This window comes from Bos mutus, chromosome 13, assembly GCF_027580195.1.
Source record: "Bos mutus isolate GX-2022 chromosome 13, NWIPB_WYAK_1.1, whole genome shotgun sequence".
Taxonomy (NCBI): domain Eukaryota; kingdom Metazoa; phylum Chordata; class Mammalia; order Artiodactyla; family Bovidae; genus Bos; species Bos mutus.
Window position 1 is genome coordinate 3,475,236 of NC_091629.1, and position 576,716 is coordinate 4,051,951.

The 576,716-nt window shown below is 38.8% G+C and overlaps 1 protein-coding gene across 1 annotated transcript; it reads right to left on the reverse strand.

The window, feature by feature from the left end:
- Window positions 1-176,540: 176,540 nt before the first annotated feature.
- Window positions 176,541-176,915, reverse strand: LOC138990494 (histone H2B type 1-N-like). The gene has a single exon (XM_070382048.1). It carries the CDS (start codon window positions 176,913-176,915, stop codon window positions 176,541-176,543), a length of 375 nt encoding a protein of 124 aa, XP_070238149.1.
- Window positions 176,916-576,716: the final 399,801 nt, after the last annotated feature.

Sequence of the window (576,716 nt, forward strand, 5' to 3'; positions counted from 1 at the left end):
TTTGTTCAAAGAACAACTTTTTGAAATATCAAATACCCCTTTCACAGATCAGTCTGATGGTTTGCATAAACAGATTAAAAGCATGTGGAATTAATTTTCATAGAAATGTATTTTGACCCCCAACTTTTTTAAGAACAAAGAGCTTTCAGGAATTTTTTTAGGTTTAATATTATCCCCCAAACAACATTTGGCTACCTAGTCATAATGTGTTCTGAGTACAGTAGGTGATTTGAATGAAGGAATGTGTTTTTTTAAAAATAGGCTTAAAATGTTTTCACATTTTAATGCTCTGAAATCCTTGCATAATCTCCCATAAACATTTGAATATGATCCCTAGTTACATTTAGTTAGCCCACAATATTTAAAAATATGGAATTATGCACCTATTAAAACTGAAAAACACCACTGTTCTTTAATTACTAAGTAATTTTAATTGCTATTAGAATAATTATTTAAGTAATTTATAGTTGTGTCTCTTATGTGTCTGTCATGTGCAACATTTACTGAAAACATATTTTAATTTTGCCCATTTATGAATTAGGATGTTTGAGATACCAAGGCCACGGAAGCATTCAAAGGTGAAGCCACAGGTAAGGAGTCTGTCTTTTTTGTTAGATATTCATGTGTCTGCTGCTCTACTTGATTTCTCTAATTTTAAATGGAATTAAATCTAAAAGATGAGACTTTTACAAAGACAGAAGGACTGTCTTTATGTTTTGAATTTGTTATGACAAAAATGAAAAATAAATGTATATGGTATAACAAATCATTTCTGATAATAAGAATGTTTGGAAATGTTTTCCTTCAAATAAATTTTTAAACATATTCTTCTGATAAAAATAATTTTTAAATAAAATTGAACATTGTTATAGGGTCACTCTAAATGTTTAAATTGGAGATGACGATTTTGAATCTGATCTTCGTGCCAAGTGTTACTGTTTTTAATGTCTCTATTAGCCTCCTTCCCATTTTAGACTTTTACTAATTTAGTTTAAATTCCTCCTATATTGTAATTCTTGCCACCTGTAACTGTCTTTCTAGTAAATGTCAATTCTCTACCTTCTATTTTATTGAAATTATATTTTTCTTTACTCATTATCTCCACAGTTTCAAGGAATTCAATTTTTGTGAAATATGGATGTTAAGAAACAAAGCATGACACATTAGTTTGAAGACATTTTTCTAAAATCACAGTATTGAAATTCATTCATGAAATATATACCTTCTATACCCCACTTGTATTCATTTTTGAGATCATTTGTTATGTTTCTGAGGATACAACTAGTGACTGGCAATTCAAAGACTAAAAACAAGATAGCATTCTTTATGATTGGGATTGGTGCTCTTCTCATGCCTAAATTTATATTTTATCTGTTGAACAACATGATTCGTGCTAGTGATGATACAGCTACCTAGTTAGAGAGAGCGAACTATTCGTATATCTATCTTATCTCTATATCTCTAGAATATCTGTCAGAATATATGAAGTGAAACAAACTCCATCAAATAAAAGAGTCAAAACCCATCAAAACAAAGCAAAACAGAAGAAACATTATAGTCTAATATGTAAACTGCAAAAAAAAAAAGAATTTGAGAAATGTGTTATCTGATATTATTCAACTATCTATAGATTTATAACCTCAGCCTTTATAAAGACCATAAATATAGCCTTTGAGTACTCAGCAATTGTTAGGCCCTGTGTTAAGTATCTTTACACCTCTCGAGCCTTACCCTCTTTACAGTCCAGCTGCCATAAGTTTTAAGAGTGGGATAATTTAGGTTTAAATTTTTAATGCCATTGTTAAACTTGAGCACATTAGTTGCTTTTACCAGTACATGGAGCTGCCTTTTGGAAAATATGAAGTGTTTTAAAAACATAACTTGTTATTAATCCCCACTGAGCATCTGCTAGGTACCAGGTATTTGTCTTCCTTGAATAAATAGTGTTAGTCGCTCAGTTGTGTCGGACTCTTTGTGACCCCATGGAATGTAGCCCACCAGTCTCCTCTGTCCATGGGATTCTCCAGGCAAGAATACTGGAGTGGGCAGACATTCCCTTCTTCAGGGGCTTTTCCTGACCAAGGGATTAAACCTGGCTTTCCTGCACTGCAGGCAGATTCTTTAGCATTTGAGCCACCAGGGAACGCAGATAACCCTTGAGTTAACTCTGCACCTGCCTGTTCATTCATTACAGTATTATTTATATTAGCCAAGACATGAAAGAAACATAAGTATCCATTGATAGATGAATGGATAAAGAACTTGTGATATAGAGATATGGATAAATGGATAGATAGATTGGTAGATGGATATAATAGAAAATTATTCAGCCATTAAAAAAACAAGGAAATCACACCATTCCAAAAAATAAGGATAAACCTTGAAGTTATTATGTTATGTGAAATAAAAAAAAAAAAGGCAAATGCTGTATGAACTCATTTATATGTGGAATCTCAAAACAAAAAATGAAACAAAAATTGATAGAAAAAGAGATCAGACTTGTGGTTACCAGTGATGACAGTAGGGGCAGGGGAATTGGAAGAAGATGGTCCAAAGGTCCACACTTCCAGTTCTAAGATAAATCAGTATGAGGGATGTAATGTACAAATGACACCCATAGCTCACGCTGCTATCTGGCATATAGGAGATTTGTTAAGAGAATCAACCCTAAGTTCACATCATGAAGAAGATTTTTCCCCCTTTTTCTTTCTTTTCCGCTTATTGTGTCTACATGAGATGATGGATATTAGCTGAACCTATGTGGTAATATCTTCATTATATATGTAAGTCAAATCACCATGTTGTATACATAAACTTAAAAAAATAAATGAAGTAGAAAGAATTATTAAATATAACAGTGTACTTTTTTTAATGAGCACTTATTATCCTCCAGTTTTGGGGTTATCTAAAATATGGGGATGACTTAGTTGTGTGATTATGGCTCATGTCTCTTATGGGGTTGTAGCCAAGCTACTGGGGTTTCCTGGGTGGCTCAGTGGTAAAGAATCCTCCTGCCAAGAGGACATGGGTTTAGTCCCTGGGTCAGGAAGATCTCCTGGAGGAGGAAATGGCAACCCACTCCAGTATTCTTGCCTGGAGAATCCCATAGACAGAGGAGACTAACGGTCTATAGTCCATTGGGTTGTAAGGAGTTGGACACTACTGAGCGTACATACACACATGGCTAAGCTATTGGCTGAAGTTTCAGTTTTGTAAGGGTTAACAAGACCTGAGAGCTTTGATTCCAAGTTGGAAGGTCTGAGTTCCTTGTTAAATGGGCTCTACCAGGCTCTTGAAATGGTAGCTGGCTTACCCCAGTGAGAATGGTTTGAGAGAGAAGCCCAGAAAATCTCCAAGATGGAAGCCACAGTGTCTATTATAACCTTACCTCAGAAATGACACGCTATCTCACCTTCCATATACAACTGACCACACAGACCATCTCTGGAAAAATGTGGGAGGTGTCTTCACAGGGGTATGAGTTCCAAGAAGTGGTGTTGGTTGGGAGCCATCTGGGAGGCTGACAACTACGTGTTCTGAGTGTGGAACACCCCTTAGACCAGTGGTCACGTGCTGAGTTCTCAATTTCCAGCAATAGTTCTGAACATAATGAAGGAGTACCTCTTCCTTCCTTCCTTTCCTCCTTTCTTTCTTCCTTCCACATGGTGTGAATATACTTTACTATCCTAGAATCTTAGACCTAACAGGGTCTCAAGAGAAAATCTTAACTAATTTTCTTTTTTTTTGAAGTAACAATTGAAATAGGAAAGACAACATAAGTAGTTCAATGTCCCACAGCCCTTTGGAGGAATAATCAAGGTGTCTTGACTATGATCCCAGTATGTCTTCTACAACAGCATCCTGAAATCTATTGTCTTGTCATTATTTAATTTTAGTTCTAATGATTCATACATTAGTTTGTGTAATATTGAATCAGAAAAATTATCTGGAATAAGAGTTGACTGATTTTCTGAAGAACTCCCATTACAATTCTTGTGTCTGGTCTTCTTTGTTTTAATCTTGGTTTATTTCGATAATCATCTAAATGGACGGGACCTAGCCTCTGATTGTTCCATCTTATTTTCAAGTTGCCACTGAGGTTTGCCCTCTATAAGCTCAAACTTGATCTGGAAAATTACATCTTTGTTTGTTGCCAACAGATTCACCAGATTAGACAGCACTAAATAATGCTATGTGTGTGCTCAGTCACTCAGTCATGTTCACTCTTTTGCGACCTCATGATGGTCTGTAGCCCCCCAGGCTCCTCTGTCCATGGAGTTCTCCAGGCAAGAATACTGGAGTGGGTTGCCATTTCTTCCTCCAGGGGATCTTTCCAACCCAGGGATCAAACTCACTTTTCCTGCACATTGGCAGGAAGATTCTTTACTGCTGAGCCACCTGGGAAGCCCCAAATAATCCTAGTTCAGTTCAGTCGCTCAGTCGTGTCCAACTCTTTGCGACCCCATGAATTGCAGCACACCAGGCCTCCCTGTCCGTCACCAACCCCCAGAGTTCACTCAGACTCACGTCCATCGAGTCAGTGATGCCATCCAGCCATCTCATCCTCTGTCGTCCCCTTCTCCTGCCCCCAATCCCTCCCAGCATCACAGTCTTTTCCAATGAGTCAACTCTACTCATGAGGTGGCCAAAGTACTGGAGTTTCAGCTTTCGCATCATACCTTCCAAAGAAATCCCAGGGCTGATTTCCTTCAGAAAGGACTGGTTGGATCTCCTTGCAGTCCAAGGGACTCTCAAGAGTCTTCTCCAACACCACAGTTCAAAAGCATCAATTCTTCGGTGCTCAGCTTTCTTCACAGTCCAATTAATCCTAAGGTGCATGTAAATAGTTAGATCAAAGTTTTTAATATTTATTTAAGAAAATAAAGACAGGGGAGGCAGGCAGGGGGAGAGAGAGGTGGACTGGTTGGGAAAGAGAAGAGGGTGAGAGTGTTGTTGCTCATTTGCCCAGTCGCATCCAACTCTTTCCAATCCCATGTACTATAGCATGCCAGGCCTCCCTGTTTCTAAAGGGCTCTACATGAAATACTCCTGTGAAGCTGAGAGACAGATTTCAATAGATGGTTCAGAAAGGTCCATTTTTTTGCACAGGAACATTACAGACCAGGATGTATTCTGTTGGAGAAAGTATAAAAGTCACCTGCACTGCAGGCAGATTCTTTACCAACTGAGCTACAAGGGAAGCCCAATGGAGAAATTAATTTTCTGTAAAAACTGATCTTAATAGTTATTTACAGTAAATATTCCAAAGACAAGTGTCTGCTTTTTATAGCAGGTTCAGGAAAGTAACAAGAATGTAAAATACTTCACTGTTTTTTAAGTCATAGTGAAGTTAAATCATTTTATAGTATGAGAATATTTGCATTCTCATATACAGAAGGAAAGTTATGACCAACCTAAATAGCATATTGAAAAGCAGAGACATTACTTTGCCAACAAAGGTCTGTCTAGTCAAGGCTATGGTTTTTCCAGTGGTCATGTATGGATGTGAGAGTTGGACTGTGAAGAAAGCTGAGTGCTGAAGAATTGATGCTTTTGAACTGTGGTGTTGGAGAAGACTCTTGAGAGTCCCTTGGACTGCAAGGAGATCCAATCAGTCCATCCTAAAGGAGATCAGTCCAGGGTGTTCTTTGGAAGGAATGATGCTAATGCTGAAACTCCAGTATTTTGGCCACCTCATGTGAAGAGCTGACTCATTGGAAAAGACTCTGATGCTGGGAGGGATTGGGGGCAGGAGGAGAAGGGGACAACAGAAGATGAGATGGCTGGATGGCATCACTGACTCGATGGATGTGAGTTTGAGTGAACTCTGGGAGTTGGTGATGGACAGGGAGGCCTGGCGTGCTGCAGTTCATGGGGTCCCAAAGAGTCAGACACAAATGAGCAACTGAACTGAACTGAACTGATACCTATATATGCATATGTTGTTCTACATGCACATGTGAGTGGTGTGTGTCTTGTTGTGTGTGTGTGTGTGTGTGTAAATATAAGTTTATTTCCTTGGATGGAGCTTCTGTGAAAAACAACTCATGGAAAAATAAATCTACTAATGTTACATACATGTCTGGAGGTTGTTTTCTACCAGTTTTGAGTGGAGAGGGTTAACAGGTGGCCCACAGTGGAGCCTGTGTATTCAGGATGCCATTACAGTAAATGAGGTAATACCATTTTGCTGAGACTGGGTAAAGGGTGGCTTAGAAAGGATGAACTCAAGCTGGAGCCAAATCTAAATTAATTAACTCCAGCTACTCTGAAATTCTATTGTGAGAAAGCAATGGCTTAAGCCAGGACTCAAACTGTACTGTATCATGTCGGTCAAGCAGCAGTATTAGATAACTCTGGTCAAATATGATTTATAGTTAGTTATAGCTGCTTAAAAGCTTCTCTAATTAGAAAACACAATTCAGAAATAAGTTCATATACATTAAAATGGTTGCGGGATTTGCTTAAAATGAATAAGACATGCTTGAAGTAATCAGGCATTGTGATCATCATTACATACATTTTACAAAGCCTCATATTAGTAATTACATTTTGGCCTTCCTCAAAATTTCTAAAGTATAAGTAAATTGACTAATCTCTTAGATCTGTGATGGAGGAGGAATTAAATTCTTAGATTCCCAGAGTATTAACACATTATATACTTTAGATGCAATTTTAAAAATATGAGATGCAAAATCCATCTGTTGCATCATCAACCATACCTTTCACTTCCATTCTGGGAGGGGCTTTATAGAGCTGTGTGTTATCAGGCACTAAAAGATAGAAATCCTATAGAAGCGAATAACTAAAAATTTTATCCAGGGGAAGAGAATGCACAATGAATCAACAAAATTATGAATTCTTTTTCTGTTGAATCTCTAATGCATGAATTGGTCCTCTAATGCACAATTCCTCATCGCTGGTATAATGTTAAGTAGTTCCCCAATATGATTTAGCTCTCCTTGCTTTGAGTTGTATATAAATAGTTCTAGAAAATACCCCATGAGTATTTTGGATGGAAAGAACTTCAAAAGCATTTATCCAAATGTCTGGCCCCTAGTTGATTCCTAGGAGCCTTTTTATTTCTCCAAACCCCAAATGACCTTCCCCCCGCATCTGTGTTACCACACCAATAGTACTGTGTACTTTTCAAATCCCTGGGTTTACCTAAGCCTTTTCTTAGCCTCTCACAGGTGAGATGCAATCCGTGTCAAGTGAACACTCTCAACTGTTCTCCTTTCAAATTATCCTAAAGAAAATAAGGCATCACACTGACAAGCTTCTCCCTCAAATAAACCCTTAATAAACAGAAGAGATTGATAATCTGATAAATCATGATGCCTGATGGTCACATTTTGTTCAGCCTTTTGTGACCACATCAATGATTGAAAATAGTTGGAGAAAAGTGATGGGAAGAAGTAGTTCCACTAACACTTCTTTAAGTTGGGCTCCATGTTTGGTTATCATGTTACAAAAATATGTTCCTAGTGGAGAACATATAGACTGACTGGAGTGCCCAATTCTAGTGCACAGTGGTGCTGGTATGATCACCAGCCAGAAAACTGAGTGACAGTGTAAGGAGGTGCCCCTGGTAGCTGTGTGGGCATCGGGCATCAGGCTGCAATCTAATTATGGTTGGACACAGCAGCAGTGGAATTCAAGAAGATGCCACCAGCTGTTTCACAAGTAGCTGAGGTCTCAGTATGCAAATTCATTAAAGAAGAGGCTGACCAACATGCACACGCACACACGCATATGTACACGGACCCTGACTGACTCTTAGCTCCTTTCCTTCTAGCAAAATGCCTTGAATAGTTTGCACTCAATAAATACCGGTTGATTTGAAGGTGTATTCAAGACATATTTGTCCAGCCAAAGAATTTCATCCCTTTCCATTTTATAGAGCACTATTTGTATATTCATTCGGATGGAAAAATTCAACATGATTTATTGTAATTTACCCCCAATGTCTAAAAAAAAATAGAATGGTCTGATGTGTTTTGAAAAGTGAGATAACATACAAACAATGTCGATATTTGTGTTACCAAAATGAGAAAGCATCATGTCCTTATCCTGAGACATAACACTTTGTGAAAGGCACTATGGCCACTCAGTCGCAGAGCTTCTTCTTGCTTCTGAAGCTCCGTGAATCAGGCTGCCATTAGACACCCAAGGCTGAATTCAGCTCAACAGAAAAGATGAGGTGGTGACCAAGGTTAGAGTTATCTCCTAAATTAGTGTAACTGAAACGCTCTCGTATTCCCAGAGTGCGCCTGCTGTCTCCCTTAATAGACTAAACATATGTGTCTTTTCAATCACTTAGGAAAAGATCTTATGAAATAACTATAGTCATAAATGACCCATAGACGGTTTTAACATAATATCATAATCCATTCATAATTTCTAATTGACTTTCAAATGCATCACAGTTAGCTATTTATTTTTAGTGATATATTATCTGATAGAGGTCATAAAAGAAATCATGGATTTTTTTGTTCAGTATTGCAGAAATAACATTGGCCATCTATTTGGTTTTCCAAGGAATAATAATGTCTTTATCTCTCTAAAGTTGTTTCTTAGGTTATATTCTTAGAAGCCAAATGAAAGGAGAATGCTATTTATTTTTCACTGGAATTGCATGAAATTTTCACTTGAGTTATATGTATTTTTTCTATACAGTGGTATTATTTGTTCTAGACAGAAAATCATTTCTTGCCATCAGAGTCCCCTTTGATTGTGATGGAGGTCTCATTGTGGATGTCTGCAAAACATCATTACTATCATTAGATTATGTACCTCCAAATGAAACTGATTGATGTAATGACATAATTTTTTTTGAATGAACACATTTGTTCTTTAGCTGATTAGATGAGTTTACCTTAGTGATCTGTTTGGGCTGTGTACTTCATCTCTTAACTTTCTATAGAGAAGTTTTACTTATGATATTAGAGTTAGAATTTTATCTGGTAATGAACTATGTTTTAATAATTGTAAAATGTATTTTTTTAATATTTATTTAATCATATCCTCTGACAGTTGAATGTTCAAACGCATGAACACAAACTAGAGTCTATGAACTTAGGGAGTATTCTTTACTGACTTTGAGTCACATACCTCTTGAGAATCTAATAGAGTTGAATATGCCTTCTAAGAGGTTGCAGGGACACAATCATTAAGTTCCCTTTCAGGGCTGGGAAGAAATTACAGTAGTATTTTAAGAGTTTTTTGCATATATATATATTTTTTTCTGGCTGAAAATATAGAGTTCTCTGCTTCCCTTATGCAGTTGCTTCCTGATGAGGGTTCAAATCACCCCTCAAAACCAGATCTGCAGAACACACTTCAGCACACTTCAGTGAATCCCTGGGTGCAACCTTAGGATTAAGAGAAAAAAGTCACATGTTACAGTGAATCATGAAATATCGCCATGTCTATTTGTGACTTTTATGTGAGTAGACATAAAAAAGTGGAAGGAAAAAAAACAAAGAGGAAGAGTAAGGAGAAAAAAACAAAGCGGAAGAGCATTTCTAGAGTAGAGAAGGGTTTCTAGCTTTACAAAAATTTCTAGAATTTACCTGCCCCTATTGCACATACACAAAAGCCTATCTTACGACTCACAGAAATGTGGAATTAATTTCCTCTGTCTCCATGAGTGTCTATTATTTGAGATAGAAAGTATCGATGCTTCTTTTTCTGGCACTTGGCAAATTCTACTCGGGCTACACAATATGAGTACATTACAGAACCTTGTTTGCCCAAGAAGAATGTTTTGGAAGAAGCTCTTAAGAAAATGTCCTTCTTATCAAAAGAAGGGAGGTACTAATCCACTCTTATCATTAACTACAAATTCCACTTAAATATTATATGTTCAATGTTATAACAATCAAAAGGTCACAATTTCAACACTTGATATCCTCTCCGTATCTTTATTCCCCTTCCCCAGAGTGGTTTTACCAGGACAAAAGTAATACATGCAGTTTCAACATCACCGATCATTTTACCTAGTCTCCACTTTCAAACGTATTAGCTGTGCTTGTTTCAACAAAGACTTAATGAAAGGAGTTCTGTCCAGAAATGATTATATTTCACAGTCATATGCCTCCCTCACTTATCTCTACCTTTTGCATTTAGCCAAAAATGTTTTCAAGATCCACCAGCACATTCCATCTACAGATTCTCTTTCTCCAGACACACTCATCACCATTTTTTCCCTCAAAAATGTTTAATATATCTTTAGCTTCCCCTTTTTTAAACTCCATGTTTTAATGCCATGATTTCTTCAACTGACTTCCAAACCAATCGAAATAGTTATCTAACCCACTCAGATCCTAAATTATATCTTAATGTTCTAGATATTTGCTGTGAGTGTCTATGTATAAACTTCTGCAATAGTTGGTTTTCTTTTTAAATCCAAGGAAACATTCCATTTACTTGAATCCCGCCGGGCTCTCCTTTTCAGGCAGTTGGGTGAAGTTCACCCCAGATCGCAGACCATGGCTTTTACTTCCCCTCAGTGCCACGGTTTGCTTTCTTGAGTTCAGAACTGCATTTTCCCACCAGTTCTGTGAAAAACCCAGAGGCATCATGGAAATTATTACTTTTAAAACCTCACTGATTTGAGGAGGCAGCAAATGACCGTCTGCCATCTTTCTGACTTGCAGCTTTTGCTCTGTCTGACTTTTGATTGTTCTTTCTCTCTTCCTGCGTCCCTCCTTCTCCTCCTTTTTACCCTTTTCCACAAGCCAGGGCCTCTGCAAACCTCCTTCATACCTCTTTCATACACCTCCTTCATACATCTCAGCTCCTTCACAAAGCAAGGGCATCCCACTAGGCTCTCTGTTCCTTCATATGCTTCTTTGGAGATTCAGAATCTTGTACGGTGGTAGTGAAGTTTATAAATTTATGAGCTTTCAGATATGTAAGAATGATTGTAAGTGGCATTTATCAAAGAATATTACTGGGACACATTTTTATTACTTGCAAGGCAACAGGAATACAAGAATATAGTATTATCTATTTTGGCCCTCAAGTGACTTATAAGCCACTTCAGATCCAACCTTTCAAGGGTTAAATCTTGATAATAAATAGATTTTAAGTTCTTCTAAGATATGAAAAGTGAAGAGGAAGTTTTTGATTCAGGGCTTTTTTTAATCAACATTTTGAACGTTAGTTGCTTTCATATAAACTGTACTGAATTTATCCAATTCTACCTAATTATACAATGCATTGATATCTTCAAGTAGAGATCTCTTCAAGAAAATAATTGCCAGTAATAGTAAACACATACACACATATATGTAAATTTAATTAAACAATGTCTTAAAGTTGATTAATTTGTTATCCCACCAAATAGCACATTTAATGGCATTATTTCCAAGAAATAGACCTCCCAAATCTTTTAGAAAAAATTTTTCCATCCAAGGAAAATGATTTATGAAAATCTGGATTCCCCCCATAGATAATCATGATTGGAACACAAATAAACAACTCCTTCACTTAAAAATATTGCCCTATTAGAATATTTCATTTACTTTATTTTTATCTCTGATTTACTACACTAGTATATTTTGAATACAATTATTTTCATCTACTCTATATTAAATATATTTTTCAATGCAGTAAAATATTTTCAAGGAATTTCTGTTAAAGATAAGTAATGACTAGAGAAAAAGATAATATGTAGTTTCATTGAGATGGAAATAAGTTGGGTTTTTTTAGCAAAACTTCATGAAGTAAGTGTTTTATAGTTATTTATATTCTAAATCAGTTATGTGCCAAACAATGGAAACAGAAATATTGCTGAAATGTTTTTAAGATAAGTGAGAATCATATCAAGTAACATAAGCCTGAATACTTTTTAACTTAAAAATTATTTTTTACTCAAGCAAAGATGAAAGAAATAGTACAGAGTGTTCTCTTGTGTGTGACTATCTAGCTTGTCCTGTAATAAGTCACATTAATTCTTTGTGGAAGTAAACTGAAAAGAGGAACCAAAAAAGCTATTTTTGAGAGAAAAATGTGAATGTTATTTCAAGACAAACTGTAGGTAAGATGCTATTGAGAACACCAATAGATGGGATGATAGCAAGTTACATAAATTAGAGATTGTAAAGTCTGTGTGTGTTGACTGTATCTTTGGTTCTATGGTTATTCACAGTTTCACTGGACAGAGTTGTTTCCTATTTACAATTCACTTTTTAAAAATTGGTCAAATAGAGAATCCCCTGGCAGTCCGGTAGTTAGGACTCCTTATTTACACTACCAAGGGCCCAGGTTTGATCCCTGGTCAGGGAACTAAGATCTCACAAGCCACGAGGTATGGCCAAAAAAAAAAAGTCAAATATGTATCTTTATGCAAAGCAAGGTACAGTAAGTATATAGATTTAAGTGCTTTGGGATTCTAATAGACAGACATAATGATTATTTTATAACTTTCAGAGTTTGTTTTCTCTGAACCTTGGAGTTCAACTAAGAACAATGGGCTAATTTTGCAAACAGAATTTCTACACAAAACAGAAATATTTTGCTTTTACAGATCTGTGCTACCTAGGTAGACAGGGCACATATTCAGCAGTAGTTTCATCTGAACTTCCTCTAAAGTTAATTGTACTTTTGTGAGTAAATCATATAAAGTTGTGACTTTCAAAATGCATACATATTAGACATTTAAGATATCAACTAGCCAAGTCTGACTACTTTTTTAGAGGCCTTAAAAATTCCTGGCTGGGATTTACTTACGTGAAAACAATAAATCTTATAATGAAAAGGACAAAACAATTTCAAGTGAAAAATAAATTGGGACATTCTTAGGTTAAATATTTGATTTTTGCTGTGCAAGCATCACTTAATCTCTTGGTTGTTCCTTTAATTGGAAGCCTCATATCTAAAGAAGAGAGGTATTTATGCGATTAATAATGTGACAACTGAAAACTGAGTGCCAGGTTCCAAGTGTAGAAAATCCTCAGACTAAAGTGAAGTACCTTGGAAATTTCATGGATTACAGTGAAATGTTGATTTTTATTTCTTTGTAAATAATATCAGGCAGGGTTACACAGTGTGATTCAAAGGTAAAATCTCTCTTCCTTGGGAGGAATTAACTATGTATTAAAATTTTGATACTCTACAACTATTCAACTATTTTCAGACTTTGTTAATGATTCTGAAATTTTTTGTATTTGAAGCACAATGGAACTCTAAGGAGAATCTTAGTACTCTGATTCTGTCATGAGATGCCCTTAATTGAACTACTTACTAGCAGTGAGTTAGTTGAGCTAAAAAGGTTTTCCCCCCTACTTTGTAATGTAGGCATTCTAAAGATAATTTTCTAAGTAATTATTAAAGTAGACATGTATTACTATTTCTCTCATCGCTCTGTTCTCAAAGCACATAACGTACTATTCTGCAAACTTTTGCTTCTGTGTATTTCCCCAGGTTACAGTAAAAAAAATAATCATTTCTGGCTATTTCTCTGCCATTATTTACTACAATGTATAATCCTTTCACTGAGGAATTAAGTGGGCAAAGCTACTTTACACCATGAGTAGATAAAAGGAGCCATGTAAGAATTGGTATTATTCATTATCAAGTTTTTGTTGTGGTAGTGGTCTGGTCCTTTTCTGAACTTGGCCTTGCTCTTACTTTACTGAAATACTATCCCAACAACAGGGAGATGGCTGATATGGGAGAGGCTAAAAAGTTCAGTCTGTTGGGAGAGAGATTCATTTCAGCCCATCAGTGTTGTTGTTCTGCTAAGTGGTGACATAATCCCAAATTCACATTCCCAAGAGATTGGCTCTTGGGATCTCTCCCATTTGCTGACTTTACTGCAAAAGAATGCCAGCTTCTGTTGTAATTGAGGAAAAAGGTTTTCAGGCCAGATTATCATTTCTGAAATGGATCAGATAACATATCTGAAAGTGTTAGTATAAACCCAACCTTCTGCCCAGAGATTTTCTTCTTTTCAAACAAATAAATAGATTTTTAAAAATCCTGTTTTGAAAGGGCAACATATGATGGGATTATTTGTCTTTTTAATTCCTATAATTCTGAGTTTTCTAAAAGAAACAGCATCCCAGATCAATATTTAGTACATGGAGGGGGGAAGAAAAAAATCAGAAACAATAATATTCACAAACAAGGGTGCTGACTAAGTATTCTGCAGTCACTACAAAAAATAAAGTTCCATATAAACTCCATTATATTAGAAAAAATACATGACATGTTAAGTGAATATATCAAACTGAAGTAGAATATACATAAAGTGTTGACTTGTCTGTGAGACCAATGATATATATGCTTTCATTAGACATACATGCAAATATTCACAGATATGTGAACCCATTTACAGATGCTGTAGATTTGGATACATATATAATTAAATTATTGATGATTACTTCTAAAGAAACCAGAGTGAATTTTAATTTATTTCATAACCTTCTAAAGCATTTAACTCTTCCAGCCTGACACACTTTCATAATTATAAAACGTAATGAAAAATTTTTGTTTCTACTTTGTCTTTTGCACACTAAAGTGTTCTTAATGTGCAAATTAAAGCATATATCTAATGCATTACATATTTTATGTTAACTCTACCCAATTGTGATACGTATTTAATACAACTTGCTAAATGCTGTATTCAGTCAGTGAGTGCCCCAAACCACTAAGGAACGTTAGCAGCAGACAGAAGCTAGGATAGTGAGGACTGAGTAATGATAGGAAATGCCCAGAAAGCACCACACAGAGATTTAAGACCAGCCAGGGTCCAAGAGTATCTTTCAGATATTTGCGGTGGGCGAAAACCCAAAACACATTTGGCCAAGTTCTATATTTCAAGATAAACTTGGCCCATATGTTTTTTATTCATTTACATGTAATTCATTGAGCTGACATTCTGAAAGAGTTATCTGATGCGTAAGGAGATTTTTGTGCCATAATTACATGTGATACATATAATACAATGTATAATAATTTAGAGCAGAACTTGAATTTTGCTGGGTTACAGATTCCAGGCACATGCTCCTTCATGATGAGTCACTGTGCTTGAGCTAAGCTGTTGAGTGACTCACTGAGTCACACTATAGTTGAGATTTACTTTACTGAATTTTGTACATTTTTTTAAAACAGGGGCGTATTTCCCATGCTTCAGTTTCCACAGTTGTAAATTAGAATGATGATCTTTATTAAAATGTACTCTGGTTATTTAACAGAACCTATAAAACTTACTAAGGTCTTCCCAGTGGTAAAGAAACCACCTGCCTGTGCAGGAGATGCAGGTTCGATCCTTGGGTGAAGATCCTCTGGAGGAGGAAATGGCAACCCACTGCAGTATTCTTGCCTGGAGAATCCCATGGACAGAAGAGCCTGGCAGCCCCTAGTCCATGGGATCACAAAGAGTCAGACACAGTGGAGCGACTGAGCACACAATAGTTTATTAACATGCTTGCAAATAGCTAGTCCCCAGAATTTGTGAATTTTTTAAAAACTATGATAGGTAGCACAGTTTAAACATGCAGCTTGGAAATATATTGAAATACCAACTCCCTATACTATCTCTTTCAACCTAGAGGATAGACTTGTTAGAAATCTCAGGATCTATGAGGACAATCTCAAAGATTTACGGATGTTCAGGTGTATTCATAATTATTGTAAAGGCTAGAAAATGAAATGAAATGTCATATTTTTCATATCTCTCACTTGCCCAACAGGGCAGGCTGTTTTAGGTAATAAGATTTGTATTATCTTTCTTGTTATTTAAAAAGCGAGATGCAATTCAGAGGATTCTTACTTTTCTTTGTTATGTATAGTGAAACACATTTTCTCTATTTTTAAATACATATTTGATTTATAATTTTTTCTGTGGTTCCTGTGGTAAAATTTTTGTTTGCAGCTCTCCTAATCCACCTGGAATTTATTTTACTGTGATATAATGTGAAGACACATGTCTGCTTTCAATTTGTAGGGCAAAATACTTTGTTTGCATTTGTAAGATTTTTATAATTGGCATTGTAGTAAAAGTGATATTTATGCTTTCCCTAAGTGCCTGTCCCTCTTTCTGGATTTGGCATATTACTCCTAAATTCCTCACTTTCAGATTTTCAGTTGGCTATTAAGAAGCAAGATCCCTGAGATTTATCCACCAGAAAGTTCCTAAAAATCATTAAATGGAGACAAAACTGAAAAAGATACCTAAAATGCAAAAAACTTCCAACTGAAGTATAATTAAATTATAATATGTCAAATAAACTTGATAAATGTGAGCTATAGGTCAAAATATTATCAAACTGATTGGTTTTCAAAGGACTAATTTCTAGTGGTTAGCAGCAGAAAAAAAATTATATGTATCATACTAAGTGAAGTCAGACAGAGAAAAGCAAATATCATATGATATCACTTATATGCAGAATCTAAAAAAAATACAAATGAACTTATTTAGAAAACAGAAACAGACTCACAGACTTAGAGAATGAACTTATGGTTACCAGGAGGGAATTGCAGGGTTTGGGGGAAGGGATAGGCTGGGAGTTTAGGATTAACACGTACACACTGCTATATTTTAAATAAGATGCCTTTCCATGAAAAAAATTATAAAATTTTAATGTTATTGAAAATGATATAAATATTAAGTTCTAATGGTATCAGTGATAAGAATTAAAAACGAAATCACTGACTTGTGACTATTTCAAGCTTTTTCATATTAATTTGAGGCATCTATTCATCCATTTACCTGAAAAATAGATACATTCAAATACTTGAAGTCATGTGCAGCTAAGTTACCAGTCTGTGTGTGTAATTCCTCAAAATACATGGGTTAGACAGGACGGTGCAGTTTGAGAACAGAAACACAACTCTGGTTTAGGCCAAAAATGTGTTTATTGGAAGGGTACTTGTGTAGATGAGATGGTTGGATTACAACACAGACTCAATGGACGTGAATTTGAGCAAACTCTGGGAAATAATGGAGGAGACCGGTGGGCTTCAGCCCGCGGTGTCGCAAACAGCCAGCATGACTTAGGGATGGAACAACAATAACCAGGAGTGTAGCCCTCTGAATTGAAGGAAGAACTGCTATCACTACTGTTTCTGTCTCTTGTTAACATCTTTCAGGTTCCAGGAACTCTACACTCGTATTTTTACATCCTCGTGACCAAAAGAGAAAAGAGATGTCTGTCTCTCAGCTCTAGTTAGAAATACTTGGGGAGAATCCTAGTAGACCAAGCATGGATCAAGTACGCATGCCCAGTCACGTAAGCAGTGAATTACAGTGAGTTATCAGTGAGTTATTTTCACCCTCCTGGTAATAATTTTTGCCAGTGCTTACTCTGTACCAGGAACTGTGAAAATCACTCTGTGAAAATCATTATGATAGTTCCATGCTATTATAATTCCTAACTTACAAATTAAAAACTGACCCAGAGAAGTTTAAGGAGTTTGCCTAAGGCCAGCTGAGAGGGGAAGGGTAAGCATAATCTGAACCCAGAGCCAAGCTTTAACCCTGACAATGAACTTGATGCCCACAGAGGCCAGGCTTTCCAATAAAGTACCACACTTACAGCAAAAACCAGGTTGGTCACACTGACCTCTGAAAACCCTTCACTGACAGTAGCCATCACATCACCCACAGTCACAGGTCTGCCCTCTGTTCTCCAGTCTCCATCCTTGCCCAGTGGGAATGATGATGGCAAAACTAACACTACCAACCTGATTTTTCTGTCTTCTTTTCCTCTTGCTTATTATTGCACATCCTACTCGTGTAAACTTTCCTAGGTTGGAGACACTGAATGTGATGTGACTATAGCAAGCTGTGCGCCCCTCCATCCTTGAGGAAATGGATGAATAAGATGTTTTAATGAGGATGTAGTGGTTACAAGCACTTGGGAGCTGTGATACTCATTTCAGATGGTATAGAGTTTCTCCTGAGAGAAAAGGATGGTGTACAGAAAGGTAGTAGCCTGGAAAAACACTGTCTCTACTTTTTTCTTGCGTGTTCAGTCACTCAGTTGTGTCTGACTCTTTGCAACCCCGTGGACTGCAGCCGGCCAGGCTTCTCCGTCCATGGGATTTCACAGGCAAGAATACTGGAGAAGGTTGCCATTTCTTTTTCCAGGGATCTTTCCCACCCAGGGATCAAACCCATGTCTCCTGTATTGGCAGGTGGATTCTTTGCCACTGAGCCACCTGGGAAGTCTCTATTTTTGCCATTTTTTGATATAGGCATCTCTAATAAAATGTAGAAATGCTGGGCTGGAGGAAGCACAAGCTGGAATCAAGATTTCCTGGAGAAATATCAATAACCTCAGATATGCAGATGACACCACCCTTATGACATAAACTGAAGAACTAAAGAGTCTCTTGGTGAAAATGAAAGAGGAGAATGAAAAAGTTGGCTTAAAGCTCAACATTCAGAAAACTAAGATCATGGCATCCGGTCCCATCACTTTGTGGCAAATAGATGGGGAAACAGTGGAAACAGTGGCAAACTATTTTTCTGGGCTCCAAAATCACTGCAGATGGTGATGGCAGCCATGAATTAAAAGATGCTTACTCCTTGGAAGGAAAGTTATGACCAACCTAGACAGCATATTCAAAAGCAGAGACATTACTTTGTCAACAAAGGTCCATCTAGTCAAGGCTATGGTTTTTCCAGTGGTCATGTGTGGATGTGAGAGTTGGACTATAAAGAAAGCTGAGCGCTAAAGAATTGATGCTTTTGAACTGTGGTGTTGGAGAAGACTCTTGAGAGTCCCTTGGACTGCAAGGAGATCCAACCAGTCCATCCTAAAGGAGACCAGTCCTGGGTGTTCATCAGAAGGACTGATGTTGAAGCTGAAACTCCAGTACTTTGGCCACCTGATGTGAAGAGCTGACTCATTTGAAAAGACCCTGATGCTGGGAAAGTTTGAGGGCAGGAGAAGGGGATGACAAAGGATGAGATGGTTGGATGGCATCACCGACTCAATGGACATGGGTTTGGGTGGACTCTGGGAGTTGGTGATGGACAGGGAGGCCTGGCGTGCTGCGATTCATGGGCTCGCAAAGAGTCGGACAGGACTTAGCAACTGAACTGAACTGAATAAAATATAGAGGAAAGACCAGCATTTATTTGGTGCTTTCTAGGTACCAGGTGCTCTTAAAATATACATTAACTATTTTCATCTCTATAACCCCCTGTATGAGGGAGGTCTTATCATCTCCATTTTATGGATTAAGTACACTGAAGCTCAGGTGAAAATGCTTGCCCCAGATCACATCACTAGAAAGGGAAAATATGCAGACACTTGACTCCAAAATCCTATTTTCTACTATGAAAAACTGACCTAGAAAACTGACCTTTTACATTCCCAAGAGGCACTAATGGCAAAGAATCCGTCTGCTAATGCAGGAGACCCAAGAGACCTGGGTTTGATCCCTGGATCGGAAAGATCCCCTGGAGGAGGGCATGGCAATCCACTCCAGTAATCTTGCCTGGAGAATCCCATAGACAGAGGAGCCTGGCGGCCATAGGTTTGCACAGAGCTGGAAACGACTGAAGCGACTCTGAGTACATGTGTGCATGCACACACACACACACACACACAAACAAGGAAAACATCTGAAATTCCTGAAAAACCATATTCAATGGAACATGAGAGTAGATTCTATGTTAGTGAACAGTTTGCCCATTTAAATAGTGATAAAATATTTTACTTATAATTTTTAAAAGAAGTACAGAATCTCTGAGAATAAGGGATTGCCAACTAGGGATTATATCTCAATTTACTGTGTGAATAACAAACAAAACAAATTCCTTGTCGAAAGAGGTCTGGAGGCCTACGTTTCCTAGTTGTGTAAAGCAGAAGGGGCCTGCCCAGGCTGTTTCCCTGCCGTACCTTCAGCTCCCTCAAAGGCTAGTTTACCCAGAGAATTTCCAAAGAGAAAGAAGAAAGTGACAGTGCACGCACACAGACGGACACACAGACACACGGACACACACAGAGACAAACAGAGAGAGAGAGAGGGAATGACAGAGATGGAATCCCAGGTAATTTAAGGTTTGCCTAAATCGCCAGATACTTTGCAAGTGAGGAATTTTGCTTTAAATAGGATGGCTTATGGTCTATTTCCTGGTAATTTGGACAGATTTGCAGTGCACTGATAGCCCGTTTTGTGGTAACTGTGTTTTGTTAGATACTCATTTATTTTAATGCACGTTTGCTTTATCCTGCCAGTTTGTTGACTGTTCCTTGCTGAGTAGGTCTGTAATCTAAACTTTAAAGGAGGATTAAGCCTCATGGTATTTACCTAACTAAGCATTGTCATTGTGTTATCCTCTTATATATTTGTTACCTGGGGGAAAAAATTCATTTTAAATGGGCTTTTCTTTTACTTTTGCAGGAAAGCCTTTGTGGCTTTAAAAAAAATTTTCTATTTTATGATCTGCAACTGTCATTTAACTAGAACCAAGAGTTAATTTAGACTGCAATGTTTTTAATAGTACTTTTTTATTTTTTTTTTGGTTTTGGGAGTCACAAAGAGTCAGGCACGACTGAGTGACTGAGCAGGCAGGATATTTATCACTGGATTATTTATATTAATAACAATGAGAAATAACCAAACCAATGAAAGCAGAAAAGTTAACTAAATCATAGAACATCCCTACAATTGAATATAAGGATGCTATTATAATTATTTATTTGCAGAATATTTGTCATGAGAAAATACTCATAATAAAAAGTTTGGGTGCAGAAAACGTGTAAGGCAAAAATAAATACAATGTACAGATCCTTATTTGGGAAAAAAGAAGGCATGAGGAAGACATTTATAAGCATATGTACAATGCTCTTGCTTCTATACACACATATACACAATTATTCAAAACGGCTAGAATTAAATTTAATATATCAATAATATTTATTCCCAGTTAGTTACCTTGTGCATAGGTAAGTAAGCATTTATTTCTTTTACATGATAAAAATAATGATTTATAAATAAAAACATAAAAACTAAGGGTAGCTGAAAATTAAATTTCAAGAAAAAGATTTTATGATTAGCAATATATTATAAATGCAGAGAAAATACTGCATCCACAGGAAATGAGCAATAGCATCATAATAGGGATCACGTATGGAAAATGCCTTCAGAAAAATAGAAAATAATGTGTGTTTTTCCACATAAGGGTCCTCCTAGGAGGTGCAGTGGTAAATAATCTGCCTGCCAATGCAGAAGATGCGAGAGAGGTGGGTTTGAATCCTGGATCAGGAAGATCCCCTAGAGTAGGAAATGGCAGTCTGCTTTAGTACTCTTGCCTGGGAAATCTCATGGAAAGTGGAGCCTGGTGGGCTTCAGTCCATGGGTTGCAAAGAGTCAGACGTGACCGAGCACACAAACGCACACATGTGCACACACACACATTTTCATATAAATATTGAGTTTGCCAAAAAGTTCGTTTGTATTTTTCTTTAATATCTTACAAAAAAACCCAAAAGAGTGTTTTAGCCAATCCAATAACTGAAAGAAAGTGAAAGTGAATTCATTCAGTCCTACCATTTCCTTTTCTAGGATATCTTCCCCATCCAGGGATTGAACCCGGGTCTCCTGCATTGTAGACAGACGCTTTACTGTCTGAGCCACCAGGGAAGTCTCAATCCAATAACTAAGAAACAGTTAAACTAGATAAAGATTTTTACATATCTGCCTGGGGTTCTTTGCCGCTTAGGAGGCCAACACATCACTGGTTTGGGTGGGGAAGGGGAGAGCAGAACTAAAACAAGTTGGGTTATCTTCCAGATTCTCTCTATAGTGTGAGAGCTGTTGATTTCCTGAAAAAGAGTGTGAGAGAGAAATATGTAAAATATATTTTATAGATGTTTTCTAAAATATATAATATGTATTGTATGTAGTAAGTATATATATATATGAAATTTCATTTGTATTTAAGGGAAGTGATAATGTCTCTAGGGGCAGAGGTTAGGTAACTCCAGGTAAAACCTAAGGAACTGATAAGGGAAATGAAACAAATGCACAGCCTAAGGCCACGCTTCCTGCTTCTTTTCTTTTTCAAAAAATCTTATACACATTCTTATTAGCCCCTTACTATCCCCATATCTGTCTCTGAATAATAACAATGAAAGCACTAAATTGACAGAATAACCAGCTCAAAATCCTCTTTTAGATTTAAGATCTGAGAAAACATGGTACATTTTTTTTTCAAGTCACAAAATTACTTAGTGACAAGAGTTTAAATTCCTAGGGGTCTCGATTCCCAGTATAGTCTTCATTCCATAAAACCATCATAATTTGTTCTTTAAGGAAAGCTTCCACCTCATCACATAGAAACTGGCATATAAAGATGCTCAAACTTTTTTTTTTTTTGGTTTGTTTTATGGAAATTAATAGTTAATGGAAAATCCACTGAACTGACTCTAAAAATGTCCTGGCTTTGAGTCCTACTTCTTCCATGGCTATCAGTGTGACCTTGTTTGTCATTTAACATTGCTATATCTCAGTTTCTTGTCTGCAAAATAGAGTACACTCAGTCTTTCCCACTATGTTTGAAGACATCTGACAAGAACCCTGCAGAATTATATAACTGGTGAGAATAACAGAGCTCTGACAAAGATGCGATCTTTATTTATGTCTTGCTTATTCAATTACTCCATCTTCCTTGAAACTCCAAATAAACAACTTGAGATGTGGAAGTCAAACAGTAGCTGAAGAACTGTTACATATCCATGGACATTCACAGGTAATGAAAAAATAATTATAAATGAATGCAGGGAGATCTCAAGAGCTGAAATGTAGAGGACTCTTTGTTTTCACTGGGAAATGTATACAGAGGAAATGGGAGAGTATAACAGTCTGGCCGTGGGAGGAGACCTTGGTGACAAGCAGATAGAAGGAATTCTCCAGACATGACTTGGGGGCTTCCCAGGTGGATAAGTTGGTAAAGAATCTGCCTGTCAATGCAGGAGATGTGGGTTCAATTCCTGGGTCGGGAAGATCCCCTAGAGAAGGAAATGGCAACCCACTCCAGTATTCTTGCCTGGGAAATCCTATGGACAGAGGAGCCTGTCAGGCTACAGTCCATGGGGTCGCAAAAGAGTTTGATATGACTGAGCGACTGAGCACACATACAGACATGACTTGATGCACAGAATCACTCCTGCAAGACTTTTATGAAATGATCTGTTGGATACCGAAGCTGTGAATTTTAAAAGGGAGTGAGAAAAAATACTGGGATACAGATACACTAAAAGGGGGCATCTCTGTTACAGTCTGTAGGGAGACGGTATCCTTTACTGAAGAGAGTTCTTTCTTAAACTCAAGAACTATGAAACTGCTTTGAAGACCACAGCTCCAAAACTGGGGAAATGGTAGAACAAGAGTTTTGTGAAATGACAAATGAAGCTTTGTTTGACTATAGACAGTTGTGGGGGCTTCCCAGGTGGTGCTGGGGTAAAGAACCTGCCTGCCATTGCAGGAAACATAAGAGATATGGGTTTGATTCCTGGGTGGGGAAGATCCCTTGGACAAGGAAATGGCAACCCACTCCAGTATTCTTGCCTGGAAAATCCCATGGACAGAGAAGCCTGGTGGGCTATATATAGTCCGTAGGGTCACAAAGAGTTAGACACGACTGAAGCGACTTAGCATGTGTGCTGAAACAATGTTAAGGATAATAACATAACCTATTTTATAAGGTTATTTTAAGGATTAAGTAAATTAATACAGATAAATACAGATAGAGTGATGTCCAGCATGTTCTCCTAAATAAGTGCAAGCTATCATTGCTGCTGTTTTTATTATTAATTTGATCTGAAATATATTTACCTTAGTCTCAAATGTCCCCTGTAATTTTTCTTTCTTTCTTTTTTTGGCCATGTCCTGGGGCATGTGGGATCTTTAGTTCTCTTACCAGGGATCAAAACCTTGTCCCCTGCATTGGGAGTGCAGAAACTTAACTACTGGACTGCCAGGGAAGTCCCTGTAATTTTTCAGTTATGTGGTTTCCACCTACTTTTGAAAAGAACAATCCTTTCTCTCCACCAGAAAAATCAGTTTATTTAAAGTGAAACATGAAGGAACCCTCTTGTTTGTTATAGCAAAAGCACTATGACTATATTTTCCTGCTGATCAAGATGAAACAAAAGTCAAGGTACTAACTTTTTAGTTCCTGCCATTAATTTCTGACCTTCTTATCTAAGAGATAACCTGCTCTTTGCAGTGTATTTTTTAAGCGGGGAGAGTATTGAAGACATCTCAAATCCACACCTGATACCTAAACATCTTCCCACACAACTAAATTTTAACTTCTAAGAATCAAATTTCTATTTGCAAGTACCTAAGAAATGTGAATCACTTTTCAGTTCACTGAATGACACAGATCCTGAGGTCTCAGAGATACAGCATTCAAGCAACAACAAGTCACTTTCAGGTTTTAGAAAGCAACCACGCAGCTAAACCAAATAGACGGAGTTACGCCATCAGTTCCTTTCTGGTTTCAGTATGAATGAAATCAGTCCCACATAATGTATTCTAGGACCTAAAGAAAATTCTAACTAATTTCCACATGAAATAAAAATTTTAGGAAAGCTCCAGCTGGTAAAACAACATATTTCAAGATTTATAAATTCAGAACCTCTTTGATTTGAAGAGTTTTAAAAACTTTGTTTTGAGTAAACTTTAATAAGAGACATTTCAACACTCAAATATTTATTAGAAGAAAGGAGAAGCAAGCAAACAACTACTGAGTAAATACGTTAGACATAAATGCCCAGTTGTATCATTTGTCTGCTAGGCTTTTTCTGGTTTAAATTTTTACTACGTATTGGCTATAATATATATGTGCTGTGTGCTCAGTCGTCTCCTCTGTCCATGGGATTTCCCAGGCAAAATAGTGGAGCAGATTGCCATTCCTTACTCCAAGGGATCTTTGCCACCCAGGGATTGAACCTGTGTCTCTTGTGTCTCCTGCATTGGCGGGCAGACTCTTAACCACCAACACCACCTGGGAAGTCATATAACATATACGAATTATCATAAAATTATCATAAAAATAAATGATGTTTCAAAATCCCTTTATAAAACACTCGAAAATTGCTAAGTTTTGACCTTTAAAAATATCAAGGAAGAAAGCACATTTTTCCCGATTGCCATTTTTCATTTAGCTTTGTCTTTCAACAACTCTCTACCCTAATCTAGTTAGGATAGAGTACACTGTAGTATTTTTGCACTACAAAGTTTAGATGTGTTCTCTCTCATTTATACAATCAACATGATAGTATTACTGAGAAAGAAAGACTAAATTATTTTCAAACTGCCCCAGAACTATTTGCTGCAAGTTCTTGGTTAGGGAATTCATGAAGACACTATGTCTGTGACTCTATAAAATAAACACTGAAGATACCTTGTCTAGAAGTAGTCAGATTGGTAGGGTTAGAAGGACCCTACAGCATCTTATATCAATGTTTCTCTTTAACAGAGGAGACTGTACACCAGAATAATGAGGTTACTTTTGGTAATGGGAATAGGTGATGAAGTTGGGACTAAATCTCAAGTCTTCTAACTTGTAATTTCTGAGTCTGCATTCACTGTTCTTCCACTTGCCTTAATACATATTGATAGGAGTGTTTCTATGGCCTTCATAATATGTTTCTATACCCTGGTTTTGAAGCTTGTAATTAACAGTGGCCAAAAGCATACACGGTACAGTTAGGATGAGTGATCATATTGTCCAGCTCTATTCTGAAATCAAAGGGCTACTGGATTTTCCTCTGTGGAGTAACCACAGCAAATGTAATTATTCAGTCCTGAAAGCTTTTATTCAAACCAGTCTCATCTTATTTATTTTGAATGGTAGGGGCTGCCATTACTAATAAATTCTAATGCATTCTGAAACCAAAAGGTAGCTATAATCATATCCTTATTCTGTTTGAGTCTTTTAATATTTGTCTTTGGGGAAGATCACTCTGGTGGTGGTAGGAAGAATTGAATGGATGATGGCGGGATGTTTATTAGAAGCAAAGATTTTTTGTGCCAGGCAGTATATCTGTAAATAAAACTTCCAAAGATCTCTGACCTGCTAAACTTGCACTCAAGCAGGAGGAGACACACTATAACAATAAATACAAGAAACAAGTAAAGTGTGTATAATAATCCAGAAGGAAGTAAGTACAATGGACTAAGTATAATGCAGAGTAAAGGGAATTCAAGTTCTGGGAATACAAAGCAAGTATCACATTTAAATAAGATGCTCAAAATTAGTCTCATTGAATATAACACATTTGAACAAACATTTGAACGATATGGAAAAGTTTGAAGCACAGACATCTGGGGGAATGGCTACCACAGTGGTCATACGGTCTTCATATGCTTGCCATGTTTGAGAAGTAGCAAGCAGACTTGCATGGCTGAAGAGGAATGAAAAAAAGGACATGGTGCTTACAAATATGGTCAGGAAGTAAGTGGGCCCCTGATTATGTAAGAGCATCTGGGCCATTGACAAGCCTTTGGTTTTTACTCTGAGTGAAATGGGTAGACCGTGGAGTATTGTGAGCAAAGAAGGGACAAAGATGTCTTTCTTATACTTTAAAAAGGTCATTCTTGGAAATCTGCTGAGTGTAACAAAGGTGGTAAAAAGTGGTTTGATTGTGGACGCATTTTGACTGTAAAGCCCAAGTGATCATCTGACAGATGCATGAGAAGGTGAAAGAGAGGAACTGATGATGTTTCCAAGTCTCTTTCTGCAGACAACAGGAAAGATGGAATCTTCATCAATTCAGACATGGGAGGTTGTAGATAAAGCAGGTTTGGCAGGGTTGGGGAGAAATAATGCAAGTGCTATGCTGTTTTGTACATGCTGAGTCTACTGTGTCTGTTAGACATGCAGTTGGAAATATTGAGTCTTCAGTTTGGAAAAGAGGTCTGGTCTAGAGAGAGAAAAATTTGACAATATAATTGCTATTTAAAGTCATAGTTAGTGAAGAATGAGAAAAGGAAAGAACCAAGGACTGGAGCCTGGAGCACTGGGCCTGAAAGAAAAGAAAGAACCTCCTAGGGGATTTGAAGAGTCATCCATAAGGTCAGGGAAAAACTAGAAGAATGGGTTGTCTTGGAAACCAAGTGGAGAAAACGCAGCAAGGATGCGTGAGTGAGCAGTTATTTTAAATGCTGCTCAGACGCTGAGTGAAATGGAAACTGAGCAGCATTTTTAACAAAGAGTGATATACACACACATCTCAGTTTGTCTAGAATAGTCCCAATGATGCCTGTTGCCATCAAAAGTATACTCACTTGAGTGTACTCATTACAGAGAAGAGAGATTGGAGACATGAAATCAACATGCTTTGACATCGACAGAGCTTTCTTCTGTGACTAAAGATTATCATCATGAGGGAAAGATTAGAAATTTGATTGGTTTGGTGTCAGACTTGAGACAAAGGGATGCGCCCTGGATATGGCCCACATTTTGTACTGGTTCAGCTGGGGGTTGCCACACATTAAGAAGAAAAACACATAAGAAGGGAGAGATAGAAGGATGATGCAGAGATAATGACTTCAGTTTTGAGGAACTGGTAGATATTACCAGGAAACTTACGTAAACTGAGCCTTAATAGGAATGAATGAAAAATAAAAATCGGAAGTCACAACACAGGAATGAAAGTCAAGCAGAGGGACAATGCGCTGAGAACAAAAAGGAAATGGACAAGAGTAGTATATTATGACACAGTATTATATATAGAAAAAGTAAGGAGACTAAGAATGATGAATTGATGGGAAGAAAGGGCAGTAATGCTCCTTAGGATAGAGAAGGAGATTCTCAAGATTATTCCTAAAACCACTCAACTCTTATGAATTCAATTCTCTTTTCATGCTACCAAATTATTATAGTCAGAGTTTAAAATAGTTTATACATTTTCAATTAAAAAAATACTCTCTTGAGCTCTATCTGGTCTTGAGCTACCTTACTATAGCCATGCTTTCTCCATATATTGGAATGTTTTCAGTTGTAATACAGAAATTCAATTTAAAATCTATGTAAACAATGAGGAATATGAATTGTCTCCAAATTATAATCTCCAAAGGAAATACAAGCTTCCCCTCTAGTTTACTGCCTTGGCTCAGCAATATCACCTAGAAATGAATTAATTCTTCTTCCCACTCTGACTTCAATATTCTGACTTCCCACATGTTAGCAAAATGGTATTCCTACAACAGTTCTGGCTACTGGCTTCCTAATTTTGTCTAGCAGCAATAGGAGACAAAGATCTTTTCATTTTTCAACTAGGTACAGCAGAATAGAGTTTCTTTCCCATTAATTTGAATTGTGTCATTTGATTATTCCTGTACCAATTATGATGGCCTGGGAGATGGCACAACATGTTAGGATTAAGCTGTTCAGAAATCTCTTCTGGGATTAGGGTGATATCAAGGCCATTGAAAACACGTAACTAGGAAATTTCTAGTCCAACTTTAAGGGGAAACTGGAAATGGATGGTGGGGGCAACAAAAGCTTGCCTGTTATTTCCTCAGAATCAAGCTATTCAAAGAAGTTATTTATTTATACACTCTTTCTATACTCCATTTTGCTACTAAACATATCTTCATTTTACTGTTCTGTAAATTCCAATGTGAAATCTGCTCCACTACTCTATTGAAAGTATACACACTAAAGTTTCCATGACATTCATATTGCCAAACCCAGTTCTTCTGTCTTCATCTTACTAGGTCTCTAAGTTTCTCTAAATGCTTTCAACGACTCTCTTGTTCAGAGACTTTCATGCGGCACCCAATTTCTAGCCTACTAATGCAACCATTTCTTCTGTCTCCGTCGTATTTTCCTCTCTATTGAAGATCCTATTTCTGCCCAACAAATTATCCCCAAACATAGAGGTTTAAAACATCAAACATTAATTATCTAACAGTTTCTGTGAGTCAGCCAGCCAGGTGCAGATTAGTTGGGAACTTCTGGTCAAGGTCTCTCATGGACTTATAGTTGTTTGGGGCAGGGGTGGGGATGGGGATGATGGTGGGGAGCAGGCTGCAGTCTCATTTGAAGGCTCAACTGGGCAAAAATCTTCTTACAAGTTCAGGTGTGTGGTTGAGGACTTAGTCCCAAACAGGCTGTTGACTGGACAGGCATCTTAGTTGTCTATCATGTGGGCCTCTCCACAGGGCCACTCATAACATGGGAAAGCCAGAAAGCAAGAAGGGGCAAGCAAGACAGAAGCCAGAGTCTTTTTCATCCTAATCCCACCTCAGAAGTGATATTCTGTCCCTCTGGGTTCTGTTTGTTAAAAGTAAATCACCAGGTCCTCTAGGGGAGGAGGACTACATAAGCATTGTTTACAAGAAGCTGCAGGGCTCGCTGAGCACTGTCTTGAAAGAAGCCCTAAGCTTGGGCTTTAGTCATTTTCTAATTCTGTCTTTTTTTATTGATGATGCAGTAAATTCCCCTAGGTATAATATGCAGTGCAGTTCAGTTCAGTCACTCAGTCGTGTCTGACTTTTTGCAACTCCCTGGACTGTAGCATGCCAGGCTTCTCTGTCCATCACCAACTCCCAGAGCTTGCTCAAACTCATGTCCATCGAATCGGTGATGCCATCCAACCGTCTCATCCTCTGTGGTCCTCCTCTCTGCCTGCCTTCAATCTTTCCCAGCATCAGGGTCTTATCTAAGGAGTTAGTTCTTCACATCAGGTGGCCAAAGTATTAGAGTTTCTGCTTCAGCATTAGTCCTTCCAATGAATATTCAGGACTGATTTCCTTTAGGATGGACTGGTTGGATCTCCTTGCAGTCCAAGGGACTCTCAAGAGTCTTCTCCAACACCACAGTTCAAAATATCATTTCTTCAGTACTCAGCTTTCTTTATAGTCCAACTCTCACATCCATACATGACTCCTGGAAAAACCTTAGCTTTGACTAGATGGACCTTTGCTGGCAAAGTAACATCTCTGCTTTTTAATATGCTGTCTAGATTGGTATACCTTTTCTTCCAAGGGGCAAGCGTCTTTTAATTTCACGGCTGCAGTAATCATCTATAGTGATTTTGGAGCCCCCCAAAATAAAGCCTATTACTGTTTCCTTTGTATCCCCATCTATTTGCCATGAAGTGATGGGACTGGATGCCACGATCTTAGTTTTTTGAATGCTGAATTCTAAGCCAGCTTTTTCACTCTCCTCTTTCAATAAATTACTATGCTACTTACATTCAAAAGCTCTCAAATTTATACTGCCAGGTTAGGCCTCTTTTCAGACCCACCTATCTCTTATTTTGGCATCTCCAATTAGCTTTCAAAGGCTCTCAAACTTGACATTTTCCAAACAAAATGTTTTATTCTGCCTTCTTTTACATTCTCAATCTGCTTTTTTTTTTTTTTTTCTGCTAAGCGTTTCTACCTTGGCAAATGGCACCTCCATCCACCCGATTTTTCAGACCAGGCGATAGCAAATTTTCCTTTACGTTTCTTTATCCATCACTAAACTCCATCAACTGTTGCTTTGAAATTATTCTGTGTTTCCTGGATGCCTAAAAGAGCCCCTCAATATGTTTATCTGTACCCATTTTGCTCTGTTTCAATCCATTCTCACCAGCAAGTAGATTAATCATTTAATTAATATAAACAAGAGCTTATGTCCAGTCCAATTCAGGTGCTCTGTTGTGTCTGACTCTTTGCCACCCCTTGAATCACAGCACGCCAGGCCTCCCTGTCCATCACCAACTCCCGGAGTTTACTCAAACTCATGTCCATCAAGTCGGTGATGCCATCCAGCCAACTCATCTTCTGCCGTCCCCTTCTCTTTCTGCCCCCAATCCCTCCCAGTATCAGGGTCTTTTCCAGAGTCAACTCTTCACATGAGGTGGCCAAAGTACTGGAGTTTCAGCTTTAGCATCAGTCCTTCCAATGAACACCCAGGACTGATCTTTAGAATGGACTGGTTGCATCTCTTGCAGTCCAAGGGACTCTCAAGAGTCTTCTCCAACACCACAGTTCAAAAGCATCAATTCTTTGGCGCTCAGCTTTCTTCACAGTCCAACTCTCACATCCATACATGACCACTGGAAAAACCATAGCCTTGACTAGACAAACCTTTGTTGGCAAAGTAATGTCTCTGCTTTTGAATACGCTATCTAGGTTGGTCATGACTTTCCTTCCAAGGAGTAAGCGTCTTTTAATTTTATGGCTGCAATCACCATCTGCAGTGATTTTGGAGCCCAGAAAAATAATCTCTGACACTGTTTCCCCATCTATTTCCCATGAAGTGATGGGACCAGATGCCATGATCTTCGTTTTCTGAATGTTGAGCTTTAAGCCAACTTTTTCACTCTCCTCTTTCACTTTCATCAAGAGGCTCTTTAGTTCCTCTTCACTTTCTGCCATAAGGGTGGTGTCATCTGTATATTTGAAGTTACTGATATTTCTCCCGGCAACCTTGATTCCAATTGTGCTTCTTCCAGCCCAGCGTTTCTCATGACGTACTCTGCGTATAAATAAGTTAAATAAGCAGGGTGACAATATACAGCCTTGACATACTCCTTTTCCTATGTGGAATCAGTCTGTTGTTCCATGTCCAGTTCCAACTGTTGCTTCCTGACCTGCATACAGGTTTCTCAAGAGGCAGGTCAGGTGGTCTGGTATTCCCATCTCTTGAAGAATTATCCACAGTTTATTGTAATCCACAGTCAAAGGTTTTGGCATAGTCAATAAAGCAGAAATAGATGTTTTTCTGGAACTCTCTTGCTTTTCCCATGATCCAGAGGATGTTGGCAATTTGATCTCTGGTTCCTCTGCCTTTTCTAAAACCAGCTTAAACATCTGGAAGTTCACGGTTCATGTGTTGCTGAAGCCTGGCTTGGAGAATTTTGAGCATTACTTTACTAGCGTGTGAGATGAGTGCAATTGTGCGATGGTTTGAGCATTCTTTGGCATTGCCTTTCTTTGGGATTGGAATGAAAACTGATCTTTTCCAGTCCTGTGGCCACTGCTGAGTTTTCCAAATTTGCTGGCATATTGAGTGCAGCACTTTCACAGCATCATCTTTTAGGATTTGAAATAGCTCAACTGGAATTCCATCACCTCCATGAGCTTTGTTCGTAGTGATGCTTTCTGAGGCCCACTTGACTTCACATTGCAGGGTGTCTGGCTCTCGGTGAGTGATCACACCGTCGTGAATATCCGGGTCGTGATAGCCCTTCCTAAATCACTCAAGGGCTTCTCCTTGCTCTGCATTGACCTCACATTATCTAGTGAGCACATTCTCTGCTTCACCAACCTCATTTCATGCAGCTTTTTTTTTCTGACTTTTAACTACACTTGGCTTTCCTTTATTTCCTAGAATTTTCTCTGCTAAGAAGATTTTTTCCAAACAACTCTTTGTCTGACTGGTTTCTGGTCATCCTTCTGAGATAATTGGATAACTCAATCTTACGCATATTCTTAAAGCTCAATCTTTCCCCTTCATAACACTTAAAATTTGTAAACTACAGATGAGAAGAGAAAAAGTCTATTTTGTTCTCCATCTGTCAGTGCCTAGATAGCACCATTTTTAACATATAACAGTCTGTAGATAATGTCCATAATGAGTAGTATAATATCCAAAGGATACATCTAAAAACCTTGGTAACATTTTCTGTTTTGGTTTTTACCATCTTCTGTTATATTGGTATCAATTTAGTCCTTTAATATTGTATTTACTTAAGTATGTTAACCTTTTTTTTTCTTCTAGTTAGACTTTTTTGGAAAGGGTGTTGAGGAAAATTCCTGAAGAAAGATTCTAACTCAATTTTTAGTAAAGTTAGAAGGAAAGTGAAAGTCACTCAGTGGTGTCCAACTCTTTGCGACCCCATGGACTATACAGTCCATGAAATTCTCCAGGCCAGAATACCGGAGTGGGTAGCCTTTCCTTTCTCCAGGGGACCTTCCCAACCCAGGGATCAAATCCAGGTCTCCCACATTGCAGATTCTTTACCAGCTGAGCCACAGGGGTAGTTAGAAGGAGTTACCTTTATAACAATGACACTTAGACTACCTCTGCCTGAGAGATTGATAAGACTCAGTGTTCATTCAGGTGGGATTCTTTTAGAATTTCCTGTGAGTCCTGAAAAAGAGGTCAGGGGACTGGGTGCTGGGGGCTTGTTTTGTCTTAGAGAAAGGGACTGGTTTCAGATGTTCTCACTGGCAATAACTGTGTTTGTGCAAATACCACAAAAGAAAGCTGTGCAAAGACCCATCTCACACCCACATTGAGGGTATAATCTTCCAGCTGATGTTTCTCTTCACAGCTTTTGCAAACTTGAGAAAAGAAGTTAGAATCCTGGAATGAATCACTGTGCCAGAGACATTCTAGTTAATGTTGAACAGTGCTGATGAAATGTGCTACTTTGGTGTGAAGAGCCTGAACTACACTTAATAAATAATAAAACCACAGAACACACAAATAGAAGTCACAAAATTAACCTTTTGCTACCCAGGAAACACTCCGGTAAATGTGAGATAGTGTGTGGGTGGGGAGAAGGATCCTGTAGAATTATGTAAAATGACAGTGTGAAAGCATGTACTTAATCATTTGCAGAGAAAGCTTTTCTCTTAGAGTCTTTAGGAAAAAAACTGCACTGCAGAGGGAGCTAACTAAATTATGCCACCTTATTTTTCTTTTGAATAATTTTGTTCTAGAAGAAATGCACTCTCACCTCCACCCCCTGCCCCACCCCAGGGCTTGAGAGATGTTTATTTCAAGATGTTTATTCAGAGATGTTTATCTCTGCCTTCTCTTAGAGAACAGGAGTCCATAGACTCCACTGCAGTGGGACTTAGAAGGTTAGGTTGTCCATTTAATGTTCATGCTATTAATTAGTCATTCTAAACAGGTATTTCAGGGATTTTGGATTTGGGGAAAAAAGAGAGAAAAGAAGAAAAACATGGGATGAGAAAACTTGGATTAAGCATATGGCAAAGGACAATATCAACATGAGTGTGAAAAGAGGGAAGATAGAGAGAGGAAGCTCAAATAATAAGCTTCCTACTCTTTTTTTGCATTACGGTAAAATACATATAATATATTTTATATTATATTTGTCCACATCCTTGTTTCCCCACACATGCTTTTTTTTAATGTGTGTAAGTATCTGAGTAGGATTGCTGTGAAAAATCAATTGCTCTTGATTTGGAGGAGGGCTTCAGTTTAGTAGGAGAAATAGAAGGGTTTGAAACTGCCAGTAGGATTACCAGAGCTCTTTTGATTTTAGATTTCAATATGATAAATTATTTCTTTTAACTGGATCCTGCTTGATCTGACCTCAGAATGCCTTAGTTTGAAGGAAAGTGACTTGTGCTGATGAAGTTGCCCTATGTCCCACCAGATTTAAATTCTAATTAACTTCACTGATGAATTGATATCATTTGCAAATGACTATCAATAATCTGCATAATATAAATTTAGAAAGACCACTCCTATCACACAGTTGTGATTATCTGGAGTGAGCTGTTGTTTAAATATATAAATTGTATTTATTTTTAACTGTCTGCAGCTCTTTACATACTTTCAAAAAATACTTTCTAGCACCATTTAGGAAGCTAATAAAAACCTCTATTTGATCCAAGTAAACCCAATAGAAAGTTTCTTTTGTACTAACTTTGGAAAAGAGAATCTATTAGCAAGACATTAAAAAAAAAAAAAAAAAACTTTAAGCAATGTCATAGACAGAAAACTAAAACCTTTTAAACTGAAACACACACTTTATTTTATAAATTGAAACTATCAAATTGAAAAACACTTCCATGTGTGGAAGTTTATGTTAGGGAAATTCTCAAAATGTATAAAAAGACATAAACAAATATATCAAATACATAACACTGAGAATATTGGCTGTGTGTGTGTGTGTGTATACTCAGTCGTGTCAGACTCTGTGACCCTATGGACTATAGCCAGCCAGGCTCCTCTGTCCATGGCTTTCCTGGTGTCTTAGTGTAAAGAATCTGCCTATCAATGTAAGAGATGCCAGTTTGATCCCTGGTTTGGGCAGATACCCTGGAGGGAAGTCCCATGGACAGAAAGGAGGCTGGTGTGCTACAGTCCATGGGATCAAAAAAAGTCAGACGTGAATTAGCAACTGAGCATGCACGCATTTTAAGACACACATTTTAAGACTATACAGTGCCCGATCACTGTATAGACCATTACGAGGGCTAAGATTTATGTAATAAAAACACCAGTGCTGTGTCAATGGAGAAATGAAACCAAATAGTCAACTAGTTGAAACCAAACTGTTAAACCAAACTGTCAATGAGTTATTTTCTCTTTTTGGCAAAATTACCTTACCATCAATTAGTTATGCAGCAAAAATGTTTAGGGTAAAATACTTACAGTGAAGATATCTATGGCATACACACTTATTGCCGAAATACCAGACAGGAGCTAGACGTCAACCAAAGACAGTAATTCTAAGCTCAAACTCTTGACTCTACAACAGTGGTTAAATACAAGTGAATAAACTTCTAAGCCTGGACGTTTAAAAACGCTTACTTGGTTAAAAATTGTTAATATTCTTGATGTGAATTAATGTGTTAACTCTTCTTTTTATTTATAATAACCGCATGAACTCATGAAATCATTTGTGAAGCAATTCTCATACCTTCTCTGTGCTTTTTTTTCTAATAGAGCAACCACTCATTATTTTAAAAGCATAGAAAAAACTCAAAGCCACAAATGAGGACATATGATGAAAACTAGCAAGTTATGTAAGTTAAGTTACTAGGAAACTTAATGTAAGCAGTGACAATATGAAGTATCTGATTGAAATTTAGCCAACTCAACTGAGTTTAGGCTAACAGGCAGAAGTACTCCTAAAGTGGTGGTGTGAAAAGAAATACATGATGGCATATGTGCTGTTGTGTCAGTATTTTTTTTGTATATTTGGCTTTAACCCTGACCAGAAATGATAAACTATCACCCAGCCTTATTTGCCATTCCTTTGCAGCTGCTTATGCTACTGACATTACAACTGTGATTTCTGAATTCCTCCTGAAAATACCACCCTTTGTCTTTGGCTTAACTGACATCTATAATACATCTATTTGGATCATGTTTTTTTGATTTGTTTTTAACCTTATACGCCTTTTCTGAAAATAGAAGTCAGATACAATTTGTTGTGATTTTTATTGTAAAATGAAACACAGAGGCAGAAAACCATCCAGAACTATTGTGTAGCTTATTAAATGAATAATAAGTATAAATGAACGCACTTATAACCACAGACCAGATCAGGAAATAGACCTTTGCCAGAAACCCCTTTTATGTTTTATCACTGTCCGTTCTCCTGTTTTTCAACTTTCTTAGTAATCATTTCCTTGCATTATTAGGTTTATCGCGCAAGTGTTTATCCCAGCTTCTATAGTTTTTTGTTTTGTTTTCAAATATATTTTTGTTCTTTTTTAGTGTTCACACTTCTCCTTCATCCCTTTCTTTTTCTTCTAAATTAACTATCTGTAGGACATTTAATCTGCAGAATTTCCCACAGTATGGATTTCAGTGAGACAAATCCATGCTGTGGGACTCACTACTGGTCCTGTTTAATCCATCCCCCATTCTCTGTAATCCCCTCACTTTAGTGCCTGGGTCCAGAGACTTGATTGCACTCAAATTCTCTTTTTATAAAGACAGAAGGTATTGTTTTATTTCACTTGGGGGCACAAAAGATCTGGTTGTCTCCTTTTTGTGATTTTAGCAGTAGTTTGTGCTGAATACATTAGGCTTTCCATCTATATCTCTTCCATCATTTTGATTGTCTGAAATTCATCTTCAATATTACCTTGATGTCTTGAACATCGATAAAATTTTGTTTGTGCTCTCTGTACTGGAAAGTCAGTTTTCGTAAGTAAAATCCCTGTGGTTCGCATTTTCTTTTTCTTTGTACTTAATATATAATTATCTATTTTTTCCTAGTATAAAGCTTTGTTGTCAAAAAATCTGATGGTATACATTTTTTTTTCCTTTTAAGACACTTGCTATTTTTGCCTAGATTCTCAAATGACCTCTTTTTTATGTTAAATAATTTCACTAGAATTTGATTTTCTGTTGGTCATTTTTGTTTGAAATTCTGAGAACTGGGGTATTTTCAAGGGAAGTTTTCAAAGCTTTAGGTATTCATTCTGTTCGCTTTATTTTGGTTAACTTTTTCAGGGCTTTTTATTAACTGTACATTGGGTCTTCTTTTTTCTTTAATCTTTCTTCATTTCACTTTTATTTGTTTGCTTTTTTATCTTTCATTTAAGGTATTAACTGTTGGGTTTATTTGCTTATGTGTTCTTTGTAGTTTAGTCTTTCTGCAATTATTTTTCCTTCTAAGTACTCTCATGTCACTTCTGATATTTACCAGTTCTGGTTTATATTGCCTTTTTGTGTCTTTTATGATTTTGAATATTTTAGCTTATTCTGAAACATAGGCTTTAGTTTTGATCTTTTTGATGGCTATATCTTTCTGAAATGTTTCCACTGTCTTTAAGAATGCCACCTTCTTTAAGAATGCTTTCTTGCTACTCATTCTCTTTAAAGTAACTTTGAGATTTGACCTTAATAATTGTCCCTTTTCATTTCGATGTGCAGTTAGTTTCCCTGCACTTTTACAAAGAGCTGTGGTCTAATGTAAAGCTTCTAATTTCACAGGGCTGCTTTTCTGCTGCTTCTGTGTTGTGTCCCAAAATGTGTCTTGTGTGTCTCCTGTCCCCACTCGATGCTAACCTGAATGCTTGCTTTTCTTTGTCTCCACTGTTTCTGCTCCTCTCCATTTTGATCCCACTTCCAGAAGTCTGTCCTCATTGTGGAGTCAGAATCTGGAAAAGCACCTGGTTGGTTATCTTGGAGAGTTTCCAAGCTAGATTTTTTGGTGCCATTTCAGATCTTGCGACGTACCCATTGTACTCACCTCCATTAGGTCAGGAAAAATCCTCCCATTTCAGCTGCTGATGTCAAGTTGGCCCATCACGCTTTTCATGATATTACTCATGGCTCTTTGGGGGTTCTTGTTCCAGACAGTACCCTGTACTCTCCTCTGTATCCTTCTTCACAGACTCTGAAACCTGAGGTCTGTGGTTATCGGTAGCTTCTCTCATCCCGGTTATATTTTGTGATTCATAGACCTGGCAATTGAATTTTGTTTTAACGTTGCTCATGGGTTTTTGCTTTTGCCCTCTAGTTACTCTGTGGATTACTGTGTAGGGATCCAAGGAGATTTGAATCTATGTAGCCATCAACATCTTTCCAATATATCTTTTTACTTTTGCAGTTCTTGCAACAAGAAAATGGATGGAAATCAATATAAAGCAATGATAATTTAAGAACATTCAAAACTCTTGAAAATCACTTATTTTCCAACTTTCGTTACTTATCTCTTTGCCCCGGAATCCTCAACAGATAATTTGAAAATCAGAATCAATAGGCTTTTTTGCATTGATGATGTTACAGAAAACAGCAGTTACAGTGCTACACATGGATGTTATAACTTTTCTCTGAAGAATTGCCTAATGGCAATAAACGTTTACATGAAGGACCATACAATATCATAGTAAAAATATGATTTGTCATGACCAGGCCTTTGATAAACCTGTTGTTATCGACAGTTATGATCTCTAGTGACCATACCCCATTAATGTACATTCAAGGAAAATATTTCCTAAATAAAATAGGTGCTTACAGACAAACCTCAATAATGAACCTGAATGCAAAGTAGGCATAGATTCTATTCACAAATTCACTAATGGTTAAGGAAGAACTGTGGTTAATAATTAACAGAAAATGCAAATTTCTAAATACTATTACATTAAGAGGCTACATTTCATCTAATGTGATTATCCTCTGAAATTTTGTTTTATCATATATTTTCCTAATATATTACAGAGGGAAAACATCAGTTTTCCACTGGCAAATCTCCATTATTTTCACAGAGAACATTCACTTTTGCCACTTGTGAACGCTTGCTCCACACCAGGCAGTTCTCCTGGTGTGGCCACCCGATGGATGTCCTACAATTTAACTCAATTCTCACACTGTCTACTGTTGCTATTGTTCTGTTTCACTGAATCACAGTGACCAGAATAGTGATTAGAATTATCCCGATAATAGAATTATCACTTAATATGAATGCTTATTGAACAAATGCTTAAATCTGGGTTTGGACTCCAGCTACCAGGCTATCAATTAGGTAATTCTACATCTAGATTAGTTGGCAAGATAATTTGAATTTAAAGTGGAAATCAAGGCCAGCAGTAAAGAGGGGGTATAGTTTGGTTTGGACTGAGAGCCCAATGGGAAAAGTCTGTGTAATTCTATCCTTTTAAATTTATCTGACACCACAGGGACGTGACAACAGACCACCCTGTCAGTGAAACTGCTGCTTCTAACCTTCCTCACTTCCTCAGTTTAATGTTGTTACAAGTAGGAAGAAGGGAAATAAAGGAATAGAGGTCACTGAAAAGATGAGAAAGTGAGCATGGAAAGGCCAGGAACAGAGAAGCGGTGAGAAAGGAAATCAGGCGTACAGGGCGTGCCCACCCGTTTGCAGGGTTAACCATTTGCCTGGAGGTTGGGCTGCTTATCAGATGAAATACAGCTGAAACTGAATTTTCTCTGTGACTAAGCTTCGGGGGAGAGGTCTCTTCATTTAGTTATTATTATCAATCAACTTGATTTTTTTTCAAGGCATTATATTTTCTGACTCAAATTTTTCTCAGGCTTTCAATGCACAAAAGAGTTTCTTAATGAACTACATAGACAAGATGTGTGGGAGTGCTCATGGCTAATTTAAGTGCAGTATATGGTATTTTGTCATTTTTGTTTTTTCTCAAACTAATAATGCCAGGGCATGATGAAGGAAATCTCCTACTCTGACCTCAGAAATATTCACATTTTTTTTAAACCTAGGAGAAAATATCTATATAGGAATTGCTGTCCTAATATAATCAGCAACTTAGCACACGCAACTGGTGAACTTAGCAGCTGTAGCAAATTATATTTTTAAAGCAGTGATTTATTCTGTTTTATGCACAGGGTAAATGTGTAGGTCACATAATGCTCAATGAAAATTCTAATCAATTAAAGTGATGATAAGAAAATAATGATCTATCTGATTTTTGAACCTTAAGAACTATAACATGTAAATAGATTAGTGTTTAACTAAAATTAAATCAACTGTTTAATATTAACTTGAATTAAATGATCTTGGGAAACTGTATGACTACAAATGACTTCTGAAAAGCAAGGCATGTGATGAATTGATAAGATTGCTAGCATGATGGGTTAATGCACTAGATGGCACTAATTGTATGCCTTTCATGTATTATAAAATCTAATTCAGTGTGAAAAAAGAAAGTACCTCACACTTGAAATGTTTTTATCAGGTATACTTTATGAAATGTCTTTGATATGTTATTTGTAATTTCTCATTACAGCTTTTCAGATCATCAGAAAAAAAGAATTAATTATAGGCACTTTGATATTAAGTGAATTTCAAATTGAAAAATATAATTCCAGCATTTTTTTAACCTAAAGAAACTAATTTACTCCAGGCAAGATGCAAAAGTATTCTAGTACAGAAGGATTAAGCAATTTAATTCAAGTGAAAAGTTCTATACCAATTACATGGTTTTCCATGAACTTTACTTATCAAAAAGATTAAAGTCTCAGAAAATAAATAAATTTCTCAGATTTTTCTAAACAAAATCTAAACCTTAATGCATAAAAGAAATTCTGTGCTCTGCAGAATTCTTTCCTTGTGGTTGTTAAGTATACAAATGGGAAAAGAGAAAAGGGGATAAAATCTTGTTTAAGGAACAAAGCAAGACTATAAATAAAGACAGTTTTCAAAATAGAGTAAGCAGCTTCCAATTAAGTTACCTGGCATTGAAAGACTTAACTATTATTATTATTAAAAAGTAAGGAAGGCAAAATCAATTACATAATTAACATATGACTATTTTAAAATACATGAAATATTCATATTAGAGTCACCCTAGTTAATTAGGAATCCATTGAACTTGTTTAAATTTTAGTATAAATAATTTAAACATTTCAGTCAAGCAGAAACAGTATCTGTTAACAGTGAAGTTTTCCTGCCTACTTGGATATTGCCCTGGTGAATCACCAATGGGAGCCAGTGTTTTGGTTACTTCATCTTAGGAGTTTCCTAAATTTCTGGTCATCCAAATGTTCAGAAATTAATTAGTTGAAGAAAAGGAATACACGTGAGCAATGGAATGTAAAAAATTCCAAGCAGTGAATAAAGCACATTCGTAGACACACATATGTACATGATTAAAGCTGAGACAGGTTCTGTCAACATTTTCTTTGTTTCTGGGCATTGATGAAAGCTGTGGATCCATAATGAAGTTATAAAAATACTTGTTATGTACAAAATCCTTCCTTTTTCTTCTTTTTTTTTTTTTTTAATTTTCAGATGGGACAGTGGTGGTGGTGTTAGAAAGGAAGGGACCTTGTGGTGGGAATGATGGCAGAAGGGGAGGGAGAGGGAGACAGTGAACAGGAGTAGAACAGCAGCCATAAATCCCATGACAATTCAACTGTCTTTTCAGATCATGGACCTCCACTGTTACGCCTATGAATCTGATTAATGCTCTCTGTGTGTGTGTGCTCAGTGGCTTCAGTTGTGTTCAGCTCTTTGCAACATGGACTGTAGCCCTCCAGGCTCCTCTGTCTATGGGATTCTCCAGGCAAGGACACTGGAGTGGGTTGCCATTTCTTCTTCCAGAGGACCTTTCTGGAAGGTCCTTCCTCTGGGATCAAACCCATGTCCCTTATGTCTCCTGCATTGATAGGTGGGTTCTTTACTACCAGCAAACTGCCTGGGAAGCCCCTGATTAATGCTGCTGCTGCTGCTAAGTTGCTTCAGTCGTGTCCAACTCTGTGCAACCCCATAGATGGCAGCCCACCAGGCTCCCCCGTCCCTGGGATTCTCCAGGCAAGAACACTGGAGTGGGTTGCCATTTCCTTCTCCAATGCATAAAAGTGAAAAGTCAAAGTGAAGTCGCTCAGTCGTGTCCAACTCTTAGCAACCTCATGGACTGCAACCTGCCAGGCTCCTTTGTCCTTGGGATTTTCCAGGCAAGAGTACTGATGAATGCTACTCCAAACTATTCTGCACCTTTTCATGTTAATCATTTTTTAAAAATTCAAAATAAATAAGTTAATCATCTCTCATTTGATCTTTCTCGCTTCTTCACTTGCTTTCTTATTTTCCTTGTTATTTTCCTTATTTCCTTGTAATTGTCATTGTTTTTCAGTTGTTAAGTCATGTCTGACTCTGTGACCCCATAGACTGCAGCATGCCAGGCTTCCCTGTTCCTCACTATCTCTCGGAGCTTGCTCAAACTCATGCCTACTGAGTCAGTGATGCCATACAACCATCTCATTCCCTGTGCACTCCCTTCTCCTCCCGCCCTCAATCTTTCCCAGCATCAGGGTCTTTTCCAATGCACCAGCTCTTCACATCAGGTGGCCAAAGTATTAGAGTTTCAGTTTCAGCATCAGTCGTTGCAAAGAATACTTAGGGTTGATTTTCTTTAGGATTGACTGTTTTCATTTGTAATTCCTCACTGTTCAACCTTTTTAACAAGTCCCAATTTTTATTTTAATGGTTCTTATTTTGCTAGTGATGGATCTATGCAAACATAGGAATTTCATTCCACTACTGAAAATGCACTCTACAAAATGTATTCTTTTATGAGCTACAAAAATAATGGGAGAAGTCTTAAAATGTACTCTCAGTGTAGAAGAGCCTGGTGGGCTACAGTCCATGGGGTCACAAGAGTCGGACACAACTTAGTGACTAAACTACCACTCAGAAGACATAAGCTTTCGTTATTTCCCTTCTCACACTATCACATATCAAGTTCTCCCTCTTTCTTTCAGAAATAAAAGTTAAATATTTTTAAAGGATATAAACCCATTTGTGGGGGTTTGAAGGCATGTAATGGTAAGGGATAGAATATACTAAAGTGATCATATAGATCAATTACTCAAACTTTTTGAAACACAGTTACATTATTCAAGTAATTCATAAAACTAGAATTTAAAGAGCAAATAAATAGATTGATAATTCATATCACTGAAGGATTCTTTATTATTTAGTAAGGATTTTAATGTTTACTAATTTAGGTATTTATTCATGCTTCACATAATTGGGTACATAGTGGAACACACATAATTTTAGTTTTCAAAAAATGTGTATTTTAAGTTAATGTTTCATTTATCATTAAGAAGACATCAATACACATTAACAAGCGCAGATTGCATGGTTTAGAGAAAAGGTCAAGGACTAAGCACTGGTGTTCTTACATAACAATATTTGTATGGAGGGTTCCTTTTTCTGGATTAAGATGGAACTGATATGTCTCCCTAGACGTCTCCAACTAATGCTGGCAAGGCCTCTGACTTGGCCACTCTATGTGAGCAAGGAACTGGGAAAATGTGATAAAAGATGGGACAAGTCTTCGAGGGTCAAAGAATAAGGAGCAGATGGGATCGTTAGCAAATAACCCATCCTGCGTTCAAGCCAATTCTTTCTCAGGCTGAATTCACTTGTTTACTCTAAGAGTATTGAAGAAATTGACCAAAATACACCATTCTCCTTTTGTTATAAAAATTTACATAGCTCTATAGCATAAGACCAAAAATACTCTTCATTCGCCATCTTGTAGAGGAGGACACTAGCTTTGATCCTTTATACGCTCTGTCCTTTTACAATACCCATGAGATTGTAAAACTGATTCCTAGTTTACAAGCAAGAGATTTAAAGCCTTACCAAAGGAGTTACATGGTAGAAATGAATCTGTACACACCGAAGTGTATAAAGCGAGGTTAATTTCAATTTCAGAAAAATACCCAGAGCCAATATTTATATGTTTATATTTACAAGAGCTATGATAACAGGGGAAGCTTCTTGAGTGGGATGTGGCTACATATTTGGGTTCAGGATGCTGAATGTAAACCTGAATAGTAGCAGTAGAGCCAGGGGTCAATGGAGTGGATCATGGCCAAAGGATTATGTACGATCGTGGACTCTACTTTTCATTTTACAATAGTGACATATACCATGTGCACATACGGCCTTCACAGAAAAAAGAAGATGATAGATGATATGAGAACTGGAATAGAAAGAATACCCCAGGTAGCAACAGAGCGTAACCTGGGTTCATGTTTAAAACCTATGTGATTTACTGTAAATAAGCCCAGGTTCTGAAATGCTGGATTCCTCTCCTCAGTGGACATCTATAGCTCAGCTGGAAGTGACCATGCCTTTTCATTTAGTTGACTGACCTCCCAAGGTTGTAGTGAGGGCAATGTAGTTCAAAGACAAATGTATCTACAAATCTAACAGAGCTATAAGCCAACCTGATGGGTTGCGTTATAGAAAAACTTGACTGTAAAGAGTCAACAATGGGTGAATTTAAAATTTCTTAGCAATTTCTCAAAGCTTATTATTAGAATTGCCTCAAATCCACACAAAGCTATATAGAACAGAGGACAGTTCCTAAGTCACACTGAAACACACACAAAAATATCACATCTGAAAAATTAGTTACTTCGAACTTCTCATGTCAGTAATTAAGTATGTATCATGAATAAATGGGCTTCTTCGGTGACTCAGTGGTAAAGAATTTGCCTGCAAGGCAGGAGACCTGGGTTCGATCCCTGGATTGGGAAGATCCTCTGGAGGATGGTATGGCAACCCACTCTAGTATTCTTGCCTGGAGAATTCCATGGACAGAGGAGCCTGGTGGGCTACAGTCCATAGCATCACAGAGTTGGACAGAGTCAGATTGAGGCAATTCAGCAGCAGCAGCAGCATGAATAAATAAGGCTGAAAAACTCTGAAAAATTCTATAGCTATTTTTATAATCTTTGCTCTCATGCCATTTTGGGATAGTATTTATAAGATTTTTAGAATATTTAATAACAATGCATTTAAAACTGCTGCTGCTGCTAAGTCACTTCAGTCGTGTCCGACTCTGTGCGACCCCATAGACAGCAGCCCAACAGGCTTCTCCGTCCCTGGGATTCTCCAGGCTAGAACACTGGAGGGGGTTGCCATTTCCTTCTAAAATGCATGCAAGTGAAAAGTGAAGTGAAGTTGCTCTATCGTGCCCGACTCTTAGCGACCCCATGGACTGCAGCCTACCAGGCTCCTCCATCCATGGGGTTTTCCAGGCAAGAGTACTGGAGTGGGTTGCCATTGAAAACTAAGTAATCGCCAAAAATGCAGGCACCTTACCTCCAAATACATATGTACTGTGCTTAGTTGCTCAGTCGTGTCCGACTCTTTGGGACCCCATGGACTGTAGCCCACCAGGCTCCTCTGTCCATGGAGATTCTCCGGGCAAGAATACTGGAGTGGGTTGCCATTCTCTTCTCCAAGAGATCTTCCCAAATCAGAGATGGAACCCAAGTCTCCCTCATTGCAGGCGGGTTCTTTACGGTCTGAGCAAATGAATCATTGCTACATAATCAGCTAACCCTGTTACGTGTGTAAATAAGTACAGTTTATAATCAGCAGATTAATCATGTTGAAACTTAAGGCTTAAGTGCTTTTTAATTGTTGAAAGTTTATTTTTTTTCATTTATCTAAATCTTCATCTTCCGGTTTGCATTTTTCCTATTGACATGCTCAACCAGCCTTCTTCATTGATCAATCAAAGATGACTTTTAAACTAGCTCTCACCCAGCATACTACACACTTCAAATTAGTAAGGTCGAATTACTGAGAACTTACTTGTTTGCAGTATGAGTAGAAAGAATGAGTCAGTATTAATGAGAAGCTGACAGGTATGGGGTGGACACTCAGTGGAAGAGAATCAAAAGTTAAGCAAGCTCCTGATCTTTGTTGGATGTATGGACCTGCCCTAAAAAACTTGGGGAATGAATATTTAATCTCTGACAGTAAACTAATTTTTTATATTATTCAGCTCATTAATTGAGATTTCCTTGCCTCAACTTCTTTTTCAACTCATCACTTTCTTAATTCAGTGAGAAAATGTAGTAACATTTTCTGTGCAGTTGTTTTGCATTGTTAAATCTCATCTTCAACTACAATTGCCAATTATGATTCATTGAAATATGATCATTAAAATATAAGAAAAATTATTGCAAAAAGTAATAATGGTAATAACAAGAAAAAGGAGGATGGAGAAGAGAAAACACATCTAAAAATCTGATATATCTTTATATGTGATATATCAACATAAGTAAATACATAGGAATATATAAATATAAGCATTAAATGGCCAATATTAATAATGACTAACATGTGGGATGGAGATTAAGGAGAACGCTTTTTGTTTCATACTTTTTTTACAATAAGCATGCACTTATACAATCAGAAAAAAATCAATGATTATTTTATTGTGAAATAATAAAAATTTATACTTCATGTTTTTTGTATAATTTAATATTTTCGTCATCGTAATTTTAAACTCTTGATACTCTTATAGTTCTGAGAGCTGTAACTATTTTATGATTACAGGTTACATTCCTCAAAATACTGTATATTGGCTGCTGTGCTTTGTATTTTAAAATATCACTTGAAAATCTTTGCTGATTGCTGTAGTGTCAGAAGTATCATGTAAGATTTCACAAGTCGATAGTTGGAGGAAAAGACTTTTGCTCTCTGAAAACTTCCTTTCTTGGAAATAGGAAGGAAGAATGTGACACCCCACAGCCCAACTACCACTTTCCTGACTTCTACAATACGTTAGAATCTAATCCACAGATTTTAGTGTTCAATTGTTTATGGCCTGAAAGGGATCTCTTTTTCATGTGTGTTTTTCTTCCTCATACAAAATGTATTTTTTAAAACAGTTACCATATCCAAGTCACCTACTTTTCATGGTGTAAAGCAACTTGTTAATTTCACTAAATCACTGATATTATGAGGGTGTCCCCAATGTTATATTTTCATTCATTTGCCATCAAAAAGAAATTATGCAAAAGCATGCTTCCCCCTCCTCTCCCCTGCTTCTCTCCTCTCTTTTTCTCTCTTTCACCTCAGCCATTAAAAGCCCCTTTGGAAAAAAAAAAAAACCCCTTTGGAAGTGAGGAGATACATTAGATCCCCTGGTGGCTTAGTCAGTAAAGAATCTGCCTGCAATGCGGGAGACCTGGGTGTGATCCCTGGATTGGGAAGATCCCCTGGAGGAGGGCATGGCAACCCACTCCAGTATTCTTGCCTGGAGAATCCCCATGGACAGAGGAGCCTGGTGAGCCACAGTCCATGGGGTCACAAAGAATCGGACATGACTGAGCGACTTGGCACACAACAGGGGAACATATACACATCAACAGCTCACTCCAGGATTATTTAAGAAGACACAACAGAAATGGCCTCCTTGTTTCTACTGTTGCTTCCCTAGAGTCCAGTCCCAACACCACAGCCAGAGTGATGGGGCAAATCCAGCCTGACCTTTGTTTTTGTAAATAAAGTTTTATTAGAACACAGGTGCTCTCATCTCTTTATGTGTCGTCTATACCTCTTTCCTGGAGAAGGCAATGACACCCCACTCCAGTACTCTTGCCTGGAAAAATCCCATGGACGGAGGAGCCTGGCAGGCTGCAGTCCATGGCGTCGCGAAGAGTCAGACACGACTGAGCGACTTCACTTTTACTTTTCACTTTCATGCATTGGAGAAGGAAATGGCAACCCACTCCAGTGTTCTTGCCTGGAGAATCCCAGGGATGGCAGAGCCTGGTGGGCTGCCATCTACGGGGTCGCACAGAGTCAGACATGACTGAAGTGACTTAGCATACCTCTTTCCATTGACAGTGGCAGAGCCGAGTAGTTCCAGCAGACACCACATGGACCACAAAGCCTAGGTATATACTATCTGGCTCTTTACAGAAAATGTTTTTCCATTCCTGTCTTAAACTGTAAGTCATGATCATGTTCCTCTTGTGCTCAAAGCTTTGCTGTCTCTCCCCCATGCTTCTCAGAGGGAAGGCTGCAGCCTGTGAAATGGCTTCGTAGGTCTCCACGATCTGTCCTGCCTTCAATCTTTCTTCTCCCTGCCTCCCCATCCTTATTCTACTCCAACCACACAGAACTTCTTGATCACATCAGGCAAGCTCTTCCACGGGGATATTTTTCTGAGCTGTTCCCTGCAGTGTTCCCCCACTAGGTCCCCATAGTGAACTTCCCCACCTCTGCCCTGTATTTGCCCCAGTATCATCTCCTAAATGAGAATAATGAGGACGCACAATTTAAAACCTCCCTTCTCCCCTCATATCACATCCCTGTGCCTGACCACATTGTTTTTTTCCTTCATTTTCTAACATACCAAATTCACTTGCTTTTACTTACGAATTTAAATTATTCATTTTTTGTCTTTTTCTGTAAAATATAAGAGAGCAGAAACTTCTGACTTTTTTTGGACATGAGTATATCCCAAGTGGCTAGAATAGTTTTGGTGTATGGTAAGCACCCAGGACAAACATGAGGAATAAATAAGCATCTGCACACATGAGGTCAAAATCAGAATGATTTCTTGATTATAATTCTGCCATCTTGGGAAAACAAATATGCAGGGCAGAGTTTCCTCATCTTAAGTGAAAGAGAAAAAATTAACAAGTTTCTTTCAAGAATGTAAATTTTTTGATCTCCTGATCATCAGTTCAGTTCAGTTCAGCTCAGTTGCTCAGTAGTGTCCGACTCTTTGCGACCCCATGAATCACAGCACGCCAGGCCTTCCTGTCCATCACCAATTCCCGGAGTTCACTCAGACTCACATCCATCAGATGCCATCCAGCCATCTCATCCTCTGTCGTCCCCTTCTCCTCCCGCCCCCAACCCCTCCCAGCATCAGAGTCTTTTCCAATGAGTCAGCTCTTCACATGAGGTGGCCAAAGTACTGGAGTTTCAGCTTTAGCATCATTCCTTCCAAAGAAATCCCAGGGCTGATCTCCTTCAGAATGGACTGGTTGGATCTCCTTGCAGTCCAAGGGACTCTCAAGAGTCTTCTCCAACACCACAGTTCAAAAGCATCAATTCTTCGGCGCTCAGCCTTCTTCACAGTCCAACTCTCACATGCATACATGACCACTGGAAAAACCATAGCCTTGACTAGACAGACCTTTGTTGGCAAAGTAATGTCTCTGCTTTTGAATATGCTATCTAGGTTGGTCATAACTTTCCTTCCAAGGAGTAAGCGTCTTTTAATTTCATGGCTGCAGTCACCATCTGCAGTGATTTTGGAGCCCCCCAAAATAAAGTCTGACACTGTTTCCACATCTATTTCCCATGAAGTGATGGGACTGGATGCCATGATCTTCATTTTCTGAATGCTGAGCTTTAAGCCAACTTTTTCACTCTCCTCTTTCACTTTCATCAAGAGGCTTTTTAGTTCTTCTTCACTTTCTGCCATAAGGGTGGTGTCATCTGCCTATCTGAGGTTACTGATATTTCTCCCGGCAATCTTGATTCCAACTTGTGTTTCTTCCAGCCCAGCGTTTCTCATGATATACTCTGCATATAAGTTAAATAAGTAGGGTGACAATATACAGCCTTGACGTACTCCTTTTCCTATTTGGAACCAGTCTGTTGTTCCATGTCCAGTTCTTTTTTTTTTTTTTTTTATTTTTAAACTTTACATAATTGTATTAGTTCTGCCAAATATCGAAATGAATCCATCACAGGTATACATGTGCTCCCCATCCTGAACCCTCCAGTTCTAACTGTTGCTTCCTGACCTGCATACAGATTTCTCAAGAGGCAGGTCAGATGGTCTGGTATTCCCATCTCTTTCAGAATTTTCTACAGTTTATTGTGATCCACACAGTCAAAGGCTTTGGCATAGTCAATAAAGCAAAAATAGATGTTTTTATGGAACTCTCTTGCTTTTTCCATGATCCAGCGGATGTTGGCCATTTGATCTCTGGTTCCTCTGCCTTTTCTAAAACCAGCTTGAACATCAGAAGTTCACGGTTCACGTATTGCTGAAGCCTGGCTTGGAGAATTTTGAGCATTACTTACTAGCGTGTGAGATGAGTGCAATTGTGCGGTAGTTTAGCATTCTTTGGCATTGCCTTTCTTTGGGGTTGAAATGAAAACTGACATTTTCAGTTGGACACTGGGATGAAAACTGATCATCAGTAAAATGTAAATATATATGCATTTGTAAATAAATAAATGCATTTCTGAACTTCTAGATCTGTTTTATAGCAACTATAACCAACAAAAATTCCAAATAAAACAATCATTTTAATAAGTGGACAATGTGATTTCTGGATGTATAACAACCCACATGTTTGTTTCAGTTGCATATAGTTGTTTAGAAACTGATAATTTCCACTATGAGGAAAAACAAATGTTTATTTGGTGAAAGGAAGGTTCGCCAAGTATTGCTATTGCTAAGACACTTCAGTTGTGTCCAACTCTGTGCGACCCCATAGACGGTAGCCCACCAGGCTCCCCCGTCCCTGGGCTTCTCCAGGCAAGAACACTGGAATGGGTTGCCATTTCCTTCTCCAATGCATGAAAGTGAAAAGTGAAAGTGAAGTCGCTCAGTCGTGTCCGACCCTCAGCGACCCCATGGACTGCAGCCTTCCAGGCTCCTCCGTCCATGGGATTCTCCAGGCAAGAGTACTGGAGTGGGGTGCCACTGCGTTCTCCATCACCAAGTATAAATTTCTTCAAATATTTCTATATGCTACTTGCCACGTACCTTACTTCATTCACTATTCATTTACCTTTGGTAGGGTGATTACACTCTTTTTAAATTAAATTTTAAAATTCTTTGGGAAATTCTTTGTTTTCTGTAGAAAGCCATTAATCAGTAATGACATGGATATTTTATTCACTTAGTAAAGTATGTGATAAGTGCTCATTATGTGCAAAAGCACAGAGTTTTGTTCTGGGAGTAAAAATAGTAAGAATTTCTGTCTTCTAAAATATATAGGAACAACTGTTAGTTTAACAGGGAAGTTCCTCCTTCAATCCATCATGTGCTCAGTTGTGTCTGATGCTTTGCAACTCCATGGACTGCAGCCTGCCAGTCTCCTCTGTCCATGGGATTTCCCGGCAAGAATACTGCAATGGGTTGCCATCTCCTCCTACAGGGGATCTTCCACACCCAGGGACAGAACCCAAAACTCCTGTGTCTCCTGCATTGCAGACAGATTCTTTACTGCTTGAGCTATTGGGGAGGCTCACTTTCCTCCTTAGTTATGGGTAGATTTAATATTCTCATATAATTGATATCCATCATTACCCTAGAAGGGACCCAAAGAATAGCCTCAGTATATTTCTGATTATTACGATCAAGAAATTCTGACCGAGATATTCAGTGTATATTTTCCAAGGTCACATATCTAATCAATGCTGGACTAGGATACAGAACTCCCATAGCAAGTTAGGGAAAACTGTCCCATCTCCTTAAGGGACTGGAAAATGAATATAAAATTATAGGTAAACAAATATATGTGTGCCCTCTCTCAGAGTCCATGTGTGCAAGAGTCATAAATTATACATTCAGTAAGTTTTTTGAAAACCAGTTACATTCTCACAACTTTGTCTTCAGTCTTCCTTACAGATTTGGGAAATGTCTAAGCCATATAATTCTGCTATTCTGATTTAGAATTTGAGTTGACTCATATTCAGAATGTAAATACGGCCTTCAAAAGAACACATTTTCTATGTAGGTCACAGATTGCATTGTGCAAAGACCATTTAAAAAAAAAAAGTGATGCTGCTACAAACATGGCAATGATGATAAACCTCATGGCTTTTGTGATAGAAACCTGGCATTTTTGCTATTAGCAGTACGGACTGACATGCTTAGGAGAGGTCGTGGGTCCTGTACTGGAGATTTGGTGACATCCATGTCATATACCAACCTTTAAAAATTCACGTGCCATTGCTAGAAACTCATTGCAATCAAAGTAATTTCTAACAAACTATTGGAAGCAGTTAATTTCCCAGAGATTTCTGTTAAAAATATCGTTTGAAAATTATGAGTCTTCCAATTCTCCTAGCTGAATCATCCATACCTTAACATCATTTTACCACCTGCCAACAATTTTATAGTTCTCTTAATTCCTATGGCTCCTTTTTCTCCCCATTAAAAAAATATTATACATACTAAAGAATACTGTCAAGAAGCAAAAGTCCTAATACTTAACAATGAATCTCTTTAAAAATCTATAGTTTCTTTCAACTCTATGTGAACTGTTGTAGAGTGTGACTATCTACAATTTGCTGTCATTGGAGCAGAATTCAGAAATACTTAGCTTTGAAAAAAAAAATGCCATTTGGCAAAACCCATTTACTCGTGAAAAGTAACTATGCTCAGACATATTTAGCTTATATTACTGGCATTCATCTCAAAGTTCTGTAAATATTTATAGTGAATTTAAATGCATGTAAATACTGTATACCGTTTCAGCAATTTAATGGGATTCATTTATAGGACATGAACAAAATGGACTTAGCTGCCACAGTTCAAAGAGCTGAAGCTATTTCTCATTTATTTCCAAATGTGTGTGTTTCAGAATAGGATGGTCCACATGGAAAAAGAATGTGTGCATGCTTCTGTGCAGAATGTGCTTCAGGTGCACAGTTTTAGATGAAGGTATGTGAATGGGCTACAAAATTGAGAAGTTGGACTCTGGGTTCAAACAACTTTCCTGACCTTGGCATATTAATGAAAAGAGAAGTACCACTATTGAGGTTTTGACCCTTAATAATTTTGCTATTTTTCACTTGATTTTGCCTGTAGAAAACAGTCCTTAAGACTTTTTTTAATACACATATACACAAAAAACAATATACACCCTTGACATACTCCTTTCCCAATTTTGAACCAGTTCATTGTTCCATGTCCGGTTTTAGCTGTTGCTTCTTGACCTGCATACAGGTTTCTCAGGAGGCAGGTAAGGTGGTCTGGTATTCCCATCTCTTTAAAATTTTTCCACACTTGTGATCCACATAGAAAAGACTTTAGTGTAGTCACTGAAGCAGAAGTAAATGTTTTCCTAGAATTATGTATAAAAATATCCATACTCATTCTTGAACATAATTTGGGAAATATTTTAGCTTGAAAACTAACAATTAAAAAAAACCTTATGTGACTAACATATGAGAACATTTAAATTAAATTTTCCAGTTTTCATGTTCTCAGTGTGTGCTATTTCTCTCCATAGAAACAACAGAAAGTACACATTTTAGAAAAGAAGATATTACTTAAATAGTTTGAAAAATGTATAACAATTCAGTTCAATTCAGTTCAGTCACTCAATTGTGTCCAACTCTTTGTGACCCCATGGACTGCAGCACGCCAGGCTTCCCTGTCCATCACCAACTCCCGGAGCTTGCACAAACTCATATCCATCAAGTCAGTGACACCATCCAACCATCTCATTCTCAGTCGTAACCTCCTCCTGGCATCAATATTTTCCAGCATTAGGGTTTTTCTAGTGAGTCAGCTCTTCACATCAGGTGGCCAAAGTATTGGAGCTTCAGCTTTAGTATCAGTCCTTTCAATGAATATTCAGGACTGATTTCCTTTAGGATGGACTGGTGTGATCTTCTCGCAGTCCAAGGGACTCTGGAGAGTCTTCTCCAACACCACAGTTCAAAACCATCAATTCTTCAGTGCTTAGCTTTCTTTATGGTACAACTTTATGGTACAACTTTCTTTATGGTACAATATCCATACATGACTACTGGAAAAACCATGACTTTGACTAGACAGACCTTTGTCAGCAAATTAATGTCTCTGCTTTTTAATTCGCTGTCTAGGATGGTCACACCTTTTCTTCCAGGGAACAAGCGTCTTCTAATTTCGTGGCTGCAGTCACCATCTGCAGTGATTTTGGAGCCCCCAAAAATAAAGTCTCTCTCTGTTTCCATTGTTTCCCAATGTATTTGCCATGAAGTGATGGAACCAGATGCCATGATCTTGTTTTTTCAATGCTGAGTTTTAAGCCAGCTTTTTCACTCTCCTCTTTCACTTTCATCAAGAGGCTCTTTAGTTCCTCTTTGCTTTCTGCCATAAGGGTGGTGTCATCTGCATATCTGAGGTTATTGATATTTCTCCCAGCAATCTTGATTCCAGCTTGTTCTTCATCCATGATGTACTCTGCATATAAGTTAATAAGCAGGGTGACGGTATACAACCTTGACGTACTCCTTTCCTAGTTTGGAACCAGTCTGTTGTTCCATGTCCAGTTCTAACTGATGCTTCTTGACCTACATGCAGGTTTCTCAGGAGGCAGGTAAAGTGGTCTGGTATTCCCATCTCTTGAAGAATTTTCCACAGTTTGTTGTGATCCACACAGTCAAAGGCTTTGGCGTAGTCAATGAAGCAGATGTTTTTCTGGAACTCTTGCTTTTTCAATGATCCAGCAGATGTTGGCAATTTGATCTCTGGTTCCTCTGCCTTTTCTAAATCCAACTTGAACATCTGAAAGTTCTCGGTTCACATACTGTTGAAGCCTGGCTTGGAGAATTTTGAGCATTACTTTGCTAATGTGAGAGGAGTGCAACTGTGTGGTGGTTAGAACATTCTTTGGCATTGCCTTTCTTTGGGATTGGAATGGAAACTGACTTTTTCCACTCTTGTGTCCACTGCTGAGTTTCCAGATTTGTTGGCAAATTGATTGCAGCACTTTCACAGCATCATCTTTTAGGATTTGAAACAGCTCAACTGGAATTCCATCACCTCTACTAGCTTTGTTTTGGTGATGCTTGCTAAAGCCCAACTGAGTGCACCCCAGAATGTCTGGCTCTAGGTCAGTGACCACACCATCGTGATAATCTGGTTCATTAAAATTTTTTTGTATAGTTCTGTGTATTTTTGCCATCTCTTCTTAATATATTGTGCTTCTCTAGGTCCATACCATTTCTGTCCTTATTGTGCCTGTCTTTGCTTGAAATGTTCCCTTGGCATCTCTAATTTTCTTGTAGAGATCTCTAGTCTTTCCTATTCTACTCTTTTCCTCTATTTCTTTGCATTGATCCCCGAAGAAGGGTTTCTTCTGTCTGTTATTCTTTGGTACTCTGCATTCAAATGGATATATCTTTCCTTTTCTCCTTTGCCTTTCACTTGTCTTCTTTTCTCAGCTATTTGTAAGGCCTCCTCAGACAATCATTTTGCCTTTTTGCATTTCTTTTTCTTGGGGATGGTTTGGATCACCACCTCCTATAGAATGTTACAAACCTCTGTTCATATTTCTTCAGGCACTATCAGATCTAATCCCTTGAATCTATTTGTCACTTCCATTGTATAATCATAAGGGATTTGATTTAGGTCATACTTAAATTGTCTAGTGGTTTTCCCTACTTTCTTCAATTTAAGTCTGAATTTGGCAATAAGGAGTTTATGATCTGAGCCACAGTCAGCTCCCTGTCTTGTTTTTTCTGACCATATAGAGCTTCTCCATCTTTGACTGGAAAGAATACAAGCAATCTGATTTCATACTGACCATCTAGTGATGTCCATGTGTAGAGTCATTGAATATGTTACCTCAGGTGGCAAAAGGTAAGCAAAAATGTTTTATGTAAGGGATTTTAAAAGCCAAAAAAGTCCTTTTAAACACAATATATTACTCATTCTCATAGGAAAATATGCAATTAATATCAGATACCCAGTTCTCAGATGTAAAGAATGGAGATGAATATAAAGATTAAAGATCATACATCTAAAATATAGTTAAATAGCTACCTACTCTAAGTCCTGTGCACAGTACACTTTTGCCCAACTACTTGATAAGAAAACTATCCCAACTACTTCAAGGATAGTATCTGGAGGGTAATGTAAGTATAAATGAACTAGATGGACTTTGACGTGGGACAGAAGTAAAGACTGTGTACATGTGCACTTAGTCACTCAGTCACGCTCAATTCTTTGTGAACCTTTAGACTGTAGCCCTCCAGGCTCTTCAGTCCATGGGATTTTCCAGGCAAGAATACTGAAGTAGGTTGGCATACCCTCTTCCATGGGATCTTGCTGGCCCAGGCATCGAACCTGCATCCCCTGTGTCTCTTGCGTTGCAGGCAGATTTTTTTTACCTGCTGAGCACTGGGGAAGCCCTGAAGTAGAGGATATTCAACAAAAATTTTATTGAGAAAAGTCCTCTAAGCCATGTCTTTGATAATTGTGTCTCTAACTAAGTTACAGAGTTTGATATCAAGTTGTCCCAAGTCCATGGGAAAATTAATACATTTACAATTAATAATGATAATGCCTTGTGACAAGTGCTAAATTAGCATCAAAATTAAAGGACAGAAATACCAAGAAAGTAGAAATTAGGCTGACTGGTGAAAGTTTAGGGAAGATGGGATTTGAAGGTTCTAGAATTTTCTGGACAATGAATAAAATTTAGGATTAAGAAGAAATCTACAGCCATAACATTAATATAGTCATTAAGTCGGTCTATTTAAACAAACATTTAAAAATAAATCAACCAGTTTTTCCATAAGGTATAGAAATTGAATTTAACATCCTGCATCCAGAATTTTCAGCACAATTGTTGTAGAGTCAAAACGTTTAGTTATTGAAATGAATCTAAGTTCCCCTATTAGCCTCTAATATTCCTTTACTCAGTCAAAAGTTCTATTCCTTGCAAGATGTATGTGTGTGTGTGTATAAAAATGCAATGAAAGAACCATAGTTTTTTCTAACCTAATGTAAATTTTGTTCCAATACCTACCATTCTCCATTAGCAAATAAATTACTTTCATTTTTATAGTGAATAGTCAGCATATTTATAGGTTATGACGTGAAACTCAATTGAAAAATCTGTGTATTAAAGTATTTGGATCCATTTCTACAGAAGGAATGCTAAGTTTCAGCGGGTTGCCAGGGTAGGAGGGGGTCCCAGTGGGTACAGTGCGTGGTTGCTAATGCTTTCAAACACGCAGATGATGGGCTCTGTTCTTGTCCATGGCTCCAGACATCCAAAACTCTGTGTTTTCTCTGTCAATCCTCTATGCTAAGTCGGTACGCCAAGCCATTATTTATTTTTAAAAGTTGATAATGACCGGAGTCATGGGGAACGCTTTTCAATGACAAATACTCTTGAAAAATGCCATTTCCCTGGTTGACGTTTTTGTCTTTTCAGTATTACATGATAGTAAGCATATTCTAAGGAAAGAAAATGGCTAGGTGTTTGTAATATGTGTCACTCAATGTTTCCATTCCCATCGTGGTGTGGCATGTTTAATTTCTAAACTCTAAGTGCTCAGTGACTACTGGTTATTTTCTCTTCTCTGCAAACATTACCTGCGCATTTGCAGTTCATGGAATTCTGCCCATATAATCAACAGTAATGTATGAACCTCCTCAGGGGATTCTCCTTTCCTTGGTTGCACAAATAATTTCTAAGTTACTTTTCCACTTAAAGACAACTTTTTTTTTTTGGATGCCAGGACTGCCAAATTGGGGGTTATAAAGCTTTTAAATTGCAGTTAACATTCTATAATAATCTCTTTTAGCAAAGTGTGTCCTTACCCCAATACTCATCCCCACCCCCACCATCAAAATACTCCGAGTAACTAAATGGACTACTATTTGAAAGAATACTACATTAATGGTAAAACAATTATTCTCAGGAAAGAGAACATCTGAATAAGACTGGGAGAAAATAAAAGATAGTGGGGTCAGGGAGGAATTTACATCTAGATTTTAATGCTGTCTTTGAATGTCTTAATCTTTATATCTGGTTTTTAATGCTGTCTTTGAATGCCTTAGTCTCAGTAAGCTATGCACACATATCTCATTTCATAACAACTATGTGCCAAAGTGTTGTAAGTAGCCATTTCAATATCAATAACTTTGAATGGAAAAAAAAATAATAATAACTTTGAGTGGAAAAAAACTCTTGGTTTTAGAAATCCCAAGTTTGCTCCTTGAGGAGAGAATGCTTTGATGTTGATGATTTCTGTCAACATTGTTGTTATTTCAAATGGTATTTTTTTTTTTTTTTACCTGCATGATACTTTCTGTTAATGAAAAATACTGAGTTGGCCAAAAAGTTCATTTGGGTGTTTCCATACCATATCATTTTATGGAAATTCTCTGACAAACTTTCTGGCCAACTCAATATTTGTTCTGTATCAAGTTGTAAATGGATAAGAAAGCTGTGGTACATATACACAATGGAGTATTACTCAGCCATTAAAAAGAATACATTTGAATCAGTTCTAATGAGGTGGGTGAAACTGGAGCCTATTATACAGAGTGAAGTAAGCCAGAAGGAAAAACACCAATACAGTATACTAATGCATATATATGGAATTTAGAAAGATGGTAATCACAACCCTGTATGCGAGATGGCAAAAGAGACATAGATGTATAGAACAGTCTTTTGGACTCTGTGGGGGGGGGGGATGATTTGGGAGAATGGCATTAAAACCAGTATAATATCATATAAGAAATGAATCGCCAGTCGAGATTCGATGCAGGATACAGGAAGCTTAGGGCTGGTGCACCGGGATGACCCAGAGGGATGGTATGAGGAGGGAGGTGGGAGGGGGGTTCAGGATGGGGAACACGTGTACACCCGTGGCAGATGCATGTTGATGTATGGAAAAACCAATACAATATTGTAAAGTAAAAAAAAAAAAAGTATAGATATTTATTTATATTGTTAAGTATAAAATTAAACTGTTAAAAGTGAACTCTTTCTTCTTTCTGGGTGTGATTGGTTTAGAAGATGATATTTAGGTCACATCCTATTTTACTATAGTAAAACAGAAAGATATTTCAAAGTCTAATGTTGAGAAAGCACCATTTCCAGAAAAGCAAACTAATAGCACATAAGTTGAAATGCATTTATTTTTCTAAGGTGGCTCACAAAAGCCCACCCCCACCACCAGACATCTCCCTTATTATAGATGTGACAAATAAAATTGGTAAGCAAATCAGGATATGAAAGTGACTGTATGTGAAATTTGAACTGAGATGCACAGAGAAATACGTGTTATCTAGAACAATTATAATCAGTAGAAGTTTTATCCTAGAACTAGCTGGTGGTTTAATTAAGATGGAGTTTTGTTATAGGAGAGAAAACTCTCCCTTAGTTGAGATAAATACACATCTACTCCCTCAAGGGAAATAACTTTCATAAACGTGGCCCTTCTTTGGTTAGACCAGAGTTTCCGCCCTAAGTCAAAGGTGCATCTTTCTGTACTCTTCACCTAGAGACAGCCACTGACAAAAGCTGAAGTCTAAACAGAGATGATACTTTAAAGTAGATTTAATAAAACCAAGAGTGTACTCTTATAAAGGAGCTATTTAATAAACACAGCACAACAGATGCTCGCCACAGGATGTAGCTGGAAGGGCTTTTTTAGCTCGTTATCTGATATTGAGTCCAGAAGGATTAATGCAGTCCTTTTTGGTATGTCATGTACATTTTTGATTGCAGTGATTAGAACCATGATTAAATGACCCCACACAAAGCAAAAGGCAGAAAAACAGAGCTTGCCCTCTGACTTACATATCATCTGTTGAGATTTCCATGCTTTAAACGTGTCATGGCTATCTTTTAAGTATGTTTCAGTTGTCTGATCCATTTACACCAAAGTTGCATTAATATATTGCTAGTATTTTGATGATTTTACTTTAATATACTCAATGGTATAATTCTCTTGGCATATAAGACTTTTATATGAAAAAAATGTAGTGGCAGAATGCACAGGAGTTGAGATTTTTGCAAAGGAGACAGAGTGTTTGGCATTGTATTCTCTAAGGTTACTCTGAGATAAAATATGGAAAGGATACTTACTGAAATGAAAAAATATTAGATATAATTTTTGCAGAAACGAATTCACTCTAGTATATTACAGTGTATATTATATGAAGCTCTATGACAAATATCAAAAATGTCCAATATTGTTTTTATTATGTAGTTTAATTTCTACCACCTAGATTTCTAAAGACATATGTGTACATGTTAATTAATCTACCTTTTAATATGATGGGCTGCATTTCATGGCACTTTTTCTTTAGGATTTAGGGAAATAAGTGGAAACAGTGTCAGACTTTATTTTGGGGGGCTCCAAAATCGCTGCAGATGGTGACTGCAGCCATGAAATTAAAAGACACTTACTCCTTGGAAGGAAAGTTATGACCAACCTAGATAGCATATTACAAAGCAGAGATATTACTTTGCCAACAAAGGTTCATCTAGTCAAGGCTATGGTTTTTCCAGTGGTCATGTATGGATGTGAGAGTTGGACTGTGAAGAAAGCTGAGCGCCGAAGAATTGATGCTTTTGAACTGTGGTGTTGGAGAAGACTCTTGAGAGTCCCTTGGACTACAAGGAGATCCAACCAGTCCATCCTGAAGGAGACCAGTCCTGGGTGTTCATTGGAAGGACTGATGCTGAGGCTGAAACCCCAATACTTTGGCCACCTCATGTGAAGAGTTGACTCACTGGAAAAGACCCTGATGCTGGGATGGATTGGGGGCAGGAGAAGAAGGGGATGACAGAGGATGAGATGGCTGGATGGCATCACCAACTCGATGCACATGAGTTTGAGTGAACTCCGGGAGTTGGTAATGGACAGTGAGGCGTGGCGTGCTGCAATTCATGGGGTCGCAAAGAGTCAGACACAACTGAGCAACTGAACTGAACTGAACACAGAAATGCTGTTTTAATTAAGTTTTACAATATTTATTGCTATTCAGAGACAAATATTTAAGTTATGCATCAGCAGTATTTGGTGTAATTGGGATTAAGGTAAGAGGAACATAATCAGTTGACAAGTTAGGACACTTCATAATTTTTATAAATTCTAAAATAATTTTATTTATTACTTCAGACTTGTTAGTTTGTGTTAAGTGTTAGTTGCTCAGTCATGTCTGACTCTTTGCAGCCCTGTAGTCTGCCAGGTTCCTCTGTCCATGGAATTCTCCAGGCAAGAATATTGGCATGGGTTGCCATGCCCATCTCCAGGGGATCTTCCCAAACCAGCTATCAGACTGGGGTCTCCTGCATGGACAGGAGAATTCTTTATTATCTGAGCCACCAGGGAAGCCGCCATAAAAAGTACCATGTGTGAATCAGGAAATGATAACGCTGCTCTTTGGACAATGGAGTACAATGAGCAAGCCCTGAAGCGTAAGTGTTAGAAACCCACTCAAACAAGCCCATAACTTCTCAGTGTCTCAGTCTTTGGCTAGGAGAAGGTTTGGACAGACTTTGGTAATATCAATAGAACTTTCTAATGGATTGGAAAGAGAGGAATCAAGGACTTCTATTTACACTTGGATACCCATGTTGATGCCAGTGCCTTTTGTCTTAGAAAGGAAAAATTGTCAAAAGAGAAAGTTTTCAGTCACAGGATGGAGAAAAGCAAGAATTTCATTTTGGAAATGGCAAGTTTGGCTCAGACAGTAAAAGCGTCTGTCTGCAATGCAGGAGACCTGGGTTCAATCCCTGGGTTCGATTCCTGGGTCAGGAAGATCCCCTGGAGAAGGAAATGGCAGCCCACTCCAATATTCTTGCCTGGAAAATCCCATGGATGGAGGAGCCTGGTAGGCTACAGTCCATGGGGTCACAAAGAGTCGGACACGACTGAGCGACTTCACTTTCACTTTCAACTTAGATTTAGTTCTCTGGAGGCAGAGGCTAAGAAGGAGAATCTTTTTTAAATGTCTTATTGCAGACACGACTGAAGCGACTTAGCAGCAGCAGCAGCATTGAGAAAGAGATTTCTGGAGAAATCTCGAAGGAAGTGAGAGAGGAAGGATAGGAAACAGGAAACAGGTGAGTAAGGTTTTGCTGGAGTTGAGTCTCAGCAGGATCCATGAGGAGTTCTGAGACATGGTTTATGCTCAGAGTAGGGCCTGTCTTGAGGACATTGCCTCCTCAGTGGGTCATTGAGGACACTGCCTCCTTAGTGGGTCACTGAGGTGCATTGCCTGTATTAGTGGATCATTGACCTCAAGTATCTTTTGGGAGAGGCTTCTATGGTGGCTCAGGCTAAAGAATCTGTTTAATCTGCAGAACTTGATGGCTCCCAACAGCTGAGGTCACTTCCCTAGAGAAGAATGAACTTTCTCTATCGACAGCCAACACTTACAGCCTCGAAGATACGGATGCCCTGCCTTGGTAAAGGCTTGGTAGAGAATAGGGCATCAACTGTAGCCTACTACAACATCCAAATGGAGTTCAAGAGAGAAATCAAAACTAGAGATAAATGTTTGCTACCTGCATGTTAAAAGAACGGCAAAGTGGCCTCATAATTTCTAGTTTAAACTGACACCTGACTTTTCAAGACTATTAGAAATAATCCTTCCATGATTTTTACAAAAAGCCTATTCAGTCATTCATAGAATCTCCAAAACTTCCAGTTCCCTTGGCTCTTGGACTCTCATTCTTATGCTATCTCATGGGTTGCAAGTGGGGCAAGTGTTCTCCATTAAAATATTATTTTTCAATCTTTCCCCTAAGATGCTCTATCTTATGTCATCTGATTTTGTCTCTCTACCTTCATCATTGCTGCTACTACCAACCATCCAGCCAGTTGTAAGCATTTACTGATATGTTGAATTTTAGAGGTCATGATCTTGTTTTTCATTTCAATCTCCATTACCATTCTGGTTGTTTCAACCTATATGTAGATAACCCATCAAAACATAGGTCCCTCAACGTTGACAGTCATTGTCTATCCAACTCCCATAATTCTGTACTTGGCTTTGTAAGCATGACTTTTAAAATCTTGATTAAAAATGTCCTCAAGTCTAACTGACACCTCCTATTCTTCCATCACTTATTCAATGTACCGTTGGTAGTTTTCCATTACTTTTACTTCACTGAGACTCTAAATTAATGGACCCTGAATCTTTTCGTCTAGACATAATTATCCTCTTCATAGCATATACTTTACTGTCACCTATTCTTAAAAATCCCTTCCTAGCCCAAATTTCTTTCTAGCTAAATTCCCATTTATCTCCTGTATTCACGGTAAAGCTTCTGGAATAAGTTTTCTATAGTAATTGTCCCTATCTATCCTCGCCATTCTCTTTTTAGACATCTACAGACATATCCCCACCAACATGCTAAAATGTTCTATAAAATGTGCACATGTGTAGCATATTTAAAAATTATCACAAAGAGAGGTATTCCTTTACTTCTAGTGTGTTTGATTTCTTGTTTCTAAAATAGACTCAAATTAACTATAGTCATATATCGGCATATGTGTTCACTGTGAAATTGGTGAATTTTTTTTAATCTGTAAAAATATCTTTTCCTCAGTTAGAAAGGGGATAGAGAGCCCAACCAGAATCTTAAACGTGAGAAATTATTGTCTAAAATAAAATTGATGTGTTTTAACAAAATTAAGATGCACTCAAAAGAACAAATAATACATATCAGATTTCTGTTTCCAGCTGAAGTTGAGAAAGAGGGGTTGAATTCTATCTTAATTTAACAAACACACACCAAAAAATGAAACAACTGTGTCAGATAAAAATGAGAACAACCTTTCAAATTAGGAAATCAAATGAGATGAGCCTGTTTCCTATGTTGAGACCATTTCCAGGCAGGAAAATCTAAGGAAAAGAATTCTCCCCTACAGACTCTGCCAAGGGACTCAGCCTAGCTGACACCTTGATTGTGAAACCTGCGTTAGACTTCTGACAGACAGACTGTAAGATAAAAGATTTATATTGTGGGGAGCCACTGAATTTGTGTTCATTTGTTGCAGCAGCAAGAGGGAATGAAAACACTTTTGTTTTATTGGGATTTGAAGAGGAAGCAAACGTAGAGTCACACGTTGAACCTACCATCTTACCTGGAAACACTTCTTTTTTAATTAAAATTTTAATTATTTAGGCACAGGTAATAGATGTACATGATTTAAAATTCAGGATGTTCTAAAGTGTACATGTAAAAAGCTTTTCTTAATGCTCTTATCTCCTCTCCCTGGAGATCACAAATGTTGGAAGTTTCTTGTGATTGTTTCAGAAACAGTCTGCCAACACAAATAAAGATATCCTATCCAATATGTTCATTGTTTCACACATTTATATGTATTCTTTTGTCCTTTGCTATTTTAACTTCTCAGTGTATCTTAGAATATGTTCCATGCCAGAATATAGTTTCCTCATTCTTTTTCCCAGCTTTAGACCTGAGTATAATTTATTCAACCAGTATTCTACTAATGGGCATGAATTCAGTTGCCAATCCCTTATGATCTTAATGATGAAACTAATATCCTTATAATAAATCAAATTATATGTTTCAAAATTCACATTAGTCAAATCCTAAGAAATGATGGCTGGATTAAAAGGTAATTTTGATAGATATAATCTTTAAACAAGTAGATGTCAAACTTTAGATAACATAATAATAATGCAGTATGAAATGATGAAAGCTGAAAGGAAATATACTGAAGTGAAATCTAGAAAGGACAGAGATATCTCCTCCAATTCTGTTACTCTCAGACCAAGATATAATCATTAAGACATTAAAGACAACTATAGATATAGGGCAAATAAGGTACACTGCTTAACTAGTAAATTCATAGAATGTATTGTAGACTGCAAATATAAGCAAAATCAATAGTGACATAGCTGTGGCACACACACAGAGCAAATGCTTATTAAATTCTCCAACAACATACAATAGCAGGGGGAAGGCCTGAGCTTTCTCAGTTGTGCTTCACCGAAGGAAGTGCAGTGTGGCCGGAATAAGGGTAAGGGAAATGGTGATGAGAGTGGAGAGGCCAGGGTAGAAAGATTAACCATTTTAAGGAAGTTGGACTTTGTCTTAATAGTAAAGGGGAAGCCCCAGCAAGTCTTGTTTGCTTTTGTTTCCTTTTTTTTTTTAAATAGTGGAGTGGTTTTTTTCCTTAATAAGAGAAAATGTGGATTTGCACCTATGAGCTAACTTCAAAAATTCAAATGACACTGATTCCTGAAATTAAAGTGAAATAAACTATAGAATCAAAAAAGAACGCTTTTCACTTAAATAAACCAAGATGCATTGATATCTGTAAAAATTACCATGAGGAGAATATAAGAGGTTTGGAAAAAGTTGGATAAAAGAAAGGACTGGGGAAAATACATGGACTGAAGTTAGCAAGCACAATCACCGTCCATATTGAAGGACTGGTATCTTACTGAGAGTGTGACCATCCTGCGGACAAATAAGATGTGGATCTGATCTCAGATTTCAGTGCTTTCTGTAAACGGTAGATATCACTTTGAACCCATATTACCTTTACCTAGTGTGCACTCATATTCATACTCAAAAACAATCCTCAACATTCACTAGATGGTCACAAACTTCTGGAAAAGCAAAGCAGTAGTAATTGTTTATTATCACTCTTACATATATAAATTTATATAAAAATTAAAAAAAATTAGTATACATAAAATTCATTAATTACAGTTTTCCTCTAGAATTTGAACATATCTGTCTAGATGCTTTCCATGGCTCTCTTTAAAATGTGCCCAAAAAATCACATATATTTCCCTTCACTGAAAGCATCAAGCTCCCACACACAGAAACCCATTTCCACAGAACCCAAATAAAAACATAATGATGATGTCGGTAGACTAAATACATTTTAAACCTTCACCAGGCTTCTATTTAAACATACATTCTGATTTTCACTTAGTTGACTCTCCTCTATTAAGCCCTGGTCATGTGGACCAGGATGTACTTTTGTGGCTTTGCAATAGCAACGATGACATTTAAGGCTAAACAGGCTCCCATTAGATCTAGCCGTGCCAGGAAAAGCACATTAGACAGATATTTTATTGGAATACCAACAAATGGATACTAATAGAATCTTGCTCAGTACCAGCCCCTGGATGTAGGGTGCACTTAAAGTTGCTTGGTGCATTATGACCGAGTGATCCCTGAATATTTATATATTCCATTGTTTGAACCTAAGGAGACGCAGGAGACTAGAAAACAAAAGCAAAACTGAATTTTGTTTTAGAGTTTAGTGCATCCTGGTTTTCAAGCCTTTATTTGTCTAGCTTCTGCCTGCTTTTGGTTTTGACTGACAAAAATGAAAATTACTGAGCAAAAACGATGCTGCATTGACTCATGTATCAATTTTTAAATTACATTTTTCATAGGTCATTAAGACATCAAACTTCATTTGCTTTTGTATATTCTTCTCTTGGGGCTTCCCAGGTGACGCTAGTGGTAAATAACCTGTCTGCCAATGCAGGAGAAATTAGAGATGCAGGTTGAATCCCTGAAGAAGGACATGGCAGCCCACTCCAGCATTCTTGCCTGGAGAATCTCATGGACAGAGGAGCTTGGTGGGCTACAGTCCATGGAGTCACAAAAAGTCTGGCACAGCTGAAGATACTTAGCATGTATGCATCTATTCTTCTTTCTTGTCTTTTTTTTTTTTTTGATAATGGACTTTGCCTGTGAGATAATATAAGATCTGAGATGAAATATAACCTTTAAGGTGAAGAAGAATATGTATGAATGTTGAGTGCACATGTGATAATGTCACATCAAAAGAATCCCTGAAGTGAAATGTTTGAGAAAATTTTCATTTTTTCCTCAATTGGAAAAATTGTGGTTTAATTTAGAGGTTGTTAATTGGCTTTTGGAATGAGGGATGATCTAATTATCTTGATGAATAAAAATCACGAGAGTTGCCATCAAATAGTCTACAGTCATATGAGGAACATGGACATTCAAGATGTGATTGGTAATGCTATTTAGGTGGTAAAATAGAGATTAATGAATTCCAGAAGTGGGAGAACTTTCTGAGGTCCTTATATTGTGTGTAGCTCATGGCAAAGTTATGGATGTTGTTGAAGAAGTCTCTAATGTTCAAAGAAGCAAGTGATGCATCAGTTCAGTTCAGTTCAGTCGCTCAGTTGTGTCCGACTCTTTGTGACCCCATGAATTGCAGCACGCCAGGCCTCCCTGTCCATCACCAACTCCCGGAATTCACTCAAACTCACGTCCATTGAGTCAGTGATGCCATCCAGCCATCTCATCCTCTGTCGTCCCCTTCTCCTCTTGCCCCCAATCCCTCCCAGCATCAGAGTCTTTTCCAATGAGTCAACTCTTCACATGAGGTGGCCAAAGTACTGGAGTTTCAGCTTCAGCATCATTCCTTCCAAAGAACACCCAGGACTGATCTCCTTCAGAATGGACTGGTTGGATCTCCTTGCAGTCCAAGGGACTCTCAAGAGTCTTCTCCAACACCACAGTTCAAAAGCATCAATTCTTCGGCACTCAGCTTTCTTCACAGTCCAACTCTCACATCTATACATGACCACTGGAAAAACCATAGCCTGACTAAATGAACCTTTGTTGGCAAAGTAATGTCTCTGCTTTTGAATATGCTATCTAGGTTGGTCATAACTTTCCTTCCAAGGAGTAAGTGTCTTTTAATTTCATGGCTGCAATCACCATCTGCAGTGCTAGCAAAAAAATTAGGAAATCTGCAATTGTGATTACAAAGCCTGGTTCATTGCAAGGCCCAGAATAATACCTACACTTGCAGAAATCTTTGAGATATCTGAATACAGGGCTGTTCCTGGAACTTACCCAAGGAAACCTGACATTCACCATCTTTTGATAACCCCAAAAAACTCCAATTCAGGCAACCCTTCGCATGAGGTGGCCAAAGTACTGGCGTTTCAGCTTCAGCATCATTCCCTCCAAAGAAATCCCAGGGCTGATCTCCTTCTAATTTAGAAATTATTAAATATAATTTAACCTTGATTAATTTAGTGAAAACATATATTTTAAATTTGACTTTCCATCTGAACAACCCCCATTCAAGACTTTTATTCAACCCCAAAGTATAGTTGTAGCTTTAAGAATTTTTGATTTTATGCTAATGTCTCTTTGAACTCCCACCCATTTGTATCAAAATTCTAACAGTCCATTGACAATGGTGTAAGTAGACCTTTGGCTGAGTATTGCTGCAAAATTTAACTGAAAATTCTCCAAATGTTACCCATATACAATCCAGAGCTTTAACCATGATTTTCATTCTCTCTTGAATATAAATTTAATGTTATGACCTTCCTACCAGGTACTGGCCTGGACACTGGGGGTAGAAACTTATGTTCTAGAGGATATAGATAGTGAATACAATACAGAAGTATATTAAGCATTACATAAGGGCATACAAATGTAATGAAACCTGGGGTAGGCAGAAAAAGCAGGGAGAGGATAGGAAGTACAGTAATTTACTCAACATTAAATGGGATAAGTCAGAGATTACTGAAAAGAATATTTGACCAAAGACTTGAAATAGGTGAAAGACAGACATCCAGATACATGGGAGAAAACCACACTATGCTGAGGAATATCTAAAGATAAATGTTCCTTGTGTGTTTGTAGAGAAACGAGGTCCTATTCTATCCACCCCCATTACCTCTTAGACTTCATTTTCTACTAATCTCCTCTGTGATCTTTGCACTTTAGGTAATGGGAATGGATAGAGCAGAGCCTCATTATGCCTGGTCAAGACATCTGCCTTTATTTGCATGAAGTGGGGAGCAGTAGAGAGTTTTGAGTTGACCAGTAATAAGTCTCTAAGTAAACTTTTGTAAAAAGGATCGTTTTTATTTTATTTTTTATTTATTTTTTTAGCAGTACTACTCTGAAGCTTTAATTTTGGTTTAAATCTTCATTTTTAGATACTTTATTAAGATGGGACTTTAAGGGGACAAACGTAGAAGAAGGGAGATGGTTGCTTGGATGGAAAAAACAGCCCTGGAGGTTGTGACAAGAGGGAGGTTGTGTAGCTTTGTATGACAAGTATAATCCAGGGTCTCTGTGTGGACTTCATCTCCCATCACTGCTGATTTCAGAAAGATTACCCTCTGTGTGACCATACAGCTTTTGAGTATCCCATTCCAGAAAATCTACCATGAGAAAAATGGAATTTCTATTTTCATTAAGAATGTCATGAAAGAAAGTAATTGGCAGAGAATGCCTCATATGGTCCTCTTCTAATAGGGCTCCTAAGTATAATAGAATGTAAATCCCTAAATTCCTGAATTCTCACCTGTCAGCAGACTTTATAAAGACATCACTGGTAAAACTCATTTATTTTGGTAGGCACCTTTCAAAAATCACTTGGACCACTTTTCACTCTGTCACCATGTAAGAGCCCATAAATTTTTCAGCTTACAGGCCTTGGAGGGACCAATTAAATAGATATTTCCAAATGTAATTTTATAAAGAAATTGGCCAAGGAGTAGCAGAGCTCTCTATTTCATCCTGTTCCTCTTCTGCTTATGAAAGAAAAGCTATTTCCTATGATAGAGGGAGAATATCAAAGACTAGACCAAAACTGTGGCTGAAAATAAGTTGTATAGTTCATTCATATGCTAATCTGCACTCCAGTGGTTGAGATGTAAAAATCCAAACTCGGTTACTATTCCACAATCTATCTATGTCTTGTTCACTAAGTTATTACCAACACCAAGCCCTGTGCCTGGCACATCAGAGCAAAGCAATAAATCCTTATTGAATGGGTAAGTGAATCTTACCACACTGGAAAATGATGAATTTTCAATTTGCTCCTTTGTAAGCCATTCTCTGGCAAAGGCCATAACTTACAGCATTCCAGGGAATAGAGATGAAGGGGGAAAAAATGTATTGCCTACTTGTTTAAAAGTATGCCTTAGCAGTGAAAAGATGATTTCAAATTACATTTTCTGTTGTTCAGTTGCCCAGTCATGTCTCACTCTGCGACACTATGGCCTGGAGCTTGCCAGGCCTCCCAGTTCCACATCATCTCCCGAAGTGTGCCCAAGATCATGTCCATTGCATTGGTGTTGCTATCTAGCCATCTCATCATCTGCTGACCAATTCTCTTTCTGCCCTCAATCTTTCTCAACATCAAGGGCTGTTCCAATGAGTCAGCTGTTTTTATCAGGTGACCAAAATCCTGGAGCTTCAGCAGTCCTCCCAATGAATATTCAAGTCTGATTTCCTTTAGGATGGACTGGTTGGATCTCCTTGCAGTCCAAGGGACTCTCAAGAGTTTTCTCCAATACCACAGTTCAAAAGCATCAATTCTTCAGCATTCAGCTTTCTTTATAGTCCAACTCTCACATCCATACATGACCTCTGGAAAAACGATAGCCTTGACTAAATGAACCTTTGTTGGCAAAGTAATATCTCTGCTTTTCAATATGCTGTCTAGGTTGGTCATAACTTTTCTTCCAAGGGGCAAGCGTCTTTTAATTTCATGGCTGCAGTCACTATCTGCAGTGATTTTGGAGCCCCAAAAAATAAAGTCTGACACTGTTTCCACTGTTTCCCCATCTATTTCCCATGAAGTGATAGGACCAGATGCCATGATCTTCGTTTTCGAATGTTGAGCTTTAAGGCAACTTTTTCACTCTCCACTTTCACTTTCATCAAGAGGCTTTTTAGTTCTTTGTTTCTGCCATAAGGGTGGTATCATCTGCATATCTGAGGTTATTGATATTTCTCCCGGCAATCTTGATTCCAGCTTGTGCTTCATCCAGTCCAGGATTTCTCATGATGTACTCTACATATAAGTTAAATAAGCAGGATGACAATATACAGGCTTGATGTACTGCTTTTCCTCTTTGGAACCAGTCTGTTCTTCCATGTCCAGTTCTAACTGTTGCTTCCTGACCTGCATATAGGTTTCTCAAGAGGCAGGTCAGGTGGTCTGGTATTCCCATCTCTTTCAGAATTTTCTACAGTTTATTGTGATCCACATAGTCAAAGGCTTTGGCATAGTCAATAAAGCAGAAATACATGCTTTTCTGGAACTCTCTTGCTTTTTCCATGATCCAGAGGATGTTGGCAATTTGATCTCTGGTTCCTCTTCCTTTTCTAAAACCAGCTTGAACATCTGGAAGTTCACAGTTCACTTATTGCTGAAGCCTGCTTGGAGAATTTTGAGCATTACTTTACTAGCATGTGAGATGAGTGCAATTGTGCAGTAGTTTTAGCATTCTTTGGCACTGCCTTTCTTTGGGATTGGAGTGAAAACAGACCTTTTCTGTCCTATGGCCACTGCTGAGTTTTCCAAATTTGCTCGCATATTAAGTGCAACACTTTCACAGCATCATCTTTTAGGATTTGAAATAGCTCCACTGGAATTCCATCACCTCCACTAGCTATGTTCATAGTGATGCTTCCTAAGGCCCACTTGACTTCACATTCCAGGATGTCTGGCTCTAGCTGAGTGATCACACCATCGTGGTTATTTGGGTCATGATGATCTTTTTTGCATAGTTCTTCTGTGTACTCTTGTCACCTCCTCTTAATATCTTCTGCTTCTGTTAGGTCCATACAATTTCTGTCCTTTATTGTGTCCATCGTTGTATGAAATTGTCCCTTGTTATTGTTAATTTTCCTGAAGAGATCTTTAGTCTTTCCCATTCTATTGTTTTCCCTTATTTCTTTGCACTGATCACTGAGGAAGGCTTTCTTATCTCTCCTTGCTATTCTTTGAAACTCTGCATTCAAATGGGTATATGTTTCCTCTTCTTCATTGCCTTTCACTTCTCTTCTTTTCACAGCTTTTTGTAAGGCCTCCTCAGACAACCATTTTGCCTTTTTGCATTTCTTTTTCTTGGGGATGATCTTGATCACTGCCTCCTGTACAATGTCACGAACCTCCATCCATAGTTCTTCAGGTACTCTGTCTATCAGATCTAATTCCTTGAATCTATTTGTCACTTCCACTGTGTAATCGTAAGTGATTTGATTAAAGTCATACCTGAATGGTCTAGTGGTTTTCCCTACTTTCTTTAAGTCTGAATTTGGCAATAAGGAGTTCCATAGCCTTGACTATATGGAACTTTGTCACCAGAGTAATGTCTCTGCTTTTCAACACTCTGTCTAGGTTTGCCAGAGGTTTCCTGCCAAGAAGCAGTCATCTTCTGATTTCACGACTGTGGTTACCATCTGCTGTGATCTTAGAGCCCAAGAAGAGGAAATCTGTCATTACTTCCCCTTCTATATGCCATGAAGTAATGGGGCCAGACGTCATGATCATGTTTTTTTTTTAATATTTAGTTTTAAGCTAGCTCTTTCACTCTCCCCCTTTGCACACTCTTTTCACTGTCATTCATTTTTTAGGCAAAGTAAAATTGTTTGATTAAAAAAAAAACCCAATATGCTTCTTTTAACCCTATAGACAAGAATGGAAAAATAATTTTCTAAGTCTTATTCCTTTTAGATATCATTTTATGTCAATTAATAATTATTGTGCATCCATTAGTTTTCAGCATAGATTCTTCCTTCAAGGAGTCTGCAAGCCAGTTTTGGAGATAAGAAACAAATGTATATAAAGTAAAATTATATATGTGATATAATATTGCCTAACAAGAAAGATTATAGATAGAACATGATATTCTGTGAACACATTTCTACTGTCGGGAAATGGAGCATGGATATTCATACCATTGGGACCATAAAATACATGTTATAAGCTGACTTATGTCTCCTCCAATTCACATATTGAATTCCTAATCCCCAGTACCTTAGAATGTGACTGTATTTGAAGATTAGGTCTTAGGGAAGTAACTATGGTAAAAGGAGGTAATTAAGATGGGTTCTAGTCCGGTACTATCAGTGTCTTTATAAGAAGAGTAAGTTTAGACATAGATACACATTGAGGAAGAATGCCATGTGAACATGAAGACAGCCATCTGCAAGTCAAGGAGAGAGTCTGGGAGAAACCAACTCTGCTGACACTTTGATCTCAGATTTCCAGCCTTCTGATTTGTGAAAAAACTGAATTCCTGTTGTTTAAGCCATCTGGTCTGTGGTACGCCGGTATGGCAGTTCTAACACACCAATACAGAACAAATGCTAAACAGATTTTACTCAGGGGAAAATTTAGCAGCAGGGAAGTAGCAGGACATAAAGCATCTTGTGAACTTTCATTTGCCCACAGAGATATGGTGAATTAAGAAAGCTATAAATGAGTAAATTCACTGTAGAAATATCTTCAACAAAGAAACTCCCACTTTCATAACGCTAAATACAAAAACAGGGAAGGAAGAAAAGGTCACATCCAGGCAACTCTTTAACAATGAAATCTTTTTGGTTCCCACTGTCCAGTGATCAAATTCAAACAGTTGTGTTGAACTTAGTTCTTCTAAACAAGCTCTCTGCTCTTTTTGCTTCTTACCAATGTATGAGACTCACAGCTTGGTCATCTGGCCACTAATAAAACACAGTTTCTTTAGTTACATAAATGTTGCATAATTATCTAGTTTTCACATTACTAAATATAATGCGTATCAACTGCTTAAGTGTACTTGTAAAAGAGTAGCTATTCTATTTTTTAAGATATAGAAAAAGATATGCCCTTGTAAATCATAATTTATAAATTAAAATGTGAATACATTTATAGCTCCATTTATATATATATTTTCCTTTTATATATATATTATATATATGTATGTTTGCCTCATGAGTTACCAATTTAACTGGTTAAACACACCTTGCATTTGTAAGTTATCTGCAAGTTGTGTATATATTGCATAAATAAATACAAAAGAGAAATGTGAATGATACAGTTACTTTATTTCCACCCTATAGACTCCAGTGACTTAGGTCACCCAAGAAATCACCCCAGTGTGGGGGGGATTAGGAGGTGGAGGCCACTTGAGAATTCAGTTCTGCTTGAATTTACTTTAAAGGGAGCTTGGCAGCCATAATTTTGCACTTGTACCTTACTGAATAAGTAGGTCAGCATCTAGCCCTGGCTCAGCATTTGGCAATCCACTGGCCAGATGCTGTCACACAGCTTGGCTTCTTCCTGCCAACAGCTGGGTTAGGTTTCACAATCACCTGCATCAGCCCTGTAGGTTCTGCAGCTCTGGATAGCTGTGACAAAGCTGCTTCAACCTGTGGGGTTTTTCCACTTGAGTCTTCTGAACCTGGCATAGTAAGGGGAATTCACCTTTCTTATGTGGCAATGTGACCTAAAAAGACTCAGTGGCAGATAGTTTAGGTATATTTGCCTAAGGACTTTAGACAAACATATTACATAACATTAAAATAATGTTCATCTGATTTCCAGTTAGTTTTGGGAACAGAGCAAGATGTTTATGTTACATAAGCAGCTGAATACTTAGAGTTAATTTTAAAAGGATCAGTGCTTATTCAGTCAGTTGCTACTCATTTCATGTTTAACTTACCTTGAAAATAGGGCTATACTTAGAGAGCTATATCATTTTGGAAAGAAAATGACCAATACAAAGACTTCTATTAGTACGATAAATTATATTGATGGACATTTAACCTTGTATCATGGTATGTTACCTTCTATATACTTTGCTTATTCAACTTGCTACTATTTTGTTAGCTATCTTTGCAGCTACACTCATGAATGCTATTGATCTGTGTTTATTTTCTGGTAATGACAATGTCAGGTTTGGAATCAAAGTTATTCAGGCTTCACAGAATGAACTGGGAAGTAATCCTCTATTTTCTGAAAGTTTGTACAGAACCAGTAATATTTCTTGGCTCAATAATTGATTGAATTCACCAAGTAATGCATTTGGGCCTATGGATATCATTAAGATAAAAGATTTTTATCTGTGAATTCAATTTATTGGATAAATATAACACTTTTTAGATTTTATAATTCTTGTCTTTGTTTTGGTATGAAGTGCTCATCAGTGAATTTGTTCATTTGTCTGTGTTGCTAAAACTGTTGACATTAATGTCTTCATAATATCTGTATGTTCTGTGATGATGTCCCCACTTGGCATTCCTGATATTGTATCCCCTCTCCCCTTCTTGATTAGTCTAGCTAAGGACTTGGTAATTTTGTTAATCTTTTCAAAAGAACCCATTTTTTATTTACATTTTTTGATTGTCTAGTTTCCATTTCATTTATGGCTTTTAGCGCTACAATTTTCTTCCTTTTATTTACTTCCAGTTTCATTGATTTTTCTTATTTAGTTTCTTTAAGTGAAAGCTTTATCATTGATTTAAACTTTTCTTCTTTTCTAAAGAAGCATTTAAATCTAAAATTTCCCTCTAAAGATCTGCATCCTACCGCTTGGGGGTATATTTTTTGTCATGATAATTCAGTTCAAAATGTTTTCTGACTTACTCTATAATGTTTTGACTGGTAAGTTATTTAGAAGTTATGTTCTTTTCTTACATTCAATTTGTGTTCGGAGAAGGCAATGGCACCCCACTCCAGTATTCCTGCCTGGAGAATCCCAGGGATGGGGGAGCCTGGTGGGCTGCCATCTATGGGGTCACACAGAGTCAGACACGACTGAAGCAACTTAGCAGCAGCAGCAGCATGTTCAATTTGTGTTAATCTACCCAATGAACTTTTAATTATTACATACATTGTCTTTTATAATTCTTGGGTTTCCATTTTACAGTTTTCAAATCTCTTCTGAAATTCTGCATCACATCACTCATTAAAACAATATACCTTACTTTACACTTGTTAACAAATTCATCATAGTTACTTAAAAGTTCTTGTCTACTAACTTCTACATCCAGGCTCTTTGTTAGGGACCCTGTGTCATATTCAGGTTTTTTCCTTATGGCTTGTAGTTTTTGATTGCATACTGGACTTTATGGATGATGTACTGTGAATATCCTGTGTGTTTCTGTTATCTTTCTCTAAAGACTATTGAGTTTCACCCTAGCAAGGTCACGTTGAATTTTGAAATTGCGGTTCTAGATTTTTCTTAGTTTGGATTATAGATTCAGAAAGCTTTTCAGGGGTGTTATGGTCTAAATATTTCCCCTCCCAAGTTCATATGTTGAAATCTTAACTCCCAAGGTGATGGTATTAGGAAGTGAGGCCTTTGGGAGGTCAGAGGTCATAAGAGTTGAACCCTCATGATGAGATTAGTGTCCTTTTAAAAGAAACCCCAGAGAGCTCCCTCCCCTCTTGCACTGTGAGGACACAGCGAGAAACACCGACTGTGAACCAGTGTTCATAACCAGTGGCTATGAACCAGAGAGGGCCCTCACTACAATACAGCCCCACACTGTGCTGGCATCATCGCTGCCATGATGCTGCACCACCAGAAGTGCGAGAAATAAATTTCTGCTTTTTATTAGCTATCCAGTCTATGTTACCCAGTTACAGCATCCCGAAAGGACTAACACAAAAGAACAGAAACACACAGGCTCTATCCATTTTACTTCTCTCTGTAGTATAAGTATATTTAAACAGCAGACTAATGACAATAATTTATTTTCACAGTGGTAACACTTTAAACAAGTACAAGAAAGCATTGCTCAATGGGAAGCAGATGATTTTGAGATTCTTCAAGAATTTCCTAAGCTCTTCTATTGAAACAAAATTCTAACTGTTGTTGTTCTTATAATAGAAACTGACCTAGGAATTATACAGCCTAAACATAAAATAGCTTTCAGTACATTGTATTAAAAATAAAATGGCTTCAGAGTAGCTCAGAATGAATCAGAGGATTCCAAGTTTATCTCCCCATGGACTATCTTACATTCTCAAGGAAACTTTTCAAATAAGTTCTGAAGAACACTATTTTCTTAAAATAACAGAACTGCACATCTATTGAGAATTTATTATGTTCCAGATATTATCCTATTTGTAATATTAACTCACCTCACCTTAAAAACAATCTTATGAAGCATTTAACCTTGCATACATTGTCTGTAACTTTGCATACTTAATAGAACTTTACAAATAAGGAATGTAAGCCACAGAACAGTCAAATAATTATTCCATTAAGGAACTAGCAAATGGCAGAACAAAGCATTGAACCCGTGTCATCTGGCTCCAGAACCTAAGTAATTGAACCACTATAAATACTGCCTTTTTCAGCTCTCCTCTCCGGAAAATCTAGAAAACATTTGGTTTAATAAATGTACTACTTTTTTGTAACTGTACTATTTCTCAGAAAGTTGTTTAATCTTTGCAGACATGTGTTAAAATGTTTATGGGTTCAGCAGGTGCATTGGTTAAAAACAAACAAAAAACATCTCTCACTTGTAGTGCTTGCTGAGTTCAAGCTACTGAAGATTTAATTACTGGCTCACAGGATTTCTGAATATTTATCCTGAAAGACGATGCTGTGAAAGTGCTGCACTAAATATGCCAGCAAATTTGGAAAACTCAGCAGTGGCCACAGGACTGGAAAAGGTCAGTTTTCATTCCAATCCCAAAGAAACGCAATGCCAAAGAATGCTCAAACTGCCGCACAATTGCACTCATCTCACATGCTAGTAAAGTAATGCTCAAAATTCTCCAAGCAGGCTTCAGCAATATGTGAACCGTGAACTTCCTGATGTTCAAGCTGGTTTTAGAAAAGGCAGAGGAACCAGAGATCAAATTGCCAACATCCGCTGGATCATGGAAAAAGCAAGAGAGTTCCAGAAAAGCATGTATTTCTGCTTTATTGACTATGCCAAAGCCTTTGACTGTGTGGATCACAATAAACTGTGGAAAATTCTGAAAGAGATGGGAATACCCCAGACCAGATCTGCCTCTTGAGAAATTTATACACAGGTCAGGAAGCAACAGTTAGAACTGAACATGGAACAACAGACTGGTTCCAAATAGCAAAAGGAGTACATCAAGGCTGTATATTGTCACCCTGCTTATTTAACTTATATGCAGAGAACGTCATGAGAAATGCTGGACTGGAAGAAACACAAGCTGGAATCAAGATTGCCGGGAGAAATATCAATCACCTCAGATATGCAGATGATACCACCGTTATGGCAGAAAGTGAAGAGGAACTAAAAAGCCTCTTGATGAAAGTGAAAGTGGAGAGTGAAAAAGTTGCCTTAAAGCTCAGCATTCAGAAAACGAAGATCATGACATCTGGTCCCATCACTTCATGGGAAATCGATGGGGAAACAGGGGAAACAGTGGAAACAGTGTCAGACTTTATTTTTGGGGGCTCCAAAATCACTGCAGATAGTGACTGCAGCCATGAAATTAAAAGACGCTTACTCCTTGGAAGGAAAGTTATGACCAACCTAGATAGCATATTCAAAAGCAGAGACATTACTTTGCCAACAAAGGTTCGTCTAGTCAAGGCTATGGTTTTTCCTGTGGTCATGTATGGATGTGAGAGTTGGACTGTGAAGAAGGCTGAGTGCCGAAGAATTGATGCTTTTGAACTGTGGTGTTGGAGAAGACTCTTGAGAGTCCCTTGGACTGCAAGGAGATCCAACCTGTCCATTCTGAAGGAGATCAGCCCTGGGATTTCTTTGGAGGGAATGATGCTAAAGCTGAAACTCCAGTACTTTGGCCACCTCATGTGAAGAGTTGACTCATTAGAAAAGACTCTGATGTTGGGAGGGATTGGGGGCAGGAGGAGAAGGGGACGACAGAGGATGAGATGGCTGGATGGCATCACTGACTCGATGGATGTGAGTCTCAGTGAACTCCGAGAGTTGGTAATGGACAGGGAGGCCTTGCGTGCTGTGATTCATGGGGTCACAAAGAGTCGGACACGACTGAGCGACTGAACTAAACTGAACTGAACCATGTGGTTTCCTGGGATGCTGGTGGCTCAGATGGTAAAGCGTCTGCCTGCAATGCGGGAGACCTGGGTTCAATCCCTGGGTTGGGAAGATCCCCTGGAGAAGGAAATGGCAACCCACTCCAGGACTCTCAAGCCTGGTAGGCTGCAGTCCATGGGGTCGCAAAGAGGCGGACACAACTCAGCAATTTCACTTCACATCTTCCTGGGATGAGCCATCACACCACTTATGACTTTTCAAGAAGAAGATATTGATAGGATAAGTATGTTTATGTCTCTCTGTCCCCTCTCCTCCTTCCATCCCTTCTTACCCATCCTCTCTCAAAATCTCTCTTGACCAATTCAGAATACTTTATTTTTCAAGGTCTTTTATTTTGGCCATACCACATTGCATGTGTGATCTTAGATCCCCAACCAGGGATCGAACCCATTGGCCCCTGCATTGAAAACACAGAGTCTTAACCACTGGACCACCAGGGAAATTGCCAGAATACTTTAGAAAAATCTTTTCTGAAGATTCTGGCTTTCTAAATATAACACTAATCAATAATGAAATATTTAGATGTTTAGACCTAAAAATCTACTTTAAGAAACTTATGAAAAGCAACAACAAAAAGTCAGATCTGATGAAACAAGAGTCCATGTAGTTTAATCAGTCGAAGATCAAAAAGCATCATTTTAAAATTAATTATGGCAAAAGGAATTAATGAAAATATTTTACTTAGTAACAAAAAAAGGCTATAATTGCCACAGATATTGAATAGAGATGCAGTGGATGAATTCCTCTGGTTTCCTTGACAGTAATCTCCAGGAGATAATCAGTTACTTCTTGTTTTTGTAAATTATGTGGTAAACCTCCAAGGAGATATTCACTTATTGTTGTTTTACCCAGTGTGACTAATAGAATCGTTCCTCAGCTAGATTCCAGGGACAAAATAAATTGATAAATATTTCTCATTGTTTATTTTATTTAAAGAGATAAATAAGAAAAATCCTATTTCCCACATTAAGGTACTAAGACTCATTTTTATTGTTGTTTAGTGTTATTTTAAAACACAGAATCAAAATCATAACTCAAATTAAACAAGATTGTATGGTATGAGCACTCTCCCCAGAGCCAAGGATCTCCTGTGTCAGCGTGACCAGTTATTTATTCAAATTTTTTTTCAGTATTTCCTTCTTCTTTGGCCCCTATGTTTATTTCAGAGAACATGTGTGTGCATGTGCAGTCACAGTCGTGTCTGACTCTTTGCAACCTGATGGACTGTAGCCTGCCTGTCCATGGAATTCTCCAGGCAAGAATAATGTGTTTTCCAGATGACACAGTGGTAAAGAATCCACTTACCAGTGCAAGAGATGCAGGTTCTATACCTGGATCAGGAAGACAGAAATGGCTATCCACTCCAGTATTCTTGCCTGGGAAGTCCCATGGATGAAGGAGCCTGGCGGACTACAGTCCATAGGGTTGCAGACAGTCAGGCACGACTGAGCATGCACATGCATTCAGAGAACATACACTTTTAAAATTTTTAAGTATTGTAATCTCATTAAATAAACACAGGTGTGGTGTTTAAATGTTACCCAGTTGGAAAGCTATATCTGATTTGGATGAAAGATCCTTTCTGCAAGAGGATTATATTTACTCCGAAAGCAGCCAGACAATGATACAGTGCTTTTTTTAATGAGCATTATCCAATCTGTTCATGTTACATTCTATTAAAACTGGTTGTAGCAATAACAACTCCTCAAATTCTTCTGTATTAAAGTGCATTGTAGAGTGATGAAAAACCATTCCCTTATAATACTATTTCCATAGTGCATTCCTAATGATGAGAAATACTAACAGGTGTTTTAAAGGAAAAGAAAAAAAAAACAAAACTTAAATAACAAATGGTATCATTGTCATTTCCCAAATTGTTTCCACTTTTGGAAGGAAAATTCAGTAACAGCTTGATGAAATCTTTAACAAAACGTAATTTGGAAACTTTAGGGCTTTAATTTCTTTTTAGATTTTCTGTATGAATTAAAGAAAAACATTTATTTAAAAATATATTTTAGAAGTTAAATTTAATAAAAGCTATAAAGCACTGGAATGTGAAGTCAGGTGGGCCTTAGGAAGCATCAGTACAAACAAAGCTAGTGGAGATGATGGAATTCCAGTTGAACTATTTCAAATTCTGAAAGATGATGCTGTGAAAGTGCTGCACTCCATATGTCAGCAAATTTGGAAAAGTCAGCAGTGGCCACAGGACTGGAAAAGGTCAGTTTGCATTCCAGTCCCAAAGAAACGCAATGCCAAAGAATGCTCAAAGTACTGCACAATTGCACTCATCTCACACGCTAGTAAAGTAATGCTCAAAATTCTCCAAGCCAGGCTTCAGCAGTATGTGAACCATGAACTACCAGATGTTCAAGCTGGAAATCCAGAGAAAAGGCAGAGGAGCCAGAGATCAAATTGCCAACATCCGCTGGATCATCGAAATAGCAAGAGAGTTCCAGAAAACATCTATTTCTGCTTTATTGACCATGCCAAAGCCTTTGACTGTGTGGTTCACAATAAACTGTGGAAAATTCTAAAAAAGATGGGAATATCAGACACCTGACCTGCCTCTTGAGAAACCTGTATGCAGGTCAGGAAGAAACAGTTAGAACTGGACATGGAACAACAGACTGTTTCCAAATAGGAAAAGGAGTACGTCAAGGCTGTATATTGTCACCCTGCTTATTTAACTTATATGTGAGTACATCATGAGAAAAGCTGGCTGGAGGAAGCACAAGCTGGAATCAAGATTTCCAGGAGAAATATCAATAACCTCAGATATGCAGATGACACTAACCTTGTGGCAGAAAGTGAAGAGTAACTAGAGTCTCTTGATGAAAGTGAAAGAGGAGAGTGAAAGGTTGGCTTAAAGCTCAATATTCAGAAAACTAAGATCATGGCATCCGGTCCCATCACTTCATGGCAAATAGATGGGGAAACAGTGGCAACAGTGGCTGACTTTATTTTGGGGGGCTCCAAAATCACTGCAGATGGTGACTGCAGCCAGGAAATTAAAAGACACTTACTCCTTGGAAGGAAAGTTATGACTAACCTAGACAGCATATTAAAAAGCAGAGATATTACTTTGTCAACAAAGGTTCATTTAGTCAAGGCTATGGTTTTTCCAGAGGTCATGTATGGATGTGCGAGTTGGACTATAAAGAGAGCTGAGCACAGAAGAATTGATGCTTTTGAACTGTGATGTTTGAGAAGACTCTTGAGAGTCCCTTAGACTGCAAGGAGATCCAACCAGTCGATCCTAAAGGAGATCACTCCTGGGTGTTCACTGGAAGGACTGATGTTGAAGCTAAAATTCAATATTTTGGCCACCTGATGTGAAGAGCTGACTCATTTGAAAAGACCCTGATGCTGGGAAAGAATGAGGGCAGGAGGAGAAGGGGATGACAGAGGATGAGATGGTTGGATGGCATCACCGACTCAATGGAGATGGGTTTGGGTGGACTCCAGGAGTTGGCGATAGACAGGGAAGACTGGCACGCTGCAGTTCATGGGGTCACTAAGAGTCGGACACGACTGCACGACTGAACTGAACTGCTAAAGCACTAACAGTGAATACAAAAGCACATTTGTTTAATAAAGTATAAAATAATTTATACTGTTCCAGTGACTCTAATACTGCCCTCTATTTATTATCTATTGCAATTATTAATGAGATTTTAATAAAAGAGATCAACATTAGTGTTTGGAAAAGTAAATTAAAGCACATATGACATGAGAATTATTCCCCACAATCAATTTAGACACCTCACTGGATTATTTGAGATATACTAGGTGAGAAGAAAGGGACATTTATTGAGTACCTACTATATGCCCAGCATTATTATAGGTACTTAGTGGTGCTTAGACACTGTTGTGTCTAACTCTTTGTGACTCCATGGACTGTATCCCACCAGGCTCCTTTGTCCATGGGACTTCTCAGGCAAGAATGCTGGAGTGGGTTGCCATTTCACACTCCAGGGAACCTTCTAACACAAGTAGCAAACCCACATCTCCTAAGTTTCCTGCATCGGCAGGCAGATTCTTTACCACTGTGCCACCTGGGAAGCCCCACAGGTACTTAACATTATTCTTATTAAGATCAAGAAGCCCAATCACTTGTTGGGTTCAATCATTGTTCAGTTATCGTTCAGACATCCTTTGAACCTCAAAGCAGGTGATGACATGGCCATTATGTGCCCTTCCCCCAAAATGTTTGCCATGTCAGAGAGGACATATTGTAATGCATGCACATCAAAAATAAGAAGTGCCATGAAAAGCTCAAAGTGCTAAGTACACTAAGAGGAGGAATAAATTATTTAAGATCAGCATGTATTATGGGTGATAGATTTAAGATAAAAAAATAAGATTATGGAAAAGGTCAACTTTGAGTGGGACGTTGAAAGACAAATTCAATTTGGACAATAAAATCTGAGAATATAAGTTTCCAGAGCAAGGAAACAATAGTGGCTAATGGGCTTCCCTCGTGACTTAGCTGGTAAAGAATCCACCTGCAATGTGGGAGACGGGAGTTTAATCCCTGGGTTGGGAAGATCCCCTGAAGAAAGAAAAGGCTACCCACTCCAGAATGCTGGCCTGGAGAATTCCATGGACTGTATAGTCCATGGAGCCGCAAAGAGTCGGACATGACTGAGCAACTTTCACTAATAATCACACAAAAAAAGTAAGCACAAAGACAAAATGTGCTTAAGAATTATCATATTGACCAGCTTTAAAACAGCATACAATTAAAAATAGTATTAGCATATGATCCAGCAATTCCACTACTGAGTATATACATAAAATATATGAAAGCAGGATCTCCAAGAGAGATTTGTACATTATGTCCATGGTAACACTATTCATAACAGCTGAAACAATGGATTCAACCCAAGTGTCCAATAACAGAGGAATGGATAAGCTAACTATGGAATATACACACAATGGGGGTATTATTTAGCCTTAAAAAGGAAGGAGATATGCTACAAGATGGATGAAACAAGGACAGAAATACAAAAAATTATGAGAGTATTATGAACAATTATATGCCAACAGATCAGACAACCTAGGAGAAACAGATAAATTCCTAGAAACATACAACCTATCAATACTGAATGATGATGGAATAGAAAATCTGAGCAGACTGATTACTAACAAGGAGACTGAATCACTAATCAAAAGCCTCACAACAAAGTCTAGGACCAGACAGCTTCATTGGTGAATTCTCACAAACATTCAAAGAATTACAACCAATCTGTTTCTAACTTTGGAGAAGGGAAACCTCTTAGAAGAATGAGAACTATTTCAAACACATTTGACAAAACTAGCATTACCCTAATATCAAAAGCAGACAAAAAATCACATACACACATACGTACAAGTCAATATCCTTGAACACAGATGCACACATCATCAACAAGATATTAGCAAGCTGAATTCAACAGTACATTAAAAGGCTCATACACCATGATCAGGGGCTTCCCCCATGGCTCAGCAATAACGAATCTGCCTGCCAGGGCAGGAGATGTGGGTTTGATCCCTGGGTGGGGAAGATCCTCTGGAGATGGGCATAGCAGCCCACTCCAGTATTCCTGCTTGGAGAATCCCATGGACAGAGGAGCCTGGCAGGCTATGGTCCATAGGGTCGCAAAGAGTCAAACATGACTATGAAGTTACCACACATATGAAAAGGTGGTTTAACATCTGCAAATCACTCAGTGAGGTACACCACATTACAACAAAAGGGAAAAAAAAAGTTTTCTGCAATGGGTGATCACAGAAAACTAATTGGTAAATATTTAGAAATTCTGTGATCCAATTGTTAAATCATTAGTAGATTGAAAACAGTCTTATTGTACTACTTGGGGAGTACTTCAGATCAGGGCTTTTTTGCTTGTTTGATGAGTCAGTTTATCAGCACTTTATGTGCTTATCCATCAACAAGAGAATGAATAAATAGATTTTCATGTTTTAATACGAGAAAACAAAACCCATCAGGCTCCTCTGTCCATGGGATTCTCCAGGCAAGCATACTGGAGTGGGTTGCCAGGACCATCTCCAGAGTGTCTTCCTTACCCAGGGATCAAACCCACATGTCTTATATCTCCTGCATTTGACAGTGGGTCCTTTACACTAGCACCACCTGGGAAACCTAAAGAATGTTGATATCAGTTCAGTTCAGTCGTGCAGTCGTGTCCGACTCTTTGCGACCCCATGAACCGCAGCATGCCAGGCCTCCCTGTTCATCACCAACTCCAGGAGTCCACCCAAACCCATGTCCACTGAGTCGGTGATGCCATCCAATCATCTCATCCTTCGTCATCCCCTTCTCCTCCTGCCCTCAATCTTTCCCAGCATCAGGATCTTTTCAAATGAGTCAGCTCTTCGCATCGGGTGGCCAAAGTATTGGAGTTTCAGCTTCAACACCAGTCCTTCCACTGAACACCCAGGACTGATCTCCTTTAGAATGGACTGGTTGGATCTCCTTGCAGTCCAAGGGACTCTCAAGAGTCTTCTCCAACACCACAGTTCAAAAGCATCAATTCTTCGGCACTCAGCTTTCTTTATAGTCCAACTCCCACAACCATACATGACCACAGGAAAAACCATAGCCTTGACTAGATGGACCTTTGTTGGCAAAGTAATGTCTCTGCTTTTTAATATGCTGTCTAGGTTGGTCATAACTTTCCTTCCAAGGAGTAATGTCTTTTAATTTCATGTTCATATATCAACAAAGAATGTTGCTATAATACTATTTATATAAATTACTTTTATCTTATTATTTTATTGAGATATCAGTGATACACCTAAAACTAATAAAGTGTTACATGTAAATTATTAAAAAATTAATATAAAAACTATTATATAATTCTGTGTAACATATGGATTATAGTAATGCAAAAATGTATTGGCAATAGCAATATATATTACCCAAAAACCCCTCTGATTAGACTTCCCTGATGTTAGTTAAGAGTAAAAACTTTTTCTATAATATGTATATATGTATACATTATTCTGAATAAAATGTGACAGTTATTAACCATTTTAAAGATGGATGGTAGAGTCACAGATCTTTTAAAAGATTATTTTCTAATAATGTTTTGTTTGAAACATTGCATAGTAAAAGCATGTGTTATCGCTCAGTCATGTCCAACTCTTTGTGATCCCATGAACTGTAGCCCTCCAGCCTCCTCTCATGGAATTCCCCAGGCAAGAATACCGAACTGGGTAGTCATTCCCGTCTCCAGGCATTCTTCCAGACACAGAGATTGAACCCAGGTCTCCTGTACTGCAGGCAGATTCTTTATCATGTGAGCCTCAAGGGAAGCCCAAGTATAAAAATAGCATAATTTTAAGATAAAGTAACTTCCATTGCTCAAGGAATTAATGATATAATTATATTCATAAATTTTAATTATATTCATAATTATGTTTTCATAATTATAGATTAAATTATAGAATTTTAGAGATAGAAGGAGACTCATAGGTTATTTAGCCTAGTTTGAAATTTTTAGATATGGGAACTAAATCCCAGAAAGTTTCATGAACATACCCAAAGTCCAGTGGTCCACTTAAAAAGGCACATACCTTTTTAATTTGGACATCTGATTGTTTTGAGAAAAGACACGAAATCTTTTGATGATATTTCTGATGGTTTCTCTGCTCAGTGACTTTATCTTGGGAGGTCATAAACAGGTAAGAGAGTTTGGTTTTGATTCTACCCCATCAGTGACTAATATTTAATATAATCATTTCATAACCCATCATCATTTAATTCTGGTTTTTATTTCTTGCTCTTACTCTCCCTCAATCAATAAAAAATGATAATGCATGAAATTAAACTTCACCTTCCACCAATATTGTGAAGGTAAATATAATTAGTCATATGTATGTAGCAATTATTTCAGGAAGGCAAGTTTGATTTTTGTGGAAAGTGAACTAGGAGAAAAGGAGACTTTCTTTTGATTCTTAAAGTTTTCATAAACTGTTTGTGGTATTCAGTCACATCTGTTCTTTCTATAAATTTTCAGTAACGTTTCTTCTTTTGTCATGAAATTTGTCAAAAATATACTTTGAATAGCACATTGGGGGAGCTTTTAAATCTTTTTCCAAAGCAAAAAAATACAAAAATGATTTGTAGCAGGGATAGAATTAGAACTTCCAATTTTTAAGCTTTAGTTCATTTTAATACTGAATGTCACCTTAATGCAGTCATTGATATTATGTTTATTTCTCTCATTTTATAATTATAGTCTTACAGTAATAGAGTAAGCACTGTTGAAATAAGGACATTAAGTGATGAACTGGAAAATAAAAGATTCAGACATTCAATATTACTATGACTTTCAATTATACAGTTCCTTGTAAATGAGTCAGTTATAGTCATTTACTAAGAGGTCTTTATACTTCTGTATCTTTGAAAAACTGAAATAAAAGAAGACGTTGGCACTTATTAAGAAGTTGCCGTTCAACTTTTTCTCAGCCACATTTCATTGAGATTTTCTTGTGTATATCATACAGCACGGAGATAAGCACTTCAAAATGAGGGTGTGAGAATCTGGACCAACATGGCCTGGGGATAGGATTTTGTCTGAGATGTTCACAAACTAAGAGGAAAAAATATATCCATGGATTGTTAGGTAAGTCCTAAACTATAATTATTTCTAAGAATTATAAGAAGCTAATTCTTACCTGAAGAAATGTTGATCAAATCTGCTTCCCATGAACTTAAGCAAAAAAAAAAAAAAAGAAAATCTGTTGGTAAGATAACAAAACAAGCTATATGTGAGGGAAGAAAAGCAATAGGTAAATATATGCAAAGCTTATTCACTGCTAAGCATTTAACGCACTTTGGTTTAATTCTCGGAACAATCTGGTAAGGTTAGAAAATATTATCCCCATTTTACAGATGAAGAACTTCGGCTCAGAGAGTTTCATTATATTTGTAAAGTTCAGTATCTTATCTAAAGGTAAGAGTAAATCAGGGACAGAACCCCAAATTAATACTGAGATATATAACTAAATCTTAAGTACTTCTTTCCTCATGTCACATTTCCTTCTTGCAAAGTAACGTGGCTTTGTTATGTATATCTATAAATGTAGAATCTATAATTGTCAGGTATTTAAAGTGTTAACTCATGTGGAATTAAAATTTTTTTAAGAGATAAAATGTCTTTTTGCGTGTATATCGTTTGCATTTGTGATATTTCTAAAATTTCCCCTAGATTTAGAACGTGCACCTCTCTGATATGGTAAGCCACAATGGAAAATTGGTAAATAAAGTTTTTATTAGGCTTTTGTCAAGTTCCCTGGAGGGAAAAAATATCCTCTGTGATACTACTACTCTACTCCATTGTCAGACAATTCTGTCTTCTCACTGGGCATTTTTTGGACAGATTTTATAGTAGCCATTAGTTCAGCTATCGAGATTCAAAAAACAGGTTTTAATCCAAGTATTTCAGGCAAATGAGTTTCATAATAAATTCTGTAATAAAGAAACTCATTTTTGTAACTATTATGCAATAAATTAGCTATTTCCAGAAATTAAACTCAACTCCAAAACTGAAACATCCATTTACTTAAAAGTTAGTATATTTAAATATGCTACAAAAACAAATTTGATGCAAATAATACATTTTTTAAAATGTTTGAATCCCAGTGAACTTGAAACTCCTAATAGATTTTTTTCTTGACTAAATTTTATTATTTTGACAATTATCTGTATTTCTATTTTATATCTGGTCCTTCCTGCCTTGACTATGGCATAAGGCTCAGTAAATCTTCATGAGTATCTACTTATTTCATTCGTATGCTGGAGAAGCCACGGCTACATTAAAAATACACCAGAACAGGAAAAAGAAGATCTCTTTGCAACTTCACTAAACTAGGGAAATACACTGGAAACTAACTAAACTTTTTTAAAGCAAGGGCTTTGTCTCATCCCATAGCATCTAAAATAGTCCTTGGTACAAAGTAAGGGGTTAGTAGCTGGTTCAGATTATGCAGTTCTGAGAAGTCTATAAATTATACATCGTGGAGATCTATATGCTCCTAGTTTAATAGATTCTACTGTATCTAATCTTGTAGAAGTAATGCTTTTCTTTGGAACATACTCTGGTTTATGGATTTCAACAACTTTCTACCCCAACTCCAATAAAAATAAGTTATCCATGAATAACATTATTAAGCTACTTTTTTAGTTTCCATTACCTGGAAGCATTCAAAGCATTCAAAGCAATGTGTGAAAACATAAAAAGAAAAGACAGTGTCTAAGTTAATGACATTTTAAGCCATGTAGCATTTTTAAGACACAAATTTTTAAAAATCTAGATATATTTATAGACATTCATATGTTATATATGTATTTTTATATATATATATATATATGTGCATGTATTTAATAATGTATCCAGTAAACTTATGATTTTTTTTTGCATTTTTTTTTTTTTAATGCACTATTTTTCAGAGAAAAACCCAAAATTTAATAATGAAAAAAATCTAAGCAAAATTACAAAATATATTAGGTTTCAGGCTGTTTTCTATATCTTAACCATTTGCAGGAGACTGTCAACTGAGTCGTTAATATACAATTAGCAGACTTCCTATAGTATTTGCATTTTTATCTGTTTCCGGCATCTCTGTTTTTCTTAAGTCTCTCTCTCTTTTCACATGTGTAAATAACATAAATAAGAATATAATTATCACATCACCTACAGACATGTTCATTCACTTCTCTGGGTAAATAAGGAAAGCAGTTATATTTGTTGTACATGTATTTAATATATACTTAAACTGCATAAAATTGTACTTTTCCTAAGTTAAAATGGTCAAATATTAACTAGTTCACGGAGCTCAACTAATATAACACAAATTTCTTTCCACTGTATTCTATGATATTAAAATATTTCTCTTTTTATGGTTAATGAAACTATATTCAGTATATGCAGAACTGTTCCGAATTCTAAGCTGATTAGTGTTCTATTTTCTGGCTTGGTTAACTCAGTTAAGACACTATACTACTGAGCCATTTAATTTCTCAAAAATATATCTGCAAAAGTAGGTTATTAATACAAAGACGTGTGAATGAAGAGTTACAGGTTTTTCCTTGTTCATCTAAGGTTTATTTTTCTTATAACAACCTCTTCCTCTATCACTTTCCTTAGTATCCCAAAATGTACACACTCACCTCTCTCTATTTAAAGCAAAATCTCAGTTCTCTACCCATTCTTTTTTTGAAACTAATTTATTTATTGGTTGCTCTCGGCCTTCATCGCTGCACAGGCGTTCTCTAGGTGCAGAAGTCAGGGTCTGTGTTGCGTTGTGCGGGCTTCTCACTGGGGTAGTTCTCTTGTTTCCGAGCACAGGCTCTAGGAGCGCAGGTTTCCGTAGTTGCGCCACACAGGCTCCAGGGCCTGCGGGCTTCGGTAGCTGTGGCTCACTGGCTCTAGGGCGCAGGCTCAGTAGTGCCCTGGGGGCTTAGCTGCTCCTAGGCACGTGGCATCTTTCTGGACGGGAATGGAACCCATGGCGACCGCATTGGCAGGTGGAATTTTATCCACTGTGCCACCAGGGGAGTCCTCCACCTTCTTTTTATTGATTATTGGCTAAGTGATGGTTCAGAAAAAAATTTAATGGTCCGTAAAGTTGCACATCTTTTTTTTAAGAGTTTTTTTTTCAAAATCAATTTTAAAAATTGGAAGAAATGATCTTTATCAGGATAAACGAAATTCTTAAGACATTTTCATTGTAGCCATCTGTCTTTCATCTCTCAAAATATTTTCTACAAATTATATATATGATTATGTTTATGCAAATATCCCTAAATTTGATGCCAGTCAGTCCCTTGTGATTCATATGCCCATAATTCTGTTTAGCTCTAACAGTCACATTTGTAAATACTTAACTTGTAAAATTATTTTGAATTATATACTGAAAGTATTTATTCATTAATGTACTTATTAATTATGCATTACAGTAGATATAGAAACTGTCACAGTGCCAGACACATAATAGATGCTTACACTTTCTGACTAAATGTCTGAATGATTGAAATAGTCCAGTATAAATAAAAATACAAAAGTCACATGATTTTGAAATTAGATCATGAGAATGTCAACTTTCTTGAGCAGGTAAAATTCAGAAAAAAAGATACACAAATGGTTAATAATCCTATGAGAAAAGGTTAAACCTAACTAATGATTAAAGAATTACAAATTAAAGCAACTAAATGCCATTTTTACTTATCAGATTGACAAAGTTTACACTGGTTGATAAGGTTTACTGCTACTAAGGATGTGGTGAAATGTTTATACTTATATACCTTTGTGCAACATAAATGAGTGTAACTTTTAAGAGAAATTTGCCTTTTCTTTAAATATTTAAAGTTTCTGTTCAGTGACTCAGCGATCACATGTCTAGATATTTAACCTATAAACCTATTCATACAAGTGAGAGGTGATGCATGTCACAGTTTATATATTGTAGCATTTCACAAATTCAAGGGAAAAAGCTAGAAACAATAAAAATTTTACCATTTTTCTATTTTTTAAGACAAACTCACAAATATTCATCCTAAATGGAAACTGATTTCTCTTACGCTTATTGAAGTGAGAGGACTTTGGGATGAGAGGGGCATTCTTTCTTAAATATCCTGCCTATTTAACTCTATGTTAAAGGGGCTATAGCTTTTTATTATTGTAGGTAATTTTATTTATTCTTTTTTGGACTTTTTTCAGATCATAAGATTTATTCTTTTTCCAGAAATTATATACAATAGGAAAGCTGTAAGAAGTTTTCCATTCAATTGAAAATATTTTGTGGCAGGTATCAGTCTCTATTTTCAATGTAAACTTCATAGTTATGATTAATAATCCTAGAAGGAGATGTGGAACTCAATACAACCCCCTCTCTCACTCAGGTAAAAGTTTAAGGAAAACACAAATGAATCATACATTTCTGTATAATCTGTGCTTTTGTCAAAAGGTTGCCATGACTCATTTATGACTTTCCATAGTTTTAAAACCAGTGTTTTTAACCATAGAAGATCGACTTCATGGTCCTATTATGACAACAGTTGAGTCAATAATTGACTCTTTAGTTCATGCATGAATGTTTTTGTAGAAATAAACCAAGTACAACTGTCCTTTGCTACAACTCCACAATGCAAAGTCTGAAACGAAGGAAGAGAGCGACTAAAAAGCCGAGTGCTCTTATATGGTACTATGACCAACTCATTTGATTTTTTAAAAACTTTTTATTTTGTATTGGAGTGTAGCCAATTAATAATGTTGTGATAGTTTCAGGTGGACAGCAAAGGGACTTGGCCATAAATATACGTGTATCCATTCTCCCCCAGATTCCCCTCCCATCCAGGCTGCCACATAACATTGAGCAGAATCCCTTGTGCCATACAGTAGGTCCTTGTTGGTTCTCCATTTTAAATACGGCAGTGTGTACTTAACCTCATTCGATTTTCACAGTTCCCTGTGGGATCAACTACAGCTCAAGGGTCAAATAGCTGCCAACAATACAAAGAACTAGAATTTGAACCCAAATCTATATGATTTAAAATATCGCTTACAGGACCAAACTATCATGTAATTCTCACTTAATTCGCTTCAGTATCTATTTGTTTTTTAGCCAGTCCCACAGTTTTCAGAATCAGATCTTTGGGACAGTATTTTGTAAAATAAAAGCTTTGCTACTCAGTTTTAAGCAGTAAGCTCTGGTATTAGAAAAACAGTATCTATGGATGATTCTAAAATACCATTTTAACCAATGGTCTTATCATTGTCCTATTTAAGATAGAAAAAAACAGAGATAAAGTCAGTCCTCTGGATTTTCAGCACCCTTTGGGTATTCTTTTTAAACCATTCTTCTTTAGAAGGACTGCTTTAAATGAATTGACTTTTATTGACCATGAAGAAAGGTAAACTGACTTCAACAGTTCAAAATATATCAGGAGTTTAATTCCCTCAGAAAAAAATTATTTGTCTCATCTTTTCTTTGAGGTCCTTTTTGGGCTAGATACTTTAGCTCCCAAGACTAAACACACACATAGAAAAAAATAATAACATTTAACACAAAGGAACATTATAGAAATTAAGAGATAGTACAACTGTTTCCACTAACGTATGTCTTTATGTCTCTTCAAAAGCAATAATAGGCTCATAAACATGGCTAATAATGAGGATAAAATCCCATCTCTTAACCTGTATCACATTTCTTGTATCAGAGTACTTATTTAAAAATCATATTATTGTTTTCTTAAAATTATTTAACCCAGAAACTCTGACTCAAGAAAAAGATGTCCCTAACATAAATAATGATATATTGTGACTATATAGAGATAAAGCTTAAACTCTTGTGCGTGCCAGGAATTACTGCTCTGTCATCTTAAAGCTTTTTAGGTCCCCTGTTTTGTTGTCTGTATTTCAGACAGACTGTATTTGAGAAAGAGAGGAAGTAGGGTGTGGTTCTGTACACAGTTCCTATGGTTAATAAACTAAAGTAGGTTCCTGATATCTTTGTTACTCCAAACATCTAGATTCTAGAGTTCTTGGTTGGAAAGAAAAAAGTAAATAATTTTAGCATAAAAAATTAAAATTAATTGCAGCTGTATGGTTTGAGCAGCTTGAGTTCTTAAAAGACATGCTCACATTGAAATGCTTAATTAAACCCAACTTTTTGGACCTCAAATACTGACAACTGTAATTTGAAGGCTTTTATTCATTGCTTTTGATGGCACTTGGGTCCAAAATGATCCTACTGAGACTTCTCTCACTGATTCACCTTCAATGATGAGCCAATAAGTAAATTATTATCTAATAAAATATTATTAGATCATCCAGACATTTCTATTTACCAATCACTTCTTGTCACATCTTTACTAACAGTTGTCCACAGATGTAAATTTTCACAAATAAAAAGGCAATGTAGTAAAGGCAGGTGTCACATACTGCAGTCTTAAGCTCTTTCTGAGAGGCATTTTGTTGAATTACTAAATTGGTAAACTTAAAAATTAGGTTCACTCACAAGGCTCCAGGAAGGAGCTAGTAAATCACGTGGAGCCTCCCCTAAAACAGCCATCATTAAGTAGAATTTCCAAAGTTAGGAAAATATAAAGTACTCATATCAAAGATCCTTAAGAAAGCCCATTCAAATTATGATCAATTTAAATCAAATAGGAAGTGCTTGAAATTCAAGTTTGCATTTTTATTTCCTCAAATAGAGCAAATGATTTTAATTAAAGAAGAAAGAGAAAAGGCTATGCTTCTCATACTTACCAGTTCCTTCATTCATTTACAGATGCTTCCTCCTACCTCTTAAATTCAGGTATTTCTCAAGATAGGTCTGTGTATGCACTCCTTTGAAGGCTCCATCTTCTGTGTTCCTACCCAACTAGCATCTCTGAATACAGCCCTCCAGTTCATAATTGTTGCTCTTAGAATCCACATGCTAAATGTTTGCTGGATACGTGCAGGGAGCCAGCGTGAGGAACTCTGCCCGTGGCAAAGGTCATGAGGAAGGAGGCTCGGCATACGCAAAGGTGGGATCGAGCCTCAGGAGTCCCCCTGGAAATTCTCGAGCATCTATCCCCAAAACCAGAGTCTGCCTACTTTACTGCTTTGTGCTCTCACCTACACCTCTAACTTTACGGGGGGCTGTCCCCCACCACCTGTCTCTGAAAAAAAATTAAATTACAGCTGCAGTTAATAAAGTTCCTGGGCGTGACAAGAGTGTTTTAGTTCACAACCGTGAGAGGAATGAGATGTTCTAAACTGTCTGAATACAGATTCCTTTGAGCAGTTAAAAGATTGATTAGAAATTGTATTGGTGAAGGGTTTTTCACTTGTTGGGCCAATGTTTGCTGCTAAGTTTCCATATCCCTTACCTACTGTGTCCCTGGCAGTGTATTGGTTAATATAATTGGTGTAAGTAGTAGCTTTAATGTTTGTAACCTTGGACTCTTGAGTTAATTCTTTTCTTGTTATAGCCCACCACACCTTTGCCGTATAGGAATGCAACTTTATCTAATGCTTTCGGAGGGTGGCGCCTGACTTTAGAATAATCACCTTTAGAGAAAAATAAGTTTTCTGAAGAAAGGGTCTTATGTTAACAGGCCTCCGGGCCAGAAGATGGTGTAAATCACCTAAACTTTTGCATATGATAAGTTTGCAGGAAGAAAGCCTGGCTTACTGCATGACTCTACCCCTCCCCCCATTATCCTCTATGCATAACTTAAGGTATAAAAACTACTTTGGAAAATAAAGTGCGGGCTTTGTTCACCGAAACTCGGTCTCCCCATGTCGCTCTTTCTCTCACCTTCTGGCTGAATTCCCATCTGGGGCGGGGAGGCTCGTCAAGCCTACTAACTATGCCTGGGCTTCTAAGATCTGACCCGGGAGGCCTTAGTGTCTCCTCTCCTTTGGGAGAATGGGAGAACGCCTGCGGCCTGCGTAGGAGACGCAAATTCCTTATTTTGGAATTTTATTTGCTTTCCACGTAAACCAAGTTATTCAGCCTCTTTTCTCCACTGACTTTTCTCACTGAGCTATCCTTATTTAATCACTCTTTATATCCTTAATTAACGTTTAATTAAGCAATTGTTTCCTGATCCTCGCCAACGCCGTCCCCGCTTCGAATTCCCTGGGTCCGCCGGGGCTGGACCCTGGCAGATGTGGATCAATCTAAGCTCATTACCTGCTCTCCAAATTTCTGCCACTAATTTTACTTGTTAAAAATGCTTAACAATAAGTATTACTCGTGAAGCAGCTATGTGGTAAACCCTTGCATTTGCTTATTTGATTCTCACTACAAACAGTACAGGATACATTGTTATGGTTCTTAATATACAGAAATGGAAACGGAAACTTAAGGAAAGGTAAGGTTAAGCTGCTACAAACTGACCCAGCTAATGAGAGGCAGTGCTGGGACTTCAACCCAGGTGGTTCTTCCTCTAAAGCCTGTGGACCTGACCACTGGGCAGCTGGAAATCACCCTTCTCACCCTGATTTGAAACCTCAGGCATATTTTGGTGTCTCCTTTTATCCATCTAATTATCTTGCTAGTCTAGAGGTAAACTAAAGATGCAAATTTTGAGCCCCATAAGAATACTACTATGTACATCATATATGTGATGTCTTTTATATATATATATACACACACACACACATATATATATGTATATAAACATCCATATCAGATTGTATAGTTCTGAGAATTAGGAGAAAATCAAATGTGTGTGTTGAGTAAGGCTCATTTTAATTCTATTTCAAAATTTATTTCCTACATATTCCCTCTTTTGCACATTCTCTGTGTCTTCCATAGTTCAGTCAGAACTTTCAATCCCTTGACCTTGATTTTTCCCAGTCTTCAACATTCTGCTAGTTTCAAACACCCACAACCCCTAGCTCTAGTTGGTCACAATACAGTGTTCCTTGAGCAAACTTTCAAAGTGCAAAGTTCTGAAGTCCTGCCAAAACCCCCCTTCTTGTGGAATAAAAATCTTTAGCTTAGCATTTTGACCTCTAAGAATAACATCATTTCATTTCCTTATGTCCCTGCCAAGTATGTTTTGCTCAGTTGAGTCAGACTCTTTGCGACCCCATGGACCGTAGCCCACCAGTCTCCTCTGTCTGTGGGATTTTCCAGGAAGAATACTGGAGCGGTCACCACTCCAGATTCTTTACCACTGCACCACCCACATGTCTCAGGCAAAATAGGGCATAAGACTGTGGCTTTCACACACAGGATCTATTCCTATGCTTTGCCTCACTCCTGTGAATGAGAACATGCCTTCTCAGAACCATCTGAGCTCAGCTTTTCCAAAAGATAGCTGACTTATCCAATAGGAAGGAATGAGTGTACAGGAGCACCTCTCCCAAATGTTTATCAGGTTACCCTTAGTGATTTTAGTATGCTTTAAATTTTAAATATATATTAAATAATTTATATATATTTCAGTTCAGTCACTCTGTCATGTCCGACTCTTTGCAACCCCATGGACGGCAGCACGCCAAGCCTCCCTGTCCATCACCAACTCCTGGAGTTTATTCAAACTCATGTCCATTGAGTTGGTGATGCCATACAGTTCTTAACAGACGAAGCCCTTTGAAATCTTGATCAGTTTCTGTCTCATCTTCACATGTTGCATGAAGTTTTGATGATATTAGTTACAATAAGCATTGCTTGAATGAATACATGAATGAGTGAATGCATGATTGGAGGGAGGGAGGGATGGAATTGAATGGATGAATTTTCAGCAGAAGAGAGCATGGGGATGGACCTAAATATCTATCACATTCTTGACTCCCAAGAGAAAAAAAGCACTTATAAAACAAAGTGTAGCAGCATTTATTATTCACTCAACAGACAGCTAATGGACCCTACTACATGATGGGAACTATGCCAAGTATTTTGTTATCAAGCCTGTGCTCATTTGTAAATATATCTTACCTAGCAGAACATTCCTGCGTATTTCAGGCACAAAAGAGTAATAAACTGTAGCGTAGGTAAGCTGCCACTTAACGTCTCTATCAAAACCAATATATTTAACTCCCAATGTTAAAAATGCAAGCAAACCTTTAACTTCCAAGATCAATTACACTTGTAGAAAGAGGCTTGCTGGGAACAGCATTCTGTCTTGTCAAGGACTCCTTATCATCAAAGAAGAATAAACACTCTAATTATTTTTTTTTTACTTTTTTTGTTTTCTAATTGGATCATTCATTACTCTCTTGAATTCAAATCAACATCAGATTTATAGTTGGAGGCTACTGAAATATTGATTTGGTTATAGAAATGTCAAGCTTGGCAGGTAAGCCGTCTTTCTGCCAGAGAAAGCTTTTGCTTTAGTAAACTTGTTTTAAAAGGCAGATGGAATGTAATCAGCAAGTAATTTGCATTTGTATCAGGCATGGAGAGAAGTTTTTAAAATTTAAAGAGTCTCCTTAGCATCCCTCTGATGCCAGATTCCTGGAATTAAGGTAACAAACCTGAACCACAGTATACAAATCCTGGTTATTATAAGGTCTGATGTTGATCTTTTTCTGCAGACCCATGCTACACTTAAAATGAGTTATAGGGGCCACTGAACCTTACAGGGTGTCATTATTAGGACAGACAGAGTGTCACTCTGCTGCTGCTGCTGCTGCTAAGACCCCACAGATGGCAGCCCACCAGGTTCCTCTGTCCCTGGGATTCTCCAGGCAAGAACACTGGAGTGGGTTGCCATTTCCTTCTCCAATGAGTGCCACTCTAGTTAGATACAAATTCTACCTGGTTCTGTAATTTCTGGCCCGATAATGGAGAAGGTAATGAGTTCCAAAATGGGATATTGCAAATTTTGTTCAATTTCAGTGGAGAGAGTTATAAACCAATTGCTATTGTAGCTGTTGTTTTCCTCCTCTCCCATAATTAGGGTTTGCAAAGAAATATTTTAAATCGAGGTAGTATGCCAACATTTTTTTTTTTTTAATGCTGGGAGCTGAGCACCTTAGCAAACTCCTCCAAACAAGCCCTACAAACTCTTACCCTTATACAGCTCAATCTGATGATTCAAAAATGAAACCTTTTAATCTCAGCCCACTGATCAGCTAAGATATTTTAATGTTTTAGCTGTGAGTAAAAATAATTGCTTTCTCAAAGAGAATACCTTCAGTCACCTCTAGAATTAGGACTCAAAAAATCAGCCCTGGGCTTCTGTTTCTGCCCATAGTTTTCAAAATAAGAACGATGTCTTCGTACTTAATGAAACAACCCTTCATGGCTGGTCAAGAGGACTCAGGAGGTCGACTCTCCAGGCCCCTGGCAGTGCAGTGTAAGTACCTTGCTCAGTCCTTTTAAATGCTAGCAGATATTTTCTCCATGGATATTAGAGCTTTGGAAATTTTAATTTTTAATTTGTTATCCAATCCAAAATAGTATTTTCACAAAACTAAAATGGTAATTGAGCTGCTTTTTCCCCTTCTTTTGTGGGATTTTTCCAAAAATCTGAAAGATGTTCATTAGGAGAAATTATACATTAGCAAACCACCCAATGTAAGCACACAGTTCATTCTGAGAATATGCGTTCAGCAGTAGGGTCTTGGTACATATATGTGATGTTGCTATTGTAGAAATATTCATATAAGGAAAATGGGTTTGTGGTTTCAAGACCCTAATTGAGTTGTCTGAGAAACCAGGCATACCAATGAGGCATTTCCTGTATCCTACGCATCAAATTTGCAGATTAGATGAGCTGTAATTCTAAACGTACAGTCTTAGCTTGTTTAATTCCTTATTCAAAGAAGAGGTGGAAAAGATGGGTATCATTTGGATCTACTACTGCAGATTGTCAGTGAAGTTGATTTCTTCTTAAATTATTATATTTGGTTTTGTTTAGATTTTCAGAAACAGAAAAAATTGCTGTGAGAATCCTATATACTGTGAGTGTATAGATGAAGCTTTTTGTACTTTATACAATGTGATGAAGGTACAAAAAGCTAACTGATGTCCATAAATGGACCGGGCTGGTTGTCGCTCCAATAGGGTTTTAGATTTGGTGAGCCTGTGCTTTAGGTGGATGGGTGCGCCGCTCTGTCCTCATCTCTGAGTGGCTGACACTGCAGGGCCACCTTCCTCTTGCACGCAGTTTCAGGCTGGCTTCTCTCAGCCCACCACGCGTGCTGCCTCTGTCGCTCTCCTGTTTGCTTGTATCTTTGGCATTCTGGCATTTTCCATCTTAAAATATTCGAATCTTCAGTTTAACAAACTCACATGACCACTCTCTGTGACACCAAACAACGGGTTTCCTAAAATAGACAATAACTGCCATGTTATGATGTCTCATTACTTTCCGTTTTTTTAATCTTTTGAAGTAGAAGTATTTGATGAGACAAACATGCTTTTTAAAGACTGTAAAGGAATGGTGGGTTAGAATCAAACTCTTCAATATGCCCTCACTTCAGAAATACTTGATATAATTTATACATAAAGAGACTAGGTTCTGAGAAACAGCCATCATATTATCTATAAACTATGTAACCTTGGACATCATGACCATTTTCAGCTCCATGTTCCCTGACTATAAAGTGGGAGTTTGGAACAAGTGATTTCCATGAGTCTTCTCAGTTCTGTCATTCTCACCACACTTTACCAAAAATCATAATATTAAGTTCAGTTCAGTTCAGTTCAGTTCAGTCGCTCAGTCATGTCCGACTCTTTGCGACCCCATGAATTGCAGCACACCAGGCCTCCCTGTCCATCACCAACTCCCGGAGTTCACCCAAACTCAGGTGCATCAAGTCAGTGATGCCATCCAGCCATCTCATCCTCTGTCGTCCCCTTCTCCTCCTGCCCCCAATCCCTCCCAGCATCAGAGTCTTTTCCAATGAGTCAACTCTTTGCATTAAAGAGACTTGTCAAATCAGACTCATGAATGTAGAAGTCACAGATATATAGACTCTTTGTACCCACCCACAATGTAACTGTTCTTTCCATTTTGTCCTTAATTCTAACACTGTACTGTAGAAAGTACATGACAGAAGGACAATTTGGATGAATAATTAATTAATGACCCTACAACAAGCATCTCAAATTGATTTGATTCTCACTGTTATATATTCTCATTGATCTCCATAAGTATGGATCTTTTGTACTTATTGGGTTAAAAAAGCCCCCTTTATTATCACATCTTTGCTGTACCTCAGTCTGAATTTGTGCACCAGGGTGAATTTCTGCTGACCTCAGGTAGAAATTTAGAGAAGAAGAAAGTAGATTTATACGTGCAATTTAAAAATGTAGTTGTGATCTATAGTATCTGCAGATGATATCTTAAATTATAAAAACCATTTTTAAAAAGTGAAAGCCATTTTGAGTCTCTTAAAATCACTGGCTTAAATGATGACAAACTTTCTTGAAAACACTAAACCCCCAAAACAGTCTTTACTTTGCTCTGCTAATCAATTACACTGGCATAAGACCATTTAACAATATCTCACTTACTACCAGAATGGTTAAGATGCATCTCAGAGGCTGTCTCCTAGAATCAAGTAAATTCAGTTAAATCAAGCACCATATATTTACATTCCACTATAGTAGAGCATTTTCTATCATACCCCCATTTTCCTCTCTTCTCTGTTCTTGAGCAAAACGGAATATCCTCAGTTCTTATGACTAAACTGTTAAAATGTGTCACATTTACCTAAATTCCTCTATGCCTATTCAGTACTATATTTAACATATTTTTATCAAACAAACCCCCCACAAGTAACCCTGTTGTCCAATATACATTCAAGCCTTTAAAATAGTCTGCACAATTCTAAGAGTAACAAGTTTAGTTTTTAGAAGCATCAGTTTAAACTGTTAGGGTCAGACAAATTGCTATAGTTACAAAATGGCTTAAAGTTTTAAAAACTGCTTGATATTCTAAGAAAATAGCCACTCCATTTTATTTAAACCACAGTACACAGGAAAGGAAGAGCAGAGGCTTCCAAAGGAATTGAAATTATTTTCTGTAAGTGACTAACGGGCTTCACGCAGTGTGATAATTGCATAGAATAAATTGATACTTCTGATAAAATTAATAAATGAACATTTTTTGAATGAATACGTTTCTATGAAAATAACTCTGCTGTCCTAAGGATAATTTTTAAAAATTCAGACCTTGAATTATACAGAAAAATATACTTTGTATCTGTAAGATAGTCAGTTGTGTATAAATTTGGGCTCAATCTTTGCATGCCCCATGATTTTTCTTAATTAAAACCACAGCTGAGTGATTCATTTAGAGAAGTTAAAAGCAGAGCTTGAGGGTCAGCAGGATGACTTAGTGGAAACTGTCAACTGTTGTCCCCTGGTATGTTCAAAGTTTGGAGGAGACCATTTCCTGGTTGAGTTCTGCCCACAGATCTCCCATAGAAATTCAGAAGAACTAATGAACCCTATTAGTGTATCAACAAGAGCCTGTGTCCCCAGAGAGTGATTTAGTTTGGATTTTGACTTCTACATCTTCCTCTTCAAAATACTGACTTCTTGGCCAAACTTACATCACCTCATTTTTGTTCTGGGAACAAATCTCAAAAAACAGATTCATCTTCAGCTGATAGCAGAAAAGAATGGAAAAACTGTTGTGGTAGAGAGGAAGCAGTTCAAATAAGTGCTAAGATAGTCTTTAAGTCTGTGACTAACAATAGTTTCACTTGCATAAAAGAACTAAGCCCAAATCTGTAACCTTAAGTAGGAAGAATAGTCTTCTTTAAGCAATCAGCAATTCAGTTTAAAGATTAATATAAATTGAAGGTGAAGAAAAAAATTAAACTTTTCAAAGGTATTTGCTAAGCTTAAATTGTCTCTTGACAATTTAAAAATTTTAAAAATTTAAAAAATCTTGAATATTTAGTTTAAAAATTCTATATGTAGACTACGCAGACTGAGCTGGGTGTGGGGGCAATATTGTTGATGTCATTGTTGTCACTAGTCATGTTCAACTCTTTCCGACCCCATGGACAGCAGCCTGCCAGGCTCTTCCATCCTTAGGGTTTCCCAGGCAAGAATATTGGAGAGGGTTGTCATTCCCTCCTCCAGGGGATCTTCCCCACCCAGGGACTGAACATGTGTCTCCTATATTGGCAGGTGGATTCTTTACCACTGAGCCACCAGGGAAGCCAGAGGGGTTAATACACGCTTCCCATAATTACCTGGTTCTGAAACGAGGTCATTACATGAGGGAATCTCATTTGATGCCCTGTATGGCACTGTTGCATCTGTTAAATGAGAAGAGCTAAGGATGGCTGGGATGTCTTCAATTTTAAAAGAATATATTTTATCCTTCCAACACAATTAGCTGAACTTGCAATGTGCTACTTTTTTTAAAAAAGGTTACCTAAATACTTTGACGAGTGGTCAAACATATAATGTGAGAAATCTATTTTACAAATGATAGCTCCACTTTTTGTGATTTAAAAAAAAGAAATACACAGAACAGATTCAGATACAGGCAAGGCTGTGTTTTAACTGAGAGGCTAATGACTGTTTTAGAGGTTTGTATCATCAGATAGTAAATTAAAGTGTTTGTGGTTAAAAGACAGTGTGTTTAAGATCTCAAGATGACTTTCATTATCTTTTGTGTTCTTGGTCGCTGACAAGCTTCTGAAATTCTTGTGTGTATTTTGAGTCTACTCAGAGTTAAGCTCTGTGTAGATAATGGGAGGCAAATAAATCCAGCTATCCTGAATTACACAAAAGATGAGGAATAAGTGGTGTTCTTTCCTCACTGGATATTATAAAAATAGCTAAAAATTTTTAAATGAATACTTGTTGACCTAAAGAAAGGAATAAAAAAGTTAAATCTCAGGGGGGAAATGAGTTTAAAATAATAATGTTACAATAGAAAAAATAATAACATGAGTGCAAATATGTAAAAGAAAATGCTTCAAGTGGAATGTTTGATTTTTGTTTGTTTAGTTGCTAAATCGTGTCCAAGTCTTTGCAACCCCATGGACTGGAGCCCACCAGGCTCCTCTGTCTATGGGATTTCCCAGGCAAGAATACTGGAGTGGGTTGCCATTTCCTCCTCCGGGGGATCATCCTGACTCAAGGATTAAACCTGCATCATCTGCACTGGCAGGTAGATTCTGTATCACTGAGTCACCAGACAAGCCCTCAAATGGGATAGGATTTAGTAACTTTGATTGCAATATGACTGGAAAAGATCAGTTTTCATTCCAATCCTAAAGAAAGTTAATGCCAAAGAATGCCCAAACTACAGCACAATTGCACTCATCTCACACGCTGGTAAAGTAACGCTCAAAATTCTCCAAGCCAGGCTTCAGTAACATGTGAACCGTGAACTTCCAGGTGTTCAAGCTGGTTTTAGAAAAGGCAGAGGAACCAGAGATCAAATTGCCAACATCTGCTGGATCACTGAAAAAGCAAGAGAGTTCCAGAAAAACATCTATTTCTGCTTTTTTGGCTATGCCAAAGCCTTTGACTGTGTGGATCACAATAAACTGTGGAAAATTCTTCAACAGATAGGAATACCAGACCACCTGACCTGCCTCTTGAGAAATCTGTATGCAGGTCAGGAAGCAACAGTTAAAACTGGACATGGAACAACAGACTGATTCCAAATAGGAAAATGAGTATGTCAAGGCTGTATATTGTCACCCTGCTTATTTAACTTCTATGCAGAGTACATCATGAGAAACGCTGGGCTGGAAGAAGCACAAGCTGGAATCAAGATTGCCAGGAGAAATATCAGTAACCTCAGATATGCAGATGACACCACCCTTATGGCAGAAAGTGAAGAGGAACTAAAGAGCCTCTTGATGAAAGTGAAAGAGGAGAATGAAAAAGTTGGCTTAAAGCTCAATATTCAGAAAACTAAGATCATGGCGTCCGGTCCCATCACTTCATGGCAGATAGATGGGGAAACAGTGGAAACAGCAGCTAACTTTATTTTTCTGGGCTCCAAAATCACTGCGGATGGTGATTGCAACCATGAAATTAAAAGACATTTGCTCCTTGGAAGGAAAGTTATGACCAACCTAGACAGCATATTCAAAAGCAGAGACATTACTTTGTCAACAAAGGTCTATCTAGTCAAGGCTATGGTTTTTCCAGTAGTCATGTATGGATGTGAGAGTTGAACTATAAAGAAAGCTGAGCTCAGAAGAATTGATGCTTCTGAACTGTGGTGTTGGAGAAGACTCTTGAGAGTCCCCTGGACAGCAAGGAGATCCAACCAGTCCATCCTAAAGTAGATCAGTCCTGGGTGTTCATTGGAAGGACTGATGTTGAAGCTGAAACTCCAATACTTTGGCCACCTGATGCAGAGAGCTGACTCATTTGAAAAGACCCTGATGCTGGGAAAGATTGAGGGCAGGAGGAGAAGGGGACAACAGAGGATGAGATGGTTGGATGGCATCACTGACACAATGGACATGGATTTGGGTGAACTCCGGGAGTTGGTGATGGACAGGGAGGCCTGGCGTGCTGCGGTTCCTGGGGTCACAAAGAGTCGGACACGACTGAGCCACTGAACTGAACTGAACTGAAACTGAACTAAATATGTGTTACAGTGTCTTTTTTCTGATAGAGTGTGTCAAGTTTATAAAGTTTGTTATATCTGTTCTTGGTCATTAACATGTATTTTTAAGTAGAATGAGATAAGATTTATCTACAGCATTTGCTTGACCCTATATAAGTCCCTTAGCCTGACTTGTTTCTGAGGCTAAAGCCATCATTCTAGGGCCAGACCTCAAGAGGTCCTGCTTTAATGTGAAAAGATTAATAGAGAAATACATAACTCAAAAAATCAACCAAGACACATTAGAATATTAACAGTAGAAGTCTGAAGGAAGTGTAAGAACAGTGTAAATTGGGAAAGCAAGTACTGAAAAGATATGGCATTGAAACTCTCGCTTCTCATAAGTTTCGTACAAAGCTCTAGTAAATTCTTAGAGTGTTCATATTTTAGAAAAGCAGTACCTGTTCCCATGTTAGGCACCATTCTAAAGAATTCCAGAAAAGATAATGTTCTACAAATTAAATAATGTATTGAAGCTGATATTCTTACCACAAAGGTTGGAATTATTTCTATATGATTGCTAATTTATTTGATTATAAAAAAAATTCCAATAGGAATAATTATTAAGACCAAGAGTAAAAATGGTAAATCTGACTATAATATTAGTTTATTGGGCCAGCCTAAGTTGTTGACTGGGAGAAATATCAATAACCTCTGATATGGGGATGATACCACACTAATAGCGGAAATTGATGAGGAACTCAAGCACCTTTGATAAAGGTGAAAGAGGAGAGCGAAATAGCTGGCTTAAAACTCAAATTTCAAAAAATAAAGATCATGACATGTGGTCCCATTACTTTATGGCAAATAGATGGGGAAAAAAAATGGAAACAGTGACAGACTTTATTTTCTTGGGCCCCCAAATCACTATGGATGGTGACGGCAGACATGAAATTAAAAGACACTTGTTCCTTGGAAGATAAAGCAATGAAATCCTGGACAGTGTATTAAAAAGCAGAGACATAACTAGGTTGACAAAGGTCTGCATAATCGAAGCTATGTTTTTTTCCAGTAGTCATGTACGGATGTGAGAGTTGGACCATAAAGAAGACTAGATGCCAAAGAATTGATGCTTTCAAACTGTAGTGCTAGAGAAGACTCTTGAGAGTCCCTTGGAGTACAAAGAGATCAAACCAATCAATCCTAAAGGAAATCAACTGTGAATATTCATTGGAAGGACTGATGTTAAAGTTGAAGCTCCAATATTTTGGCCACCTAATACAAAGAACCAATTCACTGGAAAAGATCCCAATTCTGGAAAAGATTGAAAGCAGGAGAAGGGGATGACAGAGGATGAGATGGTTGGATGGCATCACCGACTCAATGGACATCAACTTGAGCAAACTCTGGGAGATAGTGAAGGACAGGGAAGCCTGTGTACAGTTCATGGGCACAAAGAGTCAGACACGACTGAGCTGCTGAACATAAAAACATAAAAGTTGTTGACTGCTAAATCTTTTTAAAATATTGACTGTGAAAAGTTTTAAATTTAGTGCACCTTCTAAATTTCATTTGCAAATTGCCCAATTCCTGCATTTTTGGAAATGTGACATTATCACTGAGATTTTAGGCTACTGTATGTATATGAGCATAAAACAATTTCTAGGTAAGTTAAAATTGGAATTCCTAGTAAGATAATTATGTTTGTTTTCATTTGCAGATTCTGAATTATGTAGGATTTTATACAATATCCTGTTGCCAAGAAAGTAAAATCCTTAATACACATGAGATATATTTCTTTTTATTTTTTTTAAATTGGAGTATAGTTGATTTACAATGTTGTAAGTTTCAGGTGTGCAGCAAAGTGAATCAGTCACATAATATAGTCATTTATATTTATATATATATATATATATATATATCCATTTTTTAGATTCTTTTTCCATATAGGCCATTGCAGAGTATTGATTAAAATCACCTGTCCTATACAGAAGTTTTTATTAGTATCTGTTTTGTATATGCTGCTGCTGCTGCTGCTAAGTCGCTTCAGTCGTGTCCGACTCTGTGGGACCCCATAGACGGCAGCCCACCAGGCTCCGTCGTCCCTGGGATTCTCCAGGCAAGAACACTGGAGTGGGTCACCATTTCCTTCTCCAGTGCATGAAAGTGAAAAGGGAAAGTGAAGTTGCTCAGTCGTGTCCGACTCTTCGCGACCCCACAGACTGCAGCCTACCAGGGTCCTCCGTCGGTGGGATTTTCCAGGCAAACGTACTGGAGTGGGGTGCCATTGCCTTCTCCAGGTTTTATATACAGTAGTGTGCATATGTGGGTCCCACTCTCCCAATTAACCCCTTCCTTAGCCCCTGATAACCATAAGTTTGTTTTCTGCATCTGTAAATCTATTTCTGTTTTGAGGTAAGTTCATTTGTACCCTTTACTTTTTTAGACTCCACGTATAAGTGATAATGTATGATATTTGTCTTTAACCTCTTGGCCCATCCATGCTGGTGCAAATGGCATTACTTCATTCTTTTTTGTTGTAGAGTAATATTCCATTGTATATATGTACCATATCTTCTTTATCCATTCCTCTGCTGACGGACATTTAGTCAGTTCTATGTTCTAGCTAATATAAATAGTGTTGCAGTGAACACTGGAATGCATATATATCTTTGATTTATGGTTTTCTTCAGATATCTGCCCATATATATAGGATTGCTGGACCATACGCTAGCTCTATTTTTGGTTTTTTAGGGAACTCCATACTGTCCTCATAGTAGGTATTAGCAATTTACATTCCCATCAACAGTGTTGGAGAATTCCCTTTTCTTCACACCCTCTCCAACATTTAGATTTTTTGATGATGGCCATTCTGACCAGTGTGCAGTGATACTTCATTGTAGTTTTGATTTGCATTTCTCTGATAATTAGTAATATTGAGCATCTTTTCATGTGCTTTTAAGCTATCTATCTGTATGTCTTCTTTGGAGAAATATTTATTTGGATCTTCTACCCAATTTTTGATGAGATAAATTTCTCTAAGTATTTTGACATGCTCTTTATGAATCACCTAATATATGAATTTCCTGGCATTCTACTGATGATTCATAACTATAGTTTAGACCATGTTGTTTCTTAGGATCTTGTTATAACTCCTCCAGTTCCAAAATCATTGGTTTAGTAATTTGGCATTTACTTAATATAAAGCTATGCAGTATAAGACTTCTATGGTTTGCAGAGATTATAGAGCCCACATGAAATTGCTGTATTTAGAGATGAACAAACCAGCTCCTAAAAATATCTAGTAACTTTTTAAGCTAATATACATGAAGATAACTAAAATATAAAATATGTGATAAATATTTAGAAAAAAACACAGACATACTACTTATTTCCTTTAGTCATACATTTCCTTCCTCCCTTCCTTCCTTGCACTCTATCTTCTTACCTTTCTATCTTCCTTCCTTTTCAAAGGATTATTATAATATTCCTGCATTGCTTCTAAGTCTTTGAAGAATAAAATATAGTTTATGTTTCTTGGAAGCAGTTTAAAAACCTAATAGATGATCATATCAGCCTTGTGGACTGGCTTATACTGTTAAATATAATTTCTACCTTACATTGTTTGATTCTAAAACAGATGTGCTCTCTTAAAATAATTGACTTCTCTTTTAATCAAGGAGGTAGGTTAGAGATGGATTTCAATTGCCAGAATCTATTTATCTCCTAAAAAAATAAGTATATGAAAATGAAATTATAGTTGTTAAAGAAGATTAAGTAATAGAGACTACTATTAACACTTGAAGGTAAATTTCTTCCTAAATACAGATATAGTTATAAAAACCTTGACAAAATTAAATGGCATTTCAAGACACATAATCAAAAACACCATTTAACTAAATAGTTTATGAAAAATAAAGGAGAAGTTTGAATAGATTATGGATAAAAAGTGCAGAATTTTGGCTGAAAGTCTACTATCTGATCTGTCAAATACTGAAAAATATTTTAGAAAAATGCACCTTCAGTATCAGTTTTCACTGTTTTTCTCTTTTTTATACTAAATCATATTCAGGGGAAATATTTATTTGAAATTTTTGGTTACTTACAAAGTAAATGAATAGTAACATAATATATTATTTTATATCCCACAAATATATGTAGATATTTTATAGCCCACAAAATATATATATATATATATAGTGCTCCAGGTACTTATGTGTAATAAATCAGTTATTTGAATTTTATCTTATTTTAATATAGTCAGTTTACCTAAAGATATTTTGAAAGCTATTTTAAAGTTATAGTCTTGTAATTCATAAACATACTATAAACTAATGAGGAAATTTCAATTATGGTCCAAGATTTCTCTCTCATTCAATATTTAGAGCATTTGAGCTCACCTTTCCAGTGGTTATTTAACAATATATTCTGAATTACAGTTATGTGTGGACTTATCACATCCTTCTTCCCACAATATTCCAACAAATGTTTATTTTTGAATACAATATGACTTATTATCTTTCAAGCTTTTAAATGACTTGCATTTTATATGTTCTTCAGAAATAATTTTTGTTTTAACTGAATAAACATACCAATATCTTTTATCTAAATCATATTTAAATTTCACCATAATACAAACAGTTCAAAGATCCATCAACTATCAGAGCTTCAATGAATGGTCTTGTGCTTGATTTTTGCTACAATAACTCAAATAATAGAATGTTAAAGTTTCTTGCAGATTTTATTTCCAGGAAATATAATCATAGAATGTTGCTGTGATTTTTTTTAAGCTATCTGACTAATTTATGGAAGTGTAATGTAACTGTTTAAAGATCTCATGTAAATATAAAGTTTTCCATATGGCATTGGGATTTATATCTAGCCAAGCAGGCTTTCTAAATATCACGATAGTCACCAGGGGTATTCTCATAATTATAATTATCAAGAGTCATTTATGAATTTTTCTACATTCCCTGATATATTCCCTTGTAAAAAAATGTGGACCAAGACAGATTAATTCAAAGTGGTTAAGTAACCCGAGCCAGGAAGAGAGTAGATGTGTTTCAATATCAGGACAACACTGATTTAAAATAGGGAAAAAGAAAGTTATTGAGTAGCCAGCCTCTGGGTATCATTTAAAGCAAAATAAAGCTGAGAGCCAAGGCTGGTGTACTTAATCATACTGCTGCGTGGCAGGAAGTGGAAACATGGTCGAGATTATAAAGCAAAAGTAATGCTATCTGTGCCTTTCACCTCTCACTTTGAGGGCTGCGTGGTGAAATGCCACAGCATTTTTTTTTTTTTTAACTTCCCTTTCAGGGCAATAGACTAAGCTGAGGAAAAAAAGCCTGGCAGATAGGTAAAGGTTCACCTGTATATCATTGCATAAAGTAGGGTTAAACTTAATAAAATTCCTGATCTTGTCAAAACAATACTTTTAAAGCCTTGAACAAAATGAATTACATTAATACTTCCATAAGCAATTCCAATACACACACACACACCCCCTTTCAAAGTGCACCTTTTAAAATTAAGTATATGAGATTTTTTTCAGCTTCTAATTAGTGAAGGTCTATATTCTTAATGTTTCTTTACAAAATTCAGATATAACATCAGAGAATAACAGTTTTTGAAATGAGAGTGCAACAAAGAATTCAGAGGCAAGTTGTTTTTCTGCTTGCTTGAATTAAAAAAAAAAAGAAAAAAGATATGGCTACTACTTTGGGAAGTAGACTCAGAGAAAAGGATTCTCCAAAAAGAAAGATATCCTGGGACTCAATGTTTTTCTTGTTGATTTACTCTTAATTTTATTCCTCTTCCACTCATTCAAGATCACACTCAACATACAGTGAACTGTGTAGAAGAATGCAATCCCCTTTTCTAAGCAGCAGCAAATCTTAGAGCTTGAACGACATTCAAGATAACTACAGATAATCTCATAAAATTGGTTGGTTTCCAAATAGTCCACCTTCAGTCTTCCTGCTATTTATCAAGGTGGAGTTTTCCTAAAATCTAGTTGTTGGGATCACTTTCCTTTCGTTTATGTCCTCATCCTAAGATAAGCTTTTGTGTTAGACTATTGCATAAATTCCTAGAGCTCCGAGATTGCCCCAAGATTGGTTACTCTGATTAGATTTTCTATTCTTGTAGTATGATATCTTGCTCAAAGGTCTTGAGCACACTTTAAAAAATATATAAATACAATGTTTCAGGTATACAGTAAAGTGAGTCATATATTCAGGTCTTTTCCATTATAGGTTATTACATGATACTGAATATCATTCCTTGTCCTACATAGTAGGTCCTTATTGTTAATCTATTTTATATATAATAGTGTGTATCTGTTAAGGCCAGACTCACAATTTATTCCTCCCCCTTCTTTTCACGTTGGTAACCATAAGTTTGTTTTTTGTCCATGAATTTATTTCTGTTTTGTACATAAGTTCATTTGTATCATTTTTTAGATTCTACATGTAAGCAAAATCACATGATATTTGTCATTCTCTGAGTTACTTAGTATCATAATTTCTGAGTCCATCCATGTGGTTGCAAACGGCATTATTCATTCTTTTTTAATGGCTGCATAATATCCCATTGTGTATACATATCACATCTACTTTATCCATTCATCTGTTGATGGGCATTTAGGTTGCTGCCATATCTTGGCTACAGTAGTAGTATTGCTTTGAATATTGGGTGCATGTATCTTTTTGAATTAGAGCTTTCTCTGGATATGCCCAGGAGTGGGATTGCTGGATCATATGGCAACTCTATTTTTGTTTTTTTAAGGAACCTTCACACTGTTCTCCAAAATTTGACCCTACTTTTTAAGCATCTTAATCTTCTTCTCAATCATGAAAATTGGAGAGGAGAGAAAGATCTCCTGGATGGTCTTTCTTGGGCATTGAAAAATCACACATTGAGACACCTAGCCTTTCGTTATCTTTACTACTACTACTATCTGATACTACTGAAACATTAGTGTTAACCATAGACTTATTGACACTAATCACAGATCCCTTTCTCTGCCCTGGGGTTAGAGAAAAATGGTGATGATATCCACCATTTTCACTGATCACTATGCTTGGGTAATTTGATTAGGTTGTACTTGGTATCTCTTTCCTTTAGCACTTCTCTGTATAGGTTCTGTTTAAAGCTAAGAGAAGAATACTTTTCTCTAGAGAAATAGTGTTAGATAAAATGTGCATGGGAATCTGTGTTTCCCTTCTTCTCTGACTTTCCACTGACTAAGAATTTGGAGATATTACTTTAAAGAACAATAGCCTGTTGCTTTTTGCATTAACGTATAAAACATTTAATAAAGACTAAAGAGCTGATATACTAAGTGTGGGAAACCTTACAGGATCTCAGATTTGAATGGGTTTGACACTGGTCTACATTTTGGAAATCTTGTCCAGTGCCTCTCGGTTCTGAGAACTCACTTACCACCCTGAAAAAGGATATAGTTGGTTTTCTAGATATATACCTCTTATTATTTTATGGGGCATGTGCTGAGGCAGTAGCGCATTTTTTCTGTGTCTTTTAACTAGGGTGCCAAAAATACCTGAAATGCTTTTCTGAGTAGTTGTGTGCAGAGCAATGTCATAGCAAAAAATATATACAGCAAGGAGTCTACATGTCTTATCATAACATCTTCATGGTTGATCACATGTGGGAATTGCAGGTGGCTCCAGCTTGTGTGGGGCTTCAGTAATTCACAAATACAGTGCTTGGCTAATACAGACTGAGTAGACACATATACAGAGGAGTATTTGACGTCCCAGACCTGACACAGCACTGAGCAAAACAAGAAGAGGGGAGGGGAAGGGTTGCTCTAGACAGGAAAGGGGTTAGGCAAAGTTAAAAGACAAAGATTCAGACAAACACGTCTATTTGTTTTGTTGTGGTCCCTTGCATAGAGTGCATAATAGTTCATGTAAGAGCTTTCATTTATGTAGCATTTAACATTTGCCAGGCACTGTTGTAAAGGCTTTAACAAATGGTAACTTCAGTAATCCACACAATAGGAAGAAAGTACTAATGTTACCCCCATTTCACAAATAGAGAAATAGAGAGTTTAAGTAAATTCAGTCTAGATTTCTGAAACACAAGCCTGAGTCTCTGGGTTCCTCAGGCTCACAGAGAAAGCCAGAGGCAGGAGCAGAAATCAAATCCAGAAAGTCGTGCTCCCAAATCTGTCCCTTACCACAGGCGACTTACTGCCTTTCACACAGGCACACCCCACAGCCACCTGGGAGTCCAGGAAAGTTCTCTTTTTATTTTAACCATATTCTACTCTCTTTTCAGCGAAACACAAGAAAGGTCCATTTTCCTCTTGATTTCTACCTCTTTGAATTGCCCTTTTTTACCAATCAGTATGCGTAATTGTTCACATTTCTAGTCATTTTGCAAAGTGAAAGGATGTTTTTAAAAACTGTTTTATGATTAAAAACTGTGCTCACTGAGAAAAATTTGGAAAGTGTAAAATTATAATTGAGTGGGAGTGGAAAATATATTTCTTTCCCCTTAAGCAACTGATTGTTAATATTTTGAAATATTCCCCATAAAGCATTTACTATTAATTTATAATCATAGAGACATGACGTTGGGCGAACTCTGGGAGATGGTGAGGGACAGGGAGGCCTGACATGCTGCAGTCCATTGGGACTCTCACAAAGAGTCAGAGATGACTTGGCGACTGAACAACAACATAGTAAATATGTAATATTTAACTGCTTTTTAAAAATTTAATGTTAAATTATTTTCAAAAGTTACCTTGATTTCAAAGCCTCCTCCTTTGTCTGGCCTACGTAATGAATCCATCACATTAATTCATTCAGTAGCAATTTGGTGTTTTGTTAGTCACTTTTCTCTAAAACGGAGATTTTTCAGAGAACAAGACATATTTTCTGTCCTCATGGAGTTGAAATTTCAGTGAGCTTGCTGTTTAGTCGCTCAGTCATGTCTGACTCTTTGTGACTCTGTGGACTATAGCCCGCCAGGCTCTTCTGTCCATGGGATTCTCCAGGTAAGAATACTGGTGTGGGTTGCCATTTCCTCCTCCAACAGTGAGCTTGACTTATTATAAATAATAATAATAATAAATATTAATTATTTAATAGCAGATATCTCAGTTTTGATTAATGATAATAGGGTTTAACTTTTAAGAAATGTATTCTTTCTAAATAAAGGGAGTAGAATACAATTATTCAATTTATGTATTCTAGAGCTGGGTAATAATGTTGAAGAGTAGGCTATTTTTTTTTTCAACTTTTTTCACTGGTAAGCAGTGCTTTCCAGTTTTAAATAAACTGTGGCATTGACAACAAATTTAAAGATTATTCCCAAATTTTTACTGATTGCCTGGGGCTTTTACAGTATAAGTATTTATGTTCAAAACTAGTCAAGATTAAAAGGAAACTCATTTTATATGACATTGATGCATCATTTAATCCAGTCATATTTTTCACTTTTAATGCTCCATGTTGCTAAAATATTTTGGTTCTACAATGTATCCTTTTATGATGGATCACATAAGTACCGCTAAACTCTAAGCACTGTGCCCTAAACATATTAAATGTTTTTTATTGAAATGGATTGGGCTGAATTGCATTGTGGGAATTCATGTTGAACAGAAGCCTATTTCTCTATACACAGCACAAATTATGTTCCATGCTCTCAAAGTCAGAAGTACATTGTAAGCTGATGAAAAGAATTTTTGCAAATAGTATGTGGTTGAGCGTTCATTACTTCTGAATCATTCCATGGAAACTAATGCTCATTGTCATTCAGGCTTGATCAGCTTCTTAGCCTATTAAGGTATAGTTGGATAGCATTGCATTCTGGTGGTGACATTTGATAAATTTTCCATTTGCTAATGGTTTCATGGGATTTCTTGCGGCAGGTGAGCAGTTCGAGTGCTTTAGGAAAATCATGAAAGAGTGAAACCATCTAGACAGATGTGTCTCAGCTTTCCTCTCTTTCCTGCCCACTCTGCCCGCTGATGATTTCTTCTCCCTGTCCACTCTGCCCACTTTTCCAGGACCATCCTGTCCTGAAGAACTCTCTCAAGTTGACATTAGAAGCCAAGGAATTAAATAACATTCAGCCAGCTGTTTAGAGTTCCTAAGAGCTTTCATCTTCTGGAACACTAAAAGTCTCTAGTATTATTACCGCTATTTGACAGACCAGGAAGCTGAAATTTGGACAGAAGAGACTGAACTAAGAGGGAAGAGGGAGAGTTGACCTCATGACTGACTCTAAATGCTTTACTCTTTCTGATTGAACCTGTGGTCTCTCAGGAAAGAGCCTGGCAGGCTACAATCTATAGGGTTGCACAGGTTCGGACACAACTGAAATGACTAGGGGAGCAGAGAGCTCACAAAAAGCTCCCAGCTATCAAGGGCCATTTGCATCTCTATGTGGATTGCAATTACCCCTTGCTTCCTCTTGGATGGCATCACCGACTCAATGAACATGAGTTTGGGTAGGCTCCGGGAATTGGTGATGGACAGGGAGGCCTGGTGTGCTGCAGTCCATGAGGTCGCAAAGAGTCGGACATGACTGAGCACTTGAACTGAACTGAACTTGCTTTCTCTGTGCCATTTTGTATTTTCCACCCTTAATTTTCATTGTAAATGTAAAGGTTTGGGAAGAATATCTCACTTCTACCAAGTAGAAGTTGGAGCTCAGGGCAAGAGGCTTTTCCCCAGGTCTTTGTCATCTCCACCCATTCACTCCCTGACCCCATCCCTGGTGTGTTGGCTGCAGCCAGAGACCAACCTCCATCACTGTGGGCAAGAGAAGGTAGGCACCAAACAGAGAGGGAGGTATAAGGACGTAGTCTCAGGGAATGTGCTTGCGTACACTCCTGTGAGATGGGATTTTTCAAGTGTTACCAGGTTATGATAACTTTCTTGGTCAACTTGACCTTTTAAAACCAAGAAATAGCAAGGACTGGTGTACTTGTCATGTAATAAAACCTGTTTTCTATTTGAAAGCTGAAAGACAGAATACTTGGGTTCTATATAATCTCTGAAAATTCTGATAGACTGAACTAACCAATATAAAGGAAATTTGTAGACGTAGATTTAATTTAATAATAACAGGAGCATAGCACTGTGCTGCAAAAAATTCAACGTTCTCTTTACGTATTATGTCCTTCATGCATTTTCAGTAGATGCATGAGCATCATCAGAAGTTATGAGGATTCTGTTGAAAGTGCACAGGTATCATTAAATCACCAACTGCATGACACAGTTGTGAGAAATCATGAAGGAAATTTCTAATACAGCTCTGTGGGAGTAAAAGCTTTCCGCCTATGGAGCAACTGATACAATATTATCCCGCCAAATGTATGATTTTGGTAAATGACTGTGACCTTCAGCTATAGTATAGCCTTCATGACACACATTTACTTGTAATAACTTCCTTTCTGGAAAAATGTATTTCTACCATCCTGTCTATTTTTCAGCAGTGTTATTGCAGTATCAGTTTAATTCTGTTTTCTCAGTATACATCAAATGAGTTTGAAGAATGAGATAGATAAATGCATATGTAAGTACATACAATATGCTAAGTAGAAGAGCAAAGCACATAGCCATGTATGTAAATGAAAGCTCAAATTAGCTAACAATGTAGCCACCTATAAAGATATTTCTTTGGGAAACAAATTAATGTTTTCATAAACCTACATTAACAAAAGTGTGTTAGTCGCTCAGTCCTGTCTGGTTTTAACAAAATTAGCATAAAACAAAATGTAATATTTTCAGTTAGGTTATTTGATTGCTTGTTCAATGGAAATAAATGGGTCTGTGGGGACCTAGAACATTCCATTTCAACTGGTGGCAACTTTTGTACAGTAGAGCTACAGTATGGCATTGCTAGTAGCTTCTGCATATCTTCATTTCTAAGTAAAAAGAAATGCTGCTGGAATGCACTGATATTCATTAGAATAATGCATTCAATAATTCTAATACTAGAATTATTCATGATATCAAGCAACATATAGCTTCTTATTTTTCACACTAAAGTCTCCTACATATTTTTGTAAATTATTTGGCGACAAAATTACAGATTTTGTTTGAGCACAGTTATGTGCAAAATGAAGAAGATGCAAAATTCAGGACTATATAAATCTTGTATCTGTTATATAAAACCTAGAACTACTTAGGTGTTCCTCTCACACGTTAGATATATTCAGTAACTCAGATATAGACAAATACATGTCAAAGAAACAAGACCCACATGACTGTCTAGTGAGAAAAGACTTCAAATGACAAATACTTTGTCAAGGGAAAGGCGTTGTGGGAACTGAACACGTTGCACTGTAATTTGTGTAGCAGTTGACTTGAGAGTAGTTTCTCACTTTGTGGTTTGCTGCAGGCCTTTCCCCTCCTCACTTTCCACTGGCCAAGGTTTCCCTTTGTGTTGTAGCTATCCTTCCTTTGGGTTCCTTTGAAATGCTTAGGTTGAAAATGACATGCACTGCACTATATTCAGAATATAAAATAAAATCATTGCTTTTTACATCTCTAGAGGAGAAGGCATGTGTATGTACTATAATTGTCTCTCTTCTTTACCCCATTCTTAGATCGTTGTTCCAGTATGAGTAGTGCTTCTTAGACATCTTCTTGAGAGGTCTGTTGTATCCAGTCTTTCCCCAAATACCCATTTGATTACTAATTTGAAATATGAATCAATTGTTCTTTCAAACAAAAAGGTTACAATTGGAATTTAAAGAGATACTTTGAGAGTATATATTTGTGATTGATCAGGTAGGAAACAACTTTCCACGGACATACACACACTTTCTTACATACTCAGACACTTTTTTCAGGTTTTTACAACACAGTCTAATGGGATAACTGACATTAGAGTTATTACATAATTGTCAGGGATCTTACTGTAGAAAATTGCACCTGTAATTTTTTTTTATGCAACTCTAGAATTCAGCTGGAGAAGGAAACAACAACCCACTGACTTAGCATGCATGCGTGCATCGGAGAAGAAAATGGCAACCCACTCCAGTGTTCTTGCCTGGAGAATCCCAGGGACAGAGGAGCCTGGTGGGCTGCCGTCTATGGGGTCGCACAGAGTCAGACACAACTGAAGCGACTTAGAAGCAGCAGCAGCAGAATTCAGTATGTTTCCTAGGGTATTTAAATGCATGTGTGAGGTGCTTATTCAGTCTTTACACTTATTTGCTCACTAATTTCTTAAACAATTTTAGGACCACTAATCTGCACTAAGAATTTCGTAAAGTTTCCTAAGTACAAAATTGAATTTCTCCCTAGCAGTCCAGTGGTTCACTGTCATGGCCCAGGTTCAATCCCTGGTTAGGAAACTAAGGTCCTGCAAACTGTGCAGCCAGTATTCTTATTTCCTTTCTCCTTAGTATGTTTTGAAGCAAATTGTTAGAGATAAAGGAATTAATAAATGAAATATGCATTACGTGTTAAAGGAGCACAGAGTACACTCTCCTTACTACAGTGACAAGCAGAGCATAAGTGCAGTGCCCAGCTGGCACATAGTATAGTCTGCTTGGCTTCTATCTAGATCAACTTCTCTATCTATAAAATGGAGATCACAATTCCTATCCCTCAGTGTTATGATACAGATCAAATAGAAAGTATTTAGTACATAGAGTAGGCACTCAGTACATAAGAGGGCTGAGCACCAAAGAATTATGCTTTCGAACTGTGGTGTTGGAGTAGACTCTTGAGAGTCCCTTGGATTGCAAGGAGAGCCAACCAGTCCATCCTAAAGGAAATCCACCCTGAATATTCATTGGAAGGACTGATGCTGAAGCTGAAGCTCCAATACTTTGGTCACCTGATGTGAAGAGCTGACTCATTTGAAAAGACCCTGATGCTGGGAAAGATTGAGGGCAAGAGGAGAAGGGGACAACAAAGGATGAAATGGTTGGATGGCATCACCAACTCAATGGACATGAATTGAGCAAACTCCTGGAGACAGTGGAGGACAAAGGAACCTGGTGTGCTGCAGTTCATGGGGTAGCAAAAAGTTGAACATGACTTTGCAACTGAACAACAAAGCACTCAGTAAATGTTCATTTTCCACTGTCACTTCCTCACTCTTGCCTTGAAATTTATGATGTATGATCCAACTACTGGTTAATTGACTTGTTTCCAGAACTTGAGCAGGGGATGGAGTTATATCCGGTAAAAAACCCAATGTGATTTGTGCCAAACACACCAGATCCTTTGACACGGCAAAAGATTTCCAACAAAATGACAGATGGTTTCAGGTTTAGCACGGTATACATTGAGATTACTGTTTATATCAAATAATATATTAGCCACTCATTTTTTTCACAAATGCTATAAACTCAAAGTGCCATTGAGAAATTGGGATGCAAACTGTATATAAAATTCTCCAAAGGGATAGAAGGAATTCTTGAATCTAGGAGCCTTGTGGCTCAGATTTGATAAAGAACTCTCCCTGCAATGTAGGAGACCCAGGTTTAATCCCTGAGTTGGGAAAACCCCTGGAGAAGGGGATGACAACCCACTCCAGTATTCTTGCCTAGAAAATGTCTGAACATAGGAACCAAGTGACTGAGAGCCTCTACTGATGTGATCTGGGAGCCACCTGAGCAAAAGTCTATTGGGTGTTCAATGTGTGTCTCACTATTCAAGTCAAACATATGTTGTGACCCAACAGTGGAACTGCAGAAATAAGGGTGAGATTTTTAAAAACAATGAAAGAATGCAAGTCGTCTTTCACATATATTATCCTGAGGTGCATTCAGTCATGTCTTGCCAGTTTTTCAGACAAGAGTCCCAGATCTATTGCAAAATTTGAATAAAATGTAGGTAGTGAGAAAAGGACTTGTTCATTTAAAGCAGCTGAAGCTTTCCTGGGAAGTCACATAGGCAGAACATTCTCTGCTATTGTACAGGTGATAATCAACCAAATTTACAACTCAGATTATTTCCTTGAAGACCTCTGATCAGAGGAAATGACTATTACTAAAATAGTAAGCAATTGTTGTTGTTCAGTCACTCAGTCCTGTCCAACTCTTTGAGACCTCACAGACTGCAGCATGCCAGGCTTCCTTGTCCTTCAGTAATTCCCAGAGTTTGCTCAAACTCATGTCCATTGGGTCGGTGATGCCATCTAGCCATCTCATCCTCTGCTCCCCCTTTCTCCTCCTGCACTCAATGTTTCCCAGTATCAAAGTCTTTTCCAATGAGTGTGCTCTTCACATCAGATGGCCAAGTATTGGAGCTTCAGCTTCAGCATCAATCCTTCCAATGAATATTCAAGGTCGATTTCCTTTAGGATGGACTGGTTTGATCTCCAAGGGACTCTCAAGAGTCTTCTCCAGCACCACAATTCAAATGTACCAATAAGCTACAGTAAGCAATGCTGTTCTTCCAATTTTGATAACTCTAATCAGTGGAAAGCTCTTTGTTATTAATCAAAATCTTGACCCTTCTTGGATTGTTCCCCTTCAGTTATTTTTCAGGTAGTTCTCATGTCTCCCTGAGCTTACTGTTTTCTTGAACTTGCTTGATCTTCCATACATGAGGAATTGCTTGGAGTCTACTCATGATTGACAAAGTCATAAAGTGTGATATGAACATAGTACTAAAGTATGATTTGATGGGCATGCAGTAGAGTCCACCCACTTTAATGCATTATTTAGTCTGAGATAGCTTTTACATGGCAGCCTATTGTAGACTTGTACTGAGCTCATCATCAACACAAATCCTTACATAGTATTTTATTTGCTACATTTGCTGTTAATTTGTCTATCTTTTTAAAATCCTGAGCCTAACATTTATTCAACCAATTAAATGTAGTCCATGTTTGCAACTCTTCTAGCTTGTTTTATACTCATATTCTGTCAAACAAGTCCAATTCTTCCCAAATGTGTGTTTTTATTTTAATACTTAATTTGTAAGCAAACTCACTTTATTTGAATTTTCAAGGAATATGCTGTTTCTTCCCAGCAATTATCGTTAAAGTGAAAGTGTTAGTTGCTCAGTCGTGTCTGGCTCTTGTGACCTCATGGACTATATAGCTTACCAGGCTCCTCTGTCCATGGGATTCTTGAGGCAAGAATACTTGAGTAGACTGTCATTCCCTTCTCCAGGGTATCTTCCCTACCCAAAGATAGAACCTGTGTCTCCTGCATTGCAGGCAGATTCTTCACTGTCTTAGTCCTCAGGGAAGCAATTGTATTTTATACCTCTTAATTAAAGGGTTAATGTTTTTCTGAAGGAAGATGGTCAATGTGATCTATAAAAATTTCAGGCCTTACAGACTTGGAAAAATTTGGCACTATAATGTTTCAATGTTTCTGGGTGTTTGAGGCTCAGTAGAAAGCCTCTGTCATATTTTGCCCAAAGCAAGTCTTAAATTTTTAATTATGTGTAATAAGTCCAAGCATATTTAATCCACATATTTCATGATTCATTTACACTTCAATCACTATGTTGCTGTTTTTGAAGAACGATTTGATGTCTATAAGTCCTTTGAGCCTTTAAAATATCCTTATAAAACCCAATCCTTCCCCACACACATACACATTATTTGAAAATAGATCATTATATTTTGCCCAGGGTTAAAAAAAAAAATCAAATGTCTATACTTGGGTGTGGCTTTAATCTTTATATTATACTTGACCACATATTATACTCAGCTAAAAATAATTCCTATGGGAATTCTTTGCTTAAAAAATATGTTGAAGTTTGAATGCTTTAAGTGACTATTTCAGAGACTCATATGACTAACCAAACAGCTAAAAAAAATGCTAGCTAAAGGTCTAGAAGAGATTTTTATAAGCCCTGCATTTCCTTTCACATATCAACAGAAGCATTTTAGAGACAATCCCCAGTTGTATCTATATATTCCTGATATTTAGAGCAAAATATGAATAATTCCCAATAGACCAAACTGCAACACAGGCTGAGTAGACCTAAGGAACTGTTTGGTGGTCACCTTTCAGGATGTGCTCAAGCGAATTGTCCTTTGGGTAGTTATTGTTGCCATAGCTGCCCTCTTTAAAAGATGTAGAAGCCACCACAAATTTAAGACTGTAAGGCTTTATGTCTCAGCTCCAGTTGGATGCTTAGATTCAGCATGTCCACATTAAGGAATCTTTTACTCCCGTCACCACTGCTACTCACACTCATGCCACCATCATCATCACCCTCCTATAACATCCTTTCCCTTTTCCAGGTTTCTAATACTGTAAAAGCTATTATATTAACCATATACCTGGTTGCTCAGTTGTAAACCTGGCAGAATTATAGGTTGAAGGAGAAGAATTCTTACATCTTATTCTGAACATCACCTCCTTTATGAAATCTTAGCATTTCCATCTTCAAAAGACCTGTAATCCACCCAATTTCCTTCACTCACTGCCATAACTTGAGTTCAGTGGAGACATTCATGCCTAAATTACCTCCATAGAATTCAACACACTCAATCTAATTGAAGCACATCAATAAATTCCCAACCCTTAGAGCATCATCAAATGTACAAACACAAAGTTAGAGAGTGCATTAGATAGCTTCTAGATGGACAACCTTATTTTTAGAACAAAGGTATAAAGAGCTATTATAAATTTCCTCTCCTCTCATCCTCCTCTTTCCTCACATGAGAAAATGCTGTTACTGCATTAACTTTGTCGGAAAGATTGAGGGTTATGAGAATTTTAACCAAATTGTGTTTTAGCACCTTGCTCCAATATGACTTAGACGTTAGAAATATGAATAGTTTCCAACAGATCAAACTACAAGGCTGATCAGGCTTAGCAGGCCAAGCAGACCTAAGGCACTCTTTGGTGCCTTACATCTTTAAAAGTTGTAGAATCCACCCCAAATGATAGTATTTAAGACTGTAAGGCTTTATGATTCAATTCTTTTTCGCTCCCACTTCAAATGAGAAAGATGGGTATCCTAACATTAGTGTGGCACCAAGAAGAGGAGATTTGACAAAGGAGCAAAGAGTAAGTGTTTGGGAAAAAACACTGAGCTATAGAGACAAAAGAGGTACACTTCCTTAAAAAATCCAAATTGAATCCTGTTTAGTACTTCCCTGGTGGCTCAGAGTTTAAAGCGTCTGCCTGCAATGTGGGAGACCTGGGTTTGATCCCTGGGTTGGGAAGATCTCCTGGAGAAGGAAATGCCAACCCACTCCAGTACTCTTGCCTGGAGAATCCCATGGACGGAGGAGCCTGGTGGGCTACAGTCCATGGGATCGCAAAGAGTCGGACACGACTGAGGGACTTTACTTTCACTTTCACTTTCCTTAGTACTTAGTGTGTCTGGTCAAGTGACCTGAAGTCCTTAACTCAGTTGCCTAATGTGCATAAATGGAATTTTAAATTTGCCCTAGTCATTTCACAGGCAATGATTAAACTCATAAGCAATAATAAAATAATTTTTAAAAAGTGTTTGCAAAGTATAGAGTAAATAATGACTCAAAATTCCACCTGAGTCCTCTTCTGGGAACTTGTGCCCTCAATCTTTCCCAGCATCAGAGTCTTTTCCAATGAGCTGACTCTTTGCATCAAGTGGCCAAAGTACTGGAGCTTCAGCTCCAACTCAGCATTAGTCCTTCCAGTGAATATTCAGGGTTGATTTCCTTTAGGATTGAGTGGCTTGATATCCTTGCAGTCCAAGGGACTCTCAAGAGTCTTCTTCAGCTCAAAAGCATAGATCCTTTGGCATGCAGCCTTCTTATGGTTCAACTCTCACATCTGTACATGACTACTGGAAAAACCATAGCTTTGACTATATGGACCTTTGTCCACAAAGTGATGTATCTGATTTTTAATGAGCCATCCAGGTTTGTCATAACTATTCTTCCAAGGAGCAAGCATCTTTTAGTTCCATGGCTTCAGTCACCATCTGCAGTGATTTTGGAGCCCAAGAAAATAGTTTGTCACTGTTTCCAGTGTTTCCCCATCTATTTGCCATATAGTGATGGGACCAGATGCCATTGTCTTCATTTTTGAATACTGAGTTTTAAGCCAGCTTTTTCACTCTCCTCTTTCACTTTCCTCAAAAGGCTGTTTAGTTCCTCTTCATTTTCTGTCATTAGGGTGGTCTCATCTGCATATCTGAGGTTATTGATATCTCTCCTGGCAATCTTGATTCCAGCTTGTGCTTCATCCAGCCCAGCATTTTGCATGTTATACTCTGCATGTAAGTTAAATAAGCAGGTTGACAATATACAGTCTTGACATACTCCTTTCCCAATTTTGAACCAATCTGTTGTTCCATGTCTGGTTCTAATTATTGTTTCTTGATCTGCACACAGGTTTCTCAGAAGGCATGTAAGGTGGTCTTGTCTTCCCATCTCTTGAAGAATTTTCCACAGTTTGTTGTGATCCACACAGTCAATGCTACCTATTTTTATTTTCAGTTTTCTACCCTTAAGCATCATTGAAACAAGGTACCAATTTAGGGATTGGAATTGAGTAAAAAATTAACTCAAATTTTATATTATTATAGGAATTTATTCTCGGAGCATACATAGATGTAATTATGTACTTATCCTTAACATGTAATGACAAGTTGAAATAATTCTCTATGTTATTGACATTTATCAGTCTAAGATCATTTTCTTTTTGCTCCTATTATCAATTCTTGAAAGAGTTTGTATACTACACTTTGCAATGTCACCTGAAACTATATATATATATATATATATATATATATATATATATATATATATTTACCATTTACAACATCACTGGAAGGAAAAGTGTTCTCCCAATTTTGTAGTCTAGTACTGGAATTATGTGGCAAGAAAAAATTTTTTTTTCCAGTAGAAAAATCACTTTAATCACATGATGCTATTTGGAGCAATTGGCTGCAGACATAGGTTTGATGCTGATGGAACCACAGAAAATCTGTCAGAATCTGCCTTCCTATCTCATGGCTACAAACTGGGAATCACAGCTCTGACGTTTAGGAACCATAGCCTCAGAAACCTACTCAGGCCACTGCACTACTTTCCACATTTTACATCCTTCTGCCCTGGAGATCCCCAGGACCAGTCATGGGGAATCTCTGGGGAACCCCTAATGGCATCGTCACCCAAGGGGTTCACGAGTAGCCCCTTGACTCACATGGGAATATCCCCAGGAACTCCCCCACCACTGAGAGGGTTGAAGAAGTTCATTCTCCTCATGTTCAAGCCTAGACTCTTGATTCAGTTAGTAGTGCTTCCCTAAGGCTATGTTCTTGGGACCAAGGTGCCCAAAGTCAAAAGGACTTTGCTTTTAAAGTCACTCGCAGCAGAAACATCAGCATATCTTATAGGTAATGCTGCCTACTCTCCCACACCTAGATTCACCCAATATTTTTTTTGGAAACAACACATGTTGAAGAGAGATTTGTAGCCAATCCCTCCAGGAAACAGAGTCCAGATAACTAAGGGGCCACCTCTCTAAATAATATGTCAATTATTTACTTATGAAGTAAGTAAATTAACCTATATGGTACAAATAAGTCAATGAGCCTATAAGATTAATTGATTTAAGAATACAAAAAGATATATTAATTATAATTCCCCTGGTGTGATTTCTATTTCATCATAAACCTCAAGAAAGTTCAATCTTCCAGGGCCACTCATCTCACTTCTAATTAAAGTGACAATATAATTTATCATTAAAATCATGCTATTTTGAGAATGAAATGAGGGACTAATAATTGCAAAGAAAATGTGTATAAACCAGAACTTTCCCTCCAAACTGGAATGTCTAGTCACTCTAACTGATAGAGAAAAGCTAAGTGACTAGCTTGGGGAATGAGTAATTGGAGGATAATTAAATATTCTGTTTGGTGTTTGGTAGAATCAGTGTTCCTTAAAATTATCTAACAAAATGTGTCATGAGAGATAGCATTTTTGTTATCTTCAGGAAAAAAATAATACATTTTTGACATAGTTGCACTTGTTTCAACCTGCTTTTCTATTTCACTTATTTTCATATCTATATCCTTTACTGTTTCGTGGTAAGTACCTCAAATAGCTTTGCAGATTTTTTTTTTAAATATGATAGAGAACTGTTGGAAAGTAGATTCTTGATTTCCACCTCAAAACTTCTGAATCAGAATCTCTGGAAGTAGGGACCAGGATTTTTATTTTCACACAATCATCTCTACAGAAATTTATGACATAGCTAAAAAATCTAATGGTATGGAAAATAGAGATTATTTTTGAAGAAAGACATGTTTTGGATGGATGAAGGATTTTATTTGTGTTGTTATTTACCTTCACCTCCTTCATACAGTTAAATACAGTTAATTCTTGGCATTTGAATACTGAACCATTGTTCCTAAGGGAAATATAGGATTAGGTTCCTGTGAGCCTGGGTCATATTTTCTATCAAGCAATCAATATATAACCTTGGTTTATGTGGGTTTCTGTTTAAAGACACCTCATTTAATATACGGTTGATTCACTAACACTGAACTCACAGCCAACAACATTACAACTCATGCCTGCATGGAACTGAACTAACACACAAATTTTCTCTGTAAGGCACATCTCCAGCCTCGTCACCTTTAGTAACACTAGACAATATTTCTGCATCACATTTGCAGTCCATTTTGGACAGTGAGAAACCAACAAAGGCATAAAAATGAGAAAAGTGTGGCCCATGTAGAGTCCATGAAAACTGCTGGTTTAGAGGGTGAGAGCTGAGACAAGAAGGCAGGGTGTCCCCTTGCTCCACCTCAGCTGGGACCATGCATAGGGAGTGACTCAAATCACCCGCTGCTCTGCACGTGTCCTTGAGTGAGCATGAGAGCACCATGAGGATTGATCTGGGGTGTTGCAAATGATTCACAGCGAGTAGGCAAACTTACAAATCTGAAAACTGTGAGTAATCAGGATCGACTGTAGGATGTTACCTTAATGCTAATGTGCATCTTCACTTACAGCTGGGTTACCCAAGTAGATTCCGAGTGGCATTCAAGAGGTAAATCTAAAATGGAGAGCAGGCGACCGCAGGAAATATTGATTAAAAAGATAACTTTTCAAACTGTTTTCCCACAAGCAGTGTGAGCCATACGAGTTCTCTAGATCCTCCTCTGCACTGGTGTCATGACTATTTTAGTCATTGTGATAGGTGGGTAATGACACCTCACTGAGATTTTAATTTGAATCTCCCTAATGGCTAATATTTTAGCAATTTTAAAACAGTTAATCATATGACTACCACCACTGAGCATTTATTCCAGGGAAATAAAAACTCTGATCCTCCCTCCCAAAAAGCCGGTATGTGGATGTTAATGGTATCATTATTTGTAATAGCCCCAAACTGGAAATAGTTCGGTATTGTTCAATGACTGAGCAGTTAAAAAACAAACAAACAAAAAACCCTGGTACAACCTACTGTGGATTACGACAGAACATTAAAAAGGAAAACTGTTGGTACACAAGACAACCTGAATGAACCTTGAGAAAGTTAGCCTGAGTGAATAAAGTCAGTTTCAAAAGGTTACATACTATGTGATTATTCCATTTACGTACCATTCTCAAAATGAGAAAATTGTAGGGATGAGAACAGATTTGTGGTTGAAAGGAGGTGGTAGGAACAGAAGAGCAGGTGGGTGTGTCACAAAAGGGCGTTTTGGGGGATGCTTGGGGTGATGGAAACATTCTGTGCCTTGACTGTATCAAAGTCAATGTGCTGGTTGTGATTGTACCATAGTTTTCTGAGATGTTACCTACCACTGGGTGGAAAATGGATAAAGGCACATGGGAGCTCTCTGCTTTATTTCTTTCAGTTACATGAATCTATGGCTACCTCAAAGTAAGAATCTTAGTGAAAAATACTGGGGAAATGCTTTCTCAGACAAATAAAGAGAAAACTTTCCTTTTTTCAAGTGTTAGTTAATTCTTGTTTACCAAGTAATTTAACAGGCTCTTACCTGTTAAAGAGACTAAGGAAAGACTAATTTTACTTCATATGGCATAACATTTTTCAGATGACTTATTAAAAAAATATACACCAAGCTTACAACTTCCTGCAAACAATAAAACTTTGAAAGCGATAAGATTGAGGCTCTAGCTCTGTCATTGTATTAAATCAAATATTTAATCACCTAATTTTCATTTCAAAATCACTTTTACATGAAATAAAATATATACAGTAAAGTGGGCAGTATTAATTTTATTGGCTCTTTTTGAATGAGGAAACAGGCTCAACTCCTATGTGAAAGTTGAGAACATTGTTAATTCTGAAGGTTTGGTTTGCAAAGTATCAATAAATGCACAAAACCAAGATCTATGATCCCGTGCAAGTCAGAATCTCTAGGGCATAAACAAAGTTTTAATATGGTATCCTACTTCATCTTCTATATATATAGATAGATAGATAGATAGATAGATGGATGTATATGTTTGTGTGTGTGTGTGTGTGTGTGCTAGGTCATTTCAGCCGTGTCTGACTCTGCGACCCTATGGACTGCAGCCTGCCAGGCTCCTTTGTCCTGCGATTCCCTCCTCCAGGGGATCTTCCTGACTCAAGGATCGAACCCAAGTCTCTTATGTTTCCTGCATTGGCAGGCAGGTTCTTTACCACTAGAGCCACCTGGGAAACCCATATATGTGTATATGTAGATATATATGTATATATATATGTGCATACATTTGATTTTTTGATATATAAGAAAGGGGCTGAGAATAATTATTAAGGATACATAGAACAAAACTTTCTTTCTGAAAAGGATGAGAATGGGTCTTTTCAAGTTAGGGCTTGCATTAGTTTCCTAAGGCAGCCTTGATAAAGCTCTATGGGCTGGGTGGCTTAAATCCTTAAAAAAAAGGAATATAATCTCCCAGTTTTGGAGACTGGAAATCTGTTCCTTCTATTTTGACTGTATGGATCACAACAAACTGTGGAAAATTCTTCAAGAGATGGGAATACCAGACCACCTTACCTGCCTCCTGAAAAACCTGCAGGTCAAGAAGTAACAGTTAGAACCAGACATGGAGCAACAGATTGGTTCAAAATTGGGAAAGGAGTACATCAAGGCTGTATATTGTCACCTTACTCATTTAACTTATATGCAGAGGACATCATGCGAAATGCCAGGCTGGATGAAACACAAGCTGGAATCGAGATGGCTGGGAGAAATATCAATAACCTCAGAGATGCAGATGACACCACCCTTATGGCAGAAAGTGAAGAAGAAATAAAAAGCCTCTTAATGAAAGTGAAAGAGGAGAGTGAAAGAGCCGGCTTGAAACTCAACATTCAAAAAACTAAGATCATGGCATCCAGTCCCATCACTTCATAGCAAATAGATGGGAAAACAATGAAAACAACATGAAACAGTGACAAACTATTTTATTGGACTCCTAAATCACTGCAATGGTGACTGCAGCCATGAGATTAAAAGATGCTTACTCCTGGGAAGAAAAGCTCTGACCGACCTAGACAGCATATTAAAAAGCAGAGACATTTCTTTGCCAACAAAGGTCCATCTAGCCAAAGCTATGGTTTTTCCAGTAGTCATGTGTGGATGTAAGAGTTGGACTATAAAGAAAGCTGAGCGCTGAAGAGTTGATGTTTTTGAACTGTGATGTTGGATAAGACTCTTGAGAGTCCCTTGGACTGCAAGGAGATCAAACCAGTCAATCTTAAGGGAAATCAGTCCTGAATATTCATTGGAAGGACTGATGCTGAAGCTGAAGCTCCAATATTTTGGGCACCTGATGCGAAGCACTGACTCATTGGAAAAGACCCTGATGCTGGGAAGGATTGAAGGCAGGAGGAAAAGGGGATGGCAGAGGATGAGATGGTTGGATGGCATTACTGACTCAATGTACATGAGTTTGAGCAAGCTCTAGGAGTTGGTGATGGACAGGGAGGCCTGGTGTGCTGCAGTCCATGGGGTCGCAGAGCGTCACACACGACTGAACTGACTGAGGATGAACTCTGCAAGAGAATCTGTTCCATGACTCTCCCATAGTTTCTGTTCATTTGCTGGCAGTGTTTGGCATCCCTTTGCCTGTTTATCTGATCTCTGCCTCCATCTTCATGTGGTGCTTTCCTTATGAGCATGTCTGTGTGTAAGTGTCCCCCTCTTATGAGTACATCAATAATACCGGATTAGGGTCTATCCTGCTCTAAAAAGTATGACCTCATCTTAACTAATCACATCTGCAGCAATCCTGTTTCAAAATAAGGTCACATTCTGAGGCCCTGGAGATTAATGACTTCAACATATGAGATTTTGGCTCAACAACTCAACTCATAATAGATTCCTTCTCCCATTCTTACCCGATACATGTGATAAAGCTGTCAATAGGTTATCAAATTAGCTATGCGTTCAATGTGCAATGGTAGAAAATTATCCCAAACAATAAAAAAGTAAGTAGTCATTTGAATAGATATATTTTGGCCTTATTTTATCTAATTCAAGAGAGTTAAAGTATTCTGTATTTGTAAAATGCTTGTGGTCAACTTTATAACTTACATTGGCCTTGATAACAGAAAATGAAACATTTTCTAAAAGCTGTATTATGGCCTTTCTAAATGTTTTCAAAGTGCCAGTGTAAGTTTTGTGACTCTTTTTAAGTGTAGGTAGAAGTGCCTGACAAAAATTAATACCTTTTTCAATCAGACATGTTTTAAACAAACACTCCAATTCAAACCAGGTTATGGAAATAGGAATATCATGAGAATTACTCCCAAACTATTTATTTTGCTGCTGCTGCTGCTAAGTTGCTTCAGTCGTGTCCAACTCTGTGCAGCCCCATAAGATGGCAGCCCACCAGGCTCCCCCGTCCCTGGGACTCTCCAGGCAAGAACACTGGAGTGGGTTGCCATTTCCTTCTCCAATGCATGAAAGTGAAAAGTGAAAGTGAAGTCTCTCAGTCATGTCTGACTCTTAGCGACCCCATGGACTGTAGCCCACCAGGCTCCTCCATCCATGGGATTTTCCAGGCAAGAGTACTGGAGTGGGGTGCCATTGCCTTCTCTGAAACTATTTATTTTAGGGAAGCCAAATACCCTAAGAAATAAAAACAAACATCAAAATGTTTGCTAATGGTCATTGCTTCTTTATCATGAGCACATTGTTTAAACGTGCACATATTCAGGTTGATGGGAAACTTTTATGCTACACTCAAGCTGAGTTGTCTTTATATTATGTGTGCTTAGTCACTTAGTAGCGTTCGACTCTTGCAACCCCATAGACTGTAACCTTCCAGGCTCCTGTGTCCATGGGATTTTCCAGGCAATAATACTGGAGTGAGTTGCCATTTCCTTCTCCAGGGGATCTTCCCAACCCAGGAATCAAACCCAGGTCTCCTGCATTGCAGGCAGATTCTTTACCCACTGAGCTACAGTGGAAGACAGAACAATAATAAATTGAGGGGAAAGATCCAAATAGGTTGTTTAAAGCCATGTGGACCAATGTGCTGACTGACTGCAGGGTTTTTTCCCCACTTGTGAAGAAGATATGCTGACATCCTGTATACATATCCTGAGATGATTATTCAAACTGCAAATTAATGTTGAACCCACATCTTGAAACCTCCTCTGACTCGGGTTCTTCTGGCCTCTCACTCCTGAACACATCAAAGGTGCTCTGTGACGGGAGTAATGGAACTTTGTGCCTCGAGAAGATGAATGAACACTTCTGCAGAATACTACTCTTGAGCCATGAAGACTAAAACTGGGTGGGTGGCTTCAAATGTAAGTCGGGGGGAAAAACAGATTCTAAGAAGTCACAGGGCTTGGTACCCATTTGGAAAGACAGGAGCTATTTTTAGGTGTAAAGAGGATGTGGTGATTAACATGAAAGGCAAAGCCATGTAAATCCAAATGCAGCTGCTTTCTGTATCAAATGTGCACTGTTAGACTTACCGTTCTATGAAGATATGAGTAGGGAGAAGAAATCAGTTTCCATTTTTAATCCTAAAATGGCTTTCAGATATAATTTGGAGACATTATACATTATTAGGGCTTCCCTTGTGGTAAACAATCCATCTGCAATGTGGGAGACCTGGGTTCAGTCCCTGGGTTGAGAGGATCCCCTGGAGAAGGCTACCCACTCCAGTATTCTGGCCTGGAGAATTCCATGGACTGTATAGTCCATTTGGTCTCAAAGAGCTGGACATGACTGAGTGACTTTCACCTCACTTCACTTCATACATTATTATGTAGATAGAGAAAGTGATCTCAAAACTTTCAATTGGTACAAAATAGTGAATATGTAAAGTATTAAAAGCAACTTTCTAAGAGAATTATGTGTTTTAAATGTTGTGTGTGTATGAGTGATAGTTGCTCTGCTGCTGCTGCTGCTAAGTCACTTCAGTCATGTCCGACTCTGTGCGACCCCAGAGACGGCAGCCCACCAGGCTCCCCCGTCCCTGACATTCTCCAGGCAAGAACACTGGAGTGGGTTGCCATTTCCTTCTCCAATGCATGAAAGTGAAAAGGAAAAGTGAAGCCGCTCAGTCGTGTCCAACTTTTAGCGACCCCATGGACTGCAGCCTACCAGGCTTCTCCGTCCATGGGATTTTCCAGGCAAGAGTACTGGAGTGGGATGCCATTGCCTTCTCCAGATAGTTACTCAGTTGTGTCCAACTCTTTGCAACCCCAAGGACTGTAGTCCACCAGGCTCCTTTGTCAATGGGATTCTCCAGGCAAGAATACTAGAGTGGGTTGCCATGTGTGTGTATGCTCAGTCGCTAAGTCATGTCTGACTCTTAGCAATCTCATAGACTGCAGTCTGCCAGGCTCCTCTGTCCTTGGGATTTCCCAGGCAAGAATACTGGAGTGGGTAGCCATTTCCTTCTCCAGGGGATCTTCCCAACCTAGGGAACAAACCCGTGTCTCCTGCGTCTCCTGAGTTGGCAGAAAGATTCCTTACCACTTGAGACACCTGGGAAGCCCTATTTTAAATGTTGAGAGTAGCTAACTCCTAAATGTTAGTCACACAGGTCTAATGGAGGTACAATTATTTTGAAGCTTAATATTTTCTAGATTCCACCTACTAAGAGCTAACCACTCTTCACAGATGAAATCCTGAAGCTGTTGACTCAAGTTGATTGTTGTCCTGAAAATACCACTGATCAACTCAAGAAATTCTATGCCAGGACAGTGCCCCAAGCCTGGCACTGCCCCAAGCCTGCCCCTGCGTCCTTAAACTGCCTCCGTGTACCTTGTAATCCCTCCTCCTCCTCCTCTCCCATCCACGGATTCAATTTAAGTTCACAGCCCTACACTGCTAGCGTTTAGGTCACTTTAAGAAGGTTTCAATTGAGTCGTCTCAGTGCACCAGCCCCAAGCATCCAGTATCATGCATCGAACCTGGACTGGCAATTCATTTCATATATGATATTATACATGTTTCAATTGAATAATTAAAACTTATAAGATATTCTGTACACATCCAGAAGAAAGGAAAATTAAAAATAAATGAAAATTTAAAAAAAGTGCAAGAAGATAGCCTGACAATGAGACAAACCTAGATTAGAAATTGCAAATATTGCTTTATGTCTCTGAGCCTTTTTACCTACTAAAATCTACAATATATGGATAAAGATTCATACTTCCCAAGTTATCATGGAAATTAAATGACATTGTATGTAAAGATTCTGGTGAATGCTACCAACAGCAGTATTATTGTGATTCTGTAATGCTGTGTTTATTATTGTTGGTAGATGACACCACTCTGGCTGTGATTAAAATTACAGATTAGTTCTTTGCAAATTAGAAGTGAGAAGTAACAAAGAGGCAAAGCAACAGTAACAGTGTGCCCATCTGTCTTCTGGCACAAAATGGTTAAGGAAATAGAACTTCCTTAGTCACAGTTTCCACTGAGGGTAGCCTCTTTTTTTTTTTTTTTAATAATCTCTTCTCTTATTAAGCTAGATGGTAAACACATTTAGTATAATTTATTAAGTGTGCATGCACTTATCATCATTTTGTAAAGCTGTCTAACTTATTTATACCAACAAATTGGAGGTAAAAAATCCTTCATCTTTTATATCCTAACTTTTTTGTTTAAAATTGCATCAAAAAAGATTTCCCAATGAATCTTTCTCTGAGGCATAGGAAAAAATTAATAAGAAAATGCAAAAAAAAATAATGTTTATTTTATAGGGGAGATACAACCCCTCAAGAATTGTGTCTCTTTTAGTAAAAAAAATGACTAACATCTGAGCCTTACCTTATCCATTTGATCTACAGTGTAAAAAAATCACTATCCATTATTGCTTATAGAAGACTTCTTCTATCTTCTCCCTGAAAATTTTGTTAGGACTGAACATAGATAAACCTTCTCTGCTGACCCTAATGTGTGCAGACACTATAGCTAAAATTGTTCAGCTCGGTGGGCAGAACTCTCTCTCTCTCTCATTTTCTCTTCTGTTCTTCACAATAGAGAGGTGTGTAAATCCATAAATCCTAAGGAACAATGCCACAGTCCTAAAGAATCCCTACCACACTCCTCACATTGACCTGGCATCCAGGGTTTTGGGAAACTAAGATTATCATTCACTTTAAGCAAGTTGCTTGTTCACATTCTTTCTGCTGAGACACAGAGAATTACCTGAATCTCTTTTGTATAACAGCACAAGGGGAGTGTGAAAAGACCGCAGTTCACATATATTAAATACATGTCTCTTTGACAAGTGGCACTGAGTGGAGAAGCTCTGGATTCAGTATTCTGATGCCTTAGATTCTAACTTTCTCCTGAAAGTCAATGGACATCTTGTAGTAAAACCATGTAACCTGAAAAGTGGAGGAACTGAAAAAGAAGTAAGGAGAAACTTTTCAGAATTGAAAAAACGGGGGAAAATCCTATAAAAGAGAAACTATATTGTTACTCACTTAACAAAGAAAGGCAAGAACCAAAGCCTGTCATTTTTCAAGAGCAGCAAGTGGTAAGATACAGAAGAGACAGACAGCCTTTGAGAGTAGAATTCCTGATCATTCCATTTTGGGGCCAGCATTTTCTTAACTAATTTTCTGGGCTTAAAAATCTGCATAGGCTTCCTCTTCTAAAATATCCATCAAGCTGAGTGGATATTTTTTAACCTATCAATACACTAATTTAAATAAACAAGTCCACATCTCATAAAACAACAGAGGCATAGGGAAAAGATTCCTAAACAGTTTTCTTGTTCCTGATATGAATCTTCAAATACTGCCATTAGTCTGCTCTGCTCCATCTTGTATCACTTCTGTGATTGCTGAACGAAGAATAATTTCTCAGAAGACCTTTCTACACAGCTGTTGGAGGATGAGAGAGTGTATAAGCTACCATGTCACTGACTGTAAAATCCTGAGCAGGGGTGCTTTGATCTGACACATGGCACCTTGCAGTCCAGGGCACCGTCCCTCAATGCCAGATTGCAGAGTAAATGAGACTCCCAACTTGAACATAAACTGGATAGAAGTTGAAGACTTGACGCCCATGTACCTCTCAAATATTTTGATATTTGGCATTTTTACACTTTTTTTTGGTAAGTGAATTACTATGTCATTTTAGAGAAAAATGACACCATCTCTGCCAAATCAGAAATCAGGTTTTCATCTTTTATTTTTTCTAGAAGAGTTCTATAAGGATAACACCCATTTGACATATGGCAACACCTAGATGCTTTTATTTTTCTTTCTCCCCTCTTCCTATACATTGGTCTGTTGACTAAGAGACACTATCATCTAACTACTCGGTGTCTTTCTTTACCTTCAGAAAAGACAGTCCTGGGTCACAAACTACTTTGACAGTCTTTCCTGGGACATCCTGTATAACGTGCAAAGTGTTGTCATTTGCATTTTCTGCTGTTGGTGTGCGGTGATATGTACAGGTATTGAGTTTACAGTGGTAATATGAATAAGTTCTTTTTCTAAACTCGAGGGAGACACTCAATCATGAAAGTGGCACAGAGTGACTCCGAGGGGATAAAACAGAGTTATCTGGATACTCTGTCTGGTGCATTCTAATGACTCTGTTGGTGACAGCTTGTCTGCTGTCTGGCGGTATTAATAAAGAGCACTTTTTCTGGGGAAATTGTTGTGCTGGCTTGGCTTTCATGTGACCTGCCAAGGCGTATACCCTGTCACATTGAGTCACTTTGCATTACACTATGGACAAAGATCCCTTGGAGAATGGTACCTGGGAGTTTCACTGTCCTGGTACCTTGTTTTTATTCTCAAGAGGAACTTGTAACCATTTAAAATAGGTATTTGCCTCAAGCAACCAAAGAAAAACCAGAACCAGCTCATTTACATATTTTAGCTTAATTATCGCTACTTCACTGAGCATAAAGCATATATTTAATGGGACAGAACTAAAATATATCTTCAGAATATAACTGATAACACTGGTAGTAAGATCACATCCTTCATGTTCAGTAGACAAACCTGAGAAGCGATGGGTGCAGGACTGGGAATTTGAGAGGTATTCTCAGGAACAAGGGACTCAAATGGGCTTCTTTTTAATGGAGCAAAACTGAACTGATTCAGAAGTAGTGACCCAATTTAGTCTTATCTGAAGTTCAAAACAGCTTATTTCATGTGTTTTTGACAATTGTACATTTTGTTATCCTATAAGGTTAATGAGAGGAAGTCAAGGTTATAAGAGAATGACAAAAGGGAAATACCACGCTAAAGTCTGTTTTTTTGTGGTGATCTGACCTAAAGAAAAAGCACTTAGCTTCTGAATTCTCATAAAAGCTCCTTTTTAATAAGACTTGTGATTGTAGTTGTGAGAAAAGCTAATCTTTGAAGACTTAAAGCATAATTTTTTTATATCACTGAGATTGGTTGATGTAGATAATCTATCCTGCAAATATACATTTAAATTCTCACTCAATAACTTAAAAAAAAATCCCAGAGTAATTAAACCCTATTTATTATTGCATGGCACAATCATGCCATTGTTTCAAATAAGAAAAAGGAATGAGAGAAACAGAGGAAGAGACAGAGAGAAGAGAAGATAAAAGACGAGAGATATTCTGGTTGTAGAAGCTCATTAATTTAGCTCATGTAGCTCATTTATTTAGTTAAGTGACCAAAATGCTTACTATGACTCATGGATGCGGTTAATTTGAAAACCAACATATTAGTGAGTAATGTCTGTCCAATTCAACCTAAAAGCCCAGTCTACAAGCAGCTGGGATGTGAAGGGAGCACTACCTGAAACTCAACGGAAGGCAACCTTTTCCCTGTTTCAAGGCAGAAGTGGGAGACACAACACAACATAGTAAAAGTCCTAAAGAATACTCAGCAAAACAGTAGGGCTTCCACCTATGACTAGTTCCGGGTCAAAAGAGTTTTCAGTCTTTTCAAAAAATTATGTAGTAAAAATACTCAAAAAGTAAAAGAGGGGAAAGGAGTATATAAATTTGTCTAGATCTGCTGAAAGAAACATTAGCCTTATTCCTCTTTCCTCATATCTGACTTCTCTCCTACACTGTTTGATTAAAGAAAGTGGTGTATGGGAAATCACACCTGATTGAGAGTACCAGGATGACAGAGCTGTGTAGAGCAGTGGGAGTGGGGGGTCTTATTGAACACACTTCCTTGACATCCCTGAGAGATCCCTTTATCTGAACAAAAGTTAGCTGCAATTTCCTGAAATTGCATATCCAACTCCTTATATTCCTTTTACAGTTTCCTTATATATAAAAGGGAGAATTGTTGCAACATGTGCTTCTGTGTGATGCCAATAAATAGACTAGCCTTTCATCTGCTCAAATGAGAGCAAATAGTGAAGGGACTGATGAAGGCTGATTATCTATTAATAAAATAAATGAAGCTATAAGTGGATGTGTGACATAGTCTGCATTTATGAGCAAGTTCTAATATTAATTGAACAGTGAAAATGGAGAATGAGACCATACAATGAAGAAAGTCACCTTGCACAACACTTTAAAAAAATTAAAAAGTTATAAATCACCAGCCTATTCAGTCTCTTATTAATTTGGAAATAAAAAATCTAATTTTCACTGAATCATCCAGTTCCAAGGATTAACTCAAAAGTAAACCTTTCCTTGGTATCCAGTGTATTCTAGGTGAGCGTATTAGCTTCTTACTTTCAAGAGGGCAAAATGCATTTGAGAACTTATATTCTCACGGACTCCTTCTAGTTTGGTTTATTTTAGTAGAGGGTTGGACTAGAATTTAAAGTTGTTTCAGGGACAAATCAAAGCAAATTTACCAAAAGCTGTTTTGGTTTGGTTTTCTTTAGAGGAGAATAAGTTGGAACAATTCTTCCTTTTATAAATATAACTCTTCTAGTTGATTTTCAGTTTCTTATAGAAACTTTTATTTTTATCCTACCTGTTGTTCTGAGCCAAAAGCTATAATTTTCAACCAATTTGTTTTTATCATTTGGTGTATTTAATTATTATAATTCAGCTCTAAAATATATCTCTGTCTGGGTTACATTTGTATATGTATATGTATGTGTACATATACAGGTATATGTATTTTGAACTATCGTATATACATTTGAACTAAATAATAGTAAATATATATTCATATTCTATACCGTATGTGCATGCATGCATATACTATCTCTTAGTTCAACATAACACAGAATCACATTATTTAGGAGTAAAAGTGTTACAACCTTTTATCCCTGCTTGATAGTTTAATGCAGTACATGTATTTCAAAAGTAAGGTATGAAGAATATGGTCCAATCATTTTCTAGTCTAATTTTCAGTTAGATTCCAACTCCACTAAAATTATAGGCTCTGCCTGAAAGCTCTATGTGCTGAATACTGTAGTATGTGAATAGAAACAAAGTCTGTCACATACAAGTAGAAAACAGACACTAGAGTAAATTCTTGGCAGCAGACATTCAACACGCAGTTCCTTTCCTGCCTCAAGTGAATCAAGCCTGCAAGCACCCTCACATGTGCTCACAAAAAAGACAGTGAGTCAGAAATGCATTCCCTTATTTTTGTGGTATTTGCTAATTAGATTAGTTTTAAAATCTGCTATTCCACAAACATTTTAGGAGGTACCTCCTAGAGAAAATTATTAAAGGATTACTGAGCATTTACTGTGGGCCAAGCCTAATGCAAGGAACTGGAATAAAATCCTACCAATTATTCTAAAAGTTTCCATGCTATGTTATGGAAACATTTGAATAAAGTTTAAGAGTAATAGCAGACCTTCTTCTCTCTATGCTTGCTGCTGCTGCTGCTGCTGCTAAGTCGCTTCAGTCGTGTCTGACTCTGTGTGACCCCATAGACAGAAGCCCACCAGGATCTCCAGTCCCTGGGATTCTCCAGACAAGAACACTGGAGTGGGTTGCCATTTCCTTCTCCAATGCATGAAAATGAAAAGTGAAAGGGAAGTCGCTCAGTCGTGTCTCTCTCTGCTTAGCTCACTGTAAAAAACAAAAAACAAAACACACACCCCACACATGTGAGAATGCAGAAAACACATTTACACCAATGTCTTATGTATAAGATAAGATCAATTGAGAGAGGTGTAAAGATACTGGAGAAACTGAGGACCTGACAAAGTGTGTGAAAGTTTGGACAAAATTTCTGTGTAAATATTGTCATTAATTTCAGGCATCAGATATGTTTTCAGCTTAGAAGATGCTACCAAGGGACTTTCCTGATGGTCCAGTGGTTAAGAGTCGACCTTGCAATGCAGGGGATGAGGATTTGATCCCTGGCCGGGTACCTAAGGCTTTCCATGCTGTTGAGCAACTAAATATTTTAAGTCAGGAAAGTCTGAACTTTAGTTCAGTATGGGCCTATGATATTCATAAGGGGTCAAGATGATCATGGTAAGAATGGACAGAAATAAGGTCAGGCAAGGGATGCATGTAAGTGACCATGTAAAAAGGAACAGGCAGCAAAGGAGATATCCTGAGGAAGAAAAAAAAGTAGAGAACAATTACAATGCCTGCTCCCCAAGTAGCAGCCAAGGAGGGCTCTTGTTGGAGCTTCTTCAGCTATTTTTATTGCCAAACCATGGGGTTGAGAAGAGTCGGACACGACTGAGCAACTTGACTTTCACTTTTCACTTTCATACATTGGAGAAGGAAATGGTGACCCACTCCAGTGTTCTTGCCTGGAGAATCCTAGGGACGGGGGAGCCTGGTGGGCTGCCATCTGTGGGGTCGCACAGAGTCGGACACGACTGAAGTGACTTAGCAGCAGCAGCATCAAAACAGCACCAACCGAGGGGGTGATTTTTAATGGTGCAACTTCTGCTTCCATGGAAATGGCCATTTTTTCAACCTGTCTACTCAAACTATGAGCTGTGGCTATATCCTAATTCAGAAGAGAAAAGAACAGGTCAGATCCACAGGTGTGAATACGCAGGTGATTTTGGCCTGAGACAAGGCTTGGAGTTCCTCTCTAGCTCCCCTATAGGCCAGTGAGAAGGCTCCATTCTGACTTGGAAGACAATCCATTAACTCTTTAGTTGACTCCACTTAAAGGCTCATGTACACAGTTAGGTCTTTCTATGCATCTAGGAGCGTAGGTAGCCTTTACAGGTGTTTCTGAAGTCCCCGAGACAGGTAACACACTTATTTTAGTAATGCTTATCCCAGACACTAAAAAACATTCAGATAGTTGCAAATGGAACCTCAGCCATCCTGTGCGTTCCAGACCATAACACCACATGGAAGTGGACTATGGAATAGTAGCTTTAGTTGAGAGTTTTCTTGTTTGTCAGGTAATTTTTGTCTCTTGATACAGGAATAGGTAAACAAGTTAAATTGAACAAAATTATAGGAAATTAAAAAGAAATGAAACAAGACAGCTCTGCATTAAATAAAGCCTGATCATGATATGCATTGCTGGGCCACAGGTAGGAAGAGCTACAGCTGAATGGAACTTAAGCATTATCATTAATTTTATAGTGAAAAACAACTCTCTTAGGCAAAAAGTGTTTATACTAAAGATCCTCAGGAAAATAAAAGAAAAATAAGCAAAGATTGCAGTGTGAGAGTTGAAAACATCTACTGGAGCCCTTTTTCTTTTTATTTTACTTGGAGATATGTATACACATAAAAAAGTAGAATGGAGATATAGATCTGATCATCTAAGATGTGAGTATATAGTATATACTCTACAACACAATGTTGGAAATACGTGCAGACTTTGAGAGCTGAGAGACAGTCCTTCACTTTCATTTAATACTATTCTCCATATTAGAACAATGTTTCTAATCATGGAGAGGGTTTAGAAGAAAGAAACATGTAACAATAAACTGAAAAGTGAAGCTGATGCTGCTGATCCAATTTCCTCCCTGGACAGTCGCATAAGGTAGTTTATAGGGTGGATATGTCAGATCTTTGAGATGTCTAGTTTATGAGGATTAATAAGTAGAGTAAGAATTATTTTTTATGGCTCAAAATTCTCCAAGCCAGGCTTCAGCAATATGTGAACCGTGAACTTCCAGATGTTCAAGCTGGTTTTAGAAAAGGCAGAGGAACCAGAGATCAAATTGCCAACATCTGCTGGATCACTGAAAGAGCAAGAGAGTTCCAGAAAAACATCGATTTCTGCTTTACTGACTATGCCAAAGCCTTTGACTGTGTGGATCACAATAAATTGTGGAAAATTCTTAAAGAGATGGGAATACCAGACCACCTGACCTGCCTCTTGAGAAACCTGTATGCAGGTCAGGAAGCAACAGTTAGAACTGGACATGAACCAACAGACTGGTTCCAAATAGGACAAGTAGTACGTCAAGGCTGTATATTGTAACCCTGCTTATTTAACTTCTATGCAGAGTACATCATGAGAAATGCTGGGCTGGAAGAAGCACAAGCTGGAATCAAGACTGCCAGGAGAAATATCAATAATCTCAGATAAGCAGATGACACCACCCTTACGGCAGAAAGTGAAGAAGAACTAAAAAGCCTCTTGATGAAAGTGAAAGAGGAGAGTGGAAAAAGTTGGCTTAAAACTCGACATTCAGAAAACTAAGATCATGGATTCTGGTCTCATCATTTCATGGCAAATAGATGGGGAAACAGTGGAAACAGTGTCAGACTTTATTTTGGGGGCTCCAAAATCACTGCAGATGGTGATTACAGCCATGAAATTAAAAGACACTTACTCCTTGGAAGGAAAGTTATGACCAACCTAGATAGCATATTCAAAAGCAGAGATATTACTTTGCCAACAAAGGTCCATCTAGTCAAGGCTATGGTTTTTCCAGTGGTCATGTATGGATGTGAGAGTTGGACTATAAAGAAAGCTGAGTGCCGAAGAATTGATGCTTTTGAACTGTGGTGCTGGAGAAGACTCTTGAGAGTCCCTTGGACTGCAAGGGGATCCAACCAGTCCATCCTAGAGGAGACCAGTCCTGTGTGTTCATTGGAAGGACTGATGCTGAAGCTAAAACTCCAATACTTTGGCCACCTCATGTGAAGAGTTGACTCATTGGAAAAGACCTTGATGTTGGGAGGGATTGGGGCCAGGAGGAGAAGGGGACGACAGAAGATGAGATGGCTGGATGGCATCACTGACTCGATGGACATGAGTTTGGGTGAACTCCGGGAGTTGGTGATGGACGGAGGCCTGGTGTGCTGCGATTCATGGGCTCGCAAAGAGTCGGACACAACTGAGCAACTGAACTGAGCTGATCCTTGGTAGCATGCACATTTTTCCATCTGATTTTGTGAGTTCTCTTATGTGTCTGTTGTTGTTTTTCAGTGGCTAGGTCATGTATGACTTTTTGAGACCCATGGACTGCAACATGCTAGGCTACCTTGTCCTTCACCATCTCCTGGAGTTTGCTCAAATTCATGTCCCTTGAGTCAGTGATGCCATCCAACCATCTCAACCTCTGTCGTCCCCTTCTCCTCCTGCTTTCAATCTTTCCCAACATGTTGGTCTTTTCCAATGAGTCAGCTCTTCACATCTGATGGCCAAAGTATTGGAGCTTCAGCTTCAGCATCAGTCCTTCCAATGAATATTCAAGGTTGATTTTTTGTAGGTTTGACTGGTTTGATCTCCTTGCAGTACAAGGGACTCTCAAGAGTCCTCTCCAGCACCACAGTTCAAAAGCATCAATTCTTGTCTGTCTACTCTGGAGCAATTGTATTTAAGAGTGAAAGTAATATTTCCAATAACTGTGGAATTATTTATATTTCATTTGTTAATGCTGAAATAGCCAAAAAGTCTGAGTAAGTATGAATCCCAGTAGCATTGCTGTTCAGCTATTACATAAAGTATGCTGCATCAAATTAATAAGAAAAGACTCCAATTACTGACACGTTTTCAGATGGTACAGTGTGTTCACAGATCACTATGCCATTTTACCTATGCATGTACAAACTTGCCTTTCTCTATCTTTTGTTCCTTTAGCCCCATTTCTTTTCTTCTTGGAAGTCATTCCCTTCTTAATCAAGCAAAGTGAGAATACTTACCTAAGTAGGACATCGCTCTTTACCATTCCTCTGGTATCCTCTGAATAACAGGAAGTGCTCCCTAATCCAAAGACAGCATCACTCCATCCTGTGTAAATCCTGCTCTTGCTCCCCGTCACCTAAATGGTTGTACTTATTTTGTGTCAGAGACCCTTCCTCCCATAAAGTTTCTGGAACTTGAGCATCATTACCAGAAGTGAAAACCAGGCATTATTTCATGCTTTTCATAGTCCACATTTCTATTGATTCAACTAACTCTTACTGTATACCTAATATGCACTTATCACTGTGCTAAAAGCCATAGAAGATAACACAAAACAAAATCAAATAAGGTGTAGTACTTCTTTTCTAGGAGTTTACAGCCTGGAGTTTACACAGACAAGCTAGTGGCATCAAGTCAAAGAGTTAAAGAAATAGCCCTCCAGTGTCAGAGGATCCTAAGTTTGAACCCTGCTTACCAGCTGTGTTACCACTGGCAAGCTACTTTGACTTTCCGCACATCAGTGTCTTCATTTGTAAAACACAAGTGATGTCAATAAGCTACCTCCTGTGTTTGTTGTGAGAATTTGAGGAGCTTATGTAGTTAGTCCAGTTCATGATGTGTGATTAGCTTTCAAAAGTGATGTCTTGTTGTGATGAGATGGGCTCAGCGTGGGTAAAGCACAGATTAAGGCAAAGGCAAGCGAGGAGTGTCTGCTTAGAGACATTTAGAGATCACCTCTGGTGGTTGCTCAGGAAGGTCTGGTCATACAGTGACACTTAACCTGGGAAGAAGGGTTAGAGACACACTGAAACACTTTCATCCCCTTTTTGTTGAGAAAGAAAACATTGGCCCCTTGAATTAAACTCTCTCTCAGTTGATGAAGTTAAATGACCAGGATGACTCAGTGCGGGATTATTGGTACCCTGTGAAGCATCAGAGAACAGGCTTGATGCTAATATCTTTTATCATTGGCTCCTGCGTGCAGGTGCCTCCGCTACCATTCAGTCATAGACGATAGCTGGAAAGATAAATGAACTCGGGAGAAGCAAAGAACAATACAGCAGTTTTTTAATCTGTCACAGTTCTTCCCCCACTTCAAAGTTGAGTTGACAACTGCATTTATTTCACATCACAATTGCCACAGGTTAATAATATTGTTTTATCAGGAAACATTTATCTTGAGGAAGAAAGTTATCCTAATGCAGCAGATAACTTATCCAAGGACAAAGAGAAACGGGGCTGTGTGTTGAGGGTAATGCTAATGCCTGGCATGCTATAAAAATAAATGAAATCTGATTAACACTATTGGGGAGAAGAATAAGTCATCGCTTCTATGAAATATTATTTTCCTGATTGGAACCGTTTCCATTTTTTGTCAGCTTAAAACATTGTATTAAAGATGAGATGACTTTAGAACGTTGACAGATATCTCAAACCCCTATGATTATAAGTGGTTGTTATAGGCTTGTAATCCTGAGGGCTTAGGCTAAAGTATTTTCCCCATAAATTGAAAGAGAAACACACTAGGAATTCACAAGATTTTAATTAAACTCGTTCAAAAAAATTAAATGGGAATTTTAAAGGCTGGTTCATGAAGCATTTTTAGTAATGAGCTTAATTTATAGATGAAATTTCCTAGCAAATTTGGTGATGCCCAAAACACCTTCAAACACACAATATATATTTTCACAGAAGCATTATTATTAATTACTCTGCTTTTACCAATCCACAAAGTTCAGTTCATTTTCAGCTCCATTCAAACATGTATTCTTAAACCTATTTTCTAAAAAATGATAACAAATGCACTTTTTTTGTAGGAGGAAAATAGACCACAAAGAGTTGGACACTTATCATAAGCATGAAACTAATTTCTTCTCACTAGTGTACATGGTGAAAGCAGTTTGAGCTAGAAGTAAAGATAGAAGGGAAGAGTATAGTTTAGTTTGAACTGGCAGCTGAAATACATCCAGTATAAAATCACTCCTTGTTTTTTTGTAAAATTGCCTGCAGCATCACACCATCCTCAGGACGTGTTACCCAACTGTGAAGCAGTGAAGCTGAGCCAGGCAGAGGCTAATGTTAAAGCTGGGGTGATGCAGAAAAAGTAGGTGGTGGTTTATAGACACGCAGATGCGGTTTTAGTAATAATAATAATAGCTTGCATTTATGCAGAGCCTTTCTTTATGAAGCCCATTGTGTTTTTAAAATATGAGTCTGTTAATTCAGAATGCACCCCTGTGACTAGAAACAGGGTGGTTTAATTAACTCTGTTTTATGGATGAGGAAACTCACAATGTCCTCCGTTGATAGTGTGCTGGATTCAATATCTTTTTCTGTTGCTAGTTAGACCTTCCTAAGGCAACAGTAAAGCGTGTGTCTGCAACGCAGGAGACCCGGGTTTGATCCCTGTGTTGGGAAGATCCCCTGGAGAAGGAAATGGCAGCCCACTCCAGTATTCTTGTCTGGAAAATCCCATGGACGGTGGAGCCTGGTAGGCTACTGTCCATGGGGTCGCAAAGAGTCGGACACACTGAGAGAAGGGAAGAAGAAGACAGAGTAGGCCTCAACTGATCACCAAAGTGATGACTGAAAATGGGGACAATGAAGGGAGAACAAAGTGGGGATGATGAAGGGAGAATAAAGAGGGTTTATATGCATTTTGAAATGGTTGTAGAAATTGTTTCAAACAAACTTATTATAATGAATGAAGGACTTTGACAAGCCCCACCATGTACACCAGTGGGGACCTTGGTGGAAGGGGTCACAATGTGACTTTTTCTTGAAATATCAGTATCTTTTCCCAAAAGTGCCACCATATTTAGACAACAAAGAAGGATATACCCCCGGAGCTCAGAATCTTTTGGAGAACAAAGGAAACCATGCATTTTGGCCTCAGCCTATCCTTTGCTGCATTTCCAGTGCAGTTGTCTAACACAACAGTTGGAACATTTGCATTGGAAAATCCCAAAGACAGTGGTGTTAAAACAAAAGAAGCAAGATATCTATAACTGGATTGTTTTAGATGGACCAAAGCTTTGATGTACATAAATCAAAAAATGGTGGTCCTAATGGATTGTTATAAAACTCTTAATTTTTTTAGTCATCTGAAAGGTGGTACATGCTTATTGAAAATTAGTCATTCATTTTATTATGAATTAATTCTTCAACTGGCTCTTAAGTTTCTTAAGAAAGTGGAAAGGGAATAAGTTAACAAATCAGAAGTAAAAAAAAAAAAAAAGATGGAGTGGGGAAACCTACCAATGTCTGTCTTTCCTCAGTCTTGGGGAACATGTACTTTTTGCTCATCATACAAATAGATGAAGAATCTTTAATATGATTAGTATTATTAAAGACAGGGCAATTTGTTTTATTCTGCTTTTCAAGTTAAGTCTAAGAGCATGTACTATTTTATGATTTCAATAGATTGGGGCAAATCTTTAAAAATAGGGAAAGTATGTTGAATCCTTAATAAGATTTGGCAGTGTTCTAAATCATTTGACATGATTGAACTCATTTAATTATCTTAAAAATTTGCAAGGAATATATTCCCCTCACCCCATTGTACAAATATTGAAACACAAGTTTTGGAAGTGCTTGTAGCACGTAAAACATCCCACAGTTGCAGAGTGGAATATGCAGGATTTGGGCCTGAATTTACTGAATTTGGGCTTCCAGAATTCACTGAACACTACATGGTATCACCTCCATCAAGTGGGTGCATGGACATTCACTGGGGAGCTTCAGCTCTTAAAAATTTCTACAAATTACATGTTGTTATCCTCACCTAGGAAAACCCAACTGACTATGTTACACAGTTTGATAGGTGATCATGTTGTTTCTCTGTTCAAAGTGAGTCTTTCCAAGCACCGTTTACTCAACCTGAGGCTCAGTCCTTTCTCACAGTCTAGGGGTGCATCTACAGCCTCTTCTTGGTCCTTGAGAGCTCTTCTTGGCTCTTGACCCCTCCCTGAGCAGAAGCTATCACTCTTGTTTCCTGAAAGTATGAATTCAGAGACAGTTTCTATGGGAACCAGCTTTATTCAATCCAATAGGGCAGCGAGGGATAAATTGTAAATGTTACAAAGGGAAAGAAACCAGACTGCATATTCTCAGTAGGAAACACCATGTCTTTCACTTCCTTTTTTCCTTTCAGAAAAGTCACCTTTTAATCCTATGGAGCTGAAGGAACTGCAAAGTCTTTACCTGATAAACTTAATAAACTCTCTCCTTTATCCATCTTCACAATATCTAAAACCAAGGAACAGTTTCTCTTCCCAGAATATAGGTTGATGCACTCTCTAGCCTTCCTCATCGCCTGATGTAGACATTACAGTATTGCAATGTATAGAATGAATTTCTTTACTAGGATGGTCTTGAATCTTGGAGGATAAGCAGGAAGAAGGAATGAGAAATGACAATTGGGAAAACCGGTGTTATTATTCTCGTTTTTATTTCTGGATGTTCATGCTTTCTCCATAGCACAGTTCAGATTGTATTCAAAAATTAGGAGAAAAACTAATACATCATATTTTTAAGCCTAGATTTATACATTCACTATTTACTGTTGGTCCTTCAAAATATATTAAGAGAAATAATTTCATTTTAGCCTACATTTTTAAACCTAACAATTGATAAGTATCTTTAAAAATTTTTTTAGAATAAATGATACAATCTCCTGTAGAAACGAATACCTGATAAAATATTTCAGTATATCAAGATATCAAGAAATAATAGTTTCAGTCCATTTTATTTTAAAAATATTTCATATGTTTGAAAAATAATTTTTGTGTCCTTACTATCAACATACAAACCACAAAGGATTTATCATAATCTAGAAACCCCTGAAATTAAGGAGAATATGGATACATGCAAATATTTTCCAAAAGTTTATTTTGGAAGTCAAAATAACTATTAAAAACATGAAAATAATGTTTTTCAAGGAACACTCTTTTCTGACTATCCTTTCTTTAAATTTCTGGAAATTTAGAATAAAGACATTAAGAAAATTAAATTGTTTCATTAATTAAGACATGAAATCAATGTATAGATTGTTATACTTTATTAAAATATTAATAAATTCTTGGTTTATATGAATAGAATAATAAAACAGTAAAATTACAGCAACTGACATAAATGGAATTGGATGTGAAAATCTCAATGTAAAAGTAAGAAAGTTCTGCCAATAAAAGTAATCCCCAAAACAAACATGTTTATTGCTTTAATTGCACCCAGAATTACCTTTTTGACATTTCAAGTAACCATAGAGAATTGATTTCCCCAGTACCTAAAAGCTTCTAAATCAATTTCTTTGTGATACAGTTTACACTTGCTGAAAAGAACTAGTCCATTCCCCCCATCCCTAAACCATCGAATAGTTGTACTTATTTCCTAATACTCCCACCTCTTGCAGAATTAAAAAGTGCTCACAAACATACTTAGATTCACCATGAAGCTGATCGCAGTGTGTGCAGTTCCTTTTGGACCTTTTCCCAAAGGATTTAATTACTAAAGTGCCCCAAGCATGTTTGCCTTACATTATTGGTTTTGCAAATAAAACAGCACAATGGTAAATAAAGAGGATGACAGTGCTTTCGGGTCACCATTTTATAACTTCCAACAGTGAAATCTAGTTTTCTGGTCCAAGTTTATGCTAGTTTTACATATTACAAAAACATTTTCCAATGTTCTGTGTCATAATAGCGATGAAAGCCAACTAATACTAAAAGAATAATCAATGTTAGAAGGATAAAAAAAAATACTGAAAAAAATAAACCTTGCCAATTTAAGAAATCTATCCCCAAAGATGTTAAATTCTCATATTCATAATGACATATACAGGAAACTCAAATTATGTTCATCACGACTAACTTTAGATTTTCTAAACTGTTTGTATTTGTTTGTGTTTTTTGTATTTTGCAGCATTTGTATTCCTAGATTGAATACATTTTTAATTAGCACTGCTATCTAGCTACCTTTATTATGGTCAGCGGCTCTCCTTTAATTATCTTCTTACAACCCCTATCACCCTTTTAAATTTTCTTTGATGTCAGTTTGAAAAAGTGACAGTACATGTAGGGTTAACTATTATTTCAACCATTTTGATTACACACTATGCCTTTTGACCTTCTGGAAATCACCTGACCCTTACTTAAGACCTTTGCATAATTACCTATCCAATTTTCTTATCTTCCCCTTCCTTTATATGTTTTTTCCTTCTCTTAAAGTTCCTGCAATACAGCTGTGGTCATTGCCAAAGTCATGGTAACCTTGTTAGGACTCTCCCCAAAGTCTTCACAAGATAACCAATTAATGACTTATTGCTTTATCTCAGAGTCAAGTCATTCCTAAAACTATTGTCTTTTTTTTCTTTAACAAAGTGTTAATTAGCTTGACCAACTTTTCTTTTTATTCATTGTTTAGAAGAGAGTAAGACCAGCACAGAATATTTAGCTCCTATACTTCATTATGTAGATAGCTTTCTTACATAACTATGATAGTTTTTCTATCCATGAAAATATTTACTACATTCAACATCTCTCCACTTTGTAAAAGGAACACAGTTACATTTACATGAAAAAAAAAAGTTGAATTCCACAGCAATAGGTCTATGATTGTAAGATTTTCAGATATGCCTTTTATACTCATTTTCTTAAACGAATCTCTAAGCCAGTGGTTCTAAAAGTAGGGTTCTCTGATACCTGGGTGTTTCTGAGATACTTTCGAGGGTCTTTAAATTCAAAAGTATATTCATAATAGCAAAATATTCTGCCTTTTCACTTTTTTGATACTTGTACTAATGATGGAAAGCTGTAGTGGGTAACTGCTGGTGCCTTAGCCTGTATTAAACTGGGGTGGTGATGGTTGTTTAGTCACTAAGTCATGTCTGATTCTTGTGGCTCCATGGACTGTAGCCCACCAGGCTCCTCTGTCCATGGGATTTCCCAAGCAAGAAAACTGGAGTGGGTTGCCATTGGCTTCTCCACAGGATCTTCTAAGTCCTTAGATTTAACCTCTGTCTCCTGCATTGCAGGCAGATTCTTTACTGCTTACCCACCAGGGAAGCCCTGTTGCACTCATCTCACACGCTAGTAAAGTAATGCTCAAAACTCTCCAAGCCAGGCTTCAGCAATACATGAACCGTGAACTTCCTGATGTTCAAGCTGGTTTTAGAAAAGGCAGAGGAACCAGAGATCAAGTTGCCAACATCCGCTGGATCATGGAAAAAGCAAGAGAGTTCCAGAAAAACATCTATTTCTGCTTTATTGACTATGCCAAAGCCTTTGACTGTGTGGATCACAGTAAACTGTGGAAAATTCTGAAAGAGATGGGAATACCAGACCACCTGACCTGCCTCTTGAGAAATCTGTATGCAGGTCAGGAAGCAACAGTTAGAACTGGACATGGAACAACAGACTGGTTCCAAATAGGAAAAGGAGTACGTCAAGGCTGTATATTGTCACCCTGCTTATTTAACTTCTATGCAGAGTACATCATAAGAAACGCTGGACTGGAAGAAACACAAGCTGGAATCAAGATTGCCGGGAGAAATATCAATAACCTTAGATGTGCAGATGACACCACCCTTATGGCAGACAGTGAAGAGGAACTAAAAAGCATCTTGATGAAAGTGAAAGTGAAAAAGTTGGCTTAAAGCTCAACATTCAGAAAACAAAGATCATGGCATCCGGTCCCATCACTTCATAGGAAATAGATGGGGAAACAGTGGAAACAGTGGCAGACTTTATTTTTTTGGGCTCCAAAATCACTTCAGATGGTGACTGCAGCCAGGAAATTAAAAGACGCTTACTCCTTGGAAGCAAAGTTATGACCAACCTAGATAGGATATTGAAAAGAGAGACATTACTTTGCCAACAAAAGTCCATCTAGTCAAGGCTATGGTTTTTCCAGTAGTCATGTGAGAGTTGGACTGTGAAGAAAGCTGAGTGCCGAAGAATTGATGCTTTTGAACTGTGGTGTTGGAGAAGACTCTTGAGAGTCCCTTGGACTGCAAGGAGATCCAACCAGTCCATTCTGAAGGAGATCAACCCTGGGATTTCTTTGGAAGGACTGATGCTAAAGCTGAAACTCAATACTTTGGCCATCTCATGCAAAGAGTTGACTCATTGGAAAAGACTCTGATGCTGGGAGGGGTTGGGGGCGGGAGGAGAAGGGGACGACAGAGGATGAGATGGCTGGATGGCATCACTGGCTCGATGGACGTGAGTTTGAGTGAACTCCGGGAGCTGGTGATGGACAGGGAGGCCTGGAGTGCTGCGATTCATGGGGTCGCAAAGAGTCGGACACGACTGAGAGACAGAATTGAAATGAACTGAGGACTCATAAAATTCATTAAAGATTGTCCTAGATAGAGCAGTAAAAATTATTAGTTTTACTAAATATCTACTCTTGATTACATCTTTTTTAATCTTGTGCATAATAAAATGAGAAAAATGTGTAAATCATTACTGCATTTGAAATAAAGTGATAATATTAAGGAAAACATTTTGTGTGATTGTCAGATTAATGAGCTTAACCTAGCTGCATTTTTCATGGAAAACCATTTACCCATGAAAGGATGACTGATAGACAAAAATGTGGTATTAGTAGACATTTTCACAAAAAACCCATAAAGGAACCTGTTACTTCAAGCAAATTCTATTAGTATTTGTTGCCAATTATAAAACTTGAGCTTTCCTGTAAGTTTTGGAGAACTGTATCAGCTACAGTGAGTTTGATAAAACTCCAGTAATTAAATAATTTTCTCATTAAGTTGTTTATAATAATTAATGTGTTTTTTGATGTGTGTAAGCGTTTGGAAAATCTACATAACCCAATGAAACAATATTTTTCAAGTGACCCAAGGTTTGATGTTATAAAATCACACATGAGTAAAAGATTCATTCAAAGTATAAAATTAAAGGGTTTTAGTGCAACAGATACAATTTCATACTCCACATTGTTGCTAATTTTTAAGAAACTACTACTTGTCTAGTTTGAGTATTGATTCAAACATCCGAAAAGTTATCTATTGAAATATTTCTCCCATTTCCAATTACCTATCTTCGTGAGGTTGGATTGTCTTCATATATTTCATCCAAAGCAACATATCCCAACAGATTTAATGTAGAAACAAATATGAGAATTCGGCTATTTTCATTAAGCTGGCAGTAAAGAGCTTTGTAAAATGTAAAGTAATATAATACTTCTCACTGAATTTGTGGGAGGGGAGGGCGTAAGTTAGTTAATTTATATAAAGACTGTTAAGTTAGCATATAAATGAATTCTTATTGTAAATGAGTCAATGAATATATAGTTTGTTTAAATTTTAAATTTGAATGTGGTGAATATCAAGACATATAAACCATATAAGTAAAAGTTTAATAATTTTTCAGGATGCAAGGGGGTCCTGAAATAAATGGTTTGAGAACTGCCACCCAACCTTGCTTTGCCCAAGTCTAGGTTCTCGGATTTCTGTTTCTGAAATATTATCTCATCTGTGCTATGGCTTTAAATGCCTTCTCTAACCCAGTAACTCACAAATTCATACATCCAACCCTGGATTCCCCCTTTAACTCCAAAATTATGTAAATTACTGCCAATGCATATTTCTACTTGGACATCTAATAGGCAACCCCAAATTAATATTGTCTACACTCTAACTCAATATTCCACTCTAAAACTGTTCCTTTTCCAATCTTCCTTGTTCTAGTACCTGGCAAGGTCTTGACTTCAAGTGTTATAAGAAAAGCCTCGTCTTCATCCTCAACTCCTCTCTTCTCTCACACAGCAGAGCCAACTCAGGGTCGTCAATCTTGTCCACTCTACCCACAAATTACATCTCAGATCTGATGGGTTTCACCACCTCTGCTGCTGCTGTCCTGACCTAACACAACATCCTGTCTTACATGGATTATTTCAATTTCTGAACTGGTCTTTCTGTACATGCTTGCTTCCTCAGTCATCCAGGTTAGGCTAGGTTATTCAAGCAACCAACACTTCCAGAAGTCTGATTTGTCTATCTATCTACAGATATGTGTGTGTATAGATGGGTTTCCCAGGTGGAACTAGTGGTGAAGAATCCGCCTGCCAGTCCAGGACACATCAGAGATGTGGGTTCGATCCCTGGGTCAGGAAGATCCCCTGGAGGAGAGCATGGAAACCCACTTCTGTATTCTTGCCTGGAAAATCCCCATGGACAGAGGAACATGGCGGGCTACAGTCTACAGAGTCTCACTGAGTCAGACACAGCTGGAGTAAGTTAGCGTGTATATATATATATACACATATACATGTAATTACACATAATTTGTGGGCCTCATAAATGCAGGAGGGTTTGATCCCTGGGTCGGGAAGATCCCCTGGAGAAGGGAATGGCAAACAACTTCAGTATTCTTGCCTGGAAAATTCCATGGACAGAGGAGCCTGTTGGGCTACAGTCCATGGTGTCACAAACAATCAGACATGACTGAGTGACTTTAACTTTCATAACATATATACATCTCAGAGTGAGAAGATAAATCTAAAATTTGTTGCAATTCAGCTGGGAAATTTCCTCCATATTTCTTCACTCAGATCCAAGCTCTTGGAACAAAGCCTCAGGAGTGACTAGTCTCCATGGGAAAAAGAGGGATCTCTAGTGGATTTCACAACAGTGATTAAATTCTCCAGCAGAAAAGTGACAGGCGTGACTGCTGCTCACAAACCACAGGCTACAACTAGTCATGTGATAGTACCCAAATGCAGTGAGCCAAAACAGCCATCTTTGCGTGAGCCCAGAAGGCAGACAGCCATAAGTATTTGGTGGTGGTGGTGGTGGTGGGTTAGTCACTAAGTCATGTCCAACTCTTGAGACCCTGTAGACTATAGCCTGCCAGGTTCCTCTGTCCATGGGATTCTCCAGGTAAGAATACTGGAGTGGGTTGCCGCTTCCTTCTCCAGAGGAGTATTTGGTGAATAGCATTCAAATAAGAAGTTTCCATATAAATGCAAGAAAGGAAAGATGAATTGTTGTTTGACTGTAAACAAGTAAACTTCAAGTGATTTTGAACTTTTTCCAATAAATCAATCATTGTGAACAGTTTATTTTCTTGTCCCAAGAAATGCTTTATCTTTTGAATGCATAGCTTAACAGCCATAAAAGAGAATGTTCTTAAAAATATATGTAAGGTTACATAAGCACAGCTGAATTCTACTGGGAAAAAAGCTGTATAAATTTTTCAAAATTAAAAGAGTTAATTTAAGATTTTGCAATTATGTGGTAACTACATGATGCCTCAATGTTTCATAGAATTCATGCTTGATATATATATATATGATATATTTTATACTACTATATATATTTTGTATTTATATGCAGATCAATTAAGGAATATGCACCATAAAATTCACCCATTGTAAGTATACAGATGGATGGGTTTTAATAAACTTATGTAGTTGTGCAGCCATCAACACAGTCCAGTATTAGAATACTTCTATAATCTTATAAAGTTTTATATGACCCTTTACAGTCATTTTCTGCTCCTACCCTGAGCCCTAGAGAGTCACTGATCTGTTCTTGGTCTTCACACTATTGCTTTTTCTAGGAAATTAGAATTCTTGGCATTCCCTATGCATATATAAACAAAATAATAAGTCCCTAACATTTATAAATATATATCTCAAAGGAATAGTGCATAGTTGTCCTTGATGTCAACTGAGAGCAAAATAAGGAGTAATAGGTTTGCTAGATGAACTTTTTTTTTCTTATTTGGCAGATTTCTAATTTAATTTCAAATAGATTTAGGTGCATTTAATGATTGGAGCAGGATTACAATAGGATTACAGAAATTTAGAAATCAGAAAATTTTTAGGGAAATATTTTAGAGCATTGTATGAGATAATTAAGAAACTTTCAGGGAAAATAATTATACTTCAAGAAAGGCTGAAAAATAATCATGTCTGAGATCAGAGTTTCCTTCAACCTTTTACATCCACTGTATAATATCCAAGGTCATTTTTTAAACACAGAGTTTATAGCTGGAAAACTTGCCAAGTAAGAGAATAGCAACCATACATCACTGAAGTCATAGGTGCTGTCAGAGAATCTCAGCATGATTCATTCCCAAATAATGAAGCAAATGAGTGTGGTTAAAGAAGTTCACCTTCAATTATCCTAAAATATCTCCCACACTATTCTGACCATAGTGCTTGGGAAGAAAGTACCTTTAGAATAAAAAAAAGAAAATCTTTGTACTTCTGGTAACTCAAAGATAGGTTGTCTATTGCTAGTCTCTTCATTTAAGAAAGTTTTATTGTCTTAGATTATAGATGTAGGGACTTCAATCTATTCTTTCAGGTCTATAGTCACCATCTAAGTACAGTGGCATCACCGACGCTATGACATGAGTTTGAGCAAGCTCCGGGAGTTGGCGATGGACAGGGGAGCCTGACGTGCTGCAGTCCATGGAGTCACAAAGAGTTGGACACAACTGAGCAACTGAACTGAACTGACGTACAAGCAATAGATATCCCCAGGAAAAGAGAACTGTTCTAACCATCTGATAATATGCTTTACAGAACACAGAGTCTGAGAAAGTAGAGAGGGGAAAAGTGCTGAGTTCTTTAAAATAAACTTAATGTAATCTTAAAAATTGTGGCCAATTATTAACATTTATAAAACGAGGACAAGGAGAGGGCTGACTTCTTTGGGGAGAAGTAGTTGATTACTTCCACTATGATAAATTTTGTAGCACCTAGTTTATTTTAGTATTTTTTAAAATTAACCTCTCTCTCTTTAAAATTTTCTTTCTTGAACAAAATGAAACTATATAGATTAAAGATCACAATATCCTCAGGAAACTATAGTCAATGGGATAGTAAGAAAGTGGAGTGAAAATGTTAGTTGCTCAGTCATGTCTGACTCTTGAGACCCAATGGATTATAGCCCACCAGGCTCCTCTGTCCATAGAATTCTCCAGACAAGAAAACTTGAGTGGGTTGCCATTCCCTTCTCCAGAGAATCTTCCTGACCCAGGGATCGAACCCAGTTCTCCTGCATTGCAGGCAGGTTCTTTACTGTCTGAGCCACCAGGGAAGCCCCAATGAGATAGTAAACGTATCATCAAATGACAATAGTCAAAAAAATCCCATGGAAACACATTCAGCACGTGTATGACATTGGATGAAGACATTCAGCTATGACTGAAGAGTCATCTTCCTTAAAGCTGACACATTCATGGTGAGCTAGTGCCAAGACAAAAGCAAGCAGAACTATAGCCTGGAAATACTTAAACATATTATTTGAATTCTCAGAAGTATCATTTTTACTTAAAGTAAACATTGGCATGCAAAGCCAATAGTCTGAGTAATCCGGTCTTGAAGTGTAACTTTATTTGTTATGGGGATTTGCTCAGGGAAGAGAAGGGGAAAAAAATAAACCCAACCTTTCTTCTTCTACTGCAGAGAGAAAATAGTTGTTTCTGCAACACTGGAGACATTCTTTGAGGCCATGTAAGTGACACTGCCTCAAGCTACTTTAACAGTTCACAACTAAGACTCAATTTAATTGTTTTTAGTAAAATGTTTCATTGGCACAGGCGCTGGGGGTTGATTGTTGTCTCTCTATTAGCAGATGAATAATTAGCAGATGAATAATAAGTTCTACAGTGAGAATCACATGCTCTGACCAAGTAGCTGAGTCACAGACACTTTGAACTCAACACAAGTAGCTCTCTTAATTCTCTGATGAATCTCTTCTCTTAAAGAAAGTGGAGCTGACATGAAATTTAAAAGCTAAGGGCCATCAACTTGGGATCCATGGTCACTCTAGACCCCACGGGACCTCTGCAGTTGTAAATGAAATTGTGTGTGAATGTGGGTGTATTTTTTACTGTTCTGGGGTAAAGTGTTCATGACTTTAATAAGCCTCACGGAGAAATCTATGGTCATAAAGTTGTGTATATGGGAAGCATTTGTGTTTTAAGCCTCTACCCTTGTTTTGACTGACTCCTCCCTCATGTCATGGCTCCCTGTTGCTTAGGGAACAAGTCAACATCATTAGTTGCTCCCTTGGCTGCCTTTCAATGCTTGTCTTCCAATCTTTACATTCTCCTTCACTCCTATCACATTCTAAGTGGCCCCACTGTAACGAGAACAGCTTGGATTTCAAGGTTTGTTTTTCCATTATAAGTACGCTATAAAGCATTCCTAAAAATATTCTCATTTCTTACAAACTTTATTCTTTCACCCATTCTTCAAGCTTATTGTGTTTTGAAATTTCCCAATTTGGGACAATTGCTTTTAAATTTGCTACCTGAATCTCTTTCCAACTGTCTAACTACTCCTTGTCTTATTCTTGATGAACTGAAGCTGACTCCTTCATAATGAATACTTAGCTTCAATCCACTTAATAATGTACAATGACTTATTGACTAGATTAAAGTTATCTAGTCAATAAGTCATTGTACATTATTTGCCTAAAATTGATATAAAGCTTACCAATTTGTCTTTTCTTCTTGTAAAGATTCGCATTAGTCAATTTCTACCTTTCTGATGCTTGTACATTGCCCATTATTTCTTAAAGATTATTCTGCAAATTCATCCACAGGTTTTTTAACTGTGTTAAATTTTGCTAAAAGGAAGACATTTGTATTATTTGAGATTTTAATCTAGTTTTAGTGAAGGGTAGGCTAACAGCTATTACAAACAACCCCCAAATCTCTATGGGCTTAGCATAATCAACATTTACTTCTCACTCATGCAAATCCCAGCATGAAAGTTTATACTCATGCAACTCTAGTCTGAAGTCTTTCCTTCTGAAAAGATAACTTGGGACTCAGCTTCTTCCATCCAGTGGTACTTTTGTGTTCTTGAGACCTCAAAGGTTCTGTTGGATTCTCTGCCTCTGACTTGCGGTCAAGAGAACGAGGAGAAGGCAAACTGAGACTCATGCAGAAAATACTGGGAGCCCAAACTCAAAACCCTGGCATGCAGGACTTTCACCACCTTGAATTGCTCAGAACTAAATATGTGGCTGGGAAACATCATCTTTCTCTATGTCAGGAGCAGCAATGAACTGGCCGTGCACGCTTAGCGTTGCCTCAGGTAACAAATGTCTTCCTTGTTAAAGTTTTTTCTACTTCTTCAGATTAAATGCACATCTTCTGATGAAGAAAAAAGTAAAAATGGAAATGAAATGTACTTTTGCAAACCTATCATAGTTCTTCCGTCAGTTAAAATAGTTTTAAATAACTCCTTTGGGTTGACATTTTCACACTTTTGAATTTCATTTTATTCTGGGTATTGACTTTTCTGATGCAGTTCTTATGGGATTTTGCCTTTGTATCAAAGGGCATGTGTCCTTCTTCGGTCTTCTGTATGTGTGTACTCTTGAAAGCTGGGTTCTCTGTGCAGCGAGAGTTCCTGAACATTGTTTTAATCATTGCTTCTTTACCTCTGTCATTAATCCACAGGGATTTCTCAAAATCATGCTCATTTCCACATTTCAGACTATGGTATTCTTGGATTCAGAGTCTAGTCTGCAGTAGTAAGTACTTTGTTTTCCTTTGTCTACTGCAACATGACCTTCATGATCCTGACATTATACTGCTCCTTGGTTGTAAATCACGTGACCATTAGTGGAAAACACACGATGCACACACACCATCTGTGCTGCCATCTACCCACCCAGCAGCTCTCTCCTCACGTACTGTGTAGTCAGGACTTCCCACTCCCATGCAGGTTAGCATTGTCACCTGTGATGCCTCGTTGCTGGGAAGTCCTGCCCAATGTCTTCTCCATCTTCTTTGGAGACAAAAGCAAGTCTCTTGAAAACCCATAGGTTCTTTCATATGTTGGCTTCTGTCTATAACCCCCAGGTTTCCTCACAAGCTTCTGAGACTTCAAAGTTAGAAGCAGCCTTTGGGCAATGTAATTAAATAGAATGCATTTCATTGAGGTTGAAAAGTTGCTCCTAGTAAGCAATAGACCATCACCCTCTGTGTATAGTTGTAAGATACTTTGAGGCCCTTTCCTTGGAGGAAAGTTATAAACAGAACTTTTTTTCCTGTAATCTTTGAAAAGCAAAGCAGCATTGGCTAAAAGTGTTCTCTGCCCTTAAAAATAAAATAAAGTTGAGAGTTTTAGAATTTTAATGACTGATTTTAAATCAAACTATTACCCAGAAGTAGAGCAGCGTACTGAAACTTCTGTGTTCTTTTGTTTTCCCAGGTGTTAGCAATCCCTCCAGGCCGAACTGGCTCTGTGTTTATCCCATCCTTTGGATCATTAATAATGACAGTAAATAAAGCCCAACCTAGGAAGCTAGTTCTTTTAATCTGACAGGTACTCAAGAAGTAGTCACACCTCAAAATGAAGAAATACCCACAGCCAGAACTCCCTAAGTTTCCCATGTAATAACTGAGCTATTCAGCACTAAAATTCACATTTCTTTAGATGTTTGGGAAGAGTCTTGGCAGAGAATCCCACAGTCCCCGATCCCCTGCAGCCCTGAGCACTGCCTGTCAGTGCCACTCACTCCAATCTGCTGCTCTCATACAAGAAGGACTTCCCTGGAAAAGATGGCACAGTTCAGTTCTGTTCAGTCACTCGGTCGTGTCCAGTCTTTGCGACCCCATGAACTGCAGCACACCAGGCCTCCCTGTCCATCACCAACTCCTGGAGTTCACCCAGACTCATGTCCATCGAGTCATGTGCATTGATGCCATCTAATCGTCTCATCCTCTGTCCTCCCCTTCTCCTCCTGCCCTCAATATTAAGTGGCGTTTCTGATTGCTGCTTGGTCTTTAGAAGTGAACTTGTTTTATCTTTATTTAATTTTAACACCTGCTCAACAGAAGACATACATTTCAGAACAATTAGATAATTTTTAAAAATCACTCGTAATTCCACCATCCAGAGAAAACTAAGGTTATGGATTTTAGCATGCATTATGACAAAATTTTTCTGCTCATATTATTTCAAATACATTCTATAAATATATTCATTTAATTATCCAAGTGGTAAACTATAATTAATTTTACATTTTTATTAAGAAATAAAATAATGTAGATTATATTAATAACCAAATAAACAGCAATCACATAGGTAAGAAATAAAACACCATCAACACCATCTAATCAGCATGTGGACCTCTTGCTGGGCCCATCCTCCAAGTAGCCAAAGAATTTGGCTTTTTTTTTTCCTCATTGTATTGTTTTCCTTGTGGTTTTACATGCATATATATAAGTATCTACATATTAGTTCACTGTGTTTATATTTAAGCTTCATAATGGATGTGAGAGTTGGACTGTGAAGAAAGCTGAGCACCGAAGAATTGATGCTTTTGAACTGTGGTGTTGGAGAAGACTCTTCTGAGTCCCTTGGATTGCAAAGAGATCCAACCAGTCCATCCTAAAGGAGACCAGTCCTGGGTGTTCACTGGAAGGACTGATGCTGAGGCTGAAACCCCAATACTTTGGCCACCTCATGTGAAGAGTTGACTCATTGGAAAGGACCCTGATGCTGGGAGGGATTGGGGGCAGGAGGAGAAGAGGACAACAGGGGATGACATGGCTGGATGGCATCACTGACTCGATGCACATGAGTTTGGGTGAACTCCGGGAGTTGGTGATGGACAGGGAGGCCTGGCGTGCTGCAGTCCATGGGGTCACAAAGAGTCAGACACAAATGAGCAACTGAACTGAACTGAACTGAAAGAGGATGCTATAGTCTCAACTGTGTCCCCAGAATTTGTATGTTGAAGCCTTACCACACAGAGTGACTGTGTCTATAGGTAGTCTTTAGTAGGCAGTTGAGATAAAATGAGGTCATAAAATTAGGTCTTTAATCCAATAGGACGGTGGACTTAGAGGAAGAGGAAAATCTCTCTGCCATATGAGGACAGAGCTAGAAGACAGGAGTCAGTGTGTAGTCAGAAAGAGTGCCCTTAGCAACAGCCTATTTAGTTGGCAGCTTGATCTTGGACTTCCCAGCCTCCAGAACCATGAGAAAATAAGTTCTGTTGTGTAAGCTGGTCAATGGTATTTCCTTACAGTAGCCTGAGGTGGCTAAGACAAATGACTTGACTTTTTAGTGTTATTTGTAGGCTTCTTCACTCTGCATGCGTACTCAAGCTCAGTTGTGACTGACTCTTTGTGATCCCATGGGCTGTAGCCCACCAGGCTACAGGACACCAGGCTCCTCTATCCATGGGATTTTCCAGGCAAGAATACTGGCGTGCGTTGCCATTTCCTGTTCTAGGGGATCTTCCCAACACAGGGATTGAACCTCTGTCTCCTGAGTATTCTGCATTGGCAGGTGGGTTCTTTACCACTGTGCTACCTGGGAAGCCCTCGTCACTCAACATCATGGCTCTAATGCCATGCGTGTAGTGTACAGCTGTCACAGAATTCTGTTGCTTGATGACACAACAACTTGTTTTTTCATCCTTATATTGATGCATTTAGGTTGTTTACAGTTTTCTGCTATTATAAACATTTTATAACTTTCTCCATTAAGTCTCATCTTTACCAATACCTTGTACTGTTCAACTTTGGCTTTGGCAATCTAGTTGTAGTGAAATGGTGTCTCACTGTCATCTGTATTTGCATTTTTTTAACAGATTGATTCTTTACCTCATTTTTTTGCCACCTTCATTGCTTTTCAAGAAGCATTTTTTAAAATGTCATTTTTCTACTAGCTTTTTTATTTCCTATTGGTTACTGTGACTTACTACACTTTGTGATTATTTGTGAGTATTATACAATCAAAATATTTTCCTTTAGTTTGTGGCTTCTCTTTTTACTCTCTATGTGATTATCTTTGAACAAGGATTTAAAATTTTATGGAATTGAGGTTGCCAATATATCCTTTGAAGTTTCTGATTTTCTATTCTATTTTAACAATACTCTCTATCTAGAATGTATAAAGGCATTTTATCGTGTCAGGTAGAGAATACATTTTCGCACCAATGGAACTACTTTTTCCTAAAACCGTATAGTGTATAAGTCATATTTTCCCTGCTAATCTGTAATGCCATCTGCCATCTCTGTCATATACCTTTTAACTCTATACCAATCTATATCTATCTCTCTCTCTCATCTTTATGTGTTCTATGTTGTTTCAGTACCTAACTTTCTTCTTCTTGAAAGCTCTGTCTTTAAAGTAATATTCTTGCTATTTTAAGTTATTATAAATAAATAACATGATATTTTAAGTCATGTCTTTGTGACCCCATGGACTGAAACATACCAGGCTTCCCTATCCTTCACCATCTACTGGAATTTGCTCAAACTCAAAATGAGTCCAGTTGCACTCATTTCACACGCTAGCAAAGTAATGCTCACAATTCTCCAAGCCAGGCTTCAACAGTATGTGAACTGTGAACTTCCAGATGTTCAAGTTAGATTTAGAAAAGGCAGAGGAACTGGAGGCTAAATTGCCAACATCCACTGGATCATCCAAAAAAAAAAGCAAGAGAGTTCCAGAAAAACACTTACTTCTGTTCAAGTTAGATTTAGAAAAGGCAGAGGAACCAGAGATTAAATTGCCAACATCCATTGGATCATTAAAAAAAAAAAAAAAAAACCGAGAGAGTTCCAGAAAAACACCTACTCCTGCTTTATTGACTATGCCAAAGCCTTTGACTGTATGGATAACAACAAACTGTTACCTGCCTTCTGAGAAATCTGTATGTAGGCCAAGAAGCAACAGTGAGAGCTGGACATGGAACAACAGATTGTTTCCAAATCGGGAAAGGAGTACGTCAAGGGTGTATACTGTCACCCTGCTTATTTAACTTATATGCAGAGTACATCATGCAAAATGCCGGGCTGGATGAAGCACAGCTGGATCAAGATTTCCTGGAGAAATATCAATAACCACAGATATGCAGATGACACCACCCTTATGGCAGAAAGTGAAGAAGAAACGTAGAACCTCTTGGTGAAAGTGAAAGAGGAGAGTGAAAAAGTTGGCTTAAAACTCCGCATTCAAAAAATTAAGATCATGGCATTGGTCCCATCACTTCATGGCTAATAGATAGGGAAACAATGGAAACAGTAACAGACTATTTTGGGTGGCTCCAAAATCACTGCAGATGGTGATTGCAACCATGAAATTAAAAGATGCTTGCTCCTTGGAAGAAAAGCTATGACCAACCTAGACAGCTTATTAAAAAACAGAGACATTACTTTGCCAACAAAGGTCCACCTAGTCAAAGCTATGGTTTTTCCAGTAGTATGTATGGATGTCAGAGTTGGACTATAAAGAAAGCTTAGCACCAAAGAATTGATGCTTTTGAACTGTGGTGTTGGAGAAGACTCTTAAGAGTCCCTTGTACAGCAAGGAGACCCAACTAGTCCATCCTAAAGGAAATCAGTCCTGAATATGCATTGTAAGGACTGATGTTGAAGCTCAAACTCCAATACTTTGGCCAACTGATGTAAAGAATGGACTCATTGGAAAAACCCTGATTCTGGGAAAGATTGAAGACAGGAGGAGAAGGGGATGACAGAGGATGAGATTGTTGGAAGGCATCACCAACGGGGACATGAGTTTGAGCAAGCTCCAAGAGTTGATGACAGACAGGGAAGCTCGGCATGCTGCAGCCCATGGGGTCGCAAAGAGTTCAACATGACTAAGCAACTGAACTGAACTGATGTCCATTGAGTCAGTGATGCCATCCAACTATTTCATCCTCTGTTACCCCCTTCTCCTCCTGCCTCCAGTCTTTCCCAGCATCAGGGCTTTTTCCAGTGAATTGGCTCTTCACATCAGGAGTCCAAAGCTTTGAAGCTTCAGCTTCAGCAACAGTCCTTTCAATGAATATTCAGGGTTGATTTTCTTTAGAATTGACTGATTTGATATCCTTACTGTCCAAGGGACTATCAACAGTCTTCTCCAGTTCAAAAGCATCGATTCTTCAGCTCTCAGCCTTCTTTATGGTCTAACTCTCACATCTGTACATGAGTACTGGAAAAATCATAGCTTTAACTATATGGACTTTGTCAGCAAACTGATGTCTCTGCTTTTTAATACACTGTCTAGGTTTGTCATAAACCTAGGTATTTAGTAGCATAGTTTTCTCTCCCTCTTTAGATATCTTAGCTACTTTTGGTTCATTGCTCTTCCATCTATATTTTAGAATCAGTTTGTCAAGACCTGGATGAATCTGTTGAAATTTTCACTGGGAGTGCAGTAAAGCTGTAGCTAGATTTGTACAATGTATGTTAGTTAGGGAAGCCAAGATGCAGAAAACTATGAATACTTTGACACCATTTTTATAAAATATAAGAGCCATATGGCTGTACACATATGTGTGTATGTACGGGGAAACTTTCTAGAGCCAGTAGATCCTAAGATTTCCTAGTTCCCCTAAAGGATTTTGAAGTTTCTCCATTTCCCCATCCCAGGAAAGTGCCCCTTGGGTCATTCTCCTGTCAGGCACAGTATAAGACTGTGTCATGGCAGGTTTTTGTTTGGTTGGTCTTTCCTTAAACTTCCAGCCAGAGAAAGCAATCCTGAACAATGCCTTCTATGTCAGGGAACAAGCTTTAAGTAGAAAGATTCTTTTCTTTTCTGGGCTCAGCCCCAAAGACAGCCTTCATTCCTCCATAATAAAGGATATTAACAGGGTCTGCAAAGATATTTCTGTTTATTTTCCTTTAAAATAACCACTTTCTGAGGGTGCTAATTTCTGCTTGCACATAGTAAATGCTCAATAAATATTTACTGAAGTAAGTAATATGACTTAATCTGTACACAGTAGTATAGCAGACATTCCTTAAAAAAATATCTGGCATGTGGATGAATTTATTCTGAATGCACATAATAAATATTCAGTAAATATTTATTGAAATGAATAAAGAAGAAAGTAATCCATTTATACAAACTATAAAGGACACTGCTTATAATATGTGCTATGTGGATGTCTCACATAGTTTCAATGTTAATAATGTTTTTGCCAATTTTTCTTTTTCCTTGTTATTCTTATTTAGTGAGAGAAAAAGCAAATGCTTTCTCACACATTATCACCAAAATCACTCATCTGTACTACACTGAACTCCTTACAAATGATATACACTTAATCTGGAAATGTAACACAAGTCTTACTATTTTTACTTTTTTAAAGCTGCAATATGTTTCCCACATTAATAAGCAGCATTGCTTAACCTCCATACTGAAGTTGTAGAATTACTTTTGAAAGTTTTAAGATTACTAGGTACCAGAGATTATTCTGTAGTGCCTCCAGGATACAACTTCACAAAGGACTACTTTAGGCTTATGGACAGCTACCTTCTCCCAACTCCACCTCCTAAAGCAACATCCAGAAGAACCTCTCTGAATAGCCAGTGTACTCAGCAGATAGAAGAGCTTTGCTGTTGATCTGATTATGTTAGCTAGCAAATAATCTTAACACACGTATTTTGAGAACATTTTAATTATATTCAATTTGGAGATAAATGAAATAATGGAAATTATAATTTTCTGTGACCCTAAATGGCAGTTATTGCCTCTATGTTATAATTCTTATATATTATTATTTTTCAGATTGTTGAGTCTCACTGAAGATTTTCTACGGGTGGGATAAAGAGATACCTGCTTTTAACAATTTTCTTTGGACTCTATGCTTGAAGTGTTTGTGGTTCTATAGTGCCTCGGTGTGTCTGACTCTTTGAGACCCCATGGACTGTAGCACGCCAGTCTTCCCTGTCCTTTGCCATCCCCTGGAGCTTGCTCAAGCTCCTGTCCATGAGTCAGTGATGCCATCCAACCATCTTGTCCTCTGTCACCCTCTTCTCCTCCTGCCTTCAATCTTTCTCAGCATCAGGGTCTTTTCTGATGAGTCAGTTCTTTGCATCAGGTGGCCAAAATATTGGAGCTTCAGCATCAGTCCTTCTCATGAATATTCAGGATTCATTTCCTTTAGGATTGGCTGTTCTGATATCCTTGCTATCCAAGGGACTCTTAGCAGTCTTCTCCAGCACCACAGTTGGAAAGCATCAATTCTTAAGTATTTAGCCTTCTTTATGGTCCAACTCTCACATCCATACATGACTACTGAAAAAACCATAGCTTTGACTATATGGACCTTTGTCGGCAAAGTAATGTCCCTGCTTTTAGTATGTTGTCTAGGTTGGTCATGGTTTTTCTTCCAAGGAGCAAGCATGTTTTAATTTTGTCAGTGCAGTCACCATCTGCAGTGATTTTGGAGCCCAGGAAAATAAAGTATAATTTATATATATATATGTGTGTGTGTGTGTGTGTGTGTGTGTATACATACATACATATATACATACACACACATATATAAATAGATATATGTATGAAGTATAGTTAATATTATGTATATATATATGTTAATGGATATATGTATGAATGTGTATATATATATATACACACACAAATGGAAAAGGAGTTGTAGCATATATATATATAATGAATGGATATATATATGAATATATATATGACACATCTTTTTTATCCATTCATCTTGTCAAGGGATGTTAAGGTTGCTCCCATGTCTCAGCTATTGAAAATACTTCTGCAGTGAACATTGGGGTGCATATATCTTTTCTTTTTGAATTAGTGTTTTATCTGGATATATGCCCAGTAGTGGGATCACTGGATTATATGGTAACTCTATTTTTAATTTTTTAAAGAAACCTTTATACTGTTCTCCATATTATGTATAATTTGGAAATTAATCCCTGGTTGGTAGCATCATTTGAAAATATTTTTTTGCCAGTCTGTAGGTTGTCTTTTCATTTTGTTTATGGTTTCCTTTGCTGTGCAAAAACTTTTATGTTAATCAGGTATCATTTGTTTATTTTTGTTTTTATTTTCATCACTCTAGGAGGTAGGTCAAAAAAGATCTTGCTGAGATTTATGTCAAAGAGTGTTCTGCCTATACTTTCCTCTAAGAGTTTTATAGTGTCAGGCCTTACATTTAGGTCTTAAATCAATTTTTAGTTTATTTTTGTGTATGGTGTTAAGGAGTGTTTTAATTTCATTCTTTTACATGTAGCTGTCCAGTTTTTTCCAGCACAACTTATTGAAGAGACTGTCTTTTCTCGATTGTATATTCTTGTATTTTTTTCATAGATTAATTGACCATAAGTGCTTGGGTTTATTTCTGGGCTTTATCCTGTTTCATTGATCTATATGTCTCTTGTTGTGCCAAAACCACATTGTTTTGATTATTGTAGCTTTGTAATATAGTCTGAAGTGAGAGTGTGTGATTCCACCAGCTCCGGTCGTCATTCTTAAGATTGTTTTAGCCATGTAGGGTCTTCTGTGTCTCCATACATATTTTAATTGTTTTATTTTAGATCTGTGGAAAATATCATTGCTAATTTGATAGGGATTGCATTGAATTTGTAGACTGCCATTGATAGCATGCTTACATAAATAATATTGATTCTTCCAATCCAAGAACACAGTGTATCTTTCCAACTGTGTTGTCTTAAATTTCTTTCATTAGCATCTTCTATTTTTCAGAGTATAAGTTTTTTGCCTCCTTAGATAATTCTGGAGAAATTAAATTATAAATATAAGGGTCTAGAATATGATTAATATACTTGTTTTATATTGATTAGACATAAAACCAGCTTAGTTGGCAGATTTTAGGTGTATTTGTTTAGAATATCTAAAACAAAGACAATATGTGTGTATTGTCTTTAATTAATGTGTGTATGTACTTTTGTGGAAGCATATAGAACTAGTAATCTCCGAACATCAATACATATTACAATATCCAGAATATTAATCAAAATATCAGGAAATTATAATAGTCTATCCAACATTAGAGTATATATTGAACACATACTGTTTCATTGCTAGTGGGAAACACTGAAAATAAAGTTTTGTTTTAAAAATACAGTGTGGTAAGTGTTGCTGTGGAGATTGGCAAACAGAATTCAAAAGGATGGTGGGAACCAATAAAGCCAAATTTCGTATTTCTAAACTCATTTCAAGGCTAACCTTGATCACTGAATTCATGAGGGAAGCAGTAATGAGTAAGATTGTGTAAGTGGAAACATGGTGTTCTGGGCTAAGCAAATCTTTTAAATGCTCAAATTGTATTTTTTCTAATTTTGAACATGTATTTTTTAAAAGCATTCACAGTAATAAGCCAGCTGCTCATTTGTTCAACCATACTAAACGGAATAGAGTGTGAACAGGTCAAAAAGTGTCCAGTTGGAGCTCTTAGTAGGTTAAAGAAAACTGGTAGAAATTATTTTGTCCCCTTAAGGTAGTTTTTTTTCATGATTCCTGGTAATTGAAATTTTCTTTGGTTGTTAAAGAACCATTAAAAAGCTGTTTCTTCATCAATTAGAATCTTGCTGCCAGATTGTATGACATTTCGTGAACCAGCTTTAATTTGTTATACATTGTTCCAGAAGGTGAGATGAGATTAGAGGGACTTGTGTGTTAGTTGAGAGATGGATTTTACACTGACTTCTCATGGTCCCTTTCTAGTAATTCAAATATAGCGGCATGATCTTGATTAGCTAATCTTTCCACATCAGCATTTTCAGATGGTACTTCATGAAATTTTCACTACAATTAAAAATGCAATTAAAATGGATTATCTAAATCAAAGTCAATCTTTAATTACTGCCTACTATCTAGATCCTTATTTCGTGATAGAACAGATTAAATTCTAACAATTGCAGTGCTAATGCCTTCATTATTAAACACATAATAATACCCGTCTTTTGAGGCTCATCTCATTTCCTATCAGTTCTTTTTCACATTGTCATCAAGAAGTTTGCTTCTTTTAACAACCTACTGCTTACTTAGTCCTGAGCTGGTTTTTATATACTTCTCCTAAGAAAAATTAAATTATACAAAGTTCGTCAAATTAATCCAAGTCCTTTCATGTAAAAGGAGCAGGTATCTCACCTGACCTACTTGTCCTAGTTCTTTTTCACTTTTCCATTTTTGGCCTTTGTTAGCTATTATTAAAAAAAAAAAAAAAAAACAAGTAAGAAAATTGTGGGGGAGGGAGGAAATGTTTTTTCCTTTTTAGAAGGTAATTCTATTTACTGTCACATCAGTCTTTAGTTGTTTTCTAAACCTTGTCAATTTGCATGTGATTCACTAACACAGTTTGCCTTCTAAGTGTGTCAGTAGTGTTAATATTGGGTAGTGAGGTGAAAACTGATGGATCTAAAACTCAAAGGGCCCCCTATGTCAATGTTCATGTGCTAGTTATGTAACAGCAGGAAAGTCCCCTAAGCTATGTGAGTCTCTACGTCCTCATCTTTAATATGAGGATGGCAAAAGTGTGGACCTAGAGGCATTATTGTAAAACTCAGAAATGATTTATTAAAGTTCTGAGCATGTACATAGTTGCATTGTTGTTGTTTAGTCACCAAGTTGTGTCTGACTCTTCTGTGACCCCATGGACTGTAGCTCCCCAGGTTCCTCTGTCCATAGCATTTCTCTCCAGACAAGAATACTGGAGTGTGTTGCCATTTCTTTCTCCAGGAGAAAGAAATTCTTGCCAACCCAGGAACTGAATCCACATCTCCTTCACTGCAGGCAGATTCTTTACCATTGAGCCACCTGGGAAGCCCACATAGTTCCATAGTAGGTATTCAATAAGGGTGGCTATTTTATTATATCTTAGTTTCTTCCATGTTGCTGTACAACCTATCTATCTATCGAGATAGCATGCTAACCTAGGAGTCTATAAATATTACATAGTCCAAAACCTTAATTGGTGGACTCTGAGCTTGAATATGCTGGTGTTTTTCCAGTATCTCAATATTTGCATATATAATAGTGTTTACCAACTGGTTGAAAGCATCTAACCAATATCTGATGTTTAGCACATGTCATCCTGAAACATCTTTATGAACAACCTAACCAGATATGGCATGACATCAATCTTATTAAAAGCTATACGGAAATTGCCTTTATCTCTTGGCAACTTCAGTTCAGTTCAATTCAGTCACTCAGTCATGTCTAACTCTTTGCTATCCCATGGACCGCAGCATGCCAGGCCTCCCTGTCTATCACCAGTTCCCAGAGTTTACTCACACTCATGGGCATTGAGTCAGTGATGCCATCCAACCATCTCATCCTCTGTCATCCCCTTCTTCTCCTCTCTTCAATCTTTCCCAGCATTAGGGTCTTTTCAGATAAGTCAGTTCTTCGCATCAGGTGGCCAAAGTATTGGAATTTCAGCTTCAACATCAGTCCCTCCAATGAATATTCAGGACCGATTTCCTTTAGGATGGACTGGTTGGATCTCCTTGCAGTCCAAGGGACTCTCAAGAGTCTTCTCCAACACCACAGTTCAAAAGCATCAATTCTTCAGCACTCAGCTTTCTTTATAGTCCAACTCTCACATCCGTACATAACTACTGGAAAAGCCATAGCCTTGACTAGACAGACCTTTGTTGACAAAGTAATATCTCTGCTTTTCAATATGCTGTCTAGGTTGGTCACAATTTTCCTTTCAAGGAGTAAGCATCTTTTAATTTCATGGCTGCAATCACCATCTGCAGTGGTTTTGGAGCCCAGAAAAATAAAGTCAGCCACTCTTTCCGTTGTTTCCCCATCTATTTGCCATGAAGTGATGGGACCAATGCCATGATCTTAGTTTTCTGAATGTTGAGCTTTAAGCCAACTTTTCACTCTCCTCTATAACTTTCATCAAGAGGCTCTTTAGTTCTTCTTCACTTTCTACCATAAGGGTGGTATCATCTGCATATCTGAGGTTATTGATGTTTCTCCCAGAATCTTGATCCTAGCTTGTGCTTCATCCATCCCAGTGTTTTTCATTATGTACTCTGCTGCTGCTGCTGCTAAGTCGCTTCAGTCATGTCCGACTCTGTGTAAACCCATAGACGGCAGCCCACCAGGTTCCCCTGTCCTTGGGATTCTCCAGGCAAGAACACTGGAGAGGGTTGCCATTTCCTTCTCCAATGCATGAAAGGGAAAAGTGAAAGTGAAGTCATTCAGCCATGTCCGACTCATAGCAACCCCATGGACTGCAGTCTACGAGGCTCCTCCGTCCATGGGATTTTCCAGGCAAGAGTACTGGAGTGGGGTGCCATTGCCTTCTCCTGATGTACTCTACATATAAGTTAAATAAACAAGGTGACAATATACAGCCTTGATGTATTCCTTTTCCTATTTGGAACCAGTCTGTTGTTCCATGTCCAGTTCTAACTGGTGCTTCTTGACCTGCATATAGATTTCTCAAGAGACAGGTCAGGTGGTCTGGTTTTCCCATCTCTTGAAGAATTTCCCAGTTTGTTGTGATCCACACAGTCAAAGGCTTTGGCATAGTCAATAAAGCAGAAATAGATGTTTTTCTGGAACTCTCTTGCTTTTTTGGTGATCCAGCGGATGTTGGCAACTTAAACTCCAGCAAAACATTCATGCACACTGAGTTATTAAGGGTTCAGAATAAATAGCCAACAAATTGGTTAAGTACTATTGCATTTGTTAAAAGACCAAATACTTTTAAAGAGCAGAGAAGTAATTTCTGGACTTGTATATCAGTGAAAACCCCAATTCTTCCACGACACAAAGAAAGCTTACTCAGCAATATGGAAATTCTGAAAGGTATATTGAAGGCAGATAAATGTAGTAATCTGCGGGTGGCATAACTTGAGTGAAAAGCTAGTGAAAAATGTATAAACTATCATAAAGACTACAGACAGAATTGGCCTAGTTCTGTGTGGTAGGGTGAATGACATGGACATCATAAAACAGGATATTGATACAGCAAAGACTGAGCAAGACATGAAGAAGGAAATATTTACAGTGAAGCTGGAAACAATAATTAGGATTTATTATTTAGTCTGCAAATGATAGTCTTGCTTGACCCAAGTTGATGCCAGTACATTTATGGCTAGTTTTCTCTAGATTGATTCTCTAGATTTCTCTAGATTGATTTCTCTATTTCTTCACATGGCAGTTCTCTATAACCAGCTTCAACTTGAGTTAAAAAAATGTTAATCATCATCGTTGCTCCTTTTATCATGGAAGAAAAAAATAGATTCCCTGAGGATTACTGCCTTTGTCTCACGATGAGGCTTAAACAAAAATAAATGACTCTTTCAAAATGTTTTACAGCTTGACATTTTAGTTCTCATGCTTTCCTTGGAGATTAAATATTCTAAGAATCCAATAGCCAGGTATATTTTATAATGTCACTGAATGCTATGTAAATATTGAGTTCAGTGTTGCATCTTTTCAGTTCACGGTAGAAATCCAACAGCAATATTCTTCTGCTAGAAAGAACAGCAAATAATCAATAGAGAACACAAAATTATAGGGCCTCTGGCTGCATGAGTAGTTTGTGGTATCTAAAAACAAAAATACCACTTTTAAGATTATAGGAGCATTCATAAAGAAAAATTTTACAAAAGAATTCCTCTTAGTTTTAATCAATTTGGAAAAAAAAAAAAAGGCATTTCGCAAATGAGAAAAGTATGTGAGTAGTGACTAATTTTTGCATAAATTTTTAATCACTTCAGAGAAGGCAATGGCACCCCACTCCAGTACTCTTGCCTGGAAAATCCCTTGGACAGAGCAGCCTGATAGGCTGCAGTCCATGGGGTCACAAAGAGTCGGACACGACTAAGAGACTTCACTTTCACTCTTCACTTTCCTGCTTTGGAGAAGGAAATGGCAACCCACTCCAGTGTTCTTGCCTGGAGAATCCCAGGGATGGGGGAGCCTGGTGGGCTGCCGTTTATGGGGTCACACAGAGTTGGACACGACTGAAGTCACTTAGCAGTGTAAAATTAATAATGTACTGCTCATGTAATAGGAGACGCACCCTTGGTTTCTAAAATGAAAAGAAAAATATGTACTTTCTGGAATGACCCAAATATTGATTATTTTTCCCCTCTGGTTAGTTTAGTCACTTGATTTGTGTATAATTCTGTACTGTAATATACCTTAGGTTGTGGAAGGCTCTTATTTTATATGATTTTTCTTTGCAGGTAAGAATGTTTTTCTATGAATAGGACTTTACTTGAAAACAATTACATACTTATTAAATATAGTCAAACACTTTTCGTGAATACTAGTTTTGTTATAATTAGCATGCTTTTTAATCAGAATTTCTTGGAAACTTCAATAGGTTAAGGGGAATTGTGAATCCTCCCTAAACCTGTTATTTTATTATATTATACTTCATTAGCACTACATGACATGGAACATAAAAACAAAACAAAAACTGCTGCTTTTATTTAGCACAGACAAAAAATGCCACAAAATGAATTTCTAATTTTTGCCAATTTTTTGTTTGAAATGCTTAACCTATAAGCACGATGATTTATGAATATAAATCAATTTAAGAAAGACCTAAAGATGACCAAGTCTCTCATCACCAGTGCCCTGTATCTGTGTCTGCTCAATGTGTACCTTCTAATTTTCCAAACTGATTTAATTCAGTGATTCTCCTTACCTGTTTTGATGACCGTGTATCGGTCTTTCCATAAAGGAGTCTTTTGTTTACTTGTTTGCTTGCTTGCTTGTTTCAGGGGAGTCAAAAATGTATACAGTAAAATTTAAATATAATTGTCATTACATTTAATGGGTGAGTGTCCTCTGATTTTTAGTGTGCACATTACTGATCACTTACCAGGTTGCCTGTTTGTTCACTCAGGATTAGGGTTAGGGGTTCCCCAGTTCCCCAGTGGGGAACTGACAAACACCACCAAGACTTACCACAAATACAAACAGCTATTTTTGAAGATGTGATCAGTCTTTTCTGCCTAATTAGGCTATGAAAAAAAAATGATCAGAGTTTTTCTAAAGCAACAATTATTAGGGAACTTTATTTTACTTAAAACATTATAGAACCAAATATATTTTAAAAGGAAACTCTATCTCTTAAGCACAGCCTGTCTTGGCCTGGGTAATGCAAACTTAACAAAATACTCTCCACTGTGACCTCCACCATTTTTAAAGGTTCAACGTTGACTGGCACTGGCCACAGATATTATATGTCTAGGCTAATATTTTTAGGTGGTGATGTTCAGCAGGCCATACTCTAGATTTAGGTTATTTCTTAGCATCTACAATTTCTGAAGCCATTTTAAGCCTCATTAAAAAATTTTACTCTCAAGCAAGTGGAAATCATCTGGCCCTTCAAATGCCACCCACCTTATTTCTGAATGTTCTGTGCTAACTTTGCAATCACCCTCGTCATGGTTACTTTAGCACCAGGCTCCAGGAAGATTGAATTTCATTTCTGGTCTCTCCATGACCTGTTTTGTTTACCACAAGCACTGATTTATTGGGGGAAAAAAAATTAAAGCTAAGTCTACTCTTCAGTAAAGTTCAACTCCTCCATGGCCTATGTAAGACAATGGTGGAAACTCGTCTCCACATTTGCCTTGATATTTTATGATTTTGCTCCCTGCAGAATGCCCCTATCATCAACTTCCCCCTAAATAGGGTGACCATAAAATTTATTGTCCAAATGGGAAGACTTTTCAGAATGAAAGTAGGTGCTGGTGATAGTCTAGACAATAGCTTTAAACCCAGGACTATCCCAGGCCCCCTGGGACACAGCATCACCTTGCTTTAAGTGCATGGTTACTGAAACAGCAGAGTCATAGAGAGCCCAAGTCAAGGAATGAAGGGCCGTGAACACTTAGTATAAATGCATCTTTTAAATAATGGTACATGGTGAGCGCAGAGAAAATTTAAGTAGGAATAGGTTGTGTTTACCTTATTCTCTCATTTCTCCCTGACTCAACTTCCTTTTGTACCTCCTCACTCATGCTTCTTTACATCACACCAGCATAGCTGTCCAGTTGAAAAATGTGCCCCTGTGCTCATTTTAGAATATAGGGAATATAATAAAGTGCATGCATGATTTCCAAGATTCTAATATGATCTGTGAAGCAGGTCTCTGGGGAGCCTTTGGAGAGACACGGTAGTCTTATGACAGCTTGCAAATTTACTCTTGACTTTGACAGATGCCAAAGACTGACTTTATCTGAATTACTTGTAGATTGTCTCCTCATAATTTGGGAATATATGTCTTGGAACAAAGCTGACTCTAAGATAAGAGCATTTCCAACCTTTGCAGTTTACTACTGTTTCCACATAGAAGAAATCAGACAATCTGCTCTCATTACTATATTTTACTAGTGAAAATAATGTCTTTCTTTTGCCTCCAAACAATCCTCCATATAGCACAGCTCATCACCTTGTTGGCAGTTCTGTTTTAAATGTGATGCCTGGGGCTACATGATGCAGAGTGCACCTAGATTGAATCTATAAAGAGAAATTTTAATCCTCTTGTTGGTATCTTTCTGATAACAACAACTTTTGTTTCAAATTTTCTGTATCTCCATGAAAGACATTTTTTTTTGCTGCAGTTGAGAGATATGAAATCTGATCATCCCAATCAGATGGATCTTTGGCAGAGATAAAAACCACAAAATTATAGGCCTAAACAAATGAACTTGAGAGAGGGAGAATGTGTGAAAGATCAGATAGTTGAACCAAGCATAAATACACCACCATGAGTGCTGGATGCAAAGAAATTTGAATGGACCATGAGAATGACTAGAACGATCATTAATGTATCGTCCTAGTTAAATATGATATCTGCCTATTATTACTGTTATTTTCTTATGCTCATAGATTAGGAGTAAGTGTGAAGTTGCTTTGACCCAGTTATTATTCTGGATTCAATTTTCAGGCTTACGTTAATGATCGGAAATTTTAGAAAACCACTTGAAGTGCAATAATCACTTAATGTTTCTCTCCATCCCAGTTTTCAGCTGAACTGGCTGCACCATTCAGATCAATATCAGTGTCTGGGATTAGCAGATGACACCCATCAGCCTCATTTCCTTGTTTTACTTTCTGTCTATGTGGGCTTTGGTGTCATTTTTAAAGTCATTCGTTGTTCATATGTCCAGATATAGCCTTTAGTGAAAAAATTTTCTTTTCTCAGCATCATTTTTTTAAAAAGTAACATACAAAATCCCTTGAAACTCATACTCTATGTAATATAATTTACTGGTTTACACATCACCTGAAATCAAGAGCATATCAATTTGTCAATTTCCTGCATATGAAATTCTGAGTGTAAAATCTGTATACGAGATGGAATGGAAAATGCAAAATTATGGTTGAGCATTTAAAAAACAAATAATGAAACAGTAGGATTCTAAAAGAACTCTATTATTCCATATTAAAACTGAAGTAAAAGTGAATCTCTCTTTAATCTAGATATACTCATGAAAAGTGATACCCAAATTGGATTTTTAGAAAAGCAATATTTAATCCTCTAAAATATTCAGTGTTTTAAAGTCACATCAAATGAATGCCTTGTAAAACAAATACTCGTTCCTTTATTGGTTTCATGTAACATTTTACAATTTTAGTTTGCTTATGTGAAATACATCCAGATCCTGGATCCTCTTTTCTTCTTTGACTATATTTCTGACTAGGGAATCTCACCAAAGGCCATGGATTTAAACGGTATCATCCTGTTGTCGGCATCCATAATTGTATCTCCCTGAATTCTGCCCTGATCGACAGAGTTTACCTCTGCCTACATTGAAATGCCCAAAGTGAAAGTGAAGTCGCTCATTCGTGTCCGACTCTTAGCAACCCCATGGACTACAGCCCACCAGGCCCTCCGTCCATGGGATTTTCCAGGCAAGAGTACTGGAGTGGGGTGCCATTGCCTTCTCCGTTAACAGCGGCTAAGCATATTATATTTACCTGGAGCTGGTATACTTGGTGGCAGCCTTAGTGCCCTCGGACACGGCATGCTTGGTCAGCTCCCCAGGTAGCAGCAAGCTCAGGGCGGTCTGAATCTCCCTGGATGTGATAGTTGAGCGCTTGTTGTAATGCTCCAGGCGCGATGCCTCGCCAGCGATGCGCTCGAAAATGTCGTTGACGGAGTTCATGATTCCCATGGCCTTGGACGAGATGCCGGTGTCCGGATGGACTTGCTTCAGCACCTTGTACACGTACACGGAGTAGCTCTCCTTGCGGCTGCGCTTGCGCTTCTTGCCGTCCTTCTGGGCCTTGGTCACAGCTTTTTTAGATCCCTTTTTAGGGGCAGGAGCAGACTTAGATGGTTCAGGCATGTCTATAAGGACAACACCCAAAAACACAGAAAGATCTTGAAATGCCCAACACCCTCCCAAATCTGATACGCTAGGGTGGGGTTTTTCTATACTGTTAACAAGGTAATACCCTCCACCTGGTTGCTCAGGTAAAACCTAGGAGGTAATCTTAATCTCTCCTTTTGTGTCTTATTTACCCTCTCCTCCCAATTATCTTATCCACTTTCAAGTTTACTAGCAAGATGTATTTTGAGACCAAGTTTCCTTGCACTGAGTCTAAATACAGTAAAAAATCAGTATTGTCATCCATCTTAAAGTAGTTTTAAAACTTCCTGGCTCATCCGCTTAGCATTCTTATTAATAGTATTTTACTACTGTATATTTTTCACTTAGCAGCAAAAATATACTTTTTGTAATACAAAAAAAAAAAAATTTGCATTGCTCCCCTGTTAAAATGTGAGGAAACCACCTATAGATTGATAAAATCCTGTCATTAAAGAGGAAAATAGAGATACCATGTTAAAGCTTTAGGGATCACCAAGATTGAAATTTAGAAAGTAAAGTATAAATACTCTCACCATAACAAATCAAGCATATGTGTGATAGATAGATGCAGGCATAGGTAGAGAGTTGAGAGATATCTAAATGATATGATTACAGATGGGAGAAGAAACCAGAGAGAATTAATTTATTCATTTTTTCATAACAAAGTCTCATTTGACACTACTGAATCATCATGCACCATTTTTCACAAAAGAAAATGAAAAAAAATGACAAATTTCAGAGCAGGGAGAAGAAACTTCTAAGATGATTCTAAAGCATTTTGTTATGCCAAAACCTAAAAAACTCCTCAAAGAATGAAAATCCAGCGAAATGACAAGTCAGTCTGTAAGAGCTTCTATTGACCAAACTTAGGAAATTTGAGTACAAACATGGCAGTGAGAAGTTGTAACCTGAGTGAAATAAGAGTGCAAACTCCCAAGCTGCTAACAAGCAAATGAATGCAGGTACACACATAAACACATATACATACGTATATTTTATATATATATATATACACACACACACACATTGAATAAGGGAGAGAAGAAAGTTCTTTTCTATGATAGAATGCCAGCTAACAAATATAGAAGAAATAAAAATTAGAAAATCACCACTTTGAAACATTATAACAATTATGGCCCAGAATTTATGTGTAAATACTGGCCACACATTGGGAAATAAAAGGTCACTTTGAATTCCAAAAAGTAGAAAAATCACATTCAGCAATGTTTGATCTGAGTGCAATAATAAATCTAAAAACCAATGATAACATCAAAAATATAAGAGGAAGAAGAAAAAAAAGGAATAGGGGAGGGAAAGACAATGTATGGATATTGAAAGAAAGGAAAGAAAAAGAGGGAAAGGAAGATGAGAGGAAAAGAAAAAAGTAAAGGAAGAAAGGAAAGAGGAAAGGAAGATGGAATTTACCTGGAAGTCCAGTGGTTAAGACTCTGTGCTTCTACTGCAGGGGTGGGCACAGGGTCAATCTCAGATTTGGCATGCTATGTTAAAAAAAAAAAAAAAAGAGGAAAGAGAGGGAGGATTCCATTTTGATTTATATATAGTGTTTTTATTTATTATGCCATATTTTTACCAATAAAGTATAGTAAAAAATGTACCTTCCTTTGTATCTCCTTACTTTATACTTTTTGATCTAGTTGTCATAGGTATTTTTCCTACATGAATTTCAAACCATGTCAGTGTTACAATTTTTGTTTCAATTGTTAAATATAATTTAGAAAACTCAAGAAGAAAAGTTTATTGTGTTTACCCATATTTTTGTTTACTCTATTCTCTTTCTGGGGTCCCAAGTTTCCATCTTTTATTGTTTTCTTTCTGTCTAGGGAACTTTTCTTTAGCCATTCTAGTATAAGTTTCTGATAGCATAATACCTTATTTTTCTTTCATCTGAGAAAGTGTTGAGTTCTTATTCATTCCTGAAGGATATCTTCGCTGGATATAGGATTCCTAATTGATAGTTCTTTTCTTTCAGTAATTGAAAAATGTCACCTTTTTCTGGCCTGCATGCTTCCCCATGAGAAATTCACTGTTATTTGAATTGTTTTTCCTGTATAGATAAGATGCTATTCCTCTCTTGATGTTTTGAAATTGTTTTTGTTTTGTTTTGTTTTTAGTTTTAAAATTTTTGACTATGATGTTTCTTGTGGTGGATTTCTTTGAGTTTTATCTTGTTTAGAGTTTGGTCAAATTCTTGAATATGTTATCTTGTTGCTCTTACCAAATTCAAGACTTTTTCAACCATTATTTTTCAAATATGCTTTTATCCTTATGCTTTATCATCTCCTTTCAAGAGTTCCATTAATGAGAGGTAGATCTTCTGTTATATGTAATCCAGCAGGTCCCTGAGGCTTTCTCATTTTTTTGTCCAGCCTATTTTCTTTCTGTTGTTTACACTGGATAATTTCTCTTATTCTATCTCTGGTTTACTCACTCTTTCTTCTGCCCCTTCCATCCTACTGACAAACCCTTCTCTTAATTATTATTTTTTTAATTTTGGTATTGAGCTTTACAAAATTTCTTTTTAGTTCTTCTTTATTCTTTCAATTCATTGTTGAGACTTCCTACTTCTTTGCTGAGAAGGTTTCTCTTATTATTTGTTTCAAATGTGTTTGCAGTTCTCTTTAAAGCATTTTTATGACTGTTACTTTAACATCTTTGCAGATAATTCTAACATCTCTATCACTTTGATGTTAACATCTACTGATTGCTTTCTTTAACTCCATTTGAAATCTTCTTGGTTCTTGGTATAATGCATAATTTTTGATTGACGTCTAGGGATTCTGCATGTTGTGTTATGGGAGTCTGGATTTTATTTAAGGCCTTGTACACTAATGAAACAATGATTCTTATACCCAAGAGTTTGCATTCTGTGGGAGATGGGTAACGGGAGAGAGGTAAACAGACAATAAAAAAATAAAACTAACAAGTAGGTATATTTCAGGCCATGTTAGTAGGTAATATGCTGTGACATTATATATATATATATATATATATATATATATATATATATACACACACATACACACACACATATATGGCAACCCACTCCAGTACTCTTGCCTGGAGAATCCCATGGATGCAAGAGCCTGGTGGGCTACAGTCCATGGGGTTGCTAGGAGTTGGACACGACTGAGCGACTTCACTTTCACTTTTCACTTTTACGCATTGGAGAAGGAAATGGCAACCCACTCCAGTGTTCTTGCCTGGAGAATCCCAGGGATGGCAGAGCCTGGTGGGCTGCCGTCTATGGGGTCACACAGAGTTGGACACAACTGAAGCGACTTAGCAGCAGCAGCAGCATATACATACATGCATAGCAAAGGCATAAATTGCAATTTTAAATAATGGCATCACAGTAGGATATGTTGAGAGTGTGAGATTAGACCAAGGACTTGAAGAAGGAAAGAGAGTTAGCCATAGGGAAATTGAGGGGACAACATTTATAACAGAAGAAATAGCCAGTGAAAACATCCTAAGGCAAGAATATACTGAGTACTTTGAACATAGGAGTGACATCAGCTGTTTTTTCTTCTCAGTGCCTCACTTTGGCTATATTGTTGAAAATAGGCTACCCTGGCAAAAGGCCTATTAGGAGGTTATTGCAGAAATCCAAATACAATACTATAGTGAAACCAGAGTAATATCAGTGAAAGTCATGAGAAGTATTGAGGTTTGGGATATATTTTGAAGTTAAAACAAATGGGACTTTTTCGGACTGATAGGATATGCATTGTGAGGGAAAGAGAGAGCTGATAAAGACAATCCCAAGACCTTGCATTTGAACATCAGGAAGAAGAGATTGCCTTCAGTTGACATGAAGGAACCCGAAGGTGAGTGGGTTTAAGTGAAAGTATCAGGAATCTAGTTTTGAACAAGTTAAGTTTCAGATGACTGTGAGACATCCAAGTAAAGATATTGTGTAGACAGTCAGATAAGGGAGATTGGAATCGGGGGTCTAAGGGCTGGACTGGGGGGCATTCCACAATAAAGACAGGAGGAGAAACTGAGAAGATGTGACCAGAGAGGTAGGAGAAAAAGCCAGGTGCGTGTGGCAACCTGGAAGCCACACAAAGAAAGTACATCAGTAAGGAGGAAATGATGTACTGTGATGGTTCCAGAAAGATGAGAACTAAGAATTGGTCATTTAGTTATCGTCATGGAATCACCAGACCTTGAGAGGAGCAGTTTTGTTGCAGTGGTGTTAGGGTAAAATAGTGCCCTGAATAGATTTGTGCAGGAATGAGCAAAGAGGAACTGGAATCAGTAAGAATAGACAAGACTTCATATGTGAGTAAAGAAGAGGAAAAGAAATGAGTGATGAAGAGCTTGTCAAGGGAGAATTTTTTTTTTGGTAAAAGATAAAGCAATACTTTTGTATTATGATGGAAATTATATAGGAAAGCCAAAAATTACATGTAGGAAGGAGAGGTGAAATTGCTGAGTGATGACTTTTTCTAGTAAATGGGAGATGTTTTGTAGTGCCAAAGGAGAGATATTGGCTTTGAGCAGAAGCGTGGACAGCAGTCAATGGTAATAAACAAAAATGCAAAGTATCTGGGTATAGATGGTGGTAGGTCTGTAACTGGGGGTTCTAGAAGTTCTCTTCTAACTGCTATAATTTTCTCAGAAAAGTGAAAAACAAGGACGCTAGAGGAGAGTGAAGATGAGAGGAAGTATTAGGTATTTAGAGAGAAGAAGAATGAAAATGACATTTGGAGAATAGTTTTCCATTCTCCTGGATGATTAACCTAGGGACTTAGAATAAAATTACCAAGACAGCATTAAATGACTCTCTTGGGGCTCAAAGTCATGAATTTAAATGAAACCAGACAGTATGGTTGATTTCATTCCTGAATAGCTGTTAATTGTTGAAAATTTCTTACTGAGTCAAAGTCTGCCTCACCTTTTTCCCTACTTCTGTTCAAATATACAGAAAGCACTTCACTCACTTTTTCCCATTTTAGCCCAGCAACTAGTTGGAAATCCCTATTTCAAGCAACCTCTGCCTATTCTTTCCTAGACTAAGCTTACATGTCTTTCTTTGGCATGTATTCAGACCCTTTACTTCCCTGCAGATGTACTTCTCATTAATAAAGTCTGTCCTAGAATGTAGACCACACTAACCATCCATACCTCCCCATTAATATTAAACTGGCCTCTCCAGACTGAAAATATGGGGACCATTGTTTGGTAACATTGAACACCACAGGGGTGTGTGTGTTATTCACTCAGTCATGTCCGACTTTGCAACCCCATGGACTTTAGCCTGCCAGGCTTCTCTGTCCATGGAATTCTCTAGGCAAGAACACTGGAGTGGGTTGCCATTGCTGTCTCCAGGTGATCTTCCAGACCCAGGGATCTAACTCAGGTCTCCTGCATTACAGGCAGATTCTTTACAGTCTGAGCCCCCAGGGAAATTACTTTGCAGATAATGAAAGTGTTCTGTGCCACCATTTTCTATCCTTTGGCCCTAGGAAATGAACAAGCTAGTCCTACAAATTAAAACCATTTTATTTAAAAAATTATAAATCTAAAAGTTCTAGCAACTTCATCAGAATACAGTAGAAAGTATATTCTCCTGGGTGTTAAGAGGGGTCCTGACCCCAGCTCAGTATAATCTGATTCATATATGGATTTGAGCAAATAACTTTCCAGTCTCCTCATTCACATGACTGCTGAACTGGATATCACCACAATCTTTTCCCACTCTATAACTCCACCATTTCTTCTGTCCTTTCAATGTCCTCTCACATAAATACCACCAGAATGGGAAATCACAAGCTAAACTAGCTTGGAGGTAGAGTTGACTGTTTCTTTTTCTCAGGCAGAAGATATAATAAAACCTCTTTCCCCAGAGCATGACTAATTGAACATGACATAATGAGAAAATAGTTTTAGTTTCCAGCATGCCTAGTTTCATGTTAAGGGTGAATCTGAATCTATCCTCACCTGGGTTACACTAGCTGTTGGAAAATTTCTGTTATAACTTGCCAAAACACATGAGTATATTTCTACAGAAATTATAGTTTCATTCTGTATAATTATTTTTTTAGAAAGTGTAAATATCAAATATAACCCAGGAGTGAATAAGAAATTCATGTGTAAAAATTGATGGAAATTTTCTATAATATTCCAATAATATTTCTAAATTTTTAATTGTTTTTGAACTATGTTTCTAATAATACACCAGGAGGATTTTTCTGGCTATTTTACAAATAGTAGAAGTATTAAGTGCAATTTTATTTTGTTCCAGGCTCATATTTTAAAAGTTCACAATATCTTTGTTCGTAACATATAATTAGATAAAGGAGAAGAGATCAATTGCCTGAGTTCATAAGAGTGAGCTCTATTATTTTTAATAATTCACAGGAATTTTAAAAATAATAATCAGACTTTGAAGTCCAGCCAATGTTGGCATTCATCAAACACTACATTTTCTTAGTAAACAGATTGGAAATCACTCTTAAAATCATCTTGAATTTCGGAATCTATGTGTCTGGAACACTTCTCAACTCATCTTCTGAGAGTATTCCTAAGTAGCATTTAAGTAATGATACCTAAGTTAAACAAAGACATCACAAGGGAAAAAAAAACAAAAACAAAAACAAATATTCTTTCTGGACATAGGTACAAAAATCCCTAACAAAATATCACTAAACCATACCCAACAGTTAGTCTGTATAAGGGATTATACCCTATAACTAAGTGAGATTAATTCTGGAAATGCCAAGTTGGTTTAATCCAAAATCAACTAGGTGATCTTTCCAAAGGGTATAACAATAGTTCAATTAAGGAAATAATAGGTTTTTAATAAGTGGTGTCAGAACAACTGGATGTATTTGTTAAACAGCAACAACAAAAACTTATCCCCTTCCTCATACCACACATAAATGTTGCCTAGAATGTGGATCATAAACCTAAATGTAAGAGCTAAACCTATAAAACTTCTAAAAATATAAAACATGACCTCAAGGACACAATCCACAAAAGAAAAAAAGAAAAGTTGGACTTCAGCACAATACTAAGTGCTTGCAAGGTTGTGGAACAACTTGAATCCTCATACATTTTGAATGGGAATATAAAAATTTGAAAACACTTCAACAATTTCTTAAAATTTAGACATGTATTTAAATCAACCTCAATACTTCACTCCTGGATCTCTACACAAGAGAAATGCAAGCATACACACAGCCTTATTTGTGACTCTTCATGGCAATATTGTTCATCCCAAACTGTAAATAATTCAAATGTCCATTACAGATGAATATAGTACAAAATGTAATGTATCTATACAGTGAAGTATTAATCAATTCAAAGGAAGAAACTAGTGATCCAGTCTACAACCTAAAAGTCAAAACGAATTTAGACACAAAAGACTACGTATTTTATGATTCTACCTATTTGAAATTTCTAAAAGACAAAACAATAGAGAGAGAAAGCAGATCAGTAGTTGCTTAAGCTGAAGGTGAAAAGCAGCATCAGAGAAATTTATGGAGTGATTAAAGTGTTCTAAAACTGGATTGCAGGGTAGGTTGCAAAACTTTATACATTTGCTAAAAATCATCAAATGATGATAAATGGATGAATTTTATAGTATATGACGTTTACAGCAATGAAACTGTAAGAAGAAGTAGACTGCTATAGTAAACCAAAAACATGATTAAACCTTATGCGATATGTGACCAGCAAGGATAGCATGTGAAGTATTATTCAGTGTTATCAGTGTTTAGTTACAATTACTGTGAAGATCCAGTTTTATTTTTACTGCAAGAGTGGAAAATGTGATGATAGATATTTTTTCAAAATTGTCCTTGGTGCTTCCGCCCTGTACTGCTATACTGTGTAGTTTCATCAAATTCTTTAGAAATGACAGGAATGTTTATCACTATGACATCCCCTCACTTTGAACAAACTCTCATGGGGCCTCAACCTTCTCTGGAGATAGGTACCTAATCCATATTATTCCCTATTTGTTGATGCCAGTCCTTTTTGCTCATGGTAATTGATCAGTGGAATACTTTGAAACAGCAGATACTCAAGGTTTTTCTACAGTAGAACGTAAGAAAATCCATATAAAAAATACACACAGGGAGTGCAATAAGGATTCAAAGATAAAATATGACCAAGCCTTTGACTGTGTGGATCACAGCAAACTGTGGAAAATTCTGAAAGAGATGGGAATACCAGACCACCTGACCTGCCTCCTGAGAAACCTATCTGTAGGTCACGAAGCAACAGTTAGAACTGGACATGGAACAATAGACTGGTTCCAAATAGGAAAAGGAGTACGTAGAGGCTGTATATTGTCACCCTGCTTATTTAACTTATATGCAGAGTACATCATGAGAAACGCTGGGCTGGATGAAGCACAAGCTGGAATCAAGGTTGCCAGGAGAAATATCAATAACCTCATATATGCAGATGACACCACCTTTATGGCAGAAAGTGAAGAAGAACTAAAGAGCTTCTTGATGAAAGTGAAAGAGGAGAGTGAAAATTGGCTTAAAACTCAACATTCAGAAAATTAAGATCATGGCATCCAGTCCCATCACTTCATGGCAAATAGATGGGGAAACAGTGGAAACAGTGAGAGACTTTATTTTGGGGGGCTCCAAAATCACTGCAGATGGTGACTGCAGTCATGAAATTAAAGACGCTACTCCTTGGAAGGAAGGTTATGTCCAACCTAGACATCATATTAAAAGCAGAGACATTACTTTGCCAACAAAGGTCTGTCTAGTCAAGGCTATGGTTTTCTCAGCAGTCACGTATGGATGTGAGAGTTGACTATGAAGAAAGCTGAGTGCCCAAGAATTTATGCTTTTGAACTGTAGTGTTGAGATGACTCTTGAGAGTCTCTTGACTGCAAGGACACCCAACTAGTCCATCCTAAAGATAAGTCCTGAGTGTTCACTGAAAGGACAGATGTTGAAGCTGAAACTCCAATACTTTGGCCACCTGATGTGAAGAGCTGACTCATTTGAAAAGACTGTTATGCTGGAAAGTGCTTCCTGGTGGCTCAGGCGGCAAAGCGTCTGCCTACAATGTGGGGAGACCCAGGTTCGATCCCTGGGTCAGGAAGATCCCCTGGAGAAGGTCCAGTACTCTTGCCTGGAAAATCCCACGGACGGAGGAGCCTGGTAGGCTGCAGTCCATGGGGTCGGGAAAGATGCTGGGAAAGATTGAAGGCAGGAGGAGAAGGGGACGACAGAGGATGAGATGGTTGGATGGCATAACTGACTCAATGGACATGAGTTTGGGTAAACTCTGGGAGTTGGTGATGGACAGGGAGGCCTGGTGTGCTGTAGTCCATGGGGTAGCAAAGAGTTGGACACAACTGAGCAACTGAACTTAACTGAACCTTTAAAATTTTAATGCAATATGTATATATAGAATGTTATTAGTCTCAAATTTTCATTTGTTACTGATTTTCCAAGAAAACAAAATGAAAGCTAATCACATATGTTTGTACATACACAACTTATGTGATATACACACGTGTATGTGCCCATACCCAATGCCTATACCTATATCTACATGTGTCCGTGCTGGCACACCCAGTTGTGCCTGACTGTCTGTTGCCCCATGGACTATTGCCTGTCAGGCTCTTCTGTCCATGGGATTCTCCAGGCAAGAGTACTAGAGTGGGTTGCCATTCTCTTCTCCAGGGGATCTTCCTGATCCAGGGATCAAACGTGAGTCTCTTGCATCTCCTGCATTGGCAGGCAAGTTCTTTACCAGCTGAGCCACCAGAGAAGCCCTATGTCTACATCAGATCAGATCAGATCAGATCAGTCACTCAGTCGTGTCTGACTCTTTGCGACCCCATGAATTGCAATAGATTTGTTTTATTTTCAAGTCTCTCTCTGTCACAGGTTGAATCGTGCTCCTAAAAGTAATATGTGGACATCTTAACCCCCAGTACCTTGAAATGTGACCATATTTGGATTCAGGTTCTTATAGGCATAATCAAGTTAAAGTGAAGTCATTAGAGTGGGCTCTAGTCTAAGACTGGTGTTCTTATAAAAAGGGGAAATTTGAATGCACAGAGAAAAGACATTGTGAAGAAACAGGGAGAATGCCTTTTGCAAGTTAGAGACGTGGAACAAATCCCACCCTCACAGCCTTCAAGAGGGACCCAGCTATGCTGCTACCCTGATCTGGGACTTCCAGAACTGGAATTCTGTCTGACAGATCTGGGACTTCCAGAACTATGAGACAGTAAATTCTTGCTGTTTAAACCACTCAGTCTGTGTTATTTTGTTACGGCAGTTTTAGCAAACCTATGCACTGGCTTCGGCAGGGCTCCATAGAATAGAAACTGAAATGGTTTATGTGCAAATAATCTAGAGTTTGCTTTTTAAATTCAAATTGATTTGCTACTGAAATGACAAATAAAGTTGGAGAATATTGCAAGAACTGCAATATATTGTATCTACAAGAGAAGAAGGAAAGATATATTCAATGTGTAATACAAAGTATGACAAACGTTAAGCTTGTTGTCCCATATTAAAATTCTATCTGGCTTCGTGGGTCCTATTGGCAGAGGAAGTGTCTAAGAGGGGATTTAGGTGGAAATAAAAGTCATTCATGTGCATCTACAAAAGCTTGAATTCAGAATAGAAAGGCATTCTCTCTATTTCTGACATTATGGTTTTCCCATGATATATCTCTGCAAATTCCTGTAAACCCCTGTAGTACATAACATTCACCTGGGCAATTGCTTATCCTAAGCAGATATTAAATGTAATGTAGTAACAGAGGTAGAGACATTACTTGGAAACATTTTGATATGTCCCCTTCTTAAAAAGTTTTATGCTGTTTATTAATACTTAGAAGGGAAGCAAAGGATTCCTTCTTGTGTGTGTATATATAAATACACAAATATATGTATGTACATACATACACAGAGACATATTTTTTTGTAAATATTTTATCAACCACTAATATAGAGTAAAAGTACTCAGAAATTTATTTTAGCTGTCTCTTTCCAGATTTTTGTTGTTGTTGTTATTGCAAAGTGATAAAAGAGAAAGTATTCCATTACTGAAATGAAAACTTCCCACTCCAAAATCCATTCACTTTCATCATGTAAAAGAGAAGAAATGAAAAGATAAATTTTAAAGACATTGATCTTAAGCTTCTAGCTAAAAAGTGAGATTTAAATTATCTTGGACACAGACTGTAAATGGAACAGCTATATAGCAGGCCTTCTTATCTGCATGCTCCAAATCCATGAATTCAACCCAAAGCAGATAGAAAGTCTGTTGGTTTAATCCCAGGGTGTGGAATATGAAGATAGGAGGCTGAGTGCACCAGCCATGTTTTGTAATGGACTTAAACATCTTTGGATTTTGGCATCTGCAGGGAGTCCTAGAACTACTCCCCCAAGGACATGAAGGCTCAACTGTACTAGAATGTGTGCATTTCACGCAACTCCAAATCTATAGATTTGTCTGTGCTTCACTCTCTTTATCTATCTATCTATGATCCTATTGTTGATCTTATTCTCTAAATAACCTAAATGAGTGTCATGATATTTGCTTGCTCTATTACTCCATCTCACTCTCTTCCTCTCTGACTTCAGAGAAGGAAAGTTCTATGGACACTATTGAATTATTCTTCCACTTTCACTTTGAGAAAATCTCTTGTTCAATGGCCTCTTATCACAGAGCCTCTCATTATAGCATTGCCTCCTTGATTTCTCTTGGTGCCTATGTCCTAGAGACTTTAAGGAAAGCAAATATAAGAGTGAGCTTTACAGATACTGCCATAGGCCCTAGTCTCTCCCCATCCTTTCAGGTACCTACATACAATAGAATGTTACTCAGCCTTAAAAATAAGGAAACTGCTGTTTGGGACACATGGATGAACATAGAGGACATTATGCTAAGTGAAATAAGCCAGTCACAGTAAGAAAATACTGCATGATTCTGCATATATAAGAAATCTAACGTCATCAGATTCATAGAAACAGAGTAAAACTACATTGCCAGATGCTGGGGAGGGAACATGGGGTGTCCTAACCAAGGGATATAAGGTTTCAGTGATGCAAGATGGATAAGTTCTGGAGATGTGTCTACGACATGTACCTGTAGTTAGTATTGTACTCTAAAAGTCTCATGAGAATAGATACAGTGTTAAAATTTTTATCACAACAACAAATAATAGAAATAAGTCATAACTTGAATCTTCTATTTAAACTACAAAATATTGATTTGACATATTGTATGATGGACTCCATGAAATAGGTTTTGACACAGTAATGACTAATTCGAGTCATTAATTCAACTCTAATTAATTAATTTTGATTTGATCCTTTCTCAACTTGCAACATGCATTTTAGACGTTGCTCACTAATCCAAGTATTGTTGGGTTAAAAGTACCATATTTTAATGGCTCAGATCAAATTTGGTTTGCATCAGGCATAGTGTTTGATAGTTTGCCATCACCAAGTGAAACAAAGAAAGGATTTTAAATATAACTCCACCATTTCTTCTGTCCTTTCAATGTCCTCTCACATAAATACCACCAGAATGGGAAATCACAAGCTAAACTAGCTTGGAGGTAGAGTTGACTGTTTCTTTTTCTCAGGCAGAAGATATAATAAAACCTCTTTTCCCAGAGCATGACTAATTGAACATGACATAATGAGAAAATAGTTTTAGTTTCCAGCATGCCTAGTTTCATGTTAGGGTGAATCTGAATCTATCCTCACCTGGGTTACACTAGCTGTTGGAAAATTTCTGTTATAACTTGCCAAAACACATGAGTATATTTCTACAGAAATTATAGTTTCATTCTGTATAATTATTTTTTTAGAAAGTGTAAATATCAAATATAACCCAGGAGTGAATAAGAAATTCATGTGTAAAAATTGATGGAAATTTTCTATAATATTCCAATAATATTTCTAAATTTTTAATTGTTTTTGAACTATGTTTCTAATAATACACCAGGAGGATTTTTCTGGCTATTTTACAAATAGTAGAAGTATTAAGTGCAATTTTATTTTGTTCCAGGCTCATATTTTAAAGTTCACAATATCTTTGTTCGTAACATATAATTAGATAAAGGAGAAGAGATCAATTGCCTGAGTTCATAAGAGTGAGCTCTATTATTTTTAATAATTCACAGGAATTTTAAAATAATAATCAGACTTTGAAGTCCAGCCAATGTTGGCATTCATCAAACACTACATTTTCTTAGTAAACAGATTGGAAATCACTCTTAAAATCATCTTGAATTTCGGAATCTATGTGTCTGGAACACTTCTCAACTCATCTTCTGAGAGTATTCCTAAGTAGCATTTAAGTAATGATACCTAAGTTAAACAAAAAGACATCACAAGGGAAAAAAACAAAACAAAACAAATATTCTTTCTGGACATAGGTAAAAATCCTAACAAAATATCACTAAACCATACCCAACAGTTAGTCTGTATAAGGGATTATACCCTATAACTAAGTGAGATTAATTCTGGAAATGCCAAGTTGGTTTAATCCAAAATCAACTAGGTGATCTTTCCAAAGGGTATAACAATAGTTCAATTAAGGAAATAATAGGTTTTTAATAAGTGGTGTCAGAACAACTGGATGTATTTGTTAAACAGCAACAACAAAAACTTATCCCCTTCCTCATACCACACATAAATGTTGCCTAGAATGTGGATCATAAACCTAAATGTAAGAGCTAAACCTATAAAACTTCTAAAAAATATAAAACATGACCTCAAGGACACAATCCACAAAAGAAAAAAAGAAAAGTTGGACTTCAGCACAATACTAAGTGCTTGCAAGGTTGTGGAACAACTTGAATCCTCATACATTTTGAATGGGAATATAAAAATTTGAAAACACTTCAACAATTTCTTAAAAATTTAGACATGTATTTAAATCAACCTCAATACTTCACTCCTGGATCTCTACACAAGAGAAATGCAAGCATACACACAGCCTTATTTGTGACTCTTCATGGCAATATTGTTCATCCCAAACTGTAAATAATTCAAATGTCCATTACAGATGAATATAGTACAAAATGTAATGTATCTATACAGTGAAGTATTAATCAATTCAAAGGAAGAAACTAGTGATCCAGTCTACAACCTAAAAGTCAAAACGAATTTAGACACAAAAGACTACGTATTTTATGATTCTACCTATTTGAAATTTCTAAAAGACAAAACAAGAGAGAGAAAGCAGATCAGTAGTTGCTTAAGCTGAAGGTGAAAAGCAGCATCAGAGAAATTTATGGAGTGATTAAAGTGTTCTAAAACTGGATTGCAGGGTAGGTTGCAAAACTTTATACATTTGCTAAAAATCATCAAATGATGATAAATGGATGAATTTTATAGTATATGACGTTTACAGCAATGAAACTGTAAGAAGAAGTAGACTGCTATAGTAAACCAAAAACATGATTAAACCTTATGCGATATGTGACCAGCAAGGATAGCATGTGAAGTATTATTCAGTGTTATCAGTGTTTAGTTACAATTACTGTGAAGATCCAGTTTTATTTTTACTGCAAGAGTGGAAAATGTGATGATAGATATTTTTCAAAATTGTCCTTGGTGCTTCCGCCCTGTACTGCTATACTGTGTAGTTTCATCAAATTCTTTAGAAATGACAGGAATGTTTATCACTATGACATCCCCTCACTTTGAACAAACTCTCATGGGGCCTCAACCTTCTCTGGAGATAGGTACCTAATCCATATTATTCCCTATTTGTTGATGCCAGTCCTTTTTGCTCATGGTAATTGATCAGTGGAATACTTTGAAACAGCAGATACTCAAGGTTTTTCTACAGTAGAACGTAAGAAAATCCATATAAAAAATACACACAGGGAGTGCAATAAGGATTCAAAGATAAAATATGACCAAGCCTTTGACTGTGTGGATCACAGCAAACTGTGGAAAATTCTGAAAGAGATGGGAATACCAGACCACCTGACCTGCCTCCTGAGAAACCTATCTGTAGGTCACGAAGCAACAGTTAGAACTGGACATGGAACAATAGACTGGTTCCAAATAGGAAAAGGAGTACGTAGAGGCTGTATATTGTCACCCTGCTTATTTAACTTATATGCAGAGTACATCATGAGAAACGCTGGGCTGGATGAAGCACAAGCTGGAATCAAGGTTGCCAGGAGAAATATCAATAACCTCATATATGCAGATGACACCACCTTTATGGCAGAAAGTGAAGAAGAACTAAAGAGCTTCTTGATGAAAGTGAAAGAGGAGAGTGAAAATTGGCTTAAAACTCAACATTCAGAAAATTAAGATCATGGCATCCAGTCCCATCACTTCATGGCAAATAGATGGGGAAACAGTGGAAACAGTGAGAGACTTTATTTTGGGGGGCTCCAAAATCACTGCAGATGGTGACTGCAGTCATGAAATTAAAGACGCTTACTCCTTGGAAGGAAGGTTATGTCCAACCTAGACATCATATTAAAAAGCAGAGACATTACTTTGCCAACAAAGGTCTGTCTAGTCAAGGCTATGGTTTTCTCAGCAGTCACGTATGGATGTGAGAGTTGGACTATGAAGAAAGCTGAGTGCCGAAGAATTTATGCTTTTGAACTGTAGTGTTGGAGATGACTCTTGAGAGTCTCTTGGACTGCAAGGACACCCAACTAGTCCATCCTAAAGATAAGTCCTGAGTGTTCACTGAAAGGACAGATGTTGAAGCTGAAACTCCAATACTTTGGCCACCTGATGTGAAGAGCTGACTCATTTGAAAAGACTGTTATGCTGGAAAGTGCTTCCCTGGTGGCTCAGACGGTAAAGCGTCTGCCTACAATGTGGGAGACCCAGGTTCGATCCCTGGGTCAGGAAGATCCCCTGGAGAAGGTCCAGTACTCTTGCCTGGAAAATCCCACGGACGGAGGAGCCTGGTAGGCTGCAGTCCATGGGGTCGGGAAAGATGCTGGGAAAGATTGAAGGCAGGAGGAGAAGGGGACGACAGAGGATGAGATGGTTGGATGGCATAACTGACTCAATGGACATGAGTTTGGGTAAACTCTGGGAGTTGGTGATGGACAGGGAGGCCTGGTGTGCTGTAGTCCATGGGGTAGCAAAGAGTTGGACACAACTGAGCAACTGAACTTAACTGAACCTTTAAAATTTTAATGCAATATGTATATATAGAATGTTATTAGTCTCAAATTTTCATTTGTTACTGATTTTCCAAGAAAACAAAATGAAAGCTAATCACATATGTTTGTACATACACAACTTGCGTATACACACACGTATGTGCCCATACCCAATGCCTATACCTATATCTACATGTGTCCGTGCTGGCACACCCAGTTGTGCCTGACTGTCTGTTGCCCCATGGACTATTGCCTGTCAGGCTCTTCTGTCCATGGGATTCTCCAGGCAAGAGTACTAGAGTGGGTTGCCATTCTCTTCTCCAGGGGATCTTCCTGATCCAGGGATCAAACGTGAGTCTCTTGCATCTCCTGCATTGGCAGGCAAGTTCTTTACCAGCTGAGCCACCAGAGAAGCCCTATGTCTACATCAGATCAGATCAGATCAGATCAGTCACTCAGTCGTGTCTGACTCTTTGCGACCCCATGAATTGCAATAGATTTGTTTTATTTTCAAGTCTCTCTCTGTCACAGGTTGAATCGTGCTCCTAAAAGTAATATGTGGACATCTTAACCCCCAGTACCTTGAAATGTGACCATATTTGGATTCAGGTTCTTATAGGCATAATCAAGTTAAAGTGAAGTCATTAGAGTGGGCTCTAGTCTAAGACTGGTGTTCTTATAAAAAGGGGAAATTTGAATGCACAGAGAAAAGACATTGTGAAGAAACAGGGAGAATGCCTTTTGCAAGTTAGAGACGTGGAACAAATCCCACCCACAGCCTTCAAGAGGACCCAGCTATGCTGCTACCTGATCTGGGACTTCCAGAACTGGAATTCTGTCTGACAGATCTGGGACTTCCAGAACTATGAGACAGTAAATTCTTGCTGTTTAAACCACTCAGTCTGTGTTATTTTGTTACGGCAGTTTTAGCAAACCTATGCACTGGCTTCGGCAGGGCTCCATAGAATAGAAACTGAAATGGTTTATGTGCAAATAATCTAGAGTTTGCTTTTTAAATTCAAATTGATTTGCTACTGAAATGACAAATAAAGTTGGAGAATATTGCAAGAACTGCAATATATTGTATCTACAAGAGAAGAAGGAAAGATATATTCAATGTGTAATACAAAGTATGACAAACGTTAAGCTTGTTGTCCCATATTAAAATTCTATCTGGCTTCGTGGGTCCTATTGGCAGAGGAAGTGTCTAAGAGGGGATTTAGGTGGAAATAAAAGTCATTCATGTGCATCTACAAAGCTTGAATTCAGAATAGAAAGGCATTCTCTCTATTTCTGACATTATGGTTTTCCCATGATATATCTCTGCAAATTCCTGTAAACCCCTGTAGTACATAACATTCACCTGGGCAATTGCTTATCCTAAGCAGATATTAAATGTAATGTAGTAACAGAGGTAGAGACATTACTTGGAAACATTTTGATATGTCCCCTTCTTAAAAAGTTTTATGCTGTTTATTAATACTTAGAAGGGAAGCAAAGGATTCCTTCTTGTGTGTGTATATATAAATACACAAATATATGTATGTACATACATACACAGAGACATATTTTTTGGTAAATATTTTATCAACCACTAATATAGAGTAAAAAGTACTCAGAAATTTATTTTAGCTGTCTCTTTCCAGATTTTTGTTGTTGTTGTTATTGCAAAGTGATAAAAGAGAAAGTATTCCATTACTGAAATGAAAACTTCCCACTCCAAAATCCATTCACTTTCATCATGTAAAAGAGAAGAAATGAAAAGATAAATTTTAAAGACATTGGATCTTAAGCTTCTAGCTAAAAAGTGAGATTTAAATTATCTTGGACACAGACTGTAAATGGAACAGCTATATAGCAGGCCTTCTTATCTGCATGCTCCAAATCCATGAATTCAACCCAAAGCAGATAGAAAGTCTGTTGGTCGAATCCCAGGGTGTGGAATATGAAGATAGGGAGGGCTGAGTGCACTAGCCATGTTTTGTAATGGACTTAAACATCTTTGGATTTTGGCATCTGCAGGGAGTCCTAGAACTACTCCCCCAAGGACATGAAGGCTCAACTGTACTAGAATGTGTGCATTTCACGCAACTCCAAATCTATAGATTTGTCTGTGCTTCACTCTCTTTATCTATCTATCTATGATCCTATTGTTGATCTTATTCTCTAAATAACCTAAATGAGTGTCATGATATTTGCTTGCTCTATTACTCCATCTCACTCTCTTCCTCTCTGACTTCAGAGAAGGAAAGTTCTATGGACACTATTGAATTATTCTTCCACTTTCACTTTGAGAAAATCTCTTGTTCAATGGCCTCTTATCACAGAGCCTCTCATTATAGCATTGCCTCCTTGATTTCTCTTGGTGCCTATGTCCTAGAGACTTTAAGGAAAGCAAATATAAGAGTGAGCTTACAGATACTGCCATAGGCCCCTAGTCTCTCCCCATCCTTTCAGGTACCTACATACAATAGAATGTTACTCAGCCTTAAAAAATAAGGAAACTGCTGTTTGGGACACATGGATGAACATAGAGGACATTATGCTAAGTGAAATAAGCCAGTCACAGTAAGAAAAATACTGCATGATTCTGCATATATAAGAAATCTAACGTCATCAGATTCATAGAAACAGAGTAAAACTACATTGCCAGATGCTGGGGGAGGGAACATGGGGCGGTCCTAACCAAGGGATATAAGGTTTCAGTGATGCAAGATGGATAAGTTCTGGAGATGTGCTCTACGACATGTACCTGTAGTTAGTATTGTACTCCTAAAAAGTCTCATGAGAATAGATACAGTGTTAAAATTTTTATCACAACAACAAATAATAGAAATAAGTCATAACTTGAATCTTCTATTTAAACTACAAAATATTGATTTGACATATTGTATGATGGACTCCATGAAATAGGTTTTGACACAGTAATGACTAATTCGAGTCATTAATTCAACTCTAATTAATTAATTTTGATTTGATCCTTTCTCAACTTGCAACATGCGCATTTTAGACGTTGCTCACTAATCCAAGTATTGTTGGGTTAAAAGTACCATATTTTAATGGCTCAGATCAAATTTGGTTTGCATCAGGCATAGTGTTTGATAGTTTGCCATCACCAAGTGAAACAAAGAAAGGATTTTAAAAGGCTGCATTGTCATAGGAAAAATATGCAGTCCTACCACGAGAGCCCTAAGAAAGGTATCCCAAAGTCCACACTATACATATATATATATATATATATGCTGCTAAGTCGCTTCAGTCGTGTCCGACTCTGTGCGACCCCATAGACACCAGCCCACCAGGCTCCCCCGTCCCTGGGATTCTCCAGGCAAGAACACTGGAGTGGGTTGCCATTTCCTTCTCCAATGCATGAAAGTGAAAAGTGAAAGTGAAGTTTTTCACTTTTGTCCGACTCTTCGTGACCCCATGGACTTTAGCCTACTAGGCTTCTCCGTCCATGGGATTTTCCAGGCAAGAGTACTGGAGTGGGGTGCCATTGCCTCCTCTGATATATATATATATATATATATATATATATATATATATATACACACACACACACACACATATATGTATATGTATATATATGTATATGTATATAAAACATTGGGCTGGAGCTAGGGTATTTTCAACTCAAAGTAAACTGGAATTCTTTATCTCACAAATAAACTGGTAGTCCCAAACACCAAATAATGTTTCAGATGAGAAATAACGGTGAATATTCATTTGAAAATAAAGACAGAATTTAAGCAGGTAGGATTTAATTAGTCAAACTGGAATGTAGCCAGACCTCTTCAGCTAACATCTCTGCTCATTAATAGATAACATTATTCCTGCCCTGCTAAACCCAATGTCAGGAACAGAAAACATCCTCGCTTTACTTCCTCATTGGTAAATATCCAAAATTAAATAGGATATTAAAATGCACACATTTCAAATAAAAACATTTCTCTGTAACATAGGTAAAGCCACTTTTCCACTATTAAACTATTAACATGGGAAAAATTCATGTATCAGCAATAATATCCCCATCCTTTAAAATATGAAGTCGTTTGTTGGGTACTGTATACTATAGCAGACTTGTCATGCCTTCTTTAACTAGTTCCTGTCCTTTGCTCTTCTTCTCCAAGTATCACCCTGTTAAAAAGCAAAAGATCTGTTTTCCCCATAGGTTTTCAAGTGATTTTGTTATAATGGCACTTGCTTCCCTGCCCACAGTGATAATCCAGCAGTGGATGCACCACTCAAGCTAGGTTATTTCCCAGGATGTTTCAAACTGCATGTAGAAGAGTGGCCATTCTCTCTGAAAGGGAATTTGGGAAGCTGTGTTTCCCATGGAGCTGGTGTGTTTTCCAGCCTTATAGGGAGTTGTCCTGAAACGCTGAAGCAGACACAGAAGATCAGCTGAAGAAGACAATCAAGATGGTCTGGGAAGATGAGATTCTTGTTCTTAAATTTTCCAGAGTTGCCTTTATTTCTGTTTTTCCAGATCTTGGTGCTTTAGTTATTCCTAGAATATAATTCTACTAATTGCTTCCAGTAACTACAAAAAAAAAGAAAGAAAGTTGCTGTTTAAACTAATTTGGCTCAACAGTAGGGAATCCACCTTCCATAGAGAAGCTGCAGGAGATGCAGGTTCAATCCCTGATTTGGGAAGGTCCCCTGGAGGAGGGCATGGCAACCCACGCCAGTATTCTTGCCTGGAGAATCCCATGGACAGAGGAGCCTGGCAGGCTACCGTCCATGGGGTCGCAAGGAGTTGGACATGACTGAAGCGACTTAGCACACACGCACGGGCACACTGCTACCACAGTGGGATGACTAGAGCTGCTGGGACCTTGTCGGGTTTATTTCTCTCCCTCTGTGTGGCTTTCCGTTTGGCTGATTGGGATTTCCACATAGCACTGAAGTCTCAGGGTCAATATGAGACTGTGAATGAGTCTCAGAGTGAATTATAGAGTGTCCTCAGAGAAAAAATCCCAAGAATTCCAGGTGAAAGCTGAAATAACTTCTATCGAATTTTGTTGTTTGAAATGTGAGTCACAAGACCAACCCAGACTCAGGGGAGGCGTCTAATAAGGGCATTCACACTGGGAAGTGTGTTTTGTTGAGAACCTGTCTTTGAGATGAGTTTCCACAGTAAGCAGAGGCGTTAAGGACTTAAACAGTTAACCAGGCATCAGAAATCGTATGTTTCATAATAACAGTATATGCCTTTCATTTCAATGCCTTACATGTGTTTTCACTCCTCAGTGCCTAGTGCTGTGTCTGGAATATAACGTGTGCTCAGGGGATACTGCAAATTAGCTAGATGTTAGTTTATACGTTCTGTTTATCTTTGCCTATAGCGTATATGACCTTCATTGTGAGATCAGTGTAACAAGGATTCCTAAGTCATTGAAGCATTCAAATCACCATATTATGTGCTATAGGGAATACGATAAAATGTATACCCCTTGAAATCGGTAGATATGTCTTATTCTTAGATTTCTCAATACTGAATGTGTGTGTGTGTTAGTCGCTCAGTCACGCCCGAGTCTTTGAGACCCCGTGGACTGCAGCCCACCAGGGTCCTCTGTCCATTACTGAATAGTGGTGTAGTACTTATTTAGTATGCACCTGATTGATATACAGGTACAAAGTGAAGTGAAGTCGCTCAGTCGTGTCTGACTCTTTGCGACCTCATGGACTGTAGCCTACCAGGCTCCTCTGTCCATGGGATTTTCCAGGCAATAGTACTGGAGTGGATTGCCACTTCCTTCTCCAGGGGATCTTCCCGACCCAGGGATTGAATCCGAGTCTCCCTCATTGTAGACAGACGCTTTACCATCTGAGCCACCAGGGACAAAAGGAAGTGTAAATGAAAATCCTATAAGTAAGGAATTTGGGGATACAGCCCAGGAAGTATTGATTCAGACTTCCAGGCCATTATACAGGGAGAGCTTAGATTGGTGGGAATGGGTTATAAAGCAGCAAACAGCAGCCTATTATATCACCTTTCACACTATGCATGTGTTTGAAGTATATTCTACCTATCTGGCCAGCAGGTAGCTGGACGGATGCTATGATTCATACAGCATATAAAATATGTCATTTGTGATATGACTCTCAAATTCTAGACACCCATGTGGCTTATGTTGCCAGGCATGCCTTACCTTTCTATTCATCTTACAATAAACTAAAGGGAATTGTGGCTGTTATTTTCTTCCAAAGATTAACTAAAAAGACTACCATTCATCTTAAATAATTATCGCTTCTAAAATACACATAGGCATAAGACACGTAGGTACGCCTTGAGGACTTTATTATATGGAAAACATAATAGCATTTCGTAGAGACAAATGGCAACATTATTTTGACTGCCTATAGCAATCAGAGAAAACTTTACTGAAAAATTCTCATTTCCTAATTATCGCTATGTATAGGCAGGACTGTCTCCTGGAGGGTTTAGACTAATTTTCCCACTGGGGTTTCATGCTAGAGCAATACATGAAATCTTGATTTGTACCTTCCTTCTAATTTTTCCTAATTATTTTCAGAGAAAATTTTAGCTAACAGAAAAATATAAATTTTTATGTGGGACCTGTATAAGCCTAGCATAGCAGAAAATTATCACCCATCTTCTGATTTCACAGACGGCTAATTAGTAGCACATGAAAGTACAGAATCTCTTCACTCAGAAAAAATTCCATAATTTAAGACAATCACTGCATCCATGAATGCTAAGATCTTCCTCATGGTATCACTGAGAAACACTGAGTTTTTACTTTTAAACCTCTAGGAGCAGTGCTTGGCACATAACCGTTATTAAATATTGAAAATTATTACCATCTACATCTTTAAAACTATGTCTTTCACACAGTTTAGATTTTCCAATACAACAATACAATTAATTTGTTTTTAATACACTCATATTAGTATCATTCATTATCATGTCTTCTTAATGCACTGTTTTTTAAGGCAGCACTACTGAATTGTGTTTTAATTAAATACCCAAAGATGATGTCCCATAAGCTTCCATTTTCCAAAAGGTAAAAAGAAATATAGTTTCAATCACAATCATTCTCAGTTTGCACTATTGTCTGGAAATAAGCTTTCTGTCTAAAGCACACTGGCCTGACATATGAAAAAAAAAATCATAAATAGGTTTTCATGGGTTTTCGTAAAATGTAACCAATTATTGATTTGAAATCCTGCTTAGCTACAACAGAATACTCTGTAATCAATTACATTTGGGGGTTTAACCTATAGATAGAACACATGAAAAAGCTGAGTTAATGACTTTTTCAACTGGCCAAATGATATCCTTGGGGGGTGAAATGTAATCCCTAGACTGTCAGTAATTTCCAATTGTCACTGCCACACTTGCCACTGGGGGAACGCATCTTCTTATTACTGAGCCAACAAGCTACTCTAGACCATCACTTATGTTTCCAAAATAAAAGACCAATACAAGCCATTTTTTCCCGTGTCTTCCAAATACTACTGATCTTCCTATTTCCATGGTAACCGACTCCTGCTGGCATGATCAAGAAAAGACTGATTTGGGATTTTAATTAATTGCTTAGAAATGGAAATGTAACAGGGACTGGCAGTTCAACGAAGCACATTTTGCAAAGTGAATAAAAATAGAGTTTCTGAAATACTTGAAATTGTTTCAGTGGCTGTAGCACATCTTTTGCTAGACACCTTAATTTATTCCATTCTCCACATAAATCTGCCAAATGTACTAAGCCATTTTGTCAACACAAATCATTTTGGCAAATACTTTAATCCCTCTTCTAAACAAAATGCATTGTAATTTTAAAAATCTAACCCATCAGTGTGAACCCACTGGGTCCCATCTGAGATATTAGTAGATCATGTTTAAAGGACCTGTCATCTCCTACTTGTAAAGTGCCCCTATTCTTGTTACCTGCTAAGGAGAAAATTCCTTGAACTTCACCCACCATAGCAGTGTTCCATGTTCCTACCATTAAGGATGGCCTTGTGTGTGTGTCTGTTCAGTCGCTCAGTCATGTCCAGCTCACGTGGTCCAAGGACTGTAGCCCACCAGTATCCTCTGTCCATGGGATTATCCAGGCAAGAATACTGGAGTGGGTTGCCATTTCCTTCCCTAGAGAATTTTCCCAGGGATAGAACCCATGTCCCCTGCATTGCAGGCAGATCCTTTACCGCTGAGCCACCAGGGAAGCCCCCAAATTGACAATCAAATAATCAAATGAATTTAACCACAGTGCATTAAGGTAAACTAAGTAAGAGTTTTAAAGAACGAGAGCTATTGGTTTTAGTGAATGCCTTGTAATCTAGATGTTTCACCTCTATGGTCAGGAAGTAGAGAGCATGTCATAGGAAGAATTTCCAAGCAAACCACTAAAGCACCCTGTGATACTGGTTGCAGGTAATGACAGGTCTACTAAAATTCAGGAAGATTCAAATCAGATCCCACCACAGCCCCAACTTCTGGTCAACTGATAGAAAATATAAGATTCAGGAACCCCAAGGTGGGTTGGGATATAAGACCATGCAGTTGAGTCATCTCACTCTCAGAGCAGGCTTGTCGACTTGGCAGGAACCCAGTTCAGGCGGTGGTTCATCTTTTTCTTGTTTTTTTGGAGTCAACCACCAGAAAATGAGTGATAAGAATAACTAACGTCAAAAACTGTCGCTTCTTCAGAGCAAGAAAACTACACTTCAGAAAATGATTCTAAGCAAAGCGAGGAAAAATTCCACCAGTTACACCAAATTTTGGTATGTGTTTCTACTCCCTGCAAAAGACACCTGGGGCAAAGCGAAATGAAATAGAGCTTTAGACTCTTGTCCTGGGAAGACCACGCAAAGTCCCCACGATATCACTGTGTGGACTCCTGTTTAATAAGAAACAACAGGACCCTGCTGACTAGATATAAGAGGTGTAGACTGTGCGTGCGCTCCGCTCTGTTTTATGCCCCTTGGCAAGAACTAACGCACACGACAACACCACTGGGTGATGCAACGGAACGAGAAACTAAAGGGGGAAAACAGATAAGGTGAACGAGACTTTTCCACATTTAAAATACGCTGGAAGATAACGTCAATGGTGTCCATATTCTAATGGAACTCGTTTTTATATTTTCAAAGCCTTATGGTTTTTTTCCAACAAACCTAAACTTTAAAGAGAAAACATCATACATGCTCTTAATTAAAATACTTATAAAATAAAACCCTTGAATAAAAACATCAATATTTGGTCAATGGCAAATATCAAAGATATAGAAATTAAGCAATAAGTAAATGGCTGCAAAACACAAAAGGGATGATTATCCAGAAATGACAATAAAAGTTTTCAGACATGCACTATCTCTTAACATACAGTCTTTGTTAAGAACTATATAGGTAACAGTTCACCTAGGATTAAATACATTTAATTATATATAACAGTATGTTTCTGTGTGTGTGTATATGTATATATTCATCCCTACTACGCATGTGTAATTCCTACCTAGATTTTAACACACTATTTTGTCTAAGATTAGCAGGTAGATAATGTTATAATCATAAGAATTAATGATGTGTTTTTACTCTAAACTCACTTTCTGCTATAGCCTGACATAACTTTTGGTTTCACTCTGATCTTTGACCTGGTAAATCTTTCTGAACTTTATTTTACCTTTTTTGTTTGTTTTCCTAAAGGGGTTTGAACCTCCTTGGGGCCATTGTCTTTCACAGGAAGTACTATGGTGTGCGTGTGTGTGTGTGTGTGTGTGTGTGTGTGGTGGGGGCTGCAGAGTGTGGGTGTCAGAGGAGGAGAGGGGAAAGCATGCATGCTCAGTCATGTCTGACTCTCTGTGGCCCCATGGACTGTAGCCCGCCAAGCCCTTCTGTCCATGGAAATTTTCCAGGGGGAAGAGAACTACTGATTTTTGAATGCTGTTACCATGCCAACCCCTATGACAGGCTGGCTTTTGTTTGTTTAGTCACAAAGTCATATCTGACTCTTTTGCAATTCCATGGACTGTAGCCCACTAGGCTCCTCTGTGCCTGAAACTTCCCAGGCAAGAATACTGTAGTGAGTTGCCATTTCCTTCTCCAGGGGGGATCTTCCAGACCTAGGGATCAAATGTGCATCTTCTGCATTGGCAGTTGGAGTCTTCACCATTGAGCCATCAGGGAAACAAGCTGGATATCTTTACTCAAATATCTGCCAATCAAACTCTACTTAAAAACGCTTAAATGCACAGAAGCTTTCTCTTTCTATTGTCATTCTGTGACCTGAACTCTGTTTCGCCTGATATGATAGAATGAGTTTGCATGTAGCTTCAGAACTCAAGTCTAAATTGAGAGCATTCGTTCATATATTCATCCTAAAAATCACACTTCTTACCAAAAGAGAGCCTGTTGGAATTAAGAAATTTTCTTTGCTGTGATTTTTCTTTTGTGTACTCCATTTTTTCCCCTGAAGTACATTTTGAAAGTCAGAGAGTGTGTTCATTTTGGATAACGATTACTGCAACAAGAGGCTGCCCAGCTCAAAGTTAAGTCAGGGAGCAAGGGTGGTATGTGCTGTGGATTTCTCACGTCTCTGTTTGCATCCTTGTTCTATCTCATCTCTTTCCTCTCTCCCTTGATTCACTGCAAAGCAGGTGTTTGATAAAGGTGAGGCTGATGAAGGTGGCTGCTTTGTGGACTTCTCAGGAGAAATCTCCAATTTCCATTCCAGACCATTCCTAGAGTTCTTGGTATTCTCATGTAGTATTACTTTCCAACTTATGCAAAAGTATCTATTATGTGTGGTGGATTACTGACTCTACAATTTAGTGTGAATTTTAAAATGGAATACCCTGTGACATTGCTTTCAACAGTCTGTATTATCTCACATTATCTTTTAGTCTTCAAGTTTAAGAAGAAATAGTAAGAACTTGGCTCTACCTGAAGTTAATAACTAAAAATTCAATATGCTCCTCCAGGATATAAATGTATGAGCCTCCCCGAGAAAGATGAAACTAATTTAAGAACTCCCCACATATTGAGAACAGTTCACAGAAATTTACCAGCTGCTTCTTCACGTAAGATAGTATCTCTTGGTTCAGTGAATGTGCTGAATGCCAATTAAAACATTATCTACCTTGAGGGCATTAATATGGGGCAAAAGAGAATGACTGATGGGAAGGTCAAAATAAACTTAGCAAAAGAGAAGTGTCTGATAAAGAATAACCTGCATTACAGTCTACAACAACCCACCAACTTCCTGAAAATCATTGTATAAATATGAATGTTTACATTGAGAATATAAAAGAATATTGAGTTCTTTTGTAACTCTCGTGCTTCTGTGGCAGTCAACTCCTGATTATAAGCAAAGCTTCTCTGGAAACAAATTACAATCTCAATTCCTGCTGGGACAATTTTTCCAGGTGTGTCTCAGTTCCAGGAGGAAATGAGACTCAGAGCTTATTGAATTGGCCAGAGTTGAGAGGTAAAGACACATCCACAATTGAGCATCATTTCCACTTTGGCCCAGTTACTTCATTCTTTCTGGAGCTATTAGTAATGGCCCTCCACTATTCCACATTAGCATATTGGACACCTTCTGACCTATGAGGAGGGTGGGTGGGGCTCATCTTCTGGTGTCATATCTTTTTGCCTTTTCATACTGCTGATGGGGTTCTCTAGGCAAGAAGACTGGAGTGGTTTGCCATTCCCTCTTCTAGCGGACCACGTTTGGTCAGAACTCTTCACTATGACCTGTTCAACCTGAGTGGCCCTGTACAAGAAAGCTCGTAGCTTCACTGAGTTACTCAAACCCCTTTGTCATGACAAGGCTGTGATCCATAAAAGGGCATATTCTAGTTCTGAGTTTTCAATAACCACAGAAAACACTGTCATTCTTAAATTAGATGTGTCTGCATTTAGTCTTTCCTGAAATAATTGCAAATGTATATGGTCCATGATACTTATATTTATTTTTATGTGTGTGTGAAGTCCTCCACATCAGCACATGAACTTTGGAAAACAACTTTATACTTAAGCAATCAGTTCTTTGTTACAGTTGAAAACAGTGGGTGGGCCATTTTTTTTTCCCAGGTTAGAAAAAAACAGGCTGAGAAGTGAACACCTCAGATTGCTTCTGTTTGTTTGAGGCTCTTATCCTCAGGGCTGCGTTCTCTTGGCTGGGTGTACCTGTTGATTGCATTGCTTAACTGTAATTATTCCAGACAGCTTTTTGGCTCACAGCACTGTTTCATAGGCTTCATAAATCATACAAATTATTACCCAATAGAAAACTGTAATTACCCACAAACCCTGACATGCCAAAATGTGTATTAATTAGATAAGATAATAAATACTTTACTGCACATAGATATAATTGTTACCTCAAAAGTGACATATATACATACACTATCTTGATATTCTGCAGCAAATGATTCTATATGATGCTCAGTTCATAACAGAATTGTTATCTAACTTGATTAATTGGTTAATGCTTTTGCAAGGTATTTCAAACACAAGAAATGAAGTAGAATTGTTTCATAACTTACTGTTATGATCAAATGAGGTTCAGACTATAATTTGCAGAGGGATTTCCTATGGAGATGATTTATAGAAGTTTTGTTTCTTAGTTCAATATTTGAGTTTGTGTAGGAAAACTTAAGAATAATTACACTTAAAATTTTACTAATTTCATGACTATAATAGTGAAATATGATTTATTCACTATTAAAATGTGGAAAACTTTCTGGAAGAAATAAGCATAATGTCTCAAAATAGATACTTTTTTATGCATGAATTTAGTCCGAAATTTCAATGTAGAAAGAAATTCCAGAGTAGATTTGAAAGAACAGACTTGATTAAGGAGCATTCACATAAATACTCACTTCCTAGCACCTTGTCCTTATGTTGTTAATGATGTGTAAGTTCAGACCTATAGGATATGTGAGATAGAGGAGTGGTATTATGGTCAAGTCTCTACTAATCCTAGTTTATTTGACATAATCTATTGTTTTTCAACTCAGTCTTTTCAATACATGCAGACAAAAATGGATCTTATTCTTAATGTTCTAAAATTATATATAATAATCTCTCTATATCTCAATTGATACACATGGCAACATTACACTGAAATAAAAAATTTCAGGCTGAAGAACAAAGAGGAACAGTAAAGACTATTGACATGGAATATAAGTCAACTCAACTGTTGTGTGATTAAATCTGCCTCTAAAAAGCATGATCACTGGCAGCTTTCATTTAAGTAGAGGCATTCTTAAGAAAAGCTTAATATGAAGAAATGAAATATAATCTATTTTGTATTTTCCTGTTTAGATAACTATCTCCATGAATCATTTAAAAGTTAATTCAAAGACAATTGACTCACCTTCCTTCCTTTTGTTATTATTGGGAAATTATTAGGGGGAGTCATATGAAAGGGAAATCATGTTGAAGGTAACACATTAGTTAGTCCACTATAGAATTTTCTCAGAAATAACAGAAAAGAGACTCTCATGGATACAGTTAAAGTAGTCTAGCTGTGCAAAAAATTCCCTGTATCTAGCCCACTCAACAAACGTCTGTCTTTGCATCTAATGTATATTCAGTTCAGTTCAGTTGCTCAGTCGTGTCCGACTCTTTGCGACCCCATGAATCGCAGCACGCCAGGCCTCCCTGTCCATCACCAACTCCCAGAGTTCACTCAGACTCACGTCCATTGAGTCAGTGACGCCATCCAGCCATCTCACCCTCTGTCGTCCCCTTCTCCTCTTGCCCCCAGTCCCTCCCAGAATCAGAGTCTTTTCCAATGAGTCAACTCTTCGCATGAGGTGGCCAAAGTACTGGAGTTTCAGCTTTAGCATCATTCCTTCCAAAGAAATCCCAGGGCTGATCTCCTTCAGAATGGACTGGTTGGATCTCCTTGCAGTCCAACGGACTCTCAAGAGTCTTCTCCAACACCACAGTTCAAAAGCATCAATTCTTCAGCGCTCAGCCTTCTTCACAGTCCAACTCTCACATCCACACATGAGCACTGGGAAAACCATAGCCTTGACTAGACGGACCTTTGTTGGCAAAGTAATGTCTGCTTTTGAATATGCTATCTAGGTTGGTCATAACTTTCCTTCCAAGGAGTAAGCATCTTTTAATGTTATGGCTGCAGTCACCATCGGCAGTGATTTTGGAGCCCAGAAAAATAAAGTCTGACACTGTTTCCACTGTTTCCCCATCTATTTCCCATGAAGTGATGGGACCGGATGCCATGATCTTAGTTTTCTGAATGTTGAGCTTTAAGCCAACTTTTTCACTCTCCACTTTCACTTTCATCAAGAGGCTTTTTAGTTCCTCTTCACTTTCTGCCATAAAGGTGGTGTCATCTGCATATCTGAGGTTATTGATATTTCTCCCGGCAATCTTGATTCTAGCTGTGCTTCTTCCAGCCCAGCATTTCTCATGATGTACTTTACATAGAAGTTAAATAAGCAGAGTGACAATATACAGCCTTGATGTACTCCTTTTCCTATTTGGAACCAGTCTGTTGTTCCATGTAGTTCTAACTGTTGCTTCCTGACCTGCATACAAATTTCTCAAGAGGCAGATCAGGTGGTCTGGTATTCCCATCTCTTTCAGAATTTCCCACAGTTTATTGTGATCCACACAGTCAAAGGCTTTGGCATAGTCAATAAAGCAGAAATAGATGTTTTTCTGGAACTCTCTTGCTTTTTCCATGATCCAGTGGATGTTGGCAATTTGATCTCTGGTTCCTCTGCCTTTTCTATTAGACATCCAATAAATACAGACTGGATAAATGAATGCAGCTAAAGGACATTTATCTGGGAGAAGAGGGCCTAATTGACACTGTACTTTATTTGGATAATGGTATCATTATAACATGATGACTTTGGAAAAATATAAATAACTCAAAGATGCTGCTAGTTCAGAACAGAAAATGGCACTGTAAAGTGTTACAGAAAGAATGAGGAAGAACCATTTAAAGAATATTTTACTTTATATACTCAAAATTTAGCTTTACAAAAATTCTTTATATATGGCAAAGAAGACATACTATTAACAAAGGAACCAAATTTTGTCAAGGTGATAGCAGATTTTTTAGCAATTTCTACATATGCAAATAACTCTAAACATTAGCCTGTTTGTTATTAATTATGAATAATTCATTATTAATTTCATAACAATTATGAAAATGTAGCCTATATACAAATTTACTTATAGTTTATTATGCATTTTGTAAAAATTGAAGATACAGAAATTTTAAGGCATGAGTAAGTTCCAGGGTAGAATTCTCTTCCTAGAGCACCTGTGGTAATTATGCTGGCTATGGCAGGAAGGGGCAATCCAAAAGAAATCCATTAAGAAAAGCTATGGATGGTTCCAGATTTTGCTTCTGAGATTAGATGAGGTTAGGTTATTCATCCCAATTCTTCTACTGAAAACAGAAAAGATGTTGGATAAAATATATTTTTAAAAATTTTCTTTAGAAGCATTAGAAAGCTATCAGAAGCCACCAACCAGAATCTTAGAACAGTCAGTAACCCAGAGCGGTAAGTGGAGGACTAAGGGCATATGTTAATTCAGGAAAACTTGAATTAGGGCAAGAGAAACAGAAATAAAATCTCTGCAATCACCCAATATTCAGAATCTAATAAAGAAGCATCATCCACCCCTCCAATAAGCTGAGTTCTTGAAAAAGCTGAAACTTCAGAAAAAAATATAAAACAGAAGAAAGTTTCCCTCCTCATACCTGGACAACTGCAAGTTTTCTTGAGCAGAACAAAGCAGGGAAAAAGGGAAGGAGGAGAAGATCCACAGTATATTTATTCTAAATAAAATAGACTCACCTCCTGGCATTACACATACTAAATTTATGGCATTGCAAATCATGTCTGGAAATCTCAAAGTTGGCTTGATGTTCATACTTTTCAATATTCCTATTTACTCTTTTAGGAGGAGTAATTTATTCAATCAGTCAATCAATCAACCAATTGTTACAGAGAAGGCCATAAAATGCTCTCTCTAAACAAAATGCTCTAGCATACAAAACAGGCAGGAATTCCTGCTACTATTCTCAAGATTATTCCTCATATTTTTAAACATTAGAGCCCAAATGCTCAGGATATGGCAAGACTTCAGACGATTTCTAGATCAAGTAAATATAGATGTCCTTCCTGTCACTGAGAGACATTACAATTTTCCTAATTTGTTCAAATTCACCTTGTTTAACATTGGGCATCACCTGATTTCTTTGGTCCCAAGTTCATAACTGTCCTACTTTCTGCACGTTAATTTATATGCTTATAGTGTCTTGTTTAGAATCCAGATCTAGTCATAAAATTCAGCTTGTCACCCAAGAAATGGTGAACCTTGCAAACACATGTATTGTCAGGGAGCAGTCTAGGTGCTGGTGAGAATTTGACTTATAGTTGAATAGGAACTTTGTCATAGCTTAATATAGGACTCAGGAAATTGTAATAGGTGGAATTCAGAAATCTAAAAGGCCAAAGATCTCTTCATATCAATTGAGATTTCACTATTAAATGCATACTAATTGAGCTTTTAATCTGTTTCAGAGACAAAGCTCATAATTATTACAGAAGACAAGAAAGGGCATTTACCCCAATAGAATTCCCTGTTCAAAATAGGCTTATGTAATCAGTGTTTGTGTCACTCTATAGTTAATTAATCATTGAAACAATATTATTATAAATTAAAGAGTTGCTTAGAACACACCTGTTTTTTACTCATTACTATATCCTCCACACCTATTCAGTGCATAGAAGAGACAATAAATATTTGAAAAATGAGTGAATGATTTTAAAAAATGAATGAATAAAACAAAAGTCTTCTTCAGATACTGGTACCTACCCATAAACCTTTAAAACCTATAATATTCTACTGGGGGACATATGAAAAAGAACTTTGTAATTATTTAAATTCCATCTAATGATTGCTCATATGGTGGTAATTTTTAATGATGTAAACCCTGAATGATTATTTTGTAATGTTGTAACTGGCATTTGCTGACATGATTCATGATTTCTGATTAAGTTTACTTAATTTTTGCTTCTTTGGGGATACAAGAAAGGCAGCAAAGGATGAAAATTAGAAGGAGAGACATAGGTTGTCATTCAGTTTTATGTGAACTGAAAGGTTTATAGTGAGGAACTGTTGGATGCAATTTCAGTAAGCAAGGATTTTGTGGAGAGATTAGATCAGTTACAAATTGCTAAATCTGATGGCTTAGATAAAAATTTTACCAGAGGCTTTAAAAGAAGTAGAACATGTTTTGGGGAGAAGCAATTGCCTTCTGGAGAGTGCACAGAGTATATATTTTTCAAAACAAATGAAATGTGGAGAGACTGTGTAATGAGAGCCTCAGTGAGAATGAAATGATTACATTTTCAGCTAGACTGGACAAATTGTCTTTAATCTGTACTTAGGCTTCTTTGTTTATGATTACTTCCCCCTCATAAAGCATTTAGCAAAATACAAAATATGTATTTTAAACATTAACTAGAGAAAAACAAAGCATGTATTATCTTAGAAGAATCTATATAAGGTATTTTATAAATGGAAAAACAATGAACACACATATATATATGTATATGTAATACAATAGATATAGGTACATACCTTACCTTGTCTTCCTTTTTAAGTAACTACATGCCATGATAAGTTGCTGGTGTACAAAAGACCTATTGTTCTTTTTTTTTTTTTTAATTTTCTTTTTCTTTTTTATCTCTTCTGTCCTTCACTTTGAAACAATTTTTTGGTGATCTCTCATCCCCCCTGCTAAACTATGTTGGAACAGGTAGAATATATATTTTTAGATTCCTCTGAACACTTCAAGCATTCAACTGCATTGTATCTGGTTCAGAAAATTTTCAAAATGTCAAAAATGATCAGGGTTTGGGAAGATAATCTCTTCTTAAATTCTTATTGGAGTGTGTGTGTGTGTGTGTGTGTGTGGTGTGTACACGTACAGTCTGAGGAGTGGGAAGCAGGAAGTGGATGGCATGAAAAGTCCAAAATCCATTTCTTCCTGAAAAGTGGCCACTATTATACAACCATTCAGAATAAAATGTCTTTCAAATTGGGCAATCTGTCCTTACTTCATAAGAACATCTTAAATCTTCCTGAAATTCGGCACAACTTTATATCCCACTCTTGGGCTTCAGCTTTGGCAGTTAACATGCATGTATTGACATGAAAAAAGCAATTAACCTTTACTTATAGAAAGCGTTTCTAAAAAAAAAAAAACTACCTTAGTTATGAGGAATACTGTGAAACTTTTCACCTAACAAACTGAAGTATCAAGTGAGTCTTCTTAATACTTAAATACAGCTAGTTGAAACATCAGAGAATTTCAACAGTGACTGTAATTCAAGAAAGTATATTAAGTATATTACATGTACTCAACAGAGACTAAACACTTATTTTGTATTAGTGTCGTGTTATGGCTGAAGCTTTTGGGCCAGTAACTTAGAGCACTGTGTCGCTGTTTCTACTTTTGAGATACAGATGTAACCTAATATGCATCTTACATACATTCAAAACGAGCCAGCTCTACGCATGTGATCTAATTCAAAGACACAACTGAGAAACTGAAATATTCCAAAACAAAAAGAATGTGAATTCATTTCAGAAAAGCACCAAAGGCATTTCACTATGCCCTACAATTCTTTTGAGGTAAGGACAAATGGTGTTAAGTGACACACTCACCCATAACACTCAGCACAGTATCAGGAGTTAATACTTGGAGTGGAAATGCTGATACTAACATTGAAGTTAAGTACATTTTTTCCAAGAACTATTTTCCTCTTCTTCTTCTTTTTTAGTATTTAAAGACATTAAGAGCTAAAACGGGTAGAAAGGGGAATAAATTTTAACTCTGGATGCTCTGATACATTTTTGTTAAAGTTATCCAATTCTCACTGATCATTTTTTTTCTAATGTGAAACATCACTGTTTAGTCTAAGACATGGCATCATCAGCTCAGTTTGGGGTTTCCACAGAATTTAATTAGAAATCGAAGGGCCTTGATCATTTGTGTCATCAAAGTTTTTTTCTGTAGATGGTTAGTAATAGCTGTGCCCAAACAGAAAATACACAGAATTTGTTTATTGTGTATAGATAATACTGGTAAAATAACTGGCAAAAGAGTCATGCTTGTTTTCATAGGAGTGGTTAAATATCTATCCCAGAGATGGCCAAATTACTCTTTAGCAGAAATGGCTGATAGCAATCAGACAAATACAAATGTGAATGTTTTCTGAAGCTCCTATTTCTGGTTTCTTTGGGCATACAAACCCTTTCTAATTCTGATGCCCTGGGATGATGGGCCACAACAAATAGACAGGAGGAACCAAAGCCCAGATTGTCAAGGGAAGGTTAAGACTCGTAATAAAATAATTGAGATCAAGTCTGTCTATACGTTAGGCAGAACAGATTAGTTTGAGAGCCAGGAGGGAGTCAGGGAGCCCAGGCAAATAAGAGCAAATAGGAATTAAAATCAGGCGATTCAGTTTCAGAATGCAAATGGGTTGCTAGAGCATATAAGACAATTTCTGGCTTAGCCATGAAACTTCTTATATGCTTCCTGCTGAGACAAGAACCAATTGCAAGAATTGTCCTGCGACTGAGTACAAGCAATCCCCATTACAGAGGGGTTAAGAAGATTAATGAAGTTTGACTAAAGGATGTGAGTCTATATTTAGGTGTGAAAATGACAATCTTTCACTCCTCTTGCATGTTTTACAAAGGAGGATCAGAAACAAGCTGATTTCACAACTTAAATGTATTGGTCTGATGAACTGTTTTCCCCCAGACTTTGTGACATGGCTACCTGTCCCATTAAATTCAAAGGATACCCCCAAACGTCACTGTGGTATCCTATATGTGTGTTCTGTGTCTTCTTTGCAGAGAACTCAGCGGAGACAATCCCATATATAGACCATGCTCTTGCTGCCTGAGTTCATAGCAAGTTTTTCTTAGATAGTACTTAGAGGCTGAGCTGAGTTAGCCCCAGTGGGAAGTCACCCCGTCAGTTTTGCTGTCCTAGTCTCAATACTTTTTCTAATCTACTTGCAAATAGGAAAAGTTGGACTTCTGCAAAATCAGCAGGAGAGAGTCCCACCTAAGGGTGAGGCAAATTGAAATTAAGATTGTGAAATAGATGCCTTGAGCATCAATCAGAAATGTTTTTAAAGAGAAAGTATGAACAAAGAGGACTGGAGGCTGGAGGATGCTTCATTTGAGTCAAACTCTCTCGGCAAGAGCTGTTACATGGTTACGTGTCCCAAAATCAGGTCATGGGAGTTGGCAGTGTGTCTAGTATAGAATGAGGTTTGGGGATATAGTACCCTCAGAAACAGGAAGAATATTTATAGATCTAATAAGGATAAATAATTTGATCTGGGGCTATATAGATTACTTTTCATCAAAGACTTCAAATAGTCATCATAATAATGGTCTCTTCTTTTTTACATTCAATATCCTTATGAAGTAAAGAAAGACCATTACTATTATACTATTTTAAGTTTTATTGGAGTACAGTTGATTTACAATTTTGGGTTACATTCTGCTGTACAGCAAAGTAAATTTGTTATATATATATACATATTCCACACTTTTTTAGATTCTTCTCCCAAATAGGTCATTATAGGGTATTGGTTTTAAAGAAAGAAAAATCAAGATACAAGTGATATAAAATAATTTATGAACACTTACACAATGAATCAGGGCTAACTGGACCTAGCTGGTTCATAGTTTAGTACTGTAGCTAGAGGAAGTTTCTCAATCCTGAAAAAGAAAGCTGCCCCAGCATTAAAATGAAGTCCTGCTTCCTGAACACTGTGGCTCTCATCTGTGTATCTATTTATCTTTAATGTGATTTTCTTTTCAAAAACTGTGCACAGCTATAGGTCTCCACTTGAAAATGTCTCTTTAGAATTCTACTTTAATCAATAAGTAATTTAGAAAAAATGATGGAATTAAAAAATCATCAATGGATGCCAAAGCCAGTAGGTTAAATTTTGGTAAAAGAAGAGGATATTTACGTAGTGTCAAGGTATTCCTCATAAATTGCTTATTAACTGCAACAGGAAAATAGTAATGATAAAATTGAAGGGTCTGGTGGCTAGTACCTTAATCAAGGAACTAAAATTAAACTCATCAGTATTACAATAAACTGACATCAAGCCCTTGATATGATGCACTGAGGGCATCCTACCATATCTGTAGTGTTCATGCAAAAGAAACCATAAAACATAATTTGAACTTTATCTTAAGGGAACATCAGATAAACCCAAATCAAGGAACATTACACAATATAACTGACCTTTATTTTTCAAAAATGTCAAAGTCAGGGAAGACAGAGAAGGACTGGGAACTTCTCTAGATTAAATGGGACTAAAGTCTCATCAAACTAAATGGAATGTGCCATCCTGGACAGCATCCTGTAAAGAATTTAATTGGGACAGTTGGATTTGAATGTAGACTGTGGACTAGATAAAATATTGTATTAATATTAAAATTTCTGTTTTTGATAATTGTAGCATATATTAGATAGTATTTTTAAGAAGTGCAATAGTAGTACTTAGGGATAAGAGAGTACAATGTCACCTTCATCTTTCTCTTAAATGGTTCATATACACAAGGAAGTGATGGAGAAAGGTTGCTAAAGGCAAACGAGGCAAAGTGTTAACTAACTGGTCAATCTAGGTATTTATTTGTTGAATGTCTCAAGTCTAGGAAATCTTCATTTAAAAATGATCTGAAGCATTCTACCAATAATTATCAACTGCCATCAGAAAGTTCTCTAGACGCAGGGAGTATATCAGTGAGCAGACCTATAGAACAGCTCTTGGGGTTTGAAAATGTTTACATTTCCCAAAGGTAGTCTATTAATATAACATGAAGTCCTCTATGTATCCTAAAATATAGAGTAGGACAGAGACCAGAACTCTTTCCCTTGAAGCCAGTACTCTTGTTTCTCAAACTCCAAATGTGAGCAAGTAGCTGAGTCAATAGAACACACAGATGTCTTTACTTCACAGCCTGTTCATCTCTAAGCTCAGACTCTTTCCACTGAGTAACAGCTGGGGCTTTATACTTTCTTCTCTTGATAAGAAGGATTAGTTTGATTCTTAAAGTTTGTAAGTGCTGTTTGACTGTAATTCCTATAATGTCCTCCGTCTTGCGGATGTATTTTACTCAGGCAGGAAAGGCCCATATAAATTTATATGCCCCTTTCTCCATCTGCTCACTTCTTTGAACATAATCTGAAGTAATTCACAACAGTGGTAATTTATGAATAATTCAAGCAATAATTGAAAAATAAATTTCTTGCCACAAATAACATATTGTAGACAATATTTTCTGTAAAGTTCGCACACTGAATTACTCACACATTGTCTTTATTTAAAGCCCCGATATTGAAACAATCTCTTAAGATCAACGATCATTTGTTTTAAGGTGACAAAACAGAATTTTAATTAATGAGTAAAAAGTAAATACATGAACTTGATATTATCATTGTTTTAAAATGATCTGTTCAGTATTCTGTAACCACTTAAAACTAATTTCTAGACATGTACAGGTGTGTGTGTGTGTGTATGTGCATGATGGTTTACCAAATTCAAAAAAAGTAGCAAGTTGCATATAGTAGATACTCGATAAATAGTTGCTTAATGAATGGATGAAAAGAACATTTCAAAATTCCAGTGTGTTGTCCTTGAAGATGGTGACACTCCTTAACCTCACTCTTCTTGCTTTGACTTTCTAATGCATTTACTACATATGCCATATAATTTAGCATCTTTTGTTATAGAATCTCATTCTTTAATTATTTAGTGGTAATGTCACCTATCTAGCATGCTTTCAGCTTACTTAAGTGCAGCGGCTGTCTAATGCATCTTCTTATAACTTAAATGCCCATCAGGGTACCAGAATTCTCACAGAATTTAATCTGCCTTACACACACACTTGTGGACTGATATAACCCTAGATTCTGAATCATGATAGATTCTTAATTCTTGAATTCTTCCTAGAAAGTGATTAGCATAATCATCATCCTGCTAACCTGAGAGAGTCAGCTGCCCTCTGTGAAAAAAAACACTGAGCTACCAGTAAAATTGGTACTCACCTTGGCTCACCACCAAGTCAATCTATCTTAACGATTCCTGCTTCAGATTCTCATCACAGATATGTTCATTCTATCTCTTTCTCTTTTCTCTCTCTCTCACTGTCTCCTTCCCTTTTTAAGATTTTGCTTTACTTCCTCCCTATTTTTTAACTGGAAAAAACTTCTAGGGGTGATCATCACAGACAGGTTTTATAAACATAAAAGCAACTGTGTTGAATCCTGAATTTCTGAAATGACTTGATCCAGCTGTCAATTCCAAAGGAAGACAATAGTGTTCCAGGGGACAGAAAGAAAGAGTGGAATGAAAGTAAAAGACAGATATACGTCTTTGCAACAACTCAATTATATCAACCAGATAGTGGAGAAAGGGGGAGAAGGAGAAAATTGTCCTACCAAGACACTGTATCAAGGAAGCAAACAGTGCCCTGTGAGAGCGTGTACCTCACCTTCTTGTCTTATCCTCATTGCTCAGGCTCTCATCTAATCTATGGGAGTCATCATTTGGTTTCCTATTTTCAAAATATTGCATAAGCATCAAAACACTTAGAAAAGCCAAAAAGCCCAGGAATAACTCAAGGGAATTAAGTAGAAGATGGAAAACAACTTCCTAATCATCAGACTGTCTATTCTCTAATTCCACTAGTAAGAGAGGCAAGAAGTATGAAGAACTGCATTTTCTCTGAAAATAGATATTATTCAGGAAAAAAGGAGGAACTGTAAACACTCAGCTAAAATTAGATATTCAGCATCTATCAGTATTTAGAAAGTGAATCATTTGACTCTGCAAGGTTGTCGGTATTTATTAATGTTAGCAACAGTGCTCTGTATTTTCTATATTATTTAATATTCACAGTAAAACAGTATGAGGTAGGTACTGTATTACCCTCATTTTATAGATGAGAAATCAAAGGCACAAAGGGGTAAATGGTTTGCCCCGGATACCGAGTAGTGAGAGGCACAGTAAAATTTGAAACCCAGGAGTTTATGCCTCAAATCTGCAAGCTTAATGCATACACCTCCTAAAATACACATATTCCAGCTCCATGTGTCATAATCATATATCAGTTCAGTTCAGTTCAGTCGCTCAGTCGTGTCCAACTCTTTGAGACCCCATGAATCACAGCACACCAGGCCTCCCTGTCCATCACCAACTCCCGGAGTTCACTCAGACTCACGTCCATCGAGTCAATGATGCCATCCAGCCATCTCATCCTCCGTCATCCCCTTCTCCTCCTGCCCCCAATCCCTCCCAGCATCAGAGTCCTTTCCAATGAGTCAACTCTTCACATGAGGTGGCCAAAGTACTGGAGCTTCAGCTTTAGCATCATTCCGTCCAAAGAAATCCCAGGGCTGATCTCCTTCAGAATGGACTGGTTGGATCTCCTTGCAGTCCAAGGGACTCTCAAGAGTCTTCTCCAACACCACAGTTCAAAAGCATCAGTTCTTCGGCACTCACCCTTCTTCACAGTCCAACTCTCACATCCATACATGACCACAGGAAAAACCATAGCCTTGACTAGACGGACCTTTGTTGGCAAAGTAATGTCTCTGCTTTTGAATATGCTATCTAGGTTGGTCATAACTTTCCTTCCAAGGAGTAAGCGTCTTTTAATTTCATGGCTGCAGTCACCATCTGCAGTGATTTTGGAGCCCAGAAAAATAAAGTCTGACACTGTTTCCACTGTTTCCCCATCTATTTCCCATGAAGTGATGGGACCGGATGCCATGATCTTAGTTTTCTGAATGTTGAGCTTTAAGCCAACTTTTTCACTCTCCACTTTCACTTTCATCAAGAGGCTTTTTAGTTCCTCTTCATTTTCTGCTATAAGGGTGGTGTCATCTGCATATCTGAGGTTATTGATATTTCTCCCGGCAATATTGATTCCAGCTTGTGTTTTTTCCAGTCCAGCATTTCTCATGATGTACTCTGCATAGAAGTTAAATAAACAGGGTGACAATATACACCCTTGACGTACTCTTTTTCCTATTTGGAACCAGTCTGTTGTTCCATGTCCATTTCTAACTGTTGCTTCCTGACCTGCATACAAATTTCTCAAGAGGCAGATCAGGTGGTCTGGTATTCCCATCTCTTTCAGAATTTTCCACAATTTATTGTGATCCACACAGTCAAAGGCTTTGGCATAGTCAAAAAAGCAGAAATAGATGTTTTTCTGGAACTCTCTTGCTTTTTCCATGATCCAGCGGATGTTGGCAATTTGATCTCTGGTTCCTCTGCCTTTTCTAAAACCAGCTTGAACATCAGGAAGTTCACGGTTCACATATTGCTGAAGCTTGGCTTGGAGAATTTTGAGCATTACTTTACTAGCGTATACATCAACTGGTATAACCATACATCATGTACCATAATTATTACTGATAAATTCTTTACTGCTTCTTGCCACTTTTATAATCAAGTTATGGCCATTTTATTGTTAGATTTTACGAAGCCTGTTCTCATCTACTCTAATCAAACAGAGATGCTCCCTGAAGTTCTTTTAGCTTAAGCCTTCTCTCTGTGCCTCCAGCCATCCTGCCAGCTTGTCATGCAGGAATTGCTGAGAAATTCTCAACTACCATTCATCCTCCAAGGGTTGACAACGAAGTGGCTGATGAAAGCAACTAGGAAAGTCAGGGCATTTTCAAGGTTTGCCACTGTTTTCAGTGTCTTAGGTAGTAAAGAATTCATTTGCCAATACAGGATACATGGGAGACTCAGTTTCAGTCCCTGGGTTGGGAAGATCCCCTGGAGGAGGGAATGGCAACCCACTCCAGTATTCTTGCTGGGAGAATCTCATGGACAGAGGAGCCTGGCAGGCTTTAGCCCCTGGGGTAGCAAAGAGTCAGACATAACTGAGTAACTGAGCATGCATGCACATTTTACTTTAGAGATGAAATAACAAAGTACTGTTTACATCAGATGAAATAGAGTGATATCAGTACCATGCCCTCACTGAGTTCTTGAAGAATGAGTCTATCTTTTTAACATCTTACAGAAGCTAATATAATGATTTTGAAATTCAGCATTATTTCCTAGAAATAGGAAGTTAATATACCATATATTTTTATTCAGCTGTAAGATAAATATTGCACCTACTTTTTGCAAGATGCTAAAACTACAGTTATAAATAAGTCTGAGACCCTGCTAGGGGAGCCCATGGTCATGTCTGGGGAGAGGCTGAGAAGTTGGAGTGCAGGGAGAAAGACAAAGGAGAGTATATACTAACAAGTACAATTAAATTATAGTTGTATATGCAATATAACTAAGAATTAAAAGAGAAATTCCAGCAGGCTATGGAAGTAGAAGAGGAATTTTTAATTATACTAAGAGCCAATAATGACAGAGAGATATCTGGGGACACTTTTAGGGAGGTAAATCCTGGGTAAGACTTGAAAAATGAGTAGGGGTTCACCTTGTAAATAAGAACAGGATAGTCCAAGCTATGGTGCTTCCAGTGGTCATGTACAAATGTGAGCTGGACCATAAAGAAGCCTGAGGCTGAGCGCCGAAGAATCGATGCTTTTGAACTGTGGTGTTGGAGAAGACTCTTGAGAGTCCCTTGGACTGCAAGGAGATCCAACCAGTCCATTCTGAAGGAGATCAGCCCTGAATACTCACTAGAAAGACTGATGCTGAAGCTGAAGCTCCAATACTTGGTTACCTGACATGAAGAGCTGAATCATTTTAAAAGACCCTGATGCTGGGAAAGATTGAGAGCAGGAGAAGAAGGGGGTGATGGAGAATGAGATGACTGGATGGCATCACTGACTTGATGGACATGAATTTGAGCAAGTTCCCGGAGCTGGTGATGGACAGGGAAGCCTGGCCTGCTGCAGTCCATGGGGTCGCAAAGAGTCGGACATGACTGAGTGACAGAATAGCAACAGCAACATATATTGATGAATAGCTCCTGGTGTTAAAACCCCTACCCTGGTTAAGAGCAATTATAAAATTGTTAAATCCTGTAAATCTTTAAGGAAGATAGTCTAATTATCTCATACTTTACAGACTAAAAAGAAAAACCTAGAGAATTCAACTTACAAACACAGGTACACACTTATTTCCATAATCTCAATTAAATGTCTACCCTAATTGGACTAAGAAAAAGTTCAAGTCATATGCAAGTTCAAAGTTGCCTACAGATTTTTCTCTATAACAAAAGATGTTTGAGGACACAGTTCTACAGACAGTAGAGGTCCCTTGTATTAAATCGTAAAGAACAAACTTACAGATCTGTGAAAGTAGTAGCACTGAAAAATCAGCACATTTTAATAATTAAAGTATTTTGTACTTTTCCCCATATAAGTGGCTTTAATCTGGCCATATTTATGAGTTATCTCTTCATCAAAAAATATTTCTTTAACATGTCTTTTTGTGAATCCCTGTTCTATGACTTATGTGGACAAGTTGCCTAAATTATAAGACATAATTATAAGGAAAAGCCAAGAGTTTTAGACAAAATGAAGGTGCTATCACAAGACAACACTTGACTAGATACTGTTTGAATAGAGAAAACTATAGTTATGAGTTCCAAGGAAGAGGAAATGTTTGAGAGTTTGATCATCTGAGAAGGCTTTCTAGAAGAGGTTTGACTTGAGTTACCTATTGAAAAATGAAAAGATATGGATAAGAAGAAATCTTAGTGGTTGAGTGAGTAAAGCAACAGTGAAATGAGAGAATTAGGGAATTTGGAGAAGAATGGGTAAAAATCTTGGGTAGAATTAAAGATTAATACAAGAGATTCATAAGATAAGAGATTGAAAGAGCAGGTGGACATATTCTGCAGAGTTCTAAGTAATAAAAGATTTTGCCTTTATCTTTTTAGGAATCAGTTCCTATAAAAGATTTTCTAGGAACAATATAATACAATGAACACAGCTTTTCAGAAGATTAAACTGGTAACTGTGTGTAGAACCTATTATAGCAGAGGACTCAGAAGCTGTAAAGGCCAGAGTAACCTGGAATATAGGCTCAAAATTAGAATTTTTTTAACTCAAAGGTGGTAATAATAACAACTAAACTATGGCCATTCAAGAACTATCTGTATGATCAAGTGGATTAAAGCATCGTTAATTCATTTCAGTAATTACAATTACATTGATTCCAATCCATGCACTGTATAACTGATTCAGTTCAGTTGCTCAGTTGTGCCTGACTCTTTGCGACCCCATGGACTGCAGCATGCCAGGCTTCCCTGTCCATCACCAACTCCCGGAGCTTGCTCAAACATATCTATCAGTCGGTGATGCCATCCAACCACCTCATCCCCTGCCATCCCCTCTCCTCCTGCCTTCAAACTTTCCCAGCATCAAGGTCTTTTCCAATGAGTCAGTTCTTCGCATCAAAGTGGCCAAAGTACATGCGTTTCAGCCTCAGCATCAGTCCTTCCAATATCCATCTGATATTCCAATGAGTATTCCAATGAATAGAAATTATTATGGTCACATAATCATAAAGATGTTCCCAGTGGTCAAATTAGCAGTGACAGTCAAACCAGTTAAGCTTGTCCTTTTGCGGTAACTCCCTTGAAGTTGCTTTGCTTTTTGTTTATTTGGGTACTTCACTGGTGTGTCCTGAGGTGCCCTGTATTTTGGCATGCAGTCAAAGTTCTCATCATGTACCATAATTATTACCGATAAATTCTTTACTGCTTCTTGCCACTTTTATAATCAAGTTATGGCCATTTATTGTTAGATTTTACGAAGCCTGTTCTCATCTACTCTAATCAAACAGAGATGCTCCCTGAAGTTCTTTTAGCTTAAGCCTTCTCTCTGTGCCTCCAGCCATCCTGCCAGCTTGTCATGCAGGAATTGCTGAGAAATTCTCAACTACCATTCATCCTCCAAGGGTTGACAACGAAGTGGCTGATGAAAGCAACTAGGAAAGTCAGGGCATTTTCAAGGTTTGCCACTGTTTTCAGTGTCTTAGGTAGTAAAGAATTCATTTGCCAATACAGGATACATGGGAGACTCAGTTTCAGTCCCTGGGTTGGGAAGATCCCCCTGGAGGAGGGAATGGCAACCCACTCCAGTATTCTTGCTGGGAGAATCTCATGGACAGAGGAGCCTGGCAGGCTTTAGCCCCTGGGGTAGCAAAGAGTCAGACATAACTGAGTAACTGAGCATGCATGCACATTTTACTTTAGAGATGAAATAACAAAGTACTGTTTACATCAGATGAAATAGAGTGATATCAGTACCATGCCCTCACTGAGTTCTTGAAGAATGAGTCTATCTTTTTAACATCTTACAGAAGCTAATATAATGATTTTGAAATTCAGCATTATTTCCTAGAAATAGGAAGTTAATATACCATATATTTTTATTCAGCTGTAAGATAAATATTGCACCTACTTTTTGCAAGATGCTAAAACTACAGTTATAAATAAGTCTGAGACCCTGCTAGGGGGAGCCCATGGTCATGTCTGGGGAGAGGCTGAGAAGTTGGAGTGCAGGGAGAAAGACAAAGGAGAGTATATACTAACAAGTACAATTAAATTATAGTTGTATATGCAATATAACTAAGAATTAAAAGAGAAATTCCAGCAGGCTATGGAAGTAGAAGAGGAATTTTTAATTATACTAAGAGCCAATAATGACAGAGAGATATCTGGGGACACTTTTAGGGAGGTAAATCCTGGGTAAGACTTGAAAAATGAGTAGGGGTTCACCTTGTAAATAAGAACAGGATAGTCCAAGCTATGGTGCTTCCAGTGGTCATGTACAAATGTGAGCTGGACCATAAAGAAGCCTGAGGCTGAGCGCCGAAGAATCGATGCTTTTGAACTGTGGTGTTGGAGAAGACTCTTGAGAGTCCCTTGGACTGCAAGGAGATCCAACCAGTCCATTCTGAAGGAGATCAGCCCTGAATACTCACTAGAAAGACTGATGCTGAAGCTGAAGCTCCAATACTTGGTTACCTGACATGAAGAGCTGAATCATTTTAAAAGACCCTGATGCTGGGAAAGATTGAGAGCAGGAGAAGAAGGGGGTGATGGAGAATGAGATGACTGGATGGCATCACTGACTTGATGGACATGAATTTGAGCAAGTTCCCGGAGCTGGTGATGGACAGGGAAGCCTGGCCTGCTGCAGTCCATGGGGTCGCAAAGAGTCGGACATGACTGAGTGACAGAATAGCAACAGCAACATATATTGATGAATAGCTCCTGGTGTTAAAACCCTACCCTGGTTAAGAGCAATTATAAAATTGTTAAATCCTGTAAATCTTTAAGGAAGATAGTCTAATTATCTCATACTTTACAGACTAAAAAGAAAAACCTAGAGAATTCAACTTACAAACACAGGTACACACTTATTTCCATAATCTCAATTAAATGTCTACCCTAATTGGACTAAGAAAAAGTTCAAGTCATATGCAAGTTCAAAGTTGCCTACAGATTTTTCTCTATAACAAAAGATGTTTGAGGACACAGTTCTACAGACAGTAGAGGTCCCTTGTATTAAATCGTAAAGAACAAACTTACAGATCTGTGAAAGTAGTAGCACTGAAAAATCAGCACATTTTAATAATTAAAGTGTTTTGTACTTTTCCCATATAAGTGGCTTTAATCTGGCCATATTTATGAGTTATCTCTTCATCAAAAATATTTCTTTAACATGCCTTTTTGTGAATCCCTGTTCTATGACTTATGTGGACAAGTTGCCTAAATTATAAGACATAATTATAAGGAAAAGCCAAGAGTTTTAGACAAAATGAAGGTGCTATCACAAGACAACACTTGACTAGATACTGTTTGAATAGAGAAAACTATAGTTATGAGTTCCAAGGAAGAGGAAATGTTTGAGAGTTTGATCATCTGAGAAGGCTTTCTAGAAGAGGTTTGACTTGAGTTACCTATTGAAAAATGAAAAGATATGGATAAGAAGAAATCTTAGTGGTTGAGTGAGTAAAGCAACAGTGAAATGAGAGAATTCTAGGGGAATTTGGAGAAGAATGGGTAAAAATCTTGGGTAGAATTAAAGATTAATACAAGAGATTCATAAGATAAGAGATTGAAAGAGCAGGTGGACATATTCTGCAGAGTTCTAAGTAATAAAAGATTTTGCCTTTATCTTTTAGGAATCAGTTCCTATAAAAGATTTTCTAGGAACAATATAATACAATGAACACAGCTTTTCAGAAGATTAAACTGGTAACTGTGTGTAGAACCTATTATAGCAGAGGACTCAGAAGCTGTAAAGGCCAGAGTAACCTGGAATATAGGCTCAAAATTAGAATTTTTTTTAACTTCAAAGGTGGTAATAATAACAACTAAACTATGGCCATTCAAGAACTATCTGTATGATCAAGTGGATTAAAGCATCGTTAATTCATTTCAGTAATTACAATTACATTGATTCCAATCCATGCACTGTATAACTGATTCAGTTCAGTTGCTCAGTTGTGCCTGACTCTTTGCGACCCCATGGACTGCAGCATGCCAGGCTTCCCTGTCCATCACCAACTCCCGGAGCTTGCTCAAACATATCTATCGAGTCGGTGATGCCATCCAACCACCTCATCCCCTGCCATCCCCCTCTCCTCCTGCCTTCAAACTTTCCCAGCATCAAGGTCTTTTCCAATGAGTCAGTTCTTCGCATCAAAGTGGCCAAAGTATTGGCGTTTCAGCCTCAGCATCAGTCCTTCCAATATCCATCTGATATTCCAATGAGTATTCCAATGAATAGAAATTATTATGGTCACATAATCATAAAGATGTTCCCAGTGGTCAAATTAGCAGTGACAGTCAAACCAGTTAAGCTTGTCCTTTTGCGGTAACTCCCTTGAAGTTGCTTTGCTTTTTGTTTATTTGGGTACTTCACTGGTGTGTCCTGAGGTGCCCTGTATTTTGGCATGCAGTCAAAGTTCTCCTAAAAGCAACTTCAGTGTTATCAATTAAACTAGAAGGCAATGGCACCCCACTCCAGTACACTTGCCTGGAAAATCCCATGGATGGAGGAGACTGGTGGGCTGCAGTCCATGGGGTCATGAAGAGTTGGACACGACTGAGCGACGTCACTTTCACTTTTCACTTTCATGCATTGGAGAAGGAAATGGCAACCCACTCCAGTGTTCTTGCCTGGAGAATCCCAGGGACAGGGGAGCCTGGTGGACTGCCGTCTATGGGGTTGCACAGAGTCGGACACGACTGAAGCAACTTAGCAGCAGCAGCAGCTAGATAGTATGAGATTTAAAGTGATCATCTGTCCAAGGAACAGGGAAATGGCAGATTGAGATTATTATCTGAATTAAAGACTCTGCTACTGTCAGTGACATGCCCTAACATAATGAACGGCATCTGTAAATTAGCCTGAAGGATCAAGATCATGTTCTCCATACCATACATTGCTTGGTCATATATTTTATTGATTATTCCTGTTCTTCTTGCTTTCCCTCTATGCCCAATCTTGATTTTGCCACATAAGGGGAGGTGGAGGAACTGGGTGAAAATCAGGCAGCAGACACTGAACCATCTAAATAACTCTGGTGAGGAGATGTGTAGAATAGGTGGTATGGGAACCTGACTTATATTGTCCAGGACATGGTGACAATATGGATTTTCATAGGTGATACTGGAGAATGAGTTTCTGAACTTGGTGACTTATTACAATTAAAAACATGATTAAAAAAATGATGATAATATTAGCAACGTCTTGAATAATTTTCTACCTAGACTGAACTGGGGAAGACCCATAAAGCTCCAGAAGCTCAAAAAAATCCCTCAGGCCACCCCAATAAATGTTCCATCTGCTTACTGATGCCTGAAATTACACAGGGAGAGTTTCATTTCTTAGCCCCAAGCATTTGATGCCTGTTAAAATGCAAATCTCTTGGGCATGGCAATACCCTAAGTTGCTGTTATATCCCAGAAAAAAAATTCTTTTTTTCAGAGACTTTCTTTAAAATAGATTTTGACAAGGGGAGGGTATGAGACCACTGGAACCTGGAAAGGGGTTCAGCCATACAACATTAATAGACGGGGACCAGGGACAGGTGAGAAAAGACAGGAAAAAGGGAAGAATGCAAAATGAAGACGGACCACGTAAAAGAACTTTACTATCATTTCTGTATCTGAGAGTGATCCTGCCACTTGCGAGTGTTCTTTCCTTAGTAATTTGTACCTGTTTAAGGTGTTGGAGAACTCAGGAGCATATGTCTCTGCAAATGTGCTGCTAGGGTGTGATTAGACATTCTTCCCATCTCATAGGGATGATTAATTGTGATAGAGCTTTACCAGTTTGGTGCATGGAATTTACCGTAATCCACCCTACCCTGCCCCTTTATTTGTAGACTTACAGTATTTTTCTTAAACATAGCTATGCAATCTAGTAATCTGCTTGATTATAAATTTCTCCTTGGGCACATCATATACAGAAGCATCCCATTTTTATCTTAACTATCCTCTGAAAGAGCATAACTAGTTTAGTCCATCATATTTACTGGATTATTGAAGAATGCTATTATTTAATCTATACAGGCTGTTAATGCAAAAAAGAAGAAAATCGTGAGCAAATTTCTCAACCCCCATTGAGTGTGTGAAAAAGGCTGTTCTTCAGAAGAAAATTACTCTTGTTTAGGTTGAAGTCAATAATAAAATATATATAAGATACTGAATAGTTTTTACTAGTTTTTAAAGAAAATTATGGGAATTTTTCAGCGGTAATTTTATATTTTGCTGCTTCCCAAACTCTCTGATTAAACATGAAAATCCTTATATGTATAACAAATGAAATAAAGGAAATGTTTTTGAAGTGAGAAAAAGATAATTCCTTGATCATCTATCTTTTCAGTTTAGACTTGCATAGTTTATATTTGTTTAAATATACTAATAGCAATATGATTTATCTACATTCATTTAGATATAGTTTGGAAAAATCATGAGAATTAATTGAGAAAATAACATAAAAATTTACTTCTCATTCCATATTCCAGCTAAATTCTCACCTAATTGTCTTGAAATTTTAAAAAATATATGTATATATGAAAGTTTACATTTTCCTCTTTTACACAGAATGAAGTGAATAATTTAAGCAGGAGATGGCATCCTGTCATGTTAATTTCACCAACTTAAGTTGATATCGCATCTCAAAGCATCTGAATTCTGAAGATTTGGAGAACTTCCGTTTTATTCTCTTTATTTAAAAGGGATGAAAAGTGATGCACTCAGAGAATTTCCACAAAAAGCAAGCCCTTGATGTGATTTCCTAATTCCTGACACAGTGAAGATTTACCACAGCATCCTGCCCCATTGAAAACAGTCAATATGTTTAAGATCTTAGGTTTTGATGAGCTGCAAAGCATTCATATATTTAAACTTTCATGGAGCTCAGGGAGAAGCTAGTGAAAATTCCTGGGTGGAACAATCCAGAACGAAGAATGGAATTTCCAATTTGTAGTAATTGCTCAGGAAATTGAGGTCCAAAGAGGTCAAGTGGCCAGATTTCATACAACTAGTCAATAGTAAAGTTGAAACTAGCACCATAAACCTCTGTTTAATCACCTCTGTAGAGTGGCCTCGCTAGATGCACAGCAAGCAGTGAACAAGGTCTTGATGTAGAGATGGAGGACCAGGGAAAGACTCGATGACAGGATACCTTGGCTGGGGTTCAAAAGTAAAGAGCTCTTGTGAGAAAGTGGGTGGCCATGACCAAAAATGTTCTCTAAGTTAGTGAAAGTGTGTTCGCTGGATTTCAGATGCCACAGATGTGAGTATAGCTGTTGAATGTGAACAAATTGTAAATCACTTTTTCAAACACCTCCCTATTTCCCTCACCCCCAGCTCCTGACAACCATAATTCTCACCCTATAGACTTTTAGCCTCCCATGTTGAGAATGCAAGAGAAGAAGATAGTATCACAAAGAAAATGCTGTTGCATTTTCATTCCCTGCACTTGGTAGGCACCCAGTAACATTCTGAGTAAACAAATGAATGAGGATGACTCTTCCCAAATCTGTCTCAAAGTCCATCACGTGAAATTAAGAGCTAAACTATTTTTATTCACAGATGAATACAGAGTTGCTGGTATTTGTGATAGTGAGGGGATAATAAAACTCAGGTGGCGGGAGATGAATATTACCAGCCATTCCTGGTGGCAGAGGGCTCAGTGGGAAGCTCTATGCTGACTTTCTCTGTTTAGGAAGCAGCAGGTACAAAGAGTGTCCTTCAGAAGGAAGGACACTCAAGGAATACTCCGCCAGTGGAGAGAGTTTCTAAGAGTAGGGTGAATTCCTCTTGTAAAATGTAGCTTCCAAATTCCCTGCCAGCAGAGTGCTGAGAGTGGTGAACAGATAGAAATAAACCCAGTTAAACAAGCCCTGAATTTGGATAGGAGGGCTTCCTAGATGCCAATAGTGGTAAAGAATCCACCTGCCAATGCACGAGATGTAAGAAACGTGGGTTCCATCCCTGGGTCGGGAAGATCCCCTGGAGGAGGGCATGGCAACTCACTCCAGTATTCTTGCCTGGAGAATCCCACGGACAGAGGAGCCTGGTGGGCTACAGTCCACAGATTCACAAAGAGTCGGACACAACTGGAGTACTGAGCACAGCATGCAGGAGTTTGGATAGCACAACACTGATTTCAGGCCCTAATCTGTCGATCATTCCCACTCATAATATTGCACATAACTTGTACCAAAAAATGAAAAAAGTATTAAATTTCCTTAGGAATGTGTATTTAACAAAATTATTTGATCTTACTTTCTAATTTCAGTACTTTAGAATTTGAATGCATTTACTTCCCCATCCTATAAAATGATACTCAGTATCATGTTAAACAGCATTTAACATTCTGTTAAATAATAATGTGGGATTGATGAAATACTAAATATCAGGTTTTCAGTCTATTTGGAAGAAAGAGGAAAGAGAGCGCAAATAAAAAACTATTGGTATTCAAAGGAAATGATAAATGCTTTACTTCCAGATACTTATTTGTGGATAGGAAACACAGAGTTGCTTTTTTTTTTCTCTCTCTCTCTCTCTCATTTATCATTAGAGGAAGTTATCAACACACCAAATGCAATGGTCACTCTTTAAAATTGACTCGTTTCCACTTTAGCAACAAGTCCTTGAACTACGGAAATTCCATAATTTGTTCTCAGAAGCAATTCTAAAATGAATCGGTTGGAAGCACAGATGTAAAAGATTCAAAGGCTGAACTGAATCCAAAAATAGTACAACAATCATTTTCATTTTGCCAGATCCACCTGACCGCTTTTGATGACTTTATGTTTCTCCCTGAGCTTGTGATCGGCTATGACTCTAATACATAACAATGAGAGTCAATAATTAGCTCTCTGATACCAAATTACACCAACCATCCTGAATTTTTATTATTAAAACTGTGGACAAGGACTATTAACTACCGTGGCATTCAGGAATCAGCTGGATCTGATCCTGACCTACATTTCTAACTGCATCTTCTTTTCCCCTCTCATTCCTCCTCTGAGCATCATATTGTGGGCCCCAGACATGCCCTGATTTCTCATCTATTCTTTTTGTACCTGCCATTGTCTCTGCTTGAGTAGACTTTCTTTTCCTCCAGTTGATTAATTCCTATTACTCCTTAAAAATGTCTCCAAAACGTCTTCTCAGGGAAACCTTCTTGGGCAGCCAGTATAGTTTATCTCCTGTCATAACTCTGTCCTAGCACTGACCACACTGAGTAGTAATTAATACCGAGCAGTTTGCCCTTTGCTGTCCACCTGAAACTGCCCAACATTGCTAATCAGCTAGACTCCAAAAGGAAATAAAACGTTAAAAAAAATACTTAGTAGTTTGATGGCAAACTCCCAAGGTGTCAGTGAGGCTCACTGAAATATTTTTAATTGAATTAATGAGTGATGACAGAAATCTAAATTTAAACTAGTCTGTAGTATCACAGTGAACTCAATAGTAAGCCAAAATGAAATTCTTGGATTAGAATACACCTCTTGCACAGAACTGAACCCTTGGAGGACACACTATCAAGCCTAATACCCAGAATAGAAAGCATTCAGTGAATGTCCAGTGAATGACTGTGATCACATGTCTTATTAGCTGTAGCATTGTTAGTACTACCAAAAATGGTTCAGAAAATGAGTACAGTCTTTCCCCTCATGTCTATGCATTATATATGCATCAATTCTTGCGGTTGTTGTTCAGTCATTAAGTCATATCCTACTCTTTGTGACCCCATGGCCTGCAGCACACCAGGCTCCTCTGTTCTCCACTCTCTCCTGGAGTTTGCTCAAACTCATGTCCATTGAGTCAGTGTGCCATCCAACTATCTCATCCTCTGCTGCCCCCTTCTCCTCCTGCCCTGAGTCTTTCCCAGGACCAGGGTTTCTTCCAGACTCTTTGCATCAAGTGGCCAAAGTATTGATGCTTCAGCTTCAGCATCCTTCCAATGAATATTCAAGGTTGATATCCTTTAGGGTTGACTGGTTTAATCTTATTAATTCTTACCAAACTTTTATTCCATTTGTCCTTTGGTAAGTATACATCTGCAAATCTTATACCTGGAAGCAGTTTTATTTTTCACACTCTACTTTTATTAAAAACTTCTCAAACAAAAAAATTTTCAAGTATCCTTAAAAAGTAGAATAAAGAAACTTTGCATCATGGTAAGTTCTATGTAGTCATCAAGTACATTCATTTATTTATCTAAGGAATTTTTTTTTTTTTATTGAGAGTCTTCCACATGCTAGAGCTTCCCAGGTGGCGCCAGTGGTAAAGAATCCACCTGCCAGTGCAGGAGACATAAGAGATATGGTTGGGCTCAATCCCTGGGTCAGGAAGATCCCCTGGAGAAGAGAATGGCAACACATGCCACTATAGTAAGCCATGAGAAATAAAATTGGGAATTATACACAGTCTTCTTATTACAGGGTTTATTCATCAAGAGGAGACAAGGAAAAGTGAACACATTTTCAGGATGTGGTTGAAAGCTATAAAAAGTAGTAAAAATATATAACCAAACTAAGGGACACTTCCATTCCTAATGTCTGGTGAATGGTCTATCACTGAGAAGTCACACAAACATAGAGGCAAGAAAAACTGGTTAGAGAGCTGTTTTAGTCGTTTGGGTGGGATAGGAGTTATTAGACTCTCCATGCATTTTGCAGGTTTAGATAGGGGTGTAAGAGGGAAATGAGAGTACAAGGATGACATCGAGATTTCCAATTGAGTAAGTAACAGGGTCATTCACTGAAATAGGGGAAAAAGAAAGAAAGGCGTGTCTGGTTGTTGGCAGGGAGGAAAGTTGAAGGATTCAGCTGAATGTCTGTGGAACATCCAAGCAGAGGCAGTCAATGTATGGCTGTGCATATTGATCTAAAAAGTTTATAATTAGCAGTCACCAGCTTATGAAAATGAACTGAAGCCATGAACGTGAAGGTGATCTCCTAGGCAAAGTGTCTAATGCAAGGGGAAAATGGCCTCAGATAGAATATTTACATGTGAAATGTGAACAGAGAAATAGGGACCCTAAAAGAAGCCAGACAGGTAACAGTGAAATTAGGAGATTATGATGTGATGCAAAAAAAGAAAAAATGTATTTCAAGAAGAAATGCCACTTGAGAGGGAAAGTTTGACAAATGCTGAAAACAATTCATTGGTTCTAGCAAGACTATGCGTGTTGATGCCATTGGCAAAGCTTAATGGAATAGTAGAGTCACTGGAGGAAAATAAATCTTACCAGGAAGAGATTAAAATCTATGGGGGAGGAAGACTTAATATAAAGCTATTTAAATACTTTTAAAATAGAGAGACAATAATGTAATTAGCGGGCTTCCCCAGTGGCTCAGCAGTAAAGAAATTGCTTGCAATTCAGGAGACATGGGAAATGCAGGTTTGATCCCTGGGTCAGGAAGATCCCCTGGAGAAAAGAATGACAACCCACTCCAGTAGTCTTGCCTGGAGAATCCCATGGACAGAAGACTCTGCTGGGCTACAGTCCATAAGGTTGCACAGAGTCAGACATGACTGAAGCGACTTAGCACATACGCAATGTAATTAGCATTACCCTTTCTATTCATAAACGTGGATAACAACATAACCTTGTAGAAAAAGCATTCAGTTTGATTTCACACTCAGCTCTTCACATAGCACCCAGCAGTGTTACTTTGGCACATTGTTGTTTGAGAGCTTCAACTTTCACACGTACACAAAAGTCATACCAAGCATGCGTAGGTACTGGAAAATTTAAAGTATATGAAAGCACCCAACACGGTGTCTATTAGAGACTGAGTCCTGAAGGATGTGTATAAATTATTAAAGAAAACAGGTCTCATACAGCAGGCTGAATTGAGAAAAGCAGACGGGAATTAGGAAGCTGTTTGGGACAAGGGGAGCACCCTGGGAAGCAGATTAGAGAGTCAGACAGTAAGACAAATGGGAGTGGGAAGAAGGCTGGGTGACCCTTGACTACTAGGATGATGATTTTACATTTTATGTAGAAAGGAAGTGAATGCCTAAGAGAATGTTAAAGAAGCACTCTCAAGGCTGAAAGGTCCTTCCCACTGGTTGTAAATCTCTTTGAAGCCAGAAAACTCGAAGGGTTTAACAACAAACCATCATCTTGATCATCATCACTTTTGTAAACATCACAAGTAATATTTCTTGAATGCTTCCCATGTGCCAGAAAAAAAAAAAAAGCAAAGCCTTTCCATGCATTGTCTCATGCAACCCTCCACGCAGTCTGATGAAGCATGTATCACTGGTATGTTCATTTTAAAGATAAGAAAACTGAGGCTTGGAAAACTTATTTCACTCAAAGCATGCATAATCAGTAACAAAGAAACCCAGAATGATGAAAGGCAATTACAGTGCTGCTTCAAGTAAGGGGAGTCAAAAACAAATATTAAGTTAAAAAACGATTGCACAAATCATACACTAATTTGCCCAATAACCCTAAAATCAAAGTTTTCATATCTATGAGTAACCTGAAACAAACCAACAAAAATCATCCAAGCAAGAAATTTGAAAAGAATTAGTAGAAGAGCCAGGAAATGGCTGCTGACTCTTTTCTCTGGATGTGTTTCTTAAAACACAGATCTTTTTATTGCTCAGTAAATGGAGAGTGAAGATACATATTTTACTTTAAAGACTTCAAGGAGCTGTAATAAGACTTGGCATGTATAATGTGGAAAATATTGTAGTTTGATCTTTATAAGCACAGAGGGAATTCTGGTTCTCTTTTTTAAACCAAGCATAGAACAATTCTATTATTTTTAATAGAAATACAGTTCTTCCTAATACTCCCTTTTATGTTATCCTATGGCTTTTGCCATTGAGTGAAAAATTATTTCTCCCATCCTTACGTGCAATGCATCTGAATTTTAGCCACATAGCTCCACTGCCTTTCCCTATTTCTGGACTCTCTCACTCCCTAATCCTATACTTTTCTCATTTGCCGAACCCGGACCCTAAGGTTGATTCCCTCAGCACATTTCACCATCCTCTGTAGCTAACTCGTCCATGTGTTTGGTCAACTAACTGCATGGGACATTTTCCTTCTGGATCAGTCAAACAATTTGCCTTTGCACTCTTAGAGTGAAGCAGTTCAATTTCCCTAGGTTAAAGCACAAAACTCAATGGATGGAGCCATAAATTAACGATATCTAACTCTAGCTCACCACACAAGGCAAAATAACATGTTTTTATTTTTTCCTTAATAGTACTGTCTTTCCATTCACTGCTACAATTCTAAAATGACAACACTCACATCAAATCCTCAGCATGGTCTTCAGTTCAGTTCAGTTCAGTCACTCAGTCATGTCCGACTCTTTGCGACCCCATGGATTGCAGCACACCAGGCTTCCATGTCCATCACCAATTCCTGGAGCTTGCTCAAACTCAAGTCCATCAAGTCAGTGATGCCATCTAACCATCTCATCCTCTGTCGTCCCCTTCTCCTCCTGCCTTCAATCTTTCCCAGCATCAGGTCTTCATCAGTGCAGTCTTCAGCTTCTTTCATCTTGGATATTTATTTGCATGAGAGTTCATTGAGAAGACTGAAGCCACACGTATACATGTAGGTAGTACAGTGGTAAAGAATCTGCCTGCCAATGCAGAAGACGCAGGAGACATGGGTTCAAAGCCCAGGTTGGGAAGATCCCCTGAAGGAGGAAATTGCAACCCACTCCAGTATTCTTGCCTGGGAAATCCCATGGACAGAGGAGCCTTGGCAGGCTGCAATCTATGGGGTTGCAAAGAATTGGACACAACTTAGTGACTAAGCACACTGCATATACACACACAAAGATATTATATTTATATATACATACATATATATATATGCATACACACATAGATAGGTAGATATTACATATATACACACATGGGTTTCCCTGGTGGCTCAGATAGTAAAGAATTTGCTGCCAATTCAGGAGATGCAAGAGATAAGGGTTCGATCCCTGGGTCAGGAAGATCTCCTGGAGAAGGAAATGGAAACCCACTCCAGTATTCTTGCCTGAAGAATCCCATGGCCAGAGGAGCCTGGTGGGCTACTGTCCATGGAGTTGCAAAGAGTCAGACAGGATTGAGAGACACTAACACTTTCACTATTCATATACACAAACTCCATTAATCAGCCATCATCATTTTACCGTTTTCCCCTTTACCTCCTTATTTGTCTGAGATGTTTTCCTTTCAGCACAAGATGAGAGTTTTCATCTGTACTGTTTATTCTATCTCATTCTGATTACTTTGGACTCTTGTTTCATTAGATATGCCTTTATATGCCTGCTCAGTCGCTTCAGTTGTGTCCGATGGACTTTGCAGTTCCATGAACTGTAGACTGTAGCCCACCGGGCTCCTCTGTCTGGAGAATTATCCAGGCCAGAATACTAGAGTGGGTAGCCTTTCCCTTCTCAAGGGAATCTTCCCAACCCCAGGATCAAACCTGGGTCTCCTGAATTGCAGGCAGATTCTTTACCATCTGAGCCACCAGGGAAGCCCAGATATGCCTTATCATGCCATGATTTTTATAATTATTATCATTTTTAAAATTTTAATAAACTTTTATTCTAGAGTAGTTTTAGATTTTTAGGAAAATTCTGAAGATGGTTCAGAATCCCCATATGCTGCACACCAAGTTTCCTTTCTTATCATCATCTTACATTCAGTTCAGTTCAGTTCAGTCGCTCAGTCGTGTCTGACTCTTTGCGACCCCATGAACTGCAGCCCGCCAGGCCCCCCTGTCCATCACCAACATCAGTGTGGTACATTTGTCACATTTAATGAGATGATATTGATACACTGACATCAATTAAAACCCAAAGCTTATTCAGATTTCCTTAGTTTTCATCTAATGGTCTTTTTCTATTCCACAGCTACATGCAAGAAACTACATAATATTTGATCATTATTTCTCCATAACCTCCTCTTGTTGTGACAGTTTCTCAAAACTTCTCATCACTGTGCGTTTTTTATTTTTTAACTTTTAACTTCCTGGCACTGTAAGATGTTCTAGGTTCAAATGTGTATTTCATGCCCTAGTCCTGAAATCAGCCATTTTTCCAACAAGACTTGGTTCTTCACAGTGAAAAACAGAATTAGATGCCAAGATCTAGGCATTAGGTATGCTTGCTGCTGCTGAAATGTCATTGCTTATAGGATCTCTAAACTGTCAAAACCAGGAAATATATGTGCATGTGCTATCCTATGTATATATACATATCTCACATATACAGATACATTTTCCTTTATTGAATTATCTGTATCTACTTTAGGCTAAATATATATTCATACTGATGTCCTCAATTCTAATTCATGGATTATTCCATCACATGGATTATTCTAGACTTCTTCCCTTGCTAATTTGTAATCTCCCACTCCAAGAACAAGACACTTGGCTTAACACACTAACCTGTTACTTAATTTGTTCATTTACAGAATGTATATATGGTTGTTTCAGAATTATTCATCCATACCCCAGTGGGAAAGAACATTACTGCTGAAGTACAGTGCTTATGTGCAGTTCCTTTTGCCTTTGATTTTACAGATTCTACTTACTCCCAAAGTTACTTAGGTCAGCACCTTCCCCTCTTCCCTTCAATGAGGCTTTTTCTAACACTTCTAAGAAAGTAAGAGGGTTTTGTGAATTTTATCCTGGTGTTGCAGGAAGGGGGACCCCTTCCAGGGCCCAAAACTGGGCTTTTGTCTAACACTTGGAAATGAATTGTCCGAGGAGACACATGTGCTGACAAAGCAAGAGATTTTATTGGGAAAGGGCACCCGGGTGGAGAGCAGTAGGGTAAGGGAACCCAGGAGAACAGCTCTGCCACATGACTCGCAGTCTCGGGTTTTATGGTGATGGGATTAGTTTCCAGGTGGTCTTCGGCCAATCATTCTAATTCAGGGTCTTTCCTGGTGGTGCACGCATGGCTCAGCCAAGATGGATGCTAGCGAGAGGGATTCTGGGAGGTGGACGGACATGCGGTGTCTCCTTTCAACCTTTCCCAAACTCTTTCGGTTGGTGGTGGCTTATTCGTTCCATATTCCTTACCAGGATCTCCTGTCATAAAATGACTCAGGCAAATGGTTACTATGGTGCCTGGCCAGGGTGGGCGGTTTCAATCAGTCTGCTTCCCCTAACAACTCCCCGCTGAGAGACTTCATACTCAAGATACTTCTTGGGGATTGGGGTGGAGGTCTCTTTCTTCTGTAACTTCTTCCTATCAGTGTGCTTCCCCTAACAACGGGATCGCCTGACCACCTCAGTGATTTCTTGAATTGGCATACATTAATGTTCTCTCTTTTTGTTGTAAAGTTTTATAATTTTTGACAAATATATATTGCTATGTATTAGCCATTATGAGCATGCTAACTCACTTCAGTCGTGTCTGACTCTTTGCAGCCTGGTGGACTGCAGCGTGTCAGGCTCCTCAGTCTGTGGGATTCTCCAGGCAAGAATACTGGAGTTATGGAGGGTTGCCATGCCCTCCTCCAGGGACTCTTCCCAACCCAGGAATCAAATCTGTGTCTCCCATGGTTCCTGCATTGCAGGCAGATTCTTTACTGCTGAGCCACCAGCAAAGCCCATTAGCCATTAGAGTATCACACAAAAATAACTTCATCATTCTTCAGATACCCCCAGTATATCACTTATTTAACCTAACTACCCTAGAGCCCCTCAAAATCATTGAACTGTACCATCTCTGTAGTTCTGTCTTTTCCAGAATATCATGTAAATAGAATTATACAGCCTTTCAGACTTCTCTCATTCCGCAGTATGCATTTAGATTCATCTGATGTAGAACAGTTTGTTTTTCTCACTGTATATGAAAGGGTATTTTTGATTGTCTTCAGTTTTTGGCATTTATCAAAGAAGCTGTTATAAATAGTCACAGGCATGTTTTGGTGTGTACATAAGTTTTCTAATCAGTTGAGTAAATACCCAGGAACAGAATTGCTAGATAATATGATAAGACTATGTTTATTTGTTAAAAACTGTCAGATTGTTCTAACGTGGTTTTACCCCATTGCATTCCCACAAGCAATAAATGAGCCTTTTCGTTCCTCTGCATTGTTGCCAGCATTTGGTGTTGACACTTGAGGTGGGGAGGTGAATAAGGCAAGCCATTCTACTAGTTGCATAGTGGCATCTCATTATTGTTATACTATGCATTTCTCTAAGGGCAAATGTTGAGTACTGTTTCTTATGCTTACTTACCTTCTGTATATCCTTTATGGTAAGGTATCTATCTGTTCAGATCTTGTGCTCATTTTAATTAGGTGTTTGTTTTCTAATTGTTGAGTTTTAAGAGCTCTTTGTTTATACTGGATACAAGTTTAACATAGGTCTTTTTTACCTAAAGTCAGTGGGTTTTTTGTCATTATATCTGTATATATAACAAGCTTCTCAATAGCATATGTACTTTTTATTATCACTTAGTGTATTATTACATCATTACAATAACAGATCGTGGATATCATTTAAGTTTCTCAATGGACCTCAAGGAAAAGAAAATATTGGGGTACTTTTCCCATCAGAGATTTGGATTGGAAGCTGAGAGTGAGCATGGCTAATAATAATTCTTTGCATTTGCCTATTGTTTGTAATTTTGTGAATAGTTTCACACATTATCTCATTAAGGTCCCATTTGCTTTCTCTCTTCCATAGCCTTATTAGTGAATATACTTTTTTCCTCTGTGTTTCAGCCTCTGTGGTCACATGGGAAAAATATTGATAAACAAATCGAACCTTCACAGGAGTCTCATGGTTTCATAGCAACTAGGAAATTCTTGTTACAACAGAAGAACATGAAAAGCCCTTCATAAAGTATCACTCCAAACACTAGAATTGACTTGCATAATTACTGCTATAACTTAAAAATATTCAGATTTAAATTTAAAATTGAATTATAGAATTTCGATAAAAAGTTGTTATCTGTTTGATGAGAGGATATTGCTTGGAATTTGATATTCCCTGTGGGCATGTTGATCTCTTGGTTCTCTAGGAAATAAAATATCCCATGAGCAAATTTAATAATCCCTGATATTGATAAGTGCTTACTAAGAAAGTATTAAAATTTGTACTAATTTCTAAATAATTACCTAGAAATAATAATTGCTCTTTGAGTTTCTCAAGAAAATTACATCCTCCTCAAAATAAGCAATTGGTATTGAAGAATCCACTTTTTTTTTTTTTAAATTCAGTTCAGTTCAGTATAGTTGCTCAGTCGTGTCCAACTCTTTGTGACTGCCATGGACTGCAGCACGCCAGGCTTCCCTGTCCATCACCAACTCCAGAAGCCTCCTCAAACTCATGTCCATTGAGTCGGTGATGCCATCCAACCATCTCATCCTCTGTCATCCCCTTCTCCTCTGCCTTCAATCTTTCCCAGCATCAGGGTTTATTCAAATGAATCAGTTCTTCACATCAGGTGGCCAAAGTATTGGAGTTCCAGCTTCAGCATCAGTCCTTCCAATGAATATTCAGGATTGATTTCCTTTAGGATGGACTGGTTGGATCTCCTGGCTGTCCAAGGGACTCTCAAGAGTGTTCTCCAACACCACAGTTCAAAAGCATCAATTCTCCAGTGCTAGCTTTCTTTATAGTCCAACTGTCACATCCATACATGACTACTGGAAAAACCAAAGCTTTGACTAGGCGGACCTTTGTTGGCAAAGTAATGTCTCTGCTTTTGAATATGCTATCTAGGTTGGTCATAACTTTTCTTCCAAGGAGCAAGCGTCTTTTAATTTCATGGCTGCCATCACCATCTGCAGTGATTTTGGAGCCCAAAAATATAAAGTCTCTCACTGTTTCCATTGTTTCCCCATCTATTTGCCATGAAGTGATGGGAGCAGATGCCATGATCTTAGTTTTCTGAATGTTGTTTTAAGCCAACTTTTTCATTTCCTCTTTCATCAAGAGGTTCTTCATTTTCTGCCTTACATGTCATCTGCATATCTAAAGTTGTTGATATTTCTGGTAATCTTGATTCCAGCTTGTGTTTCATCCAGCCTGGCATTTCACATGATGTACTCTGCATATAAGTTAAATAAGCCGAGTGACAAAATACAGTCTTGACATACTCCTTTCCCGATTTGGAACCTGTCATTGTTCCACGTCCAGTTCTAACTGTTGCTTCCTGATCTGCATACAGATTTCTCAGGAGGCAGGTAAGGTGGTCTGGTAGTCCCATCTTTTGAAGAATTTTCCACAGTTTGTTGTGATCCACACAGACAAAGGCTTTGTCATAGTCAATAAAGCAGAAGTAAATGTTTTTTTCTGGAATTCTCTTGCTTTTTTGATGAGTCAGCGGATGTTGGCAATTTAATCTTTGGTTCCTCTGCCTTTTCTAAATCCAGCTTGAACATCTGGAAGTTCATGGTTCATGTACTATTGAAGCCTGGCTTACTGCATGGCAAATAGAAGGGGAAGAGGTAGAGGTAGTGACAGATTTCCTCTTCTTGGGCTCCAAAATCACTGCCGATGGTGACCACAACCATGAAATCAGAAAACGATTTATTCTTCTGATTGCTTCATAAAAGCTATGACAAATCTAGACAGTGTGTTGAAAAGCAGAGACATTACTCTGCCGACAAAGGTCTGTATGGTCGAGGGTATGGTCTTCCCAGTGGTCACATACAGTTGTGAGAGCTGGACCATAAAAAAGGCAGAATGCCAAAGAATTGATGCCTTTGAACTGTGGTCCTGGAGAAGACTCCTGAAAGTCCCTTGAACTTCAAGGAAATCAAACCAGTCAATCTCAATGGAGATCAACCCTGAATATTCACCAGAAGGACTGATGCTGAAGCTGAAGCTCCAGTATTTTGGTCATCTGATGTGAACAGATGATTTATTGGAAAAGTCCCTGATGTTGGGAAAGATTGAAGGCAAAAGGAGAATTGGGCAGTAGAAGATGAGATGGCTAGACAGCAATGAACATGAACTTGGGCAAACTCTAGGAGATGGTGAGGGACAGGGAAGCCTGGCATGCTGCTGACCATGGGGTCACAAAGAGGCTGACACGACTAGGTGACTAACCAACAACAACAACTGAAGTATACTGTGATTAAAAAAAAAATCTAGTAACTCTGTGGTTGTTATAAGTCCACAACTTCTTAACACTTGAAGACTATGCTTTCTGGATGGCAAGGTCATCTCTGGTGGTGATCCAGTCAAACTTAGGCTGAATTAATCATCTTTCTGAAATACAAATAAGCAAGGAGTATCTTATTTTCTTATAGCCATGAAGCACATCAATGATGCTTCAGTATTGAAAATAGTGAATGCCAATGATAATAATCAAGAATTACCCCAAAATTAAAGAGAGATTTCAAAAGCTAACTAATCCTATGGTCAACATCCCTCTAATAAGTTAACTTGAAGAAAAGGAAAAAAATAATTTGAGTAAACCCTAGAGATGATTGCAAGTGAGGAGATTACATACTCAAGACTAGAACTTTAAAAGCAGAAAAATTGCAGATGGATCTTGAGTGTTTAAGATGTAAAAGAAAATCAAGTGAATAAGATTTAATTTAGATAGACAAAATGCCTTTATAAGAAGAATAATGCCAAAGGGATTTATAAATCATGTGAATACCAATTAGAAACCAAAATAAAAGAGAAGAACCACAGAAAAGTGGTTTTAATGTCAAAGGGTATAACTAAAGATTTATATTTTGGAAAAATTCCACTCTTCATAAGAGAGTAGACAATTTGAAACAGGTTTTTATTTTTGATATAAAAGGTGAAACTTTTACATTTGAAAGGGAGAGTACACTAACCTAATATACTTACTCAGGACCTAGAATAATTCAGTTTTAGTTCAAAAAATTCATTAAGATTTTACTGACTGTCAGGCATGGGGCCAGACACCAGGGGTTAAAATATTAGTGAAATATAATCACTACTGACAGGCAATTAGACAGTCTCAATATATTGCCATAAACATTAAGCAAATTATATACGCTAAGTGACATTAGAGTTTAAATAGGGTTTCAGAGATGAAGCAATAGTAGTTACAAATGTTAGATTGTTTCACCTGAATCAAATATGCCTCTTGTAGCATTTTCAGTCAGTTCAGTTGCTCCGTCATGCCCAACTCTTTATGACCCCATGAATCGCAGCATGCCAGGCCTCCCTGTCCATCACCAACTCCCGGAGTTCACCCAAACTCATGTGCATCGAGTCAGTGATGCCATCCAGCCATCTCGTCCTCTGTTGTCCCCTTCTCCTCCTGCCCCCAATCCCTCTCAGGGTCTTTTCCAATGAGTCAAGTCTTCGCATGAGGTGGCCAAAGTATTGGAGTTTCAGCCTCAGCATCAGTCCTTCCAATGAACACCCAGGACTGGTCTCCTTTAGGATGGACTGGTTGGATCTCCTTGCAGTCCAAGGGACTCACAAGAGTCTTCTCCAGCACCACAGTTCAAAAGCATTTTCAAGTGTTCCCTTAATCTCAGGCTTTATGGAACAAGGTTTGGCTGACGAGAGCTATAAACAAATAATAAACAAAAAACTATAAGCAAAATGTAACCAATGGCTAATCATTGACATAAGTGTAACTAGAAACAAATAACACATTTAAGGCTTCTATAAATTGCTAAGCACATACAGTTATAAAGTAGCAACTTAAAAGAATTTGTAAATTGCTCTCATTAAATGAAAATTTATGACTTCTTCATGACAAAAAATGGAATACCTAAGATCAGATTTACCCTCAAATGAAAACAAGTTATGTAAAGTTTAAAAATAAAATAAAATTTAAAAAAAAAAAAAAAGAAAACAAGTTAAAAATTGGACAAATATATGAAATGATAGCTTTTAAGGCACTAGACCTCAGGCAGTGAAGGATTGTGATCAAAGAGACTGGAAACAAACAAAATTGGCATATGGCTGTTCCAGCTTTCCACCTTGATATATGGAGAACCAAAAACAAAGTGAAAATGTGCTCAAAAGTATTAGCCACTAGAATAATGAAAATACAAAATGCAGTGATGTATTTCTACAGACTTTTATAAATGTTAGAAATGAAAAGCTGTCTGGCGTGGCAGGGTTTGATGATCTTACGGAGGACGAGCGCTCTCTTACACTGTGGTAGGAAAATAAAAATGGTTTAGCACTATGTAAAGCAGTTTGACAGTTTCTAAAAAAGATAAACATATACCTGTCATATGATCCAGCCATTCCACTTCTAGGTATTTATCCTAGGAAATCAAAACATATGCCCACACAAAGACTAGTACACAAATGTTCATAACAGTTTTATTTGTAATAACCCCAAACCGGAAACCACTCACAAGTTCATCAAATAGTAAATGGATAAATAAACCATGGTTCTTCCATATAATGGAATACTGCCAAGCAATAAAAAGGATAGACTACTGATACACACAACAAATAATATGGGTGAATTTCAGATTAATTATACTGAGCCAAAGAAGCCAGATTAAAGATCCTAAAAACTGCATTACTCCATTTAAGTAAACATTTCAGAAAATGCTACTAATCCATAGGGACAGAAATTATATCATCAGCTGTCAGGAGACAGGGAGAAAGTGGTGAGGCGGGATTATGAAAGGGCATGATAAATCTTTTGAGGGGTTATGGGACTATTTACTCTCAACTACTGTGATGGTTTCATGAAAAAAATCTTACTGAATTGAAAATTTTAAATGCATAGCTTATTATTGCCAAATATCTTTAAGTCAAGCTACTAATTTTTAAAATATATTTGAAGTTAACAAATTATAAGAGTTTAAAAAATAATTTATATAAGCTTAACTTTGCATTGAAAATTGTTTGAGGCTGTTATAGATTTATTGGAAAAATTAGCCCCTGAGCCTAGTAGCATCTGGAAACTTTTTTTTTTTTTAATACTCTGTGAAGAGCTTGTTAATACCTGTGTGTGGTTCCAAAGGAGAAGGAAATGGCAACTCACTCCGGTATTCCTACCTGGAGAATCCCATGGACAGAGAAGCCTGGCAGGCTACAGTCTATGTGGTTCCAAAAGAAAAGAAGCAATCACTGGTTTCAAATTTCTCATAATTTGGAGAAAGGCTGTACGTGTATGTCAACACAAACTCTAATGCTAACAAGAACAGCTTAGAAAAAGATACTATCCATTAATCTAATCACCATTTGAAAACATTGTGTAAGGTTATTTTGTTAAACATATTATAGTTGAGTTTTTAAATTTGAATGTTCTGCTTCTTTGACTGAACCTGAATGGACAGATATAGATGTAGATACAGAATAGATGTAGAATATATATCTAGAGCTTCTCTGGTGGCTCAGAAAATAAAGAATCCAACTGCCAGTGCCGGAGACACAGTTTCCATCCCTGGGTCAGGAAGATCCCCCAGAGGAGGGAATGGTAACCCACTCCACTACTTTTTCCTGGAGAATACCATGGACAGAGGAGCCTGGCGGGCTACCATCCATAGGGTCACAGAGGCAGCCATGACTGAGCAACTAACACTTCCATAGCTACATATCGGCTGTGCTTAGTTGCTCAGTCATGTCTGACTCTTTTGTGACTCATGGGCTGGAGCCCACCAGGCTCTTTTGTCTGTGGGATTCTTCAGGCAAGACTCAGTACTGGAGTTAGTAGCCATTCCCTTCTCCAGGGGTTCTTCCCAACCAAGGGATTAAACCCATGTCTCCTGCATTGCAGGCAGATGCATTACTGTCTGAGGCACTAGAGAAGCCCGTAGCTCTATATAGAATACCGCAAAAGAAACTAATTCATCCTTGAGCAGCCCACCTGGCGACACTCTTTCTAGGCAGAATCAATGGTTCCCTTTGCCTCTCCAAGGTCCTTAGACATATTCTGTTACAGGAGTTATTGGCTAGCAAATCCCTCTTCCCCACTTGATTATGAGCCTTTCAAATTCATCCTTACTCCAAGATGGGCATAATAAAGGACAGAAATGGTATGGACCTAACAGAAACAGAAGATATTAAGAAGAGGTAGCAAAAATAGACAGAAGAACTATACAAAAAAGATCTTCATGACCCAGATAATCAAGATAGTGTGATCACTCAACTAGAGCCAAACATCCTGGAATACAAGTCAAGTGGACCTTAGGAAGCATCACTACGAACAAAGCTAATGGAGATGATGAAATCCCAGTTGAGTTATTTCAAATCCTAAAAGATGATGTTGTGAAAGTGCTTCAATCAATATGCCAGCAAATTTGGAAAACTCAGCAGCGGCCACAGGATAGGAAAAGGTCAGTTTTCATTCTAATCACAAGAAAGGCAATGCCAAAGCATGCTCAAACTACCACACAATTGCACTCATCTCACACACTAGCAAAATAATGCTCAAAATTCTCCAAGCCAAGCTTCAACAGTATATGAACCATGAACTTCCATGTGTTCAAGCTGGTTTTAGAAAAGGCAGAGGAACCAGAGATCAAATTGCCAACATCCACTGGATCATGGAAAAAGCAAGAGAGTTCCAGAAAAACATCTATTTCTGCTTTATTGACTATGCAAAGCCTTTGACTGCGTGGATCACAACAAACTGTGGAAAATTATTCAAGAGATGGGAATACCGGACCACCTTACCTGCCTCCTGAGAAACCTGCATGTAAGTCAAGAAGCAACAGTTAGAACTGAACATGGAATGACAAACTGGTTCCAAATCAGAAAAGGAGTACGTCAAGGCTGTATACTGTCACCCTGCTTATTTAACTTATATGCAGAGTACATCATGTGAAATGCCAGGCTGGATGAACCACAAACTGGAATCAAGATTGCTGGGAGAAATATCAGTAACCTCAGATGTCACCACACTTATGGCAGAAAGTGAAGAAAAACTAAAGAGCCTCTTGATGAAAGTGAAAGAGGAGAGCGAAAAGTTGGTTTGAAACCCAACATTCATAAAATTAAGATAATGGCAGCTGGTCCCATCATTTCATGGCAAATAGATGGGGAAACAATGGAAACAGTGAGAGACTTTACTTTTGGGGGCTCCAAAATCACTGCAATTGGTGACTGCAGCCATGAAATTAAAAGATGCTTGCTCCTTGGAGGAAAAGTTATGACCAACCTAGACAGCTTATTAAAAAGCAGAGACTTTACTTTGCCAACAAAGGCCCGTCTAGTCAAAACTTTGGTTTTTCCCAGTAGTCATGTTTGAATGTGAGAGTTGGACTATAAAGAAAGCTGAGCACTGAAGAATCGATGCTTTTGAACTATGATGTTGGAGAAGATTCTTAAGAGTCCCTTGGACAGCCAGGAGATCCAACCAGTCCATCCTAAAGGAAATCAATCCTGAATATTGACTGGGGGTACTGATGCTGAAGCTGAAACTCCAATACTTTGGCCACCTGATGCAAAGAACTGACTCATTTGCAAAGACCTCGATGCTGGAAAAGATTGAAGGTGGGAGGAGAACGGGACGACAGAGGATGAGACGGTTGGAGGGCATCAACAACTCAATGGACATGAGTTTGAGTAAACTCCGGGAGTTGGTGATGGACAGGGAGGCCTGGCGTGCTGCCGTCCACGGGGTCACAAAGATTCGGACATGACTGGGTGACTGAACTGAACTTACTCTCCCAGAAACTAAGAAATTCGTATTGAGAATTAATTAATTAATGCAAATCTATGTATAAAAATAAGTGACTCAGCACATCACTATTATCTTTCTCACAGGGTATTTGACTTTCATTTTTTGCAAAAACAACTATGTTTGAATACAAGCTCCAAGATACTCCTTTGTTCCTGTGTGACAATCAAAATCTACATTTTAAAAGATCACTCAAAATTCAAATTAGCTCTGCTACTTGGTTAAGTTACTTAACAATTCTGAGCTGAAGTACACAGTGTACTCAAAACACCTGCGCTAGCATTCACTCCAAAAATACATACAGCACCACACATTGCCAAGGACTTGCTACAACATAAATTTTAGAACATTCCTGTACTGATTCCAGGTCACTATGTAATTCTTACTTTGCTAATGGTAAACTCTGCCTTTGAACTTTGCCACAACAGCACAACCCGAAGTCTTCAAAAACATTTAGACAGTAGTTGTGAAAACTGGGAATGGCCCAGAGGCATTTTGTATCACCAAATAAACATGCTTCTTATTGGCCTCTGTATTTATCCTTTGGGGGATGGTAAGTAAGACACGCAAGAGAGACACAGTGTTTGAGCCTGACGGCATCTTCAGCGGCAGGAGCTGTGACTGCCTGTAGGCAAATGCTTGTGCGCTTAAGTCTCAACCAGAGTTGAGATATTCCAGCATGTTTATTGATTTAAACTAGAAAACCTTTGACTCGGGGCAGAGGTGATCTTACTAGTCAAGTTAATGTCTAGAGAATACTAGGAGGAAAATTTTATTTGTAATGAACTTGCTTCTGTATGCCTCTTTTTAAGAACTATTGTAATAATGAGGAAAATTTTAGTCTTTATTACATGACATTGGAAAACAAAACAGTGCCAATGTGAACCTTTTATACTTTATTTCTATCACTCTTTCACTCAATCCCAGTTCTTCCTGTGTGTGTGTGTGTGTGTGTGTGTTACTGTTGTGCTTGTTTGCGGAACTGAGACACTTTTTACAAATTTTCTAAGCAGATAGCCACATGGAAATCAATAGGCATTTTCTGTATTATATTTCAAAAAGTAAAAAGTCCAACAGAGTATATTTCTTACAGAGCTTATCTACGAAAAGTTGGCCAGATCTCTTTTGTCATCAATGTCACATCTGAAAATCTTTACATTATTGTAATTGCCCTACCAGGTCTTAACATATATATATTTGTTAACAAATATATATATATCCGAAGGGTAGTGAGTATTGAGTGTCACAAAAGGACATCCACATAGATTGCTACATCTTATAATTACCTTTTGTCTTTCAAACAATTTACAAGTTTATTTATTTAAACTTGTTCTAACACATTATTTAAAAATGCTGTCATTTTCACTTAATTTTTCCTGTCAGGGCAAAGACAATTGTCCCACTGAGACCCACCTGGTTTCTATGCTTTATTTCTCATCTAAGAAAATCTGCAAATAACTCAGGTTAATGGACTCTGTGTGTGTGTGTGTGTGTGTGTGTGTGTGTGTGTAAAACAATGACGGTTTATTTTTGTGAACCTCAGGAAGTGACTCGTTAATATCTACAGTTGAAAGTCGATGATGTTATAAATGACTAAGTCCCTATTTTCCCAAGTGATATGTAATTCTTATAATTTCCAGGAAGGATAATTGTGTATCATGTATTTGTCCTGATTTATGAGGCAGAAATGTAAACTCATTGCTTTTACTTGAAAGGGTGTGCATTGACAGCTTGACAGTGTTTGAACTGAGAAAACTTAAAACTGTCCAGGGGCAACAGCAGCTAACCCACCAAGAATTCAGGATAAATGGGCATCATCATAACGAGTACTAATGGCGGACAGGATCATTACATTCATTAGTGAATTAAAGAAAGACAATGGTAAGATCTCTGGCCTCTGGCTTTATCAGTTTGAGTCAGAAAGCAATACATCAAAAGTCGAGGGTGCTTTCAAATACTTCACTATCAAAGAGCGACTTTGGAGCACAGAGTAAATTGACTTGATACCAAATTCCTATCTGTACCCTTCTATTTAAATAGGTCTCACTGCGATAGCAATGACAACAAATATCAACAATTTGCTCTTTCCGATATCATTTCTTTTTTTCTTTTATATTTCTCTTCTTTGGTCTTTCTCCCCTTTGCCCAAGCAATTCTGCAGTGCACAGGCACTTTTTCTTAGCTCTTTATCACACAGTCATTGTGATAAACACGCAGCAAATATCTCCTGTGGACATAACACTTTACAGAACACTACAGACACATAACTCAAAATAGAGAGGATTTCACCCTTGACTCCTAGGAACTCAGCTTATAACTAAAGATTCCAGATAAAAATCATTAATAAGAGCTGAAGCAACAGGATATATTCCAAACACAGATCGGTTCCTCCCATGCCAAGAGGAGCCTGGTGGTCAAATGACGGGCGAGTAACTGTAAGAACTCTAAGTGGGGAGGGAAAATGCCCTATGATTTGATAAGTTGTTATCCTTCTGCGCTCATTTTAAGAGGCATTGAGCTTTGTTCTAGAAAATATACATCAAGAAAAGCCCTCCGCAAGCTTACCAACCAATTGTTTCACCTCTGTTAGTCCTAAATTTCTAACTGCTTGTTAAATCCTTGGTCACTAGGTATCACAAGTATTTCTATGGATCAGTGACTAAGTGTCCTGAACACATAGAAGATATACAATAAGGTATACTGAATGAAAACTGAATAACCTTGTTCTGCTCCAGTCATTTCCCTTGCCTTAGTCATCTTGATGGGAAAATGTGCACACACATATGTGCACACATATGCACACTCACATACAAACATACATATCCAATGTCCACAGCTGTATTTAAAACAAATCACGTACATTTAAAGAAGGTAAAGGAATTGGGTGTTTATAATGTGGATCATATATAATTCAGTTGGAGAAGATCCTATTGAAAATGTGAGTTGTGAGCAACAGTTTAAAATGATGGATTGACCACAGTCTTCCAGAGAGGATGAGGGAAACGGTTCCAGGTACTACTTCTTCATTTCCTTCTTTATCAGTGGAGTTTTTCAATCAACCTAATCTAGCAGAACATTTCTCTGAGGCTACTGAGATATATTTGCAGGAAACAACTTTCCCCTCACTTAAAGAAATAGGTTTAACTCCTTCACTCCCGGAACTCTATAATTCAGGGAAAAAGTGAGTTTTCCATAGAGCATGTGAGGAGCAAAGAGAGATGAAACTGTGTGGAAAATTAGATGAAGGAGTGGAAAATTGCACCTGCCGTATAAGTCCAACTACATATAGACATATTCCTCCATGAAAAACTGGAAATTTCATATAAAAATGGTACTTGCAAAGTCAGCAACAATTCTTAACAATGTCTTTCCTGCTGCTGACATCATTTTTTTTTTTACCCCATAATAAGGGATGATTTGGAGCCATTCTCCTTTTCATTACAAGCTGTCCCTTTCCTTATTGCATTTCTTCCACTACTGCTCCCATGTGAGAGGCGACTGTGTTACTTGCGGAATATGATGAATCACTTCAGCAAGAAATATGTGGCATATGTGTGAAGGCTCTTTCTAGCATATAAATTAAGCTTGAATGGCAACTTGGTCAAAAATTTCCTTTGAATCTGTTCCCTGTGTGGCAGATAGAGTCAAGCATTATCATTTCGTTGGCAGGAGCTTTTTCCCAGCTAACTGACACCTCTAACCTTTATTAGAGAGAAGTGGGTCACCCCCATCGCTGCAAAGAATCAATGAGATGAAAAGAGAGATCCGGGTGAGGAAACTGGAGAGATGTATTTAATAACTAGGCTGAGATGAGAATTCCTAAAAGAAAAAGAAGCACTGGTAACACTAAATGATTTTGCATAAAGGATAACTCTGGCTACAAAATAATATCCCAAGAAAGCAGTAAAATAAAGTGTAACCATTCGATCAGTTGAGACAGACTTGTAAATATTTTCCCAATTAAAAAAAAAGTCCCCAGGGGAATAAAGAGGGCCTATACAAAAGATATTATGCATCTCTAGTTTGTGGTTTTTCCCTTAGTTGGAAGATTTCTTTTCCACTTAAATCTGTCTATTAAATCTGGGAAAGGTAGAACCAAAATTATCAATTTTAATCTTTTTGAAATCCCTTCACTTTGTTTTCCTCAAGATTTTTAAGCATTTTATTTGTAGTAATACTAACAAAAATCACTCTTCTGTCAGGAAATTCAATGTATTTCATGGAAAAGCCAGTAAAGGAACAAAACATCAAACAAGGGAAGATTCTCCGACATTCCACATGATGGCAGAAGATCTTTTCCTTATTAAGTAGTCAAAGCTTGCAGCTTTGTATTATTCTATTAAATATAGCAAGATAAACAATCTCCCTTATTCTCTAAGCCGTTTTAGAGTAATTTGTTCTCAGGACAAACCAGAAGGGAGGATGTGTTTTCTCATGTGAAAAACAAACAGCCTCGGGAAAAAAGAATTTCCAAAGCCATCTTCCTCAAGTTTTCCTAAATAACGTTGATATTACAAAAAGTGCCTTCAAAAGCACGCTTCAACTGGATCTTTTAGACTACATTCCCCCAGTGTCAATGATCATTTTTATATTGTTTATACTGTTAATCACAGAAGACAAATCCTGTAAATGCACTTACGGAACATGCTGCTTTGCACAATCCTCTTTGCCGGTGGAGAGCTTCTTAGAGGCTGAACCTCTTTTTGTAGAAAATCTTTCTCTGATTTGCAGCATGGCTCTTGTCCACTCAGAACCTCAGAAAAGCAGTGGGTATCTTGCCCCACAACTCGATTTCTAGGCTGAACTAATGCAACAATTTGGTCAGCCCTAGAAAGATGGTGATATTTCCTGTCTCATGGTGAGCATTTAGAAAACATAGGCTGTAAAGCTAAATTTCTCTACAGTTTATAAATAGAGTGCCTCCTCTGTTTTTAGATGTCTTTTGGCTATCTAGTTTATTGTCTCCTCACTTTGTTTTTTGTTTGTTTTTCTTAACAGTGATGGTAAGATAAGGAATTCTCAGCTTCCTAAGTTCAAGTTATGGTCTGTTCCCATAGTTTGTGCTTATGGAGGCAAGTGATGTCTCCTGTACAGAGAAGATTATTATGAACGTAATGTGTGCAATGTAACTTATCTACCTAAGTATGACATTCACAAAGTAGTAAATGAGCAACGCTTAGCAGGGCAATAGTTTACACTGATGCCTTTATTTAAATATGAGAAGAAACCAGCCAGGGAAAATAATAATACCTTTCATTTTTTAAAATTGCCCTTAGAGCGCTTACAATAGATTCATACATCAATTACAGCATCTTATTTTCAAATACACCTTATGCTATAGCATTAATTGTCAATTTATACATTTTGTAACTTAGAAGCTAACTTCTTCCTAAGATCATGGAGCTAGTATTTGAAAAGACAGGAACTGAAATCAGAAATTCTAGCTACTATTTCTACTATGGCAACTGAAGAGAATAAAAAATCACATTATAGACAGTGGTATATTAAGTGATGATTTCAGTTTTGTGTTAATAATAATATTTGGTCAAATTTATTGTCAGGGGACCTTATGGTGGAAATCAAGTATCCTGCAGTCAACTTGCTCCCTTGTGGCAATGTTACTTTCGGGACATGTTTATACCTGGATTGTGGAGATGGTGACATAAATACACATCCAAACATTAATTAGGGGCAGATTTTGGTGCTAATAGTAAAGAACCAATAGTAATAAAGAACTGGGTTCTTTTGGTAAAGAACCCTCCTGCCAACACAGGAGACATAAGAGACACGGGTTTGATCCCTGGGTCAGGAAGACCCCCTGGAGGAGGGCATGGCAACCCACTCCAGGATTCTTGCCTGGAGAATCCCCTAGACAGAGGAGCCTGGCAGGCTACAGTCCATGGAGTCGCAAAGAGTTGGACACAATTGAACTTAAGAGTTGTGTGGCTTAAGAGGTACACAATTCCTCAATATAAGGTGAAAGAAAAAGTCTTTGAAATTTTTAACTATTTTCAAATAATTTTATTGAAATGATAAATAGAAAATTTTGAAAATAGAGATGAATTAAGACATCAAAATTAAAAAGATCACACTGTTCGTGATGTGAGCACAGTCGAGATGCATAACTATTCACAGTTGCTCTCTGCTGGAATGTTGGATACGACAGATGTGTCAGTCTCACAAAATATCAGTCTTAGGCTGATCTTAGTATCAATCTTATTGAAACAACAGGAAGCCAATCTTAGTGGGCCCACCAGTAACTGCTCAGGGGCCACTTGCAACAGTTCACTATGAAAAGAATTTATGGCATGATCTTACCTTCAATGCATGTGACAGATAAAAAGCTCTGGGGGAAGAAAAAACTCACTACTCAGTGATGATATGAGACCAAATCTATGAATACTTATTGAGTGGTTCTTTCTTAGTAGGCAGCATCAAGTTATTTGGCTAAGCTACTATGAGCTATCAGATACTATGCTGATCTACTTTAACATTGTCTTCATAAAGTGCTAATATAACAAATCCAGAGAAGGCAATGGCACCCCACTCCAGTACTCTTGCCTGGAAAATCCCATAAGCAGAGGAGCCTGGTGGGCTGCAGTCCATGGGGTTGCGAAGAGTCGGACAAGGCTGAGCGACTTCCCTTTCACTTTTCACTTTCATGCCTTGGAGAAGGAAATGGCAACCCACTCCAGTGTTCTTGCCTGGAGAATCCCAGGGACTGGGGAGCCTGGTGGGCTGCCGTCTATGGGGCCGCACAGAGTCAGACACGACTGAAGTGATGCTGCAGCAGCAACATAACAAATTACACAAGGCAGCACAATTAACATTAATATTAATGTCAACAGAGCTGAGTGATATTGAAATTTTGAAAAGTATACCTTCCCCATGTGTTCCTAAAAGCAGTATAAATGCCAGAGGAGGATAACCCACTTACTATTTATGTTTGTGTTAGTCACTCAGTCATGTCAGACTCTTTGCAACCCCATGCTGGGTAGCTTGCTAGGATCATCTGTCTGTGGAATTCTCCAGGCAAGAATACTGGAGTAGGTTTTCATTCCATTCTCCGGGAGATCTTCCCAATCCAGAGATCAAACCCAGGTCTCCTGCATTGCAGGCAGATTCATCTGAGCCACCTGGGAAGCTCACTATTTATGTATTTACACATTACAAAAGAAAATTCAGGGTTCATACAGGTAGATTGAGCAAACCATACCTGCCCAAATAGTATGGTGTTTCTTATTTACTCCTAGACTTTTAAAGCTAGAGATCCTTCAAGACCAGTCCAATTATCAGTCCAACTAAGATTTTCTATTGAGAAGAATATAACCAGAATCACAGACTTGCTCAGGCGAAACTGAGGCTAGAACCCCACTCTTCTGACAACTAGCAAATTGTTTTATCACTAGGTTATTTCACACACATTTTCAAGTTTATAGCCTAGGAATAACCCAAGTATCATAGTGACATATTAGAATAAAACTCAGAAAATTTTATGGTCAGTAATGAAATTGTTGCCCAAACCAAGCCAAATTAATCAAAACACAATGATAACACTGGTTTCTGTCTGCAGTTGTAATACTTGAATAAATCCTTCCAGACTTGGGGGTGGGGAGTGAAGTAGGAGGGCTTCCCTGGTAGTTCAGCTGATAAAGAATATGCCTGCAATGCAGGAGACATGGGTTTGATTCCTGAATCAGGAAGATCCCCTGGAGAAAGGGTAGGCTACCCACTCCAGTATTCGTGAGCTTCCCTGGTGGTTCAGATGGTAAAGAATCCACCTGCAATGCAGGAGACCTGGGTTCTATCCCTGGGTTGGGAAGATCCCCTGGAGGAGGGCATGGGAACCCACTCCAGTATTCTTGCCCAGAAAATCCCTGTGGACATAGGATCCTGGCGGGCTACAGTTCATGGGGTCCCAAAGAGTTGGACATGACTGAATGACTAAGGACAGTACAGCACAGCGGAGTAAGAAAATAGAAAGCAAGTAAGAAGATGGGAAACAGAGCATATTGAAGGTTTTCTTCAGTCAGCTGGTTGATGAGAAAAAGTATTTGCATGGAAATATGGGAGATGGTTTCCCAGTCACTGTCTCTGAGATTATAGAATTTAGTGTAAGACTGGATGACTTTGCACTGAGTTTTTTAGTTGGCTGGTAAAGAGATCTCAAGGAAGTCTTTAAGGGTCATGTCTCAGAGCCGTGAATCCTTCCAACAATCGTGTATAGATGTCCCATTTTACAGATGAAGAAAATGAGTCAGAAAGTATCATGGTCACTTAGTTAAGATGCAGTGATTAACTCCATGACATTTCATGTTCTGTTTGCCAAACCAGCATCAAAATAAGATTGTACCTTTGATGGTATCCTTTGGGTTTTAAGTATAATGTCATAAATATTTTAAATAATTTTGAATTAATTATTATTTCCTTAATTAAAATCAGAGAGCTATACTAATACCTTGTACTTGTCTTTCTCATTTTCTTCCACATGTATTAGATGTTGAATTTATCATTAGCATACAGAGTGGAGATGGGGATGGCTACAGTCCTGTGATAATTTAAATTGTGCAGTTTGTGATTTTTTTTTCCAGCTCTGCTAATTGTCTTGAAGTCTGTTGACTAAAACTACATGTTCCAGACATTTTGTGGCTTGATGTATGGTGGTTAATAACCAGTTTTAATTTTTATTTTTTTTTTTAATTTTTAATTTTAAAATTTTAATTTAATTTTTAATTCTCTAAATAAATTTGATAGTTTGAAATCCAAATTTTCCTTAAAAATAAAGAAGGCAATCGGTACTTCATTTTAAGCAACTTTAAACAGTGTTTAAAACAGGACTTATTTATTTTTCCAGACACTAATAAATTTTAAACAACCTTTGATTCACTAAACTTCCATGCTTCATTTTGGGTGTCTGCAGAAATCAATGTGCAACTGTATCTTTCTTGATAATTGTCACTTAATTTTTTTCATCTTAGACTATGTTTCCAAATTTGCATTGATGTTCCATTGCACTCTCTGTTGGCATGTAGATCCTTTTAAGGGCTTCTCTGGTGGCGCAGTCCGTAAAGAATCCACCCGAAATGTAGGAAACTGCTGCAGTGCAGGAGATGCTGTTTGACCCCTGGGTCTAGAAGATCCCCTGGAGAAGGAAATGGCAACCCGTTCCAGGATTCTTGCCTGGGAAATCTCATGGACAGCGGAGCCTGGCGGGCTACAGTCCATAGGGTCACAAAGAGTCAGACATGACTTACTGACTAAACCACAGATCACACCAATGTAATTTAAGATATATTGATTGATAGAGTTCTACCTCAATGGGAGATGAGAGGAGGGCACAGGAATGAAAGGGGAAAGAGAAAATTTTTATGACCTGGGATTTTTGTAACTACTTGATATGTTGCCCCTAAATGTATTACATCCCAAATTTCTTTCAAAAAATTTGCCAATATTTTGGGGTTTATTTCAAACTACTAGAAGCAGAGGCTATCATCAGCCTGGAGTAGTATTGGAGTAGCACCCTTTTTAAACACCATTTTGGAATATATTTTTTCCATGCCATACATCTAAACTCAACTGTTGTGTGTAATTATAAACTTAATAATTCTCATGGATCAACAGGTTCTTGACCTGAAAAGGACCTTAAAAGCATGCAGAGCTTCTGTCTTTAGGCAAAGAAGATGATAATTATATCCATATTAAAGATGACGCACTAAGGAATCATATATGTAAGTGGGTCCCAGAATAACTCTACCACCATCTGTGACATGGTTTATATGAACATATAGATGTTCATGTCAACAAACTATACTTTCAGTAGAAGTCTATAGAAGTGTGTATCTTCAGCATGAAGCGGGTATCTGATTTAACTCTCTCAATTTGTGGGATTGACTTTTTATGTTAAATATGGCCAAAATTACTCGGAAAAAGAAGTAAAGTCAAAGTCTCCTGATTTCCACCGGGTGCTTTTTCCCTTACTTCACATATGAATTTGAAATGAGATTTATACACAAGAGAAAACAATGGTGTGGTTAGGGGAGGATGGGTTTGATGTTTTTTGAGTTCTGTCTCTGAATATTTGTTTCTGATCTCTTCAGCATATATTGTCTATTCCATCCCTGAACTACCTATTTTTTTTCTTAGTTATCTTTTTATGGATTTTATGACATTGTCTTGTCTTTCAATGTGAGTTTTTTGGTCTAAGCACAAGGTATTAAATCGATTTGAATTACACCCAATAATTGATGCAATGCTTTGTGCATAAAAATATTTAAAATGGATTTTATTGATTAGGAATTTGATAAAATGTCATTATATACAATACTGAACTTAGAATAAAATATTCAGTTCTCAAAATATTTAGATTAAGTACCCTTTTAAAATGCTATTGTGACAATAAGGAATTAAACAAAAATCAAAAGTGATTTTGACTAACAAAGTCATTTGTAAAAAAAATTTCTCCTGTGTCTGAAACTATTTCCCATATAATTGTAATAATTTTGATTAAGATTTATATTAAATCGTAATTAAAAGGAAACAATGGATTACATGGGAAAATAAATGGAATAAAGTAAAATGGGCTTCCTCAATGGTTCAGCAGGTAAAGAATTTACATGCAACACAGGAGATGCAGGAGATGCAGGTTCAATCCCTGGTCTAGGAAGATCCCCTTCAGAAGGAAATGGCAAGCCACCCCAGCATCGACAGAGGAGCCTGGTGGGCTACAGTCCATGGGGTCACAAAGAGTTGACATGACTGAAGTGACTGAGCACAGTACACAGCACATAAAGTAAAATACTGGCTAGCTAAAACTCTCAGAGAATAATCTTTCGGCATAACAGCTTTCCCAAATAATAGTTTGCCCCTTATAAGCAACATTTAAGACAATAGTTTTGATTAAAATATTTTAAAATACATCAAGCATTTCTTAACATTCTAAAAGGGAAGACTTCTAAATGGAATTTAACTTTCTCACTAAAAGGCCCAGAAGACTTCATTCTTAGTGCCTACTTCTGATTTTTATGACTATTTCCCTTCCCTTGAACTAAGATAAGCACTGATGGCTCAGTTTAGTAAAGATGACCGGTACCTGGGCTGCTGAGTTGTTGACATTATTGCAAACAACCGAGACCTGTGAGAATACGCACCTACACTTGAGAAGGAGTCAGTTCAGTTCAGTCGCTCAGTCATGTCCGACTCTTTGCGACCCCATGGGCTGCAGCACACCAGGCCTCCCTGTCCATCACCAACTCCCGGAGCTTGCTCAAACTCACGTCCATCAAGTCGGTAATGCCATCCAACCATCTTATCCTCTGTCACCCCCTTCTCCTCCTGCCCTCAATCTTTTCCAGCATCAGGGTCTTTTCCAATGAGTCAGCTCTTTGCATCAGGTGGCCAAAGTATTGGAGTTACAGCCTCAATCCTTCCAATGAATATTCAAGGTTGATTTTAAGACTGACTGGTTTGATCTCCTTAATAGAGACTTCTAATATTGATCCCTACTCCTTTTAAACCTAGACAGCATATTAAAAAGCAGAGACATGACTTTGCTGATGAAAGTCCATAGAGTCAAAATATGGTTTTTCCTATAGTCATGTATGGATGTGAGAGTTGGACCATAAAGCAAGCTAAGCACCAAAGAATTGATGCTTTTGAACTGTGGTGTTGGAGAAGACTCTTGAGAGTCCCTTGGACTGCAAAGAGATCCAACCAGTCAATCCTAAAGGAAATCAGTCCTGAATATTCATTGGAAGAACTGACGCTGAAGCTGAAGCTCCAATGCTTTGGTCACCTGAGCGAACAACTGACTCATTGGAAAAGACCCTGATGCTGAGAAAGATTGAAGGCAGGAGGAGAAGGGGACAACAAAAGATGAAATGGTTGGATGGCATCACTGACTTAATAAACATGAGTTTGAACAAGCTCCAGGAGTTGGTGATGGACAGGGAGGCCTGGTGTGCTGCAGCCCATGGGGTTGCAAAGAGTCAGAAACAACTGAGAGACTGACTGAACTGACTCCTTCTCAAGTGTAGGTGCGTATTCTCATTGTTCTTGGCTGATTGCAAGTAATGCCAACAACTCAGCAGCCCAGGTACATATCACATTTACTAAACTGCCCCACTAGTGCCGATCAATTTCTAACCATATGCTTTTCCTCACCTCTCCCAAACTCTCCCACTTCTCAATTTTCATCATCCAATAAGCCCTCCCTTCTTATTTTGCTACAAGGTGGTAGGATTGCTACTGTCAGTTTAAACATTTCCTCTACTCTGCTCTTATAGGGTGGGTCAGGGAGGGCTGATAGAATGGGTTGTTTGTTTGTTTGGAGGAATTATAGATTCATAATCACGTTAGATATGATGTAAGGGTGAAAGGTATGGATCAAAGTTTACTATTTATTTGCACATGAATATCCAAGCTAAAGCAAAGGAGAAAAGGAAAGATATACCCATTTGAATGTAGGGTTCCAAAGAATAGCAAGGAGCGATAAGAAAGCCTTCCTCAGTTATCAGTGCAAAGAAATAGAGGAAAACAACAGAATGGGAAAGACTAGAGATCTCTTCAAAAAAATTAGAGATACCAAGGGACCATTTCATGCAAAGATGGGCACAATAAAGGACAGAAATGGTATGGACCTAACAGAAGCAGAAGATGTTAAGAAGAGGTGGCAAGAATGCACAGAAGAACTATATGAAAAAGACCTTCATGACCCAGATAACTGTGATGGTGTGATCACTAACCTAGAGCCAGACATCCTGGAATGTGAAGTCAAGTGGACCTTAGAAGTATCACTATGAACAAAGCTAGTGGAAGTGGTGAAATTCCAGTTGAGCTATTTCAAATCCTAAAAGATGATGCTGTGAAAATGCTGCACTCAATATGCCAGCAAATTTGGAGAACTCAGTAGTGACCACAAGACTGGAAAAGGTCCGTTTTCATTCCAATCCCAAAGAAAGGTGATGCCAAAGAATGCTCAAACTACCGCACTATTGCACTCATCACACATGCTAGCAAAGTAATGCTTAAAATTCTCCAAACCAGGCTTCAATAGTATGTGAACTTTCAGATGTTCAAGCTAGATTTAGAAAAGATAGAGGAACCAGAGATCAAATTGCCAACATCCACTGGATCATAGTAAAAGCAAGAGAATTCCTGAAAAACATCTACTTCTGCTTCATTGACTCCACTAAAGCCTTTGACTGTGTGGATCACAACAAACTGTGGGAAATTCTTCAAGAGATGGGAATACTAGACCACACAACCTACCTCCTGAGAAATCTGTATGCAGGTCAAGAAGCAGCAGTAAGAACAAGACATGGGACAACAGACTGGTTCCAGATAGGAAAAGGAGTACATCAAGGCTGTATATTGTCACCCTGCTTATTTAACTTATATGCAGAATACATCATGAGAAACACTGGACTGGAAGAAGCACAAGCTGGAATCAAGATTACCAGGAGAAATATCAATAACTTCAGATATGCAGATGATACCACCCTTATGGCAGAAAGTGAAGAAGAACTAAAGAGCCTCTTGGTGAAAGTGAAAGAGGAGAGTGAAAAAGTTGGCTTAAAACTCAACATTCAGAAAAGTGAAATCATGGCATCTGGTCCCATCACTCATGGAAAATAGATGGGGAAACAATGGAAACAGTGAAAGACTTTATTTTGGAGGGCTCCAAAATCACTGCAGATGGTGACTGCAGCCATGAAATTAAAAGACATTTGCTCCCTGGAAGAAAAGTTTTGACCAACCTAGACAGCATATTAAAAAGCAGAGACATTACTTTGTCAACAAAGGTCCATCTAATCAAGGCTATGGTTTTTTCAGTGGTTATGTATGGATGTGAGAATTGGGCTATAAAGAGAGCTGAGCACCAAAGAATTGATTATTTTGAATTGTGGTGTTGGAAAAGACTCTTAAGAGTCCCTTGGGCTGCAAAGAAAATCCAACCAGTGCATGCTAAAGGAGATCAGTCCTGGGTGTTCATTAGAAGGACTGATGCTGAAGCTGAAACTCCAATACTTTGGCCATCTGATGTAAAAAAAAAAAAAAAAATGACTCATTTGAAAAGACCCTGATGCTGGGATAGATTTAAGATGGGAGGAGAAGGGGACAACAGAGGATGAGATGATTGGATGGCATCACCAACTGAATGGCCATGAGTTTGAGTAGGCTCCAGGAATTGGTAATGTACAGGGAAGCCTGGCATGCTGCAGTCCATGGGGTCGCAAAGAGTCAGACATGACTGAGAGACAGAACTAAACTGAACTGATCCAATATTCCAGTACCTTTTGTTGGAAGATGATTCTTTCTTCACTGAACTGACCTTACATTGTTGTCAAAAATCCCTATATGGAGGAATGTATTTCCTGGCTATCTACTCTGTTCCATGATCTAGTAGTCTGTCAAAATATGAGAATGATGGTTTCCAGTTTTTAATGAATATGACAAAGTCCCTCAAGCTCAAAGCTGTGATTCTCTTCCCACACAGGTAATATCAACAAACCTGTTTTGAAGTTCTGCCTTTAATTATTTGCCCCGGGTCTGGATTTTCTTAAAGTTGTTTATATGTTAAGTGTTTCATACTGTTGACACTCAGGGCTCCCCTCAGAAAGCATCATAAACCTCTTTTCAATTCTTTAGAAGCAAGTATGGAAATATATGTTGAGAGAAGGAAATGTGGAAATTCTAGCTTCAGGTAAATGCTTTTGAGTTTCTTTAAAATTCCCTCAAAGTTCAACAGGAGATAGAGATGGATATTCAAATGAAATTAAGGAGCTGGACAGAAATGTGAGATAACATCTTTTAACTTGTAATAGACCATAGCTAAATGTTAGGATCCCAAATGTTTAAAGATGTGTTGAATTTGGAATATCATTTGCAATGAAACTCTGAACACCATATTTTCTAAAGAAAAGCCAATTCGAATCCATACATAATATTTTGTGAATATTATTATGTGCATATATTAAAATTTATTGCATATATGTTAATTCAGCATGTATTAGCATATATACTTAATTAGTTACTCTCAAATTTGGTTAATTCAGGAATTATTAAATACAAAGAAAAATAGAAAAATTACAATGTTTAATATAAATTCAAAATTTATGTAATAAATAATAAGCCAAAAATATATAGTTCTCTTCTACCCAAATTACAGTTCTTGTCTTCTAGTTCTAGTAAACTATTTTCCATTAAACTCTTCTATTTCATTTCTATTAAACAATTTCTATGAAAACTTTTAGGTGTCTTGGGGAAAGCACTATACTTTGAAAAGACCAAATAAAATAAGCATACAGTATCAGATCATACAATATTAGTTACATAAAAGTATGGGATAATTGGAGAAGGAAATGGCAACCCACTCCAGTATTCTTGCCTGGAGAATCCCGTGGACAGAGGAGCCTGGTGGGCTGCCATCCGGGGGGTCGCACAGAGTCGGACACGACTGAAGCGACTTAGTAGCAGCAGCAGCATGGGATAATACTTTTTACAATGAAGGCACTAGGGACCAGGATCATCAATGACTTGCTGAAGGATATATTTTTCTAATAAATTGCTGGGATGAGTAATTACACTTCCACCTCACTTTCCCTGTTCTTCCGAACGAAGACAATGAGTAATGGTTGAAAACCAAGGTGTAAAAAGACCTCTGCGTACCACTTAGAACTGCAAAGATTGGAAGAATCTATCTCCACCTGCAAGAAGTTTAGCAGGAGCTAAAAAGTGATATATACATAAACTAGAGCATTCATGCTTGCTCACTCAGTCATGTTTGACTCTTTGAAACCCCATGGACTGCAGCCCACCAGGCTCCTCTGTCCATGGGGATTCTCCAGGCCAGAATATTGGTGCGGATAGCCCTTTCCTTCTCCAGGGGATCTTCCCAACCCAGGGTTTGAACCCAGGTCTCCCAAATTGCAGAAGGATTCTTTACCATCTGAGCCACCAGGGAAGCCCAAGAACACTGGAGTGGGTAGCCAATCCCTTCTCCAGGGTATCTTCCTGACCCAGAAATCAAACTGGGGGTCTCCTGCAGTGCAAGCGGATTCTTTAGCAGCTGAGCTACTAGGGAAGCCCAAATATAGAGCATATATGTTTGCTATTTAGGGTCTGGGAAAGTGAAAGTGAAGTCTCTCAGTCGTGTCCGACTCTTTGCAACCCCATGGACTGTAGCTCGCCAGGCTCCTCTGTCCATGGGATTCTCCAGGCAAGAATACTGGAGTGGGTTGCCATTTCCTTCTCCAGGGGATCTTCCCAACCAAGGGATCGAACTCAGGTCTCCTGCATTGCAGGCAGACACTTTATCCTCTGAGCCACCAGGGAAAGGGTCCAAATTGAACTGAGTTCAAGTCCTGATAGAAGAAGGAAAAGAAGAAGGACAGGAGAGGATGGGGAAGTAACAGAAGCAAATTCTCCTCAGGTTGAGCTAATCAGTAGAGGCCCTCGAGGTGGTTCTTGCAAGAGGGAATTTAAAAACTGAAGGTAGAGAAGGAAAAGGAACAGGAAAAGCCTGTAAAGATGAGGATGCAAGAAAGTCAGATGGGAAGACATCACATTCCTCTTTGCCACAGCCCTCCATACATGGACCTGCACTTCCCTGAAATGCTCTGCCTTTGTGAAGACTATCTCTGCTCCCATCGCGTGACTGCAGCTGGTACATGGCAGCAAGCACTTCCTCAAGCTGGTGTGTACCTTAAGAGGGGGGCATCCTTATGTGCACTGTTCCACTGCAAACCACATGGGACAAGATGGAAAAAAACCTGATTGCTATGTGATCAGCATGCATGAGAAACAAGCTTTGTGTCCCATTCCAACACTTTTATACTTTTCTTTAAAGGTGGAGAAGGCTTTCAATAAAAGTAATCCACACCCCAAGCCTCATAACTTTCACGTTATGGCCTGGCTACTTTCCAACTCCTCCATGACAGGAAAAAAGCACCCTCCAATTTAATAACTAAATTAATTTTTTCCTCCCACAACAGCATGTGCAATTATTAAAGTCAGAAAGATCTTGGCAGCCTCTTGCACTGGTAAATAGAATGTTGCATTCTCATCATATGATTAATTAATATTCCTGATTCAAGGAGATATGGAATCGCTTTACGTTCCTTGTGTTATTGAATAACCCCACGTGCATTATTACCCAGGCACTATTTTACATCCATGTAATTAAATCCTGAGTAATCGGCCACAAAAGCTTAAGTTTCTTTGGAAGCCCTGTGTGAGTGACGAAAAACAGAAGCTGAGGGTATGCCTGAATGTGAGAGAAAAGAAAGGAAAAGAAGAAGGAAAGTCTGTATTAGCCAGTCTATCATGTCAGAGAATCCGTTTTATTCCTTGCTTGTCCATGGTTTGCAGTCTTATTTAGTGTTTTCTTACTAATGATATTTCCTTATTCACACATCAGAAATGCTTACAAGAAAAAAAAAAATATATATATATATATATACACCAGCAGACAGTCAAGAAACCTGCCTCTGTGATCCTTGAAAGTTATAACTGATTGGCCACTTTATCAATGGTTTCAAACCATAAAAGCTATTCTCCAGGGTCAAGGAAGTATGAACAGAATGTTTTGGGGAATCCAACGAGGAGATGTTATGGAACCAACTGTATTCATCTCTCATTCCTTCATATTCGGGAATCAATTAGAAAGAGACACATTGCATCTTCTAACAAGCTATCTCAAATACTGCAAAACACAAACCCAAAGGACAAACTTATGCTTTACCTGCTACTTGGCTTTTCTTCTTAAAGGAGCCAATGTCTTTCTCACAGTTAATTGATGTAATGAGCTATTCAGATGGAAATGATCGCATCTTTTGAGAAATGTCTGCATCATTAACAAGTTGGGATTTTATCCCTTCAAACTACCTTTGGGATTTCTAGGGCATCAGAACTCTCCAGAGAGGGCTGGGTCCCCAGTGAATAGCTCATAAAATGTATATCATGTTGAACATTGTCATGTTGAACGATTTCCCCCAGTGAAAAGGTTAGTGGAGAAAGTAAAGGAGAAAAAAAAATTGTGCCACAAACATAAACTGGAAAAAAAAAAAAAAGGCCAGAAAATTGTTAAGAAGTAGTAACCAACATATTTAATGTTAGAGAAAGAAAATACATTTATCTATTTAAAAAATATTTTCCCAGTCTGCCTTCAAGAAAATAGGCATCATAGAATCACTGTTTGCTTTTCTACCGAACTGAGATGCTTTCAAAAGGAAGAAAATACCCATATATAGGTGACAGGAAAGAAATATATACTGACACTCTTGAATAATTCAGGAATATGCTGAAAAGATTTTGAGAATTCTACTTTCACAAAACCCCAACATTTAGAGCCTTAATATTGCTTTCCAGTTAAACTCCTGGAGTACTGATGAGGATTATTGAATTGAGCTAAGGTAATTGGTAACAGTCATGGAAGGAAAAATGATTCTGGGTAAAAGAAAATGACAGTCTCAGTGTTTCTCCTTCATTTCTTAGTTAAGTTATGCCTAGCAAAAGCACAGACTCTTATAACCACATGGGCTTTACTGAAATATTATGTTTCTCAAACCTCAAATATACTTTGCTTTTTATTTCTATTTTCTTCTAATCCCTACATATTTTGTTTGCCTTTCTCTCTAGAGCTTATTATATTTCTGAACCTTCTGAAATCACTAATGCATTTATCACTCAGTAAATTTTAATTAAATATGGAAGTAAAAATGAAATCCACAAATTAGTATTTATTTTCTACTATTTTTTAAAATTTACGTGTCTTTTCAAGTGTCAGTCAAAACCAAAAATTCTGACAACACTGCTAATGCTGGCTGGCTCAGGGAATACAGGTTCTTTAGATTTGAATCCAGAATCGCTGTGTGGTTGGACAGGACTTAAATTGTTCTGGACTCACATTCCCCCTATTAAAAAAAGTCATTCTTCACAGGAAAGTCAGAAAAGTAACATTATACTAGAAAACATTTGTTTTTTTTTTTTTCCTGGAATAAATAAATTGTTCTCAGAATTCAAAGTATTGTGCTCCTGAAAGCCATTATGAGAATAGAAGATACTATGTTTAAATTTCCCTTAGATTTCCCCCCGAAAGACATTTAAACTATGCTTGCTGCTGCTGCTGCTGCTAAGTCGCTTCAGTCGTGTCCAACTCTGTGCGACCCCATGACGGCAGCCCATTAGGCTCCTCCGTTTGTCAAATAATTATTATTAAAAAAAAAAAAGACAAAAACAAGAAAATAAAAGAATTAAGACCGAAAAAGCAGGACATAAATAGTAAGTTAAATACACATTTGTAATACCACTCCTTATTTTTATTCTCTAGAAAATGCCTTCAATTTTAAATATACAGTGTCAGTATCAGCAAAGTACTTTAGATTATTGTGTAGCTTATTATGGATCCAAAGTGGTTCTGAAAACAAAGTTTCATCAAATAGAATCGATCATACCCATAGTATGAAAATTTGGGTTTGGATATAGTTCCCAGTTTGCCAAAAAGTTCGGTGTTCACTGAGAAAATAATAAAAAATAAAACCACAGAGGGGAAACTTCTGCTCCCTTTAGTATGCAGAGAGCACACAGGCTGGAAGTAGCTTCAGCTGCCAGTTGTGATTAATTTGCTATTTCTCACAACGTCTCACTTTGATTATTAATGATAATGATTTGATTTATGAGTTCTGTTCACTGAATATTCTCAATTTCCAAAGATGTTCTCTTTTGGGGAAAAAAAAAAGGAGGGGGAGAAAAAGCTATTGGGGAGATAGCAACTCAGGTAATGCAATGTGCATCATTTACCTCTAGACGCTGGTTCAATCCATCTCCCCACATTTTCCTGAGGTGTACAGGGAAATCTAAAGGCCAGGGCAGAGATACTGTATATAATGAATGAGCGAGGAATATCGTGATCCACCTCTGTTCTGAGGTTTTGTCTCCTCGTGTGTTATGAGAATAGAGAACATTTGGGACCAGGGCTTCTGAATTTTAAGGCTTTTTTATGTGCAGAATTATCACATGTAAACCCTGCGACATGAATTGCGTATTAACATTTTGTCATTCATGCATATATTAAGAAGCTGAGATGTGTAAGGCTGTATAAAAAGATGCCAGTTCTCAGAAAAGAATTATAGAGAATTAAGGCAATTAGAAGTCTGAGGGGCTGTACACAGCACTAGTTTAGAATATCATAGCTTCTACCGGCTGACCTCTTCGTTGATCACAGAAAAGAAAATTCAGTAGAAATTAATTTGGAGCTTTTCATATATGCAGAATAACTCAGAAATAATTGATTTTTAAAGGTTGAAAATACAAAGGCTCTCATCTGCCTTGAGAAATATCTTCTAGGAAAATAAGTGTAAGACAGAAAAATAATGTAATCATCTTTGCCCAGATCACACCCTCCGCTGGGGATCTGAGGACCTGAAAAGATTTCAGAGTCCTCAGCACTGCCTCAGTGAAATACTCACTGAAAGTTGATGAGCCTCTGGCCTCACTAAGTTTCCACAGAAAAAAAAGCATCGATAATAGCTTATCTTATTAGTAGTAGAGCTTTCCAGAGGCTAGAGCCTTAGATACATAATCTCATTTAGTCCTCACAAGAAGACAATGAAACAATTATGGTTACCCCTTTTACAGATGAGGAAAGTAACGCTCAGAGAGACTGACTGTCCCAGGTCATACAGCCAGGACCTGGTGCTGACTGAGGCAATGTGATCCCATAGCACCATTATGGCACCCTCCCTCTTCTTTATCCTTCCCTTTGTTGTTGTTCAGTCATGTCTGAAACTTTGTAACCCCATGGACTGCAGCCTGCCAAGCTTCCCTGCCCTTCACTAATCTCCCAGAGCTTGCTCAAACTCATGTCCATTGAGTCAATGATGCCATCCAGCAATCTCATCCTCTGTTGCCCTCTTCTCCTCCTGCCTTCAATCAAGGTATTGGAGCTTCGGCTTTAGCATCAATCCTCCCAATGTATGTTCAAGGTTCATTTCCTTTAGTATTGACTGGTTTGATCTCCCCTGAGTTGGGCTGAAATGAAGCAGAGACCCTAGAAGATTATGTGGGACATCCCCTAAACCTCTCCTGCCAGTTGTCTTTTACTTCTGTGAGTCTAACTGGTAATGGTTCCAAAGCTCTATTATTCTGTACTCTCAAAAAACAATCTCTTCACCCTCTTAGTCTCAACTGCCCATGGATACACTGGTGATTTCCAAGTTTATCTTTCCATTCTAAACCCCTGGCTCAGTTTCAGACTCATAGAAAGTGAAAGTGAAGTCGCTCAGTCGTGCCAGATTCTTTGCAACACCATGGATAGTAGCCTGCACCAAGCTCCTCCATCCATGGGATTTTCAAGGCAAGAAGTACTGGAGTGGGTTGCTATTTCCTTCTCCAGGAAATCTTCCCAGCCCAGAGATCGAACCCAGATCTCTCACATTGTAGATAGACGCTTTACCGTCTGAGCCACCAGGGAAGTCCTTCAGACTCATATGCAATTGCTAAATGGCCAACTTCTCTTGGGAAACCAAGTGAATACCCAACTTCACTTGGATATCACTGGAATCTCATGACCATGTTTTCAAAATCCACATTGTTCTCCTAAAATTCTTCCTACTCCTATACTGTGCTTTATTGCACCTTGATAAACCCTTCCCATCTAGATATCTGAATATCTTAGTATCTTTTCCCTTGCAACCTACAGCAAATTAGTCACATTTATGCTAGTATGAGAGAGATACCCCACATCCAAGGTGAGAGAAAACCAAGTAAGACGGTAGGCACTGAGAGAGGGGATCAGAAGGCAGACAGACTGAAACTATAATCACAGACAACTAACCAGTCTAATCACATGGACCACAGCCTTGTCTAACTCAATGAAACTAAGCCATGCTGTGGGGGGCCACCCAAGATGGACAGGTCATGGTGGAGAGGTCTGATAAAATGTGGTCCGCTGGAGAAGGGAATGGCAAACCACTTCAGTATTCTTGCCTTGAGAACCCCATGAACAGTATGAAAAAGCAAAAAGATAGAACACTGAAAGATGAACTCCCCAGATTGGTAGGTGCCCAATATGCTACTGGAGATCAGTGGAGAAATAACTCCAGAAAGAATGAAGGGATGGAGCCAAAGCAAAAACAACATCCAGTTGTGAATGGGACTGGTGATAGAAGCGAAGTTCGATGCTGTAAAGAGCAGTATTGCATAGGAACCTGGAATGTCAGGTCTATGAATCAAGGCAAATTGGAAGTGGTCAAACAGGAGATGACAAGAGTGAACATTGACATCTAGGAATCAGCAAACTAAGATGGACTGGAATGGGTGAATTTAACTCAGATGACCATTATATCTACTACTATGGGCAGGAATCCCTTAGAAGAAATGGAATAGCCATCATAGTCAACAAAAGAGTCCAAAATGTAGTACTTGGATGCAATCTCAAAAATGACAGAATGATCTCTGTTAGTTTCCAAGGCAAACCACTCAATATCACAGTAATCCAAGTCTATGCCCTGAACAGTAATGCTGAAGAAGCTGAAGTTGAACAGTTCTATGAAGACCTTCAAGGCCTTCTAGAATTAACACCCAAAAAAGACGTCTTTTTCATTATAGGGGACTGGAATGCAAAAGTAGGAAGTCAAGAAACTCCTGGAGTAACAAGCAAATTTAGCCTTAGAGTACAGAATGAAGCAGGGCAAAGGCTAATAGAGTTCTGCCAAGAGAATGCACTAGTCATAGCAAACACCCTCTTCCAACAACACAAGAGAAGACTCACACATGGACATCACCAGATGGTCAACACCGAAATCAGATTGATTATATTCTTTGCAGCCAAAGATGGAGAAGCTCTATACAGTCAGCAAAAACAAGATGGGGAGCTGACTGTGGCTCAGATCATGAACTCCTTCTAACCAATTTCAGACTGAAATCAAAGACAGTGGAGACAACCACTAGACCATTCAGGTGTGACCTAAATCAAATCCCTATGACTATACAGTGGAAGTGAGAAATAGATTTAAGGGACTAGATCTGATAGACAGAGTGCCTGATGAACTATGTACAGAGGTTCATGACATTGTATAGGAGACAGGAATCTAGACAATCCCCAAGAAAAAGAAACGCAAAAAAGCAAAATGGCTGTCTGAAGAGGCCTTACAAATAGCTGTGAAAAGAAGGGAAGCAAAAGGCAAAGGTGAAAAGGAAAGATATACCCGTTTGAATGCAGAGTTCCAAAGAATAGCAAGGAGAGATAAGAAAACCTTCCTCAGTGATCAGTGCAAAGAAATAGAGGAAAACAATAGAATGGCAAAGACTAGAGATCTCTTTAAGAAAGTTGGAGATACCAAGGGAATATTTTAAGCAAAGATGGGCTCAATAAAGGACAGAAATGGTAGGGACCTAACAGAAGCAGAAGATATTAAGAAGAGGTGGCAAGAATACACAGAAGAACTGTAGAAAAAAGATCTTCACGACCCAGATAATCATGATGGTGTGATCACTCATCTAGAGCCAGACATCCTGGAATGTGAAGTCAAGTGGGCCTTAGGAAGCATCACTACGAACAAAGCTGGTGGAGGTGATGGAATTCCAGAGGAGCTATTTCAAATCCTGAAAGATGATGCTGTGAAAGTGCTGCACTCAATATGCCAGCAAATTTGGAAAACTCAGCAGTGACCACAGGAATGGAAAAGGTCAGATTTCATTCCAATCCCAAAGAAAGACAATGCCAAAAAATACTCAAACTACCACACAATTGCACTCATCTCACACACTAGTAAAGTAATGCTTAAAATTCTCCAAGCCAGGCTTCAGCAATACATGAACCGTGAACTTCCAGATGTTCAAGCTGGATTTAGAAAAGACAGAGGAACCAGAGATCAAATTGCCAATATCCATTGGATCATTGAAAAAGCAAGAGAGTTCCAGAAAAACATCTATTTCTGCTTTATTGACTATTCCAAAGCCTTTGACTGTGTGGATCACAATAAACTGTGGAAAATTCTTAGAGAGATGGGAATACCAGACCACCTGACCTGCCTCCTGAGAAATCTATATGCAGGTCAGGAAACAACAGTTAGAACTAGAAATGGAACAGCAGACTGGTTCCAAATAGGAAAAGGAGTACATCAAAGCTGTATATTGTCACCCTGCTTATTTAACTTATATTCAGAGTACATCATGAGAATTGCTGGGCTGGAGGAAGCACAAGCTGGAATCAAGATTGCCAGGAGAAATATCAATAACCTCAGATATGCAAATGATACCACCCTATGGCAGAAAGTGAAAAAGAACTAAAGAGCCTCTTGATGAAAGTGAAAGAGGAGAGTGAAAAAGTTGGCTTAAAACTCAACATTCAGAAACTAAGATCATGGCATCTGGCCCCATCACTTCATGGCAAATAGATGGGGAAACACTGGAAACAGTGTCAGACTTTATTTTGGGGGGATCCAAAATCCCTGCAGATGGTGACTGCAGCCATGAAATTAAAAGACGCTTACTCCTTGGAAGGAAAGTTATGACCAACCTAGATAGCATATTCAAAAGCAGAGACATTACTTTGCCAACAAAGGTCCGTCTAGTCAAGGCTATGGTTTTTCCTGTGGTCATGTATGGATGTGAGAGTTGGACTGTGAAGAAAGCTGAGCACTGAAGAATTGATGCTTTTGAACTGTGGTGTTGGAGAAGACTCTTGAGAGTCCCTTGGACTGCAAGGAGATCCAACCAGTCCATTCTAAAGGAGATCAGCCCTGGATGTTCATTGGAAGGACTGATGTTGAAGATGAAGCTCCAATACTCTGGCCACCTGAGGTGAAGGGCTGATTTATTGGAAAAGACCCTGATGCTGGGAAAGATTGAGGGCAGGAGGAGAAGGGGAAGACAGAGGATGAGCGATTGGATGGCATCACCAACTCGATGGGCATGGGTTTGGGTGGACTCTGGGAGTTGTTAATTGACAGGGAGCCTGGTGTGCTGCAGTTCACGGGATTGCAAAGAGTCAGACACGACTGAGCGACTGAACTGAACTGAACTGATGCCAATGTTTGGGCTTCCCAGGTGGCTCAGTGGTAAAGAATCCACCTGCTAAGACAGGAGACACGTGTTCAAACCCTGGTTTAGTACGATCCCCTGGAGGAAGATGTGGAAACCCACTCCAGTATTCTTGCCAGAATAATCCCATGGACAGAGGAGCCTGGAGGGCTGCAGGAGAGTCATGAGTCAGTGTGGAGAGGTCACATGTTCAAATAAACAAATAAAATAATCTCTAATATATTCATATACTATTCATAAAAATATACATTTATTTATTTAAAGTACCTTAAAACCAAAAATAGACTTACTCTGTTCTTAACATCAAAGGCAAGAGTAAATAGTCAAGCGCTGGTGTTTCTTCTGCAATCTCTGGTGCATGAGAGTTCCTGTCGGGTTGTTCTTTTTACTCCTGGCAGCATTGTGAATGGTTAGAACAGAGACCTCCAGAGAGTCCTGTGAAGGACTCCAGGGACACTCGTGATTTAGGTGCTCTCTGAATCTACAGCAGAGACACGCTTAGGCAGATTACCCTGGGTTGTCCAAGGTCCTTCAGACCCTGCAGTCCTGATGGCCTCAGGAGAGTCAGGAGGCCAGGAAGTGCAGGCAGCCTGCAGGAAAATTTCCCCATCCAGGCTCCCTGGAGATCTGGAATACAATCAGGACACAGCCATGGTTTCAGCCATCTGACTTCACGGCTCCATCCTTCATTACACCTTCTCTCTACCTGCTTCAGAACCCAACTACCCCCTGTCATATATGGGAGAACATGATTTAATCAGAGTCCTCATGCCAGGCACCTCAGGGCTGATGGCCAGATTGAGGAAGATAATTTTGGGGGCCAGAGGCCAATCCCTGGATGGATGGGGCTCCACGTCACCTGATCACTTCCAGTCATTCCAGTCACTTCGTTCTATTCTTAAGAGGGCCATGTGGGTGATAAGTGCTGGGAGCTTCCAATGCTGTTCTCCAGTTGGAATTAGTTTTGGTTACATAGCACAGAAAACCCAGGAAAAAATGGCTTAAAGCCTGAATTTCCCACTTTAGACTCCTTTGGTTCCTGACAGTACGATCGAGGAAAGAGTGTTCTTCAAACACATAATCTTAGGGAGACTGTTCTTAGTGTTCTTCAAACACACACTACCTATCCCTCTTTTAGGGAGACATTTCTGGGTGCCCTGCATGCTTCTGCTCATGTCTTATTAGTGGCATGTAGTCCTCATGTTGCAAGGCAGCTGAGAAACAGGCTTTTACCAGGACAGACTCAGGATCAGCTGACAAAGAATCACAGATACTTCTGCAGAGAACTAGCCAACTCTCATAGGCCAATATAGCCCCTACAGCCCTGTCCCTCCAATTCATTTCCAGCCAGCTATTCAATACTCATATCATTCAGAGTAGAATATGGAAGAAAACAACTTTAAAAACTCAAAACATTGCCTTTCAGAGGTAATGAGCTAAGTGAAATTCAAGCCCAAGAACCTTAACTAAATTTATTATATCTGATTAACTGGTTATTCCATTCACTATCTTCTGAAAAAATCAGCCACAAAATAGATTAAAAAGTAAATGGCCTCCAACTGTTGACTTTCAAGTAGAGACTCAGACAAGCAGGTTGACAACATCAGGGTGTCCAATGCAAGCAGCCCACAGTTGGTCCCTGAACCCTAAAATGAGGGTCATCATGTCAGTATCATTGTTTCTTTGTGTGTGTGAAGATCAAAGTTGACAATACCCAGCATAATGGTGAGCACAAAACACATTCCTATATCTGAAACAATTCCTAGGACCGACTCTAGACAAAAGTGTGGATGAAGCCAATTTCATCACCAGGATCCTAATCTCTCACACAGCAGCCTCTAGATAGTTCTCTTCCTTTATCTCTTTCTCAGGTGACAAATTACAATGCCTCTGGCCAACCAGAAGTCCCTCCTAGACCTGCTCTGCCAAGGCAGCCCCATAACTCTGGGCTCCAAAGCTGCCATTTCCTCTTTTAGTACTATCAGCTTTTGATCTCGTGGCTTTAGGACACTGTCAAAATACAGAAGAAGGGGTGGATAAATTCCCTTATGGCAAAATTGTTATTGCATATAAAAATTTTTTTCCTATAGCATTTATATTTATATTTTAACTTAAAACAAGTCCTTTGAGCCAAAAGAGGTATATTGAAAGGTATATTTTAAACATCAATATAGATGAGGAATATTTTCAATCAGGAGCCTTTCTAGCATGCTTTAAGTTTTCCCATACAGGTATAAATTCTTTTTTCAATTTTACTAAAGTATAGTTAATATACAAAGTTGCTTCATGAGTTTGGACATTTACATGCACACATGATACCAACACCACAGACAAGATAATTAACATATTCATCACCTGCAAAAGATCTCTTGTGTCCCCTTGCTTTTAAAAAACATTTAAATATTACTATTGGATGTCATTTTCTTGAGCTTTCAACTGGCCAGTTATTCTTTCCTCAAGAGAAACATTAGCTTTCAAATAAAAAGAAAAACATAAATTTGATGAGCAAGGATATCAAGGGAAGGAAAAGATAAAGACTCTGGCTCCTTTTCCTTGTTAAGGATATACCTAATAGTTTTTACATTTCCAGATACATGTAGCAATTTTGGCAAATTCCCAAACCACGCCAGTCAAAGAAGACTATCATGCTTTGCAATTAAAATATTGCCTATATTCAAAGTTCCAGGATACTTCAGTTATACTATACCCCTAATTCTGAGATCACTTAGTTTTATTTAAGAACTCAAGCAGGTAAAATTAAAACCCTTAAATTCTCAGAGAGGTAGTATGTTGTGGGGGTAGGGCTCAACATAAGAGAACAGAGGAAGGGCACTCCCCTACTTTCTCCTTTGGATAAAATCTATCCTAGATTTCATTGCTATCAGTGATGTTTCCCACAGCCATTTTAAGACGATGGCTCAGCTGGTAGAGAATCTGCCTGCAACTCGGGACACCTGGGTTTAATCCCTGGGTTGGGAAGATCCCCTGGAGAAGGGAAAGGCTACCCAGTCCAGCATTCTGGCCTGGAGAATTCCATGGACTATGTAGTCTATGGGGCTGCAAAGAGTTGGACAGGACTGAGCGACTTTCACTTTCACTTTACAAAAATAGATGAAAATATGCATACTAGAAGAATAAACTTCATAGGCATTTAGGTTTGTTGCAAAACTGCAAAGAATGAGGCTGACAGAAGAGTGTTCCAGTCTAAATGAACATAGTACTTTGGTAGAAAACCAGCAATTCCCTTGATGTTCTCTTCCCCGTTCCATCACTGCATGCTGCTAACTCCATAAAGGGGAATTAACACAACCTAGTCATGTGGCAGGACGCCCTGAGAACCCAAGAGCCTCCTTCATAAGTTGCCAAAAAGAAGCATTTGTTACTTTTTTGTTTAATTCATGGAATATCTATGTACATTAATGGGCTTTACTATATTGGAATACAAATTTGGGAGAAAACATTATGGTATAAGGACAAAATCATTCACTAATACTAGCTACCTTATGGGACATGGACTTTATTCCTTGTCCAATCATAAACTGAAGACTAAAACACAAAACAGAGATGTTTTTCCATCTGTTGAAGTGAAATCAAAGGGAATTTTTGAAAGGCAAGCTCTCATTGCTGTGTACTGGGAATCAAGCCCTCGTTACACTTAATGGATGTTCCATGCCAAGTTCCCCAGCCCCTGGGGGTGAAAATTTCCCCTAAAAAGACCTGGAAGGAATTCAAGGCTGCTAAAGGCTTGAATAAAACTTTACTTAATGTGTATTGTACATTTTTATTACCCTGAGATGCTATGTTATAATTACATTCTTAAATCATGTGAGAAAAACTTAAAACTCGTTATTAACAAATGATAATATTCCCAAACCAAACCAGTTTGGTGCCAATGTCTCTACGGAAAAGGACAGTAGATAGCAAGCAGGCGAACAAAGTGGTCAACATGTCAGGAGCAGGAACAAATACGAGGCAACCTAGTTCTATCAAAGGCACAAGACTTAAGAGGAACCGATGGGCCTCTGCTGGAACTGGATGGTAAAAAGATGGAAATCCTTTTGAACCATGCTATAAATTGTAACATGTGCTTTTTGGTGTTCCCTAAGTAATTAGCCAAAACAGAAGTATATGTTTCCCAGAATAAAGTGAAATAGAGAAAAATCTCTTGGGAAACGTACTTATTTTAGCTTCTTAGAAAATAAATTGGACGTTTTACATAGTTGAAATGGGTAGAATCAATTTCTGATGGTGACTGGAAATAAAAGAAACGAAAGTTCATTTGAATCTTTTTCTTCGCCCTGCCTGAGTTCATCCAAACTTAAATATTGGAAGTCACGCCAAGAAGGAACTGCCTTAAGAATTCTTACATTCAAATACATATTATGAATCTTTTAAGTGAAGCTACGTTTAAAAATCGTAGAGCAGGTAATAAAGTTAGTAGCCAAATTATGCTGCTGCTGCTGTCTGGATAGTTCTGAACTTCTTCTGGAAGGGAGGTCCCCTGCCGCCTTTCCTGGCATTCTCCGGGCTGGAGGGACCAGGGTGCACGAGCAGGCTGAGGCAAGTTCTCCCCAGAAGCCTCCACGGGGAGTCTGGAAAGGGTTGGCGTCCACCTGGAGTGAGGAACCGTAGGTGGAGGCTGGCTCCCCGCATTGCTTGGTTGAAGATCAAAACAGATTTCGTTCTGGCAAATGTCTTTTAAAAATCAAAACCTCAGAGCATTTAAAAATTATCCTTTAGCAATGTATTAAGGGAGGTGGACTGAAAGTCATTTTGCAAGAATTTGCAACCTTAAATGTTGGTGGAAAGAAACTGACAAGATTGATAAAGCTAATTGGTTACCAAGCAACCTCAAGTGTAAGGGGATATGCAAAAAGGGGCAGGAGAGGAAATACTTTTGCATTTCTGCCCTGCTGAACGCTACATTGGCTCTGTATCTGTGTATGTGGACTCAGTCATGTCCTACTCTGTGACCCCATGGACTGTAGCCCGCAAGGCTATCCTGTTGATGGAATTTTCCAGGCGAGAATACTGGAGTGGGTTGCCATTTCCTCCTCCAGGCAGTCTTCCTGACCCAGGGATCAAACCTGCCTCTCTTGAGCCTCCTGCATTGGCAGGCGGATTCTTTACCACTAAGCTCCCTGGGAAGCCCTTGACTCTGTATACACAAATCTAATGTTATGCAAATATTAGAAATATGAACCAAATACACCAGCTATTTCCACTTGCTTTGAGTACCCTGTTTCTCCCAGACTTCTAAAATCCTGTATACTGAAAGGGACACTGGACCCATGAACAATGACTATTGACTGATGATACCATAGCCCACAGTAGTAAGCATACTTTTTACTGGGAGTATAATGTAAATATTGCAAGTTTCACAGTAGTTCACACTATAAAGAGAGGTTGATATTCAATTTATGAATCCCTTGAAAAACATGTACATGCAAAAATTCTCTTCATAAATATTCCTGCACTATTTTAGGAGGTAATAGTAAATATTCCCTTTTTCTAATCTTTTCTTTATTCCTTGAAACTTGTGATCAATTCAGGTTGGTCAGAACTGGCCCCTAAGGTCATCAAAAGAGATAGTATCTGATGTATATCTATGCAGTAAAAGTCAGTACTTTAATCTCTCAGAAATAGGCAATAAAATATGGTACTATCATAAACTCACATCTAAACTGTCAATAATTCAAAGGCTTGAGCAATCATCTGGACAGCCCAGAAAGTCAATTTAGACAATTCTACAACCACATTTTGTACTGAATTTATTAGATAACTCTGCTTTGCCAATGTAGACATGATCTAAGTTTATCTGAAAACTCTTGAGGAAGAATTAAAATACCTAAAAACAGCCTCAAACTGTGACCATTAGGAACTTGCATAAATTCACTGAAAACAAATTTTACCAATCTCATTTTTAGATGACATTACTAGAACAGTTTATCAGGGGAATTCCCTGACCTTCTCAAACTTCAGTTTAGCAAAATTTTGGTCAGTGTGTTTCAAAGTCATGAGGCAACAGGATAGAGTAGAAGTAGAGATAAATGAACAGAGTTCTAGTTTGAGTTCTTTATCAGATGAGCATGTAACTTGAAAAGTTATGTCAGTAGTTCTTGGGCTTGCCTGGTGGCTCAGTTGTTAAAGAATCCACCTGCCAAGCAGGAGACTGCTTGCAGTGCAGACCTGGGTTCAATCCCTGGATCAATAAGATCCCCTGAGGAGGAAATGGCAACGCACTCCTGTGTTCTTGTCCGGGAAATCCCAAAGACAGAGGAGCCAAGCAAGCCCCGAGTGCATGGGGTTGCAAAGAGTCAGACACGACTGAGCATGCACACACACACACAGACACACACACACACACCAGTTCTTAAACAAAGTGATAAATCAAGCACATGTATAATGCTTCCCTCTGTTCCAAACACATGCACAAGACAATTTTAGGAAAATGTGTTAATCAAAACAAATATGAATATATACATACATATTTAAAAACTAATTTGGTTTGAGAGCAAGAAAGGAAATTTCCAGTAGTCAGAACCGAAAAGGAAATATCTCAGTAAACAGGAGCTCAAGGTTTGTGTCCTATAGTGTTGCTGAGATAACGGGGCAGGCTTTGCAAATGTAGCCGTCAGTTCTAAGTGAGATAGGATATGGAACTCCACTCAGAAGTCTGGGGCCCAAGAGCTCACTGTTGTTTGCTGTTGTGTTGTTCAGTTGCTAAGTCATGTCCAACTCTTTGCAATCCCATAGACTTCAGCACACCAGGCTCCTCTGTCCTTCACTATCTCCTGGAGTTTGCTCAGATACATGCCCATTGAGTCAGTGATGCTAACTATTTCATCCTCTGCAGCTCCCTTCTCCTTTTGCCTTCACTCTTTCCCAGCATCAGGGTCTTTTACGATGAGTGGGCTCTTTGCATCAAGGTGCCAAAGTATTAGAGCTTCAGCTTCAGTATCAGTCCTTCCAATGAATAGTCAGAGTTGATTTCCTTTAGGATTGACTGGTTTAATCTCTTCACAGTCCAACAGTCTCTCAAGAGTCTCCTCACCACAGTTCGAAAGCATCAAATCTTTGGTGCTCAGCCTTCTTTATGGTCCAATTCTCACATTCATACATGACCACTGGCAAAACCATAGCTTTGATCATATGGATCTTTGTCAGCAAAGTGATGGCTCTGCTTTTTAATATACTGTCTAGGCTTGTCATAACTTTCCTTTCAAGGAGAAAGTGTCTTTTAATTTCATGGCTCAGTCTGTATGTTTTGTTTTTCACAGGTGGGAATTCAGAATATCCCAAGCAAGTTACCTAGATCTCAGCCAAAGCAAAAGACCTGCTGCAGACCACAAGGGGAAACTAGTGCCTCAGACCACAACACAGCTGAGAATATGTGCCCTTACACGGTGAGAGACTGGGGAAACATCCATTCCAGTCAGTCTATCACATTCTACTGGTTATAGTATAATAACTGTTGAAATATGACATTAAAACCTAGTTCGAAGCCTGTGAATTTTGCTTATCATTAACAGAGATAACACGCCTCCTATAAACTCTATGCATAAATGTGATATGCTTTTCTGTATTATGCTACATTTCTTGTTTAAAAATATTTAAAAATATGTTATTCAAGTAAGATGGTCAAAACACCAAACTACTTAAACAAAGCAAGCTGGGGATATTTCCACAATCCCAAATGATTGGACAGCTTCAGAGGATGACAAGTCACACAAAATCAGGTTACTCCACATACTTCAACTTCATTCTTACATCTTGAGTTATGCCACCTTAGTTTTGTTTAAATATCATCCAGCTTCTTTTGTAGTGACCAGAAGTATTGATAATGCACTCATACGAAATATGGAAAGTTTCAGTTTGGTGACTAAAATCAAGAACATGAGTACGTGTTCTTCCTTTTGATTTAATGGCATGGAATACAAAGAAAAATTCAATTTGGGAAAATAAAGCAATTAATATTTATAGCTTATATGTTGAAATCAGCCTATAGTTATAGATGGAATTAAGTAATTACAGGTTAGAAAGACAGGTGCAAAGATGTTTTAAATCTGTCATAATTCATGAATACTTATATTGTAATTGACTGCTTGGTATAATAATTATGTTTATGTCTAGGTAATGAAAATGCCATAAAAACTTTAATTAGCAAAAATGCAATGGATAAGGAGATAATTGAAACAAACTTTGGGAGAATATAATCAGGTCTTCTGAATGTATACTTAAGACACCATCAAGAGTAGTAATTAAGCTAAGCAAAATCAGAGAACATTGTTATAGGAATATATTCATATAATAATTTCTTTTAAATTATTTTTAAACATTTTATCTAAGGATCTTAATGCATTTTCTATTGCCAATTAGCTCTGTAATAGAGAGACTATTTCCTTTTGTTTCTATTATGATCTTACGTAACTGAGTCAAAGAGGAGAAAATTGTCCACCTATCACAGAATACAGTAGTGGTTAAACCAGGACAACTTCTGTGACCATACTAGACCAGTGGCGTGAAGTACACACCCAGAGAGCTTCAGTGAGTCCCTGAAGTACCAAAAGTGGTAAAGCATCAGAAACAGAAGGCTGTATTCAGGTGCTGATGTCGAACATCTCTCACTGCAAATTTAATTAAGTATCTGAGTGACTCGCTCTTGCATTATCACAGAACTAGCTCTTTCCACTTCAGAGCTGTGCCAAATTATAAATCACAACAAGCCACACTCACTCATCAAAAATGAAAAATTTATAATTTCAGATACCAAGAGGTTACTGCATTTTTCTCAGTTACAAATTTTGAGTTTGAAACTGTTTCCAAGCTAGTTCAGCTGGGCTGCTGCTTCCGAATACCCCTCAGGAGTACATGTTGTTTCAAAGTCAAGAATGAATCCTTACTGAGTGTTGACTATAGTCAGGAACTCTACTTAGGGCCTCGTGTGTGTTACCTCTGTTTAACCCGCAACATAAATCAGTAGGAGAAGTATCCTCCCTGTTATCAGAAGGTTACAGTTCTTAGTAGCTATCCAAGTTTGTATGGTGGTAAATGATAGATCAGGAAGCCAGTGGCTCAAGATTTATTTTTTTTTAAAAAGACATTTTTGTCGGTGCTCCTTTCTCCATTTGTTCCACTCTCTCCCTCCCCACATTGTGTCCAGAAGTCTATTCTCCATATCCTCATCCATTCCTTTCCTACAAATAGATTCTTCAATACCACTTGTCTAGATTCCATATATATGCTTTAATTTACTATATTTGTTTTTCTCTTTCTGACTTACTTCCACTCTGTATAACAGGCTCTAGGTTCATCCACCCCACCAGAACTGACTCGAACTCATTCCTTTTCATGGCTAACATTCTATTGTATATGCGCACCACATCTTTATCCATTCATCTGTCAATGGGTATCTAGCTTGCTTCCATGTCCTGGGTATTTAAAATATTGCTGCTGTGAACACTGGGGTACATATATACACTATCAGGTGTAAGACAGGTACCTGGTGACATGGAGCCCAGTCTGACACTCTGTGATGAGCTGGAGGGGTGGGATGGGGGAAGAGTGGGAGGCTCAGGCGCCAGTGGAAGTATGTGTAATTATGGCTGATTGGCACTGTTGTGTAGCAGAAACCAACACAACGTTGAAAAAATTTTAAAGCAAAAATGTTTTTTTTTTAATTAAAAAAAAGATATTTTTGAATTCCAAAAGCTTACTTTATCATTTGAAATGTGAAATTCTGGCAGACTCTGTTTATAATAAACCAAAATGTAAAGGAAATACATGATGAAGTCATGTATTTCTTCTCCTACACAGAGAGGACGTAAGACTGTCTGGATTGTGGGAAGGAGACAAGAGAAATCTCCAGCTGGAGAAGAGAGAGTTAAAGGCTACAATAGGAAAACTTTCTCTTCTGTTTCAAGGAGACATGTGAAACTTCCTGTGCATGTCCAAGCAGAGACCAAGAGCATCATCCAATAGAAAGAGGCCTCAAGATTACAACAGAGGATTCAAAATAGCCTCCGCAGCACAATTCACACAGCATGGAGAACTTATTGCAACTGGAGCCATCCAGAGGCAGGTGTGCCATGAATTTGTGAGACCAGATGTATCCAATCCCTGTTTAATTCAGACATCAGACCGAGCCATCACCCAAACCCTCATGCCAGGAAAATACCTTCCTCTCTTCCCTTCCAAAAATAACAAAGAAGAGCCAGAAATTAGGAGAGATGGGAGGGGAAGAATTCTCATTTGACTCACTACTCCGGGGATAAATGTATAAAGAAGAGGTGACTGGATTACTACAATGGAGATTGTATTTTTCTTAATAGAAATAAAGTTCTACAATAGCATCTGTGGGCTGAAACCATGTTACTGACATAAAAAAAAACCCTCTAAATTTTTCTCTTTCTTATCAAAATGCTTACTGTTTTTCTCTCATGTTTTCCTTTGCATAACTGTATTTGCAACAACAGATCTCCTGACTAATTAATATTTAATAACTTAATTTTAAATTAATTTTTAAAGTCTCCTGTTTAAAAAAAGAAAGTCAGAAAATGCCAGACACTATTTATGGAACAGATATGCTATCTATAAAAGCAGTGATCTCTAAAACCGTAGACAGTGATCACTATAAACAGTAGTTTCTGTCTCTTCATGTTGAGAATAGGGTCTGGTATCAAACCAAGCTTAATAAAAGAGTCTAATGCTTAGGACTCACATAGATACTGCAACTGATCATCTCTAGGTGGGCACAGGATTGAGTGGTATTAAATCACACAGACTCTGCTTTATTTGATTAGGATGATTTAAACCAAAAACACTAAAAAAACAAACAAAGAAAAGATGAAACCTAGACACTATCAAGGTTATCAGGTGTGTTGTAGAAAAGATGAGCCATGTGAGAGAAATAAACTAGTAATCCAAAGGAGAAATGCCCGGGAGGGAAAAGAGAAATAATGCCTGGGCCAATGCCTCAGAACTCTGGATACTGATACAAAGACAATGGATATAAAAGTAGATGTGACTTTTTCCAGTGGTCATGTACGGATGTGAGAGTTGGACTGTGAAGAAAGCTGAGCGCCAAAGAATTGATGCTTTTGAACTGTGGTGTTGGAGAAGACTCTTGAGAGTCCCTTGGACTGCAAGGAGATCCAACCAGTCCATTCTGAAGGAGATCAGCCCTGGGATTTCTTTGGAAGGAATGATGCTAAAGCTGAAACTCCAGTACTTTGGCCACTTCATGGGAAGAGTTGACTCATTGGAAAAGACTCTGATGCTGGGAGTGATTGGGGGCAGGAGGAGAAGGGGACGACAGAGGATGAGATGGCTGGATGGCATCACTGACTCAATGGATGTGAGCCTGAGTGAACGCCAGGAGTTGGTGATGGACAGGGAGGCCTGGCGTGCTGCGATTCATAGGGTCGCAAAGAGTCGGACACGACTGAGCGACTGAACTGAACTGAATTTACCCCATGAGCCACATAGAACAGAAGTCAAGGCGTTACACAGTAGCACTGTTAGAAGGAGGTCAATGGGGAGGAAGATGGTAGAAAGGCAGCAAAAATGAAGGAAAGGTCATAAAAAGAACCAGACCCGGATCCCAGGCTGAACACACTTTGGGAAGAGAGAGGGGAATTCAGGAAGATCACCGGTGAGCTTCGAAAGAGAAGAAGAATAAAAATACCAAGTGAACAGTCTAAAGAATGAAGCTGAAAGCAGGTAGGACAGGATCCCACACCAGACATACAGCAAGAAGAAGCCAACAATACCTAACGCCAGTCTCCATTTACTATTTATCCCCAAAACTTATAGACATCATTTTCCAAATGTAAAAATGAGATCACCAACACTTGGAAATATAATGAAGTTTTTAGGAAGGAGATGCCATGAAAAATAAAAAAGGATAACAAGAAATCACAAGTTGCAAAGTATTACCTGATAATTTCACCTAATAATCCTAAATCTAACTTTTACAAAATACCTTAATTCCATAATGAGATATAAAAAATGCAAATTTAAATCTATATGGATGAGATGATATTACTTTATGCATATCTTTAGCTTTTACTAACTGACTTTATAAATATCGTCTCATTTTTACTGAAGCTCTATAAATTAAATGCTGTGCTGTGCCGTGTGTGCTCAGCTGTGTCTGACTCCTTGCGATCCCATGAACCGTAGCCCACCAGCCTCTGCTGTTCATGGAATTTTCCAGGCAAGGATACTGCAGCAGGTTGCCATTTCCCACTCCTGGGGATCTACCCTACCCAAGGATGGAACCCATGTCTTTTGTGTCTCCTGCATTGGCAGGAGTATTCTTTACCACTCTGCCATTAAGATGATATTAATCACTATTTCAGAATGTTTAGATTTCAAGTTATTTAAATAATTATCCCAAGACGACACAGCTAGTAGTTGACAGAGCTGAGACCAAACACCTGTGCCACGTACTGTAAATCCAGCACTTTTGTACCACATCTCACTGACTTCCTGGAAGGAGATACATCCTTTAAGGTAGAGAGGTATCTAGGCAGACTTTGTACTTCAGAAGAGAGAAACCTTTGGAAGGCAAACTCAAGGAACTCAATGGATGACACCAATATCCGTGTTGATCCAACTGTTGATCTAAAGATCTCCTTGGACTTTGGGATTACTACTTAGGGAAAATACAGATTAACATCTGCAGAAAATAAGTCTAAGGAGACTTCCAGGGATGGAGACAAAGCTCTAACATACGTGCATTTATCACTTTAAAATTAAAGGGCTACTTCGAGAGGGTCGGGCTTCCCAGGTGGTGTTAGTGGTAAAGAACCCACCTGCCAGTGTCAGAGGCATAAAAGATGTGGGTTCAATCCCTGGGTCGGGAAGATCCCCTGGAGAAGGAAATGGCAACCCACTCCAATATTCTTGCCTGGAGAATCCCGTGGACAGAGGGGCCTGGTGGGCTACAGTCCATAGTGTTGCAAAGAGTTGGACATGACTGAAGGGACTTAACACGCTGACAGGTACTAGATCTTGTAGATTAAGACTGACTTCAGAAAAAAGAAATAAATAAATAGTGTTACTTTCTTTTGGACAAAGCCACTGGCTTGTTTTGGAGCTATCCAAGGTGCTCATCCCAGGCCATAGCTGTCAGTTACTGCGACTATGTAGCAAATTTCCTGGTCCTACCTGTTATATTGAAGCAAATGGCTTTTGATTTGTGAGGGGTGGGGAGAGAATAACAACATTTTATTTCACACTTCACAGAATTATTAAAGGTCCAACTTTCATAATGAATATGGTATCACTGATTTCAGAATCAGTCAGTGGAAGCATTAATAGAATCACTTAGAGACACTTAAACGAATACTAGTTAGTGATTGTGGTTTATACAAACTGAATATTTAGAAGCTTCAAGAGTCATATTTCAACCAAAATGTTTTGTATTTCTGTATTTTTAAGACCTGGTATTGCCAAGAGTAGTGAACCTGTGAATGTTCTCTGTAGTTTTCTTTTCTTTTTTTTTTAACAACCACTTATAGTAAATGAAACACACGCATAACTAGAGCAAAAAATTAATCCTATAATATTTTCTATTCTGCTTAACTTTGTTGGAAAGAACAACTTCTGATAATGACCCACTAAATTGCTTTCATGTCAATTCAGGACCCACTAACGGATCCTGATCCACAGTATGGAAAAGAGGAAACAATGGACTGTTGATGACCAAGCTCATAGGATAATCTCCATCACAGGTCTCATTCACCATACTTGCCTCCCTCATCCTACCCTGGACATGTGTTCCGTTCTGCCTCTCTTACCACATCTTTTAAAAATTATGTCACTGCCAAGTCCCCTTTTGAAACCACACTTGATTTGATTTGACCTCTAATAAACATCCTCCACTAACCCCAGACACCTTCCACTTATCCAAAGACAGACACTGATATTACAGACAGCAGGGGCTGGGGAGCTGAATGAGGGGTGCCTCTCTAAAGAGAAAACCTGGTAAGGACCAAGGTCACCAAACACAACTAACCACTTGCATCATTTTTCTCTCTTTCCCCTCCATGTTTGCCTCTTTAATCTCCTTTAGCAACATAACAGCTAACTTTTATTGTTGTCTGTATCTACCTTCTGTCGAGTGAGAATTTTATAAATGCCCTCTACTGAAATTAAGCTTCACAGTAACTTTCAGGTCTGTATTATTAACTTCATTTTTATAGATGTGGAAATTTGGATTCCAGGAGAATGAGTAACTCTCTGGTGATGAAATAGACAGGATGTCATGGAGGCTGTTAATGTAGGATTTTAATGGACATATAGAAATTATTTAGAAGTCCGTTAAATAATGCACTGCTCAAGAACAAGAACAGTTTAGATAGAACATTATGAACTAGCATGTATTTGGCAAGTAAACCATAATGATGCATCCATTATTACCTAGAAAAGCTATTAGATACTTAATCCTTGTGCTATTGCACAATTTAATCACTGAGTGACATTATTTTAACAACTCTGCATACAAGATAAACAATCTTAAATAATCTCCTAATGAGAAACTACGCGTGTCTACTTTAACTATAGTACAACCATCGTTTATTCTGAGCATAGCAGGGATCAACTTAAACTTAACTTTAGCCATTTTTAATAAGAGGAACTGAAGAGGGGAAAATTGCCCAGCTTTATTCCTCCCTTTTGTTCTTCCTATGAACTTTTAGAAGTACTGATGGATAGTTAAGTCATTGAAAACACAGGCAACAAAAACATTAAGAACTAGAAACGACTCCTCTGAGGTGAGTTAAGAACTATTCAGGAATTTAAGGAATATTAAAGCAAGAGCAGAGGGATCTAAATGTTTCTGACTCTGTAAATGAGATAATTGTTTTTTAAATAGTCAAGTCATGAAATATAAAAGTAAACAATAATTATGAGAGTTGCTGTGCCGAGATAATGCATTCAGCCCTTTTTCATGGGGAAGCAGTTTCTTGATGTAGTGAAATTTGAGATCTAAAGGGTCACTGAAGTGAAAAATGAAGGGTTAGAAATAGGGATGATGAGGAGAGGGTAACAGAGCTATTCTGGCAAATGAAAAGAAGGCAAGTGACTGAGAAAATCTTCAAATCAATTCCTGTGCATTGTAAGGAGGAGCAGGCAGCTTTTGATCCCTGCTTTTAGAAATGCCCTTAATTGCCTTAAAATCGTCTACCCTGGATATACGTAAAGAGCACTGTGTGTTAGCACGGACAACAGACACGAGAAGGTTCTTCACCCCCCAACTTCTCAATTAGGGTACAGACGTAAGTTGAACAGAAGGAAAATAGGTGATTCGACCTATCCACGGTGAAGATTTATTCTGCTGACAAGGGCAAAAACGGTGAAAATTCCTTTACTTTCTAGCACTTAAGTTTTCTAGAATTCTTTTTCTACCTAATTGAAATTTCCCTTGTCAAACAGATTGTATTTTTAGCAACAATATATTTCATACCTGATAGTGATATAAGATGAATAAAAATATCCTCAAGAAAACAAAAGTTCATCTGCATTTCAGAAGCATATTGTTTTAAGGGCCCCAAACTACTGAAGGCTGTGCCTTGATGCTTTTCCCATAGCAAAACTCTATTACCCATTTTGGTATATATGTTTTACTAAAAACTACTCCGAAATCAATCCAAAGCAGTATATGGGGCAGAAGAAAGAAAATATGTTGAGACTATAAATAAACCTACCAACTGAAGTAAAGATAAAAAAATTATATAAATGATTCATTTTTCAAGCTGTCTAATGTTATTTCCCCCCAAAAATGAAGATGATACCAAATTACTTGTATGATTCATGTCATCTAATAAGCTTGCTAGCTCAGGTATTGTCTAACTCTGCTTTAAAGGAATATGTGGAAAAAAAAAAAAAAAGGAATATGTGTGTTTTACCCATTGAACTGAGACAATCTGCCTAAAGTGAAAGCACCTCCCAATTATTTTTTAAAAAATAGTCTGTACAATTTTCAAACTTTCAGATGTTTTTTCTCAAAAGTTTCAGGCTTTGGGAATGCACATACACTAGACACTTAACACAAGCTATGCATTTAGTTATTTTAAATTCATTGTGCCACTATTTCATTCTTCTCTCTGAAAAGCACCAGGTCTAGGTGAGAAGGATCTACGTGAAACGCAGAGCAGGCATTGGAACCCAGGCACTCACTCCTTTCCTAGCATTTTGTCTTTTGAGTCTACATGGCTTAGTAAAAGCTTTAAGATACTAAAAGGAAAATATATCATACCATTTCTGAAATTCTTGATGAAAAAATCACGTGGATCAAAGCAAAAGTTAGGTTAAAACAAAACTTCCATTTTACCATCCTAAATATTGAAAATCTCAGGTTGCAGTTCCTTTTTAAGATTTTGAAGTCATCTCACACAATGAATATGAAAAGAAATGAGTGCAGCAATGAACAGAGATTTACCCAAATAAAGGTATTCATTTCAGTCCTTATTTCTACTATGTTTACTAAGAGGTGAATATTAAGACAGGAAACTGGAGGCTCATGCAGTAAGGGAAATCAGGACACCCAGGCGTTCATAATAAACTCATCTCTACAGATGAATAATTCTCGAGCATGATTATTTATCTATCTATTTTTTACCTCATCTTTTAATGTACAATTTTATCTTCTGGAGTTCCTTAGCCAATCATTTCCAGTCACTCTCATACAAAAACAAAAATTTACAAATCACTCTATTTAGGGTACATTATAAGACAGTTTGTAGGAAACCTGTGGTCATCCAGGCTCCAGATGCCCTAATCTAAGTGCAGAAGAAGCTGAGCAGATCAATGTCATGGCACACCTGCAGGTTAATCCTGACACATTTTTGGAAAGCCCACCTCAACTCCCTTACTCTATGCCAAAGAATAAAGTTATTCTTTTATTGACACTCTTAATTGCTGCCAATAATTGTGTTTATTACCTGTCAGGTACCGTACATGTATGATCTCAATTCATCCGTACACCAAATTTATGAGATTAGTGGTGTTAAACCAATTGTTTAGCTAGTAAAATTATAGTAGTACAATTCAACCACAGATCTCTTAACTATGTAGCTTCTAAAACACTATTCTCTACTACATCTTTTTTTAACAGACATCTAAATGAATATTTTAAAATAACATAAACCATGCAATAAGCAATCTGATAAACCAATATTTAAATCTTGGGAAATAGATTAATTAAATCCACGGGTTAAAAGTTTTTTTAAGTCCAGGGGGAATCTGATTACTTTTTCAGGGGAGTAAAGCATTTCTCATCTCAAATTCTCTGATATTAGAATCTTTATTTAAATATCTTTCTGGAAAAAATCTTTTACGCGGCAGACATTTTTTATCAGTACAGTTATCTGATTAGTTTTCTAAGAACGTCAATCTAAATAGAAGGGAATATGTGCACCTTAGCCCTCAACAAAACCAAAAAAAATTAAATTAAACTAAATGCATATAAATATGCATACATATATTTTTAAAGCCTGGCTTACATATGATTTTAATAAGAAACTCTATGTCATCAGCATTTCTAAATGTATTACCAAATAAGTAAGAGATTTTAGATAATTTTCAGTTCACAGTACAATTCTTTGAAATTAACCCACAAATTGGTTTTGCCTCATATTTATATTTTATCAAACCCATCTTTCTGACGTAGGCATTTCTTTTCTTGGGATTCTAACAAAGATAGTTATCGTGCACAGAGTACACTCTAGGCTTTGGTGGTTTTAATCTCATTTTAACATCTTTGTGTTTGTAAGTACATTTCTTTTCTTTCATCTGATCATGTACATGTTAAGATGTCAAAGCTGAAGTCTTCTGACATATCCATCATATGTTCTAGCAATGTTTCTAATCTTTCAAAGTTTAAAATTCAGTTTAAACAAGAAAAAATTTTAATTTATCATAATACAATAAAGTTTTGAATCTAAATGTATGAAACTTGTAGTTGGATCTACAATAAAATGTATATTTAAAAAATTATAGTTGGAATTGAATGTATCATCTACCCAGGGGCAGGAAATAAACAGTCTTTTTATCACAGATTGTCTTGTCAATTCACAGTGCAATTCCTACCTCGACTTTCCTGAAATTCAAGTACAGTATTTCTTGATCACTGAGCTTTCTAAAGAAGGATTTTGGACTGATAGATCTATCAGCAATAAAATTTACTTAGAAGAGCTTTCTGGAAAACAGTCTGGTTCATGCATTTGTGAATGAAGCTAATTTTTGTATTATATTTGTTCTCTGCACAATGCCTTTGCCCTAAGGAACTAGCAAAGTTTTTCCATATTCATGTGAGGTTGAAATTCCACTTATCTCAACAATAAGTAAGGCAGCAACTGCATTTACAGTCAGTTAAACTTCAGAAGAGTTTAAAAGACAGAAACTAGGAAATTCACCTCTTTGAAGAGACTCATAACAAATCTCCAGACCTTCTTAACAGAGAGCTCATTACTACAGACAGTCTATGCAAATGGGGCACTGACTATGGGCCCTCAGGGGAGGGTTTTTTGTTTTGTTTTCTGTCTCTGGTACTAACCTAGTATAATTTGCCATATAACTGCCCTCTTGCCAGTAATGTTAATGATGGTGATTATTAGTAATAACTCTGAGTAATGAGATTTTCTTCCTTGTACTCAAAATAATTGCTCCACGTAAATCCACAGCGATTTTTATGGTACACTAAAGATTGGTAACATTAGAAACTTGGCAAATCTTACTTCTAGAGGCATTTTACCTAATGATCTAATCCATCAGCTCCCAGGCTCAACAGTCTTGAGGCTCACTTAGTTCTTGAAAGATCTCCCCTCTTCATAGCAGCAAGAAACAACTTGGTCCGTAAACTATAGATTTAAGAGCTTTATTAAAAGGGCCCTGAAAGTATAATCTCTACTTTAAGCCAGGAAGCCTCTGAGTGCAGAAATATATAAAATTTACTGGATGGACATTAGTCCCATGGACTGAGCAAGACCTTAATTAATCACTAATTAAATATTATTTACTTTCAGAAAGAAGTTTAATATTTTGAATTCTAAAGCAATTCAAGATTAATTTCCAATCATGTGACACTTCTAATTTATTATGTGGGCTAAAGTATGAGAGCATCAACAAGGAATTAAGAGATATTAGCTACACCTTTGGTTTTCTCCATCTTATTACTGCTTAATGCCCCAGAATCCCCCATGGATAGAGAAAGAACAGACCAGGAACCCACTGCTGTTGGTCTTTCTACTAGTTTTTCTCACTTGACAGTCAGTGCATTCTTAGAAATATGCAGGACCACTGATTTCAGTAAAGAGGAAAAAGAAGACTAAGGTTATGTGTTTTGACTCATTTGCCTTACCTTGATATTGTCCTGCTTACAAATAGAACTAGAAGAAATTCTGCATCTGTTGAATATGGATTTTTCCACATATACTTAGATTTATTTCTGTTCCTGTTCCAACATTATCTCATTTTATTCATTACAGTGTTAGAACAAATCTTGATATTCAGAAGGATAATTATAATTTTTTTTTTCTTTTCCTTTCAGGATGTCTTAACCATTCACTATTTGAATATTAGACACCTTATTAAATGTCATGAAATCTACTGCTAGTATTTCTATTAGAATTGCAGCATTTTTGTTTTCTCATTGTGAACATAGTATATGCTCATTTCCTCCCAATATATATTTAATTCAAAAAAACAATTTGATTTGCTTGATGTACTCTAATATTACTTTGTTTTCTACTTCCTTCATTTCTACTCTTATTTTTTATTCCTTATAGTCTATGTATTTTATATTCAATTTGGTGAATTTTTCTAGTTGGACAAATTTACTTTCAGTTTTTAAAATCAGTTAAAGTTGTATATTTATCTCTAAGGATAACTTCAACTACATCTAAGAAGTTTTCTTAGTCATTTAGTAACATCATTTTTATAAACCCCACTGAGATATCCTTTAAACACATAAGTGGCATAGTTGTGTATTGTTTAGCTCCCTAATATATAGGAATTTTTTCTCTTTTCGTTGTTATTTTCAAATTTATTTTCATTATAATCAAATAATTAGATTTGGTTTCTTGTTAGAGAAATATATTTGTGCTAGTCTACCTTCCTTGACCTATAACCCATGTTATCTACATATGCCACCAGCAACAATATTTTTCAGCTTCCTTTAAGTAAGTAATAGCCTTCAACATCAAACTTTAAACCCAGAAGCTAGTTCCTGCCCTCTTTCTCTAACTGAGTTCTCTTAATCTTCACCATCCTATGAGAGTGCTACCTGAAAGGAGTACAGTACACCAGCACAGTGAAAACCAGTTTGGTAAGCCTTGACTTCAGCCCCACTCTTTACTTTGTATTTCAGTTCCACTCCTAGTCCAGGGAAATACTTAACATTTCAATCACCTCATTGTGACATTTATTAATTCTTTTAAAAAATGTTTTACATCTGCTTCTCCATTCCTTCCCTGCAAATAGGTTCATCAATATCATTTTTCTAGAGTCCAGATATGTGCCTTAATATACATTTGGTTTTCTCTTTCTCGCTTTCTTCACTTCTGTATGACAGACTCCAGGCTCATCCACTTCAGTAGAATTGACTCAAATTTGTTGTTTTTTAGGACTGAGTAATACTCCATTGTGCATATATATCTCAACTTCTTCATCCATTCATCAGTCGATGGGCTGATTTTCACTGTTGTATGGCAGAAGCCAACACATTGCAAAAAAGTTTTTAATTTAAATAAGAGAAAAAATATTTTAACTACAATCACTAGGTATTTAGAGTATAAACAGGCATGTCAACTTATGAATTTCCTGTCACTTGGTGACTAGAAATCCTAGATAATATTACTAATTTCTACATCAAGCATCTGAGTTCAACGTTATTCCATTTAACAGATGGAGAAACAGTTCTACGAAAGTTAGGAAACTTTCAGGTCAGACTCAATTAAGCCCTTAAAAATAAGATACAGTCTCTCAAAAAAAAAAAAAATTTCACACCAATATTTCAAAGAAAACTTAAAATTTTGACAATTTTAAAAAATTCTCCTTTAAAAAAATTACTTCTCAAAAAGCTGAAACTCTAATTTGGCACAGCCAGGAAAATACCAAGATTAAAAGTCTGTTTCTATCCTCCCAAACCTGTTCCTTGGCTTGATTAAACATATACTGTTGTTTAGTCGCTAAAGCATGTCTAGTTATTTTATGACTCCATAGACTATAGCCCACCAGCCTCCTCTGTCCATGGGATTTTTTTAGGCAAGAATACTGGAGTGGGTTGCCATTTCCTCCTCCAGGATCTTCCCAATGCAGGGATCCAACCCTTCTCTCCCGCATCTTCTGCACTGGCAGACGGATTCCTTACCACTGTGCCACCTGGGAAGCTAAGTAAATATATTCACACATACATATCTAGAGTTTATTTTTAATGAGTCATGATTCATGTAGTGTATCACAACTCTTTTTTCTTAATTCATTATGAATATCATTTAATGCACAATGATCTAACACTTCTTTTTCATAGCTTCAATGGGAGTCCATAGAATGAATGAATAGAATTTTGTTATCTATTTTATTCATGGATATGTAGGATTTTAGAAGGTTTGCAAAAATTATATTTAGTATCATGAAATTCTTCCAGTAAAATCTAAATAGCCAACTCATTACCTATAACTTGACTCTCAATTGCTTCCTCTTTAGATTTCATGCCGTTTCTACTCTTTCTGAGAGCATGTATCTCACTTCATATATCTGCACTTGAGTTACCTGCATTCCTACATGAAAATGTAGGAATGAAAGTTGCTTGTGGGGACTTACGTTACATGAAAGTCCCCACAAGTGACTCGGGAAAGAGAATAAAACAGCACACCTGAAAACAAATTAGAAATTTGCCTCAAAATATTTCTACTATAACTGAAGAAGTTCTCTGTGAACTCTAGTTTCTGAAAGAATCATTTCTCAGTTGTATTATGAATTATGGTTTAAGACAGGGGAGTTCTAGGAATGACTGTTTTTCATGGCTTGTCACATTTGACTGTCCTAAATTTATAGGAAAATGCTGTGGGAGCTCTCTGGATCATCATGCAGTTCAACTTTCCCAATTCATTTCACAAAGTCTAGCAATATACACGCTAGAGGCAGGGTCAGGAGAAGATTTCAACTACTGATCTAAAGAAAGGGGACATGCTCTTAATTGAGCAGACAATAAAGACATCCTTCAGAAGGCTAAATGTTATTACACACTGATTTAGGGGAAAAAACAGTGCTTTAAATATGAATTCCTTGAGCCCTTGACCTTCATGATTTTGCATTACTATTTTCTTGAATCCCTTTGGAGGATTCCCCTAAAATATACTTTCCAGAAGCATCCTCAAAGAACGATCTCAAATTTTTAAATAATCTTTATTCAACAATATTTCATAAATGGTTGCCTAGGTTTTATATTAGTCAACAAACACAGTGTGAGCCAGGAGACAGGAGAGTGTCAGAATGAGACAATGAACGCTGAGTACCTAATTTCACCTATGCAAGCAGTAAGACACATCCTTAATACTGAAGTGAAAAAGCAGTGGTGTAAAATCAGAGAGGGTATCAATATTCCTTAATTTCATTGAGCTATAATTATGTAATGAGAGCATTGGCTCTTTTGAAACAATTTGAAAACTGTGCTGGGCTCTCTGTCACTTGGACCAATGGATCTATTCATCCCAAGACTTGATTTCCTGTTCAGGTTAGCATACCATTAGCTGAAGGTAATTGTTGAGAGAAGACTGTTACAAAAGGTACAGAACTCTCAATCATTTCAGGGAAGGGTAAGTGCCCTGGACGAAGGATCCTATTTCCAGGGTGTCCTTCATTACGTTTGTCCCTTCACACAATTGTGTGATTGTATACTGCTAAATAGTTATTTGGTGGTAATGGTGCATTTCAAATTGGTGACTCAAATAACAAGAATGGAGGGAAAAGGGGAACCAGTATGAGTTCTGCCCAGCTATACACCTGTATGTTTCAACTGACTCAACCTGGGAACAGAATCCCCTGGTAATTAACTTCAAGACCTTTTGCAATGACTGAGAGAAACCATGCTGTGAAGAAAATATTTGAAAAATATTTAGATATTACAAGACATAAACTCCATTTACCTAGACTTCACAGGTGCTGTCTTTCTAGACGTGCAACTTTCTTCTCACTCCTTCTCTACACATTCAGGTCTTTGAATTGTGGAAACAAGCAAGGGCCTCATCAAGCTTTTTTCTTTTTAATCAATATGAGAATGTGGTATTCTGGATTGGCATCTCTTTAAATTGTGTCTTCCAGTTTAAAGAAAAAGGAAGGGACATTTTCCCACAATCGTGTTCAATAAATGCAGAAATATGGCCCCATCAGGGCATTAGCTTCAATACATGATAGAGATACCACGGTAGGAAGTGTGTGTGTCTCATGATTGCCCGTCTTTTTAAATGACCTTGCACTTCATTATGTAGAGTGATTGATAATTAGCGGACATCATGCAATTTTGGTAAACTGCATGAATTAAATATTACCTCAAACAGGTGAGCCTTGAGTATTGAAATAATTTTCATACTCTTTGGTGAAATTTTATCTGAACTACATATGAATTAATAGCTATGATGGAAGCAACTAAAGTTAAAAGTACTAAGCACATGTACTGTACATTCCACAGATTTGTCTAGCAAACTAAATGGAGGATAGAGCATGTTTCGTTTAGCCCCCCAGTGTTTTAAAAATACTAATAAATGAGCCTTCCTGGTGGTCCAGTGGTTGGGACTTTGCCTTTCAATGCAGGGGATGTGGGTTTGATCCCTGATTGGGGAGCTAGGATCCCACATGCCTCTCAGCTAAAAAAACAAACCAGAAACAGAAACAATATTGTAACAAATAAAATAAAGACCTGAAAAAAATAAAATATTGATAGGACTATGCAGCCCCTCCCCCCTAAAACTTCAAAAGTTTCAGACTAAGTCTACAAATGACATGAATAAACATCCCTGTGTAAGAATCAAAGGATAACCACAAAGAAATCACTCCTTCATTTGCCCAAGAAGCAAAATGTGGTTGTGATTCCATCACACAGAGCGGATCAGATCGATTCATTATCTTTAATCACATCATGATAAATGTGTCTGTCAGTCAAATCTTAAGCCTTCTAAGCCTCAGTTTATGCTCTAGTCACTTCAACTTAACAGCACTCACCTGTCTGACAGGCCAGTAGCTTTGGCTTCACCAGCTTGAAATGTTAGGAACTATTTTGTAAAGTATCAAAGAGTCTATACCCACTAATATGTGAACATGGCACTCCAATTATTCATTTGATTTCACCTATTCCCATTTAAATCGAAATTTGAAATGCCTTTCTATGTATTAACAAGTTGTTCTGCAAGAAAAGAATTACCAAAATGCAGAGTTTTTATTTCCTCTGCTCGGTCTGTCTGCAAAGATATGGCAGTGAGTCATGCATGGGAAGCTTATTTACACTCATGTTATACAGAGTTTCCCAAAATGTACTCATCTGCAAATGTTTTCCCCAGCTTTTCAAACAATTCCTTGGCCAGAACAATGGTGCATCTGTGTTCTAAAGTTTAGTCACCTGAAGAAGCAATAATGTTATAAATTGCCCCATGATGAATTTATTGACTGAAAATTAAGAAACTTAATCAAAAATATCATTGTGCTTCAAGAGCAGCTGGAAAAGAGAAAATTTATATAAAATCCAGACAGAAGTCAGATTTTTCTACTCGAATGTACTTTTCCCCCAACAAACTCAATAATGCTAATAGTAAAGGGCTAGAGAAGATTATCCAAAATAAGGCAGAGCATTGGCCTGCCATTCCTAAAGTCAGCTGTTTTACATCCTAATTTTTCAGTGCTGGGCAATTGTGAATGAGTTGCATTCAACTAACTAAATGGTGAGCCTCTGTTTAATTAAAGTAATTGAAGAATAAAGGGCAAAGGATCTACTTTCTTATGACATACTCTGTGTTGTTTTTTAATACAACAAAGCCATAGAATTCTTTACATAGAAGAATCAGCAGACCAATAGCACACCCAGAAACTGGAAATTGGTTGCCAGGAGTAATGGGCCTCTGCATCGGCTCTATTTTTAAGTTCTCAGGTCATGCTGGGGAAACTCTGGGGTCTTTCTCCTCAATAAAATTAAGGCACTAGGACATGGATGGACCTAGAGAGGGAACTTCCTTGGTGGCAAGGGCATGGCAACCCTCTTCTTGTCTGGAAAATCCCATGGACAAAGGAGCCTGGCAGACTATAGTCCACGGGGTCACAAAAAGTCGGAAATGCCTGAAGCAACTGAGCACTCACACCTTCACAAGACTTAGAGAAGGGCGTACTGAGTGAGGTAAGTCAGACAGAGAAGGAGAAATATTGCATGACATTGCTTGTATGTGGAATCTAAAAAGAAGCAATGCAAATGAACTTACTTACAAAACAGAAAAAGACACAGACTTCGAGAATGAGCTTATGGTTGCTGAAAGGAAGGGTGGGAAGGGCTAGTTAGAGAGTTTGGGATAAATATGTACACAGTGCTATATTAAAATGGATAACCAACAAGGGCCTACTGTATAGCACATGGAACTCTGCTCACTGTTATGTAGCAGCCTGGATGGGAGGGATGTTTGGGGGAGAAGGGATACATATATGGGGCTTCCAAGGTAGCACAGTGGGTAAAGAATCTGCCTGCAATGCAGGAGATGCAGGCAGATGCAAGTTCAATCCCCAGGTTGAGAAGATCCCCTGGAGGAGGGCATGGTAACCCACTCCAGTATTCTTGCCTGCAGAATTCCATGGATAGAGGAGCCTGGCTGGCTATAGTCCGCAGAGTCACAAAGAAGCAGACAAGACTGAAGCAACTGAGCACAGCACAGAACATGCATGTATATGTGCGTCTGAATCTCTTTGCTGTTCACCTCGAGCTTTCACAACATTGTTTGTTAATCAGCTATACCCCAGGACAAAATTAAAAGTTTTTTTTTTTTTTAAATTAAGGCATTGGGCTAAATGTTCTCTAATTCCATTAAATCATTAAGATGCTTACTTTATATATTACTGGAGCAGGATAATAAATAATACTAAATTCTATGAAGACTAAACTTACCTTTTAAATATTGCAGAATAAAATAAATTATTATTATTTATTAAATATGTTTGTTCATCTTTTACAAAGAATGCAGTTAATATTCTCTCCTTTAAAAAAAACTGCTAATAATCTGATCTATTTTAAACTTGGTCTTAATTTTATTTATAACTTTTAGTCTTTAAAATGAGAAAGAAAGAGAGAGAGAGAGGGACAGAGACAAGGATAAAGAAACAGAGACAAACACAAAGAGCTTTAGGGGAGAGAAATCCAGAGCATTGACCCTCCTTAAGTATTACTATTTTATATAAATTCTGGATGAATTTATGACATAGACTATGAGAAACACATACAAATACTTAACTCTTTAGAAAAGTCAATTTTTATGACCCATCTTCCTTAAAACATTTTTTTTTTAACTTCAAGTACTAGCTAAGACCATAGGGTTAAAGAGAAAAAATGACTTCAATGCAATTTTTCAGATTGCTTAAAGGAGATAGCAGTATTTCTTCATTTGAAAGCAATTTTTTTTTTTTTTTTGCTGAATTAGGTGATGACAGAAATATATTTTTGCTGTAAAAATGCTACATGCTATTTATATTCTTGGAAAATGTACAGGGTCTCCATTAATCAGCATTATGAGTCAGGTCCTAGTGAAAGAGCTTCTTAGGTGGTCTATGTGCTTCTACCAACAGGTAAACTAACCCAGGAGCCCATTTTAAAGGGAATGTTTAGACAAAAGGGTCTTAAGGTAATTGTTTTTAAATAGGAGTCAAATTCATTCCTGAGAACATGGTATATCTTTGTCATAATTCAAGGGAAAGCCAACTGTGGGCCAGGTATGAAATGCAGGATTAGAGAACCTGTCATTTAATTCTCTGATTTGATAGTTCCTAGGTCTGTCTTTTTCACTCCTATTTCTACAATTGTTCAAGGAGAGCTGAACTTGCACATAAACATCATCCCTGCCTTCACCCAACCTGCCATGACTAGATCATTAATGGCATTCACTTAAAGTGACAGAAGGCCTTTTCCACCCTAAGCAGCCATCACTAAATGAGATCCAGCCCCCAACCAGCAATGCAACCTACACGTACAAAAGAACATGATATATTTGGTCACTAACCAAAGCAATCATTTCCCCCATTTTTAATGGACCATTTAGAATTAATCCAAACAAACCCTGGAAAAGTTATGGAAAAATAAAAATTGCATGTCTGATATTTCTGAAATCTTAAAGTTCATCTTAAATATGAAGACCTTCATATTTAAGAATATGATGCACATACCCCAGAATAACAAATCGACATGTTTTTCTCCCAAACTCTAGGCAGAAACTAAATTGCAATTTTGAATACCTTTATTGAAAACAAATGCAAGCAACCAGTACCTTTCAGAAATGTTTACAATTGGCTTTCCTTGTGGACTCTTCAGTGATGGATTTGAGATTCAGCCATACGTAAACACTGTGCTATTAGCTGCCTGGTCAGCGTTCAGACATACACCAGCCTCTGCACGGCTCAGGGGGTATAGCATCTTTAAAAGTTAACTGGGCACTTCATAAGCTGAAGAAATAGCTAACTCAAAAGCATTTGGTGTTAAGAGCCAGGGTCCACAAATTAGGGTCTTCCAAAGAGACGCATGAACAGGGTTGATAAACAAGAGGAAGATTTGCAGTTCCTTGAGATACCCACACACTTGTAATAAGTTGGAAGTCAACAAGTTGCAAAATACTAAAGTCCATACCAAAAAAAAAAATACATGCAGAAATTGTTTTCCAGTAGAACACTATGATCATAAAGAACATAGGATGAATTAACTCTCTGCAATTTGACTTACACTAATTGGAATGCACACTCCCTCCTCCCCTACCCCAATCCTGCTGCAAAATAGCATCATCATAGTCATCTTCTGGAGAAGGGCATGGCAACCCACTCCAGTATTCATGCCTGGGAACTCCCATGGACAGAGGAGCCTTGCAGGCTACAGTCTGCTGCTGCTGCTGCTAAGTCACTTCAGTCGTGTCCGACTCTGTGTGACCCCATAGACGGCAGCCCACCAGGCTCCCCCATCCCTGGGATTCTCCAGGCAAGAACACCGGAGTAGGTTGCCACTTCCTTCTCCAATGCATGAAAGTGAAAAGTGAAAGTGAGGTCACTCAGTCGTGTCCAACTCTTAGCGACCCCATGGACTGCAGCCCACCAGGCTCCTCTGTCCATGGGACTCTCCAGGCAAGAGTACTGGAGTGGGGTGCCATTGCCTTCTCCAGCAGGCTACAGTCTACGGGGTCACAAATAGTCGGAAACGACTGAGCACACACAGATACACACACACAGTCATTTTCATAGTAATACATACGCATACCATATTCCTGTAGCATTTTGGAGTTTTCTTTAATCCTCATGATGCTGCTGGGAGAACAAGCAAGGTATAGTGGAAAAAGAAACAAGGTGTATGCCTGTGGCGGATTCATTTCGATATATGGCAGAACCAATACAACATTGTAAAGTTTAAAAATAAAATAAAATTTAAAAAAAAAGAAACAAGGTCATGTTAAAATCCCTAAGAACTAGGTTTGAAGCCATGTATCACCTTTGTAAATTTGTAGAAACTAACCTCTGTAAATGGCCATATCTTAATATTTAAACTGTAAATAATAGTCATCTTGTAGAGTTGCTGTGGACATTGGTACCAGGAAATAAAAATGTAACTGTTCACATTTAATGGACAAAGAAGTTTAAATATGGAAAGTTGTGATTTGTATAACATCACACAAGCGAACGCAAGACAAAGACAAGCAGGCAGGAATTCAGGAATCCGAGAACTCCATACTTTATGTTGACTTCAGTTCTCATGATAGCTCTCAGATACAAGCTCAAAGAACACCTCTGCTCTGAAAATTATGAGAGTAACTGTTATTCTTCCAGCCCATGATGCTCATTTTTTCTTATTCTTGTAAACTATTTATGTACATTTTAAGGGACCTATTATCACATATATTAGAAGTGATAGCAGAATTGATATGTAGGCAGATAGGTAGATGAATGAATAAACAAATAGACAGACAACAGCAAAGAGATTTTCTCTACTTAAATGCCCCAATACCATAGGTCAAAGAATCATATTTGTGTTCATCATGCATATGCTTGATATGTGTTTGATGCTTTGCCAAAGTTTTTATACCAAATTAATTTAAAATTGGATTTTGACATACCTTTTTAAAAAATTTTAAGATGAGAATGATATAGTCAACAAATGGTATAAAATGCCTGTTAAATATTGTCAAAGAAATAACAATTATAGTGAATTTCACCATAAATTGTAGTGACTCAGACTCTCCAATATTCAGAGTTTTCCCCTCAATGGCTGATGAGTCTTTCCATAATAATCCATACCACACAGGATGAATAATTGCCTCTGTAAAGAAAAACACTCACACTCATGAGGAACCTTTTACTGTCATGTCCTTGGAAGAATGATTTAAGTTCTTGAAGGCCAGAAACTGTTCTTAACCTAAAGCATGATGTTCAGGCTGAATAGCCTATTAAGTTCTTCTTAGCATTTTGGGTTGGATTACATCAATGGCAGTAACTCCTGGTTCCCATGCAGTTCAATACCCGGCCTCAACCTAAGTCTTTTTTTTTACATTAATGGATATTGAAAAGAGATGACTCGGCAGTTGGTCCATATGTAAATCATTCCATGGCAACTTTTGAGATGATTTCTGTGATGTCTTCTCATGGTTGTTCTTAAATCCTTGCGCTACTTTATCACGGAAGCCAAGTAGTTGTTGTACCTTGGGCCTCACCAAGACTAGGTTTTATTTTGTATTCACCCCATTCTAAGTTCTGCATGAATATCCAAAACAACTAATTAACTTTCCCCCATAGTAATTACTTAAAAAAAATGTAAAGATAATTATTAAAATAACCTTAAGGGAGTGTGTTTTTGACAAGTCAAATGCCGTTTTGCATCTAATATACATAATTTTTGCCAATTTTTTATTGAGTTGCAGCAAATCTGCTACAACATGTTCATATACCTTGTAATCATTTCTGAGCCAAAAAGAACTTTCTTAAAGCTAAACTGTGCCAGATTCAATATATGGACCCAGGTTAGATCAGAAGGAACAGAATTCTTCCTGTTTACCAGTTTTTTCTTCTTATGTTTGTCTTGCTATAAATTCTACCTTCCTAGTATACTAATTAAATTTCCATTCTGGGGAAAAAAAAAATCCCTCCATTTCTAATGACTCTCTCTTCCAGAGATAAATGGAATATATGTTATCACATTAACACAAATGTTTTTAGTTTATTTCTCCAAATCTAATAGAATGGAAAATTCCTAATACTTACATCAAAGTGCACTTACTATGTGATGTGTGTAGGAGAGATTCTTCTGCAATTAGAATCCCGTTTACTTCACAGGGAACTTTTCAAACGACAGAAAAAGAGCAGCCAACCTCAACTGTGCTTCGCTGTTTTAATTCCAAGCCAAACCAAATCATTTAACTAGTTTATCAGAATTCAGCTAATCTATGTGTATCCTCAGTGTCCAGCACAATGATTACAAGCGAATAGATCGTTGGCAAAAGAGTGAGTGGATGGATAGATGAATTGGGGATCGATAGGCAAAATATACATGAAGTTGTGTGATTATTCTTTTACACTGTTAAGGCCCTTAACATTGACAGAGACTAGCCATAAGTGTGAAACACAAATCCAGATCTCACTCTTATTCAGGCAAAGCAAAAGGTGTTACAAGTTGTGGTGATATTAAAGTCTGGAGTTTAATGCTATTTTTCAGTCTCTTATTTCTTTAATAAAATTTCAAAACCAATTTACAAAATTCACACCCTTTAGATAAAACTGAACATTTCTTCAAGTACCCAGTTTTTAACTTATGATTAGTAATGCCAGGATAAATCTACCCTGATATGTGAAAGGATCTTAGTTTCAAAAAAAAAAAAAGATGTTTATTTACTCCATTTTCTTCTCTTTTGTTCTGTCACTTGCAAAGTAAGTGAATTTGTAAGTGTCACTTGCTAACTAAATCTCTTTTTCACCAAGTATGGGGTTTTTTGCCTTGTACTTAATTCATAGCTCATTTATGCTAGTATTTAGGTCAGATTCAGGGGTCTCGTTATTATTCCCACAATATGACCGCCTGACGCTCATTTCTGTGTCTTTGCTCCTGTTGAGTTTCTTAATACAGAGTACATTCTCCTGTTCACAAGGCTCCACCGTAATTGCCCTCCATCATCCCTCACCACACCGTATGATTTATCATTCTATTCCTTCACTGGCTTTGTGATGGTTTCCTGTGTTTTCCTATCTGTCCAACTATATCATGTGAATTTGAAAATAAGCACCCTGCATTTTGCTTCCTCTGTGTCACTCAGATGGTCTACCACAAGCTAAATATATAATATATGCCAAATAAACAGAGCATGTATTGCCTTAGGAGGGAATTCCACAAGAACAATAGCATGTTTATTACTTAATTTTAAGGGTATCAAGCACAACATCCTGTTTTACTTAGAACCAATGCTAAAGAAAACCACGTAAATCCAGAATATGCCTGATTTTGTATCTTGTGTTTTAAATTACATTTGGAAAAATAGGGAAGACATACCGGAGCTTACTTATTAGAAAAATTAAAAAGCAGCAACAGCATTTGCTTAAAATTTTCCAGACTACTTGCTTGTGCTTAAGGCCATTTCTACCTAGCCTTTTAAAACAAGGCAGTTTATTTCTGTTAGTGACAAGTCTAAACACAACAAGTAGGAGAAAAAAAACTGTGTAATTCATATTAATGAATCAATTAATATGTGTATGATGGATGCAGGCTCCACTTAACAAGCAGCTGCTTGTCCCCTTCAGAACCCTCTCAGTCTGTAACCATCCATCATAAGTCAACAGGAAAAACAGCCGAAGGGATGTTCCAGACTGTAAGTCAATTCTGACTGCAGTGACTACATGTGGGTTACCTATTTTGTATTAGTTGATGCCCCTGTACTTTTTATGACTGTGTTATATTAGAGATGGTCTTGCTGAAAGAGAAGCACACCAACATCCCAGCAAAGCTCAGCCGCCCTGTGGCTTGGTCTGATCCAAAGCCAAGGCTGATGATGGTGCCTAACCTCAGTAAACAATTAGTAGGTGAACTGATTTACTCACCATCCTTTGTATTTGTTGAACGTTTATTCTGTTTTTCAGTGAACATGCGTGGATATATGAGGCATAATTTCCCAGTGGCAGTGATAGTGATCTATGATGTAGCAAAGAATATCAAGAGCCTCCTTCATTTTTTAAAAGACTTTAAAGATTTGTTTTTAATGTGGACCATTTTTCTTAAGTCTTTATTGAATTTGTTACAATATTGCTTCTGTTTTATGTCTTGGTTTTTCATCCACAAAGCTCTTTGGATGTTAGCTCCTTGACCAGGGGTCAAACCCACACCCCTTTGCACTGGGAGGTGAAGTCCTAACCATTGGACCACCAGGGAAGCGCCCTTCCTTCATTTTCGACAGACTTTCTAACCACAAGGAGAAGGCTTACATGGAAAGGAGGACTACATTTTGAAGGATCTTTCAAAGCTCTTGTGAAGTCCTGCAACAAATATCCTTTATGTCACAGCTGAATTATCCTCTTCTCACACTCTTCCTTCAAATGACCTCCCACCTCACCCCAACACAATCACCTTTCAGGTCTCCCAAATACAATGACCTTTCTCTTTGTGAAACATTTCCTCCTACAAGTGCCAAAATCTGGACATGTTTATAAAAATTCCAAAAGCTCAATAGCTGTGACCTTTCCTCTGAATCCTGCAAATCCTCTGGAATAATTAAAAGTCTGAGTTTCACCCTCCCTTCCCCATGTCATAATTGCTCCAGCCAATGCGTACACAGTGCAAATTTCTTGATGTGGTAAAGCTGAGTCTCCTGCCCAGCCTCACTCAACTCAGAAGGCAGTGTGAGTGTCTCTGTGTGACCCAGGCACTCTCATCCCCCCTATCCTGACAGCATTCTCTCTCCTCCAGCTCATCCTACCTTGGGTACTTTTGGAGAGCAACATGTCTGCAGAACGCACTAGTATATCTACTATAATGAGAAAGAATGCTTCAGACTATAAAACACAATGTTGCCAGCACACATTATCCAGAAGAAAGCAGGATGAAATGAATATGAAAGGAAAAGAAGTCTCTCAACAACAGTATGCAGCCTGAACGCAGGAAAGAGGGTGTTCTTTTACCACTATTTAATTCATTTGATTTGCACATGATGGAAAAAAAAAATGTTAATAGCACCCAGAATAGTGCCTGCCACAAGTGTTCAGTAGGTACTTTTGGACCAAAGGAACAGTCTGGCATCATGTATATAGTGAGCCATTCACCTGCTGATGGTTGCCTGGGACTGGCATGTGCTTTGCTGGGAGCCAGCATATGGTAATGGGGGTAAATGCAGTTTAGAGTTTAGACCACGTGAGTCTGAGCTCTTTTGATGGATAAATATGAGTTCTTGGAAAATTTACTTATTGATACTGTTCAAATTTAGTTTCCTCAACTACAAAATGGGAATAAAAGAATGTTTCTATCACACAGTTGATGTGAGGATCAGATGAGTTGACAAATATAAAAATTACCTTGCACGATCCCCAATTAGATATTGCTTTGGTTCCTTCTCTACTTTCTCTTCTTATGATTGCCCTCCAAAGAAGTGGTCCTGTCCTGGATAGTGGACTTTCAGATGAGTCTAACCTGCCTGCCTTCCTGGATAGATCAGTAATCTCTTACCATGAAAGCTTATTTTTGTTTGTACCATCTTTCAGTCAATCCAAGTCTGTTGTTGCTAGTTTAGTCGCTAAATCATGTCTGATTCTTGTGATCCCATGGACTGTAGGCTGCCAGGCTCCTCTGCCCAGGTGATTCTCCAGGCAACAATACTGGAGTGGGTTGCTATTTCCTTCTCCAGGGATCTTCCCAACCCAGAAATCGAACACAGGTCTTCTGCATTGCAGACAGATTCTTTACTAACTGAGTTATGAGGGAAGAATAAAACTGGATGTGATTACTAGCAAGTTAGACACTATTGAAAGAATTAGTGAGCTTGTAGACATAGCAAAATGCATTACACAAAATGTACCATAGGAACAAATGACTGAAAAATAAAGTCTGAAAAAGAACTCACCTGTGAGTGTAAATTACAACCATTAGAAACTCCTCTCTTGCAAACCTCTGATAGGATGTGTATCTTCAGTGGGCATTTAATTCAATGCATTCACTTTGAAGAATGTATTTTCCATCTCCACTGTAACTATGCAGTACTTTTCAGAAAAACCAAGAATTTCAGCCAAAATTTGAGGGAGCTAGTATTGAGAGCTGGCATACAAGAGTGGAATAGACAAAGGGAAAGAGTTGAAAAACAGAAAAACTCCACTAAAACCTCTGAAAATCCCACCTATTTTATCCTGAGCAATCAAACCAAAAGAACAATGAGTCAGTGCTCAACACGGTAACATGAGTACCGCTATAACTCATTTTTTTTTTTCAGAAGATCACCACAGTTCCCCAGTTAACTGGAGGATCTGATCAACTCTGAAGGACAAAAATATACATGTGTGTTTACTCATTTTACACATTTTACTTGTGCTTTTACTCATTTACACATTTGCAGTTATTCATAATTCACCTCAGACAAGGTACTTTCAAGAATATGTCAAAAAGATGGTGTGAAAACTCTGTATCTTGAAAAACCTGTCATTAAAAAAAAAATCACCAGGAAAAGGGTAATTATTGTTCATAAGTCTCCTTAAAATTTGATCTAATATTTTTATCCCTATCTCACTTACATGAAGTAACTAAACCACAAGTGAAAATACAGGGGGATGTTATCTAGATGACTGTGTCCCTCTGTGAATTACAGCAGCAGCAACAAAGTCAGGTGCAAAGGCACCTTACGCCTTTGAGGAGTCAAGTCCCTCCGGAGGACTGAAAAGACACCCAGCGAAATCATCTGACAAACATACCTAGAACAGTAGATTTCATCAGTCAAATTCTGTGAACTGGAAAGGTATTTTACCCCTCAGAAATTTTGAGGGGGGGATTTGGAGGGAACGATAATAACTGTCCAGTTTCCCTACCACCCCACCCCGGAAAACGAAAACCTGATGCTTTGCATACTTCAGCCTGAAATGGCAAATTCAATAGAGAAACACAGCCCTCAAGTAAGAATACCTGAAGGAACTCATCATCCGACAGACGAGTGAGCCGTAACCACGGATCTCTCACTATGAGAACCTATTTGTCCAATGCGTGCTCTACATCCCATTGCTTCCACATGAAGGTTGTGGGGTGCAGACAGCAGAATCATTCATTTCAATAGCTCAGTGCAAATTACTTTTTACAACCACCCCATGAGAATGAAAGCCTGAGACTTCTCAGACATGAAGCAAATGTAATTGTATACCAACTGCCATTACTTTAATCTAGCCAAGCCTTCCCCAGTGCTCATCTTGGGAAAAGTTAAGAGTACTTGGTGTGATTTAAGAGCGATCAAATAACACCAACCACTCTCAACAAATTCTTAACAAGCTATTGATATCATTTCCTACAATGTACCTATAGCAAAACCATGTTCATTACCTAGTAATATGATGTGTATTTTAAGAGTGAAGTATTTACTGAAAGCACTAAGGCCTGGAGAATGATTCAGGGCTCAGCACAAATTATGTTAATTAATTCAGAGATATATCCATTTCCCTCGATTATTCAACACCGAAGCCCTGTTGATCCCCTTCTTGAAATTTTTTTTTTTTTTGGCTCCATTCCCATTGCAAATGCTCTAGCGTAAGGCTTCGTCATTTTTCATCTGAATTACTACAACAATTTCTTAAGTTCTTTGCCCCCAGTCTTGTTTAGTCCTGGTAAAGTATTTTCACATGATGTTTCTCTGCTTAAAATCTTTTAACAACTGTTTAATAGAAAAAGTTTGCTTAAAACTCAACATTCAGAAAACTAAGATCATGGCATCCGGTCCCAACACTTCATGGCAAATAGATGGAGAAACAGTGGAAACAGTGACAGACTTTTTTCTTGGTGGGGGGGCCTCCAAAATCACTACAGATGGTGACTGAAAAAAATGCCATGAAAAAAAAAAAAAAAAGACGCTTACTCCTTGGAAGAAAAGTTATGACCAACCTAGATAGCATATTCAAAAGCAGAGACATTACTTTGCCAACAAAGGCCCATCTAGTCAAGGCTATGGTTTTTCCAATAGTCATGTATGGATGTGAGAGTTGGACTATGAAGAAAGCTGAGCGCCAAAGAATTGATGCTTTTGAACTTGTGTTGAAGAAGACTATTGAGAGTCCCTTGGACTGCAAGGAGATCCAACCAGTCCATCCTAAAGGAAATCAGTCCTGAGTGTTCATTGGAAGGACTGATGCTGAAGCTGAAACTCCAATACTTTGGCCAGCTGATGCAAAGAGCTGACTCATTTGAAAAGACCCTGATGCTGGGAAAGATTGAAGGCGAGAGAAGAAGGGGACAACAGAGGATGAGACGGTTGGATGGCATCACCAACTCAATGGACATGAGTTTGAGTGAACTCCGGGAGTTGGTGATGGACAGGGAGGCCTGGCGTGCTGCAGTCCATGGGGTCACAAAGAGTTGGACACAACTGAGCTACTGAACTGAACTGAATAGAAACAGATAAAGTCCAGATATTTAATCAAGACTATAAGGTCCTTAATAATCAGGCAACTAGCTTTCCTTTTAAAAAAATATGTTTATTTTATTTTGGCTGCATCGGGTCTTAGTTGTGGCATGCAGGATCTTCATTGCATTGTATGGGATACTTTGTCACAGGGCATGGACTCTCCAGTTGTGGCACATGGGCTCAGTAGGGTGATTACTTCTCTTAATCCACGCCCCACAACTCTGGCCAAATACTCTAGCCAAAACCCAACTGACCAGAATCTACAGAACAGCTTGTCATTTCCCCTCTTCTCTTCTGCACATGCTGTTTTCTCAGCAAAGATTTCTCTGTCTGGCTCCCCTCCCATCTCCTGTCACTCTCGCCATGTATTCCTTTAACAAAGTGGTTAACTCTTACTTATCATTCAGGACTTTACCATTGATCTCACCTCTTTGCACCCTTCCTGATAATGCCCACAGCACCCTTGAGGCTCTGGGAATTTTCTTCCTCTGTACCCGAAGCCTTGGCACATCATGTCTCACAAGAGCCTTGAGTAGTGGAAGCCACTTGAGGGTAGGATTTTACATTTATCTTTAACTTTCCCAGTGATTTACATTGTGCTTGGTTAATTTTTGGAGTGGATGAATGACACCATTGGGAGAAGTTATTTTGACAATAACAAAATCAAACCCTTTGAGAGGCTACAAGTAATCTGGCAGATGATATTTGTTTTATCCTTACCACAAACTTTTCTACAGATTCAGTCATTAATTTCTTTACTCATTCACTCATTCATGCAATAGTTAGTGAGAATCTTTAATGTACCAGGGTTTTGCTGCACGTTCATCAAAGCCTGGCAGGAAGCAGGAGGAAAACTTAAATTGTGTAATTTGGGGAGAACTTAATATACATAACCAAGATGTGAGGGCAGTGAAGGCACATCGAAGATGCAATGCTCATAAGCTGTAAATAATCTCCTTATTAACAGATCCTCCTTGAATTACCCAGCTTTGGGAGCACCATCTCTTGGTCACTTAGACTCTGATTGGTGCAAACTTACATCCCGCATTCAGTCATTTCACCTTCTTCAAGACTGACATTCCTCGTCCAAAACACTATCATCCCTCACCCACCTGTGGATGCTCTCTGATCTTCCTGCTTTCTGACAACCACAATCAGTTTTCCACAGAGCCACAGAGAGGGTTTTTTATATGCTGATTAGATCAGTCACTTTTTCAGGTTAAAGCTGTCTGATGGACGACCATCACATTCAGAATAAATATCAAATGCCTCTCCTCACTCCATCCTATCCTCGCCTTCTTGATATTGATTTAAAAGTGCCCAGCTCCTTGCCACTCCCAGGCTTTTCATGGAATTATGTCCCCAGATCGTGACATAGCTTATCACCTCTATGCTTTTGGGTCTCCACTCTGGCGTCACCTCCTCTGAGAAGCTTTCTCCCAAATACTCCCTCAAGATTAGCTGCTCTGACCATCATTCACTTTTTTCTTTTCCTGTTCTGTTACTTATTTTATTAGTTATTATCATTTGTGATACTTAAAAGTACTTTTATTATGCATTACTTATCTGGTTTGTATTGCTTATTTTAATCTGTCTGGTCAGAATTCAACCTGTATATGTATGGCTTAGTCTCTTTGCTGCTCACCTGAAACTACTACAGCATTGTTAATTGGCTATACCCCATCACAAAATAAAAGTTGGAAGTTTGAAAAAAAAAACTTCAAAAAAGGAATACAATCTGTAACTAAATTAACACTGTTGTGATCAAAATAGAACAGATCTTGACACAGAATAGGCACCCTGTTTGAAATACTCTTAGAGATGAACATAATGTGAGCATCATTAATAAAGAATATAGAATACCAAGTATAGTGCATGGCATACAGACGCTTTACCATCTGAGCCACCAGGGAAGTCCTTCTATAAATAATAACTGTTATTATTGTATATAAACTATAAAACTATAAAAGCAAAATAACATCTTAGAACAGCCTTGTAGTTTTGTTCTCACTATTTTATGAGTAGAAGTTAATGTTACTCTCAAATTCTTATTTTTTAATTCATGCCTAAGATTGCAAATAAATGTGACTAAGTATAAATAAAAATCAACAGCATTTTCATTGATATGTGTGTATGAATATGTACACACACAGATACTCACACACATGCATATGCATGTATATGTATTCTTGATGCATTTGCAATTTAATAGGTGCTCAATAAATGATTCTAATTACTATAATTTCTTTAAATGAACTTAGGGAATATTAGCAGTAAATATAAATATTACCACTGCAAATTTTATAGGTTAATGAGTAAGTGCTACCATTAGCTGAATATTTACCACTTTTTTATTCCCAGGGACAATGAGATTTTAATCATTTTAATCTGCTGATGATAGTAGACTTACTTGTTTGTCATTTTTTAGGACAAAGAATAATGGTGTGTCATTTCTATCTAATTCTTAGGGATTCAATAAGAGTTTTAAGTTTTAAGCCACATATTTGAATTTTTTAACAGGTCCCATTTGCTAAATTTTGAGTACTTTAACCTGTTTGTGATAAACACAGTATTTTATTTATAGAAACAAAATACATAGGTTGTGCTTAAAAATTGTAGTTGTCTTTAAATACTATTAAATTTTAAAAAATATCTAATCATAAATTTAAATAAGTCCACATTTTAAAATCTCTGTACGGCAATACCCATGACTTTCTTGTTTTACCATTCTGTGTGTGCAATCTTTCCTGAGTTTGATTTTTTTTTAATTTAATTTTATCTTATAAGAAATGTTTTCTCTCAAGTGGTCAAATTAAATACAACCATTCATTCATTCATTTATAACCACAAAGACATCCAGTGATAAATTTATCCCCCTTCCTTTTTTTATTTTTACCATTTTCTTGCCTACAGTTTTGAAATATAAAACATCAACTTTTTCTTTGTTTCCAGGCAATTTAAGCAAGGCAATAAATTAAGAATTCAATATAAGTCAAGTTGTAGCATATGCCCTTAGAAGACTTAGGTAGGAATATAAATCAAGTAAATTTAAGTCAGTTAAATTCAATATTATTAAAAGGGTAATACAAATATAGCCGCTATACCCCTCTGCTAAAGAAATCTCTCTAAGTACAGTGGATACTTTTATAGCCAATAAAAATCCATTTTACCAAATAGAGAAGGGGGTCCTTCCATCACAGTGTAAACTCTTAAAATCTCATGTCTGTATTTTCCTCAATTATCATTTTTTTTAATGTTTTGAGTAATTATTTTATTTTATTTTATATATTTTTTTAGTTTAATTTTATTTTATTTTTAAACTTTACAATATTGTATTAGTTTTGCCAAACATCGAAATGAATCCGCCACAGGTATACATATGCTCCCCATCCTGAACCCTCGTCCCTCCTCCCTCCCCATACCCTCCCTCTGGCCCGTCCCAGTGCACCAGCCCCAAGCATCCAGTATCGTGCATCGAACCTGGACTGGTGACTCATTTCATACATGGTATTTTACATGTTTCCATGCCATTCTCCCGAATCTTCCCACCCTCTCCCTCTCCCACAGAGTCCATAAGACTGTTCTATACATCAGTGTCTCTTTTGCTGTCTCGTACACAGGGTTATTGTTACCATCTTTTTTTTTTTTTTTATTGTTACCATCTTTCTGAATTCCATATATATGCGTTAGTATACTGTATTGGTATTTTTCTTTCTGGCTTACTTCACTCTGTATAATAGGCTATTGTTATTGAGAAATCACGTAAGGTACACTGAAAATTCTACCATCTGCTTTTAGAAATTCACTAGAATATCTTTCAAAGATTTATAAATTATTCATTTCCTGAGGTTGTGTATCAGAACTTTGCAGTTCATAAATAGTATATAATAAATTATGCAGGGTATGCCTTACAAACATGGGTTCATAAGGAGACCCTGCATGTGCTATATTCCTCATACAGGAAAAGTGGTTTCATTTATGGGTATGTTTTGACATCCTTCCAGGTGGTAATAAAACTACATAATCTAACAATTTAATTTGCATCCAAATAGATAGGCTTTCGATTGGACCAAATTTAGTTATATCAGAAAACTGTGTTCCAGCAGCATCTCATCTTCATTTTGGAAAAGACCCACAATAGAAACCCTGTCACTTTGTATTCTTTCCTGATCAGGCCCTAGACTTCATCACATATTTATATATTGAATGGCAGGAATTTACCCTTAGCATTTCATTTTTCTCATGTACATTGAAATTCTTTTTTCTGATATGAGATAAAGAGTTGTAGTTTAGATTTTTTACTAAATCAATATTATGATTCTTTTGGAACATTTAGACAAAACTGAGCTATTTGAGATCCAAAAGCTAGAAAGGCTTTTCCAGTTAGAGACTCCTTGATGTTTGGTGGAGCTTAACTTTCAACAGTGGAAGTATATTAATAATAGCAATGGAGATTTCAACTCCCAGATATAAAATTTAGGCACATGAAAAAGCTATCTTCCAGCAGCATTTAATTTTGCTTTATGGCAGAGTACTCGATAACTTCAGAAAAGCAACCAGTCTTTAGAACTGTATGAGAAACACTGGGATATGATGGTGAGCACAACACCATACTCCTCAGCTTGGCACAAGCAGAAAGTATAAACTCACAAATCAGCCATAAAGCAAAACCTGATCTTTGCTTTATAGCCTGTGTTTGAGTCTATGCAAGGTGTATCTTTTATCGTTTGGGCACATTATAGGAATATATTCACCAAAAGACAGGTACAAGAATGTTTGGTGCTCAGATGGTAAAGAAGCCACCTGCAATGCAAGAGACCCAGGTTCAATCCCTGGATCAGGAAGATCCCAGGGAAAAGGGAATGGCTACCTACTCCAGTATTTTTGCCTGGAGAATTCCATGGACAGAGTAGCCTGGCAGACTACATACAGTCCGGATCACAAAGAGTAGGACACAACTGCATGACTAACACTATTAGCAATAACCAATAATTAGAAACAAACCATGGATGCTCAAGTCTCTTATATAAAATGGCACAGTATTTGAATTTATTCTCTGCACATCCTCCCATATACTTCAAGTCATGTCTAATCATTAACTGATAATTAATCATTAACTGATTAATCATGTCAATGATTAATTGACATGATACAATGTTTATTAATTAATTAACTGATACAATGTTAATGCTATGTACACAGTAGTGAATACAATATAAATGTTATGTAATTAGTTGCTGGTTTGTAGTGAATTCAAGTTTAACTTTTAGAACTTTCTGGAATTTTTGCTTTCAAATATTTTTTTGATCCATGCTTGGTTGAAACTACACACATGAAGGTTACAGGTACTAGGGGCTGACTGTAAGGCCATGTGATGGAATACTACATGGCAGTGAGGATGAACACAATAGGGATTAATCACACCAAAAATACATACTACATAGCTCATTTAAATCAAGTTCAAACACTAATATACAGTATCAAAAATTACATAATGATTATTTCCATTGATGGGAATAGTTACTCAGAAGGAACAGGAGGAGCATTGGTGCCTTCCTTCCAGAATTCTTATAATGTTCTATTTCTCCATCTCGGTAGAGTCACAGAGGCACTTTCACTCTCTGAAAATTAATTGAGCTGTACCTTTATAATTTGCTCACTTTTCTGTGTGCCTGTCACATTCCAATAACAAGTTCTAGAAACAAACCTTTTTTTAAAAAGTTCCAAGAGTAAGCAAATTATATCAGCTAGAAGAATGAATGTTACCCCATATTACCAGCTCACTTTCAATTCAGGAACTAAAACTCAATGAATTACCAGGAAAAAAAAAAAAAAAGCATGCCTGCTTTTTATGTCATCAGTTTGAAATTGCCCTAAAAGATTGATTTTATCAGAGGTTTCAGAATTCTGATTGCGCTCTATCGTTTCCTACACTGCTTTGAAAATAGGCTTCAGACTCTGACTAAGTGTACAGATCATCACTTAGAGATGGACCAAGATCAGGTGGGGGAAAACTTTACTTTTATGTGCTGTGGCTGTTGTGACTGTCATGCGAGGCAAACGAAATGTAGACTCATCATCATCTCATAAGTTTTGTTGCATGAGTTTTGGATCCCCTAGAATGGTTTTTGAAGCAACAGATTCAGTGATGTCTCCTTCTGATTAAATTGGCACCCCAATAGAAGTCTGATTCTTTAATCTTCCTTCCACTGTCTACTATCCAGACATGCACATGAGGATTTCAATTTAGAGGTGATCAGGAAAGCAACATCTATTTTAAAGGAATAATAGTCTCTTTTGATGTGATCTGTTTTACATAAAAATGAATGAAGATGCACGTTTAAGGAGAAGTTCTTGCCATTTGAAAGCATTTTTACAGTAAGCTAGCAATTTGCCTCCTGAATTTCTATGTAAGGAAAATTAGTCTTCCTCTACCAATACCTCTTTTTCTTTTGGTATAAAAGACCCTAAATCCAAATAATGTAGACAAAACTTGAGCAGCAAGTGACTGGCAGAGTTAAGTCTAGGACCAGGGGCTATTTTTCCTGAGTTCTTCGAACTGAAGACATTTTTGTCTTTTGATCTTACTTAAAAAGACAACAGAAACAATACAGTTTGATAATATATGAAACTGCATTTTTTACACCCCTCTCTCTGTTTCCTTCAACATATTGTCTATTTGTATAAATCTGTAACATTCTCATTGCAATCATTGTGGTACAAATAGAAGATTTTATATAAAATTCAGTACATCTTGGTGCATCAGGCTGTATATGCTGAAAAATCTTACCAGCAGAAACATGTTTATCATCTTTTCAACTCTCATGCCACTCTCCAATACCAAGGAAATTAGGGACAGGAAAAAGCGTAGTGTATCAAACAGAAAAATGTATTAATATTTAAAGTGTTCAGCTTTAAATGCTATACTTTACAAAATGCAAAATCTACACATTGCAAAAAGAGTAAGATCTATTTTGAAAGTTTGTTGCATTTAATAAGCAACCTTGATCTTATGTTGATATTTCTGCTCATTTCATTCATATCCTTGGACTATTTTTTACAAGATATTAAAGTTGAGTTCATCAACAGTGAATTTTTATTAATCAAGGCAAGAAATGTAGTAATAAACATGGTAGACACCCCCAGTTAACTCAAAACTTGAAAATATATGGATAGCAATTGGAGAAAAAAGGACCGCTTACAATTTTTTAGCACTTGCTATTAGAGTCATAATTGGTGTTTAGAATGATATACAAGGAGAAAATCTCCATGTCATGTCTCCTATTTCTACAACTAGGTTATACCTTTTATTTCAGATCTATCTTCCAATCCTTGAAGGTTAGAACTTAAAAACTTTAAAAATAAAATTGAAAATGGCAAGATGCACAGAAGTAAAAATGTCACACAAGCAGAAAACATGAATTGAGAGAGTAGACCTTTGTATTTACATCCCTTAAATATTGGAGATTTTGCTACTAATTTAAATCATATTATAATCAGATAACTAATTCATCCACTTGGGAAGATATCTGCTGTGTCTTGGTAAGCATGCTCCTCAGAATGCTCAACTCAAAAGACACTTCTTAATAAATAATTTCTGTGTTCAAGTAAAAAGTAGTAGAAGTGCTTAAGGTTAGTCTTAAGACCACTCCCCTCCTCTCTGTCAGTTCAGTCAACACAATAGTTCTGTCCCATGAGGCAAGCTTGAATACAGCAGCTTTGCAGCTGGATAGGGGCTGACTTGATTGGGAGCAGAATGTGGAAAAATCCAATGCCTTAGTTATTGATGGGCACAGTAACAATCTTGGTGGCAAATGAATGAGGAGGGTTGATGTCTCAGCAATGCCAAGACTGAGATCTCGTTGGGGGAAAAATCAGATTGACAAGAGATCCAGGAAGTTAACAGTAAAACCTAAATAATCAAACAACTATAAAGGGCCTTGGTTAGTTCCTGAATCTTCCTGGTGATCTGGAGCCTGTACACACGCATAAAGATACACACCCACTCAGGAGGGACTGGAGAGGAACCCAGAGAACCACACAAAGTAGAGAGAAGGAAACATTGAAGATTAAAGTGAAAATGGGTGAAAAAGGAGAAAAACAATCGAGAAAAATCAATGAAACCAAAGTTGATTTTATTTGACAAAATTGATAAAGTTTCAGCCAGGTTGAACAGAAACAAAAGGGAGAAGACTCAAATGACCAAAATCAGGCATGAAAGAAAAGGCATCATGAGGTCATTATAGAAATTAAAATGTCTATAATATAATGCTATGAAAAACTGTTTTCCAACAAAGATATTAATTTAAGTGAGATGAGTGAATCCTCAAAAGACAAAAATGAATAAAACTGACTCAAGAAGAAATAGATAACCTGAGTAGACCTGTAAGAAGTAAAAGAATTAAATTAGCAGTTAAAAACCTATCCACAGGGCTTCCCTGGTGGCTCAGCGGTAAGGAAGCTGCCTGCCAATGCAGGAGATACGAGTTTGATCCCTGATCCGGGAAGATCCCGCATGCCACAGAGCAGCTAAGTCCATGTGCTGCAACTACCGAGCCTGTGCTCTAGAGCTGGGAGCTGCAACTATGGAACCCACAGGCCACAGCTACTGAAGGCTGATTGCCCCAGAGCCATGCTCTGCAACAAGAGAAGCTACCACAATGAGAAGCCCCCACACTGCATCTAGAGAAAAACCCACTCAGCAATGAAGAAAGACCAAGCACAGTCAAAAATAAAAAAAATAAAATAAACCTACCCACAAAGAAAACTCCAGATGTAGATGACTTTGTCAGTGAATTCTACCAATTTAAAGAATGCCAAAACTTGAGACGCTCAGACAAATAGAATTTGATGGAACACTTCCCAACTCATTTTATATGGCAAAGTCCTACGCTGATAACCAAAGACAAAGTCAATATCCAAAAAAAGAAAACTACAGAACAATAATCCTTCATAATTATAGATAAAATGTTACTGTTCAGTCACCTAGTTGTGTCCAACTTTGCAACTCCATGGACTGCAGCATGCCAGACCTCCCTGTCGCTCACTATTTCCTGAAGTTTGCCTGAGTTCATGTCCACTGTATCAGTGAGGCCATCCAAGCATCTCATCCTCTGATGCCCTCTTCTCCTTCTGCCCTCAATCTTTCCCAGCATCAGAGACTTTTCCAACTAGTTGGTTTTTCCCATCAGGTGGTCAAAGTTTTGGAGCTTCAGCTTCAGCATCAGTCCTTCCAATGAGCATTCAGGGTTGATTTCCTTTAATATTGACTGGTTTGATCTCATTGCTGTCCATGGGACTCAGGAGTTTTCTCCAGCACCACAGTTTAAAGGCATCAATATCAAAAAACCGATGGCCATCTCTAACTTGCCCCTCAGGCAGTCACTCTTGAATGAAGAAGTAGCCTTTACTGAAAGAATAATTAAACCTAATTTTACAATAGCATATCTAGAGCACAGGCTGTTCAGACTTTCAGATAATAATCTGATCCATGGCCAGAGTGGTCAACCATGGTTAATATCCATTCATATATATATTCATCCCTTCTTTTCTTCAAACAGCGACCCTCTTGAATCTTTAAATACTCTTATCAAGCTTTCTTAACCATGATGAACTGTTTGGAGATGTACTAGGATGAATAGATGATCAGGAGAAACCAAAGTAAAAGGGAAAAGCATCTAAATTATCTTCTCAAAATTGGTGGTGCACAAGATTCAGTTAAATATGTGAGTTTCTCAAGAGGAAAGCCCTTCAGTTTGAGCAATGAGGATATTTCATAATGGAAATTTTCCATGTGGGAAAGAAAGGTGTGGTATTGCAAGGGTGTAAGGGTGTGGGCAGGCCTTGTGGGAGTGAGACTGGGCCTCAAAAGTGTTGAGCTTCAAAGCTATACGGCTGCTGCTGATTCACACCCTTCTCTTCACCAGATCATAAAACATTCCTTTAGATGCTGGGAGGAACTAAAGCAATCATTAAGGGTTTCCTAAATACTGTTTTCAACATTAACTGATGTTTCACAGTCTTGGTTTAGATGGAAATTATTCTTGTGCTCAGTGGAGCTCATCACATGACCAGATAGTGTTTCTCTATGGCTTACTGTTGAATATCTTATGAATGAGAAAGGACAGAGAAAAAGAAGTCATTTTGTAATGGAGCGGGTACCTCCATTAAAATGGGCTCATAATGACACATTTGCGTGAAAAGATGAATGAAAAGCTAATGATTATCAGATGCTTTATATGTACCAGGTATCTTGCTATTTGCTCCCTACATTAAGTTCTTGAATGTTTGCAGAAGGTCTAGTAGGTAAATATTTTACTATTTCCAATTTACAGATGGATTAGTAGAGACCCAAGAAAATCAAATTGTGAAGCCCGATAACAAGTATATAGGAAAACTGAGATCTGAATACAGTATGTTGCATTTTAGAATATAACTCTTCACGGGAAAGTTATACTGTTACTCCATCACCAGTTGAGAATCCTCAAAAGTCCCTACATTATTTTCTCACCCTACCCATCTGTTTCCTCATTCCTTTCCCTAGTCCCTGAAAGACTTGATAAAAATGAGACCTAGACTCCAAAAGTGAGTAGAAAGGAATCACTGATGTGTAAGGGTAGCTTCCTGGAGTCACATTGGCTGTCTTCAAGCTCTATGTATGTTTAATGACAAAGACCGTCTGCAGTGGAATTTTTTAAGGTACTGAGGTTACAGTGATCATCTTCTTCTTCTCTGATTACTTTTATACTAGATTCCATTTTATTAAGCCTCCTGTAACAACAGTCCCTTTGGCATCTTCAACTGTATAAACTGAATAAGGAACATACATCTCACAAAGTCAGAAATCCATCTAACCTGTGTACCTCCCCAGACTAGCCTTAAACTCAATGTGGTTTTTCAAAGAACTTGTCTCCTTATCCCCTTGTGTACCAGTGTTTGTCACTGTTTAGTTGCTAAGTCATGTCCTACCCTTTTGTGACCCCACAGACTGTAGCCTACAAGGTTCCTCTGTCCACGGGATTTCCCAGGCAAGAACACTGGAGTGGGTTGCATTTTCTTCTCCAGGAGATTGCCCCAACCCAGGGATGGAACCAATGCCTCCTGCTTTATAGGCAGATTCTTTACCCGCTGAGCCACCAGGGAGGCCCATGAACCAATACAGTATTGATTAAATCAAAATGAATCTAATTACAATACAAAACTTCAACCACATGAGGCCAAGGACCTCTTCTCTGGAAGAGAGATTGACAAGGGTTGCGTTTTAAGACAGGTTTATCTTCTCAGGACACCTAAGTTTCAAGCAATGGTGTGTAAAGTGGGCTTTTCCCTGGAATAATGAAGGTCAAACAGCTCCTGCTTTTTCATCTGGCTTATCACACTTTCATCACACTTATAGGTGTGACATAATGTTGTCCACACCACTCTGCAACACTTTGTGGGTGTCATCATTCCAGCAAAGGAACTGTGTTTAACTCACTCCCAAGCTCATATACTGCTGAAGATTTACTGTCAACTTGATTTATGAACTGCCTTCTCTACACTCTGATATCACCGGAATGCATGACCCTATTTTCTCTCTATTCAGAGTTTTCCTGAACATAAAAATAAGCTGTGTTAGATAAAAATGGATGTGATATTCTCTTTGAGTTGGAAGATGGGTCAACAGTGTAGTGAAGAGAAGGTCATCCAACGAAAAACACTGCAGGGCTGACAGCGAAAGGATTCCTATTCTGAACTGCATCCGTAGCTAGTTGTGCTAACCTTGGATAAGTCATCTAACTTTGGGGTCCTCAGATTCCTCAGATGCCTGACTATCTGTAAACACAGTTAAAGTGTAAATAAAAAAATTATACAAAAACAAGCAGCTCATACAGCTCAATGCCAGAGAAACAAACAACCCAATCAAAAAATGGGGAAAAAAACAGACATTTCTCCCAAGAAGACTTACAGATGCCTAACAAATGCATGAAAAGATACTCAACATTGCTCATTATTAGAGAAAGGCAAATCAAAACTACAAGGAGATATCTCCTCACACCAGTCAGAATGGCCATCATCAAAAAGTCTACAAACAATAAATGCTGGAGAGGGTGTGGAGAAAAAGGAATGTTCTTGCACTGTTGGTGGGATTGTAAATTGATACAGTCACTATGGAAGATGGTATGGAGATTTCTTAAAAAACTAGGAATAAAACCACCGTATAACCCAGCAATCCCACTCCTAGGCATATACCCTGAGGAAACCAAAATTGAAAAAGAGACATGTATCCTATTGTTCATTGCAGCACTATTTATAATAGCTAGAACATGGAAGCAGCCTAGATGTCCATTGAGAGATGAATGGATAAAGAAGTTGTGGTACATATACACAATGGAATATTCAGTTCAGTTCAGTCACTCAGTCGTGTCCAACTCTTTGCGACCCCATGAATCGCAGCACACCAGGCCTCCCTGTCCATCACCAACTCCCAGAGTTCACCCAAACTCATGTGCATCGAGTCAGTGATGCCATCCAGACATCTCATCCTCTGTCGTCCCCGTCTCCTCCTGCCCCCAATCCCTTCCAGCATCAGAGTCTTTTCCAATGAGTCAACTTTTCTCATGAGGTGGCCAAAGTACTGGAGTTTCACCTTCAGCATCAGTCCTTCCAATGAACACCCAGGACTGATCTCCTTTAGGATGGACTGGTTGGATGTCCTTGCAGGTCAAGGGACTCTCAAGAGTCTTCTCCAACACCACAGTTCAAAAGCATCAGTTCTTTGGTGTTCAGCTTTCTTCACAGTCCAACTCTCACATCCATACATGAGCACTGGGAAAACCATAGCCTTGACTAGACGGACCTTTGTTGGCAAAGTAATGTCTCTGCTTTTGAATATGCTATCTAGGTTGGTCATAACTTTCCTTCCAAGGAGTAAGCGTCTTTTAATTTCATGGCTGCAATCACCATATTCAGTGATTTTGGAGCCCCCAAAATAAAGTCTGACACTGTTTCCAGTGTTTCCCATCTATTTGCCATGAAGTGATGGGACCAGATGCCATGATCTTCGTTTTCTGAATGTTGAGCTTTAAGCCAACTTTTTCACTCTCCTCTTTCACTTTCATCAAGAGGCTTTTTAATTCCTCTTCACTTTCTGCCATAAGGGTGGTGTCATCTGCATATCTGAGGTTATTGATATTTCTCCTGGCAATCTTGATTCCAGCTTGTGTTTCTTCCAGTCCAGCGTTTCTCATGATGTACTCTGCATAGAACTTAAATAAGCAGGGTGACAATATACAGCCTTGATGTACTCCTTTTCCTATTTGGAACCAGTCTGTTGTTCCATGTCCAGTTCTAACTGTTGCTTCCTGACCTGCATATAGATTTCTCAAGAGGCAGGCCAGGTGGTCTGGTATTCCCATCTCTTTCAGAATTTTCCACAGTTTATTGTGATACACACAGTCAAAGGCTTATATTACTCAGCCATGAAAAGGAACACCTTTGAGTCAGTTCTGATGAGGTGGATGAAACTAGAACTATTATACAGAGTGAAGTGACTCAGAAAGAGAAAGATAAATATCATATTCTAACACATATATACGGAATCTGGAAAAATGGTACTGAAGAATTTAGGGTAGCATGGAGAAACACATAGAGAATAGACTTATGGACATGGGGAGAGGGGAGGAGAGGGTAAGATGTATGGAAAGAGCAACATGGAAACTTACATTACCATGTGTAAAATAGATGTGTGTGTGTGTTAGCTGCTTAGTTGTGTCCAACTCTTTGCAACCCCATAGACTGTAGCCCACCAGGCCCCTCTGTCCATGAGATTCTCCAAGCAAGAACATTGGAGTGGGCTGCCAGTTCCTTCTCCAAAAGAAACTATAGAAAGAAAGAAAGTGAAGTCGCTCAGTCATGTCCAGATCTTTGCGACCCCATGGACTGTAGCCTACTAGGCTCCTCCATCCATGGAATTTTCCAGGCAGGAGTACTGGAGTGGGTTGCCATTGCCTTCTCCAAAATAGATAGCCAATAGGAATTTGCTCTATGGCTCAGGAAACTCAAACAGGACTCTGTATCAATCTATAAGGGTGGGATGCAGAGGGAAACGGGAGGGAGGTTCCAAAGGGAGGGGATATATGTATACCTATGGCTGAGTCATGTCAAGGTTTAACAGAAAACAACAAAATTCTGTAAAGCAATTATCCTCAAATAAAAAATAAATTAAAAAAAGAAAAAGAAAAAAATTATACAAAAATATAGTGAGATGTGGAGTGTGTATTTTTGTTTCCTTTTCTGGAATATCTCCCACATCCTATAAACACTACTTCCCATCTCTTATTTATCTATTTCCTCTAAATACTTCTGCCTCTGAGCTTATAGCCACTCCAGTTTAAAGATCACTGACATCAAAACAAAAATTCCTTGTAACCTGGAGAGTGTAATTTGAGGTCTCTGAGATGGGTTTTCAAAGAACGACCCATTATTATAAAGTTGGTGTGTATTCTTTAATACATTTAATTCATACCTTTCTATAACCATTATGTAGAACTGTTTATATATTTTAAAAATTGCTTAATTGATATCACATTCTCCATATTATGAAATGTTTGACTACTTAAATTTTATGTTCCCAGGTTTATCTATATTAAGGTATTACCTCAGCTTAATAAATTTAACTATGAAACACAGTTGTATAGCTGTCAATTTTAAAAATAATTTCCTGTCTAATTGGCATGTTAGTTTTATAAACCAGGCTGAAATAAACACCATTACACATGTTTTCTTTTGCACTAGAGTGATTTTCTGCTGAATTTTAGAATCAATGTCAATTTGCAGGGTCAACTGTACTAAATATTGGCAGATTGCTCTGAAATGTGATTATCCTTACTCCCACTCTGACCAGAACTTCCCATGTCCACCCAAAATGTGGTAGTTTCATACTTACTTTTATTGTTTTCCTTTATGATATATACAATCAGATATGTAAAACATATATATTTTAAAATAACTTTTAATTTGTGGATAAGTGACATGCAACTGGAAAGAATAATATAGTGATTCCAATACCCTTTACCCAGTCCCCCCCCATGATAACATCTTGCAAAATTGTAATACAATATTACAACCAAAATATTGACATGGACATGATAAAGATGCAACACATTTCTATCACCACACAAATATCCCATGTTGTGATTTTATAGATACCCTATGGCTCTCCTGTCCTCCTTCTCCTCCTACCCATGGTTATCCTCTGACAACTACTAATCTGTTTTCCATTTCTAGCTTTATCATTTCAATAATGTTATATAAATGAAACCACATACTATGTAACCTTTGCTGCTGCTGCTGCTGCTAAGTTGCTTCAGTCGTGTCCAACTCTGTGTGACCCCAGAGACGGCAGCCCACCAGGCTCCCCCGTCCCTGGGATTGCCATTTCCTTCTCCAATGCATGAAAGTGAAAAGTGAAAGTGAAGTCACTCAGTCGTGTCCGACTCCTTGCGAACCCATGGACTGCAGCCTACCAGGCTCCTCCGTCCATGGGATTTTCCAGGCAAGAGTACTGGAGTGGGTTGCCATTGCCTTCTCCATGTAACCTTTGGGGACTGGCATTTTTTAGTGTAACATAATTCTTTGGAAATCCATCCAAATAGTTGTGTATGTCAATAGATTGTTCCTTGGTGTTGTGGATTTGTATTCCATAATATGAATATACCACCCTGTGTTTAACCATTCAACCGTTTAAGAACATCTGGGTTCCCTCCTCCTAGTTTATATTACATAAAAGCTACTATGAACATTTGTGACTAAAATAAAACACTAGTGAAAACCAAATGCAGCAAAGAATATGGAGAAGCTGGATTGCTCATACATTGCTGGTGGAATTTTAAAACAATATAGCTATCCTGGAAAACTGTTTATTAGTTTCTTAAAAACCAAGCATTCAACTACCATACAGCACAGCAATTATACTCCTGGGCATTTACCCTAAAGAACTCTTGAGTTCACACAAAAACCCCAAAGAAATGAACTCTTGATTTCTATATGCAATTTAGAGTAATAATGATATGAGATTAATATTAACATGCTTACAGCACAAAGTAAGAAATACAAATTTACCTCTCTCTGTCTCTTTCTCAATCTCTCTCTCTCTCCTGCACCTCTTGCACTATCCTAAATTTGATTTAGTCATTTCTCTTGCATTCTTTATAGTTTTAGCATTTTTATAAACAAACAATATATTGTTTAATTAGGTTGTTTTTGAACTGTGTGTAAATGACAGATAACAGTATGAATCCTTTAATATCTGTCTTCTTCTGCTCAACACTGTATTTTAAATGTATTCATGTTGTCAAGTATAGCTTTAGTATATTTATTTTTACTACTCTATGGTATTTCACTTCTAGAATATAAACAATACTTAGCCACTCTACTGTTCACTGGTGTTTGATTCAGGTCTAGTTTATAAAATATATTTTTGGGCTCATCTTTTTCTTGTGTTATTTATCAATGTCATAATGATCCTGAAGAGTTCTTTGTATTGTGGATGATAGTCTCTGAAGATGGCCACAACCAGTGCATCCTTATCTGGTTTCAAATACTGCTGAAGTCATCAAGAGATGGCTATTTTCCCTTTGTTAGTATCTGGACTGGCCTTGTGATGACCTTTGGTCAGCAGCATCCAGTGGAAACAAGATTGTACCTGTCCCAGGTCTAGGTTTCAAGGTGTCTGGCTGCGTCTATGTCCCCGCTTACCCTTATTTTGCTATTATTTTTTGAAAGATAGTTTAGCTGGGTATAGAAATCTGAGCTAAATTTTTATTTCAGGACTTTGAGGATACAATTCCACTATCTTCTGGCTTTACCATTGCTTCAAGAAGTAAGCTACCCTTCGACTGGCATTCTTTGAAGATATTCCCTTTCCTACCCCAACTCCTGGACACAGTTTCACGATGCTGTGACCTGGTGAGAATTTCTTTTATTTACTTAATGTAATGTTTTTAACATGTGTGTATTTTTATTTATGTAATTATTTATGCATGTATGCATATAGGTATGCATGTGTGTACTGGGATTTGTTTGAGTTCTTTAAACTGTGACTTGTTCCTTTCATTTTTTGTAGAAAATTATTAGCTATCATCTAAGAAAACAAATCTTCCTTGATCTCTTAGATATTCCAGCTTAATATGTCAAGAACCTCTTACTTGTTCTCAGTTTTAACTTATTCATTCATCATCTATAAGTTTTATATGAAATGAAGTTCATCTTCTCCAAGATGATCAAATAATTTGAGAAGTGAGGTTTCTTGAGTGCTCTGTTTATCTCCCTAGATTACTCTAATATTTTCACCTGATAATTTACTACTACATGGATTTTAATATTTTAAGAATATTTTTATCTGACATTTGAAATTATTTTCAGTAACACCATTTGTCCAAACAACCTAGTCTGCTGTGTTGTAGAAAACAGAAGGGCACTCATCCATTTTAAAACTTTTATTTACTATATTTTGCATGTCCATATGTTCAATTTCACACTTTTCAAATGTGTTTGGAAAAAATATTTAGGTCTCATTTATGATGTTTTCTTTTCAAATCATTCTTCTTTAATAAATGTTTCTTTAATAAACTAAACAAAATATTTTCATGCATGTTATCATATCAGTATATGACATACTTACAGATCTGATAGCTAGGATTGTTCCTATGGGCACTCATAAATCTTATTCTCATAATTTTTCAGTGGAGCTAATTTCCTAGGAACTTTATCAGTAGAAGTAATTGGAAGCCTAGTTTAAGATAGATTTCAATGGAAAGCCTTCGTGTTTACTTCTCCAAGGTCTTTTGGGATGTTTTCAACCCAGCATGACTAAATTAAATTTTCCCCTTGCTATTTTGTGAGTCATGCAAATACTATGAATTTCATCCACAGCTATAAGTAAAAGCTTATACTTAGCACATTTTAAGGAGGATTTTTTTTTCTTCTCATGTTAGGACAGTAATTGACACATGTAGCTCTTCTCTAATAGGTACATTTTCTCCAGAAAAATGAGTTTCTCTTCCTAAGAGCTAATCACATGTTGCAGCTTCTTTCTTAATAAAGGGGCCTCTGATTTGAACTCTCATGTTGCTCTCAAGCTTTCTCTCCTTTCTCTACATACATGACCCATCAAAACTCAGCCTCAAACCCACCAGAAATGGGCACATCTTTGAAAGCCAAACCCAACCTCCATACTCCCTTACCTCTACAGAATTTCTTTCTCTTCTTATCTCTTATCATTCCTCTTACTTGCTCTTTCTTCAGCATGCTATGAGAAGAGACATTTAATGTATTTTATCTTCACTTTTACATCTGCTATGCTGGAAGGTATTTCTCTACACATCAGTGAGATATATTTTGGAAAATGAAACTCCTCCTTAAAAAATCCCCCTCCTTACTTACCTTCCTTTACACCGCCTGACCTTTCTCAATACTTGTTTTTATATTACATTCATCATACTTACATAGACTCTAATCTCAGTGAATGTTTGGTGAAGTAAATTACTGCTGAACGGTAAAAGTGTCAATTCTTTTTCCAAATGGATAATGTTTTATCAGCAAAAGATTATTACAAAAAATTCTTCTTTGACCAGTTTTTAAGTTTTAACTTTATATCTATATAAAGGTATATTACTCATTTGCAAAACTAACAAGTAAATCATTTTATGAGTTGTACATCTTCTATTATTTTGTGTGTGTTAACATGAAGTCACATATACCTTTAATTTACAAAAATATAAATATACATCTAGCTTCCTTCACTGATTATAATCTTAGTACTCTTCTCCTTATTGGCATAGTTATTAGATTGCATTATGGATTTAAGCAAGAGCTGCTTCCAAAATCTAAATGGGTTTTGGGAAGAATAAACAGTTGAAAACTCAGTGTGATCCATTGAGTTCACATTATTAATCTCAGGTCAAAACCAACATTTGCTAACTGAAGAAGCTTCAGATATAAATAAATATGTGATTTATGCTCAGTCAAGTCCATACGTGGCCAGTTTTATTCTGCTAAGACCTAAATGAGTGTGGAGAGTTCCCAATAAGGTGTCTTCCCAACTACATCAGATAAAATTCTGAGTGGGCGGTGGGTTACTGAAATGTAAGAGCAGATGTATAATGACATACCCTTTTCACTCAGACACATAAAGAACCTGAGCCTGCCTCTACTCCCAGGAGTCAGTGAGGAGCAAGAGAATGTTCTGAAAGTTGTATAAGCTGTGTAACACAGAAAGCATTATTGAGTCTTCACAGAGGTTATTGAGGGCATTAGTCCCAGAAAATGATGAGGATCTTAAGAAGAGACTTGGGGATTACTGCCATATACGCACTTTCCATGGTTATCAAACTGCCCAGTCTCAGCATATTTTAATTCAATATTTACAATCCATAATTTAACTCAAACTAGAGAACATTTTTTGGAGTAATTAGAATTTAAGAATCAAATGTCTCAATATATTCATCTGAAAAGGAAGACTTAGGTGGAATTATCCTATAATAGAAGTTTTCAAATGAGAGTTCGATGAGCCAGGGTGACTTCAGCTGATTATTACATTTTCCCACTCATAGCTGGGATGTAGGTGCTTGGCTAGCCATTTTCTAAAATAAGAAACACATGACTCTTCTCAGATCCACGCAATCATAAGAGTATGAATTCAGTGCTGAACAGAATATTTCAAATTCTTACAATTTGCATTAGCAGGGACACTTTTTGATGACAATCTAATGGGAATTAGTTCAAAATCTGGTTTCTTGTTTTACTAAATCTAATTCTTTCAGACAGATGTGTTTGCCTCTCTTAAATACAAAAAAAAAAGCTTCTCTACGTCAACATCTCTCCTTCAGAAGCAAAAAAAAAAAAAAAAAGCAGGCTTATAAAAACAAGGGTATTTTAAGACAGCCGTACTTGACTTTTCCTGCCTAAGTGAGAATTTCCTGTCGAGAGAGTTGACAAAGTGGGTTGGAGACAGCTTTCCTGTAATTAATTTTCTTTGTGTGTGAATTTAATACTGATGCAAAGGTGTTACTTATTTGACAACCCCAAGGTTTAATGTCTAACCATCCAACAGGAAAGGAAGAACATGACTTCCCAGAATTCCTCATTAATTAGCTTCCGTCCCCACTCCATGGTACTCATCCACTCATTGAAAACTGCTAATTGTTATCAATTGAATGATTTTCAGAATGCAACCAATACCTAGGAATAATATAACTCATTTGACATTGCTTGTTGAACATCTAGGTGACAAGAAATGTTCATATTTATGACTCCAGGCCAGATCTGAACTTCTTATTAAACAGGAAGGTAGTATTAGGTGGTGCAAAGAGCATTGAACTTGAAACAACAATGACTGGATTCTTAGTGTACCTGATTGTGGATAAATTAAATTACCCGAGGGCTGTAAGTCAGAATTTCTTCAATGGCAAAATGCAGATGAAGTCAAAGTCTTTTCTAATGCTAAAGAAAAAAAAAAAAGGAAAAGAAATTATGGATTCCAAGGCACTAGTCAAATGGTATGGTTTTGTGTGATAGAATGAAATTGAAAGCTATGTATTTTGGAGGATCAAGACTATTGTGTTAAATATTTCTCCATGTTCATCTTTAAGAATTGAGGGGGGAAATATAAGCATTAAACTATCAACATCTATTTTTTTTTTTATTTTCTCCTTCTACTCAGTGCTTGGCTTTTATGGTAAAACTGAGATAATTGATAATATGAGGGGTTTTGAATGAATGAATATTAAGTGACTGAAACTCTCAGAAAAGAATTTAAAAGCATTCAAAGGTGTACCACCATGTTATATAAATATATGTTGAATTATACCACCCTATTCACAGTACTGGTGCCACAATATTATTAAGTGAAATTCTGTCTAAAAATTAGGAAAGCATCCTAAGTTTCTTTGTCCACTCCTCTGTTCTTCCTCAAAGACCTTCATTGAAAATCCAGGTACTGTAGACAATGTGTCTAGCGTTGAGGGCCCTCACCAGACCAAGAACCTTGTCATTTCAGCCAACTTCATCCAAACAGCCACTCTAGCTTCAAAATGATTCCAGGAAAATATCAGAATTACATTAATTTTTCTAGATGCTTATCCCTTTGAACCATGGAAATTTATTCTTCCTTCATTTTCCACCTTCCTTTTTAAAGAAGGAAGACAGTAGGTAAAAGGACAGGGGCATAGTTACATCTCTTTCTAACTTCTGAAATCCACAGGACTGTTTCTATGCTAGCTTATTATAGTTGTCATGAAAATGCATTTACTTATCTTTTATGCATGCCTTCCCTGCCCCACCAACTAAAATAAAGTTTGTATTTATTTTACTGGAAATATCCAAAGTGGCCCTGGCTAAGCTTCAAATCTATTTTTCTATATGCTGTGGCTTTAAATTTTGCCGTCTGTACTTAGCGAAAGGAGATAACTGGAGTGAGCTCAACAATAACTGAACTTGGAAAAATGCAAGGGCAACTGACTTCCTAAAAGTCAAATTATGATTTTCATTCAATGAATTGTAAAACCCTTTGATGATGCTAGTAAGGCTTCTTGGACTTATACTGCTTGTATTTTGAAATAATTGCTATGAATTATTTGTTTTACTCAGCGTTTAAACAAACAAAAAAAGTGTATCACTTCTGTTTGCATGCTGTATATGGCACAGAATTTAAGAATTCACCTTTTCATTATAAATATTTCTGAAAAATTATTGTTTCACATTTATGTCAATGACAATACAGTCCTTGGGTGAAGAAGTAGACAAGGAGGCTGTCACCTATGTTTCAGTGAAATGATTTGATATAAATATTCACGATTAAGTTTATCTGCCCAGAAAAGGCCTTGAAAAGTCATCTTCTCCATTTGTCACCTTTACCATGCTTAACATCTTTAATCATTTAAAGTAACTCAGGAAGACATTTTAAAACCATCTTTTCTTTAAAGAATTCAACCAATTCTCTAAGCATTTGTCCAGTTTCTCCTCAAATAATCTTCTTATGTCTAACTTGAACTCTTCCTGGCATTTTTGGACTCATTTCTTGTTATGTAAAAGAGAGTAATCCAAGTTTTAAACCTATTCTTATGCTTTTGAAAATATACACACATATATCTGTCTCCACTCTTTTTAAGAGTTCCAATTATTTAAAAAAGCATGTCTACGTATCTCAAAAAGAATTGCTTAGAAATAACAAACGGTGATGTGTAATCAAAATTTGACCTTTTTTTCAACCTTACATCAGGAGTGTTACTTAGGCAAGTTGCCCCATCCCTCTGGTCCTCAATTCATTTCTCTGCAGAATAAAGAGCTTGTTTCTCTGCGTGCTTGCCTACTGTCACAAGAGAACACACCTTGCTGGGCTCGCTCACTGCTACAGCCACCTTGTCTAGAAGAGAACCAGGCAGTAAGTACTGCTGTGGGAGTTATCTAACAAGAACCACACGTTTTATTTTGAGATCTGATAGTTTTGTTACATTATTTTTCTTCAGGATCCAGCAAATATATACCATGAGTTTGCAGTTGATCACATTTTGCAGCTGAATTTTTGTGAGGAAGTTAATATAATTTGTCTTTAGGCAATAATGATTAGACTCTCAAAAGGAAATAAACATTCTTCAGGAAATTTAGCAATATCCCCTACAGTGGAAATTTGTTGTATATTCCATTCTGTAACTTTAAAAACACAGTCACCTGCCACCCCCCCACCCCGAGTATTTGTGGGGAATTGGTTCCTGGAACCCCCAAGGTGAGAGTGAAAGTGTTAGTCACTCAGTCGTGTCCAACTCTTTACGACCCCATGGACTGTAGCCCACCAAGCTCCTTTGTCCATGGGATTTTCCAGGCAAGAATACTGGAGTAGGTTGCTACTCCCTTCTCCAGAGGATCTTCCTGACCCAGGGACCAAACCCAGGTCTCCTGCATTGCAGGCAGATTCCGTACCTTCTGAGCTACCAGGGAAGCCCCTGGTGCCCCCAAGTGTACCAAAATCCATGGGTCTTTAAGTCCCATAGTCAGCCCACTGCATCTGTATTTCCATATCTGAGAATTCAACCACATGTGGAAGGAAATTCCCACAGTTGACTGAATCCTCAGATCCCTAATATGTGAATATGGAAGACCAACTGTATAGTTATTGAAAAAAATCCATGTATAAGTGGACCCTCTCAGTTCCAACTTGTGTTGTTCAAGGGTCAACTGTGTAGCTTTATACTTTGGGTTTTTTTATATGTAAAATTAAATAAAATAAAATTGTGTCTTACTTTCCTGGAAAGGACTACACATTTCTAAACTGCCCAGGCTTCTGATCTTTATTTGTTTATTATCTAATAGTAGTGGAAGATGGACAAACGAATAAAGACAAATCCAGGGATTATGTGGTAAATTGTAGAAGGAGTCATCAAGTTAATGCACTGGAGGTTATAAGAGTTGAGACTGGACATTCAGCTGACTGCCAAATCACGTCTCAGGAGAGATGATGGAAAAGTAGCCATGGGAATGGCAGGAGGTTACTCAGAAAGTCATTGTGGTGAAGCTTATATCTGGGCAAAGAACAAGAAGGGACTACGAAAACAAGAAAATTGTTTGGGGTGAGGGGGAGAAAATAATTTGTGTATTGGAGTAGTGCAAGAGTAATAATTTATATTTCTTCTGTGTGTGTGTGTGTGTGTGTGTGTGTGTGTGTTCAGTCATTTGGTCCTGTCCAACTCTTTGCAACCCCATGGACTGGAGCCACCAGGCTCCTCCATCCATGGAATTCTTCAGGCAAGAATACTGGAGTGGGTTGCCATTTCCTTCTCCAGGGGATCTTCCCAACCCAGGGATCAAACCTCCAACTCCTGCATTGGCAGGCAGATTCTTTGCCACTAGCATCACTTTGGAAGCCCCATGTTTCTTCTGTACTTTTCCTTTATTGCTAAATGTGTACAATAAATCAACAGAAAGAGAATATCTTTTTAATTTACTTAAAGATTTTCTTCTGATGACACAAAAGTTTGCTTATTATTTCCTCTTTTTACTCTTAAAACTTTGGGCTATTATTAGCCCTATTTAATAAATACAGAAGTTAAATCTAAAGGAAATTTTCAGAAGCACATAGGAGTGAATATATAAAAGGTTGCCCCACACTATAGGGCAGCTGGTTGCTTTTTTCTCTCAGGCTTCACAGGTATAAAACACTGTTTGAGAAATAAACTTTCTAAAATTAAAACATTCATTTTTTTTTAACCAACTGTACTATAATACTGTTTCAATTCTTCAACACTGGTCCTGTAACATTGTTTTATACTATTTAGTTTATTAAGATGCTGTTTCCAGCCTTGAAGTTCCCTTCTTCTTGCCACTGTGACAAGTTTTTGAGACTTTAGAGAAATTGTTAAATAGATTTAAAAAAAATAGAAATTAATGGTCTGCAGCAATGAGAAAGCACTAGCAAATTGCTTCAGCTCTAGCAGAAGTGATCAGTGTGTGTGAAAAGCCCTGTAGAGGTCTGAGTTAGTCACCAGGCTGATAAAGACAAGGCCACCGATCAGTGACAGCATCACTCAGCTAAGGTGCTGACTTCAGTGTAGCCACCTCAGTCTTCCCTGGAAGAACCAAACTTTAACGCTGACAGGGAATCTGGCTTGAACACTGTCAGAAAGTCTCCTTACATATGCCTCTGTGACAGGCATCTGAGCAAACTGACTAAGCTGATCAGCCTTCCTCAGTCTGAAGGAAGGGGGACCTGAAAATCTGTGGTATTTGAAGCACATGTCTTAAAACGCAAAAAAGCAGAGTTAGCATGCCACTCCAAATGTACTCTGTCACATCCTCCGCTCCAAAATGAACCTTTGATTTGAGAAGAGAGCCAAACAGCTGCGTTGTCATGTAAGGACAGGGACCCACCCCAGACTCGTGTTATAGTGTCGGTCAGGGTTCCCTGTGTATAATGCAGGGTGTCCATGACCTTTATGACAAGGAGACTCAGAGACAAAAGTCCTGGACAGTCTCACCAGCATCACTACCCTCAAAATGTCATCCTTGTCAATATTTTCATTCAAGGTGTATGCCAACCCAAATAAGCTGAAAAAGTTGCTTGTTGTCCTAATCTGTACTGCCTTACTCTGCAGACAGGTCTATTAGTAAATAGGAGTAGATACACACTGACCTCTTCCCCATCCCCACTTAAAATTGGACTGGATTTCTGATATCTCTGCAATGTGTGCCCTGCCTCAGTTTATCATTGCATTTGACCTATGCTTACTATGGAGGTGGTCTGCTGACAGCTGAACCTGATTTCAGAAGTCAAACTCAACATTTTCTACTGTATCCCAGTTCCAATTTCACTTGATGCCTGGATCCACCTTCCCACAACTCTCCTGATGATTGATTGCTTCGCTATTAACAAGCCTCTTTGGAATGCCTGTGGACTGACCATGGTTTCCAGTGTAGCCTGTTCGCGCCTTTGCACTGGAAACCGTTGGCTGACTGATACTTTCCTTTCCAAAACAGTCTGGCCAAAATTCTACCCTGGAAAAAAAAAAAAAAGAACTAACACAAAAATCACTAATGACTTTTAACCAAATCCTGAATCTATCTTCTCAACTTCCTGCTACCAAAAACACTGCATAGTAAAAATTTAGGGTGCTTCTCTCTGCCATTTTCAGTCTTTGGTTCTCAAAGTCTAAGGAGAGTTTCATAGACGAGGGTTTTTTGGAAAACCCACAGACTAGAGACAAAGTTCAACTGTAAGTTTGACTTCAGTCTGAGGATGAAAATGTAAAGGCGCCTTCATTATTTGTTTGCAGGAAGAAGAGTTTTAATCCAGCCAGTGTGAAGCAGCTAGTGTTCTGGAAAATGAAGCTGGGGAACTTTTCTTGGCATCGCGAGCTGAGCTAACCTGATACGCTGTGGGAAAGGATAGCATATTACTCTGGGTAAATGAGAACCACACAGAAAATAAAATTTTTAGGTTTTGCTTGGAATTGAAAATTGTTGAAGGTTGAAGACTTTAATGTAGGGAGTTTATCAACAGCAGCAGAATCAGTGGTTTTATCAGACTAGCAGTAAGGTCTGCAAAAAGGCACTTCCTGCTGATGAAATTATATAGCGAGAGATTTGGGTCCAGATTTCGTACTCAGGAAGCCCTTGAAAACTTGTTTGCTGCTGTCATGCTGGGGGGAATTAATAGATTACAAATTAGCCACTAAAAATTTTTGAGGTATCCCCCCCAAAATACAGCATTTACCAACAGAGCAGAGCGTCCCTCCATTTCCTAATAAAATATGAAACACTTCATTTCAGAGGAAGGTCATTTGCAGCAGCTTCTGAAGCAATGTTTTATGTGGAGGAGCTACCTCATAAATGAGTTGACTCTGCCTTTAAATTAAACCTGAATTATTACCAGTAAAAGAGAAAGAGAATGAGCGGCAATAGGTAAAACATATTGCATGCAATTACTTCTGTTACATATTTTAGGGTTTTGTTAATGTAATATAAAATCATGTAGACTTCCATACTGATACACTGTTCAAATTATTTTGCTCATGTTAAAAATGTTTTAAAAGGAACAAACAAACAATTTAGAGATTTAAATTATATACCTTTCGGGGGTTAATTTGATTTCTATATTCTTGTCTATTCCTACAAAAAACCTTTATTACCCAGTCATCAGATATTATTGAGCAAATGCTACATATTTAAGTTGAGGGAAAATGGGAAGAGATTGGTAAAAGGGTACAAACTTTTGATCATAAGATCAATAAGGTCTGAAGACTTAAAATATGACATGGTGACTGTAGTTAATAATGCAGAAAAAAGAGAAATAAAATTTTATAAGGCAAGCAAAAAGTAAAATGATCAGAATTGCTTTAAAAGATGCATTAAATTCAGCAAAATCCATTTTAAAGCTACTGAATATACATATATGTATGTATGTATATAAAACAAAACTATGGAGTCAGACATGTTTTTCAAAAGTCAATTAATATGACAACAGAGCCCCAGCCCTCAAAAGTATCAGAATATTCTAGAGGAGACACAGAAGCTAACTAACAATCTTAATATTGTATAATATATTTCTATTACAAATAAGTTCCAAATAGTAAGGGAGTTCAGAGGAAGTATTCAGAAAAAAGCACTTAACTCAGATGAAGAACTTCCAAAAGGAGATGACTTCTGAAATAGTGAACACAGCAAATGTGGCATTCGAAACTATAAATAGGATTGGACTAGATCATCTGTAATAATATCATGAGATATCTGATTAGAAAAGTGTGCTGACACCAGAATATTAAGGACTCTTCGTAAGTTAAAACTTTTTGCAAGATTCAATTAGGAACAAATAAATAATTGAAAGTAAAGGTGTAAAAAAGAAAGTTTGGCTGAAAAACAGTGTGGAGAATTAATTGAAGGGAAGCTACATTGGGGCAAGGAGACCAAATATTGATAGAATGAGAAGAATTTTACAACTTGTAGCCATTTATTTTTAATGGTGTGTAGTATTGAAGTAGAGTTTCCCTTGGGACTGATAGAGGGCTTCTCAGGTGGCTCAGTGGTGAAGAACCTGCCTGCCATTGCAGGAGACACAAGAGACATGGGATCCATCCCTGGGTCAGGAAGATCCCCTGGAGGAAGCAATGGCAACCACTCCAGTATTCTTGCCTCGAGAATCTCATGGACAGAGGAGCCTGGCAGGCTACATGGTACATGGGGTCACAAAGAGTCGAACACAAATGAGCTCGCACACAGTTCCCCAACCAGTTCCAGAGTTTACTTAAGCTGTTTAGTAGCTTAAGTCATGTGCTGGCTTGAGTAAATTGATATGAATTGACTATGTCTTCAATGATCCCAGAGACTTGACTATCCTCAAGTCTCTACTATGAACTGCAAATTATACAGCTGATCTTGAACAATGCAAGGGTTGGGGCATCAAGCCCCCCCCACACCCCCACACCCCCATAGTTGAAAATCCACATATAACTTTATAGTTATCCCTCTGTATACCCACTTCCTCTGTATCCGCAGTTCTGTATCAGCAGATTCTGCAGACACTGTAGTACAGCTGACCCTTGAACACAATGGGTTTAAATTGCACAGGTCCACTTCTACAAGAATTTCTTCAGCAGTAAATACTACAGTTCTATGTGGATATGGAGGAACTGCATACACAGAGGGCCAACTATAAGTTATATGCGGATTCCAGTCTGTGCAGAGGGCTGAGGCTAATGATACTGTTCAATTTACAGTTGAAAGAACAACATATATTTATAAATGAACAGTTCAAACCCATGTTGCTCAAAGGCCAACCATATTCATTTCAAATACATCTTGGGAAATTTCAATAATCGAGCTTATTTCTAAGAACTAATAACTGGAAGAGAAATACTTTATGTTCAATAAAATATTCATTTTGTCCAGATTAGTTTGCAATTTTTTCTTCCTTTCAAAGGGATATCCATTGTATTACTTTCAGAGGTTCTACAAACATCAAATTTTTTATTTCAAAAGTATTTCTATGATTACTTAAGGTAGAGTAATCCTTTGTAGAACTGTCAGGGACATCTCCAATGTCTCTACCCTGAACTGTTCATTTAACTTCTTACTGGAGAGTCAGACAAACAGGTTAACATCTTTTTCTATCTGTGCAATTTTAGGCAAATGGGCATACCAGGTGATTCAATGGTAAACAATCTGCCTGCCAATGCAGGAGTCGTAGGAGACACAGGTTCGATCCCTGGGTTGGGACGAATCCTTGGAGGAGGAAATGCCAACCCACTCCAGTATTCTTGCCTGAGAAATCCCATGAGCAGAGGAGCCTGGCAGGCTACAGTCCATGGGGTAGCAAAGAGTCAGACACAATTGAGCGAACAACTTTGGGCAAATGATTTAAACTTTTAATACCTTAGTTTTCTCATCACTAAAATAAATATAACAAATGCCTGGTTGAGTTTTTGTAAGAAATCAATGAGATGGCTTATGTAAGTTTGCTTAGAATAGTAGCTGTTACTCAGTAAGGACCCCATAAGTAAATCTGAGGTTTTCTTGGCTTTAGAGGATAAAACTTTGCTTGGTAAAAAGATTTTTAAAAGTTGGGGTGGGGGAGCTGTATTCCCACAGCAAGGAAAGAAACAAGCATCAGTACCCATTGAAAAATATTGGCTTAGAGAAAAATTAAAAATCTTACTTGAGACTAGCTTCACATGTTTTACGAGAAGAAATTATATCATTGTAGAAAGAAAAAAACAAACTAGAAAGATATAGTTATTGGGTTCATGCTATTCATGAAATATAAGATCAGAACTTTTAATCAAGAAACACAAATATCTTCAAAATATATAATAAGTACTAAGAATAATGCAATTCAATCTAAGAAAGACAAAAACAAAAAGAAATAATTCTCCAGTTTTAAGGTCATCAACCATTTAAAAAATTTAAATCTGTTCTCAGTTATTTTCCTAAATGTTAGTACATATTAAATCTACATCTTGATTGCTTACTTAATATTTAATGAAAAAAATATATAAACCTTGAATTCATAACACAGTTAATACAAAATAGCTTTCCTTTATATTTGCACCATTTAAATATGAGGAATTTCTTTAAACATTTGCAACTCATACAGAAATAGATTTACTTTCTTTTTTTTTTAATTGGAGAACAATTGCTGTACAATATTGTGTTGGCTTCTTCCATGCTTTTATTTACTTTCTGTTCAATTATAAAATTTCTTAGACAAAGACTGTAGAACAAATCTAATAAGCATAACTTCTTTACAGGAAAAAAAGATTAACAGCTTTTTAGTTTTCTTGTTTTTGACTTCTAAATTATAATTATCACATCACATATAGTAGGTAGAATTGATTTTCACATCTGTGATGTTTTTCACAAGCAAGATATGCAAATATATGAGTTGCCATCTCAGAAGCAGAGGGCAGCAGGTATTACAAAGTTGCAGAGTTAAAAGAAAACTTCCCAACATGAAATTTAATATATATGAGTTTTACATTAATAAACATGTAGAGAAGTTGTCTGTGTACCTATGTGGGATTGCTTATTTATAATCGTTTTCAGCATGTTTGCCAAAAACTACATCATAGTAATGCAATTCTACTTCATACTTACATACTAGTTTTCAAAGATATTCAAACAGGGTTATTATCCATAGTCCACATACACACTAAATGATGCCTACACACAAACATGAACAAAACTTACTTTCCCTGGGTTGCTTACTTCACCAGGCGACCCAGAGAACACAGGAATGCTAGCTGCTCTTTTGCCCAATAGCGAGAACACAGAGGAAAACCTAGGTCTAAAACCATCTTGAATCAAACTAATATGATTTTTTTATAAGCAGAGATTCAAAATAATTCAAAAGTTGCCATTCTCCACTTTTTCACCCTCAACTTCAATTTCAGGGGCTGTCATATGGCTTCTCTGAGTGTTCATTAAATATTGAGGATGGCTTTTGTCACCTCTAAGCTGTTTGCTTGTTGCAGAAAGCACATCATCTCAGAAATAAAAATTCACTTGAGCAAAGAAGTTCTCCACAATCTCTTCTGACAGGAGTGAGATGGAGGGCAGGAACCTGCTACTCAGTGACTGCAGAGGCATAAATGGGCCTGGAATAGTTTTCAAGCCTTAATACCTGGGAAATTAGCCTGCTCCCATTGCTCAGAACGACTGACATTTTGAGGCTAGCTGAAGGGTTAGGAACATTATTTCCACTTCAAGAGGTAACAATCAACTCCTCGTTTACTGATTGCTAGTAAAGAAGTAGACTTTCATATTAGTGCTTTGTTTAGTCTTCACTATATGTTGGTGAAGATAAGTTACTCAGAAATTTGTAACAGCTTCAACAGTGCAGCCCAGACTGATCAGTTTGCGAAAGTATTAAAAATCCTTCTCTGGTTTCATTAGCTAAAAATTTAGCAAGACAGAATTTAATTTTATTTTACCTTAAAATTTAAAGGAAAGCAACTTCCATAAGCAAGCAAGTAATGCTACATTTCTGACATCAGATATTCAATTAACATTTTGAAGAGAATTTCTGCTTAGCAATTATTTTAGAAGGCGAGCGACTGGGGAACATTTCTAGTTACGGAAAAATCCGTGGTGCTTTTTGCTCCTGTTGCCACTCCTTCTATCTTGTCTGTTTGTACATCATAGGTTTCTGTTCCCTCTTATTCATTCACTGTAATGTGACCAACTAGCAGATAATGCATATATGCAAAAATCACAAATTCTCTTTCTTTGAACAGATAGAGTCTATTTTTACTCAGATTATGAGAAGTTCTGAATATGTTAAGACTGACACAAAGAATTTCATAGATAGAAGATGACCTACTTTCCGTGGTGTGTACCTTTTGGTTGCAACATAAAAACTGGGAAAGGTGAAGACAATTCTTACTCATAATATTAATCATTATGTTTTCCTGTGACTTATAATTTCTTGTGAAATAGACATGGTACTAACTACAGAAATCTCATAGCCCTTTTCAGGCTTCTGATTTTCAAAAAGTACAAACAAGATATACAAGAAAAGAAATTACTATGCAAACTGAAAAGTATTTTTTTTTTCTCCTGGAAACTGTCCAGTGTCCCCTGCTGGAGCTGATGAGGGCACCATCACCTCCACCGTAAAGGAAACTAAATTCCTTCAATGGGTTTGTTGCTCTGGGTGTTATTTAACAGAGCCAGAAGAACATTAAATTTGATTCCTTACAGATAAGCAAAAGAGAGGCAACTTTGTAAATACTCTGACTTTGAAGCACATTTATTTACAGATACTTACTGTCAGTTATTTAGGGTCAAAATATATGCTTATTTATTTAGCATATTTGGCATAAGAAGGATAATTACTGTGTACACCTTGCAGTTTCTACGGTTAAACCAAATTGTATCCCTTTTGTGTGATACATTTGTAATTTTACAACATCTGATTTCTTGTTTCTAATAAATAAGAGATTTATTTTACCACTCTTGGATTAAGCTCTGAACACAGAGTTGAGACTCTCTAATAAAATAAAGACAACATTTTTTTCTAAAAATACATGTTTTTCTTTCAACTAAAAAAAATACCACGTCTAATGAATTTGTGGCCACTGGAAACAACAGCATTGAAAATGTGGCTCAATTTAGAAATGTGGCAGGATACAAAATATACAGATGTGAAGCAGAAAATTCTAACAACCTGAATTATTTTGCTGATGTTCATCAACATCTATGTTTGAAATAACTGAATTACATGTTTTATGTGTAACAATTTTGCAGCAAAGTACACCGAGGTTAGAAGAGAATACCATTTGGTACTTGTCTGCAACATAATTTCATTGTGATTTATGAGAAATTATTTCAATTCTCAAACTGTGAGACTGTACTCATTTGCAAAGTTAAAGAAGTTTTAAGAATATGAACGTCAGCTATTGCATTATATGTACAAGATATTGAGGAAATCAGGTCAAAATACTCTTTAATAAAAATGCTATGAAAATAGACCTATATAAGGAAAAAAGCATTTCCCCTCCCTGTGCCTCTCTTTTGTATCATCCACAATCATCAGAAATTAGACAACATGGTTAGATGCTAGGCACCATGCTAACGGCTTTAAAATTTAAAGTTTAAGTTATCTTCTGGTTCAAAGTTAAAGCCACTGCCTCACACACACATAATGTGGTCTAAAAGTTTTAGGAGTTAACGAGAAACAGCCACAGGTTATCCAAGCTTATTCACATCACTGAGAAAAATCTACCTTGGAATGTGTAGAAAAGTAAAACCTGGTTGATAGTAGCATTTGGCTGGTAATATTTTTACTATAATAGCTCTGTGGATGTGCTGATGTCCAATTTCTTAGAGATTTGTCTTCAATTCAAGGCCCTCCCATGTACATGTTGATATATGGGCTCCTATAAATCAACTTTTATGCTGACATGCTTCCTTTATTGAAATGGGTTGACTTTCTGTTTGTCTGTTTTTGAGTCAATCTATGTGACAACATAAAAGATAGGTACACCCAGAACAAGTTCCATTTGACTTTTGCATACTGAATTCTCTACCTGAGTTTTGCAATATGCGTTCAGGAAACCATGAATGTGTAATTTAATTTAATTATGGAATTGTGAATAATTCACACTGTGACCTGTGCAAGTATGTGAATGACAGAGTCAGTCTACAATATGGTCTTCTTTCTCTTATGCTAGGCATGCACATTTGAATGTATAGATTATAGATTGTTTCATGACTTATCAGAGCTTTGGATCAATTACAGCAAAATCTCACCTGTGGTTTTAATCCTGGAGATTTGCTTACAGGCAAACTGAGGTAAGGAAGCCAATCTTTCAGGTTCATAAAGTTTCATCAAAGTGAGTGTTCTAAGTCATTTCTTGCCAGGTGATCACAGCTTTGTATTTTAACCTCTGTAGAAAGTTAACAATTGTGACATTCCTTTTAGATATTTTATTTTCCTAAATTAAGAATTTGGTTGATTTTTTAAAAAGCAAAACAGTGATCCCAGTTAAATGATTTATGTGAATGTGTATATAGAGAGTACATTTCATAACATAAAATTATATATAAGCACTATTTCGTTAAGACTTCAGATTTTAGCTCAATCCTTGAGGCATGGCCTGTGTAAGATCTAATAATTCCAGTAACATAAGGTGTGACTTTCAGTGAAATAACTTAAAATCAATAGATGTTTTAATACATACTTTACATTTGTTTCTGAGCTTCTAAAAGTACACGCAATTTTTGTGCTGGAAGTAGTATATTAATTCAGAGTTCCTAAATGTTACCTATACAACATATCACATCTGATTTATATGAGAAAAGAGCCTCATTCTCTTGGAAACATTTTGCATTTTAGTAATTGATTATCACTTTTATTTAAATGGGTAACAGGCTTATATTTATGACTATATTTGAAAATGAGGAAACCAAGAATACATCTCTATCCTTCACACCCAATCCCACTAGACCTTCAAGACTACTTCACCCATTGACTCAATGCATTCTACCTAATTCCTTTTAAATTTTAGCTAATTAGCGGGTCCATCTCCTCCAGCACCCATAGGGCATTACAAGAATTAATGAACATACAGTGAATGCATGTGAAAAGCGACCTCAGGACCTTACCCTGCCTTACAAGGGTCAATTATGAGCAGGAAGACACGTCTGAGGTTAGCACTCAGGAACAGCATGACTTGTCGATTTTCTCCTCTGGCCCAAATTTCCCCACATTATGAATGATCGGGTTGGTGGGACTCCCAAGTGTCAGCTTGGTGGCTGGTGGGCTGAACTAGCCAACAAAGATGCTCTGTTTGGTTGAATTGGAAGAGTCCGCACTGCATCTGAATTCCCAGAGAACTTCCTGAGGCCTTATCTCCAGTCACCCCACACACATACAGATGCCTAACCCAGCACTGGGGTTTACCACCTCTGTACCAGATGATGTTTAAAGAGCTGACCAATCTTAATACTCACCATGCTAATTTCCAAGATAGAATCTTATCCTAAGTAATTATGTCAGAAAAAGTTTCCATATAGACAGAGATTGTGTACTCAGGAGACTTTAAAACTTCATTCCCAATATTAGGAAAGCAAAGAACTCTATACCCAATTTGAATTAAAGAAACTACATAAATGAGGAAATTGTTGCTAACATATCATTGCTGAAAAGTTAGACTGTCTGTGGGTGGTGAATCTGTTCATTAATCTGAGAAATAGAAAGCATTCACAAAGTTCTACAATTACATCTGATTTTAAAGGAAAACCAACTTGCACAGTAGGCTTAGTCCAAAACAGAATGCTGCCAATGACAGGAAAAATCATACTGGTGATTGATTTCAACCTCTAAAGGGGAGATAAACAAGTTATTCTATCGTAATTTACAATACATTGAACCTCATTTCAGAATAACTGCCTTTCAATGAGTAATATTATGAAGAGAAATTTGAATGAGACAGTTATATAATGGAAAAAAGCAAAATAAAGTTATTCATATTAATTTTATAACAAATGAGGAAGGTGAGTAGTAGGATGTCCTCGTTTTAAAAGCAATATAATTCATCTTCAATGAATGTTGACAAAATAGCTTCAAAACTGCATCAAACAAAGGCATGTTGTGCAGGCATTTAGTTAGGAATTTCCTGACTTTGGCCCCTACATGACCTCACAGTTAAATGGTTAAAACAAACTAAAAGGAACTTAAATCTTGCATGTTTATGGTGCCATTCCCCTTTATTTATTTATTTTTTTAGCTTGGATTAATAAAAACCAGCTATTTTATTCAGGGGCAGTTGCAATACTTTGAAATATTACACTGGAAAAAAATCAGATACTCTTTTCAGTTTTCAACTTTTTTTATGCTATTTTTGTCAATTTAAACTATAACAGCATTAACTTATGAAGATAGAGCCACAGTTTAAAAGAATGTCATAAATTGACTTATTTCCTGAATTCAAATGAAAGTTGACAGTTTAACCTCATACCATAAGAGAATTCTTCTTATGGTTAAAGAATTATTTAAAATAGATTAAAAATTAATAAAAATAGAAAATAGATATGTTATTCATTTGCTTTTTAATAATGATCATGTAATTCTTAACCATCTACACTTTGTCAGAGTATGGATAACACAAAAGTGAGCGCTATTTGATGTATTTGATATATAGAGAAGAAAAAAATGCCTGCTGTATAATAATATCTATTGCATCTGGAGGTTCATAAATTTCTTAGCAACATGCTCACACATTTAGACTGACAGTACAAACAATATTAGAATTCAACAGAAAAAAATTCAACATTCTATTTACTAATCTTCAATGAAATATTCATTGAATCTCACATTAAAAAAAAATAATAATATGATTTTTCAACAACTTCATCTGAAACCATTTGAAAATCAAAGTTCCCATCTGAGAGGCAATTTTCTTTAAGGAATATTTATATAGTTCTAAATTCCCTTGGGCCTTATTTTAAGAAAAGATCAGATTCATCTTACCTAAAGAAGAGCTATTCCAAGACTTAGGAAAGTAAGTTTCTTACCATTTCAACCAGTAACATTGCCTTAATCTTTTTTATTTGCATTTCAAAACTTAGTCTCAAACGGGAAAAAAAGGCAAATGTATCTTGTTTATACCTTCCTGCTGTTTTCAATTTCAGTGTATCTAGTTGCCAAAAAAAGTCATCATTTTTAGCATTAACATGTATAGTTAAGGACCCAAGGCCATCTGTGCTCATTCGTTGACATTCCGAAAGCCCAGAGTCAGTGTTTAATACCTGAACGGTCACATCGGGACCAGGCCTAAAGTACTAAACAGATGAAGCCCAAGATACCAGTTGCCCTAGTTTCAGAGCAGCCACATTTAGTGTATAAATCATTTTCAGAAAAGCCTGCTAGTTTCCACCAGCTAAAGAGAGACCCCGGGCATGTCACGATACTGCAGATAGTGCCACAGCTAAAACAAAAAAGAGCTCAACTCAAACCTGGGCTCCTGTCACCGCAAAATACACTTAGCTCTCTGCTTTCCCCTTCGGTTGGTGCTCTGTATTGAAAAGAGGAGTTCATAAGTGTTAAAGACTTTACAACTCTAACCTTTCATTTTTAATATATAGTTAAGAAGAAGAGACTCAGCACTGACTTCCTTAAGAGTTTCTAGAGGGGATAAAACGAGGTTTGCACAAAATCTATCCTACTGCGTACTTTCTGGCACAGTAACTTACAAATGGCTTTCAGATGTGTGTATATATATATATATATATATATATATCACCTCATGTAATTTTCTAGATCTTCCCTGCTGGCTCAGATGGTAAAGAATCTGTCTGCAATGCAGGAGACTCAGATTCCATCCCTGGGTTGGGAAGATCCCCTGGAGAAGGGAATGGCTATCCACACCATTGCCTGGAGAATTCCATGGACAGAGGACCCTGACAGGCTAAACTGTTCTCAAACCTTATGCAAATATTCAGTTCTCCCGAGGTTTCACTTCGCCTCTGTCCGTGTTTTAAGAGTGGGTACCAAAGGACTCTACGTGTTTTTCAAAGGTACTTGAGGAAACCACAGCTGTGTAAGATCAGGTGTGGGGAACTGACCAGGAGAGATTTTGGATACTTCAAGTTTCATATATTGAGGTTTATATAATCTATATCATTTTATAAGAGGATTTCATGAGAAGGAAGGGAGGGAGGGAGGAAGGAAGGAAAGAAATCTAATAGACACTCTTTTAGACAATGAGGGTGTGAATGTTAACAAGAAATTTGAATTTGGAATCGAGAAGCACCAGTACTGAGGTCTTCATGATAGGAAGTATAAAAAATAAGGTAGAACTTATTTCCAAAAAGAGGGATGGGGGGAAGGGATAGTTAGGGAGTTTGGGATAGACATGTGCACGTTGCTATATTTATAATGAATAACCAACAAGGACCTACTGTGTAGTATATGAAACTCTCCTCAATATTATGTGGCAACCTGGATGAGAGGAGAATTTGGGGGAGAATGGATACAAATATATGTATGGCTGAGTCCCTTTGCCTGAAACTGTCATAACGTTGTTAATCGGCTATACCCCGATACAAAATAACTTTTAAAAAAAACATAGGATAAAGTTCATAATACTAAATCTTTTTCCATTCAGTTTTTGTGACCTGTCTTACATCTTAGGAATACAGATACAGAGCTCAAAATGTCTTGGGCTTCCCTGGTGGCTCAGATGGTAAACAATCTGCCTGTAATCCTGGAGACCCAGGTTTGATCCCTGGGTCAGGAAGATCCCCTGGAGAAGGGAATGGCAACCCACCCCAGTATTCCTGCCTGGAAAATTCCATGAATAGAGGAACCTGCTGGGCTACAGTCCATGGGGTCTCAAAGAGTTGGACATGACTGAGCAACTAACACTTTCGTTTTTCCTTTTTTCTGAATGTCTCAAAGGAAAGACACCAAAGAAGCTTTTCCTCTCGGATAATGGGCTTTCCTTTACCAAAGGAGAAGTCTATGCGGTACTTCAAAGACTGTCCAGTTGTTTAGACGCCTCCAGGGCCTGGGAACCTGCAAAAGTTACATCTTTGCTCACACAGGTATCTCTCATACCTTTGTTTCTGGCTCCAAATGTGCTTATAGAAGCTCTAAAAAATGTTCTTTTTTTCCTATAATATTCCACCAGGAGTTAGTAGAGAGAGGTGTCACCCAGAACAGTGGTTCTCAGTCGTGGGCAATTCTGCTTCTCTCACCTGCCAGGGGACATTTAACAATGTCTGGAAACTAATATTTTGGGAAGAGATTAATATCTAAAGTATTTAGAAAAACTGTCAAATATAGTTTCTGCTTATTTTTGGTGCACAGAAATGCAATTGACTTTTGTGTATTAATTTTGTATCTATGTCACCATGAAGGCTTTTATAAATTGCAATGATCTATCCACTAATTTTTTTACAGTTTGAAAACAATGCAATTTCTATTTCATCCTTTTTAGACTTTATGTCAATTAATTCCTTTTCTTTTGTTACTGTGCTCTCTAGGTTAATGTTATCATGAAGTATGATGATTTTTTTTTTTACCGGTTTTAGGTGGTACTAAGGGAGAGGATATATATACCATTTATAAAAGTAAGAGAATGACTCACTTTTTTTGTTTCATTTTATCATATTGTATGTTGAACTTTGTGAAATTTTGTCTATGCATTTGATTTTTTTCCCTTTAATCTGCAAATGTGATAAATTGTACTCTTATTGTTGCTGTTTAGTGGCTAAGTCCTGTCCTACTTTTTGGGACCCCATGGACTATAGCCCTGCCAGGCTCCCCTGTCCATGGGACTTCCTAGGCAAGAATATTAGAGTGCATTTCCATTGCCTTCTCTAGGGGATCTTCCCAATCCAGAGATCAAACCTGTGTCTCCTGAATTGGCAGGCAGATTCTTTACCTCTGAGCCACCAAGGCAGCCCAAATTGTACAATATTCATTTCTAATTAGCCAAACATAGAATAGTTTGAACAAAATAGAAGTTCCAGTCAGTGCTGGTAATTAGGTTATAAGACCCTCTTCTCTCCTCTGCAAAACCATTTAGGGACAATCATATAGTGACCCTTTAATCTTCAGTATATGGCTTCTGAGGTCATTCTGGTGCCAGGAATCATGACTGCAAACCACAGGAAGATAGAAGGAACTTGGAGATATGTGGGGCTGGACAGGAGGGTATAGGCCAGACTTGGAATTTGCACTTAGAAGCTCCTCTCACATTCTCTCAGATAAAACTCAGCCATGTAGGATATAATCTTTAGTTTAGTATTCAAAGATATAAGCCTAAGTTCAGTGAGAACCCACCCAGCTATATGAACTTATCATTGATTTTCTAATATTCAACCAATCTTTTATTGATAAATGGACCCAACTAGATGTATTATGGGAGAAGGCAATGGCAACCCACTCCAGTACTCTTGCCTAAAAAATCCCAGGGATGGAGGAGCCTGGTAGGCTGCAGTCTATGGGGTCACTAGGAGTCGGACACGACTGAGCGACTTCACTTTCACTTTCATGCACTGGAGAAGGCAATGTCAACCCACTCCAGTGTTCTTGCCTGGAGAATCCCAGGGATGGGGGAGCCTGGTGGGCTGCTGTCTATGGGGTCACACAGAGTCAGACACGACTGAAGCGACTTAGCAGCAGCAGCAGATGTATTATGTTTTAAATTCTAAACTTGATCCAATTAGCTAATAATTTTATAGAATTTTTGCACCTTTTTACAAGACAGAGATTCATCAAAAATTTCCTGAACTCAAGACTTTATAATCATTGTCTTGTACAGTCAATATTCAATTCTCTTTCTTCATATATTCGCTCTGATTCTCCTCAGTTTTCATGTTTCAGTTTGGAATCTTTCTTTTCTGAAGAAATTGAGTTAGAAATATAATGCAGGCTTACTGGAAATGATGTTTTTGATTATCTTTCTTAGTTTTTGCAAAAATATTTACACTGGTGTAGAACCCTAGGCTAGTGTTAAGTATTCATTCCATTTTCTTTTGCCTTCAGTCACTTAAGTTGAAATGTCAGCTATCAGTATTAATATCCTCCCCTCTGAAGGTAATGTTTTTTTTCCTTTTTACGCTTTTAAGATGTTTCCCTTTGTGTTTGGTTTTCAGCATGCATTTTGAAACTCAGTTATCAAAAATATACATACTTAGGATTATTATGTCTTCTTGACTCATGAAAAGGTATATTACTGAGCATAAAGATGAGTATCTCATAGTAAATACTACATTGTCTTCTATTAACATAGTGATTTCAGATTTTCTTTGATTTCTTTTTGAGTAGTATATCTTTCTTCCATCCTTTTAGTCTTTTTTTTAGTAGCTTTATTGAGATGTAATTGACACAAAATAAAAAGTCTTATTGTATTATTGCCTTTTATTTAAAGTTTGTTTCCTACAACCATTACACAATTAATTCTTGCTTTTAAAAAAAATCCAATCTAATGCTCTCTGTTCTTTATTTCACTCTGATAGAGTAAATCCCAGTGACACAAACATAGGAGGCCCACATGGTTTTTGAGGCTGTATATCAGTAGACACACTGTCAGTATGCACTGAAAGGGAGCGAAGACAAAATTTTAAAAAGACCATCAGATTCCTAAAGTTCTACATGCAGGAAACAGGCTTATGAAATGACTCAGCTTAAAGCATGTCCTACCTTTCTTGAGAATGGAAGGATGACTCCAAGCGAGAGGCTGGGGGCCCAGAAAACAGAACCTCAGACCTCAGAATATTATTCCCAAGCCTTGAAATCTAATGTGATTTGGATCTAATCCAAGGCTTTCCCCCCTTGGATTTCAAAATTGCTTTGGACTAGTAACTTCTTTTTTCCTTTAATTTTCTCCCTTTTTGAATGGGGATAGCTATAAAAAGATTGAAGAAAGAAACTAGAATTTGATAATTATTTGCCATGCTGTGTATGTCTTTGTATATCTGTATGTTTAGTTTTTCTGTTGTGTACAACTTTTTTGCGACCCCATGGGCCGTAGCCCACCAGGCTCCCCAACTATGAGAAACTCCAGCAAGCACACTGGACTGGGTTGCCATTTTCTTCTCCAGGAGGTCTTCCCAACCCAGGAATTGAACCCACGTCTCCTGCATTTCAGGTAGATTCTTTACCACTGTGCCACCAGAGAAGCCCCATTTCTTTGTTTACCTCCATGTTATTACCTATTTTTCTTCTGCCTGAAGAACTTACTTAATATTTCTTTAAGTTATTTAGCATCTATTAAAGTTAAAGCTGCTAGGGTCAAAGCCTCTCAACCGAATTTTTCTGATATGTTTTCATTGCATCTATAAATACTATTAATTAAATATGAATTCATTATAATTATTTTAAAATGATTTTATAAATAATTCTTGGCTGACTGTTTCTTCCATGTCAGCATTTCAGGAGTTATTCTACTGCTTTCTTGCTAACGGATTTCAGACAAGAAAGCTGTAGTCATTTACAGCTGTATCCCTCTGTTCATAATGTGTCCAAGTAGAAAGTTAAACTACACCTTCTTTCCAAGATATTGAATGCCCACACTCTTTCCAATTTCCCATGTTCGTTGTGCATACGGTAGAGCCGCTGTATATGTCAGTGCTGTGTTATGCCTGATTTTTATTCCTTATGTCATTAGTATTGTTTTACGAAGTCAATATTATTTTCTAGATTTACTTGTATGTTTCTCAATTTATTTGCTACTGGCTGTCGTGCCTTGCAACATCCTGTGAATCGCGGGAACACGGGAAAGAATGCAGGCGATGCATCACCATTCCGGCCTCCATTCACACGATGTTGCAAGGCAAGATAGCAAGGAGCTCAGCAAGTGTGTCTGCTCAACTACTCAGGACACCTCAGACTGGATAGAGGGGGAAATTGCCTCAGAGCAGTACCTTGGAGGGGAAGAAGCATAACTGTACACATGGCTCCTGTTTCTGGTATCCAGTTGGTAAAGTTTGCCCTACTTAGAATATAAATCACTCAGCCCCTTTGACAAGAAGCTGAAAAAGCCAGATTACCAATCCTGCTATAGTGTAGCAGTTCATACAGGTCAAAAGCTGCAGTTCACTTCAGTCGCTCAGTGGTGTCCAATTCTTTGCGACCTCATGGACTGCAGCAGCCAGGCTTCCCTGTCCATCACCAATCCTGGAGTCTAGTCAAACTCATGTTGATGATGCCATCCAACCATCTCATCCTCTATCGTCCCCTTCTCCTCCCACCTTCAGTCTTTTCCAGCATCAGGGTCTTTTCCAATGAGTCAGTTCTTCACAGCAGATGGAAGAATTGGAGTTTCAGAATCAGTCCTTCCAATGAATATTCAGGACTGTTTGCCTTCAGAATGGACTGATCAGATCTCCTTGCTGTCCAAAGGACTCTCAAGAGTCTTCTCCAACACCACAGTTCAAAAGCATCAATTCTTCTGTGCTCAGCTTTCTTTATAGTCCAACTCTCACATCCATACCTGACTACTGGAAAAACCAAAGCTTTGCCTGGACAGACCTTTGTTGGTAAAGTATTGTCTCTGCTTTTTAATATGCTATCTAGGTTGGTCATAACTTTTCTTCTAAGGAGCAAGCATCTTTTAATTTCATGGCTGTAGTCACCATCTGCAGTGACTTTGGAGCCCCAAAAACAAAGTCTGTCACTGTTTCCACTGTTTCCCCATATATTTGCCATGAAATGATTGGACCAGATGCCATGATCTTAGTTTTCTGAATGTTGACTTTTAAGCCAACTTTTTCACTCCCCTCTTTCACTTTCATCAAGAGACTCTTCAGTTCTTCTTCGCTTTCTGCCATAAGGGTGGTGTCATCTGCATATCTGAGGTTATTGATATTTCTCCTGGCAATCTTGATTCCAGCTTGTGCTTCATCCAGTCCAGCATTTCTCATGATGTACTCTGCATATAAGTTAAATAAGCAGGATGACAATATACAGCCTTGACATACTCTTTTCCTAATTCGGAACCAGTCTGTTTTTCCATGTCCAGTTCTAACTGTTGTTTCTAAGAGGCAGGTCAGGTGGTCTGGTACTCCCATCCCTTGAATTTTCCACAATTTGTTGTGATCTACACAGACAAAGGCTTTGGCATAGTCAACAAAGCAAAATTAGATGTTTTTCTGGAACTCTCTTGCTTTTTCGATGATCCAACAGATGTTGGCAATTTGATCTCCGGTTCCTCTGCCATTTCTAAATCCAAATTGAACATCTGGAAGTTCGAAGTTCTTTGGGATAGGAATGGAAACTGACGTTTTCCAGTCCGTGGCCACTGCTGAGTTTTCCAGAGTTTCTGGCATATTGAGTGCAGCACTTTCACAGCATCATTTTTTAGGATTTGAAATAGCTCAACTGGAATTCCATCACCTCCATTAGCTTTGTTCATAGTGATGCTTCCTAAGGCCCACTTGACTTCTCATTTCAGGATGTCTGGCTCTAGGTGAGTGATCACACCATCATGGTTATCTGAGTCATGAAGATCTTTTTTGTATAGCTCTTTTGTGTATTCTTGCCACTTCTTCTTAAAATCTTCTGCTTCTGTTAGGTCCATACCATTTCTGTCCTTTACTGTGCTCATCTTTGCATGAAATGATCCCTTGGTATCTCCAATTTTCTTGAAGAGATCTCTGGTCTTTCCCATTTTATTATTTTCCACTATTCTTTGCATTGATCTCTGAGGAAGGCTTTTTTTATCTCTCCTTGCTATTCTTTGGAACTCTGCATTCAAATGGGTATATCTTTCCTTTTCTCCTTTGCCTTTAGCTTCTCTTCTTTTCTCAGCTATTTGTAAGGCCTCCTCTGACAACCATTTGCCTTTTTGCATTTCTTTTTCTTGGGGATGGTCTTGATCACCACCTGCTGTACAATGTCATGAACCTTCACCCATAGTTCTTCAGGCACTCTGTCTATCAGATCTAACCCCTTGAATCTATTTCTCACTTCCACTGTATAATCGTAAGGGATTTGATTTAGGTCATATATGAATGGTCTAGTGGTTTTACCACTTTCTTCAATTTAAGTCTGAATTTGGCAATAAGGAGTTCATGGTCTGAGCCACAGTCAGCTCCTGGTCTTGTTTTTGCTGACTGTATAGAGCTTCTCCATCTTTGGCTGCAAAGAATATAATCAATCTGATTTTGGTGTTGACCATCTGGTGATGTCCATGTGTAGAGTCGTCTCTTGTGTTGTTGGAAGAGGGCGTTTGCCAGTGCGTTCTCTTGGCAAAACTCTGTTAGCCTTTGACCTGCTTTGTTTTATACTCCAAGGCCAAATTTTCCTGTTACTCCAGGTAGCTCTTGACTTCCTGTTTTGCATTCCAGTCCCCTATAATGAAGAGGACATCTTTTTTGGGTGTTAGTTCTAGAAGGTCCTGTAGGTCTTCATGGAACTGTTCAACTTCAGCTTGTTCAGCATTACTGGTCGGGGCATAGACTTGGATTATCATGATGTTGAATGATTTGCCTTGGAAACGAACAGAGATCATTCTGTCGTTTTTGAGACTGCATCCAAGTACTGCATTTTGGACTCTTTTGTTGACTATGATGGCTATTCCATTTCTTCTAAGGGATTCTTGCCCACAGTGTAGTAGTTCATACACGTCAAAAGCTGCAGAGACAGCCAGAAGTTTCAAGATTGCTCTGGCTGTGCAGTATCAGCCAAAAGAGAGCAGCTAGTATTTCCAAGGAGTAACTGTCTGTCCAGGCAACAGACCTACTTCAGTCCACCCAGTGTCTGTTAGCTGTGCCAGTGGTTGAAGTAGAGCCAAGGGCTAGGCATCAAGGAGACAGACCAGGCTGAGAGGGTCCAGGGAAATACCTTAAGATGTTCCTAACACACTGGGGTTCTTTGATACGTGGTACAATTCTGGAAAATTCTCAACCATTACTACTTCAAATGTTCCATCTGCCAAGTTTTCTTGTTCTCTCGCTCTCTTTCTCTCTCGTCCTCTTCTAGGATGCCAACTGAATTTGTGTCAGCATATCTGTCTCAGATTTTCCACCTTTTCTCAGTGTTGCCTTCTACATAATTTCCTCAACTCTAACTCCCTTTCTTTGGTAAAATCATTTTCTGTCAAATATTTTTATTCAGTTTTTTATATCAAGAATTGATTTTAGTCCTTGAAGTTCTATTTAGATCTCCACAAAATCTGCTTCATCATTTTTCATATACCCAAATCTTTACTATTGCTAATTGGCACCAGGACTATGGATCCTTTTTGAATTCTTGAATTATATTATATATGTTTAGTATATAAGACCACAATGCTGGGAAAGATTGAAAGTGAAAGGGGAAGGGGGCAGCAGAGGATAAGATGTTTAGATAGCATCACCAACTCAATGGACATAAATCTGAGCAAACTCCAGGAGATAGGGAAGGACAGGGAAACATGACGTGCTGCAGTCCATGGGGTCGCAAAGAGCTGGACAGGACTTAGCCACTGAACAACAGCAAGAACAAAATATTTAGTTTATATTATGGAAGTATGAACTTCTCATTAGTACAATTTCTGGCATATTTATTTATTTAATTTATTTTTTAATATAAATTTATTTATTTTAATTGGAGGCTAATTACTTTACAATTTTGTATTGGTTTTGCCATACATCAACATGAATCCACCACAGGTGTACATGTGTTCTCCTTCCTGAACCCCCCTCCGCCGTCCCTCCCCATACCATCCCTCTGGGTCATCCTAGTGCACCAGCCCCGAGCATCCTGTATCATGCATCGAGCCTGGTCTGGTGATTCATTTCACATATGATATTATACATGTTTTAATGCCATTCTCCCAAATCATCCCACCCTCGCCCTCTCCCACATGGCATATTTATGTATGTAATTTTTCTCATTGTTTTGCTGTTGTTTCTCATGGTTCCTTGTTTTTGGGGTTTTTAACATTTTTAAATAATTTTTATAAATACAGTTCATGCTTCTTGGAAAGCATGTGAAATTTCATCTGTGAAATGCTTTGAGGACTGACATGAAGTTGTGTTCTTCTGAAAAGATTTGTACTTATTTCTTCAAGGAACCTGGGACCGTGTAAGCCCAGGACCATTTAAGATATGTTTTGTTTTGTTGTGGAGAAGGCGATGGCACCCCACTCCAGTACTCTTGCCTGGAAAATCCCATGGATGGAGGGGCCTGGTGGGCTGCAGTCCATGGGGTCGCTAGGAGTCAGACACGACTGAGCGACTTCACAAACCAACTGGCTAGTTTGAGTTTCTGTTGCACGCTGTGGTATGAGTGATGGCTGTAGCAATGATTTCTGAAGCAAGTTTTTTGTGTTGTTCCTAGTCCAAGGTGGGATACATCACTTTTCATTTCAGACCCATGGTGGGAGGAGTGTTAAATTTAGGTATAATTCATTAAATTGAGAGTATGCTTTGAGTGCCAATTTTAGGAGCGCTCATTTTAAGTTTTCTCCGTTGAAAGGGACCTGGGTTTTGTCTGATGTCCCTCAAACCCATAAACAACTGTGAAAACTGAAGTTTAAGTTCACTTATGCCCTCAAAGCATGTGCCATCTTCCATATTCGTCTTTGCATGCAGCATCCTACACTTCCTTGACAAATTATTGAGACACATAAGAACCTTCTTTTAATATTTCTTCAGCATGTTTAGTTGTTTTCAGTCAGAAAGCAAGCAAGTCAGGGCTCCTAAGATGCTTCGTCCCAGAAGTTGGAAATTGACATAACTTTTACAGTATATTCATTGTCATAGATGCAACAAACTAATCAATAAATACTATGCTACCATCTATGTTTTGGTGAGTTTATTGCATTTTAAGTGTTGGAATAAGGATATCTTTCACATTTTACAAGAAACATTTCTAGTCCAATGTTTCTACCACTTAGGTCATTCTGATACTTAAAATTTTCTTTTTTCTTAACTCAAGATATAACAATGGAGTTTGAAAAGGGCAAGTTATGTTTTAAAGGTGAATAAAAAGAGCATATCGGAAAAAGCCAAAGTAGTAAAATGGAAAAGTCCAGTCAACCTGCAGACACTCATATCCACCCAATGAGAAACAATTGTTCACTTGCAAATAACATCATCTCAACTTGCATAATGAGTTCTCATGAATGAACTGCTGCTGCTGCTGCTGCTAAGTCGCTTCAGTCGTGTCCAACTCTGTGTGACCCTGCCGGGGACCAGCCCCGGAAAGCCTGGCTTGCTGCCTGACTGACTCCATAGACGGCAGCCCACCAGGCTCCCCCGTCCCTGGGATTCTCCAGGCAAGAACACTGGAGTGGGTTGCCATTTCCTTCTCCAATGCATGAAAGTGAAAAGTGAAAGTGAAGTTGCTCAGTCATGACCCCATGGACTGCAGCCCACCAGGCTCCTCCATCCATGGGATTTTCCAGGCAAGAGTACTGGCTGCTGCTGCTGCTAAGTCGCCTCAGTCGTGTCCGACTCTGTGCGACCCCACAGATGGCAGCCCACCAGGCTCCCCCGTCCCTGGGGTGGGGTGCCATTGCCTTCTCCGCATGAATGAACTACCACAACCTAATTTTGCAATGGCACAATTGATTCCTGCATTGCATCCAGGTGAGTCATCTCTCATAAGGCAGGAAAAAGGTTTGAAGTTAAAGCACCATGGCCAACAACAGCTCAAAAGGGATTTAACGGCATGAATCTATTTATCCTAGAGATCCTGTCTCAATGTCTTTAAAGGAAATGAAGGTTTGCTTTCTGTCACTGTTTCCATACCTCTGAAAGTTAACAACTTATGTGAGCTGGCACTCCATAACCAATGTTTCACAAGAAGATATTGCTATATTACCCAAATATAACCTATGAAGTCCTAATGAGCTCTCCTTTTCGTGTGTAACACCTTTATGAAAATGTGAATCCTCTAAAAGATAATATGTAAAACATCATTTTGCTGATTTTACTGTCATGTCTTCATGTAACAAGTATAAAATCTACTGTACCTCACTGAGTATTCTAGTTTCCCAGATTCATCAGGTTGTTTGTTATAATGTATACACCTTTAGAAAGAAATTTCATGGACACAATAAAAAATCATCTCACCAACACAAGAATCAAATACTTCCCATGAAACATTAATGCTAGTATCTTGGCTGTTGCTGACTAGAATGTAAATTCGACATCAAGCTTATTTTGCCTGCTAAATTTGTACCTCGGGGAAAACAATCACAAACCCTTCAGAATATTGCCTCACTTTTGTCACGTTTATGACTGAATGCTTTTATTGCATGCTCACAGAATACTAGATATTTGGATCTGATTTTTAAATTTCAGATGGCAACACAGAAACACTGCCAAGCTGACAGCCTGAATTAAAACGGAGCACAGCTCTTATAACATTTAAGAGACTTACAGGTCAGTTAATTCCTGTCCCTCATTTTACAGCTAAATAAATAAAAGTCCAAGTTTGCAATGTTAGTAATGGCTCAGTTAGAACCTAAGATGTGTACCTGTCACTATTGAAGGTAAAAGGAGAAGAGGGCTTCAGACGATCAGATGGTTGGATGGCATCACCGGCTCAATGGGCGTGAGTTTGAATAAGCTCCAGGAGACAGCGGAGGACAGGGAAGCCTGGCATGCTGTAGTCCATGGGGTTGCAGAGAGTCAGACATGACTTATGGACTGAACAACAGCAACAACATTATGTCATAACCTATTCAAAATTACATCATTTAAAATCTACTAAGTGTCAGTCTCACCTGTGCTTCTGATTGAAGACTTTCCCACAGAGACACCAAGGAAATAGAAGCCTAAAAGTGAGGCATGAAAATCAGAGCTTTTTTTACATTAAACTTACCAAGAATTCTGTATCACCTGAGGAACTTCAGCATTCACTTTAATATCTACTCTATATTTGTGCTGAAAACAAAGCACTTCAGGCTTTGTGACTTTACAGGTAGCAAGTGGCATGAAGGGAAATTGAACTCAATCTGCCTTCATTGATTTGAATGGGCCTAGAAACCTCCTTGGCTGCCTTTTTACATAAATTAAATAGAAAGAGTGCACTAACCCCTATCCAGAAAACATCCTTGTAAAATTACTTACTTTTGTGAAAATGTATAGAAATGTTCCTAAATTTCCACATAGAAAGAACCATGAAATAATCTTATGAATCTACTCGATTCATTTTATAAGTGAGAAGACAAAAGAGCAGAGTGGGTTGCCTGGGAAGACAAGTGCTTCAGATGCTAGTTGCTAGATTGCAAAAAGCAGCAGAGAAAAAAAGGCAGTGTTGCCAGCGCTGGCAGTAAAACGTTCTCATAAAATGATCCCATAAGTTTGAAATAGGAAAAACCTAAATGGGACACTAAAACATGCTCCACTTTTTTACGCATGCAGTGTTCCAAGATCCCAAATTTGAAAGATTTTCAAAATATAAAATATGCTGTCCCTAAGTCACATGATATATATTCTGACTATCCATGCCACTTAATTTTTGGTTAAGACAAGCTCACTATTCCTACCTACTATTCAGAACGCAAGACAACTTTTTGGTTGTTAAATCTCTATGCCGTACCTGACTCTGAAATCCCAGGGACGATAGCCCACCAGGCTCCTCTGTCCGTGGGATTTCCCAGGCAAGAATATTGGAGTGGGTTGCCATTTCCTTCCCCAGACTTTCTGGTTACGCTTTCATTTTTTTCTTTCAGAACTTTTAGATTGGATTTATTTTTGTTCTTGCTTTCCTAAATATGTTAGCAGAATGATTAAACAAAGTGATTTGCTTTCAACCACATGTGCAGATCCACGGATTTATTTATTTATTTATTTTATTTTTTTAATTAATTTTATTTTATTTTTAAACTTTACATAATTGTATTAGTTTTGCCAAATATCAAAATGAATCCACCACAGGTATACATGTGTTCCCCATCCTGAACCCTCCTCCCTCCTCCCTCCCCATACCATCCCTCTGGGTCGTCCCAGTGCACCAGCCCCAAGCATCCAGTATCGTGCATTGAACCTGGACTGGCATCTCGTTTCATACATGATATTTTACATGTTTCAATGCCATTCTCCCAAATCTTCCCACCCTCTCCCTCTCCCATACACACTGAGGAAACCAGAAGGGAAAGAGACACGTGTACCCCAATGTTCATCGCAGCACTGTTTATAATAGCCAGGACATGGAAGCAACATAGATGTCCATCAGCAGATGAATGGATAAGAAAGCTATGGTACATATACACAATGGAGTATTACTCAGCCATTAAAAAGAATACATTTGAATCAGTTCTAATGAGGTGGATGAAACTGGAGCCTATTATACAGAGTGAAGTAAGCCAGAAGGAAAAACACCAATACAGATCCACGGATTTATATTCACACAGAGAATATCCTTCTCTGGGATTCCCAACTAAGACCAGAAACAGAAGCTTGGACCCAGAAAATGATCAGAAACCATTGGCCAGTGCTATAGTCCGGGCACTGGTTTGGGATACCCTCTAAGCCTGTATTCACCTTTCATTCCTGACCAGGCATTAGAAGACAAGGGAACGTGAGACAAAGGCAGTGAGCTGGATGATGCTTTCCTGGTTGAAAACTGTAAGTTAAAAGAGAGAAAAGTGACATTACAGAGTTATTTATCTCTACTGAATTTCTTTCTAATTTATTACTAAGTAAGAAAGTAATTTGCATTGATCGTACACAAACAAATTTGTCTTCTGAATAGGTTCAGTCTCTGCCATAGTGTGGGAAATCTCTGTTTATCAAATTGCAATCTCTTCATGGAAGAATAGCGCTATTTTTTGGTTATTGTTATTATCCCCCGTCTTCAAGAAGCTGAGAGTTGTGGACATGTGTTTCCTATTAGACAATATTATACTTTATAACTTAATTTTTCACGTATCTTGATGCTCTGTGTTCCCACCTCCTGCCACTGTTCTCACTTTGTTCTTAGAGACTAAGGAAAGTCTCTAAGAGAGGCCTAGACAGGGTGATATTTATCAACATCTTCCTACCCACCCCTAATAGAGTCACTCTGAAGCCAGAACATTCTCTAGCTCTCTCTTCTCACACATACACATCACACACACACACACACACACACACACACACACACACAACACCACCAGAGGTTTCGTTAACCACTTTTATTTCTGTCAAGTAGACTTGGAAAGCCCTTTTTGTATAAAATATTTCAAAAACATTGTGATACATACTCATCATCTTCAGCTGTGTCATTCTTCTCTCTGCCCGCGCTCTCTGCACCCTGGCCGATTATGGTCTGTGCATGCTCTCTGCTTTAGACACAGTCACCTCTGAAGCACAGGCAGAGCCTGCAGCAACTGAGCAGGGCGCTCCTGCAGTCTGTAGAGGAGAGCTCATTGCAGTCCCACGCATTCCCTGATTCACTGAAGAGTCACTGGTATCAACCTACTGCTCTTGGAAAGATTACAATCTGTACACTTTGGGTTCTTCTAGACAAAGTGCACAAGAACACCAGGTCTGGAAGCAAACTTGCTTTCTGCGCAGCTTGTAAACTCCCTCTCAGTTCCCACATTAGGTACCCTGTAAACGGAGAAGTGGGCCGGTCTCCAAAATGTGGCTCATCACTTGCAGTTTCAAGGCAAGTTTTCAGTCCTAGAGGATAAATGTCTAGCCTATCTGTTGCAACTTGCTTAGGAGTTATGATCATTATTGTTGTTTTAGTAACTAAGTTGCGTCTGACTCTTTGCCACCCCATGGACTGTAGCCCACCAGGCTCCTCTGGGATTTCCCAGGCAAGGATACTGGAGCAAGTTGCCATTTCCTTCTCCAGAGGATCTTTTCGACCCAGGGATCAAACTCACGTCTCCTGCATTGGCAGGCAGCTTCTTTACCACTGAGCCAGCAGGGAAGCCCTATGATTATTATACACTATGCTACTGACCCATCTTTGAGATATGTATTTGAGATATGTATTTTTGAGATATGTATTTTTTGAGATATGATCTTTGAGATATGTATTTCCAAAAGAAAGCATTTACATCAATTGTTTCTTCCATTTCCATTTCTGGATTGTCTCTTTGAAAACAACGGAAGTCATCTGCCAAAGAGTTCAAGGAAGATTTTTTTTGTTGTTGTATAAGGATATTGGGCCTGCTAACTTAGGCCCAATTTGAAAGAGTAACATGAGAAAATACCAAAATGCCTATACATGTTTGAGATGTCTATATAGTTGAAAGGAATTTGAATTATTTTTAATCTCTTGGAAATTTCAAGGGGGGAAAATGGCCTTTTTCTGGAACAATTCTCATTTTAAAAAATTTTTATTTCACCTTTTGACTAAAACCAGTAGTAATCATCACAGTTGTTAAAACCTGAAGTGTCCTCAATCAGGGCCTTTCCCCATGGCTCAGTGATAAAGAATTGGCCTGCAATGCAGGAGATGTGGGAGATGTGGGTTCTATCCCTGCCTTGGGAAGATCCCCTGGAGAAGGAAATGGCAACCTGCTCCAGTATTCTTGCCTGGGAAGTCCCATGGACAGAGGAGCCTGGCAGGCTATAGTTCACACGGTTGCAAAGAGTTGGACTCAGATGAAGCGACCGAGCACACACACAGGCCCTCAATCAGATGCCAGCAAGCACACATGAATAACAGCAGAGGCCACAAGATTGGGTTTTGGAAAATGACTTTCAGATGTGTCTTTAGCACATTATTTCTCAAATTGGGGTGAAATTTAACTGGAATTTTCCAGAAAAGTGAATATGTCATAAAAACCCATACAATACATTTTTTTAAGGTACCAGAATCATTCTACCTCTATTTGGTATTCTTGTTAAATTCACCTTGAAAATAAAAAATAAAAAACAAACTCACTGAGACAAAATATATTCTTGCAGCTTTATGTTCAAAGTTAGTGATCAGCAATTGCTTTTGTTTTTACTTAAGACCAAACAGCCCATTGATGACAGAACTAGGAATGAGCTTAGAAATATCAATATTCTTTGGGATTTTACAGCTCTTTTCATCTTCAAAGTGCTTTACAAAATTTTTTAATTAAGCTCACATGTCCCAACTCCTAGTTGTACTTGGTAATCTTAAGACAGCATACCTGTTCTTCCTTCCTTGGCTCTAAGCAACATGCCACTCGTAATCATTCCTAAATTAAAGAAAAAAGTGTTTGTAATAATGTAAACTTAATTAATGACAAATCTGGACATTACTTTAAATACAGGTCCAATTGCCTGGGCCCTAATCTATATTAGAAAGTTTGGTCATTATTTATTCAGAGCAGAGATAATTTTTAATTGTAAAATTATCTGTAATTAAATGCAGTGTTTAGAGCAGTTCTACTTCTGACCAGCCTAAAATATTATTTGAAAGGTTTTCATCTTATTTCCTGGAAAAATATTTTAGCTTTGTAGATCCTTACTATTTGAAAAATCATTTTTTAGTGAGCTGTGCTTTTTTATAGTAAATTTACATGTGAGGTTGATTAGTCTTTAAAATGAGAACGAAACATGAAGTTAAAGGAAATCTGAATTTTATTTGTATTTCTGTCACTCACTAGCTTAATGACTTCAGACAGGTCACTTATCATTTCTGGATCTCAATTTCCTCCTCGTGAATCAAAAGGGTTATTGTTTTTCCAGCTCTGTTACCTTAAGAGTAGTGTGCATCTCAGCACATCCTGCACACATGGGCAGTTGACTGTCTGAAGCTTCTCTAGTACCTTCTATCACCATCAGGTGTTGAAGAGGTTGAGTATCAGAAGTACCTACCTGGTCACCAGGCACTTCATCCCTCGGGCATGATATAGCTCATTAAATAGCAATAGATCAGGTCAAAAATAGGAGCATTTAGATGTCGGTCTCCATTCAGGCATCTTTCTCGTTTAACCTAGTGCTGTATAGACGGTGATTACAGACTCTCCTACCATTTTTCCTGACCCTGAACCTCTAACAGACCTTCTCCTGAATTAGTTTATTTCCCTTGTTAGACCTGTTAGGGAAACGTGAACACAAACTGCCACGTTAAGCTTTATCAAGTCACACCACTGAGTGAAAGGGCTGTCATCTTTTTCTGAAGCATGTTTTGAGTTGGTGGGAAGGTGAAGCTTCAGTTTAGGTGAGGGTGGGTGTCAAGGGAAGGAATATGATCTTTATCAAACCAAAGAAAGAAGGAGAATGTGGACAGAAGAGTGAAGTTTGCAGAAAAACAAATTTCAACTGTCATTATCTAGGAAGGGGGAATCCATTTCTGCTCACATGATACCAACAGAGAAAATGGATTATAAGGCCTTGTGCATGAAATAAAATTCCCTCCATCTGCAACCTCTTTGTAAAAAAAAAAATTTTTTTTATTAATTTATTTTATTTTTGACCATGCTGAGTTTTATTTTTAACTGAGCTGGGTTATCATCGCCAGGCGGGCCTTTCTCTAACTGCAGAGACTGGGGTCTGCTCTCCAATTGAGGTACATGGGCTTCTCATTGCAGTGACTTCTCTTACTGCAAAGCCTGGACTCTAAGGCACAGCTTCAGTAGCTATGGCATGTGGGTTTAGTTGCTCTGAGGCATGTGGGATCTTCCTGGATCAGGATTGCACCTGTCTCCTGCATAGGCAGGTGGATTCTTATCCACTGTACCACACGGGAAGTCCAATTGCAACCTCTTGGAGGCATATTCCTTTTAGGTGTAGTGTATATCAAAATAAATAAATAACTGTGTACCCGCAAGTCAAATTTCCCAGCCCTAAGTGTATGTGTGTGGGTGTGGATGTGGGGGTGTGTGTGTTGGTGAGGAGAGTCAAGGAAGAGAAAGCAGAACACAAACTCCTAGAACAATCTTACTTTAAAACAACATGCTACTGAGTGGAAAGGCAGGTGAACAGAAGGAATGAACCCTCCTCTTAATAAGTGACAGTGGCTTGAGTTGTGGCACAACGTAGTACCTGCATATGTCGCCGTGTTTGCTGTTAACGTAGTATCTGCATATGTCGCCGTGTTTGCTGTTACCATGCTGTGAATCCCCCTTTGACAGAATTCTGTTTCCTTGGTGTCTCATGCTGGCCATGGTCTAAACAAATCCTGGTAATAATTTCAGAAACAAACTAGCAAGTATTTCGATTCAATGTTTCTTTTGAAAAGGAAAATCACCAGGAGGGTCCCTCTAACTAGTGAGATGATTAAAGCATTGCACTTTTCTTTCAGGAAAGTATTCAGTTAGATATCAGTACTGGTGCTTTGGCCAAACGCTTCACAACAGATCTGTATTCATGAAACCCTGTATTGTTAAAATATTAACAATCTGTGAGCAATGACAACTTTAAAATAACCATATTTAGCAAATATATATATAAAGATGCCTATTTGAATTTAAAATAAAGAATAAATATATATTTTATTATAAGTGTGTCCCACAAAATATATGGGGCATACTTACCCAAAGTAATTGTTTTATTTATCTGAAATTCAAATTTAATTTAATTTAATCTGACAACCATCAGTGGTTTTCAGTAGAAACCATTCTGCTGAAATCATGAACCATTTTGTCTTCTTCTCAGTGACGACTTGGATTGCAATGCAGAGAGAAACTCTGCTGCTAGGATACCTTTTCACGTCGTCTTGTTTCCCAAAAGAGCAGGTGGCTGACACATCCCCATAGATTTCCAGTGTAAGTACTGAGAATGTGACCATGTTTGGACATGACCTCTGTCCAAATTCATCCTTTTAAATAATTATTTCCAAATTAGGGGATGGTGTTGGAAAATTATAGAAAATCTGCACAGTTCCTATAATACAATGTTTAAATTTAAGTTTAAATGAGTGGTATTGAATGATCTAATGATGCTTTGTTAATCACTGGAATTGTAGAATTGTAGAATTCTTTCCATCGCTGTTTTTTCCACTCTGCCCATCTCTAGGAGACACTGTGCATTGTGTATTCTGTGTGACGTGATCCCTGTTGCAAGGGATCACAGTCCAGAAAGAGCTGCTCCCAGAGGCCCCAGGAGCCAACACCGAATCCTGAAAGTGGCCAGGGCTCTTGACCTGAACAACTTCATTCTGGGTTACACCATCGGGAGAGCCTTTGAAAATATTAAATTGATTCATTAAATCTCATTTCAGCATCTTCAAACTTCTACCTCCTAAGCAAAATCTATCAATAAGGAAAAAAAAACTCAATTAGGAAATTTAAAATGCATGAATCTTCCCTAACGTGTCCTTCCCAGTCTCCCAAGGCCCCTAACTCCCCTCCCGGCCTTAGACTCAGCAGATTACTTGCCTTTCAGCAACGAAGATTCTTTACGTGGGAATCACCCTCCACCTCACTCTCCACCCATCTTCTATGGCGCTTGGACAGATGATAGAGTGTTTGTATACAAAGACTTACTTTCATTATAACCTTTCACATTTTGTCTTTTTTCTTGGGGGGGGGGCGGTTTAAATTCGTAAGTGGACAGTCCAGTGTAGTAAAGACATGGTGACAGACCCAATCATTTACTTTATCAAACAACCAACTAGCCTTCATAGAAACAGGATTTATTGACTGTTTACTAGGTGCGAAGTTCTCGGTTTGACAGTTTTCACAAATTATCACACTGAATCCCAATAGTAACTCTCTGAGGTAGGTGATATTATTTTTCAGGCTTTTATAGATGAGGAAATGGGATTTAGCAAGTTTAAGGAACTTTCCTGAGGTCACACAGCTTGTAAGTAAAATGCAAACTTGCTTCAGTTATACCAGGGTCTGAGCGATCAGAGGAACAATTGTGTTATCACTAAGGAACCTGCGATTCCTGAGGCCATATCAGCATGTGTTGTTAAACAATGTTGGATTATCTCAATCTTTCTCTCACATTTTCAATTCAAGCTTTTTCTCACATTTTCAATTCTGTTTAACACCTGTTTTGGCCATCTGCTCTCCCAGGGCCTGGTACCAGAGCAACTGTGAGCAGGAGTTACTCAGAGAAGTGAACCGGGTGGCCATTCCCAAGGCCCTTCTTAGCTCATGACTAAAAGCTAGAGAAGGAAGACAGTTATGGTGGGTTCTCCATCACAGAGCTGGTTACCTTTATGACAGGAGAGATCATCTAAAGCGGCATTGATCTTTAGACTCCATGTGCATGTAACCCATAGATATCTTTGCTGAATGCTGTTTGATGTTACAGAAGGAAGAGCCGAATGAAGTTTGTGGCCAGATCCAAATGCAATAGTAATGCATTTAAAAAGGAAATTCTCCAACTGATTCACAAATCAACCAAAAGTGTTGTTTTTTTTTTTTTTTTTTTAATAAGGCTTTGTCCATATATATATATTGCCCTTTGGGCACTAGGAAAATTTCAACTAAATTTGGCTTTCAATTGTAATAATAATTTCAACCTTACATTCCTGAACAGTTTTTTCCCCCTTTTTTTAGATGGTGGCCAAACTCCATTTTTAACTTATTAAAATCTGCCTTTTTTCCCATATCCTTTCATATTGAACAGCCCCACCAACTCATTTTTCAGTTCAGTTCAGTTGCTCAGTCATATCCGACTCTTTTTGCAACCCCATGAACTGCAGCATGCCAGGCCTCCCTGTCCATCACCAACTCCCAGAGACCACCCAAACCCATGTTCATCAAGTCGATGATGCCATCCAGCCATCTCATCCTTTGTCGTCCCCTTCTCCTCCTGCCCTCGATCTTTCCCAACATCAGGGTCTTTTCCAATGAGTCAACTCTTCGCAGGAGGTGGCCAAAGTACTGGAGTTTCAGCTTCAACATCAGTCCTTCCAATGAACATCCAGGACTGGTCTCCTTTAGGATGGACTGGTTTGATCTCCTTGCAGTTCAAGGGACTCTGAAGAGTCTTCTCCAACACCACAGTTCAAAAGCATCAATTCTTCTGCACTCAGCTTTCTTTGTAGTCAAACTCTCACATCCATACATGACTACAGGAAAAACCATAGCCTTGACTAGACAGACCTTTGTTGGCAAAGTAATGTCTCTGCTTTTTAATATGCCATCTAGATTGGTCATAACTTTCCTTCCAAGGAGTAAGCGTCTTTTAATTTCATGGCTGCAGTCACCATCTGCAGTGATTTTGGAGCCCAGAAAAAGAAAGTCTGACACTGTTTCCACTGTTTCCCCATCTATTTGCCATGAAGTGATGGGACTGGATGCCATGATCTTAGTTTTCTGAACGTTGAGCTTTAAGCCAACTTTTTCACTCTCCTCTTTCACTTTCATCAAGAGGCTCTTTAGTTCTTCACTTTCTGCCATAAGGGTGGTGTCATCTGCATATCTGAGGTTATTGATATTTCTCCCGGCTATCTTGATTCCAGCTTGGGCTTCTTCCAGCCCAGCGTTTCTCATGATGTACTCTGCATAGAAGTTAAATAAGCAGGGTGACAATATACAGCCTTGATGTACTTCTCTTCCTATTTGGAACCAGTCTGTTGTTCCATGTCCAGTTCTAACTGTTGCTTCCTGACCTGCACAGATTTCTCAAGAGGCAGGTCAGGTGGTCTGATATTCCCATCTCTCTAAGAATTTTCCACAGTTTATTGTGATCCACACAGTCAAAGGCTTTGGCATAGTCAATAAAGCAGAAATAGATGTTTTTCTGGAACTCTCTTGCTTTTTCAATGATCCAGCAGATGTTGGCAATTTGATCTCTGGTTCCTCTGCCTTTTCTAAAACCAGCTTGAACATCTGGAAGTTCACGGTTCACGTACTGCTGAAGCCTGGCTTGGAGAATTTTAACCATCACTTTACTAGCGTGTGCTGCTACTGCTGCTACTGCTAAGTCACTTCAGCAGTGTCCACCTCTGTGCAACCCCATAGACAGCAGCCCACTAGGCTCCCCCATCCCTGGAGTTCTCCAGGCAAGAACACTGGAGGGGGTTGCCATGTCCTTCTCCAGGTGAGATGAGTTAGTCACGCACAAATTGTAGATGAACAAGCATGGAACACCATCAGTAGACAGGATTTACTTCTCTATAAAGTGTTTCTTTTTCGTCATTTAAAAATTATACTTTTCTTAAAAAAAAAAAGAAAAAAACACCACATGTGCACACACCTAATCAACAATCACACAGTGTCTCTCCTTATCATCTCTTTTCCAGTCTTAGTTCAAACCATGGCTCCCACACTGAACCACCTCAATCTCATCCCACATGGCCCTCTCCCTCTCCCAGTCCTATATTGTCAAGTCACTTCCCTACTAAAAGTACTTCCGGAATTTTCCAAATAAAATTCTGAGTCTTTGACTTAATACACAAAGCCCTGCCAGATGCAGTCTCTTGCCCCAAAATCTCTCTTTCTATCCTCATGGTCAATACTTCGGCTATGTAACAATGTTTCATTTGTTATACTATTTTCACAAAGTATTTCAAAGAGTGTGCAGGTCTTAGTAAGAGTTTTCTAAAGGTTCTTCTTGTTGTTGTTATATATATAGAAATGGTTTTTCAATTATTATCTCATATGTATCCATTATCATTCTTCTCTTCAGTTAAAAATTATGGTTACTTTCTTTTATAAACAGACACCAGAAATTCTTTCTGGATCAAAGTAAAAAGAGTCATTCATTTATACAAATGTTTAAATGTATATAACACTGTTAGAAGAGATGGGTAGAATACTGGAGTGGGTAGCCATTCCCTTCTCCAGGGAATCTTCCTGACCCAGGGATCGAACCCAGGTCTTCTATACTACAGGCAGAAGTTTTACCGTCTGAGCTGCCAGGGAAGCCCATATAATAACATTCTTAAAAGAGATGGGTAAAATACTTGATAAAGACGAAAGATAAAATCATTTTGGTTTGTGTGTGTGTGTGTGTGTTTCCTTCAAATTTGAGATTGGGAAAGAATCATGGAGAAAGCTGAAAGTGAGACAGGAAAAGAGACTCCAACAAGGTTAGTTTGATTGATCTTTCATTTTGAAGCAATTGTACATATTATATTTTATATATATGCTTACTGCCTATATACTCCAGTCAATATATTCTTTAGAAAGTTCCTTACTTTCTACAGAGTCTCACATGATAGAAATGCAAGCTTATTTCAATTAGAATTAATCTTTCGGGACATCCACCAATGTTTTGCTATTGAAGTTCTTATAGCTAACAAAAAATGCATAAAGGTATTAAGAAGTGCTTTCAGTTATACAATACAAATTGTGTATGCCCTTGTGTCAAATTGTTTTTACTACTGACTAATACTTTAACTTTTAAGGCATGGATGTCACTGGTTAAACGTCTTATAATAAAATATCTCTGTGAAATCAAAGTAGGTTTGCAATTAAAGCAAAATTTTCAAGTTTGTTAGATGCTGGTGATTTTATCTGTGTCAAAGACTTGTGTTGCTGCGGTGAAAGGACTCAGTGTTAAACTAGATTTAAAAAATCAGTGTAAATGAGTTACTTATTTTTAAGTGATAATAACCTAAAAACTAACAGGAAAATATGTCTGCAGGTACTTATCTCAGGATCCCAGGTCCTGGTTCTCCTTTCTTTTAGTTGAGAGGTTATTACCCTGTGGCTCATGGACCTCTCAAGGTTCATAGAAGAGGCTTTGGAGAAGGAAATGGCAACCAACTCCAGTATTCTTGCCTCAAAAATCCCATAGACAGATGAGTCTTGTGAGCTATGATCCATGGGGTCCAAAAGGTTTGGACATGACTCAGTGACTAAACAATACCACGGACTTGTCAAAGTTGATATAAGAGCCTTTGGAGGTCAGACCAGGAAGCTCTAAAATAAAATAATACTTGGTATGCATTTGTTTTGATTTTCTTTCTCTTTTAGGAGGAGGACCTATCATTTTCACTATATTGTGACACAGGTGTACCTCAGCTAAGAAGTCGCAATACTTAAAACAACAACAACAAAAAGAAAAGAAATAAAGGTCTGATTTCACTGATCCTTGGAATTATCCAGAGTTGTCCATCTGGCCCCCAAGCTTAAGTCAGCAATATCCAAAATGTATAAAAACAAAATGACTTTTCTAGAGACATGTGAAGTCACAGCCCTGGGAAGCAGAGAGAAGGGAGGGAAATGAGCAAGTGTGTTCATGTGTGCAAAGTGTGGCTTGCTTATTTGTGATGTTTATATGTGGGGTGTGTTGTGCTGGGTGTGTGTGTATGTGAGGTTTGCAGGTATGGTGTGTGACACGTGTCCCTTGGTGAGATGCACATGTATGGCGCATGCAGCATGCCCGAGTGTGAAGTGCGTGCTTCACACTCTGATGGGCTCTAGTTTGTCTCAACATTCACCCTAGCAGTGAACGTGGACTTGAACTTGACGACTGTGGACAGCCCCACCTAAGACAGTGGGCATTTAGGGGCTGCATCTAAGTCCCACGAGAGAAACTAAGAAGAGCCAGGGTTGGCGCAACCTTTATCCTGGGCCACGAGTGGTGCTTTCTGCAGGGCCAGCAGGACGGTGGGATTCTTCCATTGTCATAACCACCTTGTCAAGATTCCACATAAAGTACTTTTTTTTTTTAACTTTTTACTTGATTTTAGAGAATAGTCGATAAAAAATGTGATAGTTTCGGGTGCACAGCAGAGGGACTCAGCCACACATATACATGTATCCATTCTCCCCCAAACTCCCCTCCCATCTAGGCTGCCATGTAACACTGAGCTCAGTTCCCTGTGCTATACACTAGGTCCTTGTTGGTTATCCACTTTAAATATCAGTTCAGTTCAGTCACTCAGTTGTGTCTGACTCTTTGCAACCCCATGAACCGCAGCTTGCCAGGCCTCCCTGTCCATCACCAACTCCCAGAGTTCACTCAGACTCACGTCCATCGAGTCAGTGATGCCATCCAGCCATCTCATCCTCTGGCGTCCCCTTCTCCTCTTGCCCCCAATACCTCCCAGCAGCAGAGTCTTTTCCAATGCGTCAACTCTTCGCATGAGGTGGCCAAAGTACTGGAGTTTCAGCTTCAACATCATTCCTTCCAAAGAAATCCCAGGGCTGATCTCCTTCAGAATGGACTGGTTGGATCTCCTTGCAGTCCAAGGGACTCTCAAGAGTCTTCTCCAACACCACAGTTCAAAAGCATCAACTCTTCGGCACTCAGCTTTCTTCACAGTCCAACTCTCACATCCATACATGACCACTGGAAAAACCATAGCTTTGACTAGACAGACCTTCAGTGGCAAAGCAATGTTTCTGCTTTTCAATATGCTATCTAGATAGGTCATAACTTTTCTTAAATATAACAGTGTGTATATGTCAATCCCAAATTCCCTAACTATCCCTTCCCTGCATCCTTCCCTTGCTGTTACTCATAAGTTCCTGCTCTAAGTCTATGAATCTGTTCCTCATTCATACAAATGAATAAGTTCATTTCTTTTAAGATTACCCATATAAGGAGTGTCATAATCTATTTCCCCTCTGTCTGATTTAGTTCACTCAGTATGACACTCTAGGTCCATCTGTGTCACTGCAAATGCCATTATTTCATCCTTTTTTAATGCCTGAGTAGTATTCCATTGTATATATGTACCACATCTTCTTTATCCATTCTTCGGTCAATGGACATTTAGTTTGCCTCCATGTCTTGGCTGGGCTTTCCTGGTAGATCAGCTGGTAAAGAATCCACCTTCAATGTAGGAGACCTTGATCTGATTTCTGGGCTGGGATGATCCCCTGGTGAAGGGATAGACTGCCCACTCCAGTATTCTTGGGCTTCCCTGGTGGCTCAGTTAGTAAAGAATCTGCCTACAGTGCAGGAGACCTGGATTCGATCTCTGGGTTGGGAAGATCTCCTGGAGGAGGGCATGGCAACCCACTCCAGTATTCTTGCCTGGAGAATCCCCATGGACAGATGGGCTACAGTCCATTGGGTCGCAAAGAGTCGGACATTACTGAGCGACTAAGCAGAGCACAGCACCTATCATTTTAATCCATTGCACAAACCATGTTATAATTCATATAATTCACTCATAAACTTTGAGAGGAAAATAACAACTATAATTTGGGCAATTTATTTAATAAGGTTAGCCTATGAGTCAGTTATAAATTGGACCATTATTCGAATACTTATGTCAAAGGGCACAATGGCAGCCAGAGTTTAATCAAGCTGCTGCATGAGCTTGGCTTTGCTCCATCCACAGCATCTGCAGCTCAACTGCGTGTGTATGGAGCCCAGCTCATAGCTGAAGACACAAGAGGCCTCACACTTAATACCAGTGACAACAGATAGTGACAACAGATACAAGACTGTCTAAAACTAAGATTCTATCTACTTTCTTCCAATAGTTTGGGAGTGGAGCAGGTGTCAGAATAAAAAGGGTGTCAGTACAGGGAAAATGTTGCTGAGAAAGAGCAGGAACAAGCTGTTTTGGAAATATTTCACACATTACAAGTGGTTTGTGGGAATTGATTTGTAGAATTAATTTCTTCTAAAATAAATCCATTTTGTACTTAGTTACTCAGTCATGTCTGACTCTTTGTGATCTACCAACTGTAGCCTGACAGAGTCCTTTGTCCATGGAATTTTCCAGGCAAGAATACTGGTTGCCATGCCCTCCTGCAGGAGCTCTTCCAGGCCCAGGAATCGAACCTGCATGGGCAGGCACATTCTTTGTCACTGCCCACAACAACAATTTTTCCTTCACAGATTCATTTATAAATTAGATGAGTCTTATAAGATCCTTTAGGGAAGAAAATATTAATGATTCAGAGAAAACAATACCCTTTTCTTTATCCTCTAAAAAGTAAATTTTGTGAATTCTAACTTAAACTGATTGCATGTCCTGTGGTTTTTCTTTTTGAGGTGAGGAGTGGCAAGAGAGGGCAAAAACACTTATACAGGGGCTTTTCCTTTGTATTGTCGGTTGAGAAACATGATTTCTCTGTATTTTTGCTTCACTGATCGGAAAGGCTAGTAGTTAATGGCCTCTTATTACAAACTTCCTTTTGTACGTACCCCAGCAATTAGGCTTGAGCGTGCTCCGTGACCCCTCGCTGCCTCGCCACCCGCTTTGATCAGAATTTTGCTCAGTGACACACATCTAATGACCAGGAGTGGCACAAACTAAATCATCATGACCCTGACTTATTCCTCAACCCACATCCTCAGCCAAATAGGGGTGTAATTAGCTATTATGCCAACTGCCAATATAATCTGGCCGTGTTCAGGTTGGAGCAAAAATGAAACAAAACAAAAAACAAGAAAGGCATGCCTCTGTCCAAACAAAAGCATGAAGGTAGCGTACCAGGAATTCGGCCTCTGGCACTAGCCAGCTCAGTAGCCTGGAAGCAAACACATTCTGCAGTCAGTTACGTTGCTTTGTTTCACTTAACTTTTTTACTTAGTACAATAGCACTAAGAAGAGAACAGAAGTATAGCAAAGAAGACTTTAGATGACAAGCAAGATTCTCTAACATTCCCAGCTGTAGAATCCAGTATTACGAACATGTGATTGGGAAGAGCTCTTAACGTAGAGTTGAGAAATGATCACCCACACTTTAAAAAAAAAAACTTCCCTAATGGATAGTAAAAAACGAAATGGCCCTGACTCACAGCGCCTGCTCCAAGTATGCAACCCCAAGGGCAACATAAATAAAGCAGGCCAACTAAAAGTCCTATAACCCAAAGTTCTACATCAGGGGCCTCAGACTCACGAATTACCTAGGGATCTTGTGGAAATGCAGATTCTAATAGAAGTTTAAGGTGGGACCAGAGTTCCAGCATTTCTAACGGGGTCCCAGGTGAAGTCAATGATGCTGGTCCCCGAACCACACTTTGACTAGATGCTCAGAGAGTAACCATTTTGGGCCTGGTTAATCTTCAGCATGGTCTCAATTTGTCACTTCATTTTGCATTTAAAGATACTCTGGAATTTCCAGATTAGAAGTATCATGAATCATTCGGTATGAGTTCTGAAGAAAATAAGTACTCTTCCACAGAGAATTTAAGAATAAGACTTTGTAAGATAATTTGTAAAGAATTGTTTTTCTTATTATCATGGAGAACTTGGAATATATTAAAATGGTAATTACGGAAACAAAACCTCCCATAATACCATCTTTCGGAAATGGACTTTTAACACGTTGGTGTATATTTCTCATTAGAATCCCAAGATACTTACACATTTAGGACCTAATTCTTTTTACTTAATGTCTTATTAGTTTTATTATATACACAATTTAAGGTGGCTATAAATGCCATCATCAAATGATTCTCAAAATGTTTGTGTGCTCAAAAAAATCTCCTTTATAAATCAGCATAGGTATTGAACTTTTTGTAGATAAGTCATCTAGATTTTAGTTGCATTTTTTTTCAAAATCAGTTGGAAATCTAAACAGTGGAGTAATAATATACCTCCTGAATATTTTAGCACACTACAATCATCCATAACAGTACTGGTCAACAGGAGGGGACACTGAGTATTGAGAACTGAACTGAGTGCACGACTTGCCCTTGACGTTTACAGGTGCGCTGTGTGATGCCTCTCACACAAACAGCTTAAAGGATGAGTCCACAGGCCTTCCCTGGCAGTCCAGTGGTTAAGACTCTGTGCTTCCAAAGCAGGGGACCTGAGTTTAATCCCTGGCTGGGAAACTAAGATCCCACATGCCACGGAGTTTGGTCAAAAAAAGTTAAAAAAGGATAGGTCTTCAGATGATCTCCCTTTTTGTAGTGAGTAAAGAACAGAGCAGAATGAAACTGAGAAGGGACAGAATCTGCAGCATCTAGTTTATGCGAGTTGTCCGAAAGAATCATAAGCAGGGACAACTTGCATGATGAGTTTTGACTGATAGAAATATGATTCTCTTTTATGTGTGTGGTGTTCGTGTGTGTTAGAGAGATGAAGAGAGAAAGAGAAGGAAACCTTTATTTCTCCAAAGAAACACAAACTGTATTAACCGTGGCTGCTTCTAGGTAATGGGACAGAAGAGTCTGAAAGGTAGGGAATGTAATTTTTATTTCCCATTTTACTATTTTTAATAGTTATCTTTAATATACACTGATTTTATAAGAGTAACATTATTTGTGACTCTAAAGACATAGATAAATAAAATATTTTGAAAATACTTTTCTACCACCCTTCATGGGTATTAGAGAGAAGTTTAGAAGTCTTTAAAAATCCAGGTTAATCATTTTAATGGTGAGAACTTTTCAAACTGTGTGCCTAGACAGAGAAAGAGATGTTTAGACATCAGTCCAGGTTTCAGGTATCGTCAAGGTGACCATTCAAGTTAAAAAAGACAAACCCATCTTGTCCACAGGGCTGGGATTCTTGTTGATAATTTGTTTCCACGTCAGACACAGTAGGCCTTCCTGGGGGGCACAGTGGTAAAGAATCCATCCGCCTGCCAATGCAGGAGACTCAAGAGATGCGGGTTTGATCCCTGGGCAGGGAAGATCCCCTGGAGCAGGAAATGGCAATCCTTGCCAATTCTTGCCTGGAGAACCCCATAGACAGAGGAGCCTAGTGGGCTACAGTGCATGGGGTCTCAAAGAGTCAGACACAACTGAGCACCTGTGCACACAGCCACACACAACCACAAAATCCAAGTTGTTTTCCATAGAAAAGGAAAAAAGCATGTTCATCTTGGAAGAAGGTAACTGAGTATTTTAAGGCTGGAGAATTAATATATATTACCTTCATATATTTCACTGCCCGTGTAATCTCAAGGAAGGAATGAGCAGGGTAGCTCCATTTGTTGAACTTACCTTGGCAGCAAAGAGCATTTTTTCTGTCAGTGATCATGGACTTAACTGATAAAGGAAAAAATATGTTTGGGATACCAAATGTGAGCATTAGAAACCATTATTTTCCTCTAAATCCTCTTGGTCCCAAAGAAACTGCTAGTTGCCATCCAAACTGCAACCCAAACGATGCTTTGTCTATAACATCTTTCACATCTATAGAGAGATGCAGACAGAGATGTGGATGTAGATAAAGGTATCTTGCAATTATTTAGGCATTTGATGCTAGGTAAACTAAATATTCAACAAACAATTGATTTTTTCCCCCCACACCATATGGTTTTGCATTGTGACACAACCATCACGTTTTTCAGGATACAAACAGCTTTGTAGCCACAGAGACATAACTCTAGATAGTGTTAGGTCTCAGAAGAAATTTAAAGTTAATCTCGTCTATCCATACACTCAATTCTAAGAGAATGTATTGTTTTCTCAGCTTTAAGAGGTATCAGGTCTCTTCGTGACACCGTCCCAAACCATTTTAGTCAGAAACAGGTGGAATGGAGAATGTTACATACTGGATGAATTTCACGAGCCATCGACAACCATGACACAATCCAAAACTATCTTACAAAATATTTACATTTCTCAAGAATTGGTTTTGTGAGTTCAGAGGGTTTCTACGGGGAAACTTGCTGAGATTCGGTCATGAACTTTGAATAATGTCAGGAGCTTGACCTCTGAATGTGGTGACCAAGTTGACCTTCTGCCAGCGATCTCATTTACCTAGTCACTGTGCAACTGAAAATGAGCAAATACAGGTAAAATGTCACGACAGTGTAGCTCAAGGCAGTCATCCATGTGAAGAAAAACAAGATCATAAGCAAAATTCTTTCATCCTGCCCTGCACCTGGACTTCAGCAAGCTACAGTCTCTTCTTTCCTTTTAAAGACTTGGTCAGGCAGTTAGCTTAACATGGCTTCTCTTTTCTCAGGACAGCTGTCCCCAGCTGCAGTGACACACTTCCTCTGTTCTTCTCCCAAGTGCCCTCTAGAATAGAGGATGTCCATGACCAAGAAAAGAATCAGCTTACAACTGCAGTGTCCTTCAAGGAGGAGTGTTCTCATACAGCTGCTTCTGAGGAGCCACGGACGGGGTAGGATGTTGAGGACAGGGAGGTAAAGGACTGAATTAAAATGTTCCCGAAAGCATGGGACTTGGGGGTGGGGAGGTGGGGTGAGCAGAATTCTGAAAGAATCATCAAGAATTCTACTGCTGGTAATCAAGCCCTGTAAAATCTCCTCCCCTGAAGTATGGGCAAAAGTGATGGCATGAACAATAATTTGGGAATATTTTATATTTTAAAAAATCCTGAATTTTCTTTTAGGATGAAAGCTAAAGTTTATGCCATGAATAACAGATATGGGAAATGTATTTGATGATAGAAGAATCCACTTTTCTGCCCCAGCCCCATCATCATTATCCCATGATCTGATACAATCAGCAAGCAGCATGCTGGTGAAGTCCTCAAGAAAGTTCCTTGATCTCCTCCCCCTCCTCCAACAAAGTCTCGAGGCCAGAGAAGCAGACAAGGAGCTTCCTCATGGGGTTGAGAACAAGCTGAAATACAGCTGCGGCTTCAGTTCCCACGTGGATCTTTGGGAGGAAGAGGAAATGTCTCAGAGAGACCCTCCCCATTGATGTAGCGTGGCAGCATCGAACAGAAGCAAGTAGAGAGTCTGAGAAGCTACAGAAGACCTGAGAAGGCCTAGCTATCTCCTGGAGCTCCAAGAGGGTGGTGGAGAACTTCTAGAATTCCTCATGCACAGAGAAAGACAGGGAATGATTGCATTAAGAAGACTTAGAGATCCTTTGTCACTGGGCAATCCCCCAGACTTCTTCCAAGTCTGACGGTCCAGGTCTCTGTAACAGGCACCCTCAGCCAGGCTGAGGAGGGAACCTGAAGTCAAAGTCAAGTGACAGAGCGAAGATGAGCTCATCCTCCTCGTTCTACCATATACGTAATCTGCTATTGCCCTTAGCTGTTCTTTCCCTGTCTTAAACACACGGTGGAAATTTGAGGCAGTATAGATTTCTTTCTCCGAAATGTCTTGTGTTCTATTTTCCTTTGCCTTGTCATCCAATATATAACTACACTCCTCAGTTGGCAGTTTGGGGCCTTAGCTACTTTCTTTCCACACCCAGATTCTTCTAGGAAATCCACCAGTTCATCACCCCTTTGGCAATGCAGTGAGCTACAGAAAGATGACTTAGTGCCTGCCCATTTTGATATAAATGACTAGAGCGCATATTTTTTCAGTGGTGGGGTGGAATTAGCACTCTATGGCAGGGCTCTAGGAATGCAGATCAACTCAAACTTGTTAAAACAGTGGCCCAAGTCCCAAAGAAGACAATTGGCCTTTTGTGAAGCAATTTGCAAGTATTGAGTTCCACCCTTACAACTGACTTTGCCCTGTTATTATGTGATTAGTAGAGTCAACAGCAGCCATATTTTCACCTAGTTCACATTCTTTTATAACGTCACAAATCAGGCTTTGCATGTGGTTCTGAAATACAACAGTTCCTCAAGGACTATCAGTTATTAACCCTCCCAGAGGGGGCAGTGCCAGGGTGCCTTGACACAGAGTGTCACTGTGGGTGGTACAGCACCTGAGGTATGGTGTATACAATGTAAGTTGATATTATAAGTAACGAATGTGACCTATATCTTACAATAAAGGCGTATGATAAAAGTGTGCAAAGTTAGGTATCTCCCTGGCTCTTATTTTCAAATGCAGCACAGAATACTCTGCAGTTTTGGACTACACTCAGGCAGTGAGTGTTCAAAAACTTGAACAAAGCCTTAGAGAGATGCTTTGCCAAATTTGCACAATGCAGTGAGGACGTAGGAAAGAGGGTATGTATATTCATAATACCCTTTGTGCCTTCTGTTAAGAATATCTTCAAAGTGTACATTATCAAACATTTATTTCCATGTATACCAATCACCACCCTCAACAGGATGGTACCTGTTTTTCTTAAACCTCTTTAACTCCTTTGTATTGAATATATACAGATTTTATGGCCCTTAGAAATTCTATTTAATGGTAGAGATGTTTCCTCTAAGTGATTTGAAGCAACTTGAGGGCAATGACGTTGAACTGAGCATAATCTATTGAAAGTACTGCTATGTGGTATCCAGCAAAATTCAGTGCACGTATTTCTTGCTTAGTAAATATTTTTGAACGAATGAGTGAGTCAGTGAGTGAATGAATGAATGAATAAACTTAAATGTAAGGCAAAATGATCCAATGAGCTCTACTCTGGCTGTAACCAGTCTTCACTCAGTGTGGCTTTGATCAGCTCCTGTACACTGAGGGCAAATGCACCAAGGAAGCTGAAGATGGAATTTCCCAGATGACTATCCAGTAGGTTGGAAACAGACTAGATCCACCTCTGCCTTGTTCTCCATTTTCTACCCTTGTCACCTTTCAGTGTGGAAGAATTACTACAGTGCAAGGTAAAGAAGAATCAAAGCCTTTGAACTGTTGTGCTAGAGAAGACTCTTTAGAGTCCCTTGGATATTGAGGAGATCAAACCAGTTAATCCTAAGGAAATCAATCCTGAATACTCATTAGAAGGATTGATCCTGAAGCTGAAGCTCCAATACTTTGGCCACCTGATGGGAAGAGCCAACTCATTGGAAAAAGACCCTGATACTGGGAAAAACTCAAGGCGGGAGTAGAGGGTGTCAGAAGATGAGATGGCTAGATGGCATCACCAACTCAATGGACATGAACTTGGACAAACTGCGGGAGATGGTGAGGGACAGGGAGGCCTGGCGTGCTGCAGTCTGTGGGGTCCCAAAGAGTCAGACATGACTTAGCGACTGAGCAACAACAACAAGAAACATCAATGGGCCTCATAAAACAAACTCGGTGTGTGGTTAAGTCTTAGCAGAAGCAAGCGGCTATGAATAAATTTAATTCAAAAGCAGAAGCTGAGTGGCAATTCCTGGCAGGAAGCAGCAGCCTTCCACCTGCTACCGATGCCCTCACCCAGGGAACTCTTGCAACTCTGCTCATTTCCCACAGGACACTGTGAATTTGAGGCCAAGTCCCATTCACTCTGTTTCAACTCAAGGTTGCTTCTTCCTAATTTTCCTCTTTAATATTTGGTTTAAACTCCATGTCTACAGAAAGAGTCAAGATCACACACGATGCCTTTTGTTTCTTGTTTTATGTGTGTATTAATGCCCTTGGTCAAGAAACACCTTCTGAGTGCTTTTCTATGTGACACACATGTATTGGATGCTGAGAAACAGTAAACAGAGACAGAGAGTCCTCTCATTGTTTCACTGTAGAGGCACACAGGGTCAGATACCCTGAAAATCTCCAAGGTTCATAAAGAAACCGAGCATGCAAAGCTTTTCTTTCAAAACGGAAATTCCTATTTCAGACCCAAGAGATGAATGACAACATCTTCATTCCAACAGAGGATCTAAAGCATTTCAGTAGAATCTGGACATAAGGAAGACTCCATTCTTCAGTGCCACTGTTTGATGCTGATAGTGGAAATACTGCTTGCAAATTTGGTTTTACTTCTCAAAATTAATTAAGTATACACATGGCAAAAAAAAAAAAATCAAGAGATGTGAGATCCTAAGATAAGTAAAAGAACTGAATATGAATATGTTCTATTTTTTTCTTCTGAATGTACTGTATCACATTAGGACATAAAATGAGTACTATCTTTAAACGTGGCAATTGAAAAACCCTTTTATCTATCTTTTCATCTATCAATTAACAGGAAGCATTTCTCAAGCTGTGACTCAGAAGCAAATTTCACAAGAACTTTTGGTACAGAATATTTTTGAATGAGTTATGTGTATCTTGATGGACCTTTTAGGAACTTGTCATTGTGTTTCTTTCCCTTGTTGTTATTCTATTTTTTTTCCCTTTGTCTCCAATCTGAAATCATTAACAATCCTTTCCACAGCTCAGCAACAGAACCTCCAGATCTTATCAAGAAGGAAGACTCATGGAAAGTGTACGGGTCTCACCCAGAAGAAGCACAGACCATTCCTCTAACATCTGACTGTCTAGAACTTAATCACATGACCTCACCTGAAGCAAAGGAGTCTGGGAAGCATATTCTAGCCTGCAGGACACTTGTATTTTCCATGGAAGAAGGTAAGATGGATTTTAGTAGATAATCGTCCTGGTGTTAGTCCCCACCACAGCCACGTACTTACAGTATCTTATGATACTTATGGTATCTCCCTCTGAGGGGCAGATAGCATGATGAAAACAGACAGAAAATATTTTTTCAAATGATACCTAATAAGATAGATTTCACATGACAAATCTATTTCATTAACCTGCTGGAAATTACAATCTTGTGTGGAATTAGGATGACACACAGCCTCTAAAACAAATATGTAAGAATTAACACCATCCATTTTCATTTATTCCCTTAGACCTGAGTTACAAAAAACCCTGAATGTTTCTTCCAAACCAATCGCTATGTGATTTAAAAGGTAAAAGAAAAAAAAATATAAACTCCTAAAGTCCATGTTGTCTATTCTTCAACCCAGATTTTTACTCTTCACAATAATACCATTAATACATCACTGAATTCTATAATCTTGAAAAAGAAACCAACTTCCCTTAATTGCTACAGCTTCCTCCTCTAGGCCACCTCCATCAAATAAACAAAGTGTTACTTGCCCAGAGAAAGAATGCTGCCATTTTCCTGGCACTCTACATAAGTTTTGTTTTCCAGAGAGGCGCTATATGAACTTAACGGAAAAGAGCAGTTTTTTTCAATGACAATGCATGACAGATGCCGAAAGGTTTTAAAGCAAACACACAAATGTGTCATCTAATAGTCCATCAACCAGCCCTTGTCACACTGATAAACCTTTTATCTCGCTTTCCCAGATTTTAATCAGTAGCTTGGTTCGCATGTTTCTTGTGTCACTGCAGCAACCGACCTATTGGGGATTCTTTATGCCCTGAGAAATCAACTCATTTGGGCCTAAATGAAACATTTCACTGTCTTGTTTTATCTCCCTCTCTATTCACATTAACATAATAGCTTTTAATTGGATTGTATTTGTGATTAGAGTCAGCAAAGGTGGCAATCTCTCAAAGGAAATTGACTGCAAGGCAAACTGCTGAGACTCCACCTGGGGAACATCTTTTCAGCTCTTGGCACAGGGAATGATGGCCTCAGAAATTCAGCCTCAGGGTTCCCCTGATAACTCATTTCTCCTAACAGTAGAGTCCACGATATTTATGATCAAGGCTCACACACCCACATACCTGAAACATTTTGTTAGCATTCAAATGCATGTTCTCAAAAGGAGAGTTTTTACAAAAGATGTGAAAAAAAATGAGTGAATTCTTACACAATTTTAGAGGTGGAGGAGGCCTTCCTAGGTCTGATGCCCAAAGCAGAATCTAGAGATCAAGTGACTGCTATATATAATTACAAGGACATGTGATACATTTACATTCGAAAGAGTGTAAATGGAATTACAGCAAACTAGAAAACATATGCAATTTATATTACCACCAAAGAGTTATTATTCTTAATCTATATCTTCTTACAAATTAATACAATAAGTACATATGTGAATAAATGGTACAAAAAACTTTCTAAGGAAGTACAAGCATCCAATAAATGCATAACAAAAAAATACTATTCTTTAGGACTGGAAGATGTTTAAATTAAGATGCTATTTCCTACCTTTCAAATATATAAGTAAATAACAATGAGCTGAAGTTTTGTAGCAATTAGATAAGAAAATAAAATTAAGGGATGCAGATTGGTAAGGAAGAAGCAAAACTGTCTATTCACAAACCTATGTACTTATTTATATACATTTGTTGTTGTTCAGTCATGTCCAACTCTTTGCAACCCCATGGACTGTGACACACCAGGCTTCCGTGTCCATCATCATCTCCCAGAGCTTGCTCAAACTCATGTCCATTGAGTCGGTGATGCCATCCAACCATCTCATCCTCTGTTGTCCCCTTCTTGTCTTGCCTTTAATCTTTACCAGCATCAGGGTTTTTTTCTAATGAGTCTTCACATCAAGTGGCCAAAGTGTTGGAGCTACAGCTTCATCATCAGTCATTCCAATGGATATTCAGGACTGATTTCCTTTAGGATTGACTGCTTTGATATCTTTGCAATACAAGGGATTCTCAAGAGTCTTCTCCAACACCAAAGTTCAAACACCATATTTATATACACAGAAAATTCTAAGGAATCTACCAACAACTATTAAAACTAATAAAGGAAATGAGCAAGATTGCAGAATGCCAGGTCAATATATAAAACTCTACACTCTGGCCAAAAGCAATCTGAAAAGTGAAACGAAGAAAACAACTCAATTTATAATAGTGTCACAAAGAATGAAATACTTAGAATAAATTTAGCAAAAGAAGTGCAAGATTTGCATAATGAAGACTAAAAAATAGTGATGAGAGAAATTAAAGGAGACCCAAAGAAGTAGGGTAGGACTTCTCTGATGGCTCAGCAGGTAAAGAATCCACCTGAAATGCAGGAGACGTGAGACATGTGTTTGATTCCTGGATCAAAAAGATCCCCTGGAGGAGGAAATGGCAACCCACTCCAGTATTCTTACCTGAAAAACCCCAAGGACAGAAAACCCTGGTGGGCTACAGTCCATGGGATCACAAAGAGTTGGACAGGATTAAGCACATAAGGCATAAAGAAGTCAAAAGACATCCCGTGTTCATGGATTTGAAGACATAATATGGTTGACAAGGCAGTACTGCCCCAATCTGATCAATCGGTTCAATGGAATCCACGTCAAAATTCTAGCTGCCTCTTCTATACCAATTGATGAGTTGATTCTAAAATTCATATGGAAATTCAAAGAACCAGAGCCAAAGAGCCCAAAACAATAACAGTAATAATATTTTTAAATTTAAATTTATTTATTTTAATTAGAGGCTAATTACTTTACAATATTGTATTGGTTTTGCCATACATCAACATGAATCTGCCATGGGTGTACACATGTTCCCAATCCTGAACCCCCCTCCCACCTCCCTCCCCATACCATCCCTCTGGGTCATCCCAGTGCAGCAGCCCCAAGCATCCTGTATCCTGCATCGAACCTGGACTGGCAACTCGTTTCTTATATGATATTATACATGTTTCAATGCCATTCTCCCAAATCATTCCCCCCCCTCCACAGAGTCCAAAAGACTGTTCTATACATCTGTGTCTCTTTTGCTGTCTCGCATACAGGGTTATCGTTACCATCTTTCTAAATTCCATATATATGCATTAGTATACTGTATTGGTGTTTTTCTTTCTGGCTTACTTCACTCTGTGTAATAGGCTCCAGTTTCATCCACCTCATTAGAACTGATTCAAATGTATTCTTTTTAATGGCTGAGTAATACTCCATTGTGTATATGTACCACAGCTTTCTTATCCATTCATCTGCTGATGGACATCTAGGTTGCTTCCATGTCCTGGCTATTATAAACAGTGCTGCAATGAACATTGGGGTACACGTGTCTCTTTCAATTCTGGTTCCCTTGGTGTGTATGCTCAGCAGTAGGATTTCTGGGTCATAAGGCAGTTCTATTTCCAGTTTTTTAAGGAATCTCCACACTGTTCTCCATAGTGGCTGTACTAGTTTGCATTCCCACCAACAGTGTAAGAAGGTTCCCTTTTCTCCACATCCTCTCCAGCATTTATTGCTTGTAGACTTTTGGATCGCAGCCATTCTGACTGGCGTGAAATGGTACCTCATTGTGGTTTTGATTTGCATTTCTCTGATAATGAGTGATGTTGAGCATCTTTTCATGTGTTTGTTAGCCATCTGTACGTCTTCTTTGGAGAAATGTCTATTTAGTTCTTTGGCCCATTTTTTTGATTGGATCATTTATTTTTCTGGAATTGAGCTGCAGGAGTTGCTTGTATATTTTTGAGGTTAGTTGTTTGTCAGTTGCTTCATTTGCTAATAATTTTTAAAGAACATACTGAAAAACTCACACTTCCTTATTTCAAATTTATAACAAAGTTAAAAGTATCAAGATGGCATGGTCCTAACATAAAGATAGGTCTATAGATGAATGGAGTAGGTAGCAAAGGGACTCAGCTATACATGTTCTCATTCTCTTTCAAATCCATTTCCCATCCAGGCAGCCAAATAACATTGGATGCTCCATTAATCTTTGATCAGCGAATGCACAAGGGACCAGGTAGTATCATATCCCATTTAAAAAGCATTGTTTCTATGTTCTGATCAAATGCCAGTGCAAAAAATTCTCCTCCCTTTTATCCAAATAACAACAGAAGTCTATCACAGAAATCAGACCAAGTGTATAGATAAATATCGACCCACCTCCTCCAACATTGCTTCAGATGCACAGAGTAACCCATATAGAGAACTGTCAGAAAAGGAACACTGAAGAATATCTTATTCACTTTGCTATTGAAAGATGAAAAGCCAAAATGCAACGAAATTTAGAAGTCAAATAGTTTCCAACAGTGTTGAATGTATTCACTTATTTATTTCAGCTAAATGCATTTTCTGGACCTACTACATATCATATGCTAAGCTAAACACTAGAACTAGAAGGAGGATCACTATTCAAGTTCCGTCTCCAAAAGGCTCCCAACTTAGCTACAACCAGATAATTCATTCACTGCTGCTGCTGCTGCTAAGTCGCTTCAGTCGTGTCCGACTCTGTGCGACCCCATAGACGGCAGCCCACCAGGCTCCCCTGTCCCTGGGATTCTCCAGGCAAGAACACTGGAGTGGGTTGCCATTTTCTTCTCCAATGCATGAAAGTGAAAAGTGAAAGTGAAGTCACTCAGTTGTGTCTGACTCTTAGCGACCCCATGGACTGCAGCCTACCAGGCTCATTCACTAAGCATCTGCTAATTTCAACCTAGATCAACAACCAAATGTTGTGCTTGTTTCTAAGGGTGTGAAAACATTTAGGACACAGACATTCCTTTAAAAAACAGTTGGTCCTCTGTAAACTGAAAGTATGGATAGTAAGTATATAGAAACAGATATGTTCTAATAAGTATAATAAAAGTTTATAGATGTCGTATAAGCATCATTGCAGGGTTTGGTATTGTTACAAAGGAAATATTGTCAATTCTATGAAACAGAGAGAAGGTTCAAGGAAGTTGAACCTAATCCCATAGTCAGTGGTGAGTTTCTGATCCAGAAAGAACAAATTCTTGCTGCTCTGGCCTATGGTCCAGAGAAATTAAACACCATTGACTTGATGTCAGTTACAAGTGCAAGTGACATTATTTCTACCCTGTAAAAAATAATAGCAGCCATTAGAAAGATTTTCCCCAAGCTTTACTAGCAGTTGTAAACGAAACAGATACTTACAAAAAAAGGCCACTTAAAATGTTAATTTTATGAATGTGAAAAAGGATTAACAAGCCTAAAAGGGCGGTGATAGAGAAATAATGGTAAAATAATTCAGTGTCCTACGAAGTATGAACAAGTCCTAAGTATTTACAAAATAATAATATTTTGTGCTTTTTACATTTTATAAAAGAAATTTAAAAGTTAGGAATTTTATTACCAAAAAAGTGAGAGCCAGACTGTTAGTCAATATCTCTAACTGAGCCAAAGCCAAACGGAAATTATCTTGTGTCTCTTGGACTGAAGGTCCACTCTGTTTCTCACCAAAGGCTGGGCAGGTTTCCCTTTAGACAACTGCATGAGAAAATATCACTGATATTTCAAAAGAACACCATTTTGAGTTTACTTCTAGCAGAGTCTAGCCTCTCTATGCATTAGTAGCAAATTGACATACTCATCAATCAGTAATAATTTGTGATTTCCAATCAGGCATGTTTAACTTACAGGCATTCTTTGGATAAACATTGTGCAGGCAGGTTCAATAGGCATAGAAGTAACTTCAGTATTATCATACATGAGCCATCCATTCTGTGAGGATGTCATGACAAGCTAATGACAACACAGTTTCACCTCCTGTGTGAGCAAATTCTTCATGTTCAAACTGTAGAAAAATGGTGGCAGATTCTGTCATGATAGCATTTTCTTAATATTCTAAAAATGAAATCTCATTTTCTTAAAACTTAATGATATGATTAAGGGAATAAGATTATGTTTTCTGAGACCCATGACCCCAAAATCCATTCATATTAAAGAAAGGCTATTGTCAGGGAGATCGTAATAATTGCCAGCATCTTTTTTTCTTTCTCTTTTACTTTTTAAATTATGAAAGTATGATAACACATTTACAGGAGACTTAGAAAATGCAGAACAAAGTTATATATAGTTCCACTATATATTACAATTTTTTTAATAGTTAAATAAAGATGTTAGTTGGAGTTTCAATATCAAACTCTCAAAAGTTAATACAGTGAATAGACAGAAAAGTAGAATACAGTAAACCTGACAAGCACTATGAACCAATTCAACATAATTAAGATTTATATAATTTTCACACAACAGCAGGAAACAAATTCTATTCAAGTTACCATAGGCTATAAACCTGGAGACACTGAAACATGTCCAGGGACATAAAAGAAGGCGCAAAAATTTCATGGCCTAAAGATATTGAAATCATACAGAGTCTGTTCTCTTATTACTGTAAAATTATGTTAGAAATCAATATCAAAAGATATTTGAAAATAACCCACATATTTTCAAGTGCAGTGTGACAACTCCCAAGAGAGATCTTTGACTTAGCCATTGAAAGCCTCAATTAAGTTAAAAGACTGAAAAAACACAGAGGGCGATTGCAGAGAAGAAAACATTTAACTGAGAAATTAATACCAAAATGAGAAATTAATATCAAAGATACTTTTAAAATCTCATGTATTCAGAAATTGAATGCCCACTTTTAAATGAGGGTTATAGCCAAGAGGCTATAACTAGGAAAATAAGAAACTATTTGTGACAGAATGAAAATGAAAAGAGAATTTACCAGAATTTGTTTTGTGCAGCTGAAGCTGCTCAATGCAACTAAATACGATGTGTAATCTTGAATAAGGTAGGGGGACAAATAATGGACATGAGCATAAAATTTCGTGTGTCATCTTTTTGATCGTCCATTGTATGCTTGGCACAAAGTTAAGTGCTTTCCGTGATTTCAAGTATATTTCATATGACACTTAAAATAACTCTGTAAGGGAAATATTACTGTCTTCATTTAACAGAAAAGAGAGCAGGCATGGAGCCTGTAGGCATTTGCGCTTGTAGCGCAAAGAGTCAGACATGACTGAAGAGACTTAGCATGCACAGCACTGCTGCTGCTGCTGCTAAGTCGCTTCAGTCGTGTCCGACTCTGTGTGACCCCAAAGACGGCAGCCCACCAGGCTCCCCCGACCCTGGGATTCTCCAGGCAAGAACACTGGAGTGGGTTGCCATTTCCTTCTGCAATGCATGAAAGTAAAAAGTGAAAGGGAAGTCGCTCAGTCATGTCCGACTCTTAGCGACCCCATGCACTGCAGCCCACCAGGCTCCTCCATCCATGGGGTTTTCCAGGCAAGAGTACTGGAGTGGGGTGCCATTCAGCACAGTCACGTATAGTTGCTAAGTGGTGATAACACAGTAATTGTCACTGCTTCTTTTAGCATTCAGATAGCAAGAAGGTTAAACTCAGTCATAAACTGCAAGACAGAAGCTGTGTCTATGCATGCAAGGTTTAATAAGACCTTATAATACACTCTATCCAATTTTATCTGCTTGTTTATGAGATGACATAAGTACAGAGTGAGGGACAGTGACACGATGCCTAGTTCCATTGCTGTTTTAGGCTCTTGATAGCCAAGCCCATAAATATAAAAAGGTCTCTGGTCAATTGAGAATATGTCTTTCCAAGTTTTTCTCCCCAGTGGTCATTTCTTTTTTAATTTATTGTTAATTGGAGGATAATTGCTTTACAATGTAGTGTTGGTTTCTGCTGGTCTTAGTTCTACTTCCTAACAGAATTCCATCTGTAGCAAAACTTTCAAGACTGATTTAACTGTCAAATCTGTTTGACATTTTCTATGCTGAAAAGATTTCTCCTTCAGGAAAATAGCCTTTTGTCAACAATAATCAGTATCCATTTTTTAAAGAAATAACAAGCTTAAAGTGTCCTTGCCATTCTGTATTCCTTTCTCTTAGATGAAAATCAGCCCCAACATAGACTGTTCTATTTCTAACAAACTTGTGCTTGCGTTTTCAATCCTACTTTTTACAGACAGATGAAGAAAGAGTAGAATGAGAAATGTAGGGACATTGCTAGAAGGAAGAAGTCACTTCTGATGCTGCATCTCAAAGACCCATTTGTGTTTTCCCAGGAGATACTCTGCAGCCCTGTAACCTCTCAGCCTCTATGTCTTAGATGTTTGAGCCATTGTTCCATCAGATGGAAATTGGGTACATACATACTTCTGTCCATTCACAAATTATCCACTGGAGAATACCTACTTGAAATAAATGGGAAAATGGCCAGTTGGAAACTTTTTCTAGTGCATGCTTTTTGCTCTTGCTGTAAGTTCAGTTCAGTTCAGTCACTCAGTCATGTCCAACTCTTTGTGACCCAATAAACTACAGCATGCCAGGCCTCCCTGTCCATCGCCAACTCCCAGAGCTTACTCAAACTCATATCCATTGAGTCGGTGATGCCATCCAGCCATCTCATTGTCTGTCATCCCCTTCTCCTCCCGCCCTCAGTCTTTCCCAGCATCGGGGTCTTTTCCAATGAGTCAGTTCTTTGCATCAGGTGGCCAAAATACTGGAGTTTCAGTTTCAACATCAGTCCTTCCAATGAATATTCAGGACTGATCTCCTTTAGAATGGACTGGTGGGATCTCCTTGCAGTCCAAGGGACTCTCAAGAGTCTTCTCCAACACCATAGTTCAAAAGCATCAATTCTTTGGCACTCAGCTTTCTTAATAGTCCAACTCTCACATCCATACATGACCACTGGAAAAACTATAGCCTTGACTAGACAGACCTTTGTTGGCAAGGTAATGTCTCTGCTTTTTAATATGCCATCTAGATTGGTCATAATTTTTCTTCTAAGGAGCAAGCATCTTTTAATTTCCTGGCTGCAATCACCATCTGCAGTGACTTTGGAACCCAGAAAAATAAAGTCTCTCACTATTTCCACTGTTTCCCCATTTATTTTCCATGAAGTGATGGGACCGGATGCCATGTTCTTAGCTTTCTGAATGTTGAGCTTTAAGCCAACTTTTTCCCTCTCCTCTTTCACTTTCATCAAGAGGCTCTTTAGTTCCTCTTCACTTTCTGCCATAATGGTGGTGTCATCTGCATATCTGAGGTTATTGATATTTCTCCCGGCAATCTTGATTCCAGTTTGTGCTTCCTCCAGCCAGCGTTTCTCATGATGTACACTGCATATAAGTTAAATAAGCAGGGTGACAATATACAGCCTTGACGTACTCCTTTTCCTATTTGGAACCAGTCTGTTGTTCCATGTCCAGTTCTAACTGTTGGTTCCTGACCTGCATACAGATTTCTCAAGAAGCAAGCCAGGTGGTCTGGTATTCCCATCTCTTTCAGAATTTTCCACAGTTTGTGGTGACCCCCACAGTCAAAGGCTCTGGCATAGTCAATAAAGCAGAAATAGATGTTTCTAGAAAAACATCTATTTCTGCTTGCTGTAAAGCAAGATATACAAATGGAAAACCCAAGGTTTGAGCTGTAAATCTTGATTATCATATGGATCCTAATTTTCAAATCTTAGCTTTAGATAGTCTTCTCATTTTTCTACCTCTGTTCTACCTCTACTTCTATCATTTTTGTTGCCAAAGCTTTTATTAATCCTTTCTGGAAATTATTTTTTGTGTTTAAAATACAGTGTAGGGTTTCCCTGGTGGCTCAGTAGTCAAAAATCTGCCTGCCAATGCAGGAGACACAAATTTGATCCCTGATCTGGGAAGATCCCACGTGCCTTGGAGCAACTAAGCCCACATGCCACGTCTACTGAGCATGGGCTTAGTTGCTCAGCAGTCGCAAGCCACAACCTGTGCCCTAGAGCCTGGGAGCTGCAGCTGCTGAAGCCCACATGCTCTAGAGACTGAGCTCCTCAACAGGAGGAGCCACCGCAATAAGAAGCCCTCACACTCCAATGAAGAGTATCCCCCACTTGCTGCAACTAGAGAAAAGCCCACGCAGCAACCAAGACCCAGCGCAGCCAAAAATAAGTAAACGTAACATACAGTGTTGAGTTGTCAAGTTACCACATGTTCTGTTTTGTCAAAAAATCTCTTCCACCTTGCTCAATCACTGTTAAGTCTCTGCAACCAGCAGCTGTAGCTCTTTCCCTGTAAGACTAGGTGACCTTCCAGATTACACTCTGGGCCTCTGTCATCAGGGTGGGAATACCAGACTGAGAGGCAACCACACTAAGTGAGCTCTTAAAGTGGACCTGGTTCTTGAATGGTACTTTGATAGCAGGTGCAAAGAGTGGAAAACAGGATTTTCATGCCTAATGAATCTTTCCCAAATATTTCATCAAAAGAGATCTCGGTAAACAGGTTTAAACCATAAATATCACCAGATTATAAAGTGAGTAAACGCAGTATTACCAATGGTAAAAAAAAAACAAACAAACAGGTGCCAGAAGAAATGCCAACAAGATGTTTTCCTCAGTGAAAGACTGATCTCAAGCCTGCATCCAGCTTTGTTCCTATAGGTGCTCTGGTTGGAAGTGTGCCTTCAGAGACGCTTTGAGAACTTGATTGAAAGTATATCCTATGTCCCCATTTTTCTGATTACAGATGACTGCAGAGGCCCTTAAAGGAATCATAGTTTAGTGGGTCCATGGTAGTAGAGCCCATTGTAGGGTAGGAATGTAAATCCCAGGAAACTCTACCTCATCCTATCCCCTTCATTTGTTCCTGACAGGACAGTGGATACTGATCCCATGGATAATATTTCCAGCTCACTGTGTAGACTATCTCCAAAGTGATGTCTATGTAATTCCAGACAAGCACAAGATTAAAACAGAACCAAAATTTATTGAGCAACTGGGCTTCCCTTGTAGCTCAGTCAGTAAAGAGTCTGACCGCAATGTAGGAGACCTGGGTTCAATCCTTGGGTTGGGAAGATCTCCTGGAAAAGGAAATGGTAACCCACTCCAGTATTCTTGTCTGGGGAATCCCAAGGACAGAAGAGCCTGGCAGGCTACACTCTATGGGGTTGCAAGAGGCATGACTGAGCGACTAAGCACACACTTGATTGGACTTCCCAAATCGCACTAGTGGGAAAGTACCTGCCTGCCAATGCAGGAGACATAAGAGACGTGGGTTCTATAGCTAGGTTGAGAAAATCCCCTGGAGAAGGAAATGGCAACCCACTCCAGTATTCTTGCCTGGGAAATCCCATGGACAGAGAAGCCTAGTGGGCTACAGTCCACAGGGTTGCAAAGAGTTGCACACAGCTGAAGTGACTTAGCATAGCATAGCATAGCATAAGTGTGGGGCTCTGTGATAAATACTTTACCTACATTTTCTCATTTAATCCTTAGAATATTCAAGAGCAGGGGTAGTTATTAATCCCAGTGACAGATGAAAAGACTGAGAGTTAAGTCACTTGTACAGGTCATGGAGCCATTAAGAACTAAAGCCATATCCCAGGTGGCACAATGGGAAAGAATCGGCCTGCAATACAGAGGCACAGGTTGCACTGTACCTGTACCTGGTATAGGCTGCATCCCTGGGTCGGGAAGATCCCCTGGAAAAGGAAATGGCACCCCACTCCAACATGCTTTACCTGGAGAACCCCATGGACAGAGGAGTCTGGCGGGCTACAGTCCATAAGGTATGAGAGAGTCAGACGTGACTGAGCACACTCGCACTCACACACTTGCGCTCTGTCACCACAGAGTTCTGTCTTCTGTGAGTCTACAGTCCAGTTAAAGAAATAAGACATTGCCATAGGAAATGCTGGCCACATACACACACACAACACACACAGGAACACAGTATAACTAACTAATTTACTGGGAGGAAAGTATAGAGTTACCATTAAGAATTTTGAGGTACAAGCAGAAACTAACACAACATTGCGAGTAAACCTCCAATAAGAATTAAGTATTAAAAAATTAAATTAAAAATTCATCTTTTCCCTGCACCCCCCGAAAAAAAATGTTGAAGAATTCAAGACAAGAAAATTTTTAAAAGTGACTGAAGTACATCTTAAAAAGAGAGACGAGATCGAGTCTGTGTTCGTTTGGTAGGTAGAATTAGGTGAGCAGGGCTGTCTTTGTTGCACTGAGGATTTGTAGGCTGTGTTTATATTATAAACTGTCAATCCTATTATTTAATCGGCAGCTTCAGTAAGAATAAATCACACTTTCCAGGGTGCTATTACAAGTGGGAAAAGCAGTTCCCTGTACAGAGACTTATTAAAGTTTGTTGACTTCTATTCCATTTCTAGGAAACTTTCCCAAGGAGATAAGAAGAGATTCAGGAAAAGATATTAATTAATGCAAAACATTTTTATTGAACACCTGTCTTTTGCTGGTCAGCGTGTGCAACCCGTACCCCGGATGTAACCTTGAACCATATCAGGAAGTTCCTCTCAGAGTTTCCAAGGGTGTTCAACGAAAAAACTGTTTTCAAATTAAATGTACAACAATCAGAGGATGTTTGAATAAACTGTATTATGTCCATAGGACTAAACACTGAGAAGCTATGAAAAATCATGTTTTTAAGTATATATAAGAGCACTGGGAGATGTTCAGAGTAATATATAGCAAAAAAAAAAAAAAAATTCCCCCTGTGACTATGTGGCTTTCCAGGTCAAAATTCAAGCTTCTCTAATTTCAGTGGGAATAAAAATCTGAGAAAGAATCAAAGAAAGTAAGTTTTTAAGTGTTCCTGCTTACATTATGACCCCAATTTTCAAAATACATATGATAGTATTTCAAACATGTATTTATATATACACCCAAACAAAATGAGTGTGGTTATTTCCTGGTGGCAGCATTATACTTAATTTTTATTTTCTTATTTATATGTCTTTATGTGTTTTAAAATGTGCATGCTTTACTTTTAACACCTGAAAAAAAAATCATTTTGAAATAAGAACAAAATAATTGGCTGCCCTTCTTTTAAGTGTTATGAGGATAAATAATCTTGATCAAACCAGTCAATCCTAAGGGAAATCAACCCGGATACTCACTGGAAGGACTAATGCTGGGAAACTTTGTAGGCAAAAGGAGAAGAGGGCGGCAGAAGATGAGATGGTTGGATGGCATCACCGATTCAATGGACATGAACTTGGGCAAACTCCAGGAGATGGTGAGGGACAAGGAAGCCTGGCATGCTCCAGTCTGTGGGGTTGCAAAGAGTGGGACATAACTTAGCGACTGAACAACAACAAGTCCTTAACACTGAAGATCTCTCCCAAGCACCTTCAGATTTTCAGTTCCTGTTTGTGGAAATAAAGCCCATACTAATGAAATACAGCAGAGTGATTTTGGATGATGTGGTGGTGGTTCAGTCGCTCAGTCGTGTCTGACTCTCTGTGACCCTGTGGACTGTGGCCCGCGACGCTCCTCTGTCCAGGCAAGAATACTGGAGTGAGCTGCCATTTCCTTCTTGAGATGCAATTAATTCCACTTCTCATTCAGTTGGTCCCACATCCAGAACTGAAAGCATTTGTTCTGCCTCCTGAATCACCTGCCATCCAGGCTTTATGATTTCCTGTCCATCATGTCGGGGCAGCTCCAGCTCAGAGACGAACAACTCTTCAGCAAATTTACAAGGTGGATTGTTAGAACCTCGCAAAGTTCAGGAAATCACAAGTCACATAAGACACAGGACTGGGAAAATAGTGCAGGATTTCTAAACCCTCTTCTTCAAGACAAAGCGACTAAATAGGTAAAAATATCTATAAGCACACATGTTATAGTAGGCATTTAATAAACACTGCTTTCTATTTTCCTTATTTATTTTAACCAGACCTTAAAACAACATGTCTTCATATACTTTTACAACCGAGCCAAATTGTCAGAAAACTGGAAGGAATGCTTGCATCACAGATATGATAATATTGTTGGGGAAAGTCTAGGCTACAAAAGATTGTAATTATTTCATTTTTAATAACCTAATAGTCAACACAGTAGAAATACATTAAATGGGACTATATGGAAAAGATTATCACTGGCAAGACTTAGTATTTACAGTTGACAAGTAATTTTTTTTTCAATAAAAAAAAATGAAAATCTAAGCTGAAAGTGCATTTAGGGGGAGAAAGGGGGAATATATGATTAAATTAAGCTACTTCTTTAAAACCAAGTCTTGCTTCAAAAGGAATTGCGTTATGCCTTGCTCTCCTTCTCATATTCAAACATTGGAGCCAGGACTGAAATCCTGGATTTTTCGGGCGCCTGCATTTTAAAAGATTTTGTTTATTTTAAGGATTAGGTCACTTTAATAGGTATGTTTTAAGGAAAACATTACCTTTAGGTGACCTCTGGGATTTGAAGGTGAAAATTCAGTCACTGGAAAGAAAAAAAAAGAGTTGTCTTAGTTGTCATGGATGAAATCTCTAACCTTAAAGACAATTGTGTGTCATCCTGTGTATTCCTCCAGCAATAAAAAACAGTTGAAGCCCAGCTGGCACAAAGTAGGTCCTGATGGATCATGATTCTTCACTAGAAAAACACAGGCCAGTTAAAAATAAACAGGTTAATGGAAAATAAATAAACTAGTGGAATTTTATAGAAGCAGCATAACATTTTCAGTGATCTTTCAGGAAGCATGTTCCAAACCTTTCCCTCCAATTTTTAAATTGCTATTATAAGCTAAGCATTTTACCTCTAGAGAGAAGGATAAAATTGTGCTGGTTATCATATATCAGAATTACACAGGACATCATCTGTTAATGATCATTTATTCCTAGTTACTTGAAGAATAATACTCAGTAATTATAGCAAATGTAAGTCAAATAGTAATAGCATCCTCTACATAGTATAGTAATTATAAGTTATGTCCGTGTACCTGGGACAATGGTCTTTTATGCTTGGTATTAAATCTGTGCTACAATTTATTCATAATACCATCACTGGGACTGAAGAAAGGATGCTTGGGTGTAGAAAGGAAACTTGTCCTCCTTTCACATTTCCAATAAGTCATTTGAAGAAAACTGCTCTTTGCATGCCTTGCTAAACCCAATTACCACCAAGACATCATAAACAAATATTCATTGCATTTACAGTTGGTTCTTTATTGCACAATGCAAAATGTATTGTTAAAATTTAAACCATTTAAACTGTCCAGATTTCTGCATCCATTTAAAATTTAATTGAAAGAAACCTCAAGCATGTGTTGCAATATTTTCTTATCTTGCAACTGCTCCTAAATGAACAATCATATAACACTCTCAAGTCTAGCAAAAGCCAAAGATGTAGACCGGTATCTCTGGCTTTGATATTTGTTAACACTGGAATCTACCAGTTTGCTTAAGTGGAAAGACACTAAATAAAAGTTCTGTAAAATTTTAAGATGAAATGGAACCATTAAAAAGAACTTGATGGACCCCACAGTTAGTAGAATTGGCCACCGTCAATCTTCTGGAGGCTCAACGTAGGCTTGGATGGAAGTACTGAATGCCACTGATGCTGTCCTTACTGAGTTAATAGGCCCGTTAATTATGCATGTGCATCATTCTAGTATATAGGAGAAAAAACTAAGTAATACCTCAAGGGAAAATAACTCTTACTGAAAGGGAAAATAAGATTCTTCAAGGATCCTCTGGGTCTGGTCCTACTCTCAGGCCTGTCCAAGAACACTCACAGGTAGCTCCAGCCTGACTGAAAGAGTTTCCTTCCAGGCTTTCTGTCCTGCAAGGAGGTAACTCCTCTGAAACAGACACCTGTCCTCTGGTTCTTCACCTGGTACGCAGGAACCCACTGGCCAGGTTTTATCTTAACCTTCCGTGCTCCCTCCCCAACTGTGGAAAGTTAGTCGCCATCAATATACTCCACCAATAGCCTTTGCTTTTCCCTGATTTCCATCTGCTTGTTTATTTCCCTAGTGCTCTCTTCTCATTTGGGGTATGCAGGGGACTGTACCAGCTCAGCATCAGATGTCTAGTACCTACCGTCATGGCTTGCACAGAGCATGAGCCCAGTCTATGTGTGTGTGTTAGTTGATGACCCTAGGCCTCGCTCGTCACCTTGGTGTCCAGGGATAGCTTCGGGCACAGGGTGAGAGGGCAACTCTGCAGGAAGGAGCTGAAGAATACCAGGAGGTGTGCTGGGAAAAGTTCACCTTGGTGCAATGAAGTCTGATCATTTAATCCTTCAGCAGGTTTCTCTCTTTTATCCTGTTTCATTTCTCTATCCTTCCTTCATTTAATTATATGTATTGGACCTTCTTCGGAGAAGGCAATGGCACCCCACTCCAGTACTCTTGACTGGAAAATCCCATGGATGGAGGAGCCTGGAAGGCTGCAGTCCATGGGGTCGCTGAGGGTCGGACACAACTGAGCGACTTCCCTTTCACTTTTCACTTTCATGCATTGGAGAAGGAAATGGCAACCCACTCCAGTGTTCTTGCCTGGAGAATCCCAGGAACAGGGAAGCCTGGTGGGCTGCCATCTATGCGGTCACACAGAGTTGGACACGACTGAAGCAATAGCAATAGCAATTGAACCTTCTCAGAGTCTTTTAATGTATGCCAGTCTTTACTATTAAATTCCATGACGGGCATTTTCCAATTTTATTTGCTTGTGGGAATTTTTGTTTGAAAGCAGTCACCAAGATATGAGGTATATTGTTCTCAGGGAACAAAACTTGGAGAAGGTCCGCCCTGGATAAACCTTTCTGTAATGCTATATAATTTTTTATCAATGCATCTATAAAACAGGAATAAAAATTATCTGCAATAATCTGATATGAATATACAAGGTTGATTTCCTTTGGCATTGACTGATTTATCTCCTTGCTGTCCAAAGGACTCTCAGGAGTCTTCTCCAGCACCACAGTTTGAAAGCACCTATTCTTTGGCGCTCAAGCTTCTTTGTGATCCAACTCTCACATCCATACATGACTACTGGAAAAACCATAACATTGACTATAATAATATATGTCTTCCACAGCAAAATAAAATAAATGACCTTAAAGATAAATTCTCAAGGTGCATATCTGTTCTGTTTTCAATAGCTTAACAATATCTATTTACTCTCTTCTCAACAACCTGCTAAAGTGTATCCACACTGCAATAACTCATGCTGCAAAGGTGCAAACTAGAGTTATAAAACACTGCTTCATTTTCTCACATTTCCAACTGTGTCATATACAAATTGTAAGATTAAAACAAAATTCAGAAACTTTTTACCATCCTTTTACCTCCCTGGCATAATTAGACATGTTATACTGTGAAATGAAATGGAAGTGTTCGTCTCTCAGTTGTGTCTGACTCTTTGCGACCCTATGGACTACAGCCCGCCAGGCTCCTCTGCCCATGGGATTCTCCAAGCAAGAATACTGGACTGGGTAGCTATTCCCTTCTCCAGGGGATCTTCCTGACCCAGGGATCAAACTCAGGTCTCCTGCACTGCAGGCAGATTCTTTACCATCTGAGCCAGGGAAAGTCAGTAAATAGGAGTAGGGGAACATTAATCATATATAGGATGAAAACAGGATCCCACCACTTAGAAATCAGTCAAAACATCTTCTTATATTTGAAAATAGTCCCATTATCTTGACCTTTTAATGATTGTTAGTTAATAATATTTATTTTTAGAAATATAAAGCAATTGCAGTCTTTATCCCTAAACTTAATATTTTCAGTATCCATATTGAACACTTGAAAACCACTGAACCGAATTTCACTGAGCTTCTCATGATAACAGGAAATCCTGCCACCACAGCATGTTCAAAATTAGGAAAGCATCTGATCATCTGATAAAGGAGTACAAGCTATTTAGACCTGTGACTCAAACTTTAAGAAACGACATAAAACAAGGATAATGAAGAATTTCCAGAAGAGCTGCTTTTGTTTGTTTGGGATGTTCAAGCAGGAAAGTAAATTGCCAAATAAGACCAAAAGCATAAATTAGCTCAAGAGACAGCTCAGACATCTTTATGGAAGGAGAAAATTGATGGGCCCAGCCTTGGAGCACAGAGGTGGAGTTAAAGGGCATGAGCTTGTCTTCTATCAAGCAATCCTTGAAGGCAATGCGCAGTAATGTCTCTAAAAAATGTCACTTTTCAGGATAGCCCTCTTTATATGGATTGGCCAAGCAAGGGTGAGGTGGGAAGACAACGCTTTATTGGAGCAACCAGTCTGTCAGCTAACACTAGACTTCCTGGAACCAGAATCTCAAATATTAGTAAGATTGTCCCGACTCCAAAGCTTTCCAAGTTGACATTGTCCTGTAGTTAACACTAGAAGGTTTTTTTAATGAGTTCTTAATAAACAAACCATGTCCTGAATATGGTTGAATCCTTATTCATTAAGCATATTCTAAACATCTTTATGACACACAGAAACATAAATCCTTAGATTATAGGCTTAACAGGCAGTTTAAAAAAATAGTACTCTAGGGAAAAAGAAAACAATCCCCTGATTTGTGTCTTGTGAAAAACATGGTCTTTGTGACTGCACAGAGGAGATAGAGTCACACAGAGATCTTTATGAACTTTTGGTTAATAACAGCTTTAATCTCTCAAACGCCAGTCTTCCAAATTGCATGAACTTGATTATAGTCACCTTTTAAAATAAGAATAAACAGTGCTCAGCTGTGTCCTGAGTAAGATATTTAATATAGTGATGATGCTTCCAGCATCTAACCACCATCTAAGGAGACAACAAAAAATAGTAGTGAAACTTTGCAATACAATTACAGAAGCCTGGGTGGGGATCTGAATTATTTAGGGTTGGCAAATAAACCCTTAAAAAAAAAAGCAAACCTGAAACAAACCTGTAAAGTGAACCTAAATATAGTACCTACCTGCTGTAGGCATGATCTGAAGTAATGTGCATAAAGTGCCTACCACATCAGAAAACTCAGTAAGACTAAGTTGTAATTACTGCTCTGCACCAGATATTCAGTTCAGTTTAGTCGCTCAGTTGTGTCCAACTCTTTGCAACACCCTGGACTGCAGCACGCCAGGCTTCCCTGTCCATCACCGACTCCCGGAGTTTACTCAAACTCATGTCCATAGAGTCGGTGATGCCATCCAACCATCTTATCCTCTGTCATTCCCTTCTCCTTCTGCCTTCAATCTTTCCCAGCATTAGGGTCTTTTCAGATGAGTCTGTTCTTCACATCAGGTGGCCAAAGTATTGGAGTTTCAGCTGCAGCATCAGCCCTTCCAATGAATATTCAGGACTGATCTCCTTTAGGATGGACTGGTTGGATCTCCTTGCAGTCCAAGGGACTCTCAAGAGTCTTCTCCAACACTGCAATTCAAAAGCATCCGTTCTTCGGTGCTCAGCTTTCTTAATAGTCCAACTCTCACATCCATACATGACTACTGAAAAAACCATAGCTTCGACCAGATGAACCTTTGTTGACAAAGTAATGTCTCCGAACCAGGTATTATTTTACTATAAAGTGTTTCTGTCTCATTTAGTCCCGAGAAGAGCCCATTCGCTTCACAGATGAAGAAGGCAGACCCAGCAAGGATCAGTAACTTGCATGAGGCTTGGGGCTGGCAAGTGACAGAAGCAAAATTTAAATGCCATCTGTCTGCCTGCAGAGCCTGTTTGCCACTCAGTGAGGTGGGAGAAGGGCTGGAGTTTTCTCGTTGTTTCCCTGAACGCCAAAGAGCATGGTACTGCAAAGAAAAGGAGGAAAGGAATCCTACACTCTGTAATTCTTCCCAAAGACCTGTTAAAGTAAGTCTGACATCTGGATCTACCAAAAAAATTCTGACCAGTGAAATCACCGCCTTTCTAGTCTTTTATTTATTTAGTTTAGTTTAGTTTTGGCTCTGCTGCGTCTTTGTTGCTGCAAGTGGGCTTTCTCTAGCTGTGGTAGGCGGGGGCTACTCTCTGGTTGCAATGCACGGGCTTCGCATTGCAATGGCTTCTCTTGTTGTGGAGCAACAGGCTCTAAGCACATGGGCTTCAGTAGTTGCAACACATGGGCTCAGTAGTTATGGCACACAGGATTAGTTGTTCTGCGGCACGTGGGATCTTCCTGGCTCAGGGTTGGAACCCCCATCTCCTGCACTGGCAGGCAGATTTTTTACCACTGAGCAAACAGGGAATCCCCTTTCTAGTCTTTTAAAGACTATTTTTCTTTTTCTAGGAAGTTTTATTATGCATTTTTTCATTCATTTGTTCAACAATTCTAAACTATCTCTTATGCACTCATCATTGGGTTGGGCTCCACGTAAATGCAATGAAATGGACAATGCTGACCTGCATATAAGGGCATAAATTCCATTTGGTGTGAAAAGCAGAGAAGCTTCAAAAGAAATGCAATTAAATCAAGTTAGGAAGCAGAGTAGCAGTTCAATTTAGAGATGGGTGCCATCTGACACATTTTTTGGACATGTTATATAGTGCATGAAAAAATCAAGACCCATGAGGGAAATCATGTTAGAAATCCAAATAAGGTTTCTCAACACCCAGGATGTGTTTGGACATTAGAAATGTGAAAGAAAAAAAAAAGTGATGGGTTATTTGAAGAAACATCTCCTTGAAGTCACATGCAACATTTTCTTTTAATTTGGGAAGGTATAGTTGATTTACACTGTTGTGTTAGTTTCTTCCGGTCAACGAAGTGGATCGGCTGTACCCCATCCTTCTTGGACCTTCCTCCCACCCTCACCCCCACATCCCAGTCCTCTAGGTCATCACAGAGGACCAAGCCGAGCTCCCTGTGCTCTACAGCAGGTTCCCACTAGCTATTTATTTTACACATGATAGTGTATAGATGTCAATCCCAGTCTCCCAGTTTGTTCCACCTTCCTTCACCTTTCCCTGTGTCTATACATCTATTCTCTGTGTTTGCATATCTATTCCTGCCCTGCAAATACAGGTTCACCTACCATTTTCCTAGATTCCACATATCCATTAATACACAGTACTTGTTTTTCTCTTTCTGATTTATTTCACTCTGTATGACAGTCTCTGGGTCCATCCACATCTCTACAAATGACCCAACTTTGTTCCTTTTTATGGCAGAGTAATATTCCATTTTTTATATATATACACCACATCTTTTTTATCCATTAATATGTTGATAGACATTAAGTTTCCTTCCACATCCTGGCTATTGTAAATAGTGCTTCAGTGAACATTGGGGTGCATATGTCTTTTTGATATATGTTTCTCTCAGGGTTTGTGCCCACTACGTTGGTTTTTTAGTTGATGAATTGGCAAGACTATACTCTAAAAATCTGTACATCAAAAGGGATGTTTCCAGGTTGCTCTACCAGGAGTCCAAGGATTACTTATATTTACAGAATCAGAAACCTATGCCTAAAATCTTAAATGTGTATTCATACATCCTTCGTATTTGAGAAGAGGGGATTGCATTGCTCTCAGCACATGAAGAACTAGGTATGCTAGCTATTGGACAGTCATCAATACGGCAAGTGTATTGAATGATTCTGATTTATCATCGTTAGCTCTATTTTGGTGTAGCACCTTTCCCCAAAATACGTTGCATTGTGACTATTTGTAAAAGTCGTCTACTAGTTGCAATAACAAACTGTAAGCTTGTGCATAAAACTCTGGCCTCTCCTCTACCTTCTCAGTTCCCAGGGTCTGTTGCTGGGTTGCTCCAAGCTCTGAACTCTGGCTGTTCAAACCAGAACATCTCTGCAGGTTTCCCACTGAGTTTTAACAGCTAAGCATGATGTAGACCCAGACTGCAAACAGTCTCACGGCTGTTTTTTGTTGTTGTTGTTGTTTTAAAGGCAACTATACGAGGCAGTTTCCTTCTCCTGGTGTCAACTTGCCTCTGCCTTGGACTTTCTCCCAGTGCCCTCACACAGTTATTTTTCATGCTTTATCCAGGGTACACAGTTATCTTCAACAGACAATCCAGGTAGAACCTACTCAACTGTAAACAAGAGCAGAGCTCTAGACTTGACGGTAGTGTGTGCCTCTTTACTTGCTCAGTCGTATCTGACTCTTCTGTGACTCGTGGACTGTAGCCTACCAGGCTTCTCTGCCCATGGGATTTTTCAGGCAAGAATACTGGAGTCAGTTGCCATTTCCTCCTCCAGAGAAATATCACTATTTAAAAAGTGCTTTAACATCACTTTTTAAAATGTGCTTCAAGAGTATCAAAATGAAGACCTTTTTGATATCTTTTCTCTCTTTTTTTATACCAAAAATGAAAAATATTTGTCTCTCACAGACAATTCCCATACAGCACTCATAGGTCTTCAAAAACTAGAGAATCATTATGTAATTCCAGATGGATTTGTTTCAACCACCCAATCACTGCTAACTTTGGGTGGAAATCAAGATAGCTAATTTAGGCAATTGTTAAGGAGTCTTAGGCCACTTCCTTACAAATAACTTGTGAAGTTAAGCCAGATTTCCAACTGTCTCGTTTGCCTAATAATCTTACCAATAAAGGTTAAGAAGTTGGCCATACAGAAATAATGATCAATAAAAGGAGGTCTTAAAATAATGAAACATGCTGATACTCATGTACAACCTAGAATTTGTAATCTAAGAGTGACGTATTTGAGCTTGAGATTCAGAATTGAAAAACATATACTGAGAAGTAGATGAAAGAAGAAGAACCAATTAAAAATATTTGCCAGGCTATTTATTTTGTTGCTAGTTTAAGAGACTTCAACTAGTCTCAACTTAGTACAGGATTACATAGCATCTAGAAATTTGCCACTTACTTTGTTAGGAATATAACCTAGTATATAAAATTGTATTTCTTTTTGTGACACAAACCTACCTTTAAACTCCTCTTCATCATTCTTTACCATCCATAAAGCCCTAGTATCACAGTGTACCTTATTTATGCAATTCTACTCAATTATTTTTTATCACTACATCTAGATCTTTGGCCAAAACAAAGACAGTGCAAAGATGCACTAGTATGGCTTGCTTGTAGGAGAAACATTGAAACTTATTTCTACTGCTTAATTAATTGGAAATGGCATTTGAGAAACAAAGTTTAAAATTTAACGAATCCAACCAAAAATATGCAGAGTCAGCTTAAAAAGGTAAAATGAATTCCAGGCAAGATTAGATAGCAAATGGATTATACATATTCATATGTCCATAGAGAGAAGGTGTAGACAGAAAGGGGCTTCTCATCTCTTAAATAAAGGACATAGAATCATGAAAGCAAACCTTAGCAATGTCCATTCAAACAGGGCAAGATTTTAAGCAAAGGAAAAAATAGAATTTAATTTCAATGAAAGTTACATTAAAAAAAAAATGCCATGGGCAGCCCAAAGCCGTAACAAGTAAGACCATCCTGGTGTCAGATTTAACCGTACTATAAAGATAGATATATCAGAAAATATTGTTCATTCATCCATCCATTCATTTACTTAACAATATTCTACTGATGCCAACAAAATGTTGATATGAAGGGCAAGAGTTTGATCATATTGTAAGGAACAAACAGAACCCACATTTGCTAAGCTTTCACTCTAGTAGGAGTGATAAGCAATAATTGAGCTTTCATAGCTAGAATATAATTATAGATGGTGATAAGCTCTACATAGGAAATATTTAGGAGGTGGCAAAAATGTTAAGAAATCAGCATAAGGAAGCTTGGTAATATACCCCCAAAACACAGTATTCTAAAGCAAGAATGGGATATGTGAGCACTGGCATTCTGTCTCCAGAACCCACCTTCTAGATATATATATAAATTGCATATGTGTCAGCAAGGCACACATACAGAGAATGGAATTTTAATATGTTTTTATTAATAGATGCATCTTTTATTTTCAAATTAATTCTTACTATCAGGCAGCTCTTACAGAGTTGCCTCATCTCTGGTCCTTTACCTGCACCATGCATTTAAATTTCCTTTATCACAAACAGATCTTGAAAGCCAGGGTCAGATTCTCCTGTGACAATCATGCCGTTTCAAGCCCTAGCCTTGACACTATGATACAGAAAATCCATATTGAAGGGATCAGATTCATGGTGATTTTAGCACCCCGTACTGATATCAACATTATAAAGGGAGGGGTGTTCGGGGTGGGGCATAGTGTATGGAAAATGAGTAGAACTGTATATTCCAAAAACTGCACCAAAAAAAACCATTGGTTTTCATTCCACATGTGGAATTTTGATACTAAAATAATTCTTTGAAAAATTCAAAAAGAATGCAGCCCATAAGTTTCTAAAACAGGGACACCCTTGCTAGATTCACTAGAGTCTGATGTATGACAAGCTTCACTTCAAATACGCTTTAAAAACATGATGTAACTCTGACAAGTCGGACTTTGTAACTTGGCAGAGGCAAAGTTTTTGCAATGTATTTCTGTGTGTATTGGGTGTAAACTGTTATTGTACTGGAAAACTTCTTGAAAGGGATTTTTATAAGTCTCATCTTGTCTTTCTCAAGTGGCTGTTAAAAATAGAGTTTATTAGCAACTATTTTTCCTTGTGTTAGAGAAGGATTAGCTTAATCCTGGTGAAATATCTTAACACTTCACTGTATTCAACTTCATACAACTAAATTTTTATTAAACACAATACTAAAATAACTACAGATATCCTAAATGATCTGAAAGTTACACATTTGTCAGGCTTGTTTTTACAGACTTAAGAAATTTAAACACTGTTCTCCAAATGAGGTATTTTTTGCTTTCCTGCCTATATTTAAATTATCTAAATTCTGGGTTACTGTTTATATCTTTTTTTTTCCCTGTAAAATGTTAAAAGATTCCTCTAGGTATTTGCACAGCATGGTAGAATTAGTAAAGGAGACATTCCAGTTTTCATTATGGTATGCAATTTATAGAATGTTTGAGATTCTTTTTTAAAATAACCTTATTCAGATTTGGAACATTATGTGTACGATGGCTGTTCTCCTCTCCAATGGTAAAAACTCCAGTTATGACTTCTGGTCCATCACCCCATATCCTGAGCCAATCTAAAGGCAAGTGAAACGGGCAAATGTGTTCTAATACACCCCAACCCTGTAGGCTTCTTCTTTTCTCTTCTGTGTGGTTTCATTTGCCTTCTCATTTCAAAATATCCACTGCCCTTCCAGGAACAAAACCTGATATCCAGAAACCATCTGCCTTTCTTGCTAATAGAACAATGTAAATTTATTGTTGTTCAGTCACTCAGTCATGTCTGACCCTCTCTCACCCCATGGATGGCAGCACACCAGGCTTCCTTGTCCTTCACTATCTCCCAGAGTTTACTCAAACTCATGTCCTTTGAGTCTGTGATGCCATCCAATCATCTCATCCTCTGTCGTCCCCTTCTCCTCCTGCCTTAAGTCTTGCCCAGCATCAGGGTCTTTTCAAACGAGTCCGTTCTTTGCATCAGGTGGCCAAAGTATTGGAGTTCCAGCTTCAGCATCAGTCCTTCCAATGAAGAGGCTGGATACCACTTATTGGTACAATACTTAAAGAAAACTTCACTTTGCACTTTACTGCTGCTACTGCTGCTAAGTCGCTTCAGTCGTGTCCAACTCTGTGCGACCCCATAGACGGCAGCCCATCAGAAAGCTTGACAAATACCTTTTACTGATTATGAGAAACACAGCATTAAAAATAAAAACCTTCTTTCTTGTTTGTCCCTACGGCTTCGTCTGCACAGGCACGACTGAAGAGGGCAAACGCTTGCTTATTCTGATTTCTCTTCTGGAGTTTTAAACGGCTCCCACAGTGGGGACTGACATTTCCAGGTCACAGTCTAAAGGCACGGCCAGGGCTTTTGGTTGTGGCTAATTCTACACTGCACGTGTGCTACCTTTTCTCAGAGCTTAATTTTGTTTTAGAAATGAACTGCAATCAAGCCACCTCACAAGCAGGGACTTAAATCCTTCCCCGCCAGCCCTCCTCGGGGGATGTGGTTACCTCTCTGAATTCTCTAAATGAAACCTCGACTTGATGCCAGTGAGTTTTAAAGGAATACAAGCCCTTAAAAAGTTTGTCCTCCCCCTCTTCAATCTCTTAAAAACGTGATTGACAGCAAAGGTCTCAGAACATTTCCAAATCAGCCTGTATCTGACTTGGGGCCCCACCCCTGCATAAATTCTGGCAGGGCCACGACCAGGCCAAGTGTCAGGGAAATTCCATGGGGGCACATAATTTAAGAGGTGCCCAAAATAGTGAGTATCAAGATTAGAAGTATTTTAATGCATGTATTTAAAAATTAACACAAAAAAATCCATGAGGAACAAATAATCAAATTTTGGGATAAAGACACATAGTTTGGAAAGCAAATATTATGGGAAGAGAACAGTCATCTATCATCAGCTCTGGGCTCAAGGTCAAAGAGGTCACGGCATTCCTAGTGGTGGGATTATAGAAGGTGACAAACCACTAGTAGAGAGACAAGGCAGCACAGAACTTTCTAGTCTTTTTATTTTTATTTTTTGGTAGATCTTGTATTACTGTTTGTTTCTACTTGGTTCAGAATGTGAGAGGATATTTTGATGAATGTAAGGGCTGCTCCTTTTTCCTTTCTCCCCGTTCCGGTAATGCCCGGCCATCTCTGAATCCTTTGCTCTTGGCCTCCTTGGTCGGGAGGTACTGGTGTGTACACAGCCCACTCCCACCTTCAGCTTCTCAAGGTTCCGGACTGCCTAGACCCTCCTTCCCATCTAATCTCCAGTTCCTTGCAATCAAGGTGCAGAGGATTCTAGGCTTGGATGCAAAAACCCTTGGCAAGGGGACTCAAAAGAACCTAAAAATTGGGATCAGAGATATTCACAGCTGAAGCCATGTCAGAATTGGTAATTTTAGAGAAACTCAGGGTTCCTGAATTTCCATTTCTATTTCAGCACCTCACATGCTACTCTGCCTAAGCCACACAAAAGAGCTGCCTTCCCTTTATCACCCTGCTTCTCTGGGAGACTGCATTCTTAGTCCTACACCCACTGACTTACACATGAACTTGAAGGGCACAACTCTGTCCCTTGAAATGTTCATAGTAAACGGAGCCCTTGTTTCACACTTTCAGTTGGGTTTCGATGGATAAAAGTGAACTGTTTTGTCTTAATGCATGTCACCAGAAGTTGGTTCAATAGTTGCTTAACCAGAACAACTCCCTACTAAGAAAAACTATTTGATGCCAGCACAATCTAGAAAAATGCAGATAAACATCTGGTTGACTAAATACAAAATTTTTAAAAATACTTTGATTCTTGTATGTGGATCAACTGTTTGGATATTTCCATAAGCCACAGTTTCTTTTAACAGAATGTGTAAGTGTATGCTGTTTAAGATTGCTGTGGAGTGGTTGTATCTGAATGTTTTTCCCAGCATGTTTGTATTTTCAACTCATAAAATTCTCCCAGTTCATTCTCTTTTGTAATGTTCTGTTGTCAGTTCTCATAAGTAAACTTTAAAAAAAAAAATTTCTGAAAGAAAGGGGTCTTTCTTGCTCACCCAGGGTTCTCAAGAATACTTCCCACTTCACATAGTGCCTATTGATCAAAATAAAGGAGGATATTTCTCCTTTCTACTACTCTGCGAAGCCCCTGATAAGTTCATAGTAAGTGGAGCCCCTGTTTCACACTTCCAGTTGGATAAAAGTGAACTATTTTGTCTTTATGCACGTCACCAGAGATTGGTTCAATAGTTGCTTAAACAGGACAACTCCCTTTCCCTGAGCATAGCCTTTCGTCCACCAGGAGGCTTTAAACTACTGGAGATTCAGAGTAATTGACCTGAGTCTATACATCACGTCTAAATAGACACGGGATAAATTGCATAGCATTTGGTAAAACAAGTTCCTCGCTGTTCCTCTTTCAACCCATAATGACTGTAATTCAATTAGGCTTATTGCCTGTGATTTAATATGATCCTACTGTAAAACTGTTCCTTTTGCAAAACCAAGTTTAGAGTTAAAGAGCCTGCTTTTCTTCAATACAAGAGAACATGCATTCTCTTGTATTGAAACGGGATTTCATTATATTTAAAAAAAGAAAAACTTTTTCCATTGTTTACTGTATCACTGAGGTCAGATAAAGGAGCCAGAGTCAAAATTAGTCTTTGCTGTGGGATGCGAGAAGTGAGGAGAGAGAAACCCCAACGGAAATCAGTGGTGGATTGATTTGTATTTTCATAGCGCAGAAATCACAAGGACATTAGCAATGTTGGAAGAAAAAGCATGAGGAAGGGGAGTGTCCATATCTTCATTATTATTATTATTATTCTTAAAATACACTACATATAATCTTCAGATATTTTGGTACCAAGCATTGAAATAGCTTATGAATCATAAATATTTTCAATCAATCTCAAAAATTTTCACTGTTTAAACAAACAAACAAACTTCCCAGGCTAAGTATCCCAGAGAAAATTATGAATAATTTCCCTTATCTAGCCATGAAAAATGCCTAGATATAGAGATGAGTTTTAGATTTAAAGTATTTTTTACAGGTTCAAGGGATTTTTAGGCAGCTTTAAAAATACCAAATCTGAGTAGACATGATTCAGAGGATGGGCTTAAGTTGCTAATATCATCTCTGGGACGAGTTGCTGCTATTCTCTGTCTTTTGTATCGAAGAAGATTTTTGTGAGGCGTAAACGAGTTTGCAAATATAAAGTAGTCAGAAGGGTCCCTGGTACATTGCAAGTACCAAACACAAAATAGCTACTTCAATCTCATCATGACTATTATTATTGTATGGAATAACACTGAACATTTGTTCATCCTACAAACTGCATTTCAATTCATACCTCCATAGAACTCGTGAAGATGTTGGATACTTTTCAATGAATTTAGTAACCACCTTACACAATTTAACACATGACTCGACAGCAAAACTCTGATTATGAATATGCTGTACGTATAAATAGACTGCTGCTTCTTCCACCAGCCAAATGTCCAGATGTCGAAGCTCTTAGGAGGCTTCTTGCACTTACCTAAAAATGTGTGTGTTTGGTCGTTCAATTGTGTTTGATTCTTTGTGATCCCATGAACCGTAGCCTGCCAGGCTCCTCTGTTCATGGGATTCTCCAGGTATAAATATACAGGAGTGGGTTGCCATGCCCTCCTCTAGGGGATCTTTCCAACCCAGGGATTGAACTCAGGTCTCCTGCATTGCAGGCAGATTCTTAACTATCTGAGCCACCAGGGAAGCCCTCCCTAAATTAAATGTACACTCTTTTGGACACACATACACACAAAGGCACACACATATGTGTGGCCCTGGCTAATTTACATAATCAAGACAAATAAGGATGATGATTTGTCCAGTGCCTGACCTCCACTAGAAGCTTCAGTTTAATTCAGTCACTCAGTTGTGTCTGACTCTGTGCAACCCCATGGACTCCCTGTCCATCACCAACTCCCGGAGTTCACTCAAACTATGTCCATCGAATTGGTGATGCCATCCAATCATCTCATCCTCTGTTGTCCCCTTTTCCTCCAGCCTTCAACCTTTCCCAGCATCAGGGTCTTTTCCAGTGAGTCCGCTCTTCGCATCAGGTGGCCAGAGTATTGGAGTTTCAGCTTCAGCACCAGTCCTTCCAGTGAACATTCAGGACTCTTCCCTTCATCTCACTGAGGAATCTAGACATTCAGACAGAAGACACAAATTTACACAAAATATTTAGACTATTAAAGGATATATGTTCTAAGCAATTGTTTTTCTTCCTAAATTGCTTGGAAAATGTCCAGATGTCACCCACATCATTGTTATTCCTGAGTGATGGAAGTTGAAACTTGTCGTTTTGTTCAGATATCCTAATATGCATATTATTTGGATTTCTCAAAGTTGACTTGGCTCAAGGTCACTTATTCTGAAATCACCATGAAGTCACAGGGAATGGAATATTGCAGTAAATCAGAGAGTCTAGTTTTAACTTTCCCTTGACATTTGCACTTTGTATATGAGCATCTTTTAATTTTATCATCATGGCCCAAATCAGTCAACTTCACATTGTCAAGTTTCTTAGCTGTCAGACATCTTATTAAGGTGATAAATTCAATTAGTTTGTTGAATTTATATACTGTCAATCAATTTGACGTGTTTCTTTTTCTTTCACCACAGTAAATAAACCAACCAATTTTCTTTTCTACCCCCACCCCTCTGCTCCCCACCAATCAATAGAGCCAGGCACAGGTGTCAGCTTTGGAAAGACTTGGGTTTAGCTTATTTATTTACCACACAGTAATTCTGTTCCTTGAACATATCTCCCAGGACCTACAGATTGGTTACTGAATATTAAGTGAGACCCAGAACGTAGAGCCCAGAGCAATGACCAGCACACTGTAGGACCAAGAGACCAAAAAAAAAAAGATGCTTTCATGCTTCAAGGTCACAAGCGTGAAAAAGAAACTAAGTAAGTTATAGGATGGTGTGGGGGGAGGGGATAGTCATTGTGAAGTTCAGGGGCAGAGATCAATGTGGTGATGGGTGTAGGGAGGAAGGTAGGTGCAGAAAATAATGTACAGAAATCCAGAAAATATTTTATGAAAAGATGGTAGAGCACAAATTAAAGAGTTAAGAAAATGTGAAAATCAAGAAGTTTAATATGGGCAAGAAACTGTAAGTGTAAGTGAGTCCTGGATACATCACCGCTTCATAGGGATTACCTGGCCAGGCCCACTTGTGACTCTGCTTAGCTAATGGAATACAATTCTCCCAAGCAGTGTTTTTGATGTTTCCTGCTCCTAATCGCAGAAAAAACAAACAAACATACAAAAAGTATGAGCCTCTATTCACAGATATAAAAGTCTTTCAGCCACCTGAAGCCAAGCTATATCTTGGAAGTATCATATTTTATTCCAAAAATTCACATATAATTTACATTGGCACTCTATAAAATATTTCTGTTCATCTTAAAGATGTTTTAGCCAAAACTTGGAGGAAATTGAAAGTTCTGGGATCGCCTGTACATTTGTCCCTAAATTCCTACACACCCCTTGGCATGCTGCCCTTTACTTCCCAGGGTGTAGGATCCCTATCTTGGAGCCCAAGGTAGAAGAGATACTTTCAATATTGCTGCAAAGTAGATGAGGAAAATACTCAGGGGAGAAGAAGCCTTTATCTCAGGTCATCTGCAAGTTCCTTCAAGGCATGTGATTTTTAAAGGGTAGGCTTCTGTGGTAGCTCAGCTGGTAAAGAATTAGCCTACAAAGCAGGTGACCCCAGTTTGATTCCTGGGTCAGGAAGATCCCATAGAGAAGGGATAGATTACCATTCCAGTATTCTTGGGCTTTCCTGGTGGCTCAGACAGTAAAGAATCTGCCTATAATGCAGGAGACCTAGGTCCGATCCCTGGGTTGGGAAGTTCCCCTGGAGACGGGTATGGCAATCACGCCAGTATTCTTGCCTGGAGAATTCCCATGGACAGAGGAGCCTTTTGGGTTATAGTCCATGGGGTCACAAACAGTCCAAGATGACTGAGCAACTAGCATAGCATAGAGTTCTCAGGCTTCAGGTGGCTCAGTGGTAAAAATCCACCTGCAATACAGGACATGTAGGAGACTCAGGTTTGATCCCTGATTCAGGAAGATCCCCTGGAGAAGGAAATGGCAACCCACTGCAGTATTCTTGCCTGGAGAATCCCATGGATGGAGGAGCCTGGAGGGCTTCAGTTCATGGGGTCGCAAAAAATCAGACAGGACTGAAGTGACTTAGCACACACCCACGTGGAGTTTTCAATCTGTCCTGGACAATTTGGATGTATTCTCAAGTGTCCAAGGATTTTATATACAGTAGTGTGGATAAAATAGGTAACTAATAGGGACCTACCATGTAGTATAGGGAACTCCACCCAGTGCTCTGTCATGACCTATATGCATGTATAGGATATATGTATACATATAGCTGACTCGTTTTGCTGCACAGCAGAAACTATCAGAACATGGTAAATCAACTCTACTCCATTTTTTTTTTGAGTGTCCAAAGATTGGGCAGAAGTTAAGGAAGGGGTTTATCTACTCACACAAAAGCGCTCCAGTGTGTTAACTATTGACAATTATGCACTATAAGCAGCTGCAGTTCAATGCTTTTCTCTTGGCAGAAGGTCTTTATTTGGATCAGTGGCAATGAGGAACTAGCCCTGCCCAACACCCAGAGTGGGTTACGTTGGCACACCTCCTGGCTGTGCTTAGGCTCGCACACTTCCAAGAGAATTATGTTGTTCTTTAGTTAACCAATGAAAAAATGTTCTTTTTATGACAGTTGACAGAATTCCATACCCCCAAATACCAGTCAGAACGTACGCCTAATTATTTTATAAGTTATGCTGTGCTGTCATTGACACCTCCTGGGAGTCAAACTTCTGCATGTCTTCACACCTCCCCTGCCTGGGGCCGAGGGAAACTCACCAGCTGCCACCAGCCTCGTCTTGCTCACCCCTCTTTGCTCCTGTGGGGGGTCCTGTTTATCTTCCCATCACTGGGTGGTCCTGCTCAGTGTGCCGCAGATCAGTAAAATGGGACACCCTGCTTACCTCCCACGGTACTGAGAGTAGTTCTTGAAATGCCCTCTTCCTGGAAAGGTGTTCATCTTCCGTGGGCTTTTTCTTCTGCGATCCATCTGCCTAAATAACAGTGAATGTTATTTTTCTAACAACTGCAATTATTTTCTTATTTTCAATATGAAACATGACAAGTACTTTTGTGCACCAGGAATATGAGCTTCTGCTCAAGCCCCTGGATATAGAGATCATCTCTGAAAATTCTTAGAGCAGAGTATCACCTCCAGGACTGTCTGATGAGCCCACGACAAGCCCCACTCCCTGCATCCCCACTCACACAGACACATACAGTCATGACACTGTCATCTTCCCTATTCTGTTCTGATGCTTCAGATTCCCACCTCAGGGCACATGTATATTATTCACAAATAGAGGATGTAAAATACAGATGCTCTTCGAAGAGGCAGCAATGGCCCTAAAACCAGACTAGAGACTAAACGACCTAACAGATCCTTCCTCTGACCACACGCACTACAGCACTCTAGGCTCTCCTGTCCTTCACTATCTCACAGTTTGCTCAGATTCATGTCCATTGAGTCAGTAATGCTATCAAACCATCTCATCCTCTGTCGCCCCCTTCTCTTTTTGCCTTCAATCTTTCCCAGCATGAAGGTCTTTTCCAATGAGTCAGCTCTTCACATCAGGTGCCAAAGTATCACAGTTTCAGCTTCATCATCAGTCCTTCCAATGAATATTCAGGGTTGATTTCCTCTAGAATTGACAGGTTTGATTTCCTTGCAGTCCAAGGGACTCTCAAGAGTCTTTTCCAGCATCGCAGTTCAAAAGCATCAATTCTTTGGTGCTCAGCCTTCTTTCTAGTCCAATTTGGGTACAATCTCAAAAAGGACAAAATGATCTCAGTTCCTTTCCTAGGCAAACACTGAATACTTAAACTATTAGCAACATTCTAACCAATAAAATCTGTTACTATTTCTCTGATTAAGATCAAGAATTAGGGTATTTTTGGCAACCCACTCCAGTACTCTTGCCTGGAAAATCCCATGGACAGAGGAGCCTGGTAGGCTGCAGTCCATGGGGTCGTGAGCAGCAGCAGCAGTTCAAACAAAATTCAGATTAGTACCATTACCTCAAACTCTATTCTTGGTTACCATTGTTTAAATAATTAATGTACTATGAAATATACAACTTTAAAACTATTTTACATGTCTACTGTAAAGATATTTTCTGCATACTATTTCTTAAAGCAGATCACTTCATAAGATATGCATATTCATGGAACGCTGGGTAATACTTCATTTCACATTGACATTGAATTTTACTTTCAGACATATTCTTTTAATTGCTATGGATAAGTATTCCTTTTTATGTATAAATGCTGCTGATGCTTCAGAACCAAGTGAAAATAAGCAAACTATATAGGTTATTTTATAAAGTTACATAAACTTGAACCTTAATAACTATTATACTGCAAAATTCTTCAAAAGAATTTTTTTTTTTAATCTCAGATCCTTTTAAGAACTGTTTTATAAGATGGGCAGATCCAGACTTGAGCAGAGCATGACAGTACAAAGGTTTGTGCTTCTCTTTAAATGTTGACACTTCATCAGAAGCTCTCTACTTTCAGCAGCTGGAGGTATAGGAAAGTGAAGGGGAAACAGGAGGCAATTCATGAAACAATTCGAAATTCCACACAAATCATTTTCCGTTGAATCTTTCTTTTAAAAGCCAAAAAATAATATCCCTGACTAAACTATATGGACAATGCTGATAATTATTTTTTTTCTTTTCTCTTTTAAAATTTTTTAAATAGAAGAATAACTGCTTTACAGTGTTGTGTTAGTTTCTGCTGTATGATGTGAATCAGCTACGTGTATATACATATTCCCTCCTTCTTGAGCGTCCCTCCAGCTCCCTGCATCCCACCCCTCTAGGTCATTGCAGAGTGCCTGGCTGAGCTCCCTCTGTTACACAGCAGTCTCCCACTAGCTATCTACTCTACACATGGTAATGGATACATGTCAATGCTACTCTCTCAGTTCGTCCCATCCTCTCATCCCTGCATTGTGTCAACAAAGCCATTCTCTGGGACAATTCTTCATTCTCTTGCGACAATTCTTAATCCTATTTTTAACATAAACAGACACAAGTTATTGCATGACAAGAGTCTTCCAGCCAGAAGACTTCCAACCAATTGCTTCCTTTTAACGTTTTATTTTAAGGATAAACTTTGGAGTTTTTGAGACACTTAAATATTGGAAAATCCTATCAACATACTCAAGCAACTGCCCTTGCATTCATATAAAATAACTAACTGAAGAAGTGTCTTCTAAGTGGATATATTTCCTGTAACAGCTAGTAAAACAGGCAAGAAAGAAATATAAAAATTTGATTCTCAAATGCAAGTTTTTTTCCTGTGGCTTTCAAGACACTCTGCTATACCAGATTAGTTTAGAAACTACACTGCTGCTGCTGCTAAGTCACTTCAGTGGTGTCCGACTCTGTGCGACCCAGAGACGGCAGCCCACCAGGCTCCCCTGTCCCTGGGATTCTCCAGGCAAGAACACTGGAGTGGGTTGCCATACACTAGTAGTTTCTAAAACAAGTTTTATCTCCTACAAATACAATATCTTTAACATTTATAATAAATTATCCTTCTTAAACAACCATTCCCTATTCAAACTGCACAGTCACCACTGAATTTAGACATCATATCACTTTCCTCCATAAATGCTTGCCTTTGACCACCTAAAAAATAGAAATACAGTGCAGGCCATTTAGGTAAGTTTAAATTTCTAGTAGCCACATTTTTCTAAAGTTAAAAAAACAAAACATTAAATTTCTATAAAAGCTTTATTGAGATACAATTTGCAAATCATATTACTAAAACTCCCCCTTGTATAGTGCACAATTCAATCACTTTTAGCACATATACAAAGGTTCACAGCCATCACTGGTATCTTTTTTTTTTACTTATTTACTTTTGACTCTGCTGAGTCTCCGTTGCTCCACGTGGCCTTCCTCTAGTCGCAGTGAGTGGGGCCGTTCTTCGTTGTGGTGCATGGTCTTCTCGTTCCAGTGGCTTCTCGTTGCCGGGCATGGGCTTTAGAGTGTGCAGGCTCAGTGGTTGTAGCTCATGGGCTTGGTTGCCCCGTGGCACGTGGAATCTTTCTGGACCAGGGATCAAACCCATGTGCCCTGTGTTGTCAGGTGGACTCTTAACCACTGGATCTCCAGGGAAGTCCCTAACCACCACTATCAAATTATAAAACCACTATTGAATTATAAAACATTTTCATCACCCAAAAGAAACCTTATATTCATTACTAGTCACTGTCCAGTTCCTCCTCCTTCCAAACTCTGGAAACAACTAAAATCTACTTTCTATCTCGATGGATTTGTCTATTCCAGGATATTTCATATAACTAGAATCCAGTTCATTTATTTATTTATTGCTTGTGTTTTGGGTGTCACACCTAAGAAACCACTGGGTAAAATTAATTTTAATAACTATTTTGTTTAGTTCAGTTTAATCAAAACATTATCATTCAGTATAAAATAAACAAATGCAAAATAAATAAATTTTAACTTAATATAAAATTGATACATTATATAAATATTAATAGGATACTTTTCTTTCTTTCTTTTTGGTTCAAAGCCTTTAAAATCTGCTGTGTGTTTTATACACACTTACAGCACAACTCTATTTGAAAATAATAGAAGCCAGTGTTATGTGGAGGCAGAAAAATTAATGAAAATGCCATCAACAGTTACTCAGAGAAAAATTAATGAAAACGCCATCAACAGTTAATTCAGAAGATAACTCAAAACTTGCATATTTGGCTAAGGAGATTTCAGAAAAGAATGTCAACAGTGCCAATTATCTTCTTCCAGCTCTGTATAAGGTACTTCTTATATACTTCTTTTAACCATATGTCAGAGAGAAATAGAAACTGTTTGGTTCTTAAGCAAAATTTAATGAAATATAGAGGGCCCAGGGGAGTGTCTCCAGTCAGCAAAAGATCCTCATAGTGGAAAATATTTTTAAGGAAAAAAGCAATGACAAGACTGCCAATAGAACTTGGCCTCAGAGTCAAGTTAATTCAAGAATTCCTTCAGGGTCAAGGAAGTTTTTTGGGAAAGACCTCAGAATGACAGAAGTCAGTGACTCACACTTTTTGCTGTCTGAACAAAAGGGCTTCTAAGAATTTTGAAGGGCATTTCTTCACTCCACCCTACTCACAGTCCAAAGTAGAGAAAGACTTGTCTGGAAGAGGTCTATGAGAATGACTTTTCTTTAATGTATTTGACTATTATCTGCCACATAGGAAATCCACAGTAATTTAAAGGAGATTTTAGCTGATGAATTACATAATTCTAAGGTTCAATTAGAAAAAGAATATAAGAGAATTAAAATTTTCATGTGAACATTTTAACTTACCGCACTATCATAAAAGATAAAATCACATAGCCAAATGTGGAAGCATATTACAAATATATTTTTCTTATGCTTAATTTAGTAAAGTGTCTTCTGGCTCCTTTAAGAAATTAAATTTACTGTGAGCAGTCTATGCATTTTTAACAACTCTATACGCATATCTATATGTATGTATATGTATGTGTGTGTGTACATGTATGTATGTGATAGCCAAACTGGCCTGACTTTTGTCATCATGAAGCTGCCCGTGCTTTGCATGATGGCAAGGAAAGTACTGACCTAGTATTTTAACTTACTTAATTTATCCAAAGATTTAATTATCCAAAGATTTAATTTATCCAAAACAGCTGCTTTAGTGATCCCATACTAACAAGTTAACTTCATTGTCCTTTTTTTCTCTCTGACTGCCATAACTTGCTCCATGAGAGACAAAGTATCATTTAGAAGAGTACATATTTATACCAAGTAAACAGAAAGTAAGAAGTTGATATAAAGGTCAGTCATTATGAACATTATCTGTTGAGCCATTTGAGGTTTATACTTGACATTGTCAAAACATATCTGGAATGTTATGCCAGAACATGATCCTTTATCTGTCATCTATTTCACATAGGCCCACTGATTTAAAATAATATTTTCAGCTTTACTAAAGCATAAATAAACCAAAAATTTCAATGACTGTGTCTAATTTTTTTAATGACATTTTTGTTTTATTTGACAGTTCTCTTAATCTCAGCACTGCAGCTACAGGAAGTGTTCAAAATTTCCAAGATACAGATATACTCTTTCCCTTTGCTTGCTTACATGCTCACACCCACATAAAATGACATTATAAAGTTATTTCCTTTCAATTATCATTATCCGTAAATACACATATTACATGGATGTGTTAGATTTTCTATTGGATTCAGTAACTGGAGTTTCATTTTTAGTGACATCTTTAGGCATCCTTCCAAAAATATCAGCAGTGTTCGACCTCTACAGATGTACGGCTGTGCATTGTGATTGGGGACAATGCATGTATAAGTGTCAAGTGCACACAATTGTTTAAAGAGAAAAGTGTTCAAGGGAATGAGGAAGAGATATTTTCTACTGAATGGTCATTACCCTTCATTGATTTTTTTAAGCTATGCCACACCACATTGGAACTAAATCAGCCCCAACTTTGGAAGTTCATCTTCAACCCTCATCTCCGTAGGGCACATTAAACTGCCCAAATTTATTAAATTCCTTTCTATACAAGGCCACTGCTGTTCCCTTATTAGAATCTCTTTCTTGTCAGAAACATTCAGTCATCTGATTGGAACACCCTCTTCTTCTAAATCAACTAAAACTTCTCAGCTTAGGTTTCAATCTCACTCCTGGACAAGCCTCCACTAGCCCCTGGTTTCCTCCTCTTCTAGGAACACATGATTTTTTTCTTTCCGAAGCATGTGGCTGCCATTACCGCTTGCCCTGCAGGGGAGGATAATTTGCTTATTGTGGATTAGTTGCCTACAGCAGGTAAGTGTCAGCTGGGTCACATCCTTTCGGAGTGCATCCGTGGACAGGACCGTCTGAAAACTCGCTGGAATGTGCAAACTTCTGCCCTGTCTTGTCTTGCTCTCTGTTGCACTTCGCAGGGCTAATTTTCTCTCAAAAGCTAACACCATGATATTTGAATTAGCTTTTTCTCTGCATTTTATTCCATCCTTTTTTGGTTTTCCATGCTGCACATCAGACAAGGAGTACCTGATGGCATGCCAGCTGGCATTTCTGACTCAGCTATTACACGAAACCTCTGAAGAAGTTTGTCTTCATCTGTTCAGCCTAATTTCTACACGAGTTGAATGAGCTAGATAATTAGTAAATATATATGTATGATGGGATAGGAGGCGTACTCTTAATGTCACATACAGTGTATACACCTAAAATAAGAAATTTGGGCTGTCTGGCCAACAAAATTTGGTATCCTATAGTCTACTTAATTTACTATCATATATTTCATGTAGCGGAGAAGGCAATGGCACCCCACTCCAGTACTGTTGCCTGGAAAATCCCATGGATGGAGGAGCCTGGTGGGAGAGGCTAAGTTTTGAAAAGAATCTTGTATTCTTACACATTTTGGCATTGAAAAAACCTCTTTCAACCAATTGTAGCATAAAGAAATAGGTGTTACCATAAATGACTCTCCTCACACGCAGTAATTTTATACCTTTAGTAAGTAGTATGAAGTTTACTCTACTTATGGCTTCAAGTGATCCACAAATTGCATGAATTCCACATATGTGCATTTGGGGAGAAGAGTGCTCATATGGTATGTGCTCATGAGTGCTCATATGTGCTTTATGGTATTCTCAAAAGAGACTTACTCCTCCAAAAATTATAGTAATTGACGTTCTAGGTTAACTAATATTGGAAGATATTAAAAATACAGATGTGACATGGTAGTTTAAATGATTAAAGGTCATACTGTTTTTTTAAATTATGTCTACATGATTGTCAATGGCTTTTCCTCCATATTAAATTCCCATACTCATTCATCATTCTATTATTCATCATTGCATATAATCCATATTCAATTGCATCTTATATGCTGTGCTTTTCAAAGCATACTAAAAATTATGGCTGTTATCTGCTGGATGGAATCATTTGAAAGGGAGTACGGAAGTGAATATATTAGGCTTAGCTAGTGGCTCAGTTGATAAAGAATTTGCCTGCAATGCAGGAGATGTGGGTTTGATCCCCAGGTCAGGAAGACCCCTGGAGAAGGAAATGGCAACCCACTCCAGTACTCTTGCCTGGAGAATTCCATGGACAGAGGAACCAGGCAGGCTACAGTCCATGGGATGGCAAAGAGTAGGTCACAACTGTGCAACTGTTTTTCACTTTTTCATGGAAGTGAAAATGTGCAACTACAGACTTCTTGCTGCTTGAATTGGGATTAATTTGTAAATGATGGGAGAATACAAAGTAGTTCCTGTTTTCTGAGGAAAGTGTTTTCCAATAAATTAAAACTAAGGAGGATATGAAAGAAGCAAACTTTTAAAACTCACAGAGCAATAATTAGAAGTAACCAATATGTGTGTGTAAATGAGCCAGATTAACTAAACTAATTTCTAGAACTCATTAATACTTTTCTTGAAAGTTTTATTTCATAATATGCTTATAACTCCTAACATCACACATGTCTTTCTTGTGCCAAGTGTATCATTATGTTTCTTGGATAATTATGAAAATCCCATTATAAATCATGGAAAAAATACTGCACATACACTTACAAAGCTTTTTTTTTTTTCCAAAACAGAAGACAAATCCATTTCAACTGTAATCTTGGGATTGTTGTTTCCTGGGAAAAGAAAGTTCACAATTTCTTTTAAAATGATCAAGAAGAAAATATTTTTTTCCAAGACTTGGTATGATAGCCATATTCTAAGGTGTCTTCCAATGGTCTCCTGGGATGCAAACACTTGCAGAAGGGATTCAGGGTGTGAGAAGAATGTCCCTTCCGCTAACTATCCCACAAGTCCTTTCTCTGTCTGTGTCTACAATCCTTCCCAATAAAATAGGCTCATCAGCAGCATTTTTCTGGATTCCACATATATGCATTGGTGTATAATATTTTTTTTCATTTTCTGATTTACTTTATTCTGTATGACAGGCTCTAGGTCCATTCACGTCTCTACAAATGACCTAATTTCATTTGCTTTTATGGTTAAATGATATTCCTTTACATATATCTACCACATCTTCTTTATCCATTCATCTGTTGATGGACATTTAGGTTGATTTCATGCCCTGACTACTGTAAACAGTGCTGCAATGTACATTGATGTGCATGTGTGTTTTTGAATTATATTTCTCTCAGGGTATCTTCCCAGGAGTGGGGTTGTCGATTTATAGGGTAGTTCTATTTATAGTTTTTTAAGGAACCTACATACTACTTTCCACAATGGCTGTATCAATTTACATACACACCCACAGTGCAAGAGGGTTCCCTTTTATCTACACCCTCTCCAGTGGTCATTGTTTGTAGATTTTTTGATGACTGCCATTCTAATCTGTGTGAGGTGATACCTCATTGTAGTTTTGATCGGCATATCTCTAATAATCAATGATATTGAGCATCTTTTCATGTGCCTGTAGGCCAGCTGTATGCCTTCTTTAGAGAAATGTTTATTTGGCTCTTCAATCCATTTTTTGATTGGATTGTTTGGTTTTTTGATATCAAGCTGGATGAGCTGTTTGTATATTTTGGAGATTTATCTCTTGTCAGTTGCTTCATTTGCAAGTATTTTCTCCCAATCTGAGGGCTGTCTTTTCAACTCATTTATGGTTTCTTTTGCTGTGCTGGTTAATGATTTTTTTATATGAAACTTTCCCTCTTCAAGTTGCCTAGTAGTTCTCTCCTGACTGGACTCAGACGCAGTGACTTCCGGATTTGTTTATAAAAGCCACAGCAGATGCTGTCTCATCACACATTTCTCTGCCAATGTGCTCTGGGGAAGCTAGCTGCCATGACCTGGTCCGCAATGGGCAAGGTCAACGCAGTGCGGTGCTAAGGCTGCTGGCCAGAAGCCACGTGAGGGAGCTTGGTCGTGGCTCCTCCCAGGCCCGTCAGGCCTTCAGACAAGGCTGTAGCCCTGGCTGATGTCATGACTGCAACCATTTGAGAAACCCAGACCCAGAGCCCCCTGGCTAAACTGCTCATAGAATGCTGGCCTCAGAAACTAACTGAGATAAAAAATGTTTGTGGGTTCAGGCCACTAAGTTTTGAGATAAAATGTTATGTAGCAATCAACAATGAATGCATTTGGCTTAAAGATTACTTTAAATTTTTGAATTATTTTTATACAAAATCTTTACAAGGAAGCCGCTTTGTAATCAATAATTTTGATCAGTCAATAGAGAATTCTTATTCCACAGGATGCTAACACCAATGCAGGAATCTAACGTAACAGAGCGTGAAGGTCACAGGTTCTGTCGGGTGCTGCCAAAGTGTGACCAGAGGGAACTATTTTACCTGTTGAGCATCAGTCTCAGAATATTACTAATTCCACCTGCTTCAGCTATTGATGTGAACTAAATGGGTAAGTGAATGCAAAGTCTTAATAAGGCGCTTGGCAAAAAGAAGACTCTATTATAATTAATACAATAAAAAAATCCACATAGAGAATTAGGACAAGTCATAGCAGTTTGCTTAAAAATAATTTATCTGGAAGCATGTATCTTTACGAATTCACCTTCTAAGCATAACCAGAACCTCATAACCATATTGTACTAACTGCTAGTTTATTTCACTACAATTTCCACTAGACTATACACTTCAGGAAGACAGATCCTATTATGCTCCTCTTTTTCATGATTATAGCCTCAACACCTAGCATAATATCTAACATTATAGTCAAATAATATTATATCAATAGTATATGTGAAATAAAGAAGGGTTCTATGTCATACAATAAGATTTCTAAAGAAATTTAGTCACAACTATCTTTGGTAGTATTGAACTGAATTTAAATTATCATAGCTTTTTAAGTATTTGTAATAACATCAGAATATTTTATTAAAAGCAAATGCCACTACAAGCATGCTTTATAATCTTCATGAAAATAAAATTCAAAAATATGACATCTTTTAACAATATTTCAGACTTCTTCCTGCAATAATCAATAATTTATGAAACCTCCTGCAGTATAATACTTATGTTTTATAATTCTTTAGCCCTTAATAACAAGATCGATATTTTTTACTAATAATTTTCATTGTAATAATTACCAATATTCTAGAACAACATTCTTTTTTTTTTTTTTTTTCTGGTTGACAGTTTCTCTCCTCATTACGCACCAATGAGGTCACCTCTTTTATGACATAGAATTCAGTGTTTTCCAAGTCAAGGACAGCATGTTTCACATTTAAATGAAATTATGGTTTCCTAATCAAAAAGCAAATCCTTCATTTGAAAATTTTGAATGATTCTTAAAATAAAATGCCAGATGCCTAAATTTAGGTGCTGAAGAAAGTCTAATTCAGGAACACTTTCTGGCACCAGTCCCAAACATTTTCAGTTGATTATGGATTGAATATGTTTTCATTCATTTTAAACTCTTGCGTCTCTGTATGTTGTTCTGAGATAGGAGAATGCACGTTGGTAGACAAAACGGCCTCAAAAAAAACATGCCACTTTGCTTTAAGGACCTATTTCTGTTGACATGTTGGAAAGATGGTCTTATGCTTGGGGACAGGTTTTCAGGTATCCAGGTCACACAGGTCCATAGTCAAATGTGCATTCTGCCTCATAATGAATAGAGATCATTGAATTATAGCAGCTAAACTACAATACAGAGACTGCAAAGGCTGGCAAATACAGATTGCATAGAATTTTCCACTATTCCCTGATGTGTCCCACTGTTCTTATCTTTATCTTTTGTTTCATTTGTTTTGCCATGTGTGTCTTACTTTTGTCCATCTTTCTTGTGCAGATTCATCCCAGCTTTAAGTTGAAAAGAGTTGTTGAAATTATATATTTTTACTGTGCTGTGCTTAGTCGTTCAGTCCTGTCTAACTCTTTGCGACCCCAGGGACTGTAACCTACCAGGCACCTCTGTCCATGGGGATTCTCGAAGCAAGAATACTGGAGTCAGCTGTCAAGCCCTCCTCCAGGGATCTTCCCAACCCAGGGTCGAACCCAGGTCTCCCCACATCGCAGGCAGATTCTTTACCATCTGGGCCAACAGGGAAGTCTTTTAACTAGTCATTATCGTAAGTTCATGAATTATTTCAGGTTATAGACAGACTTTTTAAAAAAGTGTATTTCTTCCCATTTCCGTATGAATTTGAGTGCCTTAAGTCATTCTGCTGGCAACGCTCTTCCTATTGAGGCCAAAGCACTGTGATATTCCCCTTGCTATAACTTAGCTATTGTAGCAAACTAGAGAAAGTCAAGTACATCTGTGTGAGACTCAACAGCAGCTCTTTTGTGATAGCTTTTCTGAGCCACACTTCGCACATCTGTAAAATTGTATAGTAACAATCACCCTAGCTGTATCGTCGTGTCATGGTGAGAACTGTCTGAGATAAGCTTGTGAAAATGTTTCGTAAGCTACAGGGTCTTTTAAAGCAATGAAGTGTAATCTACCTACATTTGTCCTCTTTCCTAGAATTGCGTCTTTGGGCATAAGGGTCCTGTCCCCAACTTGTTGCAAGTGATTCACCTTTAAAAATCAACTCAGATTCAACTTTCTCCCGATGACCTTCTATCACCCTTCAATTCAGTCTCCCAACTCTGAGCTTCTGTAACCTATTCATTATATTCATCAATTTCAAATTTGTCATTAGGTTCTACATTGTAGGATGTTTTTACTCACTGAGATTCCATGTCGTGAACCCCCTGCCCTCTTGATGATTGCCCGCTCTGGTTCATCTCTCACAGGTCTCCTGCACACACCTGAATGAGGTCCATTACCTGTTGTTTTTCATGTCACATGGCCTCTTCCTTTACATGGCCACTCATGGCTCATAATCCTTTCTTCTCTCCCCCTCTCCAAGCCTCTTGGCCAGAGATGCTTCCACAAAAATATTGCAAAATGACTTCAGTAATTAAAAATTTTTAAGTTTATATTAAAATATTTACATGAAATTTTTCACTTTTGATTTTTAAGTTATAATTTTAATTTTTATTTCTCTTCACCCATAGCTTTGCAAAATTAATACCTCCCTTTGGCAGGCTACAGTCCATGGGGCCGCAAGAGTTGGATAGGACTTGGTGACCAAACCACCACCAACCACCACCACCAGTGAGATTTGCTCCCTTCCTCATCAGTTTGTTCTAGCCAAAGAACAGAAAAGAATAAAATTTACCATACAACTGATTAACTGAATTATGTCTTGAAAAAATGCCATTCAAAATGAACAGCAAACCCGAACCCAAATTTGGATGTAGATTCTGCTTAAAACAGTTTTTTGTTGTTCATTTGCTAAGTCATGTCTGACTCTACAAAACAATGCTTGTCAACAAAGGCTGTTAATTTCCCCCAGGTACTTGGAAATATTTTTCAGGCCAAATATTCTGATTGAGAAAGAAAGGATGTCTGGCTTACTCTGTCCTGTCTTTAGCATCATCTAGAGCTCCATTGTGGAGAAGGCAATGGCACCCCACTCCAGTACTCTTGCCTGGAAAATCCCATGGATGGAGAAGCCTGGTGGCCTGCCATCTATGGGGTCGCACAGAGTCAGACACAACTGAAGCGACTTAGCAGCAGCAGCAGCAGCAGCAGAGCTCCCTTGAGGGAGCTTCCCTGGCTGTTCAGCAGTCAAGAATCCACCTGCCATGCAAAAGGTGTGGGTTTGATCCCTGAGTCGGGAAGATCCCCTGGAGGAGGGTGTGGCAACCCACTCCAGTATTCTTGCCTGGAGAATCCCATGGATAGAGGAACCTGGTGGGCTACAGTGCCTAAGGTTGCAAAGAGTCGGACATGACTGAAGCAACTGAACACACACACAGAGCTCCACTGAGATGAGAAGTGGAGACTGAGAAATTTGACAATGTTTTCCTAGGACTCGTATTCATTTACAGTATTAGCTTTTTAAAAATTGACTGAGAATGAGTCTAGGCACATAATATCATGAAAATTCAAGAACCTATTAACTATTCATTATCTTCCAAGAAACTATTTTGTAACCAAATTAAAAAATGTTACAGTATTTTCTATTTTCTTTGTAAACAAATTATGAACAAATATGTTGATTTTGACATTAAAGAATTTAATAGGCATCCTTGTACCTCACATTCCCATAATAAGACTTTGCTAAGCAAAATACAATGCTAGGGGTTCTCTCATGGTAATTTATCCATTTGCTGTTCAAGTTACATGTTCTCAAAATATTCCATTAAATGCAATTTTTTTTAAAGTGCCTTGTCTAAGTTTGTACAATCCCAGCAAAGTTCACAAAACACTTGGCAAACTTTGTTTAATTAAACACAATACCACACCTTTGCTTTAAATGTAATGATCATAATTTCTTACAATTTTTAATGAGTTTGCACTTTGCTATGCCCCCTCATATATTTTCTTCTCCTTCTAGGCACAGGTGATGAAATTGTGATCAACGTTATGAAATTGGATCACAATTATTTCTTTAATCAAAACAAACCAAGCCTTATGCCATAGGTGTGGAAATCCATATTGCTAGGCTGTCCAATTGCAGTCATATTTTGTAATCAGCACTTTTGGCCAAACACATGGTGTAAATTATATGGAAAACGAGAAGGCATGTTCTGTCTCATTCCGTTGCCAGGTATGTTTCATATTTAGATATAAACAATGAAAGAAATTCAAATTTCACAACAGTTGAGTCATTTCTGCCGCTGTGAATGCTTGCAGTTTATTAATAGCAAAGCTGTTTTCTTGTTTGAAAATTTTGTTTTTGCTCTTAAATAATTATATTCCCACCATGCTGCCTATACTTATTTCATTCATTGCTAAGCAATAATTCAATAAAAGCTTCTCTCAGAGAGAAACTGAAACCTCAAATACTTATCAAATGCCCTTTATGCCCAAAGCAAGGCTGAGGGGGAAAAAAAAAAAAACATTCTATAAGACACGATTATGGGGTTGCTAATAGCTCATGCACTTCACCTCAAAAATCTAGGATTGCTGCTGCTGCTGCTAAGTCGCTTCAGTCATGTCCGACTCCGTGCGACCCCATAGACGGCAGCCCACCAGGCTCCTTTGACCTAATATCCATAAAGTATACTCTGAAAAGGGAAATGTTAGTTGCTCAGTCTGTCCAACTATTTGGGACCCCATGGTCCCAGACACCTCTGTCCATGGGATTCTTCAGGCAATAATATATAGTCAGTCCCTTCTCCAGGAGAAGGCAATGGCATCCCACTCCAGTACTCTTGCCTGGAAAATCCCATGGACGGAAGAGCCTGGTAGGCTGCAGTCCATGGGGTCAGGAAGAGTCGGACGTGACTGAGCAACTTTCACTTTTCACTTTCATGCATTGGAAAAAGAAATGGCAACCCACTCCAGTGTTCTTGCCTGGAGAATCCCAGGGACAGGGGAGCCTGGTGGGCTGCCGTCTATGGGGTCACACAGAGTCGGATATGACTGAAGCAACTTAGCAGCAGCAGCAGCAGTCCCTTCTCCAGGAGATCCTCCTGACTCAGGGATTGAACCCAGGTCTCCTGCATTGCAGGTGGATTCTTTGGCATCTGAGCTACCAGGGAAGCCCCCAAAAGAAACATAGTTTACAGCTTTTTGGCAGAGGTGTCTACAAAAAATAAGAAGGAAGCCAAATTGTTGCTCTTTCCCTTACAATTACATCAAGGGGTTGAGATCTTTAAGATAACCTCAGAATGACATCTGGCTAAGTGGAGGAATTAACTTACAGTCCAATAGAATTTTCTGATCCCCAAACTAAAGTACTAAAATATGGTGGAGAAAAGTCTCCTCTTGTATATAATGAGAACAACACAGAGAAAACATTTTCAGAATATATTCAGCTTGGCCATTCTCATTTTTCTAGCCTTTGTTTCAAACACTAATTTATTGCTCTCCAAATTTTTGAGAAAGACGAGTTCTACTAGATTAGAAGAATGAATGCCCATAAAATAATGATCAACAGTTTTATTCAGCATTTGCAATGGAAATTTCAGTATGAATAAACACATATTCTGGACACTCTTATACCATCAATCAATCAGGAGTGCTCATATAAAAGATGGAAATTTTTATGACTACCTCTCCTGCTTTTTTATTTAGCTCTTTTCTAGTCTAGAAAATATATCTATTACTATACAATCTTTCAAATTATATTCTGATTTTAATAATAATCACCAATTAATGGTGTGTAGTCACGTGTCCATTTTCTTGGGGGAAAATAGCCATATGCTTCAATAGCTAAAACTTCCATTTCCACAAACTAATTAAAAGGCCTTGTGGTACAGTAATCAGAAAAACAGGTGTTTCATTTAGTTTCTCTCCTTTCAAGGTTGAATAGTTGCAATTCAAACTTCCCTGTGATGCCTTCAAAGTCACGGGGAATCACACAGATCCACATCGCCTGTCACACAACAATATCCTTCTGTCCCACCCCTGGATTTTGACAGAATACAAATCAGAGAAAGAAAACTGTTTTTATTGTATAGTACAGTATGTTAAATTATGAGTGGGATTTTCACAATAGATTTTGGAGATTTTAACTCAGCAAAGGGGAAAAAGGCTCAAATCCTGTTTACTTTTCCCTTTGATAGATTGAGTACATACACACATTTTTTTCATCTTTGAAGAGATGAGACCCTGCTATAGGAGAGATGGTCCATTCTTCTTTCCCTAAATGTAATCATCTTATCAAAACCACATCTCTAGGACATGTTCCTGTGAGTACAGAGTGCATTACATACGATTTTATAATACACACGGTAACTTTGGAAAGCTTCGGCCTTACTCCTGCTGTTAATTATTTAGACTCTGACATATTGCAATAAAACATTTCATCAAGCACTCCAGTCCAGAGAACGATAGGCATCAACATTGTATTGGTAATGCAAAATAAATGGATCGGGGTTGAAAATAATGAGTTTGGTGGATTACATCTGTCACTGTGAATTATTATTGTCGAATGTAATAGGGCAAAGCAGTACAAAAATAAAGCTTGTCTTCTCTAGTTAAAGGTGAGACAACTACCTCTAATGAGATACAGAAATTCAAGCGCGAGTTATTAATTATATACACAGAAGGTGTATCTGCTCGCCCAATCTTACATTTCTGTATGTATATAGCTATAGAACAGAAAGTCTCCATTGCTAGAGCTGGTGACAGCTCACAGTGGCTCTTGCCAGAAAGTGGAGAAGACTTTCCATTCAGCCACATTTGACCATGCAAGAGAAGAAAACAAAACAAAACTGGACACCTGACCGGGTCATAGCCGATCCAGACCCTGGCACTCATTCTTCTGATTTGCTCTGTGAAACACGGTGACTTACCTCTGCGACTGAGATCCGTCATCTGTAAAAGTAGAGCCTTGAATGAAACTGTCTTTAAGTTCAGTTCTAGTTTCAAAACATTACTTGATTCTTTATGCATAAAATGGAATTTTTTAAAGTTAAGTGAACCAGGTAGCTTTTTCCTTTCAGAGCCATACAGCCTGGCAGAGAATTTACTGGAAGAATAATCCAGGTTGCCTCTCTTGGAAGGCAAACATGAGAGAAGTAGATGTCCATTATTCAGGAGAAAGAGTGTAATAGAATATTTTATTTCACTAAGCGTTGTTGCCCAGCCTGAGCAGGAGGAGAGAGAAGTTGGGATAGGATCAATTTGCGCTGAGGTTTCATTGGGCTTCCCTGGTGGCTAAGACGGTAAAGAATCTGCCCGCAATGCAGGAGACCCAGATTCAATCCCTGGATCGGGAAGATCCCTCAGAAAAGGAAATGGCTACCTACTCCAATATCCTTGCCTAGAGAATCCCATGGACCGAGGAGCCTGATGGGCTACAGTTTATGGGGTCACAAAGAGTCAGACACGACTGAACGACTGCTGCTGCTGCTGCTGCTAAGTCGCTTCAGTCGTGTCCGACTCTGTGCAACCACATAGATGGTAGCCCACCAGGCTCCTCCGTCCCCAGGATTCTCCAGGCAAGAACACAGGAGTGGGTTGCCATTGCCTTCTCCAATGTGTGAAAGTGAAAAGTGAAAGTGAAGCCGCTCAGTCCTGTCCGACTCTGAGCAACCCTGTGGACTGTAGCCCACCAGGCTCCTCCGTCCATGGGATTTTCCAGGCAGAAGTACTGGAGTGGGGTGCCTTTGCCTTCTTCAGATTGAACGACTAACACTTTCATTTTCAATGATGCAGATTTTGAAATTAGTTCATGCTGGTTGAGTAGCCCCTGAGGATACCCTCTCCTTAGTCCCCCTGGCAGAAATGGATACCACGGTCCCTGGAGGGTGCTAGGGGAAGCCTGGATTGCTGATCAGGGCTCAACATGCATAGGTCTGGCACTGTCCAAGTGTCTTGACGGGTGGTGGAGACGATGCCTCTGTGACCTCTCCATCGGAACTGCCTCTGTGCACCCCTGAACAGTAACCACCAGGAAGGTGTGAACCCCAAGGGCGTTTTCTGTCCTACTGGGAGAAGCAGAGCCTGGCAGACCACATCTGGGTGGTTGTACAGCATCTCCCTGAAGGTGCTGGGCAAGTCTCACAGCTGGGTTCAAAACTGGCCCCAGTGGACCAGCCAGAACTTTCAGTTCTGTCCTCTGCCAGACACTTGAAAGAGGGCCAGGCTCTTTGAACCCAGCTGGGGTTTTAGAAGAGGTTGAGATAATGAACTTCCTATTAGTAAGGTCAAGCGGCATTTCAAAAGATCAACTGAAAAAAAAAAATTAATGTGAAAAATTTGTAACCAAAGTTAGTGAACCAAGTCAATCAGTTTAATTTTTTATTAATTGTTTAAGAAACACAAAGTAATATATTTTTAGTGCACAAAACTTCAAGACCCTAGGTAAATTAAAAAAAAAAAACTCAACAGTAATAACTCCATTCAGAAATAATGACTACTAGTTATAGAAAACAAACCTGGGATTTCTAAAGGGGAGAAGAAAGAGAAGAAGGACAAATTAGGGGTATGGGCTTAACAGATATGAATTACTCTATATAAAATAGATAAGCAACAAGGATTTACTATACACAATATCTTATAATAACCTAAAATGGAATTTAATCTGAAGATACTGAAACACTTTTGCTGTATACCTGAAGCTAGCACATTTTAAAGCATCTACACTCATTTTTTAAAAAAGTCAGAGCTTGTATCTCTCATGATGACTAAAATTCTGAGTCATCCATGCTAGATACAGCTATATCTTTATAAAAAGGAAATCAAATGACTTTGTTTCCTTAGCACAATATTGTAAACATTATGCAACACATTTAATGATTCTGAAATATGACTTTAATAAATATATTCTATTCCATAACACAAGTCTCCATCATTTGTGAGCTCTTTTTATTGGTGGAAATTCAAATGAGGTCCAGTTTTTAAACTAATTCTAAAATGAATATCCTTGAACAGACCTCTTTTTCCATTTATCTGATTATCTCATTAATATAAAACCGTTGAATTAAAACATAATATCTTATCCTTTTTGACACAAATAGTTTCAATAGTTTCTCGCTAACAAACCGAGGCCCTGTGGCATAATGAATTTGCATTTTGAAACTTCTTAAAGGGACACTAAAGAAGTATAACAGCACTTGAAAAAGGAATATGTCCTATTTGAAAAAAACCAGGTTGAGAAGCTAAGGAAAGCAGAGAATTGTTCAAGAGTTTATACATGAACCCTAAATAATATCAAGGAACCATCAGCATGGTAGAAGAAAATTTTTATAAGAAATAAGCATGGAAGAAAATGCAGTGATAGGTAGAAAAATAGAAATAACCATAACTTATGGAGATTTTCATTGCTTGCATATAATCTAAGGATGTAATATTTCTCTTTCTTCTTATTCTCACAGAAGTAAAATCATAAAAAAGAGTGAAGGTCAGTGTAATCATTGAAAAAATAAAAAACCTCACAAATCAAGTCTGGTAAGAGATTTCTGGTAACTGATATGAAGGGAAATTATTGATATGTGACAAAAGCTCTGGGGGAGAGTTTTCAAGGCTGAGGCTTTCTGAAGCAGTGAGGTCTTGTATGGCCTTATCCACCTCCCAATATGGGCTTCCTAGGTGGCTCAGTGGTAAAGAATCTGCCTGCCAATGCAGAAGAAGCAGGTTCAGACCCTGGGTTGGAAAGAGCCCCTGGAGAAGGAAATGGCACCCCGCTCCAATATTCTTGCCTGGGATATCCCACGGACGGAGGAGTCAGGTAGGCCACAGTCGATGGGGTCGCAAAGAGTGAGACGTGACTGAACACACACACATGCATATATACTTCCCAATATGGTGTGATGATCAGGTAACCTGTGGGATAATTTTTCTCAAATCAAGAAAAAAGCTGAACTCTTAAGAATTAGTGGGCAGATATAAAGTAGCATAGGAGATAAAAAGCAGTCAATCTTGGAAATCAAACTTGAATATTCTTTGGAAGGTCTGATGCTGAAGCTGAAGCACCAGTAATTTGGTTACCTGATGTGGACCACTGACTCACTGGAAAAGTCCCTGATGCTGGTAAAGATTGAGGGCAGGAGTAGAGGGTATCAGAAGATGAGATGGCTGGATGGCATCACCGATGCAATGGACATGAATTTGGGCAAACTCTGGGAGACGGCGAGGGACAAGGTGGCCTGGCATGCTGCAGTCAAGGGTGTGGCAAAGAGTCAGACATGACCAGGGAACTGAACAATGAGAACAACAACATTAAGTAGAAAGTAAACATTGTCTTTTATAAATGGAAAATTAGGCTATAATAAGTCTCACAAATAGATGTAACTAACTGAAGACTTGCTCCTGGGCCCATGATACCATACCTCATGGTTGCACCATGGAGATGCATGTAGAATAAACAGCAGCAATAGCAATGCACTGTCAAAATTAAAGTAAAAAACTGTATTTATAGTTATAGCTTAACCTTTTTTAGCAAGAGAAGATTTCTTATTGTAACAGAGGAAATAGGAAAATATGAGGTAGAAATATTATTCTGGGGCTGAAATGTGATAGATTCCCCAGAAAAAATAAGCCCCTCCATGCTGCTCAATATCATGACTAAAAATCCTCATTTAGAACTAATTTCAATATGCATTCTTGTTTTCATTTCCATAGATCACAGAAGAATTAATAACCTTGAATTCATTTAAGAAAAACTGAACACCCTTCCCTGCCACCTCTCTCCCCCAAATAAAAGAAATTTCCAGAACTCTGCCATTGCTCTGAATTCATAGATAACCATTAAAGCCAGAATAATATTCCTCATCTATGTAGCTCACCTGGTAAAGAATCCACCTGCAATGCAGGAGTCCCCAGTTCAATTCCTCAGTCGGGAAGATCCCCTAGAGAAGGGATAGGTTACCCACTTCGTATTCTTGGGCTTCGCTGGTGGCCCAGACTGTAAAGAATTCACCTGCAATGCGGGAGACCTGGGTTTGATCCCTCGGTCGGGCAGATCTCCTGGAGGAGAGCATGGCAACCCACTCTAATATTCTTGCCTGGAGAATCCCCACGGACAGAGGAGCCTGGCAGGCTACGGTTCATGGGGTCACAAAGAGTAGCATAGCACAATAAATCTATAAAAGCTTTTTTTTTCCCAATATACACATCTCCCCTAACTCTTGCCACACCTAAACACACAATCTCAACCATTGCTTATCATCATCTCATGTATCCTGCAAAAAATGTGAGAAAAAAAGCAAATCACTGCAAGAGGGATATGTTCGAAGGAACAGGTAAGTGGGGAAAATATCCCATTCCTTTCCTGCAACTGTTAGCACATAACAATGTTTCAGCACTTAGGTGCCCTGGGGGAAGTGTGAGGGCAAGACAGGTTATGGAGCCAAATTATCTTTAAAATGTAACGATAGGGATTCCCCTGGTGGTCCAGTGGCTAATACTCTGTATTCCAAGTGCAGGGGGCTCTGGTTGAATCCTTGGTCGGGGATCTAAGATCCCATATACAGAGTGACGTGGCCAAAAAAATAATTAATTAAAAAATAAAACAAATTGGCTTTTTTGAATATCTTTATCCAATTCTATTAAAGCAAAATTTAAAACAGTATTTTTTAAAAAGTATGTATATAATGATCCCATTGGCATAACTATTACTAGCTATCTGTTGATATTCTTATCCTTTGCAAATCTTATGATATGTATATTCTGTTCTGCAACCCTCATTCCCCCTGGTTGCAGAGAGGTGTCTGAAATAATACTCATTAAAAGTCAATGCTGCTTAATTAAGAAGGCAAGATTTGTAGTCTTTTTTTTTTTCCATTGCTTAACTAAAAACAACAAATATATATTTTATTTATAAAAGGAGAAAAATAATAACCCATTTTAAGAGAAATGCTAGATTAACATCTCAGTAAGAAGTTCTAAAAACTGCATTAGATGAGCTCTTCTTATTCTGCATTATAATCCACTTCCATATGCATTGTAATATAGGTGAGCAGAGATAAACATAAGGAGGTATTCTGAAACCCAGAGAACAGCCAATCCAACCTTGAGATGCAGCAGATATTGAAGGTGGGTTCTAAAGACTGAATAGGAGTTTTCTGATTGGAGCCTGATGGTGGGGGAGATGTGTAAGGATGGTCTGACTGGTCCACTGAACTGTTTGTGCAAAGAGAAAGAAGTAAGATGGCATGGACTCTTCACGGAACTGCACATAGCTCAGTATCAGTGAAGTGAAGAAGGCAGCTATGACTCAGATGGGTAAGAAATGGGGGGAAAGCTGTGTCCCTTGAAGTCACCAGGTTTCTGGCCTAGCACGCGATACAAGTCAACAGACAAGTACATGTACTGTGATAAGCGCTCTGGTAGGGAAAGGGCAGGGTGATTGTGGGGTTCCCCACAAAGGTCCACTAATCAAAGTTGGAGTTGAGAGAGTCTTCCTTAAGCTAACCTTGAGAGGCAGTAATTAGTAAGAGGAGAAAGCCAGAAACAGATTCTGAATGAGAAGAACAGGACACGAAAAAACACAAGAGACCACGCTACAGTCGAGATAAGCACGATGTGACTGAGGCATCAAAGGCAGGGGGCAGGGGAGAAAGCACGCATTTAATGAGGTGTGCTAGAGATAAACCGGGCTTCTCTCGTGACTCAGCGGTGAAAAGCCCGCCTGCAAGGCAGGAGACACAGGAGACATGGGTTTGTTCCCTGGGTCAGGAAGATCCCCTGGAGGGAGAAATGGCAACCTACTCCAGTATTCTTACCTGGAAAATCCCATGGACAGAAGAGGCTGGCGGGCTAGAGTCCATGGGGTTGCAAAGAATCAGACATGACTAGGCACCTATGCACACTAACACTGGAGGTAAATACAAGCTAATTAGCTGAATTCAGATCCTGAGGGTCTATCAGCCATGGAAAAGAATTTAGGCTATTTTCTGGGAGCAGTGGGGACCACTGAGGATTGTAAGATTCATTCTCAATCGTAGAAATGTCACTTTCTACATTTGCTTTTTGATTGTAGACTGCCCCTCATGTGATCGTCGTGGGCAGGGGAGAAGTCAACTAAAAGAAGTGGTCAACTTTCTTCCACCTGCTCACCTCTAAGACCCATGCTTCTCTTCTCTGTCCTTGAGGATGTTCTAGTCCACTGCTCTTTAAGAGCTCTGGCTTAAGAAAATAAAAGTTGGGATGGAGTCTAGTAACTCTTACCTTTGGAACCTACAAACAATCCCAGAGACTCAAGATGACACATAGTCTTCAAATGAGGAAGAAGGGAGGGCGGATCAAAAAACACAAATCATGTCATAAGATAATCTGCACAACCATACAGTTGCAGAATGGCAGAAGAATAACTTATAATACATCTTTTTTATGGACTGAATGTGTCCTTTCAAGGATCATATATGGAAATTTACTCTCAGTGTGATAGTCTCTGGAGGTGGGATAGGTAACTAGGTCCACCCTCATGAATAGGATTAGTGTCCTTATTTAAAAGTCTAGGGCTTTCCTGGTGGCTCACCTGCCAATGCAGGAGACATGAGTTCTATCCCTGGGTCAGGAATATCCCCTGGAGAAGGAAATGGCAACTCACTCCAGGATTCTTGCCTGGGAAATCCTATGGACAAAGGCGCCTGGCCAGCACAGTCTATGGGCTCGCAAATGAGTCAGACATGACTTAGCGACTAAATAACAAACAACAAAACTAATTATACTCTTACCATATTTTGTTTTATCTTATTTCTCCCTCTCTCCAAACAAATTTATAAGTTACTTGAGGAAAAAGCTGTTTTCTTCTTCATAGAATCTATGCCTCTATGGGTTTTAAGCAAATGTTTGTTACTTGGCATTCAAGACTGAGGCCAAAAAAGATCCAATATGTCTGCTTTTTGCTATAAGGAGTTAATGTAAATTTAGATGTTAATACTTACAGGGACTAACCTTATTTATTTCAACTATTTCAAAACATAAATAATGTTAAGAAATAAATAACATATTTCTTTGTGGTAAATATCCTTAAATGTTAATGAAATCAGGAGATAGTCAAGGCTTTTTATCAGATCCATTTTTCTCTTGAATAATATACATTTTGCTGAAGCTATTTAAACAGAGCTCTATGGATTCCTATGAGGCCAGGCTGAGCTTTTTTGTTTTACCCAGTGATAGCAGGCAGTGTCATCTATGCCCTGATAGATCATACACAGTATCATTCCACTTTGTATCTAGAGTAAGTATTATTTATTGCCAGGAATAGGTGCAATGTAAGGTATTTCTCATTCATAAGGGAAAGGCTAGAGAATTCTCTAGAACTCTACCATCTAAAGTGGCATGTCTTATTTCAATACTAACTTAATACTTAGCTCTCCCAACTAATTACCTCTTTAGTTCTTGTAAAGTCCCTTTCTTTTTTTAGATTTAGGCCAATAATTAAGTTTGTTTCAAAGACAGTCAACTTCAGTTCAGTTCAGTCCAGTCACTCAGTCGTGTCCGACTCTGTGACCCCATGAACCCCAGCATGCCAGGCCTCCCTGTCCATCACCAAGTCCAGGAGCCTACTCAAACTCATGTCCATTGAGTCAGTGATGCCACCCAACCATCTCATCCTCTGTCATCCCCTTCTCCTCCTGCCTTCAATCATGCCCGGCATCAGGGTCTTTTCAAATGAGTCAGCTCTTCCCATCAGGTGGCCAAAGTACTGGAGTTTCAACTTCAACATCAGTCCTTTCAATGAACACTCAGGACTGATCTCCTTTAGGATGGACTGGTTGGATCTCCTTACAGTCCAAGGGACTCTCAAGAGTCTTCTCCAACACCACAGTTCAAAAGCATCAATTCTTCGGCGCTCAGCATTCTTTATAGTCCAACTCTCACATCCATACATGACCACTGGAAAAACCATAGCCTTGACTAGATGGACTTTTGTTGGCAAAGTATTGTCTCTGCTTTTTAATATGCTGTCTAGGTTGGTCATAACTTTCCTTCTAAGGAGTAAGCGTCTTTTAATTTCATGGTTGCAATCACCATCTGCAGGGATTTTGGAGCCCCAAAAAACAAGTCTGACACTGTTTCCACTGTTTCCCCATCTATTTGCCATGAAGTGATGGGGCCAGATGCCATGATCTCAGTTTTCTGAATGTTGAGCTTTAAGCCAACTTTTTCACTCTCCTCTTCCACTTTCATCAAGAGGCTCTTTAGTTCTTCCCTTTCTGCCATGAAGGTGGTATCATCTGCATATCTGAGGTTATTGATATTTCTCCCAGAAATATCAATTCCAGTTTGTGCTTCATCCAGCCCAGTGTTTCTCATGATGTACTCTGCATATAAGATAAATAAGTAGGGTGAAAATATACAGCCTTGACGTACTCTTTTTCCTATTTGGAACCAGTCTGTGGTCAACTTAGTGTACAACTAAAGAAGAGAGAAAGAAAGAAGCCAACACTTGTCTAGATAGATTTAGCACAAGAAAAAAGTCAACTTGGGAGTTTGACATTAGGAACACTCTGTATTTTCTAATGGGAAGGTTACAGTCATTGGTAAGGTCATGCATTTATTTAGAACTGCATACTTACTGAAGGGTTTTCCATTAATTCGTGGAAAGACCAAATGGAATCCTAATCCTTGGGCTACGTGCATCTCAGGTCCTTTATGTTTTGCACACTCACAAAATAGCTTTCATGAACCTGAAAAGGGAAGTGAACTGGCAGGTGAAAAACACAAAATTAACCTATTGCCACTTTCTCCCTAAAGACGTCATTTTCCTCAGTCATCCCGAAAGATACCACAAATAGAACATGAGCCCCAGTGATTCCCTTCAAATAAACAGATAGAGTATTGGTTAATAACTGTACTTTTTCTCTTAACTACAAGGTGTTTGAAATAGAGAATCTGTGAAGCAATTCCACTTGGACTTCCAACTCCACCAAAGAGCTCAACATTTAGATTTTAAAAAACAGAATTTCATTAGGTTGTTTTTCTGTAGTAGACATGCATGCATGCATGCTAAGTCAGACTTCAGTCGTGTCTGACTCTCTGCGACCCTATGGACTATAGCCTGCCAGGCTCTTCTGTCCATGGGATAAGAATACTGGAATGGGTTGCCATGCCCTTTTCCAGAGGATCTTCCCAACCAAGGAATCGAATCACATCTCTTAAATTTTCCTCCATAGATAGGCAGATTCTTTACTCACTAGCGCCTCCTGGGAAGCCCCATAGTAGACATAGTACTTTAAGTACTTCACAAAGACTATTCCAATATTCAAGGAGCTCAGCTGCCATGCTCTCATAATAAACTTCTTTGTTTCCTACATGTCTAATCATCTGTTTTTAAAAGCTATGGAACCACTTTTGTGTGTTTTACCTGCTAAATTTTAGGACTTTGGGAGGAGAAGTTTCTGGATGACAAGATCTTTTTCAGAAAGTGCTTACTTAATTGCACTCCATCTTGAATGGAAAGTACCATCGAGAGAAATGCCACAAAGAATGTTCAGGCCAATTATTTATGCTATGAAGGAAAACTGTTTGGTGTACTGCGTATTGACAGAGAGTTCTTCACTGGTGATGTAAAGGCAGGATTGCAAAATCGGCCCCCAGATGTTGGGCTCAGGTCTGATGGAGGGAGAACATGATAAGTCAAATCCTTGTCCTGAGCACCATCGTGAAGCCACAGACGTGGGGTACCACTAAGTATTCTTTAAAAACAAAACAAAAAGCTCTGAACACCGAGCCCCATGGCACCTGGACAGTCTTCAGATGCTCCACGCCCCTCCCCTGGGCGTGCACCTCTGGCTTCGTGCCTCTTCCGGAGCTATCTCTTCATCTCCACCTCAGCTTTCATCAGCCCCTGTCAGTAGAATATCACAATTCCAGGTTGGGAAAACAATTCTGACGGGGTTAGGGAAATGAAAAAAGTTTCTGGCAATGGAAATCCCCTCCACTTTAAAGCAATATTTTATTCATGTTTGGGAAATACCACTGTGTTACCGTCTCTGTTTGAATCCTCTTTAGCATTTCCTGTTTGAGTTCAGAAACCAAATGTGTGACGCACCGGGAGGGCCTTGGGCCAATTCCAGATCAATAAAACCAGAGAGGAGCAGCCAACTCCCCAGAGTTGCTGTCCTTGCCATTTTCTATGCAAAATTTTTAAAAGTGGATATGTTGAACTCAAATATGACTGGTAGAAATGTCAACCAAAGACAGTCAAGTCCTTTCTGGAATGGTCAGCCACATTTAAATGCAATCTCAGGGAGATACACGAGTGAAGCATAGAAAAATATCTCAATTGTGTCACTGAAAAAAATGAATGGCCTTTTTGACTTACACATCTGATTTTTCTTTTCTTGTTTCTTTCCCTTGTCTTGATTGTCAGCATTTAATTAGGATGCCCACAGATTCATCCTATCCTCCAGATTCAGCATCTCAGAGGATTTAAGAGAGAGAAGGAAACGGAATCCAGAATTCATTTATTTGCACTTATTCTGCATGAGACACTAGGACAACCCCATCTTACATATTAGGCTTCCCTGGTGGCTCAGTGGTAAAGAATCCACCTGCTGGAGATGCAAGAGATGTGGGTTTGATCCCTGTGCTGGGAAGATCCCCTGGAGTAGGAAATGGCAACCCACTCTAGCTTCCCTGGTGGCTCAGAGAGTAAAGCATCTGCCTGCAGTGCAGGAGACCTGGGTTTGATCCCTGGGTTGGGAAGATCCCCTGGAGAAAGAAATGGCAACCCACTCCAGTGTTCTTGCCTGGAGAACCCCACGGACAGAGGAGCCTGGTGGGCTACAGTCCACGGGGTCGCAAAGAGTCGGACATGACTGAGCGACTTCACTTTTCTTTCTAGTATTTATGCCTGGAAAATTCCATGGACAGAGGAGCCTGGCAGATTATAGACCATGGGGTAACAAAGAATTGGATATGACTAAGCACACACACACACACACACACATGCATCTTACATACACCTGACCTCATCATGTAGATTTAATGACTGTCTGAACAAAGGTCTCTCAGTCAGTTAGTATCATAATCCAGCTTCCAGGCATATAGGACTCTTGAAATCTTTCCCCCAGACCCATGCTGATCATCCCCACACTTCCCGAGCCATACTGCAACCCACAGATGATGTGCCAACAAGACCACATATGGTCTCCACTCAATATGCCACCTGATAGTCATTTCGGGAAAGTTTGTAAAAAAATGAACAAATAGCGTAATTGCTAACCCAGGCTAGAGACTGAATAAAATCTTAGAAAGTTATGAACCACCAGTAATAAAAATGTTTTTTTAAATGAAAAGGAAGCATGACCTCTTGCACTGTTAATAAAAAGAAATCATCAAATCAAGTGACAAGATCTTTGTCTGCAAGCCACAATGGGGAAAAGGCTGGAAGAGAAACTGATAAGTTTGCGGTCTTAAGGCAATAGATAAGTAGGCCCTCAAGTGATGAGAATTTTCAAAAGTTCTTTAAAGGAAGTAAAATGCCCTTTCATAGCCTTCTTTAACCCTCACCCTGAATTTTGCTATTAAACATCTTAAGCATTTCTTATATTTCTATTTGTAAATCACTTGCCCAAGTAACATATCATGTTTCCCTTACTATTTCTTCAAAATTCAGCATTACCATCCAATTTTTTTCTCATTTTCATCAGCTAAAATTAAGAAAAGTTCATCAGTGGCAGAAATTTTGCAATTTATAGCAACCCACAGAGCAGTCTGCTGAAACAAACTGCCTCTCTTTAATATCCTGGTGTGCACAGCAAGAAAAATAGAGTCAACATCCATTTCTCTCAATGGCTTAAATAATTTATCAATTACCTGAAAGCTATTTTTTAACCCTAACCATATCTTCTAACATGCCTATTTTCCTTCTATCAGTTATATCTGTTCAGAAATGCAAGATCAACATGGAACTCTGCTCAATGTTACGTGCCAGCCTTGGGGGAGAATGGATACATGTATATATATGGCTGAGTCCCTTCACCGTTCACCTGAAACTGTCACAACATTATGGATCGGCTACACCCCAATACAAAATAAAAAGTTTAAAGTTCAGGAAAAAAACAACTAGAAATGCAAGCTCATGTTGATATGTGTCCAATTAGGAAAGGCGAACAAGATACTAAAATTATCATAATACATTTAAAATCTAAGCAGAATGTTTTTCTTCTTAGTTATCCACAAAGATATTCCATCAATAGCATGGTTACTGAAGCATTTACTGAAGCATCAGAGTACTCAGAACAAACTCATGGAATGTATCACAAATAACAGCAGTTTGCCAAAACATGGACTGTGGCAGCCAGATTTTGCCAGTTTTCTTCATCTAGAACCCCACAGTAATGCAGGAGACCTGGGTTCAATCCCTGGGTTGGGAAGATTCCCTGGAGAAGGGAATGGCTACCCACTCCAGTATTCTGGCCTGGAGAATTCCATGAACTGTATAGTCCATGGGGTCGCAAAGAGCTGGACATGACTGAGCAACTTTCACTTTTTCCTCTAGATCTCAAGACATGGCAAATTTCTAACAGTAGTTTGAGATATAGAAATAGGCGAAGAGAAAATAATGGTAATTAAATTATTCATAGAACTGCTTTCTGTATGTCTTTGTCTTCAAACCACTGAACTTATGACTAGACCATCCATTCTGGACACCAAGAACACTGCTGTTTTTGATCCATACAACTGCATCTTGAATTATGCCAACTAGCCGACCAGTGGCATAGCATAACCCGTTAGGCATAATAAAAATGCTATTCTACCTTTAAGTCAATTTAATTAACTTGTTTTAATAATAATGCCTTGGCAAACCCAGATGAAAACTCTTATATTGATGTAATCAACCACTTTAATCCAGATAATTGCCACTTGGGCTGAGAAATTGAGAGCCCGCCAACCTAAAATGCTTTTAAAGACTTCAATCAACATTCTCTCCAAAACTGAAGAAATAAAAAGCCAGAGGGCAGAACCATGGATCTCACTCGCCATTCTTAACATTGCCCAGCAACACATATTTATATTACCGGGACTTGTCCTCCAAAGTTGACCTGGGGTTGGCCTCTGAATTTGTACAGCAAAAGGAAAAGACAGGGGTTGCATAGTCCAGGAAACTAGAAACAAACTGTCTTATTAAATTACCCATATTTGCAACCAAGCTTAAAATAACACAAATCTGCCCGCCTTCAGACCTAAGTTCTGCTATCGTTTTTGCCCCATTCGTTTTATTTATTTGACTCTTTATGAACTGCTAGACAAATGTATAAAAGGTTTTAGTTCATCTCTTAATTTTTTATAAAATCTTGTTTTTAAAGCAAATGGAGACTACCCAGATAACAAAGGGTAGAGATTGTTATTTTTTGAAGTGGTATTTAAATAGGTTCTATTAACTCACAGAAAAAAAATTTTTTTTAGTTATTAAAAAAAAAAAACCACTAAGCATGGGTTTATTTTCAAGAATGAACTTTGAGGAAATTTTGAGTCATTTGGGTTGTAAAAGCTACTTGATATGAGAGGTAAAGTTTCTCCATTTTCACCATAAGTAGCTTTAGTCTGTTGTATTACTACATCTCTCAAGACCTGGGAATATAAGTGGTCTCACTGAATTGGATCATTCAGTAAAACAACATATCAAGATGTGGCTTCAATCCCTGGGTGGAGAAGATCCCTTGAAGGAGGAAATGGCAACCCACTCCAGTATTTCTTGCCTGGAGAATCCCCTGGAGAGAGGAGCCTGGAAGGCTACAGTCCATGGGGTCGCAAAGTGTTAACGTGACTGAGCAACTGAGCACAGAAAATATACAGAGCTTGACAGGTTTGGTCATCCCATATAAATATATTTTTAATCTAATTATTTCTTTGAACCCATTGCATTGATCTAGTTAATGTCTCTTATTACAAGGAACATGAGATAAAAGCTATATAATACTGGAGCCTTTGCATTACATGGTCCAGGATGCTTGTGAGGGACACCTTAGGTAGTAAAGAGTACATTTAATGACATCATTTTTTTTTCACTCGAGAACCAAATCCTGTTGGATGAAGTTCAAGGGAGATGAACCTCAAGATAATTTCCATTATTAAAATATAATGACAAGTATATTAGAAAAAAAATCAGGGTTAAAAATGTTATGAGTAGATACTATATAATAACTTTTTAAACTGAATCACTTTATAATCACACATTATCATAATTACCTTGTAATAATTGAATATACTTCATAGAACTAAATGTGATTATGCTATTTGGCTCATAGATAGTAAATTAGCCTTGAGTTAAAAAAATATCATCCCCAAACAATGTTATAGTAAAATTTATGAAGAATTGTTTGGGTTGTAAAACCTGTGCTTTCCTCATAAGAAGCCTGTGAGGGGAGGATCTTTTTTTTTTTTTTTTAACAAACCCTGGTTTTAAGTAAACTTCTCTAGCAAATAGATGGGGAAAAAGTGGAAACAGTGGCTGACTTTATTTTTCTGGGCTCCAAAAATCACTGCAGATGGTGATTGCAGCCATGAAGTTAAAAGACGCTTACTCCTTGGAAGGAAAGTTATGACCAACCTAAACAGCATATTTAAAAGCAGAGACATTACTTTGCCAACAAAGGTCCGTCTAGTCAAGGCTATGGTTTTTCCAGTGGTCATGTATGGATGTGAGAGTTGGACTATAAAGAAAGCTGAGCACCGAAGAATTGATGCTTTTGAACTGTGGTGTTGGAGAAGACTCTTGAGAGACCCTTGGACTGCAAGGAGATCCAACCAGTCCATCCTAAAGGAGATCAGTCCTGGGTGTTCATTGGAAGGACTAATGTTGAAGCTGAAACTCCGTTACTTTGGCCACCTGATGCGAACAGCATCAGGTGGAAAGACCCTGATGCTGGGAACGATTGAGGGCAGAAGGAGAAGGGGAAGACAGAGGATGAGATGGTTGGACTGCATCACTGACTCAATGGACATGGGTTTGGGTGGACTCCTTGAGTTGGTGATGGACAGGGAGGCCTGGCGTGCTGTGGTTCATGGGGTCACAAAGAGTCGGACACGACTGAGCAACTGAACTGAACTGAACTGAACTCTAGCTCACACAGCTAAGAAACTCTTTCCCAAGTTGTAGCTATATCTCTTTACTTTTGAGGTCTGCTCCCACAATTATTTTTAAGCTTGGGGGTAAATTTAGATAAATAGATACATAGGTAGATAGATGCTAGATAGATGAAAGTGAAAGTTAATCACACAGTCGTGTCTGACTCTTTGCAGTCCCATGGACTGTACTCTGCCCAGCTCCTCTGTCCATGGAATTCTCCAGACAAGAGTACTGGAGTGGGTTGCCTTTTTCTTCTCTAAGGGATCTTCCTGACCCAGGGATGGAACCCGGGTCTCCTGAATTGCAGGCAGATTCTTTACCAACTGAGCCACGGATAGGTAGATACCTAGATAGGTATTCATCCTGTCAGTTTTTTAATTTTATTTTATTTTTTATTTTTGGTTGCCCAGGGTCTTCATTGTCACGTGTGGGCTCTATCTAGTTGCAACAAGCAGAGGCCCCTCTCTAGTTATGGTACAATGGCTTCTCCCTGTGGTGGCTTCTCTTGCCGTGGAGCACAGGCTCCAGAGCATGGGCTCAGGAGTTGTGCCACACGGGCTTAGATGCCTCTCTGTAGGTGGAATCTTCGTACACCAGAGATTGAACCCATGTCCCCGCATGGTCAGGTGCATGCTTAACCACTGGACCATCAGGGAAGTCCAGGGACAACTTTTTATGATTCTAAATTATTTTCATTTCCATCTTTACACATGCAAACACTTTGGTGATAGACACTCATCAAAGGTATCCACTCCCACCCCCCAGCCACTGACAGCTCCCCAGCTTCTTTACTTATGGGAATTACCTACATTGTCTGTGTTTCCAGATTCCTCCTCTATAAACTGAGGATAATAATAAATCCTACTTTCTGGGGTGGATGTGAAAATTAAGTGGGATAACATACGTCAAGAACGTATGAAGTTAATTAACGTAGGAAGTTAATAAAGATGTTCTCCATTAGCAAGGGAGTAAATAGTCACCTTTAAATTCTTCCAAGCTCATTGGAAAAGACCCATATGCTGGAAAAGATTGAGGGCAAGAGGAGAAGAGGGCAACAGAGGATGGCATCACTGACTCAGTGGACATGAGTTTGAGCAAATTCCAGGAAATAGTGAAGGACAGAGAAGCCTGGTGTGCTGAAAGTAGTGGGATTGCAAAGAGTAATACATGACTTAGAGACTGAACAACAAGTTCCTCCAATTTGTTCCTGAGCTAAGAAAGCCCTTTACAAATTCTGCTTTACTCTCCACACCTGCTAAGAAGAGTTACAAAATGTTGACCCTGAGCCAGGGAAGGCCATCAGTTGAGTTCTGTCCAACTGGGATGTTTGCGGAAATTGCTTAATTCAGCCGAGACTCTGTCTCCGCTTCCATTCTTGCATCCCTTGCCCTCGTTCAGGCCATTCATTGCCCACCCAACTGATTTCCATGCCTCCTGCCTAACTCCCCCAAATCCACCATGCACATGGTCTCCAGGCTGGGATTGTCAGCTAAAACAGAAAAAGAAAAACAGTTAAATTTGAATATCAGATAAATAACAATTCATGTTTTAGTATAGTTATATTCCATGCCAAAACATTATTCTATATTACCTGAAATTCAGGATTAACTGGGCTTCCTGTTCTTATTCTTTTTGTTCGTTTCTTTGTCTTAAAGTCTGGCAACTGTAAACCAGAGTTACCAACCAAAACCATAAATCCCACCATGGAAACCCCATCTTTAAGAGGTCAAGTGGTATCCTAAAGGGAAGTAGCCTTTGGTTACAACGTTAGTCCATTTTTAAATGTTTTCACAAATCTTTTCATGATTTAACTCCTTTCGATCGCTCACACATGAGCCACCCCTTCTTACTGGGTATCCACTTCTTCTGTTTTGCTTTTCCCTAAATCTGGCAATCACCTACCAAAGTTACTTGCCACAAAATACAATCACATACACATACATGTATCTAATGATGATAGAAATTTTCCAGAAAATATTTTAGCAACATTTAGCAAATGGTTGCCCTATGCTCACGTAAAAAAAGTCCTTCTGCATTTAGAAATCTCTTTGTGCTATTCATTCATTCAAGAATCAGTTAGTCAATGGCTAGTAAAGTAAAGCATTATAAAATGTGTGGGAGACAAAATATGAATGAGTAGCAGAGATGAAGTCATTATCATGTTCCTCTGGGCAACAGTCAAGAGTACCCAGAACTTCCATCCTTCTCTATGCAATTCTTTTTTTATTCCCCCCAACACATGAGGTACTTTGAAGGAACTGCCTCTTAAAATGCCACAGCAGCACACTGGTGGGCACTGAATTAAATTGCATGATACTGACTGCTATTCATTATTTGAGAGTTATCAAAAAGGAGCATCAGGAAGAAAATACTTGTTGACGCGGGACTCATATACTCAGCGGGAAGAGCTGGTGGAGAAGTACCAGTAAAGGGTTCCTCAAGCTCTAAAACACACAAGGAACTGAGCCCAAGATAACAGATGTATAGGAACCCACACCAAAAAGAGCAGGGACAGCAACAGTTAATAGAGAACTCAAGGTTCAGACTTTAGGAAGATTCCTGCAGATCCAAAGCTGATAGGATCAGAGCTAAGGTCACATGATTCCCCATCCTTTGGTAGAAGATCTGCTCCAGGAGCATCCGCCTCCCAGACCCCAGTGTCACCAGCACTGGTTTTCAGAAAAGAAAAGGAATATGTGCTTACAAAGCAGCCCCCTTGTGAGCCCCATTCTAACGTACTCTTCCGTAGAGTGGCGTATTATGCAATGTCCTTACTCCTAGACACTGGTAGTAAAGTTTCCTCATCCACGGAGATTTGCACAATGACCAGGACACTTTGGACAAGTCAAGAGAGCTTGTGTTACAATACAAACATGTCTCCGTGTGTCTATTTCTCAATGACTGTGCAGTCCCTACCCAATACGCTTCCGGTAGTCAGCCGCCCTCCCACGCCCTGGGATTTATTTAGGACGCGCCTGTAAGTTCACTGAAGTCCTTCATCCCCTGTGACTTCATTTTTGCCGTCCTGTCTTTCACTGCTGCTGCCCATTTCTGTTGTCATCTGCAGACACTCCTGTCACTAGGCCAATTACCAGCATCTCTAGACCTCTTCCTCCTGGCCCAATGGACTCCTTGTTCTCCGCCGGTGATAGTCTTAGAAGGCGACAGCCAGAGTGGCTGTTAGCTTCTGACCTCTCTGTAGTCCATCTTATTATGGTAATTGCCAGGCGGGAAGGAGCAGACACCAGCCCAATTACACCTGTCCCTGTCCCAGTTCAGCCTGGGTTTAAATTACTCCATGGAGTAGAGAGCACGATTTGGCTCTGCTGAACAACAACTTTTTCTCTATTCTTATGAAATCTGGAGACAGACATTCCTAATTATGCTTGTCAGTAGGACATAATGACCTAGTATTTCTTTAAATGGCATCATTCTTTATCAGGGAAGCCGATGCACTCCATTAATAGATAACTTTACTGAGGTATTTTCAAGCAAACAAATCTTTAAAATGTGACTCTTTGATATACTACCAAGCATAAACTGAAAACCACACAGCCAGCCCTTAGATGTTGTTTTAATATTAATGCTATACATAGATATAGTGTGTGTTTAATATTAATTAGTCTTTGTAAATATTATATTTGTATAGACTTAAATCTGTAAAACTATACCTAGTTAATTCTATAAATGGATAGCTGTGTGGCATGTATACATAATTATGTTGGAATATATATGTAGGCATTATGGCTGCATGAATTAGTTTTTTAACTGCATTATATAAAACATTAAGAGGAGGAAGCTTTTACATTCATTTGAAAATTAAATGTTGTTCTTGTTGAGCATTCTAGAACACCAGTGTATAATAATATGCCCCTATTAATCTAAATTGAAATTAACTACACAGATTCTTTTTTATTTTAGTTAAGTCTTAATAGAATGCCCTATTTACTTCCAAGTCTTTTATTTCCAGAAGTGTTTACCCACTCATAAGAAGTTATTTGTGAAAAATAATTTGAGAAGCAAAAATACCAGAGCTCTCAATTGGTTTGGTAATTTGTGAGTCCTTATAGAGGCCTTTGAGGATCCACCTTCTCTGAAGCAAGTTCCTCCAAGTCCAGGAATCCTTGAGACTCTGAACTGAAAGTTTCTCCATCTTCCATCTCAGTGTCCTTGTAGGCTCTTATTTTTTTTTTTTTGAATTGGAAGTAGCCACTTAGGAGAGAGTAGGGCTGAGCTCTATAAACCACCTGCTGCCTGGAATGGAAGATTTTATTCTGCATTTATGAGACATTAAAGACAGGGACTCCAGAAACTTAACCAGGAGAATTGAAGGTCTCCCTGGCTTATACCATACATTGTCTTCACTCAGCTTGTCATTTCCCCTCCACTGAATCCAGCGCTGATTTATGTCTTCTGGGGGTCTGCTCTCCCCAACAAGCCATCATTAACATTGTAAGCTGCAGGGTTCTGCTCCAATAACCCTGCTACTGCTAATGAAATTGCTTCCTCTCTCCCTCTGCCTGTTTCCTTCACTGGGGTGATAATCACCACCCAAAGGGGGCTACTGTGAGGTTTACAGTTCTCAGCTCGAGGCTTCACGGGTACTGGGGACTTTAGCCTTGTTAGTCTTCTACAGGGTGTGTGGTCAGCTACCGTGCTTACAAGCTGCAGAAACCTTGAGCCAGTCACTGACGTTCTCCAGGTGTGAGGTTCTGTGAGACAGTGCACACTGAGGTGTCAGCACTCTCTTGACTTGCCCCCCAAGATCCCACAGGTCCTTGAACTTTTCCATCTTCCCTGCTCCCTTTCACTCTTTTCTGGGATAACCAAGTCATAAATCTTTACATTGAATAAGAACCACACATGAATAAGAATTGCACTTCCATTTTCCTGAAGGAGTTTTGTGTTCTTCCTAATCTCCTGATAGGACTTCCCTCTTTGCTCAGGAGTAAAGAATCTGCCCACAATGCAGGAGACATAGGTTCGATCTCTGGGTTGGGAAGATTCCCTGGAGGAGAGCCTGGCAACATCCTCCAGTATTCTGGCCTGGAGAATCCCCTGGACAGAGGAGCCTGGTGGGCCACAGTCCATGAGATCACAGAGTCAGACACGACTTGGAGACTAAACAACAAACAGCTATTCTCCTGATTAGTCTTACGCGTGTGCTGCCTTGGTCATCTCCTCTTTTTCCGAGGCTGAGACCTCCAGTTTTACAATTCCTGGCAACAGGGACTGGCAGGCAATCCTCTCCTCCCTCTGAGATTATTTTCACTCGCAATGTCATCATTGATGGATCAGATCGTCAGTCACTGGGGCTAATGCACTTGCCAAGGTTACTGAATGAGGTCCCTGTGGGAACCCACTGACACTGCAGAAAATAGCTGAGGTCCTTCCCTTGAGCTTTCCTTCAGATTCCTCAGCAGTAAACTGGGACCCACCCATGGAACCAGTCCTTCCAGAAAGCCCCTTTGTCTCTCTTTCTCCAACAAAAAATTTCCATTTTTTTAAAAGACCTAAGTCCTCTTATCTTGAAATTACAGAGACATCTTTCCAACCTCAATCACACAAGAGTCAGAAGAGTCTCTGCTTTGAGGTTTTTACACCAGTTGGCCCCATTCTGATGGCTGAGCATAGAAAGCAAAGGCTCTCCAGGGCATGTGTGACCGTTACCAGTGTGACTTGTTGAAAGTCCAGGCTGCCAGGTCCGCTTGGAAGTGCTGATTCTGTAGGTCTGGGATGGGGCTGGAGGATTTGCATCGTTAACAAGTTCCCCGGCAATGCTGGTCCAGGAAACCCTCTTTGAGGATGACTGATATAAAACATGGGTTTCCCAGGTGGCACTAGTGGTAAAGAACCCACCTGCCAATGCAGGAGACACAAGAGACACAGGTTCGATCCCTGGGTCGGGAAGATCCCCTGGAGCAGGGCATGGCAACCCACTCCAGTATTCTTGCCTGGAGAATCCCATGGACAGAGGAGCCTGGTGGGCTACAGTTCATGGGCTCACAGAGTCAGACACCCTGAAAGCGACTAGGGTGTTTGTTAACCCCTCTTCCTCACGACATTTCTCAGCTGACTTCCCCACCACCTTGGTGACTCAGAACCCAAGAAAGGGCTTGAAGCTCGTTGCTTCTAAAAAGGCTACACTTTGAAGACAATTGATCTTGACTTAAATGGCATTGGGTGATGCCTGCGCCCTGGGGATGGGTAAGGCAAGGAGGGAGAGGACAAGAAAAATGATAAAGTATGTCTCTAATCTCATCTCTGAGACCTTGTTGATAGCAATATTTACCCAAACCAAAGCCATTTTCCTAAACCCAGACTGAAATAAACACAAAGAATATACAGAGAGGGGAAAAGTCTTTTTTTTTTTTTTAACCTAATAAAGCACACTATCTTTTCCTCTCTCTGTTAGATGAACAATATGGGGTTGCCTGGCCTGAGCACATCATCTCTGTTTATCTCATCTGGTGTCTCTAATTAGATTGCAGGCCCCTTTGGGCAGTGGCTGTGCAGTTGTAATCCGATTTCGTACAGTGCCTGGCACAGTCTCTTAACCATAAAGAGGGTGCTCAATAAATATTTATTGACGATGGTTATCTCTAACTCCTCAGAGAAGCCTAGGCAATTCTAGGTTACTCCACTTAGTCGAATGATAATGGAATTGATAAACTATTGTGAGGAGAAACACACATGTGGTGGGTTTTTCAAAATCAACCCACCATCAAATATTTAAAACAACGATGTAGCCTTTTGCACCCTGTAGGCGTTGAAGGTCACTTTGTGCCGGACTCATAAGCAGGATCTGAGCACCAGAAGAGACAGCATTATAAAACCAGGAAGCTTCTGGAACTTTCCTTAGGTGGTGCCAAAGTCTGTAATATTAGGTCTTTTCTTCCACCCACCACATTTTCTAATAGGTTACATAAACTGGTCTATAAGTCAGTATTATTTTAATTATTGGCAAGTGTATTCATCAACCCCTAGATGGCTTTTCTTTGCTGAAAACCATGCAACTGACATCATGAGAAACATGATACATGTTTGGCTGATATTATTCTCTTCCATCTACAAAATGTTTCTAACCTTGATGGATAAAGCCTGACATGAGAAGTGAAGTAATTGGGGGTTTTTCTTTCCCAGATTTGAAAAAATGATGCTTAACTACTTCTGAAATGTGTCCAACACAATGTCTAATGAAAAGCATACTTACAATCAGCAATAGAACAGGTGCTGTGTCATTTCTAGGGAAGGAGACAAGAAATTCTGGACACAGGAAAAGCTGTGTGTGCTTAGTTACTTCAGTCATGTCTGACTCTTTGCAACCCCATGGACTATAGCCCTCCAGGCTCCTCTGTCCATGGGATTCTCTGGACTGGGTTGCATACCCATCTCCAGGGTATCTTCCAGACCCAGAGATTGAACCCACATCTCCTGTGTCTCCTGCACTGCAGGTAGATTCTTTAATGCTGAGCCGTGGAGGAAGCCCCATTTCTAGATGTGCGTGCCTGTGTGCGTGCTAATTCACTTCAGTTGTGTCTGACTCTATGCAACCTGATGGACAGTAGCCCACCAGGCTCCTCTGTCCATGGGGATTCTCCAGGCAAGAATATTGGAGCAGGTTGCCATTTGCTCCTCCAGGGGATCTTCCCAACCCAAAGATTGAACCCATGTCTCTATTGTCTCTTGCATAGGAAGGCAGATTCTTTACCACTAGTGATTTCTAGGTATAGTTAGGTACAAAAAGAAGGCTATGCCCTTGAGGGGGCACCTGGGAGTCTAATACTGCATTGGGTGAACACCCTCAATGGGCTGCCTGTTTCTAACTATTAGCAAGAATTTGGGGAGCCATAGAGGTTTGGGGCCTTTCCCCTACACTTTCATACAAGTATGAAATTAAAGACATGTATTGTGTAAGAGCTAAAAGGGTGAGTAGCAGAGATAGGAAACAGAGTTCAAGGAGATTGCCTGACGGGAGTTTTTCCATTGGGAACATTGTTTGCAGAAGACGTAATCCATTGTTTCTTTCAGATGACTGCTTTGGAATTCTTTTCTTGGCTTTGAGACTTGTTCACCTTGTGACCTTAAATATTTCCATGACTGCCTGGTTGCTTTGCCTTTGTGTCTCACTTCTGTCTTCTGTTGGGGGAGCTTCTGTTGATTGAAAAATGGATAGAAAATAGATGTACCCTGCAGCCATGCAGAGAAGGAAGACACTTCACCCAAATCTCTCACCAGAGCTAAGGTTAAAGTGTCTGTCACCTTTCAGCTGACGCTGATGCTAAGATTGAGGGCAAGAGAAGGGGGCAAAAGAGGATGAGATGGTTAGATGGCATCATTGACTCAATGGACATGAGTTTGAGCAAACTCTAGGAGATGTAAAGGACAGGGAAGCCTGGCGTGCTACAGTCCATGGGGTCACGAACAGTCGACTGAGTGACTGAACAACACCACCACCTATCATCTATTCAGTGCTAAGAAAAGTAGCTCCCCAGAGTTAGGGACACGATTTCCAGGCTGTTCTCTCTTGTTTTAGGTCTACCCCTGTACATAAGCCACACAGTAATATTTGGAACTGGAGAGTCCAAAGTCCGTTTCATGACTTACGTGGGGTTGGAATTTTGGTTTGCAGACGCTGCCTTCAGTTTTTTAGAACTGGAGTGTCACTCCCTAGAGGCAGAACTACATTTTTCCTGGTATTTCCTACCATATGAAAAAAAAAGTGAATGAATCTGAGAATTTGTGTGTGCGTGTGACTAAATAGACCAGAGAAAATGAGGTAGGAAAAGGGGGGTTTAAGGACTAGTAGGAAATAACATCCCTTCAAAGAAACTGCCCAGCTCAATGGTATGAATTCCTTCAGTGCTGCTAAAGAGAATATCAGCGTGATGCTCATGGTCATTAACCTATTCTGTTCCTGTCTACTCTTCGCTGATTCTCAGTTGTCCATTCTATAAAATAAGCAATTAGGGGGAAGATGGCCGCTAAGATCCCTTTTAGGCCTGCTAGTTCAGAAAAGCAGTCCATATTCATCACGGTGCCCAAGAGGAAAGATTCTGGTCAAAAGTTGTGTTTTAACCCTAGCACTCCTGCTCACTAGCTGTGTAAGCTTGGTCTTGAGCAAGCATGTCACCTCTCTAAGCCTGTTTCCTCATCTTACAAATCGGGATAAGGACCCTGTGGGCACCTCTGTCAGTTTATGATTAACCTCCTTGTCTGAACCTTTCTTCCTTTTCTTCTTTAACCTTTATTCTCCTCAAGATTGAGGAGTATCAAAGAAAAGGGGGGAATTGTAACCAACCGAGCAGGAAAAACATGCCTGCCAGTTCAGGAGATGAAGAGATGCTGGTTTGATCCCTGAATCGGGAAAGATCCCCTGGAGGAGGGCATGGCAACCCACCAGTATTCTAGCCTGGAGAATCCCATCGACAGAGGACCCTAGCGGGCCACAGCCCATAGGGTCACAAAGATTTGGACACAGCCTTCCCAGAGAGAGACCATCCCCCATGTCCTCTGCTTTAGCTCCTCTGTGAAGTACCTATTGAATAAATAACAGTATTTGTGCATGTTTTCTGAATTTTACAGATGTGAACCCCACCACCACCACCAAATGGAAGATGTTAACTGCTTCATGACCGTGAGCACATAACCCCAGGCCTCCTGAGTCTAAAGGACTAGATAAAGTTAACCTTTGTGACACCACCTTGTTCCTTCACCATCAGCCAATCAGAGAACTGTGCACGAGCTGATCACTCACCCTGCAACCCTTCTCTCTCACCTGGCTTTTTTTTTTTCTTGGAATGTAGTTGTTTTACAATAATGTTAGTTTCTACTGTACAGCAAAGTGAATCGGCTATACGTATACATACGTCCCTTCTTTTTTTTTGGATTTCCTTTCCATTTAGGTCACCAGGGAGCATTGAGTAGAGTTCCCTGTGCTATACAGTAGGTTCTCATTAGTTGTCTATTTTATACATATTATCAGCAGTGTATATGTGCCAATCCCAATCTCCCAATTTATCTCACCCAACCCCTTTACCCCTTAGTATCCATATGTTTGTTCTCTATGTCCGCGTCTCTACTTCCTCTTTAGAAATAAGATCATTATTACCAGTTCTTCACCCGGCTTTTAAAAATGCTTTGTGGAAACCCTTCAGGGAGCTCAGGACTTTTTAGGGTATGAGCCACCCATCTCCTTGCACGGCCCAGCAACAAAACTTTCTCTGCTCCAGACTGCTGTTCCTCTTTGTTTGACCTCACTGTACATCAAGTTCAGGAACAAACACGCACTAACAGTATGAATGGGCTACTGAGGGATATGGAGATGCTGCTCGTAATACTCAGGCGTACTCCTACGGTCATCCCCACCAAGTTTGCTCTAGGATCCCAGAAGCACGTCATCAGAAAGCATTGTTAGCAACAGGGGATTAAGAGCACAGGTTATGGCCAGACTGCCCCAGTTGGGTCTTGACTTGGTCACTGTAATTAGCACACAATTCCTGGCATTTAGTTCAAATTCCCGTTATCTGGTCTCTTATCTTGGTGAAGGTTCTGTTGCCCTTGGGAGTGCAGTTGAAGGCTTGAATTTTTTTTTTTCATCTTCTTACTTTTCTGTGTGTTCCAATTTTTCTACAATGAGGAGTAATTACTTTTAAAACAAAGAAACAAACAGAAAGGCCCTTTTCTTGTGTGTTTTAAATATATTAATATTGGCATAGAGAATTAAGAGATACAAACTACCATGAATAAAATATAGTCATTACTTTGAAATAACTTTAAATGGAGTAAAATCTATACAAATATTGAATCATGAATATGTACACCTGAAACTATGTAATGTTGTAAATCAACTATGCTTTCATTTAAAAACAAAGAGAGAGATAATATATTTAAAGTATTTAGCACAGTTTCTGGCATCTGCTGCCGCTGCTGCTAAGTCACTTCAGTCGTGTCCAACACTGTGCGACCCCATTAACAGCAGCCCACCAGGCTCCTCCGTCCCTGGGATTCTCCAGGCAAGAACACTGGAGTGGGTTGCCATTTCCTTCTCCATCCTGGCATCTAATAAGCAATAAATGTTGGCTATTACTATTCTTATATATATATATATATATGTGTGTGTGTGTGTGTGTATGATATCAACCAGATCATAGACTAACCATTCACGAATGCGTCAACTGCTGTCTTATGGGTGTGAATCATGTCTTTGTTCAGAGTAAAAGTTTTCCTCGTCTTTATTCAAACCTTTGTAATGTGGAGTGAGTTTGCCTTTATGAATCAGCCTGGCAGGCATCGTGGAAATATTCTGAGCACTTCAGATTTCAGACTATGCTTTCTTCCAGCAACCTAAAATTTCTCCCCAGAGTTTGAGTGCTATAGGGTAAGACCTTGTGACCCAAACAAAGACAAACAATTTTCTGGTTGAGTCCGTGGGGTAGGGGTTGGGGGGTTGAGTTGGGGGACAGAAAGCTAAAATTGTGAGTTCAGCTGAGGACACAGACAGGAAAGGAGTAGGCTGCAGAGACTGCCTTCAGCCTTCTGCCTAGGGTGACCACTGATCCTACGTGTTGCAAGGAGCAAGCTCCTCTTCCTGTTAAAACAGGAAAAAAGTCCTCAAATAATGCTTTTCACCACTCCATATTATTAACTACAATGAAGGTGCCTTAGACAAGAAGAAAAAAAATAAATAAAAAAGGAAGAAAATCAGAAAGAAAGCAATTTTCAAAGGGGAATAGTGTGTCAGAAATATATAGCAAAGAAAAAAAGAAGAAAAAGCTATTTCCTATGATACCAATAAAGAAGACAGTCATATGAATTTGTATATGTATGACATGGCAGTTTATTAAAAATGTTATGTGTGTCAGTGCTTATCAAATTTTCCCACTAACGTGTGACTAAGGACAAAGACAAGTGACCACGTGTGACTCTGTGTATGTCTGGGAGCGCACAGGAAGAGGAGGAACGCACATAGCCTGTACTAGACTCCAGAAGGCTGGAGATTTTTTTCAAGACCTGGGATTTTGTCTTAAAATGATATTGATTTCTCATTGCTCTGGAATAAAAATACAGGACCAAATGCTAGTTGTCTGATTCTTGGTCCCATGATCTTAGTAATGTAGAGCACTGCCTCTTCCGTATTGCTAGCTGTGACACTCTGAAGAGTTTTCATTCTGTGTCCCACTGAACACTTGATTCCGGAGGTGTCAGCAATTATGAAAAAGGATGCCAGCGTCCCAAGGGGAAAAAGTGAAACTGTAGGTGGTAAGACCCTCCTGAGTGAAGAGAGAGAAAACTATGGATAGTTCTGATGAAGGAGAATGGGAGTTCTGCCATTTTCCTGTTGCGCGCATGCAAGCTGGGACGTCAGGCCTGCCAGGAATAACCAGACGGTGATCACTCCCCACTTCTGCTGACTCACAAGGAGCAAATGATACAGTCATTACAGATCCACACTGAACCTCATGGGACTTTGAAGTTCAGGTCAGGAAACAGAGACCTGAGGGCAGAGGTAGGACCTTTATTTGTTTTTCATCACAGAGCCTGACTTCAGAAGAGAAGCTAGTTTTTAACAATGACTGAAATCGATGGTACAACAATAATCAATGTTTTGTTTTCTAATTTTAGCCCTTCTAACTCACCATGCTAAAATAAATATCCCAATATACAGAATCAGAGGGTCCTTTCCCATGTTAAAGTTATGGTTTGATGATAGCATTCTGACTGGCAGGGGGGAGTTTATTTTACAAAGAACAGGTAGGAAACACCTTGCTAGTGAATCAGGGATGCCATCCCCAAACACACATAAATTGAATTTGAGTAGATAGTAAGAAATCTGGAGGAAAAAAAAGTGTTTTATGGATAATATGACTGATTTGGATTAAAAAAAAATAGTAGGGGAGATACTTCTAAAGAGATAATTTTATCATAGAAAACTTGTCAGGAACAACAAATACATATTATATATAGAATATTTTCTGAAAACAAAGTAAATATGGTGGGGTTTTTTTAATGGAAACTGAATATCATTATTTATTTCAAAAAAAGTACGCTACAAGAAAGGAAAGTGTGGTAAGTTTATACATGATGTGGGTGTATACTTGTGTGGGAACTTACCTTCTAGGACATGAGAGCATCATGAAGGCCATTGAGATTAGGATTAAAAATTCTAGAAATACTACCATTGTGGGAGAATAATAGAGGCGACTCAGGTCGATCAGTGCTGTGCATCATGTTTTCTTTATTTTTAATTATTAGATCCTTGAAACATAGGTAAATATACAAAAGAAAGAAATCCTTTTAAACTATCACCCAAATGAAAAAGATACTAACACTTCATCATGTCTACCTTAACTTCCATTCATTCATTTTTGCTTTTCTTTTTTTTATTAAAAATGTACTAATAATAGCAAAAGCCCCAAATACTATATACGATTCTCTCTAAGTAGAAATAGCCACAATAGAGTGCTCTCTGCTCCATTCTTTTGACTTTTCAGTTCAGTTCAATCGCTCAGTCATGTCCGACTCTGCAACCCCATGGACTGCAGCACGCCAGGCCTCCCTGTCCATCACCAACTCCCGGAGCTTGCTCAGATTCGTGTCCATCAAGTCAGTGATGCCATCCAACCATCTTATCCTCTGTCGGCCCCTTCGCCTCCTGCCTTCAATCTTTCCCAGCATCAGGGTCTTTTCAAATGAGTCAGTTCTTCTCATCAGGTGGTCAACCCAGGGGTCAATTCACAAACAGCACACTACATGGTTTACTAGTTTAAAAACTTCTCTGAAAGCATGCTATCGTATATATTCATTTACAAAACTGGCTGTATTTCACTTGATGTCATGTATTTGACAGCTATCCCTATTAATTCACTACATCTAGTATCTTTATTTTAACCCTGTGTAGTAGCGAGAAACAAAACTTCCACCACTGATGGACAACGGGTGATTCCACATTGATTTTTTTTTCTATTGCTTATAATTCTGTAACTTACAATGCAAGATTTTACATATCTCTTCTGCACATTTCTAGAATTTTTCTTTGGGAGAAAACTAGAAGTAGAATTTGAGATAAAAAATATGCAAATCTTCCGTTTAACTAGGTAACACAGAATTGTTACCCAAAGTGGTTTTGCTGCTGCTGCTGCTAAGTCACTTCAGTCGTGTCCAACTCTGTGGGACCCCATGGACTGCAGCCCACCAGGATCCCCTGTCCCTGGGATAAGTACATTAAGCAAACATGCAAATCTTTTCACCACATACTCAGTAACACTTAGGGTCCCCAGATGTCTACAGTGTTGCCAGTCTGTTGTGCCTGTGTTTGTGTGTGAGAGAGCATATTGTCACTTTAGTTTCATATAGTCTTGCTTGAGAAATTGTTCCCTCACAAACTATCATACACATTTCCTAAGTTTTAAGAAAGCTTTGTTTTTCATGTTTAAGCCTTTATGTGCGAAGTGGATATTTTTCATCAATTTAAAGAGTTGATTATCCTAAAACCACTTATTAAATAATCTGTTGGTCAATAATTTTAATGGCTTTTGGGTTTGTATATATGTATATATATGGACCTCCCTGGTGGCTCAGCAGTAAAGAATCTGCCTACAATGCAAGAAACCCAAGTTCAATCCCTGGGTCATGAAGATCCCTTGGAGAAGGGATAGGCTACCCACTCCAGTATTCTTGGGCTTTCCTATCTGCAATGCTGGAGACACCAGTTTGATTCCTGGGTCGGGAACATCCCACAGAGAAGGGATAGGCTACCCACTTGAGTATTCTTGGACTTCCCTGGTGGCTCAGATGGTAAAGAATCTGCCTACAATGCAGGAGCCCCAGGTTCAATCCCTGGGTCAGGAAGATCCCTTGGAGGAGCGCATGGCAACCCTCTCTAGTATTCTTGCCTGGAGAATCCCCATGGACAGAGGAGCCTGGCAGGCGATAGTTCATAGTGTCACATGGAGTCAGACATGACTGAAGCAACTGAGCAGCAGCAGCAGCAGCAGCATAGGTTGGTTATAGGTTACATATAACTTTTATATGTATGCTTTATACAGATACATATTTGTATATACGTGTGTGTGTGTGTGTGTGTGTATATACACACACTGATCCTAGCTTCTCTTCTTTTTTACATTGGTTATTAGTCATTCTCTTATTTTTAAACTTTCAGCATCTGAAATCAGTCATTATTCTTGTTATTGTTGCTGCTGTGCTGTTATTATCTTATGGCTATTGTTAATATCATTATTGGCTCTAGAGTCAATGCTTATTTATTTTTTTTAATTTAATTTTATTTTTAAACTTTACAATATTGTATTAGTTTTGTCAAATATCAAAATGAATCTGCCACAGGTATACATGTGTTCCCCATTCTGAACCCTCCTCCCTTCTCCCTCCCCAAACCATCCCTCTGGGTCGTCCCAGTGCACAAGCCCCAAGCATCCAGTATCGTGCATCGAACCTGGACTGGCAACTCGTTTCATACATGATATTATACATGTTTCAATGCCATTAGCTTATTTAAATTTACGCATCTGAGCACCAATTTTTTTGACCAAGATCACTTACTGCACGCCTGCCCACAATTATTTTCTCAGTGAAATTTCCTCCTGAAATCATTCTTCATAGGCTTTCCAGGTGGGCTGCACACAGTCCCTCATCCTGAGAAACTCATTTTTCCCCTTACTCTTGAACAACAGCTGAATATAGACTTTTCAACTGACAGTAATGTTTCCTCAACCTAATAAAGAGTTCATTCTTGTTGTTTCTGGACTGGTGGGCTAAAAGAGTTATGCCAAGAGAACGCACTGGTCATAGCAAATACCCTCTTCCAACAACACAAGAGAAGACTCTACACATGGACATCACCAGATGGTCAATACTGAAATTAGAATAATTATATTCTTTGCAGCCAAAGATGGAGACGCTCTATACAGTCAGCAAAAACAAGACAGGGAGTTGACTGTGGCTCAGATCATGAACTCCTTATTGCCAAATTCAGACTTAAATTGAAGAAAGTAGGCAAAACTACTAGACCATTTGATTTAGGTCTGACCTAAATCAAATCCCTTATGATTATACACTGAAAGTGACAAATAGATTCAAGGGATTAGATCTGATAGACAGAGTGCCTGAAGATCTATGGACAGAGAGAGGTTCCTGACATTGTATAGGAGGCAGGAATCAAGACCATCCCCAATAAAAAGAAATGCAAAAAGGCAAGATGGTTGTCTGAGGAGGCCTTACAAATGGCTGAGAAAGAAGAGAAGCTAAAGGCAAAGGAGAAAAGGAAAGATATACCCATTTGAATGCAGAGTTCCAAAGAATAGCAAGGAGAGATAAGAAAGCCTTCCTCAGTGATCAGTGCAAAGAAATAGAGAAAAACAACAGAATGGGAAAGACTAGAGATCTCTTCAAGAAAATTAGAGATACCAAGGGATCATTTCATGCATAGATGGGCACAATAAAGGACAGAAATGGTAAGGACCTAACAGAAGCAGAAGATATTAAGAAGAGGTGGCAAGAATGCACAGAAGAACTATACGAAAAAGATCTTCATGACCCAGGAACCACGATGGAGTGATTGCTCATCTAGAGCCAGACATCCTGGAATGTGAGGTCAAGTGGGCCTTAGGAAGCAACACTACAAACAAAACTAGAGGAGGTTATAGAATTCCAGTTGAGCTATTTCAAATCCTAAAAGATGATGCTGTGAAAGTGCTGTACTCAATATGCCAGAAAATCTGGAAAACTCAGCAGTGGCCACAGGACTGGAAAAGGTCAGTTTTCATTCCAATCCCAAAGAAAGGCAATGCCAAAGAATGTTCAGACTACCACACAATTGTACTCATCTCACACCCTAGCAAAGTAATGCTCAAAATTCTCCAAGCCAGGCTTCCACAGTACGTGAACCATGAAATTCCAGATGTTCGAGCTGGTTTTAGAAAAGGCAGAGGAACCAGAGATCAAATTGCCAACATCCATTGGATCATCGGAAAAGTGAGAGAGTCCCAGAAAAGCATTTACTTCTGCTTTATTGACTATTCCAAAGCCTTTGACTATGTGGATCACAACAAACTGTGAAAAATACCAGACCACCTGACCTGCTTCCTGAAAAACCTGCATGCAGGTCAAGAAGCAACAGTTAAAACTGGACATGGAAAAACAGACTGATTCCAAATTGGGAAAGGAGTATGTCAAGGCTGTATTTTGTCACCTTACTTATTTGACTTATATGCAGAGTACATCATTCGAGATGCCATGCTGGATGAAGCACAAGCTGGAATCAAGATTGCTGGTAGAAGTATCAGTAACCTCAGATACGCAGATGACACCATCCTTATGGCAAAAAGTGAAGAACTAAAGAGCCTCATGATGAAAGTGAAAAAGGAGAGTGAAAAATCTGGCTTAAAACTCAACATTCAAACAGTTAAGGTCATGGCACCTGGTCCCATCACTTCATGGCCAAAAGATGGGGTAACAGTGGAAAAAGTGAGAGACTTTATTTTGGGGGCTCTAAAATCACTGCAGATGGTGACTGCAGCCATGAAATTAAAAGGCACTTGCTCCTTGGAAGAAAAGCTATGACCACCCTAGACAACATATTAAAAAACAGAGACATTACTTTGCCAACAAAGGTCCATCTAGTCAAGGCTATGGTTTTTCCAGTAGTCATGTATGGATGTGAGAGTTGGACTATAAAGAATGCTGAGCACCGAAGAATTGATGCTTTTGAACTGTGGTGTTGGAGAAGACTCTTGAGAGTCCCTTGGACTGCAAGGAGATCCAACCAATCCATCCTAAAGGAAATCAGTCCTGAGTATTCATTGGAAGGCCTGATGCTGAAGCTGAAACTTCAATACTTTGGCCACCTGATGAGAATAACTGATTCATTTGAAAAAACCCTGATGCTGGGAAGGACTTAAGGCAGGAGGAAAAGGGGACAACAGAAGATGAGATGGTTGGATGGCATCACCGACTCACTGGACATGAGTTTGAGTAAGCTCCGGGAGTTGGTGATGGACATGGAAGGCTGGCATGCTGTAGTCAATGGGTGGGACACAAAGAGTCAGACACGACTGAGCAACTGAATCAATTTTGAGATGTCTGCAGTCACTACAGTTGTCCCTTTTTTAGAAAAGTCTTTTCCCTCAAATTGTTTTTAAAACCCATTTTTGGAGAGTAAGGGAAGTGTTCTACAGCCTAAGCTGTAGATGGCTATAGGGACGTTTTACACGTCCTCCTGGGACTTGATGTGTTTCCTTATTCTGACAATTTGTACCACTCATCACTTTTGAAAAATCACTGGCCAATGCCTGCTTTAATGTTCCTCTTCTCCATCCTTCTATTCTTTCCTTTTGGATTCTTTTCCTGTAGACATACATCCAATTTTTTTCTATTCTTATGTCTCAACTTATTAAGATTTTCTCTCTCTTTATGCTACTTTCTGGGTAATTTATTTATAATTTGTTTTCTTCCTGTTAATTTCTTTCTTCACTGCATCTAACTTACTGGTTATTGTGCTATTGAGCATTCATTTCCATGATGGTATATATTTTTCATTGCAACATTTCTTTTGGTTTTGCTTCAAATCTGCTTTTCTTAAGTGACTTGCCTTTCCTTGTGCTTTCTTGTCTTTTTTCATCTCCCCACCTTCTCACTTTATGTATTTCTGTTTTTTTTTTTTTTTTTCTAATTTGGACTCTTGGGTTCAGAGAATCAAATTAACCATATGTCTTGGATAATGCTAATAGCAGCTGCTGTGTGCTGGGCTCCAGGAAGCAGACCTCAGGCAGAGATTAGATGGTATGGGTTGATCTTGGGCTCTGCGGGTGTGGGAGGGAAGAGGAAGAAGCAGGATGGGGCGGGGAGAGGCGGTGAGGCGGGCCACCTCCCTGGGGGAAGGCAGGGTGAAGCAGTTCCTTCACAGGCGTCTTCACAGCAGAGACAGAAGTCAGGCCTTTGCCATCGGGATTCTGGGTACCGGCCATCCCTGGAATGGACTGTGCCCTTGGATGAAGGGGAGCTGTCTTCAGACAAGGCATTTCCCCAAAGGCACTGACCTCAGAGGGCTTCCTGTCTGCGGGACGCCCAGCAGCTGGACAGTGAGTCCTTCAACTTGTTAACAGAAGGACGGTGTGGTTGGCCCAGCACAGCAGCCAGTGAGACAGTGACAGTCACAAGGCGAGCACCGTGGGATTTCCCTGTGGGGATATGGTGAACGGCCACTGAGAAACGACAAGACTGAGACACAGAGTGATGAAGGAACCTGCCCGACCAAAGTGACCTGGTCAGTTAGGACGCAAATGAGGCCACTGGGCTCCAGAGCCCCAGAACTTCCTACTAGGCTTCGGTGCCTGTGGTCAGGGCCGGTTGCCTTCTTCCCTCCACAAACCAACCTGCTCCTATTTGTCATTGGTGTTATTTTGGCCATACTGCACCGCATGTGGGATCTTAGTTCCCCAATCAAGGACTGAACCCATGCCCCTGGCATTAGAAACTTGAGTCTTAACCACTGAACCACCAGGGAAGCCCCTACTTTATTAATTTTTTTCTATCTTAAGTCTCATTCTATTCTCTCTATACATAAGTGGTATTGTGCTAGCAAGGTCACATTCACCTTATACTTTTTCTAAAATTCAACACTCTTTCAGGACCTATCAAGGTTAGTAAAAATGCACCTACTTGATGTCTTCAACCTGCCTAATGACTCATTTCTTTAAAAATGTGTAAAATGTTAGAATCTCTTTCAGATTTCACTTTACTATGCAGAATTCTGGGGGTAAATGGGTAAGAGTCTTGGTTGTTGAATGTGTAGACACCTGACTTGTGATGGATTTTGTTCTGCACTAAGTCCCAAGGGCCTTGTAGGGATGGTCCTTCTGGCTTGATTCTTTCAGATGTCCCAGGAATTGTTCCACCGACTTTGGACCAATTTTATTTTATTCTGTTGGAATAAATTTATTTTATTCTGTTGGAAATGCAAACTCCAACCCTACTTCAGGGAAAAACAAAACTGGCATTCTGATTTCTGATAAGAGAACTTGACTCTGCTTAGGAACCAATAAGAAATAAGATTTTTTTGTCTCCTATGTTGATGAGCAGATTTTTTTCCAGTCCCCTTTTGCTCTGGGTAACCCTTCATAAATCTGGCTTTAAAACTCGAGTTTTGTTACACTTCCCTCTTCACGAGGTCTTATCTGCTACTTCGGCATGGGTAGTAAAACCCAGCCCTGGGCTGTTTCTGGAACCAACCTCCCGCCATTCAAGTTGCTCAAAGAGCTCTTACAGTGCCAGCATCTGGCCCCCAGGGAAGCCCTACCTTTCCTATAAGCTCAGTTGACATCTTTAAAATAATCTGTTACATTTCATTTAGCATTTCTAGTTATTGTAACTGGAATGTTGGTCTATTAACTTAGATTGTCTCAGTGCCAAAAGCAGAAACTCTGCCCAAGTCACATGTCCTTTCTGCTGGGGCTTCAGACTGGCTCCCCCTGTTAAGCATCATTTTCAGAGTATGATTTCTTATCACCGAATTCAATCGCAACATTTGAAGTGAGCAGGGACAGTGACAGTCACAACATTTGAAGCGAGCAGGGCAGACTTCTACGATTCTGATTTTACCAACGATGCAACTTAGTCTAATAATGATTTCTTGGTGAAGAGGTCTGCTCAAGTTGTTATTACCAGTGCACAGGGGAGCAGCCTGAGCTCGCATCCAGGTATCTTGATTCTAGGACACTTAATGCTCCCCAAGCCTCTTTCCTGGGTACTAAGTGTCTCAGTAACTGAGCTGTTTCAACCCCGGAATCTCATTATAGCCCTTTTTACTTCATGCATGCATGCTTAGTCATGTCCGACTCTTTGCCACCCCACGGACTGTGTCCACCAGGCTCCCTCGTCCATGGGATTTTCCAGGCAAGAATATTGGAGCGGGTCGCCATTTTCTTCTCAAGGGAATCTTCCTGACCCAGGAGTCCAACATGCCTCTCTTACATCTCCTGCATTGCCAGGGAGGTTCTTTACCAGCTGAGCCACCAGAGAAACCCCTTATTTCAGGTCCTAGGTCCTTCCAATGCTATTCCCACTCCCTCTGCTTGTAACACTCTCTCCATTTCCTTGATTATTACATTAGTTGACTTTCCACCCAGGTTTTTAATTATATTCAGCCTTGTGCTTTTTAACAGTCTTCTGCCAGGACTCTTCATCTAGATGAGGACTTCCCACAACTTTTGCACAGTGCCAAGGAGGAATTTAATTATTACTGCTTGGTTGATTGAGAGATTCTTCTCCTTTTAGCCTTTATCTATATGAGTTCCCTATAAATTGTCTTATGTCAGGATAATTTTTACAATTTCTATTCTTGCCATATTACAATATACTAGTGTCTTATATCTGAGAAGGCGATGGCATCCCACTCCAGTACTCTTGCCTGGCAAATCCCATGGGCGATGGAGCCTGGTAGGCTGCAGTCCATGGGGTTGCAAAGAGTTGGGCACGACTGAGTGACTTCACTTTCACTTTTCCCTTTCATACATTGGAGAAGGAAATGGCACCCCACTCCAGTGTTCTTGCCTGGAGAATCCCAGGGACGGTGGAGCCTGGTGGGCTGCCATCTGTGGGGTCGCACAGAGTCGGACACGACTAAAGAGACTTAGCAGCAGCAGCAGAAGCAGTGCCTTATATTTTTGGATATGTTAGGAGCTGGGGCCTTGAAACTTATGATTTATAATTATGATGTATATATTTATATCTGGAAGTAAAGAACTATATATTGGTCCTCAATCCTTGTAACTTAGAGGCAAGAATGCTTTTCTGTCAACTGATCATAGTTCCGATTAAGGTAGATTTATCTACTCTGAGTTCATTCATAGTTTTTGCGACTTCTAGAACAGACAGTTCTTGACTTTCTTTAATAAACTTCTCTGCCGGATGTCCTCTGACAGTATCTTCCATCTCCCTGGAGCATACATAGGTGAAAATGTTTCATTTCATCAGTCACTGCTTTGCTATTATTGATTTATATAAGGCTTTTAATGGGCTTCCCTGGTAGCTCAGATGGTAAAGCATCTGCCTGCAATGTGGGAGACCTGGGTTTGATTCCTGGGTCAGGAAGATCCCCTGGAGAAGGAAATGGCAACCCACTCCAGTACTCTTGCCTGGAAAATTCCATGGATGGAGGAGCCTGGTAGGCTACAGTCCATGGAATCACAAAGAAGGCTTTTATTTGTACCAAATGCTTGAATCCTTTGGGGGTTTATTAGCTCTCTTACACAAAAGGTCCATGAACTACATAACAAAGTTTATCAACATTTTAAAATAAGACAAAAAGTAAAATATTCATCTACCAGCAAACTGCAATTAGAACTCACAGCTCCCAAAGCCTGTCCATGCTCAGTTATACTTTTATGCTGTATGTGCTTTCTCCTTTTTGATTATCTTTTTGTTATCAGTGCGTTATTTAAGGTTTTAATCTCCTCCCAAGCAGTAATTAAAATGTATATTCAAGAAATGTGGCAATTTACTTTAAAAAATCACTATTAAATCTCTAAAACAGGTACAATTTAAAAGTAATATTGGAATGTTGATTATTTCAGGAAGCTGATGTCCTGAAATTCTATGGAATGTAATTGAACTGCATCAGAATTTACTCACAGGCATGTCAAATGATGCAGAACAGAAAGTCTAAACTAGTTTATTCTCTGCTTTGGAATATGCATAAAATCTTGAACAGTGATGTCTGTAATCACCTGAAATTGCCATTAGCCCTGATACATTCTTGTTCATGGTATGAGTCAAATACCATCTGATGTATTGACATACCAAATATAGGGACTACGTCATAATTGCATGAATATTAAATGGACGTTTCTAGTTAGCTGAATAGTGATGATCACGTTAATTTAAAAATTATTTTAAGGTAATGCAAACTTTGTAGGTAGCTATCTAATTTAAGTTACCCAATCATTGATTCTTAACTTTCGGATGAGTCCTTAGTTATCCCATTTTGTATCACTTTTAAAAATTTCTTTCACCGCCAAGACTTAATGGAAAAATCTCATGATGTTTTGATCCATGGAAGATTTACAAGAAATGCTCAGAAACACCTGTGTTCCCACACACACACAGACGCGCGAGCACACACATACACACACCCTCCATTCATCATTGTCTAATGATTGCCTCCAAGCAATTCTCTTACCCACGAACTAATAGCGTTGTGTGTCAGGAGAAACTCATATCTTCACAAACCAGCTATGTTGCCTCCAGAATTTTAATTTAAAAAAGTATTCTTTGTGATTATGTGCATATTCAACAGGTGACACTGGAAAATGTGAAGCGCTTTCACCAAGGAAGTCCTTTGCAGTAAGTCACTTTGGATTTTTCCAGCTGCAAAAATACAAGTATTGTTCTGACTTGTCCCCATGTTGAGAAGTGTCTTTGGGTACTTGGCTTCAGCATGGATTTTAACTTGCACTGAGCTGCAAAATCAAACAACTTGGTCTAGAACAGCGCAGCTCCATAGAAGTGGAACACAAGGTTAAATGTGAGGAGTTAAAAACTAAAACCTTTTAGTGGTGGTGGTTTAGTCGCTAAGCCATGTCCGACTCTTGCAACCCCATGGACTGTAGTCCACCAGGCTTCTCTGATCATGGGATTTCCTGGGTAAGAATACTGGAGTGGATTGCCAGTCCCTTCTCCAGGGGATCTTCCTGACCCAGGGATTGAATCTAAGTCTTCCACATTGCAGTCTGATTCCTGCATTGCAGGTATATTCTTTATCAACTGAGCCACCAGGGAAGCCACATTTAAAAAGAAATATGACATTTAGTTTCAATAATGAAAAAGTGTAGTCACTCAGTTATGTCTGACTCTTTGCGACCCCATGGACTGCAGCCCTTCAGGATCCTCTGTCCATGGAATTCTCCAGGCAAGAATACTGGAGTGGGTAGCCATTCCCTTCTCCAAGGGTTCTTCCTGACCCAGGGATCAAACCCCAGTCTCTCGCATTGCAGACAGATTCTTTACTGCCTGAACCATCAGGGATGCCCATCCATTTTATTTAATACAATAGAGTCAAAATATTAACATTTCAACAGGCAATAAATATAAAAATGATTGAAATATCTTCCATACTCAGCCTATAAAAATCGTGTGTGCAACAGAAACTTAAAACACAGGTCAGTTCAGACCAGCCACATTTCATTCCAATGCCACCTTACAGTATTGGATATCTCAGATCTAGAGCTTCTCTTAGTGTCCTATAAATCACTTCAGTTCAGTTGTGTCTGACTCTTTGCAACCCCATGCACTACAGCATGCCAGGCCTCCCTGTCCATCACCAACTCCCAGAGTTTACCCAAACTTAGGTCCATTGAGTAGGTGATGCCATCTAACCATCTCATCTTCTGTCGTCCCCTTCTCCTCCTGCCTTCAATCTTTCCCAGCATCAGGGTCTTTTCCAATGACTCAGTTCTTTGCATCAGGTGGCCAAAGTATTGGAGTTTCAGTTTCAACATCAGTCCTTCCACTGAACACCCAGGACTGATTTCCTTTAGAATGGACTGGTTGGATCTCCTTGCAGTCCAAGGGACTCTCAAGAGTCTTCTCCAACACCAAAGTGTCAATTCTTCAGCACTCAGCTTTCTTTATAGTCCAACTCTCACATCCATACATGACTACTGGAAAAACCATAGCCTTGACTAGATGGACCTTTGTTGGCAAAGTAATGTCTCTGCTTTTTACTATGCTGTTTAGGTTGGACATAACTTTCCTTCCAAGGAGCAAGTACCTTTTAATTTAATGGCTGCAGTCACCATCTGCAGTGATTTTGGAGCCCCCAAAAATAAAGTCTCTCACTGTTCCCACTGTTTTCCCATCTATTTGTCATGAAGTGATGGGACCGGATGCCATGATCTTAGTTTTCTGAATGTTGAGCTTTAAGCCAACTTTTTCACTCTCCTCTTTCACTTTCATCATGAGGCTCTTTAGTTCTTCTTCACTTTCTGTAAATAGCAGCCACCAAAAAACACTCTTGTACTAAGATTGGCTTTGTATTCAATTTACCAACAGTTCTCATTACAAAAAAAAAGATGCCCAGCTGTGAATCAACCTCAATAGCAATCCAGAAGGTAAAAAAAAGTAAAAATAAAAATCAGAAAAAAATTTTTAAAAAGTTTAGAATCTCAGTTTGATTTCCATAGTAAGGCTTATTCTTCTAAGCTAGCAAAAATACTTGGCTAAAAGGATAGTCATCAAATCGGTAATTCCATCCTTTCCTTCCCTCTCAAGTAAGCAAACAACAACAACAAAACCTAAGTTGTCTCATAACCATGGCCTGGGTAATTTCCATGTTGTCATAGAGACATGTGTCAACATCTTAAATGATAGCCACATCGGAGAAATGGTAAAGAGTTGGGTGTGACTTATCTGTCTCAGTGCCCCAAGGACAGAGATTGGGAATCCACGCTATGAGTTGAGGCAGAAATCATAACTGGAAGGTGGATGGAATTTACCGCAGTCTGTGCATTCCACTTGCCATCTTCTCCTCCTGCGTGGAAACCCCAAATACACGTCCCAGTCTCCCAGTGCAACACAATATTCTGTGCAGGGAAAAATACTTCCTGATTTCATGCTCCACAGCATTAAGATTGATAGGTCTGTAATTTTACCCAAAGTGCAGCAACCACAAATGTTCTTTTTCACACATAAATATTTAATCCCTGTTAGAAACATGCTATGCTACGTGCCAGTGTAATACCTTAGCATCGTGGGTTTCACAGATTAATTGCAAATCGGCAGCACCGTGAGACAGCCCAGCTCACTAGGTCATGGCTATAAGATGTTACCAAGAAAACCTGTTTTCTATACTCCTGAAAAAGGAGAAAATTAAAAACTGGGGAATAGCAGCATTTGGAAGTTGGTGACTAGACACAAATTTGGAATGTGGTCCAGTTTTCACATAAGCAGATAGCTTTATCTGATTTGACTTAAAGTCTTAGACAAGTAATTTATCTTCACTCATCTCATCTGTCTAACCATATAGGAAAGACAAGAGAAAGAGGCATCAGGGAAATGAATTGGAAGAGAAATTTTTGAGTTAAAGAAATCGGTCGTACCCAATTTGAGATCTAATAAAATGACACGGTGGAATTTGGTTTGTTCCTATTGCTTTTTTTTTTTTTTTTAATAGGCTTCCCTGGTGGCTCAGAGGTTAAAGCATCTGCCTGCAATGCAGGAGAGCTGGGTTCAGTCGCTGGGTTCCATCCCTGGGTTGGGAAGATCCCCTGGAGAAGGAAATGGCAACCCACTCCAGTATTCTTGCCTGGAGAATCCCATGGACGGAGGAGCCTGGTGGGCTACAGTCCACGGGGTTGCAAAGAGTCGGACGCGACTGAACGACTTAACTTTTCATATTGCTTTTTGCACTTGAATTGCTTTAGAAAAAAAAAAAAAGCTCATTAAATTCCCTACTGATGTCAGCTTCTTTGAGTGGCAACATATCTGTTTGTTGCCCATTCTGTTGAAAAGGAGTATGTGTTAGTTGCTCAGTCATGTCTGACTCTTTGAGATCCCCTGGACTGTTCTGTCCATGGAATTCTCTAGGCAAGAATACTAGAGTGGGTTGCCATTTCCTTCCCCAGGGGATCTTCCCAACCCAGGGATCGAACTCAGCTCTCTCACATTGCAGGCAGATTCTTTACCATCTGTGCCACCAGGGAAAAGGAGTCTCAGATATTTTTGTAATATTTTTAAATGACCATAAAGGCTCATACTTACTTGAATAATTCAATAGTGCAATGCATAATGTATAGGTGAAACTTTAGGTGATTTTAATTATATCTAAACCTTTGATCCTTTTCATCTTAGTACAAAAGATGAAGAGAAAACAAAATCAATTTTCATAGAGAAAGATGTCTTGATAAGTCTGAACTCAGAGTTGAGATACTTGGTTTGACAAAGGATTAGTCTCTGATTAGAAATGTATTTTGTGAAAACAGGCCGGAAATTAGGATTGTTCTAGAAATAAGAGCAAACATTTATATAAGCACACACATCAGGTACTGATTATTCTAAGTGCTTTGCATTATATTGGCTTTGATTTTTACAACAACCATCTGATCTAGGTACTCTTTCTTTCTTCCTATAGCAATGAGAAAATACAGGCACAGGGAGGTTAAGTAACTTGTTCAAGATCACTCAGCTTGTAAGTTGGAGCTGGGATATAAAACTCAGGCAGACTTGAACCAGAGGCTGACCCCAACTGTCTCTGTGATGTGTGGTCTGCCCACAAGTGGACACAATCATGTTTTCACAAAGTCCTTGGGCTTAACATCCTATTGGTCTTTAAATAACTTCCCTAATGCACCCCAGATTTCTACCAATAGAATCCCCCATCCCAATAAACATAATTTTCAAGAGGCCCTAATTAAGTGCAGATATTATCAGAAAGACATAAAACCTATCATAGCTTACAAAGTAGCAAAAAATGTTTAGCAGTTTTGATGACAAACAACTTTTTAAAAATCCCTCAGCTATAAGGAATAGAATGGTGAAGAAATTGAATGCAGAACAAATAAAGATTCTAGAAAAATATGAAGTTAACATGAGGATATCAGGGAAGAAAAGAATAAAGAAGAAATATAGCAAGATAGGATCTGTCATCTATATATTTAGCCAAACCCAGCAAGACATTAAAAACTCAAACCCAATGAACATTAAACAAAAAAATGAAAAATACCTGCTAATCTAAGTATCTCATTTTTGTATTTCTCAATTTTTTATTCAGCAGATACTGTCATATAAATATAGCAAACATGCTTTGAACATACTTAAAGTTCTATTCTAAACATCATGCTTGGATTATTTTATTGAATCCTCACATAAATCCTGTGCAAAAAAGAGTAGCATTATTCTCGTTTTAGGGATGAGGAAACTGATTGATTGATTTTATCACACTCCGGATTCTCTAGGGCATGCAAAATAACTTTCTTACAGTAAAACTTAGCAGATTCATCTAGTAAATGATAACGAAAAAAGTTGCCATAATTCAGATCGCCCACTTGTCTTCAATTCATCTGAAATTTGTCACCTTTACCCAAGAACCATTATTCTGCCTTTGGAGCATAGCATGATTTTTAAAATATGGAATTTTTGTATCAGAAAATTTTATACGATTGGAGCAGGGAGAAATTTTTGTGTTTTGTCTTATTCTCTTTCCCCACCCTTAAAAATTGACCAGAAGTCAGAAAGCACTTAAAAAGTTATACTTTAAAATGGAGCACAAGAGTTAATTACCATTAAACACCCTGCCATTGGTTCGTGTGGGTGATCACAGACCACTTCACAGAATCTAATTCAGAGCTAGAGGCCCCCTTAGGCTTAGTGGCAGGGATCACCTTGCAGTTCCTGCTCAAATAAGAGTTCTGAGGAGGAAGAACATTCCCTTTTAAGTTTAACTTCCTATGGAAATTAACTCCAAGTCTCTTTGAAAATATTGCAACTCAGGATTACTATCTTATAGACCAACGTGTTGGGACATATCATCAAGGACTCTTAATCTTTTTGGAGGCATACACTCCACAGAAGAAGCTTATGGAATTTAAGCAAAATCATTTCCCCCAAAAGGCACATATACACATATACAAATTTTAGAAGTTTTGTAAATGAAGGCTATCTGTGCAATGTCCTCTGTAAAACATCTGTACACAGATCAAGACCAATTGAGTTAAAGCAAAGGCTATGCCAGGAGGTATTCAGTGTAAGGGGATGAGGTAGTATCTTTGAAACATCTAAATTCATGAAACAAAAGTGTTTCTTGCTCCTAGCTGGATGTGGGATCCTATCATGAGAAACATTGATTTTTAAAAACCTCCCAGAACAATGGAGAAGAATTCTCTTTCAAGTACCTCACAACTGGCCAACTCTTCATTTTGCAATGAAGTATCCTTTTTCAATGTGTCTCTCTCTTAGGAATAGAGACAAGAAAATGAATCATGTTCACCTGTAATAGAAGGGGAAAGGGATGTTCCTAATTAAGAGCAGGGTGATTCAAACTTCTTAGCCCTGGGGAGGAATACCCAGGTGTGCTGAGACAGATATGCTCAGAAAAAGAAAAAAAGATGCTCTATAGGAAACGCACAGCGCTGGCCTTCTTTCGTCAATTGGTTTTCCCACTGGTGACATCTTGGCAATTTCTGTTTCCCAACCAACGATAGAACTAAGTAGATGAAGCTGAAAGCTGGGTCAGATAAAAAAAGAATGTTTCATGTAACAAAAGCACCTCAGTCTTTGCCATGAAGGGAGGCTGATTTAACAGGCAGTAGCAGATTAAATAGGAAGCTGAAACAGGGGAGAAAAATCATATTAAACCATTAAAAACTGAAGATAGTAGAATGTCACACTGCCAATTATTTGGAGTAAAAGCACAACACTACTATAAAACTTTCAACAATAAGATCAATTATATCTGCTTTAGATGTACAAAAATAGGTCTTTTGTTCTCTATATATATTTTAAATTAAATGCCATTGTTTAATTAATAGACTACAACTTCCTGCATTAAAGAAAATCATGTAAGGTCATATGAGTATTTAAGACCTCTGAATCTGAAAAACCAGGACAGCCAGTGTGTTTCCAAGTTTGAAACATAAACCCATACTTGAATACCTGGGGTATTCTATTTTTATAGGAGTATAGTTGCTTTACAATCCTGCGTTAGTTTCTGCTGTACAGCAAAGTGAGTTTGTCATAAGTATAAACATATATGCATATTCCCTCCTTTTTGGATTGCCTTCTCATTTAGGTCACCGCAGAGAATTGAGTAGAGGTCCCTGTGCTATACAGTAAGTTCTAGTTAGTTACCTGTTTTATACGTAGCATCAATAGTGTATATATATGTCAATCCCAATCTCCCAATGCCTCCCACTCCAACTTCTTTTGCCCTTGGTGACCATACATTCGTTCTCTAGCCTGCGCCATTTCTGCTTTGCAAATAAAATTATCTGTACCATTTGTGGGTATTTTTTTTTTAATTCAGATACTTAGATCCCACTGAACCTGTTGAATCAGAAACATAAGGATAAGCCTTGGGAATCTGCATTTGAACAACCTCCTAGTGATAAACCTACCAAAATATGAGAGCTATTCACTCATATTCTTCCTTGAACACTCTAGAAAATGTCATCCTAAGAACATGGCTCGCTGCAGAGAGCCCCCTTTCTCCCCATGGTTATGGAATGGGACTTTTCCCCTTCGTTCACTCTCCCGCCTCCTCACGACTAACTCCACTGCTGGGAGCCCTCGCCCCGCCCCCCCCCACCCTACTCTTCACCCTACTGAGAGACCAGGATGGCCTCTGTAGCTGAGAGCACGGGTGAGGGTGCAGGGGCTGGGGAGGCTGGGGAGAGCGCTTCACCATGAGTCTCCCTACAGCTACGTCTGCATAGCAAGATGCCCGCTGGGAACACTCGGTTAAAGACACGGAAGCAAACGGGATGCTTTATATTCAAGGCCCACCCATCTCCCCTCCACAAAGGAAGGCAAATGCCCACCACACGGATGCGGAAGAAAGAAAAGGTAAGGGGCAGCCTTGTAGAAATAGTAATAAATCTTTTAAAATCCCTTTCTGTTTCACCATTACTGAGGCTTCCCCATGGCTCAGCGGTAAAGAGTCTGCCTGCCAATGCAGGGGACCTGGTTTTGATCCCTGGGTCGAGAAAGAGGTTCTTTAGGAGAAAATGGCAACCTGCTCCAGTATTCTTGCCGGGAGAATCCCCATGGACAGAGGCACCTGGAGGCTACAGTCCATGGGGTGGCAAAGAGTCAGACATGACTTAGCGACGGACTTTCGCCATTATTAAGGTTATAGTCAAATGCCCAAGGGAAGGGAAATGACCAACTGGAGGCAACAGGACTTAAAGAAAAAAGAGAAAGCTGTCTCTGTCCACTCAGAATAAAGAGGTGGCGGGACAAGGCAAGTCTGACTGGGGAAAGCCGTCAGGGCTCCCACTGGGAAGAGGTTCCCACCCTACCACACCCCCGACTCCTTGCTCCACAGCCCCGTCCCTCAGTTCCTGCTAATCACATTGCACCATCACCCCACTCCACGCTTCAGCTGCCAAGGTGACTTGGAAGAATTTGGAGGCTGTCCAGCTCATTGCTCAGCAGGGAGTGGCACTTAAGAGTGGGCAGAAGCCTTGGAGCAGGGCGGAAAAGTTCTGCTGTCACAAGAAGAACTCTGTGCCTTTTCCTGTAGAACCTCCCTCCACCCCAATCAAGATTCTAGATTTCCATTAGCAAAGTCACAGATCAGACGCAATCCGAGGGTTCAGGTCTTTGGTTAGCCTAAAACAGAGCCATCGTGGACTCATTCGCCCATTTAAGTTATTTTTATGAAATAAGTTATCAGTTTTCTGAAGAATCACGCTGCTTCATCCATACCAGTTTGTATGTGTCCAGCTGCCTCTAAACTCAGAGGTTGGTAGGGGTGTTGGGCAAACCAATGGGGCTTGGGATGTGGAGAAATCTGAGTTTCAATCAAAGTTATTACCAAGTACTAACTGCATGATTTAGAACAAGTTATTTAACCTCACCACACTTAAGTTTTTCACATCCATAAAAGGAAGATGATAAAATCTATTAATATCTGGCCTGGGTTCTTGTGAGCATTCAATTAACAAATATTTATTGAACTCTTCTGCTTAGACTGTGCCATGAGGGTGGAGGCGGGGAAGACCCACAGGCAAACAAGTAATTATATTACCATGTGCCCAGTGCCCTGACAGAGGCTGTGGGTAAATGCAGAGTTACAGGAGATGGTGAGGGAAGTGGGGAAGGGAATGGGTGAAGGTGGTCAAAAGTTAACAAACTTCCCGTTATAAGATAAATAAGTCCTGGGGATGTATGTACAGCATGGTGACTCTAGTTAACAATACCGTATTGTATATTTGACAGCTGCTAAGAGTCAGACACGACTGAGCAACTTCACTTTCACTTTTCACTTTCATGCATTGGAGAAGGAAATGGCAACCCACTCCAGTGTTCTTGCCTGGAGAATCCCAGGGACGGGGGAGCCTGGTGGGCTGCCATCTATGGGGTCGCACAGAGTCGGACACGACTGAAGCGACTTAGCAGCAGCAGCAGCAGCAAGAGAGGAGAGCTTAAAGTTCTCATCCCAATAAAAAAATTGAACTGATGTGTGGTGATGGATGTTCACTAAACTCACTCCAGGAATTATTTTACAATATATATAAATATCCAACCATTACACTGTACACCGGAAACTGGTACAATGGTACATATCAATGTTAGTAGCTCAGTGATGTCTGACTCTTTGAGACCCCATGGACAGTAGTGTGCCAAGCTCCTTTGACCATGGAATTCTCCAGCCAAGAACACTGGAGTGGAGCCATGCCCTTCTCCAGGGGGTCTTCCCAATGCAGAGATGGAACTCACATCTCCTGCATTGCAGGCAGATTCTTTACCATCTGAGCCACCAGGGAAGTCCTACATATCAACTGTATCTCAACGGAAAAGAATTACGGAAATGTCTGGAAGGAAAACTTCAATTGTTCTTGGAGAGAAGGAATGCTCAGAGAAGACTTTGCAGAGGTGAGAGGGTATATAAGAGAAGAACGAGTCAGAGAAGAGGGAGGGTTCCAGAGAAGAGCTTGTGGACACAGAGAGGAAACTGGAGAAAGGCGGGGAGGCGAGTCTGAACAGGACACAGGGATGGCAGCAAGGGGTCAGCAAACAGAAGGAGAAAGGTGAGGGGTAAGTGAGGAGTGGGTGAACGGAGGAGACAGAGCTCCAGATGCTGGAGAAGCAGTCAGGTCCAGGGGGTGTTTCCTAGTGGGCTGAGTTAGGTTCACGTCCTGAAGAAAACTAGAAGCCATGGGATGGGGCCACCACCAGACTCTCCATTTAGGAAGGTCCCTTCAAAGTGACCATTAGCTGCTTGTAAAGTATCTGACAATTAGCAGCTTCTCATAAATGATGGTTGGTATTATTTATGAAAGCGATTGGCCTCATACCGATTAGAATAGCCCATGTGTTATGTTTAGGGGGCATTTGTCATGTGAGTTCTTTCTCACTGAGGTGTCCCGTGTGTCGTGTGTGTTGTTTAACTTGTCATGAGTTATGTTACTGACATCCTACTCATTGAGGGTAACAGTGGAAGCAATTCTGCATCAAACAATAATTTAATGTGGGAAAGACAGCTCTCTGGCTATTGATGCTGTTCAAACATACCCAGGAGTGAATGCACAGAGGTTTCTGGTTCTTCTAAGGCTACCATTGTGAGAACCCCCTACAATTCAGACTGGTATTTTAAATACTGGACTGTTTTCAGGAACAGCCAGGAGAGGTGATTGATCACCCTCATTACTCATTATTGTAACCTACACTCGTCCCTCCCTTCTGCCATCTACAGATGGAGTAAAACCTCAGGCATAAGCCTGAAGCAGAAGGAGCCCACAGGCACCCAACACTAGGTGGAAACCGAAGGTTGAGAAATTCCAAAGCTATTTTCTTGTCTTCTTGCGGTGCTGAGCAGTTTTGCTTTTGAGTCAATAAAAGAGAATCACTTGGGGCTCTAACCTTTTTTCAAATGTTGAAGCTGAAATTGAATTCTGTCCACAGGGTACCACTCATACTGTCCATGGGGGAGGAAGTATGCTGATATCATTTATGCTCTCCAGTGAAGTTCTTAAGAGCTGAGTTTGCATCATTGAGCATCTTGATTCTTAGGAAAACGTTTGAGAATCGCCTATTAGCTTGGAAATATTAGTCACAAACAAGAATCACCCCGAGAGAGATATCTGTGAGTCACTGACCATCACCAACAGATAAGACAGAAAAACTACTGTTTCCTGGTGAATCACTCCCAGCAAAGTCATGCTAGTTTAAAAAGACCAAAACGTTCGAGAACCACCCCTGCCCCCTTGCAGAACCTATTGTTTTTCAGTGAATTTGGACAGGTCTGATTCAATTTTTCAATCCATCCCAGTGTGCCAATACCAACCACAATGTTATATTGAAAGTCCCCCTTTTCAGCTTTCTTTTATCTGTGTTTTTATTTTGCCTCTTAGTTTGGCTTATCTTTGAGAGTGGCCACGTTATTCGTATGCATTTTGCAAGTACATCACAAATGCTTTTTAAACATTTATCAATCCGTTAAGTAACATAGATATAAATAAATCATTGTAAATATTTTTTAATAAAATGAGGAGACCTATGCACACTGAAAGGATCTAAAGAGACATGAAAAGATTTGTAGGTTGTTTCGTTTGCTCTCTTATTACATAGCTTTCTATACTCTTTTTTTTTGCTAATTAGAGTACCACTAATGATGATGCTGCTGCTGCTATTTATGAGGTGTTTCCGATGTCTCGTGAATGCCTCACATTTACTATGATGTGTCATCTTCTCAATAAACCTGTGAAGTGATCAGAATTGCTAGCTACAGTTCACAGACAAGGAAACTACGATGTTGAAAAACAAAATCACTTGTTCGCACAGTTCATGTAGTCAAAAAGTGTTCAAGCCACTGACTTCCTGACTCCAGGTTTTGTTCTCTTAGCCTCCACGCTATGCCACAGAAAGTGCAAAATTGAATAACATACGTAAGCCTGACACAAGAAGAGAAAATTATAGCTGCAGAGAAAACCAATTATACATAAAATATTGGATAATGATACAAAAAAATATGAGAGCCACCAGAAAGCAGATGCCCACTGAACAGTAGAGTCAACAAAAATTCAAAGGGAGACAGGATTTCAGCAAACTGGAGAGGCCCAGGATTGTTTGTGACTTTGGAGATCTTGAGTCGGCTGGACAAGGATGAAAAGTGTCTTCAAGGAAGAGGGCTAAGTGGGGAAATGAATGTGAGGAGAGAAGGAAGAATAAGACGAGAAAGAGATTAGCTGGGGTCGGGTTATAACAGGCATCCAACGTCAGGTCATCTGCCTCATCCAATGGGGAGTCTGAGGGGACGCCGGAAGAGGAATTCTGGTGTCACCAAAAGACCACAGGCTTCAGAGTCCAAAGGTCATCAATCTGAAAGCCACCCTGTGACTTTGGGCAAGTCACTTCATCTTCCTACCCTTCAGTTTCTGTACAAATGGAAATCAAAATTAAAATATTCACCTTGTGCAGCATTTTCTGGATTAGAGATCGTTGGCATGCGGCATAGAACAATGTGCTAGGCTCACAGTAGCTCTTCGATAAGCAGCAGCTATCTTTATCCTGGTTTTAAGAAATTTACTGCAATGACAGTTCCATGGCCTAAAATAGTTTTGGTCCTCTTGCTTATAATTTCTCTCAGGCAGAGATTTGTATTAATTGCCAAAGAAAATGCTTCATTATTTTTTTCTAAATGTGAATTGATTTTTTTTCCTAATAAAATGTATAAAAACCTTTTCATAATCTGATGGCTCTAATAATAACATTTTGGTGGGTTTCCTTGGATTAATTTTCCTAGGTGTGATATTCTTTTATTTACCACTATGATGTGTATGTATATATATATAATATATATATATGTGTGTATATATATATATATATATCTCCATAGGATTTCCCAGGTAGGAATACTGAAATGCATGCCATTTCTTTCTCCAGGGGATCTACCCAATCCAGGGATTGAATCCACATCTCCCGCACTGGTAGATGGGGTTTTTTACTGCTGAGCCATCAAGGAAGCCCCATATAAATACATAAGTGTGTGTGTGTGTGTGTGTGTGTGTGTGTGTGTGTGTGTGTATGGCAATTATTTTTAAATGTATGTGTTACTTTTGCTAAATAGTATTACAGATCGATAATTTATTTTACCAGACTTGATTCCAATAGTTTTTAGCTGTTTTCTGAAAGTCGTTTCACTCACAAATTAAATACTTTTCCATATTAATGTGAAAAGCACATTAAAAAATATTCTATCCAAGTCCAAGTCATTGTTCTATTCCTGAAAGGAAGTTTCTAGACTAACAAGGTACAAATTCCTGCCTTCACCATCTCAGAGTTTCCTAGGGCAGAAGATATAAGATTACAAATGGTATAAAATGATGCAACGTAGCATCTGAATGCAATTTCAGTGGGCTTTCAAAGCTATTTTTGCCCCCACGTTGCTCATTTTTTTATATCTTGCAGGCAGCATCCCCTGGGTTTTCTTAACTGAAGGCACCTACTCAATTGGATGAATAAATCTAAGTGAATATGTTACTGCTGTTGCCTTACTTTAGAGTCTCCCTTCGCCTGGGAGAAAATGTGAGCATTTCCCACTCATCCACTTTGCCTGTCACTTGTGGCCATTCAGTGAACATCCTGTAACCTGTGAAAGAAAGCAAGGCTTTGAAAAAAGAACAGAGTTCTTTTTTGGGTGATATACAACATTGACAGAAATATACTCCAGAGGAATCGAATGCAGCTTTTTTTGGTTCCTGGCACAGCTTCTTTAGTGCATCAGTAAGTGAAAAATGAGCAGGGAAACTCCTGACAGTACAACAGGGGCAAGAAGAGCCTCCGCCTCCAAGCCCGTGATTAGATTCTACTGTACAAACAGGGAACCGTCTGTGAACTCCTCACCTTTGAAAGGTAAACACTGAGAAGGAAATACTCCTCCCACGTGCTTTGAAGCATTCACCTTGTAAAAGGAAAAAGGACCTCTTTAAAGAGTTCTTCATGCAGAGAGAAGAGGAAGTCCTTTGAAGTCCAGGATAATTTTGGGTCACCACGAAACCAACCATGCTTCTATCTACAAGCCATCCTGACCTTTGGGACCCACGGCAACAGAACCACAGCCGGGTTATTTCTTTGTCAGTGTGAGCGAAACCAGAAAATTAACATCTCCAGGAAAGATACAAAATCTATAACCACCCAAGAGGCAGCGCTCTATCCCTTCTCCCAGCTCTCTCTCATTCCTTACCTAAAAAATAAACCATCCTCCGTGGAGAGAGTAATCAATACATCAAGATTTTTTCTCATATCAAAAATATCATTATGTGATAGAAAAGATATCCCTTTGTGGGTTTAAGGGATGAAGACAATGTAACGTGTCTTTGCTCTTGATTAATTTAGTCCACAAGGCCAGGACCCAAGAGTTAAATACCCCTCTGATTTAAATTTAAATAGTAAATTAAATAACCAATTGAAAGATCTCTAGAAAGAACTTCAGAAAGACAGCTGGAAAATTCCCAAGAGGATGGACCACTTGGGCAATCTCCTATTGATTCTTGTATTTGTCCAAATGGTTCTCAGGACTAGAGCACAAAAACCTATGCAGCTAATTCAATCCTTGATATTATCTCTCCTTCAGATATGCTAAGCTAAAGTGTATGTTCACCTTTCCTTTGCCCACTCATAGCAAGGAGAAGAGCGTGTTCAAGCAGTTAAAGATCAATGTACGGGTTTAGAGATGCTGTGCACCAGAAATTGTGAGACGGAAATTTCAGAGAAATGGAAAAGCTAAATATTTGTATTTTATTTCATGCATTTATGCAGCTATCGCTCTTGTGAAAGGGTAACTTTCATTTTGACAGACAAAATATACACGTGGGGCCCCAGGTCCTCTGCTGTTTCTGAGTATCTGTGGCACTGCCCGTGACTTGGGGGGCACCGCAATAAGGAGGACCAGGACATGGAATTATTCAACCCATGAATCAGGTAGCCATGACTCATGCAAGCTGACTCTCAACACAGTGTACCTCCTCATCCTGACCAGGAGGCCCCCAGTGTCCCTGAGATGGTAATCAAAATGGGCAAGTCAAATCAAACTTGACATGATTTTTTTTTTTATCATTCCATAGGGACTTATTGTTGTTGTTTTTCAGTTGCCAAGTCGTGTCTGACTTTTTTGTGGACTGCAGCATACCAGGCTTCCCTGTCCTTTATTATCTCCCAGAGTTTGCTCAAATCCATGTCTATTAAGTCAATGATGCTGTCTAACCATCTTATTCGCCACTGCCTCCTTTCCCCTTTTGCCTTCAATCTTTTCCAGCATCAGGGTCTTTTCCAGTGAGTCAGCTCTTCACATCAGATGGCCAAAGTATTGGAGCTTCAGCCGAAACATCAGTCCTTCCAATGAACGTTCAGAGTTGATTTCCTTTAGGATTGACTGGTTGGATCTCCCTGAAGTCCAAGGGACTCTCAAGAGCCTTTTCCAGCATCACAGTTCGAAAGCATCGATTCTCCAGTGCTCAGCATTCTTAATAGTCCAACTCTCACATCCATACATGACTACTGGAAAACCATAACTTTGACTATATGAACCTTTGTTGGCAAAGTGATGACTCTGCTTTTTAATATGCTGGCTAGGTTTTTCATAGCTTTCCTTTCAAGGAGCAAGCATCTTTTAATTTCATGGCTTCAGTCACCATCCACAATGATTTTGGAGCCCAAGGGCTTTATAAAGTCTGTGATCATTAAATAGTATCATCTTTATTTTTAAAAATATCAAATAATTTATGTAAATAAATCGATAGATACGTGTAACCCCATGCTTGAGGACTCCAAAGAAAAATTCTCAAAACCTTCCTTAATGTCCAGTGTGGCTTCAAATGATGTGGGTCACTTTTCCTATATCCTAATTCTAGGAAAAATATCCTAAATCCATATAAGGTGGTCATAGGACAAATAGAAGTACACACTTAGAGGTTAGCAGCTAGGGCTTAGACAGATCATTCCATTCCAAGAAGCAGTTCAGGAGGCAAATACAAAGAGACTCGAGAAGAGTTTTTAACAAATTCAACAAATATTTTGGATATATTACATGCCAGGCAGGCACTATCTTTTCCCTCATGGAAATTACATATTAGGAATTTAGTTTAAAATATGGAGGATCAATTCACAAAGGTTTACACAGGTTAAGTGAGAAATGCTCCATGGATATGTTCTGAGCCTTTGAGAATGATACAAGGATTTAATTAAGAGGCTATTGCTCAAAATACTGCCAGTGTGAGAGATGGAATACCAGATAAATGAAATGATGGTTTAGTCCTACCTGATGGTGGCTCAGGTGTAAAAGAATCTGCCTGCAATGCAAGAGATGCAGGTTCGATCCCTGAGTTAGGACGGCCACCTGGATGAGGGCATGGCAACCCACTCCAGTATTCTTGCCTGGAAAATTCCTTGAACAGAGGAGCCTGGCTGACTACAGTTCATGGGGCTGCAAAGAGTTGTGCGACTGAGCATGCATGCATGACACCCATTACTCAGTTTTGTCTCTTAAATCCAATTTTATTCCTACTGTAGTAAATTTAAAGCTTTTTTTTCACCTTTATACAATGCTTTATCTCATTTGAGCCCCGTGACATTTGGGGGAATAGCTATTTCCATCCACATTTTACAAATGAGAGAAATGAGTCTCATAAATGGGTACTGAGAAATACTTTTTCTCACAGTAAAAAGTAGCTAGTAATGAATAGAAATAAAATTTTAGTCCAGTTCATTCAAATTCAAATCCTATCAATTCTCCCTTATATGCATTTCCCCAAATGACAACTAGATCACATTCCAATACTTTTTTTTGGAATTTAAAATCTGAATTTAATCTCTACAGAAACAATATTACAAATGACAACTAAGTTCCTGTCTGGTTCAGGAAAGACAATTTATCCCATAAAATGAAAATGAATCATTGTAGATTTGTTAGACAGAATTCTGGAATCGGAAAATAAGAGACTTGTGACAACAGTCCTTCAAAGTACCAGAGGTATTTATATTTTCACAGAAAATATTTAGTATGCTAGAATACAGCTGTAATTGGTGAAATTACAGTTAATAGTGCTGAAGGAAGAGGAGAGAAAACAGGTGGTTTAGGGAGAAGACAACTGAGGGCTTAGAAATCTAGCCCCAAGGTCATTTCCACCTAAGATACTCCTGATTTCTGTAGCTTTTCTTCCACCCCGTAAAAAAAAAGTTAATTGCAAAGCATAACATATATATAGAAAAACACACAAAATATAAATATTGAACTCAATGAATTGCTATAAATTGATAAATCATAAACTCTTTTCTAACTTGTTGCTAAATTCTGTAAGTTTTCATCTAAATTCCACTTTGGCTATATCCCACAAAGTTTTGTATCTTGTGTTTTCATTTTAATTCAATTCAAAACATCTATTTTCTTTTTGATTATTCTATCGAATTGGAGAACATCCTGCTGTTTTACTGAAGATGTATCATCTCCACTTCTGTCTGAAAATATACTTTACTCCTAAAAGATATTTTCAGAGGGTATAGATGTTTGGGTTATGAATTATCTATTTTTTAAGCACTTCAAGTATATCATTCTATTGTCTTCTAATTTTTTTTTTTTTTTACTGAGAATTCAGTTGTCAATCTAATCGTTATTCTTTTAAAGGCAACCTGTCTCATTTTTGCTCCCTCTGGTTGTGGCTGGCTGTAAGATTCTTCTGATATAACTAGATGTGGTTTTCTTTTTAATTATCCTGCTTGGAGTTCTTGAACCTGCATCAAGATTCTTTTTGTCTTTTTTTCAGTGGTATCTTGACACCATGTGTGTATGTTAAGCCACTTCAATCATGTCCGACTCTTTGCAACCCCATGGACTGCAGCCTACGAGGCTCCTCTGTCCATGGGATCCTCCAGGCAAGAATACTGGAGTGTATTGCCATGCCCTCTTCCAGGGGATCCTCCCTGGACACAATTTAACCTAAATATAATTTATTATTAAAACCATATAAGATTATTTTCAGATTCTTTAGTTCAATTCTAGAATTTTTATTTGAATTCTTGCTACATTTTTCAAGTTTTCTATCAAGTTTCCCAATTCTCTTTTATCTCTTTGAGCAAAGAAGGTAGGGCTCTGCTAGGGTCTATGTTTGAACACTTCAATATCTGGAGCACCCAAGGTTCTATTTCTGTTATCTGATATATCTATCAGTTTTCCTTCTTGTTGTCTTACGTCTTCCTGTTCAAATTGTTCTAGAAAAAGTTTAAGACCAAGATTGACGTCGTCTTCTTCTAAAAGGGATCTTTTTGTCTGAGTCTCAAATGTGCCTGAAAATACTAATACTCTTAATCTGATATTGTGTATTGTACATGCTAACTCATGTCGACTCTTTGTGACTCCATGAACTGTAGCCCACAAGACTCCTCTGTCCATGGAATTTTCCAGGCAAGAATACTATAGTGGGTCACCATTTTCTACTTCAAGGGATCGTCCCGATCCAGGGATTGATCAGGCCTCTCTTGCATCTCCTGCATTGGCAGGCGGATGCTTTACCACTAGTGCCACCTGGGAAGCACATTGTGGACTGAGCTGGTACAAAGCTGAGCTCATCTGGTTGTCAAAGCTACTTTGGATTCATCCATATTCCCAGGATGCAGCCCTCAGGGTCTTCACTAGAGTAAGAGTTGTTCACAAGTGTATGTAGCTTGAGTAAGTCCTGCTCATCAATACATGTTTCTTAGCCTCACAACACTGTCAAAAGTGCTACTTGCTCTCTTGATACCTGGGAGAGAAAGAAGGAAAAACAGTAGGGTTAAAAAAAAAACCCTGATATTGAGATTCTTACCCTAAGTTTTCATCTTTTCTCAAATCGTAGATCAGTCATTCATCTCTTATTCCTCTCTCCACTGCATCAGGCAGACTTTTAAAACTTTCCCAGCTAGCACAGGGGTTGGTTTGAACTATTTTTCATTATCAAAAGAAAAAGTAACCCTTTTTGCATTTTCCTTTGTCTTTTTTTTTATTTTTCAGTTGTTACTATGGCAGTGGGGACAAAGAATACTGGGAAACCAAGGCTGCAGCTGGGAATGAGCAATCTAGGAACACAGGGATCATTTATACTTTGAACGTCAGCTGTTTGGAAACTTTACAAATAATTGAAGTCAGAGACACTCCTTACTTTATCTTAATTTAAATAAAATAGGTCAATCCTAACTCAAGACTACTTATTCAGAAGTCCCTATGACTCCTCTCTGAAAGACCCATTGAGCCCTTCCCTAAATGACTTATATTGTATTTTAATTGTTTTGTGTCTAAAAGTCCTCACTCTGTGAGTAGTTTGCCAGGTGAGATTATCCCTAACATTTTTTTCTGTCTCCTTCTGGTACTTAAGACCATCATATTATTAAAATAACAGGCACTCATTTAAAAATTAGCTGAATGAGGCTTGAATACCCTCCACTTGCTCAGGAAGACTCCCATGCTGACTTTGTTGGCGTTCAAGGTCTTTAGGTCAGCCAGCACCACACTCTTCAGCTCCATCACCAACCTGCCTCCCCTGCCTCCCTTCTCCTCGAAGCAGAGGGTCTATGTTCCCATCCCTCTGAACTGTCAACCATGACTCCCCAAACTCACAACATCCTCACAGCCTTATCTGTTTGTTTTTTTTTAATTGATTTTGTCTTTTTTTTTTTAAGATATTTTGATGTGGACAATTTTTAAAGTCTTTACTGAATTTGTTACAATACTGCTTCTGTTTTATCTTTTTGTTTTTTGACCTTGAGACATATTGGATATTAGCTCCCCAACCAAGGATTGAACCTGTGCCTCCTGCACTGGAAGGTGCAGTCTTAACACTGAACCACCAGGGAAGTCCTTCATAGCTTTATCTTTGTCAATTGGATGCCCTCTGCCTCAAATCTCTTTCTCCCTGTCCTACACTTTCTCTTCCCATCACTTGCCCTAACACCTATGAATTCCTGCTCAGCCATGAGAACTCAGTTTAGATATCACCTCCTCTGGGAAGACTCCCTGATTTATTGTAGGTGTTCTGTCTTACTCACCCTTATTACAATGCTTCCAGCACTGTATTATAATCATCTCTTTATCCATATGTCTCCTGCCCTTGACTGTAAATTTCTCACGAAGGCTTATGAATTCATTGTCGACATATTTATTGCTTTCTCAGGTCCTAAATTCTCAACAGACATTGAGTAAGTGACTCAGTAGAGTGATAGATGGAATGGATTAATATGGACTGAATTAATAGTCAATTGGTAAAAATAACACAAATGACAGATAGTAACGATGTACAAACCCATTATTTAGAATATGTAGTCAGACCTCAACCAGACGTGATTTGTTTTTTAATGTATACGTGTCAAGGGAAAGACTTAAAGAAGAGAAAAAGGCAAATGCAATGTCCATCTTTAAAAGAAGGAAAAAGAAATATCAGTCAGCCTAAAACACAGTGCCAAAGAAGTTACTAAGATAAATCATCAAAATGATCAATTTGCAATCACCTAGGAGAACGTAACGGACTGGGTAGCAACCACCATGGCTTTTAGAGGAACAAATCATGCCAAACCAATTTAATTTCCTTCTATGATAGAGTGACAGGCCTTGTAGATAAAAAGGATGCAATAGATGTAATCTCTCTAGACTTCTGTAAGCCTTTGATTCTGTCCTACCTGACATTCTCATCAACAGACTGGGGAGATCTAATCTCAGCCACACAGCTATTCAGTGGGCGCACAGCTGACTGGACAGAGGCATCTAGAAAGCATTCGCCAGTGGCTTAACATTAACCCAGGACAACAAACAGTATTGGCAACCAGCCTTGTCATGGGCTTGGGATCATTTGAAATTCTTATAGTAAAATGAAAGGTAAAATTATAAATTTAGGTGTATATGTAATAAAGAATATGTTTACACAGGAACTGCTGCAAATATATTTGGAGGGAAAAGAATGTTTCTGCGTAGAATTACTTGGCATTAAACACACGGATCAGCAAACAAATACTTTGTGAGTGACCCATCTCAAACTAAACTGAATTCTTTGCATGTGAGTTATAGTTCCAAATGTAGCATAGTAACCACAGGGGTTATAACCTGACCACCATCACCACTTCTGCCTAAATTGCTTCCCAGATGAAATCTCTGCTGATTGGTACCCTGACGTCTGCTTCTATTATCTGTTTGTTCTGTGTCTCCATGGACTGCTGGTTCCATCTTCTATTCATTTTCTCAGATTCCTCAGCTGTTGAAATGATCATTTCATCCCAACCATCCGTCTCCTTGTTCTGTCTCGTGATATCTGACCACCTGTTCTCAGCCATGTTTTCATCCCTTACTTGATATCTGGAAGGTACAGGTAAATGAGATACAGGGAATGGAAACTCATGGTAATGAATAAGTTTGGGAACAGCATTTAGAGATAAGGTTATTTTTTTTTTTAAAGAGCAGTTTCAAATAGGTTTGGGAGTGGGTCCTGTAAAGTGATGGGTGAGAGAACAGGCTTGATAGAGTAGGAAAATTGAAAAGGATGAACAGAAAATAGAATAGTTAGGAATGGAATGTGTGGATTCAGATAAGAATTAGCCAGCCACCATCGTCATGGGCTCCAAAGTCACTGCAGATGGTGACTGTAGCCATGAAATTCAAAGACGCTTGCTCCTTGGAAGAAAAGCTATGATCAACCTGCTGCTGCTGCTGCTAAGTCACTTCAGTCGTGTCCGACTCTGTGTGACCCCATAGACGGCAGCCCACCAGGCTCCCCCGTCCCTGGGATTCTCCAGGCAAGAACATTGGAGTGGGTTGCCATTTCCTTCTCCAATGCATGAAAGTGAAAAGTGAAAGTGAAGTTGCTCCAGTCCTGTCCAACTCTTCTCGACCCCATGGATGGCAGCCTATCAGGCTCCTCCGCCCTTGGGATTTTCCAGGCAAAAGTACTGGAGTGGGGTGCAATGATCAACCTAGATAGCATATTAAAAAGCAGAGATACAACTTTGCCAACAAAGGTCTTCCAGTGGTCATGTATAGATGTGAGAGTTGGACTATAAAGAAAGTTGAGCACTGAAGAATTGATGCTTTTGAACTGTGGTGTTGGAGAAGACTCTTGAGAGTCCCTTGAACAGCAAGGAGATCCAACCAGTCAATCCTAAGGGAAATCAGTCTTAAATATTCATTGGAAGGACGGATGCTGAAGCTAAAGCTCCAGTACTTTGGCCACCTGATGTGAAGAACTGACTCATTGGAAAAGACCCTGATGTTGGAAAAATTGAAGGCAGGAAAAGGGGACTACAGAGAATGAGATGGTTGGATGGCATCACCGACTCAATGGACATGAGTTTGAGCAAGCTCTGGGAGTTGGTGATGGACAGGGAAGCCTGGCATGCTGTAGTCCATGGGATCGCAAAGAGCCAGACATGACTGAGTAACTGAACTGAACATCAAAAAAACAAGCCAAAACAAATATTGGTGTGGAAACGGAGAAAGGGGAACCCTCGTACGTTGTTGGTGGAGATGTAAATTAATGCAGTCACTATGAGAAACAGTATAGCGGTTCCTCAAAAAAATTAAAAATAGAACTACCCTATGATCCAGCGATTCCACTTCTGGTAATATATCCAAAGTATACAGAAATGCTAACTTGGAAAGATATCGACACTTTTGTGTTCACAGCAGCACTATTTACAATAGCCAAGATAAGGAAACAGTCTAAGTGTCCATCTATAGTTGACAGGATAAAGAAACTGTGATTATATATATATATTATATATATACACACACACACACACACGCTGGAATGTTATTCAGCCATAAGTTTAGAGAACAGATGACCTTCACACCTTGTCCCCAAATTCCTGTTCAGTGCATATAAATTGAAATTATCTTCTTTTTCTTGAGTATTGTTCCCTGTTCTATTTATTGAATTTGGTGAGTCTTGCTCTTTATTCTTCCCTATCAGCCCCTCTTTTAAAGATTACTTTGCTTAAAAAAATAAAATTAAAAGGATTTGACACATTCTCAGAGTTGACGTAAGTATCCACTTGCTTCCAATATCCCTCACAAGAACAGGCTTTTATTTTATTTTATTTTTAAACTTTACAATATTGTATTAGTTTTGCCCAACATCGAAATGAATCCGCCACAGGTATACCCGTGCGCCCCATCCTGAACCCTCCTCCCTCCTCCCTCCCCATACCCTCCCTCTGGGCTGTAAGGCTTTTAAAAACCTTTAAAAACCTAAGAAGGAAGACAGTTAAGATCTTCCTTGCCTTGGTACAAGTTTCTCTGAGACTGAAGTTTCCAAAATCTTGAACATGAGCTGATTTCCTGAGTAGTCCCACTTCCTGTCTTCTGGTGGTCTTTCTGTCTGAATGAGATGCTATGGGAGCTCAAAAGTCCTCCCAACAGCTGCACCACTATTTTTATGCAAACTCATGGCCTAGAGATAAGGAGAGGTCTGCTCTCCTCTCTGGGTAAAAAAAATCTGAACTCTAAAATGGCCAATTAGATTAAACGTCCCTTCTGGAACGAACTAACAACTAAATGGAATTTGTATTATGTAAAGAAGAACAAGTTAGATTTTGTTTAAGATAACTTCGGAATCCATTTCTTCCTTGAAACAATTGAGCAAGACTCCAGAAGTAAATATTTCAGGTACTGACAGAACATATAAGACACGAAAGAGAGAATTGAGATTTTATTGAGAAAGTACACGCTGGACATATTTTTAAAGCTAGATATCTGATCAATATCTCTGAGAGTAGAATGGCAGGGAAAAAAAGGGGGTTGGTGGGTGTAAATTCAACCAGATCTTCAACATGCTTTGTTTACAGAGATTGCAGGCTTCCCTTGTGGCTGAGCTGTAAAGACACCGCCTGCCAATGCAGGAGACATGGGTTTGATTCCTGGGTTAGGAAGATCCCTTGGAGTAGGAAATGTTAACCCGCTCCAGTATTCTTGTTTGGGAAATCCCGTGGACAGAGGAGCCTGGGGGGGCTACAATCCTTAGGGTCACAAGAGTCAGACACGACTAAACAACAACTCCATTAACAATATAGAGGTTACAGTAGTTGATCATAATAGTACTCTGATAGGCTTACTCGTTGGTCAGTTGCAACATTTCCTCCACATATAATACTTAACATTAATGAGCTGTCACACTATCTTTATAAAGACACTAGAAGTAATATTATTCTTCCCATTTCACTGGTGAGGAGACTAGGATCCATCACCAACACAAAGGCCACCTAACTGAATATTGGTTAGTTTAGTTCAGTTCAGTTCAGTCATTCAGTCGTGTCTGACTCTTTGCGACCCCGTGAATCACAGCATGCCAGGCCTCCCTGTCCATCACCAGCTCCCAGAGTTCACTCAGACTCACGTCCATCGAGTCGGTGATGCCATCCAGCCATCTCATCCTTTGTCGTCCCCTTCTCCTCCTGCCCCCAGTCCCTCCCAGCATCAGAGTCTTTCCCAGTGAGTCAACTCTTCACATGAGGTGGCCAAAGTATTGGAGTTTCAGCTTTAGCATCATTCCTTCCAAAGAACACCCAGGACTGATCTCCTTTAGAATGAACTGGTTGGATCTCCTTGCAGTCCAAGGGACTCTCAAGAGTCTTCTCCAACACCACAGCTCAAAAGCATCAATTCTTCATCACTCAGCTTTCTTCACAGTCCAACTCTCACATCCATATATGACCACAGGAAAAACCATAGCCTTGATTAGATGGACCTTTGTTGGCAAAGTAATGTCTCTGCTTTTGAATATGCTATCTAGGTTGGTTAAACTATATGCAAACCCAGACCTTTGCTTCCTAAGAGAGAACTCTACTACAACATAACATTTTTCATAACTATTGATATATATTGAATATAAAGGTTGTAACTATCACTCTCATGAGGCTCCTTGTAAATTTCAAATATGCATTTGTAATGAATTTGATCTTCACATACTCTTAATATAAATCTGAAGGTGTGGACAAAGAGTGTCTCCCTGTTACTCAATTCGATGACTCAACAATAACCCATGGCTGTAAAGTCTGAGCAAGCAAGTCTTTGAGATGGTGGAGAGGTCAGACAGGGCCTGAGAAGTTATGTAAATCAAGCTAGTGATCTGGAATTATTGGCTAAACTCTAATTCATTAGAGGAGAATAAGCAATATCTATAAACATGTGAGGTTTCCAAGGATAATTCAATTGAGATTTGAGCACCAGAGAGTTTGAATGTTCAGGAAAATATATACAGTATACTGGAGAATTAAATTAAAAAGAATGATTGACCTGAAGGAAACTGAACCAAAAGTTGCCTGGGACAGTACCTGTGTTTGGAAATCTGGCCCAGGAAGATCAGTTTATGCAAGCATGTTGATTTTGAGAAAAGGAAAGCAGTGGAGCATATTCCTAGATGCTCCCTCTCCACCATTCCCCAGAGTCCTCATCTTGTTCTCTAAGTTCTCAGAAAAGAAAGACAGGAGACTCTCATTCTCACCCTGGTGTTATCAGTGAGGAAATACAAGCCATCAGTGCAGAAAACCAAGAGGATGAACAGGAAGATCAAACCTCTGAGTGCACACCCAGCTGGTCTCCTGTCCAAGTCCATCTTAATAAATGTGGGGCAATGATTATCCTTCTTTTTGAATTGTCAGCTTGTATTGCTGGTTTAGATGTTTGCAAGATAAAGGGTGGTTGATCTCTCAGCCTAAAGAGTCAAAGAGCAGAGAATTCCTATCTGATCTTTTGACCTTGCTTTGTTGTCCAAGATGGAATTGTATGATAGCAAGGCTAGGATTGTGGGCTTGCAAACCTGTACCAGACCTCATGCTCAGAAGGACCCTCTGCTTGATTACAGGCTCTGCTGTCACCATCTCAAAAATTTTATATTAATAATTGTTTCTTGGAAAGGGTGTTTTGTAAGTGGTATCCAGTGAGATAATGCAGAATATGTGTGAACAGAGGAGACACACACAGTGAGTATCCTCTAACATTTGTTACCTCATCCATGTATCAATTTTGTGACCCATGATGTATGGAATTCAGAGATACTCAAAGAGAGTACAAGGTAAGCAAGTGGCTTGAATGTGCATGAATCAAGAAGTAAAATAGAAACAGTTGAGCTAGTTTTGTGCAGCACATCTACTGTTCTGGTAGGAATAAACTGTATATGCATATATGAGCAATGAAATACTCGTTATATGATTTTGTGCATACTAGTCAAATTCATTCTTATTTGTTGTTGTTCAGTCACTAAGTCATATCTGACTCTTAGCAACCCCGTGGACTGCAGCACACCAGATTCCCCTGTCCCTCACTATCTCCCCGATTTTGCTCAGACTCATGTCCACTGAGTTGGTGATGCTATCTAACCATCTCATCCTCTGCCACCCCCTTCTCCTTTTGCCTTCAACCTTCCCCAGTATCAAGGTCTTTTCTAGTGAGTCAGTTCTTTGCATCAGGTGGCCAAAATATTGGAGCTTCAGCTTTAGCATCAGTCCTTACAATGAATTCAAGGATTGATTTCCTTGAGGATTTATTGGTTTGATCTCCTTGATGTTCAAGAGACTCTCAAGAGTCTTCTCCAGCACCAATTTAAAAGCATCAATTCCTCGGCGCTCAGCCTTCTTTATGGTCCAACTCTCAATGCCATACATGACTACTGGAAAAACCATAGGTTTGACTATATGGACCTTTGTTAGCAAAATAAAAAAATTATAAAATTCTCATATTTGCATTGAAAACTGGCATCACACAGTATAAAGATGAATGGTAAAATCCATGCTAATTGTTTATGTTTTTACATATTCTTTACCTGGAGTGACATTAAATCACAAACAACAAAGTAATCGATTGAGACAGTGAGTCTGTAAAAGAAAGAAAATGGCTTTATATCTTGGGGTGTCATTCATGACACTTTTCTCCTGCTTTTTGAACAAGAGGCCCTTCATTTTTATTTTGCACTGGGTCTGCTCAGTAGCTGGCCCTAGTTAACAGTGTCCACGTGCCTGAAAGCAAGAGGGTTTCTGAGGCAACCCTTCCTTATTGGGGCTCATCCCCATGTGTCTTGAGTCACACTGAGATCTGGGAACTTTTGGGGTGTTTGGGAAAATGAGACTGATGATCCTCCTCCTGCTTTGAAGCAACTGGACCCATCACACCTGTTCCTTCATTCCCAAGCCTCCCTCCCTTTGGCTGGGTCAGATTACTTTCCTTGTGTTCTCGGAGTCCTCAGCGGGCTTCACTACATCATTTCTTACTCCATGCTGACTGTTCCTGCATTTTCCCTTCCTCACTGGACCATTGAGTAGCTCTTGGATGATGAACCTGTGTCATTCATCCTGGCCCATCCAGACCCTGAACATGGTGTCTTGTGGATGGCAGCCGATCACCAACATCGTTAATTGCATCTTGTTCTCCCAATACCCACCTCCTCACCCACCTGCATGCATCTCCTGCACATATATAGTAAAATCCATCCTCCCCTCATCCCTGATTGCAGAGGAGAGTACTGTCTTTTCCTTATCCTGTTGCACTAAATGCAGGGCAAATAATCTGATCCTACATAAGAAACAGGTAGCCGATTCATAATGTTGTAATAGTCTTAGGTGGATGGCATAGGGACTTGGCCATACATATACATGTATCCATTCTCCCCCAAACTCTCCTCCCATTCAGGCTGCCACATAACATTGAGCAGAATTCCCTACGTTATCTAGTAAGTCCTTGTTGGTTATCCATTTTAAATACACCTGTGCATACATGTCCATCCCAAACTCCCTAATTATCCCTTCCCCAGTCCTTCCCTGATTCTTTTATTTATTTATTGTATTTTTTATTCTGTCTTCTCTCAGGTGAAGAGCTGCTTGCTTAATTACACTAAGGAGCCGTAAGCATCACTGTCCAGGAACACACCTGAGCCACTGATGGCCAGATGTTCCTGGTCTCTTGAAATTCTACTTCTCAGAGGAAAGCATTTTGGGGAGAGATTCTTTATCCCTCAATATTTATCCAGCACCTGCTCTGAGGATAGAAGGATGAGTCCATGTCTTGCCCTTAAGAAAACTCAACCTTTCATAGAATATCAGCCCAAGGTACCAACTTATTTCAGCAAGGGGAGGACGGGCTTCTTATATGCAACATTTGGATTCATGTTGCAAACTGTGTGAAATTAATATTTCAAGCTCAGTGTGTGTGTGCGTGTGTGCACGCACACACGTTCCTGAGAGCTGACAAACAGAGATTGGAAAAAGATAAGGCGACAGTGACCATTAATGAGTCAGTAACTGGTGGTGGCAGTAACTTCCAGAACTGGACACAGAAGCAGATGCTAATTTTAGGTTCCACCTTGTTTTATTGCAGCCTCTTTGCAGAAGAGCATCGACTTGAATCATGGGCCTTCTTTTTTGGCTTTTGTTTTCCTTATCTGTAAGTCATCTCTGGAACAAAAAATATTTAAGACCCATCTCAAAAATGTTTTCCAGGATGCCACTTCTCCATGACTGGTCTGCTCCTGACAAACACAAAGAAGCTCCTTATTTTATTAGTCACTTATTCGGTTGCTTAGTCCTCTCCAGGGAAGTTCTGAGAAGGACAGGTACTCCTGAGGGCCCTTTTTGGCTGTATGAAGAGAAACTTCTCGGCAGAGTCTGTTCTGTGTACACTCACCATTCCTATAATGGAATGCCAGCTATGTTGCCTGAAGCAACCTGACACTTGCAACAATATGTGTATTCATTGGTGTATGAAACAGGGAAACAGCCCAGGCTTTGTGATCTCTTGATCCCAAGCACTTCATCCCTCTCCACACATCACCCTCTGCCCCCAGAAAATGCGTTTTATGGCACATTTTGTGGCAAGATTTATGGCAATTATCACCCAAATCCGTAATTAGCAAGTGGTAACAGATAGGCAGATACATCCACTTACAGTGACATCTCTGACAGATTGACAACCCCCACCACCACCCCTTGCAAAATGCCTGCGAGGCTTCTCCTTTCCAACGTGACCACGCTCAAACACAGGGCTGGCAAGCCTAGTCTCGTGCTCAGAGAGGGGGAGGGGGCTATAAAAGTGACATGTTCCCACAAGCATGGCAGAGCCCGCGCATAAGCCATTTGGCTTTGCAATTAAAAACAGGTTTGGCTTCCCTCTGCATCAGTAAGACGACGTGAAAGCAACATTCATCCTGAAAATGTTCGCTTGTGAATTCAAATGAACTGTGAGTCTTGGGTTTCTCTTTGTTTGCATGTGCATGCCTTGAGAGTGAATTTTCGGAAGGGTTCAGTGTGTTTCTGTCCAGGGCGATGCGTGGATGCCTATGCCTTGAATCACTGCTACCAGATTGGTCTCGGGGACACTTTCCACTCTTGTGTCCCTGACTGTGACGTGCTTCACGTTTCAGATTCATTCCATCAGGCTTTTGACTACAGGTTAATTTCCTCTTCAAGCCTGACCCTTTTGCCTTAGGAAATGATCATTCACTCGAAAGACCTGCCTGAAAAATGGACTCTCACAGATTGGACCTGAGTTTCCAAGATACTGAAAAACATAAATAGGGTTACTGTGGGCAAGTGTAGTAAACTTGACTACAACGATCCTTAATTGTATCTTTATCATTGTCTTTCTCATAGGACACATTAAACTATCAGATCCCATGATAACTGGGAGAAATCTCTGCTTTACAGCTGAAATCCTTCACCTCACTATGCAATGACGAGCTTAGACATATCCTATGAAAGCCAAGCCCAGTTGCAGTTGAAATCACCCATTTCCTACAAGGCAGTTTCCTGCAGCATTCCTTTCTCTTACTCAGCTGGACAGAAAGAAACACTGTCCTTATTTGAATATTTACTGTTGAAAGTTCCAGAGTTATGCCAGAGATGAAATTGAAAAATAGTCAGACCTAAACCAAGAGTCATGTGTCGAAAACCTGTCAGAACCCAGGCCACTCTGACATGAAGTGGTCTTAGCACTAGACCCTGAGGGTCACTGGCCCTCAGGCACATCCCCTGAAGTACACGGAAAGTTCTGTAAGAAGACGTGTGCTAAGAGTCTCTCTTTTGCAGTAATGATGGTGATGATCAGAATTAATTTAAAGAGAGGTGGACATCAAAGACCAATTCATTTCAGTGCATCATCCTGGATCTAAAACTCATCATAGAAGGACTCCATCCCTATTTAATTTTGGAAAGCCTCACCAAACTCCACTTAAGAAATTTTAGTTTATTCATGCTTCTTTGGACATAATGATCTTATCTCATGCTCTTACCCTCAAAAGTGTTCGAAAGTGAATAATTATTAAAATGTAGACTTTTTATTGCATCATTTGAAATCCATAATTTTGAGACAAATATAAAAGATTTTTATAATGTGTAAAGTAAAAATGTTATCATTGTAGAGTAAATAGCATATACTAATATGCCTGACATTTTGTGTGGTTGCATTGAAAAATTCAAAAACTTGTTAACTGATTTTGTCATATAGTTTACCTTTATATAAAAATACAGATGCCTGCACACAATTTTATATTTCTCAAAAAATAGATGTTTTCTTGCTTTTGATCCATGCACTCAGGAAAAGTACATTTTTCTAAATATGAATTTTCATTGTTGCTTTGATAAAGAAAATGAGTTCCCCCAATTCACAAGTTATTAAGCATAAATAAATGTTTTCCATTTTTATTCATTCCATATATTAGAGATTTTTCACTGACTTGGGCTCCCATTGGTGCACTCTGTATTTTATAACTTTATACGTAAAAGATGAAGTAGAAGGAAAGACTTTAAATTCAGTCCAACTAAGACAGGAATAAAATCAACACTAAATGTCACAAAATAACACTACAATTTTATTTTTAAAAATCATACACATAAAAATAAAGAAAATATACATATGCATGATAATAAAAATAATTTAGCAAATCTTTATGAAACTTGAGTCTTCCCCTCTCCTTGTCAAAATATGGCTTCTTCTTGAAAACATTGTTTAATGAGCAAAGAACTGGTATCAATTAATTTAATATTGATTGGAGCAGGAAGAAAGTCTATGATTTTTATAAGCTTATAAATTTTAGTAGAGAAGCTACTTCATATGAGTCTATTCTTTATTAATTTGGTGTTAATAGCTCCATTTCCTCATGGTTATGTATCTGAAGTGCTGTAAAAATGAGTAAGGAATAAAGGGAGTTATTAGGGCTTTAAACTCAAGTTTTCAAATGCCCAATAAATGATGTGATTAAGTCATTAGAGGACATTATTGAGTTAGAGAAGGGTTAAATAATGACGTATTCGAAACTCATTTGGAATTGCAATAATTAATTTTTGTCAGTGTTTTGGCAGGCCAAAGGTAAGGAACTGCTTCTAGAAGTGGGTTGAAGAATCAGAAAATTACTAATGAAAAGTCTCAGATCGTAATCACGAGCTTACAGTATTTCAGTAAATGAAATACCCTCCACGTAAAGGAAAGATGTACACAAATCATTATATTGTTATTGTCATTTGGCATGTGCCTGCATAGAAAAATCCCAGTGCTGAATTTATACTCAGCAACTATCACTCCATAGTCATTTCTAAAAGTTTTCTAAAGTTTGTTCTTGTTTCATTTTGTTTTTTGAAGCCACACAATCATTCTTATAACTTGGAGAATTTATTTTCCCAGACCGACCGCACACCACACTTCTGAGGAGGCTTTCTTTATGGAAACGAAAGGAAAGCACCTGCATATTGGAACCACAACTCTTCAACAGCTTATGTAACCCCAAACATGAAGAAACAGGCAAGGCCTCCCATTTTCTCCCTGTGGTTTAAAGCCAGGAGGAGAGTGAAACCATGTCTCTCCGCTTTGTGCGCTTGCTTATATACATCCTGCAAAAACATGGCTAAGAGCACAGACTTCCCACATGGGTGTGTTTTGGAAGTCGCTAGTAAAAATGATTTTAAAACATGTAGAAACTGCCAAGCTCTGAGAATATGCTTATTAAAGACTCATAAAACTGTGACAATTGAGAAGAAAACAGCCAGTCAACTTTTTCTGTGTGCTTTAAAGAAGTCGGTTTAGTCTTCTCTCCACCTGGGCTTGGCTGTGGTGAACTCAGGCAAGAAAAACAAGCTTGGCCATGATTTCACAATAGAGCGCTAAGGAGGGAGAAACAGCAGTTCAATATTCATGAAGTCACCCAACAAGGCAGAGACATGTCTATCTTGCACTGTAGTAATTCTAGATTTTCATGAGGGGTTAAAAATTCTGTAAACACACTTTCCAGACAGCATCCATGGTCTCACTGATAAGCTAAGCATCAGCACTACCAAATGAAATTTAAAACGGCCATCGAGTCTGTTTCTGCCCATATGTCTGGTGAAATGAAAGTCACTCAGTTGTGTCCCACTCTTTGCTACCCCATGGACTAAACAGTCCATGGAATTCTCCAGGCCAGAATACTGGAGTGGGCAGCCTTTCCCTTCTCCAGGGGATCTTCCCAACCCAGGGATTGAACCCAGGTCTCCCACACTGCAGGAGGATTCTTTACCAGCTGAGCCACAAAGTAAGCCCAAGAATACTGGAGTGGGTAGCCTATCCCTTCTCCAGCGGATCTTCCTGACCCAGAAGTCAAACCAGGGTCTCCTGCATTGCAGGCAGATTCTTTACCAACTGAGCTATCATCTGGACCAGGAGGCAAAAGACTGAGTGAAATTGGTCATTTTAGCATCCAATCTGGGACTATTTCATCTATAGTAACAGCACTGAGTGTGTGATCAGTTGCTCAGTCATATCTGACTCTTTGTGACTGCATGGACTATATAGTCTGCCAGGCTCCTCTCTCCATGGGATTCTCCAGGTAAGAATACTGGAGTGAGTTGCCATTCCCTACCCTTTTCTCCTCCAGGAGATCTTCCCGACCTAGGGATCAAACCCGTATCTCTTGAATGTCCCATATCGGCAGGCAGAATCTTTATCACTGCTACCAAGCTGTAGGGAGAATCAAATTTGCATGGTTGTAGAGTTCCTGATGCTGTCAACTGATATCCTTCTAAGAAGTGGGTGTCCCTGATAGCTCAGTTGGTAGAGAATCCACCTGCAATGCAGGAGACAGCGATTTAATTCCTGGGTCGGGAAGATCCCCTGGAGAAGGGATAGGCTCCAGGATTCTCAGGCTTCCTTTTTGGCTCAGCTGGTAAAGAATCCTCCTGCAATGAGGGAGACCTGAGTTCAATCCCTGGGTTAGGAAGATCCCCTAGAGAGGAGAAAGGTTACCCACACCAATATTCTGGCCTAGAAATTTCCATGTAGTCCATGGAGTCTCAAAGAGTCAGACATGACTGACTTTCACTTTAAGAATTTATGGTTTTGCAATGACCATGAGGAAATAATTTTTTTCCAGTTTTAAAATGCATGTGTAGAACATTTAACTTTTTATTTAAAATTATTTTAAGTTGACTCAATTAATCACCTAAATTCTGCATGACTCTCTTTTCTGAGAATGTAGGAACCCTGGTCTATGCTCAGTAGCACTGTTTTCAAACCTGCTTAAGCCTAAGAATCTCCTGCTGCTGCTGCTGCTGCTAAGTCACTTCAGTCATGTCCGACTCTGTGCAACCCCATAGATGGCAGCCCACCAGGCTCCTCTGTCCCTGGGATTCTCCAGGCAAGAACACTGGAGTGGGTTGCCATTTCCTTCTCCAATGCATGAAAGTGAAAAGTGAAAGTGAAGTTGCTCAGTCGTGTCCAACTCCTAGTGACCCCATAGACTGCAGCCTACCAGGCTTCTCTGTCCATGGGATTTGCCAGGCAAGAGTACTGGAGTGGGGTGCCATTGCCTTCTCCGAAGAACCTCCTAGTACACTCATTAAAAATACATGTCCCTGAGCACAACCCTGGACCAATGAAATCAAACTCTCTAAAGAAAACTCCTAAATATGGGCATTTTTAAGTTTCCCAAGTGATGCTAATGTCAGGAAAGTTTGGGAAGCCCAGCTTAACCTGCCTAGATTACATATTGACAAACTAAATGCCCAAGAAGAATAGAGAGAGCAATCTGTACCATAAAGCCCCCAAAACATGGTGATGTCTTTCCTCAGAAACTTTCTGAGGTCTGGTATATAAGTTTAGATAACCAGTAGCTGGTGTCCAATTTGAACAGGAACAAACACACATACCTTAACATTTTTTTATTAACAGTCTCCAAAGCATTAGGGAAGTAGATAAGGTCAAAACTGTGAAATATAGCCATAAAAAATTGTTCAATAATGCGAAATGAAAGAGAAAAGTCATTCAATCATCCAAAGATAGCTGATTATCCAGGAGCTCCTCAGCATTTTACCAGATTCTACCCCACTGCAGTGAATTTAACAAGTCATAAAGATGTGAACCAAAGTAAAGAGTGTCTTCATGCAGACATTCAGGTAGGCATCTGTGTAGACATTCAAGAACACAACTTCTAAAGATAAAAGCTCGTAACTCATTTTGAATCAAGACAGATTCATGCAGTCACAAAATCACAGTGCTTTCTCTTTTTACTTCTGTATTGAAAATAATATTCATTTTGAAGTCAAGAAATGTCAGTAAGTAGAGCAACATGAAAATTATTTTTGTTTCACCTTTTGATTAAGAAAACTGCTCCCGACTTCCCCACACACCCCAATGATTAATAGCTGATCTTTTATTGAGAATATGAAGTCATCCAGGCTGCCTGGGTTTAAAAAACAAGCAAGTGAGGGGGGTGGGGAAAGCATTAGTTCAGTTGGGCCAGTTTGTTCAAACTCTGCGTGATATAAGCTCCTCTAATGTAATGTTTCTTATAGGTCAAATGTCCTTTCCCATCCCCTGTCTCCACCAAGCATGTCTACAGTTGAAGCAGTGGAGTGAAGATGAGCAAGCTTTTATTGCATCATGCAATTACTATTTTAGATATTTTTTCCAGAATAGTCTTAATAAGTTGCTACTACCTCTAATCATGGTAAAACTCTGTACCAAGAAGATAATAATATTTAATAAATCCGTGGCTTCATATCACCTTATTATGAAGAAATTGAGGCACAGTTGCCTGACTTGCACATGCCCACAAGTGCTGGACAAGGTTTTAGGATCAGTGAGGCTGGTGAATAATCCAGAAAGACCCAGTAGCCATCAGAGAGAGAAGAGTAATGACTGTAATTGTTAGTTTTATCTGTATATCCAATTAAATAATTGTCATTTTTGTAAAACTGCACAAGGGAAAAACCATGATGAATAATTGAACATGAAAGTAACAAAATGTAATTTCCACCTCCAGAAATTTCAGTGACTTTGACTTCAGTGGCAATCATACCGCAGATCTTTGCTTGCCCTTTCACTCAGCTTAAATGCCTCTAGAGGATCCTAATAGCTAGATGATATGTTTGCTTTGGAATCAGATACCTGGAATGTTTAGCAGATGACCTGAATGCTCAGTGATAAATTCAACCCTGTCTGTTTGCGTATTTGTTACCTCTGTGTTTGATTTCGTATTCCCACTCAAAGACTGGCTTTAAAATGAAAAGCTAGAGTCTAGAAATTTGTCTGGATGATGTTTATAGGTTGAAGTCAATGGCAGCGTCTTAATTCTGTTTCCAAAGGGAGATAAAAAGGAGATGTAGCTGCCTCTCCACTTATTTTCTTTCCCTCTAAACAGAAAGAACACTTGGAGACCTCCAGAGGGCCTCGTTGTGAAAATAAGATTTAACCCTCCAGCTGTGTCTGCCTCTGCCTCATTTACCCCGGATTTGGCTGCAGGAGAGTGGGAAGAGACAGAGGCCAAGCAGCTTCGTCTTCATCAGCTCACACCTCCCTATCCCCACCCTAACCAGGCTACCAGTGTGAGCCAGGCGGTGTCGTAAAACCCAGTGAGAATTTACAGGCAAGAGCGTAATTTCTCCTGGACTCCCAAGTAAAACAAACTAGGAATGGCTCCAACTGTGAACAGTGCTGTGTATGGAGACATCACATCACTAGGACAAGAGAAGGCTGAGTCAGACCCCGTGTCTCACACCACCAGGGCAGGGGAATTTTGAATCAAACCCCAGCCTCTCGACCTCTTTCTGTGGAGAGCAAGAAAGTCCAGAAAGTGGCAACCAGCAGCCCCTGGAAAAGAGAAATCCATCCAGAGTATAAGCCCACATGAAAAAGCTGGTCTAAGTGTTTCATCACTCAAGCATCAGACATCCACTGAGGACTGATCAATGTGAGCAGAGGACTGCTGGGAGGATAAAAATCAGTGTAAGTTACCAGCTTCAAGGAGCTTATAATCTCCATGAGTAGATGAGATTTAAACAAGAGAAAGTCTTCACCAAAACAAAAGTGACACACTTTTTTTGTACAACTTAAGTTGCATACTCAAAGTACAACTTAAAGGTGTACAACTTAAGTATAACTAATAGCAGTAAATACCTCCTGCAGGATTCTGAGAAAAGTGAGATCACAGTTTCCTGAGATGGCTGCGAAAAACAAACCATAGCTCGTCAGCACTTGAAGAACTGAGGAATTTTAGAGGTGGGACAGTATTTCTGAATAAGTTAAGAATTTGCCCAACATCTCGTTGTTCCTAACTCTCTTTAATTCACTTAAAATACTCTCTAACCAATGAAAAGCTTGGCAGATGGGGTCATCATCGTAGAGGAAGTGGCAACAGAAACAAATATTAAAAGGTGTGGTTTCTTTCTTTTGTTGAGGTTTTAGTTTGTTTAGTTCGATCTATGCCTTCCCTGTGGAAATGTTTGGAGCTGGATTTGCTGACTTCTATCTGAAGAATGAAGCGTGGGGTATTTAAGAAATCTCTGAGCACACTGAATAATTATGCTCTGTTTTTCTTTGTGTACCCTTCCCTTATTACAGTACTGGTAGTTCTAACAAGTCAGCACGGATTTGCAAAAACAAAGTTAATGAAGAAGTGAAGGCTACGTTTGACCTGTCATTTAAAAAAAAAAAAAAAAACTTCCTTTGTTATGTCTAGCCATTTTAGCCCAAACTCTCTGCACAATTTGACCCCTGTTACTAACACTGATTTAATGTGTTCCGACAATTTATCCACCATACGTTTTTCACATTCAGCGCCGACAGGAATGTCTCTTTCATGCTTTGGCAGATAGAAACCTACAGTTTGGGAGCTGCCTACAATACATGGGTCGCCAAGGTCATTTCAGTGGCCATCACCACTCCATTACACAGGAGAGCTGACTTCCCATGATAAAGAAAAATACCAAGAGAAAGGAGGAACAAAGCAGTGAAGGATGGGGAAAGAAAGAGAGAAGGGAGAGAGGGAAGGAAGGAGGAAAGAAAAAGAAAGTAAGAGAGAGAAAAGAACGGTAAGTATGTATTGTTCCAGAATTCTGTCTTGGCTTGTCACAGTGCTCTTCCCTTGACTGAAATAATAGTGCAATAAAGTTAGAACATCAGTGACCTCAACAAGCCTCCCACCCACACAACCTTGCCACTCAAATGTCTTGCTCGTTTTTCTTGTTGCTTGATGATGATCAGTCTGTTAGTCAAGTCTCAGTTTGACTAACATTTTGCCATCAGCTACTAGTTGGTCAACCTCTATCCCACTAAACGGGAGCAATGAAATCGCCCTGAACACTTCGGTGACTTTTGCTGCTCTCTCAGGTTCAACCAGACAAGCCAGTTGATCAGTTGTCTGAGATCGAGGGTCCTTCTAGGACCATAGACTCTTTTTCTTTGTCCTTCCTTTTATAATGAAAGTGCTGCTTGGAATATGTTCTCTATTTAGCATTCCATCCGTTAAGACATGCATTAAAATATATGTTTGTGTTTTTTTTTCCTTCTTTACATGCAAAGGAGGACATTTCAGTAACTTATAAAGAAATGAGAAACCAAAACTGTGACTTAAAATAGAAATGCTGCAATTCATGGGGTCGCAAAGAGTCGGACACGACTGAGCAACTGAACTGAACTGAACTGAATACTAATTGACACTAGCATTTTGCTTACTTTATGCCAAGCACAGTTCTGAGAATCTCGCCCAGATGGACTTGTCATAAATCTGTAAGCTGGGTGCTATAATCACTCCCATTTTATAAACCAGTCCATTAAGACACAGAAGAGTTTATTGTTTTGCCCAAGGTCACGTAGCAGGTTAAGTGGCAAAGTCAGAACTGAGATCCAGGCAGCTGTATTCCAGATCTATATTCTTAATTCTATTGTTCCCCTGAAAACAAAACAGGAGCATTGCTTAATAAAGTCCTGTTCAGTCAGCATACTTTCACAGTCTGATCCAAGTAAAAAGTGTAAATACAAGGAGTCATGGAAAAAGTGACAGCTGGAGTTGAGAAGTGATTTTCCAAAATCTGTCATTAAATGCTGTGAATCTAAATTCATGGATCAAACTTTCTACATCTGAAGCCACGTGAGAATAAATATGCTAAATATCCAAGAAAGACAGAGCCCAGTTTCCTCATCCACGTCAGGGAAATAGCTGCCTGCCCTGTAGGGCTGCTGTGAGGATTAAGATAATGTGCGCAAAGCTCCCATCACAGAGGCCAATCCAGGATAGATGATTGAGAAGGCAAAGGTGCTGTTTACATCTGTTATCAAGTATTTTCCCTGCCTTCCTCCCTCTCAGATCCATCTTGCACCTCGGTGTCTACTCTCGCTTCAGAAAGCAAATCCAAGTTCCCACTCATCCATCAAGACAAACCACGATGCTGGGAAGTGACACCTTGAGCAGAACTCCAGTTGGGAAATAGCAAGTGCATAAACAGTACTCCCGGGACGTAATCATCAGCTTTCAAAGGAAGCATTTACAGCTGATGGTGAAAGTTGTTTTAGAAAGATCTGTTAGAGCAGATACAAAGATGGAAACTCGGATAGGCACGCTCATTGAAAGAAGAAAGTTACAGTCATGTAACTATAATTAGATAAGATCCATCCAAATACATTTATGATTCAGTAACATAACTCCATGTGTTTTGAGAACCAGGAGAGCACATTTCACTGCATATTCTTCTCCGCAGCATCCCGCCTCCCATCAGAGAAGGAGAGTAGGAGCTCAAAGCCTGTGAAGGAGTGTGGTTCCCAGACTTAACGTAGAAAGAAGCTGGGTTGAGGGCAACCGCTCACAACTCCAGGTGTTTGTCCTGCGGGCTCTGGTCCTGGTTTCTCTCTTCTACTTTTGAAATGAAGTTGGAGTCCTGCCGTCCATTGTCACTAGGTTCCAGGAGCAATCCAAAAGGCTGTTTTCTCAAATCATGTATGGAAGATGCAAATGGTAAAGGGTTATCACGCCTGATCTAATTCTTACATCCTGATTTCTGGCCACTGTGACCGTTTCCGACACTGAGAGAGGAGTTTCACTGACTAGTGGAGACCAGCATAGAAATGGTTGGCAGGGCACATGAGTGTATGTCTTTGTCTTTATTAGTGTATTTGTGAGTCTGAATCTGTACGTGTCTGTATATTGCATGCGTGCCCGGTCGTGTCTGACTCTTTGTGACCCCATGGACTGTAACCTGCCAGGCTCCTCTGTCCATGGAATTTTTCAGGCAAGAATGCTGGAGTGGGTTGCCATTTTCTCCTCCAGGGGATCTTCCTGACCCAGAGATCAAACCTGAGTCTCTTGTGTCTCTTGCACTGGCAGATGGGTTCTTTAGCACGAGTGCCACCCGGGAAGCCCATGTAGCTGCATCTGCTTGTGTCCAAATACATGTGTGTCCATCTGTATGTACGTCTGTGTCTGTCTGAGGATGTGTCCGTCTATACCTACACCCATGGGTCTGTGTATCTCTTCGTAAGTTGTGTGTATGTGTTCATGTATATCATACAGTGTGATTCTGCACATGTCTATATGTTTGTGTGCTTGCATGCTTGTACATATCTGTGTATGTGTCTGTATGAGCATGCATGTCTATGGGGGCATGCCTAGATTTTATAAAGAAATGAACACAAATGTGTGCTAGGAGGCAATGTTTCATTTTAAGGGACCTGCCCCCAGTGCACATTTGAACTGTGTTTTGGGTGCAAATGTTACCTGAGCAAGGTAGACAATAAGGGAAGAAGACGTGTGCCATAAATGAAACAGCCAAGGGCCCACTGTCTGATGCTTTCATGACTCTGCCTGACCCACGCTACTACTTGCCACACTGAACTGAGCACTTTCTTGCACTTTTTATTTATCTTATTTTTGGCTGCACTGGGTCTTCATAGCTATGAGCAGACTTCTCATAGTGGTGGCTTCTCTAGTTACAGAGCATGGCTCTAGGGCTCGAGAGCTCGAGGGCTCAGTAGTTGTGATACACGGGCTTAGTTGCCTTGTGACATGTAGTATCTTCCTGGATCAGGGATCGAACTTGTGTCCCTTGCATGGGTAGGCCGATTCTTAACCACTGGACCACCAGGGAAGCCTGTACTTGCACAGTTTTAAAGTGACCTGCCAAAGAGCACTTATCACTTGGGCCACAGGAGTTCTCACTTAAGAAAGGCAATACTCCAGGAGGATGGAAGAAAATCTTTCCATCTCCCTCTCATAGCATATAATATATGACAGGCCCTGAGCCCAAGAATTTTTTTGGGCTCCAAAATCATTGCAGATGGTGATTGCAGCCATGAAATTAAAAGACGCTTACTCCTTGGAAGGAAAGTTATGACCAACCTACATAGCATATTCAAAAGCAGAGATATTACTTTGTCAACAAAGGTCCATCTAGTCAAGGCTATGGTTTTTCCAGTGGTCATGTGTGGATGTGAGAGTTGGACTGTGAAGAAAGCCGAGTGCCAAAGAACTGATGCTTTTGAACTGTGGTGTTGGAGAAGACTCTTGTGAGTCCCTTGGACTGCAAGGAGGTCCAACCAGTCCATTCTGAAGGAGACCAGTCTTGGGTGTTCATTGGAAGGACTGATGCTAAAGCTGAAACTCCAATATTTTGGCCACCTCATGCGAAAAGTTGAGTCATTGGAAAAGACTCTGATGCTGGGAGGGATTTCGGCAGGAGGAGAAGGGGATGACAGAAAATGGCTGGATGGCATCACTGACTCAATGGACATGAGTTTGAGTGAATGCCGGGAGTTGGTGATGGACAGGGAGGCCTGGTGTGCTGTGATTCATGGGGTCACAAAGAGTTGGACACGACTGAGCGACTGAACTGAACTGAACTGAAGCCCAAGAAAATAACTATATTCATTAACTCACAAGGTGACTTCAGTTGAGGTTTCACTGACCTTTTTAATCCCCAAAACTGGCATTATTTCCTTAGTCAAGCAAACATTTTCTAGTATAATCAATATTTGAGATCTGAAATACCAAACATGTGAGTCCAGCATACATCCTAAAGCTGATCAGAGAAATATTCTACCGGAAACACTGGCAAAATTTTAACACTGCTAAATGAAGAGTCAATGAATATACATGACACAGATGCAAAGCCAGCATGACCGTGTGTGTGTGTGTGTGTGTGTGCATGTAGTTACACTGGACTTAGATATCAGGGCACCGTTTACATGCGCTGCCCTGATATAGGGAGACCTTAATTCTAACCTCTTCCCCTTTGTTGGTTTCCTGACTGAGCTCAGACAAGTCACTTCAAATGGCCCCGTCCCCTCCAGGGCTCTTCTTGGCCAAGTTGTGTTGGTTTGAATCCTTTCTCAACCACTTAATAGCTGTGAAACTTTGGTCAAGTTACTTATCATTCATACCTTTGTATTCTTGTCTATAAAAGGAAGATAATCATAGTATCTGGTTCATAGGACTGTGATAAAAGATGAGAATGTAAAATACTGTTTGGAATATTGTAGTGAAGTGAACAGAGAAGGCAATGGCACCCCACTCCAGTACTCTTGCCTGGAAAATCCCATGGATGGAGGAGCCTGGTAGGCTACAGTCCATGGGGTCGCTAAGAGTCGGACACGACTGAGCTACTTCCCTTTCACTTTTCACTTTCATGCATTGGAGAAGGAAATGGCAACCCACTCCACTGTTCTTGCCTGGAGAATCCCAGGGACAGAGAAGCCTGGTGGGCTGCCATCTATGGGGTCACACAGAGTCGAACACGACTGAAGTGACTTAGCTGCAGCAGCAGCAGCAGCAGCAGTGAAGTGAAGTTGCTCAGTCATGTCCAACTCTTTGCGACCCCATGAACTGTAGCTTACCAGGCTCCTCCATCCATGGGATTTTCCAGGCAAGAGTACTGGAGTGGGCTGCCATTGCCTTCTCCAGGGTTGGGATATTGTAAGTCCTCAATATTAGCCATTATTATTAGCACTGATTCACAGTTTCCTCATGTAGAACAGGAGAGGGTCAGAGGAGGTGTCCGAATTATTTTTTTTAATTTTTATTTATGTGTTTATTTATTTTTGGCTGTACTGGGTCTTCGTTGCTGTGAATGGGCTTTGTCCAGTTGCAGCGAGTGGGGGCTACTCTCTGTCTGCAGTGTGTTTGACTTCTCATTGCAGTGGCCTGTCTTGCTGTGGAGCACTGGCTCTAGGGTGCTTGGGCTCAGTAGTTGTGGCTCAAGAACTTAGTTGACCCATGGCATGTAGAATCCTCCCAGACTAGGGATCGAACCCACATCCCCTGCATTGGCAGGCAGTTTCTTAACCTCTGGACAATAGGAAAGTCCTGATCGAATGATCTCTTTCAGTCCATCTTTAGGAGAACCGTCATTTGGGATACAGTTAGTAACCCAACCTCCCCAAGCCTCTGTAGCCACAGGGAGCTCCTATCAGATCTTATTTTCATTGGCCATGCTGCCAGTCGATCACTCAGGCCTTACTGATTCCTGTTTTACATGCAATTCTAACAGCCATGTTTATCTGATTTCTCAGAGTACAGCAAGTTGGAAGCCCAAATTAGGAAGGAGAAAGAATATTGGCAGAAAAAAAGCACCTTGTAGGCAAGGATGATTGCCCACAGTCTGACATCAAGAGTAAACCACAATGACCACAGAATGAAGCAGGTGAACACTACGATTACAAGTCATGTAAAATGGTTGAATTCCATTTAATAAACTGGTCATGACAGCTCCCAATTTTAGAAATATTTCTATGCAAAGGATTAACATTTTCTCGGCTTAGGGATGATCAGTTTTCTGATCACTGTCTGCGTGGGCAGAATGTCACTGGCTATTGCTGAGGCCTTGCCCCAGAGTTGCTGGCCCTGTGGCGTCCCTCCTGGTTCGGCAGGTCCAGAACCAGGGTGGATGTAGGGCTATCCAGAACTGCTTTCATCTCTCAAGGGGGAGCTGGTCAGAGGGTGAGAACATTCAGGTCAGGTGTCAGCACTCTCCTATGTAATCCTGACTTCAAACTTCTGCCACACACACTTTCACACATTTTCATCTAGTGATTTGATTGAGTAGCAATTTCTTCCCTAGGCTGTCATATCCTCAGGTTCTTTTTCTGACCTTGGAAGTAATGGGTTCAGAATTAGGACCCAAGGAGATCTCAGTGAGTTTTCAATCCTGCTTCTGACACCTGCCAGCTCTGCAACTTTGGACAAAACACTTTCCCTTCTCTGCATGTCGTCCTTGAAGCTCTAAAATGTGAAGAATAATGCATTCCTCCCTGGGGCTATTAAAGAAAGTGAGTGAGTCAGAGCCCAGGACCTGGAATAGCTTGAGATGTATCAGCTACTCTCGATGCCCATTTCAGTTGCATCTAGGACTTTAATGGCTCTTTCTCAATCATAATTTATTGCATCCTATCAAAGCATAATGGGTGAAATATAGGTTTGGAGCCAGAGAGGCCTGGACTGGAACCGCCTTCTATCCTCCCCCATCTGTGTGACCATGGGCACAATAGGAAGGTTTTCCTAGGTCAGCTCCCCATGTTGGAAATACCACCACTTAACCCACAAGAGTTTTTAATGAGGTTTAGCCAACGTATTTAGTTATCTTATTTTCATAGTGGCTCCAAGGCACAAGAGTAGAGATGCTGGCAATTTGGATGTGCCAAAGAGAAGCTGTGAAGTGCTTCCTTCAAGTGAAAAGGTGAAAGTTCTCAACTTAATAAGGAAGAAAAAAATATCATCTTCCATCCTTGAAACTGAAGAAGGAAAGAGAAATATGTGTTAGTTTTGCAGTCCAAACCCCAAACCTCCAAAGTTATGACCACTGAACGTGATAAGCATTTATTTAGTAAATAGGAAAACAGCATTGAATTTGTACAAAAGGTATTTTGAGAGAGACAGACCACATTCAAATAATTTTATTACAGTGTATTTTTATAATTGCTCTATTTTATTATGTTGTTGTTCATCTCTTAATATGCCTCATTTATATATTTAACTTTATCATAGGTATATAGGTGGGAAAAAAACAGAGTTTGTGTGAGATTTGGGACTACCCTCAGTCTCAGGCACCCTCTGGGTCTTGGAACTTAAGCTTCATTCCATGAAGAAGTGGGGGGCACTGTACATGAAAATATGCTTAGAACTTATCTCCATAGCCAATAAAGATCCATCATACCAAGAAATAAATATCTTTCTTCAGAATTACCACTTGCCAGCTACAGTCATAAGATTGTTTATATAACTCAAGTCAAAAATCTTTTTTTATCCTGTATTATATGGCCCAGATTTGTTTTTAAAAAAATGTATAGTTTTAAAAGAACTATTTCTCAAACTGGCTATTCTCAGATTTTAATTCCATTTCATGTAGGAGTTGAAAGAAGTCCTTTCTTCTTACGAGTCCACAAGTGTTCCAGGAGTGGAAATTACATCTACTGTGGAATCCGAGGATGGGACATTTACACATGTGGATGCCTCTTTGACTTTATTTGCTTGAAAAAGAGCACCTAACTCAGTTTCATCAGGTGATAAGGAACCCTTTGTCTATCTGGGAAGTGTTCTCCTTCAAAAAAGTGCTGCCAGCCTCAAGAGGGCCTGTGGACCCACGAACTGTGTTTCCCGGAGCACGACTCAGGACCCAGCACAGATAATGTGTTTTCCTTTTCACTGCTCAGAATATTCATCAGGATAAGGAGGTTTTGGCACATCGTGAACATTATATAATCATGTGTCAGTACAGAAGCTTTTAGCTTCTTGTCACCATTCATGCTAAGCCATCCTTAATGTTGTAATATCATTGATATCACCAGGAGATAACACAGAGTTGTCTACTGGCTATATAATTTGTCAGACATTAATAGAGACTGGAGTGATCGGTAAACACACAGCACTTTTGTGTCATCTTTTCCTGATAGTGGTTTTGATAAGATTTTAAAGTAACTGTAGGTTTAGATTCCTTAAATACTGGCATTTGTTTATTGGTTTGTTTGTTAGTTTGTTTTTTAAAAAAAAGTGACTTAAGCTGTCAGACGTGCTGTGTATGTATGTGTATACATAGTCATGTCCAACTCTGCAACCCCATGGACTGTAGCCTGCCAGGCTCCTCTGTCCATGGAATTTTCCAGGCAAGAATACTGGAGTAGTTTGCCATATCCTCCTCCAGGGGATCTTCCTGACCCAGGGATTGAACCCAGGTGTCCTGAGTCTCAGTCGGCATTGGCAGACAGATTCTTTACCACTGTGCCTCCTGGTAAGTCATATGTGTTACCTGTCTGTGTGTGCTCAGTCACTTCAGTCGTGTACAACTCTTCGAGACTCCATGGAGTGTAGCCCGCCAGGATCCTCTGTCCATGAGATTCTCCAGGCAAAAATACTGGAGAGGGTTGCTGTACCCTTCTCCAGGGGATCTTCCCACTAGCTGCCAAAGACTCATGCTTTGTGACTTTATGATCCAGTGTTTGACATTAGCTTTCTCTTGTTGGAAAAGTTGCTGATTTCAATGCACTGCTCCTTGATCCCAGAGATTGTAATGAGAGCTAGCCCCATGGAAATTCTCAGGAAAGACTCAAGAAACGTCTGAAAGCTGTGTCTCCATTAGCAGACAAAATACTTTTCAAACATCCTCAGTAAACTTCTTCTCAAACACCTTAGTGAGGATAGAAAAATAGCACAACTATTTGATATTAAGCTTTTATTGGTACTTAACAGCAGTTGATCTCATGCAGAGCTTAAAGCTTTTCCTGAACTATGATGAGGAAAGTGAATCCAAGTGACCAGTTTGACCAAATTAATCAATTAGTGCAGTGACATTTCAGATATCTTTCACTGAATTAAACAGCAATTTTTTAAACTAGGCTGATAAAATAATTCATGGAAAAAAAAAAAAAACTATACAGACTCTCTTAGGTTGACATTTCAAAAGCTTCTGCCGTCTGGTCCACTTAAATTCTACAAGATTTTCAACATAGCATCATTGCATAAACCATCTATTGCCACCAACCTGGTCACCCGACTGCCAAGAATATCTTCCCCTCCTCACCTCTTTGTGAGGTGTGTCCTTTTGTGTCCTTTTGCCTACACTGTGTCCTGGCACCACATGCTTTCTCTTTTGTCTCTGCCCACCTCCTAAGCTAGCTTTCAGTCATGCTTCCTCCATGGCATTTTTTTTTTTTTGCAAGTGGCTTCCTCTCCGAATCCCACTAGAGTCCTGATCATTCACTGCATGTGTTGTAAATTCTCTTGGATTATAGCAATTATTTTGTATCTCTATTACTACTAAATTAAGCAGGCACTTCCATTTTATATGCCTCAAGTAGATTTCCTGTTCCCAGAGATGTCAGCTGTGTCTTTAAGTCTATTCAATGGTTTACGCGATGTCTTGCATGTGGTTGATGTTGATTATACTAGATAATCTGAATAGTTTCACTGATCTACTGAAATCATTTAATCCAGATATAAAGATATAGCCGAGGACTGTTAACGAGTAGTTGTGAAGATTATAATCATATTTGTGGCCCAGACACCTGCAATTGATCTGTGAATCTGCCATGTACTAGATGGTGGATATCTTGGACTAGATATCTTGGACAAGTCACTTCACCTACCTTAGCTTCTTTTCTCTTGTGTAAAACTGAAAGAATAATAAAGACTTTATTACCTACTTCACTAGATTGACTGTAAGAGTCAAATGATGTAATGTCTTTCAAAGTGTTTTACAAAGGTAACTACCTTACGGATATGACGTCCATTGTTAAGCAAATGAAACAGGACTTTTGAAGATCCCGTATCAAATCTAGACAAGCCCTAAAATGATCAAGACTGCTGTGGTTTTAAGGTAGATACGATCCATGTATGTTGAACAATGCTGCAGATCAGATGGTTATTTTCACTTTATAGATGAAAGTTTGAAGTTAGCTAGAAGCAAATGATTGAAAAATTAATGAAGCATCAAAATGAAACACCTTTACTGTTCTAGTTATTAACAGTAGCTTTGAGCCTGATATTTGAGTCTCCTATTTATTTCTTAATTTTTTATTAAGCACCATTAATCTTCTGATTCTTATGGATTCATATAAAACAACACACTGAAAATATCCATCTCTCTTCTCTGTAGTTCCTTCGTAAGTATAAATAACATCTTGAATCTATAATTTAGCTCCATATTTCTTCCAGGCCTTCCCATATTCCTTCTTATAGTCCCCAAAGTCATGCCCTTGTTTCTTAAGTCCAGATCTTTACCACGTCTCCATTGCTAACTTTTATTTTGAGACAGTTCCCTTCGTATGCCCCCCAAGAATCTTGAATTTCAGAAAACCAAACTAAACTTGTCATCTCTTCCTCTCTCACACCTCCCATCCTGAAACCTACAGCTCTCCCCTTGTCGTCTGTCTCAGGACTTCCAGAACCACCCACCGGGTGGCCAAAACCCAAAACCTGAACATCATCCTTGACCCCTCTCTCTACCTCAAGATGAACTAATTCCTGCTAATTCTGTCTCGTTTCCATCTCATTGAATCTCCATACCCAAGATCTCAAGGTCACCCACCGGTGGCTCAGATGACGGCCACCATCTTTTAACCATGCTGCCGACATTCAGTTGGGTGTCACCCAGTTCACGATCTATTCTATAACCAGAGTGATTTCTTTAAGATGCACACTGAATCTTATCCATCCCTGGTTTACAATCTTTCATCGACTGCCCATTTCCATCTGCAAGGAAGATGTACATCCTTCCCGTGTCAGCCAGGACCTCCCTCAACCACATCATCCCCTTCACTGCCTTCAAACCTCAACTTGGATGTCAGTGTTTCCTGGGAGAATTCCCTATTTACCTTCTTCTGAAAAGTGGCTTCTGCCTTATGCTTAACCTGATTGTACATTCTCCAACTCCCTTGTATTTACATTCTGCTTGCCTATACACTCCTGAGCTTGAAATTGCCTTCAGGAAAGGGCCAATGTTTCATCATTGTGTCTCAGTTACTTCTGCTGCCAAGTACCATCTGTGATATCTGGCATATAAATTTTATATGCTCTCCATATATTTTAAAACAATGACAACAACTAACTCTCCCCTCATCTGTGCATACTTTGCTTCATCCTGAATTATCCTGCCTCTTCTGCTGTGTTGGATATTATGAATCATGTTTATTTCAGGAAATCTTCCCTCAGTGAATCTGTTCTGGGCAATCGTTACTCTGCATCCCTTCTCAATGTAATTATTAAATGAATTTGCAATGTTTTCACTTTTTGGAATGTTGTAGATAAATATTGTGATACTGTGAGGTTAAAGCATGAGTATATACTGTCTCCCAGCTTCAACTTTGAACTCCTTGGGTAGGCACTGCTCTTCTTAAATCTTCAATTATCCCTGACTTTGTACATTATCTCACAGTCAGATGATGCTCAAAAAGGCTAGATAGGATGTACCACCATTCCTCCAGTGTTCACATCCCAATCTCCTGTGAATTATGGTTCATTGTACATCTTTCTCCCTTCACTCTCACATAACAGGTACAGACTGTCATTGCATTTGCCTCTAGCAAGAAGCTCGAGTGTTTATTGACAGGAGACAGAGTGGAATATGCCCTACCAAGAACCAATCAGGATTTTAAGATCAAAGGATATTCTGGTTCCTTCATCTGGGGTTCCTTCTTTTAAACTGGACAAGTCATTTTCAACACTTTAGTCTTTTCATCTCTTAAGAAAAGGACTTGAAAGATTCCTATAGCTCTGTACAATGGTATACTACAAAAGTAATAATCACCAAACCAAATGACTGATCTGACAGTCAAAACTGAGAGTCAAAATTGACTGTACCAGAATAGACAAAAATCTCTTTAATAAATTTGAAACATATTTTGAAAGAAAAGGGATGAAAGGAGAGAGCTATAGTGTTACATATTTCAGTTTTTACTTTCATACAGTGTGTGGCCCTTAGCATGAATTTTCTTAGGTAATGTTATTCCAATGCTTGCTATGTAGAAGGAATTTGAATGGCATTCACCAAATTAGCACAGTTTTCCACAAAGGAGGAAGGACCTAGAATCAAATGGAAAACAAATATTCAAGCAAGCATGGAAAACTTCAAAGAAAATATATGACACTGTCCTATTTGTTTATTTCTTGATTAAAATCCATATTCAGTTAGTCTGCTTAAACTGCTCCACACAAAATCTCTGGTCATGGAGGTAAACATATGCGTGAGAAAGAGGTAGTATGCAGATGAGAATGCTGACCTGAAAAATCTAAAGCGTTAATGCTATTTTTATTTGATTTTATACAGATAGTCACTTCCTTTATTTACCACAGCATCAGATGATGCGGCGTGTGTTCCAAGTGTTCTTTTGTTCCAACAGTTATCTCCATGAACATCAGAATTATCACTGCCATAGAGAGATCATTTATCTTACTTTCATAATAATATTTCAGTAATAATGTAGCTGGTAAAAAAAAGTGTGTGTGTATCTATGAAGATAAATATAATTGGGGAAAATAGCTTTTCAAGGCATATTTCTTTAATTACAAGCTGAAGTATTTACTAATTTTAAAAGTTACTAGAACCTTACCAATCCTAAATCACTTGGACTTCCCTTATTTTCACATATTTGCAAGTAACAATGGTTCTGTTATCTTCATTTTTTTTTTTTATTCTTCCAATTTTATTTTATTTTTAAACTTTACATAATTGTATTAGTTTTGCCAAATATCAAAATGAATCCGCCACAGGTATACATGTGTTCCCCATCCCGAACCCTCCTCCCTCCTCCCTCCCCATACCATCCCTCTGGGCCGTCCCAGTGCACCAGCCCCAAGCATCCAGCATCATGCATCGAACCTGGACTGGCAACTCGTTTCCTACATGATATTTTACATGTTTCATTGCCATTCTCCCAAATCTTCCCACCCTCTCCCTCTCCCACAGAGTCCATAAGACTGTTCTATACATCAGTGTCTCTTTTGCTGTCTCATACACCGGGTTATTGTTACCATCTTTCTAAATTCCATATATGTGCGTTAGTATACTGTATTTATGTTTTTCCTTCTGGCTTACTTCACTCTGTATAATAGGCTCCAGTTTCATCCACCTCATTAGAACTGATTCAAATGTATTCTTTTTAATGGCTGAGTAATACTCCACTTCATTTTTAACCTACATAGTACTCACTTATTCTATAATACTGTAGTTAATTTACAAGTTTCCTAATTTGAAGGTGTTTGGATAGCCTGAAATATGAGGGTCTTATATGTAGTGTTGTTAGGAATACCTTTACTTAAATTTCTCTTTTGTGTTCATGGCTAACACTTGAATGACTGGCTCTAGGTCTAGAAAAATGCACATGTCATATAACATCTTTTCAGTTTGTGGCCAGCAAGATTAAAGCGATTTATAAATGCTACCAATGGCTGTCATATAATCATGTACATTTCCCTATATCCCAGCCTTTACTGATTTTTAAAAAATATGTTCCTTTGACTGGATTAACTGGAATATGAAGATTTCTCAAATTTAGATAATATTTATGTATTTTTCTATTGATGAGGCTGCATATTGTTCACCATGATCCTTTGCTGCATCATCCGTTCCATAGCAGTCGTAGACCACAGTGGTGTGCCAAGCGCTGTGTCAAGACTGAAGACCAGGGACTTCCCTGGTGGTCCAGTGGTTAAGACTTAGCCTTCCAATGCAGGGGAGATGGGCTCGATTCCTGGTTGGTAAGCTAAGATCCCGCATGCCTCGTGGCCAAAAAATCAAAACCTGAAACAGAGCAGTGCTATAAAAATTCAGTAAAGACTTTAAAAAAAATAGAAAAAGAATTTTATTAAAATTAGCCTAAAAATTAATAGTAGGGTGTGTCTCCCAAGTTCAGGGTGCTAAACAGGTGATACTGGGTACAACAAGAACAGTGGTTCAAAACCTCCCACTGTGGACTCCCAGATGCCTGCGGAATCCACTATTTTCACAGGAAGACAAGCTCATCACTGCCGTCACTTGTTTTTCATTGTTTGGGTTGGACAATTTTCTAACAAAGGATTGTTTCCTCTAGTTGGGTCCATTTTTGTACCTTCGGATCTGTTTCACCCCATGGAACGCAGTTTAGCTCCTGGGTATTTTTATATCGTTGTTTTTTTTTTTTTTTAAACTCTTAATGGGGTAATCAGCTAATACTTGTGCCTTTTGGGATCCTAAATCAGCAATCCAGTTGTGATGAGCCATTCCCCTTGGCTTTGCAATCTTTGAATCATCATTTTGCAAGATGGCAGTCGCTGCTTCTAAACAGTAATCAAGGCTTGGAGTGGTTACACCCTGAACAAAATATCCCGTCTCCTTGGCCAAATTTTTATCAGGAGGTGTTGCAGAAACTCATTAAGTCACTTGAGTCAAAGATCCAGGTGAATCATTCTGCACCTCCACCCAGTTCAACTTTTTCCTGTGGTAGCGATTAAGTATATTTTTCTTTTCTCACTCCCACCTCTACCAACATCCAATCACATGTTCCACTCGGCCACACACACTCACTCAGACTTTACAAGCTCTTTGAAGGTTCACTTTATTGGCACTCGGAGGACGCAGATAAGAAGTAAAATGTCTATAGCTTTTCTACTGAGTGCCTGGAAGTAGGAAAAAATAAAATAAAGCTAAAAATATCATCGTTAATGTCATGGAGTTTAATCCCAAACAGCATTTGGTCTTTGACTTTACATTTTACTTTTTTTTTTTTAATTTTTCTTTTCAGGTCATGCCCTGAAGCATGCAGGATCTTAGTTCACCAACCAGGGAATTGAACCTGTGTCCCCTGAATTGAGAGCACAGTCTCAACCACAGGACCACCAGGGAAACCCTGCACCATTTTCTTCTTTAATAAAAAGGATATAAAGCAAGCACTTTACATGACAATATTCAAGAGACAGTGTGTGATCTTATTAATTATTCAGGTAATTAATATAACTTGCATTACGAGACCCAGTTTGAGTATAGAGTCAATGAATCTTAGGATGGCAAGCGTATGGACAGAAAGTGCCTGGACTCTACAGATCACCAGACTGGGTTTGAAAGCCAACTCTCTCACCAGCTCTTTGGCTTTAAACAAGTTTACTCAACCTCACAGAACAGTGATTTCCCCTATTGGGCTAAGACCTATCTCAGAGGGCTGCTGTCTGGATTCACTGGGATAATATATTCAATGCTAAGTGGAATGACTATTCACAAGAGGTAATAATGCAATAATAACAGCCTGGTAACACTCACCATGCTAGGCATTCCACCTAAATCAGTTCACTTAATCCTCTCAACAACTTCAAAGTGAGATGCTACTATTATGCCTATTTTACAAACAGGGAAACTAAGGCACAGAAAGGTGAATTTGTTTATTCAAGATCATGATGATAAGAACTGGTTATAAATTGAATTTGAGCCCAGAATCCATGTGTTGATGCAATTCTTTTATCTACTTAGAGATTAAGGAGAAAGTTAACTGATAATCTCAAAAATTCAGAGCCATCTTGGAGCTTAGGACAAGCTAAGGACCTGTAAATCTGTCTCCCAATTACATTCTAGTGTAATTTCCCTAAGAAATGAAACACAGAATAAGCCACTGGGCAAATATAGATGGTGGGTTTTGAGAAAGAAACTAGAATGATTCCCTACTGCTTTGTGATAATGTGGAATCCAGTAACAGTGACTAATTACTCGGTAATGACCTGTTTTGAAATCATCATGTCAGGTACTCACCTGCCTAAGAGTTAGATCCATAAATGCTCTAGAAAGATCCTCTCCTGGGAGCTCTAAGGAGAGAATCAGCTGGGTTGCTAACACTCGGGTCCACACTCTCTTCACATTCCACTGCACTCTTTCTTCCTGGTAGCCCCTCCTGCTTCACCCCCACCCCCTTATACACACCCTCTGTTGCTGATGTAATGAATCCCTGAAAGGAGAGTGATGCTCCATAAAGTTGATATGGCCTAGCTGGTGATGGAACCCTAAAAGCCACCTCCTGGAAACACCAGCCCACTCCCCTCACCCGTAAGCCAGCCCACTGACTTCAGTATAATTTGCAGACCCGGGCAAAGCCTTCTAAACCTTCCAGCCTCCTGGGGTCACGAACAGACTTACCAAGTCACGCTTCAGTCTCCAAATCCACAGAGCATTTCCCACACCCACTGGAACAGCTACCCTGGTCATGGAGCCCAAAGCCAAGGGCGGTGGGGCTGAAGCCAGCAGTAATTGAAGTGATGGGAGGTGTAGATTTGTTATCTGTGTCTCACCAGTTCCTGACCTGAGGCAGGAGGAGCCCAGCAACCCACTCCAGCTCTGCTAAGGGAAGCAGCAATGCAGGCCAAGGAGATGTGGTGAAAAGACTCCTTAGTTGAACTTATCAGTGATGGGTCTACCAGGTGTCAGAAGACCTATTAATATCTATCATTGGGAGCATGTATTAGTGTGATAAGGATAATAATAAGCATTTCTTTGAGCACTTATTATGTGCCAGACATTCTTCTAAACTCCTTCATGGAGTATCTCCTTTAAGAGCTCAGTCAGAGGCTTCCCTTGTGGCTCAGCTGGTAAAGAATCCACCTGCAATGCGAGAGACCTGGGTTCGATAACCTGGGTTGGGAAGATCCCCTGGAGAAGGGAAAGGCTACCCATTCCAGTATTCTGGCCTGGAGAATTCCATGACTATACAGTGCATGGGGTCTCAAAGAGTTGGACACGACTGAGTGACTTTCACTTTCCTTTGGGGTTGTTACTATCATACCCATTTTACACATGTGGAAACTGAGGAGACATATCAAACCATCTTTCCTCCACTTGCACAGCAAGTAAGGGAGACAAACCCCGCAGCCTGAAGTCAAAGCCCTTGCTGTAAACTGCTTTGTCGCAAATAATCAAAAAGCAGGCTTGGCAATCTTTATCTGTGAAGAGTTAGATAGTAACTGTTTTAGGCTTTGTAGGCCATATAGTTTCTGTCACAACTCAGCTCTGCTCTTCTAACCCCAAAGTACCAATAACCAATACCTAAACTAAGGGGTTTTGCTGTGTTCCAGCCAAACTGTATTTATGGACACTGAAATTTGCATTTCATACTATTTTCATGTGTCATGAAACATTCTTTAGATTTTTTTCTCCCCGACTTAAAAATGTACAAACCATTCTTATCTCTCAGGCCATGTGAAGACAGGCAGCAGATTTGGCCCATCAGTGCTCTGCTAACCCTTAATCAAAAAGGTAGGAAAAAATGAAAATAAAATCATTTGGAAAGAAATGTGAATCGTGGTGTTTTTCCAACCATTTTCACATTGTGTTTATTTCAACCTGAGAAGAAGTGTCCGCTGTTTGTCTTTGAATCGGTTGAACGAGATGCAGTTCATCAGATCTCCATACTGAGCAAGCTGTGTGGCCCTGGGCCATTCACTCAACCCTAAGCCACAGCTTCCTCATCGTCATAACAGTAGTTATCTCATGGGGTTGGTGCTGTAGGCATTCCATCACATAATGCTCGCTAGGCAATTACCCCAGCTGCCAGCATGTTGTAAACTTTCAGTAAACGTTTGCTCTTATGACTACTGGCATTATTGTTATTATTAACACTGCTATTATCAACATCATCGGCACCCCGGGTAAAGACATTAAAATAGCACATCTAAAGTTCACCTCTGGCACTTTCTATCAACTGAGTCTAGCTTAGAGGTGAATTAAAAGTCCTTTAAAGGCCCTACCCACCCTCCTCTCTATACTGTGATGCGATGGATCCCAAGCACAGGCCCCAGGAAAGAAAAATTCCACCTTACTCCATATTCTTACCATTCCAGAAAACACAATCTCATATGCACAGCACCTATCAGAATTCTTCCTGCCTGTCTCCAGAACACTCTATTACTGTACCCAGCTACATGCTAATCTGCAGTCGGTACCAACATCTCCCTTGCCATCTTTAGCTTTCTGGGTGCTTGCTTGCAATGCTCATGGGTCACAAGAGGAACAGGAAAATAGAAAAATCTTCGTAATAAATTTCTGTGAATTAGAACAACCATATTTTCATCTTATTTAAACAGGCCATATGTGTGTGGAGTGCCACTTTGGTTTCCTGCTTTATTTATTTATTTTTAATATATTGTATTAAAATATAGTTGACTTGCAGTGTTGGGTTAGCTTCTGATGTACAGCAAAGTGATTCAACAAATGTATGTTCATATACATTCCATTGTGGTTTATTACAAGATAGTGAATATAGTTCCCTGTGCTGTACAGGAGGACCTCGTTGCCTATCCATCCTGTATATAGTTTGCATCTGCTAATCCCAAACTTTCAAAGATCCCCTGCCTCCCCCTCCTCCCCCTTGGCAACCATAAGTCTATGATCTCTTTGACTGTGGGTCTGTTTTGTAGATATGTTCATTTGCGTCATCTTTTAGTGGAAAGACTCTTTGGGGTGGCAGGTAAGGCAACAGATCTACTGAAGCATGTTACTTAAACTGCTGAGAAGAATCCTCATCACCATGGTGAGCCAAGCACAATCACCATTGTCACTGGGATTTTTAAAGTGAGCTGATAGGAAATCAGGTAATCATAGCCCAGGTCATTTTAACACTAAAGTGTCTCCGTGGGAAAAGTTTGCAGCCAGCGTTGGGTCCACTACGAGCAGACAAACGCCCAGTGTCATTGGTAGGACCTGGCATTTCAAATGTCTTCTTACACTTTGTCTCGAGGTTGGTTGGGGTGCATAAGGGCAGCAAGTAAGAATCTTTGTTCAGAAACACCCTTCTCTCTTACATCATTAACAAGAACAGTACCTGAAGAACGGCCGACACACAGTAGGCACTCAAAATATTGCCCCGAATTTCTTACATACCCCAACATGTTGCCTTATATTTATGCTCTTTCTTCCAAAGAACAGCTCTTTCTTTATTTCACTCTATGTCACTCAGTCTTGTCTGACTCTTTGTGACCCCATGGACTATAGCCCACCAGGCTCCTCTTTCCATGAATTTCTCCAGGCAAGAAATACTGCAGTGGGTAGCTATTTTATTTTCCAGGGGATCTTCCGGATCCAGGGATCAAACCCAGATCTCCTGCATTGCAGGCAGATTCTTTACCTGGCTCTGAGTCAACATCAGAGCCAGAGTTTAAAGGCTGTAGGTTATAAGATTCTATTTATTTGATACTCGTGCCAAGACAAAACTCTAGGCACAGCATTGCCTTTAGCTGAGGGCAGGGGGCCGGGGGTGGCATGGAATTGGGGTTGTGATGGCCTTTTATGTCTTGATGGTGGTGGCAGTTATTCAGTTGTCTACATTTGTGAAAACGCACCTGAAAATGTGCACTAAAAAGGATGAATCATACTGTATGTAATGTACACCTTAATTTTTTTTTAATTGAAGGAAAACTATACCACTGCTTGCAGTTCAGTGAAGTAGATAGGTGTTTTACTGGTTTTCAGTATTTGGTCCTGCCAAAATGCACTTTTTTTTTTCTTTTTTGAGGTTTAAATTTGGACCCAGTCAAGGCAGCATCTGCTTTGGGAGAGGAGTGCGTTGGAGGTCACTGTTGAAGGGGATCCTGTTTGGGCGCATTCTCTTTTTTTTTAATTTTATTGACCTGACTTTATTTTATTGAGCTTTGTATTTTATATTGGAGCATAGCCAATTAACAATGTTGTGGCAGTTTCAGGTGGATAGCAAAGGGACTCAGCCATACATATACATGTTTCCATTCTCTTGGAGGCATTATTGAGGGGCTTAAGGGTCTCGTTTGCAAGGACTTTGAGATTCTCTAATCTTCTACCACCATGATTGTACCATTTACCTGGCAAGAGTGTCACAGGATAAATGAGTCAATGCAAGCAAAGAACTTTGAAGATGCAAAGCACCAGGTGAGGTCTAGAGTGCCACGGTCAGTGCTTAAACTGGACTGAATGTAAAAGCGTTTTCAAAGTCAGTACCTGGGCAGGTTTTTCTATCACTGTGTCAGTTTTTCAACTGGCTCCTACCCAGCGACCACTTGAAAGAAGAGAGGCTCTGAGCAGATGTTATAAAAACAATGGTGAAGTGGCAGCTTGGCTCACTGGATGTTTCAAAGCCAAGAATTTCAAATCCAAGAACAAAGGTGTGAAAGTAAATATCTTAGAAGTAGACAGAGCAAAACACATTGCTGATGACAGACCCTCTCACACTGTGGAACAAACGTGTGTTCCAAAGCACATTTCATTCAGAGAATGATTCTAACAAGAATTTGTTTTGGAGAAATAAAGAATCTCTATTCTTTGGAAGGAATGATGCTAAAGCTGAAACTCCAGTACTTTGGCCACCTCATGCAAAGAGTTGACTCATTGGAAAAGACTCTGATGCTGGGAGGGATTGGGGGCAGGAGGAGAAGGAGACGACAGAGGATGAGATGGCTAGATGGCATCACTGACTCTATGGACGTGAGTCTGAGTGAACTCCGGGAGTTGGTGATGGACAGGGAGGCCTGGCGTGCTGTGATTCATGGGATCACAAAGAGTTGGACACGACTGAGCGACTGAACTGAACTGAACTGATACATTAAGGAATCACATCTAAAAGAATATAACAGTTAAGTTATGCATGGATTAAGTCCAGACTAAGTGATGGTTAAGAATTGTATAGATTAAATTTTCCTACAGAAGGTCAAGGTCTTCACCAATGAGGTCTGTAGATAAAGACTGACTCAGTCAGACTTTGAAATTAAAAAACAAAAAACTATATGTCTGCATAAAGATCCAATATATGTATATACATATGTGTACATATATACATCACACACAAACACACACACACACAATGGAATACTACTCAGCCACAATAAAGAATAAGATTTTGGCACTTGCGACAATGTGGATGGATTTGGAGGGCATTGTGCTACGTGAAAGAAGTCAAACAGAGAAAGACAAATACTGTATGAAATCACACGTGGAATCTAAAAAATGCAACAAACTAATGAATAAAACAAAAAGGAAGGAGACTTATAGATATGGAGAAAAAGCTAGTGGTTACCAACGGACAAAGGAAAGTGGGGAGGGGGAAGATGGTGGGGGTGGGGAGGGTTATTGTGGGATGCTATGAAATCAAATGTATGAAACCTTTGGAAACTGTAAAGCACTATAGCATTTAATCTTTCAGTCAATACAAAAAAGAAAAAAGGGAAAGAAATAACAAGTAAATAAAAATAAATAAAAACTATATATATCAATATTTTCTGTCTCCTCCTTCTCTCTTAACTCAAAACTCGCATGCATGTTTATGTCCTTGGGTGTTTTGCCCTATTTCAGACATGACTTAATTCTTAAGAACTGTGGAAATAACCTTGGTTCTTTCAACCGCTCAATTCAGCCTGAAAGGATGAATCAATTCACACTGTCTTCTCTGTTCCTATTTCTACTTCTGTTCACCTCCTGATTCTCTGAGTTATAGTTCCTACGCTCACCTTCTGAGGCTTTTCAGTTCAAAGGACTATTCTAAGGGATGAGAGCGGTTCCCACCAGTCCTGACACAAATAACTCCCGCTGCAGTGCCCTTTACAAGCACGAAATGCAAAGTACAGGGTCTCCTTCTCCACATGGAGGGTGGTGTGTTCATGTCACGGGCACCATTGGCCACGCTCCGGTGATCCTCTATTTAAATGCATTAACTATGGCCATATGTTAGCAACATACATAAAAGTCGCATCCCCAAAAAGCTCTTTCAGTGAAATCCCTCGGAAGCATCTTCCTGTAGAAAAGCATCCAGGACTGCTTCTTTAAGGAAACACAGGTATTGTGCACTCTGCTTTTTCGATATTCAGAATGAAGCCCCTCCAAAGGACTTCCCCCACTGAAGTTTATAACCTCAGCCTCCGCAAGTCCAGTGCAGAGAGATCTACAGCCCGCAGGCAGAGCAAGGAACCTTTTTAAAGATGAATCATTTTCATAAATGAGTGCAGAGGGAGGTCAGGCCAGGGGACAGAGAAGGTTACATGTGTGCCTGAGATAAGGCCCCATCCATCCTCCTCTTCCTGTCGGGTCTTGATGGGTGAACGTTGCCTTGAGCTTCCATAAAACATGTTGTTTGCAGGAAACTTGCAGGTGGTTCATAAAAAAGTCCAAACTGTTACCATGAAATTTATCTCCCGCTGCGGGATCTGTTTATAATAGAAACGAAGGATCTCAAATAGAAATTAAGTATCTCAGACTGACTTATATTGGCTGGGAGGATTGAAAAATTCAACCTGCTTCCCCATCGTGGCACTAAAAATGTCCAAGTATTTGTATTGATGGCATCTTGACAAGATACAAGTATGTTCAAAAGAAAAATAATGTCCATAGCGCGCACAGCCCTTTCTCCCTGGGGGAAGAATAGGCTAGGTGAGATTTTATGGGGGGAATTTAATCAGACGACTGAACTCTTCATCACATTTTATTTCTGAAGAGTGTCAAGCATCCATTATTTACGACTTTCCCATCTGTATGGTCAAAGTGAAAAGGGCATCTCAATTTTTAAAATTGTTAGGAAGTGTTTATTATCTTGAAGCTTAAAAGAGATTGGGGGCAAGAGTGATGCTGGCCATAATCGGAGTTACCCCCACATAGAAATGGAAGGGAAATGCTGAGACAATTCACATAGATGATTCAGACCCTAAAACACTTGAAATAAAGAGGCAAGTGAGGAAGACATGCTGAATTCTCTTTGGGTTTGTTTTTCCAGTGTGGTGCTGGTAATTGGCTGCTTCTCACATCACATGCACATGTACCTAGATGGTGTTTTTTGCTGTTGATGTTCAGTTGTTCAGCCGTGTCTGACTCTGCGACCCCATGGGCGGCAACATGCCAGGCTTCCCTGTCCTTCACCATCTCCTGGAGCTTGCTCAAGTTCATGTCCATTGAGTTGATGATACCATCCAACCATCTCATCCTCTGTCACCCCCTTCTCCTCTTTCCCTCAATCTTTCCCAGCATCTAAGTCTTTCACATGAGTCAGCGCTTCGCATCAGGTGGCCAAAGTATTGGAGTTTCAGCTTTAGCAACAGTCCTTCCAATGAATGTTCAGGGTTGATCTCCTTTAGGATGGACTGGTTTGATCTCCTTGCAGTCCAGGGACCCTCAAGAGTCTTCTCCAGCATCACAGTTTGAAAACATCAATTCTTCAGCACTCTGCCTTCTTTATGGTCCAACTCTCACATCCACACATGACTACTAGAGAAACCATAGCTTTGATCATATGGATCTTTTTCAGCAAAGAGATGTCTCTGCTTTTTAATGTACTATCTAGGTTTTAAGTTGCTGCAAGTACTCATGGTCATACATTTCAAACAGATGAACTTAGCACACCTAGGGTGAAGAATATTGTGCCGAGTTTACAGAATCCAAGCATGTTATAGCTGGAGGGGATCTTGGGTCATATGGAGACCAGGGTTCCTTCCCTGAGCACAGACATAGAAGGAAAAGCCTCTATGGAAATTGACGCAGCAGTAAAGAACCTGCCTGCCAATGCAGGAGTGTGCGAGATGCATGTTTAATCCCTGAGTCAGGAAGATCCCCTGGAGTAGTAAATGGCAACCTACTCCAGTTTTCTTGCCTGGCGAATTCCCAGGATAGAGGAGCCTGGACAGCTATAGTCCACGGGATCACAAAGAGTCACAGCTGGATGATTGAGCATGCGTGAATGCACGCATGTTCTTTCCACCTTGACAGTAGCAATGGTCCCGGTCTTCACCCCACCCATATGTACATCGAAACCTCTTCTCCATCCCTTCATGATGAATGGAGGTGTAGGGTCAGAGCATAAAGTGGGCTGAGAAGCACAGTACCTAATCCAACATCTTTCCCGAATTATAAGAGTCCTAAGACTTGGCTTTCAGCTACAGTGAGAAACCAGAGATGTTTTACTTCAATATCTTCTCAGTCCTCTTGTGTTTACGTTCATCTGCTTTTAACCTCTACATTCTGGCCACCCAAGCCACACTGAATCACTGTGCCTTCCCCTCCTAACAGGTCCTGTGTCCTCCACCCAAACGGTCTCCTACTCCTCCCAATTTCATGGAAAAGTAACATCTCCTCTCTCCCTGCTAGGAAAATGCAGCTAAGATCCTAACAGTTCTAGGAATTAAGTTTCCTTCTCTGCAATAACAGCAAGTTGAAAGGGGAGTGATAATTCTGATCAAATATGTTGCCCCAAAAGAATGGATGTGTAACTGGGAAGTTTAAGACTTGTAGCAAACCAGAAGAGGAGTGTATGTGAAATGAAACTCATAGAGAAAAGAAACTCAAAAAAAAAAAAAAAAGTGCATCCCTGAGCTGTGAGAACATTTCAGACAGCCAAATACATGTGTAATTGGTGTCTCCAAAGGAGAGGAGGAAGGGAGAAAATTGTGTGAAAATATAAAAGCATTGAAAACTTGATGAAAACTGTAAAGCCATAGATCCAGGAAGTTCTACAAATCCCATCACTAGAAATATGAAGAAAATAACCCTGGGGCACATGCTGGCCACATTCTTCAAAACTAGTGATAGAAAGAAAATCTTAAAAACAGAGGGGGGAAAAAATAAGCTGCATATCTTAAAATATTAAAAAGGATCAAAGATGAAGAAACAAAGATAAAAATGGCAACAGATTTCTACTCGGAAACAACTCAATGAGGAGACAGAAGAGGACATTTCGAAAGAAAAACAGACAAATCTCTATAAACACAATCATGGATTTTAACATTTATTTCAAAATAAAACACTAAACTATTTAAATACAGCAAATTGTGTTGGATGCTAAGGAGACCAAAAAAACCTTAGACCCTCTCAATTGCATTGTAAAAGGTTTATATAGTCACTACTTATTCTTCCAACTCCAGCTTTTATGTTTCTTTTCAAACTGGTCCATAAATCCACATTAAAATAATAATAATAGCTTCTATAATTTGGCATGAACTAGGTGCCCAGAATATAAAATTAAAGTACCAGATTTCTGGGCTTCGGAATAACCTTAAATCTTTTTGTGGGGATGGGGGGAATCTGGGTGTCTGTAAGTAAATAACAATGAACAGCACAAGGCCATGTGGTGAGTGCTGAAACAGAGGCACATTTTGCCTGGGGAGATAAACTACACTGAGGAGGTGATTCTTGACCACTGAGGACTAGGAGATTCCTCCAGACTGACAAGGATACAGGCAAGGATGAAGCATGGTCTGTGCCAGGGTTCAGGCACCAACATTCGAACCATTATGGAGAATGCAAGCAGCTACCCTCAAGGCTTCCCTTATGGCCCAGTGGTTGGGACTCCACACTCCCACTGCCGGGGGCACGGTTCAGACCCTGGTTGGGGAGCTGAGGTCCCATGTATGTGCCCTGTGGTATGGCCAAAATAATAATAACAAAGAAAAACACTTTAAAAAAAAGGGCATCTTAGAAATTGGTATCCAAGGAAATTTGACTTTCAACCATGTCACGGGTTCAGTTACAAAGGAATTTCCATGTCATGATAAAGAGATTGATTTCCAATCTGTAGAAAGCAAGGAACAAAGAAAGGATTTGCTTTTAGTATCAAAAGAATTTGCATTTTTATTTAAAAATATTGAGGCTAATACAAGAGCTTCCCCTCACTCATCTACTCAAATTTTTTCCTCTTATGACCTGATTATAAGTAAAGGAGTAATAATGATCATATTAGTGTTTTGAACATCTCACTAAGGTCACAATGTATGCAGATGGTTGGAAGATGGAAGACAAGGAATATCATTTGCCATACTGCAGAAAAGAGAGCATCCCCTAGAGGGATGGACAAAGAAGACGTGGTCCATATATACAATGGAATATTACTCAGTCATGAAGAAGAATGAGATAATGCCATTTGCAGCAACATGGATCGACCTTGAGATTGTCATGCTGCGTCAAGTCAGTGAGACAGAGAAGGGGAAATATCTAGGACCCCCTTTATATGCAGAATCTAAAAAGAAATGATACAAATGAACTTATTTAAAAACAGAAACAGATTCATAGAACTAAACAATGAACTTATGGCTGCTGGGGGGAAGAATGTGGTAAGGGATAGTTGGGGAGTTGGGGATGGAAAATGGATAATAAAGAGGACAGTTTGGGGGAGAATGGATATATGCATATGTATGGCTGAGTCCCTTTGCTGTCCACTTGCAACTGTCACAACATTGTTAATTGGCTATACTCCAATACAAAATAAAAAGTTTTCTAAAAAAGGGTGATCATCCTCTAAACTAAAGCAATGACAATGGGGATCAGCAGGGGGACCCAAACCAGAGGCGTTTCGAATCGTTAGGTTAGGAGAGGAATTCCCTGGCGGTCCAGTGCTTAGGACTCTGTGCTTCCACTGCAGCAGGGCGCAGGTTCAATACCTAGTTGGGAACCTAAGATCCCACATTCTGTGTGGTGCAGCCATAAATAAGTAAGTAAAACAGAAAGAAACCCTGAATTCAACAGAATTACAATCAATTAGAGGAGATACGGCCTAAATGAGGTAACTTCTTTTGGAGGAAATCAAAGATTTTTTTTTTTTTTTAATGTCTGAATGTCATTCAAATGAGCTCAAATGCTGAAATGGGGGAAAAGAGTATTTTAGTTGGAAGGACTCCCATAAGAAATGGTACAGATCCAGGGAGGGGCTGGCTAACATCTCACAAATAGCAAGCACCCTAGTGGGACTTAAATAAAGGGTCCTCACCAGGGAGGAAAAAGAAGGAGAAAGATGCTGGAAAGGTAAACAGAAGGATGTGCACGAAGGGCTTAGAACTACCAGCCAAGTTTTGGGAAAGCATCGGCCGTGTCTGAACAGGAGATAGGGTGTGTGGTTTAGGATGGATGAGAAGAAGGTGCAGGGAGCTTGGTTATTAAACTGTTATAATGGTCCACTTGATGGTTAATGAAGAATGGAGCTGGCATGGTAGTAGCTGGAGCAGACAGATGTGAGAGACATCACAGGAGCAACATGTTACAGGGGGGAAAAAAAAGCTGTATGATTTCTGGAAAGCCAGAAAGCCTAAGGCTCTAAACTATTAGGTCCTCTTTGAGTTTCCTCTTGTTATCCGTAAACTCCAGACTGGAGTTAGTAATCTGAGCCTATTCATGCCAGCATGTCCCATAAAGATATAAAAGGAGATACACAAGCTCACAAGTAGACACATACACAGATATAAAGATACACAGATAGACTGATACCAAGCTCCATCGACGGATCCAGGTACAAGGTATAATTGGAAAGATAGCTGTTTGTTATTTCAGGACTCAAACGTGCCTTACAAGGAGGGAGAAAGTGTTCCGAACTTTGGCTACAGATACGTCCAAAAAAAACTGGGTGATAGAGTGTGAGTGGGATAAATATGGGCTCTGACTTTCCCAAACCAGTTCTTCTCTCTCTCCACAGCACAGCGTTACCAGCATAATAGGCTCACCTGTTGATGGAACAGAGACACACCTACTCCTTCCCAAATGCCCTGAGTCCATTTATGTGCACACAGAAATCCAGTCTTAAGCTCTCTTGCTAAACATGCACAAACAGTACTGTGATCAACTTCGCATCGTGTAGTTAACCATGCTAGGGTTTCAGTCCCCTGGAGATTATGGGTGTTTCCAAGCGTTGGACTTAGGACACAGCACTACCTGCTAAGACTTCCCTGACAGCTGCTGTTTGTTGTTGTTTAGTCGCTAGGTCACGGCAAACTCTTTTGTGACCCCATGGATCCCATGGATCCTCCAGGTTCCTCTGTCCATGCTATCTCCCAGGCTGGGGTGAGTTGCCATTTCCTTCTCCAGGGGATCTTCCCGACCCAGGGATCAAACCCTGGTCTCTGCATTGGCAGGCAGATTCTTGACCGCTGAGCCACGAGGGAAGCCCTGTGAGAGCTATAATCCCCTGCTAGAGGCAAGCAGAATGTGGTCCACTGGAGAAGGGAATGGCAAACCACTTCAGTATTCTTGCCTTGAGAACCCCATGAACAGTACAAAAAGGCAAAATGATAGGTCACTGAAAGAGGAACTCCCCAGGTCGGTAGGTGCCCAATATGCTACTGGAGATCAGTGGAGAAATAACTCCAGAAAGAATGAAGGGATGGAGCCAAAGCAAAAACAATACCCAGTTGTGGATGTGACTGGTGATAGAAGCAAGGTCCAATGCTGTAAAAAGCAATATTGCATAGGAACCTGGAATGTTAGGTCTATGAATCAAGGCAAATTGAAAGTGGTCAAACAAGAGATGGCAAGAGTGAACGTCGACATTCTAGGAATCAGCAAACTAAAGTGGACTGGAATGGGTGAATTTAACTCAGATAACCATTGTATCTACTGCTGTGGGCAGAAATCCCTTAAAAGAAATGGAGTAGCCATCATGGTCAACAAAAGAGTCCAAAATGCAGTACTTGGATGCAATCTCAAAAACGACAGAATGATCTGTGTTCGTTTCCAAGGCAAATCATTCAATATCACGGTGATCCAAGCCTATGCTCCAACCAGTAACGCTGAAGAATCTGAAGTTGAACGGTTCTACGAAGACCTACAAGACCTTTTAGAACTAACACCCAAAAAAGATGTCCTTTTCATTATAGGGGACTGGAATGCAAAAGTAGGACGTCAAGAAACACCTGGAGTAACAGGCAAATTTGGCCTTGGAATACGGAATGAAGCAGGGCAATGGCTAATAGAGTTTTGCCAAGAGAATGCACTGGTCATAGCAAACACCCTCTTCCAACAACACAAGAGAAGACTCTACACATGGACATCACCAGATGGTCAACACTGAAATCAGATTGATTATATTCTTTGCAGCCAAAGATGAAGAAGCTCTATACAGTCAGCAAAAACAAGACTGGGAGCTGACTGTGGCTCAGATCATGAGCTCCTTATTGCCAAATTCAGACTGAAATTGAAGAAAGTAGGGAAAACCACTAGACCATTCAGGTATGACCTAAATCAAATGCCTTATGATTATACAGTGGAAGTGAGAAATACATTTAAGGGACTAGATCTAATAGACAGAATGCCTGATGATCTATGGACGGAGGTTCGTGACATTGTATGGGAGAAAGGGATCAATACCATCCCCATGGAAAAGAAATGCAAAAAAGCAAAATGGCTGTCTGGGGAGGCCTTAAAATAGCTGTGAAAAGAAGAGAAGCAAAAAGCAAAGGAGAAAAGGAATGATATAAGCATGTGAATGCAGTTTCAAAGAATAGCAAGGAGAGATAAGAAAGCCTTTCTCAGCAATCAATGCAAAGAAATAGGAGAAAACAACAGAATGGGAAAGACTAGAGATCTCTTCAAGAATATTAGAGATACCAAGGGAACATTTCATGCAAAGATGGGCTCGATAAAGGACAGAAATGGTATGGACCTAAAAGAAGCAGAAGATATTAAGAAGAGGTGGCAAGACCACACAGAAGAACTGTACAAAAGAGATCTTCACGACCCAGATAACCACAATGGTGTGATCACTCACCTAGAGCCAGACATCATGGAATGTGAAGTCAAGTGGGCCTTAGAAAGCATCACTATGAACAAAGCTAGTGGAGGTGATGGAATTCCAGGGGAGCTATTTCAAATCCCGAAAGATGATGCTGTGAAAGTGCTGCACTCAATATGCCAGCAAATTTGGAAAACTCAGCAGTAGCCACAGGACTGGAAAAGGTCAGTTTTCATTCCAATCCCAAAGAAAGACAATGCCAAAGAATGCTCAAACTACCACACAATTGCACTCATCTCACACGCTAGTAAAGTAATGCTCAAAATTCTCTAAGCCAGGCTTCAGCAATACATGAACCATGAACTTCCAGATGTTCAAGCTGGTTTTAGAAAAGGCAGAGGAACAAGAGATCAAATTGCCAACATCCACTGGATCATGGAAAAAGCAAGAGAGTTCCAGAAAAACATCTATTTCTGCTTTATTGACTATGCCAAAGCCTTTGACTGTGTGGATCATAATAAACTATGGAAAATTCTGAAAGAGATGTGAATACCAGACCACCTGACTTCCCTCTTGAGAAACCCATATGCAGATCAGGAAGCAACAGTTAGAATTGGACATGGAACAGAATGGTTCCAAATAGGAAAAGGAGTATGTCAAGGCTGTATATTGTCACCCTATTTATTTAACTTATATGCAGAGTACATCATGAGAAACGCTGGGCTGGAAGAAGCACAAGCTGGAATCAAGATTGCCAGGAGAAATATCAATAACCTCAGATATGCAGATGATACCACCCTTATGGCAGAAAGTGAAGAGGAACTAAAGAGCCTCTTGATGAAAGTGAAAGAGGAGAGTGAAAAAGTTGGCTTAAAGCTCAACATTCAGAAAACTAAGATTATGGCATCTGGTCCCATTACTTCATGGGAAATAGATGGGGAAACAGTGGAAACAGTGTCAGACTTTATTTTGGGGGGCTCCAAAATCAGTGCAGATGGTGATTGCAGCCATGAACTCCTTGGAAGGAAAGTTATGACCAGCCTAGACAGCATATTAAAAAGCAGAGATATTACTTTGCCAACAAAGGTCCATCTAGTCAAGGCTATGGTTTTTCCAGTGGTCATGTATGGATGTGAGAGTTGGACTATGAAGAAAGCTGAGCACTGAAGAATTGATGCTTTTGAACTGTGGTATTGGAGAAGACTCTTGAGAGTCCCTTGGACTGCAAGGAGATCCAACCAGTCCATCTTAAAGGAGATCAGCTCTGGGTGTTCATTGGAAGGACTGATGCTGAAGCTGAAACTCCAATACTTTGGCCACCTCATGCAAAGAGTTGACTCACTGGGAAAAACCATGATGCTGGGAGGGATTGGGGGCAGGAGGAGAAGGGGACGACAGAGGATGAGATGGCTGGATGGCATCACCAACTCAATGGACATGAGTTTGAGTAAACTCCTGGAATTGGTGATGGACAGGGAGGCCTGGCGTGCTGCAGTCCATGGGATTGCAAAGATCAGACACAACTGACTGACTGAACTGAACTGAACTGAGAGGCAAGCAATAGGAATCTGATGGTGAAGGCACTTTGTATATTTCATCAATGCTGATCACACACCCAGGTACCTGGTTCTTTGTTATGCAAGGACTCTCATGTTACTAGGAAGCTAAATTGGGTTTACCAGGTAATGCTGTACAATAACTCAGTAACAGTGATTAATTCTATCACATTCAAAAGGACGTAGTTCAAGGATCCTATGCTGTGGTTTAGAAGACAGAGGTAATTATAGCTCTTCCCAATAATTGTATGGTGTGTCCACCTCTGTAAGCATACCACTGGGTAATGCTACACAGCTTCACTGGGTAAACTGGGAGTCATGGGAAACTTTGAGGGGATTTACCCATAAAAACCTGAACCTTTTGCTGGAAACACAAAGTGAAGATCTCATCTATGGCGATTTTAACTAGAAGGACAAAAAGGACTTTAAAGGAAGATGATTATCATGAGAGGTAATGGTAACTCATCTAGGAAGAAAATTTTTTGTTCTTCTGAATTGATTTTGAGTTGAGTGAGCAGCATCTTGTTTACTCTGTGGGGAGATGGTCACTGGCCCACTGGATCTGGCTATCTGCCAAAATCACCCCGCTTTCTCGTTCTGCTGTCTTCACCCAATAAGGAAACAGCTTGACTAATATTAGAGTCACAATCTGAGTTTGAATTTTGCCTACTTGCTGGCTAATGATTTTAGTTAAACTACTTGCCCCATCAATTTCAGTTTGCTCATCTCTAAATTTGGAACAAATAAGTAACTTTGAACATTACTGAGATAGCATGTAAAAATGCTATGCAAATTCTAAATACTGAAAGAAAAATCATTCCACCATATACTTCTTACTTAATGCACTATGATCATAGAAATGCAACATATTTTATCAGAAACACTAAAATGCTTTTAATAAAAATCAGCATGTATTGCTTTCTTATCATTTTTGTTCAGTTGCTAAGTTGGGTCTGATTCTTTGCAACCCAATGGACTTCAGCATGCCAGGCTCCTCTGTCCTTCATTATCTGTCTGAGTTTGCTCAAATTCATGTCCATTAAGTCAATGATGCTATCTAACCATCTCATCCTCTGCTGCCACCTTCTTCTTTTGCCTCAATCTTTCCTAGCATTAGGGTCTTTTCCAATGAGTCAGTGCTTTGTATCAAGCAGCCAAAGTACTGGAGCTTCAGCTTCAGCATCAGTCCTTCCAATGAATATTCAGGGTTGATTTCCTTTAGCATTGATTGGTTTGATCATCTTGTACTCCAAGGTACTCTCAAGAATCTTCTCCAATGCCACAATTAGTTTCTAAACCATCATATTTATAAATTTTGCTCTCCCCCCTTTCCTAGGAACTCCATTTCAGCTGGATATTAATGCAGATGCTATGCAGGAAGGCCATATGAAAAAAATAGTTGCATAGCTAAGTCCAATAATATTATGTTGTCAACCATGGTTACTGCCTGGATGATGAAACAAAATACGCCTGAACTGAAATATAAACATCTCTAGCATTGTGATCTACAATAACCTTTCATGTCTCAGGAGAGGAGGTTAAATGGGATTCTCTCACTAGTCTTAAAATATTTGTCTATCAGATTGGCATATTTGTAATAACGTGTGGAACACTAATGTCATTTCCTGTTATAAAGAAACAAAACTAGCTGGGTCTTGATGTCCATTTCCCCCAAGTATCTGACTGCCCCCAAAAGATGTTTTAAGTTTATGAAAGGGGACATGAAATGAGAATGGGCCAGAAAGAAAATAACAAGTGATGTCTGGGTTTAAGACTCTTTAGAAATTGTCTTGGGGCTTTGGAATCAGACCAGTCCTCAAACCTGACACCAAACTTAACCTCCCCCACTCCCCAGCCAGTGTGGCTGAAAACCCCCTTCACTTTAGGCTTAGCTACATAAGAACCTGTATTGTCATTCCCAGACCTTTTAATAGATCAAGTCAGGATGGCACCCTCATAATTTAGTTTTGTGAATACTACAAATAAAGCCTTCAGTCGCATCTAATCAGAACATTTTCTTTTCTCTTCCCCAAAACCATTATTCCAGAGAGGTGCAGAGTTCCCTGGCCTGTCAGTCATTACAACTACAAGCTGCCCAAAAGCATCTGAAAGCCTTCAAGTAGCTAATTTGCCAAGATGGATTCAAAAGACACTAGACGGCTTACCCTTGTGGTCTCTCTGACCCCTCCCACACAAAGCAGCCTTCTGAAGCCCACAGGGGATTTCTTTTGCTGAAGGTGAGCTGTTGTTTAAACATCGATTGACTCTTTTTTCTGTCATTCACTTTTTTCTCTTCCCCGAACTCCGCCTCTACTAGTCACAGACTTCATTCATAGCCCACAGGTTGAAAGTTCCATGCTCAACAGGTGGACAAATTTTATAGGTCAGAGCTGCTACTGCTGCTGCTAAGTCGCTTCAGTCATGTCCGACTCTGTGCGACCCCATAGATGGCAGCCCACCAGGCTCCCCTGTCCCTGGGATTCTCCAGGCAAGAATACTGGAGTGGGTTGCCATTTCCTTCTCCACAGGTCAGAGCTAGGGGAGAAAAAAAAGTCACACCCATAGATATTAACAAAGCCTAGAGTGAGTTTTTTTATGGACTCAAAAGACTTACATGCTTCGTATACCAATGAACTTTGGCATATACACCTGAAAATGAGGCAATACATTTCAAAGTAATTTCATAATGCAAAAGAAAAGACTTACAAACGTAAGGTGTTTAAGAAGTATATGGTATATTTCGTTAGGGTATTATAAAGAAATGAAATATACTGGACCATTTGCCCCAACCTACTTGGCAGAGAGCAAGTATATGATGATTGAGGGTCCAGGCAAGGAACACAGATTCTAGAAATGTGTGTGAAACTTGAGTTGGTCCCTTACTGATAATTGTGGACAACTTACTTAATTTACTTGGGCCTCAATTTCCTATCCAAAAAAAGGAGGGTAACATTACCTACCTCTTGGGATAGTTGGGAGTGATATGAACTAATTTACATAAAATATTGTACAAACTCTGACATATCATGAAATATCAAGAAATAGTAACTATTATTGCTATTTTTTATTGTTACTGTAGGAGAAGGAAATGGTAACCCACTCCAGTACTCTTGCCTGGAGAATCCTATGGACAGAGGAGCCTGGTGGGCTGCTGTCCATAGGGTCACACAGAGTTGGGCACGACTGAAGCATGCAAACATGCATTGGAGAAGGAAATGGCAACCCACTCCAGTGTTCTTGCCTGGAGAATCCCAGGGATGGAGGAGCCTGGTGGGCTGCCATCTATGGGGTCGCACAGAGTCGTACGCGACTGAAGTGACTTAGCGGCAGCAGCAGCATTGTTAATGTTTCTTTCTATTCTATGCAGTAGAAGCTGTTTTTCTCCTAGAAGGTAATACAGAAGAGTAATAATAATAATAAATCCATAACTGTGATATTAACTATGCGCCATGGCTTGCCACATGACTCAGAGGCAAAGAATTCACCTGCAATGCAGGAGACACAGGTTTGACCCCTGAGTCAGGAAGATCCCCCAGTGAAGGAAATGGCAACCACTCCAGGATTCTTGCCTGGGAAATCCTATGGACAGAGGAGTCTGGTGGGCTACAAAAAAGCCTGATGGGCATCACAAAACAGTCAGACATGACTTAGTGACATAACAACAAGCATAGTTAATGCATCATTCTATAACGAAACTGAGGCGTAGAGAGGCATAGTCCTCTGGGGCTGCCATAACAAAGTGCCCCAGACCGAGGGGCTTACATACAGAAATTTATTTTCTCCCTGTTTTGGAAGCTGGGTGTCCCAGATCAAGGTGTGGGTGGAGCTGTTTCTCCTGAGGCCTCTCTCCTTGTCTTGTAGATGCCATCTCCTCCCTCTCTCCTCACAAAGTTGCCCCTAGGTCTGAGTCCTAGCCCCCTCTTCTTATAAGGACAGGAGACTTATTGGATAAGGGTCCACCTTAATGACCTCATTAATTGTCTCTTTGAAGACCCTGTCTCCAAACGCAGCCACATTCTGAAGGACTAGGATATAAGACATCAGTATATGAATTTGGGGGAAGACACAATTCAGCCCCAAATCACAGCGCTAGCTGCTTCCTACACTTCCCATCAATGTGAACCTTCGGTTGTCTTTTTTTTTTTTCTTTTCAGTTTTCTAATACTTGGTTAAGACTCTTTTATACTAATGCTCTCTTTTCATTCAATTATGTGGTTTCTATCTCTTGAAGGGATCGTGGTAGACACAGAATGTCAGATGGTGGGCGGGCGGGGGGCAGAGAGGACAGGAAGTGCTGAGGCGAGGATGAGTTTCACCTCAGAGGAGGGTTAGGAAAGACTCCTGTGGAAGGTAACCTTTGGACAAAAACCTGAAGGAGGTGAAAGAACAAGCCGTGAGGCTTTCTTGGGAGGGAAGCATCTTCTGGCGGAAGAGGTACATGGTAATGAGAGGCACTGAAGTTCTTACTGAACATTGTGCAATGCTCGCCGAGATAAGTCGCGGCAGAGCAAAGAGCTCTTCATAATCCTTGCTCTGGTGAGTCGCGTCTGTTGCCGCCATGCTAGTAATTACCAGTGGAGAGCTGGGGAGTACAAACAAATTCTCATGTTAATATTATAGCAATCTAGAATTTTCGGGCAGGGGACTTCCTTGGTGTTCCCGTGGTTAAGACTCTGTGCCTCCCCTGCAGGGGGCACGGGTTCGATCCTTGGTCAGGGAACTAAGGTCTGCAAAGCCTTGCAGTGTAGCCAATAAGTACATACTTTTAAAAAGATTTTACGGTATGATCAATAAGTAAATAATATTTTTAATTATTATTTAAAACATTTAAAAAAGAATTTTAGGGTCAGCAAGATCTTGTTCATCTAATCCACCTTTCATATTTTGTAGACCTAAACCCAGAGAGTTGAATTCACTTGACTCAGGGCCATACAGATGACAGATTGTGGAATCTGAACTCTATCTCCTGATTCTTACAATTCAGGAGTTTCTCCATGACACCATGGTGTGCTTTCCATACTAATAATAGCAACAAGTAGTTATTAAGTTGACCAAGGCAGATAACCAGGGTAGTTAACTATCTCCACCAAGAATCCCCAGTTCTCAGGTGAGAATATAAAACTATACTGCTCAACCATATCTTTAGAGGAGGGGCACAATCTATCAAATCTTTGCTACATACAGCTAAGGCCATGGGCAGTAATCTGTAGCCTTAAGAAAGAAGCAACAGTAATACCAGTAAATACTCTTTATTATGGTTTTTGGACTTTCCAGGTGGCTCAGTGGTAAAGAATCCACCTTCCAATGCAGGAGTCGAAGGAGACATGGATTCGATCCATGGGTCAGGAAGATCCACTGGAGGAGGAAATGGCAACCCACTCCAGTATTCTTGCTTGAAAAATCCCATGGATAGAGGAGCCTGGCGGGCTGTAGTCCGTGAGGTCACAAAGAGTTGGACATGGCTGAGTGAGCCCACAGGCATGGTTTTTAGGTTTCCTTGGCCCCTATTGCAGGCTTGTGCCTTTGGATTCTTCCTGGTGGGGACCCAACCTCAGCTGCTTCTCTGTCCTCACCAAACTTGCCTAAGAATGGTCCTGCGGAGGTGGCATCCCACCCCACCTTCCATGTTGCTTCATCCTCATTAGGACAGGAGAAGGCTCGAGGCAGTGTTACCAGCTTGTAGAAATCAAAATCCTGGCAACTGATAGAGCTCAGATGACAGAGATAATGGCGTGAAGGAAAGTCACAGCATAAGTACCTTGTTAGAGTACTCAGACCCTCATCCTGCAAGGCTTTAGGTAGGATCAGTATGTTTACATGCCATGAAGACAAAGGTTGTTTTCACCTTAGAGAAAAACTGAATATCATTGCCATGCTCCTTGGATCTGCTTTGGGTCCTGGAGCCCCATGTACCTAACTGTGACCTGAGAATTAAGACAACTGCCTTGAGGAACACGAGCAGCGCATCCAAAGATTTGCTACAAGCTGTTTGCTCTCCTCAGCAGTGAGTTTCCACCGTGTGTTTGACTTAAGTGTTCTTTTTGTTCAGTTTTTCGCTTGATTTGGACAATATCCTCATCATCAAGTGGATGCTTTGGAAGATAATACAGGAAAGACAAGCTGTGGTGAGCTGGGGCGACTGGGAATTCCTCAGGAAGGATAAAGAAGGCTGAGCACCAAAGAATTGTTGCTTTTGAGCTGCGGTGTTGGAGAAGACTCTTGAGAGTCCCTTTGACTGCAAGGAGATCAAAGCAGTCAATTCTAAAGGAAATCAGTCCTGAATATTCATTGGAAGGACTGATGATGCAGCTGAAGCTTCAATACTTTGGCCACCTGATGCGAAGAGCTGACTCATTGGAAAAGACCCTGATGCTGGGAAAGATTGAGGGCAGGAAGAGAAGGGGATGACAGAGGATGAGATGGTTGGATGGCATCACTGACTCAATGGACATGAGTTTAAGCAAACTCCAGGAAATGGTGAAGGACAGGGGGTCCATGCTGTAGTCCATGGGGCCACAAAGAGTTGGACATGACTGAGTGACTGAATGACAAAAATGTGGCTTAAGCCAAGATACAGTTTTTGAATACACCTTTCTTTCATCGCCCATGAAAAGTAGAGTTAGTGAAAATTTAGCATCCTACTCCCTTCCCTCCCCACCAAAAATGTCTTCTTCCTTTGACTCAACTGCCACAGTAGCTTCAGTCAATCAGTCCTGTCCAAATCTTTGCAGCCCCATGGACTGTAGCCCACCAGGCTTCTCTGTCCATGGGATTCTCCAGGCAAGACTACTGGAGTGGGTCACCTTTTCCTCCTCCAGGGAATCTTCCCCATCCAGGGATCAAACCCGTGTCTCCTTTGTCTTTTGCATTGGCAGGCAGAATATTACCACTGAGCTACCTGGGAAGCCTTGTAGCCAAATAGCTACATTATTAAGCATATACTATTCCTCATATTATTGCCTTATTATCTTAGTTCCCTAAATATTAAATGTTGCACAGTAAATGTAGTTACATACACTGGACTTTATAAACACAGAAAATTCACACCTTTTGCATAAGTACGGTGTTGCGCAGCAATGGGAACACGTCCAGAACAAGCTGTCAGCGCCGCACTCAGTTCAATCCATCTTGGTAACTTTCTCTCTGATCTGATGCCCCTCTGGAACCACAGATGTGTCTCCAATGCACGAAAAGAGTCAACTTAGCAATCATTCATGCTTTACATCTCAAGAAGCCAAAATTATCACAGTGGGTAAAGTGAAAAAGTAAAGTGTTAGTCATTCAGTCATGTCTGACTCCAGGCTCCTCGGTCCATGGGATTCTCCAGGCTAGAATACTGGAGTGGGTTGCCATTCCCTTCTCCAGGGGATCTTCTTGACCCAGGGATCGAACCTGGGTCTCTCCCACACTGCAGGCAGATTCTTTACCGTCTGCGCCACCAGGAGAGTGCATCACAACTGGTGGCAGAAATACAAATTAAATAGATGGAGCAGAGGTTTGCTCTCCGCAGCTTATAAAATCCCAGTATTGTTGCTTCTCCTTCTGTTCATTCCCTGGCTCTCCTCCATGTGGTCCCTCCCCACCATCCAGGAAACCTCTCAGGTGGGAAAATTTCTCCCTACTTTCCCAGTTTCCATCTGGGGGAGCTCAGAGCTCATCTGAGGCTTTATCTGCCCGCTGTTTCATTTGGGATCTTGCCTCACCAGGTCCCCTGTGCTCATCACTTACCATTACCACAATTCTTCTCGCCTCTTTCTGGAAGCACAATACCAAGTCCTGATTTCTTATTTGCACCTGCAAAGCTGAAGCTGCAGGTGTTTATCTGTTCAGAAGTCACCAGAAGTCAGTGCAAATCAGGACGGTTCCCCCAAGCAACAAAAATTAATATGTAGGAGAGTTCCAGGCTCAAGCAGTGTTTCTTTGCAATTATATTTACTCATTTTCATGAGGTGTTGCTTAATTCCCAAGCTTTCCTGATAAACGGTACCAATGCCATTGCTTTTTCCAATGCAATTTGTGATTTCGTTATGTGAAAAGACACTATATTAAATAAAAATTAGTCTTAATATTAGGTCCCTCTGTTCTCGAGGCAGGAAGCTCATTGCAAGGCAATTCTCATTTAGAGCCATACGTCTTAGCTTTGAAAACTGTGATAGCAGAAAAGTGCACAGAGAAGAAGGAAACTGCTTCAAAATGTCAAACAACATCTGTTTCCCATTTCTGAGAATTACCGAGCTTTCTCCAGCCCTTTAACCCTTTAGCCCACGTTGTATCTGTCCCTTCATAGTTTATGAGCTTTATCTTCAGAAGCCTTTCAGTAAATGAAACCTGATACAGAAAGTGAATCTCTGCTCAAGGTTCTCTCCAAGGATTAGGGACGAGATTTATTAGAACAACAGCACTCGTGCTGTGACACTTTGAGGCTGTGTCAACATTTCAATTATAAACCCGTGCTTCCAAGGGGCGGACACAGGCCATTTAAAAAGTAATAATAATCCTTCAGCTTGCAATTGGGAAAGTGGGGTAATCATTGAAGGATCCGCGTTCGGTTGATTCGAATTTTGAAAAGATGCCAGGGACTGACCTTTTCAAAGGGTAAAGAATTATATCCCGAGACTCTGCAACTTCAGACTTCAAGACTGTAGTAGTCCACCATCAAAGCAAAAGTGGGATGCTGAGATGATAAGTTAAATAATTAGACAGGAGAATCTAAATATGACATTCTGGAAAGCTGCAAGTGAAGCTGTATTGTAACATTTATTTTGAGGGCGAGGCAGAGGTATTTTGTCACTGCAGTCTGTCACACTGTTCTAACCATAACTTTAGGTCAGACAGGCGGTGTGGTTTCTTCTCGGTGATCTGCAGCAAGCCTGTGTGTCACCTACATGCACAAAGGCTGAGAGGTCTGACAGAAAGGCCCAAGGAAATCAAGGTCAACCCAAAACAGAGCAGTGATCGTATGCATTTATCTCTAGTGCTCCCTCCCTGGTGCCCCACAGCCTCTGTCTTCCCCTCCTTGCATCTGTCATCCTGAAGCATGGATGGCAAGGCTTCCTCTTTGCACCTTTCTTGCCATCTGCCACCATCCTTCGGTAGAAATTCACTTGCTATGCAGCTGATCAGTTGAGAGCCACCTATACGGTTAGAAAGAATCTACACAGTTTCTACTGATTTACTGGCAGCCACTAAGTCTTAAATGGTTGTCTGCCTCAAAGATGTCTGCGTCTTATAAGGAGCAAAGTTGGAGGAATTTGGGGCATCTCTACAGGGGCAGTGGAGAGGGATTTTTTTAATTGGGGGTATAGTTGCTTTACAGAGTTGTATTGGTTTTCTCTGCACAGTGAACTGAATCAGGGTATGTATATATATATCCCCTCCCTCTTGGACCTCCTTCCCGCCTCACCCCCCATCCCACATCCCATGCCTCTAGGTCATTACAGAGTGCCAGGCTGAGCTCTGTGCCATACAGCACTTTCCCACTAGCTAGCTATTTTACACATGGCAGTGTATATAAGTCAATGCTGGTCTCTCAGTTCGACTCCCTCTCTCCTTCCCCATCCTGGGCCCACAAGTCCGTTCTCTTTATGTCTGCGTCTCCATTCCTGCCCTGCAAATAGGTTCATCTACACCATTTGTCTGTGTTAATATGCGTTATACGTATTTTTCTCTAACTTCACTCTGTATAACAAACTCTAGGTCCATCCATGTCTCTGCAAATGATCCAATATTATTCCTTTTAGTTTAAAAGCACTCTTCAACTAACGTGCATAGGCAATAGTATGCTTCTCCTATAATTAAAAGATTTAATTTATATTTTCATTGTCCTATACCATAGAGAACTGATCACAAAATGTAAGTTCTGTGAGAGCAGAGCTTACTGTTTTGTTCCCTACAAAACACCTATGACCTAAAACATTGTAGAGAGTCAGTAACTATCTGATGAATGAAGGAATAAAAAAGTTATTGAACATATCAATACCTTTTTACTAGTTCTGAAAGTCTTATTAATAAGGCTTATTAATTAAACCTTATTCATTGCAAACACACTCCCTCAATGCAGGAAAAAATCTATTACCTTAAAGAAATGATTATCGTATGTTGGTGTCTAGGGTGGAGTTATGAGGAAAAGAATCACATACAGAATAAGTAAGTAGCTAAGAGAAGTATCTAAGATCAATTCTTGCCCTTTTTTCTTTTCCCCTAAACTTTTAAATACCACCCAAACCTTTACAATGGAGAATTTGAAACTGAAAGACAGATGAACTTTTCTGCCCCACCTCCATATCTCCTGTGTCTCAAACATGAAAAAATACCTCCAAAGACGTTGGTATTTTAAAAATACACACTGCTCTAACAATGGAGTCAACCAGATTATAACTGCCTTGAAGGTAGGCAGATACAATGCTTTATTATTTTTTTTTTAATGCCCAAAACCATTCTGAATGATAGGCTGCACACAGTGTGTGTTTCATAGAATTGTGCTACATTGGGTTGCTTCTATTGAGACTCTCTCAACTTCACCTTTGCAGCAGACACTTTAAACTGCTCAGGAGCATCAGTGTCTGCTTTCAATTTCATCTGCTGTCTTCCTCTGCAAGCCTCTGATGGGGTGACAAGGAGAGATGAAAGTAGATGAGACAAAAAGAGAAAGAGTCTAACAGTAAGATCTTCTAGGGATTTCGATGCTATGAGTGTTTAAGGAATCTTCATGTGTTGCTTGTCTATATTCAGTCACTTTTCCACAACAGAAATATTCCCTTTTTTAAAAGACAATGATGTTTTCCTTTGTGAATAAAGTCTCATGCCATTATTAGCCAAGAAACTCCACGAGGCCACTTAGCCACTCTTGGTTGGTTCCTTCCCTGTTACCTTTTGAAAATCATGCCAGATGGTCTCACAGTTATTTCCAGAACTGATATTTTGTGCTACCACAAACGTCTTCTGTTATTTCTACATGACCTTTCTGGAGAACTAAAAACACACTTGTGTTCTCCAGAAAGCCTTTCATTCTATCTCAGTCATCCTAAAGAGTTCTGGTCCTTTCCATCTAGCAGGGTGCCGATCCCTTGGAAGCTACAATCTTCTGGTCTATTGGAAACAGGGACACCCTCCATAAAATCCACAATAAATAAATAAACAAATGTATTGTGACCTTAAGTGTTTATGTCCTTAGTCTTAAGAGCAATTTCTTCAGTAGGTTAAGAAAAAAACCTCCACGCACTGGCACAACCACAGTCTGACTTCATTCCAGCAAATCACAACAACAACAAAAGCAGGGCTTTTTTGTTTGTTTGCTTAATTAAATTCTTTCAAGCCATGTGGAGCAATACTGCTGGGTAGATCTTGTTAGAAGAGATAATTAAAACACAAACAAACTAGTTCTTTCATTTGGAATAGCAACCACAGCACGCACTCAGGACAGCGCCCTCACCAAATCCCTAAGCATCCTTAGTATGTAAACTGAGTTGCCTTTAGAAAGAGATTCAGGGCTTTGTTACAGAGCTGGGAACCCCTTCACATGGGGAATCAGGCAGGAGATCTCTGGAAAGTCAGACTTCACACGAGACATTGCAAGTGGAGCCAGGATGATGAAATGATGCCTTCTCAATGGGCTCTCAACAAGACTTAGGGGTCTCAGGAAAAAGGGCTTTCTCAAGTCTTCGCTTGAGGTGAGGCCATCAGGAGCTTCTAGACCTTTCGAAAGAGGATAAAAGTGGAAAAAAGAAGAGCGGTAAAGAATCCACCTGCCAATACAGGAGACTCAGATTCGATCCCTGGGTCGGGAAGATCCCTGGAGAAAGAAATGGCAACCCATCCAGTATTCTTGCCTGGAAAATCCCATGGACATAGACATCTGGCAGTCTCAGTCAGTTCAGTTCAGCCGCTCAGTCGTGTCCGACTCTTCGAGAACCCATGAATCGCAGCATGCCAGGCCTCCCTGTCCATCACTGACTCCCGGAATTCACTCAAACTTACATCCATCGAGTCGGTGATGCCATCCAGCCATCTCATCCTCTGTTGTCCCCTTCTCCTCCTGCCCCCAATCCCTCCTAGCATCAGAGTCTTTTCCAATGAGTCAACTCTTCACATGAGGTGGCCAAAGTACTGGAGTTTCAGCTTTAGCATCATTCCTTCCAAAGAAATTCCGGGGCTGATCGCCTTCAGAATGGACTGGCTGGATCTCCTTGCAGTCTAAGGGACTTGCAAGAGTCTTCTCCAACACCACAGTTCAAAAGCATCAATTCTTCAGCACTCAGCTTTCTTCACAGTCCAACTCTCACATCCATACATGACCACAGGAAAAACCATAGCCTTGACTGCTGCTGCTGCTAAGTCATTTCAGTTGTGTCCGACTCTGTGTGATCCCATAGATGGCAGCCCACTAGGCTCCCTTGTCCCTGGGATTCTCCAGGCAAGAACACTGGAGTGGGTTGCCATTTCCTTCTCCAATGCATGAAAGTGAAAAGTGAAAGTGAAGTCGCTCAGTCGTGTCCGACTCTTAGCGACCCCAGGACTCTTAGGAGCCTACCAGGCTCCTCAGTCCATGAGATTTTCCAGACAAGAGTACTGGAGTAGAGTGCCATTTGCCTTCTCCAGATGGACCTTTGTTGGGGAAGTAATGTCTCTGCTTTTGAATATGCTATCTAGGTTGGTCATAACTTTCCTTCCAAGGAGTAAGCGTCTTTTAATTTCATGGCTGCTGTCACCATCCGCAGTGATTTTGGAGCCCCCAAAAATAAAGTCTGACACTGTTTCCACTGTTTCCCCATCTATTTCCCATGAAGTGATGGGACCGGATGCCATGATCTTCGTTTTCTGAATGTTGAGCTTTAAGCCAACTTTTTCACTCTCCTCTTTCACTTTCATCAAGAGGCTTTTTAGTTCCTCTTCACTTTCTGCCATAAGGGTGGTGTCATCTGCATATCTGAGGTTATTGATATTTCACCTGGCAATCTTGATTCCAGCTTCTGCTTCTTCCAGCCCAGCACAGTCTATGAGGTCCCAAAAGAGTTAGACAGGAGTTAACCACTAAAACAGCAACAACGTTTCCTAAAATGCCAATACATTCTGTCTCCGGATACATTCTATCATATGAGCTTTTCTGCAGGGAAACACCAGTCCTGACATACTGTTTATGCTGTTTCTAGGGGACGATCAGTATACTTGGCAACCTTATTAAACACAGTAAGGTATAGTGACCTGTGTAGATTCTCCGTGAGGGCTCTGAGACATCATGAGTGAAATAAACCTATATTGGAATCCCTTTTGCCTATGTGATATGAGGTATTTTTCTCTTGCTGACATAGTTCACTCTGTATGCAGACTCTAGGTCCATCCACATCTCTGCAGGCCCCCAGCAGAGCCGTTCTTCTCCCCCCCTACTCCATTTCTACAGTACAAATGGTAGAGTGTTCATTTTCTTACCTCTCTCCTCCACTGTCTTGGAGAGCAGAGTCATTTTAAAGTTTGTATCTTTATCTCTAAATTTTGTCTTGAATGCTAGATATATAGTAGGTAGTCAGTCAATGATATTTGCATAAAATCCAAAGTTACACTTATGTCACACAGGGCTCTCTGATCAAATGCTGAATTTAAGAACAAGATAAGTCTTGCCATCTTATTATTATTATTATTATTATTGGTGTTTTTTTTTTTTTCACATTTCCACCACAAACAGTGTGAGTGAGGAGAAGGAAAAAGTACTCTTAAGTAAACATGATACTAACACTCATAAAAGGCTTCCAGAAGTCTCTCTTTCCATGGGCAAATGCATCCTGACAAACCCTGAAAAATCTGAGCTGGGACACATCTAACTTCCACTAGAAAGAATGTTTCCTTTTTAAAAACAATTGATTCTCACTGAAGTATAGTTGCTTCACAACCTTGTGCTGTAAAGTAAATCATCCGTATGTACAAATATATCCCTCTTTTTTTGGATTTCCTTCACACCTAGCCCACATGAGAGCACTGAAGAGAGTTCCCTGAGCTCTTTTATACACAGTGTCAACGTCTCCTTTTAACAGGTACATGGGTCTCAAACTAATATTTGTGGACTGCTTCAAAAAATTGTCACTGGGCTTTAAAGATACAACCTGTTAGTAGCTTCAATTCACCGGAAAGATAAATTTGCAAATCTTTAGAAAAAGTTAATCGTGATGTCTGTATTTTCTGAATGCCTAGTTGCAAAACAATCTGACAGTGGCCTTCTGTTTATTGGGCATAGTTTTATTTTAAGGCTTGGCTATCTCATTAACTTGATTACGAATTTTTTAATTAGAATTTTTTTGAACTTTGAGACTTTAGGAAGAAAAATGAGAATGAGCATTGAAAGTAAAATCTGACCTGGAAGAGAATGGCTAGTCACTACAAGTGTGAACCACTAGATGTAAACTATAAACCACTATAATGCTTTGAGCCATCATAAGTTTTGTAAATACTTTATTTTCACTGAAGTTTGGCTTTAGCAAATAAGTCTGGCATGGTTTTCGGGACAGCCAGCTGCTCCAACTGCCAAAACCTACCTCTCAGTTCATTTGTTAATGGCTGAAATTATACCATTAAAATACCATTGCTTTGGCTTAAAGCTTGGTTCTCTGTGAAAATGTAAATATCTCCAGGTTGGACCGCACTTAAAATAGTGACAATCATTTACCCCAAACTTATGTCCCAGTGTTTAACTATGGACAGAAAGAGAGAAAGCAGAGAGTATAGTGTTAGGCCCATGTGGAGGAAAAGGGTATAGAAAATAAAATCTGGGGATTTCCCTGGCAGTCCAGTGGTTAAGATTTTGCCTTTCAGTGCAGGAGGCGCAGGTTCAGTCTCTGGTTCAATCCCTGGTCGAGGAGCTGAGATCCCACTTGCCTCGCAGCCCAAAAACCAAAGCATAAAACAGTACAATAGCAATATTGTAACAAATGCAATAAAGACTTGAAAAGAAAATCTGGAGGTTCTAAGTCAACAGAAGGACACCCTTGCCCAAAATTCTGTCCTGGAAAAAAGTATTTTTGGATATTTTGGAACCTTGGGAATTGAGCTGTGCAAAGCAGTCTTACTAGATCTGCATGTAGAGAAGAAAAAGAAAATCCACAAGAAAATCTTCCTGGAGACATTTCTTGAAGTTTCTCTCACTGCTTTCCCGACTATAATAAACAGCTGATAATCTCAAAGTAAACTGCCTCTGATGTCTTGTCACTTAATACTGAGCCGCTATATTTAGCATTCCTAGATAAATACATTCATTCCTGGCCAACCCGGGAATTAAAGAACCCAAAAGAGCTTTAGGAAAATTCCCCTAGGTAATTGATACTTTTAACTGAGTCAGTCTTGGTTTAAATACCTGAAATGAAATGTGATGATGAGAGGTAACACCTAGGAGACAACCAGCCATGGCCAAAAAAGAATCATCCGTATGGCTTATTGCCTCAGAAAACCAATGTATCAAATATCCTATTCAAATTGCATCTTGAGGCATGAGGAAGAAAGCTGAGTATAAACTCACTAAGATGATTTGGAAAGGAGTTACCTCGAAGTCTTTAGAGAACTTGACTTTGATTCCATTTCCTCCTCTGCCTGTCAAGTGGGAACATAGTTTTCCTATTCTTTCCATGAATATGTTTTCTTCCTTGCTTATAGAACAGAGACAGTCAGGATGAGCACCAAGTGCTGGGCTGGGCAGGTTTCTTTAGTATCGTTTCTTCTCCAGCTAGGGCCACACTTCTGAGTCCTGAGCTTCCTTGCAGGTGGTGTTGTCTGACATTGTTGAACATTGACAGTTACATGGAAAGTAGACATTCCACACGTATCAGAAATGTGCAGCACAGTCACTTCCTAGTCACTTCTACACTGTCAGCCTCTGTCGATTATTAAATGCTTATGTGATGATACCCCACAAAAAGCAATAAAGTCTAAGTGTTCTGGTCTCAAGATAACTGGATGATCTGTGCAAAAGATCCAGGCTTTGATAAAGCTATGTTCATGAAAATCTATTCTGTTCAAATTTAAGGAATCAGGCTCAAAAATCTTATTTCTGTATCCTAAAAACCTTGACCAGGGGTTACTTCTTTTGTTACTTAAAAAAATAGCATGGTTGAGAAGAGAAAAGCTAACATATATATGAATATTATTGACCACAGAGATTTGAGACTAAGCTTTCACAACTGTAAATGAATTTGGTATGATCAAGATGATTCAATCTGCCCTATTGCACTGAATGTTTGTATTGCCCCAAACTTTATATGTTGAGATCCTAAACCCCTGTGTAATGGCTGGTAGGTGTGATGATTAAGAGGTAATGAGGTCATAAGGCTGGAGACTCCGTGAATGAGATTAGTGTCCTTATAAAAGAGACCCCAGGGAGCCCCCATCCAACCTTGTACCACGTGAGGACACAGTGAGAACACAGCATCTATGAACCAGGAAGAGGTCCTAACCAGACACAGAAACTGCCAGTGTCTTGACCCTGGACTTCTCAGCCTCCAAAACTGTGAGAAATAACTGCTTGTGGTTTAAGCCACTCAGCCTAAGGTATTTTTGTTATAAAAACCCAAACAGACTAAGACACAGCCTTGATGCAGGTCTTAAGCTTCTACTAGACACTTTGAACACTGATTTAAGCTAGTCTCAAATTAGATCATTTAGTTTTTCAGACAAGGTTGATTTGCTGTTGTCTTGGCAACCCATTCCTGTACTCTTGGCCTGGAGAATCCCATGGAGGGAGGAGCCTGGTGGGCTACAGTCCATGGGGTCGCAAAGAGTTGGACACAACTAAGAGACTTCGCTTTCACTTTGTTTAGAGCCTAAGTCGTGTCTGACTCTTTTGTGACCCTGTGGACTGTAGCCCACCAGGCTCCTCTGCCCAGGGAATTTCTCAGGCAGGAATAATGGAGTGGAGTGGGTTGCCATTTTCTACCTCAGGGATCTTCCTGACCCAGGGATCGAACCCATGTCTCCTGCATTGACAGGTGGATTCTTTATTACTGAGCTACCTGGGAAGTCCAAAGTTTGATTTGACAACAGTTGAATGGAAATGATTCCTTATTTACCAAAGTCACCCTTTCTAATAAAATCCACAATTTCATTTTTCCTCTATACTTCATTAAGCAAACTGAGGCAACAACCCACTTAGAAATGACATCATAAAGCTCCTTTACATGATAAGACTACTTTATCTTAAAAGAACAATATAAAACTAGTTCTTCTCCAGGTCTCAAGATGAGGTCCTTTCCTTACACCTTTTAACCCAAACATGTCCTGCTTTCCAACATGCAAGCCATCCGCTTCCCATTGTCCCACACTTGCCCCTAATTCGTCTTCTGATGTCTTCATATTCCTTGAATCCTTTCCATTCAGAAGGAAAGGAAGCATTTTAACAATCCAAGGATATTTGAGACCAAGATGAAGGTATCTGTGCCTTTATATATTATTTCCTCTAGAATGTCTGGAGTTTAAAGCATCCTGGAACCTGCTGACCACCTCTTGGTAGAGAGTGGAGAAGATATACAGACACATAAACACTGCACTGTGTGACAGACATTCAAAGCGCTGTTTTCACAGGGATTGTTTTATCTAATCCTCATGCTAACATTTTTCTGTAAGTCTAAATGTCCCTTTTTAGAGGTTAAATAAATCCCCTAAGATCGCAAAGCTAGTAAATGCTTTTCAGGGTTCCAACGCAAGTCTGCCTGACTTAACTCTACAGCTTACGGGCCTTTCATTTTGCCAAACCCAACCCAAATGACTCTGACTCTCTCTCGTGGGGCATCTTAGCTCTGGGAGGGGCTTTAACACTGGTCCATGAAGGTGAGTGATATTGTAGATCCACAAATCTCCTCCAGGCTCAGGAAGTAGCCACATACTCTCTCTGCATGAGATTTTCTTTCCCTACCTGTGTTTTTTCTTTACCACATTCTAACCTCAATGCCTTTCCATTCCAAGCTAGCCTTGCATTAAAAAAATAAAAAATCAATCATTATTCATTCAACCTTTAGACCGGAAATCCTCTGAGGACTTCTAGGTACTGTATAGAAAAATACTGCATAATGAATGATAAACATTTTGGTTACCAGGAGGATACAGCTGAGAACTCTGTGCCTTCCTTTCTTCTAGTTCTGGGGAAAGTGGAAAGTTTGTATCAAATTGAAAAGGGTTCTTTACCCCATCCCTCCCACTGGTCTCACTCTTGCTGAGAATAAAGACTTGATTAGACAGGTTTTCTCATTTGATCCTCAAAGCGGTACTCCCAAAATGTGGATACATTTACCAACATCCAGCAAATACTCCACTCCCCACCAGGGATAAAGCTGGTGAGAAGATGGTGGGGGTGGGGTGCCCCACATTATTCTTGTTCAGTCACTAAGTTGTGTCAAACTCTGCAACCCAATGGACTGCAGCACACCAGGCGCCTCTGTCCTCCATTATCTCTTGAAGTTTGCTCAAGTTTATGTCCACTGAATCAGTGAGCTATCTAACCATCTCATCCTCTGTTCTCCTTCTGTCCTCAATCTTTCCCAGCATCAGGGTATTTTTCAATGGATCGACTCTTCACATGAAGTACCCAAAGTATTGGAGCTCCAGCTTCAGCATCAGTCCTTCCAATGAGTATATTCAAGGTTGATTTCCTTTAGGATTGACTGGTTTGATCTCCTCGCATGGATCACAGCCTTGTTGTGGTGAAGCGGCTTACATAACTCAATGAAGGGCCATGCTGTGCAGGGTCACCCAAGTTGGATGGGTTATAGTGAAGAGTTCTGGCAAAATGTGGTCCACTGGAGAAGGGAATGGTAAACCACCCTAGTATTCTTGCCTTGAGAATCCCATGAACAGTATGAAAAGGCAAAAAGAGAGGACACCAGAAGATTAGTCCTTCCCCCCTCCTCCCAGGTCAGAAAGTGTCTGATATGCTACTGGGAACAAGTGGAGGGCAATTATTAATAGCTTCAGAAAGACTTCCCTGCTGGCTCAGTGGTAAAGAATCTGCCTGCCAATGAAGGAGCTGCAAGTTCAGTCCCTGGATTGGGAAGATCCCCTGGAGAAGGAAATGGCAACCCATTCCAGTATTCTTGCCTGGAAAATCCTGTAGACATTGGGCTGGCAAGCTATAGTCCATGGGGTAACAAAAGAGTCAGACGTGACTTAGCAAAGAATGAAGCGGATGGGCCAAAATGGAAAAGGTGCTCAGCTATGGATGTGTCTGTTGGTGAAAGTAAAATTCAAAGCTGTAAAGAACAATATTGCATTGGTGCCCCATGAAAATGTAATAAATCCTACTTGAATCATTTATCACCCAGCTCTGTGTAAATCAGGGAGCTGGCTTCAGGAAAATGTATCTGTAAAACTTCTGAGTGAAAGTTTAAAGTTTGGGGGAAGCCAGGCAGAAGAACAAACTCTGAAATCCCACAACAGGACAGTTAAGAAAATCCCATGGAAATAAAAGCAAGAGACTGCCCACAGATAGTAGTTTCACCAAGTTCACCAACTTTGTGTAAAATTCTATTGTCCATTGGCTCCATTCTTGCAAGAGCCGGTGAGTTGAAATTTCCAATTACAACAAATTTCCTGCCAACGTTTTCTATGTATTTAGAACATCCTGCCAATAAAAGAAAAGAAACTAACACTTACTCTAAGCTATTTAATGCAATCTGTTAGGTGATGTTTTTGCCTCAGATGTAACAAATCACTTGGATATTACTTGATTAATATCAAAATAAACTGACAACTCCAGTGTCTCTTTCTTTTCCCAGGTGTCTCCCCTTGGCCTGTGATTCTCACAATTCTTATCCCAGGTTTTGATGTGCTAATTGGCTCATCGGCCCACACCAGCCTTGCTCAGTTTAATTAATAAATATTTAGTTTTGACAAAGGCAGGGTAAACAGAAGTCTGATTCATGAATTTGATCATTGTTTATCCCCCCACGGTGACCCTCACTTGAAATTGGTCTTGAGTCTTATCAGCCTGCTCCTTTGTATGCCTTTTCATGTCATTTGCATATCAAATATATCATTTTAAACAGGCTCCTCACAGCCATCGCTTGCAGGCAGTTATAGAACCAGTTGCCCACTGGAGCTGCAGAGAAACATCTGTAAACCCACTGTGATTATGGTGGAAGAATGGGGGACAGGGGATTATCCTCGTCTCCTATTCAGATTCGCTCCTCCAGAAATCAAGATCTTTCATGTGTCCTGCTTTCATGGGTTTAATTGATTGATTGGTTCAGTTTTTAACGTAAGTGTTTTCTCTCCTAAAATTAGAACGACAGCACAGGATCCTCCAACACTGAATCTTTGAGTTTCCTGTATCACCAAAACTTCATTTGACCATGCAGGGTGCCTCAACAGACTCTAAAGTGACTCCACGGAAATGCTTTGTCATCATGGAGAATTAGGGCCTCCAGAAAACTGGCTTCAATGTACCTTCTCTCCCTTGAAACAATTTCTCCCCAAATTAAGGGCAGGCAGATGGTAGCTGGGTGGTAGGTGGCTAGTGGTTCTTAGATGCCTCCGTGGTAGAGAATCTGCCTGCCAATTCAGGAGACGTGGGTTCAATCCTTGGATCAGGAAGATCCCCTTGGAAAAGAAAATGGAAACCCACTCCAATATTCTGGCCTGGGAAATCCCATGGACAGAAGCGCCTGGCAGGCTACAGTCCAACTTAGCAACTGAACAACAGATAGTGGCTACTGCTTCAAATCAAGTTCCACTGTTCTTTAGCATTCAGAAATTTGGTTTTACAGTATGATAAGAACTACCGACATTCTATCACACCATTGTATATCTGATGCCACATTTATCAATCCACTCCTACTCAGAATTCCCCTTTTCTCATTAAAAAGACAACAGCACCCTGTGTTTGTTAGATTAGCCCAGTGTCATATTCAAATCTCTAGTCAGGTTAAAGTTATCTCGGAGATGTTAGAGTCTTGTTTCAAAGCTGTTTCATTCATATGACCCACTTCTCTGAAGAGTGCTTTAGAGATGTGATCTCCAGGCACTTGAGAGCAGGGTAACCAACCAAGTTCCAGCCCTCAGGCTGATGTGGGGTTTTTCTGAACTCCACACAGAGCTTCAGAAGCAGGAATGGGAAGACAGACATACCATCATAGACTTCAGTGCTTGGGCACATGTAAGCAACACTGCCTGCTTTGAAAGAAAAACCAAAATAATATGATATAAAGCTACGTGTCAGTTCAAGTCCATATACCAAATAAATGGGGCAGGAATGTTGGAAAATATTATGAATACTGTAGTCCTTATTCTAGGGCACTATTTCATGATGTATTATGGCCAGAGTGCTGGATTTGAATGCAAAGTCCTGAGTCATATTACAACTCTGTTTGTAATATGAACAACTTTCATCCTATCTGTGAATATTCATGTACCCATCCAGAAAAGGAGACAAGTTGGATTATATTCACATGGATTAAACTGTACCTCAGAAGTGTTACTCAGTGTTTCTTGAAAAGATTCGTGTGGTAAAATAATTTGAATATATCACTGAATTTCACCCACACACACAGAGTACATTTTTGGAGATTTGCAATATGCATTCATATATCAAATTGATAGTTTATGGTGAATGATGCTGGATACGTGATCTCTGAAGAAGATTTAGCTTCGGGACCCGGACCAGGCTTGATCACTCAAGAGTTTTGTGTAGCAGAGTTTTATTAAAGTGAAAAAGAGACAGAGAAAGCTTCTGACACAGACATCAGAAGGGGGATGGAGAGTGCCCCCACCCCCTACTCTTAGCAATGGAGCAATATACTTTTTCAATTGCTTATTACAGTAAATCAAAAGAAAGTCTCAAGGTTGTAAAGGTCTTACCAGACCCACTCCCACAATATACATTTTAAAATAACAAGATTAGTCAGAAGCTTCTCAAGAAGGAGAAACATGTCCTCAAGCAGGATACATTGTTGTTATATAATGTTATATAATGTTTAGTACAGAGTTTAAGCTGAGTTGTTTTGTTGTGTAATCATCAGCTCTGGGTTTAAAGGGGAAAAAAGTTTGTCCTTTTCTCCTCCCTAACAACTCCGGACCCCTATCTCCTCCTCAAGAGCCCCAGATCCCTTGCTCCTCCTCAGGGACCCTGGACTTCTTATCAACCTGCCTAGGAATTAACTCTCTCAAAATGACTCTGAGACATTCTTAAAAAGCTTTGCAAGAAATAAATGGATCTAATAGTGTTTCCCAAACATATTTCCCCAAGAATCCTGTATGTGTTTGAAATAATTTGGGTAGCACTGGAACAGAATTTTCAAAGGCCTTCCATCTCTCATTAGGCCCACCCAGATCAGGCAAGCCAAGCTCGTTACTAGGGTCCTATTCAAAGGCCTTCCTTCTCTATGACTGCCCATGTCAGGTAAGCAAGCTTGTAACTGGTATCCTACAGGAAAGTGGCTGAACTCAGGGCCTCAGAAGCGGGTGACCTGGGCTCCTGTTTCTCGGGGTCATTATGAGGGTTGAATGAGTTAACAAAATATATCAAATGCTTAGCCAATTACCTGGTAGCTCAGAGGTTAAAGCATCTGCCTGCAATGTGTGAGACCTGGGTTTGATCCCTGGATTGGGAAGATCCCCTGGAGAAGGAAATGGCAACCCACTCCAGTATTCTTGCCTGGAGAATCCCATGGAAGGAGGAGCCTGGTGGGCTACAGTCCACGGGGTCACAAAGAGTCGGACATGACTGAGTGACTTCACTTTCACTTTCTTTTCACTTTAGCCAATTACCTAAACCCTAATAAGTGCCCAAGACATGTTAGCTGTGTTGCTCAGTATCATAAACCTTTGTCAGATGTGACAATCTTTTTTTTAATAAAGTTTTTTTTAATTTAAATATTTGGCTGTGCTTGATCTTAGTTGCAACATGCAGGATCTTTAGTTGCTGCTTGCAAACTCTTAGTTGTGGTATGTGGGATCTAGTTCCCTGACCAGGGATGGAACCCAGGCCCCCTGCATTGGGAGCACAGAGTGCCAGCCACTAGACCAACAGGGAAATCCCAGATGCAACAATCTAAGGGAAGGAAGAGTAGGTAAAAGAAATTGACATTTACTGAGCATCTACTCTATGCCTGTGAAGTACAAACATTGTCTCATTAAACCCTCATAATAAAACTGAGATCAAAATATAATTGTTTCATTTTACAGTGAGTAAAACAAAACTCTGAGATGTTAAAGAATTAAGATATTAAGATGGCTGTGGCAGATTCATTTTGATATTTGGCAAAACTAATACAATTATGTAAAGTTTAAAAATAAAATAAAATTAAAAAAAAAAAGATAATAAGATGGAAAAATAAACACCAAATTCAGGTATCCCTGACTTCAAAACTCAAGTTATTTCTAGCACATTGCTTGTGTGCTCAGTCATGTCCGACTCTTTAGGAGACACTGGACTGTAGCCTGTCTGGCTCCTCTGTCGGTGGAATTCTCCAGGTAGGAATACTGGAGCAGGTTGCCATTTCCTATTCCAGGGGACCTTCTCGAGCCAGGGATTGAACCTGCGTCTCCTGATAGGCAAGTAGATTGTTTACAACTGTGCAACCTGGGAAGCCCTTACTTCAAAACTTGAGTTCTTTCTGGCACATTACACTGCTTTAAAAGGTGAAAAGTAATCAACTTTCCATTGTTTAATAGATGAAGAAATGAGGCAAAAAAAGTAAAATCTTTCCCTGTGATCCTAGGTTCACAAGAAAAGATTCAAATCAGAAAGCAATCCATATTCTGGCAACCAGCTCCATAATGTATTCATTACTGGACCCCAGAAGCAGAAGGAAAAATGAAAAGGAAAGAAGGCATTATCTCTCATTTTGATCTGGTTACAATTTTTAAAATTAAGAATATTTTGTCTCTTAATTAAGCACCTGCTGTATGTCTATTATGCCCCATTTTAGAGGAGACTCGGCCGTCTCCTACCTTACTTAGATTATGGCTTTAGAGAAGCATAGGTCTGAAGGTCAAATTAATTCTACTGCCTCCAGAAAGGATTGGATCAAAATAATTCTCAAACGATAATCCCTTACCCTCGTCTACTTTTAAATATTCAGAGAGAAAGATTCTGTGACTTTGGTTAAAAAAACAAAAATCAACTATTAGTAATATATTTAAATTTTCATAATATGAAGGACCTTTGAAGCATTTGTGAAAATAAAAACACATTCATCAAAAAAAAAAGAGAGAGAGAGAAATAGAATAAGAATATGAATTGATTTTCCATGATGGAGTATAGTATTGTGCATTAAGAACTGAAATTCAGGCTGAAGGACTTGGGGATGTAATTTATTGGATATTAATCTTCCCTTTCAGCAGGCAAGGCACAACTTTACTTAGATATGTCTTTTGCATCTGAAGTTCTAAAATATGGGGTCAAGAATATAGCCCTGCCACACATGCCAGACTGCCATTCTGCTTGGTTCATCTTATCACTAAAACTATTAAAAAAAAAAAAAAAAAGAATGTCAAAGATGATAGAGTTTAGAGAGATTTTCATTTTGCAAGTAAAAAAGAAAGGACAGACAGTGGGGCTCAGCCTGCCATGTACTTAGATGGAGTGGCCAGCTACTGCTACTGACTTCCTGTTATCAGAGCCTGTCCTGGGAAGTGACAGTATGGTGGGGGCTGGGGGTGGGGAAGTGGGGGAGGGGTATATCTCAGCCTCCGAAATTCTCCAGTTAGTCTCAGTGAATGAGAGAAGGAATGAAGATAGGTACTCTGATTTGGAGGAGAGAAAAAGAAAATGTCTATCTTTTGTAGCTGATGACGATGATGTTGAGAAATTCACACAGTGGTTGACCTAGGACTTACCTTAACTTTTGCAGCAGACCGACCTGGTATCTGTACAACATAACTGGTACTTCTTTCCAAGAGCCTGAATTTGCAGGCGGAATACAGATTCATGAGGCTCTTCTTCGCCAGCCCTCTTCTATCCCTTTTCTCTGCTTTCAGATGTCAATTCATTAAGATGAGTGAATTTTCCCTTGGAGTTGCAGAATGTCCCTCTGACCTCATTAACAATAAAAGAGTTTTGCTCAAATTTGTGCTTTGGATGCTAGTTCCCCAGGCTCAGAGAACAGTACTGTGTGTTGAGACTGTTTGCTTCAGGACTAAAGGAAATCAGCAATGATATCGGTCCCTGTGCGGGTGGCAGAAGCTACCTCACCAGAATGCAAAAAAAAAAAAAAAAGGAAAATTCCTGAGATCTTAAGATTTTTGTGATGCAAATGCAAAAGAATTCTTAGCCCTGACCATTCCTGCCCTTCTACCTAAGGTTATAATTAAAGGCAATGGAAAGCAAAATGGTGGTTGCTGTTGGGAGGATTTACTGGGACATTCTGCAATCTTGTTTACTTTATAAAACATCAGTATCATTCCACAAGCTGACCTGCAAAGGCGCAGTTGACTGAGAGCAAAGGGAACTGGAGCTCTGCTTAAATTTCCCCTTGAGCTTATTTCTTACCTACCTCATCTATGGTGTAAAATGGCCCAAATCTATCATTGGAGAGAAATATTCTCTATTTGTCTGAGTGAGGAATATCTCCTATCTACAAATCACCAAACAGAAATGACCATTATGAATCTCTCACAAGAGTTGAAAAAGAGGATGAGACAATGGTATTTACTTCCTAGGCTCTACTCTTAAAGAAAAGTTTCTCTTCTTTAGTTTGTTGAGGCAGTCTGAGGTCCCAAAACACACATGCCCCTAAGATTGTCCACTTCATCTTTTTTCAGGTTTGAACCTTCTATTGAGATACCTAAGCATCAACCCTTCTACTCTTAAGGTACCACTTCCATGTTAAGGGGAATTCCTGACTCTTTTTACTAAAATGAAATTTTATGCAGAAGTCATTTGAAGATTGAAGGTCTTCAAGGAAGCTTGATGTGTTCATATAATCTTCTATTTTGTATACAAGAACCAGACTTTTGAGAACCTTCTCAGTTAAATAGTGTCGTTTCAGAGACTCGGGGGAAAAAATCCATTCTCCCTAAATAACTTGCCAGTTTTCCAAGTACCTATGAAATGGAGAAGCTTCTAGAAGCCCCCTTTAGCAAATAAGTATGTTTTCACCCTTGAGGGGCTACACATTAGCCCATAATAGCTCATCAGATTAGCAGAGCATAGCCCTAAGGAAATGAAGCACAGGACAGGTAAGTGTAGCAGGGCCACTTTCCCCAGGAATGGGGGTCAGCATGTCACTCAGTCGTGGCTGACTCTTTGTGATCCATGGCCTATCATCTGCCAGGTTCCTCTGTCCATGGGATCTCCCAGGCCAGAATACTGGAGCGGGTAGCTATTCCCTTCTCCAGGGGATCTTCCCAACCCAGGGATGGAACCCAGGACTCCTGCATTGCAGGTGGATTCTTGACCATCTGAGCCACTAGAGAAGCCCCTAAGATTCCTTCTTCAGGAATGGGGAAGGCAGACCAAAGGCATTCTTCTAGGCTCAAGCTATCTGTCCAGAAATCCAAGTCACCACAGAATTGCATGTTGGTCAGGCTCTCATTTCCAGCTGCTAGCCCGAGACTCACTGTGAATCTGGAAACCTGAGTCCAGTGTCCAAAGCCACACTCTATGGGTAAACTTTGATTCTGCTGCTGCTGCTGCTGCTGCTAAGTCGCTTCAGTAGTGTCCGACTCTGTGCGACCCCAGAGACAGCAGCCCACCAGGCTCCCCTGTCCCTGGGATTCTCCAGGCAAGAACACTGGAGTGGGTTGCCATTTCCTTCTCCAATGCATGAAAGTGAAAAGTGAAAGTGAAGTCGCTCAGTCGTGTCCGACTCCTAGCGACCCCATGGGCTGCAGCCTACCAGGCTCCTCTGTCCATGGGATTTTCCAGGCAAGAGTACTAAATTAACCACTCTGTACCACAGTGTCCTCACCCATGAAATGGGGATAGCAAGAGTACATACTTCATAAGACTATTGAATTAATATCAATTTAATTAAATAAATTATCCTGTGTGAAGCACTTAGCATAGGTATGACAGATACTGCTATCTGTTAGTAGCATCAAGAATCAATAACTAGGCCCCATTTTTTAATTGGGATATAGTTGCTTTATAATGTTGTATTATTTTCTGCTGTACAACAAAGTGAATCAGTTATATGTATACATATATCCCCTCCCTTTGAGACCTCCCTCCCACCCCACCACCTTCCCACCCTCCTAGGTCATCACGGAGCACAAAGCTGAGCTCCCTGTGCTCCACAGCAGCTTCCCACTAGCTCTCTGTTTTACACATGGTAGTGTATATACGTCAGTGTTACAGTCTCAATTCATCACACCCTTCCCTTCACCTCCCCCCGTCCACATGTCCATTTCCTACATTGGGCATCTCTATACCTGCCCTGCAAATACTTTCATCTATACCATTTTTCTAGATTCCACATATATGCATTAATATACACACATACATACCCATAATCTACAGAAAAATGTTGGGAAAATATGCAATGAATGTGAAGACTCAATGGAAATTATGACTGGTTCTTTTAATTTGTTTCCCTTTATGTATTTTCTAAATTCCCTACAATAAACATGATTAGCTTGGACCATAAAAATGTAGAAAAGACTAATTAATGTTTTATGTAAAAGGATGACCATTTGTACTTCATTCACAATAAAAAAATTGGAAAGAGAAAACAGTGTCCATAAATAGGAATTAGTTCAATAAAGTATAGTTCATCCATATATTACAATTATGTACCTACGATTTTAAAGTGTAATGTTGAAGAATGTTTATTGGCATGAGAAAATACTCATGACAAAGTGCATGAAAATTAAGTAATGACACTAAATAAAAATTAATTCCACATTTATTAAAACTGAAGTAAATATAATTCTATTTGACTATAAATTACAAAATGTATATATTCCCAAGATGCTAACAAGATGGCAGGGACTCAATTTCCTCTGTATAGTTTTATAAAGTTTCCAAACCATCAATAACAAACATAATGCTTTCAAAACAGAAGAAAACAGTAATTGTTACTGTTCATCTATACTATGTTTATAGATTCAGAAGTAAGTCAAGATTAATTATCCAAATTCTAGTACAAAAATAGAGAAGTTGAGATTTAAGCAAGGAATTGTTAGTAGGGGAAGAAAACTGCTGGTTGATCTGGTTACTCTTTTTCTGCTGGTAGCTGACCCTGATCAATTCCCACCTTGAATATGTAAGGATTAAGGAAGTGTTAGAAGAATGAAAACTTTGGGAAGAGAATTTGAGAAGCTGGACAAGAAATCAGTTCCAGAAAAAAACATCCCCACAAAAGGACCCTGAATGTGGAAAAGATTGAAGGCAGGAAGAGAAGGGGGCAGCAGAGGATGAGATGGTTAGATAGTATCACCAACTCAATGGACATGAATCTGAGCAATCTCCAGGAGATAGTGAAGGACAGGGGAGCCTTGTGTGCTGCAGTTCATGGGGTCACAAAGAGTCAGATATGACTTAGCGACTAAGCAACAATATTTGTCTAGCATGAGGGTGGAAGAGCCAAGACAAACTCCGTACATTACCAAATTTTCTACCAAGAGCCAACCTAATGCACACTCTCAAAACCAAAACACCTAATGACTCTTCCCAGTCTGAGAATGTCTGGGGAAGAGTGAAATGAGAGAAAAATAAACATGATTAACCTCATTTAGTAGGTAAGGAAAGGAAGACCTGGTCCAAGTAAAGACAGTAAGTTGCTGGAATCAGGAATGAAATTCAGCAGAGATGATCTTGTTGACTTTGGGGAGACAGGATAAGATCAAACTTCCTCTTTTTTGGCTCTCTTTCCTCATCCTAATAATTGTGTATGGATTAAAGTAATCGGAACAGAATGTGTTAGTTTACCAAGACAGTTGGGTTTTTAAAATAGTGCTGAGTGTACAGGAGCACATTAATGCCATGAAACAAATTGTTAATAAAAACATCTTATAGATCAATGATGAGAAAGGGCTGAAGGAACTTTGCTGAAACTCCTCCAATTAGACAATAGGCGGGTCATTTCAAATGTGTCCTAGCACCTTGACGGGCTTTCCTGGTGGCTCAGTGGTAAAGAACCCGCCTGCCAATACAGGAAACCTGGGTTCAATCCCTGGGTTTCGAAGATTCCCTGGAGAAGGAAATGGCAACCCACTCCAGTACCTTACCTGGAAAATCCCCATGGACTTAGAGGACCCTGGCATACTACAATCCATGGGGTCACAAAGCATTGGACAGGACTTAGTGACTAAACAACAACAACTCTATTTAATCCAAGAACCCAAATAGGCATCATTTTTTTAATTAAACTGATGGTCCCCAAATTGAATACTCCTTGTCACGGTGCTATAACTTAAAATAGATACCTCATGCTGATCACTTTATGGGCCCAGGTTTAAAAAGCTTTCCTTTGGAGAAATGGTTTTCATCAGTAAGTAGCAATTGTTTTCATTCAAATTTTCCTACATATGTGTCTTAAGTGTAAATATCCCCCATTCACCCTGCAAATCCAAGCACTCCTTCTGACACCTTCTGTCACCCTCAGAAAATATAAAAGTATTTCTCAAAGTAACAGAACTTCACAGCTTTACAAACTTCCTGTTTCATAGCCCTGAGAGAGAGAGAGAGGGGAAAAAAAAAAAAAATACACTGAGTTCCGTTGAAGCCCCCTCCTGACATTTCCAGACTTATTAGCCAGTTTTCACACTGACTTCAATCAACCTCTTTAATCCTCCAAGGAAAGAGCATTTTTAATTCACCGATTGGCTGATAAGCTTGAAGCCAAAAAATGATTTACACGTAGATGAATTGTGCTTACAAGATGGAACTCGGAGCATTAGAAGCGGATCTGAATTTCCTATCTGTCATTTTATTTGCCACATTCATTTTTTCTCTGCCATTACCCTTGCTGATTGTGATCTTTCAGCGCCATTGGGCCCCTGCTTCCACAGTTTTTAATCTGCCTTTAATCCCATAGATTTTAAATATTCCCGGCACCGAGAGACTGGAGGCAATTAACTGCCCTTCTGATGCTCTTCTTATCAGTTTCCTCCTTGTATCTCCCAGAAGCAGCCTCAAGACACTTCGAGGCTGACAAATACTACCCAGCATTTCAGATGAAGCGTCGGCTGCAAATGGGGGTGTGGAGTCCAGCTGTGCTCGGTGACGCTGAGCAATCATAGTCGTTTTTGGAGGAGGAAACGGGAAAGAGAGGCTGGGGGCAGCCGAGCCCCAGTGCCCGTGCTCTGAAACAATGCCCACGTAATGTGTTTTCGGACTTGAAATGTGCGTGTGTCCTCCAATCTGTTTAATCTGATTGTGGTGTTTAACTAGAAAGCTCTGTGGCTGTAATGAGGGATTCAGATGAGATGTCAAAAGGAGACGTCAGGTTGAACAGCTCCTTGAATCTGGCTGGTCTCTTCCCTGGGTCTTATTTCATTTTGTCCCGGTTTTTCATGCGTGCTAAGTCGTTTCAGTTGTGTCTGACTCTTTGTGACCCTATGGACTGTAGCCCACCAGGCTCCTCTGTCCATGGGATTCTCCTGGCAAGAATACTGGAGTGGGTTGCTACACCCTTCTCCAGGGGAACTTCCCCACCCAGGGACTGAACCCGCATCTCGTGTTACAGTCAAAATCTGACCAGTGTATTTCCCCACCACTAGTTAATAAATTTGCAACACATTCAATTGATGTCCATTCCAATTTGAACAGATTCAGATTTTTCTAACATCTAGACATCACCCTGCTCCATCAAAGACTTGTGAGCTCTGAGTACACCTGAGGAGTCAAATCAAGGTGACAAAACTCAGCTGCTGTGAAAAAAGAGAGGATGTAATTCATTCATTAAAACCCATGTGCTTGTCCACTTACATGTATGCATTTAAATACCCTCTGAAAAGCGATACCTCTCTAGTGAAGAAAGTCCACTGTGTCCTCCATACATCAAGAAAAGCTATCGTTTTGACCTCTCCTTGAGGATGAGCCAGTAGGACTCTATGGTTGATCCCTGATGAACAGTTTGAAATATTCACTTTTTTTGTTGTTTAAGGTCCAATGCAACAGTCTAAATTCAAACTGTAATTCAGAAGATGGAGAGAACTACTGTTCCATGGTATACAACACCTGCAGGACATCCACAGACATTGAGCAATTCTCTTCCTCAGACCCAGAGTCTTCTAAACACGCATAATATTTGACAGCAATTTGGCTTACAACTGACCAAGCTAGTCCAGCATTTCGTAAGAAAGGTGGGTCTATTGCGTTGTCTGTGCACACAGACACCTACAAAATTCACGTAAATAGTCACAATTAGGTCAGATCGTCCTCAGTTCACATAAAGTTGGTGACCTTTGTGGAATAAATTTTTCCATCATATAACCAACCACATGACTGCAGTTTATGCTGACATCCTAGTAGGTAAGCCATGGGTTTTTCCACAAAGGAGAGAATGTAACCTTCCTTTTGTGGGGAAAAAATGATATACAATTCTCACTTTACTCAATCTAAGGATTGGTTTTCCCATCAAGCAATAGTCTCTTGAGGTGAAAAATAGGCATTAAATAAGCAGGCCCTTGTGAAACCAACACGGGTTCCATTTCTTTCAGAAGCTTCTCTATTTTTCTCAAGTCCAGAAATTACAGACGGTGATGTCAAACGGGGAGAAAAGCTACGGTAGGGGAGACAAACAATGCATTAAGTGTATGTGGTTAATTGATTGGCTCTACTTTCTGTCCTAAAAGAAAAGCCCAAACTCAATCAACCTCCACGGCAAACCCAGAACATGGTAAGCGGATGGATTTGACGGCGAAAAACCCTGGGCCGAGGGGTCGTTGATAAACAGCGCCCGGCAACCTAAACAAGAGGAGCATCGAGAAGAGCCAGTGATGAGGAAGAGGCCAAAACTCGGTTATATAACAGGAGAAGCGCCGGGGAGCAGCTCTTCCTGTGTTGTTTTGCTGTGACTTGCAGCTTTGCTTAAGCATTTTAAAGATTCTTGCAGGTCTTTTTCAAGCTGCCAGCTCTAGCCTACGAATTATGGTAATGTGCCACTTCTGAGCCCTCGGCAGGATTTGCAACAGAGAAATCACATCAGCCTATGCTGATTAACAATTCCATTCCATCCAGAGATTTATATAAAAAAACTATCTTACATTTTGCTTTTTAATAAGAATGATCGCTATCTCAAATTGAGTCCCAGCAAATTTTAATAAAGGCCCAAGGTTGAGTGGCATTTTGCATGCTGATTTAGCTATGATTGCTTGCTTTTGATGAGCACTAGCCTGGCATGTATAGCTCTCCTCAGAGCAGGTTTTAAAGACCAGGAGTAAGGAAAAGGATAAAAATAAAAACTTCCAACTAAAATTCAAGGCCTTTTCTTTCTGTGATTGATGACTGAATAAATACCAACACATACCTTTGGATTCAGCCTAGAGAGTGCAATTCCCTACAGCCAAACAGCTGTTTGTTAATGGCTTTTAATATACTAACCTGTCAAATTTGCTAACTTTGATGATGGCAATTATGATCTTAAAAGACATTATCAATCTATTTATCTATCTTCTGCCCTGATCATTCTTCTTGAATCAAATGGGAGCATCACAAACAAGTAGCATTTTTGTTTCCTGATACATAAATTGTTAACAAAGAAATATCTCTTGGGGTTGGGGGAGCATTCTCCTTTGTTAAAACAGAAGGCACATTAATTATTTTGAACAAATAAAACTAGAGGTAAACCTAAATTTTGCAGCCTATGCCAAAGACTCCCAAGAGAGCATAGGTTATAGGTATAGAACATATGAATGTCTGGGGAGGGGGACGTTAATATATTTTTTAAAACTAACATGTCATGTTTTACAGTTGTATGGGATGGTGTTAAAGGTTTTTGTTAGATGTTTATCTCCATTGTCATTGATTTCATTATTACATAGATTTGTGTATATAATTCCATGATGCCATGAAAACCATCCTACCCAGTGAAAGGGACATTCTATTCAGATTCGCCTGTCTCATCAAGAAGGTCGAAACTGACCCATAGAAAGCAGAATTAAAAAAAAAAAAAAAGGAAGCCAAAATATTCAAATGTGATTCAGCTCATTGGCTGAAGATCACCAAATATCACCAACTAGATAGGCCATGAGTTTCCAAATCAGAGATCCTGACCCAGAAAATTGTTGCTGCTAAATTAAAAAAAAAAAAAACTAAATCTCAAAACATCCAGAACAATTTTCAGCAGAGTTTCAGCAGTAATGTTTCTTTCCAATATCCAAGCACTTCTTGGCTATAATATTTTGCCCCACAGGTATCCTCATTTGAGTTCCTGTTTTTTTTAGGGAGACAAGGAATGAGGCAGATACCATTTGTTGCAAAAGACAGTAAAATCACCAGATTTACTATATTAAAATTATTGTATTTATTATTATAACCTATTGTATTTATTATAGCATGATCTATTGAATTATAACTTAACTAGCCAATACTGTCAAAGTTTAATTCTATCCTTTTATATTAACAACTTCCATGAGAAACATTACTTGTAAGTATTTTTTACACTTTCTTAAAAAATTATGTACAACTTAACTAGTTTTGTTTTAGTTGCTTATAATGAACAATTTTGTGATGTTCATTAAATATTATATTTATAAGTAAGAAATCATGATAATATAAATATGTAAACATTATCAGTTCTGTTCACTCAGTCATCTCTGACTCTTTGTGACCTCATGGACTGCAGCACGCCAGGCTTTTCTGTCCATCACCAACTTCCAGAGCCTGCTCAAACTCATGTCCATCGAGTTGGTGATGCCATCCAACCATCTCATCCTCTGTCGTCCCCTTCTCCTCCTGCCTTCAATCCTTCCCAGCATCAGGGTCTTTTCCAGTGAGTCAGTTCTTCATATTAGGTGACCAAAGTATTGGAACTCCAGCTTCAGTGTTAGTCCTTCCAATGAATATTCAGGACTGATTTACTTTATGATTGACTGGTTTGATCTCCTTGCAGTTGAAGAGACTCAAGAATCTTCTCCATTATAAACGTTATAATAATTACATATTATAATTTCCTTTTTCAGTAAGCATGCACTGAGCTTCTGTGATGCTCTAAACACGTTGCCAAGTCCTGAGGATATGACGATAAGCATGACATGAAGCCTCACTTCAGGTGGCTTGCTGTCTACCACAGAACCCACGATGAAACAGACCTTACAAAATAAAGTGATTGATGCTGTGACAAGGCAGTATAGCGGTTGCTATGGAAACACACTGATAAGAGACTCAGGAAAAGATTTCTAGTATCACAACCTCAAAGCTGAGTCCTAAAGGATCAGTAACAACTGAGTCAAATGAGAGCAGAGATCCTGGAGTTAGAGGAAGCAGAAATATAAATAAACCATAGTACCTGGAAGTAGGGGACGTGCAGGATTTTCAAAACATAACATTTATGGGTATCTCCTGTATGTGGCTCAGACAGTAAAAAAACTGCCCGTGATGCAGGAGACCCAGGTTCAATCCCTAGGTTGAGAAGCTCCCCTGGAGAAGGGAATGGCTACCCACTCCAGTATTCTTGCCTGGGAAATCCCATGGATGGAAGAACCTGGCGAGCTACAGTCCACAGGGTTGTGAAGAGTTGGACACGACTAAGCAACTAACACTCACTTTTACCTGTGTGCCAGCCACCCTTCCACACCTTCCATGCTGGTATAGTTATCCAACAAGACAGCTGGACCCAGCTCTCATTGCCTTCACATTTTAGTCAAGAGAGTCCCAGATTACATTTATTAAAAAGCCAATGAGTCAACAATACCATGTAAAGTGAAGAAAATATTATGAAAAAAATTAACTGAGGAGATGGGATTGAGTTAATAGTGCCATCTTAGACAGGATGAAAGACTTAAAGGAATTTAATCCTAAGTGTGTGCATGCATGTATTCGAGTCTATGGACCAGAGCCTACTAGACTCCTCTGTCAATGGTATTCTCAGGCAAGAATACTGGAGTGGATTGCCATGCTCTTCTGCAGGGGATTTTCCCGACGCAGGGATTAAACCTGCATCTCCTGTGTCTCCTGCATTGGCAGGTGGATTCTTTACCACTAGTGCCACCTGGGAAACCCCATCTTAAGGGTAACTGCTACCAACAACTAGAGAATTTTTAATAGCAATCAAGTTTCATTTTAGAAATTCACCACAGCTGCCCTGAGAAGCATAACTTGGAAAAGAACACAGAAAGCTGGGAGATCCCATAGGAAACTGTTGCCTTAGTCTGGGTGAGAGGAAAATAATCTCTGTTAAGGTAATGGACAGAGGTAGGGTCATTATGGAGAAAACTGCACACTTGGAGGCACCATCAAGGAATTGGGATTGACAGGAGCTTGTAATACGCTAATGTGGCTGGCCTGTGAAACAGTCAGACCAAGAACAGCACTGGGGCTTTGGTCTTCAGCAATAGCTGGAGAGCACTAGAAACACCAGAGGAGAGGGCTGTGGGGTTCTCAGGCTTCAGCAAGTTGAGTGAGAATGGGTGTAAGGCTGAATATGAGTGTTAATATGAGTATGACATGGGACCTCCAAGTGGATACAGCAGAGGCATAGTTGGATGTTTAGAGTAGAAGCTCACTAGAAAGATCTGAAATATCTTCCCCTGTGCTAAAGAATTGTGAATCTCTATCTTGTCTATTTACCTCTCTTTCCTCAATATCAGCCTTTACCTATAAATAATTAAGCTTATTTGTATTTCCCCCATATGTCTTATATATTCCAACATGTTGCCTTATATTTATACTTTCTTCCAAAGAACAGTTCTTTTGTTATTTCACCCCATTTACCTATCAAAATTCTTATCCCTTAGCTAAAGAGTTAAATTTAAGAGACAAAAATATAAAACAATGAGAATAAAATAGAGGCTTAATAGGCCTCTATAAGCCTATAGAAATACAGGCTTTCTCTGAAGGAGGTAGAGAGAGAAAACTTACCAGTTATGAAACAAAGGGAAAAGTTGAAGATATGAATAGATAAGTTAGAAAAAAACTTTTAAGTGGTCAATGAACATGTGAAAGAATGATTAACCTCACTAAAAATGAAAGAAAATTCAAAGAAAACAATGATTAGAAGCTATTTCAGCCATTACACTCCCCTAAAATTAAAGGAATATTTTTTAAATCTCCTAAATTGGTAAAGATTAATAAGAGTAGGTATCTTCATATACTGCTTGCAGGAATTAGAATTTATAGCATTTCTGGAAGGGAATTTGGCAAATGTACCTAGTCAACCTTAAAAGATTTATACTTTTTCCCTAGTAAGATCATTCTGAGAACTTGTCCTAAGGAGAAAATCAGTAATGTACATAAATCATTATACACAGAGATATTCAGTGCAACTTTATTTATATTGGGGGAAAAAAGACTAAGTATTCCATTATGGACAATTTATTAAATAAATTATGATAAATATTTAAGATAGGATCACATAATGCATAAATATCACTTAAAAGTATTTAGTAACCCAAGGAATGCTTGGGGTATATTTTTACTTTTAACACAGTAGTGCTGGTTAATTATTTAAAAATGAAAATTGATAAAATTAGCAAAAAATACATATCTCACAGATAATCATTTTTATGTAATATTTTGTAACCTGCTCTTTTTTCCACATAAGGTTCTACTCTTAATAGATGCCAGAAAGGCATTGGTTAAAATTAATATCTATTTCTGATTTTATATGATAGAAGAAAATGTGTGGAACATAATTAATAGTGAAATATTGGAGAAAATCTCATTGAATTGATTGCTTTTTAATATTTTTCTGTATGTTTCAGGCAAGTAAATAGGACAAAAAAATCTAAAGAAACATACACATATTGAAGAAAAGATAAAATCATAATTTAGAGAGGAATGCTTCTCTACTCAGAATTAACTCAAAAACTAGTAAACTAGTAGACAGAATGAAACATTTAGTAACATAAGTGGTTAAAAATATGGATCACAAGGCAAAATTTCAAGAATAGTTAAAAGATCTGTGGTTTCCAGGGGACGAGGGGCTGAATAGTCAGAGCACAGAGGATTTTTAGGGCAGTGAAAATGGTCTTGATATCTTAATGATGAATATATCTCATGGTACATTTTCTGAAACCCATGTGGGCTTCCCTGGTGGCTTAGATGGTGAAGAATCTGCCTGCAAAGCAGTAGACCTGGGTTCAATTCCTGGATAGGGAAGATCCCCCAAAGAGAATGGCACCCCCCTCTAGGATTCTTGCCTGGAGAATCCCATGGACGGAGCTGGGGGGCCACAGTCCACGGGGTGGCAAAGAGTTGGACATGTCTGAGTGACTAGAGCTTTCACTTTCTTTATCATGTACGCACTGTGAGGAAACCCTAAGGTTTCTACGGATACTGAGGGATCATCAAATTTTAATGAAGTTTCATTCCTGGTTTAAAAAAAAAGCAATCTGTCAAGTGATGGAGATAATGGTACGTACGTGTGGGGGCAAAGGGTACACAGGAAATCTCCGTCCTTCCTCTCAGTTTTGTTGTAAAACTGCGCCAAAAAAGACCAGTATTCCAATGGTAAATGGGCAGAGAGCGTGAGCAGGCAATTTATAAAAGAAGAAACATAAAGAATTTCAAATAGCATATATAAAGAATCTCAAACAGCACTAATAAAGATATAAAACAAAGCAAAATTATACAAATAGTATTCTTCTATCCAATTAAAATGTCACTGAAAATCACAAAAGTGTGATAGCTGCCAATGTTGAAAGAATAAGAGAAATTAGCAATTCCATATGTAGGTGAGGGGGTATGAAATAATATAATCAGTTTAAAAAGTACTTTAAAAAATATTTAATTATTTATTTGGCTGTGCTAGATCTAAGTTGCAGCATGCAGGATGTTTTAATTCCAGTATGCGGATCTAGCTCCCTGACCAAGGATCAAACCCAGGGCCCCCTACATTGCGAGCACAGAATCTCAACCACTGGACCACCAAGGAACTCCCTAAAAAGTACTTTTGACATTTTTTCAAATATACATTCTTAACAATAAATGGGTGTTAACATTTTAAATCAGAAATCAACAAATAACAAATAGTTTACCTGTCTTTAGTGATACTTACCAAAGAATGAATGTTCTTCAATTCTTAAACTCCTAGGTTCAACATAGACACTTAGTCTAGTTTCACAGTGTTTTGCATCTCACTGTTCTGCTAGAAAAGTGCTTTGCTCATCTTTCTATGCTTAGCCTCTAGAAGGTAATTTACACACTTTAGGCACATATTAAACATTCCTAAAATTGAATTTCAAATTATAGAAAATTTATGTTTAGAAACAATCTGATATTTACAATCAAGAAACCAAAATACATTATAAGATTAGGACAAATAGCAGGTTTTTCAAACAAATATATACTCAAGATTAATTGCTCTTTCAAATATGTATGTTAAATAGATTTTGGCAAATTAAAAAAATACATAATGTGACCCCAAACATAGCACAAACCTCACAAAATTGTTGTTACAAAATACATGTGTATCAGTCAGTTCAGTTGTTCAGTCGTGTTCGAATCTTTGCGACTCCATGAATCACAGCACACCAGGCCTCCCTGTCCATCACCAACTCCCGAAATCTACTCAAACTCATGACCATCGGGTCAGTGATGACATCCAGCCATCTCATCCTCTGTTGTCCCCTTCTCCTCCTGCCCCCAATCCCTCCCAGCATGAGGGTCTTTTCCAATGAGTCAACACTTCGCATGAGGTGGCCAAGGGATTGGAGTTTCAGCTTCAACATCAGTACTTCCAATGAACACCCAGGACTGATCTCCTTTAGGATGGACTGGTTGGATCTCCTTGCAGTCCAAGAGACTCTCAAGAGTTTTCTCCAACAACACAGTTCAAAAGCATCAATTCTTCGGTGCTCAGATTTCTTCACAGTCCAACTCTCACATCCATACATGACCACTGGAAAAACCATAGCCTTGACTAGATGGACTTTTGTTGGCAAAGTAATATCTCTGCTTTTCCATATGCTATCTAGGTTGGTCATAACTTTCCTTCCAAGGAGTAAGCGTCTTTTAATTTCATGGCTGCAATCACCATCTGCAGTGATTTTGGAGCCCCAAAAAATAAAGTCTGACAGTTTCCAATGTTTCCCAATCTATTTGCCATAAAGTGATGGGACCAGATGCCATGATTTTCATTTTCTGAGTGCTGAGCTTTAAGCCAACTTTTTCACTCTCCTCTTTCACTTTCATCAAGAGGCTCTTTAGTTCCTCTTCACTTTCTGCCATAACGGGGGTGTCATCTGCATATCTGAGGTTATTGATTTTCTCCTGACAATCTTGATTCCAGCTTGTGATTCTTCCAGCCCAGTGTTTCTCATGATGTATTCTACATATGAGTTAAATAAGCAGGGTGACAATATACAGCCTTGATATACTCCTTTTCCTATTTGGAACCAGTCTGTTGTTCCACGTCCAGTTCTAACTATTGCTTCCTGGCCTGCATATAGGTTTCTCAAGAGGCAAGTCAGGTGGTCTGGTATTCCCATCTCTTTCAGAATTTTCCACAGTTTATTGTGATCCACACAGTCAAAGGCTTTGGCATAGTCAATAAAGCAGAAATAGATGTTTTTCTGGAACTCTCTTGCTTTTTCCATGATCCAGCAGATATTGGCAATTTGATCTCTGGTTCCTCTGCCTTTTCTAAAACCAGCTTGAACATCTGGAAGTTCACAGTTCACATATTGCTGAAGCCTGGCTTGGAGAATTTTGAGCATGACTTTCCTAGCGTGTGAGATGAGTGCAATTGTGCGGTAGTTTGAGCATTCTTTGGCATTGCCTTTCTTTGGGATTGGAATGAAAACTGACCTTTTCCAGTCCTGTGGTCACTGCTGAGTTTTCCAAATTTGCTGGCATATTGAGCGCAGCACTTTCACATCATCCTCTTTCAGGATTTGAAATAGCTCCCCTGGAATTCCATCATCCCCACTAGCTTTGTTCATAGTGATGCTTTCTAAGGCCCACTTGACTTCACATTCCAGGATATCTGGCTCTAGGTGAGTGATCACACCATCGTGATTATCTTGGTCGTGAAGATCTTTTTTGTATAGTTCTTCCATGTATTCTTGCTTCTGCTTCTGTTAGGTCCATACCATTTCTGTCCTTTTTCGAGTCCATCTTTGCATGAAATGTTCCCTTCGTATCTCTAATTTTCTTGAAGAGATCTCTAGTCTTTTCCATTCTGTTGTTTTCCTCTATTTCTTTGCATTGATTGCTGAGGAAGGCTTTCTTATCTCTCCTTGCTATTTTTTGGAACTCTGCATTCAGATGCTTATATCTTTCCTTTTCTCCTTTGCTTTTCGCTTCTCTTCTTTTCACAGCTATTTTAAGGCCTCCGCAGACAACCATTTTGCTTTTTTGCATTTCATTTCCGTGGGGATGGTCTTGATCCCTGTCTCCTGTACAATGTCATAAACCTCCATCCACAGTTCATCAGGCACTCTGTATATCAGATCTAGTCCCTTAAATCTATTTCTCACTTCCACTGTATAATCATAAGGAATTTGATTTAGGTCATACCTGAATGATCTAGTGGATTTCCCTACTTTCAATTTAAGTCTAAATTTGGTAATAAGGAGTTCATGATCTGAGCCACAGTCAGCTCCTGGTCTTGTTTTTGCTGACTGTATAGAGCTTTTCCATCTTTGGCTGCAAAGAATATAATCAATCTGATTTCAGTGTTGACCATCTGGTGATGTCCATGTGTAGAGTCTTCTCTTGTGTTGTTGGAAGAGGGTGTTTGCTATGCCCACTGTGTTCTCTTGGCAAAACTCTATTAGTCTTTGCCCTGCCTCATTCCGTATTCCAAGGCCAAATCTGCCTGTTACTCCAGGTGTTTCTTGACGTCCTACTTTTGCATTCCAGTCCCCTATAATGAAAAGGCCATCTTTTTTGGGTGTTAGTTCTAAAAGGTCTTGTAGGTCTTCATAGAACCGTTCAATTTTAGCTTCTTCAGTATTACTGGTTGGGGCATAGGCTTGGATTACCGTGATATTGAATGGTTTGCCTTGGAAATGAACAGAGATCATTCTGTCATTTTTGATATGTGATACATATGTATATATATATATATCCATAAATATCCACATTGGAACTGTAATTATAGTAAGCCCCACAGATGACATTATGTAGAAATGATATATTTTTCAAGTGATAACTTAGCAATTAATAAGTAGTCCTTGTCATTAAATATATTCACCTACTCACTGCAGCTGTTGCATAAGACTTTTGATGGGATGGGCTTTCAAAAGATCACATTGCTTAACATCTGCCCTTTAAGCAAATAAAGTATTGTTGGGCTTCGCTGATAGATAATAAAAATGAGATCCAGAAAAGACATGACTTCCCTAAGGTTACTCAATTAATTAATAAGAGAGTTGGGACTGAAATGAAGCTTTCCTAGCTCCAAACCAAATGTTCTTCCTATTAGACTATGAGGAATTTGATGCACTCACCTGCCAAAAACAGAAAATAAAAATACACTTTCCCCTGGTTTCCTTATCCAAGTTGTGTCATTCAATAAAATATGGATATGTCTTTATATGTATGTGTGAGTGAAAAATACCAGAGATATTGATAAGGAAAAAGAGAGTATCAGAAACTAGAATAAAGGGGAAATGGCACAGACGACCTCCAAGTTTCATATTTCGGTTAACTTCAGAATGATTCAACCTCAATATCCAGAAAATGACTTGAGGAACTGGAAGTGTGACATGAGAGGTCAGATATAAAGAATTTTGCAGGAAAAGAAAAGAAAAAAGAATAAGAGAATCCCAAAGATTGACTCTCAAGCAATCCCATAAACAGGGTAACAGAAAGTGAAAGTGAAAGTCACTCAGTTGTGTCCAACTCTTTGCGACCCCATGGACTATACAGTCCATGGAATTCTCCAGGCCAGAATACTGGAGTGGGTAGCATTTCCCTTCTCCAGGGGATCTTCCTGACTCAGGAATTGAACCTACGTCTCCCACATTACAGGCAGATTCTTTACCGTCTGAGCCACCAAGGAAGCCCAAAACAGGGTAAGAGGGGAATTAAA

What these genes read in the sequence shown, in the direction of transcription:
- LOC138990494 (XM_070382048.1), bottom strand. Translation starts at nt 176,915, where the DNA reads ATGCCTGAACCATCTAAGTCTGCTCCTGCCCCTAAAAAGGGATCTAAA.